The 576716-nt window shown below is 41.2% G+C and overlaps 8 protein-coding genes and 2 long non-coding RNA genes across 19 annotated transcripts in view; 2 read left to right on the top strand and 8 right to left on the bottom strand.

Annotated features, from left to right (window-relative positions):
* Positions 1 to 241328, bottom strand: part of LOC117505150 (glucosidase 2 subunit beta-like) — a 248340-nt gene extending 7012 nt beyond the window's left edge. The window contains exons 1-12 of the mRNA XM_034164700.1: positions 241145 to 241328; positions 240767 to 240883; positions 234743 to 234838; positions 228548 to 228605; positions 225500 to 225617; positions 210641 to 210770; positions 198652 to 198718; positions 181216 to 181294; positions 139498 to 139567; positions 55521 to 55590; positions 48117 to 48206; positions 19813 to 19884 (exon numbers count right to left, since the gene is read on the bottom strand). Of these exons, the coding sequence (XP_034020591.1) occupies positions 19813 to 19884; positions 48117 to 48206; positions 55521 to 55590; positions 139498 to 139567; positions 181216 to 181294; positions 198652 to 198718; positions 210641 to 210770; positions 225500 to 225617; positions 228548 to 228605; positions 234743 to 234838; positions 240767 to 240883; positions 241145 to 241226 (1049 nt within the window). The 5' untranslated portion in view covers positions 241227 to 241328. The remainder of the gene's footprint in view (positions 1 to 19812; positions 19885 to 48116; positions 48207 to 55520; positions 55591 to 139497; positions 139568 to 181215; positions 181295 to 198651; positions 198719 to 210640; positions 210771 to 225499; positions 225618 to 228547; positions 228606 to 234742; positions 234839 to 240766; positions 240884 to 241144) is intronic.
* A 793-nt stretch (positions 241329 to 242121) lies between these two features.
* LOC117505272 (doublesex- and mab-3-related transcription factor A1-like) lies at positions 242122 to 244544 on the bottom strand. The gene is made up of 2 exons (XM_034164884.1): positions 243852 to 244544; positions 242122 to 243581 (listed from the first exon to the last, which is right to left on the bottom strand). The coding sequence occupies exons 1-2, from the start codon at positions 244432 to 244434 to the stop codon at positions 242857 to 242859; spliced, it is 1308 nt and encodes a 435-aa protein (XP_034020775.1). The 5' UTR covers positions 244435 to 244544; the 3' UTR covers positions 242122 to 242856.
* Positions 244545 to 284074: 39530 nt separating this feature from the next.
* On the top strand, positions 284075 to 286730 carry LOC117505171 (fatty acid-binding protein, intestinal-like). The gene is made up of 4 exons (XM_034164734.1): positions 284075 to 284239; positions 285712 to 285884; positions 286181 to 286288; positions 286390 to 286730. The coding sequence occupies exons 1-4, from the start codon at positions 284173 to 284175 to the stop codon at positions 286438 to 286440; spliced, it is 399 nt and encodes a 132-aa protein (XP_034020625.1). The 5' UTR covers positions 284075 to 284172; the 3' UTR covers positions 286441 to 286730.
* Positions 286731 to 292448: 5718 nt separating this feature from the next.
* LOC117504570 (RNA-binding protein with multiple splicing-like) lies at positions 292449 to 357311 on the bottom strand. Of its 8 annotated transcripts, none has more exons than XR_004558829.1 (9): positions 356806 to 357302; positions 333118 to 333195; positions 329890 to 329928; positions 318424 to 318486; positions 309941 to 310091; positions 308894 to 309021; positions 305467 to 305530; positions 295638 to 295761; positions 292449 to 295256 (listed from the first exon to the last, which is right to left on the bottom strand). XR_004558829.1 is itself a non-coding variant. In XM_034164036.1 (8 exons), the coding sequence occupies exons 1-7, from the start codon at positions 356866 to 356868 to the stop codon at positions 305468 to 305470; spliced, it is 585 nt and encodes a 194-aa protein (XP_034019927.1). In that variant the 5' UTR covers positions 356869 to 357302; the 3' UTR covers positions 295263 to 295761; position 305467. The 8 variants fall into 8 exon arrangements, 4 of the variants coding, with proteins under 4 accessions (XP_034019927.1, XP_034019926.1, XP_034019929.1 ...); XR_004558828.1 differs by having other exon boundaries at positions 305461 to 305530; positions 356806 to 357300; XR_004558831.1 differs by lacking the exon at positions 308894 to 309021 and having other exon boundaries at positions 356806 to 357309.
* A 23167-nt stretch (positions 357312 to 380478) lies between these two features.
* LOC117504626 lies at positions 380479 to 403527 on the bottom strand. The gene is made up of 7 exons (XR_004558851.1): positions 403514 to 403527; positions 385305 to 385355; positions 385068 to 385183; positions 384893 to 384982; positions 380940 to 380991; positions 380679 to 380821; positions 380479 to 380592 (listed from the first exon to the last, which is right to left on the bottom strand). It is a non-coding gene; the product is annotated as an uncharacterized LOC117504626 (long non-coding RNA).
* Positions 387481 to 454740, top strand: LOC117504625 (zeta-sarcoglycan-like). The gene is made up of 8 exons (XM_034164120.1): positions 387481 to 387751; positions 404539 to 404733; positions 410320 to 410421; positions 426381 to 426468; positions 431085 to 431207; positions 431645 to 431717; positions 453370 to 453493; positions 454439 to 454740. The coding sequence occupies exons 1-8, from the start codon at positions 387713 to 387715 to the stop codon at positions 454637 to 454639; spliced, it is 945 nt and encodes a 314-aa protein (XP_034020011.1). The 5' UTR covers positions 387481 to 387712; the 3' UTR covers positions 454640 to 454740.
* Positions 454741 to 464534: 9794 nt separating this feature from the next.
* Positions 464535 to 482846, bottom strand: LOC117504622 (hsp70-Hsp90 organizing protein 1-like). 2 transcript variants are annotated; one of them, XM_034164117.1, is made up of 19 exons: positions 482647 to 482846; positions 482459 to 482481; positions 478644 to 478707; positions 478483 to 478518; positions 478288 to 478337; positions 474500 to 474577; positions 473895 to 473960; positions 473626 to 473799; positions 471296 to 471457; positions 470372 to 470435; positions 470193 to 470283; positions 469821 to 469962; positions 467927 to 468031; positions 467221 to 467320; positions 466883 to 467114; positions 465981 to 466055; positions 465756 to 465858; positions 465400 to 465515; positions 464535 to 465285 (listed from the first exon to the last, which is right to left on the bottom strand). In XM_034164117.1, exons 1-19 carry the CDS (start codon positions 482669 to 482671, stop codon positions 465195 to 465197), a joined length of 1797 nt encoding a protein of 598 aa, XP_034020008.1. In that variant the 5' UTR covers positions 482672 to 482846; the 3' UTR covers positions 464535 to 465194. The 2 variants fall into 2 exon arrangements, with proteins under 2 accessions (XP_034020008.1, XP_034020009.1); XM_034164118.1 differs by lacking the exons at positions 478288 to 478337; positions 478483 to 478518; positions 478644 to 478707 and adding an exon at positions 470727 to 470729.
* mfsd8 (major facilitator superfamily domain containing 8) lies at positions 472545 to 494057 on the bottom strand. Of its 2 annotated transcripts, XR_004558850.1 has the most exons (13): positions 493999 to 494057; positions 489529 to 489611; positions 488943 to 488986; positions 488437 to 488677; positions 488193 to 488306; positions 487957 to 488101; positions 486740 to 486798; positions 486230 to 486338; positions 486020 to 486154; positions 485842 to 485945; positions 485132 to 485355; positions 484583 to 485030; positions 472545 to 472557 (listed from the first exon to the last, which is right to left on the bottom strand). XR_004558850.1 is itself a non-coding variant. In XM_034164119.1 (12 exons), the coding sequence occupies exons 1-12, from the start codon at positions 494055 to 494057 to the stop codon at positions 484824 to 484826; spliced, it is 1524 nt and encodes a 507-aa protein (XP_034020010.1). In that variant the 3' UTR covers positions 484049 to 484823. The 2 variants fall into 2 exon arrangements, 1 of the variants encoding a protein (XP_034020010.1); XM_034164119.1 differs by lacking the exon at positions 472545 to 472557 and having other exon boundaries at positions 484049 to 485030.
* A 2366-nt stretch (positions 494058 to 496423) lies between these two features.
* Positions 496424 to 516088, bottom strand: LOC117504991. Its single transcript, XM_034164497.1, has 8 exons — positions 515905 to 516088; positions 512380 to 512489; positions 510260 to 510344; positions 509967 to 510162; positions 508618 to 509672; positions 504552 to 505354; positions 496837 to 497037; positions 496424 to 496766 (listed from the first exon to the last, which is right to left on the bottom strand). The coding sequence occupies exons 1-8, from the start codon at positions 515994 to 515996 to the stop codon at positions 496525 to 496527; spliced, it is 2784 nt and encodes a 927-aa protein (XP_034020388.1). The 5' UTR covers positions 515997 to 516088; the 3' UTR covers positions 496424 to 496524.
* Positions 516089 to 531528: 15440 nt separating this feature from the next.
* Positions 531529 to 552532, bottom strand: LOC117505116. Its single transcript, XR_004559031.1, has 4 exons — positions 552454 to 552532; positions 547235 to 547240; positions 545670 to 545675; positions 531529 to 531539 (listed from the first exon to the last, which is right to left on the bottom strand). It is a non-coding gene; the product is annotated as an uncharacterized LOC117505116 (long non-coding RNA).
* Positions 552533 to 576716: the final 24184 nt, after the last annotated feature.

Raw genomic sequence — 576716 nt, 5'->3', positions numbered from 1 at the left:
TGTTATTAAGACATATATTAAGACATATCATATATGTTCTAAAGTGAGTATGCTAAATGAGTCTCTTGAAGTAAACACAAACGTGTTTTGTATGGGTCCTTCAACTTTTAAGAAAATAAGACATAAATGTGCACACAATCTAAACCTCCTTGTAAAGAAAAAACAAACAAACAAAAAAAACACCTACACTGAGTTAGATAATGCATCTGTACAATTAGGTTTATTGTGGATGTAACATCGTCATGACTGTTCAGATGTCGGTGGAACGGTGGACAGCATCATTTCTCTATATAATAGATGTTTTTCCTGTTGGCCTGATATAACATCGTGCATCTCCGCACATACATGGATCATCTTTCACTGTCCATCTTTCAACATCATTAACATCATTAACATGGCGTGCCAGCGTGCCAGTGCGGGCCTGATTGGTGGATTGCTGCAGAGAAGGCTGTTCTTCTGGAAGGTTCTCCTTATCCACAAAAGAATACTGGAAGCTCTGACAGAGTGACCATCGGGTCAGCTCCCTGACTAAAGCCCTTCTCCTCCAATTACTCAGTTTAGACGGGAAGCCAGCTCAAGGAAGAGTCCTGATGTATACAAACTACTTCCATTTCCAGATGATGGCTGCCACTGTGCTGACTGGAACCTTCAGAGCAGCAGAAATGTTTCTGTACCCTTTCCCAGATTTGTGCCTCAAGACAATCCTGTCTCGGGCATCTACAGACAATTCTTTTGACTTCATGCTTTGTTTGTACTCTGACATGCACTTTCAAATATGGGACCTTATATGTAAACAGGCGTGTGTCAATCAACTGAATTTACCCCAGGTGGACTCCAATTAAGCTGTAGAAACATGTTAAGGATGATCAGTGGAAACCACATGCACCTGCGAGCTGGATGAGAGGGTTAGTGATCGCATGGTAATACAGGTATTACCATGTAATACCTCCATATCATCGACAGAGCATTAAAAACCAACTCCATGACTATGTACAATCTACATGAATGTTGCATAATTTGTATATGCCATAGTCAAGTAGACTGGTGCCACATTCACCACACCGCAGAAAAACACTGGATCCTGGATCGTAACCACCCAGGCAGACAACCAGTCCATTGCCACATCTAAAAAAAAAAAAAAAACAACCTTCCATGTGCCACTGCCAAGTCCTTGACCTTCTCCACCTGTGGGAGTCATCTAGGTGCTGGACCATGCACAGAGAAATGTGCCACATGACCAAAATGCACTGCTAAAGGTCTACGCGACACTGGCTCCATGGTGGAGCACCAATCTGAACGGCATTATGAGTCAAGTTCAGAGTTTGCTCATGCCAGCACCAATCAGTGATGCTCTTCTTCAACCTCCCCACCCCCCATTGTACCAAGCACTTTCATAAATTATTATTATCAAAAAGGGCACATTATGCAGCATCTTCCAATCACTTTTCTTTTCACATATGAGCTTTTTTCCCATTTATTTCAGAGGTACAGGGTAGAAGATCCAAATCTAACTAGCTCCACACAGCAGGAACATAAAACACCAAATGGTTAGCTGGAGAAATTGCAAGGTTTTTCAGCCAAACAGCTAGATGTTATCATTTTATGCCGCCATTCTGGTGACAATTTGTCTCCTTGCCCTGATATTTACTATAAATCCCAAACAGGCACAGCAGGCTCACGCCATTTCATGTGCACTTATAAAACAAACTCAGCCTACATATTTCATCAACACCTCCTGACAGATATGATTTGGGGGCTGATGTCAAACCGAAAATCAGTATTCTGTTAACAGCACACTTGCGCCTCATTAACAACTGGGCTAGACGTTGCCATGGTTACTCAGCCAAAAGGCCACTCGGGGTTTCACCCGACCACTTTAACCCTGTAATCCTCACCTCAGACACACAGGAGTTATTAACCCTCGCCTGGATGGTTGTTCAGCACAGGAACCATATTGTGACACACACACATTGAAGCATTACTTTTCTTATAAACTCGCATGTTGCCCACAGGGATCCTCGGGCTCTAGACTGGGTAGTGTTTATAAAATAGGTAGCAGACATTTTTACAAGGGTGCTAATAAATTAAGCAACTCTTGTATATAATGAGTTGGAATGACGTGTGAGTCCAAAATGTTTTTCAAAAAGCAATTTTTATAAGACACATTCAGCCCTTTAATTTTCTGTTAATTATGTCATTTTTTAATGTTAATTGACTGTATTAATGTATTTATACATTGTTTAGGTTCTTGTTATCATACACACACTATTATTACTATCATTATATTACTATTAGTGTTATTACAATTTTATTTTATTACTACTACTTTTTTGTCATTTGATTTTTAAATGGACCACAATGGAAATAATTGATCTTGCTTTCTTGTGTCATCCATTAAGATATTTACAATTACATTATGTACTTACACTGAACTTACTAAATAAGATAACGCACGCACTCATGCTTTTAATATAAAGATGATTTAACACCCCATGCTAGAATGGGCATGTGAGTCCAGAATGTAGTTAGCAACGTCAGCTAATATTCACAGTTTCTCCAAAAAGATTTGTCCTAACAATGTTCTGTTTTGGCAGCATTCATCCTTCACCCAAAAGACAGAAGCATACCAAACAGCAAATGTCAGCTCTCCCCAGTTTCTCCATAATCAAAGTTACACACACGTGTGCACACAGAGAGGTTTTTGTCTATTCCGCATTCTGCTGCAAGCAAGTGCTTCCAACCGCAGACATGCAGAAACAGAGACGGTGGCGGAAGACATCAAACGCAATACTCTTCTCACTCATGGGACCGGAAAAATAACACTGAACTAAACTGACTTAAACCAATTGAACCACTAACAGCACTGTTAAACTAACATGAACCACAATAACATTTAAAACCACAAAACCCCAAACTCCCATGGTGCATTGCAGCACTACATCCATTGTTTACTTGTGAGCTAAAATTGCTATTTCGTCAACAAAATTTTCCATTGTCAAAGCATTCATTCTTGACACAAAATACATAAACATACCAAACAGCAAATGTCAGTTCTCCCCGTTTTCTGTGTGATTGATGCCACAGAGGCTACTTGCTATTATCATATAGATTAGCTAACAGTAAAAACAGAGCCACAGCCAGCCTCCGTTACCTGGAAACAGAGCAGCAGCTGTTGCAAATAGACTGCATTTATATCGCAGTTTCCATCTACATCACACGCTCAAAGCACTTTACACATCAATGCCTCACATTCACCCACATGTCTGGCTGCTACCATGCATGGCGCCCACTACGCACCGGGAACAACTAGGACCTTGCCCAACAGCCCTTAGTAATTTTCCCGTCAGGCTGGAATTTGAACTGAGGATCCTGTGGTCTCAAGCCCAACGCTTAACCACTACACCGTCACCTCCTCTGTTCCCAGGTAAATAAAAAAGTGCGTGTGTGTGGGGGGGTTCCCTCTCTTCAATTATGGCACTTCAGCAAACAACCTTGACAGTCTGAAAATGAGCACATCAAGTAAAATGCTTCAATATATAATTATGCTCTTGTTACAATGGATCTGTCACTATTGTGGGTTAAAAAAAAACCAATTTCATTTTTCAAACACCTATCAAAACAATTAATGGACGGCTTTGATATAAACATGAAAGGGAGCAACCCTCCACTCATTAAGTGAGCATACTCCAAAAACAAAACAAAAAATCAGTGGAAAGCAGAACAACATTGAATTTGTTTTCATTTTACACAAATTACTTCAATCAGAAAAATAGCAATTTATTTTTTATTATTATTATTATTATTTATTTTTTTTTTTTTTTACATTGCTGATGTCATTCCTGCAGATAGCACAGCCCATGTCAATGACACTTCAATTTAAACAGACAATTTTCAATAAAGCCAAATATTGAGCTTTTAACAAAAAAAAATAAAAGGTTTTTAAACAGAATTGTTTTGGGAGAACTATCCTACGGGTTGTCACAGACCTTACACTGAGCAGCCTCTATTGGCCCCCATTTGTTTATTTCGTAATGCAATGGACTGGAAAAACTGACAAAGTGATCACATTTTCTGGAAAAGACATTTTTGAATGTAGGGCATCACTACCCTGACATTGCACTGCGCCAACGCTACATTTCCACATACCGCTGTATCCTTGACAAACTGTTTACCCAGTTATTTCTATGGAAGCCTCCCTGAAGTCTGATGTAGACATGATTCACTTTGAAAAAAAAATACCTATGCAGTGGTTTTTCAGAGACCATATGCACTTTGTACCGGCTTTGAAAAGCTAGCAAGTTTTGGAAGCTAACAACCTTGGGAAGCTAACAACCTAGCTCCTTCTCCTCAATTGCATAACTGTTGCACAAAGTTGTGAAGTTATAAGTTCGAAAACACACTACTTTCATGAGTTTAACACATTCTGAATGCGACTTGTGTTTTTCTAGCTACATCACCTGCATCGAAGCCAAATAAAAGTGAGCTGACCGCTACAATTCCACACAGGTGGATGAAAAAAAAAACTGTTGTACTCTCACAGAAAGGCATTTCTTTTGCATTAAATATTAGAAGGTGCACTGCACCATTTTTTAAACAGTATGTGGAAACCAAGTGCAAATGCAATGCATATGCTATTATACGTTAACCACATCCTTAACAGTTACGGAATGTGTTCCTAATGCTGCATTCACATGTTGATGGTCGAAAAACAGTCACACTAGTTGCTATACGGAACGGTCTCATTTGAAAAATATTTTTGGAAAAATTAGCCATTTTACCCAACCACTAAACAACAGACACTGAGCTGCAATGCACCATGGGAGTTTGGGGTTTTGAGGTTTTAAACAGCATAACTTCACATGGACAAATTGTCCATGTTTTGTATTTGGCTGCAATCACTTAAGCAGTTGCAAAAAGTGGAATTTTTTCAGTTCCCAATGGAGAAGGAAAGACAAGTCAAATGGAAGGCATCATGTCACTAAGAGTTAGCCTACACAGCAAACAAGAGTAGCTGTGTTCTCTCATCTGATTGTTATTTTCATTAGTTACTTCCTCCAAACCATCAACATGTCTATTAGACCCCATTCCTACCAGGCTGCTCAAGGAAGCCCTACCATTAATTAATGCTTCGGTCTTAAATATGATCAATCTATCTTTATTAGTTGGCTATGTACCACAGGCTTTTAAGGTGGCAGTAATTAAACCATTACTTAAAAAGCCGTCACTTGACCCAGCTATCTTAGCTAATTATAGGCCAATCTCCAACCTTCCTTTTCTCTCAGAAATTCTTGAAAGGGTAGTTGTAAAACAGCTAACTGATCATCTTAGAAATGATCTTCTTATGGCCTCAGACAGTGGACTCATCTCTGTACTTGTTCTGTTAGACCTCAGTGCTGCTTTTGATACTGTTGACCATAACATTTTATTACAGAGATTAGAGCATGCCGTAGGTATTAAAGGCACTGCGCTGCAGTGGTTTGAATCATATTTATCTAATAGATTACAATTTGTTCATGTAAATGGGGAATCGTCTTCACAGACTAAGGTTAATTATGGACTTCCACAAGGTTTTGTGCTAGGACCAATTTTATTCTCTTTATACATGTTTCCCTTAGGCAGTATTATTAGACAGCATTGCTTAAATTTTCATTGTTACGCAGATGATACCCAGCTTTATCTATCCATGAAGCCAATTAGTAAAAAACTCAGATAAAACTGAAGTTATTGTACTTGGCCCCACAAATCTTAGAAACATGGTGTCTAACCAGATCCTTACTCTGGATGGCATTACCCTGACCTCTAGTAATACTGTGAGAAATCTTGGAGTCATTTTTGATCAGGATATGTCATTCAATGCGCATATTAAACAAATATGTAGGACTGCTTTTTGGCATTTGCGCAATATCTCTAAAATTAGAAAGGTCTTGTCTCAGAGTGATGCTGAAAAACTAATTCATGCATTTATTTCCTCTAGGCTGGACTAAAAAGTTCCCTGAAAAGCCTTCAGTTAATTCAAAATGCTGCAGCTAGAGTACTAACGGGGACTAGGAAACAGCATATCTCACCCATATTGGCCTCTCTTCATTGGCTTCCTTTAAAATTCTTCTTCTTACTTATAAGGTTTTGAATAATCAGGTCCCATCTTATCTTAGGGACCTCATAGTACCATATCACCCCAATAGAGCGCTTCGCTCTCAGACTGCAGGCTTACTTGTAGTTCCTAGGGTTTGTAAGAGTAGAATGGGAGGCAGAGCCTTCAGCTTTCAGGCTCCTCTCCTCTGAAACCAGCTCCCAATTCGGATCAGGGAGACAGACACCCTCTCTACTTTTAAGATTAGGCTTAAAACTTTCCTTTTTGCTAAAGCTTATAGTTAGGGCTGGATCAGGTGACCCTGAACCATCCCTTAGTTATGCTGCTATAGACTTAGACTGCCGGGGGGTTCCCATGATGCACTGAGTGTTTCTTTCTCTTTTTGCTCTGTATGCACCACTCTGCATTTAATCATTAGTGATTGATCTCTGCTCCCCTCCACTTTTTCCTGATTCTGTCCCTCAGCCCCAACCAGTCCCAGCAGAAGACTGCCCCTCCCTGAGCCTGGTTCTGCTGGAGGTTTCTTCCTGTTAAAAGGGAGTTTTTCCTTCCCACTGTCGCCAAGTGCTTGCTCACAGGGGCTCGTTTTGACCGCTGGGGTTTTTCCGTAATTATTGTATGGCTTTGCCTTACAATATAAAGCGCCTTGGGGCAACTGTTTGTTGTGATTTGGCGCTATATAAATAAAACTGATTTGATTTGATCTGCAAAACCGCCTCAAGACATTTCAGCTCTGGGTCATAAAACAAACTGCAACACATGTCCGCTTTCCCACCGCATCATCACTTTTTGTTTGTATTTTCACTTTGTTTGCACGCAATTTGGCCAAAAACTCAGAGAAACTGCCATGTTTTTCCCCCTGGAAGTTGAGAAATTACATCATATGCGTCACATTTTACCTCTTTTTAGCGCCCTCCCTCAAACGAGACTGCAGTGCCCAATATAATCTGTCAAGAGTCAAATGTCAAAGTAAAAAAAAAAATATGCAGTGAAACAAATGTCAATCTCTCTACACCCAGAAATGCGGTCTTTCCCAGACAAAAGCCACAACACATGTTGGGAATCTTCGCAAGTGCATTTGTTTCTGCACATGTAGCAAGAATTTGCAGCAGACTTGATATCAATGCTGTCAAATTACATTGCGTATATTTGTGTTCTTTGTGCAAACATTTTCTTAATTTGACAGATGTTTTTGATGCAACTGTTGTTGAATTGATGCAGGATTGTTTTTCCCACCCAAATGTACCATTTTCTGCATTTGCTGCTGGTATGGCCTCTTTACTTTCTTTAACAAAAATAAAAGTTGAACATGTGGTGTGTTACTGGTGTGTTAAAGAAAAGAAAATCCTCAAAAAAATAACCATTTATGCAGAAACAACACAGGGCTGAGGAACTTTGCACATTAATAAGTCCCTTCGGCTGCTCCCTTGTTTGCACTCGGGGTCGCCACAGCAAATCCGAGGTTGATCTGCATGTTGAATTGGCACAAGTTTTACGCGGCATGCCCTTCCTGACGCAACTCCACAATTACATGGAGAAATGTGGCAAGGGTGGGGTTTGGAACCGGGAACCTTCCGCATGATTCTTTTCATTCATTCACAAAACACGGATATCAACTATAACAGGACTTAGAACTACAATTTAAATTTAAACAAGTATTTTAGTCAACCAACCAGATGCGCAACCAGCCCAATCCTGCCCAATTCTCCAAAACAGCCAGGTGTAAGGTGACCACCACTGTAGCCTTTTCCCAGCTACTACTGGTTGATTTTTAATACAGAATCAACAATCTGGAAATTAGAAACGGCTACCAGATGCTCAAACAACATTCCATCTATGTTTTATTTTCCTCGCGTGTTAAAATGCCACAAATACTCTGATTTTATTGACGCCCTTTGTGCCGCCTCCTGAGTGAAGGCGATGAGATTCGTCATTCCCCGATTCAATTTCAGATTTCTGTTTAATTACTTTCTGCGCCGATGTAACCGGCGTGCATTCCTCAAGTTTTTACAGTAATAATCTCACCGCTCCCTCGTGATTGCCGCGCCATAAAATCACCACCTATTGAGATAATTAGCTATGGCGCTGCTCTTCTGTTTATGTATGTTGCAGCCGCTGCAGAAAACTGCAAGAGAGCGGTAATTAATCTCAAAAGTCGAGGTGGTGTGGAACATTTTCCATCTTCACATCATTCCTTTTTTGGGGGGCGGGGGTTGTTTTTTTTTTTTGCCCCCATGAAACAGCTTCAGATGCGCCAGCTGCCCTCACGGAGAATCGACTTATTGATCACATTTCCATATTACCAAGGCCACAGAGTGGCGTTTCTTCTTTCTGTGGTGTGTGTGTGCCAGTAAGTCTGCTCAGGTGGAACATTGAAAGCTACAGAATCTCAAAGGACTCCGACAGCCTGCGGGCGTTCACATCACTGCACCTGGAGATTTTCTCTGGATCCGTTCTGTAGATTTTTTTTCAGCTTTTGAGATTCTTGCCAAAAACAATGTAGGGTCACTGACTCTGATTTTACAGGGAGTCTGCCAGCGCGTCTGAGAATAGGTTGCGCGTGGAGCTCAAAAAGCAGGTCTTTGAACAGCACGCTGCCACCTATTTGTATCTTTTCTTTACAAAGAAAATTGTGCCCAGTGTGCATCCAACTCTCTCTGGGACCGCTCTGTGCTGTCATTTCAAATGCCCGGCTCCTTCACGGCGGTCATACATGCGCCGTGTTTTCAATGTTGCTAGGTTACCTCATTTCGCCTGTTTTTTTGTTGGAAAAATCTGCTGTTCAATACAGTGGACGGAGGCAGACCTGTGGGTTTGAATACTGAGCGATGTGATCCTGCAAGAGTGACTGACGGCACTAATCTGCTTTGATATTTGGTTTCCGTTTCTGCCGCATTCACATATCGACGATATGCAGCAGACAGTACAACAGATGTGCCTCTTTTTTTTTTTTTTTTGTTTACAGCAAAACGACAATGGAAATTTGGCTGAGATTAACACACACAGTGGTGCAACAGGGTGGCTCTAAATGTCACTATCTTGGCAGTAACCGACTCCGGCTAAGTCAGAGCCAAACCGTAACTTGGTAAAGAGTTGTTGTTGTGGGTGAGACCGGCGTGATTTAGATAGGATGAATGAAGCCCAAGTCCATAGGATTACAAACAGTGACCTCATATAGCCCATAAATCACCAAGCTATTGCTTCCTGCTAATTTTGATAACGGTACTAACACACAAATTCTATAATAACATTTCACTCAATACTCAACACTGATTTCCTACATGGTGCGTTAGTACAATCACATGGATGCTTAGGAGGAAAAAAAAAAAAAGGCAGCAATGTGATTCATCTATGATATTCAAGACAGCAAAGGTTTCCCCGAATGCTGTCGGAAAACTGAGGGGGGGTCTGGGGGAATCTCAGGGGGATGGTCCACCCAGGAAATTTTAAGAATATAAGTGCCCTGTGGTGCATTCTGGTGCATTCTTTGGACTAAATTTGGACCTAAACAGCTGTTAAATTTCTCTTGTGATCTCACGCAGGATGGCACAACATGTTGTGCCATCCTGATGATCGAAGCATGTACAGAATCTAACAACACAATAGTTTACAAAACAATGCTAACACAGAATAACCATATCACCACCTGTTACCACCCGCACAAAAATGTTTGAATTCTAGAAGCTCTGAAATGCAATCTGGGACTATTCCAGACAATAAACTGGAGTGAGCACTTTGGTGAGAAAAAAACACAACTTTCATTATTCAAATTCATTCCAGTAGTATTCTGCTCTTACTACGATGCAGCAGTTTTTCAGCTTGACAGATAGTCACTGAAGTAATTAACACATTGAAAATATGGTATTAAACTGAAATAAAACAGGGATGAAGTGGAGGTGTAAGAGTCACTAGGTGTTCACAGGAAACACTTATTTCTAGATTTATTTATGTTCATTGTGAGTTAGTTTTATATTTTCTGTTGTGTTTTTTTATCAGGTTCTTTTTGTCTCTTTCTGTAAAATTCTATTGTAGCATTATTAGTTATTATTACTATTATTACTGTTGTTGCTATTATTATTATTAAAATATAACCAAAAATACAGTTAAAAATATTACAATTTGTAATACGTTTGACTCTTCTACGACAACAAACACAAACAGCACACAAACATGCTGAGATCCAAACAGCTTAATGCTAACTTTAACATTGAAAATGCCATAGACATGCTAACACGTTAGCATTGGTCCCATTTTAAATTATAAAGTACATCTATCAACTGTTTTAGAAGACCATAGCAGGTTGGTTTAACATAAAAAAGGTAAATATTACTCACAGACATGTGCTCTTTGGGGTTTTAGTGGGAAAAAATGAAGATAAAGCGAAATAAAACCAACGAAGCAGCGGGTCGGATCAATGCTTCATTGCTTCAAGCTTCAAAGAAGAGCCGCACTGCAGAAATGGTCGATTACAGACCCTGCAGGGGTTCTGTAATCAACGTAGAGACACGATCATTTTCCCGACAAACACCCCAAAAACAACAGCCGCTCTGAAGGACCAATAAGGGAACCATTAAGCAAAAAGGCTATTGATGTCGACGGATCGAATCATTTTTTAATGATACCCAAAGAGAACCTTACTAAGCATTACATTTATCATACAACAATACCAAAATATCACAGAATGTACTTGTTTAAATGATATCAGCGTTAAATTATTGCCATACCTGTATTTATTCTGTATAATATTGGAAATAAACGATGAAAAACTGACGCGGTAGAAAATTTGTTGACCAATACTATGAGATTTGGCGCGGGAAGCAGGCGGGAAATTGTCGGGAACATTGAGACATTGCACATTTACTACCTTAGCAAGAGCATTCTTTTAGACGGCAATAATTTACAAAAAGACGGAAAACCGTCCAAAGATGGCGAATAAGCATCCTTGACAGTTACCTGCACTGTCAGATATTTGTAATAAACTGTTCCGAAAATGTAAACGCAGTGGAGCCCACAGCAGCTTGCAGCCACTGCTAGTGGTTAGTGGACTTGAGACGCACATAAGCAATCACTAGCTTAATAATTTGTCATAACATGACAGCTTAATATGGGTGTAAACTGATGACATGCATAGAAATTCACAACCCCCTCTGTACTGTTGTCATAAACAAGGAAACTCACTATCAAGGCCAAAACCGTTTCTCTGCAACATGTTTATTCCTGTTGTGAAGCTGGACATTGTAACACAGCAGTGGGGGGGTGGTGGCATCTATGAGCAATGACTCGCTTTTGGAGCCAGCCTCAAGTGGCCATTCAAGGAACTGCTACTTTTGGCACTTCTGCGTTGGCTTCATTTTTCAGCACAAGAGGTTGCTACTTGGTTCAAACCTTACCTTGAAATTTGAAATACATTTTATTTGAAATTGTTGGTGACGTACTGAGACTACATTTTGCACAGGACGTAGTGTCTTAATTTTGTTACAGACTCCGGAACAATGTCCCAAAACACAAGTGTTCCAAAGGCTCCAAAACGTTCCAAAACAGTGATTGGAGTTTGCCATTAATAATTTGCAGCATTGACCAAACATCATCCACAGCTGCACGTTCTATCAGTACTTTAACTCTGGTGATATCTTGGCTGTGCGTTCAGGGTCATTGTCCTGCTGAAAGACAAACCGTCGCCCCAGTCTGACGTCAAGACTATTTTGGAACAGGTTTTCATCCAGGATGTCTCTGTACATTGCTGCATTCATCTTTCCCTCAATCCTGACTAATCTCCCAGTTCCTGCCGCTGAAAAACATCCCCACAGCATGATGCTGCCACCACCACGCTTCACTGTAGGGATGGTGCCTGGTTTCCGACAAACATGACACCTGGCGTTCACACCAAAGAGTTCAATCGCTGTCTCATCAGACCAGAGAATTTTGTTTCTCATGGTCTGAGAGTCCTTCAGGTGCCTTTGGCAAGCTCCAGGTGGGCTGCCATGTGCCTTTTACTAAGGAGTGGCTTCCGTCACTCCAGGCTTGATTGGTGGATTGCTGCAGAGATGGTTGTCCTTCTGGAAGGTTCGCCTCTCTCCACAGAGGAACGCTGGAAGCTATGACCATCGGGTTCTTGGTCACCTCCCTGACTGAGGCCCTTCTCCGCTAATTGCTCAGTTTAGACGGACAGCCAGTTCTACTACGAGACCTGGTGGATCTGGACTTCTTCCATTTACGGATGATGGAGGCCACTGTGCTCATTGGGACCTTCAATGCAGCAGAAATGTTTCTGTACCATTTCCCAGATTTGTGCCTTGAGACAATCCTGTCTCGGTGGTCTACAGACAATTCCTTTGACTTCATACTTGGTTTATGCTCTGACGTGCACTGTCAACTGTTGGACCTTATATGTAGACAGGTGTGTGTTTTTTCAAATCATGTCCAATCAACTGAATTTACCCCAGGTGGACTCCAGTTAAGCTGTAGAAACATCTCAAGGATGATCAGTGGAAACAGGATGCACCTGAGCTCAATTTTGAGCTTCATGGCAAAGGCTGTGAATACTTATGTACATGTGATTTCTTCATTTTCATTGTTTTTTTTTTTTATATAAATTTGCAAAAATCTAAAACTAATCAGTAACAAATAAAAACCTTTTTCACATTGTCATTATGGGGTACTGTGTGTAGAATTTTGAGGAAAAAAAATGAATTTCATCCATTTTGAAATAACACTGTAATATAACAAACTGTGAAAAAAGTGAAACGCTGTAAATACTTTCCAGATGCACTGTAGCAGAATCCACTAATCATCCACCAGGCGGCAGACACGTCAATGCAATCTTAAATAAGTGAAACAAAGTTGCTTTGTTGACTGATCTGGTGTATCAAAATTAACTACCAGCAAAACATTTCATCCTCTTTCGGCGCTCTTTTAATTTGGTAAGTTACAACATGATAGCCTTTCTTTCTTTTCAGTTATTGCTTACACAAACTGCCTGGAATGTGCTAACCCACTCAGTCATCCACATTTTTCCTGTACAAGCCCTACATTCTTACCACCACAGGGAATAACTGGCGTGACATTACAGAGAAAAATGAAACTGTAACATCCCTAAAAAGTTGACTTCTTGCACGTACGTACAGCCACTTATATCATTTGTAGCATTTCCTGGTAATAGTTTCCTTTTCTAAAACATATCATCTGAAAAATCTTTCTGTTCTTGCAGTTTATATATGCTAATCCATTCATGTTTGGCCCGTTGTGTTTTCATCTCGTCTGGCTGACACTGTGTCATTTTCAAGGTTGAAGGGTGAACAAGCTGCTGGCTGGGCACTGCATAAATCTACCGCTGCCTTTTCACCTTCTTAACGTCGATGAGTGAAAAGCGGTTTGACCCCAAACACAATAGAAGGTCTGACTCCCTTCAGCTTTGCAGGGCGGCACATGCCGACCCCGTGACCTCAACGGCGTGGCCAAGTGATTTCCCTGGAGGCTTGAAAACAACCTTTAAAATAAAAAAAATCAAAGGATTCCTCGCTCCACCACAGCTACATTAAAATCATCTATTCAACATATGTTTGAATTTCAGCCTTGTCTGATTACAAAGGTCTTAGGTCGGTTCTTTAAATCTAAATGCTTCACTTGTGTCTATTTTAATCATCTTTATGTTGTATGGCTGGGGGGGCCTGGCTGCCTTTTTGTTTCTGTCTTTTGTCCTGTCTTTTGTTTTTCCTTCCAGGTGGCTTGCATTTGGGACTGAGTGGCTGTGTAGCTGAGTTTATCAGGACCTCACCCTGATCACCTGAGGCTGATCACCTGCGGCTCGTCAGGACTCACAGCTGTGGTGCATCTACATGGATTGGAACATGGTGGCATTTAAGACTGGAGTACACAGTGTGTATTTGCCAGAGACTCGACCTTGTGACCAGACGGGTGAGATCGTCGTCTCGGGAGCCATCTCGTCATCAGTGGATGCAGAGAACGTCCAGGTTTGATGCATGGTCTGTGAGTGAGGTCTCACGCTCGTCAGCACACTTCCTGAGGTACGTTAGATTTTGTGACTAACATTTATACAGTCAGTAAATGTGGTGTCCCTCACACCTTTATTATATTGAGCTGTATGTTGGTCGTGTAATCAGCTTCCTCTGCAGTGGAGTTTTGTGAACTGGGTGTTCCATGCCTGCAGGGTGGGAAGCTGATTAGTAATTAAGCCAGGAAGTGTTTGCTGTTTGTGCACCTTTGAGCGTTCTCTCTGTGTGTAGAGTGTGGACTCGCATAATGATTCCTTCTTTCACAGACTCGGTTTGTCGCGGCCACCTGGGGGGTGTCGGCGGGGTCCTTGGGTCCGGGTTGGTTCTGGCTCCGGACCGTTGGCGCTGCTGGGAGCGCACCGCAAAACCACCACGCCAGACCGCGCACTTTTATATTTTTTCACAGCACTGTTATGTTCATTAAACTGTTATCCTTTGTACCGTGCTCTGCTTATTTTATACTGGGTCCTTCAAACGCTGGTCGGTTCTCCGGGCTGCGTCCGACACATAACACATTATTGACATTTGAGAGCACCAATTTAACAATATTTCTGTTCCAAATCTGGCCAATTCTACATTAGTACCAGGAACAATAAGAGGATTAAGGCTCTTGTCCAAGAACCCTTAGAGATTTTCTTGTCTGATGGGGATCTGAACAGAGGATCTTCTGGTTTCTGATGTCCTGTTACACTCCACCAGCACCTGATTATGACTAGTCCTTACATTAAACCCAAATGTGTTCTGCAGGCCAAGGACACCTACATGGTATATTAATATATAATTTGCTTTGTGTGTTTATTTAGTGCATTAAACAAAGTTTAATCACTTGAACCTCATTATTTGCCTCTTTAATTTGCTATAGTACCAAAGGCTGGACACACACACATACATATATGTAGATATTCGTACAAAATAAATTTCTGAAAATGACCAAATCTTCACAATGGAGCAGCAACACAAATTAAACGATTAGTTGGTTCCCGGAGGGAAAAATGCTGTCAATTTTCTGCAAATGAAATATTAGGATTTCATTTCAGCTCTACATCCTTCACTACTAGACTGAATGCTGTAAACACCGTTTGCCATCCCGTCATTGTGTCTGTTGCACGCGGGCGGTGGCGGCAGCAGCGGCCGTTATTATGAAGATGGATGACGCTGTCACAGTGGGATGGTGTTTGTCGCAATGCAAGCATTTTCCCCCACAATATGATCAGTATTGTCGCTGGTGTTATTGTGACAATAGCCATTTTGGGACGCAGTCAAGCTGCTTTGGACGAAAGGCGGCAAAAAGGCTAAAGAGGAAATGGAGGCATTGCAACCCGCGGGTGAACACGGGCTGTATAATATCTACATTTACAGATAATTGTGTGCATACAGTGTGGCTGCTGTGCCTTATCAAATCTTTATGGCAGCGTGTGCAGCCACAATGGAAGCGAAAGCGGCTAGAAAAGTGACTCACGGGCTGATTTATTGTTCCTTAAGAACATTTGTACAGTTAATGGTTTAACGCCACCCAAGCAGCAACACCGAGCATGAAAGGCGGCTAGCGCTCAGGGAACAATTTTAACTTTTATGAGGCCTGGCACACAAATTGAGCAGCGGGGTCATAATTACAAATCCAGCAGGCCGCAAGTCACCACCATACTGATGCCACAAACCAAGCGTCTTAACCGCTGTGCTGAGTTAATGACGAGCCACGTGCGTTAATGCCTTTGTTTCCATACGTGGCTGTCGTTTAGGACGCTGGAGCCGGCGTGATAAATGCTGCCGTTTTAGTCGGAGCCCTCCCCTCTACCCCCTGCACCTCCTCTGGGGATGAAGAAGATGTCGCCATGCAGATTGATATCAGCCGGGGTAACCACATCCTGCTCGCGCTGACTGATGGTCTGTCTGGATGAAAAAATGAACTTTATTCCCAGCACGCTAGCTATGATTCATGTACCGACCCTTTCGCCTTTTCTCTGACACCCTCGCCGGAAACAGTTTGCAGCATATCGCAGCTGCCCACACCCAGAAACTACACCAGAAGTTAGCTTCAGTTTTCCTCTCAACATTCTTTAAGTTGAGTCAGAGACATGTCTGACCACGGTTGCGTTCCGTCCGTATCACGAGGACTGACAGGCAGGCAGAGGAGCGCGGGCCGCATTACTCACAGTTAGCATTCTGTTCATCTTCTATGCTGCGCTATAAACACGATGGAACTTTGCACTTTTTGCTCTCAAACTGGGTGGGCAGTGCATGAAGTGACAGTGCAAGAACACGTCCCTGCTTTAGACTCCAATTAGTTTGGCGTCTGACAGCGCGACAAAAAACCGATAACTGCTCAGAAATCATCCCCAGTGTGTCTTAAAAGTCTCACGCCAGCTTTAAAAAGAAAACAAGTATGAAGGCATCATATCTCAAAGGACACTAAATGTTTTGACACTTTGCCGGGAGGCTTTCGTGCTTTTTTTCGACCTTTATGTTGTCCGATGTCTGTTACAACAAAAACAGACCTGCAATTGAGTTGGACTCTTTGGGGAGGAGTTGCCGCAAATCTGAAAAGCTTTTGCCCCCATTGAAGTGTCAATATCAGTAGAATAGTGTTTTCTATAATTGCACTCCATAAAACTGTCACATCACTGACAGTAACAGCTAATGAGACGGTGAAAATGGGCCGAATGGCCATGTCTCGTAATTATTGCCTCAAATCTAAAATTCAAAGCTTGAAAAAATAGAAGAAAGACGAGTAACCTTTTGTCTCCGTCTATATCACGAGAAACACGAAGGAAAAGTGCAAAAAAGTTGGCGTGATGGCCAGAAAAATGACAGCTATGTCAAAATTTTGCATAACAAGAAAATTATACATTCAACATTGAGCATTTCAATTCAATTCCCAGAGACTGAACATGAAAGCAAATAACTGGTGAAATAGTGGGACTTACAAAGCAATTTGAACCTTGTTACTGTAAGCCAAAAAGTCAACAGGGTTCTTGGAGTCAGGCCACCAAATATACAAGTATATACATAGCGTGGCTTTCAAAAAAATTAGGCCCCTTGGTACTTAACACATTTTAATTTTTTTATGCCATTTCAAACACAAAAAGTAAATCGGGGTTCTCAATACAAAATTTCTAATTTTCTCTTCCTTAACCTCAAACCCAAAGCAAATCTCTCTAAATTGATATAAATGAATTAAAAATATAAGTTTTCTTTCATCAAAACATCAAATCTAGGCTTGCATCTCAGATGTACCTTCTGGCAAATTTGCAGCTGAACTTTCAAGTCTTCTTTTTAAGAAAATCTTCCTCTAGAAGCTGTGTAACTGATGATGCAAAATGCAAAACATGCACTATGCATAATTTCTCCAATCACAGCCAGAGAAACCTATAACGTCTTCTGCATTGTCTGGGTGGCTTGGTGGCTTTCCTCACTCTTCTCCTTCTTGCACAGTCACTCAGTCTACACCACACAGATTTACCATAGAGTGCCATACTGTTTGTATTTCTTCATAATTGATGTAAAAAAGTCCAAGACATATTCATCCATTCATTCATTCATTCATCTTCTACCGCTTAGTCCAATTAAGGGTCGCGGGGGGCTGGAGCCTATCCCAGCAGCCATAGAGCACGAGGTGGGGTACACCCAGGACAAGACGCCAGTCTGTCGCAGGGCCGCAAACAGACAAATAAACACAGACACACCCACACACACACACACCTATGGACAATTTAAAGAGTCCAATCGACCTAACCCGCATGTCTTTGGATGTGGGAGGAAACCGGAGCACCCGGAGGAAACCCACGCAAACATGGGGAGAACATGCAAACTCCACACAGAAAGGGTAGTTGTAAAACAGCTAACTGATCATCTGCAGAGGAATGGTCTATTTGAAGAGTTTCAGTCAGGTTTTAGAATTCATCATAGTACAGAAACAGCATTAGTGAAGGTTACAAATGATCTTCTTATGGCCTCGGACAGTGGACTCATCTCTGTGCTTGTTCTGTTAGACCTCAGTGCTGCTTTTGATACTGTTGACCATAAAATTTTATTACAGAGATTAGAGCATGCCATAGGTATTAAAGGCACTGCGCTGCGGATATGTCATTCAAAGCGCATATTAAACAAATATGTAGGACTGCTTTTTTGCATTTACGCAATATCTCTAAAATCAGAAAGGTCTTGTCTCAGAGTGATGCTGAAAAACTAATTCATGCATTTATTTCCTCTAGGCTGGACTATTGTAATTCATTATTATCAGGTTGTCCTAAAAGTTCCCTAAAAAGCCTTCAGTTAATTCAAAATGCTGCAGCTAGAGTGCCGACGGGGACTAGAAGGAGAGAGCATATCTCACCCATATTGGCCTCTCTTCATTGGCTTCCTGTTAATTCTAGAATAGAATTTAAAATTCTTCTTCTTACTTATAAGGTTTTGAATAATCAGGTCCCATCTTATCTTAGGGACCTCGTAGTACCATATCACCCCAATAGAGCGCTTCGCTCTCAGACTGCAGGCTTACTTGTAGTTCCTAGGGTTTGTAAGAGTAGAATGGGAGGCAGAGCCTTCAGCTTTCAGGCTCCTCTCCTGTGGAACCAGCTCCCAATTCAGATCAGGGAGACAGACACCCTCTCTACTTTTAAGATTAGGCTTAAAACTTTCCTTTTTGCTAAAGCTTATAGTTAGGGCTGGATCAGGTGACCCTGAACCATCCCTTAGTTATGCTGCTATAGACGTAGACTGCTGGGGGGTTCCCATGATGCACTGTTTCTTTCTCTTTTTGCTCTGTATGCACCACTCTGCATTTAATCATTAGTGATCGATCTCTGCTCCCCTCCACAGCATGTCTTTTTCCTGGTTCTCTCCCTCAGCCCCAACCAGTCCCAGCAGAAGACTGCCCCTCCCTGAGCCTGGTTCTGCTGGAGGTTTCTTCCTGTTAAAAGGGAGTTTTTCCTTCCCACTGTAGCCAAGTGCTTGCTCACAGGGGGTCGTTTTGACCGTTGGGGTTTTACATCATTATTGTATGGCCTTGCCTTACAATATAAAGCGCCTTGGGGCAACTGTTTGTTGTGATTTGGCGCTATATAAAAAAAAAATTGATTGATTGATTGATTGAAAGGCCACAGGAATTGAACCCACGACCTTCTCGCTGTGAGGTGCTAACCACTAAGCCACCGTGCTGCCCCCAAGACATATTCAGTAACTTGGAAATGTTCATGTATCCATCCCCTGATTTGTCTGAAGAAAACTGGCAATAAAACATATTATTTACAGGTACTATACCAAAGGGGCCCATTACTTATGCAACCCAATATCTTGGCTTTTATATTTCTAATTCATTTCTATCAAATTGCAGAGATTTGCTTTGAGTTTGAGTTTAAGGAAGATAATTTTAGAAATTTTTATATTGGGAAGCCTAATTTATTTTTTGTATTAAAATGTGGCTGAATACTTTTGCAAGTCACTGTATACATACCATAAATCTATATACATTAAAGAGTATGTATAGCCCAAGACGACATAAGGCCTGCTCACACAGAAAGCATGTGTGTGGCATCAAACCTGTCACTAACCACCACAAACATATCACAATGCCGCACAGTTGCCATTATTCACCAGGGTGTGGCAAATGTTTTAAACATGAATGAATTTTAGGCACATTTATCCGTAGATGTTTCCCCCATCCCCGCTGAGGACTTTTGCTGTGGACAAATTACATCAGGTAGTACTTACCCTAAAGAAACATCTGTTCCTGCTGCATTTCTTTGGGTGACTTCATTGAAAGGACACAGCGTATATGTATACCTGCCGGAAAATAGAGAACAATGTACACTTGAAGCAAAAGCATAGTTGTATGAATAAAGAAACATCAAAGAACTGTTGCAGGACTCCTGTACACTTGCAGATGTTTTACCCAACAAAATATTTAAAAAGCAAGCTAATACTCAAAGGCTACCTACTGGTACAAAAGCTTGACAATTAGCTTGCCAGACAAGCCGCCACCCACAGCTCTTCGACCAAGACTTTGAGGTCCTAGCAATTAGCCGCTATCGCCAATGTGCTTGTTGGAGAGCAAAGGCATGATCGCCAGCTGATCAAAGGCCACAATGATGAAACCTGCAGGGAAAAGCTGGCCGCCCACCTCCCCCTCGCCCCCGACATTTGAACCGATGTGCTGACTGTTATAATGAAGCGGATGATGCCCAGATTAAAAAAAAAAAAAAAAAAAAACTGGCGCAGAAATAGATATATGCTGGAAATTGGGGGTCAAAAGAGAAGAAAAGCAGGATGAATGAACAGAAAATGATGAACATCTGAAAAGGACAGGTAAGTGATTGGCCGCTGAGTTCTGTGTTCATGCAGTTGTTTGTGGAATGTATTAAATGCTTCTTATCTCTAAAACGTTCATTTATCCTCTAATCCATTCATGTCTACTGTACGACAACCCGTCAAACATCCTCAACACTCTCAGAGAATGCAAAAAGACACATTGTTTTTAAAAAAAGCACACCAGTTGACAGTAGATGTATGTGTCTGAAAGAGTCCCCACTTCCTGTCAATGTGACCAAACTTTGGTACCTCAGTGAATGCCGACCCTGAATTGATTTGGGCAAAAAGTCAAGTAATTTGATTTTCAACCTGATCTGGGACACACTGATGTGGATTCCAGAACTGTCCTGCAAGGGCAGGCAGAGGTGAATGTCAACGTCACTGGGGTAAATATCAGAGTGCCGCAGCCCTTACCGTGTTCCCCCCAAGGGGACAATTTGGACCTTGACAGGGGAATATACCAAGTGCCCTTTCAGTTAGTTTGGAAATGGCATGTGCAAAGAAAATATGTCTGAAAAACATGGTGGACACATTTGACATTTTGTTGAGAGATTAAAAGAAGTCTTTTGGAAAATCCCTCTCTTCACATTTTTTCCATTATCTAACACAGAGATCTGCGTGGGAAGCCCATTTTAATGAATACAAACCCTCATCACCATCAAAGACGTATGAACCCCAAATGATGTGTTTTTTTGTTTGTTTGTTTTTTTTTAGTTTGCATGTCACCAGCATATCAGCAGATCCGCACTTTGATCTGCATCTGAATCAAAATGGAAACAGTTCTTTCTTGGCTCAAGGCCTGTCCACCAAATTGAATGAAAATGCATTTTTTATAAATAAAGCCAGCCAATAAACATACAACAATCACAATCCTGGATCAAAGATGAGTCACTGGGAACAAACATCAGGTCAAAGTTCAGCTATCACAGTTTAAGGTCAGCATCAAAGGTCAACAATGACACTCAAACATTAGTGATCAGGACTAAATATTCTGCCTACCTTAGTGGAGGTATGCACTTTAAGTGCCACTTTACTCATTTGTATTAAAAAAAACAACTAAAGAATGAAATGGAACACCTGGATGGACTTTGAAATCAACATGGAATATATAGACATTTATGGATGAACACCTGGATTTGAATTTACAACATTTTTCAACTCCAAAACAGAAAACCACAGTGATTTCTACATTTGCTTTGACTTCAGCGTCATGATCGTACACCGTATGAACCCAAGGTATTTCACATTTTGTGAGGTCAACTTTACTTCACTTGCTAATGTATATCCATTCCTGCATTTCAGGCCTGCAACACATGACAAAAAAAGGCTTGAAATGAGGTACAATAACAAAAAGAGAATGAGCCTTTGAGGAGCAAAAATGTGCAGAGGTTCTGCAGTTTGTCAGCAAATGGGAGAAAATTATAGAAATGTTTACAGTGTTCATCAGAGAAAAACTGGATTGTATTTACAAAATTCTCACTTGACACGGCATCATATCATTAAACAATTAAAGGAATCTGGAGGAATTTCACTGCATCAAGGGCAAGAGCACAAGTTGAACATCCTTGATCTCCAATCCCTCAGACAGCAAAGCATCAAGAACCATCAGTCATCAATAGCTGATATAACCACATGGGCAAGGGATGACTTTGGGCAACTTTTGTAAATGCCACTTAAAACCAAAGTGTGCAAAAAAGAGGCCTTATGTTAACCTTGTTGCAAAACAGGGGTCTGGGTTGGACCATCACACAGTGGATGTGGTCTGACAAATAAGTATTCCAGCTCTTTTTAGAATAAATGAGCGCCAAAAAAGTACCATCCAGACTGTTGTTAGCCAGGGTCTGTCATGGTATGGGACTGTGTCTGTGACTTTTGCAAAGGTAATTTACACTCCTGGGCTGGTAACACGAATGCAAAAAATAAAAAAATAAAAAGTAAACATAGTTTAAAGCAAACAGGCAGGCATTTTTGGACTAAACAATGCAAAACCACATTCTGTACACATTACAAAGGTATGGCTGTGGAAGAAGAGGGTGTGGCTACTAGACTGGCTGGCCTGCAGTCATGACCTGTCTCCAGCGGAGGCTGTGTGGAGAATTTTAAAACATAGAAGGCAACAAACACGACCCTGCCCTGTTGCACAGCTTAAAGTGGATATGACACCTAAAAAATGAGGTAAAACTGATATAAATATCAAAATATACATATACAGTATAGTAAGTTGAAAGTGGTTTTAATTATTATCACTAAGAAATAAAGTTTGTACAGTTTCTCAAAAGTGTGTTTCTTGGAAAGCACGCTGGTAGCGGTCACGTGATGCCGTGATGTCCCAGCGTGTAGAGTCCCGTCTTTGTCTGTTAGATTAGCAACAGGAACAGATGGACCTCAGCATGGACAGTGACGAGATCAAGAACTTTTATGACTCCTCTTCAAGTGTGGATTATTTCTGACTCGGATCCTGAGGATGTCGCAGCAGTGATTAGACCCTACAGATTGGAGCCGTATCTTTCGGACAAACATTCAAACCAGGAGCATTCTGGCAGCGAAAATAATGCCGACGGTGTTTATGGCGGAGACCGAAGCAGAGGCAAGAGACGTGTCAATTCCGATGGATTTTGAAAGGCTGCAGAATATGGAATGGTAGGGGAGGCTTTGATTTTTGTTGCTGCTGTTTATAACACTCTAATTACTGTATAGCATTTTCAATTTGAGCGTCTGTTTACCGCCTTTGTTATTGTTCCGGAGCCGCGACAGTGTAGCTATTACTTGCGGACCACCGTCATTACCTTCGGGTTTTTGCCGTTTTTGAGTGCCAGGCATTGCATTCATCTGTGTTTAGTTACGTTATTTTCACGAAAGAATAGGAAATAAACAGCGAAAGTTTTGAAAAAGATCGGCGAAAACAAATGCCGCCGTGTTTACGTGCCGCCGCCGTGTTTACTACGTACGTTCCTTGACCATTTCAAGATTATTGTGAACATATTACTTGGGCTTGACATTTTATGTGTTCCTGTGAGCGGTGTGAGAACATGGAGACGGTAGAGGAAAGTGTCTGCTGTCGGAAGCAAATGCGGGTGTGCGAGTGGCAGCCCGACATTTCGTGCATCGCACAATACCGCGGCTTTCGATCAATCTGCCTGGACTTGAAATGGCTAAAACCTTTCGCCCTCGTGTTTGTGCAACATGTTGCGACACACTGGTCAGGCATATCGACAAACAAGTCCCTGAGAGCTCTGTTTAATCAAAGTTTCTGCCGCTAAAAAAAGTGTAAACAACGGCCGCCAGGCGAGCGAGCCGATACGGTCTACACGTAGTGACGTATTTTAGGCTTGGTGCTCAGCACGAAGCTGGTCACGGGGCGTGCACATTTTTCAGTGGCGGGACGTTCAAATGTTATATATAACGGGAGAATTGCGTCCATTTTCCCAAAACGCTTAGGTTGACCGAATTATATAACCTTTGTTACATGTAATAAGACTATGTTTTCTTTAAGTGTCATATCCACTTTAAGATGTGTTTCCAGGAAGAATGTGACAAAATAACACGTGAAACGCTTCATCGCTTGGGATCCACAATGCCAAAACATCTTTGAAGTGTTGTGAGAAGGACTCGCCACATTATAAAGCAGCAAATACTTTAGCGTCTCAATGCTTTTTTTTTTTAACATGTTACAGACCTTAAATGCAGGAATGTTTGTTTTGCATTTTGCAGAGTTTCCCCAATTTGGGGTTATATTTTAGATCCAACCAACACCTTAAAACTGCACATATACTCAACAAAAATATAAACGCAACACTTTTGGTTTTGCTCCCATTTTGTATGAGATGAACTCAAAGATCTAAAACTTTTTCCACATACACAATATCACCATTTCCCTCAAATATTGTTCACAAACCAGTCTAAATCTGTGATAGTGAGCACTTCTCCTTTGCTGAGATAATCCATCCCACCTCACAGGTGTGCCATACCAAGATGCTGATTAGACACCATGATTAGTGCACAGGTGTGCCTTAGACTGCCCACAATAAAAGGCCACTCTGAAAGGTGCAGTTTTGTTTTATTGGGGGGGGGATACCAGTCAGTATCTAGTGTGACCACCATTTGCCTCATGCAGTGCAACACATCTCCTTCGCATCATCCGTGAAGAGAACACCTCTCCAACGTGCCAAACGCCAGCGAATGTGAGCATTTGCCCGCTCAAGTCGGTTACGACAACGAACTGGAGTCAGGTCGAGACCCCGATGAGGACGACGAGCATGCAGATGAGCTTCCCTGAGACGGTTTCTGACAGTTTGTGCAGAAATTCTTTGGTTATGCAAACCGATTGTTTCAGCAGCTGTCCGAGTGGCTGGTCTCAGACGATCTTGGAGGTGAACACGCTGGATGTGGAGGTCCTGGGCTGGTGTGGTTACACGTGGTCTGCGGTTGTGAGGCTGGTTGGATGTACTGCCAAATTCTCTGAAACGCCTTTGGAGACGACTTATGGTAGAGAAATGAACATTCAATACACGAGCAACAGCTCTGGTTGACATTGCTGCTGTCAGCATGCCAATTGCACACTCCCTCAAATCTTGTGACATCTGTGGCATTGTGCTGTGTGATAAAACTGCACCTTTCAGAGTGGCCTTTTATTGTGGACAGTCTAAGGCACACCTGTGCACTAATCATGGTGTCTAATCAGCATCTTGATATGGCACACCTGTGAGATGGGATGGATTATCTCAGCAAAGGAGAAGTGCTCACTATCACAGATTTAGACTGGTTTGTGAACAATATTTGAGGGAAATGGTGATACTGTGTATGTGGAAAAAGTTTTAGATCTTTGAGTTCATCTCATACAAAATGGGAGCAAAACCAAAAGTGTTGCATTTATATTTTTGTTGAGTGTATTTCTCATATTAAATGACCACAAAACATATCTTCCAGATCCATTTTATAGATTCATTACTTGTGTGAAGCAAGTGTTCCATATCGACAATTGAGTACAGAAACAGATGGCAGCTGAGAGCTTTAGCAATGGAGGGAAAATTATGCAATGTATAAGGGGAAAGACAAATAAATCCCAGTGGGGATAACCCCTGTATGACTGTGGCTCTCTTTCTCCCTTCTCTTCAAGAAATCTCATCTATCCCTGCCCACTTTTGATAGCACTGGAAAAGAAGAAAAAGAAAAAACTATTTATGTGTGGGGGTACCGAGATGCGACCTTGGCCACTCGCCTCCACACGGCAGCCTCTCAGAACGCGAAGGCGAGCGCTGCTACACAGCAAAGTGTCGCTGGGTAAAAAGATCACAAAATGTGTGTCGTTGCAAATTTGCTCCCCTGCGTTACATAATTGAGATTCTGTAGAAAAGTCAAAGGTTTGGGAAGAAGAGACTGACAGACAGAGGTGATTCAGGAGAATAAAGACAACAAGGCGGGATAAGAGAGGTGCACACGAGAGTGTGGGTGAGGATATGAATCACCAAATTGACAGATGATGATGAGCAAATAATGGGACACTAAGCAGAAGACATGAAGAAGGAACCTACTGGCACAAGAGGCTGAGTGGGCTGATTACACCTTTGACAACAGTCAAAGTCTGAATGAATGAGATGCATCACACCAGTGACCCGTCTATTTGGGGCTCTCTCCGTCATCATGTCATAGGTATTAAAGGCACTGCGCTGCGGTGGTTTGAATCATATTTGTCTAATAGATTACAGTTTGTTCATGTAAATGGGGAATCTTCTTCACAGACTAAAGTTAATTATGGAGTTCCACAAGGTTCTGTGCTAGGACCAATTTTATTCACTTTATACATGCTTCCCTTAGGCAGTGTTATTAGACGGTATTGCTTAAATTTTCATTGTTACGCAGATGATACCCAGCTTTATCTATCCATGAAGCCAGAGGATACACACCAATTAGATAAACTGCAGGATTGTCTTACAGACATAAAGACATGGATGACCTCTAATTTCCTGCTTTTAAACTCAGATAAAACTGAAGTTATTGTACTTGGCCCCACAAATCTTAGAAGCATGGTGTCTAACCAGATCGTTACTCTGGATGGCATTTCCCTGATCTCTAGTAATACTGTGAGAAATCTTGGAGTCATTTTTGATCAGGATATGTCATTCAAAGCGCATATTAAACTAATATGTAGGACTGCCTTTTTGCATTTACGCAATATCTCTAAAATCAGAAAGGTCTTGTCTCAGAGTGATGCTGAAAAACTAATTCATGCATTTATTTCCTCTAGGCTGGACTATTGTAATTCATTATTATCAGGTTGTCCTAAAAGTTCCCTAAAAAGCCTTCAGTTGGTTCAGAATGCTGCAGCTAGACTACTGACGGGGACTAGCAGGAGAGAGCATATCTCATCCGTGTTGGCCTCTCTTCATTGGCTTCCTGTTAATTCTAGAATAGAATTTAAAATTCTTCTTCTTACTTATAAGGTTTTGAATAATCAGGTCCCATCTTATCTTAGGGACCTCGTAGTACCATATTACCCCATTAGAGCGCTTCGCTCTCAGACTGCGGGCTTACTTGTAGTTCCTAGGGTTTGTAAGAGTAGAATGGGAGGCAGAGCCTTCAGCTTTCAGGCTCCTCTCCTGTGGAACCAGCTCCCAATTCAGATCAGGGAGACAGATACCCTCTCTACTTTTAAGATTAGGCTTAAAACTTTCCTTTTCGCTAAGGCTTATAGTTAGGGCTGGATCGGGTGACCCTGGACCATCCCTTGGTTATGTTGCTTTAGACGTAGACTGTGGGGGGTTCCCATGATGCACTGTTTCTTTCTCTTTTTGCTCCGTATGCATCACTCTGCATTTAATCATTAGTGATCGAACTCTGCCCCCCTTCTCGGCATGTCTTTTTCCTGGTTCTTTCCCTCAGCCCCAACCAGTCTCAGCAGAAGACTGCCCCTCCCTGAGCCTGGTTCTGCTGGAGGTTTCTTCCTGTTAAAAGGGAGTTTTTCCTTCCCACTGTGGCCAAGTGCTTGCTCATAGGGGGTCGTTTTGACCGTTGGGGTTTTTCATAATTATTGTATGGCCTTGCCTTACAATATGGAGCGCCTTGGGGCAACTGTTTGTTGTGATTTGGCGCTATATAAGAAAAAAGTTGATTGATTGATTGATGTGACAATACACCGGCGATATCGGATGTAATAAGTTGGCACAGCCACATCAGTGTTTGGCAAGTATGCCAAGACCTGAAGGGGCACAGTTCAGGAATAAATATCTTAGATGAAACCACTTAGCCCCTCAGGTGACATTTCTCGCTTCACTGGCTTGGACTGTAGCCTCGGTTCACCTCTGCCGCTTTAAAGCATAAGATCAGCATAATCAAACGCAACATTGCTCGCAATCTACTCATTTCTGGAAGAAATCCCTGTGTACTGTAGTTCTTAACACATTCTTGCATATGATGATAAGTTACTGCTGGTAATTTTACTGCATTTATACAACCACCCTGTAGCCACTAATGACAGAGACTTTCAACTTTTGTTGATTGTTCACTAAACCTTACCAAAAATAAACAAAAACAAAGTTGTGCATTAGATGGCTCAGCTCACTGTAAAAAAAAGTGTCACAATTCTTTGCAAACTTAACACAGATGCTTGCACCATCTGTGATATTGTACCTTAGGTTTGGGATGACATATTTATCTTCTGATATATGTATCATTATATTCATCTACCAATACGATATATTGCAATATTTATCTCCCAATATGATATGTATCATGATACTTGGGTACTATATGCGATACTATATGTTTCGGAATTCTTCAGAAATGCAATTCTTAAAATGTTGTAATTTCATATTACCATGTATTGTGAATAGAGAGAGAGCGAGAGAGAGAGAGAGAGAAGGCTGGATGATGTGGAGAAAGTAAATCAGGAAGTGCAAGAGATTAGTAAGGATGAAGTGAGGGCAGCTATGAAGAAGATGAACAGTGGAAAGGTAGTTGGTCCAGAGGACATTCCAGTGAAGGCATGGAAATGTCTCAGCAGTGGAGTTTCTAACCAGGTTTCTAACCAGGTAATAAACCCCTAATAGCAGCAGCCAAAAGAAGAAAGAATATTACCATGTATTGTGATTCTTTGGTTTTTAACACTAGACCAGTAAAATATAGCGATACTGTGACTATCCATGTTTGTAACTGTTATTCACAATGCCTCCTTTGGGTTTTATTCTCACCAGTGGTGACTACAATAATCATCGACTTGCTTGCTTATAATGATTTAATGTAACTACAGCTGTAATTAAAGCAAACGCAATACCAGCTGATATGTCCTAGGATATAAGCCTGAATTATAATAAACACTGTTAGCAAAACCGAGCCGTGTGCTCCTATACTATTAACAATCCACAGTTAATTGCAGATGTGACACTTAACAAGTGAGTATTCAGCCTGCCTGCAAAGGAGGAATATTTATTCCTCAATCCATTAAGATCCAGTCAGGAGAAAGGTAGCAATTAAGCCCCTCTCTGACGGCGTGGGTGGAGTTCACTGTGGGTGACACTACAAACTGCAGCAATGTCAACACTAGCTAATTGGTTTGCAGGTAATGCTGTGTACACTCAGCTGGCATGCAAAAGGTCGGAAGTGACTGTGCATTATAAAGTGATGTGATTAATTGTTTAGAGGGAAACTCGGGAAAATCAGAACCTGGGTCACACAGCGAGAAAGCATGATATTGTTCCATAGCGGTCTCACAACTGCATATAATTTAATGATGTCCATGAGCTTCCGCCGCTGCTGCATTAATTGAAACGGAAAGCATGAAACGTACGTGCTAACTGTGTTTAGGCAAAACAAGAAGGCCAAAGGTCAACAACGCAAAATGCAATCTTGAAACAAAGTCTGCAAATTACAAATTTAACTGCAACCAACAGAAATGAGATAAGTGATCTGGAAAAAGTAGGTCTAAAGATCAATGTTTTATGTTTCTTTCATGCTACAGTCAGATGCACCGTACATACAAATATCTACTCGATGACATTATTGTAATGCAGCGATATCCAAAGCTGTTGGACCTTGCTAATGTGCACATTTAACATGCAGCGTCTATGTGAGGTTGAAAAGAGAAGCCATGTTTTTTGAATGTATAATTTCACATTCACCGATTCACCGCCAAGCTTTGGTGATCACTGTCTTGGGTCCGAGATGGCAACCACTGTGACAGACAACCGGTTCATCCACAAGCCTCAAAGCTGCCCAAAACACGAGCGTCCACTTGGACTTTTACCACCACTGTTGTCCTCAACGCCAAGGATCCTGTGTGCCACTCTAATTGGCTAATATTATTTTCAGACTACAACACGCCAGTGACTGATATTCTAAATTGTTGATAGCAAATAAAACTTGGACAAGCCCCAAAAACATTTCCGCCATTCTTTCTGATTCTCCCATCAAATGCACGCTGCAGGAAGTAGTATTTACACAATAAAATGTAAAAGGATTGGGTGGAAAAATTGTATAAGGTTAATATGGGATGAATGGATGGATGGATGGATAGATAGACAGAGTGGAGGTTTGATGATCAAGTTAAATGTGTTCCTGAAAAAAAAAATCCTTTAAAAAACCTTTTTAGCTCAACTAATTCATAAAAAACTGTCTCATAATTCAGTAAATGTGCTAACAAATAAAATGGGGCAGAACATCTCTCTGCAGAACTAAAAGTGTGACTCTGGTGTTCTAGTTGTACGCCTTAAATCCTTACAGTAAAGCCTGCATTGCACACGCTGTGCCTTTTTTTAAAGCATATGGGATAAAAATATAATAGGCACCTGGAAAGGGCATTCCCTGGACTAAACTCTGAGAAGTGCTGATGGAATTGTTTTTTTTTTTTCTTACTTACAAAAATGCAGAGCAAGTAAAGCTACAGCTTTATGTTCCACTGCTACTTTTTAAAAACTAGTTTGATGTTACATGCAAATATTTCATTTTACAATCAATATAAACTCAACAGTAATAGTCGAATGCCTTCAATGTTATGCTACAACATTCAAATAATGAAGGACGGCAGCAACCCGGTTCTAAGTTCTAATTTCAACTGAGCTCCATTTCTTTGTGCCATACATCATATCCAGCTGATTGGGCATTTTTTGTGTTCCTACAGCTCATTTTATTACTGGCTATTATTTTAGAGGTCAACCGTACTTTTTTCCCTCATGAAACTGCTTCTAATGTAATCCTGCAGGAGATAATGGGGAGACTTAGTGATTCATGTCCTGCAGTGTTTAGAACTCCTTTCAAACTTAATCAGTGAAAGTATAAAACATTACGACTTGCACTACTTGTGTTACTTGTGTTCAAAGAATCAGCCCATTAGTGCTGAAAAGCAGACCGTGGGAGCAGATTTCATCACTTTAAGTAGAACTGGAAGACCATTTGCAATCCCACGCCAAAAGTAAAATAACTGCTAGTACAGCACACAGTCTTTCAAAGACTGCACCCTTTCAGTTTAATTAATTTGGTAATCGAGTTAAAGGACTGCGAGCAGTCAAAATATATAAATCTATAAGGAGCAATAAGAGAGCATCTGATCTGTTACATGCAAATTATTTCTTTGTGATTCTCCCAATCCATAACATTTGTTTCTGTGTGGTCTTTATATTTTACCAAGAGTTAACCCTCTGGGTTCCAAGTGCATTTTCTGGACAGTTCACTCACCTGGCATAAAGGTTTTTTTTATTGCTGTTAAAAGCTCACCCTGCATACCACAATCAAGTAGTATATATCTTTTTTTTTTCAGGACAACCTGTACTTTCAGAATATATATTCTATAGTGAAGTTTTATAAGTGTAATAAAGTTTTACATTCAAAAATAAGAAAGGAAAAAATAAAGCGGAAAAATAACTTTCAGACACATTTTTTCTAAACACACAGCAAACGATAATAAACAACTATTCTGACACTTTATTATAAAGGTAATTTGGGGTCTTGTAGAACATGTACAAAATAAATGTTTTATCAATAAACACAAATACACATTTTGAACAATATATACAAAATGGTCTATGCGTTTTGTTTGTCTTTATGCCACACCTCAAAGCAATTTCTGTCTACTATTACACAAAGGCTTATAACACAAACTTTTTTCTTTCCTGGAGTTTGACTCGCTCTTGGAATGTGTTCCTACACTGTAAACAGCATCTCTTCACAGTTTGAGGCCCTGTTAACACCCCCCCCCCCCTTCATTTATATGCGTAAATGGCACTTTACGAGCGAGAGCGAGAGAGGCTTATTCAACAATATTCCCTGGCCAAGTAGTGAGTCATTTTTGCCAGTGACACTCTTTGTTAGACCACGTGAGGTTGTATGAAGCCTTCTTACGCTGATCACCTTCATTCATATTCGCAACGTTGTGCTTTTACACATGGAGCCAGCAGCCAGGGGGCTCTTCAAACACCATTCATATGCCAGAGAGTAACACATTCTTTCTACAAACGATCTTTGGGATACCATGTGACACTGCTCTGCCCTACGATTGGATATTGGAAAACCATGTGACGGTGAACCAGTTCCGATTGGACACTCACACTGCGCACGTCATCACACACCTTCTATGAGGAGTACAAAGATGGTGGACAGCTGGCTCGAAAGTCCGCGGAGTTAACTTTTCAGCAAAAAAAAAAAGTAAGCTTCTATCTCATATTATTAAAAAGTTATTTATAATTCAATAAAACTTGGTCTCAGTCGTCGTACACGATGGCGTCGCCCCAGAGGGTTAAGCAGTGAAGCACTGTAGCCTGACCTTTCAAGGTCACCTAAAGATCATGTGACAAATATAAAGATGACATTCTTTTGTATTGTAGTTTAATAGGTACATCACCAATTCTGCAAAATAACCATCTATAAATAAACCTTCATAGCTTCAATAAATAACCTTCATTCATTAAACATAACGTCCAAGTTCTGACATTACTCAGGTTTCTAGTAACAAAAACTATGTACAGTAATGTGTCAATAAAAATGGCAGATCCAACAAATACATATATATACACATATACATATATATATATATAAAATAATAATAATAATAATAATAATAATAATAATAAAAAAGGGGACCATTCATTCAGCGACACAAGTTTTTTCATTTGTCATTTGGTGTGACATATAGAGAAAAATAAGTCTTGGGATAATAAACCTCAGTTTGTACGTGTCCATTTTTATGCTAAACAAAGCTAACAAGAGTAAGCAGGACATTAATCCGTTCAATTAACCCGACACAGAAAAGTCAATTGTTCAAAGTGGAAGATAGAAGAAATGTGAAGATGCATTTTGTTAGCTACAACATATAAAGTAAGGGAAACGTTCCCACAAAGTGATGCGCAACAGCATGCAGCGCAAACATGAACCCATGTCGATGTTGAGCGCAAGTTGCTCGCTCATAACATTTTACCCTTCTCAAAAGGTGTAAAAACTGCTCAGCACCAAAATGTGCGAGGAAATCTGCTTCTATATAAGTTTAGGTGATAATTGGAGTTCCCACTTTAAAAGTGTTAAGGAACTCGGCTCACAACTGGGAGGTCTGGGAGATTGTGAAACATCTGTTCTTAAGACACTCAAATTTATTTTCAAATTTGTTCTTCACACAATACAACCCACGCTTCCACAACATCTGATTTATTGAGACAGCTTACAGTGTGTAAACAAGGTAGGTGATGATTTTCAAACAGAATGCCTGAGGGAGAACATTATAATTCAAGGAGAAACATCAACAGCTAGTTTAATATTACACAGATGAGACGGTGAATATGCATTACAACTGAGGTGCAGATCAAAGTCGGGTACATTTCATACATAACAATAAATACATAAATGAATAAATCATAAAAACAAATGTATAATATGACTATTTTCATATAATGATCTAGTATTTTATATAGAGCATTTTTTACATTTGTATCATATCACACCAGACAGTAAGGGCTACGCAATTAATTCCTGAAAGTGATTTACGGGCTCACAGTGAAAATGTATGGAGTTAGTCATCGAGTCATTGAGGAAATCTTTGAGTTGATCCAATTTGACATCATTATGAGACATATTTCCTTTTATAATAGTCTTCTACATCTCATCCAAAGCTGACAGAAAACATTTGGCGTGACTAAAAGAGACATTTCTGGTTGTCATTCTCTGATGGTAGGTGAAGTTAATAAAGAAGAAATAACACCTCTGCAAGCCCTGAGGCCTGTTGGTGATCATGCTTAACCCCTGACTCTCCGGTTGGGAAGTTGTACCATTCCACCATCCATCACAAACTGCTGACCAATATCATGATGCAGAGCCACCATCATGGTGTCATACCCCCCACGTGTTCATTCCATTCTATATACAGTGGTCCCTCATTTATCGCGGGAGTTACGTTCTAAAAATAACCCGCAACAGGCGAAAACCGCAAAGTAGTCAGCATTATTTTTTTACAATTATAGATGTTTTAAGGCTGTAAATCCCCCCACTACACACTTTATAGACTTTTCTCAAACAGGCATTAACATTTTCTCACTTTTCTCGCCTGTGTAAACACTGTCTTTTTTCTTCTGGGTGAGAAGATTATAAACAGACACACGCAGAACACAACGCGCGTGCTCTCCCTTCGCTCACTGCCTCCGGGGGTACGGAGGCAGGACCCGTAAAGAATCCAAGTCATGGCCACGGAGCTCTGCGCCTGTCTTTACCAAGAAGTCTATCCTTGCGGGCTGCCAGAGCGCACCGCATTAAAACAGCGAGCGTAGCCTTTGGACCTGTTGCCGGAGTTGGCTGCAGCTCCGCACAGTAGAGGTGGGCGGATCGATCCTAATATTGATAATATCAATACTAACGCTGGTATTGATATTGAACGATCCTCGTTTAAAAAGATCGATACTCAAGGTTTTTTCTCTCCCGAACACACTGACTGTTGCACACGCAGATTCATCAAAGTCTACTCTCTGTCTGTAAGAGCAGCGATTGTGATAATAAAGTATTTTGTTGTCACGTACAATGTTTGGCAAAATTCTATCCTAGGTCTTTTGGATCCTTTGGATCTATGAAGCCTAAATATGACAAAGTATCGGGATCGGTATCGATTTTGGTGATACTGGGCCTGTATTTACTTGGTATTGGATCAATACCAAAATTCCCGGTATTGCCCACCTCTACCACACAGCAGACAGGGGGGCGGTGTGAGTGGCCCGCTGCAGCGTTTACCGAGCCCACAGACTCAGTAAGCACATCCGAGGCAGTGAGCAATCGCGGTGATGCTGACCGGTGTCGCGACCATGCTAAATTGCACTAAAAAAATCTGCGAAACTGTGAAAGGTAAACCGCATTATAGCAAGGGACCACTGTATATGTCGGGCATGACATATGATTTTGTCGGGCACCTCCAAGTTCTGCACTAGCTGAAACAAGGTGAGCAAGTCCAAATGTGCCATAGAGAAATACTACAACCCCTGGCAAAAATTATGGAATCACTGGCCTCGGAGGATGTTCATTCAGTTGTTTAATTTTGTAGAAAAAAAGCAGATCACAGACATGACACAAAACTAAAGTCTTTTCAAATGGTAACTTTCTGGCTTTAAGAAACACTACAAGAAATCAGGAAAAAAAATTGTGGCAGTCAGTAACGGTTACTTTTTTAGACCAAGCAGAGGGAAAAAAATATGGAATCACTCAATTCTGAGGAAAAAATTATGGAATCATGAAAAACAAACCAACGGTTTTTATATCTCAGTGGAGTGTTCTACAACCCCTGACAAAAATTATGGAATCACCGGCCTCGGAGGATGTTCATTCAGTTGTTTAATTTTGTAGAAAAAAGCAGATCACAGACATGACACAAAACTAAAGTCATTTCAAATGACAGCTTTCTGGCTTTAAGAAACACTATAAGAAATCAAGAAAAAAATTATGGCAGTCAGTAACGGTTACTTTTTTAGACCAAGCAGAGGGAAAAAAAATATGGAATCATGAAAAACAAAAGAACGCTCCAACACATCACTAGTATTTTGTTGCATCACCTCTGGCTTTTATAACAGCTTGCAGTCTCTGAGGCATGGACTTAATGAGTGACAAACAGTACTCTTCATCAATCTGGCTCCAACTTTCTCTGATTGCTGTTGCCAGATCAGCTTTGCAGGTTGGAGCCTCATCATGGACCATTTTCTTCAACTTCCACCAAAGATTTTCAATTGGATTAAGATCCGGACTATTTGCAGGCCATGACATTGACCCTATGTGTCTTTTTGCAAGGAATGTTTTCACAGTTTTTGCTCTATGGCAAGATGCATTATCATCTTGAAAAATGATTTCATCATCCCCAAACATCCTTTCAATTGATGGGATAAGAAAAGTGTTCAAAATATCAACGTAAACTTGTGCATTTATTGATGATGTAATGACAGCCATCTCCCCAGTGCCTTTACCTGACATGCAGCCCCATATCATCAATGACTGTGGAAATTTACATGTTCTCGTCAGGCAGTCATCTTTATAAATCTCATTGGAACGGCACCAAACAAAAGTTCCAGCATCATCACCTTGTCCAATGCAGATTCGAGATTCATTACTGAATATGACTTTCATCCAGTCATCCACAGTCCACGATTGCTTTTCCTTAGCCCATTGTAACCTTGTTTTTTTTTTGCTGTTTAGGTGTTAATGATGGCTTTCGTTTAGCTTTTCTGTATGTAAATCCCATTTCCTTTAGGCGGTTTCTTACAGTTCGGTCACAGACGTTGACTCCAGTTTCCTCCCATTCGTTCCTCATTTGTTTTGTTGTGCATTTTCAATTTTTGAGACATATTGCTTTAAGTTTTCTGTCTTGACACTTTGATGTCTTCCTTGGTCTACCAGTACGTTTGCCTTTAACAACCTTCACATGTTGTTTGTATTTGGTCCTGAGTTTAGACACAGCTGACTGTGAACAACCAACATCTTTTGCAACATTGCATGATAATTTACCCTCTTTTAAGAGTTTGATAATCCTCTCCTTTGTTTCAATTGACATCTCTCGTGTTGGAGCCATGATTCATGTCAGTCCACTTGGTGCAACAGCTCTCCAAGGTGTGATCACTCCTTTTTAGATGCAGACTAATGAACAGATCTGATTTGATGCAGGTGTTAGTTTTGGGTATGAAAATTTACAGAGTGATTCCATAATTTATTCCTCAAAATTGAGTGAGTCCATATTTTTTTTCCCTCTGCTTGGTCTAAAAAAGTAACTGTTACTGACTGCCACAATATTTTTTCCTGATTTCTTATAGTGTTTCTTAAAGCCAGGAAGTTGCCATTTGAAATGACTTTAGTTTTGTGTCATGTCTGTGATCTGCTTTTTTTCTACAAAATTTAACAACTGAATGAACATCCTCCGAGGCCGGTGATTCCATAATTATTGCCAGGGGTTGTATACTCAGAGTGGACCCTTGGCTGCACTGGTGTGGAACCTAGTGCCCAATTTTCACACTTCACAGATAAAAAAAATGACTGAGAGATATGAAGAAGAATTCACCTGCCTGGAGGTGCATAGAAACGCACCAGAGGCTCCAAAAATGACCTTGACTTTTGCTGAAAGGTAAGCTGTTCTCAGCTGCTCCAAACATGGCCAGATGACAAATGCTTGGGAAAACCAGTGGCTGTGCACTGTTACTCAGCCAATTAAATTAGCACATTACTAATAAATAAATAAAATTAATTTACTATTTGCTTTATGAGCACATACTTTAGCTTTTAAAAATACTGTGCATTAAGAACTGTGTAGAAAGTACAACTTTCCCACCTTCACTGATTTTATATTTTTGTTACCTCCGCCAAGGATGTTATGTTTTTGGTCATTTGTTTATTGGTTGGTTGGTTTGTTAGCAGGATTACTCACAAAATACTCAACAGATTTCAATGAAATTTTTACCAGGGGTGTATCTTGGCCTAACCTGGAAGTCATTAAATTTTGGTAATGATCCGGAACACGATCCGGACCCAGTTAATTTTTTTAAGGATTCTTTATCATTGCAGGATAGGGCCAATTTCAACATTTTTGCATCTAACTTCATGAAGACGGGTCACAAAGGCTGAACAACAATTAAGAACGACACAACAATAATTTAGCATTTGTTTCTCCTCACTGAATAAACTTATTAGAAAATAAAAAAACTTGTGTAGTTCATGCAGTTTTGTTGTGGGCTGGGGTGTTTGGCTGGCTTGGTTTTTGTTTTCTGTTTCTCCCACCAGGTGGTATGCATTCAGGACTGAGTGGCTGAGCATCAGGACCTCACCCTGAACACCTGAGGCTTGTTTTCACGTGCAGGTCATCAGGACTCACAGCTGTGGTGTATTTTGTCTTGATCAGAGATTGCTGCATTTAAACCTTGAATGCACAGTGTGTGATTGCCAGAGACTCGACCTTGTGAGCAGACGTGTGAGATCGACGTCAGGAGAACAACCTCACCATCACGGACGCAGAGACTGCTCCAGGTTTGACGCCACAGTCTGTGAAGGAGAATTGGGTGAGGTCTCACGCTCTTCAGCACACTTCCTGAGATAATTCGGTTTTTGGTGACTTTTATGAAGTAATGACAGTGGATTTGGTGTCCCTCACACCTTGTGTTAGTGAGCTGTCACGTTATGCTAATTGTCTAATCAGCTTCTGCTTGCAGTGGAGATTTGAACTGAGTTGTTGCAGGGTAAGAAGCTGATGTATAGATTTAAGCCAGGAAGTGTTTGCTGATTGCGTGCACCTTTGAGTTGTGTCTCTCTGTGTGGAGTTGGACTCACCTCATGTTTTTTTTCTTCGCAGACTTGGTTTGTCGCGACCACCTGGGGGGTGTTTGCGCTGTGGAGAGCGCGCCGTGTTTCCACCTTACCAGACCGCGGACGTTTTGGTTGTTTGGCACTGCACGCTGTTATGTTTATTAAATTCTGTAATCTTTTGAACTGTGCTCTGCTTATTTTATGCTGGGTCCTTTCAAACGCTGAGTCGGTGCTCCGACCGCGTCCGAAACATAAGTTTCTCTTTATAAATACATTTGCTGAAGATCTAAGGGTTTAACCACTGGCTCTGAAACATGACGGTAGATGCGTGAAACGATGTGGAATAAGTCTCTTTGCCAAAAGGTATTCCATGTGACGTCAGTGACCCTATGGCCTTGGTGGAGGTTTGCTCTCTCCGGGTGCTTCTACTTTATACTGCAGAGAGTTGTTTTTACTTTGAGAAGAAAATGCAGATTTTTGTCATTGCTTGTTTGTTTGGGGATTTTTGTATGAAGAATCTGGATTGTATTTCGATTTCTTGCCACGAAATCAAAAACAAAAGTTTGATCACAGCTGGAGTAAAAGCACAACAAATTTTTAAATTTTTTTTTGATGCCACAAATGTTAAAGGCGTTTACGGCTTTGCTTCTGGTTAAAAATTGCAATGTATCAATTCACACTTAGCTACTTTAAAAACAATTTAACTGGATGAAGTTACATGATGTCATTTGGTTCAAGTTGCCAGAGAAGAAACAAAGTGTTTCTCAGCCAATAAAAGAACTAAACACACAAGATCACAATTTTAAGGCATATAGGTACTTTATGTTTTGTTTTTGCTTTATAGATTTTACATTACGCTGAGTGTTCCCACTATGAAACATAGTGCCTGAAAATTTGCTGAAAGTTGACTCGGACGCCTTCAGTATAAACTGCCAGATATGCTGTTCACAGCCCACCTCCTCATTCTGAAAGCTGACAGGACAGCAAATACAGACAGATGAGATGTGATGAATTTATGATACCAACAGCCACGTGCTCGCTGCAAACCCACAAGATGACTGGACTGAAACAAACCTACTGCAGGTAGAATTTACTGCTGTCGACAAAGTGAACTCTATGCAAACGACACACTGAGTTCCCTGCTTCATTGTGTAATTTCATTGTATTGCATAGGTTTCCTCCCACAATCAAAAAACATGCTGTTCCTTTCTCTGCCGCTGACCAAGGAAGCATCTCCACATCTAGAGGTAGGCACCACACTGTGGCTGTTCACTCCTCCTAGTGGTTGGATTGCATCGAACTGTAACTAAGATGGGTTAAATGCAGAGGACAATTTTTATTGTATGTATGCATATTTAATTTATATAGCGCCAAATCACAACAAAGTTGCCTCAAGGCGCTTCACACAAAGGTCTCACCTTATCAACCCCTAGAGCAAGCACACAGGCAAAAGAGGTAAGGAAAAACTCCATCTGATGATTTGAGGAAGAAACCCTCAAGCAGACCAGACTCAAAGGGGTGACCCTCTGCTCGGACCATGCTACCGATGCAATAGACAATACAGGAATTATACAGGAGATTTTGGGAGTCCATGCTGGTGCACAAGATAGGAGGCCTGCAGAGGATGTATATGTACAGTACATTCACAATGACATACATGTATATGTGCACTGACAATAAAGGCTCTATTCATTCATTGACATTACTCAGGTTTCTAATAACAAGTATGTACAGTAATGTGTCCAACAAATACTTTTTCAAATACACAACATGCTGAACCATTAAGCAGAATGTGGACCCAAATGTGTATCACTCCTATTAGCTAAGAGGGGGGACCTGAGGCTACACTGATCAGGGACTCAACAAAACTGGATCATGAAATACTGGAAAAACACTACTTGGTTTGAAGATTGTTGTCTTCTGCTACAACATTCAGGTGACTTAGGGTTGGAGTTTGGTATAAACCACGGGAAAGCCTAAGGATGCTTTCCAGAACTTTGGTCAGTCTAAGCCATGCAATCCTAAAACACAAAGAAGGTCCAACCCTCCTAAATGACTGGTGCCCTATTAAGTGTTCCAATAATGCATTAGATACCTTCCATGACTCCACACATGTTGTGTTGCTGTGGTTTCTGTTCAATTTGGGGGGTAAGGGGGGAGTTGTTTCTTCCTGACAAAAACTCAGTGCACAGTTAAGGCGTGTGATGTTTTATAGACAGTTGGAAATGTCACTTGCGCTGCGCTACCCTTCTCTCGTCCCTGTCAAAGCTGAAGCTCAGCGGCGGGCGTTGACTCACTGAAGCGCGCTGTACTTTCTAATGACACCGAGAGAAGAGACTGAGCCGATCTGACCTGACAGTCTTGCATAAATCACGGCCCTCCGACTTAAGTTGCTTTGAGGAGTGTCAACAAATCCACAGGAGGAATATTAGACTCTGCTGTGGGTAGCGACTCCGCCTCTGAGAACTCATTATGGGGTGTCTCCCTTCATGCTGTGCCAGGCTATGTTGACTGAATTTCCAAGTATATTTGTAATTCAGTGGCAGAAGCCTGCATCTAAATAATTCCAAGTTTAAAGCCCACAAGCACTCTGAAGAACATTTCAGTGGAGATGCGTTGTTTCCTTTTTGTTTTGCTTTCAGTGTAGAGCTTCAGTTGTTCAAATGTGAGGTAATTTAAAGAAAAGGAACCTCCGGGCTTTGGAGAAGTGCATGAAAGTGTTAAGAGTAAACGCCATTAAATGAAAATGCGTTAGGAACAAGTGCTTCCTGGGCTTTTATTCATATAGTTAATGGTCGTTAGAGAACCTGATGAGGAGGCAAAGTTAGATGCAGCAATATGCGGCATTTGCTGTTTAATCTCACCAATAAACGTTCCTCTTGAAAATGTACAATGACAAGCAGCTATTTTTCCCCTCGCTAAGTAGAATTTGTCTCTCTCTCTTTCTTTCTTTCTCTCTGGACAATACAAGACTTGAAGCTCCAGTTTACCAAAATGATTCACACTATCATAAGGTAAGGCTAAGGAAATAACTTAAGGCGCAGAGGAAATTTCATTCCACACTCAGAAGAAGACGCGCATTAAGTACTTTGCCAACATTAACACATTTGATTCATCTAGTACAAGAGATGGCCAAATCCTGGACATTGTAGTCAGCTCATACATTGAAACTGTGAGCGCAGCAGGGAGCGGGAGGAGACTCCACAACTTCTTCACAGTCAATTCTGGAGTTCATCATGGATCTGTTCTGGCACTTTTTTCTGTTTGCATGGAAGTGGTGGGGGTGGAGTCTATCAACTTTGGTGTGGAAAAGTTTTCTGACTTTGACTTTATTTAAGATGCTGTGACCTTTATGGAATGAGGAAACCAAGTGCACAAATTTGCAATTATCCTGGATCCAGACTAAAATTCAGGCTTTAAGTGATTTGCTACACTCAGCCATCAGGGGTGCAACTGTTTTTGGTGGAAGTGCTGCAGCTGTCCAGAGATTCACTTATCTCTTTTGAGACAGAGATGCCTGGAAACGGCTTCTGGAATCATGAGGACACTGGACACACGTCTGGTGATGCTAATACCACGAGAATGAAGGTCCAAGTCTTTAGTGTTCTGATGCTTGCAGTCTTACTGGTGGTTATGAGACCAACTTGGAGACTAACCAGTGACCTAAGGCATTGACTGGATGTCTTTAGTAATAGTTCTCTTCAAAAGATCCTTTACTGAGAGGGACACATGCATTATAAAGTAACGTCACACTCCTGTGTGCACGATCCAGGACACAGGTGCTTCAGACCCCAGCAAAGGGAAAAACCAATGAGAGAGACACACATATCCCCAGGCCGCAGCTGACAGATGGCTACTTTTGAGAGGTGGTAATAGACCCGTTATCGCTCTAAGGTAGCTGCCACCCAGGAGTCAAGGCAACTCTGCAGTGTGGTGGATGTAATGATGCACAACACCAATACATCATCCCAGACTTGACCTAATCCAGGATTTCAAACCAATTTTCTAAATGCAAGTACAAGAACAACACCCACTCCTTGGAAGCTGCCATTTTGGTATTCCCAACATACAAACTCATTTCCATTCTGCATGATGTCACGAGGCCGTTTTAAGCAGAAACGAGGCGATATTCGGTGAATCGTTACTGACACTCCAAAATGACATAGGCAGAGCAACTGCACCTCAGAGTCAGACGTACTGCTGTGGCGCTCTGATTGCTCCCCCTTCTTTTATGATGAAATAATGCTGAATTTATGCGGAAATGATTGTTGTACAAAAGCTTCACATAATCTGTCACTGAGATAGATGATGACTGGAGTGCAGTTTTAAGGTCCCGTCACACGGCACATGGTGATAGCTGAACGAAGTTAAAAAAAGAAAAAAAAAATCCCAGTCAAAAATCGTCGACGAATGAGCCGGCACTTCTCCCATCACCAAAAAGCCTGCGAGTCCAGAACGCATAAAAGAACAACACAAAACCGAAACTAACAAAAGAAAAACAAAACAAACAGCGATCTTGACGCTTTAAACAAAATCAAAACAAAACATTCATGATGACGTTACTTGACAGCAGGTATCAGACAGAGCACCAGCCTGTGATCATTTCTGCAGCCAACGTGCGCTCTCCACAGCACCTGCAGGTGCAAGAGTTGTCTTGACAACAGGTTTGTCTTCACTAAAACAACGTGTGCGCACACGCACGTTCGCATGCCGTCTGTGGCTGGAATGTTCCAGCCACAGACGGCATGAGAACATGCGCACAGCTGTCTGTGGCGCACAGCCTCTCCACCCAGAGATGGCATGCAAACGTACGTAAATAGTTACAGTAGTTGATCAAACATTCTTGCCACTACTGTTTCTGTATGAGAGCGTTGCTTTTTGTCCCACACATGGATGAGTCACGTTCAGCTCATCGGATCTTTAGTTATTGATCCGTTCAGATATCGTCAATGGTCGTGCAAGATGTCAGACTTGGGAGGTTGGACAAAGTTGGACGACAATAAAACTCTGATGGTACGAGAACTACGCAAATGGTGAGGAACCATCAAGACAGAAAGCAAAAAGGAATACAGACAAACTGAAGTTGTCGTCGGGATTTGTTCACATTTTTCAACAGTTTGAAAATTCTGACAAAGCGCCAGCGACGGGAACAAAGCTGGACAATGGTTAAACCATGTCTCCGAGTCAACGTAAATGCAGATTTGTTGTTTCGTTTTGGCTTCGGTGTACTTCGTTAGTGCCGTGTGACCACGGAGCTTTAAGCAGAAACAAGGTGTTAATCGGTGAATCGCTGCTGATACTCCGAAATGACACATGCGCAGTGAAGGCAGAGCGGACTGATTTTTAGGGGGGACCGTTCAGTCGGTGACACCGGTTTTTACAACCATTTCAAGAAAAAACATTTGGTTGGATCAAAAAGAAACTTCTGATTTGAATAGTATGAGATCAAAATCTGCAGTGGTTCCCTTTCAGTCCATACACAGTACAACACACAGCAGGGGTCATCATGCAATCTGACACAAGACACCTTTATTCTAGATGACCTGTGGTGATGCATGCCTGCTCATGCATGGCTGTGCCTGATATTCTGTGCAAGACGGGGAGCTAATTAAGTGAGGGATGACTGTAGCATGCCAGGCAACAGCTGCCTGCACAGAAATTGCATCACCAAAGGCACCCCTCACTTCATACCCTCTTCACCTTGTATAGAACCCCTCTCTAAGACTTGGTTAGCTTAGCAGGGGTAGCGGTGACCAGCATAACTGCTCACAACAGCCTCTGCTGGTAAGTTGCATAACTAGATAACACTGCTTTTGCAGGTTTGAGTCTGATGTGTTTTGTAAGTGTATTTCTCCATCATGCCTATTCGATTGGGATTAAACCATCAAAACGGGTACGCTCTTTACCCTACGTGGCTAGCTGGGTGCTGTTTTTAACGAGTCATATGTAAAGATAGAAGGTTGGCCAAGTGAACATGGTGCATATTTATAGTTATATCTGGTTGATTTGGTGTTTTTTTTCTTTATGAGTTGGCAGTATCAGTTGAATTCCTTTCCCGCAAATGACACACAGACATTAGTTTTATTAAAGAGCTGCAGGTTTTCAGCTCAGCAAACTTTTATGGCTTTGAGCACTTTTATAAAACACTGGCTGCCAATCTGTTTAAAAAAAAAACAGAGCGAGGGGGAGAGAGAGAAGCACTTTAATCAAAGCCGCAAGAGCTAAACACTCAGGAGGGTGGATGCAAGATGGTTTCAACTGATGATCAGAAAGCCGGAGAGCGTGTGTGATTCTGCTCCATTATTGGAGAGCGAGTGGAGCTGTGTTCCTCGAGTACTCTGGGGCAGAGGAGGGGGTGCGACAGAAAGGCGTTGGTTTATGTGTCGGTCAACGGCGTGTCTTTTCAGGATAGTGGTTTTAGGCAAAAATAAATATATAAGCAAGGCTAAAGTGAGGCACGGGGAGAAACCGGTACATTGCTGAAAGAGCGCTGGTAAATCAGAGGACTGTCAACCGAGCTGACACTCACGGACATCCTGCTGTTCAGTGATGAGAAAAATTACACAACCCCTGAAGGGTACAAAAAAGGTAACGGTACAGGATGTTTGTTTTGAGGGTGAAATGGAAAGATCCCGCAAATCCAAACAAGATGACAATATTGACTCAAATTAAGGGTTCTAATCTCAAGTAATCTTTATTATGGGCTTTTTTATTACGAGTTTCACTCCTAAACTGCAAACTAAGCAAACATGGGATGGGAAAAAACCACTGATTCCTCAGACGGCTGGAAAACATATCTGCAGTGCAGATCTCAGATAATTTTCTTTCAATAATGCAACCACCCACCGGCTTCTAAAGCTCCAGCTGGCAAGCAGTCCTGAGGAGAACAGATTCTACCCCAGCAGGGGCCGGAGGGATGCGGCAAGAGACAGCAAAAAAAGAAGCTCGTTCTGTTGAGCAAATTTAGTTGATTTAGCGGCTTGGCTTCCCTGGGGGTGACTTACGGCTCGCAACTTTAAATGGTGGATCTTTAAGGAAACGGTTCACATTCACAATGTTTGTGTCGTAATGCTGAAAAGACAAGTATTTCCTCAACACATTGACTTTGCGATTGCACTTTAAAATCCTTTCACATTTCGACTCAAAGTCTATTCATTCAATACAACACTGATTGAGTTCAATACAAATTCTCACAAAAAAAGGAGCAATGTTTGAGTCACGGTATAATTGGGCATTTCTACAAAACTGCAGGTCTATGATTTCAAACGTTCCCACGAAGTACTTAAAACTCATAATCAAGACTGCTGGTAGAGGCAGGATGGAAGCTGGATATGGACAGAAATGTGGACATGGGTCCAGCTAAACAAGCTCTGATTTGAATGCTTAACCTTTAGGACTGTTGCTTTGTAATCACACTATTTTAGGATTTATGACCACTGGCAATATGCAAGTAGTACTTTCAATTCCACATCCTACCCACTTCTACAACTGTAAGTCCAAGAGATTCATAAGATGGCTATTAATGGATACATTTTACTAGAAGGAGAGAGCATATCTCACCCATATTGGCCTCTCTTCATTGGCTTCCTGTTAATTCTAGAATAGAATTTAAAATTCTTCTTCTTACTTATAAGGTTTTGAATAATCAGGTCCCATCTTATCTTAGGGACCTCGTAGTACCATATCACCCCAATAGAGCGCTTCGCTCTCAGACTGCAGGCTTACTTGTAGTTCCTAGGGTTTGTAAGAGTAGAATGGGAGGCAGAGCCTTCAGCTTTCAGGCTCCTCTCCTGTGGAACCAGCTCCCAATTCAGATCAGGGAGACAGACACCCTCTCTACTTTTAAGATTAGGCTTAAAACTTTCCTTTTTGCTACGGCTTATAGTTAGGGCTGGATCAGGTGACCCTGAACCATCCCTTAGTTATGCTGCTATAGACGTAGACTGCTGGGGGGTTCCCATGATGCACTGTTTCTTTCTCTTTTTGCTCTGTATGCACCACTCTGCATTTAATCATTAGTGATCGATCTCTGCTCCCCTCCACAGCATGTCTTTTTCCTGGTTCTCTCCCTCAGCCCCAACCAGTCCCAGCAGAAGACTGCCCCTCCCTGAGCCTGGTTCTGCTGGAGGTTTCTTCCTGTTAAAAGGGAGTTTTTCCTTCCCACTGTAGCCAAGTGCTTGCTCACAGGGGGTCGTTTTGACCGTTGGGGTTTTACATAATTATTGTATGGCCTTGCCTTACAATATAAAGCGCCTTGAGGCAACTGTTTGTTGTGATTTGGCGCTATATAAAAAAATTGATTGATTGATTGATTTTCTTTCTTGTTATATTCTTAATGTCATTGGCTATAATACACAATTGTATCATTCCTGTGTGACACCAGTATTAGATTAAACCACTGGGAATTTCTGTAAATAATCTAAAAGTGACACCGCATTACAGAGCTATGACACAGATATTTTAGATTAGATTAGACTTTATTAATCCCTTTGGAAGACTCCCTCGGGGAAACTGAGGTTCCAGCAGCATTGTATAGCAGCACACAGGATAAGAAGTACACAAAGTATCAAAAATGAAAGTTAACAACAACAAAAAAAAAAAAAAAACAATTTGCAAATATAAATATAAATACACAAATATAAATACCAGAGATACTGAGCACTACTGGTTTACTGGCTACTACTGTTCCTCTCATTCCTGTCCTCTGTCTTCCTGTTACTCCTCCTCCCCCTGAGTGAGTAGTTGTACAGTCTGAGGGCTTGAGGGATTAAAGGAGTTTTCAGTCTGTTGGTCCTGCACTTGGGAAGGAGCAGTCTGTGGCTGACGAGGCTCCTCTGGTTGCTGATGTGCAGAGGGTGACTAACATCATCCATAATGTCCAGCAGTTTGTCCAGTGTTCTCTTCTCTGGCACCATAACCAGAGAGTCCAGCTTCATGCCAACCATGCCAGCCCACCTGATCACTTTGTCTAGCCTGGATGTGTCCTTTGTGTGTTGTGTCCAACTTTAGGATTATATTGCCAACAAGACAATACCGTCAATAATCCCCCAGCGCAGGGTTGATTCCTTAGAAATTAAGACTCAACAAATGTGAGAAGCAACAAACAGCCTTTTAAATATGCAACATTTCAGGTATAGTGCATTTCATCAAATTTCCTCAGTAGCTAGCATTGTTGTAAACACCCAAATCCTCAAGACAAAGGTGAGGGCTTTGATTTCCAAGGGTCAAACCAAGGAAACCCCAAGACCAAGATATAAATAATTTTATGTATTGATTTATTTTTTGCTTTTGGCTGACCAGTTGTTCTGGATCACCACAGCAGCACTGGTAGAGATCCACGTTGGGGTTTGGGACAAGTTTCATGCCAGATGTCCTTCCTGATGCAACTCCAATTTTACAAGGAAAATCATGTATAGCTCCTTGTGTTCCCAAGTGGTCTCCCAGCCAAGTAGGTACAGGAACTCCTATGCTTAACCTTTGAGAGAGGATGGGATCAGGTGTACATGAACGGCATGGCTGCATACCAAGGCAGAAAAACACTTTTTTTTTAAAACAAAAAAGACTCTTTTTTTTATCCAAAATGTGGTATTTTAAGAAAGTGACTTCAAGAACGGCAGTTGTTTATAGTAACGGTATTTTATATTGTGCAGATTTTATAGGCAACTAAATTGTATTTTAAAATAGCACAATTCCACATGGCTTGAAAATGCCTGGAATTTTCTTGCGGTCACAGAGGCTTTGAAACCTCAAGTTCATGGCCAAAGGCATGAATCTCAAATCAAAGGCAAAGGCCTGAAAAAAATGTGTTTTAAGTCACCTTAAAGGCAGCACTGAGCATCAAGGCACTACAACACTGGTACTTTTGTCTGTTGTAACCACGTGATGCACAAAGAGCCATAACTCTCACAAATGTGTAGAAAGTTAATTTAGTAATATAATCCAAACACATATGTATCCAATAACAAACTGGTCGTACTCACTCATATACTTTCAGCTGATAACACTGACTGTTCAGGAACAGAAACTCCCAATCGGTTCCGTAGTCTATCGCCAGCTTCTTCCGTAGATCACTGGGGAAACAAAAACACTTTTGTCAATCATAATTACACTTTCAGTCAACAATCATAAGGAAATCTTTTTAGCCTTTACAAGAAAAAAACAAACAAACAGAAAAACTACACACAGTAAACAATATGGCTCTCACTGCGGTATTGTATCACTTCCTGTTCCGGAGCACAGCGGTGTTTTGCTGTATCTGTTAGCTGTTTAATCTGCGCAGTTAGATTGATCTAGTTATCTAGATTACGATTTGTTTCCCAGTGTAATCTTTACGTGCCTTAACTAAAGCACTCCTTCTGCTGAATCACCTCTAAATTATTTACACATTATTCACTTTGCGTGTTTTTAGGAATCCGCTAGCTTAGCGTAGCTACTAGCTCTTAGCCGATTTAGCATGGCGGCTTCTCCTGTCTCTCCCGCACTTTTCTGCTCTGGGTGTGAAATGTTTAGTTATTCCTCGGCCTCCTTTAGCAGTAACGGTACTTGTAATAAGTGTAGCTTATTCGTAGCTTTGGAGGCCAGGCTGGGCGAATTGGAGACTCGGCTCCGCACCGTGGAAAATTCTACAGCTAGCCAGGCCCCTGTAGTCGGTGCGGACCAAGGTAGCTTAGCCGCCGTTAGTTAACCCCTGGCAGATCCCGAGCAGCCGGGAAAGCAGGCCGACTGAGTGACTGTGAGGAGGAAGCGTAGCCCTAAACAGAAGCCCCGTGTACACCGCCAACCCGTTCACATTTCTAACCGTTTTTCCCCACTCGACGACACACCCGCCGAGGATCAAACTCTGGTTATTGGCGACTCTGTTTTGAGAAATGTGAAGTTAGCGACACCAGCAACCATAGTCAATTGTCTTCCGGGGGCCAAAGCAGGCGACATTGAAGGAAATTTGAAACTGCTGGCTAAGGCTAAGCGTAAATTTGGTAAGATTGTAATTCACGTCGGCAGTAATGACACCCGGTTACGCCAATCGGAGGTCACTAAAATTAACATTAAATCGGTGTGTAACTTTGCAAAAACAATGTCGGACTCTGTAGTTTTCTCTGGGCCCCTCCCCAATCAGACCGGGAGTGACATGTTTAGCCGCATGTTCTCCTTGAATTGCTGGCTATCTGAGTGGTGTCCAAAAAATGAGGTGGGCTTCATAGATAATTGGCAAAGCTTCTGGGGAAAACCTGGTCTTGTTAGGAGAGACGGCATCCATCCCACTTTGGATGGAGCAGCTCTCATTTCTAGAAATCTGGCCAATTTTCTTAAATCCTCCAAACCGTGACTATCCAGGGTTGGGACCAGGAAGCAGAGTTGTAGTCTTACACACCTCTCTGCAGCTTCTCTCCCCCTGCCATCCCCTCATTACACCATCCCCGTAGAGACGGTGCCTGCTCCCAGACTACCAATAACCAGCAAAAATCTATTTAAGCATAAAAATTCAAAAAGAAAAAATAATATAGCACCTTCAACTGCACCACAGACTAAAACAGTTAAATGTGGTCTATTAAACATTAGGTCTCTCTCTTCTAAGTCCCTGTTGGTAAATGATATAATAATTGATCAACATATTGATTTATTCTGCCTTACAGAAACCTGGTTACAGCAGGATGAATATGTTAGTTTAAATGAGTCAACACCCCCGAGTCACACTAACTGTCAGAATGCTCGTAGCACGGGCCGGGGCGGAGGATTAGCAGCAATCTTCCATTCCAGCTTATTAATTAATCAAAAACCCAGACAGAGCTTTAATTCATTTGAAAGCTTGACTCTTAGTCTTGTCCATCCAAATTGGAAGTCCCAAAAAACAGTTTTATTTGTTATTATCTATCGTCCACCTGGTCGTTACTGTGAGTTTCTCTGTGAATTTTCAGACCTTTTGTCTGACTTAGTGCTTAGCTCAGATAAGATAATTATAGTGGGCGATTTTAACATCCACACAGATGCTGAGAATGACAGCCTCAACACTGCATTTAATCTATTATTAGACTCTATTGGCTTTGCTCAAAAAGTAAATGAGTCCACCCACCACTTTAATCATGTCTTAGATCTTGTTCTGACTTATGGTATGGGAATAGAAGACTTAACAGTATTCCCTGAAAACTCCCTTCTGTCTGATCATTTCTTAATAACATTTACATTTACTCTGATGGACTACCCAGCAGTGGGGAATAAGTTTCATTACACTACAAGTCTTTCAGAAAGCGCTGTAACTAGGTTTAAGGATATGATTCCTTCTTTATGTTCTCTAATGCCATATACCAACACAGTGCAGAGTAGCTACCTAAACTCTGTAAGTGAGATAGAGTATCTCGTCAATAGTTTTACATCCTCATTGAAGACAGCTTTGGATGCTATAGCTCCTCTGAAAAAGAGAGCTTTAAATCAGAAGTGCCTGACTCCGTGGTATAACTCACAAACTCGTAGCTTAAAGCAGATAACCCGTAAGTTGGAGAGGAAATGGCGTCTCACTAATTTAGAAGATCTTCACTTAGCCTGGAAAAAGAGTCTATTGCTCTATAAAAAAGCCCTCCGTAAAGCTAGGACATCTTTCTACTCATCACTAATTGAAGAAAATAAGAAGAACCCCAGGTTTCTTTTCAGCACTGTAGCCAGGCTGACAAAGAGTCAGAGCTCTATTGAGCTGAGTATTCCATTAACTTTAACTAGTAATGACTTCATGACTTTCTTTGCTAACAAAATTTTAACTATTAGAGAAAAAATTACTCATAACCATCCCAAAGATGTATCGTTATCTTTGGCTGCTTTCAGTGATGCCGGTATTTGGTTAGACTCTTTCTCTCAGATTGTTCTGTCTGAGTTATTTTCATTAGTTACTTCATCCAAACCATCAACATGTTTATTAGACCCCATTCCTACCAGGCTGCTCAAGGAAGCCCTACCATTATTTAATGCTTCGATCTTAAATATGATCAATCTATCTTTGTTAGTTGGCTATGTACCACAGGCTTTTAAGGTGGCAGTAATTAAACCATTACTTAAAAAGCCATCACTTGACCCAGCTATCTTAGCTAATTATAGGCCAATCTCCAACCTTCCTTTTCTCTCAAAAACTCTTGAAAGGGTAGTTGTAAAACAGCTAACTGATCATCTGCAGAGGAATGGTCTATTTGAAGAGTTTCAGTCAGGTTTTAGAATTCATCATAGTACAGAAACAGCATTAGTGAAGGTTACAAATGATCTTCTTATGGCCTCGGACAGTGGACTCATCTCTGTGCTTGTTCTGTTAGACCTCAGTGCTGCTTTTGATACTGTTGACCATAAAATTTTATTACAGAGATTAGAGCATGCCATAGGTATTAAAGGCACTGCGTTGCGGTGGTTTGAATCATATTTGTCTAATAGATTACAATTTGTTCATGTAAATGGGGAATCTTCTTCACAGACTAAAGTTAATTATGGAGTTCCACAAGGTTCTGTGCTAGGACCAATTTTATTCACTTTATACATGCTTCCCTTAGGCAGTATTATTAGACGGTATTGCTTAAAGTTTCATTGTTACGCAGATGACACCCAGCTTTATCTATCCATGAAGCCAGAGGACACACACCAATTAGCTAAACTGCAGGATTGTCTTACAGACATAAAGACATGGATGACCTCTAATTTCCTGCTTTTAAACTCAGATAAAACTGAAGTTATTGTACTTGGCCCCACAAATCTTAGAAACATGGTGTCTAACCAGATCCTTACTCTGGATGGCATTACCCTGAGCTCTAGTAATACTGTGAGAAATCTTGGAGTCATTTTTGATCAGGATATGTCATTCAAAGCGCATATTAAACAAATATGTAGGACTGCTTTTTGCATTTACACAATATCTCTAAAATCAGAAAGGTCTTGTCTCAGAGTGATGCTGAAAAACTAATTCATGCATTTATTTCCTCTAGGCTGGACTATTGTAATTCATTATTATCAGGTTGTCCTAAAAGTTCCCTAAAAAGCCTTCAGTTAATTCAAAATGCTGCAGCTAGAGTACTGACGGGGACTAGAAGGAGAGAGCATATCTCACCCATATTGGCCTCTCTTCATTGGCTTCCTGTTAATTCTAGAATAGAATTTAAAATTCTTCTTCTTACTTATAAGGTTTTGAATAATCAGGTCCCATCTTATCTTAGGGACCTCGTAGTACCATATCACCCCAATAGAGCGCTTCGCTCTCAGACTGCAGGCTTACTTGTAGTTCCTAGGGTTTGTAAGAGTAGAATGGGAGGCAGAGCCTTCAGCTTTCAGGCTCCTCTCCTGTGGAACCAGCTCCCAATTCAGATCAGGGAGACAGACACCCTCTCTACTTTTAAGATTAGGCTTAAAACTTTCCTTTTTGCTAAAGCTTATAGTTAGGGCTGGATCAGGTGACCCTGAACCATCCCTTAGTTATGCTGCTATAGACTTAGACTGCTGGGGGGTTCCCATGATGCATTGTTTCTTTCTCTTTTTGCTCTGTATGCACCACTCTGTATTTAATCATTAGTGATCGATCTCTGCTCCCCTCCACAGCATGTCTTTTTCCTGGTTCTCTCCCTCAGCCCCAACCAGTCCCAGCAGAAGACTGCCCCTCCCTGAGCCTGGTTCTGCTGGAGGTTTCTTCCTGTTAAAAGGGAGTTTTTCCTTCCCACTGTAGCCAAGTGCTTGCTCACAGGGGGTCGTTTTGACCGTTGGGGTTTTACATAATTATTGTATGGCCTTGCCTTACAATATAAAGCGCCTTGGGGCAACTGTTTGTTGTGATTTGGCGCTATATAAAAAAATTGATTGATTGATTGATATCAAACGTATCAGGTATTTGAAATATGCTTTTTTTGGGGGGATGATTTACCTATATGGTGAGGATTTTTATGCAGTGATGCCAATGTTTTGAGTACATTCAGGGCTGCTTTTCCTCACAATCCAAACTAAATCCAAACTCTTACTTGTCACACGCCTGTATTGCCAGTGTTACAGTTCAGAAATGCAAATTGAGTCATAAATATTTACACAAGGGGATTGTTGTGCTATAGCTTTGCTTTAGGTTGGTGATGCAGAGGGACGATTCAGGACAAAACAGCAGGACGGGCGCTATAATATTGATACACTGCATCAATAATCATGCAAAAGACTCCAGGATTTTCTCGAAGGCTTAGGTTGGACTTTCATGCCATATTAGCCAAAAGTGCCATGAAGAAATGGATGCAAGGGCACGCTGGTATCTACATACCACTGATAAAGCACATAGTGTCGGAGGGAAAATGAGTGAGGAAAATCTGTATCATAGCTTCCAACACACATAGCTGATAGTGAGCAACTTCACCAGGAGCAAGAGAAAGAAAGTGGAAATGAAATACAACTGAGGTCATGCCTGCTTCTATTTCTCTTTTTTGCCACGTAGGCAAAACGAGGGAAATATTGTAACCTTTTGCCAACTGTCCTCTTTGTGGTTGGCTCCACATATTACCTACTGTAACGAACAGTTTGCAAGCTTGAGGGCCATAGACGCTGCAACATCACTTCCAAATGTAAGCACTGCCATGTCGAAGCTTCAAATTAAAACCTTGTGTTTATCGACAATCAGTCAATTTCCTGATTTTTCATTTCCACAAACAGCTTCAGACAACTTGACTTAAAGTCTTTTTTTAATGCATCAACACTACAATGTAATTCACCTTTTAAAGGAATGCTATAGGAGTTATGGCCAAGTACATAATATATGAAATATCTGATTAAAAAAGGGACCATGCACTAATATGGAGATTTAAGGTTTAGTGGGATGACAGTGCCAATATCAAAGTCATTTGTTTTCCTTTAATAAAATAGTTTGTTCATCTCATGAACTACTTAGATGTCTAAACCAGGAGAGAAAAAAAACTTCATGGAAATTATCAGATTAGTGAGGTTGGAGAATACTAAAGGACTATTAACAGAGCGCAAGGTCTGTACGGGAAAATATCAGGCCAAAGTGTTGACATTACGGGCCCAGCGTTAGTGAGGTCCATGCAAAACACATCAAGGTCTGGTATTCCTGTGCAGACCGAGCAAGTAAGGTTAATAATTCGTGTATTATATGGTTGCTTTTGTAGCTGCACGGACATTTTGCATGTTCACGTCGAGCTCGTTTGCTGTTAATTCCTCCAGTTCAAACTCATCAGTGTAAAAAAAATTTGCTCAGAGAATGGTCCTCTTCATCGCCCTTAATTTCGTTGTTTGCTTTATGTTTTATTTTGCTTTTAAATTTCTTGTTTAACAAGGGAAATGTTGCATGTTGCCTTGGTTCCTGCCTCTTTGAAGGTGGCATGCTGTGGAGCTGATCATCACAGCTGTCACTCATCATTACTTGCAGTATACCAACCCCCGTTCTACACCTTCCACCTGGCTTCGGACTTCATCCTCACCTTCTCATCTTAAAGTCGCAAATGTGATATGCGTTCTGGGCCGATTGTCATGGTAAATGGTCTGATATGGGAAAATATCAGCCAATCAGAGGACGTGTAGCATCGCAGCCATATCATAACGCTATCTATGACACCCTTACATCGACACGGCACAATGTCAATAGTCAAATGTGCCACATCAAAGCAACATAAATAAGTCATACATAGGCCCTGAATCCCATTGGTGCTGGTAATTATTTTATAGCATAAAGCAGATGAGCGTCTACATCGCATCCTGGACGCCAGACGAACACAGGTTACTTCCTCAGCCAAGGCTCCCTGAACCGCTTTGTTGAAAGACACAAACACACACAGACTGCATGAATGGGCACCAAACCCAGGTCTACAGACAAAAATAAACAGGGTGGTCTGACTCTATTTAAGGGGTATCCTGGTCGAGGCAAAGTGTCAACCAGTAGCAAATGAATTTTTCTCTGTATTACAATAACTTTTTGGCCAACCGGTCAGTTCTAACAAGTAAGGTGTCATGTAAATAAAAGTGTATTCATTGAAAATTGGTATTCAGAAAGATTTAGTTAAATCAAGTTCTTAGGGGCACCTGGCCCTTCCTAGCCCATGGACTAATTTTTATTTTTAGTCTGATACATTACGGATAGATGGAACACATTCCAATATTGCCTTTTCCACTCTGGTGGTGGATAATAACCCTAACCCACCAGAGCACAGAAAGCCACCAATAGCATTTGTTTTTCCTCATTAAAACCAGCCTCAGGTATGACAGTATAAATTCATTACTGTGCAGCTTTCCTCACTGTTCTAGCACACAAGGATGGTCTATTTTAAGCTCCAGATAGATACCACACCAGCTTGCCTACAAATATGCAAGCAAACAAGAAAACGCATGGCCCAGTAAAGAATTTAGCAATATATGACCAGTTGACAACCTACGTATAATACCTTATTTCCATGTTGACTGTCTCATAGGCTTCTTCGACCTTCTTCAGATTGGTGGCCTCCCACTCTGCAGCTTGACAAGACAAAGAGGTCAGACAAATTAACAATGCAGAGCTACTGCAACTGAGCAGCTATTTCAGGTTACTGTATGAAGATCTAGAAATAGGAGAGAAGCTCATCTGCAAACATAAAATGCTGTAGCTGCTGGAAAAGGCCCACTGGGTTATTAGTTTTCGCGTGCTCTTATTTGCATCTGTCACGTGTCCTCCAAAGCAGGATTCGGCATGAACACCTCAAGAAGCAGAAGTAAAAAGGAGATCTAAGAAGACTCCAATTTAACTGTCTCCCATTGACGGACCTGGGGAATTACTGGGTTTCTGGAATTGGACAAGTTCATTTGCCGTGGCAGTGGAAAGGAGATGAAGACTGTGTGGAAAGGGGCCACAGTTGTGGCCTGAATACCAATTAACATGTTCCTGGAATGTGGTCTCAGATGGTTGCCCATAAAGATCGCTCCCGCACAATTCCCCTGGTACCAGAACTTGCCAAACCTGGTACAGATGTGGTGTGTCTGACAGGCTGGATGTGATTTTTCTATGAACTCCAGTGGCTATTTTTGGAACACCGACCCTAACCGAGCCCTTCAAACTCTCATGGAAAGAAGAAGAAGAAAAAAAATAACAGAGATGTTCTCTTCAACCCTTGCTTGCATACTCACATTCACTCCCCCTTGCCCTATTTCTCTCTCTCTCACACACACACACACACACCAATCATCAGCCTCGGCAATGACAAAAGGAGACACAGAATCCCAAGTGGATGACCTTTGATCCCTCACAGCAGCCCTGTTGTATACTGAGAGAGTCGTGATGGTGAGAGGGGAGCTGAGGAGGGAACAGAAAAACCCAGTGCAGTCAGGCGTACAGAAGTACACAGAGCAGGTTACACAGGGCGAGTACAACCTCTCAAGGATCTTTGCACCAGCAGCACTAAAAAGTCTCAGGGCCTCATCTTCCTCCCGGCACAAAGAAGAACAGAAAATAATGCAAGTGCTATTGCTAGTGTTTTGGTTTTTACACCACACGCCCCCTTGTGGGCATGTTATCCTGCGGTCACATTAGCAACAAGCGATAGTGGCAAAGTGATGACCTGCCACCCATTCTCGATCAGTGTGCTGACTTTGCAACGCAAAGAAACAACAGTTGCTACTCCACCAGCTACTCGAGGTCAAAATTTTATGCAAATGCTGAGCAACACCAACACAACAACTGCCAAAGTGAATAAAAAGGCAGCATGACATAAAGCTAACTGACCGCTTTGACAAAATAATCCAAAATGGCGGTATACTCTTCAATACAGCTGTATTTCTGTAAAAAGCTAAAATGTTTGGCATGTTTACGTCCGCCAAGGACGTAATGAAATCATCTGTGTTTATTTATTTGTCTGTCTGCCTGTCTGTTTGATTTTAGCAGGAGTACGTCAAAACTACTGCAGGGATTTTCATCACAGATAGATATTAAGCCATGGAAAAACCTGTTAAATTCTGGAGGTGATCTGGTTCCAGATCCGGATTGTGGATCAAGTTCCACTTTATATACGCTTTGAATGATTATTGTTAACAGGATTATGTCAAAACTGTTACACAGATTTTGACGAAAATTTCAACACAGATACACATCAGGCCATGGAAGACTCCATCAAATTTTGGAGGAGATCTGGATCTGGATCAAGTTTCACTTTTTATAGGCTTTGAAGGACTACGTCAAAACTACTTCACGGATTCTTGCCGAAAAGGGAAAATGAGGAGAAGGATTCTAGGGGACCATGATGGACAGGGGCCCAGAGAGGCTCTTGATACAATTATAATACTAACATAATAATATGACACTCAGTTATAAACTTACAATCACACATATATTTTAATTACAATGTACTGGTAACACTAAGTTCATTTGTTTTGGAAACATTTCTCAACACTCACAACCCTCCCCCTCCCCCTGTGATGGAAAGTTCTTTCTGGAATGTTAGCCTGTTGTCTGTTCCTAACTTTGTCCATAAGCTAGCTCACTTTTCTCCCCATGTTAGCTCATATTTCTGAAGAAAATGCTGGATTTATACATTTCACTGTTGTTTTAGTTAAAACAGCATCAACATTTTCTGCCGGCCTGGCAGCTGGCAACAGTAATACCCAGTAAGATTTTTTTACACGGGCCCAAAATTCCTGGCGGCGTCCCTGGCTTGTCCCCCTCATTTGTAGCTAACGTGAACACAGGGTTGGTGGAAAACTGAGGTATGGTCAGACACAAAGCTGGTGTGTTTGAATCATCAGACATTACTTAGTGGCCCCTCTTAATAACAACGAGCTCCAACTTGAACAGGAATGGGACTTGAACTGAAATCAAGGTGGTGACAGTCAAGAATCCATAATCTATAGATTCTAGAGATTATGGATTATGTGACCTGAATGTCTTCTGTTTGATTTTAAGAAGATGACACAATTGATCATCACTTCAGTGTCTTCTAGACCAATAAATACAACCACACTTGAGTATGGATTAATTTATATTTTACACCTGAAAAAGAGGCGTATGTCTACAGTAGTTTAACAAAATTGCATAAAACTTCAAACAGAATCCTGCACTTCACATTTGCCACCCAGTGATTAAATCAGAACCTATTGTATGTACAAATATAGACCATATAGGATGCTCCATCTTTTGTCTCCGGTGCATACATAGCATGAGCCAGAGACTACAGCTTCACTGTTTGCATGCAAGCAGATCAATAGGCAATTTCTCTACAGTTCTAAGAAAAGAAGCCAGAGTCACGCAGTGTGCGCCACAACCATGTTTACAGAAAACAAAGGCAGTGCAGTGAAGCCACCCTTGAACCTCACACTCACACAGGCTTCGAAGCTAGATTATGTTGACTACAAGGCACATGTAGGAGTTTTCTTTGTTGTCTGTAAAAGCCTTGTCTTTAAATAAAGACGGGCAGAATGCTTAAACTTCCCATTGTTCACTTCCTTATCTCATCCATTATTCTCTTCCTTCCAACTTTAACATTCTGTCTGCCTTCATCGTCTTCGGCGCCAGCTCCTCCGAGTCTTCCTGTCACCCTCGTCTTCCCTCCTCCAGCTCCATTTTCTCCCTTTCCCTCAGTTTCTGCCCTCAACTGCTGAACTTGTTCTGACAGCAGAGATGACAGGAGTAAAATATATAGGTTGAGGACTTGTATAATAAAATGTTTACGGCAGTTTGTAACAAAAGGTCTTTGAGTTTCTGTCAACAATAACAATAATAACCACCTGCTAGGACCAAATTGCCCGGCGAGGCAATGTGCACAATAAGGTAGCGCCAGGAGCAAAATAATACACGAGAAGTTCAACAAAATTAAATATTTAACTGAAACTACCATTATTTTTCCTTATGTTTCTTTACGTGTCCAAATGTCACACTTATTCTGAAAGCGTAGTGCTGGCTGGCGGAGTTGAGGAGAGGTCAGTCTCGCCCCCCTGCATAATCGCTGTGTTGGAGTGTCTGATTGTATTAGGGTTGAGTGAATAACAGTAGCTGGCAGAAATAGCATCATGTTTTGAACTATCAGTGCAATTCGTAGCCCTGTGACTGACTCAGATTGTATTCATTCTCCCACACTCTCCTGCAAACTCTTTTTATCTACAGTGACTGAATGAGTCAGATACAAGGACACTGATGCACCTTTAACTTAAATAAGACTGTGATCAAGCCCAAGGTACTGATGTTCTGGTATGTTTCAGGTCCTCAGAAATCAAGATGTTGACCTTGTTCAACCATCTGCCAAAGCATACTGAAATTAAAAGCACCTCAAATATATCTCAAATATTTGCTCAAAGGTCAAGTTAATCCAAAGCCGATTAAAAGGTGAAGATTTACTGCATGTTTTGCTCCCTATCATCAGGCGTTTATGTACTGTTATACAAATAATGGATATTTATGAGTTTAATGGTATGAATATTTTATGAGGTGAAAGCTGGAACATACCATTCAACAAGTTGAATGGTATGTTCCAGCTTTCACCGAATTAAATATTTGTTCCATTGAAAGAATGTAAAAACTTTCATTATGTGTTTCATATAACGGCTAAAATAGATACTTGTCATTTTATATTATATTCATTTATAAACAACAGAAAAAGAACTTACATTTTTGGTGCGTCACTGCACTGACTTTGTGACATCAACAATCCAACATGAACTCGGACTCCAAAAATAGTTCCGACAATGAAGTCCGCCATGCCGTGCACAGACTTTGTGTACTTCCAACCCCCCCCCCCCCCCCAAAAAAAAACAAACAAACAAACAAAAAAACCCTGCACCTCCTCAGTGCAGCAAAATAAATAAATAAATAACACCAGAAATTAGTCCAGCTTTTCATTCTAACTTCCTCCTAACAGCTCTTCATGCCTCCAGAGGGTTTATAGCGCAGTGGATTTGTTTTGTGAGTGGGTGTTCTGAGAATTAGCACCATCAATTAGCTCCTCCAAATCGTCGTCCGTCAGCAAAACAAACTTCATGTTTAGCTTAATGCTGCCCCCCACTAGTGGGTGGGCTTCACAGCGTGCAATAGTACCAAACGTATGGAACCAAATTACACTCTAAATGCAACGCAACACAAATGAGACAAATATGTCACATGACATACAAAGTACCAATCAAATGACCAGGATCCACTCAGCCGTTATACAAATGTAGATAGCTTATGTTTTTGAGAAAGTATAACTCTTTTTCATGGCTCAGTTTCATTTGTGTGTATACTTTAGCTGTCTGCTATAACCAGTTAACATTCATCTGATTATTACTTGCAGCATTATAGTTAAGTCAAGTCTGGGTGCATGCACCAGTGCAGTACAGCAACCACCCAGCAAGTGGACATAACTAAACGAGGCAGCAATGTTTTAGAGTGCAAGAGCCCCAGTACCAAAGACATCTCCTCATCAAGATATTTAAGAATTGATTTATCTTACAAAATGGGAGGTTTCAGTACTAAATTGATGTTGACCAAAGTGGAGGGCACTATCTGTCCTGTTTGGAGGTGATAGCATTGAATATTGGGATTAATGTAGGCAAGAGACAAAATATTAATATTTGTTTTTGCCGACTGTCACGGCAGTGCTCAGGACTAGGATGCTGTGATTGCAGAACTTGAGAAGCTGAGGGAGGAATCAGTCTGAGTTTGCAATGATCCTGGATCAAGATCTAAGATCAAGGCTTTCAATTACTTTCTAGAGACATCCATCAGATGTGTCTGTATGTGGTGAAAGTGTCTAGTGAAACCTGTTGAAAGATTCGCCTATCCTGACAGTGGGGGATCGATCACTGAGGTTGAGAGACATCTGGGAAGGGTTTATGGAGTCAGGAGGTCACTGGATGCTAATATCATTGTGGGATTAAAAAAAAAAAAACAACTCCAAGTCTTTAGGAATCCTGTGCTTCTGGCATTGCTGCATGGCTGTAAGATCTGGACTCTAATTAGCGACCTAGATGTCTTGATGCTCTCTCTGGTGTCAAATAATAGTTATTTGGAGGAACTAGATTTGGCAATAAACTTGCACCATAAGACAATGTAAACTACAACACTATGCTTACGTGTTGCCCTATCCTGAGCTGGAACAAACCAAGGTGATACCCAGATATCACCTGACTACAGCAGGCAGACTGCAAATTTTGTTACATGGGAATAGGCCAATTGTCTACCAAGACCCAAAGTGGTCCTGTAGTGTGGTGGATGCAGTGACATATAGTACCAGAACATGATCCCAGACTTGTCATTTGGGTTTTTATATCTCAGTGGAGTGTTCTACAACCCCTGACAAAAATTATGGAATCACCGGCCTCGGAGGATGTTCATTCAGTTGTTTAATTTTGTAGAAAAAAGCAGATCACAGACATGACACAAAACTAAAGTCATTTCAAATGACAGCTTTCTGGCTTTAAGAAACACTATAAGAAATCAAGAAAAAAATTATGGCAGTCAGTAACGGTTACTTTTTTAGACCAAGCAGAGGGAAAAAAAATATGGAATCATGAAAAACAAAAGAACGCTTCAACACATCACTAGTATTTTGTTGCATCACCTCTGGCTTTTATAACAGCTTGCAGTCTCTGAGGCATGGACTTAATGAGTGACAAACAGTACTCTTCATCAATCTGGCTCCAACTTTCTCTGATTGCTGTTGCCAGATCAGCTTTGCAGGTTGGAGCCTTGTCATGGACCATTTTCTTCAACTTCCACCAAAGATTTTCAATTGGATTAAGATCCAGACTATTTGCAGGCCATGACATTGACCCTATGTGTCTTTTTGCAAGGAATGTTTTCACAGTTTTTGCTCTATGGCAAGATGCATTATCATCTTGAAAAATGATTTCATCATCCCCAAACATCCTTTCAATTGATGGGATAAGAAAAGTGTTGACTCCAGTTTCCTCCCATTCGTTCCTCATTTGTTTTGTTGTGCATTTTTGAGACATATTGCTTTAAGTTTTCTGTCTTGACGCTTTGATGTCTTCCTTGGTCTACGTGTATGTTTGCCTTTAACAACCTTCCCATGTTGTTTGTATTTGGTCCAGAGTTTAGACACGGCTGACTATGAACAACCAACATCTTTTGCAACATTGCGTGATGATTTACCCTCTTTTAAGAGTTTGATAATACTCTCCTTTGATAAAATTGACATCTCTCGTATTGGAGCCATGATTCATGTTAAGTCCACTTGGTGCAACAGCTCTCCAAGGTGTGATCACTCCTTTTTAGATGCAGACTAATGAGCAGATCTGATTTGATGCAGGTGTTAGTTTTGGGGATGAAAATTTACAGGCTGATTGCATAATTTATTCCTCAGAATTGAGTGAGTCCATATTTTTTTCGCTCTGCTTGGCTTGCCTCTACTGGTGGTTGGCTCTCACTGCAGTATTGTATCACTTCCTGTTCCGGAGCACAGCGGTGTTTTGCTGTATCTGTTAGCTGTTTAATCTGCGCAGTTAGATTGATCTAGATAACGATTTGTTTCACAGTGTAATCTTCACGTGCCTTGACTAAAGCACTCCCTCTGCTGAATCACCTCTAAATTATTTACACATTATTCACTTTGTGTGTTTTTAGGAATCCGCTAGCTTAGCGCAGCTACTAGCTCTTAGCCGGTTTAGCATGGCGGCTTCTCCTGTCTCTCCCGCACTTTTCTGCTCTGGGTGTGAAATGTTTAGTTATTCCTCGGCCTCCTTTAGCAGTAATGGTACTTGTAATAAGTGTAGCTTATTCGTAGCTTTGGAGGCCAGGCTGGGCGAATTGGAGACTCGGCTCCGCACCGTGGAAAAATCTACAGCTAGCCAGGCCCCTGTAGTCGGTGCGGACCAAGGTAGCTTAGCCGCCGTTAGTTCCCTTCCAGCAGATCCCGAGCAGCCGGGAAAGCAGGCCGACTGGGTGACTGTGAGGAGGAAGCATAGTTCTAAACAGAAGCCCCGTGTACACCGCCAACCCGTTCACATTTCTAACCGTTTTTCCCCACTTGGCGACACACCCGCCGAGGATCAAACTCTGGTTATTGGCGACTCTGTTTTGAGAAATGTGATGTTAGCGACACCAGCAACCATAGTCAATTGTCTTCCGGGGGCCAGAGCAGGCGACATTGAAGGAAATTTGAAACTGCTGGCTAAGGCTAAGCGTAAATTTGGTAAGATTGTAATTCACGTCGGCAGTAATGACACCCAGTTACGCCAATCGGAGGTCACTAAAATTAACACTGAATCGGTGTGTAACTTTGCAAAAACAATGTCGGACTCTGTAGTTTTCTCTGGGCCCCTCCCCACTCGGACCAGGAGTGACATGTTTAGCCGCATGTTGGGACCAGGAAGCAGAGTTGTAGTCTTACACACCTCTCTGCAGCTTCTCTCCCCCTGCCATCCCCTCATTACCCCATCCCCGCAAGAGATGGTGCCTGCTCCCAGACCACCAACAACCAGTTAAAATCTATTTAAGCATAAAAATTCAAAAAGAAAAAATAATATAGCACCTTCAATTGCACCACAGACTAAAACAGTTAAATGTGGTCTTTTAAACATTAGGTCTCTCTCTTCTTCTAAGTCCCTGTTGGTAAATGATATAATAATTGATCAACATATTGATCTATTCTGCCTTACAGAAACCTGGTTACAGCAGGATGAATATGTTAGTTTAAATGAGTCAACACCCCCGAGTCACACTAACTGTCAGAATGCTCGTAGCACGGGCCGGGGCGGAGGATTAGCAGCAATCTTCCATTCCATCTTATTAATTAATCCAAAACCCAGACAGAGCTTTAATTCATTTGACAGCTTGACTCTTAGTCTTGTCCATCCAAATTGGAAGTCCCAGTTTCTCTGTGAATTTTCAGACCTTTTGTCTGACTTAGTGCTTAGCTCAGATAAGATAATTATAGTGGGCGATTTTAACATCCACACAGATGCTGAGAATGACAGCCTCAACACTGCATTTAATCTACTGTTAGACTTATTTGGCTTTGCTCAAAATGTAAATGAGTCCACCCACCACTTTAATCATATCTTAGATCTTGTTCTGACTTATGGTATGGAAATTGAAGACTTAACAGTATTCCCTGAAAACTCCCTTCTGTCTGATTATTTCTTAATAACATTTACATTTACTCTGATGGACTACCCAGCAGTGGGGAATAAGTTTCATTACAGTAGAAGTCTTTCAGAAAGTGCTGTAACTAGGTTTAAGGATATGATTCCTTCTTTATGTTCTCTAATGCCATATACCAACACAGTGCAGAGTAGCTACCTAAACTCTGTGAGTGTGATAGAGTATCTCGTCAATAGTTTTACATCCCCACTGAAGACAACTTTGGATGCTGTAGCTCCTCTGAAAAAGAGAGCCTTAAATCAGAAGTGCCTGACTCCATGGTATAACTCACAAACTCGCAGCTTAAAGCAGATAACCCGTATGTTGGAGAGGAAATGGCGTCTCACTAATTTAGAAGATCTTCACTTAGCCTGGAAAAAGAGTCTGTTGCTCTATAAAAAAGCCCTCCGTAAAGCTAGGACATCTAACTACTCATCACTAATTGAAGAAAATAAGAACAACCCCAGGTTTCTTTTCAGCACTGTAGCCAGGCTGACAAAGAGTCAGAGCTCTATTGAGCCGAGTATTCCTTTAACTTTAACTAGTAATGACTTCATGACTTTCTTTGCTAATAAAATTTTAACTATTAGAGAAAAATTACTCATAACCATCCCAAAGACATATCGTTATCTTTGGCTGCTTTCAGTGATGACGGTATTTGGTTAGACTCTTTCTCTCAGATTGTTCTGTCTGAGTTATTTTCATTAGTTACTTCCTCCAAACCATCAACATGTCTATTAGACCCCATTCCTACCAGGCTGCTCAAGGAAGCCCTACCATTAATTAATGCTTCGATCTTAAATATGATCAATCTATCTTTATTAGTTGGCTATGTACCACAGGCTTTTAAGGTGGCAGTAATTAAACCATTACTTAAAAAGCCATCACTTGACCCAGCTATCTTAGCTAATTATAGGCCAATCTCCAACCTTCCTTTTCTCTCAAAAATTCTTGAAAGGGTAGTTGTAAAACAGCTAACTGATCATCTGCAGAGGAATGGTCTATTTGAAGAGTTTCAGTCAGGTTTTAAAATTCATCATAGTACAGAAACAGCATTAGTGAAGGTTACAAATGATCTTCTTATGGCCTCAGACAGTGGACTCATCTCTGTGCTTGTTCTGTTAGACCTCAGTGCTGCTTTTGATACTGTTGACCATAAAATTTTATTACAGAGATTAGAGCATGCCATAGGTATTAAAGGCACTGCGCTGCGGTGGTTTGAATCATATTTATCTAATAGATTACAATTTGTTCATGTAAATGGGGAATCTTCTTCAGACACTAAGGTTAATTATGGAGTTCCACAAGGTTCTGTGCTAGGACCAATTTTATTCACTTTATACATGTTTCCCTTAGGCAGTATTATTAGACAGCATTGCTTAAATTTTCATTGCTACGCAGATGATACCCAGCTTTATCTATCCATGAAGCCAGAGGACACACACCAATTAGCTAAACTGCAGGATTGTCTTACAGACATAAAGACATGGATGACCTCTAATTTCCTGCTTTTAAACTCAGATAAAACTGAAGTTATTGTACTTGGCCCCACAAATCTTGGAAACATGGTGTCTAACCAGATCCTTACTCTGGATGGCATTACCCTGACCTCTAGTAATACTGTGAGAAATCTTGGAGTCATTTTTGATCAGGATATGTCATTCAAAGCGCATATTAAACAAATATGTAGGACTGCTTTTTTGCATTTGCGCAATATCTCTAAAATCAGAAAGGTCTTGTCTCAGAGTGATGCTGAAAAACTAATTCATGCATTTATTTCCTCTAGGCTGGACTACTGTAATTCATTATTATCAGGTTGTCCTAAAAGTTCCCTGAAAAGCCTTCAGTTAATTCAAAATGCTGCAGCTAGAGTACTGACAGGGACTAGAAGGAGAGAGCATATCTCACCCATATTGGCCTCTCTTCATTGGCTTCCTGTTAATTCTAGAATAGAATTTAAAATTCTTCTTCTTACTCTTTTACTTATAAGGTTTTGAATAATCAGGTCCCATCTTATCTTAGGGACCTCATAGTACCATATCACCCCAACAGAGCGCTTCGCTCTCAGACTGCAGGCTTACTTGTAGTTCCTAGGGTTTGTAAGAGTAGAATGAGAGGCAGAGCCTTCAGCTTTCAGGCTCCTCTCCTGTGGAACCAGCTCCCAGTTCGGATCAGGGAGACAGACACTGTCTCTACTTTTAAGATTAGGCTTAAAACTTTCCTTTTTGCTAAAGCTTATAGTTAGGGCTGGATCAGGTGACCCTGAACCACCCTGAACCTTAGTTATGCTGCTATAGACTTAGACTGCTGGGGGGTTCCCATGATGCACTGAGTGTTTCTTTCTCTTTTTGCTCTGTATGCACCACTCTGCATTTAATCATTAGTGACTGATCTCTGCTCCCCTCCACAGCATGTCTTTTTCCTGGTTCTCTCCCTCAGCCCCAACCAGTCCCAGCAGAAGACTGTCCCTCCCTGAGCCTGGTTCTGCTGGAGATTTCTTCCTGTTAAAAGGGAGTTTTTCCTTCCCACTGTCGCCAAGTGCTTGCTCACACGGGGTCGTTTTGACAGTTGGGGTTTTTCCGTAATTATTGTATGGCTTTGCCTTACAATATAAAGCGCCTTGAGGCAACTGTTTGTTGTGATTTGGCGCTATATAAATAAAATTGATTTGATTTGATTAAAAAAGTAACTGTTACTGACTGCCACAATTGTTTTTTCCTGATTTCTTATAGTGTTTCTTAAAGCTAGAAAGTTGCCATTTGAAATGACTTTAGTTTTGTGTCATGTCTGTGATCTGCTTTTTTTCTACAAAATTAAACAACTGAATGAACATCCTCCGAGGCCGATGATTCCATAATTTTTGCCAGGGGTTGTAGTACCACAGCTTTGTTCTCAAAGGTATTTCACTTAATCTCCAGTATTGTGCAAATGTCTGACACCTTTAATGTATGTTTGTTGTGATATAGTTGTGACTATGGCATTTAACCTGTATAACTGCCCGCCGATTCTTATCTACAAGTCCCGGATGCTCCCTTGTTTGCACTCGGGGTCGCCACAGCAAATCTGAAGTGGATTTGCATGTTGAATTGGCACAAGTTTTATGTCGGATGCTCTTCCTGATGTAACTCCACATTACATGGAGAAATGTGGCAGGGGTGGGGTTTGAACCGTGAACCTTCTGCACTGAAACCACTACCCACTTGTTCACAAGAGAAAACTCGGACCCTGTATCAACATCAAGAAATCTTTGCAAGGACCTGGCTGTTTAATATGGCTATTTATTCAACCCTTTAAAAATAATTAATTTTTATTACTTAGATTAGATTAGATTAGACAGAACTTTATTAATCCCATTGGAAGACAATCTCAGGGAAACTGAGGTTCCAGCAGATTGTATAGCAGCATACAGGGTAAGATACACACAGAGTATATGAAGTGAAATTAAAAAACAATTTACACGTATAAATATAAATACAGAAAGATAAATACCAGAAATACTGATTGTTACTGGTTTACTGGCTACTACTGTTCCTCTCCTTCCCATCCTCTGTCTTCATGTTACTCTTCCCCCTGTAAGTGAGGAGTTGTACAGTATGATGGCCTGGGGGACAAAGGAGTTTTTCAGTCTGTTGGTCCTGCACTTCGGAAGGAGCAGTCTGTGGCTGAAGAGGCTCCTTTTGTTGCTGATGACGGTGTGCAGAGAGTGATTGGCATTGTCCATCATGTCCAGCAGTTTGTCCATTGCTCTCTTCTCTGCCACCGTCACCAGGGACTCCAGCTTCATGCTAACCACGGACCCAGCCTGCCTGATCAGTTTGTCCAGCCTGGATGTGTCCTTCTTGGATGTGCTGCCCCCCTCCAACACACCACGGTGTAAAAGAACACAGACTGGTAGAACATCCACAGGAGTTTCCTGCAAATGTTAAATGGCCGCAGCCTCCTCAGGAAGTCCAGCCTGCTCTGCCTCTTATACCTCATCCGTTTGTACTGTGAAATTATTTGCTTTAGTATGCGCGGCTGGAGATGCTCTCTCATGTTTGCTGGTATTTATGAGAGATTTTATGATGAAGAAGAAAGAAAAATATCCATCTAATAAAACATGTTTGATAACAAAACCTATTTTATTCTGTGGAGGATTCTACATATTTACATACACATATGACCAAATATGTATGTTGTGTGAATCAGTGTAAATGCATGATGGGATGTGTGATCACCATATAATGTTTAAATTGAGAAATCAAATCAAATCAATTTTATTTATATAGCGCCAAATCACAACAAACAGTCGCCCCAAGGCGCTTTATATTGTAAGGCCAAAGCCATACAATAATTACAGAAAAACCCCAACGGTCAAAACGACCCCCTATGAGCAAGCATGACAGTGGGAAGGAAAACTCCCTTTTAACAGGAAGAAACCTCCAGCAGAACCAGGCTCAGGGAGGGGCAATCTTCTGCTGGGACTGGTTGGGGTTGAGGGAGAGAACCAGGAAAAAGACATGCTGTGGAAGAGAGCAGAGATCAATCACCAATGATTAAAAGCAGAGTGGTGCATACAGAGCAAAAAGAGGTTAATAAAAAGAAACACTGGGTGCATTATGGGAAACCCCCCAGCAGTCTAGGTCTATAGCAGCATAACTAAGGGATGGTTCAGGGTAACCTGTTCCAGCCCTAACTATAAGCTTTTTCAAAAAGGAAAGTTTTAAGCTTAATCTTAAAAGTAGAGAGGGTGTCTGTCTCCCTAATCTGAATTTGGAGCTGGTTCCACAGGAGAGGAGCGTGAAACCTGAAGGCTCTGCCTCCCATTCTACTCTTACAAACCCTAGGAACTACAAGTAAGCCTGCAGTCTGAGAGCGAAGTGCTCTATTGGGGTGATATGGTACTATGAGGTCCCTACGATAAGATGGGACCTGATTATTCAAAACCTTATAAGTAAGAAGAAGAATTTTAAATTCTATTCTGGAATTAACAGGGAGCCAATGAAGAATAACCAATATGCCAATATTGGCCAATATGGGTGAAATATGCTCTTGTTGGGCCCAATGAACAGAATAAACAGTCTGTGTGGAGCGAGTTCACTCTTCAACAACTGGGTGTTGTTTATGAATATGTATGATGTAACAAACGCCTAGGAGCTGACCTACTTCTGTGTCTCCTCTGCTCATGACTTGGTCCCCTTCCGGGGTAACAACTGTCATCTCGCAACATACTGTAATTGCAGGAAGCATGCGACTCTCGTACAAATCAACACGCTCATTTCTGATGGTTTTTACAAGTGATAATCACAGCCTGTTTAAAAGAAATCCTTCAATGCACAACTGTGCACCAGCAGAAGCAGGATGCAATATCTGGCAGGTTATTTACTCCCTGCAGTCATTCATTATTTTTGGCTGCTTAAATGTAAATGCTGAGATCAGAAACAGGCACCTACAAATTTGAATATGTACATATGTAGTCATGTGACATAAATACAAGAAGATGCATGATGGACAAGTGCGCGCAGACAAAAGAGAGCTCTCGACATAACTGTGGCTGCACACTGGAGAGTACTCGTCTGCACCATCTCATAAGATATCTTTATCTGGGTTCATCTTGGTTCTGTGCCAAATACCATTAGCTCCAGGAGCTGGGAAAGAAAAATCTATTTCAGACAACATAAGAGACAGAATGCTGGCAGCTGCTCAAATCTGACTTTTAACATTTGATAAGTGAAAATGGGCTAATTTGGTGTATCCCTCGCATGGATGCCATCCAATACATTTCTCCCGTGGCGAACAAAATCCATAAATAAGGATGGAAAAGGGCGAGAGGCAAATTGTTTCAACCTCTCGACAGCTTAAAGGAAGCCGAGAGAAAATGCTCGACTAAGAGATCAATTAGGGCTGGGACTGTATGCTTATCTCGTTTATCTCTCCATACGATACGCATCACGATACTTGGGTGTAGATTCAATACGTATCACAACACATAATAAATGCAACTCTACCTTTTGTCACTTTCAGACCATGAGGAAAGTTAAATATTACCCTCTAGAGGTCACTCAGGCCACCATATGTTTGACTTTCAACTGGTCATATTTCAACCTTGACACATCCAAGTAAAGACTCGCCTCCCTCTCCTAAATTGTTTTAACTTTCTGGCTCCAATGCCTTTAAGTGAATATTTCTCAGTGCTCAATCTGATATCCATGGACATTTTTCACAGTTTGCCTTTTTGTTTTCTTGTTGAATGTTTGAAACTGCTTTGATGTCACATAGTGCTCAGATATGGTAAGGAATACACTGCCCTCTGTTGAATGAAAGCGGGACTGCATGTGCACCTCATTTCAACCAGCAATTTAAACTGAATTGTATAAATTCTGGCCTTTAAAATTCTCAATTTTCAATCCTCATATCAGAAAATTAAATGTCATGATATCATGAGTATTGATAGTTTTCCCACTCCAATCATCAGTGTACATTAAAAAGAAGTGGTATGTATTATCACCCTGCTCCTTTCTTGGCTCTGCACTTCTGCTTCTGTCAAACGAGCACAATTATGTGTCAAGGACGCATCACGTTTGGCCAGAGTTAAAGGTCTCGCTGAGCAACATGCTAATGGCGAGCTCTTCCTGCTTAACATTTCACATTTAATTTGGAAAGTGTATAACAGACTCTTTAATTAACATCGAACCCTGTTAAGGTTTGCAACCAACCACAGCGCCAATCCCCTCGCTCTCCACTGAAGCATCATGTGCCAGCTCATTGACTGAGGTCTGAGATGTACTCGATTGTTTCAACCTGCTACATTAATAAGATATGGCAAAATTGATGTGGAACTTGCCCTAGTTTCTTTGACTTCTTACACATTTTTACCCACAAAAATTCAATATATTTGACCATGTTAGTTTACATTGTGAACTGAGAAGCACCCAATTGTTGGCAGGATTGTGCTTATACTAGCGTGTTGCCTGTGGGGATCCACGGGCTCTACATTGGGCAGTGTTTATAAAATAGGTAGCTGACATTTTTCAAGGGTGGTAATAAATTAAGCTAAGCCTGTATATTGACTTGGAATGGTGTATGAGTCCAGAATGTTTTTAGAACCTTAGATCATTTCAACGGAGTCTCACGTTTATTTTATTTATTTATTTATTTATTTTGTGCTCCCGTCACGAAACATTCAAATTTTTGTGATGTGGCTGCTGAATCACGACATGCCGTGAGATATGGTACATCATTTTTCGAGGAACTCAACCCCTTTATTTCCTATTAATTGCAATTTTTTTTAATGTTAACTTACTGTCTTAATCTATTTTTATTATCATTATTATCATCATCAGTATCAGTGTTATTATTCGTGTTATTAGGCCAACATATTGCGGGTATTGCGAAGACCTGGCGTCTGTCCATCTGTGTACAGCATAAGTCCAATCCTATTACTGCCACAGTCTTCAAATTCACAGGGAACATTCTTGGGACACAGACGTGGGACAAATTTGAAGATGGCTCACCTTGATGTATTTTAAAATGTAATGTAAGAAGTTTAAGAAGTCGTATTCTGTTATCTGATACGTTTTGTGCTTGAGTGACGCGGGTAACAGCCAATTAGTGTAGAGCTGCAAATTATAAATAACACAATGCTCATATGGCAGAGGGTATTTTAGCATTGCATTATATTTTAATTTTATTATTACCTCTCTTATGTCATTTGTTTTTTAAATGAACCACAATGGAAATAAGTGCTTCCACTTTCTTGTGTCATCCATGTATTTTTAATGTTATTATATTATGCACTTACATTGAACTTACTAAATAAAGTCACACGCTTTTAATATAAAGATGATTTACCGACCCCTGCTGGAATGGCATGTAAATCCAGAATCTAGTTAGCAATGTCCATTAAGCATACTTAACAGCAAATGTCAGCTGTCTACAGCTTCTCTGTGATCAAAGTTACACACACACATGGAGAGCTTTTTTTCTTTTCCACATTCTGCTTCTAATTTTAGACATGCACAAACAGAGATATGGCGGAAGACATCAAAAGCACTACACTTTTCAGTCATGGTAATGGCAACATGAGAGTTAACAAAACTGACTACACCAATTGAACAAAAAAAAAAAAAAACACAAGCAATCCTAACACTAACAAGACTGTTAAACTAACATGAATCACAATAACATTTAAAACCCCGAACTCCCATGGTGCATTGCAGCACAATGTCCATTGTTTACTGGTTACCTAAAATTGGTAATTTCTCCAAAAATATTAGTCCTATCAATTTTCTGCTTTTGCTGCGTTCATCCTTGACCTAAAATACATAATCATACCACACTGCAAATGTCAGCTCTCCGCAGTTTTGGTGTGATAGAAGCCATACACAGGCACACAGAGGCCACTTGGCTATTATAATATAGATAACTCACAGTTGCACTGAGGACATTTAAGATAACCTTTTTGGTTTTACAGATGGAAAATAAAGCAATGCTAAAGTACTTTAAATCAGGTTTTCCCAAACCTTCTGCTGTGCCCCTCGAAAGAAGCTAATTAAAAACTCAACCCCATCACCTGCCTGCTCTCCACAGTCTGACAAACCTGTGTAAATATTAAACCACCATTATTAACACAGATGAATTTTACTGAAGTAAAATTTAAATCAAGTGTCTGGCCCTTATGTTTTCAGCCTCCCATAAAAATTAATTCTCAAGGTGTTTTACCCTATCTTAAATTAAAACCTTAATAAAATAAAACATTACTGTTGAAACCTGCCAGTCAGGCTTTTCCCAAGCAACCACAGATATACAGCAACACAATAAATAAATAAATAAGCAAGCTTCTTGTAACATTGACAGGGAAGCCAAGGGCAAAATCCGTTTGTCTTATTTTGATTTTGACTGGTATGTTTGATGAGCATCACTCATATCTCTCTTCTTCACCATCAAAAACAAACAAACAAACAAAAAAAAAAATCTGTCAAAGATTTTTTTCTATCTTTAAGAAAAAAGATCTGTATTTGCCATGCTAGCACCACAGCAAACTTATGTGAACATAAATCATAATTCAAAATTTACTGCAAGTCATATTTCATTTTTGTAACTGTCACTGCAACAAAAAACATTTAATGCACGGGATCAATGGGAGTTGTTAATGTTTTGCAGAAAGGCTGATTCTGTAAGCAAAGTGACATAAATAATATAATATAAAACCAGTATCCAGATTTATTATAGAAGGAATGGGATCCACGAGCTCTAGATTGGGTAGTGTTTATAAAATAGGTAGCTGACATTTTTCAAGGGTGGTAATAAATTACGCAAAGTTTCTATAATGAGTATGAATGGAGTGTGAGTCCAGAATGTTTTTAGAACCTTAGACCTCAACAGTTTTTTATTTCCCGTTAATTAATCTTTTAATGTTAATTCACAACCTTAATGTATTTATCTATTTTTTAGGTTCTTGTTATCATTTACATATTATTATTATTACTATTATTATTACTACAACTATCATCAGTATTATTTTGTCATTTGATTTTTAAATGGACCACAATGGAAATAAGTGTTTTCACTTTCTTGTGTCACCCATTTTTAACATATTTATAATAAAATTACGTACTTACATTGAACTTGCTAAATAAAATCACGCACACACACATTCAATATATAGATGATTTACCGCCCCCTGCTGGATTGGCGTTGAGTCCAGAATATAAATATCAACATCCATTGTTCAGTATTGTTAGCTAATATCCGTAGTTTCTCCAAAAATATTAGTCCTATCAACGTTCCATTTTGGTTCATCCTTGACCCAGCATACCAAATGGCAAACGTCAGCTCTCCACACTTTGTCCGTGGTTGAAACTGCACACCCACATGCTGTTATTTTTACACACCCACAAACAGAGACGGTGGCGGAAGTCATCACATACACTATCCTTCTCACTCATGGTAACATCAACAAGACACTTAACTAAACTGACTAAACCAACTGAACTAGAAAAACACAATAAATCAGTAACACTAGCAACACTGTTAAACAAATATAATTCCAATCACAATAACATTTAAACCCCAAAACCCTGAACTCCCATGGTGCATTGCAGCACAATGTCCATTGTTCACTGTTGTTTGCTCATATCCCTAATTTCTCCAAAAATATTAGTCCTATTAACTTCCCGTTCTTGCAGCACTCATCCTTGACCCAAAAAACATAGGGATGCCAAACAGCAAATGTCAGCTCTCACCATTTTCTCCATGATCGAAGCTATACACATGTATCCACGCATGCATGCACACAGAGGCCACTTGGCTATTATAATGTAGACGGTGTGCAAGATGTGATAAAGTGTCTGCTTCGAGGCCTACAGTCTTCATGTCATCACCACTTCCTGTAATTCACATGGTCATAATGAGGCTACTCTGCCCCCATGTGATTCATTAATTAAGAACTATTAGAAAATACCCCCACCCCAGATGAAACACCTCTCCAATGCAGGTTACTTCCTGAGCCTAGACCTGTACCAATTTATAGCAAGGTGGACTGGAACAATGCAAATTTGGGGTTTTGTCCAAGGATTCAGACAGGTAAAGCAAACAGAAATTGGTTATATAGAGTACAATCTAAAAAACTGTAATATATCTAAATGAATAAGCACCTTGCAGTTGTAATCAGATAAATAACCCAAATATAGCAAAATGGTAAAGTATGAATAAAAACAAGAGTGATTTCAGTTTGAAAAAGTTACACCTACCCCAATTAAAGTGCTAAAAATGGCACAGGAAACAGGTGTACTGCACAGTGCTGACTTGCTCAGTAAAACACTCTATCAAGTCAAATTGCAGCGTGCCGGCAGGTCTCTGGTGATACTTTTTATTCTGTGGTCTCTAATCACACAGCAGCACAGAGTGAGTCACAAAACTACTACACATGTACAGCTAAGGGGGAAAAACCTCAGCATATAGTTCATCTGAGGAAAATACCACTTCACGTGTACCGACATATCCAAGTCATAAGCTGGGAAAATGGCAAACATGCACAAGCATAATGGTGAGAAGCTTTTCCAGAGGAGGAACGTCACAGATCAAATATATGCACCACAACAGCATTTTATATGTACAGTACATGACATGACTTTCATAATCAAATAATGGGAATTGATAGAAAGTGCCGTAGAATGATAAATAACAGGCATCACAAATAAAGTCTAATGAAGCTCTCTACTTCTGCTCTATTGTATCTGCATTAAGGAGTAGCGAGGCAGTGAGACCCCCCCAACCAGCAGTATCAGCACTCACGAACCTTCAGCTTGCCCAGAAAGAGATGAGAACGCACAAAAGACAGAACCAGTAAAAGCTACCACTGTCAGCTGCAGCTCAGCAAACACCAAATGAAACAGACCCATGCGAGAAAAGCACCGCGGACAGCTCCGGCTCGCTTGAGCTAAATCAGCACCACGGACAGCGCTTACTAGGCATGCAACAACAGCCACTGTTTTAAGGCCTCTCCTTACTCAAGTCATGTCAAGGTCAAAACAGGGAATCGAAGTGACTGTGGCAGCTCAGAGGGTATTGTGAGAACAGGGTCCCACAGAGGGGTGTCATGAGCTGGGTAGGCGTGGCACAGAAGGAGGTTGAACACAAATGCAGACTCAAAATACTGAGGTATACATTAAAGGCTTTATCTCAGGAATCAGGCTGGGGTTCAGTACACAGGAAGGCAGTCTGAGAAGCAGCGGTACAGTGCTTGTTGTTAACTACGCCACTGCCTGAGGCGTAGTCAACAACAAGCACAGTTCCAAAATACCAGGAGACACAATACATGGGCTGAGGCAGGAGCAAGGTCAAAAAATGAAACACAATCAAAAATGACAAGGAAAAACAGAGCAAAACCAAAGGCTGAAGAAATCACACGAACTGGGAGGGAGTGGAGAAAGTGAGGGGCTTAAATAACAGGTCCAGTAGTTAGGGAAACAAGGCACAGGTGTCAGGGGAGGTTCTGGAAGGGGTGTGGTCAGATGAGACAGAGGTGAGACAGGAGTCAAGATAGTGCAGTAAGACAAATGCAAAGTGAACAGGACCTGACTAGATGGTGAACCTAACCACAGTGATCAAAATAAAACACCAACACAAAAGATGAACAAAACCCAAGTCCCAATAAACAAGAAATAAAAAAAGAAAACCCGACATGAAGGAACAAAGAATTAAACCATGAAACAAACGTAAGAACTGAAAAGAGCTAAACAAGAAAATAAAGACCAAGACCAAACCAGAATGGAACTATGTGGAACAATAAACAGATAATTCAACATAAGACAAAAGAAAAGCAAACAGAAACTAAAACTAATGAATATACAAAGGTAGGACTGAAACTAGACACATGACTAAAATAAGACAAACAGGAAATAACTGAAACAGAAAATAAAACCACTGACAACAGTATTATACACGAGATAATCAGAACCGAAGCATGACGAGACGAGATTAATAACTAAAATAACATGACCAGATAAAAATAATACGGGACAAAACATGACTGGGCCAGACTAGGGCTGAAACCTGACAAGGAGTGCCGTTTCTGTCCGCAAACATCTCTAGACACCTCTATGCTGAGCACTGCAATGTGAATCCCTCTGCAAAATGTAGGTTTTCAGGACAAATCAGAACTAGCAGCACAAAGAGAAACATGCATGCAGACACATGCTGACATGAACGCTGACAACTGTGAAAGGGGAACCGACACATGGGAGGGTAAAAAAGAAAAAAGGACACAAAGAAGCCCTGCGGATGTTGTGCTGGAGATTTGCTGGTCCGGAGTGACAGCAGCTGTGCAGCTGTTCATAGAGAAAGCTGAATGTCACCGACGAGCAAATCGAGCTGTAACCCGTCTGTACAGCGAGGGAGGCACTGTGCGGTGGTGACCTCAACCAGCTTTAGCACCCCGACCAAGGCGGGGCGGGTGGAGTCGAATAGCAGCAGCTCTCGTGCTAATGCGCTGTCCTGACATACACCAGTACACTGCATCAGTGCAAATCAGGGAAGGGAAAAGAGAGCAGACGACTGTGAGTCAACTCATCACGCTACGGCTGGTGATACTCCGCGGGAGAGCACTTATTGGCCCTGGAGTGTAGCTCTTTATAGCAGCCATCGTAATTCCAACACACACAATGAGACTGCGACAACACTACACCTGCACCTTCCACAATGAAGCCGAACACTAAAGTATGCAATGCAATGCATCTTTAATTAATCATGTGGTCCTTCAAAGTGCTTGCACATTAACACGAGGCAACAGCCCTCCTGAACTGCACAGGGAGGAGCACCAAGGACATCCTAAATCAATAATATAGACATCTGCCTTATAGTTTATTGATATACAGGCATTCTGTGAAAATACTGTTGTGTCACGACAGTCCAATTACATAAGTACTTAACTGTTCAACCTCAAAGGAGCTTTCTTTTCCACAATATTTCCAGATAGTCCCATCTGCCTTATTTCCTTTTACTACCTTCCTCTATCCCCACTGGGATAAGTGTGCTGCCTTCTTCTCTCTTGGCAGTGTCGCAATCATGATCAAAAGCTGCCCGCGCGCACAAGTGTGTGTGTGTGTGTGTGTGTGTCTTCCTGCTTCGGGGAACAGCATGTGCAAAACAAACAATGAAGCCAACGCAGAACCCTCTCGTGTCAGTTAATTATTTCCAACGCACCAGATGCTGTCGCCGACTGAGCGCTGAGGGCGCCGCTTTGTGAAGGCGCACCGGCCCTTTAAATAATACAGAAACTAAAGGGTAGGGATGTTGCTTTGGCGACCAACACTGATACAGAAGCAGCATCTTGATGGCAATTATTTAGACATCCGCTCGTTAATTATGATAGAGGATGACAGGTGCCCAAAACAATTTGTGCATAAACTGCCTGTGAGCTTCTGTGTGTGCTCGTCTCTGCTTATGGTTAGAGATAAAGATAGCCAAGCCAACGTCATGTCAAACGAACATCTCTGGCTTTGCATTAGGCTTGTTTCTGTCTGATGAGCATGTCGGTATCGAGATGCTCTGCACCGTGAGCTGAAACCAACTTTACCAGCTGTAGCACCGTTTATTATAGCCAACAATATAGTCGGTTTTGCTCTGTGAGAAGCTAACATTAATATACACTTTTGTTTGCCTTTGTTTTTTTATTATGTATTTGTTAATACCATTATTTTAGGGTTAAACTACGCTATTGTATTTTATACACTACTTACCCGGTTTTGTTTACCACGTTGGCTAGCAAGGTACGGTTGGCTTATTAACGGCTAATTTAACGATAGCTCATCTAGCTATAGTTAGCTTATTTTTGTAATTTACTTATTTTACATGGTGTAGATTTTTAATATTCTTCATTTTATGGGTTCTTTAATAGATATCAATGTATAGTATCCTATTTGGGGGGTTTCATTAGATAGCATATAGAATATGTATTTCGTCTTCCTATAGTAAGCTAGTAAGATGAACTTTAGATAGATACCTAAAACATATTACATCATAGCTTCTGTTTATATAATAAATTAACCATATTTATAGCTTAGCCTACTAGCTATAATTTATTTTACTACTAGTCTACAGACTAGATATACGTATAATACATTCTTCTCCTGTATGAATATTTAGACTTTAGAAGCTAATTCCTATATATTATGTAGTACTATATTTCTTGTATATGTTGTTTATTACCCTTATTGTGTAAATATCACTTATATACATGTCAAATTTCCTGAGTCACTTGGGTGGGTAGGAAGAGCTCAAACCTACCATCCCTGGTTCTCAAGACCAGGCACCTAAGTGGCTCTACTCTACTCTATTCTACTCTTCTTTTTTTAGATATACCTTAGTATACACTGGTAGAGTTCTACTTTAGATTTGGATTATATTATAGAAGACATACCTTACTGAATTTTCATGTCCAGGGGGTAAACCATAAAACCGAATTAGTTAACTGGCACAAATTAAACAGTTAATGTTGTGAATGTTATGTTTGGAAGCAAATTAGAAAAATGTGCACGATAGCTGAAAAACATTCCAACAGCAAGTAACCTATTGCACGTCTTTGCTACTTAACTGTACAACCATTCAAAAAACATGACCAATAAAAAATACATATGCTGTGTTAGGAGTTAGGGTTCAGGCTTATGTTATTTATTTATTTATTTATTCTTCAGAGTCAATCCAATCACATGCTCTCTCCTCATGCCATTCACAGAGTGCAGTTGAACATAAAAGATAGATGATCGCACACCAAGCCTTCCAATCTAGGAGCTCAGAGAAGCCTTCCCACGGGACTGAGGAAAGCAGGGGGAGGAGCCAGGAGGTGGTGGAAGAGTATATTCAACCACTGAAATCAAGGCTGTTGACTGGTGAATAATGAATATAAATCGAATGCTCTTCGGTGGTGTTGCTGTGCTCGACTGCTTTGAGTAGGAAAGTGAGCTGATACACAGCTGCTGATGGGGTGATTGCAGGGTGCATTTATACACACTTAAAGAAAGACTGCACGACTTTCTGTGTGTCATTTGCTCTCATTCTCTCCAGTTTTGCAGAGCACTGCATGCAAATTGTTACAATCCACGAACAAACACTCTTGAACAGAGACAACAAAGCTTCTGAGGAACCAAAGCTATGAGTAAAGGTCAACAAAGGAAAATAAATGACTGTTTTTACTATAAAATAAATATTATTAATATTTTGATGACCAGATGAGACTTAAATAACAAAAAAGTTGACCGGGATGTTCTCTGGTACATTCTGATCATTCCTAGGATCCATAACAAGTTGCCAGCCAACATAGCCACCCTATACACAGGTGCTGGAAGTGCTTTGTTGAGCAGGATCATAATCTCTGTCTTTTTCCCAGCCCAGTCTCACATTTTTGTTTGTTTTGTTTTTTTGTCCTCCTGTCACAAAATTATTCAAATTTTTGTGACGGGAGTTGACTAGACCCTGTCACGAAAACAGGGTTAGTAAAATAGTGTAGACTGTGTTGAATGCTTGGTCTCCAAAGTACAGGTCAAACAATGTCAACGTCCACTGGATTCTATGACATGTGACATATGTTACCCTGTAACATGATAACTAAGCATGATACATGGTCCAAACTATTCCTTTTTAAAACCCTGTTAACTCAACTAATAATTTGCATAATTTTGTACCAAAATTGGACCACCTTTTACTTTTCACCCCTGTACAAACTGAAACTGACCTTTGTCACCTTTTTTGCTGTTTTTACCCCATAACTCCAGAACATTCAGTCATAGATAGTCCAAAGTATACCTTTTTGGAATCATTATGATCAGACAAATAATGTAGTGTAGTTTTCAATTTGACTGGAGCATTTTTGTTTTTGACCCTTGTGTAATTCTTCAATTGACCTCTACCTGGCTGCCTACTGAAAATTCAAGTGGCTAGTTGTTTTTTTAAAAACAGCAATGTCTAAGGAGTATTTGTGTTGAATTTGTGCTTGTATCACCATTTGCAGGATTTTGCTATAAATATTCTCTTAGCTGCGGCACTACTGTCTTGTTGGTTTGCTATCCATGATGGAAGGTGGTGCCATACTGTGGTGGACGCAGTGATACGTGACCCGACCTGAATTGTGGGTTAATCTTTCGTAGTTCCTGGGTGTACAATCTACCCAAAACGAGTTGTTTCATCAGAAACATGTTCATTATGTTGGACTCAAACATCAAGAACCTCTGATATCAAAGAAACCGATAAATAAGCAAAATAATATGGAACAATGCTTGTCCTATTAGTTTAGGGCTTTAGCTGAAATGGTCAAAAATGGAAGGCTGGATTCTCCGTAGAGGTTGTTATTTGGAGTCAGAGGCATTGGCTCTGAATGCAACCTCCTTCAATTTGTCACCTCCTGTTACGCTGGCAATTATCTATTAGCACCACTGGCTGCACTGGGGTTTGTGAGCGTCACATGCCAAAAAGTGTGACTGACCATTTTCTATCAGCAAGGACCAGATTTAGATTCCACATTATGATTCCACATGATGCCAGGCGATGGTGTGAATGAGACAGAGAGGAAAGCCATTGCACTTTGCTTAACACAATCATAATCCCAGATACACACAGACATGCATATATTTGTATCTCAGCTCAAAAGGTGAGCAAACTCAGCGTAATTCGCTCACAGGGATGTGTGTTTTTTAATAAATCCTCCTTAAAGAGGGAAAACAAATAATTCACAGTTGTCAATCAGACACTTATTTCACATGCAGCATTCACACTCCAAGTCCCAGTATCCAAAATGCCACAACAGCAGACATGACAAGAGTTGACATTTCCTTCCTTTTAAAGCAAAAAGGTTTATAAGCTGTCCCAACCACCCTTTGGGTATTGATGCACAAATATGAGGGTTTCCTACTTTTCTGTGATCCACTGTAAACAGGGTTCCTACACTTTGATATAACATCAAATTCAAGGACTTTTCAAGGTCCAATTCCCTCAAATTCAAGGACCGAATGAGGTGACAATTTGAGATGGGATAGCGAGGTTAGCTTCTTTTTCATATTTTATAAGAAGACCTGCAGATTTAATGGAAGTTCAGGAGCAACAACTGAAGCCAGAGGATTGAATTTTGTGATATTTCTCAACATTGCTGAGTTACCAGGAGAGCAGTGATGGCGGAAATTTGCTTTCTCAAACACAGCACAGCAAAAACACTGTATCATACGAGAAGAGCAGTGGAAACCAAGACTTCCTTGAAAGATGAGCTCACAAACCGTCATTTATCTCATTAAATAACAACTAAACAATACATACAAGAAACAAAACAAAAAAATGGCAAACATAATGAACCGAATATTTACTTTGACTTGTGTTTCACTGCAGACCGTGTGAACCAGATATTTCATGGTTTATGTGGTCAACTGCAAAAATAGCAGGTTACTCAAACTTGAAATGGAACAGCTGAATACTGAGATGTTCCCCCCATTCTTTTTCCTTATTTTTGTGCTATAGGCCAAAACCAAATAAAAAAAGGTATACAATAAAAGGTATGCTTCTACTTTATGCTTGAGACCATTTAGCTTATCTGTAAAAAGCCCGGAATATTTTCAATTTCTGAAATAATAGTCTATATATATATATGTTGATATAAATTCGTAATGTAATAACTTGACCAATTTTCATTCAAATGAGCTCAAATTTTAACAGCATGTGTAGAAAGAACTCAAAAGTCCATGTTTAATTTTTTTTTTTCTTTTCAGGTACAGAAATACCATTCACCGGGGAAAAAAAGGTGTTCTTTGTGTCAGAGTATGCTTGAACACATGGTGCCCATATTGAAAATTTGTAAAACTGCACAGGAAATCCACCTACCTTTGAATTTGAATAAATCTTGTTTTGCTCAACATTAAGCCTATTTAGTTTCATTTGCTTGGACGATGTAGTTACTCAGATATTTACATCTCAAATGATATCCAATTTTTTGAAACACCCTATACATACATACACACACACACACACATATATATATATATATATATATATATATATATACACAGTGAGGAAAATAAGTATTTGAACACCCTGCGGTTTTGCAAGTTCTCCCACTTAGAAATCATGGAGGGGTCTGAAATTTTCTTCTTAGGTGCATGTCCACCGTGAGAGACATAATCTATCCATCCATCCATCCATTTTCTTCCTCTTTATCCAGAGTCGGGTCACGGGGGTAGCAGCTCAAGCAAAGCCGCCCAGACTTTCCGATCCACACACACCTCCCCCAGCTCCTCCAGGGGAACCCCAAGGCGTTCCCAAGCCAGCCGAGAGATATAGTCCCTCCAGCGTGTCCTGGGTCTTCCCCGGGGCCTCCTCCCAGTGGAACGTGCCCGGAACACCTCTCCAGCGAGGCAGCAAGGTCCCCCTGCTCAAGCCAGCACATGTCCAGGCCCCTTTGAAGTTCACCAGTGACCATCTGGATGATCCAGAGGAGGCATGGGAGAAGGTCATGTGGTCAGATGAGACCAGAAAAGAGCTTTTTGGAATCAACTCCACTTACCATGTTTAGAGGATGAGAAGAACCCCAAGAAAACCATCCCAACCATGAAGCGTGGGGGTGGAAACATCATACTCTGGGGGTGCTCTTCTACAAAGGGGACAGGATGACTGCACCATACTGAAGGGAGGATGGATGGGGTCATGTATTGCGAGATTTTGGCAAACAACCTCCTTCCCTCAGTAAGAACATTGAAGATGGGTCATGGCTGGGTCTTCCAGCGTGACAATGACCACAATCACACAGCCAGGGCAACTAAGGAGGGGCTCCGTAAGCATTTCAAGGTCCTGGAGTGGCCTGGCCAGTCTCCAGACCTGAACTCAATAGAAAATCTTCGGAGGGAAATACTTATTTTCCTCACTATATATATATATATATATATATATATATATATATGTGTTAATCCTCCCGGTTCTTATTGTACTATACTGCCCCTTACAAAGAAAACTTATATAGTTGTTATGTGTGGGACGCGGTCGGTGCACCGACCCAGCGTTTGACAGGACCCAGCATAAAATAAGCAGAGCACTGTTCAAAAGATAACAGAATTTAATAATCATAGTGAGTTTAGTGATAAACAACCAAAAATGTCCGCAGTCTGGTGAGGTGAAAACACGGCGCGCTCTCAGCAGCGCAAACGGTCCGGAGCCACAGCAGTTCGGACCCAGGGATCCGGCCGACACCCCCCAGGTGGCCGCGACAAACCGAGTCTCAGGAAGTGTGCTGAAGAGCGTGAGACCTCACCCAATCCTCCTTCACAGACTGTGGCGTCAAACCTGGAGCGGTCTCTGCATCCGTAATGGTGAGATTGTTCTCCCGACGCCAATCTCACACGTCTGCTCACAAGGTCGAGTCTCTGGCAATCACACACTGTGCATTCAAGGTTTAAGTGCAGCAATCTCTGATCAAGACAGAATACACCACAGCTGTGAGCCCTGATGACCTGCACGTGAAAACAAGCCTCAGGTGTTCAGGGTGAGGTCCTAATACTCAGCCACTCAGTCCTGAATGCATACCACCTGGTGGGAGAAATAGAAAACAAAAAGCCAGCCAAACACCCCAGCACATAACAATATTCCTCAGTTTGAATTTATTGAAAGTCACGCTGAAAACCAGGCCCGGGTCCCCAGAGACACAGCCCATACGGGACTCTATCTTCTGAGAGACCCAGAACATGGCCAGCAATTGGTTTTTATACAAAACAATGTAGGCGGTACAGTGGATGGGTTTTAGTAAAAAAGCAATCCTACTCTTACTGGCTCCACACAGGCAAAGGGGAGCCCTCCCTTTATCTGAAACTTGCGCATGCGTAATGGAATTGAAACTTAACTCTTCTGTTGAGACGCTGAACCAGGTTCCAGGCACTTCTAAACAAAAGCAAATACTTGATAACATAAAATAATAAAGAATTTCCACAGATATTATCTAACATATATGTACGAGGTCTGTTAGAAAAGTATCCGACCTTATTATTTTTTTCAAAAACCATATGGATTTGAATCACGTGTGATTGCATCAGCCAAGCTTGAACCCTCGTGCGCATGCGTAAGTTTTTTCATGCCTGTCGGTTGCTTCATTCGCCTGTGAGCAGGCTTTGAGTGAGGTGTGGTCTACCCCTCTCGTCTATTTTTTATTGCGAATAAATGTCTGAATGATTTGGATCTTTGCTGCATCAATTTTTTCCCAGAAACTGTAAGAGACCTCCAGGTGGACACCGTTGGAAAAATTAATATGGCTTTCAGGGACGATTTTATGGGGATTAAACAGATTACGGGGTGTTACTGCCCCTTTAAGGACGGCCCACAACTGCTGAGAGCGCAACGCGCTCCCAGCGCCAATGGACAGGCTGACACCCTGCACAAACAACCAGATCATTTCCAACGTGAAAGCTTTGTTGATCCGGGACCTCGTCTGACTTTCACAAAAAGGCAGAAGATGTGGACATCAGCACTTTTTCCGGCACATTCCACCATTACAGGAGTTTTTTTTTTTCATGGAAAAAGAAGCCGAGGGATGCGCCACGGAGCCGTTCATTACGCGGGACAAAACCACCTCAGTGTTGGTCTCACAGGACGGCTTAAAGGTGGATTTCAGACGGATTCCGGTTGCTTTCCAGTCGTGTGAATATCCGATTGTGATTGTGCATGAGCTGGACATGCCAGAACATGTCCTGTGAGGCTTCATCACGGCGTTTCTTTTCGCCATGCAGCTCCGCCGCGACACGCGGAATTCCTCCGCCTTTGTTCCTCTTTCCATGACAAAAACTCCTGTAACAGTGAAATGTGCCGTTCATTTCTAAACTGGATGCTGTCTTGAGCCGGTATGTCCTCTGACTAGCACAGGAATTGTGAAAAGATGTGGACATCAGCACTTTTTCCAGCACATTAAGACAGACGTGCGGAGGAGTTCGGTGCGTTGTGGTGCAGCCGCTCGGCGCAAAGAAACGCCGTGATGAAGCCTCACAGTACATTTTGGGGCTTGTCCAGCTCAAGCTCAATTTCTCGGATATTCACACGACAGAAAAGCAACCGGAATCCGTCTGAAAGCCGTCCTGAGAGACCAACACCGAGGTGGTTTTGTGCCGCGTCAAGAGCGGCACGGTGGCGCGTCCCTCGGCTTCTTTTTCCATGAAAAAAAAACTCCTGTAACGGTGGAATGTGCCGGAAAAAGTGCTGATGTCCACGTCTTTTCACAATTCCTGTGCTAGTCAGAGCCTGTGCTAATTCCTGTGCTAATCTGTTTAATCCTCATAAAATCATCCCTGAAAGCCATATTAATTTTTCGAACGGTGTCCACCTGGAGGTCTCTTACAGTTTCTGGAAAAAAATTGATGCAGCAAAGATCCAAATCGTTCAGACGTTTATTCTCAATAAAAAATAGACGAGAGGGGTAGACCACACCTCACTCAAAGCCTGCTCACAGGCGAATGAAGCAACCGACAGGCATGAAAAAACTCACGCATGCGCACGAGGGTTCAAGCTTGGCTGATGCAATCACACGTGATTCAAATCCATATGGTATTTGAAAAAAATAATAAGGTCGGATACTTTTCTAACAGACCTCGTATGTATTTATGTATGTATGTATGTGCACTCATAAGAGTTCGAATTACTGGTATAGAATGGAAGCCTTCGCCTGACAAACCTGTGACACCATTTAATTCCACCTTGGAATTAAAAGCGTTGGGACCAGGAGGCAGAGCTGTGGTCTTATACACCTCTCTGCAGCTTCTCTCCCCCTGCCATCCCCTCGTTGCCCCATCCCCGTAGAGACGGTGCCTGCTCCCAGACCACCAATAACCAGCAAAAATCTATTTAAGCATAAAAATTCAAAAAGAAAAAATAATATAGCACCTTCAATTGCACCACAGACTAAAACAGTTAAATGTGGTCTATTAAACATTAGGTCTCTCTCTTCTAAGTCCCTGTTGGTAAATGATATAATAATTGATCAACGTATTGATTTATTCTGCCTAACAGAAACCTGGTTACAGCAGGATGAATATGTTAGTTTAAATGAGTCAACACCCCTGAGTCACACTAACTGTCAGAATGCTCGTAGCACGGGCCGTGGCGGAGGATTAGCAGCAATCTTCCATTCCAGCTTATTAATTAATCAAAAACCTAGACAGAGCTTTAATTCATTTGAAAGCTTGTCTCTTAGTCTTGTCCATCCAAATTGGAAGTCCCAAAAACCAGTTTTATTTGTTATTATATATCGTCCACCTGGTCGTTACTGTGAGTTTCTCTGTGAATTTTCAGACCTTTTGTCTGACTTAGTGCTTAGCTCAGATAAGATAATTATAGTGGGCGATTTTAATATCCACACAGATGCTGAGAATGACAGCCTCAACACTGCATTTAATCTATTATTAGACTCTATCGGCTTTGCTCAAAAAGTAAATGAGTCCACCCACCACTTTAATCATATCTTAGATCTTGTTCTGACTTATGGTATGGAAATAGAAGACTTAACAGTATTCCCTGAAAACTCCCTTCTGTCTGATCATTTTTTAATAACATTTACATTTACCCTGATGGACTACCCTGCAGTGGGGAATAAGTTTCATTACACTAGAAGTCTTTCAGAAAGCGCTGTAACTAGGTTTAAGGATATGATTCCTTCGTTATGTTCTCTAATGTCATATACCAACACAGAGCAGAGTAGCTACCTAAACTCTGTAAGGGAGATAGAGTATCTCATCAATAGTTTTACATCCTCTTTGAAGACAACTTTGGATGCTGTAGCTCCTCTGAAAAAGAGAGCTTTAAATCAGAAGTGTCTGACTCCATGGTATAACTCACAAACTCGTAGCTTAAAGCAGATAACCCGTAAGTTGGAGAGGAAATGGCGTCTCACTAATTTAGAAGATCTTCACTTAGCCTGGAAAAAGAGTTTGTTGCTCTATAAAAAAGCCCTCCGTAAAGCTAGGACATCTTTCTACTCATCACTAATTGAAGAAAATAAGAATAACCTCAGGTTTCTTTTCAGCACTGTAGCTAAGCTGACAAAGAGTCAGAGCTCTATTGAGCTGAGTATTCCATTAACTTTAACTAGTAATGACTTCATGACTTTCTTTGCTAACAAAATTTTGACTATTAGAGAAAAAATTACTCATAACCATCCCAAAGATGTATCGTTATCTTTGGCTGCTTTCAGTGATGCCGGTATTTGGTTAGACTCTTTCTCTCCGGTTGTTCTGTCTGAGTTATTTTCATTGGTTGCTTCGTCCAGGCCATCGGCGTGTTTATTGGACCCCATTCCTGCCAGGCTGCTCAAGGAAGTCCTACCATTATTTAATGCTTCAATTTTAAATATGATCAATCTATCTTTGTTAGTTGGTTATGTACCACAGGCCTTTAAGGTGGCAGTAATTAAACCATTACTTAAAAAGCCATCACTTGACCCAGCTATCTTAGCTAATTATAGGCCAATTTCCAACCTTCCTTTTCTCTCAAAGATTCTTGACAGGGTAGTTGTAAAACAGCTAACTGATCACCTGCAGAGGAATGGTCTATTTGAAGAGTTTCAGTCAGGTTTTAGAATTCATCATAGTACAGAAACAGCATTAGTGAAGGTTACAAATGATCTTCTTATGGCTTCGGACAGTGGACTTATCTCTGTGCTTGTTCTGTTGGACCTCAGTGCTGCTTTTGATACTGTTGACCATAAAATTTTATTACAGAGATTAGAGCATGTCATAGGTATTAAAGGCACTGCGCTGCGGTGGTTTGAATCATATTTGTCTAATAGATTACAGTTTGTTCATGTAAATGGGGAATCTTCTTCACGGACTAAAGTTAATTATGGAGTTCCACAAGGTTCTGTGCTAGGACCAATTTTATTCACTTTATACATGCTTCCCTTAGGCAGTATTATTAGACGGTATTGCTTAAATTTTCATTGTTACGCAGATGATACCCAGCTTTATCTATCCATGAAGCCAGAGGATACACACCAATTAGCTAAACTGCAGGATTGTCTTACAGACTTAAAGACATGGATGACCTCTAATTTCCTGCTTTTAAACTCAGATAAAACTGAAGTTATTGTACTTGGCCCCACAAATCTTAGAAGCATGGTGTCTAACCAGATCGTTACTCTGGATGGCATTTCCCTGATCTCTAGTAATACTGTGAGAAATCTTGGAGTCATTTTTGATCAGGATATGTCATTCAAAGCGCATATTAAACAAATATGTAGGACTGCCTTTTTGCATTTACGCAATATCTCTAAAATCAGAAAGGTCTTGTCTCAGAGTGATGCTGAAAAACTAATTCATGCATTTATTTCCTCTAGGCTGGACTATTGTAATTCATTATTATCAGGTTGTCCTAAAAGTTCCCTAAAAAGCCTTCAGTTGGTTCAGAATGCTGCAGCTAGAGTACTGACGGGGACTAGCAGGAGAGAGCATATCTCACCCGTGTTGGCCTCTCTTCATTGGCTTCCTGTTAATTCTAGAATAGAATTTAAAATTCTTCTTCTTACTTATAAGGTTTTGAATAATCAGGTCCCATCTTATCTTAGGGACCTCATAGTACCATATTACCCCATTAGAGCGCTTCGCTCTCAGACTGCGGGCTTACTTGTAGTTCCTAGGGTTTGTAAGAGTAGAATGGGAGGCAGAGCCTTCAGCTTTCAGGCTCCTCTCCTGTGGAACCAGCTCCCAATTCAGATCAGGGAGACAGATACCCTCTCTACTTTTAAGATTAGGCTTAAAACTTTCCTTTTCGCTAAGGCTTATAGTTAGGGCTGGATCGGGTGACCCTGGACCATCCCTTGGTTATGCTGCTTTAGACGTAGATTGTGGGGGGGTTCCCATGATGCACTGTTTCTTTCTCTTTTTGCTCCGTATGCATCACTCTGCATTTAATCATTAGTGATCGATCTCTGCCCCCCTTCACGGCATGTCTTTTTCCTGGTTTTTTCCCCTCAGCCCCAACCAGTCTCAGCAGAAGACTGCCCCTCCCTGAGCCTGGTTCTGCTGGAGGTTTCTTCCTGTTAAAAGGGAGTTTTTCCTTCCCACTGTTGCCAAGTGCTTGCTCATAGGGGGTCGTTTTGACCGTTGGGGTTTTTTATAATTATTGTATGGCCTTGCCTTACAATATGGAGCGCCTTGGGGCAACTGTTTGTTGTGATTTGGCGCTATATAAGAAAAAAGTTGATTGAGTTGATTGAAAATGATATCCTTATGGTTGTGTTAATCAGAGTTATGTGGCACACACACACACACACACACACACACAGGCGTGTTTTCATTTTACATTTGTTAAGGTGGCAGAAAACAAAGAAACAGACAAAAAATAGGCCATTTCATAGTGTGAAAATTCTCTCTCAGCACAAAGGTGAAATCCATTGGAGCATGCTTGCTGAGAACTAAATCCCGTCACCCATATTGAGTGATGATTGGAAGGACAAAACGAGAAGGAATCTGATTTATACTTCATCTCCACACTCAGTTTCATAAAACTGCAACTGCACTTTCATTTCACAGAGCAGTTTGTTACTCACAGCAACCTGTGCAAAGCTCTGCTTGATGGAAAGGATATAATGGGCGTCTGTATGTTACACTGTTCAACAGCAGAGTGAAACTACAAATCGCCGGCGTTGCTGCACGGGGATACTGAAGACTGCTCCGTGCCACTCCAGCTGACGGTCACAGTACTTATCAGGCAGTAACAGTTTCCCTGTTGTTTACAACCAAGCATAAAATTTTCTTTTTTCTGTAGGTGGTTTGAGGCACTGTTTCATAGGCACATGAAAAGCATCACATTATAAATTCCTTGCTCCGTTATTACCTTTGCTGTAATGACACGTCCCACACAGCCAGCGCCAAAGAGCTCAGCTTAGGAACAAGCTCAAGGCACTCTGTCACACCTTACTAACTGCACTGTAGTGACTGAAATCAGAAGAAGAGAGAGAACGCGCTCGTATTTCATCCCTGCCACCCAACAGATTGTCTGGTTTCGCTCATTCACTCAACAACACATTTTTACCTCTTCCTTTTAATGACCAAGTGTCCTAGGGCCACTGTAAGGCTATCATTGCTCCAGAGCACCTCTAATAGTCAATTATTAAGAATGTGACAAGTAGAAAAATGGCACTCCACTACAAGGCTGATACAATTCCTCAATTTAACTTGAGTAACGAAATATATTGAGGTACATTTTCCGCCTGGAGTTTTAACCACTGCACAACTCCAAATGAGAAAATGTTGTGACAGATAAGATATTTTATGTGGCACACAAAACGTACAAATGGCATACATCAATCATTAAGAAATACGAGATATATTTTTTTAATTTCATTTTTCTGATGCTTAATGAATAAATACCATTTCCTCCACATCTAAATGTATGATTTTTTTGAAATAGTACAAGATATGTCACTCTGTAATAATATACATTATGCCTATTTTCATTACTTGTTTAACCTTGTGTTGTGGCCAAGTGAATCAACTGCTACCTATGTGCCCCATTACTGCAACAAGAGCATAACTATTAATATCTTTTGTGATGTCTGGATCCACACCTCAGTCATAACTGAAGGCACACTACTGACCACAGGTCCCTTGTGTACAGTAAGCCTGGAATGTGCTGCAGACCTACACTATGAGATGTGCACCCTATCAACAGATACTGTATGCCTTTTCCACCACGGAGGGAAAAGCAGTATGGTGGAAAAACACATTTTTAGAATAGAAGCTTTATTTGTCATTGTATACATAAGAGATTAGAGGTGCCACTCTGCAACTGGATTTGAGAATAAGATTAAAAAACAAAGCCATCACCTATGACTCTTAAATAACTAACTTAGTCAAGTGAAAAATGTGAGTATATAATTAAATGAAGATATGTATAAGCTATTTAAACAAATAAATGTACATTCTAGATAAGGCACAGAGAGAATTAGATTGCACATATTTGTATGATTAAAGCCCATAGGATTTCAGTTATTGCACATGGTGGTCAGAGTTATTGCACACGGTGGTCAGTGTTATTGCACACGGTGGTTACAGTTATTGCACACGGTGGTCAGAGTTATTGCACACGGTGGTTACAGTTATTGCACATGGTGGTCAGACTTATTACACATAGTGGTCAGAGTTATTGCACATACTGGTCAGAGTTATTGCACACGGTGGTTAGAGTTATTGCACATGGTGGTCAGACTTAATACACATAGTGGTCAGAGTTATTGCACATAGTGGTCAGAGTTATTGCACATGGTGGTCAGAGTTATTACACATGGTGGTCAGAGCTACTGCACATGTTGGTCAGACTTATTACTCATGGTGGTCAGAGTTATTGCACACGGTGGTCAGGGTTATTGCACACGGTGGTTAGAGTTATTACACATGGTGGTCAGAGTTATTGCACATGGTGGTCAGACTTATTACACATAGTGGTCAGACTTATTGCACATAGTGGTCAGACTTATTGCACATGGTGGTCAGAGTTATTATACGAGTGTTTAATGTTCTCACAGCCCAGGGAAAAAACTGTTTGTCATCCACTTTGTTATTTTTGTCAAATTTTGTGGAAAAAAAAAACAAAACAAAACTGCAGGGTAGCTGGACATATTGGCTATGACTTGCTGACATATGAGACTTCCAAAATAGACTTATTTCAACCAATAAATTCCATGAAGAATGCAAAAAAGAGGTGTGCTAGCACCTTTGCCACATCAAGATGGCAGACAGAGTAGATGCGCAATGTATGGCAAGGGCACTTTACTGATTTGATAATGAAAACAATGGGGTAATTTGTCCGGAAATTATTGAAAGAATTTGCCGGAATTTCAGCTGTGAGTTCTTCATGTTTCACAAACAGTAAATGCATCATCCACTCCTGGGTTCCGTTATTGATAAGTTCCCAATCCATTATGTGTATTTTGGCCTAGCTCTACCAATCAATAGATCGTGCATCTTGTTACTTCTCAAGTTCATGTTGATACTGATTTTCCTGTTTGTTTTCTTGGTGGAATAACATAATCAGATTTTTAATTAATCTGAAAAAACACTTCTGCATACTTCCATTTCCAACACATTTTGGTTTAAAAAGATTTGAATATCTAATATTAAACTTAAAAAAAAAAACTTTAGTACTGAAACACTAGGGTGCTTCAGAGTCTTGTAAAGCACTGTTATGAGCCTACAAAGGGAAATAAAGGTCACACCAGCCAATCCAAACTACTGTAGTTATTACACCTAATTAAAATAAACCCAGTGTTTCTGCAGCACCATTTGTCAAATACTACAACACTGCCTTGCATTCTCCGTTATTCCCCAACCTCTGCTACTTAATTTGGTGCATAATGCATCAATTTCTCATTCATATGTATGCAAGATCGTGTTTTGAAACATAATATTGCTGTGCTATACTATCCCCATGGCACAAGCGTAGGCAGCCATTGTGAAGTAAATCAAGTTTTTCTGCGTGACAGAATGTTCAGTCCCTCAATGCACATTAGCTCAGACTGCGACATAACTACCCATATATGACTGACTTGCCTCGTCCAGTTTTGTTAAGACACTGTTCATTTACGATCTACTTTATGATCCAATTTGTGGAGTGTTTTCTGATTGGCAAGACAGCAAACAAATGCTCCAACTGTTGTGTCTGCTGATTTGTGCTGCAGAAAAAGAAAAAAAAAAGAAAAACAGATTCACATGCTGTCAATCAAGCTCACCTCCTGGATAAGAATGGAAGGATGCTTTGTTGCGTTCAGTAAATAATGCAAATGATGAGTCTGCATATAGCACGCGCATGTGTTAGGATGCTGCGCTTGCTTACATTTGCTTATCCATAGTTGTATTCAACAGCCCTGACATTTACCAAAATTGATTTCCTTCACAGCCTTGCATTTATTTAAACATACAACAGCAATGACTCTGTAATCCCATTTTAATTAGAAAGATGTAGCGGGCACGCTAAGCACACACGCTCTATTCCCCGCAGCGATGCCACATTGGCGAGGAATCAATCACCAAGGCACCAGTTGCCAGGGCAACGAACAGGGGGCTTCTGCACTCCTGTCTAAGTGGTAAATGATTGCTGGTGTAACTCATTGGCGGCTGTGAGGAGTTTTTATATCTCTATCTCTATCTCCCTCCCCCACAACCCCAACACCCTCCTCCCCACCCTCTTGTGACACATCTACAGAGTTAATTAAAAGCACCACACGTGAAATAAATCTAAATATGTGCAGAAATGAAACATACAGTGTAAATTGAATCCCCACATCCAGGGGTTTGAGGTTGGGAGGGGGCAGACAGGAAGCCAAGAGTAGTGGAAAATGAACAAGCTGTGTGAGAGAAGTGTGAAATGAATAAAAATATATGCATCTGAAAAAGGATGCTCAATCCACTGAAGGTGAATCCAGCGTGCACATCTCAGAAAGCAACTTCCACCCTCGTTGCCTTGCACAGCATCGGTGTTCCGATTCTTCTTCAGCTCCCTCTGGAAACTAATTGTGTAACAAATGATTGAACAAATTCAAACAACATCTTTTAGACTGAATTTGCTCTCAAAAAACATCCCAAGGTCTTTGCATGTCGGTTACAAAGTTTGGAGCTATATGTCTCTCTGCTCTTGTGCAGAGATGGATAATATATCCCAACCTTATCTCCAATGAATTAAGCTCATTTGCACCTATTTAGCATGAGCAAACACAGGTCAGATTGAGCTAAACGCAAATGAGAATACGGCACTCGTATCGTCATCTGGAATGTGCAGTAAACATGCAGCGCTGCAGAGTTAAACTACGCCACGTGGATATTAATCAAAGCATCGCCAGAACAGCACCAGAGCTGCTTTTTATTATTAGCGATATTCGCAAGAACGTTGCCCGGTCAAATTCCTGACCAAAGATTCCCAGCAAACACACAACATGCAGGTGAGGTCGGTCAAACCCTTATGAACCTGGATGCTGCTGTATGAACGCCACAGCAGAGATAAAAGGTTAGACAAAAACCAGAGAGCAGATGCTCCTGAGCTAACACTGGTCTTTGAATCAGATTGCCTGTGCACAGAAACCACACACTGCTTGAAGTTCTGGTTTGTAGAGATGGTATGGACTCAACCACCTGCAGGTTAACGTATCTAAGATGAAGGAGGTGGTGGTGAACTTCAGAAGATGGAACACCCGTCTGAACCCAGTTATCATCAATGGAACTGAGGTGGACATTGTGGATTACTACAAATACCTGGGTGTCCACATAGACAACAAACTGGACTGGAAACACAGGTAAGAAAGGTTTGAGCCGACTGTACTTCCTCAGGAGGCTCAGATCTTTCAAAGACTGCAGAAATATGTTGCAGATGTTTTATCACTCTGTGGTCTCCAGCTTCATCTTCGACACTATAATGTGTTGGGGTAGCAGGCTGAAGGCAGCTGACATGAACAGACTTAACAAGCACATCAGGAGAGCTGGCTCTTTCCTGGGGGTTGAGTTGGAATCTGTGGTGGAGGTGTCAGAGAGGAGGATGCTGAGGAAACTGCTCAGCATCCTGGACAACACCTCCCACCACCTGCATGCCACACTGACATGTGAGAGCACCTTTAGTCATAGACTGAGACCACCGAGGTGAACCACCTAACACCACAGGAGGTCCTTCCTACCTGTGGCAATCAAACTGTATAATTCCTCCCCCTTCTGCAGGATGAATACATAACGAACAGAATTATTGAGAGTTATGTGCAATATCGTCAAACATCTTGCGCAAATGTTTTCCACTCATTTTGCATAAATTTATTGTACTTATTGTAAAAAAAAAAAAAAAAAAAAAGTTCAGTTTACAACTTCTGTACTCTGGCAAAATAATTTTCTTTGGGTTCAATAAAGTTGATCTTATCTTACAGGCAATGTTCTGGAAATACAGATGAATGAAATACAGATCGGAAAGTTGCTACAAGGCATTTTGTGAACAAGCTAGCTTCTGTAAGAGCTAAGGCTTGGCTTAGATTCTGAATTGCCACCTGATGAACTGATTCTTTCTCTTCATTGTCTCAATTAGAGGAATGTGTCAATGTACCTACAGCACATTTCCTCAAAGTAAAACTTCAACCTTTTGAGGATCTTCAAGGAAAGTGGTTTTATAAGTTCATCAGAAACGCTGGTGCGACAGTTATCCACTCCCAGTAATTACTCTGTAACCATCAACTGTGTGTTACAGGGACGATTTCCGGAAAGTCTCTTACAATCTCAGCATTGTACCCTTTTTGATTCAGTCCTGTGAAAACTGCAGCATTTTGAAACACTTCTGAGCTCTCGGATGCTCCAGCAGCTCTTTGTAAAATACAACACGCACCACAATGGCCTGAAAATAAAATAGTGCACACTCTGGTAAAGTAACGTCCATCTGGTAGCAGGTACTGTTCATCCTACTGCTGGGTACATTCCTTCCTCCCACCACCGTTTCTCCAATTAAAAGCTACACATCAGCCACGAGTCTGAGCCAGACTTCCAGATGGTCGGAATCATGGACCAAGCTTTTCTTCTGTTGCATTATCAGCGGAGAAATCGGTTACCTGCAAGGCCATTTCCAAAAAAGGCAGTGATACTGGGTGGTTGGTGAATGATAATTTCAAATTACGGCGAAACATTATAATAAACCGTGTAGTCTGTGTCATAAAAGTACTAGTGTTAAACTTTTAAACATTTAGCTTTCATCAATAATCAGATTGACTGCAATACTCCATAACAGAAAAAACACTTAATTCTTGGAAAAATTTGTAAGAATGAAGGAGCAGACATTTTATCAAATAGCTATATATCTGCAATATATATATATATATATATATATATATATATATATATATATATAAACAAAGATCAATCCAGCCAGCAAAAACGCAGGACTTTTTTCGACTTGGCATTCCAGCATGGTGCTGTCAGTGGACAAAGATCACAAAAAAGGCACGTCAGCCTTTATTTTACCATTACTGCGTCTTACCATGTTATCCCAAATGCTTAAGTACAGTTGACAGGTAAATCCCATGGCTGAATATTTCTGCTGCTCTCATGCCTTCGTGTGAAAGTCTTTCTTTGTATGAACGAACATTACATCTCTGGAGACCTCAAAGTGCAATGCCTGCAGAACATAGCTGGCAATCCTGAAACAACTGAGGATATAATCTTCACAATTGTATGTTGAGAAAAAAAATGAAAAATGAAAAGTGCAACGCTCAGGTATGGTCAGCATTTTATCAATGCAATACCTGCAGCCAACCAGCAGTTTCAAATCCAGGCTGCAGTTTAAGCCAATCCAATATGGCACAATTATTTTATCTTTCTAGCAAACATTTGTACCTTCATGATGTGTTCAAGGTTTCAGGCATTCACTCAGCATGCATTTTTGTTCCAATAAATTCTGACAGGCAGCGCTAATGACAAATGCTTCTGTCAATAGCCCAGTTATTCAGTGAAACATGGGACTTTGAATGAATTTCTTCAATCTGTTTGTTGAAATGTCCTTCCGTTGGCTGGATCCAGGATAAATGATAACGACACAAGCGCCTTGGATGGTAGAGGTCTCTATCACTGGGGTAGAGATTAAATGCAAAACAAGATCAGAAGGAATCAAGCAGAGGATTTAAATCTGACAATAATATGAATAACACCATGTGAGTCATTCACAGTGCATCATAATCCTGTAAGTCAACATTGAATTTCACTGTGTGGCAATTTTCTAGTGAGTGCTGGATTCTACTCGAAACATTTACCTGGCATTTTTCCTCCTTCGTATGTCGTTTGGAACAGTGGACAAACTGCTGGACAATATTAATGATGCCAGTCACCAGAGCAGCCTCTTCAGCCACAGACTGCTCCTTCCCAAGTGCAGGACCAACAGACTGAAAAACTCCTTTGTCCCTCAGGCCATCACAGTACACAACTCCTCACTTGGGGGAGGAGGAGTAACAGGAAGACAGAGGACAGCAAGGAGAGGAGCAGTAGTAGCCAGTAAACCAGCACAGATCAGTATGTCTGGTATTTATATTGTGTATTAATATTGCAAACTGTTTTTCTTGTTTATTTTCACTGCTATACAATGCTGCTGGAACCTCAATTTCCCAGAGAGAGTCTTCCCAAGGGATCAACAAAGTTCTATCTAATCTAATCCTACATTTTTTACAAAGCGCCACCACAAAATCAACCAAAATTAAATAAAAAATTTAAATTAAATTAAATATTAAAAAAATTAAATATATGACTGTTAGAATGAACAGTCTTTGAGATCAAGATATGCATGGGAAGAGCCTATGGAATCATCAGGTCCCTGGACAGAGGTGTTTGGTGAATCCAGTATCTTTGCAGGAGAATGAAGGTCCAAGTCTGTAGTGTCCTGGTGATTCACTGGTGAGGAGTACCACTTGCACTGTGAAAGACTGTAATGCCTAGTGTCCACATGTTCCCGTCAGCTTCCAGGTAGGCTCCAGATACAAATTGGAAACCAAAGGGCATCTGAGTGTTATGTTTCGGACGCGGGCGGAGAACCGACCCAGAGTTTGAAGGAGCCAGCATAAAATAAGCAGAGCACGGTTCAAAGGATAACAGAATTTAATAAACATAACAGTGAGTGATGATAAACAACTAAACAGTCCGCGGTCTGGTGAGGTGAAAACACGGCGCGCTCTCAGCAGCGCAAACGGTCCGGAGCCACAGCAGTTCGGACCCAGGGACCCCGCCGACACCCCCCAGGTGGCCGCGACAAACCGAGTCTGTGAAGAAAGAAAACATGAGGTGAGTCCAACTCCACACAGAGAGACACAACTCAAAGGTGCACGCAATCAGCAAACACTTCCTGGCTTAAATCTATACATCAGCTTCTTACCCTGCAGGCACGGAACAACTCAGTTCAAATCTCCACTGCAGCAGAAGCTGATTAGACAATTAGCATAACGTGACAGCTCACTAACCCAAGGTGTGAGGGACACCAAATCCACTGTCATTACTTCACAAAAGTCACCAAAACCAAATTACCTCAGGAAGTGTGCTGAAGAGCGTGAGACCTCACCCAATCCTCCTTCACAGACTGTGGCGTCAAACCTGGAGCGGTCTCTGCGTCCGTGATGGTGAGATTGTCCTCCTGACGTTGATCTCACACGTCTGCTCACAAGGTCGAGTCTCTGGCAATCACACACTGTGCATTCAAGGTTTAAATGCAGCAATCTCTGATTAAGACAAAATACACCACAGCTGTGAGTCCTGATGACCTGCACGTGATAACAAGCCTGAGGTGTTCAGGGTGAGGTCCTGATGCTCAGCCACTCAGTCCTGAATGCATACCACCTGGAGGGAGAAAAAGAAAACAAAAACCAAACCAGCCAAACACCCCAGCCCACAACACTGAGGATGCAAAAGGGGCAGAGCTGAAGGTGGCAGGTACCTTGCCATTGATGACTCTTACAGGATGGAATATTTTGCCACATGCTTGCCACACTGGCTGGGTGAACTTTAGGAACAGATTGGGTACAGATCTGCATTAGTGTTTGGTCCAAATCTAATGCCTTCAGCTTGCAGCAAGGTTCCCGGGATGTTGCAGACATCCTGGTTAGGTTGCAATAACGTGTTGATGATCAGGTTGGGTTCCCTATGATTTTTATGGGCACAGACATTTTGAACAGTCCAAAATTTTATTCCCGATCATCCCGATGATCGCAACACTCCAGATGGTGGCCGGTGCGCTGCAGGATGACCATGTATGCTTGCAGGTGGATTGCTTTGGAGTTGGTGATTATCACGCGAGTTTGCCGTTTTGTTTTTCTGAGCATGATCCAGCACATAGGTGCTTCTGAAAAAGTGAGACGGCCAAGGAGATGCCCACATTTCACCTGGCTGTGACAGACAGATGGTTACTTTCAATAGGTGGGGATGGACTGTGTGGTTGTCATCCAGGACTCAGGGCAATAATATAGTCTGGTGGATTCACCAAATATTCTACGGTTTACTTTATCTACTCACACAGAATAGGAGGGCTGCAATATTAATATGGGTATTAGGTTCTGAATTGTGTAGATGTCGCTTTATGCAGAACAACCTGAAAATCATTTGGCTCAAAGGCTGAAAATGTCAATTTCATGGCAAGAAAGTGCGACATAGCGTGGTAATATCTTGGCAAAATGTAAAATATGTCATTTTCAGATATCTGTTAATTATATTTGAAGAAAATGAGGGAATTCTTGGAGACTATGACAAAATTCTCTGAGCATTCTCTCTTCCATTCTCATCCAACCTCTTTCCCCTAAGATTCAATCGAAACCTATCAGTTGTCATCATCCAAATTTTGGGGCTGTGTGATGCGCGACTGCTCCAAAAACTGCAGTTGTAGTAAGATGCTATAAATAATTATGATATAAAGATTGGTGTTGACCTCTCCAGTTTTTCATGCAAATGTCTTCTTTTGGCTGCTCTCATTAGGGGGCGCCACAGCAGATCCATCGTTTCCATCTCACCCTGTCCTCTGTAACTTCCTTCGTCACTACAACCACCTGCATGTCCTCCCTCATGACATCCATGAATCTCCTCTTTGCCCTCCCTCTTCTCCTGCTGCCTGGTGGCTCCATCCTCAGCATCCTTCTCCCTGGGTCCCTACTATGCACATGTCCAAACCGTCTCAATCTCGCCTCCCTGACTTTGTCTCCAAACCGTTCCACCTGAGCTGTCCTAATATGTTCATTCCTATTCATTCTCTTGATCGTAAGTGCTAGTTGCATACTGTTACTTTATCTCCAATTTGTTTTGTTATTTTCAGCCAAGTAACATCAGAAGGGTGGGGGGGAGTGGTGCAGGGGGTGTTACAATTTCATAATATCTCTTCATAATACATTTATGCAAGTACGACATGTAGCAAAATGCACCCCGATTCATCCCGAGACTGTGCCAGAAGGTTAACAAATTAAATTAAGAGAAATATGAAAAAAACACTAAAGTGGAGATCGTGAATCTGCTGCCAAAAACACCTCTACCAAGCCACTGGACTCATGTTAATATCTAAACCTAATATTTATTAATATGTTAATATGCCACAGGTTATGGAAAGTTCCACATATATACATCATCAGCTACAATTATTGGAACCTCTACAGTGCGTTACATTCAATCTGCAGTCCCCTTCCTAACAGAACTTGATAGATATGGACAAAAAAATACACAGCACAATGTTTCTTGTGGAAGAGTTGTCAGTGACAAATTGAATAATGTTGATCTTGTGATGAATGCAAAGAATTTACAGTCGTAAATCAATGCACCCAGCTACGCTGGCATTCAGCAGGGTCACCGTCAATGACCTCTGGCAGAAAACACACCTGCTGCCATCTCCTCTATTAATGTCATTACCTGCAAAATGTGTGGGTGGGATTCAACAATGTGCTCATATTGAATGCTGAAAATACGCAGTGGCTCAGGGGTAGAATTAATTGATAGCATCGTGGCCACTGATAGGTATAAACATCTGTGACATTTAACTACCACAAGCAAACGTCGGAATTACACTGAACAAAAATATAAATGCAACACTTTTGTTTTTGCTCCCATTTTTCATGAGCTTAACATAAGAAGAAACACTGTTCACAAATCTGTCTAAATCTGTTAGTGAGTACTTCTTCTTTGCCAAGATAATCCATCCCACCACACAGGTGTGGCATATCAAGATGCTGATTAAACAGCATGATTATTGCACAGGTGTGCCTTAGGCTGGCCACAATAAAAGGCCACTCTAAAATGTTCAATTTTATCCCACAGCACAATGCTACAGATGTTGTACGTTTTGAGGGAGTGTGGAGTTGGCATGCTGACTGCAGGAATGTCCACCAGAGCTGTTGCCCGTGAATTGAATTTTCATTTCTCTTCCAAAGGCATTTCAGCGGATTTGGTAGTACATCCAACTGGCCTCACAACCCCAGACCACGTGTAACCACATCAGCCCAGGACCTCCACATCCAGCATGTTCATCTCCAAGATTGTCTGAGTCCAGCTGCTGCAAAAATCTGTTTGCAGAACCAAACAATTTCTGCACAAAATGTCAGAAACCATCTCAGGAAAGCTCATCTGCATCTGCATCGTCCTCATCAGGGTCTCAACCTGACATTTGATAGTGTCTGGATGTTTATTCACTCTATGCAAAGGAGATAACTTGTACTGCATGAGGCACACCAGATACTTACTGGTTTTCTGACCCTCCCAAAACTGCACATATTTTAGCTTTCTGGTTTGTAATAAATCTGATACGCAATTTGGACCAATTGTCATTGTAATGGACTAATATGGGAAAATATCAGACCGGAAATCAGCCAATCAGAGCACGTGTAGCACTGTAGCCATATAATAATAGTGTTCATATGATAACAAGAACCTAAATAATTTCTAAATACATTAAGACAGTAAGTTAACATTAAAAAATGATGTAAATAACATGAAATAAAAGGGTTGAGTAGTTCTTCTAAAAATTGTTGAGGTCTAAGGTACTAAAAACATTCTGGGCTCACACATCATTCCAGCTCATGATAGAAACTAGTTGAAAAATGTCAGTTGCCTACTTTATAAACACTACCCAATCTACAGCCCGTGGATTCCCACAGGCAACACGCCTGTGAGAGTTTAATTTGTTTACTGCTTTGATTCCTGGGAAAGTCATTTATAAATTATTATTAATTTTATTATTATTATTAGTAGTAGTAGTAACAATGAACGGGTGATTAAACAACAAAAAAAAAAAACACATGACATACTCTGGAAAATATGGTAACTATTCTTGCATATTAAAAAATAAATAAATAAAAAAACTCCACCACAAAAACCACCTATCATAAATGGAATACATGCATGGTAAATGATGAAACTAACTGTTCACTGTGAGAAGTGTGTTTTCAAAGTACGTAGGAGTAAATCTGTTAAAGACACAGTAACTGATCGAGGCCAAGACTGAGGCTACCCACTTAGAGAAACCTGTCAAAACAAAGACAACATTTTATAAAGTGCACTGTGCTTCAGGAAATATTTACATTTATATTGATTTAATAAGGATATAAAGCACCTTAATATAACAAGCATTAGTGGCCTTGGTGGCCACCAGAACCTAGGTCCTTCCAAATTAAACTGACAAACAAGCTCATTTCTGTCATGCCCCGCCCAGTTCCAGGCTTCAGACCTTATTTTTCCTCTTTATTTGGTTCTGTTCCTCTGGCATCAGCCTTGTTTTATTAATTGCCTTCTTCATCATGTGTTTATTCTATGTTCTATTTTTGCTTTGGCACATTCTTCTGTTACTTTTATACTTCAGCCATGTTCCAGTTCCGTTCTAGTTTTGTTCTATCAGTCTGTGTTTTCATGGTTTATCATTTAGTTATTGTTTGCCTATTTTTGTTGCTCTCATGTCTGTAATATGTAGTACTGTGATGCCAGGTTTTGTTATCACTTAGTTTCTGTTTTTCTTATGGTTTTGTCTGTCTGTTCCACTTAGTTTTGTCATAGTGTGTTATTTCCCATTATTCTGTTTATCATCTTCTGGTTTGCTTTTAAGTCCTGTTCGAGTTTAGATTCCTGTTCATGTTTTTCTTTGTATGATCTCTAGTTGTCAAGTCTGTAATCTTGTCACTGCTCACTTGCACCTGCCTGTCATTCTCTTTGTCTGCACTTCTCTCAGGTCTCTAAGTTGTCATGTCCGGTTTCATTGTTATCACAGTCTCTTTCTGATCACTGCACTCTCATGTCCCGCACCTGCACTTTGTCATCACTGTTGGCCACGCCCCATTCATCTGTCATTTACTTGCCCATTTGTCACCGCCTTTCTGCATCTCTTTTGCCTCTTAGTTGTCACCTGACCACGCCCCCTTCCAGGCCCTTCCTCCTCCACGTGCACCTCATTGTCTTATTATCACCTGTTCTTATTTAAACTGCTTCAGTTCACTTCCTCCCTGCTCGTTTGTTGAGTTCACTCACTTACCAGCACTTTGTCTCGTCCTGTTTTGCCAAGCCGTGTTTTTGACTCAGCTCTGTGTACCGGATCCTGCTTTTTTGCCTCCGCCCTGACAACTCTGTTTGCTCGTGTACTGACCCTGCTTGTTTTTGACCACGTCCTCTGTCTTGTCCCTGCCCGGTACTTTTGCTCCATGGACTGCCTTCCTGTTACTGAACCCAGGCCTGCATTAAACCATCCTTTACGCATACATCCTGTTGTGAGCCTGCATTTGTGTCCAGCCTCTGTCTGTCTCGCCTCCGCTCAGTCCTGTCAATTTCAAGCTAAATGCAACTTTAATACACACTATTATGTTGAAAGCAGAGGTAGAAAAATGCTTTTTTTTTCTTTGATTGGTCATAAATTAATCTGGATCAAGGGTAGCGGGCCAAACATAAATACTGGTATGTGAATTACATATTTACAATTAGATTCCAATTAAACACATTACATTTTATAGAAAATTAACAGTGTAATAGCCTTCTAAACACTGCATAGTTGCATGCATAGTTAATCAGACCAAAACACCTGCGCTGAACTGTACAACCTTGGGAAAATCACCCTGATCACAGAGGATCTGTCTCATCCCCTCCACCAATCCATCCAGTTATTGCTATCAGGCAGATGTTACAAAGTCCAACTGGCTCAATTACCATACTGAACAATCTAAAACAGGATTTTTTTTTCCAGTTGTTGTTTTTTAATGTCTGCATTTGTGTTTGAATGTGCTTTATGTGTGTACAGTAAGCTATGTTGAAGAAGAATTTCTGCCACCTTTGGGACAAAGTCTGCTTGTTTGTCAACTGTGTAAATAGCTATAAATACAACCAACAACCACCAACAATGTCATGTTGCCTTCACTTGGACTAGCAATCAGTGTGTCATGTCACTCAGCATTTGCACAGAATAGGCTTCTTGTCTATATTGGCCCCGCCCAGCTGACAGCATAGTAACCACATGTCTCTTTGTCGCTGTCAAACGCCCACTCTGGCTGAAGATGAATGGCAGCTAGTCGCTTTGCCTCAGTCTCTTGTAGCCAATGTGACCAAGGGGTGATGGGGTCCAGCCATGCTTGACAGCACTGATCATGAAAGGCTCATATCAGCTGATATTACTGGCCAACTGATATGTCGGTCAGACTCTAGTTCATTCATATGTGTATTTACTCACTGCATTTTAGAGAGTAAACACTTAAGCGTTTACAAAAATCAAGAAACACAAAACAGTTAAACAGCACTTGTAGTAAGATAACGCAAGAACCTACTTTTGGTTTCCCATTTGCCTGATTTGGATTTAATTAGCCTTAAATTAATGCTGACAGTCTGCCTGACAATGTCATACTCACCAACTGCACTCAAATCAAATATATACAGAATGTAGTATACACTGGATGCAATCTTGACAATGTCACAATAAAAATGATCTCTGCAGACTATCCAGCAACAATATTTACCCATTTAATTTGGAGGTATTTTGTTAAATCCCACCTCAACCATCACAACTGTGACACATACACCTCATTAGGCATTATCCCTTATAACTCTAGCAAACTAAAAACAACAACAAAAAAAGAAGTACACAGTTTTGACATCAAAATTTGCATATTGTAGTGCTAACTTAAAAAAACTAAACAACAACAACATAGATTAAGTTATATTATAGCTTAAGTTGTGGCTGCCTTTGCATGCTCAATCCACACAGCAGCCCACAAGCCTGAAAAGATCAATTTTATGAGCCCTGTTCTCTTTTGTGTAGCTTTAGAGATTCGGTTAGAGGGAATAATTGTACTCCACACATTTTCTCCAGCTGGAGGGACTCACCTGGAAAAGTACATGCAATGCAATGCAGAGAAATCAATACAACAACCCTAATTGGGCTCTCAGCAGGGAGTCAGGAAATGGCTGAAACTCGCACCCATTTTGACAACCCAAGGAAGATGAAGTGTAAAAATAGATTGTAGCATGCAACACTGCGTACCTCTTAACAAATTTTTTTAGGAGCTCTGCAAACAGAAGACACTTAGATTCGTCTCTTCAGGATTTTATCAGACAAAGTAACCTTCGATGTATAATTTATCATAAAAACAACAAAAAAAAGAAACCTACCACCGTTTGCTTTCAATAGCAATCTTGTTATTTTACATTCAGAGAAATATATATCGTAAGACAAGAAATGCAATTTGTATTGAGAGATAAAATTGCCTCAGGGACATGGATTTATATTCAAACCATACTGCACTTGTAGCCGCCTTTAACTGCAAAGTATAAACTCTGGGGAAGCAGATGGAGTTTTGAAGCTCTTCAAAGCACACACTTCAACATGAATCCAAACGTTCTGGCCAATTTCCAATTTTATGAAATGACACACACACAGGAAACAAATTAGTACTGGCAGGAAAATAAAACAGGGTGCAAAACTAACAACATATAGCAGAGATGACATTTTTTCTTGGATTAAAGGTAAGAAGAAAAGGAACCAAGAACACAGCAATAAAGACATACAATATGTCACATTATACAGGGATGTAAAGCAACAAAATCAGGATTATATCGTGGATCAATGTTGAAATTACACTAATTATACTAAAAACCTTTTTATATTTCAAAATCTCTCTCGTTCCACCCTGAAAATATTCCTGCAGTCAAACATTGTGTTCGTCGTAGAAGAACGCTACGTTAAAATTCATATCTGTCCATGCTGTGTTTGTACCAAATGATTGCAGAGTACGACAATGACTGTGTTCACAATGGAGGAGAAGCTAAAGCTAATAATGTGCGCCAGAATTTCCAGAATTGTGCAACAACAAACTACCTTTCCCATCATAGTTTAAAAGAAAAACTAATCTGCAGTGGGAAACAGTCGGCTTTGCAATGCAGTTGAGCAGTTTGTTAAAACCTAGTTCTGAAATCTGAAGTGTAAGCACTGTAGCTAAGCTAAAGATATGGCTAATGCTAGTGATCGCTAAGAAACATCACTGACGGTTATAAAGCATTAAAGATCTTGGTGGACCAATGGAACACACACCTGAGCAACATCGGCCGAAGGGGTAAAAAACAAATTTCCAACTAAACTGCACAGAAATGACTACACTTGCACTACAAAAACGCTCCCTCTCAAAATAAGACAAATAATCCAAAATCTAGCCAAATTGTCTTATATTAAGCAAATAAATAAATAAATAAAATGATGACAGGGTAAAAAAAAAAAAAATTACTTGGTTCAAATTCTCAAAACTAGCAAAATGTCTAGGCACTGAATAATCAAAATGTGCTTTAAAATGAGACAGAAGTCTTATTTTAAGATTAGCCTCTGTCTTAAAATAAGGAAAACAATCTTGTTCCGTTGCTTGGATGATTTGAAATCCATTGCCTTTCCTTGTTACTGGTTAAATACAGCTTGATATTAGCTGGAAAAACTTAAGAAAAAGTGAAATACATTGTCCCCAAACAAGACATTTTTTTCTTATGTAAAAAATGCTTGACAAGATTATTTTTCTATTTAGACAAAAATTAAGTCAAATTTCCTTTAAACAACTCTTTATTTACTTTCTTAGACATCAGTTTTTGCAGTGTGTAGTCTAAATTGTGTTTTTGCTGAGGACACTAGCGAAACAAAGACATGAGGGAGGTGAGGACAAAGGCGGCGGCAATCATCCCCAACTTCTAAACAGGGTGATATCCAAGTTTGGATTTCTTTCTCCATGCTCACCAAGTGCCCCCCACTTTCATATAATGCAACTCAGTCAGTCCCCATACGGTATCCTTGGCAAACTCTAAATATAAGTGGAAAAGCATCATGGAAGCTACGTGTGCTCCAACTATGCTTTCAGTAGAAAAAAACCCACCAGAGACATGGCATGTGAAGGAGTCCGTATAAGCTTCATAGGCAGTACACTCCTTTTTTCATACTTAGCATTACACATAACCCTCTGCTCTTTATTCCGATTTGGCCTCTCAGGAATAACTCTGGCAGGTGTGACAGCGGAAGCAGGTGTCTACACACGCTTTGTAAATCTAAGAAAAAAGGCTTGAAATTACTGGTGCTGCCATTGTGCACGCACTGAATGTCGGGATTGCTTCTCTCTTCCTTTCAGACTCTGAATCAGCAGGTCCCTTCAGTAAACAAGGCAGAATGATTGTTGGATTTGCATATTCCCGAATAAATTATCTTGCACGTCTGCGATAAGCACGGCACCCGCGTTAGTAGCTTTCCTCTGCTTTTCTGCCTCCTCACTTCTCTCGACACCATTCACGCCCGCTACTATGAATTAACCCTGATCACGAGGGACCGGAAAACACTGCTCAAAATTCATGTTTACTGTTAGGGGGGGAAGCCACGCCATTGGCCCCCGGTGGGGGCCCAGACTGCCAACTATGTGGATGCTTAACCGGGCCCGATAATGATGCAAGCCCATGTTTGCTGCCACCGAGGATACGGCAGCTGCGCTCGACGGTAAGCGATGCCTGGGAGAAGAGGTCACGATTAAATAGACTGGCGCTGCAGAGAATCTGATATTTAAAGAGATGGAGGCGGGGAGAAGAAAATCAGAGGATAAGGAGGGGAGAACTCTCCTGAGATAAGGAGCTACTCTGAAGGCAAGCGGAAAACGTGCAGACCGCTAGACTAGGCGAGGTTACTTAAGAGTGTGCAGAAATCATTTTGTGTGGCTACATGTGCACTGATGCATCAAATGCGGCTGCGGCTCTTAATACAAAAATATCTTCACACTGAACTACATTTTTTTTTACTATTACAGCCCTAGCAAGCGAGAGGAACCTGGAGAATTATCAACAAAAAAAGAAGCTTCCATTGCAGCCGCATGTAGGCCTCTCTCCATTAGTTCAGCTGATGGCTGCTTTTTCCCTCCACTTCCTTCAGAGAATTGGGCTGCTGGTATTTTGGCTGTGGAAAGAAAACCATTGGACGGCAGGGGCATGAATATTCCAAATGACTAATGTTGCACATGCTTATTTTTGACATATCTGGCTTCCACAGGGAAATAAAACACTTCTAATGCAGAGGGACCATCTGTTATCTGTTGCTGGTGTTTCAGAGCAGGCGGGCTTGGCGTGCACGCATGCACGCACGCACGCCTGTGCACAAAGTACACACAGGCAAGACAGAAATTCGCACAAACACACGAAACGGATCGACACATTCTCGCGCAGCGGGAAGCGCGCGTAGCCGGAGTAAACGTGCGCACACACATGTACTAACAGCAGAATCCGCTGGGAGCAGGCACAACAGGCAGGCTCTAATTCTTATACAAATTGAACGCTCCGTTTTTAATTCGGCATGTTTGTCAAATGCGCTGTGAATCTGAGCTGCAGCCTGACGGGGAGCACACACGCTTTTATGCTAGCTGTAAATACCCAGGGCCTGTCTCCTCACAGCAGCTGGAGCGGGATAATATGTTGGTGGTGGCAGCGAAAGGGGAGAAATAAACGAGCTGGATCACCTTAAAAAAAATTAAACAAAATGTGAGCGACACAAACGCCCTTCCATATCAAACACACGTTTGCCGTCGAGAGCTATGAACCGGAACAAAAAGGCTGCAAGGGGCAAAATACAGATAATAATGGATTTTATTTTAAGTCAAAATCATTTGTGTGCCAGGGAAACATCTGCTCAAGCATCAAAGCTGCTGTTGTTCTTTCCGCAGTGGGATCTGGCACAAGTTTTATGCCAGCTGCGGTACCTGAAGCCAACTCCAGTTCTACATGGAGAAACATGCTCACAGCTCCTGGTGTTCCAAAGCAAGTCTCCCATACAAATAATGAAGACCTATTTGGTGGTCAGGTGATTTAAGTATCAAGCTGAACCCAATGCACAGGAGACCCAGGAAGGTTTATTTGCCATCTCTAGTACAAAATGTTTGCTGCTTGGGAGAAATAGGGCTAAGATCATGGATCACTCAATGAGCATTCTTAAACACAAATGCTGAAATTCCTATAGGGGGTGGTGCTCAAAGAAGTAGTAGCTAGGTATGACCTATACAGGCCCTGAGGCATGTGCTGCCTGTGTTTATCTCTGGATTCTGTGCAAATGTGGATTAGAGTCTGTGACTTCCCCTGGACGGTACACCAGTCTGATGCAGGTTACTTCCCCAGCCAGGTGTCACAATCCAACCCCTCATCCACACTGTGACATCTGGGTATCAGATCAAGTTAGAGGAATGCCTATTGGGGTGGGAATATAGTAAGGACCTCTGTGCCTCATGGCCGCTACAGTAACCACAAAAGGCCCAACAGGAACCCTGAACACAAGATGTCTAATGCGGTTCTGGTGAAACAATAAGTCCTCAATGGCAGATCAGGCGGAGGAGGGTGACTGCTTTCTAACCCTAAGGCTGTGAAAAGCAGATGAAGGCTGCAACAGGTCCCAGACTCTGATTGTCTTGGATGTTCTACCCATTGGACCAGGCTAAGCATCTGTCAAGGAGCATGTGTGTGTCGGCCTGCAATGACATTCCACGTTTAACAGAAACTACACACAAGCGTATCTAGGTCCTGTCTGTCAAAAATAGTGCGCGTCCTGTTCAATCATCTCTGCGTCCATCATCTTACTCGGAATCAATCAAGAGGACTGTCTTTCCTTTCCACGATGGTGACTTTACCCAGCCCAAGCCAGTAAACATTTGCAGCATGGTGGACGGAGCCAAAGTAGATTGTCTTCTTCAAGGACACAGAGAGGTAGCTTAAGCAGGACTCGATTACATCCGGGATCTAAACAATTACAAATAAACATAATAGATTCACAGCAAGCCTGGCTATAAAGAATCTGTCATTTTAACCAGGTGCCCAGCACCATACTTCTCATTTCAGTGTTTGGAGACGTCTGCATCATTTGACCAGCTGGTGCTGAGCTTGGATTTGCATGTTATACATCATACAGACAAAATGAGGAATCTTGGAGTAATTTTTGATCCTTTGTTGTCTTTTGACCTCCACATTAGAGACATTAGGAGGACTGTTTTCTTCCATTTGCGAAATGTAGCAAAGATTTGTCTCATCCTGTCTATGGCTGATGCTGAGACTTTGATACATGCGTGTTTCTTCAAGATTAGACTACTGTAATGCTCTATTTTCTGGTTGCCGCAGTCCAACATTAGGGGTCTTCAACTGGTTTCAAAATGCTGCTGCCAGACTTTTGACTCGAGGCAGAAAGTTTGACCATATTATGTCCATTTTGGCATCCCTTCACTGGCTTCCTGTCGCTGTAAGATCGGATTTTAAGGTTCTGTATTGGCCATTAAAATTGCTGATTGGACTTGCACCTCCCTATCTGGGCTGACCTGGTCAAGCCCTATGTACCGGCTCGGGCCCTGCGCTCGCAGGGTGCAGGGACTTTTTTGTGTTCCAAGAGTGAAGAAAAAGTCTGCCAGTCACAGAGCTTTATCCTATCGTGCCCCAGCTCTGTGGAATGATCTCCCAGCACATGTTTCCCTTGTTTTATCATTAGTTTTATTGTGTTCTTGTGCTCTTTAATGGTTTTGTCTTTTATTGTGTTTTAATTTTTTTTTTTTCTCTGTTTTGGTATTGTGTTGTGTAAAGTGCCTTAAGGCGACCTCATCGTGAGTTGGCGCTATAGAAATTAATAAATCTGATTTTGATTTTAGATAAAGTTACTGGCAATATCATTTCATAGATAAAAGATATTTCTTTATTTTGGACTTGTTGCTAAAATGACCTTTCAATTATGCATTTCCAATGATTTTGAGATGTAATTACTGTATTAATCCTTTTGTATGGGATTAAAAAGTCCTTTTCTGACCGTTTCAAAACATTATTCTTTTTTGGAAGGCGCAAATATTCACATACAATACTAGATGTAGGATTATATTACCACAATACCACTGTTGCTTGTGTCCTTGCTCAGGGGGGTTGGTAAAGTAGACCTTACTCATGTGAAGTACCTTGAGGCAGCTTGTTGTGTGATCTGGTGCTGAAAAAAAAAAACTAAAATAAATTCAATTATAAAAAATGCTTGTTTATTCCAGGTAACACAGACATTGACATCAATTTCAGTGCGATTAATTTATTTTCTCGATATACACATTGGAAGTCCAACAATATCATGGTATAAGATTATAAATTGAAATTTACCTCGACACATCCCTCAAAAACAACTACTTTGAACGAGAATGAAACAGCAGTACTACGCGCTTGGTGATTGGTGAGAATTTCCAGGGGATTATTTCTAGTGAATAAAAGTCTAGATAGTAAAGAACAATGTCAGGCTCCTCTGGCGATCAATGGAAGCATACATTCGCGCTTTTTAACCATTTTATCTCAAAACACAGTTTGTATCTAAAAATAATGAATTTGGATGCTACTGGCAAATTAGAATGATACTAATAGTGATAATAAAGGCAAACTTGACACTGAATTTACTTTCTATGGCTTGAAAAATCTGTTTCCACAACATGTCCATATAGCATTCCCCAACAAAAAAACAGAGCGTATCAAGAATTACTTCATCCCATTGCCTCATCTCAGAGCTTTCCTAAAACTAAAGTGCTCCTTGAGAGATTTGCTCCTATGCATAAATGGCTAATTTATAATTTACGGTGATAAAAAGCATTCATAGCCAGCAAGATGGGAATTTTGTCTCTACTGTGATGAACGTTTTGTGACAAATTAGCCAGCTTGAGACAGAAAGGGCAAAAATAAGCTTCTCTTTCTGTGAAGCTGAGAGGATTTGCGCCGTTTCACTAAAAAGGTGCTACAGCAATGTCACGTCATCTTTCCGAAAAGTTCAGAGATTTGCAATTTAAAAGCAGTCAGACTGGTGGCACAAAAAAATACAGTGTTCTACCCATACCCGCCTCATACACATTTTTTTTTCTCCCTAGATTTACACATTTCACAAAAAATTTTCCTAAAGGGAAATCCAATTCACCCACTGATGTGGTTGAGACCAAAACTGGACTTGAGCACTACAACACTAGCAGAAATTGACTGACCCTTTATGTATCCTCATGAAATCCTACTTCACACTAACATTGAAAACACTCATGAGTTTTCAAATTAAGAGCACTGGACTTTCAAGTTGTGACTGTTTAAGTACAGGCAACCTTGACCCCGACAGCTTACTTTGAAACACCCGAGCACCTCATACTGTAACCAAGTGCAGTTTTCATCATAAATCAAAGCACTGAAAAACCGATGGACTGTCATACAAGTCCTCATTTACGCCATCCTAATTCTTCCTGATCAAAATTAAATGCCTGATTCAACAACATAGCATGCAATAAAGAAACGCAAAACATGAGTACGCACAGTCTTCACTTAAACGTATGGATCCGTATCGTGTTTTTGCAGACTGCAGGCGCAACCAGCCGAGGTAAAGATCCCACGCGTCAATGAAGGAGTGATGCACTGCAATCTGCAACAAGGAAGCAACCTAAGGGCCCTGTCCCACTGGGGAGAGGATTAATTGCGCATGAATTGAGTACACAAATTACGGGCATTCGTTGTTGTCCACAACAAAAATGGCTAAAAATGACAAATGTCCCAGTATGAATTATGGATATATTAATAATGTATAGCGAATATATGATGAACAATCACGGTTGTATAACGGCATGTAGTGAGGAAACGGATCCGACACATTGCGATTATCAGGGCAGTATTACGAATGCATCGCGCACGTGTTTGCGCATGCACGGCATCTGCATTGCGGTCATAAAAGAAGCACACTCGCTCCTTTCGGCATCACTATTCACACCAACAATACAGCCTCTGGAGCATTTGCTGGACTTGGACAAGTTGATTGGAGTAAAGAAGCAGTGAACAGGGCAAGTGGTGACGTCAGCGGAACGCATCAGAGCGCAGCTCGTCTGAACGATTATAAAAGAAGTTAAATCTGTTATAAACATAGGAATAAATACTGTAACAGCTGCAGACAAGAAGGAAAAAACACGCAACTGTTGTATCAAGCCTTGACAATGTAAACAAATCAAATAATTACCATTTCAGATGGCTCAAAATGCTTTCTGCAGCTTGTTAGCCCTTCACACGCGCGTGCACGCGAACGGCCCAGCTGCAGCTTCCTCTGTGATTCAGGAGGAGATCAGAGCCATTTTCAACAGCCAATTTGCAGAATAAAATGATTAATGCGCCACAAAATAATTATTTTATATAGGCAGCATCCAGCACAGAGCGCGTGGCAGCCAGTAGAACAAAGAACGGCGTCCAGCTGTGAACACAGCGCATCTGATTTGCAGCCATCGCAATCAGATGCAAAGCAGACGTAAAAAAATGCTTTATTCATGGCCAGTCTGTATGCAGTCACGACAACTTATTTTAGTTCGTGATGTGGACATGATGGGCACGCAAAATATCCATTTTACACACTATCCCAGTCCGCTGCCAAGCCGCAAATCCCTGTCAATTGCGGATATCAGCAGATGATGGCGAATATACAGTGCATAGATTGAGTATGTATATGTATGTATTGTGTATGTATGGAGTATGTAAGCCAAAATTTTGTGCAGCTCAAAAATCCTGGTAACGGAAAAACATGCTTCTGCGGATAATTGCGGATGTGTGCGGGTGTCAGCCGACTCATACAAGCATGTTTCACGCATATTGCGGATGTTAAGCGAATATGAGCCAATTTTGTGCGCAATCCATATGCAAATCCTCCTAAACGCCAGTGGGACAGAGCCCTAAAATCCTTTGTACAACATCAACATTTTCAAATGTTTGGAAGTGATGTTCACTGAGGCTTATCCGTGCATTTTCTTTGGCTCCATGCATTACTGTGGTGAATTAGAGGAAAAATTCACTGAATAATTCTGAGGTGCCCTTTGCAGTAGAATGGACACTTAATGAGTGAAAAATTTTCATTCACTATAATCAGAAGAATATTCTATGCATTTCTTTGATATGTTCAACATGGCAAATGAATCTGGAATTCTTTAGGGGCCCAGAGGGTACAAGAGTTTGACACTTTTTCTCTTGTCTTGTGAGAGAGAGGTGAAATTAAACCTATAATTCAATTAGTGAGTCGTTAAGCATGAGTCAAGTCACAAATCACTCTAAATATCAACTTCCTACCCTTAATAGCTTAGAGATATTTTCAGTGTTTTTTTTTGTTTGTTTTTTTTTTACCTCTGAACATTCTGAAGTGACCTTTACAGCAAAATGGAAACTTTACACTCACTGTTTTGTTACTGGAATAGCGTAACTAACAATCTGTATCAGATTCATTATGAGCATTAACCATGACATTCTCAAGTGGCAGCAAAGCAGACACTTGGATCCTACACAAGACAACAATGAAAATTATTGGTTGGATAATGTGTGGTTGGAAAGTTATACTCAACCATTGTAAATAAAGGGAATTTTGGGGTCACTTTGAGCAGCCCCCCTTAGGAGTTGCATCATTTGCAACAGTTAGGGCCCTTCACATACACTGTGAATTTGGTCGATTTGCGCATAAAGTGCGCATGAAGCTGGAATCGTGTGCAAAACGTATGCGCACGAAGGTTCAAGGTTGGCTCATGCAAGCACACGTGACTCAAATCCATCAGGTTTTTGCAAAAAATAAAAAGGTTGGATACTTTTCTAACAGACCTCGTGTATATATATATATATATATATTATATATATATATATATATATATATATATATATATATTTTTTTTTTTTTTTTTTTTTTTTTTAGCAGCCACAGAAGCCTGTACTCAAGGTTCTCAAAATGGAGCAACAGCTCCACATGGTGGACAGTCACCATTAATACAGGTACAATAGAATTTTGCAAAGAATTCATATACATACTTTATATACATATAGACAGACAGACAGATAGATAAAGGGGCAGCATGGTGGCTTTGTGGTTAGCACTGTTGCCTAACAGCAAGAAGGGTGTGAGATTGCTTCCCACCTGGGGCCTTTCTGTGTGGACTTGTGGTTCCCTCCAGGTTCTCCAGCATGCAGACATGCAGGTTAGGTGACAGATTGGTGTCTTACCCAGGGTGTAACCCACCTCACGCCTTAAGACTGCTGGGATAGGCTCCAGCCTCCTGTGACCCTTAACTGGATTAAGTGGCTATAGAAAATGGATGGATGGATGGATGGATGGATGGCTATATAAAAAAATTAGCTCTTTTTTACGACTTTAGCATTTACTGTAGAACTGAACGCAACAACTCCAGTTACCATCCAACAATGCATTTTTTTTTGCAACTGTGCTCTCATTCCTTTGGTGATCTATGTTTTTATTCATCATGGAAGGCTTTGTGCTTTATATTGCCCAGCGTCTAATTTTAGGCACCCGCTGCAAGTTTTTGAAAGTGCAGCAAAATTACACACGTGTTCGATATGATTCATTGCAGGTTCCCTCGACTGAACAACATGCAACCAGCACTAGGCTTTTGATTAAATAACCACCCCAGCTTGAGATGATGATGCCAAAAGCCTTTTGATTGTATATTTTCATATGGCAAAAGGTTTTAAAAATCAAAAAATGTCCCCATGCTTATGCAGAAGCATCTGGACACATTGTCTTAAATATTTCCACAGGATCACTTAATCTTGATTTTATGGTGAGAGTATGAGCAGAGGAGATTCATTTGAAGTGGGATCATGGGAGCATAGAGAATACAGTACGGTTTAATAACCTACCTCTGTCAGCTGTCCTTAAGTGTGGCTCTTCACCTGCGAGGCTGCCCTGTGCACCAGGTGTCCCTTTGATCTACAAGCACATAATGGAAACAGAGTGGGGAGGAAAACAAGGTCAAACATCTATTATGCACATTAGCTCAGACTGCGACATAACTACCCATATATGACTGACTTGCCTCGTCCAGTTTTGTTAAGACACTGTTCATTTACGATCTACTTTATGATCCAATTTGTGGAGTGTTTTCTGATTGGCAAGACAGCAAACAAATGCTCCAACTGTTGTGTCTGCTGATTTGTGCTGCAGAAAAAGAAAAAAAAAAGAAAAACAGATTCACATGCTGTCAATCAAGCTCACCTCCTGGATAAGAATGGAAGGATGCTTTGTTGCGTTCAGTAAATAATGCAAATGAGTCTGCATATAGCACGCGCATGTGTTAGGATGCTGCGCTTGCTTACATTTGCTTATCCATAGTTGTATTCAACAGCCCTGACATTTACCAAAATTGATTTCCTTCACAGCCTTGCATTTATTTAAACATACAACAGCAATGACTCTGTAATCCCATTTTAATTAGAAAGATGTAGCGGGCACGCTAAGCACACACGCTCTATTCCCCGCAGCGATGCCACATTGGCGAGGAATCAATCACCAAGGCACCAGTTGCCAGGGCAACGAACAGGGGGCTTCTGCACTCCTGTCTAAGTGGTAAATGATTGCTGGTGTAACTCATTGGCGGCTGTGAGGAGTTTTTATATCTCTATCTCTATCTCCCTCCCCCACAACCCCAACACCCTCCTCCCCACCCTCTTGTGACACATCTACAGAGTTAATTAAAAGCACCACACGTGAAATAAATCTAAATATGTGCAGAAATGAAACATACAGTGTAAATTGAATCCCCACATCCAGGGGTTGAGGTTGGGAGGGGGCAGACAGGAAGCCAAGAGTAGTGGAAAATGAACAAGCTGTGTGAGAGAAGTGTGAAATGAATAAAAATATATGCATCTGAAAAAGGATGCTCAATCCACTGAAGGTGAATCCAGCGTGCACATCTCAGAAAGCAACTTCCACCCTCGTTGCCTTGCACAGCATCGGTGTTCCGATTCTTCTTCAGCTCCCTCTGGAAACTAATTGTGTAACAAATGATTGAACAAATTCAAACAACATCTTTTAGACTGAATTTGCTCTCAAAAAACATCCCAAGGTCTTTGCATGTCGGTTACAAAGTTTGGAGCTATATGTCTCTCTGCTCTTGTGCAGAGATGGATAATATATCCCAACCTTATCTCCAATGAATTAAGCTCATTTGCACCTATTTAGCATGAGCAAACACAGGTCAGATTGAGCTAAACGCAAATGAGAATACGGCACTCGTATCGTCATCTGGAATGTGCAGTAAACATGCAGCGCTGCAGAGTTAAACTACGCCACGTGGATATTAATCAAAGCATCGCCAGAACAGCACCAGAGCTGCTTTTTATTATTAGCGATATTCGCAAGAACGTTGCCCGGTCAAATTCCTGACCAAAGATTCCCAGCAAACCACAACATGCAGGTGAGGTCGGTCAAACCCTTATGAACCTGGATGCTGCTGTATGAACGCCACAGCAGAGATAAAAGGTTAGACAAAAACCAGAGAGCAGATGCTCCTGAGCTAACACTGGTTTGAATCAGATTGCCTGTGCACAGAAACCACACACTGCTTGAAGTTCTGGTTTGTAGAGATGGTATGGACTCAACCACCTGCAGGTTAACGTATCTAAGATGAAGGAGGTGGTGGTGAACTTCAGAAGATGGAACACCCGTCTGAACCCAGTTATCATCAATGGAACTGAGGTGGACATTGTGGATTACTACAAATACCTGGGTGTCCACATAGACAACAAACTGGACTGGAAACACAGGTAAGAAAGGTTTGAGCCGACTGTACTTCCTCAGGAGGCTCAGATCTTTCAAAGACTGCAGAAATATGTTGCAGATGTTTTATCACTCTGTGGTCTCCAGCTTCATCTTCGACACTATAATGTGTTGGGGTAGCAGGCTGAAGGCAGCTGACATGAACAGACTTAACAAGCACATCAGGAGAGCTGGCTCTTTCCTGGGGGTTGAGTTGGAATCTGTGGTGGAGGTGTCAGAGAGGAGGATGCTGAGGAAACTGCTCAGCATCCTGGACAACACCTCCCACCACCTGCATGCCACACTGACATGTGAGAGCACCTTTAGTCATAGACTGAGACCACCGAGGTGAACCACCTAACACCACAGGAGGTCCTTCCTACCTGTGGCAATCAAACTGTATAATTCCTCCCCCTTCTGCAGGATGAATACATAACGAACAGAATTATTGAGAGTTATGTGCAATATCGTCAAACATCTTGCGCAAATGTTTTCCACTCATTTTGCATAAATTTATTGTACTTATTGTAAAAAAAAAAAAAAAAAAAAGTTCAGTTTACAACTTCTGTACTCTGGCAAAATAATTTTCTTTGGGTTCAATAAAGTTGATCTTATCTTACAGGCAATGTTCTGGAAATACAGATGAATGAAATACAGATCGGAAAGTTGCTACAAGGCATTTTGTGAACAAGCTAGCTTCTGTAAGAGCTAAGGCTTGGCTTAGATTCTGAATTGCCACCTGATGAACTGATTCTTTCTCTTCATTGTCTCAATTAGAGGAATGTGTCAATGTACCTACAGCACATTTCCTCAAAGTAAAACTTCAACCTTTTGAGGATCTTCAAGGAAAGTGGTTTTATAAGTTCATCAGAAACGCTGGTGCGACAGTTATCCACTCCCAGTAATTACTCTGTAACCATCAACTGTGTGTTACAGGGACGATTTCCGGAAAGTCTCTTACAATCTCAGCATTGTACCCTTTTGATTCAGTCCTGTGAAAACTGCAGCATTTTGAAACACTTCTGAGCTCTCGGATGCTCCAGCAGCTCTTTGTAAAATACAACACGCACCACAATGGCCTGAAAATAAAATAGTGCACACTCTGGTAAAGTAACGTCCATCTGGTAGCAGGTACTGTTCATCCTACTGCTGGGTACATTCCTTCCTCCCACCACCGTTTCTCCAATTAAAAGCTACACATCAGCCACGAGTCTGAGCCAGACTTCCAGATGGTCGGAATCATGGACCAAGCTTTTCTTCTGTTGCATTATCAGCGGAGAAATCGGTTACCTGCAAGGCCATTTCCAAAAAAGGCAGTGATACTGGGTGGTTGGTGAATGATAATTTCAAATTACGGCGAAACATTATAATAAACCGTGTAGTCTGTGTCAAAAGTACTAGTGTTAAACTTTTAAACATTTAGCTTTCATCAATAATCAGATTGACTGCAATACTCCATAACAGAAAAAACACTTAATTCTTGGAAAAATTTGTAAGAATGAAGGAGCAGACATTTTATCAAATAGCTATATATCTGCAATATATATATATATATATATATATATATATATATATATATAAACAAAGATCAATCCAGCCAGCAAAAACGCAGGACTTTTTTCGACTTGGCATTCCAGCATGGTGCTGTCAGTGGACAAAGATCACAAAAAAGGCACGTCAGCCTTTATTTTACCATTACTGCGTCTTACCATGTTATCCCAAATGCTTAAGTACAGTTGACAGGTAAATCCCATGGCTGAATATTTCTGCTGCTCTCATGCCTTCGTGTGAAAGTCTTTCTTTGTATGAACGAACATTACATCTCTGGAGACCTCAAAGTGCAATGCCTGCAGAACATAGCTGGCAATCCTGAAAAACTGAGGATATAATCTTCACAATTGTATGTTGAGAAAAAAATGAAAAATGAAAAGTGCAACGCTCAGGTATGGTCAGCATTTTATCAATGCAATACCTGCAGCCAACCAGCAGTTTCAAATCCAGGCTGCAGTTTAAGCCAATCCAATATGGCACAATTATTTTATCTTTCTAGCAAACATTTGTACCTTCATGATGTGTTCAAGGTTTCAGGCATTCACTCAGCATGCATTTTTGTTCCAATAAATTCTGACAGGCAGCGCTAATGACAAATGCTTCTGTCAATAGCCCAGTTATTCAGTGAAACATGGGACTTTGAATGAATTTCTTCAATCTGTTTGTTGAAATGTCCTTCCGTTGGCTGGATCCAGGATAAATGATAACGACACAAGCGCCTTGGATGGTAGAGGTCTCTATCACTGGGGTAGAGATTAAATGCAAAACAAGATCAGAAGGAATCAAGCAGAGGATTTAAATCTGACAATAATATGAATAACACCATGTGAGTCATTCACAGTGCATCATAATCCTGTAAGTCAACATTGAATTTCACTGTGTGGCAATTTTCTAGTGAGTGCTGGATTCTACTCGAAACATTTACCTGGCATTTTTCCTCCTTCGTAGTTTGGAACAGTGGACAAACTGCTGGACAATATTAATGATGCCAGTCACCAGAGCAGCCTCTTCAGCCACAGACTGCTCCTTCCCAAGTGCAGGACCAACAGACTGAAAAACTCCTTTGTCCCTCAGGCCATCACAGTACACAACTCCTCACTTGGGGGAGGAGGAGTAACAGGAAGACAGAGGACAGAAGGAGAGGAGCAGTAGTAGCCAGTAAACCAGCACAGATCAGTATGTCTGGTATTTATATTGTGTATTAATATTGCAAACTGTTTTTCTTGTTTATTTCACTGCTATACAATGCTGCTGGAACCTCAATTTCCCAGAGAGAGTCTTCCCAAGGGATCAACAAAGTTCTATCTAATCTAATCCTACATTTTTTACAAAGCGCCACCACAAAATCAACCAAAATTAAATAAAAATTTAAATTAAATTAAATATTAAAAAAATTAAATATATGACTGTTAGAATGAACAGTCTTTGAGATCAAGATATGCATGGGAAGAGCCTATGGAATCATCAGGTCCCTGGACAGAGGTGTTTGGTGAATCCAGTATCTTTGCAGGAGAATGAAGGTCCAAGTCTGTAGTGTCCTGGTGATTCACTGGTGAGGAGTACCACTTGCACTGTGAAAGACTGTAATGCCTAGTGTCCACATGTTCCCGTCAGCTTCCAGGTAGGCTCCAGATACAAATTGGAAACCAAAGGGCATCTGAGTGTTATGTTTCGGACGCGGGCGGAGAACCGACCCAGAGTTTGAAGGAGCCAGCATAAAATAAGCAGAGCACGGTTCAAAGGATAACAGAATTTAATAAACATAACAGTGAGTGATGATAAACAACTAAACAGTCCGCGGTCTGGTGAGGTGAAAACACGGCGCGCTCTCAGCAGCGCAAACGGTCCGGAGCCACAGCAGTTCGGACCCAGGGACCCCGCCGACACCCCCCGGTGGCCGCGACAAACCGAGTCTGTGAAGAAAGAAAACATGAGGTGAGTCCAACTCCACACAGAGAGACACAACTCAAAGGTGCACGCAATCAGCAAACACTTCCTGGCTTAAATCTATACATCAGCTTCTTACCCTGCAGGCACGGAACAACTCAGTTCAAATCTCCACTGCAGCAGAAGCTGATTAGACAATTAGCATAACGTGACAGCTCACTAACCCAAGGTGTGAGGGACACCAAATCCACTGTCATTACTTCACAAAAGTCACCAAAACCAAATTACCTCAGGAAGTGTGCTGAAGAGCGTGAGACCTCACCCAATCCTCCTTCACAGACTGTGGCGTCAAACCTGGAGCGGTCTCTGCGTCCGTGATGGTGAGATTGTCCTCCTGACGTTGATCTCACACGTCTGCTCACAAGGTCGAGTCTCTGGCAATCACACACTGTGCATTCAAGGTTTAAATGCAGCAATCTCTGATTAAGACAAAATACACCACAGCTGTGAGTCCTGATGACCTGCACGTGATAACAAGCCTGAGGTGTTCAGGGTGAGGTCCTGATGCTCAGCCACTCAGTCCTGAATGCATACCACCTGGAGGGAGAAAAAGAAAACAAAAACCAAACCAGCCAAACACCCCAGCCCACAACACTGAGGATGCAAAAGGGGCAGAGCTGAAGGTGGCAGGTACCTTGCCATTGATGACTCTTACTCACAGGATGGAATATTTTGCCACATGCTTGCCACACTGGCTGGGTGAACTTTAGGAACAGATTGGGTACAGATCTGCATTAGTGTTTGGTCCAAATCTAATGCCTTCAGCTTGCAGCAAGGTTCCCGGGATGTTGCAGACATCCTGGTTAGGTTGCAATAACGTGTTGATGATCAGGTTGGGTTCCCTATTATTTTTATGGGCACAGACATTTTGAACAGTCCAAAATTTTATTCCCGATCATCCGATGATCGCAACACTCCAGATGGTGGCCGGTGCGCTGCAGGATGACCATGTATGCTTGCAGGTGGATTGCTTTGGAGTTGGTGATTATCACGCGAGTTTGCCGTTTTGTTTTTCTGAGCATGATCCAGCACATAGGTGCTTCTGAAAAAGTGAGACGGCCAAGGAGATGCCCACATTTCACCTGGCTGTGACAGACAGATGGTTACTTTCAATAGGTGGGGATGGACTGTGTGGTTGTCATCCAGGACTCAGGGCAATAATATAGTCTGGTGGATTCACCAAATATTCTACGGTTTACTTTATCTACTCACACAGAATAGGAGGGCTGCAATATTAATATGGGTATTAGGTTCTGAATTGTGTAGATGTCGCTTTATGCAGAACAACCTGAAAATCATTTGGCTCAAAGGCTGAAAATGTCAATTTCATGGCAAGAAAGTGCGACATAGCGTGGTAATATCTTGGCAAAATGTAAAATATGTCATTTTCAGATATCTGTTAATTATATTTGAAGAAAATGAGGGAATTCTTGGAGACTATGACAAAATTCTCTGAGCATTCTCTCTTCCATTCTCATCCAACCTCTTTCCCCTAAGATTCAATCGAAACCTATCAGTTGTCATCATCCAAATTTTGGGGCTGTGTGATGCGCGACTGCTCCAAAAACTGCAGTTGTAGTAAGATGCTAAATAATTATGATATAAAGATTGGTGTTGACCTCTCCAGTTTTTCATGCAAATGTCTTCTTTTGGCTGCTCTCATTAGGGGGCGCCACAGCAGATCCATCGTTTCCATCTCACCCTGTCCTCTGTAACTTCCTTCGTCACTACAACCACCTGCATGTCCTCCCTCATGACATCCATGAATCTCCTCTTTGCCCTCCCTCTTCTCCTGCTGCCTGGTGGCTCCATCCTCAGCATCCTTCTCCCTGGGTCCCTACTATGCACATGTCCAAACCGTCTCAATCTCGCCTCCCTGACTTTGTCTCCAAACCGTTCCACCTGAGCTGTCCTAATATGTTCATTCCTATTCATTCTCTTGATCGTAAGTGCTAGTTGCATACTGTTACTTTATCTCCAATTTGTTTTGTTATTTTCAGCCAAGTAACATCAGAAGGGTGGGGGGGAGTGGTGCAGGGGGTGTTACAATTTCATAATATCTCTTCATAATTTATGCAAGTACGACATGTAGCAAAATGCACCCCGATTCATCCCGAGACTGTGCCAGAAGGTTAACAATTAAATTAAGAGAAATATGAAAAAAACACTAAAGTGGAGATCGTGAATCTGCTGCCAAAAACACCTCTACCAAGCCACTGGACTCATGTTAATATCTAAACCTAATATTTATTAATATGTTAATATGCCACAGGTTATGGAAAGTTCCACATATATACATCATCAGCTACAATTATTGGAACCTCTACAGTGCGTTACATTCAATCTGCAGTCCCCTTCCTAACAGAACTTGATAGATATGGACAAAAAAAATACACAGCACAATGTTTCTTGTGGAAGAGTTGTCAGTGACAAATGAATAATGTTGATCTTGTGATGAATGCAAAGAATTTACAGTCGTAAATCAATGCACCCAGCTACGCTGGCATTCAGCAGGGTCACCGTCAATGACCTCTGGCAGAAAACACACCTGCTGCCATCTCCTCTATTAATGTCATTACCTGCAAAATGTGTGGGTGGGATTCAACAATGTGCTCATATTGAATGCTGAAAATACGCAGTGGCTCAGGGGTAGAATTAATTGATAGCATCGTGGCCACTGATAGGTATAAACATCTGTGACATTTAACTACCACAAGCAAACGTCGGAATTACACTGAACAAAAATATAAATGCAACACTTTTGTTTTTGCTCCCATTTTTCATGAGCTTAACATAAGAAGAAACACTGTTCACAAATCTGTCTAAATCTGTTAGTGAGTACTTCTTCTTTGCCAAGATAATCCATCCCACCACACAGGTGTGGCATATCAAGATGCTGATTAACACGCATGATTATTGCACAGGTGTGCCTTAGGCTGGCCACAATAAAAGGCCACTCTAAAATGTTCAATTTTATCCCACAGCACAATGCTACAGATGTTGTACGTTTGAGGGAGTGTGGAGTGGCATGCTGACTGCAGGAATGTCCACCAGAGCTGTTGCCCGTGAATTGAATTTTCATTTCTCTTCCAAAGGCATTTCAGCGGATTTGGTAGTACATCCAACTGGCCTCACAACCCCAAGACCACGTGTAACCACATCAGCCCAGGACCTCCACATCCAGCATGTTCATCTCCAAGATTGTCTGAGTCCAGCTGCTGCAAAAATCTGTTTGCAGAACCAAACAATTTCTGCACAAAATGTCAGAAACCATCTCAGGAAAGCTCATCTGCATCTGCATCGTCCTCATCAGGGTCTCAACCTGACATTTGATAGTGTCTGGATGTTTATTCACTCTATGCAAAGGAGATAACTTGTACTGCATGAGGCACACCAGATACTTACTGGTTTTTCTGACCCTCCCAAACTGCACATATTTTAGCTTCTGGTTTGTAATAAATCTGATACGCAATTTGGACCAATTGTCATTGTAATGGACTAATATGGGAAAATATCAGACCGGAAATCAGCCAATCAGAGCACGTGTAGCACTGTAGCCATATAATAATAGTGTTCATATGATAACAAGAACCTAATAATTTCTAAATACATTAAGACAGTAAGTTAACATTAAAAAATGATGTAAATAACATGAATAAAAGGGTTGAGTAGTTCTTCTAAAAATTGTTGAGGTCTAAGGTACTAAAAACATTCTGGGCTCACACATCATTCCAGCTCATGATAGAAACTAGTTGAAAAATGTCAGTTGCCTACTTTATAAACACTACCCAATCTACAGCCCGTGGATTCCCACAGGCAACACGCCTGTGAGAGTTTAATTTGTTACTGCTTTGATTCCTGGGAAAGTCATTTATAAATTATTATTAATTTATTATTATTATTAGTAGTAGTAGTAACAATGAACGGGTGATTAAACAACAAAAAAAAAAAAACACATGACATACTCTGGAAAATATGGTAACTATCTTGCATATTAAAAATAAATAAATAAAAAACTCCACCACAAAAACCACCTATCATAAATGAATACATGCATGGTAAATGATGAAACTAACTGTTCACTGTGAGAAGTGTGTTTTCAAAGTACGTAGGAGTAAATCTGTTAAAGGACACAGTAACTGATCGAGGCCAAGACTGAGGCTACCCACTTAGAGAAACCTGTCAAACAAAGACAACATTTTATAAAGTGCACTGTGCTTCAGGAATATTTAAATTTATATTGATTTAATAAGGATATAAAGCACCTTAATATAACAAGCATTAGTGGCCTTGGTGGCCACCAGAACCTAGGTCCTTCCAAATTAAACTGACAAACAAGCTCATTTCTGTCATGCCCCGCCCAGTTCCAGGCTTCAGACCTTATTTTTCCTCTTTATTTGGTTCTGTTCCTCTGGCATCAGCCTTGTTTTATTAATTGCCTTCTCTCATCATGTGTTTATTCTATGTTCTATTTTTGCTTTGGCACATTCTTCTGTTACTTTTATACTTCAGCCATGTTCCAGTTCCGTTCTAGTTTTGTTCTATCAGTCTGTGTTTTCATGGTTTATCATTAGTTATTGTTTGCCTATTTTGTTGCTCTCATGTCTGTAATATGTAGTACTGTGATGCCAGGTTTTGTTATCACTTAGTTTCTGTTTTTCTTATGGTTTTGTCTGTCTGTTCCACTTAGTTTTGTCATAGTGTGTTATTTCCCATTATTCTGTTTATCATCTTCTGGTTTGCTTTTAAGTCTGTTCGAGTTAGATTCCTGTTCATGTTTTTCTTTGTATGATCTCTAGTTGTCAAGTCTGTAATCTTGTCACTGCTCACTTGCACCCTGCCTGTCATTCTCTTTGTCTGCACTTCTCTCAGGTCTCTAAGTTGTCATGTCCGGTTTCATTGTTATCACAGTCTCTTTCTGATCACTGCACTCTCATGTCCCGCACCTGCACTTTGTCATCACTGTTGGCCACGCCCCATTCATCTGTCATTTACTTGCCCATTTGTCACCGCCTTTCTGCATCTCTTTAGCCTCTTAGTTGTCACCTGACCACGCCCCCTTCCAGGCCCTTCCTCCTCCACGTGCACCTCATTGTCTTATTATCACCTGTTCTTATTTAAACTGCTTCAGTTCACTTCCTCCCTGCTCGTTTGTTGAGTTCACTCACTTACCAGCACTTTGTCTCGTCCTGTTTTGCCAAGCCGTGTTTTTGACTCAGCTCTGTGTACCGGATCCTGCTTTTTTGCCTCCGCCCTGACAACTCTGTTTGCTCGTGTACTGACCCTGCTTGTTTTTGACCACGTCCTCTGTCTTGTCCCTGCCCGGTACTTTTGCTCCATGGACTGCCTTCCTGTTACTGAACCCAGGCCTGCATTAAACCATCCTTTACGCATACATCCTGTTGTGAGCCTGCATTTGTGTCCAGCCTCTGTCTGTCTCGCCTCCGCTCAGTCCTGTCAATTTCAAGCTAAATGCAACTTTAATACACACTATTATGTTGAAAGCAGAGGTAGAAAAATGCTTTTTTTTTTCTTTGATTGGTCATAAATTAATCTGGATCAAGGGTAGCGGGCCAAACATAAATACTGGTATGTGAATTACATATTTACAATTAGATTCCAATTAAACACATTACATTTTATAGAAAATTAACAGTGTAATAGCCTTCTAAACACTGCATAGTTGCATGCATAGTTAATCAGACCAAAACACCTGCGCTGAACTGTACAACCTTGGGAAAATCACCCTGATCACAGAGGATCTGTCTCATCCCCTCCACCAATCCATCCAGTTATTGCTATCAGGCAGATGTTACAAAGTCCAACTGGCTCAATTACCATACTGAACAATCTAAAACAGGATTTTTTTTTCCAGTTGTTGTTTTTTAATGTCTGCATTTGTGTTTGAATGTGCTTTATGTGTGTACAGTAAGCTATGTTGAAGAAGAATTTCTGCCACCTTTGGGACAAAGTCTGCTTGTTTGTCAACTGTGTAAATAGCTATAAATACAACCAACAACCACCAACAATGTCATGTTGCCTTCACTTGGACTAGCAATCAGTGTGTCATGTCACTCAGCATTTGCACAGAATAGGCTTCTTGTCTATATTGGCCCCGCCCAGCTGACAGCATAGTAACCACATGTCTCTTTGTCGCTGTCAAACGCCCACTCTGGCTGAAGATGAATGGCAGCTAGTCGCTTTGCCTCAGTCTCTTGTAGCCAATGTGACCAAGGGGTGATGGGGTCCAGCCATGCTTGACAGCACTGATCATGAAGGCTCATATCAGCTGATATTACTGGCCAACTGATATGTCGGTCAGACTCTAGTTCATTCATATGTGTATTTACTCACTGCATTTTAGAGAGTAAACACTTAAGCGTTTACAAAAATCAAGAAACACAAAACAGTTAAACAGCACTTGTAGTAAGATAACGCAAGAACCTACTTTTGGTTTCCCATTTGCCTGATTTGGATTTAATTAGCCTTAAATTAATGCTGACAGTCTGCCTGACAATGTCATACTCACCAACTGCACTCAAATCAAATATATACAGAATGTAGTATACACTGGATGCAATCTTGACAATGTCACAATAAAATGATCTCTGCAGACTATCCAGCAACAATATTTACCCATTTAATTTGGAGGTATTTTGTTAAATCCCACCTCAACCATCACAACTGTGACACATACACCTCATTAGGCATTATCCCTTATAACTCTAGCAAACTAAAAACAACAACAAAAAAAGAAGTACACAGTTTTGACATCAAAATTTGCATATTGTAGTGCTAACTTAAAAAAACTAAACAACAACAACATAGATTAAGTTATATTATAGCTTAAGTTGTGGCTGCCTTTGCATGCTCAATCCACACAGCAGCCCACAAGCCTGAAAAGATCAATTTTATGAGCCCTGTTCTCTTTGTGTAGCTTTAGAGATTCGGTTAGAGGGAATAATTGTACTCCACACATTTTCTCCAGCTGGAGGGACTCACCTGGAAAAGTACATGCAATGCAATGCAGAGAAATCAATACAACAACCCTAATTGGGCTCTCAGCAGGGAGTCAGGAAATGGCTGAAACTCGCACCCATTTTGACAACCCAAGGAAGATGAAGTGTAAAAATAGATTGTAGCATGCAACACTGCGTACCTCTTAACAAATTTTTTTAGGAGCTCTGCAAACAGAAGACACTTAGATTCGTCTCTTCAGGATTTTATCAGACAAAGTAACCTTCGATGTATAATTTATCATAAAAACAACAAAAAAAAGAAACCTACCACCGTTTGCTTTCAATAGCAATCTTGTTATTTTACATTCAGAGAAATATATATCGTAAGACAAGAAATGCAATTTGTATTGAGAGATAAAATTGCCTCAGGGACATGGATTTATATTCAAACCATACTGCACTTGTAGCCGCCTTTAACTGCAAAGTATAAACTCTGGGGAAGCAGATGGAGTTTTGAAGCTCTTCAAAGCACACACTTCAACATGAATCCAAACGTTCTGGCCAATTTCCAATTTTATGAAATGACACACACAGGAAACAAATTAGTACTGGCAGGAAAATAAAACAGGGTGCAAAACTAACAACATATAGCAGAGATGACATTTTTTCTTGGATTAAAGGTAAGAAGAAAAGGAACCAAGAACACAGCAATAAAGACATACAATATGTCACATTATACAGGGATGTAAAGCAACAAAATCAGGATTATATCGTGGATCAATGTTGAAATTACACTAATTATACTAAAAACCTTTTTATATTTCAAAATCTCTCTCGTTCCACCCTGAAAATATTCCTGCAGTCAAACATTGTGTTCGTCGTAGAAGAACGCTACGTTAAAAATTCATATCTGTCCATGCTGTGTTTGTACCAAATGATTGCAGAGTACGACAATGACTGTGTTCACAATGGAGGAGAAGCTAAAGCTAATAATGTGCGCCAGAATTTCCAGAATTGTGCAACAACAAACTACCTTTCCCATCATAGTTTAAAAGAAAAACTAATCTGCAGTGGGAAACAGTCGGCTTTGCAATGCAGTTGAGCAGTTTGTTAAAACCTAGTTCTGAAATCTGAAGTGTAAGCACTGTAGCTAAGCTAAAGATATGGCTAATGCTAGTGATCGCTAAGAAACATCACTGACGGTTATAAAGCATTAAAGATCTTGGTGGACCAATGGAACACACACCTGAGCAACATCGGCCGAAGGGGTAAAAAACAAATTTCCAACTAAACTGCACAGAAATGACTACACTTGCACTACAAAAACGCTCCCTCTCAAAATAAGACAAATAATCCAAAATCTAGCCAAATTGTCTTATATTAAGCAAATAAATAAATAAATAAAATGATGACAGGGTAAAAAAAAAAAAAATTACTTGGTTCAAATTCTCAAAACTAGCAAATGTCTAGGCACTGAATAATCAAAATGTGCTTTAAAATGAGACAGAAGTCTTATTTTAAGATTAGCCTCTGTCTTAAAATAAGGAAAACAATCTTGTTCCGTTGCTTGGATGATTTGAAATCCATTGCCTTTCCTTGTTACTGGTTAAATACAGCTTGATATTAGCTGGAAAAACTTAAGAAAAAGTGAAATACATTGTCCCCAAACAAGACATTTTTTTCTTATGTAAAAAATGCTTGACAAGATTATTTTTCTATTTAGACAAAAATTAAGTCAAATTTCCTTTAAACAACTCTTTATTTACTTTCTTAGACATCAGTTTTTGCAGTGTGTAGTCTAAATTGTGTTTTTGCTGAGGACACTAGCGAAACAAAGACATGAGGGAGGTGAGGACAAAGGCGGCGGCAATCATCCCCAACTTCTAAACAGGGTGATATCCAAGTTTGGATTTCTTTCTCCATGCTCACCAAGTGCCCCCCACTTTCATATAATGCAACTCAGTCAGTCCCCATACGGTATCCTTGGCAAACTCTAAATATAAGTGGAAAAGCATCATGGAAGCTACGTGTGCTCCAACTATGCTTTCAGTAGAAAAAAACCCACCAGAGACATGGCATGTGAAGGAGTCCGTATAAGCTTCATAGGCAGTACACTCCTTTTTTCATACTTAGCATTACACATAACCCTCTGCTCTTTATTCCGATTTGGCCTCTCAGGAATAACTCTGGCAGGTGTGACAGCGGAAGCAGGTGTCTACACACGCTTTGTAAATCTAAGAAAAAAGGCTTGAAATTACTGGTGCTGCCATTGTGCACGCACTGAATGTCGGGATTGCTTCTCTCTTCCTTTCAGACTCTGAATCAGCAGGTCCCTTCAGTAAACAAGGCAGAATGATTGTTGGATTTGCATATTCCCGAATAAATTATCTTGCACGTCTGCGATAAGCACGGCACCCGCGTTAGTAGCTTTCCTCTGCTTTTCTGCCTCCTCACTTCTCTCGACACCATTCACGCCCGCTACTATGAATTAACCCTGATCACGAGGGACCGGAAAACACTGCTCAAAATTCATGTTTACTGTTAGGGGGGGAAGCCACGCCATTGGCCCCGGTGGGGGCCCAGACTGCCAACTATGTGGATGCTTAACCGGGCCCGATAATGATGCAAGCCCATGTTTGCTGCCACCGAGGATACGGCAGCTGCGCTCGACGGTAAGCGATGCCTGGGAGAAGAGGTCACGATTAAATAGACTGGCGCTGCAGAGAATCTGATATTTAAAGAGATGGAGGCGGGGAGAAGAAATCAGAGGATAAGGAGGGGAGAACTCTCCTGAGATAAGGAGCTACTCTGAAGGCAAGCGGAAAACGTGCAGACCGCTAGACTAGGCGAGGTTACTTAAGAGTGTGCAGAAATCATTTTGTGTGGCTACATGTGCACTGATGCATCAAATGCGGCTGCGGCTCTTAATACAAAAATATCTTCACACTGAACTACATTTTTTTTTTACTATTACAGCCCTAGCAAGCGAGAGGAACCTGGAGAATTATCAACAAAAAAAGAAGCTTCCATTGCAGCCGCATGTAGGCCTCTCTCCATTAGTTCAGCTGATGGCTGCTTTTTCCCTCCACTTCCTTCAGAGAATTGGGCTGCTGGTATTTTGGCTGTGGAAAGAAAACCATTGGACGGCAGGGGCATGAATATTCCAAATGACTAATGTTGCACATGCTTATTTTTGACATATCTGGCTTCCACAGGGAAATAAAACACTTCTAATGCAGAGGGACCATCTGTTATCTGTTGCTGGTGTTTCAGAGCAGGCGGGCTTGGCGTGCACGCATGCACGCACGCACGCCTGTGCACAAAGTACACACAGGCAAGACAGAAATTCGCACAAACACACGAAACGGATCGACACATTCTCGCGCAGCGGGAAGCGCGCGTAGCCGGAGTAACGTGCGCACACACATGTACTAACAGCAGAATCCGCTGGGAGCAGGCACAACAGGCAGGCTCTAAATTCTTATACAAATTGAACGCTCCGTTTTTAATTCGGCATGTTTGTCAAATGCGCTGTGAATCTGAGCTGCAGCCTGACGGGGAGCACACACGCTTTTATGCTAGCTGTAAATACCCAGGGCTGTCTCCTCACAGCAGCTGGAGCGGGATAATATGTTGGTGGTGGCAGCGAAAGGGGAGAAATAAACGAGCTGGATCACCTTAAAAAAAATTAAACAAAATGTGAGCGACACAAACGCCCTTCCATATCAAACACACGTTTGCCGTCGAGAGCTATGACCGGACAAAAAGGCTGCAAGGGGCAAAATACAGATAAATAATGGATTTTATTTTAAGTCAAAATCATTTGTGTGCCAGGAAACATCTGCTCAAGCATCAAGCTGCTGTTGTTCTTTCCGCAGTGGGATCTGGCACAAGTTTTATGCCAGCTGCGGTACCTGAAGCCAACTCCAGTTCTACATGGAGAAACATGCTCACAGCTCCTGGTGTTCCAAAGCAGTCTCCCATACAAATAATGAAGACCTATTTTGGTGGTCAGGTGATTTAAGTATCAAGCTGAACCCAATGGCACAGGAGACCAGGAAGGTTTATTTGCCATCTCTAGTACAAAATGTTTGCTGCTTGGGAGAAATAGGGCTAAGATCATGGATCACTCAATGAGCATTCTTAAACACAAATGCTGAAATTCCTATAGGGGGTGGTGCTCAAAGAAGTAGTAGCAGTATGACCTATACAGGCCCTGAGGCATGTTGCTGCCTGTGTTTATCTCTGGATTCTGTGCAAAATGTGGATTAGAGTCTGTGACTTCCCCTGGACGGTACACCAGTCTGATGCAGGTTACTTCCCCAGCCAGGTGTCACAATCCAACCCCTCATCCACACTGTGACATCTGGGTATCAGATCAAGTAGAGGAATGCCTATTGGGGTGGAATATTGTAAGGACCTTCTGTGCCTCATGGCCGCTACAGTAACCACAAAGGCCCAACAGGAACCCTGAACACAAGATGTCTAATGCGGTTCTGGTGAAACAATAAGTCCTCAATGGCAGATCAGGTGGAGGAGGTGACTGCTTCTAACCCTAAGGCTGTGAAAGCAGATGAAGGCTGCAACAGGTCCTCAGACTCTGATTGTCTTGGATGTTCTACCCATTGGACCAGGCTAAGCATCTGTCAAGGAGCATGTGTGTGTCGGCCTGCAATGACATTCCCACGTTTAACAGAACTACACACAAGCGTATCTAGGTCCTGTCTGTCAAAAATAGTGCGCGTCCTGTTCAATCATCTCTGCGTCCATCATCTTACTCGGGAATCAATCAAGAGACTGTCTTCCTTTCCACGATGGTGACTTTCCCAGCCCAAGCCAGTAAACATTTGCAGCATGGTGGACTGAGCCAAAGTAGATTGTCTTCTTCAAGGACACAGAGAGGTAGCTTAAGCAGGACTCGATTACATCCGGGATCTAAACAATTACAAATAAACATAATAGATTCACAGCAAGCCTGGCTATAAAGAATCTGTCATTTTAACCAGGTGCCCAGCACATACTTCTCATTTCAGTGTTTGGAGACGTCTGCATCAATTTGACCAGCTGGTGCTGAGCTTGGATTTGCATGTTATACATCATACAGACAAAATGAGGAATCTTGGAGTAATTTTTGATCCTTTGTTGTCTTTTGACCTCCACATTAGAGACATTAGGAGGACTGTTTTCTTCCATTTGCGAAATGTAGCAAAGATTTGTCTCATCCTGTCTATGGCTGATGCTGAGACTTTGATACATGCGTGTTTCTTCAAGATTAGACTACTGTAATGCTCTATTTTCTGGTTTGCCGCAGTCCAACATTAGGGGTCTTCAACTGGTTCAAAATGCTGCTGCCAGACTTTTGACTCGAGGCAGAAAGTTTGACCATATTATGTCCATTTTGGCATCCCTTCACTGGCTTCCTGTCGCTGTAAGATCGGATTTTAAGGTTCTGTTATTGGCCATTAAAATTGCTGATGGACTTGCACCTCCCTATCTGGCTGACCTGGTCAAGCCCTACGTACCGGCTCGGGCCCTGCGCTCGCAGGGTGCAGGACTTTTTTGTGTTCCAAGAGTGAATAAAAAGTCTGCCAGTCACAGAGCTTTATCCTATCGTGCCCCAGCTCTGTGGAATGATCTCCCAGCACATGTTTCCCTTGTTTTATCATTAGTTTTATTGTGTTCTTGTGCTCTTTAATGGTTTTGTCTTTTTATTGTGTTTTAATTATTTTTTTTTTCTCTGTTTTTGGTATTGTGTTGTGTAAAGTGCCTTAAGGCGACCTCATCGTGAGTTGGCGCTATAGAAATTAATAAATCTGATTTTGATTTTAGATAAAGTTACTGGCAATATCATTTCATAGATAAAGATATTTCTTTTATTTTGGACTTGTTGCTAAAATGACCTTTAAATTATGCATTCCAATGAATTCTGAGATGTAATTACTGTATTAATCCTTTTGTATGGGATTAAAAAGTCCTTTTCTGACCGTTCAAAACATTATTCTTTTTTGGAAGGCGCAAATATTCACATACAATACTAGATGTAGATTATATACCACAATACCACTGTTGCTTGTGTCCTTGCTCAGGGGGGTTGGTAAAGTTAGACCTTACTCATGTGAAGTACCTTGAGGCAGCTTTGTTGTGATCTGGTGCTGAAAAAAAAAAACTAAAATAAATTCAATTATAAAAAATGCTTGTTTATTCCAGGTAACACAGACATTGACATCAATTTCAGTGCGATTAATTTATTTTCTCGATATACACATTGGAAGTCCAACAATATCACTGGTATAAGATTATAAATTGAAATTTACCTCGACACATCCCTCAAAAACAACTACTTTGAACGAGAATGAAACAGCAGTACTACGCGCTTGGTGATTGGTTGAGAATTTCCAGGGGATTATTTCTAGTGAATAAAAGTCTAGCTAGTAAAAGAACAATGTCAGGCTCCTCTGGCGATCAATGGAAGCATACATTCGCGCTTTTTAACCATTTTATCTCAAAACACAGTTTGTATCTAAAAATAATGAATTTGGATGCTACTGGCAAATTAGAATGATACTAATAGTGATAATAAAGGCAAACTTGACACTGAATTTACTTTCTATGGCTTGAAAAATCTGTTTCCACAACATGTCCATATAGCATTCCCCAACAAAAAAACAGAGCGTATCAAGAATTACTTCATCCCATTGCCTCATCTCAGAGCTTTCCTAAAACTAAAGTGCTCCTTGAGAGATTTGCTCCTATGCATAAATGGCTAATTTATAATTTACGGTGATAAAAAGCATTCATAGCCAGCAAGATGGGAATTTTGTCTCTACTGTGATGAACGTTTTGTGACAAATTAGCCAGCTTGAGACAGAAAGGGCAAAAATAAGCTTCTCTTTCTGTGAAGCTGAGAGGATTTGCGCCGTTTCACTAAAAAGGTGCTACAGCAATGTCACGTCATCTTTCCGAAAAGTTCAGAGATTTGCAATTTAAAAGCAGTCAGACTGGTGGCACAAAAAAATACAGTGTTTCTACCCATACCCGCCTCATACACATTTTTTTTTCTCCCTAGATTTACACATTTCACAAAAAAATTTTCCTAAAGGGAAATCCAATTCACCCACTGATGTGGTTGAGACCAAAACTGGACTTGAGCACTACAACACTAGCAGAAATTGACTGACCCTTTATGTATCCTCATGAAATCCTACTTCACACTAACATTGAAAACACTCATGAGTTTTCAAATTAAGAGCACTGGACTTTCAAGTTGTGACTGTTTAAGTACAGGCAACCTTGACCCCGACAGCTTACTTTGAAACACCCGAGCACCTCATACTGTAACCAAGTGCAGTTTTCATCATAAATCAAAGCACTGAATAAACCGATGGACTGTCATACAAGTCCTCATTTACGCCATCCTAATTCTTCCTGATCAAAATTAAATGCCTGATTCAACAACATAGCATGCAATAAAGAAACGCAAAACATGAGTACGCACAGTCTTCACTTAAACGTATGGATCCGTATCGTGTTTTTGCAGACTGCAGGCGCAACCAGCCGAGGTAAAGATCCCACGCGTCAATGAAGGAGTGATGCACTGCAATCTGCAACAAGGAAGCAACCTAAGGGCCCTGTCCCACTGGGGAGAGGATTAATTGCGCATGAATTGAGTACACAAATTACGGGCATTCGTTGTTGTCCACAACAAAAATGGCTAAAAATGACAAATGTCCCAGTATGAATTATGGATATATTAATAATGTATAGCGAATATATGATGAACAATCACGGTTGTATAACGGCATGTAGTGAGGAAACGGATCCGACACATTGCGATTATCAGGGCAGTATTACGAATGCATCGCGCACGTGTTTGCGCATGCACGGCATCTGCATTGCGGTCATAAAAGAAGCACACTCGCTCCTTTCGGCATCACTATTCACACCAACAATACAGCCTCTGGAGCATTTGCTGGACTTGGACAAGTTGATTGGAGTAAAGAAGCAGTGAACAGGGCAAGTGGTGACGTCAGCGGAACGCATCAGAGCGCAGCTCGTCTGAACGATTATAAAAAGAAGTTAAATCTGTTATAAACATAGGAATAAATACTGTAACAGCTGCAGACAAGAAGGAAAAAACACGCAACTGTTGTATCAAGCCTTGACAATGTAAACAAATCAAATAATTACCATTTCAGATGGCTCAAAATGCTTTCTGCAGCTTGTTAGCCCTTCACACGCGCGTGCACGCGAACGGCCCAGCTGCAGCTTCCTCTGTGATTCAGGAGGAGATCAGAGCCATTTTCAACAGCCAATTTGCAGAATAAAATGATTAATGCGCCACAAAATAATTATTTTATATAGGCAGCATCCAGCACAGAGCGCGTGGCAGCCAGTAGAACAAAGAACGGCGTCCAGCTGTGAACACAGCGCATCTGATTTGCAGCCATCGCAATCAGATGCAAAGCAGACGTAATAAAAATGCTTTATTCATGGCCAGTCTGTATGCAGTCACGACAACTTATTTTAGTTCGTGATGTGGACATGATGGGCACGCAAAATATCCATTTTACACACTATCCCAGTCCGCTGCCAAGCCGCAAATCCCTGTCAATTGCGGATATCAGCAGATGATGGCGAATATACAGTGCATAGATTGAGTATGTATATGTATGTATTGTGTATGTATGGAGTATGTAAGCCAAAATTTTGTGCAGCTCAAAAATCCTGGTAACGGAAAAACATGCTTCTGCGGATAATTGCGGATGTGTGCGGGTGTCAGCCGACTCATACAAGCATGTTTCACGCATATTGCGGATGTTAAGCGAATATGAGCCAATTTTGTGCGCAATCCATATGCAAATCCTCCTAAACGCCAGTGGGACAGAGCCCTAAAATCCTTTGTACAACATCAACATTTTCAAATGTTTGGAAGTGATGTTCACTGAGGCTTATCCGTGCATTTTCTTTGGCTCCATGCATTACTGTGGTGAATTAGAGGAAAAATTCACTGAATAATTCTGAGGTGCCCTTTGCAGTAGAATGGACACTTAATGAGTGAAAAATTTTCATTCACTATAATCAGAAGAATATTCTATGCATTTCTTTGATATGTTCAACATGGCAAATGAATCTGGAATTCTTTAGGGGCCCAGAGGGTACAAGAGTTTGACACTTTTTCTCTTGTCTTGTGAGAGAGAGGTGAAATTAAACCTATAATTCAATTAGTGAGTCGTTAAGCATGAGTCAAGTCACAAATCACTCTAAATATCAACTTCCTACCCTTAATAGCTTAGCTGATATTTTCAGTGTTTTTTTTTTGTTTGTTTTTTTTTTACCTCTGAACATTCTGAAGTGACCTTTACAGCAAAATGGAAACTTTACACTCACTGTTTTGTTACTGGAATAGCGTAACTAACAATCTGTATCAGATTCATTTATGAGCATTAACCATGACATTCTCAAGTGGCAGCAAAGCAGACACTTGGATCCTACACAAGACAACAATGAAAATTATTGGTTGGATAATGTGTGGTTGGAAAGTTATACTCAACCATTGTAAATAAAGGGAATTTTGGGGTCACTTTGAGCAGCCCCCCTTAGGAGTTGCATCATTTGCAACAGTTAGGGCCCCTTCACATACACTGTGAATTTGGTCGATTTGCGCATAAAGTGCGCATGAAGCTGGAATCGTGTGCAAAACGTATGCGCACGAAGGTTCAAGGTTGGCTCATGCAAGCACACGTGACTCAAATCCATCAGGTTTTTGCAAAAAATAAAAAGGTTGGATACTTTTCTAACAGACCTCGTGTATATATATATATATATATATATATATATATATATATATATATATATATATATATATATATTTTTTTTTTTTTTTTTTTTTTTTTTTTAGCAGCCACAGAAGCCTGTACTCAAGGTTCTCAAAATGGAGCAACAGCTCCACATGGTGGACAGTCACCATTAATACAGGTACAATAGAATTTTGCAAAGAATTCATATACATACTTTATATACAATATAGACAGACAGACAGATAGATAAAGGGGCAGCATGGTGGCTTTGTGGTTAGCACTGTTGCCTAACAGCAAGAAGGGTGTGAGATTGCTTCCCACCTGGGGCCTTTCTGTGTGGACTTGTGGTTCCCTCCAGGTTCTCCAGCATGCAGACATGCAGGTTAGGTGACAGATTGGTGTCTTACCCAGGGTGTAACCCACCTCACGCCTTAAGACTGCTGGGATAGGCTCCAGCCTCCTGTGACCCTTAACTGGATTAAGTGGCTATAGAAAATCGATGGATGGATGGATGGATGGATGGATGGCTATATAAAAAAATTAGCTCTTTTTTACGACTTTAGCATTTACTGTAGAACTGAACGCAACAACTCCAGTTACCATCCAACAATGCATTTTTTTTTGCAACTGTGCTCTCATTCCTTTGGTGATCTATGTTTTTATTCATCATGGAAGGCTTTGTGCTTTATATTGCCCAGCGTCTAATTTTAGGCACCCGCTGCAAGTTTTTGAAAGTGCAGCAAAATTACACACGTGTTCGATATGATTCATTGCAGGTTCCCTCGACTGAACAACATGCAACCAGCACTAGGCTTTTGATTAAATAACCACCCCAGCTTGAGATGATGATGCCAAAAGCCTTTTGATTGTATATATTTTCATATGGCAAAAGGTTTTAAAAATCAAATAAAATGTCCCCATGCTTATGCAGAAGCATCTGGACACATTGTCTTAAATATTTCCACAGGATCACTTAATCTTGATTTTATGGTGAGAGTATGAGCAGAGGAGATTCATTTGAAGTGGGATCATGGGAGCATAGAGAATACAGTACGGTTTAATAACCTACCTCTGTCAGCTGTCCTTAAGTGTGGCTCTTCACCTGCGAGGCTGCCCTGTGCACCAGGTGTCCCTTTGATCTACAAGCACATAATGGAAACAGAGTGGGGAGGAAAACAAGGTCAAACATCTATTCACTCATAAGACCTTGGATGTCACATGAATTAATGTGTAACAAACAGACGTGCATCTGTGAGCAATTTTAAAACGATCACTTCAGCTCAGGTTCATGACAGACACTGAGTGCGCTGTGCTTGATATTACAAAATACAAGGTTCCTCCTATGCCCAAGGAGGTTCCCAGGAGCCTCTGAAAAGCACTTTAATCATGAAAGACAACATGCCCGGGTGCCAGTCTTCTTTCCACAAAGGAAAAACAAGCAGCGTCAAAACAGTCTCAGCTTTTTAAGACGCTGCATTCCGTTCAAATTAAGCAAGTCAGATTCCACTTATGCTGTTACAACTTTGAAAAGAGATGAAGACTAAATCCCTCAGAAAAAGTAACTTTATGACTTCTATACTTAGTTACAAGTTTAAAGCAGCGTGTTCAAAAAAAAAAAAAAAGAAAATCTGCGAATGGAAAATTCTACACATTTAAAAATGCAGTCAAAATTTTTTACTTGTTAGGAAGGAGTGTGCATCTTTCCCTTATAAAATGACAACATGATTCAGAAAAGATGCTTTTTATGAGAGAAAAGCTTTTTCATGGCCAGGTGTGGCATGCGCCCTCGTTATTCCATGGAAAATTAAACAGAAAAAAGGTCTGGAGTTGCTTTTAAGTGTAGAACAATGAACAGCATTTAAAACTCTTAATGGGGTCCAAAGAACTGTTGTAAGTGAAGGACACCATAATTAGGCTGCAAAATTAAAATAAACTTTCATTCCAACAAGCAGAAACCCGAGGACGAGCCCACTCAAGGTTTTGGTGCATTCTTAAATGGAAGGAATGGACTGGTGAGCTCAGCAACACTTAAAATGCCTGGAAGACCATCAACAACCAACCATAATGAAGAAAGACAGAAATCTCAAATTCTGAAGGGTACAGACTTAAGACGCACTTATTTTCTCTTTCGTATGGCTAGCATACTGGCATAGTATAGCGATACGCTTTTTACTCTTTTGATTAATTTTTTAGGAAACAGAGTGTGCCACAGCCTCCATTTTACCTAAATTCTGGGTCTTTTAGTGAAGCTTAGGGCTAGTGGCCGGCGATCACCTTAGTATTTCCTGTTTTTCTTGTTGTTTAATGTTGACAAATTATACTGTATTTCTTGTCTTTCTGATGCCTGATTGTTATTTTTTCTCTCTGTTTAAGGTGCAGCTCCATCCAGAGATGGGTGTGGTATTTGTGCTGGAGACCCTCCTGTTCTGTACACCAACAGCATTTCCTGTATATTCATTTTGCGAATTGTTCAGAGCGTCACCCCTTTGAGTCTGGTCTGCTTGAGGTTTCTTCCTCAGAGGGAGTTTTTCCTTACCACTGCTACTCTGGGGGTTAGTAAGGTTAGACCTTACTTCTGTGAAGTGCCTTGAGGCAACTCTGTTGTGATTTGGCACTATATAAATGAAAATAAATTGAAATTGAAAATTATAGAGCTACACTGTGGATGTGCCCTTCCTGAGATTGGCTGTGCCCCACCAAAAAAATTCTTCAGGCTTCAGCCTTTCAGACTGTTAAATCTACTTGGTTCTTACTGTAATACTGTCCCTCACAAAGTACAAAGTCAAACTATTCTGCACTTAAATTTATTCAAAGTCACGCTGAAAAGCAGGCCTGGGTTCTGAAAAACGTCTCTCTCGCAGGAGATCCATCTGTTCAGAACCACAAACAATGGACGAAAACAGTTTTTAAAAAGCACAACATGGGCGTGACAAAGGCAGACCTTCTTTCACAAAATTCTTCCCTTATTGGTCCCCGTGGTCATTCAGAGGAGGTCCCGCCCCTGCCCATAACCCACGCGATAACGAGACATATGATTTACATTATAACTTGAATCTCTTCGTTCTATGTGGTAAAACCAGTTCAACCCAGTTCGACATGCACATTTAGACAAATAACAGACTAAAAGTATATCAAACTACAAATACAGCCATTTAAGTAAAGTAATTACTTAATACCAAAACAAATAGCAAAGAAAACAAAATAACAAAACAATAGATAAACACACAAACACATAACAAGACACAGCGGAGGGTGGAACAGCGTTTTTCCGTTGTATCATTACGTTTCCTCATCCCTTGATGGCTGCATGCGCCAAGCTAGCATAGTGGGTGCAACCCATAGTTATTTATGCTTCATTTGCAAATATTACTTATTAACAACTGCACATATGGAGGCTAAAAATGTCTGTTATTTATATATTTATTTATTTATTTATATAACAACCATTTTGTCTTCAAAAAAATTGCGCAGTGACATGCTATTGTTTGAGCCATTAAGTATCCACCTGAATTCACAGATAAGAAATGGCACCAACGGCACCAAGTCCTATGTAGTACTTTACTTATGATAACGCTGTTGTGTGGGCCGCTGAAGAGGAGGTACTGCTGGCCCACCACCACCAGATGGCGCCCTGCTTGAAGTGCGGGCTTCAAGCAGAGAGGGCATCATAGCAACCGGGAGTGACAGCTGTCACTCGTCATCAGCACCAGCTGTTACTCATCCACATCACCACCACCATAAAGGCCGGACTGCAACTCCACCTCCCTGCTGAGAAATCAGCTACCTTGGAGGTAATTTCTCTGCTGACTTAAAACTGAATAATAGTCTGAACTCTTTTGCAGCCGTTTTCCTGTGGTGTTTCCTTATCTGCTGGATTGGCGTTTGGTGTGATTAGCGACGGCTTCGCCTCACACCCCAACCAGATAAGTGGTTAAACAGGAGCTGCATGAGTGTGTGATTGGAGGTGGAGGTGCTCCCTCCCAAAAGAACACAGACTGTGGGATTACTGAGTGTGCGTACTCACACTCACCTGTGCTGTTTTTGTTCTCTGCCAGCAGTGCTAGGTCTGACAGCTGGAGACGGTGGCCACCTGGGGACTCAGGACTTGGCGGCTCCGGTGTTCTTCAGGTCCATTGGCGGTGAGGGCCGTGTGGGATCCGGCTCGGTTCTGGACGGGCGTCTCCTATCCTCAAGCCTGCCCACACGTCACCCAACATGTAATTGACTGTAGTTCCAAACTTGTTGTTGTCTGTATTCCGTTGTGCACAATTTACAACATTAAATTGTTACTGTTTGGCTTATCCATTGCCCGTTCATTTACGCCCCCTGTTGTGGGTCCGTGTACCTACACTTTCACAACAAACGCTAGATTGTCCAAATACTTTTAGCCTCTGAAAATTAGTGGACATTGAATAAAAATGAATTTAATTCATTAACCGTCAATGTCATAGTTTTATTAAGCCCTTTCAAAGAAAGTCGAAGGTCCACACTTCAATTACATGTTGACTACATCATTTTGACTCCATTGTGGTGGTGCACAGTAACAATTATGAAAATACTGCCACCCAACGGTGTCATTTGTAGGCTAAATTTTGACACCAATAATGTGACTTTGAATTTTAAAAGGCTTTTCTCAAAATCTAATCAGTTTTTCCTTTGTGGATCCTCAATAAAAAGTAAGTCCCATTAACTGCCCCCTTCTTTTCATTCAGTGTCCAGATCCAAGGTGGATCGGCATGTTGATTTGGCAGACGTTTTACCCTTCCTGATGTAACTCCACAAAATTTGATCAAGTTAACCAATTCCCATAGGAGTGGAATAAATAATGGCTGCCTCACTAAAGCAGCCACAAAGTCTCCTGCATTTGCTGTGGCACTGTGAGAGGCTGAAAGCAGGCACTTCAGGTTCAGGCCTTTCACTCCCACTGTGTACGTTTTTATGTCCACATCACTCTCCAGTCCTTGTTTGTGTGTGAGGAGGAAATGCCGCCACAGCGAAGCTTTCAAGCAGCCACATACGCCGCTCCCAGAAAGCAGCCGGCTCAGGAAAACACAGGCTTGGTCTTGAAAACATTCAGCCTTTGAAGTATCTTTATTCTCTGTTCTCCAGCTGCCAGAGATGTGTGTAACAGCTTAGACATACAAAGGGGTGCACCGCGGGTATTTGTCCACAGAGAACCGGGCCCAGAAAACAAAGCGAGACGCACATACACAGGAAGCGCTTAATTAATTGACAAGCAGATATTTCTGAATTTCTAATCAAACAGACTTCATTTTGTTCCTCCGCCGCCGTCCTCACCAACCCAGCTTCCCAAGCGACGTACTTAAGAGACTTATCTTATAAATACAGCCCTAATCAAAATAAATGACTAAAAGCTCTCGGGGAGTTGAAGGCTATACACATTTACATCAGAGGAACTGACGGAATTCAAATAGTCGCCTGTGCACTGACTTAAGGTCCAAATCGGAGAATTACAACTTATGTAATTCTTTTGTACACTTTTGTTGTTGCTCGGTTTGGCAGACCTATATTCAAGGCAGCCAAGAAGAGACACAGCCTCCTTTTCTATGTATGTGTTACACGGAATTCCCTGTGCACGATGTTTCATCAGTGTGCGCATTATACTTTACAGAATATTTTTAATATTTAATGTGTCACATGCCCCCCACCCCCTTTCCTGTTAGAAAGTAGTTCTCTGCATTGGGGCAGAACTGGGTGGCGTGTCTGCATATATCTGGCTGACACTTCTACACGATATTCTCCCTCCTGCTTTGCTGGGGCTGACGTTTCCAAGAGAACAGACCAGTGAGTGATTTTAACACTCAATGACCTACAGTTTCTGTGATAGCCAGTCAGAGGTGATGTGTGCAGCAAGCTTGACAGATGTCAATGACAAAAAGCCAAGCTGAATGCTCCGTCTGAGAAAGCACATTTGCCAAAGCCGCAAGAAACATCGGTGTGAGATTTACAAGATTTGTCTGAATTGACTGACTTGCGTTGATAATGCAAACGAAATCTGACTGTGACATTCCCGGGGGCTGCCATAGTTGAAGATGCAGTCCATCATGTTTTCTAAACAAATGTAACTGGAAATTTTTTGTCACAGACTGTTTCCATGCATGTCCATGTTCAATCTCAAAATCTAGGCCACAGATCGATTTCACCAACTGTTATTTTGCCCTACCACTGCGAGAACTTAGCGACTACCCCTTAAAATCGCAGTTGCCATTCAGGACCGAAGAAGGTTTTGCAGGGAGGCGGATGTGGCGACGTGCGGCGCCAGCACAGGTTCCCAGACTTAACTTAATAAAACACCATGCAGATAGAGCTACATGTTAAGTCGAAAGCTATGACACCCGTGTACATCAGACTCAAGAAATCAATGGTTGAGTATTGAAATGTTTAACAGACTAAAAAAAAGTTCACTTGCTCTGGACTACATTTCTAGGCTTCCTCTACCTGGCTGACTAAAAATGTGATTACCACAGATTACACGATTATAGGCAATTTGTTTAAATTACGAGTTGCAAAACTTTCATCAGTGTTTAACTACCACAGCTGGCCCCGACAACTTCCTCACCTGTTGTTTTTCCTTCCCAGGCAGCCGAATTTCCAGTCCCATTGTTTACAGTGTTTGACAGTCCACATTTTATTTTTACACGTGTCTACAAAAAACTGTGCGGGTTACTGAGTCCATGAAGACTTGGCAAGGAAGCAGTGTTGGGTTAGCAATCTCAACAGGACAGCTGTGGTGTGGGCATGGGATTTTGAAGCAGTTAGCATTGCTAACAGTTAGTGATGTCTATGTTTACTGACTGTGGCTGGACAAAAGGGCGGGAAAATCAAGAAACACAAAGATAATGACAGCAAATAATTATTTAATAACAGTCACTTTGAACTCATGGAACTTTAAAATATCGAAGCATACAAAGCCCTGTGAAGCCAGTAGTATCAGACAGCAGAACGATATTCTCCGTAATTGCTGTGTGCTTCTTCAGAAGAAGTCAAATTAGCGGGAAGCAGATGTGCTGCAAGGTATATATGTATTATTTGTTTCTTAATTTGTCCAGTCTAGTTTACAGTTATTTTATGCATTTCTAACGCTGGCTGCACCAGCTGCATCACAACAGGAAAGTCGCAGGATTGTAAATCACTTCAAAATCAGATTCAAGATTCAAGATCCACGGGCTTTAGACTGGGTAGTGTTTATAAAATATACAGCTGGCATTTCTCAAGGGTGGCAATAAATTACATTTCTATAATGTAGTTTAATATATAGTATATAGTTTATAAATTGACTAACACATAAACTTATGGAAACTTTATATAAAGTTTCTATAATGGTTTGGAAAAGTGTGAGTTCAGAATGTAATTATCAACATCCATTGTTCACTGTTATTATGTAATATCCGTAATTTCTCTAAAAATATTAGCCATATCAATGTTCCGTTTTCACGGCGTTCATCCTTGACCCAAAATACACAAGCATACCAAACTGCAAATATCAGCTCTCCCCAGTTTCTCCGTGCTGAAAGGTACACATACGCACACGTACACAGAAGCCACTTCGCTTTTAATGTATCGATGATTTGCCGCCCCCTGCTGGAATGGCATGTGAGCCCAGAATGCACTCTGCTCAGCGTGCCGCTCTCGTTGGGATAACTACTTTCGCCTGACCCAGGGCTGAATTTGCAGACATGAGAACATGCTGCTGGATGAGTGTGAGTATATTGACTTACAATCATTTAGGTGTAAAAACACACGAGATACAAAAGTTCTTATGCCAAATATACTCCATATGTTTTTGTTGCCCATGAAAACACACCGTCATCATAAATACAGCATTGTTTGGGAACTACTTTTTGAGCAGGAATTCATCAAGCACGTCAGCCGCAGGTGTGTACTAACAGAATATACAAAAACTGTACAGTTGTTCGGCCAAAACGAGAGCGCCCAGTTTTAGGTTGCCATAAGCTAAACTAGTGGCACTCGTGGGAGTATATTCAGAATACAATTATCAACAAGATGTTAACTTCTGGAAAACATTCAGTGAATTCCTGATTTCATTTGTATTTGACATTTGTAAAGACATCTTAGCTGAAACAAAAACCAATCATTTACACAAGGTACTTTTGTAAAGCAGGAAAAACACAATATATATACATAGCAATAACAAGATTTACCCATGCTTTTAAAAACACAACTTGGCCGCCTGGAGTGAAAATGGGACTTAAAAGTAATTTTGTTCTCAAGATATGTGCTTTGTACACCACCTCATCCACCTTGAAGCTTGAACAATGATGATTCACACCAACGCTCACTATGAAAAACAGGAAAAATGATATAAATAAGCATCAAAGACTGACTAAACCCCTTCCCCATGGCAATATGGGTTCATAAAAAAGGCTAATATTAGTTTATATCAAACAGTGATTGGTTTAATTCTGCGCCATTTGTAACTATGCACAACGCTGTGAGTCAACAATGCAATGCTCATCATCGTTTTAATGAGATGGACATTACTGATCTCTGCACACCCACGTTGAACATCAATTAAAATACTCGCAGTTTGCTTTGCAAGGACCGGTCGCTGAGGCTGGCCATGTTTGAGAATCTGATATTGGCAGCATTTTAAAGTAGATCAAGGTAGCACCGACAGTGTGTGGTAGTGTGAGCGTGCATATGTGTGTCTGAGTGACAGTGTGTGTTCTGTGAGAGGGAAAATAATGAAAGGCGAGAACAGATGGCAGGTGACGCAGTGACAAGGAAAGTGCCACATATTTGGGCCTCAGGCTGGGCAGCTGTGCGATATTTCTCTTATCCCCTCTTCCTTTGGTTCCTCCGCCTCTTCCCTCTCGCCCCCCTCCGCGGTACTGTTCAAACAGAGGACAAAGACGCCCTGAGTGGTTTTCCTTTTCCGATCCCATACATGGCTGTCGGCAGTTTCCTCTTCTGTATCTCCAGCTCGAGTGACGAGTGACTCATGGTGGTTTTAACAAGTGAATCTTTTGATTAAATTTAATGGCACTTCCCCCACCAAAAACAAAACAAAACAACAAAAACTAACTTCCACAAGGACAGGCTTTTCTTACTGGTGTTAGTTTATCATGTTCGACTTATACTGCGGTGACATCTGCTTGAGGAGTCATTAGATTTGACAAACCCAGTCTGCTAAAGGTTCAACTTTCAAAGATGCACCCTCTTAAAAATGTCGTTCTCGTCTTTGAAAGCTACACTCGTTGGTAGGTTCCTGAACATAAAGTGCATTCGTGTGAGCAGACGCAATGAAACCAGCATTTTACGCATTTGAAGGTGACACACGGTACCTCGGAATGAGACTACGACATGGATTTGCGCAGGAATAAAAGCCAATTAAAGTTGTTTAACATGGAAAATGGCCGCATTGCTTTGCTCGTATGTACGCGCACTGGAGGGCTAACAAGAAGAGGAGGGAAAGAGATGGCAGCTTGCGTGTCGCCGTCACACTTTCAGGTCATGCCAGTTGGCGGCTCCAATGTGCGACAGCGGTGAGATCCAGACTGAGCAGGAACAAGAATGCAAAAGAGCAGAAGGGGAGAACATGGCAGCCGACGACGACCGTTTCTACATCAAACGAGTGTTGTCACAACAAGAGCCGCCTCTGTTAAATGTGAAGAAGCACGAGAGGAGGGATAAAGCAGGATTTCCGCGGCAGCAAAATGAGCATGCTGTAGTGTTGTCAAGTCTTTGTACGGAGCGCAGAAAGAGAGAAGTTCTTCACCTCCAGCATGAAACTGAATGCTAAGTGAGGAGCTGAAAAGTACCTTTGACAAACAGTAAAGGCTCTCAGTCGCGTTAAGGCAAAAGAAACCTCAAAAGAGCGTAATTGGAGGTATTGTCATGACACACCTGAGTGACGGAGTGTGCGTATGCACCACCAACCTAGCAATGCACCTGACCAGGCACAACAAACTGCAATGCCATTTGGAATCTATGTTTAGGTAGTCAAAGTAATGCCATGGCCGAGAAATGGACGATTAAAGCATCAGAGAGTATTTAAAAGATAGGAGTGTTTTGACCGCAGGTTACAGAAGCAGGAGCTGTTAGTTTTGGGGGAGAAAGTGGACGAGATTGACCTGCCAGTGAGCGATGACGATGATCACGAATGAGAATACCAACGGCGGCCCTACGACACAACTTCTGCCCTTGAGAGCTTAATTTAACTTGAAGAGTTTAGTCTGGAAATGGGTGGAATGTAAAGCCTTGAAGCTATCCGTGCTTCCGGAGGTCTATTTTCTTGATTATTTTTTTGTTTCCTTGTGACTGATTTGCAGTCAGATGCCAAACATTTATACCCAGGCATGTCTACAATCTACTTCTTTTGAAAGATTTATCAAATGTAATCATAATCTGTCATTTCTGTGGGAGAAATGTCACATAGCACCAACCTGGACTGCTGAGCTTTGGAGAGCCAAAAACTGCCCGGGTCTAAACCTCTACGTCCGGGTATCGCAAAAGCTGCGCATGTGCACAAACGACCTACTGCAGCGCCCAAAGCACCTTCATATGTGGCCATTGGTTTGCTTATAGTTTTCAAAGTTAGTTGAAAAGCTAATCTGCTAACAAAAAAAGTTTAGCATTAATAAATAGCTGTTAGCTGATTAGCTTAACCGTGCTCAAAACTGCCACCAAGATAACAGAACATCATGATGCAAAACAGAGGTCCTCCAATACAGAAACCTCTTTTTGTGTTGTTAGTACTCCCCTTGTGTATGTCTTTGCGTTATCTAAATATGCAGCAGACGTTACGAAATTAAGTCGTCGGCTACAGCCGTTTGTGTTCTCTAAGTCGGCAAGTAATTCCTCAAATTCGATGATGCTTTTTTGATGTAACCATCAGCTGTAGTGTGTTCTTTGTATTCATGTTTTCTGCATTTTCCCAAGATGTCTTAATTTAGAAGTGTTGACACAGTGCACATGCACTAAGTTATGGAGAGAAGAGTGCAAAGCAAATGATTATGCGCAAACATTTCCAGAACTGTAAAAAAATAAAGAATAGAATAGCACCCCTTCTAATAATGTGCTATTTCACTCAGTTAATGTTAAGATCAAAGTTGGCAAAAGCAAAAGCTTTCAATCATCTCAGACCCTGTAATCACAGCATTAACTGAGATGCATGTCGCAATTTATACCCGTATGTTGACATTTTAACAAAATCTACTGGCTGGATTGGCAGAAGTTGACCAGTCAAAATCAAAATTAAAGAAACAGCTAAATGATCGGAAGCCAGATTCATGTGAAAGAAACTGTTTGTGAAAGGAAAAAACAAGTGTCACAAACAAAAAAAATATATAAATAAAAATACAGGCTGTCTCCTCGTGGACGTTACTGGTCTGTTAGCTGTCATCGCGTGCGACGCTCCCCGCTCGATGCAGTGAAACTGAGGCAATATACCCTTATGAAATATTCACTGAAGTTATCTTTTCTTAAAACTCGCAGAAGCAGTGGGGGTCCACACCATGAGAAATGAATGAGTCCGCCAAATGTTCTTCATGTCAGGTTTGCTTAGTCTGCTTTGCAAGACAGGGACACTAGCAGGGGTCCATTAAATGTTCACACAAGTGTACCACTAACAGCGCATCAGCCTCCACAGCAAAACCCCCAAACTCCACCCAAGGACCCCCCCCCCCAAAAAAAGCAACCTCTTTTGCTGTTTCCAAAGTTGATTTGCCAGCAGTGCTGACACTGACGGTTGTTGCCTTTTCAAAAAGATTTTAGGTTTACAGTTGGTTGGCGTGAATGTTCCACTGTAGCACGTTGTCAGTTTTTGCCATCACTGGGGCAGAGTGAATTAATTGCTTTCAACTGGGACGCATTCTTACAGAAATAAACACAGCATAGTTAGTGTCATTTTAATGATTTTTTTTCTTTCCAGTAAGTGTCTACTTCTTCAACTTTAATCACTGAGGTCAAGTGTGACAACTTGACAGCCTTGTGCTCATAACAGCTACGTGAGAACAATTATTCCAAAAAATCCATTTCTCTCCTCCAAGGTTGTTTACTGCAACAAAGGCCAAAACAAATCTGGCAACACTTTGACAAGGCAAGGAAAAGCAGGTTGAAGTCATCTAAAATTAGAAGAAATACTGAATAATATGGTCATAATTATGCAGTTTGGGAAATGTGGCGATCTGCTGCTGATGTTTGCTTTTGAAATGTAAAAAAAAAAAAAACAACCACTGTCGTGGTTATTACATTTGTGAGTGCCGCCGTTGCCATGATTTGCTTTATGTATGGGGTGGAGTGCGGAAAGCAAACACATCATTAGCTACAACTACTTTGCAAAGCCTTGTATAATAAAATTAGTCCATGTCTCCTTGTATTTATGTCAGGTCAAGTCTGGGACAAAGCGCTGGCTCCACATGTCGCCTCATCCATTACTCTACAGAATCATTCTGGGTTCTCACTGGCAACCATCCAGGAAAACCACCTGTGCATCCACACCTCCTGAAGGGGGTCCTCACTGCATGACCATGGAGTCATATCTGACATTCCCTTATAATGTAATTAGTATGCCCCATTTTCGATTAGATTATATAGAACTTTATTAATCCCTTGGGAAGACTCTCTCAGGGAAACTGAGCTTCCAGCAGCATTGGCTATCAGCACACAGGGTAAAAAGCACACAGAATATCAAAAGTAGAAGTAAAAAAGAATTTGCAAAATATAAATACAAATATAAGTACCAGAATACTGCTCGCAATTGGCTTACTGGCTACTACTGTTCCTCTCCTTCCTGTCCCCTGTCTTCCTGTTACTCCTTCTCCCCCCCCCCCCGAGTGAGGAGTTGTACAGCCTGATGGCCTGAGGGACAAAGACGTTTTTCAGTCTGTTGGTCCTGCACTTGGGAACTTGGGCACTGTTAGTCTCCCTAAGGCCCCCATCACACTCAAAGACCATAAAGACCAAAATGCACCCTGAAAATTTGGGTGAATGTAGTAGGGACATGGTCAAAAATGGAAAAATGAACAGTTTTTAAGTTGATAATATGTCACTAACTTCTGACCATGGGGCACCTCAAAGTTACCATCAGGGGAGCAACAAACCTAATAGGGTCAAACAAGCCTAATGCTAATGTTGTACTACAACAAAATCAAGCAGAAAAATTCCAAATACATGCATACGTGCTGAAATTTAAATACCTTTACCTTTATTGTGACTTTCTCAGCTTCATCAGAAAACAATAAACAATGTTTTTGAAAACAGGCAGGCAAAGTTTTTATTATGTGCACGAGAAATTGCTATAAATGTGTTTATATGAAAAGCTGAGAGACATGAGTTTGCCTTATAATTCACATTCTATGATGGAGCAACATGAAGATAAACCAGGCGAATGGTGAAATCTAATCTGCACCCCATTGCTTTTTGTCTATGGAAATGACTGATTTCTTATCAGCATTCGGGCTTATTTGACAAGATTCTCGCTGTGGCTTAGCGAAGGGACTCAATCACTGCTGCCCGCCGATAGGCCTCACTTTCTTCCTCCGTCTCATCTTTTTATCTGGAAAAACGGAAATGAAAGGATGGTATCTTTTACGTGCTACGTCCTCAGTTCAGGAAGTGGAGAGGTGCAGACTTCTTTTAGGCCTTAGTTGATGAAAACATGCGGTTTATCAACATAAGCCCAGAAAGAAATATGACAGTAGTTGCGAGACTACTTAGCCCTGACTCAATTATGAGTGTGACTCTCTCGATAGGAGAGAACAAGCCACTCTAATACATAAATGTCACAGTCAGATCAGCTACATTCAGAGTTTCAGAGTAATCAGTGTTTCACACACACGGCGAGATAAAGGAATACATTATTTTCTTATTATTCTAACGTAAACTCTTCTGTACATTATTCCTGAAACTGTCTGCAAAGTTGATGAAGACAGAGCTTCTCTTCTTCCTATGTCTATCTTACCGTTGTTGGCAAATACACCTGCCTAATGTTACAGTTAAAAAAAAACAAAACACATGGCTCTGATGGGACAAAAAATTTTTTACTTTTTAAAATGATGGCTCCGTTTTTGTCGATCTGTTAAAGGCAGTTCTTTGCAAGTACCTCGACCATCTACCACTTTGAATAATTTTCCCTAATCCTCTTGACTTGCAGAGATAGCTGTGTGAAGTAGAAGTTGGACAACCCATATGTAGACCTGGATTTGTACATGTGTGCATCATGTGATCTGTCCACGTCACTGGACAAAACACTTTATCTGCATTTGTCTCAGTCCAACCAGCTGTAAATTGGTACCAGCCTTGGCTGGGGAAGTAACCTGCAATAGCACAGTGTCCCCTCCAGGGAGAGTCATAGAATCTCATCCACTTTATGCCACATATTAGTGCAGCAGATAACTGAATTACTCTTTTAAGTAGAAGTAAAACCACCATTTATTTTTTAACTTATTAAACTACAATGCTTTGACAAAGCCCAAGGGAGGTGAGGAGGTGATGGTGATGGTCTAGTGGTTAAGCATTGGGCTTGAGACCAGAGGATCCTGGGTTCAAATCCCAGCCTAACCGGAAAAATAACTAAGGGCCCTTGGGCAAGGACCTTAATCCTCTAGTTGCTCCCCGTGTGCAGTGAATACCTTGTCGGCAGCCTCACATTGGCGTGAATGTGAGCCATTAGTGTGTAAAGTGCTTTGATCGTCTGATGCAGATGGAAATGTGCTATATATATATATATATATATATATATATAAATGCAGTCCATTTACCAAGGACCACTAGACCAATTATTATCAAAGTATGTTGGTTAAGTAAGTCCTATACAGGCTCTGAACCATATCTTGCCGGAGTTTATCCCCTTATATCATAGCATGAAGCGGATGAGAATCGGTGACACAGCCATGTTTACAGCTTACAGTTTGCAGCTGGTTGGGCTTGATGATGCAGAGTCCAACATAAAGAGTCAAATTCAGGTTTATGAATTGCTTATCCAAGTCGTATCCCACAGACCTAATTGTTCTACTGCCAACCAGTCTTGTATCAAGTACCTCCAAGTGATACTGGAGTTAAAGTACAAGTATCTTACCATAAAATTACTTTGGTAAAAGTTAAAGTCTCCTTTAAAAATATGACTCGAGTAAAAGTCTTAAAGTTTCTGACATTTACTCTACTTAAGTATCAAAAGTAAATTTCTCATAAAATGTACTCTTAAAACTATTGAGTAAAAGTAAAATACAAAACGAGCGGAGAGTGAAGTGGTGATAGAAAAGAAAGCCACTGTGGTGTCTGGAGAAACCAGGATGGGGCTCCAGTCCCTATAAACGGCTGGATCCCCCTCTGGCAGAGCAGTTGGTGTCGGGATGAATGCCTTTCTTTTTTCCTGGAAGACCCACATACACACTTTTCTGTTAAACACAACAGCCAGGCTCTTGTGAAACAGTCATTTATAGCTACACAGTTGTGCCAAACTTAAGGAAAAGTAAAAAAAAAAACTTTCTAAGCGTCACCACCACCAGCCACTTCAAAGCAACCAAACACAGCACCCTCTTGGCCCTTTCTGGAATAGTTTGGACACCACTGATGTAAACCATTGATCCCCTTTAATTTGAAAACATAACTTCATTAATGACTGGTTTCTGTAATAAAACTAAGAGGAAATCACATTTGACTTTTACTGGAGCTTTGCGTGTAGAGATTTCAAATTTGATTTTCTGTTGACATTTAATAAACAGACATCATCATCTTATCAAAATTCCGGGCTGCCTAAAGCTTCCACAGAATTCTGTATTTAAAATAATTCCGCCGTTCTTCTGAATCCCGTACACATCACCTCAAAAACATATTTTCCCCGTATCTCTGATGCACACCTTGCAATCTCATCTCCTGCAGAGCGCCTGCTGGCCCCACAGGTACACTTCTATTTAAAAAAAAAAAAAAAAAGCATTACATAACCGATAATAAACTGCACATCATCCATCTCCCATTCAGCTCATTTCCCAATAATCCCCGCCGCCATATCTGCTCATCTATTCAAGTCACTTTCTCATTAAACCAGCTTTTACAACCAAAGTTTACTGCTTACAGAACTCAAACACCCATTCATCACGCAGAACGACGCATTTCTGCAGATTTACTGCACATTTTAATTCACTGTACGACGAGCGCATCGTTCCTCAGATCTGACTGAACATGAGGATGAGGTCGGTGGGGGGAGAAAAAAGAAAAACTGACAACGAATTAATGTGCTGCCTTTTGCCAGTTGAAATGGAAGTCAGTCAAGCAAAGCACGCCGGTGCATGCCCATCAGTCACAGCACCGTGTGCAAGGCCTGAACGAGCAAGCAGTGATGCTGCTGCAAGGTGGGGCGCAGAGGACAGGAATAGAGGGGTAGAAGCTGGTGCAGCTTTCAGTGTTTATTCATGTGAAAATAGTGTCCCGCTGGAAGCCATTTTGGCTCCAATGCATCACAGCAGGCCCTGACCTTTAGATGCTATGCACAATTAAGCTAAGCTAATAAACGCCTGGACATTTTCAGGAGCAGCGAATCACCTTGGACACGAGCGTCTCGGTAACTTGTGTAAGTCAACAGCATAAGACACAAAGTAAAGCCATAAAATAAAGTGTAGAAAATGGTCCAATTTTACAACACAAACAATGAGAATTTCAACCTACAAATGTCAATGACCTCTACGTGATGCAAACTCACGATAAAATACCCTCGGCCATATGAGCATAAAAATGGGAACCAGAATGTGACCTTTTGACCTCTTAAAATAGGTCAAGGTTACCCATCTTTGAACTTGGCCAAGGTCTGTGTCCCAAAAATCTTCCCTGTGAATTTGAAGACCCTGGCAGTAAAACAAATGGAGTTATACTGACCACAGACAGACAGACAGACAGACGGCATTCGCAATACCCAATGGCCATATTTTGGCCTCGAGAAAAGACCAAAATGTACAGGTATTCATTTTTATATAGCAGTACAGCTCATACGCAACTTGTACCTGAGCATTTTTTATAAGATCTGACTCTCCTGAGACAACGCACCAACAGTTCTGACAAATATGCTCTTACATTTCATTTACTCAAGCAAATGGCTGAGAAAACTGTATGCAAAGATATTGCTTTGCAAAATGAGAAGGGTGGAAAGATCAAATAAGACAGTTACTTGCTGCACTACGTTATTTGATATATCTAGCTAGTCCCAGAAGCACAGATATACAAATACGACACTTAACCACTTCGAAAGAGAATATTGGGTTTCTCTTCAGAGTTATTAAATGTATCACCTTGCAAATATGGAGAAACGGCACAAACAAGAACCCACGCAGCAAAAAAATAACTACAAATAAAAAATTACCACTCCTACACGGTGTTAAACCACATACTGCGTAGACAGACAGACTAAACATGCACATGCAGAGGAAAAACAGCAACTAGCAGCTACCATAGATTTAGAAGGCGGAGATATCACGCGACCATGTCCCCCTAAGTAGACTGAGCCGCCATCACCAAAGAGGGCAACCATTTAATTAGAGCACGTAACAATCATGAAACAATGCAGTATAGCAGCTTTACTATTACATTTACTTTTACAATTTCCTTTCCATTATGAGTAAAGGGACTTTTAGCCACCTTTTGAATTATGATACAAGAAATACATTATATTAATTGATTAGTATGTAACAATTCAATCTTATGTCTATGTTATACTCATGAAAACAGTAGAACCTCATACTTTTTCAGATTTTTTTAGCAATGTGCAACATACAGAAGACTTAGCATACCTGGCCCACACACACACACGCACAAAGCAACATATTCATCATTAGATTTTGTTTTATGTCAAGCAGGCTTGCACATACAAGGAAACATAGTGGAAGATAATTTGAACAATAAACAAATAACAATCCAGAGTAAATCTGTAAATCAGTGGTTTTCAAACTGTGATTTGGTGCTATATAAATGAAAATAAATTGACATTGAAAAATTGAAATTGTAAATGCATAGACAGTTCCTTAAAAACACAAATATATTTAAAATGTGTTTAACATGTGTAAAAGAATAAAACAAATACACAAAGATGTTGAAATTGTGTGTATGTGTGTCAGTGGGGGGCAGCTATTCATTTGCTCACTGAGGGGGGCTCACTCTCCCACACTTTGAAAACCCCTGCTGTAGATAATACGCAGTAAAATTGTCAGAATTAATAATCATCTGGATGGAAGACTTGCAAACATGGACACAACATGGACATAACGACAGCTGAGGGTGCCCCAATTATCCCCTAATTACAGCAATTCATCCTTTGTAAAATTTTTAAATTCCATCAATTTCTAGAGTCTTCTGGTGTCTTCTATGCTATGTAAGAGGAAGTCATCTTGACGCAAGTAAACCACTGAGCCCTTGAAAATGGAGAAGAAACTGAAACAAAATCTATTATGCAGCTATTATTTTCAAATAACTTAGATGAAAAGAAAGTCGACATTACAATCGAGTTAGCACATGTTCTGTTTGACAAAATAGAATATGTACAACTGTGAACAACTGCGTTTACAGGCCTGATTCACGAAAAGGTTGCATGTGTTAAAAACATGCAACATAACACCATAGCTCCTGCAAAAAAAAACGTTTGTGATGATTTAGTAACAGTTTGCACTGAAGATTGCATCTTTCAAAAGTGCAAAACAGCACGTATGTATTGTCCATTTTAACACTTTTGCCTTCATGAATATGCAATTCAGAGTGTGTCCACCCGTGTGCACAAAATTGTAGGTGTTCAACATGCAAATAGATGAGGTTTGCACACACAGCATGATTTATCAAGGCTAAAAGCAATTTCAGGGGTTTAAACTGCATATGTAATTTAGCACCAATATAAGATTTTTGTAAATTAGGACCTAAATGTTTTTAATAAAGGTGTATGAAAACATAAGTTTATCTTAACTTGTTTTGTTGTTTCTTTTCATACACAGTCTATCATTTCGCTTCATATACCAGTGATGCTGAAACATCTGTGATCTCATTGACACGAAGGAAGAAATCCATCTTTTGAGAATATAGAGCATAAAGTCTTCACGGAAGAGGAAACTTGCATTCACACCCCCAGCTCACCCATGATCTTTTTATCAAGTCCAAATTATTAAAATTTCATGACCTTGTAAAATACTGTACTGTAATTATGTTATTTAAAGCATTCAATAATCAATTCCAAAAAATGTGCAAAAATTCTTTTCTCACAAAGAGAAGATTCATAATCTGAGAGGTAATGGAAATTTTATTTTACCTAAGGTACAAACCACTCGTAAAAGTTTTTGTGTGACAGTATATGGGGTCAAAATGTGGAATGCTCTGGATCTACAGCGAAAGCTTTGCCCAAATATTCACAAATTTAAGTCCTTGTATAAAAATGCAGTTTGGTCAGAATACAGTCATAGTAGAGTTTAAATGTCTTGTTGTGCACTTGTCTGTATCAGTGTTGTGTTTGATACCTGAAGTTTCCTTACCATTGTTGGTATGTGAGTTCTTTCTATTATATTACCATTGTTGGTAACATTGTTCTTATCACTGTTGGTATGTAGCTTGTCGTTTCTTATATGAACAATTATCGTATTTACTAATCTACTCTTCATTTAGTTATCAATATTTTCGATGTGAATGACTTCTTATTTTGGTGTGTTATTTTTATTTTGGTTTTTTTTTGTGTGTGTGTGTGGTTTTTTTTTTTTGTTGTTTTTCTCAACTGATATGGAAACTGGAAGTCAAATATAGTTTAAGTATTAATGTAAGATAGGGGTGGGATTCAATAAGTTTTCTTCTTCCCACTCCTTTTCGAGCAAAGATGAAATGTATCTGATTGTTTAATATGTACTAGGTTCATGTATTCTGTTACACTGCTCGAAATGAATTAATAAATGAAATGAAATGAACACCCCAGAGAGGGTGGGCATCTACCAGGTGGTCAAATAATACTTTCCCCCAAGGTACATGGATGACCACACAATAAAATTGGCTGATATTTGCAATTTTATACAAAGGTATAAGATGGTGAACCACCAAAAAAATCAATCCGAGTAAATGCATGGTGTAGACGACAGAAATACCAACACTGTTAGTGAGATCTGAGAGACACCATGAATTGGTAACTTTAAATTCCTCCGTAAATGACTGAATAACCCATGAAGACGTTGGCTGATTAGATTTACAGAGGAGTGGAGGAGTTGTGAATCAAGACAGCAATTCCAGTCTCGACCTATCATGAGATGGTGTGTCTGTAAATTTGATATTTTACAGAATATTTCCCTCAAAAATGAATCCTGGTCCTCGTGGCGCCAATAAATCATGAAGCAAAGCACATTTTCTCCATCTAGATTCAGAACATTTTGAAGTAGACATAAGGCCCAGACTGACGTGAAAGCATTTATCTACTGCTCCATGCTGTGAACTAAAAGAGGATGTGACTGACCAACCCAACACTTCCATAAACTATGATCAGCAGTTTTTTCGGTGAGGTCAACCCCATGTGGTGCATGCAACATAATATTTTACTCCAGTTTACTGCTTTTTTTTAAGCCTTTGCAATGTAGAAAGGCAAACTATTTCCCCACATAAAGATGGTGACATTGGGATAGCGTTCATTATATTAAAACTAGAATTTCTGTTTATAACATCCCCATACATTAGGGTGGTGGATACGGAAACACACATCAACGGAACTGCCTTGGGTCCAACAAACCAGACGGACAACCAGACCATCCTCACCTCTTGAAATTAAGCAACGATCTATCCCCGCCACGTGAAATGTGGGTACCCCTTACCATTCTACAGCCGCTGGGATCCTCAGTACGGTGGGTCATGCACAGAGAAACACACATGCCCAAAATGTCACAGCTGATGTTGCCTCACAATGCAAAAGTGGTAATCCTCGTTTGAGCTTACGTAAGGAACCATTCATTTGACACAGTCAGTCCAGCCAAAAGAAACTCTGCAGCGATGTCACACCAAAGACATCTAGTCATTACTTCAGGCCAATGGTTCACATCCAAGTCTCACAATCGCAAGTAAGATATCCTCCTGATGACCAGGACATATGTACACTCAACAAAAATATAAACGCAACACTTTTGGTGTTGCTCTCATTTTGTATGAGATGAACTCAAAGATCTAAAACTTTTTCCACATACACAATATCACCATTTCCCTCAAATATTAAACACAAACCAGTCTAAATCTGTGATAGTGAGCACTTCTCCTTTGCTGAGATAATCCATCCCACCTCATAGGTGTGCCATATCAAGATGCTGATTAGACACCATGATTAGTGCACAGGTGTGCCTTAGACTGTCCACAATAAAAGGCCACTCTGAAAGGTGCAGTTTTATCACACAGCACAATGCCACAGATGTCGCAAGATTTGAGGGAGCGTGCAATTGGCATGCTGACAGCAGGAATGTCAACCAGAGCTGTTGCTCGTGTATTGAATGTTCATTTCTCTACCATAAGCCGTCTCCAAAGGTGTTTCAGAGAATTTGGCAGTACATCCAACCAGCCTCACAACCGCAGACCACGTGTAACTACACCAGCCCAGGACCTCCATATCCAGCATGTTCACCTCCAAGATCGTCTGAGACCAGCCACTCGGACAGCTGCTGAAACAATCGGTTTGCATAACCAAAGAATTTCTGCACAAACTGTCAGAAACCGTCTCAGGGAAGTTCATCTGCATGCTCGTCGTCCTCATCGGGGTCTCGACCTGACTCCAGTTCGTTGTCGTAACCGACTCGAGTGGGCAAATGCTCACATTCGCTGGCGTTTGGCACGTTGGAGAGGTGTTCTCTTCACGGATGAATCCCGGTTCACACTGTTCAGGGCAGATGGCAGACAGCGTGTGTGGTGTCGTGTGGGTGAGCGGTTTTCTGATGTCAATGTTGTGGATTGAGTGGCCCATGGTGGCAGTGGGATTATGGTATGGGCAGGCGTCTGTTATGGACGAAGAGCACAGGTGCATTTTATTGATGGCATTTTGAATGCACAGAGATACCGTGACGAGATCCTGAGGCCCATTGTTGTGCCATACATCCAAGAACATCACCTCATGTTGCAGCAGGATAATGCACGGCCCCATGTTGCAAGGATCTGTACACAATTCTTGGAAGCTGAAAATGTCCCAGTTCTTGCATGGCCGGCATACTCACCGGACATGTCACCCATTGAGCATGTTTGGGATGCTCTGGACCGGCATATACGACAGCGTGTACCAGTTCCTGCCAATATCCAGCAACTTCGCACAGCCATTGAAGAGGAGTGGACCAACATTCCACAGGCCACAATTGACAACCTGATCAACTCTATGCTCAGGAGTTGTGTTGCACTGCATGAGGCAAATGGTGGTCACATCAGATACTGACTGGTATCCCCCCCAATAAAACAAAACTGCACCTTTCAGAGTGGCCTTTTATTGTGGACAGTCTAAGGCACACCTGTGCACTAATCATGGTGTCTAATCAGCATCTTGACATGGCACACCTGTGAGGTGGGATGGATTATCTCAGCAAAGGAGAAGTGCTCACTATCACAGATTTAGCTGGTTTGTGAACAATATTTGAGGGAAATGGTGATATTGTGTATGTGGAAAAAGTTTTAGATCTTTGAGTTCATCTCATACAAAATGGGAGCAAAACCAAAAGTGTTGCGTTTATATTTTTGTATATATATATATATATATATATATATATATATATATATATATATATATATGTATGTCCTGGTAGTCAGGAGGGTATGAGGGCACAGAACCTAAAGACTTGGACCATCGTTTTCCCGCAAACATATCGGGCATTGCCAAACACCTCTGTTCAGCAATCCCATGACACCTTAAGGTCACCCCTTGATGTCAAAGTTCAAGGACCTGGACACATGAATGCCAATGCCAACATTTCTGTTGAAGGGGAGACTTTTTAAACTAAATGCATGTTTACATTAATTGTGACAGAAGCATCAAGCAACTGGGCACCGCAGTCTCGTTTGAGGGCGGGCGTTAAAGGGGTAAAATATGACGTATATGACGAAATTTCTCTACTTCTGGGGGACCAACCACGGCATTTTCAATGGGTTTTTGGGCAAATTACATGCAAACAAAGTGAAAATGCAAAGGAAAAGTGACGATGTTTATGACCCGGAGCACAAATGTGTTGAGGCGGTTAGCTGTGTAGGCTAACTCTTACAGACACAACGTCTCCCACTCGCTTCGTCTTTTCTTCTCCACTGGGAACTGAAAAAACAATACTTTTCGCGACTGCTTTGATGACTGCAGCCAAAAGCAAAACAGTACACAATTTATCTGTGTGAACTTGCCATGCTACTTGCTATGTATACATTGTGCAACGGAGCGCAGGTCCCCGTAAGTGGTCAAATCCCACGATATAACGCAGGTGTTATGTGTCGACGCGGGTTGAGGAGCGGACCTGCGTCTGACGGAACCCAGCGCTAAAATAACCAGAAAGCGGTTCCAATAACAAAACAATTTATTTTTTCCACCCTCTGGTGCATAACAAAGTGTATGAACAAAAGATGCATCAGTCTGGTGGAGTGAAGGCTGGCACGCTCTCCAGCGCCTAAAAGGATCGAAGCCCGGCGCTTCTGGACTCACTTTACCGCCAAACACCCCCCAGGTGGACACGACAAACCGACTCTCTGCGAAGGATAGAAAAGGTGAGGTAAGTCAACAGCTACAACCAATATCCTTCAAAAGGCACACACTATCAGCCATACATTTAGGTCTGTATTTAAGCTTTATGTAAATGAGCAGCTTCTCACAACAGGTGGAGGATTACCACTCCGCACGCCACGGCAGTGAGAAGCGAGCTGCACAATTCTCATCACAATTCAAATCTACTGCGTAACAAAATACCAAGTTACTATCAACAATTAGTCAAACAATTAATCACCTCAGATGTGTGCTGACAGCATGTGTCCCTCACCCTTCTTCCTTCACAGGCACGATGTGTCAAACCCAGGCGCGGTCCTCAGCGTCTCACAAACGAACATCACAAGGTCGAGTTCCCGGCAATTCTGCTTGAATCACACATGGCTTAAATGCAGAACGCCATCTCATTATCTGCTTCAGCTGAAAGTCTTTAAGGTTGCACTTGAGCACCATCCACAGGTGCTGCACATAACGCTGATGAGGGTGAAGGACTCTTCAGCCAGCACCTTCTCCACAGACAAATCAGTTTTCATACCACCTGGAGAGCAAAGAAAAGAAAAGAACACCAAAATGTCCAGCCACACCCCCCCAACACACAACAGCAGGGTTCAAATGAGACTGCGGTGCAATATTCATCCTTGTAGATAATGTAACACAACCATGATTACTTTCCACTAGATTTTGTTTAAACTACAGCAGTTCTGGATACACAATCAACAAAGTACAGTGAATTTTTTACATTTTTGCAAAAGTAGCTTTACTTTTGACATAATGCCTGGCAAATTCGATGGGTCAGTCGCATTTTATCTAATCAACAACATGAAAAGACAACATTTAAATATTTTCTATTCTTATGCCCGTCACAACTTTCTTTTCAGTAACATTAAAGATATTTTTGAGGGGGGGAAAAAGGCAATGTGTGAATACATTGTTTTTAGTATATCAGCTGTTAAAACCACCATTAACAGGAACCTCAAACTTTAGGCTACCCAAAAGTATTTTTCATGCCTAATGTGACTGTAGTGCTGCCTTTGTGTGCTGTGGGAATTTACCTGCTGGAGTCATTATCAGCTCAAGCTTCGCTTTAACAGCCCACCAAGCTGCAGAATCACATTATGCATATCTCTAGCAAAGTCCAACTTAAGTCTGTGTTGACATAAAACTCCACCGTTAGATGTTTTTTTCCTCTTCCTTTTTTCCTTTCAACTGTGCTAATAAATAATACCACTTTTCTGTAGATAAAAGCAAAAAGTCAGGCAGGTAGACCAATGCATGGCACTGCATCAGTCTATATTTTACTCAGTATCTGGGCCCAGGGAACATTTCATAAAGGCCATAGGGTTGGCTTATCACGGAGCTAAATGCCAACGTAATTATTGGTGTCTGGAGATAGTGAAAAGGGAAATGCATTCTGTGCCAGTACACCATATTTAATTAATAAATGTCACTTTGTAGAGGGAGTGAAGGTAGTGCGAGAGGAAAGAGAAGCAGACAGGATTATATGCAATCAGGTGATCAATAATGGCATTTTACATACTGCATGCGTGGAAATTTTGTACCGTTTCAGTACAAGAATTAGCTCTTATAAGGCGGCAGAGGAAAAAAAAACATGGAGCTAAGGGTGGTAAATGGGTGCTTGTCAATATGCCAAAACTGTGTTCTCGTTTGGAACATTTAATCATGTATAACAGAGAAAAGCACACTCTAGTCTATAATTTACTCAGGCAAGCTTTCAGATACACACAATTTGATAAGCAAAGTGCAAAAGAACGGTGATGAAAAGCTTTTTACATCATTATCTCAATCACATCTTCTTGGCTTTTCCTTAACTTGGTCCAGATGGATGTGAAAACGGAAGACTGCAAGTAATAACAAAACAATGCAAACACATTTTGGAAATAAACATTTTGTGTTAAAAACTGGTTTGGTCTGATATTGCCAGTTTGCTGCAAAATAGCATTTAAATTTAAATCTCAAGTCAAATTTTCCAGATGTTAGCAGATAATAAGTGTACCACTGTGGCATCAACATGGTCCAAACAGTATTAAAATTATTCTTATTAGCAATGAATGTGTGATATTTCAGTATATAAGTCGCGGTCGAGTATAAGTTGCATATAGCCTCCGAAACTTGTGAAAAACAAAAGCGACTTATACTCCGGAAAATATAATAATTCCTTCTCTGCTACCCCAATACAGCAACTAGCAACAGTGTTATTATGTACTTGAAGTTGCTTATGTCTTATTGCTGTTACTTTTCATTTCAAGTTCCCATCTGTCGGCATCCCATAGCTAATGTTGGACATCCAAACTTAACAAAAATATCAATCAATCAATCAATTTTTTTTTTATATAGCGCCAAATCACAACAAACAGTTGCCCCAAGGCGCTTTATATTGTAAGGCAAGGCCATACAATAATTATGTAAAACCCCAACGGTCAAAATGACCCCCTGTGAGCAAGCACTTGGCTACAGTGGGAAGGAAAAACTCCCTTTTAACAGGAAGAAACCTTCAGCAGAACCAGGCTCAGGGAGGGGCAGTCCTCTGCTGGGACTGGTTGGGGCTGAGGGAGAGAACCAGGAAAAAGACATGCTGTGGAGGGGAGCAGAGATCGATCACTAATGATTAAATGCAGAGTGGTGCATACAGAGCAAAAAGAGAAAGAAACAGTGCATCATGGGAACCCCCCAGCAGTCTACGTCTATAGCAGCATAACTAAGGGATGGTTCAGGGTCACCTGATCCAGCCCTAACTATAAGCTTTAGCAAAAAGGAAAGTATTAAGCCTAATCTTAAAAGTAGAGAGGGTGTCTGTCTCCCTGATCTGAATTGGGAGCTGGTTCCACAGGAGAGGAGCCTGAAAGCTGAAGGCTCTGCCTCCCATTCTACTCTTACAAACCCTAGGAACTACAAGTAAGCCTGCACTCTGAGAGTGAAGCGCTCTATTGGGGTGATATGGTACTACGAGGTCCCTAAGATAAGATGGGACCTGATTATTCAAAACCTTATAAGTAAGAAGAAGAATTTTAAATTCTATTCTAGAATTAACAGGAAGCCAATGAAGAGAGGCCAATATGGGTGAGATATGCTCTCTCCTTCTAGTCCCCGTCAGTACTCTAGCTGCAGCATTTTGAATTAACTGAAGGCTTTTTAGGGAACTTTTAGGACAACCTGATAATAATGAATTACAATAGTCCAGCCTAGAGGAAATAAATGCATGAATTAGTTTTTCAGCATCACTCTGAGACAAGACCTTTCTGATTTTAGAGATATTGCGTAAATGCAAAAAAGCAGTCCTACATATTTGTTTAATATGCGCTTTGAATGACATATCCTGATCAAAATGACTCCAAGATTTCTCACAGTATTACTAGAGGTCAGGGTAATGCCATCCAGAGTAAGGATCTGGTTAGACACCATGTTTCTAAGATTTGTGGGGCCAAGTACAATAACTTCAGTTTTATCTGAGTTTAAAAAGCAGGAAATTAGAGGTCATCCATGTCTTTATGTCTGTAAGACAATCCTGCAGTTTAGCTAATTGGTGTGTGTCCTCTGTCTTCATGGATAGATAAAGCTGGGTATCATCTGCGTAACAATGAAAATTTAAGCAATACCGTCTAATAATACTACCTAAGGGAAGCATGTATAAAGTGAATAAAATTGGTCCTAGCACAGAACCTTGTGGAACTCCATAATTAACTTTAGTCTGTGAAGAAGATTCCCCATTTACATGAACAAATTGTAATCTATTAGACAAATATGATTCAAACCACCGCAGCGCAGTGCCTTTAATTAATTTAATTTAATATAAATACAACACTTGCGTTTTCACTCTGATTTTTCATGAGTTGAAGTAAAAGATCTGTGCGAGTGAACACTTCACTTTTGCCAAAATCATGCAACCACCTGGAAGTTCTGGCACATCAAAATGCTGATTAAACAGAATGATTATTGCACATTTGTGCATGTGATTGGTTGCAATAAAAGGCCACCAACAATTCTGCAGTTAGTCTTGGAAAATGAGTGTACATCTGTATATTAATAGCGAAGTGTTGTCTGTGTATGTGTATGCATGCTTGCGTATGTGCGTGTATGTACCTTCGATGACGGAGAAACTGGGGAGAGCTGACATTTGCCACTGGGTATGCTTAGGTATTTAGAGTCGAGGATAAACACCAAGAAAACAGAAAGTTGACAGGACAAATATTTTTGGAGAAATTAAGGATATTAGGTTAAAAAAAACAGTGACCAATGGATGCTGATATCACCATTAATCAGTCCCTGGTAACCAGACAAGCTCTGAACAAAGGAAATACCTCAACCTTGCCAGTTGTAAAACATGACATCAACTAAATGTGCCAAATAATAAAGAGAACTATTTACAAAACTTTCTCATTTTAATTTCCTGTACTTTCAGTTAAAATCATTATAAAATCTTTGCAGATTTTATTACCACCCTTGAAAAATGTCAGCTCCCTATTTTATAAACACTACCTAATCCAGAGCCCGCGGATCCTCACGGGCAAATGCGCTAGCAGCATTCAAAAGTATTGTTTGTGAAATCACTGCAGTAAAGGTTATCTGTGAAGAAACACGCCAGGTTGTGTAGCAAACCTAATCACACAAGCTGAGTAGGTTACAAAATAAATAAGTATAAAATACAATGTCCCGCCCACTGCAGTCAACACAAATCTGCTTTATTCTCACTCTTGACTTGCAAGAAAGAGACGCGGGAATGCTGCATAATCAAACCAGGGCCATTTCTCAACTGTAAACCACATTACTTTGGTCAAAGTCAAAGAGGTCGGGCGCGCTGGTCTTCGCTGCCAACAGCCAGCCTATCACACAGGATGCAAGTCCCTCACTCCCGCCCACACCCAATCACAATGCCTATATTGGCGAGCTACTTGAGTCATGCCTACACCTGGGACCCTCTGGCTTCAATGCCATTCCTCCCGCTTGGATCGAATTCGACTCGAGCCCTCTATCCCCCGTCTTTTGTTCCGTGCCCACGTAGAACCTCGGAACTACCTACAGAACAGAGAATTTAAGTTGACGTAGCTCTGTTTAAAAAAGAAAGAAAGCAGATTAAGGTCTTAACCACAAAACAGACGACTCTAAATGCCTCTTATGCAACAATTTTTCCCTCTCACACGTTTGTTCTGAAGGCGACGCGCCTCAGAACACAGAAGTGCTTATTCTTGTTTGGAAACAATAGCAGGCGTGCTTCAGCGGCAACTGTTGAGCTATTGCAAAGCAGATGCTTTTTTCTCTCGCCAATCAATTTAACACCTACACCTCCCCTCTCTCCTCCTCCATGCTGGCTTTGGCTCATCAGCTCGAAATGGCAAAAGGCATTCTTGTTTTTTTTCTGACTCATCTAAAGGACAAGAAACGTCTGTGCTGAAAATAACAGCCTCGTCAAGCCTTAATTATCAATACTTCGAGGCAGCACAGAGATGTAACATACAATGAGGGCAGAAAACACCAAATTTGTCGCAGTGCGCGAGACACTTTGGTCTCGCGCTGTTGCAGAAGTAATTATATTTTTTTTAACAGGCTGTAAAAACAAGTCTGACTCTTGCAATGAGCAGGCATTGCAAAGGGGAAAAAAAAGAAGAAAGCCATCTGTGTCTGACTCTTATCCGAGCCTGGATGAGCCTGAGCCAGCAAGTGTCAGCCTGATAAAGACCGAGCCTGACAGACAGACACAGGAGTTTTGTCATTTCGCGTGTCATCCCTTTGCCAGCAAGCCCAATCTTTGCTTGTCTCAAAAGCCCTGAGCTTAAAGGAAAGAAACCTTCTTACAGTGAATGTCAGGTTGTGTAACTCCTTCGAGCTCTGCGGCACCCCAGACGCTGAGGATGAGCGCTGTTCTGGTGCCACTGTGGCCTTTGAGAGCTTTCATTATTGTTCCATGTACTCTGCAGTAGGGTCACCATGGAAACACAAGGCACATCAATTACTTCCCACAAAGGATATAAGGTTTGTCAAGGAGGTTCTTGAAGTAGCCAGTCAGAAGATATTCCATGTAATTTGGCATTTATTTTAAAATATAGAACACTGTGTTCATCTTTAAACCAAAGCATCTCAGAATGTGTGAATCATTCAACAGAAAAATGGAGCCCAGAAACTATCACCTATAAAGAATATTCCTTTGGTCAGTGGTAGCTAGTAAACCAGTATTGATCAGTATGTTGTTTGGTATTTATATTTGCAAACTCTTTTTGATTTTTGTGTTTTGTTTTGTTTTTATTTCATTTTTATACTTTGTGTGCTTCTTACCCTGTGTGCTGATATAGAATGCTGCTAGAACCTCAATTTCCCCGGGGCGTCTTCTCAAGGGATCAATGAAGTTCGATCTATTCGAACTTCAAGTTTTAAAGCAGCAAAGTTGAATCACAATGTTTAATAATTTGTTTTTTTAATACTGAATATATATATATATATATATATATATATATGTATATATGCCAGACACAAAGCTACGCAAATGTACATTTTTGTTGATCAAACAAAAGGATTCAGGAATGACAAGGAAAACTGTGGTCTCTTTGTGGTCTTTTTTTGAATTACCCAAACATTTGTGACATAACAAAAACATACATCACAGGATACATTTCAAAAAGACAACAAAAACAGACAAAAGACAAACAACAAAAAGAAAAAGGCCCCCTCAGGACACCTTCCTGGAGCCAACATGCTCTTTTTATATGCCCCAAGAGGAAGCCTGTTGTTGGACAAATATAACCAGGCCAAAGCTAGGGTCCTATAAACAAGTTCCACAGTCTCACTCTATTGGCGTAGGACACAAGACAAAACAAGTATGACTAGAGACAGGTACTGCTTGTTCAACCCTGTTTTACACAGTTTCAGGCATAAAAACAACACACCATATTTTCCAGAGTACAAGCCACACTGGAGAATAAATTGCACCTTTGTTCTGTATTATCTGCTGTGTTATTTTTGGATTTTTGTGCATTGTTGTAGTGTACTTTTTATAATTGGCATTTATTGCCTCCGCCAATGAAGTTGCCCACAGTTTCTCTGAGATCGAAGTTACCCGCTTGCATGCACGCACACATGGACAGATGCACAGAGAGCTTTTTGTCTTTTCTGCATTCTGCCACAAGCAGGTGCTTCTAATTTTAGACATGAAGAAACAGAGACGGTGGAGGAAGACTCATAGTGATGGCAACATGAGATTTAACTAAACTGACTAAACCAACTGAACTACAAAACACAATAAATCAATAACACTAACAAAAGTGTTAAACTAACATGAACCCCAATAACAACATTTAAAACCAGAAACTCCCATGGTGCATTGTCGCACAATATCCATTGTTAACTGGTTAACTAAATTCCTAATTTCTTCAAAAATATTTGTCCTATCAACTTTCTGTTTTCACAACGTTCATCCCTGATGCAAACCAAACAACAACAACAAATGCCAGCTCTCCCCAGTTTCGGTGTGATCAAAGCCATACACGCGCACACACAGAGGGCACTTGGCTATTATGATATAGATTGCCTTGAGATTGCTTTAAGGGCAGTATAGCATGTAAGATGGAATTTTAGCAATCCAAAAGTCAATGCTTTTATTAGTCACTACAGTGACTATTCACATTTTATCTTGACAAGAATTAACAAAAGTCTGCATTCAGTGAGTCGATAAAAGACACTTAGCACCAGCTCGATGCACACAAAAACCGGTAGCTAGGACTTGTTGAAACAGCAAAATGTGTGATGCGCCCTTCACTGTGCCTCTACTACCCACATCCTACCAGCACTCACATTACTTGCGCTACCCAAGTGACCTCAAATGCATCCAATCTCTAAAGTCAAGCGACAAGAGAAGAGTGCAAAGAAAATTTGAGGTGTGTAGCCTTTCACAGGTGCCACCTAAAACATTTGTTCTTCACCTTCTCCCGTTGTCACCATAGAGAACAATATTACGCCATTTTTTGGTGGTCTGTTTTCTCCACCACAATGCTACAAATTACACATCACTCCAACTCTGGTTTCAACCTGTCACTTCACATTATATATGTAAGTTGAAAGCAGGCGAGGTGATGAATGTTACTGAGCAATGAACCCCAGACAACCTACCCTTTTCCTGTCACCTGAACCAGCCTAATATTCCCAGCAGGCTTTTAAATACAAAACTAACCTTGGAGTACACAAATTGGTATATTTATATAGTGCCAAGTTGTGCTGCCTTGATCCTGCTAGTACACAGTTCTCAGGTACTGTGTGCGCATGGCAATCCCCTGTACAACAGACCAGACTAGGGGTACTACCAGAAAGTGCAGAACATAAAGGTGTAGTTTTCTTTATTACTGTCAAAAGAAATTAAAAGTACCATCCACCACCTTATGACCTCAGACAGTGGACTCATCTCTGTGCTTGTCCTGTTAGACCTCAGTGCAGCTTTTGATACTGCTGACCATAAAATTTTATTACAGAGATTAGAGCATGCCATAGGTATTAAAGGCACTGCTGCAGTGGTTTGAATCATATTTATCTAATAGATTACAATTTGTTCATGTAAATGGGGCGTCTTCTTCACAGACTAAAGTTAATTATGGAGTTCCACAAGGTTCTGTGCTGGGACCAATTTATTCACTTTATACATGCTTCCCTTAGGCAGTGTTATTAGAAAGCATTGCTTAAATTTTCATTGTTACGCAGATGACACCCAGCTTTATCTATCCATGAAGCCAGAGGACACACCAATTAGTTAAACTGCAGGAATGTCTTTCAGACATAAAGACATGGATGACCTCTAATTTCCTGCTTTTAAATTCAGATAAAACTGAAGTTATTGTACTTGGCCCCACAAATCTTAGAAACATGGTGTCTAACCAGATCCTTACTCTGGATGGCATTACCCTGACCTCCAGTAATACTGTGAGAAATCTTGGAGTCATCTTTGATCAGGATATGTCCTTCAATGCGCATATTAAGCAAATATGTAGGACTGCTTTTTTGCATTTGCACAATATCTCTAAAATTAGAAAGGTCTTGTCTCAGAGTGATGCTGAAAAACTAATTCATGCATTTACGTTAATATATTCATTTATTTCTTCTAGGCTGGACTACTGTAATTCATTATTATCAGGTTGTCCTAAAAGTTCCCTGAAAAGCCTTCAGTTAATTCAAAATGCTGCAGCTAGAGTACTGACAGGGACTAGAAGGAGAGAGCATATTTCACCCATAGTGGCCTCTCTTCATTGGCTCCCTGTTAATTTCAGAATAGAATTTAAAATTCTTCTTCTTACTTATAAGGTTTTGAATAATCAGGTCCCATCTTATCTTAGAGACCGCTTAGTATCATATCACCCCAATAGAGCGCTTCGCTCTCAGGCTGCAGGCTTACTTGTAGTTCCTAGGGTTTTTAAGAGTAGAAAGGGAGGCAGAGCCTTCAGCTTTCAGGCTCCTCTCCTGTGGAACCAGCTCCCAATTCGGATTAGGGAGACAGACACCCTCTCTACTTTTAAGATTAAGCTTAAAACTTTCCTTTTTGAAAAAGCTTATGGTTAGGGCTGGATCAGGTGACCCTGAACCATCCCTTAGTTATGCTGTTATAGACTTAGACTGCTGGGGGGGTTTCCCATGATGGTGTTTCTTTTTATTCACCTCTTTTTGCTCTGTATGCACCACTTTGCATTTAATCATTAGTGATTGATCTCTGCTGTCGTCCACAGCATGTCTTTTTCCTGATTCTCTCCCCTCAGCCCCAACCAGTCCCAGCAGAAGACTGCCCCTCCCTGAGCCTGATTCTGCTGGAGGTTTCTTCCTGTTAAAAGGGAGTTATTCCTTCCCACTGTCGCCAAGTGCTTGCTCATAGGGGGTCGTTTTGACCATTGGGGTTTTTCTGTAATTATTGTATGGCTTTTGCCTTACAATATAAAGCGCCTTGGGGCAACTGTTTGTTGTGATTTGGTGCTATATAAATAAAATTGATTTGATTTGATCCACATTCGTAGGCTCAAAGTAAAAAATGTCTGCACATACTAGATTTCTAGGTTGCCTTCAATGATGCAAGAGTATAGATTATTCCTAAGAGACATTTCACAGACTCATGCAGTAAATATATTATTTAAAAATACACTGCTACACGACCATCCAAATCCAATAAACTCTCCAAAACAAGTTAAATCCTCAAAGGTGGTTTTAGGTGAACAGGAAATTCAAGCATGTGTGAATTGTTTATTTTTGAACAGGAAGGATCTCTTCTTGAATGACAAGGAAGGGAAATAGCATGAGAGACCCAACCCAAGAAATAAAGCAGAGATTAAATGACCTGTGAATGTGACTTTCCATTTTTCACCCCCCCCATTACCTCACAATCAACTTAGAGACTTGCTGCCCCCTTCTGGAGCCTGACAAAGCAACATCAATGAAAGATTCTTGTTGTGGGCTGGGGTGTTTGGCTGGCTTGGTTTTTGTTTTCTGTTTCTCCCACCAGGTGGTATGCATTCAGGACTGAGTGGCTGAGCATTAGGACCTCACCCTGAACACCTGAGGCTTGTTTTCATGTGCGGTCATCAGGACTCACAGCTGTGGTGTATTTTGTCTTGATCAGAGATTGCTGCATTTAAACCTTGAATGCACAGTGTGTGATTGCCAGAGACTCGACCTTGTGAGCAGACGTGTGAGATCGACGTCAGGAGAACAATCTCACCATCACGGACGCAGAGACCGCTCCAGGTTTGACGCCACAGTCTGTGAAGGAGGATTGGGTGAGGTCTCACGCTCTTCAGCACACTTCCTGAGGTAATTCGGTTTTTGGTGACTTTTATGAAGTAATGACAGTGGATTTGGTGTCCCTCACACCTTGTGTTAGTGAGCTGTCACGTTATGCTAATTGTCTAATCAGCTTCTGCTGCAGTGGAGATTTGAACTGAGTTGTTCCGTGCCTGCAGGGTAAGAAGCTGATGTATAGATTTAAGCCAGGAAGTGTTTGCTGATTGCGTGCACCTTTGAGTTGTGTCTCTCTGTGTGGAGTTGGACTCACCTCATGTTTTCTTTCTTCACAGACTTGGTTTGTCGCGACCACCTGGGGGGTGTCGGCGGGGTCCCTGGGTCCGAACTGCTGTGGCTCCGGACCGTTTGCGCTGTTGAGAGCGCGCCATGTTTCCACCTCACCAGACCGCGGACTTTTTAGTTGTTTAGCACTGCACTCACTGTTATGTTTATTAAATTCTGTTATCTTTTGAACCGTGCTCTGCTTATTTTATGCTGGGTCCTTTCAAACGCTGGGCTGGTGCTCCGACCGCGTCCGAAACATAACAATCCTTGCTTTTCTTGTTGCTTTCATGTGCATTATTAGCAGTTCAGTGGAGTATTTTGGTTTGATTAAATATGCAGAAAGTCAGTGATGTCTGGACTGTCGATATACTTAAGGAAGCTTATACACAGTATTTTATTAAATGACTAAACTATTATACCCAACTATACTATTAATCCCAACAAATTTTTCAATGTGTGCCATAATCTCCAATACTTTCAACATTCAGTCAATCACAGTCTTAATTACTGCACATGGGATTTTAAAAACAGGGGTGCAATCTGACCTCTTGACATAAACCAACAAAAACAGAATGCAAATGCGCCATGACTCAGCCATGGTGAGACTTCAGCAGTGGCTCAGGCCAAATGTCAGTTGGCTGAAACAGATGGTATGAAGAGCTGGGCCGCGCAGCTGACCTTGGTTAGTAGCGACTAGGTGGAAAGGTCACCTCAAGGCTGTTTCCGTCTATGAATGGATGTTACAGTGTCAGAGGAACCAACCGTCAATGACGCCACGTTCTAATGATGGAGGGTCAACGGACACGCATCATTTTTGAGAATAAACTGTGATCATATATTCTATAAGAACAGGTTTTAAAAATATTCAGTTTTTTGAGTAATTATTCAAACATCGTTACAGTATCAAGAAATAAAACCAGATAAATAGTTAGAAAAAGTTTTGAAATAATGAAGATCTTGAATGTACAGGCAGCTCAGTGGATAAGGAGCTGGCCTGCCCAAAATGTAGGCCTAGGTTTGAAACCTGCCCATGCTACCTACATCTGTGCCCTTGGACAAGACTATCACATTGTCTAGATCCACCCAGCCGTGAATGGGTATCAGGCTGGGGACGTAACTGACGTCCCATCTAGGGGAACCGTAGACTCAACCACTTCACGCTACAAAATCGGGACATAAGCACCAAAACCAGGGTTTACGTCTTCTTTTGTGCTTTGTTAGTCAGCACAATCACATGGACCTAACACTTTATTCATCCAAATTACAATAAAATTCTCATCAAATATCTATGAAAACACTGATAGAATAGTGTGACTTTGGAGATATCTAACAATACACCTCAAACACATGAAATTCTAAGTTATAACGTTGAGCTATTACACATTAGAATGATAAAATGACACTAAATAAAAAAAAAAAAAATCAAGCTACTGTGTATAAGAATTTCTAAAATTATGCCTTTTGGGACCCTTCAGTGTAACACAAGTAAATCATCACAACGTGTTATTTTTCATTTTCTTTGTTCATGGGCTCCTCAAAGTACTGCCTCCATCGTCTCAACACATTACTTTTAACTTGCTTTTTCACCTGCATCCTTTATCACCCAAACCTGCTGCACATGCTTTCCAGCTCAGTCCCTCCGACTGGCCATTTGGTACAAGTTCTCTTCTTTTTCTTTAGTACTCAAATTCATGAGCAGCTTGCCACACCCCTTTTCCCTACCCTGTGCCACCTCTCACTTCACCTTACGCAACATCTCCTTATACTCTTGCCTGGTTTCTTTATCTTTTTTGGGGTTTTTTTTTGCAATTATTTTTAACCACTCCTTATATTTCCTGTACGTCCTCATTCTACCACCAGTCTTTTCCATTCTCTGCTCTGATGTGACACCAGGTAGCCTTCCTAGCTGACTCCATCACCAGTTCTGCAGAAGTTGTCCAATCATCTAGCAGCTCTTCCCCACCATCCAGTGCCTGTCTCACTTCCTTCCTGAAATAACACAACAGTCTTCCTACTTAATCTTCCACCATCTGATCCTTGGTTTAACTATCACACTCTACCTCTTCTTCATCTCCAAAGTCATCTGAAAATGCCCTCCCTCCCCCTTTGATGCTGTGACATCAGACCTACGATTTACTCATTACCTCCTCAACTTGCCCATTGAAGTCCACTTCTGTCACCACTCTTTCTTCCTTGGGTACACTCGACAACCATCTCATCTGCCTCACTCCTGATACCTCACTTTGCCTCCATTTCAAACCCCAGTTGCAGATCATATGAGATAATGGCATCATCACTCCTTTGATTTTCAGCTTCACACCCATAACTCTGTGAGGCAGTCGCTCCGCCTCCAGGATAAAAAAAAATTGCAAACTGGCAAACTTACGTGATAATCACAAACTCCGCCCCAATCTGCCTGCAAGTATACACTGGCCATCCTGCAGCGTGTCGCCCACCATCTGGAGTGTTGCAATCATCGGGAACAAAATTTTGGACGGTTCAAAATGTCAACGTCGAAAGAAATCATCAGGAACCCGACAGTGTCATCAGCAAGCTCGCGCAACTTAACTAGGCCGACTACAACATCCCCGGAACCCTGCTGCAAGCTGATGGCATTAAATTTCTACCAAACACAAATGCAGATCTGTGCCCGATCCATTATCCTAAAGTTCACTGAAGCAGTGCGGCAAGCAGGTGGCAAAATATTCCATCCAGTGAATAAGTGTCACCAGTGGCAAGGCACCTGCCACCTTCAGCTCCACCTCTTCTTTGCAATCTCGGGAACATGTTGACACTATGGAAATCCATTTTGTGATATGAATATTTGATTTGCTAGAATGTACAGTGGATATCCTTCATGGTGCAACCTCCCTTCTTTATCTGGACAATATTCAAAATACACCCGTTTGTGCATCCCACATTGGCTGGCTTCTGATGTGCCATTAGTGTAGATGTTCAAATTTCCTTTATAACACCAGCTGAGCCCAGAAAATTTGCCATTAAGCAATAAAAGCAGTTTATTTTTAGTGATATTATTATTATTATTGGATTCTTACAAAGCATTCATAATGAGATTTGTAAGATTTTCTTCCACTAACTCCTGACTACACTGCCTAACTTCTTGTTCATTTCTGTCTTTGTATGTCAGCTCTTCTGTGGAGGAACCCCATGGCTATAACCACTGTTATTAAACCGGATATTATACTGGCTATAAACAGGAATTCTTTCCAGCTGTTTGGGGAGATTCACAAATTTGGCAGCTAAATATTCCATTCACACAGCTAACAACTGAAATTTCACCAACTTTGCTCTTTTCCTCTCACCATTAAAAAAAAGCAAAGTAACACTAAGCCCTGACTTCTTTTTAAACTGGGGAATTTCTTTAAATCTGTTGAAAAGGGAAGGAAAAGACATTTTGCATTCGACTCCTGGTAGAAAGAGCTGGAAGCTTTGAAGACAGACAGATGGGTAGTAGATAAGTGAAATTCACCTCTGCACAAACACCTATTGCTTTTGGTGGGGGAAACAATTTCCTCCAGCTCTGTTCGCCAGCACACAGTTACAGTCCGTGCACAGACACACATCAGTGCTTCTGAGAATGTATTGTCCTAGGGTTAAGGCCAAAAGAAAGGATGGTCCGTGAGCCAGTGACGTATTAATAATGGGTTGTTGGAGTGGTTTCATTGGAGCATTCAAATAAGCTTGTTCCATGGACAAACTTTATTTGAGCTTACTGTGCAGTCTACCTTATTCTGAGGAAAATACGACAAATGTTGAAGACCTTATCTACACTGGGTTTGGTACACCGAGACGACAGACGTATCTGCAAGAATGTGCCCGTGTTTGGATGACGATAAATATTCTGAACACCTGCGATTGCCTGTTAAATGTGACTAAGCTTGAATCCGCGTTAGCAGCAGTTCCTACAGGAATGGAGGACTGTAACATAATAATGGAATACCGAGCGAGCACCACTTCAGAATATCCCTTTCTCTCCTGAGTGGAGCGCCTCCTTTGATCATCAAATTGTTCTCCCGAAAATCCTCTCTGCTCTCGAATTATCTGGGCTGCTGAAGAGGAAACTGAATTTTCTGCCAAGGCCAAAGCTTCTTAAGAGAAAGGAAAGAGAATGGGGGAAACTAATAAAAAGGTGCAAAGATGACACAAATTGAATAAGTACGCAGAAATATATACGGCCCCATTCCCAAGTGTGACAGGAGAGATGTAATCAAGGTCTTCAGAAATTACAGCTGAGCATAGATGAAAAAAATAACTCTTCCCTTTATTCTTCTCTCTATGCACATTAAACAACAAAAAAACTGCATTAAAAGCCAGAGTTACTGTGTTATATGAACAACTGCTATTTATACGGTGCATCTGGAAAGTATTCACAGCGCTTCAGAGTGGCCTTTTATTGTGGGCAGTCTAAGGCACACCTGTGCACTAATCATGGTGTCTAATCAGCATCTTGATATGGCACACCTGTGAGGTGGGATGGATTATCTCAGCAAAGGAGAAGTGCTCACTATCACAGATTTAGACTGGTTTGTGCACAGTATTTGAGGGAAATGGTGATATTGTGTATGTGGAAAAAGTTTTAGATCATTGAGTTAATCTCATACAAAATGGGAGCAAAACCAAAAGTGTTGCGTTTATATTTTTGTTGAGTATATATTGCTTGTATATGTTGTTTACTACCCTGATTGTGTAAATATCACTTATATACTTGTTGTCCATATTCTTGAGCCGCTTAGGTGTGTAGGGAGAGTTCCCATGGGATAAAAAAGCTTTTTAACCTACCATCCATGGTTCTCAAGACCAGGCACCTAAGTGGCCCCACCCTTCTTTTTTTTTAGATATTTAGATATACTTTAGTATACACTAGTAGTTGTACCTTAGAATTGGTGTGTATATTAGAAGATATACCTTCATGAATTTTCATGTACGTAAGTATTCACACCATTTGCTCAATACTTTGTCAACAATCACTTCTTGAATGTGATGCCACAATTACACATTATCATTATGGGGTATTGTGTGTAGAATTCTGAGGGAAAAAATTTATTCCATCCATTTTGAAATGAGGCTGTAACATAACAAAATGTGAAAAAAGTGAAGCGCTGTGAATACTTTCCGGATGCACGGTAAGGCTGCCTGGAAGGAAGCGGACATATTTTTGGGTATGCCAGCTGGGTAGTAGTAATGCTGAGAAAACAGAATGGTAAGGTAGAAAACACAAGGGATGAAGAGGAGCTATGGCCAGTAATATTATACAGCTATAAAACCTTCATTCATTTAAGGCGCCAACCCAATGCGCAGAATTAACCTTCTTGTGTGGTACAACTGTTTCTGCTCTTGGACCTTGATTAAGGCACCAACATGAGGCTGCTGCTTGTCAGTTCTAATGTAAATTGCCTGTTAACTACCATAAATGGCAGCCGATTTAATTTGCCCAGCTTGATCACCGTTTGTTGTGCTTATAGTCAAGCATGCATTTTCATACTCATGTATATTCATATCGATTCATCCTCTTCAGATGCAGCTGAATTCACGAGGAGAACCAGCAGGGAAAAAAAAGGGGGGGGGGGGGGGGGCAAAACAAATGAGCACAGATTTTTCCCGTCCATGCGTCTTTCATGTTGATTGCAGCAGAAGCTTTCATGATTGGGTGTTTTCTCATATATACTCTCCAAACAGCCATGACGAAAACATTCTACACATCAAAAGTTTGCCGGCCAGTGAAATATACAGGCTTTAACCCCAAACCATACACACAGAAAAAAAGCACTTCATCTGACTATATCCACATTTGAGTTTCACCTATAAATGAAACGAGGAAAGGGGAAAAGCAATTTGTTGCTATCTGCCACAAAACTGACAGTAAGGCTGAACAAGTTCAGAAGATTCTTTTAACACAATGCAGCTTGAGGGAAAACCACTGGCAAGAAACTGTGCACATCCTGCTCAGAATTCAGATGAATGTGGAAGTGACCATTTCCTACAACAGAACAAAACAATAAACTCGGGAGAAAAAAAAGAATGAAAAAGAAGTACCGGACGAAAGTTGCACTTTCAGCAAAGTGGACATCAGACATCTGGTTTTACAAGTTTGACTCTGACATCTCAAGCCATCAACTATGGATCTAGATGGGTTGCGTAAGAAAAAGTGTTCCTTCTGATGCCAGATTGTTCCCTTTATCCATCAGATAAAGCATTATAATTAGATCCTTTGGAAAGGCAACAGGTCTTGTGTCAAAAAAAGCGGCAAGAACTGATCGAATGCAAAGTCAACACTGAGAAAATTCTCAACCTAGGAGAAGGCTGTCAGATCTTTGACATTTTCTGGCACTTTTTTCCCCTTAATATTTCACTAACCAGATCTAATCACAATCACATTTTCCCTCTGGGGAAAGGAAATGTGTTTTTGTGTAGGAGTTGTGGCTCTAAATGCTTTAGATTCCTTTTACATTGGGAATCCAACAATTAAACCCTATATTGTCGCCGTACATCACTCCAGTAAGGTTTTGTCCTCTCTACACTTTAACAGCTTACCCTGTGTTGGGGATGCTTTGAATTAATTCCTCTCTACACTTTTGAAACGAGTTCTTTGTAACTACAGCCTAAATTGGGCCACCTCCCTAAGCAACTGGCTGGTTTCTCTCACACCGTGAGTATTTTTACCTCATCCAAGTAGATCCTTGTGCCTGTCAGCCTAACCTTACCAACTGAGATGTTTCTTGGGTTAGCTGGTTTCACTTTAACCCGACCCCATCTTAAATGAATGTCTGGCTTCTATAATAACTTTCTAGTACTGTACATGGTGCTGTGGTAGTTCTGGTGGACACATCATGCATGTATTCCCTTATTGGCCTCAACCAACCCACCTTGATGTCCTCATAATCTCCACAGTAAATGCTAACGGTGAATTTATGCATCCCGCCTTAATGGCCAGTTCCACTTGTTACCAATCTGTTGTGAAATCTGCAGTTCTAAAGCAAATCTGGGCTGCTGGGATATTATCCCCAATCACCGTATACTGAGTCAAATAATTAGAGAGCATGTGATCAGCACAGTTATCCCCGAATGTGATTTGGTCCAGATGTGCTGCAGATTCAATTCAGGAGGACTTCATCATGAAGTTGTAGTCCAAGCATGAGAATGAGACATTCTGAAGAATCCTGAAAGTCTGCCTTATTTTGGCAAGCAGCATACGCTTGAATGAAGTCAGGAATACTTCATCTAGATTGCCCTAAAAATAAAATTCAGAATCCTGGAAAATCCTGAATGCTTGCCCAAGATGTACTGAACGCATTCCAATGAGCACCCGCTTACAAAGATGGATTCTTCATCTCATGAGCGACTGTATATCACCAATTTTAAAGTCAACTTGAGCCAGTATTTCCCTTATAACTATAAAATTATTATTTGCAACAGACTTATCCCAACTTATCTCCTCAGATATCTCCAAACATTTAATGAGAAAGGTAGAAAATGACTAATTTTTTACCAGACGTTGGGGGAAATTACTGCTGGAAAGGAACGAAGGTAACCCTCTGCATGAAATGGTAGTTTTCAACCAACGTTTAGGAGTAGGCATTCCAGTAATAGGTTTGCCCTTGTTGCTGCATTGAGCAGAAAACCTTTTGACAGCAGGTACCGTCACAATGTCACATCATATTCCACCTATTGGTAGCATTTATTTATATATTTATTTATGTACCTCTGTTTGAACCAACCAAAAGGATCTCGGGAAAGTATAATTAAGAATTCTCTGCAAATGTGTCAGTCAGTGCGAGTCTCAACCAGGGGGCACCATTGGACACTTGTAGGTCCTTTAATGAGTGACTCATAACTTGGACTTCGTCAGAACCATAATCTCAGTTTTCCCAAGCACCAATGCTTACTCATGTATCCACATTACAAAAGGTTTGCTACAGTTATACATTTGGAGAGCCAAGGAACTCAAGAAGCCTTAATATCTTTCAGACATGAGCTTACCAACTACATGAACTGGACATGAGCAAATGGCAGTATCATGATATGAACTGTATCAATATTAAGACAACTTACCAGTCCCTCAGCCTGAGAAAGAACCTGCTCTTCATCCTGAATAAGCGCCACTTTCGACCAGACTTCATCCACTGTTATACTGTTGTGTTACATAAGAACAGATGGGGATAAGAAGTCACGTAATACAATGAATAAAGATGTCTCGATCAAGTTCTCAAACACAAGAACAATAAATTGCTGTGAAATAAAAACACCCATGTACCACGTTGAATTCTTGGTCACCACTGGCAGACTGTGAACAGCCCCTAGTGGTCTTTGAGTATTGGTCAAATATCGCATTTTAAATTAGTATTGTATTCGAACTTCAAAGTGTTTCTCGAATGGTTTTAGTCCAATAGACAGGGGCATATATGTATTATTTTCCATTATTAACTAAACTCATATGTCAATCCAAAAATCTGAATTTGATTTGCCTGTTGAGGTTGTAAACAGACCCATTGTTTTTGGATATTTGTTGAGTTCGGTGTTCTGCGAGATTGTTTTTTCTTTGTTTTTTGGTTAAGTGGTCCTTAGTATGAAAACATTTGAAAAACACTGGTTTAGGAGGTTAATTAAGTCAGGAAGCAAAGTATGTTGATAACAAGGGGTGTGTGAAAGGGAGGGGAAAATTCCAAATTAAACCTGTATCTTTTACTTACCAAGAAACACATAAGTCTTGGAAACATATAAATCAGAAACATTTAGCACCAATTCATCAGCCAGATTGTAGCATAAGCTGTTCAATGGTGTTTGTGAGGCACAAAGCATTTAAAAAAAATTCTGAAAGCATCTTGAATTTTTAATTTCACACACAGGTCAAGTCACAATTTTTTTAATCTCTAAAATAAGACCTGATTAACTTACATTAAAAGAGCATCAATTCCCAGCTCAAACGTGTTGTCTATCAAATCCAGTAAGTCCCATTTTCTAGGTTTTATTAATATTAGATCACCAGTTTCAGAATCATGAGTGATAAATTATTTTTGAACATCAGATTATGTGAAACTTGGCTAAAGCACAATGTACACTTGGCTGTTGTCTTTGAAACCTGTCCATTTTAATACACAAAGAGTAATGTTGCTTTGAATATGATATGAATGAATGAATTTATGAATGAATGAATTTATTTGGCACACACACATACTTAACAAATAAATCTTGTAAACAAACTTAACAAAAAAAATTTTACCATTTGCTATATACACTACATGTATGTACACTCATAACAACAAATACCAAAAAAGAAAAAAAAAGCAGCGCCAATATAGATTAATCAGCTAACTAAAATATCTCAACACAACAGAACAAACCATAGTCAATCAATCAATCAACTTTTTTCTTATATAGCGCCAAATCACAACAAACAGTTGCCCCAAGACGCTCCATATTGCAAGGCAAGGCCATACAATAACCATGAAAAACCCCAACGGTCAAAACGACCCCCTATGAGCAAGCACTTGGCCACAGTGGGAAGGAAAAACTCCCTTTTAACAGGAAGAAACCTCCAGCAGAACCAGGCTCAGGGAGGGGCAGTCTTCTGCTGAGACTGGTTGGGGCTGAGGGAAAGAACCAGGAAGAAGACATGCCGAGAAGGGGGGCAGAGATCGATCACTAATGATTAAATGCAGAGTGATGCATACGGAGCAAAAAAAGAAAGAAACAGTGCATCATGGGAACCCTCCACAGTCTACGTCTAAAGCAACATAACCAAGGGATGGTCCAGGGTCACCCGATCCAGCCCTAACTATAAGCCTTAGCGAAAAGGAAAGTTTTAAGCCTAATCTTAAAAGTAGAGAGGGTATCTGTCTCCCTGATCTGAATTGGGAGCTGGTTCCACAGGAGAGGAGCCTGAAAGCTGAAGGCTCTGCCTCCCATTCTACTCTTACAAACCCTAGGAACCACAAGTAAGCCCGCAGTCTGAGAGCGAAGCGCTCTAATGGGGTAATATGGTACTACGAGGTCCCTAAGATAAGATGGGACCTGATTATTCAAAACCTTATAAGTAAGAAGAAGAATTTTAAATTCTATTCTAGAATTAACAGGAAGCCAATGAAGAGAGGCCAACACGGGTGAGATATGCTCTCTCCTGCTAGTCCCCGTCAGTACTCTAGCTGCAGCATTCTGAACCAACTGAAGGCTTTTTAGGGAACTTTTAGGACAACCTGATAATAATGAATTACAATAGTCCAGCCTAGAGGAAATAAATGCATGAATTAGTTTTTCAGCATCACTCTGAGACAAGACCTTTCTGATTTTAGAAATATTGCGTAAATGCAAAAAGGCAGTCCTACATATTTGTTTAATATGCGCTTTGAATGACATATCCTGATCAAAAATAACTCCAAGATTTCTCACAGTATTACTAGAGATCAGGGAAATGCCATCCAGAGTAACGATCTGGTTAGACACCATGCTTCTAAGATTTGTGGGGCCAAGTACAATAACTTCAGTTTTATCTGAGTTTAAAAGCAGGAAATTAGAGGTCATCCATGTCTTTATGTCTGTAAGACAATCCTGCAGTTTAGCTAATTGGTGTGAATCCTCTGGCTTCATGGATAGATAAAGCTGGGTATCATCTGCGTAACAATGAAAATTTAAGCAATACCGTCTAATAATACTGCCCAAGGGAAGCATGTATAAAGTGAATAAAATTGGTCCTAGCACAGAACCTTGTGGAACTCCATAATTAACTTTAGTCTGTGAAGAAGATTCCCCATTTACATGAACAAACTGTAATCTATTAGACAAATATGATTCAAACCACCGCAGCGCAGTGCCTTTAATACCTATGACATGCTCTAATCTCTGTAATAAAATTTTATGGTCAACAGTATCAAAAGCAGCACTGAGGTCCAACAGAACAAGCACAGAGATAAGTCCACTGTCCGAAGCCATAAGAAGATAATTTGTAACCTTCACTAATGCTGTTTCTGTACTATGATGAATTCTAAAACCTGACTGAAACTCTTCAAATAGACCATTCCTCTGCAGGTGATCAGTTAGCTGTTTTACAATGTTACAATGCTACAGTTAGCTGATAGTACAATGCACTATCAAAACAAAGTAATTATACTGTTTTTATAAAGTCTATAAGATAAGAAGGAGTAACTTCTATGAAAAAAAATCTGACTTTAGCTAAAATTTTGATGCTTAATTTGACTTATTTGAATATGTAGGTCTCTGCATACCCTTTGCTATTACTCATTACATCAGTTCCTCAGACATGCCTGAATTTAGTATTAGAACTGCCTGAGGTTATAGGTTCACTTTCCAAATGGTTACTTGGTGGACATGCTCACCAATATCCTGAACACAGCATTCTCCAGTCTGCTGGATTTGACTGTATGACTTATTTTTAGACGACATCCAAGAGTAACACTGAGCTGAATAATAACTGAACACTTACATAATGGGAAGAGTAAATTTAGGAATTTGAAGCCTTGCACAACCTTACTGGTTAAGAAAAGCTTGTGATATTATGATCTAAATAGCAAAACTAAAAATCCAAAAGTCCTTTTCCATATAGCAGGAAAACTTATCCCAGGGTAATAATTCACAACTGTTTACCTCCCCCTAAAAATAAAATATAAAACTTTCACATTTCCGGTCAGGTAGTAACAGAAGGTGAAAGATATAATTACACTTAAAATGTACAAAATACACAAATTAAAATCCCTGGTAAAAAAAAAAAAAAAAAAAAATCCTGTCAACTTTTTTCTTACATCCTCACTAGCAATAATGCATAATGTTTTTATGTAGACATTTTGACATTAAATACACTTTAGATGAAGATCATAAATCAACACAACTGACCTTGTGTACTTTAATATACTGTCAAATATATAAACAGATTTTTATTCGTCTAACCAAACAGACAAAATAGACCAAAGCCTGAGGTTTGTAAATAAGTTTAACATTAGATTAAAAAAACACAACAAAAACTTTAATATTCTTCAAATAATTAATGTTTCCATAAAGTTCCTTTTCAACCACAGCATATTAAGGCTACATTATGGGAAAAGATTAAAAATGGAGTGGGAGAGAGAAATACCGTGAGGGAGAAAAAAATCTTAAAATTTGTGAATTTAGCATATTCCCAGAGATTCATATTTGTGTATTTCAAGTGACGCATGAGAATTACGATAACAATATTAATATTCAGACATGTTCAAAGATCATTTGGTGTGATCAGGCTGATTTTGAAACTAATATTTAATCTAGCACCTTGAAATTACTGATGTATTGATGTTGTACAAATAATGTGATCTGAGAGTCTGGATGCATAAAATTCCACTTGATTGTCAGTCATGGGGTATGTGATTTTATTGATGTGAGAGAACTCAAAACAACTCCAGCATCAAACACAGGGATGGAAAACAAAAGAAGATACTCACAAAAAGTACTGTCAGTCAAAAAATATATAAAAACTCATAAAGAAAACTACTACCAAGAAGTGAAAACCAAGCTGTTATGATGATGAGACAGAGAGGAGACCAGTGAAAATGAAGTGGCATGGAGAAAATCTGTGTAGGCTGAATGAGGTACAGGTGTGAACAGCTACTACTTCCAATTAGGGAAATGAGCAGGAGAGACGAGGTGTGTTAAGGTGCCAGATATGAAGCTGCAGGAGAAATGAGCGTGACAAACTAAGAGCCAAGGCAGAGCTGTGAAAGATACTATTTCATTTTTAAACACCTGACACTGATGCTGGTCATCAGCAACATTTACTGTTTGGAAGTTTAGGCGCCATGTCCATCAAGCTTTTTTTTTTTTTGGCAGAAATGTACTGAGAGGGCACTGAGAAGGACTTCACCCCAGAATTTTAATGTAAAAATAAAAGTCCTGTTCATGGGATTTATTTCTATGACAACAACAAATAGCTATACCAAAAATAGAGAGATCCACACCACCACAGCGCTCCCATGCAAAAAAGCTTTATTAATAAAGACGTGACGTTTGCCCAAAATGTCACGTCTTTATTAATAAAGCTTTTTTCTTGATCCAGCACGCCCTTTATGTGTTTTGGATGTGCATGTCTTCTCTGCATCAACAATAAATAGCTAAACATGAGTACAGTGATAAAAAGCACTCACCCTCAACAGGAACAAAGTCTGGCAAATATGCTACCGCAGATAAAGTTTTATGTTCATTCATTCATTCATTCATTCATTCATTCATTCATTTTCTGCAACTTATCCAGATCTGGGTCACAGTGGCAGTAGACCAAGCAGCTCATCTCAGACTTCCCTATCCTCAGCCAAGTCCACCAACTGTTCTGGGAGAACTCACGACATTCCCAAGACACCTTGGAAATATTATATATATATATATATATATATATATATATATATATATATATATATATATATATATATATTTTGAGAGAGAGAGAGAGAGATGTAATGTCCTGGGTTTTCCCTGATTCTATCTCCTGGTAAGACATGCCTGGAAGACCTCCCCAGGGAGATGAGCAGAGAACATCCTCACCAGCTGCCCAAACCACCTCAGCTGGCTTTCGATGCAAAGAAGTAGTGGCTCTACTCAGAGTCCCAACCTGGCTAATTGAGCTTGTCTCCTTTCTGCCACTTTATGTACAACCTTGTTCTTTTGGTTCCCACCCAAAGTTCATGAACACAGGTGAAGATAGAAGTGTAAATCTATTGGTAAATCAAGAATCTCGCCTCACTGGAAACAGGTCTCATGAAAGGTTAAGAATGTGGCCAACAGTTCTCCTGCGTTGGTCATATACAGACCGGACTGCATATTGCAACAGCTCTGGAACCCAAAACACCCCCAGCACCTGCAACAGGTCACCTTAGGGAATCCAGTTGTAGGCCATTTCCAAAACACAAAACACATGCAGACTGGTTGGGGATACTCCCAAGATCCCTTCAATATCTAAGCATGTGAGGGTAAAGCATTGTCCTACCATTCCACAACCATGGAGGAACCAGATTTGCTCCTCATGAATCTGAGGTTCGAATATTAGTCTGAGTCTCCTTTCATGCACCCTGGCATAGTCCTTCCCAGCAAGGCTGAGCAGAGTAATTCCTCTATAACTGAAACAGACTCCGTTGTTAACTTTTTTTTTTAAAGATGGGAACCACCACCCCAGTTTGTCAATCTAGAGACTGTTCAAGATGTCCATGCAACATTGTAGAGACATGTCAGCCCAACAACATTCAGAGACTTTTGTCTCTAGAATGAGATATTTTGTGTGACATATCAGCTGACTGTAGAGACAGACAACAAAAACAAGATGCTTCTTCCATTTTCTTGGTTATTAGAGAGGAGGGTTTTGCCTCATGTGATTGGTTGCCTGAAAATGTGCAGTAGATTGGTTGCCTGAAAAAAGTGCAGTAGTGATCACACCAGGGTCTTTCTGAAAAATTCAGATTTTCAACTTAAAGAGCTCTGGGCGAACAATAAAGATGTGAAAGTGGGAAATGGAAACATATAATAGAAGATAAAAAATGGGGGGGGGGGGGGTTGAGTGGAAAATAAAAATGACATACTTTAACACACCATCTATCAATTCAAAATACAGTAACACATCAGAACTATGTTGGAGGGGTTGTGGATTAGTCGGGGACTATACACACATATTTTGTGATTGTCCAAAGCTACTGAATGTTTGGAAGGATATTCAAAAGGAGATTAAACACATTTTTGGTGATCAGTTTTACTTTGGATCAGGCACTTTACATCTTAGGTATAATTGCTGATTGCATCAGTGATGGAAATTTGATTTATTTGTGGAGAATTCTGCTTTTAATGGCAAAGAAAACAATAACTGTGTCCTGGATGAAGCTGGAAGCTCCTAGTATAAGGGCCAGGATAAAGGAGGAAAGCCAGTGCAAGATTACAACTGCAAACAGATAGGTTTGCTGATATATGGGCACCAGTGATACCAGACATCTAATCACCTTTGATTACATCCACCAAGGATGTAATAAAATCATTGGCATATATTTATTTGTCTGGCTGTTTGCAGGATTGCATCAAAACTACTGCATTGATTTTGATAACATTTTCACCACAGCTGTTCGGGCATGAAGACTCCATTAAATGTTGGAGGTGATCCAGATCTGGATTCTGGATCAAGATTTCACTTTATATAGGATTTGAAAAATTACTTCAAAACTACTTCACAGATTCTCATCAAATTTGCACCACACATAGATATTAGGGCATGGAAGACTCCACTGAATTTTGGAGGTGATCCGGATCCAGATTCTGGATCAAGACTTCACTTTATAAAAGATTTGAAGGATTACTTCAAAACTACTTCACAGCTTCTCACCAAATTTGCACCACAGATAGACATTAGGGCATGGAAGACTCCATTAAATTTTGTAGGTGATCCAGATCTGGATTAAGACTTCACTTTATATAGGATTTGAAGGATTACTTCAAAACCACTTCACAGCTTCTCACCAAATTTGCACCACAGACAGACAATAGGGCATGGAAGACTCCATTAAATTTTGGAGGTGATCCAGATCTGGATTAAGACTTCACTTTATATAGGATTTGAAGGATTACTTCAAAACTACTTCACGGATTCTCATCAAATTTGCACCACAAATAGACATTAGGGCATGGAAGACTCCCCTGAATTTTGGAGGTGGTGGACGTCTGAAATTGCGGGTGGCTCTTTTTTTGTGCCATTTTTTATCCTCCTCCTTGGTTGTATCATCTTAAGTATTATTTCAGCTTGTATTTGTTTTGGTATTTGCGTCTATATTAAGGTATTTATTTATTTTAGTCATTTATTTTTTGACATATGCATCTCCTCTGTTGTTCTTGTTATTGTGTGTTAAATTGAAAATGAATAAATGTTTAAAAAAAAACGTGATCTGGGTGGCTACACAAAAAAAATAAGGCAGAACACTCAGAAAAAAGACGAGTGCAATTTTCTCCAGGCAGCTGCATCGGCTCCGTCCTCATTTGGAGCAACTGCAAAAAAGATGCTCGTGCATTTTTGAATATTATTTGTGGTAGTAGCAGCAGGCAGCAGCAACAGGAGCCTACATTATTTGTCAATACGGTCGGCCCATATTTATTTGGTCAAGTACACAATTTTGTAATTTTGCCTCTGTAACACCACCAGAATGGAGATGAAATGAAACAAAGACTAAAAGCAGAGATTAAACCTTGGTGCCATTTTAGTATTACTTCTCCCCCACCGCCCCCATTCTCATTCTCCACAGGGGATGACATGAAAACTGATATGACAAAGACAAACACTGTCTGCATACATATGTTGGGTGTTTCCTCTGAGTAGTAACAGGTTTTCAGGACTGTTCATACAGTCGTCTGTATTAACAGTTCTGTTTCAGAAAGAATCAAACAAAGTTCAAAACCTGCATGAATCTTTATTGCATTTTTTTTTTAAAGAACTCTAACGTAAAAATGTGACATATTCATAAATGAGGACAATTACTGATGTATGAGCTGGAGTGTAGCTACAATAAATAGATATTTCCCCATCTTGGATGCAGCATTAATGGTCTTGTCTGATAGATAAGGAATGAAATACGGCACTTCAGGAGCAAAAGCACTATTCCAGCTTTGTCATCTTTACATAGCACCGCTTATCCTCAAACACTTGGATCCATTTACCCTGATTGTGTCTTTCTTCCAGAGGTTCCACAGAAACGAACACTACTGAACTGAGATAATGACTGCATGGCCAGGATCAATCCCGGGAGTCCATCAAAAGTGGAAGCGCAGGCAAACAGACAAAGCGAATAGCTTGTTCCACGACAAAGAATCAATACACAAGGTAAGTGCTGGGAAAAACAATCAGCTTGTATACTGTGAGGGTGCACAACAGCGGCTTGGGCAGTGGGGCTTGAAGAAAACTGCCTTTTTTTTTTTTCGCGGTAACAGAGAGCATTTACACACCACGCATATACGTTTTGGCGTGATTGCTTCGCATTGTATCTCAGGACTACAACGAAATACGCTCATAATCGTTTGGAATTAAAGTCGCTGACAAGTTGACAACCACATATACATAAAGAAATCCTTTCAGAAAGGAGAGATAAAAAAAAGCACAACCTGTTCATGGGCCTTTGGGAGGCTCCATCATGGTTCATTTCCTGAAGCAGTTGGCAGACTATTTATAGGCCAACATACTGGTACCAGTTAATCCTACACTGAGCTGCCAACTGCCTGCCAGCTGGCACTGTAGGTTGTATTTGTGTGTGACGCTTCCAATAGTGCTGAAATAAGAAGCTGATTAATCAATTACTTGTTTGAGGGGGTAAAATGCTGATTTCAACTCGAGCTTTGGAATGTTGTTTTTTTTAAACAATATTGCCTGATTGCCTGAGGACTGAATAATCACTAAATCAAAAAAACTAATGACAATAATTACCAGTGAAGTGATTCACAATTGCATTCAGGTTGAATATTTTAACTGACTTGAATTAGTTATGCCTCCCCACGTGCTGAGGCTTGCACGTTTCTTTGACCCTGAAAGCTATACCGGTGGAGAACTCTAACCTCTGGCAAGTTTCAAACATACTAGGAGAGTTGCAGGTGAGAATTCTGATGAATAACATCAGCTGGACCTCCACACATGGGACAAACAACTTCATTGTGTCACAAGTTGTCACAAAAACCAGCATCAGAGAAACTGCTATTGGTGGTGACAAGGATGACGCATGGAGGACAGCCAAATCATCTCCAATGGTTGACTGCTTGAACTTGAAGACTTTATAACAGGCAGGCAAGCTTGCCCAGGTGGTAAAGGAGGTTGACAACTAAAACGTAGATATCCTAACAGCCGGATAGCATTGCCATGTGTCCAATGGGCAAGAAATGGGAAAAGAAAATTAGCGTCAGGACGCACCATAGTCAGGCAGACCAGATGATCAGCACACAGAATGAGTTGCCCTGATTTTGAACAGTAAAATAGAGAAGTCATGGATTGACTAAGATTTCTCACGGCCAGGTTCTTGCAAAAATACACCAAACAGAGAGTAATAGTGAGCGATGTGCCAATCAAAGACGCAGAGAAGGCAGACAAAGACGACTTTTATGAACAGTTATTCAAAAACAAAAGCAGTGCTGGTGCATGACAAGCTTGTGGAGGTTGGCGAACGGAACTAGTAGGTACTGTTTCAGCAAAAAACATAAGGAATGATGTGGACATCACCTGATGGAAATACCACGAGTCAGAGAAACTACATTCTCATTAATAGAAAGTGGAGAAGCTCCCTACAGAATGTCAGAACCTACAGAGTGGCCGATGTTACCAGTGACCACAAACTGTGTGGGAGTGGTCTCAATGAAGATACGCAAGTCAAACAAAGGGGACAGATTAGAGGTCAGTAGATCAATTGAAGTAAGGCCCCATATCCATATACCCCTTTTTATTTGTTTATTTTCTGAGTGTGGGATTTGTTTTTATGACAATAATAAATAATTATAATGCATGGCCATAAGAAGTACTCGCCCTCAGCAAGAACCAAGCATCTGTCCAATCTGTGATCACAGCAAAAAAATAAAATGTGCAACATGCATTTCTCTAGTGGCAGCCATAGAAGCCTGAAATTTATTCAGGGTTGTCTGGGTGACTTGATGGCTTTCCTCACTATGCTATTTCTTGCATGGTGGCCAAGCTTCCAAGTTTCACGAAGGGGCCATCAGTCTATTGCATGTCCACATACAGTAGTGTTCAGAATAATAGTAGTGCTATGTGACTAAAAAGATTAATCCAGGTTTTGAGTATATTTCTTATTGTTACATGGGAAACAAAGTACCAGTAGATTCAATAGATTCTCACAAATCCAACAAGACCAAGCATTCATGATATGCACACTCTTAAGGCTATGAAATCGGGCTATTAGTAAAAAAGTAGAAAAGGGGATGTTCACAATAATAGTAGCATCTGCTGTTGACGCTACAAACTAAAAACTATTATGTTCAAACTGCTTTTTTAGCAATCCTGTGAATCACTAAACTAGTATTTAGTTGTATAACCACCATTTTTCATGATTTCTTCACATCTGCGAGGCATTAATTTTGTTGGTTTGGAACCAGGATTTTGCGCGTTTACTAGTGTGCTTGGGGTCATTGTCTTGTTGAAACACCAATTTCAAGGGCATGTCCTCTTCAGCATAAGGCAACATGACCTCTTCAAGTATTTTGACATATCCAAACTGATCCATGATACCTGGTATGCAATATATAGGCCCAACACCATAGTAGGAGAAACATGCCCATATCATGATGCTTGCACCACCATGCTTCACTGTCTTCACTGAGAACTGTGACTTGAATTCAGAGTTTGGACCCAAAAAGAACAATTTTACTCTCATCAGTCCACAAAATATTCCTCCATTTCTTTTTAGGCCAGTTGATGTGTTCTTTGGCAAATTGTAACCTCTTCTCTATATGTCTTTTATTTAACAGAGGGGCTTTGAGGGGGATTCTTGCAAATAAATTAGCTTCACACAGGCGTCTTCTGTTACAGCACTTACAGGTAACTCCAGACTGTCTTTGATCATCCTGGAGCTGATCAATGGGTGAGCCTTTGCCATTCTGGTTATTCTTCTATCCATTTTGATAGTTGTTTTCCGTTTTCTTCCACGCCTCTGTTTTTTTTTTTTTTTGTCCATTTTAAAGCATTGGAGATCACTCTAGATGAACAGCCTATAATTTTTTTGCACCTGTGTATAAGTTTTCCCCTCTCCAACCAACTTTTAATCAAACTACACTGTTCTTCTGAACAATGTCTTGAACGTCCCATTTTCCTCAGGCTTTCAAAGAGAAAAGCATGTTCAACAGGTGCTGACTTCATCCTTAAATCAGGGACACCTGATTCACACCTGTTTGTTCCACAAAACTGACTGACTCACTGACTGAATGCCACACTACTATTATTGTGAACACCCCGTTTTTTTACTTTTTTTTACTAATAGCCCAATTTCATAGCTTTAAGAGTGTGCATATTATGAATGCTTGGTCTTGTTGGATTTGTGAGAATCTACTGAATCTACTGGTACCTTGTTTCCGATGTAACAATAAGAAATATACTCAAAACCTGGATTAATCTTTTTAGTCACATAGCACTACTATTATTCTGAACACTAATGTACACACAGACAAACATACTCTCACTCATACCTATGGTCACTTTAAAGTTTCCAATCCACCTAACCTACATGTCTTTGGAAGTGGAATAAAGCCAGAGCACCTGCAGGGAACCCAAGCATCATGAGGATAGCATGCAAGCTCCACAAAGAAAGAACCTGGTGAGAAGCGATCCCAGGATTTTCTCACTGTGAGGCAACAGTGCAAACTACTCAGCCACTGTGCTGCTACCTGCTTGCATTTCTTGATGCACATGAACTCCATGACATAGTCAGTGACTTGGAAATATTCATGCATCCATACCTTGACTTGTCTACAGATAACTGGCTGTAAAAGTGATGATCTACTTGTGTTACACTAAAGGGTGACATTACTTATGCAGATCAACATTTTGACTTTTCTATTTGGCTTCATAAATGTTACATTTGGGAAGCATGTTGGCTTAGTGGTTAACACTGTTGCCTCACAGCGAGAAGGTCCCAGAGTACTTTCTGCGTGGAGTTTGCACATCCTCCACATGTTTGCATGGGTGCTCCGGCTTCCTCCCACTTCTAAAGACATACCGTTTTGGTAAACTGGTGACTCTAAATTGACCGTAAGTGTGAGTGAGTGTGTGAATATGTTTGTCTGTCTAGATCTGTTGGTCCTGCAATAGACTGGTGGCTTGCGCAGGGTGTACCCTACCTCTCACCTTGTGACCACCTGGATAGGTTCCAGTCCCAGCGAGAGAAAGAGCGACAGATACACAGATAGAGAATGACCCTCCTCCTATTACTTTATTCAGATGAGTATCAATGTCTATCCAAAAGGCAGTCGACTCACTAAATCTGACCGTGACTCAAACACACTGGCTGTAAACAAATAAGCACCACTTGCAGATATTAAGCGCACTTGTGATGGAGGGGATGGATGGAGATGAGGACAGGGAGGGAGTGGTGGGAGTGAGTAATGGGGGTTGGAGGGGGGGCACTGAATAATGGGAGTGACAGGCTCAGGAATTCGTAAGTGGGCATGGTGGTTACTGGAAAAATCGCTGCACAAGCACTTCGTGCAGTCATATGTTTTATCGCTCTTTGTGTTTACCATGCCCAGCCTCGTTTCCCTTCCAGGAGAATATGCCCAGCTTGCTTCAGTGTTTTATTTTTTTCTCTCTCTCTCCAGCAGGCAGAATTGACAGTAGGATGAAGGGTACATTCTCATTTAATATCGTGTTCGTTTTTCTGCAAGTCACGCACAGATAGCCCATTGAATCAGCTCGATGGATTTCTCTTACAGCATGTGCTCACACAGCAGTGAGTTGGTCAAACTTTCATGGCCGGGCAGCACGGTGGAAAATTGTTTAGGGCGGGGCGGGGTGGGGGGGTGGATGAGACTTTCAGATTAAACAATGCACTGACTGGATGAGTTTTTGAAGTTTGCTGAATAAGAAATCATTCACAGTGTTGTAGTTTCATGAAATGAGATGTAAAAGCTTTCGACTAAGATTGATGACAGTACACGAGACGCTACAGTGGAACTAATGAGCATTGAACGTATACATATTGATGTGAATTACTTTAGGTACAGTGCGGTTCAACTAGGCAATAGCAAAAATATGTTTGTCATTGTGATCCAGTCTTAAAGATTTTCCATTCACCTCCCATCTATCATTTTATTTTTCCTTCCAATTCGAAGTATTCCTTGTTTTTTAAGCACTTACAAGACCTTCTGGTGAATGAATACAACAGTACTCTGCTGTCGAGTACTGCCTTGGATCCCCAACTGTTACCTGTGACCAGTGCTGCCAGTTACTTTGAAAAAGTAATCCAATTACTGATTACTGCTTGAAAAAGTAACTTAATTACTTTACTGATTACTCAATTTTAAAAGTAAATTAGATGACCAGTTACTTTATTAGTTACTTTGAGCAGCATCACTGCACTTTGACAGACAACTGTTTTTCAACTCTGAGCTGAGCTGCACAGTGGACACGGCTCTGTGCAGCAGCTCGCTGAAAGTGGGCAGTTCAGACCTCCACCTGCATCTTGTCGGGACACTTGTTTTAAAGCTGTGATTGAACCACAATACAAAAATAATAGTCATGCACAGTGACTCGGAAAAGTAACTTTAATCTGAATACTGATTTGGAAAGATTAACGCGTTAGATTACTTGCTACTGAAAAAAGCGGTCAGATGAGAGTCACGCGTTACCGGCATCATTGCCCATGACCTTACTAAAGAAGTTCATCCTTGACTTTAGCTTGTCAGCTTCAGGAGTTAATGGGAAGTAAGAGTCCAGTCAACTGTGACCCCAAGGTATTTGGAAAACTTCTTGTTCTACACTGGCTTACCTGAGAGGGACACTTGGAGTTTAGCATTGGTGAGAACATTACCAAGATAAAAAGGAGTAAGTGTTGTCTTCTTGGGGTTGGGGCAGAGTCTCCAGAAGGTGAACTACTCCTCCTCCATGACTCTGAGGTCTTGGTTCAGCACTATGTTGATGTCCTCCAAGCATGATTGAGGACACCTGCATTACCAAACTTCCTTGAGAGGTTGGTAATAAAGTGCTTACAAAGATGTTGAAGACGGAGCCTTGGGATAGGCCGTCATTCAGGCTCCTGACAGAGCTGGACTGATTCCCCAGTGAGACCTTGAATCTGCATTTGCTGAGGATGGAAGATAAACAGTGCATAATAGCTTGGCACTTCAGGATCCCGGATATATTCAACAGAAGTCTGCTTGTCCAGACAATGTCATAGGCTGATAAGTCGGTAAGAGCTTTCTTGACATGTTGGAAGACATGTCAAGTCTGCATGCTGTGCAGACCAAGTTCTCACAGCTTCTACCAGATCTAAAGCCTGCTCATTCTCTTGGCAGGATAGACTTTACCAGACATGAGAGCCTTGTTAGGAGCAGACATTCAAACAATTTTCATGTTGTTCAAAGGGGGGAAATGGGTTGGTAGCTGAGCGGATTGACTGTTTAAGACAGAGAACATCAACTTCAAGCTCTTTTGCAGCGCTGGAAATGGAGTCATTCTTTGCCCTTGACATTCCTTCCACATTCAGCTTGCAAATATGTCCAGCTTCCTGATGTTGCATTGGCCTTGAAAAGGGTCGTTTGTGTTGTTGGTCACAAATGGCATCGCCAACAGTGATAGAAATCAATGCAAAAAGCAAAGATAATGTATAAATGGTGTACATCAAGGTGCATTTATCAAGAATGTGAAGGTTGTAATCTCCCACCCCAATTATTCAAATTATTTCCTGCCCAGGTTTGTCTCAATATCCAGATCAAATATGTGCACATGCATAATAACGCAAAACTGCATTAGCAGAAACACTCAAATGTTGCTGAACAGGGAAGACAAATTACTTGTGCCTGAGCAATCAAACGTCATGAAAATATTTTTGCCCAAGGTTTTATTTATGGCAATTCAGGCAAAGCATAGTGAAAAGGAGTTTTTAGAGGTTTGATTTGGCTCAAGCAGAGGGTCACCCCTGGTCTGGTCTGCTTGAGGTTTCTTCCTCAGAGGGAGTTTTTCCTTACCACTGTTGCTCTGGGGGTTGATAAGGTTAGACCTTACTTGTGTGAAACGCCTTGAGGCAACTCTGTTGTGATTTGGTGCTATATAAAGGAAATAAATTGAAACTGAAATAAATTGAAATTGAACAGGAGCTGTGCATTGACTTTTTTGATAACCTACACGTCTGAATCCCCAGGATGCAACAGGTATGTAAAATCTGAGTCGTTGCTTGATTTATTGAGTTTTTCTCTAGAGGATGATGTAAAAATTTAACTCTGTAGTTCTCTTAAAGGTTGTTTTTTTTTTGTTGCCTTTTTTGTAACTGGAGCTAAATCACTCCATCATTTTCCTTGACTCACCCTCCCTCATTTTTAATGCCATTGTTACATTTTTCAAAACTCCACAGTAGATGATCAAAACTTGATGGAAACTTTCTTTAGCACAGTATTTTATAGGAATCTAAAACCTGTGAGATAATCCTGTCACCTTAGTGGGAGAACAAATCCCTGGAGGGGGAATAAAAATAATAAATTCAATATGAAAATATCAGTTACACCCTTCAAACGAAATAAATAATAATAAATTGGAGGATCTCCACTATCTGGGGCTCTGTGGCCACATTATGCAATTTGCAATTTTGCAATTTGAGAGCCTTGCATTCTGGCTCAGCCTTTCCTCACCATGACAGTCCAGTCCAGCATCTGTAAAACATCAGATACCATACGAATCCACCTATCGCTCTCACACTCCAACTCACCCCTACACGTGAACAAGACCCTGAGACACTTAAACTCCTCCACTTGGGGCAATAACTCTCCCCTGACCTAGAGGGGGTAATTCACCCTTTTCCAACACAGCACCATGGTCTCAGATTTGAAGGTGCTGATCTTCATCTCAGTCACTTCACTCTCGGCCTCAAACCTGCCGAATGCACATCAGAGGTCACAGTCTGATGAAGACAACACGGTCATATCATCTGCAAAAAGCAGAGAAGCAACTCTGAGGTCACCGGACACCGAACACTGAACCTTGAAATCCTGTCCGTTAACATCACAAAATGGATTGGTGACAAGGAGCAGCCCTGGCAGAGTCCAACACCCACCAAGAACAGGTCCGATGTGATGCCAACAATGTGGACACAGTTCTGAGTTTGGTTGTATAGAGATTGGATTGGATGTTACAACGGTTCCGGTACCCCACGCTCCCACAGCACAGGACGGCACAGCTCCCCACCACCACCACCACCCGGCTACAGGACACCTCGAAGGACCCAATCAAATGTGGAAACTAATTACGGTAATCAAACTATGGAAAACAAATTCTTGTGCAAATGCAGTATCATTTAGAGCGCTCAATGTAGTAAAATGTGACATCATTATTTTTCCCCTCTCTCCATCACCCTGGTAACTGCACTTTTTAAAAATTAAAAGCAAATAATACACTTTTGTTTTTCATATCATAATATCATTTTTATTGCTCGTTTTACCCTAATTAAGAGCCACACAGAGCTTTGAGGTTAAAGCTCTCCATCTGACTTTCGAAATTGTCACTAAAATTGCTCTGAAAACAAAGCACCATGTCAAAATCAGCACCAACACCAAATGAAAGTGCAAAGTTTTCAAATGTGACCAATAAACAATAAACAAATAATCACCCCTTTGAGTCTGGTCTGCTTGAGGTTTCTTCCTCAAGATCATCAGATGGAGTTTTTTCCTTATCACTGTCGCCTGTGTGCTTGCTCTGGTTGATAAGGTTAGACCTTACTTGTGTGAAGCGCCTTGAGGCAGCTTTGTTGTGATTTGGTGCTATATAAATGAAAATAAATTGAACTGAATTGAATTTACCTGCCATCTTTATTGTTGTTCAGTAACTGGAAAAAGCTGGTGACAGTGTTGTGCTGACGTTCCAGACCTAAAAAAAAATAAATGAATAAATAAAGTCAACATCAGTGTTGGGGAAAAATTACAAGAATACTCGTATTTCAATAAACAGCATTCTAGGTGATCGCACTATAAGCATCTTCAAGCATTTGTGAGATACAACACCAAAAAAATACACATTTTTCCACTATAAAATTATGCTGGCATTGCTTTCCAAAATCCATCTGAATGCAAAACTGCAAAGCAGTTTGGATGTTAGGGACGGAGTGGAGTCGGGGCTACGGAGGGAGAGGATGGAGGTACTTGGGCAATCAGGCAATGAGTCAGTCGTGCTGTGCAAGAACATTTGGTTTCCCTGTAGGGGGTGTGAAAAAAAAAAAAACCATGTCAGAGTCCAGAATGCAATCAGAAGGCTTTGTGCTGCAACGGCTGCTATGACAGTGGTTTCTCTCTTCTCCATTCATATTCACAGGCAGATGAAAAAGAAAGAAAAAAAAAAAAAAGACTCAAAAACTTCCTCAGCCCCGTCCTCGTCAAGCATGTGACCCCAGCTGATTCATTTTGTGAATCACATTCACTGGAGTGGGAGGGAAAGGAAGTCCTCTTATGTTCCATACTAAGCGTCTCTCACATCATCAGCATAACGGAGAACGTAAAGGGGCAAACTGATTGGCCCCTGAGTCGGGGGAAAAGAACTTTACATAATGCTAATTGCACATCCGCTGCAATTACCTTTCCGTACTAATTACAGAAAAGCTAATTGTGAAATTACCATTTTTTCCACAACCCGTACAGTGGAGCGACTGTGCGGAGTGTGCCGTAGAAGACAAAAAAAATAAAAAATTCATAAGCTCATAAATTCCGCCTAATATAATCCATATTCATAAAGCCGTGCTGTTTTGTGCGTGTTGTCGCTCACAATATGACTGGAAGCGGCAGAAACCAAATTCTGCGCCCCCAGTGTTGTTTCTACTCAACCGAGGGGGAAAAAGGTTTGCTAAGATCGGTGTGCCACACACTCGGCATCTGTCATATTAGCGGCCTATTCTTTGTTTGAAGAGGATTCTATTCCCAAACCTGATGCTTGACATTCTTGACTCGTCTCTGCTTCCACGCCTTGCACAGCGAGTGTGAAAAGCGGGAAGAGAAATGGTCTCATCCCTCCCTCTGCTGCAAGAGCAGCGGCGATGAAAAACAACCATATGCAGGGGAGAAGGTGAGAGAACGATAGAGTGAGGGTGGAGGTGTTGTGGTAAAGAGGAATTTAAAGAAGAAGAGTGGGGTAGAACGTGGAAAAATAAGCGAGGAAGTGAGCAGGAGAGGAAAGAAAAAAATAAGAAAAATGAGGTTCACGACATTGGCTCTTTAGGCCCGTGGCACATATAGGGGACTATGTTTACTAATGGACACCATCGCTCATCCACCCATGCTGTCCTGGCAATAGCACAGCACACTCATAAAATAAGAGAGGCACAACGAGAAGAGAGAAATTGGAACAGAAGCCTGCAGTTCTGCAGACCACGTTATCCATGCGGAGCAGATTCTGCACTCCAAAGGGAACACGCATTGTGCTTCATAAGCCATCAGCAACATTTTCAGGCAGGAAAATAACTTTGACAAATTTGATGAAAGTCATGACGCGGCAAGCAGACCTGTCAGATTTCTGGACTGGGTGTACTGTCTTGATTTAGAGTTCAAATTAATCATTCTGCAGCGCATTTGTTAAAGTGCTATGGAATTGCGCCATCTTGGGCCACCAAAAAAGTACCATTTTGGGTGTTGTTCAGTTTTCAAAAGTAAAAGTCGTCTGCTTCAGCAATGACGACACTTTGGTTCAAAGTCTATGTGGATCCACGACTTAGATTAACTTCATCATTAGCTTCCATAAAATGTCTCGCCCCCTCTCCAGATGGAGAGCACATTTACATGTACACTAAAAAAAAAACAATCATCTGGTTTTTTTTTGGAGTTACCAGATTATTAAAGTGATCACGTAAACGGGACAACACAACATGCTTTGTCGGCTTAAGGCCATTACCGAAATATGAGAAATCCAAGAAACACATCTAGGTTTTGACCAACATTACGTTTTCTCTGACACGTGCACTGATAATCTAGTTTCTTTCATATCTACACTAAAAAAACACTGTTAAAACTGTCTTTTGTCAAAGTCATCTTGGTTGGTTGCAAAGGTTGCTAGTCTTCGTTAGTTTTCTCTTCAGAAAAGCTCTATCTGACCCCAGACTTTTTAGCCAAGTTGCTAAACCATTCATCCATTAATTTTCTATACCCACTTACTCCAACCAAGAGTGACTGGGGGGGGGGTATCCAAACAGTAATAGGGCGTGAGGCAGGGTACAACCTGTACAAGACACCAGTCTATCACAGGGCCACTTACAGACAGTCAAACACATTCACACAAGCACGCACACCTACGGCCAATTTAGAGTCATGAATTCAGCTAACCTGTGTGTCTTTGACTTTGGGAGGAAGCCGGTGCACGGCTTCTCTTAGGCAGTCATCTTTATAAATCTCATTGGAACGGCACCAAACAAAAGTTCCAGCATCATCACCTTGCCCAATGCAGATTCGAGATTCATCGCTGAATATGACTTTCATCCAGTCATCCACAGTCCATAATTGCTTTTCCTTAGCCCATTGTAACCTTGTTTTTTTTCTGTTTAGGTGTTAATGATGGCTTTCGTTTAGCTTTTCTGTATGTAAATCCCATTTCCTTTAGGCGGTTTCTTACAGTTCGGTCATAGACGACTCCAGTTTCCTTCCATTCGTTCCTCATTTGTTTTGTTGTGCATTTTCGATTTTTGAGACATATTGCTTTAAGTTTTCTGTCTTGACGCTTTGATGTCTTCCTTGGTCTACCAGTATGTTTGCCTTTAACAACCTTCCCATGTTTGTATTTGGTCCAGAGTTTAGACACAGCTGACTGTGAACAACCAACATCTTTTGCAACATTGCGTGATGATTTACCCTCTTTTAAGAGTTTGCTAATCCTCTCCTTTGTTTCAATTGACATCTCTCGTGTTGGAGCCATGATTCATGTCAGTCCAATTGGTGCAACAGCTCTCCAAGGTGTGATCACTCCTTTTTAGATGCAGACTAACAAGCAGATCTGATTTGATGCAGGTGTTAGTTTTGGGGATGAACATTTACAGGGTGATTCCATAATTTATTCCTCAGAATTGAGTGAGTCCATATTTTTTTCCCTCTGCTTGGTCTAAAAAAGTAATAGTTACTGCCACAATTATTTTTTCCTGATTTCTTATAGTGTTTCTTAAAGCCAGAAAGTTGCCATTTGAAATGACTTTAGTTTTGTGTCATGTCTGTGATCTGCTTTTTTTCTACAAAATTAAACAACTGAATGAACATCCTCCAAGGGCGGTGATTCCATAATTATTGCAAGGGGTTGTATATCAGTGAAAGTATTGAGTTACAAGAAGCAGCTACTTTCTCTTATGGGACAAACATCTTTGCTTTTAAAAAATCCCCAATATCTGTTCACAAATCACTAGAGACTGAGTGCCAAGTGAGTGACAGTAGCAGACTTATGTTTAACTTTGCAGGCTCAGCTGCTTGCTGTTCTGACTTTTCATTCCTACTTCCAGACAGCTTACTGACAGATAATAAACGGGAAAAAAAGCCAGATAAAAACACTTCCCATTTTCAAATGACACTGCAGAACATTTTGTACTCTTTGATTCTCTCCAGGAGGAGTGTGACAAAGGTAAAGCTAGTGCTAGTAAGATCAAGAAATGCACCCAAAATGTTAAGGAGATACACAACATGCATGTGTAATAGTCAGGTAATGCTGGATTTAAAAGGAAAAAAAAAAGACAAAAACATTACATTATTTCAAGTATTGATGCTAAAACACATACAGGCTTTTGCCAGTGCCAACTGTGGACAATGTTTGAAGACTTTTGAGTAGTTTTGTTTTCAGTGAGTTTGGCAGATAGAAATTATACACAAGAATGCTGCACAGAGTCAAGTTCAGTAAAAAGTTCTTGGCTAAAAGGTAAGAATGAGTCACATTCATTTAGTTACTCACTCCTACTTATACCGAAGCATTGGAGTAACATTTGAGAGCAGCTCTCAAGTCATTGATGAATAATCTAATATACTGGATTCTCAGAGTGGAGTAGCCAACAATTTAACCTACGTATGACCCGCTGGTCACTCTGTGAATCTTGATATTAGTAGGCTTCCCCTAACCAAACAAAAAGGATAAAAAAAAGTTAGAAATGAAAAGAAAACCAAGTTGGTGAGGTGGAAGTTGGCAGAGACGTCATAACAGAAATCACATATTACTTATACATTTATCAAGTTTGTACAGAGGTTTGTGTTAAACCATCCATACAAATATTTCTATACAAAGTGTAAAATTTACCAACTTGAACTTATGCTTAGAAATGTGTGTAAATACGGTGCATTCAGAAAGTATTCACAGTGCTTCACTTTTTCCACATTTTGTTTTGTTAGTCTTATTCCAAAATGGAGTAAATTCATTTCCCCCCCTGAAAATTCTACTCACAACACCCCATAATAACATATTTTTTTTTATCTTTGCAAATGTATTAAAAATAAAAACTAAGAAATCACATGTACATAAGTATTCACACCCTTTGCTCAATACTTTGTTGATGCACCGTTGACAGCAATTGCAGCCTCAAGTCTTCTTGAATATGATGCCACAAACTTGACGCTCCTATCATTGGGCAGTGTTATCCATTCCTCTTTGCAGCATCTCTCAAGCTCCATCAGGTTGGATGGGGAGCATCGGTGCACAGCCATTTTCAGATCTCTCCAGAGGTGTTCAATCAGATTCAGGTCTGGGTTCTGGCTGGGCCACTCAAGGACATTCAGAGTTGTCCTGAAGCCACTTCTTTGATATCTTGGCTGTGTACGTAGGGTCAAATTTCATGATTTTATCTTAAGATAATAAAGATTTTCAACTCATAATGGTAATGGGAAAGTTTTATGCTGGTTGTTATGGTGAGCTTGTGAAAGCTTCTTAAAAATTAGGTCCATAGGCGATTAGGATGTCTAAATTATGAAACAACATACAATGTGAGCAAATGATTGTTACGAAATGTTGAGGTTCAAAAGTACTGGTGGACTCAGTGTCACCCCTTGCTGCATTTATTTTTGTCATCTCCATGCAATAACAACACACAAGCACCTTAGTCTCCATTTCACAAGTTTCTTTTTGACGCTGACACTTTCTGCCATTATTCTGGGAGGAACATAACCAACACATGGTTTTTAAATAGACGTTTTGTTGCCATATATGGTTCATTGAGGGCATTTCTGAATGCAAATGACCATGAATGTGTATGAACATGTGCTTTAACACATGCAATTTCTCAACAGCTGAAACTATGTGTACGACCATCATGCATCCCTTTAATAAATACGGGACTTTTTTTTTTGTACTTGCACAAAACTACATTTTCTATGCAGTTTGCGAAATGAGGGTCCTGATTTTACAGTGTGCTTTTTGCAAAACGTGCAAGAGAAACATAACAGCAAAGCTCATTGGCAAAAACAGGCTACAGTATTGACAAAGTAATGGTGGTCAGTCAATGAAATATTGGTCTTAAAGATTGTATTTTGTATTTAGAGAAGAGCCAAAAACACAAAATGACTCCACTGAAAGCTCCTTTAAATTTTCACACAAAGAAGCAGATAGTCATTAGAAATGCATAATAAAGCACCCAACAAATAGCCATCATGAACACAACCTGTCAGCTCTACTGTAAAAATTAAAATTGATGGTTGTTATGCCTTGAAGATGAGCAGTAATGAATAAAAGGATGACGGGCTCAGGAACACGGGGGGCCAGTGATGCTTAGCAAAGGTCAGCTGGTGCTGTGCGAGATGTGATACATGCACGCTGAGCCGCACTAGCAACTTCTGCTGCAATCTTACTTCGGGGCAAGTTTGGTTGCTTCTGTACAGACAGACTGATGACACTTCAGGAAATCACATAAAGATGCAGGAAACTTGAGAGCACAGTCTTTAATAAGTGGACAAATTTAATGACCCAAAAGTTACAAATTCCACACCAAAATCTAAAGTGAATTTTGGTGGATCTGAACCACCACATTGTAAGGAACCACCCACCAACCACCATTCTGCCATGCCCAAATTTAATGAAGATAAAGCTAATTTAAAAAGCCAAGGGTCCATTCACACTGTGACATGAAGTGGGTGACACCAGCCAACTTAGCATATTCTCAAAAATCTAGGTTATACGGCGGAGAAAGTGAGCTTCCAGGAGGCCAAGTTTCCCCGTCTTCAATGCAGGTTGACGTAGCCCAGCAGAGGGTGTTATTTTACTGGCGGAGCTCAAGGTTTGGGGGCGGCCCACTGACTCACTCAGAACTTAATTTTACTTTCCCCAATCAGAGGCTGGACGAACTGGTAATGCATGGCATGGAGCAGCGGCGTAGCTTGGAGAAGCCAATTGTGAATTCAACTATTGAGACATCAAGTCACACAGTCAATATAAACAACGTAACTCTGCGATTATGTCACTTGTTACTGGTGCGTCATTGAGACAGGTTCTGCATATTCAGAAATTTAACTCATCTGCACACGATGCATGTCTCCCTCCCTCCATCCTGTTACCACCCCTGCCCCCGCGTCTCGCCACTTCCCTCACCCTGGCTTCCTTCTTGCCACCTCAAAGGCAGCGCGGTTTTTACTGCTGCAGCCTTCAACCCCCAAGCTGGGCGGTGCAGACCCCTTCTGCTGCGGCCTTCACCCACTTTGCCTCAATTTGGATGACAGACTGCTTCAAGTTTAGAGCACATAAACAATGTCAAATGTATATGTGTTATCTTTAATTTTGATGTGTGCCATTATTATGGTAAACAAGTAATAATTGTGGATTAATTGCTGTATCTTGTCTGAGGTAATTGGAGTGTAAATGTAACTGCCCTTTTTGGGATCAATAAAGTTGTCTGAATCATATTCATGCCAAGGGATCCAGAGGAGGTGGTGCATCCAGTCAAGCCTCTGACGTTGGCCACCAGAGGTGAACAGAGTTGTAATGACGTACTTCCAGATCCACGTCAGTGTCCTGAAAGAAACATTGCTAACGCTTACTCGCTCACTGTGAATCTTCCAAACAATGGCCTGTAATATTTATACATGGGCCCAACACTTGGGATGTAGCACACAAAATTCAGTTTATTGTGTGATCCAGATAATTTGGGCATTTACATTCTTCCTTCCAGCATCTCAAGGACACGGACAAATTCAGCAGTATAGTGCATATGTGAAAGAAAGACAGGAAACAGAAAAGGGGGGTGGGACAGATGCAAAGGTCAGCCCGGGCTGTGACTTGAACATGAGGATGTTGCAAACCACAGCTCACACTATGAGGCAAACACCTTTACCCCATCAGCAAAATGAACACAAAGTTAACGCAATGTTGAGTCAAGGTAACAATCTAAAACAAAGTAAATATAAAGAAGAAAAAAGAAGCACCATAAGTCCAGTAGAGGCTCTGACGTCTACTGGTGGTGCCTATGTTTATCTCCGGATTCCAGAGCATGAATCAAGAGTCTATAACTCTCCTTTGGTGGGTCACCAGTTTGACACAGGTTACTTCACCAGCTATGGCCGGTAACCATTTGGAGCTGGGTGGACTGGGACAATGCTGCTGACAGTGTCTTATCCAACAGTACAGACAGGTAGAGTAACGGGGGGAATGAAGCCCAGGTGTCCCAAATTCTGATTCCCCTGAGCTACTTGCTGTAATAAAACAAATATAAAGGCAAGTGAACTTACCTGCAACTAAGTGAAACAAACTGAACTAAAAACTAACCAGAGCACCACGCTCGTAGAGGGCAAACCTCCGCCAACACTACTTTCCAATTCCATTCATTTTTCCTTGGAAAAATTTTCAAGGTCAAAGTCCTGTTAGAAAGTGCCTTTTCATAAGCTACAATATAGTACAAAATACAGATCAAAAGGGCTTTTCAATGTTAAAATCAAATATCTGCTAAATCCCCAACTCAGATTTAGTTCAAATAAAAAAATGACCTTTGAATGAACTAATAACATCACCACCACCCCAAAATACATCATTTCACAGCCTATTTTTAGCATTTAAGAATGAAAAACACAAATAGTTTAACTCAATCCAAATGTTTAACTATAGTTAAATTAGGCCCTATGCTAGAGAGTAACTGTTTTAGATTTCTTCACTGTTGTCAGTGATTCCTGAGTCAAATAAAAACTGTTTATTATAACCTTGTTAGTTGCTGAAAGTGATGTTCTGACAAGAAAGAATTGCTAACTGTTAATGTGATAAATTAAGCCGTTATTGAACTTAAAATATGTTGTCAGGATTCTCAGTGTTTTGACTATTTGCACATAAGCGTATTAAAGGTTACGTCTCACAGTAAAATATTTCAAGGCATATGTCAAGTGTTTGTAATTTCTTTTTTGTTCATACACATACTAAAATACTGCAGTATTTGGTTTTTCCAAGGTTGCCCAAGCAGAGATGAACAATATAAAGCGATATAGACTGTGACAGTCCCGGCAAGAAAATAAAACTAGTATCACCTCTCGATCTAACCCTAACCATATAGTTATGTTGTTCAAACAGAAGCCTCTGGAAAAAAGGGCAGGTTTCACACAGCTTCTGTGTGGATGAAAGGCCAAAAAAGAAAAGCTACTTTTTCCCAAAATACTCACGTTCATGTATACTGAGCCTATAACCACTGTATTTTCCAGACTACATGTCGCACTAGGGTATTCATCTCATCTTCCCAAAAATGCATCATGAAGAGGAAAACAAAAGACAAACATAAGTTGCATGGGTGCATAAGTTGCATTTGTGTCTTAAACATGGTGCTATTGGTTCATCCAATAAGAAGCAAAAAGAAATCAGATGCATAATTCAATTCAACTGCCATTATAAGTGCATGTACAACAAAAAGTATATGTGCATGTGAAACAAGTGCAATCCTCATAAATACAGCAGCAAATTTACTAGACTTAAAAGGTTTTGACAACAGATTTTACAACTATTTCAATTTATTTCATTTATGTAGTGCCAAATCAATCAATCAATCAATCAATTTTTATATATAGCGCCAAATCACAACAAACAGTTGCCCCAAGGCGCTTTATATTGTAAGGCAAGGCCATACAATAATTATGTAAAACCCCAACGGTCAAAATGACCCCCTGTGAGCAAGCACTTGGCTACAGTGGGAAGGAAAAACTCCCTTTTAACAGGAAGAAACCTCCAGCAGAACCAGGCTCAGGGAGGGGCAGTCTTCTGCTGGGACTGGTTGGGGCTGAGGGAGAGAACCAGGAAAAAGACATGCTGTGGAGGGGAGCAGAGATCGATCACTAATGATTAAATGCAGAGTGGTGCATACAGAGCAAAAAGAGAAAGAAACAGTGCATCGTGGGAACCCCCCAGCAGTCTACGTCTATAGCAGCATAACTAAGGGATGGTTCAGGGTCACCTGATCCAGCCATAACTATAAGCTTTAGCAAAAAGGAAAGTTTTAAGCCTAATCTTAAATCACAACAAAGCTGCCTCAAAGCGCATCACACAAGTAAGGTCTAACCTTACCAATTTTAAGAGCAAGCACACAGGCGACAGTGGTAAGGAAAAACTCCCTCGGATGATTTGAGGAAGAAACCTCAAGCAGACCAGACTCAAAGGGGTGACCCTCTGCTTCGGCCAATCTACCAAAACGGTTTACAATACAGAACACAACAACAATAGACAAGAGCATCCAGTACACCATTGGGGGGGGGGGGGGGGGGGGGGGGTAGGTGTCTCCAAGCCCCTCATTGGATCCGTTCCTACAGCAGAGTCTGTCCTGCATACGCCACAGAAATCATCCAATCCAGCACGTGCATCCAGCCACATCTCAGACAGAGAGAGAAGAAAAAAACCCCCAAAAAAACAACAATCAGCCGGCCAGAAAAACTAGACTTCAGGTATAATTCTTCAGTATTAAGAAACAGGAGAGCAGAGGAAATACAAAGGTGATCACCGGCCACGAACCATAAGCTTCACTAACAGACCCAGACTTTAGATAAAGTTGAGGCCGAGACCCACTCTGTTTACTAATAAGTTGAATTTAAAAGGGTAGGAAGCATTGTGCCATGCTATGCCAGTATGCTTGCCATATGAAAGGGAGAATAAATGAGTTAATTCTGGACTTGAAAACCTCTACAGAATCTGACTTTTATTGATGCAGGGAAATTATTCCGCGAAACAGGGGCGGACTTTTTATTCACCATACGTACATTTCTGTGAAGGCTCTCAGTTGTCCAGGTGGTTTCCATAGTAGAGAAGCTTGAATCTTGGACTGGACTGGGTTGCTTGACGCGAAGATGTTTTGCTTCTAATCGCAGAAGCTTCCTCAGCTAAATTTCTTGCTCTGGTAGCCTGACTTCTGTCTTGACTCTTGTAGAGAAGAAGTCAAGACAGAAGTCAGACTACCAGTGCAAGAAATTTAGCTGAGAAAGCATCTGAGATTAGAAGCTAAACGTCCTCACGTCAAGCAACCCAGTCCTGTCCAAGATTCAAGCTTCTCTACCACCATAGGGACACAAAGTAGCCTTGCGTCCTGAGAATGCAGAGCCTGGGCCAGTACATAGGGCCTGAATAGGTCAGCTAAATAGGGGAATGCTAGTCCATGAATAATTTAACAGGTTCATAGATTAACAACTCTGATATATTTTTCAAACATTATAGTTAGACTTACCTTAACCTAGCTGTCCTCCCTGTTGCTGTTTGAGCTGTCCCACACAGTCTAAACAAGTGGAGTTCTGAGTATAAAGGTTATTCTCTCTCTTTCGTCAATCAATCAATCAATCAATTTTTTTATATAGCGCCAAATCACAACAAACAGTTGCCCCAAGGCGAGAGCGTGGTCTTTCAGTTTGAGAGCACAATTTATTAATTTGACTTACTCTTCTTGTTTTACAGTGGCTGGCATCCGACTTAATGGTGTATTACTGTCACATTCTGTTCTGAAGTGTAACTACTTCAGATCAGTATGCAGGAGCAGCTCATGTGTGTGGACACTGCCATCTTGTGGCCACAGATGGGAATGCAGTTTTTCCATATTAAAGTTGCTTCAAATAGAAGTCGCAAAACCTCCCAAATGAGTGAATAAATGAATGAATAAACAAATAAAAACCTGCAACTTATATTCCAGAAAATATGGTAATTGAAAGGGTGCAACACTCTTCCCCACAGGTTTCTGATTCTGTCTCTAGGTATTTGTCTCTCTGTGTGTCTTTCACAAACAACGTTCTAATAATTAATCCACGTTTTATTTTGGCTTTTTTTTTTTTAAAGGACCAATTCTCTTACAATTATTTCCAACTAATCTCCACTGCCTGCCTTCCCAACACGTACGAACACAATTATTCTAAATCCTCTATTGACTTGTGGGTAAAAATGATTGAGCTCATTTCATATCCATCCCACAACTATCTGTGAGCACACTAAAAAGTGCAAGCCTGGACATCAGTTAAATGCCTCGCCAGCTTGTGGTCAGACTGATAAGGGAATTCTCCTAGGAGTCATATGCAATGAGTCTCTGAAGGTTTGCTGAATGCAAAAAGAAAGCTGTGGGGCTGCAATAAGCTGTTGCTCAGCAGTCTTGTCCGAGTCCATTTATTTCCACAAAACAGGCGTCTGGATTTAACCCTTCAGGCTGTTTGGAAGGCACCACCATTTGTCATCATGTCATCATCTAGCCTGAAGTGCTAAGGTCAATTTACTTTTGGTCAACCCAGGACTGGGCAAAAATGAAATGGAAGGTGCCCTGTGGTAGCCATGAGAATAACCTGCAGACTGTTGCAGTCATGTGGATTGAGAAAATGGCTTTGAACAGACACAAACCAAATCACGGCAGGTTATAGTGGCTCTGACACTTACCGCTGTCCCCCGCTGCTGGTGGCTTTAATCTTTGCTGTTTGAATCTTTTGGCCTCATGCTCTCTTCTCCTGTGCTCTTCTAATCTGATCTGGAGGTCTTCAGCAACCTGCTGGAGTTTTCTGAGCTGGGCCTGATGAGCGACAAAACCAACAAGACCACAGATCAGCACAACATGCAAGTGTTTCAGCTGCAAGTCAGGTGACACTTTCACACAAAAGTCATTAATCTGAAGTCAACCTGTAGGGAGTTCAAATCCACTTTTCCCAACCTTATGCAACACACACAGCAGTCAGAGCAACCAAATCAGAATTCTGAAGACCTTTGTAACAGAAACAGGCAACTCAACGTAATTGTCAACATCCTGAATTTCAGAATGTGTTCCGTTTCTGTGAAACCACCCTTGTCATCACTGCAATCGGCAATCCAGAAATTATGCAACTGCTCCATACATTAGATACAGTTAAACCCCTTCTCTGACGCCAAATCAGGTTTGCTGGAATACAGCTTTTTCGAGCTAAAGGTGCATGGTCTAACGCACATAGTGCAGGTGCATTTTGGAGCATGTCCAACTCCACATTGTATTTTTATAGTGCGCATAAGATGACCATAACATACAGTGCAAAAGGATTGAACTAAAGTAGTTATGGGTGAGTTTTGGGCATAACGTGAAATAAAGCAATTGTGATGTTGGTGATCATCGCCTTTAAGACCCAGGTTGTACTGTAACCGGACGTACAGTGGACACAACTGATAGGTTTTATGAGACGTGAACAGTCCTGTGCCCAGGTGGGCCAGGTGAGAGAAGCCACCAAAGCTGCTTGAGGTGAAGCAGTAGGGTAAAGTTTTGTATTTGAGTGCTGAATTTTTATTAAATTTAATTGTTGTATTGAGTAATTCAGTGTCATGTGTATGCGCAACTTGAATCTGCCTAAGCATGGCGTACCTGAATACTGCATCGTGTAAACATCCAGAAAACGATACGCTCCATTTCAGGCCAAATTTTTGGTTATCTACAGAGTGTCTTGCAAAATCCTATAATACCCTGTGCATGCAGTAGGTCCGGTGCAGCAGAATTTTTTTACACATATATCATACATGAGTCACACATGCACACATATATATGTGTGCATGTGTGTGTTAAAATTTAAATAATAATCATCATCACTTGTGTCAGAAGGTATTGCTGTCATACCAGAAAAAGCACAAGCTTCTGACGACCAAATATACAGCATCATCACTATCTGAAATAGACCAATTAATACGAAATGGCACCAGCTCTTGTTTGTGTGTGCGTGTGCTTACAATCTCTCCACAGAGACTCATAATGCAGTGATGGATTCATTTCGGATAGGGATGAGAGCATTTCTGATCTGCCTTCAGTTTGCCACCGTGATATATGGAGTCCATTTTGTGGAAAGAACATATTTACTTCTGAGTCACACCAGTAACAAAAAGTAATCTCTACTGTGCTGAAGCTACAGCACAGAAAGTAAGAAAAACTTATTTCTTGTGGTTGAAATCTGTGCTTATACAAATCAGTTTGGACAGATAAAAAGTTTTTTTTTTTTTTTTTTTTAAACTGCATATCACAAGCTTTCTTTCAGTACATAAAACTCTCTTCTGTTCTCATCCATTCCGGAGTAATGACCCTGTCAACTGGCATAAATTTGTGCAGAATTAACATTTTTGAGGGAACCAGATTTAGGTGGAACCAAGACTAAGGTTAAGCATGAAATTGGGATTCCTCAGTGGTGGGCACTGATAACCAAAAAATTAACTTCGATAACAGATAATCAGATAACTGAAAAGTTATCTTTGATAAAGATAAACCGATAAACCACCCAAAAATGTATTGGAAGTTACAGATAACCGATAAATTCCAGTGTTGTCTCTGGTACATCTGCAACTACTAACAAGCTGAATTTGAGTTTTAACACCACGATCGCTTTTGGAAGCGATATAAGACTCAAACAATGAGTCAGCATTTTTATGTTTGAACATGCTGGCCCCTGCTGGAAGCTACACGGCTACAGCACTGAAGCACCCTATTTGCAGTCACAAAGCCAGCTCTCTACCAATCACAATGCTCCGGTCAGGCGGAGGTCTTGAAAAATAAAGGCATCCTGACTTATGGTTTTGTGTGAATACTGATAGAATAACTCCATTAATGTCAATTCTGTCATTTGTACAAAGTTAAAATATAACATATATCTTTTAATGTTGAATAATGCGCTAATTCTGAGGTTTTGTAACACACACAGACAGATCGCAAAGGATTCTGGGTAAAATGTGCCTCTGCTTAACACTGATTGGTTCAATCATTCATTATGTAAACCAACACGTTAATGTGACGTGTGTCGTGTGTTGGTGTTTACAGATAATCGAGATAAATGTGCTTTTGTAAGATATTCCATTTTTTATTTGTAAAAACATGCATTTTTACAGAGACCTGGAAGTGTCATTGCAAAATGTTTTACATGTGGAGAGAATGCGCGCACGTTTTATGATGTTGTAAAACTTGCACTCAGTATTGACACAAATTTTGGCTTTACACTGTGCGAGAGAATTTTTTGGACCGAGTGTCAGGTTAATCGCGCGTCCTGCATCGTGTAGTGTACATGGAGTAACAAGCTGCGTTTAACATCTGACGACCACCTCCTGATCGCCGATCGTATGAAAATCAAACCTGTTTGATATTATTTGGGTCGGCCGTCGTGAGGGTATCCTGCTGCTGCAGAGCTACAAGTGTCCAACCGCTCGCACTGTGCCTGTGCGAACACCGCAGAGCTGTCTTGTAATGTTTTGTTGTTGTTTTTTGTTTTTAAACTTAATTTGTAAAAAAAAAAAAAAAAAAAATACTGCCATGAACACCACTGGCCAGTAGATGGCAGTAGGGCCTTGAAATCTTTCCAAAACAAAATCCCAGATGATCCGTCTGCTACATTTAAGATGCGTGGAATTTAACAAACGTAAATATAATAACGTCTATAAACCCAGAGAATATATTCACGAGAGTTTTAGGCACTAGAGTTTAATGCTGCTGTCCGTGGAGCCTGAACAGAGTGTCTGAAATGCATTTGTCCTGTCATGAACACCCTGTCCTACCCATAATGCACTGCTGGGCTCAGCATGTGCTCACAAAACCTTAAAAATTAGCACATTATTTTAAAACTAAAAAAATATATATATGATATTTTCACTTTATAAAACTTCAGACATGACAGTAATTTTAAATAACTTGTCCAAAATTTGTTTTGTTAAAATTTGAACCATAACTTAAAAATGTATGCCTCTGGATGACTTGGGTGATATTGCCAGCATATCAGTATGGTGTTAAAGGAAATTATTATTATTATTATTATTATTTTTGGTGATTAGTTCTCCTTTGCCTGCACAGGTAGAGTGGTTTTTCCTGGAAGTATCTCTCTACTGTTTGCAGAGGGTAGAACTATATACATCTGTTAGGAAACTTTTAACAGGTAGGTCTCAACTGATTTTAAATTTTAAAAATGCTTGCTGTTGTTCAGCTGGGTTTACTGCGTTATCGGTCTAAAAGTTATCGGAGGACAATTCATCTGAAGATAATTAGTCCGATAATGGTTTTTAAAGTTATCTAAAAAGATAATCCGATAACAAAAACATTATCTTCGATAATTATCTGTTATCGGATTATCGGAAGTGTGCCCACCACTGGGATTCCTTTATGCATGTTTTTACTTTGAGTACACCTTCTTGTGTTGAAATTAAATGAAGAAAACATCAAATCTTTGCTTGCATCTCTGATATACCTTTTGGCAAATTGTAACTTATCTTTAAGGTCTTCTTTTTAAGAAAATCCTCCTCCATACCACTTCATCAGGAAGCTGTATAACTGGGGACATAAAATGCAAAACATGCATTATGCACAATTTCTCCAATTACAGCCAAAGAAGCCTATAACCTCTTCTGGGTTCTGTGGGTGTCTTGGTGGTTTTCCTCACTCTTCTCCTTCTTGCACAGTCACTCAGTTTTTGAGACCTGTCTACTCCATGCACATTTACCATAGAGTGCCATACTGTTTGTATTTCTTCATAATTGATGTAAATAAAGTCCATGACATATTTAGTAACTTGGAAATGTTCATGTATCCATCCCCTGACTTGTTTGAAGAAAACTGGCAACATAACTAACTATTTACAGGTACTAAGCCTACCTTATGCAACCCATCATCTTGGCTTTTATATTTTTAACTGGCACCTTGCCTGTGGCTCTAGAGTGGGTAGTGTTTATAAAATAGGTAGCTGACATTTTTCAAGGATGGTAATAAATTATACAAAGTTTCTACAGTGAGTTGGAATGTCAACAGTTTTTAAAGTAAGAACCTTGCCCTTTTATTTCCTGTTAATTACCTAATTTTTTCATGTTTATTTACTCTTAATGTATTTATAAATTGTTTAGATTCTTATATACACACACAATCATTATTATTTCTAGTTTGTCATTTGATTTTTAAATGGACCACAATGGAAATAAGTGTTTTCACTTTCTTGTGTTATCCATGTATCTTTAATGTATTTACAATTAAACAGCAAGCTGTACAAGAAGTTGAACAGTAAGGAAGGAGAAAAGGACTAGTACCAATTGGCCAGACAAAGGGACAGAGCTGGAAAGGATGTGCAGCAGGTTAGGGTGGTCAAAGACAGATGGCAATGTGCTGACAAGTGAGGAGAGTGTGTTGAGAAAGTGGAGGGAATATCTTGAGAAATTGATGAAGGAAGAAAATCAGAGAAAGAGAAAGCTGGATGATGCGGACAGAGTAAATCAGGAAGTGCAAGAGATTAGTAAGGATGAAGTGAGGGCAGCTATGAAGAGAATGAAGAGCGGAAAGGCAGTCGGTCCAGATGACATTCCAGTGGAGGCATGGAAATGCTTAGATGGCAGTGGAGTTTCTAACCAGAGTGTTTGATAAAATCTTAGAAAGTGACAGGATGCCTGAGAAGTGGAGACAAAGTGTGCTGGTTCCTGTTTTTAAGAATAAGGGTGATGTGCAGAGCTGCAGTAACTACAGAGGTATAAAGTTGATCAGCCACAGCATGAAGTTATGGGAAAGAGCAGTAGAAGCTAGACTTAGAAAACAGGTGAAGATCTTAGAGCAACAATATGGTTTCATGATGAGAAAGAGCACTACAGATCAAATCAAAATCAAATCAATTTTATTTATACAGCGCCAAATCACAACAAACAGCTGCCCCAAGGCGCTTTATATTGTAAGGCAAAGCCATACAATAATTCCGGAAAAACCCCAACGGTCAAAACGACCCCCTGTGAGCAAGCACTTGGCGACAGTGGGAAGGAAAAACTCCCTTTTAACAGGAAGAAACCTCCAGCAGAACCAGGCTCAGGGAGGGGCAGTCTTCTGCTGGGACTGGTTGGGGCTGAGGGAGAGAACCAGGAAAAAGACATGCTGTGGAGGGGAGCAGAGATCAATCACTAATGATTAAATGCAGAGTGGTGCATACAGAGCAAAAAGAGAAAGAAACACTCAGTGCATCATGGGAACCCCCCAGCAGTCTAAGTCTATAGCAGCATAACTAAGGGATGGTTCAGGGTCACCTGATCCAGCCCTAACTATAAGCTTTAGCAAAAAGGAGTTTTAAGCCTAATCTTAAAAGTAGAGGGTGTCTGTCTCCCTGATCCGAATTGGGAGCTGGTTCCACAGGAGAGGAGCCTGAAAGCTGAAGGCTCTGCCTCCCATTCTACTCTTAAAAACCCTAGGAACTACAAGTAAGCCTGCAGTCTGAGAGCGAAGTGCTCTATTGGGGTGATATGGTACTATGAGCTCTCTAAGATAAGATGGGACCTGATTATTCAAAACCTTATAAGTAAGAAGAAGAATTTTAAATTCTATTCTAGAATTAACAGGAAGCCAATGAAGAGAGGCCAATATGGGTGAAATATGCTCTCTCCTTCTAGTCCCCGTCAGTACTCTAGCTGCAGCATTTTGAATTAACTAAAGGCTTTTCAGGGAACTTTTAGGACAACCTGATAATAATGAATTACAATAGTCCAGCCTAGAGGAAATAAATGCATGAATTAGTTTTTCAGCATCACTCTGAGACAAGACTTTTCTAATTTTAGAGATATTGCGCAAATGCAAAAAAGCAGTCCTACATATTTGCTTAATATGCGCATTGAAGGACATATCCTGATCAAAAATGACTCCAAGATTTCTCACAGTATTACTAGAGGTCAGGGTAATGCCATCCAGAGTAAGGATCTGGTTAGACACCATGTTTCTAAGATTTGTGGGGCCAAGTACAATAACTTCAGTTCTATCTGAGTTTAAAAGCAGGAAATTAGAGGTCATCCATGTCTTTATGTCTGTAAGACATTCCTGCAGTTTAGCTAATTGGTGTGTGTTTGCAATGTTTACTCTGGCAGTAGTGATGGAGAAGTACAGAGAAGGCCAGAAGGACTTACATGATGTGTTTGTGGACTTAGATAAACTTTATGACAGGGTGCCAAGAGAAGAGCTGTAGTATTGTATGAGGAAGTCTAGAGTGGCAAAGAAGTGTGTGAGGGTAGTGCAGGACATGTTCAAGGATACAAGTGACAGCGGTGAGATGCACAGTAGGAATGACGGATTCATTCAAGGTGGAGGAGGGATTACACCAAGGATTAGCTCTGAGTCCTTTCTTGTTCACAGTGGTGATGGATAGGTCGACGGATGAGATCAGACAGGAGTCTCCATGGACTACGATGTTTGCAGATGACATTGTGATCTGTAGTGAGAGTAGAGAGCAGGTTGAGATTAGCCTGGAAACAGATATATGCTCTGGAGAGCAGGGGAATGAAATTCAGTCGTAGCAAGGGTGGCAATGTTTGTGAATGAGATGGAGCCCAAAAGAATAGTGTAGTTACAAGGAATAGAAGTGGTGAAAGCAGAGGACTTTAAATACTTGGAGTCAACTGTCCAAAGTAATGGAGAGTGTGGGAGAGATATGAAGAAGAGAATGCAGGCAGGGTGGAGTGGATGGAGAAAGGGCGCAGAAGTGATTTGTGACTGAAGAATATCTCCAAGAGTGAAGGGGAAAGTCAACAAGACAGTAGTGAGACAAGCTGTGTTGTACGGCTTAGAGATGGTAGCACTAACAAAACGACAGGTGGCAGAGCTTCACCCAGATCTTCAACAGATCTCTAGAGCTGTGGGAGATCCCTTCCTGCTCCAAACGCTCCATTATTATCCCAGTCCCCAAGAAACCCTCCATAAAAGGACGAAATGACCACAGGCCCGTCACCCTGATATCTGCAGTCATAAAGTCTTTAAACGGCTAGAGTTGAGCCACCTGAAAGCCATCACAGGACCCCTGCTGGTCCCCTTGCAGTTTGCCTGCTGGGCAAACAGGTCAGTGGAGGATGGAGTCAACATGGGTCTGCATTACATCCTGCAGCGCCTGGACTCTGCAGGGACGTATGTGAGGATCCTGTTCGTGGACTTCAGCTCTGCGTCATCATTCTCCACAAAAACTCTCCAACCTCTCTGTGCCAGCTCCCACCTGTCAGAGGATCTCCAACTTCCTGACGGGTAGGACACAGCAGGTAGGTGAGGCTGGGGAGCATCACATCCAGCACATAGACAATCAGCACTGGCGCGTGTGCTCTCCCCAATGTTCTTCACCCTCTACACAAATGACTGCACCTCAGGGAACCCCTCTGCTAAACTCCTGAAGTTTGCAGACAACACCACCATCACTGGACTCATCCAGGATGGTGATGAGATTGCATACAGATAGGAGGTGGAACAGTTGGTCCTCTGGTGTGGCCAGAACAACCTGGAGCTGAACCCGCTCAAGACTGTGGAAATGATTAGTGCACTTCAGGAGGAACCCACACTCACTCCTATCCCTCTCCATCCTAAACACTGTGCCTACTGTGGATACTTTATGGTTCCTGGGGTCCACCATCTCCCAAGATCTGAAGTGGAACTCCCACATAGACTCCATCAGGAAAAAGGCACAGCAGAGGATGTACTTCCTCTGCTGTGCCAAGTTCAACTGACCCCAAGAACTGCTCATCTTCTACACATCCATCATCCAAACTGTCCTGTGCATCTCCATCTCTGTTTGGTTTCCCTCCACCTCCAAACATGAGAGGCACAGACTTCAATGAACTATCAGGACTACATAACAAAAAGTAATTGGAGCCAGCCTGCCCTCCATCCAGGACTTATACTGATCCAGGACCAGGAAGCAAGCTGGTAACATCTCTGTAGACCCCTCACACCCTGGACACCAGTTTAAACTCCTCCCTACTGGTCGATGTAACAGAGCTCTGTATGTCAAAAAAAAAAAAAAAAAAATGAGACACAGGAACAGTTTCTTTCCACAGGCCATCATACTGATGGAACAATTTAACCTTCAAAAAAAATGTACAACTTAACTTCAATGTTTGTCTGTTTCACACATTTATTCTTTTATTGCACATTTTATTTATTGTACTTGCACATTTAATTTGCACATTTTGTTACTGTGAATTATTCAGTGTTTAGTGTGTATTTATACATGCCGTACAGAGAGAGTGCAGCTTAAACCGAATTCAAATTCCTTGGCAAATAAAAGCTATTCTGATGATGATGCGCTTCTCTTTGGGAGTGACGAGGATGGACAGGATTAGGAATGAACATATCAGAGGGACAGCTCAGGTGGGACAGTTTGGAGACGAAGTCAGAGAGGGGAGATTGAGATGGTTTGGACATGTGCAGAGGAGGGACACAGGGTATACAGGGAGAAGAATGCTGAGGATGGAGCGACAGGCAGGAGGAGAAGGGAGGTCAAAGAGAAGGTTTATGGATGTAGTGAGGAAGGACATGCAGGTGGTTGCTGTGACAGAGCAACATACAAAGGACAGGGTGAGATGGAAACAATTGATCTGCTGTGGTGACCCCTAACGGGAACAGCCGAAAGAAGAAGTTCCAACACAACTTGCATTTTCCAATAAATGCAATACTAATCCTAACCTACATCACCAAGTCCAACAAGGTCTTAGCAAAGTAAAATTTACTGTAATGAGTGCCATCACTCTCCATGAAGTCCTCGTGGTTTGTCAAGATGTCATGTACACATGGTTTCAGAACCATTGCCCCCTGGTGGCCATAATCAAAACCAATGCGCCTAGCGTCACACTTGTACGAGGTCTTGCTGAGGACATATGTCACAAAAGGGTAAAACAAGCAGTTTTGGAATGAAAGTTTTTCAATCACATGTAGAATTTCAACATGAACACATAATTGTGGAAATATGGAAACATAAATCCCCAGACGTATTCAAAATGTAGATTGTAGGCTTTTCTCAATAATCCACAATCTGCCTTTAAAAAGGTATAAATCTAAACAAAAATAGTGATAAAAATGACAGAAAATTCAGTGAAATACCAAACTGCATTAAAATAACAGTATTTTTCCAACTGCATGGACACATTGTAGCGACACTCTACACACTCTACATTTCTTTTCCAGCACAGGTTTTTTTTTCTTCAACTGCAAGGACAGCTCATGTCCAGGTTATTGTGTAAGGTTTTGGAACAGAAGCCCCTGAGGTAACTCTGCCACATCAACATATAAAAGAAACACAATGTGCAGTAGGGCCAGAAGGGCTGGGTGACACTTCAACTTCAATCTGCCAATCAGCCGCGACAAAAAAGAACATTAAAAAAAAAGAAAAAAAAAAAGAGGGAGAGAGAGAGAACAGAGGAGTGTATATGTACATTCAAAGACCATCAACTGGCAAATCAGGGACAAAAACTATTTGTTGGAAGATATACAGTCCCATAATTTCAATAAACCATATTATTGTCATTTTAATACCATTTTATGCAACTGGTAAAGCAAATAATCTTTTCAAAGTGATGAAATTTTAATTTGTTAGAATAACCTTGGACTTGAACCGTGGGCTAAACATTAAAATACCACAAGTAAGCAACAACAAAAAAAATTACACTCTCAGCTTCTCAACAAAAATTGCACTCATGCATATAAACAACACTCCACCTCATCCACATTAATGTTCTCTCTCATTCGGCTTAAAACCAAATCATTGGAGCTGTGGAGTAAGGCTTTCAACTTCGCCTTATTCTTCCAAACACTGGTTAGAATTTTCAGTCACTGGGAAAAACACCTGTTAGCATCAAGTAACATGTTATCTTCACTTCACCTGCTTCACTGTCACTTTGTGTGTGTGTGGTGTGTACGCATATGCACACAGGCAAATGCAAAGCTCAGAAAAATGGTCAAAGTTGTGGTATATTGTATGATATATATATATCATACAATAAGTCTATCATATACGCAAGGCAAAGCCTTGGACCGAACATCGACGTAGGTTGATGTAAATATATTGTGCCGATTGTATGTAATACACCATAGTTCAAAACTGCTTGGTTGTATGAAGGTCTTGAGATAAAGATATTTTAAATAGACTGACACGATTTGTTAATGATAAACTACTGTAGGCATTAATCCTTCCCACTGTAGCCAAGTGCTTGCTCACAGGGGGTCGTTTTGACCGTTGGGGTTTTACATAATTATTGTATGGCCTTGCCTTACAATATAAAGCGCCTTGGGGCAACTGTTTGTTGTGATTTGGCGCTATATAAAAAAATTGATTGATTGATTGATTAATGGTACATTCATATGGGCTTATTAAAGGTATTCATGAAAATATCATTACTAAGTAGAATATCAAGAACAGAAACTTCGACATCAATAGATTTATTGAATGATCAATGTAATTTACAACAACAGTAAATCATATGTTTATGTTGCCGACATTAATGAGTGAAGTTCTTCACAATCTCACCATGTCATTTAGGTCCGTCAGACTTTCAGGAAAATGGTTCTGGGGAGCATTAGCATGGCTAAAACCCTTGTTTGGGCACAACTCACTACTTACTTTGAAATCCGAGCGGCGTTTTCGGCCTCTTGACTCGGTCACACGTCGGGCACTCTGTGAGGTTTGAGCATCGTGCGCGACTGATCTGTCACAGAAGCAAACCGGAAGTGATGTCGCAACCTTTTTTTTTCCCCGCTGCAACCGAATCAGTTCTTCCCCCACGCTTTTTGAGATCACATCATGCAGAGCTCTCAAGTAACACCTTTTCTCTTCCACTGGATGAAAAATTACTTGAATGTCAGCAAATCAATCTGAAGATCACCGACATATTAACAGAAAAAAAAAAAATTGTATCTTGACAGAATTCAGATATAATTTTCAATGGTTAATTCAGAATCTTTTGTTGGGGTTGTTCCAAATGGGAGGCTGCATATGGCCATTACAGAGCATGGAAGGAAAACCTCTTGTTCAGAAAGCAATATTAGTATTAATTTTATTTACTGAACCTTTACATATAAATGCTAAAGTGCTCCTTCATTGTCTCAATTTTGCATCAAAGTCCAGGACTCCACTTCTAACTTGGACTGGTTCTTATTAAACTCAATTTGCAATTCTACAGAAGAGAAAATTTGCAATTAGAGAAAATAAAGTCGACTCTGTTTATCTTGATGCGCTGCAGAAGCAGCACATTAATTCAAACTAGGTTTGATCATTCAGGTACTTGTTTACTCGCAAGGCCTGAGCCACAACGATTTACTCTTTCCTGCTTTAGAGTGAATGCAAATGAAGCAGAGCTCAACTCCACGTGCTTCAGAGACACACAAACACTTAGAATCAAAGGCAGGACATCCAACGTGTTATCGATGATGATGACGCAAACACACCTCCCACACAAATTACCTGAATGGTTAAACATTTGGAAACAAATGTTTTTGTATTTTTGTATTCTTGTCTGTAAGTGCTAATTTGCTCCTCAAACTGTTTTAATATGCTGGTATCATTTCTTAGATCTCTCTGCAGCCATTTCTAATTGAAATATGAGCCAGTGCTCATCGATTAGCACATAACTCTCAGGTTGTGCGTTTTCCTAAATATTTTATGCACTTTACATCCAAATACAGATTTGAGTACTCGTATATCACTGGAATGTCATGCAAACACTTTGTCAGTTTAATTATTTAAGGAAACCGAATTAAATAAATTAAGTGGTCCTTGGGGGGAGGGGGGCGGGGGGTAATTGCACAAGCAGCTGCAGCAACAATCCACCGGACAACAAGATTCTAAAATTGCACAAAATGAGCATGATGGCAACTGTACGTCAACCGTCTGCAGGAGCAGGGAGCCAGCAGCAGACCCGTGTCGGGCAAAGGACATCGCAGGTGCTCATTTTGATCAAGAAGCAAACTAACCGTGACATCACAAACAAAGCATGCAATGTGGCGGCACAAATCACCAAGGATAAAAAAAAAAACAAACAAAAAAAAACTATTACTGAGAACGAAAAGGGCACTCGGTAAGACACATTCCTCAGCCAAGGTTAAAGATACCCCATTAAATTAAACTCTAAAGAAAAATCTGAGCTTTTGTCCACTCTAGCGGACGACCTCTGTCATAAAGTACATTTCTGTTCACCAGATATGGTTCATTATCTTGATCTGGCCAAAAAATTTTGACAGACAACCATCAACCCTGATCACTCACTGATCCTGCAATCGGTCTGCTCTGTGATGTGCCTGATCCCGTCACATCTCAGAAGCTTAACAGTGTGGGGCATGGTTAGTACTTTGATTGGAGTCCTCTTCAGAACACTAGGAGCCAAGGCTGGAGTTGTGTCTGGAAGTGCATCCAGCATAAAACTTGTGCCAAATACCCATGCGGATCTAACTGCATCCGCTGTGGCGACCCCCGAATAAAAGGGAGAGGCCGAATGGACAACAACTCATTGTTGATTCTGATCTTTGATCCTCATCACCCAACTTTGATTCTGACCTTTGAGCCTAATCACCCAACCTTGATCATGACCATTGTTACTAATCACTTAATTTGAAATCACTTAATGTTGATCCTGATTGTGACCTTGATCTTCTAATTGCTGATCCATCACTCTCTTTGATCCAAACCACTCATCTTTGATCCAGAGCTTTGATCTGCACAACTAAACTTTGATCCTGATATTTGATCCAAACCACTCAACTGTGATCTTGGTCTTTGATCTTAAACTCTCTCTTTTCAGACCACTGACCTGCAACCTTCATCTTTGATCCTTACCCATGTCAAGTATATTAAGGCAGCTTTGTTGTCATGTGGTGCAATATAAAGGAATTGACTTAAATTGATCCAAGCCACTCAACTTTAATCCTTATCTTTGATCCAAGCCACTCAACTTTAATCCTTATCTTTGATCTTAATCACTCAAATCTAATCCTCATGTTTGATCCTAATCACTCAAATGTGATCCTGAGCTCTTTTTACAGACTGTTGGCCTGCAATCTTTATCTTTGATCCTTACCCATGTGAAGTGTATCTGGGCAGCTTTGTTGTAATGTGGCGCTATATAAATGAATTAACTTGAACGAATCCTCATCATGCAACTTTGAGCCTAATCTTTGATTGCAATCATTAATTCAATATTGATATTTGAGCCTAATCACTCAAATTTGATCACAATCTCTATTTTCAGACTGTTGACCTGTCAGGTTGATCTTTGATCCTTAACCATGTGAAGTGCCTCAAGGCAGTTTTGTTGTGATGTGGCGTTACATAAATAAATCAAATTGATGCAAACCACTCTTTGATCCTGATGGCTGAACCTGGATCCTCAGCTTTGATCCTGATCACCAAGTTTTAATCCCAAGTGTTGATTGCGTTGATCCCATAATCAGAATAAAAGAATCTTTGATCAAAAGCAGGATCCACCCTGTACAACAACACTGTGAAATAACCACATGCAATAATATGTCCACAAATCACGTGCAATAATATCTCCACAAATCATGTGCAATAACAACCCGTTTAAATATCCCAGCACTAATATCACCTTATCACATCTAAATTCCACTTCACATATTGTAAATAAGATGCTCCCATTTATTTTTCAATCCCAATCATGTTTATATATATATATATTCTATTTCTACCTCATTTTCTTATTTTATTGTACTGTTACAAGTATTATTATTATTATTGCTTATCCTTGCACACGCTGTTTGATGAACATTTTCCTCTACTTGCACCCATCTTGTGTGCTTTTTAAGAGCATACGTAACATGTGAATTTCTCCTCTGTGAGATCAATAAAGTTATCTTATCTTATCATTCAAATCCATGATTAATGTAGTGTTGCCCAAATACTGCACGTTTTCCATTTGTCCTTGAGCTCCTCCGACCCGATCTGCTGACAGCTGTGCTCAGCCAGCGGACATCTGTCTAAACAACAGAACACATCTGATTTGAGTCATTATGTGCACTTCCAGCAGGGAGAAATAGGAAATGTGCAGTGTTTTAGCTGCAGGACTGGGAAACACTAATTTAATGGTTTCTTCCTTGACTTAAGTCTGACTTCACCAAATTTTATGTTCTTTTAAGAAATCCTGCTGACAGAGACAGACGGCAATGGAAACGTAACCTCCTTGTTCGAGTTCAGAAATTAAACTGTATCCGTTGTCATTACAACATGTAATAGCAAGATTATATCCTGCTTACAAGGCTCTACAGTCACAAAAGGCACCGCCAACTGTTGCGTAACCACACAATTTTTGTATATTTTACTTCTCAAATGCTCTTTATTTTAATACACATTTTCAGTCTATCTGAAGGTGATTAGGTTAAAATATGCAGATGGTCACAGAACACCCAGGACCAAGTGTTTGAACAGCAGGCAAACACAAAATGGGCAAAGATCACTGGTTTTCTCATAACAGGAACAAATAAAGTTTTTTTGAGAAAACACTGATTGCTTTCCACCACATTCCATCAGAGCAACTGAAGTAGAATACCTGTTTCTCCCTCCAAAGCAGCACCCCTTCCTCAATCATCTGCTGCTTGAGTCTCAAACCCTCGTCCAAGGTCCTCATTTGGCCCTCCACATACGCCCTCTCTCTCTGCCCCAGATTCCTGCAGGAACAAGGGAGCGAGAGACAGAGAGAGCGAGAGGTGGTGCACAGTCGCATCATTACTGAGAAAACATTAGCCATAACTGCTACGGCCATCGAGATGGTGCAATCCAATTTTTAAGGGCCCACAATGCAGCAGGAACCAAATGGGAAAACACAGGAGTAAATAAGATGTGGGCTGATGGTCTGTGGCCGGAACTAAATTGTTTTGAAGACTGGCAAACACAATATGAGTCTGGACCATGTGAAAACCTAATGAGATATACTCTGCTTGTATGTGGTTTTGTGGAATATGGCAGCAAACGGTATACAAGACTGTCGACAAAAGAAGTTCATTTACTGTAAATGAAGTTACAGTGCATCCAGAAAGTATTCACATCGCTTCACTTTTTCCACATTTTATGTTACAGCCTTATTCAAAAATGCCTGAAATTTGTTTTTTTTCCCCTCAAAATTCTACACACAATACCCCATAATGATTTTTGTAAGTTTATTAAAAGGGGGGGAGGTGATGGTCTAGTGGTTAAGGTGTTGGGCTTGAGTCCAGAAGATCATGGGTTCAAATCCCCACCTGACTGTAAAATCACTAAGGCCACTAAGGCCTTTAATCTCCTATTGCTCCCGGTGTGTAGTGAGCGCCTTGTATGGCAGCACCCTGACATCGGGGTGAATGTGAGGCATAATTGTAAAGCGCTTTGAGCGTCTGATACAGATGGAAAAGCGCTATATAAATGCAGTCCATTTATTAAAAAAAAAAAAAAACTAAGAAATCACATGCATCCTGTTTCCACTGATTATCCTTGAGATGTTTCTTCAGCTTAATTGGTGTTCCCCTGGGGTAAATTCAGTTGACTGCACATGATTTGGAAAGGCACACACCTGTCTACATACAAGGTCCCCCAGTTGACAGTGCATGTCAGAGCAGAAACCAAGCATGAAGTCAATTGTCTGTACACCTCTGACATAAGATTGTCTCGAGGCACAAATCTGGGAAAGGGTCAGAGACATTCCTGCTGCACTGAAGGTCCAAATGAGCACAGGGGCCTCCATCATCCGTAAGTGGAAGAGGTTTGGATCCACCAGTACTCTTCATAGAGCTGACCGCCCATCTAAAGTCAGCAATTGGAGGAGAAGGACATTAGTCAGGGAGGTGACTAAGAACATGATGGTCACTCTGTCAGAGCTCCAGTGTTCCTCTGTGGAGAGAGGAGAACCTTCCAGAAGGTCATTCTTTAGCCAGTCTACCATACAGGCCTGATTGGTGGATTGCTGCAGACTGAAGTCACTCCTTAGCAAAACATGGCACATGGCAGCCCACCTGGAGTTTGCCAAAAGGCACCAGAAGGACTCTCAGACTCTAAGAAACAAAATTCTCTTGTCTGATGAGACAAAGATTGAACTCTTTGGCGTAAATGGCAGGTGTTATGTTTGGAGAAAACCAGGCACCATCTCTACAGTGAAGCATGGTGGTGGTAACATCATGCTGTGGGGATGTTTTTCAGCAGCAGGAACTGGAAGACTAGTCAGGACTGAGGGAAAGATGAATAAAGCAATGTTTAGAGACATCCTGGATGAAAACCTGCTCCAGAGCACTCTTGACCTCAGGCTGGGGTGATGGTTAATCTTTCAGCAGGACATTGACCCTAAGCACACAGCCAAGATATCAAAGGATTGGCTTCAGGGCAACTCTATGAATGTCCTTGAGTGGTCCAGCCAGAGCCCAGACCTGAATCCGATTGAACATCTCTGGAGAGATCTGAAAATGGCTGTGCACTGACGTTCCCCAACCAACCAGATGGAGCTTGAGAGGTTCTGCAAAGAGTAATGGGCACAAATGCCCAAAGATAGGTGAGCCAAGCTTGTGGCATCATATTCAAGAAGACTTGAGGCTATAATTGCTGCCAAAGGTGCATCAACAAAGTATTGAGCAAAGGATGTGAATACGCATGTACATGTGATTTCTTTGTTTTTTTATTTTTAATAAATTTGTAAAAATTTAAAAAAAAAATCATGTCATTATGGGGTGTTGTGAGCAGAATTTTGAGGGGGGAAATCAATTTACTCCATTCTGAAAAAAAATAAGGCTGTAAAATAACATTTGGTAAAGCGAAGAGCTGTGAATACTTCCCAGAGCCACTGCATATGTCGACATCAGGCTACATTTTCAGCTTCCTAGTAGTGCCAATCTTCACAACACAGCTGGGAAATAAAGAATAAACATGGCCTGGCAGCAGTCTGACATCATATATATATATATATATATATATATATATATATATATACACAGAAGAACTATTTTGTTATGCAAACATGCAATGAACTCTGAAGTCTGCATCGTGCTTCCCATCATCATAGTGCCATCATGCCCCCTAGTGGGCAACAATGGATCAAGCAAAAATAAACAGCACCACAGACTCTTGCATAAATCATAATCAGCAGCCCAACACTGATGATTAATTGGATTAAAAAAATGTGTATTTTGTTTGGGACATCTTATATTTTGGATGAATTAGTTCTGAATCAGATTAGAAATGATTCCAACTGGTTTTTGCTTGTGTGTCTTCACCGAGATTCTTAAATAAGAGACTTTTTCCTTTTCTTGTTTCTTTATTTTCATCTAGCAGTGAGCCTGCAGATGGCAAGACGCCATCACTGGTCACAATTTTGCTTCCCTTCATGTTTCTGGAAATTCATGCTCCCTTACCTTCTCTTCTGATCAATATGTATGATCCCCTCATTTTGCAAAAATAATGTTTCTCAAACTGTACCCAGAGCATCGCGGAGCAACCACTGACTACATCCATTCCTTGCTGCAAATGATTAGGAATGCTAAATTCCAACTGTGCTAATAAAGAACCCTTAATTCTACACACTGCAGCTTTAAAACAAGATTACAAAACAATAAAAATGTGTTAGCGTGGCTGAACTGACCAGCAGGTGCTCTGGCAACGAGCGTGGCTGTTGTACTCATCTGAAGCATCACAGCAATCTGCACAAAACACATCAATATACAGTTGCAGAAATTTTTACCATTAATAACCTGGAAACCGATCACATTTGTAGACTTTGGACTGATCTATGAAATGAGTGATTCAACGCGAGTGTAGATGTTGTTGATCTCCCTGGTCACTTTTTAATCTGAAAGAGAAGATATCCGTCTGTTTCAATAGACTTTTGAGAGGAAACCTGAAAAGATCAGACGCACTGCTTTTCGTAAGCGCTCAGATCTGACTTTTGATCGGATGTTCCACCAAAGAGAGCCGGCACAACGTGAAATTTCTCAATTACCCAGAACCCCAGTGGTGACCAGTGGAACAAGTCAATGAAATCTCTCAACAAACTGCCCGAGAGGAAACGCAACAATGTGCTCGCTATTAAGTGGCATCACTCAAGTCGGGGAAGGGATGAAAAGACAAGCGGGGGAAGAAAAAAAAAATATTTTTTTTGAAAAGACAGGCAAACTGAGGAAAGGAAGCAGGAGTTCGTCACTACTTCAATTTTGTCACTCGCTGTGGTTTTGTACCATCTCAAGCCGCTGAAAGCACAATTACGGACGTGGACACGAGAACGTATTGATCCCATCTAAAGTGGAAAGCTACTGGAGAACAGGAGGGGGAGGAAAAACTTTGCAGATTATCAAGAAAGAAAGGAGCAAACCTTTTGAAAGAATAGATTTAAAAAAAAAAAAAGAGAAACTGCCAGTCTGACTTCTGCCGAAGGAAAGTGGTACTACATTTCCACCAGCAAATGTACTTGAATTATATCGATTCTGGACTTTAAAAAACAATTCTCATATGATAAAATTGGATATCACTTGTTATGCATCTTAATGATGAATCTGCGTGTTGCCCGTGGGGATCCATGGGGTCTAGATTGGGTAGTGTTTATAAAATAGATAGCTGACATTTTTCAAGGATGGTAATAAATTATGCAATGTTTATATAAAGATCTGGAATAGCGTGTGAAGCCATAATGTAACTATCAATTTCCATTGTTCAGTGTTGTTAGCAAATATCTGTAGCTGCACTAAAAATATTTGTCCTATCAATGTTCCATTTTGGCGGTGTTCATCCTTGACCCAAAATACATAAGCATACCAAACGGCAAATGTCAACTCTCCCTGGTTTGTCCGTGTTCAAAGGTACATGTGCACAGACGTACGCATACACCTACACAAAGGCCACTTGGCTTTTAATATATAGATTATCAACAGATACGTTTTCATTTTAAAATCTGGAACCCCCACGAAAACTGAAATTATCCTCTGTTCCTCCCCCCATAACTGATGTTAATCATTTGCTTTGTTCATTATGTTTGTGTCCAATTCCATTTCAAGTTCCCATTACGTGCTACTGTGCATCGAGTGTACGTGTGTTGTGAACCCGCTTGTGAAAGGTGCATTCTCTCTGCAGCGTTTGACACGGTGGATCATGGAGTTTTAGTTGAGAGACTAAGGACTTGGTTGGGAATTTCTGGGTCTGCTCTGGACTGGTTATTATCTTATCTTTCACACAGGACTTTCGCTGTTGCTACTAGTAAATTTATGTCCTCTGCCATGCTATCCTGTGGTGTGCCTCAAGGTTCTGTTCTGGGACCTATATTGTTTGCTCTATATTTGCTCCCACTTGGTAATGTCTTGAGCAGTTTTAAAGATGTCTCCTACCACTGTTATGCGGATGACATCCAGCTGTATATTTCATTCACTCCTCAAACGGTCTCTAGGGTATTTGCTCTTCAGAGCTGTGTTGAGGTTATTGGTGGCTGGATGGCGGCCAACTATTTGTCTTTAAATATAGCAAAAACTGAGGTCCTTGTTTGTGCCCCTGACGAGTTTGTTCCCACTGTGGTTGGGAATCTTGGTTCTCTGGCCTCTTTTGTTCGCTCAGCAGTGAGGAACTTGGGTGTTACGTTCGATCACTCCCTCAATTTTGATGCGTATGTTACCTGCCTGGCACAGTCTTGTTTTTCCATTTGCGTAATATTGCCTGTCTGCGCAGCATTGTGTCTCAGGCGGAGTTGGAGATGATCATTCATGCATTTGTGTCGTCACATCTGGATTACTGTAACTCACTATTTTTTAGCCTTAGCAAGTCCTCTTTGGACTGCTTACAAACGGTTCAGAATGCGGCTGCAAGGCTGCTGACGAGGTCATCAAAGAGGTGACATATAACCCCAATCCTCTCCTCCTTGCACTGGCTCCCCATCCATTTCAGACTCCAATTTAAAATTCCAGTACTGACTTTAAGAGCTCTGCATGGTCAAATGCCATCTTATATCACCAAGCTATTACATCCATATGTGACAAGCAGGTCTCTGAGGTCTTCGGACCTGGGCCTATTGGTTGTGCCTAGGACAAGACTGAAGACCAGGGGAGACTGCTTTCGAGGTGGTGGCACCTAAAATGTGGAATGCACTGCCTTTGGACCTATGCTCCGTGGACTCTGTTGAAACATTTAAAGTGAAGCTAAAGACCCTTTTGTATAGGCTGGCTTTTACCTACAACCCCTGGCAAAAATTATGGAATCACCGGCCTCGGAGGATGTTCATTCAGTTGTTTAATTTTGTAGAAAAAAAGCAGATCACAGACATGACACAAAACTAAAGTCATTTCAAATGGCAACTTTCTGGCTTTAAGAAACACTATAAGAAATCAAGAAAAAAAGATTGTGGCAGTCAGTAACGGTTATATTTTTAGACCAAGCAGAGGAAAAAAATATGGAATCACTCAATTCTGAGGAAAAAATTATGGAATCACCCTGTAAATTTTCATCCCCAAAACTAAGACCTGCATCATATCAGATCTGCTCGTTAGTCTGCATCTAAAAAGGAGTGATCACACCTTGGAGAGCTGTTGCACCAAGTGGACTGACATGAATCGTGGCTCCAACACGAGAGATGTCAATTGAAACAAAGGAGAGGATTATCAAACTCTTAAAAGAGGGTAAATCATCACGCAATGTTGCAAAAGATGTTGGTTGTTCACAGTCAGCTGTGTCTAAACTCTGGACCAAATACAAACAACATGGGAAGGTTGTTAAAGGCAAACATACTGGTAGACCAAGGAAGACATCAAAGCGTCAAGACAGAAAACCTAAAGCAATATGTCTCAAAAATCGAAAAATGCACAACAAAAAAATGAGGAACGAATGGGAGGAAACTGGAGTCAACGTCTGTGACCGAACTGTAAGAAACCGCCTAAAAGGAAATGGGATTTACATACAGAAAAGCTAAACAAAAGCCATCATTAACACCTAAACAGAAAAAAAACAAGGTTACAATGGGCTAAGGAAAAGCAATCATGGACTGTGGATGACTGGATGAAAGTCATATTCAGTGATGAATCTCGAATCTGCATTGGGCAAGGTGATGATGCTGGAACTTTTGTTTGGTGCCGTTCCAATGAGATTTATAAAGATGACTGCCTGAAGAGAACATGTAAATTTCCACAGTCATTGATGATATGGGGCTGCATGTCAGGTAAAGGCACTGGGGAGATGGCTGTCATTACATCATCAATAAATGCACAAGTTTACGTTGATATTTTGGACAATTGAAAGGATGTTTGGGGATGATTAAATCATTTTTCAAGATGATAATGCATCTTGCCATAGAGCAAAAACTGTGAAAACATTCCTTGCAAAAAGACACATAGGGTCAATGTCAACGAGCAGATCTGATTTGATGCAGGTGTTAGTTTGGGGGATGAAAATTTACAGGGTGATTCCATAATTTATTCCTCAGAATTGAGTGATTCCATATTTTTTTCCTCTGCTTGGTCTAAAAAAGTAACTGTTACTGACTGTCACAATTTTTTTTTTCTTGATTTCTTATAGTGTTTCTTAAAGCCAGAAAGTTGCCATTTGAAATGACTTTAGTTTTGTGTCATGTCTGTGATCTGCTTTTTTTCTACAAAATTAAACAACTGAATGATCATTATCCGAGGCCGGTGATTCCATAATTTTTGCCAGGGGTTCTAGTTTTATGATTCTATGTTTCTGCTGCTTTTAATTTCTTTGATCTTATGTGAAGCACTTTATGATTTCTATCTTGAAAGGTGCTATATAAATAAATCTTACTTACTTACTTACATTTGAGTGCTGTGTTCTCAAAATTACCACAAAGTCAGTGCGCTATACTTTAGACCTTCCTTATGATGGGTGATAGGAACATGCAAGTTTTGTGCCTGACCACACCCATTTTGAGATGAATACGGCCATGGGTGCACAGATAATCCCAAGTACATTTGATATAAAATAAAAAAAATTAAAAAAAGGGGCACTCACTGAGTGCAGAAATGACAACTGTGTCGAGAGAAAACTGGCAATGACACTCGTGTTGCATTGTGCACTGCTTTGTGCATGTTAAGATGGAGCCATAAGATGATCTAACGTGTCACACAGGTTGACTACCACACTGCCAAACGACAATGTCAGTAGTTTGAAATTTACACTATAGCTTTAGACTGTATACATAATATATTAAGTGTCTCACAAGGCTGTCTAATTAATAAGAATTAAGATTTGATGGGATCAAAGCTCATCGAATACTCACAGCAAGAATGTTGTAAATGAGAAGAATGCATGAATTTATTATCTGGCAGATAAACGTGATGTACTACTGGAACGTCAGCCCTGAGAATATTAAAACTATGAAAAGTCCCCCTCCAAATGCTCCATGTTCTGTTTAGTTGGGTAAGATGTTGGGCTACTATTATGTAAACCCAGTTTCAGTTTCCAGTCACACTACCTGTCAGTCTCCTTAGACAAGACACTTCATCTGCATTCAGTCCACCCAGCTATAAATCGGTACTGGCCTTGGCTTGGGAAGGATCCTGGACAGGGAGTCGTAGACTCTCATCCACTTCACGCTACAAAATCCAGGGATAAACACAGACACGAGTGAGCCTCAGGGCCTTCACAGGATTTACCTGGAACATCAGGGCTAAGGGCGTGAGTCTGTATTTTTGCTGTAAATTCATCGACCACTGACTGACTGAACCAACATCTCCTCCCCTACAGACTTTTAGATTTTGTTCAGCCCACGTCTGAAGTGCTCAGTGTCATCTGCACTGGGATAAATTGTACTCTGAGCTGGGATTTCAGACCTTAGTTGTTGCCATGGTAATGGCCAATGTAAAGTTCTTGATGGTATAAACTACTTCTTTTCTAATTCTGTGTAGAATTATTTATATATCAATCACTAAGATGAAGTACTGACATTACAACTGAACACTTCTCTAACGTGCATTTACCTTGCTACAAAAATTAGATGCATTAATAAACTTTAAAACGTCACAAAACGCCATTAATTTCCTTAAAATGTTATACCAACATATGAAAATAATAAGTGACATGGTAAGATATTAGCATGGACCAACAGACCGGAAAAACCTCAGGCCATCAGACTAAACAACTCCTCAGTTGCGGAGAGGAGGAGTAACAGGAAGATAGGGTGACAGGAAGGAGAGGAAAAGTAGTAGCCAGTAAACCAGTAGTGAGCATTATTTCTGGTATTTAAATTTATATTTGCAAATTGTTTCTTACCCTGTGTGGTGCTATACAGTGCTGCTGGAACCTCAATTTATCTGAAGGAGTCTTCCTAAGGGATTAATAAAGTTCTATCTAATCGAAATAAAGGTTTCTTTCAAAACAAAAATTTCTATTTAATCAGTTTTGACACTTGCAACTCTGTTGTACATAAACAAGGACAAAGCTGAGAAACACTCTTACTCTCATCTTTGCCAGAAAATTCTGTTGTGCAAATTACAATGTATTTAAAGTGCACTCATAAGACAACAGGCAAGTCAATGAGTTTATTAACTGACTGAGATAACCTTAAGTAACAACTGTTATCAAACGATGAACCTTCTAAACTAATTATTCAGTAAAAATGGCAAACGGATCTCGTTCCAGCTTCTGCATTCAGTGAATTTACAGCTTTTTTCTGTTCTATACCCTTGTAAATAAAATACTGACTTGTAGAGTCTTGTTTGGACAAAATGTCCTTGAACACTTTGTGTTTTACAAAACTGCAACACACCAAATGATAAGTCTGGAAATTAATAATAATGAAATAATAAAAAATGGTGCTAATTTGCTCCAACAGAATGCATGAGAAAAATCTTACCGCAGATTCCATCATTTACTCGCGATGATGGGATGTAGTGTGGGCGGAAACCCAAATTGGTGCAGTAGAATCGGCCACGGGGACAGGCTGACGTGCCTACATGGAAGCCGGAAACAGAATTTGGCATTACTGAATAAAAGGCGCTTTTCACAAATAAACAACAAAACTATTTACAGAACTCCAGACACAGGAGGAAATGAATAAATGTCCTTCCCCCTGAAAAAAGGCAGGTGGTCATGTACTATCCTAGTTGTCTGGTGTCTAGTTGAACCCATTTTAATGTTGGCTCATTTAAATTGTGTTTTCTTCACTCTGCTTGCCTGAATAACTAGACAAATCTAGCAGGACTGTTATAATTCTGTTATGAATGCTGTAAGCACGGACCAACACATTACACCAACATCAGGGTCAACTTAGTTACTACATAATTGACAATACAAACTGTAACCATCCAACATTTTCTGCATTCTGCTGCCAACTTGAATTTAAGCACCACAGGGATCGCCTCAGCAAAATATTTATTACGTTATTACACTTGGGGGGAGGGAGTGGAATATGCACCCCCCCCCCACACACACACACACACAAAAGTAACAACCTACTGACAGCCCAGTCTCATGGCATGACATCACCTGGCTTAAGAATAAGATCAACTGTATTCATCTCAAAGGAAATTATTTTGCCAGAGTACTGAAACAGTGACAGTAAACAATTTTTAAAGTAATTTGCACGTTTGAAAATATTGCACTTAACTCTGAGTAACTGAATAACTTTGTTGATTATGTATTCATCTTACAAAGGGGGTTGGAATTATACAGTCTGGTTGCCACAGGTAGGAAAGACCTCCTGTGGTGCTCCTCTGTGGTTTCAGTCTGTGGCTGAAGGTGCTCTGACAGGACGTCAGTGTGGCATGAAGGGGGTGGGAGGTGTTGTCCAGGATGCTGAGCAGTTTCCTCAGCATCCTCCTCTCTGACACCTCCACCACAGACTCCAGCTCAACCCCCAGGACAGAGCTAGCTTTCCTGATGAGCTTGTTGAGTCTGTTTGCGTCAGCTGCCTTCAGCCTGCTGCAGCACACTACAGCGTAGAGGATGACACTGGAGACCACTGAGTGGTGAAACATCTGCAACATATTTCTGCAGCTATTGAAAGATCTGAGCCTCCTGAAGTAGTACAGTCAGCTCTCACCTTTCTTACACACAGCAACTGTGTTTACAGCTCAGTCCAGTCTGTTGTCGATGTGGACACCTAGGTACTTGTAGTAATCCACAATGTCCACCTCAGTTCCACTGATGGTAACTGGGTTCGGACAGGTCTTCCATGTTCTGAAGTCCACCACCAGCTCCTTCGTCTTAGATACACTGAGTTGCAGGTGGTTGATTCCATACCACTCCACAAACCTGTCCACCACACTCCTGTACTCAGCCTCCTGATAAAATAAGCCAGTGTGGATTTATTGGTAACAGATCAATGAGAATGCCTGGCAATCAAAATCAAAAATCCAATCCAAGCGACTTCTGATGAACAAAACACAATTTGTGTGTCCAGTAAATACTGAAAGTCTGAATGTTAACAGCAAAAAAAAAAAAAAAAAAAAAAAAAAAAAAAAAAAAAAAAGCAACAAAACAATGATGTAACATTTAAAAATAAAATTCTAACACACACACACACACACACACACACACACACACACATTAGTACAACTTGATACAGCTTATTGAAAAATTTACATCTTCTAAGTAGAAAAATGATTACTGCTGCACAGTCCCATTTCATATAAGCAAATGTCAACTTTCTGAGTCCACAGAATATGTTGGTCTTGCAAAACGCTTTCCGTCATGTTGACTCAGTCACTGTGACATCCAGATTGTGCAGCAATTACAATCAAAGTAAGAGGCTGTTTCTCTTCAATGTGCACAGCTTATATCATTCTGTATTTCTGAACATTTATTTGTCTTAACGTAAAAATTGCACCATACACAAGGGGATAAGCAAACTTTTCTTTTTGTTTTTAAAACAGCAGCTGTCCACAATTGTTTTGGTGTCATATCACGAATAATCCCTTTCGAGAGAGAGAGAGAGAGTGTGTGTGTGTGTGAGTGTGTGTGTGTGTGTGTGTGTGGTGGGGGGATAAGCAGTAGTGCACATGCAGCTTCCCACTCATATTAGAAAAGTGAACACAACATTTCCCGAGGGTGTGACCGTGACAAAGAAATAAAACCTATGCAGAGGAACAATGAAATTATTCAAATAACTTGAATATATTACTTATGTGATGGATGGATGGATGATGCTGTGATCTTTGCAGGGTCAATGGATGCTCTGATTACACCACTTGAGAAGCTGAATGAGGAATCAGAATTGTCTGGGTTTGAGATTGTCCTGGATCTAGACCAAGATTCAGGCTTTTAATGTCTTCCTGGCCTCAGCCATCAGAAGTGTATCTGTATGTGGTGAAGGAGTTGAATTTGTTGAGACATTTATCTGAGCAGTGACATACATGTCTCTGGGTCCTCAACCTTTCAGATTGAGCGATGCCTTGGAAAAGCTTATGGAGTCATGCAGTCACTGGACAGAAGTGTTTGGGGATGCCGATATCTATGCAGGCAAACGAAGGTCCAAGTCTTTAGGGTCCTGGTGCTGCCCGTTTTGCCGTTAGTGTTGCAAATAACCGAAACAATACTTCACATGGTGATACAAGCACCAAATCCACCAAATTCTCCTTAGACGTTGCTCTTTTGGAGAAAAAAAAAACAACGGGCCACTTGAATTTTCAATAGGCGGTCACGTAGGGGTCAATTGAAGAATTACACAGGGGTTAAAATATAAAAATGTTCCAATCATATTGAATACTATACCACATTATTTGTCTGATCATAAAGATTCCAAAAAGGCCTAGTTTGGACTATCTATGACTGAATGTTATGGAGTTATGGGGTAAAAACCTTAAGAATGGTGACAAAGGTCAATTTTAGTTTGTACAGGGGTTAAAAGTTAAAGTTGCTCCAAATTTAGTAAAAATTAAATAAATAAAAATGGTGCAAACTGTTGATTGAGCTACTTGGATTAATAAATGGAATAGTTTTGACTGTGATGAATGCTTGGTCTCTAAAGTAAAGGTCAAATAATGTTAACGTCCATTGGATTCTATTACCCGGTAACGTGATAACTAAGCATGACACATGGAGCAAACTATTCCTTTTTGAAACCCTATTAACTCAACCAATAATATGCATCACCTTTGAACAAAACTGGAGCAACTCTAACTTTTGACCCCTGTACAAACTGAAACTAAACTTTGTCACCATTCTTGTCGTTTTTACCCCATAACTCTATAGAATTCAGTCATAGATAGTCCAAACCAAGGGCGTAGCACCAAATTCTGGGCTCTAGGTACTAGCCATATTGAAGACACCCCCCCGTTATGTTCTTTTTTATTAATGCAAACACCAAATTTCTAATGCGTAGTCAACCCAGGTCAAAATCATGTATGATACCTTATATACCTTAGATTACACCTGGGAGTCAGAAACCTTTTTAAAGTTGGGGGAACAATACTGAGTTGGGGGGGTCTGGGGGACCAAATTGCACCATTTTTCTAGAAAATGGTGCAATTTGGTCCCCCAGACCCCTCAACTCAATATAGCTAGCTTTCAAGTTCACCTCTTTTCAAAGAATTTGGTTAGCAGCTGCTTTCCCTCATTTAGTTCTTTCCCTGTCCTTTTTTCTCTTCTTTTTTGAAATCTGGACTTTGATTTTTTTTTAGGAAAGACATTTTATTTCAGCCTAAACACTAGGGCTGCAACTAACGATTATTTTACTAATCAGTTCATCAGTCGATTATTTTTTTGATTAATCGTTTTGGGGTTTTTTTTTTTACTTACATGTGAGTTTTGAAATTATTTCTTTAAGTGAGTTATTATTAAAAGGCCTTTATCACGCAACATCAACATTTGACCTTGTAACAAAGTTATGTTATATTCTCGTCAAAAACATACCTGGAGTAGTGTTTTGTTTTATTTTGCACATACATACGTGTTGGGAGAGTGTAGGTACACGGACCCACAACAGGGGGCGCAAATGAACGGACAATGGAGGAGGTCAAATATCAACACTTTACTGTTGAATGGGCACAACAAATACAACAGATTACAACAATAGACAAAAGCCAAATCACAAAAGGTGTCGTGTGGGCAGGCTCGAAGATAGGAGACGTCTGTCCAAAGCAGAACCGGAACCACACGATTTCCTCCGCCACCAGACCCCGGGAATACTGGAGCCGCCAAGTCCCGAACTCCCAGGTGGCCACTGCCTCCGCGTGTCGGACCTGGTACTGCTGGCGAGGAACAAAAAACAATTAAATGTGGGCGCGTTTGCACCCAGCAATCCGCACGGCAGGAAAACTACCTCCACCTCTCGTTGGAAAAGGAGTCGCACAAAAGTCACAAAAGATCACTGTCAAACAGTCAGCTGAGTACGTTACCTTCCAGGTAGAACGATATCTCGGCAAAGAGGTGGAGACGTTGTCCTGCTGATGTACCCCTGCCGATCAGATGATTGGTAACAGCTGTTGCAGGTGATGCGTGACAGCTGTCACCCTGGCTGCTCCTGTGAGGCGGCTGCGCCCTCTGGTGCCTGGAGCCCGCACTCCAGACAGGGCGCCCTCTGGTGGTGGGCCAGCAGTACCTCCTCTTCTGGCGGCCCACACAACAATACGTACATCACCGACACACAAAGAGATTTCCACCAGGTTTCACCCGATTATGAGCATTTTTAGATGCCTACAGCAACTATCTCAACCACTGCCAACATATTACAGCAAGAGTCCACAAAACTATTGTAAAGGCCTGACTAATGTGTAATAAGTTATATTTAAAAAGATATTTTCATGAAAAAAGACACAAATGTGCAGTTTACTGCATTTTATTTTTTTCTTGTGTAAAAACACAGCTTAGATGTGGTTTGACCGAAACAAAAAAGACAAAGAATCTTTTCTGTTTTGTTTTATCAGATTATTTTGTCCATTTCTCTAAAACTTTATTGTGGCATTATTAGTTATTATAACTATTATTGTTGTTGTTTATATTATTATTATTAATATATGTATATAAATAAAAATAAATTTATAAAATATTACAATTTGTAATACATTTGACTCTTTTACGACAAACGCCGAGTCATGAATTATTATACAGAAAACAAATGTGCTGATAGCTGCAACAGCTTAATGCTAACTCAACATGAAAACGCCATAGACATGCTAACGCGTTAGCACCGGCCCCGTTTTTAAGTTATAAAATACATCTATCAACTGTTTCAGAAGACCATAACAGGTCAGATTAACATAAAAAGGTAAATATTACTCACAGACATATGCTCTTTGGGGTTTTAGTGGGGAAAAAATTAAGATTAAGCGAAATAAAACACTGAATCAACAGTTCGATCTGCGAATCACTGCTTCTATTGGTTCAAGGTTCAAATCAAAGCCATACTGCAGAAATGGTTGATTTATATGGAAGAAACAAAACATTTGTGGTAAAACAAAGTTATTTAACAACGAATTGATGACTAAATTAGTTGACAACTATTTTAATAATCGATTAAATCGATTAGTTGTTTCAGCACTACTAAACACCTCCTCTTTCTGTCACATCCCGTTTGGGGGGTGGGGGTGTGTGTGTGTGTGTGTGTGTGTGTGTGTGTGTGTGTGTGTGTGTGTGTGTGTCAGCGTGCCGGTCTGGACTAAACCATTGTACAACGGTGCAGAGGTGGGAAGGGCCCTCAGAGATCTTTCAATATTATTGTTAGAGCAGAATTATGTTTTGCAACATTTATACATTCATTCTAATTATATTCTTTTACAACGTGAATTGTATGGATATTAAGAACATGCAACACAAAAATGTATTTAATGCCAGCAGCAGCGCAAATACTACAGCAGTGATCTGGAACTGGGCAAGTGACTGTAACACAACAGATCCTACACTAATACCAACACACACACACAGACAGACACAGGTTTACCTGGTTCATCAGAACCATCTTCACAGTCGCAGTAATCATCGTTCACCTGCTCAAAAGGGATGACTTTGGACCCATCAATGCAAAGGAATGACCTCCTCTCCTTGTAGAAACGCTTGTCTGCCATACAGGTTAAAACACATACATCAGTGCCGCATACTGTTGACTTTAAAATGCAAACAGATACACTTTGTAGGTAAAATATTATTTTTAGTTAAAAACTACTGGAAATCAGTGAACATGCTGACCCTTGACTTCTTATAATATTATCCCATCTTAAAGAATAGATAAATAACAATGACAAGTTCATAAAGTTCACGTTAGATGTAAAGTAGGGAGGTCACAGCTGGAACAGGCTGCTTCGGAGAAACGGGTACTTACAGGACGACGATATGCCTCTTATTTTCCGCGCGTCTAACAAACTGAACCACAAGACAGCGCCGAAGATAACACAAAAACGCATGACAGCGCTCAAAAATGCAAACGGACTCTCTTCTGTCGAACAAAATCCCGCTGAAGTACGTTTCAAACAAACCACAGAGACATCGGCGCATGATCATTCCAACTTCCGTAAACGAGCGGCCATGTGACCATGCGGAGACATTCTATTGGTGAGCAGAACCCGCCGCGTGGTTAAACCGACCAATCACTAGCGAGTAAACTTCAGGTCTTTAAATTTTATTTTACTTGATCCAGAATCTATTTATTTATTTTTAAAATCAATTTCTTTGTATTTCAAAAAGAAATGTATGCAAGATTGGAGCTGTGTCAAAACGATTCAATAAAATATCGTAAGTATGTGAATAAACCAAAATAAAAATGAAGTAAGTTGAAAATGATAAAATTTAAGAAAATAAATCTGCAGTTAAGTTCTGCAGTGGACAATAAGATTATATTGTTTGAAGGACTAAACATGAATTAAGACTAAATAAATAGATAAGTATAAATACATACAGAAACATAAATAATGTCAAGAACATACTTTTAAAAAATTTATACATTTATTTATTTAGTCTTAATTGATGTTTGGTCCATCATTGGTCTTTTTTATAAATATTTTAATTAATTAATTTGACTCTTTTTTTTATGTATGAATGAGTGAATGAAAGCTGTATTTCGGAGATGAAAAACAAAACAAATAAAGAAGAAACAATAACAAACATAGAAAAGCTACAAATCATAAACAAGACAAAATAAAATTACAATGTTAATATGTCCGAAAGGGAGTAGGAAGAAGCATATGCTTATTCAGTCCTACCTTTTGAATGATTTTTTTTATTTTTTTTAGTTTTAAAAAACAAGGTGGAAACACAAACAAATCATGGGGGTCAAATAACATAGACAGACATACAGATGAGCACAGTTTAATAGCTTTATTCATAATTATCAATTGTTTATTCCATAACAAAATAAAATAAAATATGAATTCCAGAAATGTCAATCACTTCAAACGGAAAGGAGCGTCTTCTCCTCAGTAAAGAGGATCCACAACCAAATAGTTATTGTAAGCTGACATTTTCATAAAAGCCGTAGTTTCTCCAGATGCAGACAGAAGTGTGACCTTTCAGGATAATTCACATGAAACACATACCGTATGAAAAGTATTTTTAAAAGCTGATTTTGAACAGTGAGCAATGTACTTGAAATATACTTGAAATCAGCCCCTACAAAGTCTGAGTCTTGTTTAACGACAAAGTTTAAAACAACTTACAATGATATTACAAAGTGATTTATGTCACTACTCTGGGTGTATGTGAAGCAGCGATAGCGTATCATTTTCACTGCCGTGCTTGTGGACAAGATAAATCGAAAACAGACTGATTTCCTTCAAAACTTGGTGGGAATATTACTTGGATGCATATCAAGAGGTGATTCGATTTTGGAATAGTTTGGTCAAAGGTCAAGGAAAAAATGGTCTGTAAGCCTCGATGGATGATCTAAAGCATATAATGATCAACAAAATTGATGTGATTGATTGGTATGACTGAGTTCATAAAGAAGTGCTCAGAAGTCATGCATAAAAAAATTCCAGACATATGTATATTTACTTGTACATTTATATTGTAGTGTGTGGAGTGCTCAAGGTATGCTTTTTATTTTTCTTGATTCAGTCGTGCATATAGGCCGGTGTTGCAGAGGGAGTCTTTGCTCTGAAAGGAGGACAGGTCTCTGATTATGTTTGGGAAAGAAAAGGAGTCCAGAGGAGGACGGAGCGGAAAGACAGGCATCAGTCCTGGTGACATAAACCCCGTCATGCCACCGTTTGTAGAGGAATATGTTGTCAGTCGTAACGGGTTAACAAAGAAACGAGGGCTGAGCCCGTACAGGCTGTCTTCCCCGGCGGCTGTGGGTGGCACGTAGATTGGGGAGAAGGCAGATTTATTCCCCGAAGTGCTCAGCGTTCCAGACAGTCCGGCAGCAGGGGGTGCGGACAAAGACGAGCTCTCACAATTCATTTTGTTCTCTTTGGAACTCAGCAACACCAGCTCGATTGACTTCACAATGTCACCTTGACAGGTTCTCACCATGGACTCCAGCGCCTCACGCTTCTGCTGGGGGAAGATCTTGGCCATGAAATCGTTGGGGTTCTGTTCCTGTCCCGGACGGTGATCGGGTTTCTGCACCGACTCGCTCCCTGAATCTGGATCCGAAGAGGACAGCGGCCTCTGTGGGCTCTCTGATCGCTCCGATGAGCTTCCAACACCGTCGTTGCAAGGAGACGGCTGCGTCTCGTCTTCTGGAGGGGCCACACGTGTGGTTCGAGGTGCAAAGAGGTGTCCACCGGTGAATCCGTTGTAAAAGGTGTTTATTTTGTAATCTGAAAGACAAAAAAACAAAAGACAAAACAGGGTCTTTAAAATCACATCTGCTTGTCTTTCTGTATCCAACTTGTGCGTAAAATGTGTCCAACTTGTGCGTAAATGTGTCCAACTTGTGCGTAAATGTGTCCAACTTGTGCGTAAAATGTGTCCAACCTGTGCGTAAAATGTCTAAACAGTGCGTAAAAGGTCTATATAGAAAAGTCAGATTGGTGGAAATAACTTTATGTAACTTTATTTATTACAATCACAAAACAGCGCAAACTTACCATCTTTTTGGTTTTGCGCTCTGAAAACTTCAAAACTTGTAGCTGTCGAGGTGCTGTTGGTACCGGATGGTACTGCTGATGACCCCTCAGGGATTCCGATTCCTCCACTCATACCCGTGCCGGGGTACAAGAATCTGAGCTCGCGGGCCTCGGTCTCCTCCTGCGCCTGTTGCCTGCGCAGCGCCACCTGCGCCGCCATGACCCGCTGTCTCTCCGCAATCAGGGTGCACTTTGCGCACACGCAGTCTCTCCAGCTACAGAAGCGCTTGTGGCCTTTCAGCGCGGACACCACGCCGTGGTTCCTGCATCTGGCGCACTTCGGGGTGCGCGGGTAGCCCCTCTCCAGCGCGGGATTGCAAGAGCGCAAGAAGAGAGGCGCGGGGCGCAGGATGGACGCGGGCACCTGGAGGCCGCTGACCGATAGCGTCGGGCCGGCGGCGCTGCCGACCACAGCCAGCGGTCTGATCCTACTGTCCATTGCTTTTTGGGACTGCAAATAAAATTCTCCCACCGTCCAGCGCAGTGAGTGCGTGTCTGTGCGCCGCTGGCATCTTAAATGTCTCCCCTGCAGGTGGTTTGACATGAAATCCAACACCTTCGGCACACCCCTCTCCGCTCCAACCTCTTAATACTTTAAACCCCGCCAAGCAAAGAAGATGTTGTCAACACAACAATGGCCCTAACAGTCACAAAGGAGACACGCAATTATCTACCTGGTTATTCAGTTGGACAAATTAACTGCACAAAAGAGCCAGCTGTCAACAAACACCCTGTGAAATCTGTGAATAAACTGATCGCAGCTTTGTCACATGTTTCAGTCATTTCTCTCCATTCAAACAAGAGCCAGTTACACAACAGATTGGTTCACGGTTATTACACAGAAAACAACTGACCATAAAGTGGCAGTTACGAAAAAAAAAAGAAAGCAGAGACAGCAGTTTATTGTTGTGCACAAACACGCTGCCCACCATGGGTATAGTATGGAGATGGATTTGAGGGCTAAACCCATCCAAAATGTCACAACAAATAAGCCTTTTTGGTGCTGTCAAGCAAATTAATTAAAAAAACTGCTTCAGGAAATGAAAGGCATCAGAGGGCTGATGCATACCCTGCGTGCTCTAGAGACCACAATATAAATGTACAAGTAAACATACATATATATCTGTAATGGTGTTTTTGACTATTTATGACTTAATCATATGACTTATGTGGGACTTCATTAACAAACACGAAAATTCTCCTGATCAACATGCTATAGAATAACCATCTAGGCGTCTTGTTTGTTGAGATAATCAAAACATTTTTTCTTTTTTTGTAAATCATGTTTTCCTTGACTTTGACCTAACCACTCTAAAATCTAATCACCTCTAAATATGTATCAAAGTAATATTCCCACCAAGTTTGAAGGAAATCCATTCAGGCATTTTTGAGTTATCTTGTCCACAGTAACACAGACACACACATGCTCGTAAAAACAGTACCCTGCTTTGTCGCTTCACTGGGGTGCAGGGTAAAGATTCACTCTTACAAAATGTTGGAACCACTCAATTATTCTGCAACTACTCAAAGAACTAAATGAAATTTGCAAATCAGAAAATTACTCACCATTTCAAAGCATCCAGATGCTATGAGGAAATTTATTCACTGTCTAAAGAATCAAAACACTGAATGAAACAAATTGACAAAATGAAATTTCTAAAAAAAAAAGAAAAACATGCTCAAAAGGGAAGGTGATGCTGTCACAGTGTGGATTCTTTGGTTCACAAAATGATTCACTGCTCTGTTTTGAAACAACTGAAATTAGGAAATGGGTTTGATGCTTTCAAGCATTCACAAATGAAATAATTACTTCGGAAATGAATTTGCAATTTTTAAACCACTTGAAACACAAAATAAAACCATGATGTTTGAAAACATTTCAGGCCTTCTAAACACTAAATTCAACAAATGTTTCATAAAATGATTCACTGTTTTGAGACATTGGAAACACTAAATGAAAGAGAAATGCTGCAGTGAATCCAGCAGTTAAAGCAGAAGAAAGATGAGATCTTGAGGACACACCTACAGGAACTTTAGCATTATTATTCTTCACATTTTCAAAAATGTTTCCAAAGTTACATGAATCAATCAGTTGTTTTAGAAAATTCCTATTCTGGAATGCTCAAACCCCAAAACAAAAATGACTCATTGTTCTGGAAAATGACTGAAAAAAGCATGATAGTGACAAGTGGATGGTGGGGAGTTGTGGGTTCAGAAAATAATTCACTGTTTCAAAATCCTTAAAAACTAAATTAAACAAGTTGACAAATAAAATGGCTTTTAAAACGTGGAGAAGTAAATCAGAAACTTTTTTTTTTCAGAAAATGAGATGTCCATTGTGAAACATTAAAATTATGAAGAAAACTATTTATTCGGGTTGTGATTGATTGTTTTGAAACCCTGAAAACATGAATTGCTTCACAGGATGATTCTGCATATGGACCTGTACAACAGAGGCACAAAAAATGCTAAATGAACCAACCAACCAATTTCTTCAAGAAAAGACTCACTGTTTCAAATTGCTTGAAAGGAAACAACCGGAAGATATCCCAGGATATCTTCCCTGGAGGAGATATCCTGGGGCGGAAGATATACTGTTACACCGGTGAAGAAAATGCTTCAGTATTGAAAAAAATTAAAGAAAAAAGAAATGCTGGTGATGCTGGTTCAGAAAACTAATTGCAGTTTTGAAGCAGTACAAGGTTAAATCATTGCTTCAGAAAACAATGGTTTTAAAACAATTTGTTAAAATACCTATGGCCGTGTGAGCATAGTCGTCTTTCTAATTTGTAATTGTTTAATTAATTATGAAGATCCTACTTCCTTAAGTACAATTTGCATATGTTCAATAAAGCCCTTTTATCAATCAATCAATCAAAAACAATATTTACCTTTTAACGGCGTCTGCAGGAGGCCTTGTGTGTGCATGTGCATGAGCTTTTGACAAGAGCGGAAGTTGTGCAAATCAAGGAATATTTGTAGATCACCCTCTGTGCATTTGCAGGGATTAATGAGACAAATTTAACTCCATAGTAAGTTAGCTTTGAGTTAGCAGAAGCTAGTGTGCATGCTAACATTCGCAAAATGTCTTATAAATCATTCCAGAGGTGTTATTGGGTTCCAAAAACAGCATTTTCAGTTTTGGAAGTGTTTATTTTCGCTAGCTTTTACATAATATATGGCAAAGAAGTTATATTTACACCCAAACAAAACAGAGTTTTGTAGCTACCTAAACAAGTCTGTGACGTCATCACCCTAACATCTGCAAATTGTCTTGTAACTCACTTCAGAGGTGTTATTAGGTTCCAAAAACAGCATTTTCAGTTTTATAAGTGTTTATTTCTTGCCAGCTTTTACATAATATATGAGAAAGGTGTTCTTTGCAGCCGATCTGCTCTGTGTAAGACTGATCCCGTCAGATGTCAGAAACTAAGCAGTGCAGGGCCTGGTTAGTACTGGATGGGAGACCTCTTTGGAACACCAGTGGCTTTGTGTGTTTCTCCAAGTTACACTAGAGTTGTGTCAGGAAGGGCATCCGGTGTAAAACGTGCGCCAAATGCCAATGCAGGTGTATACGCTGTGGCGACCCCGAACAAAACGGGACCAGCTGAACGGGCGACAACATGAGAAAGGTGTTCTTTCTAGCCAAAAATAAAGCGAAGTTACCAGCTCGTGACACCAGGAAGTGACATCACCACACAAACATCTGCTAAATGTTTTGTAAATCCTTCTAGAGGTGTTACCGAGTTAAAAAAACAGCGTTTTCAGTTTTAGAAGTGTTTATTTCCACAAGCCTTTACATAATGTATAAGAAAGGTGTTATTTGTAGCCTAAAACGAAGCAAAGTTAGCGGCTAGCAACACCACGAAGTGATGTCACCACGCAAACATTCATGAGATCATACCATAACAATAGGAACATGTAACTTTTTAACCTCTTAAAACACCTCTTAATATATGTCAAGGTTAGCCATCTTTGAACTTGTACAAGAACAAGAATGTTCCCTGTGAATTTGAAAACTCTAGCAGTAATAGCACTGGACTTATGCTGAGTGCAAATGGACGGACAGATGGATGCAAAGCCTTCTTGAAGCAAGTATTAACGAACACTTGCTTCAAGAAAATTAGTTTTTGTTTTGAAATACTTGAAACAATTGCTTCAGGTTCCTTGTTTTCAAATACTGAATAAAACTATTGTTTCACAGACTCAACAGGTCACTTTGTGAGATCGTCTTAAATCCCAGTTGCCAGTGCCGTGCCATGTACGAGGTCTATTAGAAAAGTATCCGAACTTATTATTTTTTTCAAAAACCATATGGATTTGAATCACGTGTGATTGCATCAGCCAAGCTTGTACCTTCGTGTGCATGCGTGAGTTTTTTCACGCCTGTCGGTTGCATCATTCGCCTGTGAGCAGGCTTTGAGTGAGGAGTGGTCCACCCCTCTCGTCGTTTTTTTTTCATTGTTTAGGAATGGCTCAGAGACTGCCGCTTTGCTTGATCAAAATTTTTTCAGAAACTGTGAGGGACATCAAAGTGGACACCATTCGAGAAATTCAGATGGTTTTTGGTGAAAATTTTGTGGGCTTCAAAGAGATTATGGAGTGTTACTGTCGCTTTAAGGACGGCCCAGAGCAACTGGTGGTGCGCCGCGCTCCCAAGCCGCCATCGACAGGCTGAGCGACCATTTCATTTCTAAACAGTTGGCTGTATGGATCCGTGACCATCGTGTGCAATTTCTCTGGTTATCACAAGAGCTGGACATCAACCATTTTCCGGCAGATTTCACTTTTAACAAGAGATTTTGTCATGGAAAGCCGAGCGGAGGCTTCACGCGTCACGATGGATTCGCTACTGGAACGAGACAAAACCACCTCCGTTTTGGTCTCACAGGATGGCTTTGAGATGGCGTTCAGACAGCTGTCGGTGGTTTTTCCATCGAGTGATTATCCGAGAAATTGTGGATGTGCCTGGACATGCCAGAACATGTCCTGTGAGGCTTCATCACGGGGTTGCTTTGCGCCATGCGGCACCGCCGCGACGCGCGAAGCCTCCGCTCCTCTTTCCAAAAACTCCTGTAACAGTGGAATGTGCCGTTCATTTCCAAACTGGACGCTGTGTTTTATCTGGGATGTCATCTGGCTAGCACAGGAATTGTGAAAAGACGTGGACATCAGCACTTTTTCGGCACATTGAGACAGACGTGCGGAGGAATTCCGCGCGTCGCGGCGGTGCTGCATGGCGCAAAGCAATGCCATGATGAAGCCTCACAGGACATGTTCTGGCATGTCCAGGCACATCCACAATTTCTCGGATAATCACTCGATGGAAAAACCACCGACAGCTGTCTGAACGCCATCTCAAAGCCGTCCTGTGAGACCAAAACGGAGGTGGTTTTGTCTCGTTCCAGTAGCGAATCCATCGTGATGCGCAAAGCCTCCGCTCGGCTTTCCATGACAAAATCTCTTGTTAAAAGTGAAATCTGCCAGAAAATGGTTGATGTCCAGCTCTTGTGATAACCAGAGAAATTGCACACGATGGTCACGGATCCATACAGCCATCCGTTTAGAAATGAAATGGTCGCTCAGCCTGTCGATGGCGGCTTCGGAGCGCGGCGCACCACTAGTCGCTCTGGGCCGTCCTTAAAGAAACAGTAACACTCCGTAATCTCTTTGAAGCCCATAAAATTTGTCACCAAAAACCATCTGAATTTCTCGAATGGTGTCCACTTTGATGTCCCTCACAGTTTCCAAAAAAATTTGGATCAAGCAAAGCGGCAGTCTTTGAGCCATTCCTAAACAATGAAAAAAACGACGAGAGGGGTGGACCACTCCTCACTCAAAGCCTGTTCACAGGCGAATGACGCAACCGACAGGCGTGAAAAAACTCACGCATGCGCACGAAGGTTCAAGCTTGGCTGATGCAATCACACGTGATTCAAATCCATATGGTTTTTGAAAAAAAAAATAAGGTCGGATACTTTTCTAATAGACCTCGTATTTGTAATAAACACCGTTTAGAATGCAAATTTTAAGACATTCTTTTATGTCATTTGGCACTTTTTTTGAGCAAACAGGCACTAAAATAATGATAATGCCAGTAGCCTTTGCTATAACACATCTCATAATTACCTGTGAAAATGAGGCATCGGTGGCCTCTCGTGGTCTCCTCGTAGTCTCGATTCCACTCGACTCCCTCTGAATAATGAATGTGGGTTAAAGAGTTAAAGAGTCAGTGGACGGAAGCACTCAAACCCCTTGTGGAGTGTTAGAGATATAATGATTCCCAGAAGGACATAAGAATTACTTATGACATAATACATAATTTAATGCAGACATATTAGTCACTAATATTCCTCAGCTGCAGAGCTGTGGGTGCTGAAATGTGCAAAGATGACCAAAAAAAAAAAAAAAGAAAGAAAGAAAAAACACCTCACTGAGTGAAGGAACGCTTACAGTTCCCTGATTCCATCAGCTCTTCTTTGCATGGATGCCATAAGTGATGGATGTTATCAGCAACATACCTACCTACCCTGCAGTTTGGCAAAGCTGTATTATAAACACCTGCACACGAACAAGCTCACATGCACACATCATTTCAAACGTTTGTGGAAATAATGCAAGTAACGACTACTAGCATTTGTGAAAAGGAAGTTTGCAGGTGGGATTTTCATAGACATTAAAAAGGATGTGATATTGTAAACCAAAGAATGATAGCGATGAGACATCATGAGGGTTGTGTTGCTTTGGAAAAGGTTATAAAAATTATATTATACAGAGTGGATAACCTAAAAAATGCTGGAAATTACATATGGTGTCCCACAATTATAGTGCTGGGAGCAATTTAGTTTTTATTGTATGGTAATTATCTATGTAAGATTTTACAATAAATAAAGCACATGGCCACAGGTACAATAGTTCTATCCCCAACCTGATCTCATGCCAAGTTCGTGATGGGGTCAAGAAAAGTGATTTGGCATATTAGTTCCAGCCCAGACTCACGTTTTTTTTTTTTTTTTTTTTTTTTTTGTGCCCCCGTTACGAAAAGCGCCCAATTTTCGTGACACAGTGTTTTTTATTTTATTTTATCATTTATAATCTTCCCCTTCTCCAAACTCTAACCATAACCATAGTGTTAGTGTCTAACCTCCCCTAACCCTAACCATAACCCCCCAGACCCCCCATCACCCCACATTTCATTCCCCATCACGAAAAGTCCCCCATTTTCGTACCCCGATACAAACCCATAGATTAATGTACTTTTCGTAACCCAGTGTCACGAACTGCCGTGAGACTGGGTTGATTAGTTTGTGATACAGTAAAGAAATGTATCACATTTTCGTGACAGTATCACAAAATTATTTTGTGATAGTATCACAAAATTTGGGGTGACACGGGTGGAGGGGCATGACACTTCTATCAGTATCTAGCTTGTTGAGACAAGCAGTTTGATGCATCAAGATTTAGTTGAATTCAAGACGGTACAAATAATGCAAAAAGTATTTACTTCTTTTTAACATTAAAAAAAATGTTCTTTTTTGTCAATTTCACCTGTAACCTTTTAAGATTGTGAAACAAAAGATTCCCACAAGGCCGAGAATAACAACACATCATTTTAAATGCCTCCATGTTCCACTTTTAGACAAGTACCAGTATTTTTTCGGTCTATAATTCAACCATAATGTAATATACAGGACATGTGTGTTATAGTGACCCTTCAGTTCAATTGCATGGAGGAAAAAAAAAGATCTGTTTTCAGCCTTTTTTCAACTTCACTCCCAACACCGAGCAGAACAAATGGATTTGATAATTGCCGTGAGAGTAGATACCACTAGACAGTGTCTTAATTGTGTTCTTAACAGATCTGCCCGTGTCAGATATGGTGTTTCATCGCAGCCATGTGTCTCCCAGGACAGGGCTTTATCAGTCCAGCTTCTTATCTGAAACAAGGTGGCTGCTAATCTACTCACAAATCTCACAAAACCTGATTATGTCTCCCACTGTCAGAGAGATGGAAGAAGGAAGGGGGTGAAGAAGTAAGAAGGCAGGCAGAGAGGAAAGGAAACCGACTTTTAAAGAGTATCTGACCTTTTTTTACGTAAGTCTATAATGTTCTGTGAGATTACAACAAATATAAATCAAATCAAATAAATTTTATTTATATAGCGCCAAATCACAACAAACAGTTGCCCCAAGGCGCTTTATATTGTAAGGCAAAAGCCATACAATAATTACAGAAAAACCCCAACGGTCAAAATGACCCCCTGTGAGCAAGCACTTGGTGACAGTGGGAAGGGAAAAACTCCCTTTTAACAGGTAGAAACCTCCAGCAGAACCAGGTTCAGGGAGGGGCAGTCTTCTGCTGGGACTGGTTGGGGCTGAGGGGAGAGAATCAGGAAAAAGACATGCTGTGGAAGAGAGCAGAGATCAATCACTAATGATTAAATGCAGAGTGGTGCATACAGAGCAAAAAGAGAAAGAAACACTCAGTGCATCATGGGAACCCCCCAGCAGTCTAAGTCTATAGCAGCATAACTAAGGGATGGTTCAGGGTCACCTGATCCAGCCCTAACTATAAGCTTTAGCAAAAAGGAAAGTTTTAAGCCTAATCTTAAAAGTAGAGAGGGTGTCTGTCTCCCTGAGCCGAACTGGGAGCTGGTTCCACAGGAGAGGAGCCTGAAAGCTGAAGGCTCTGCCTCCCATTCTACTCTTAAAAACCCTAGGAACTACAAGTAAGCCTGCAGTCTGAGAGCGAAGTGCTCTATTGGGGTGATATGGTACTATGAGGTCCCTAAGATAAGATGGGACCTGATTATTCAAAACCTTATACGTAAGAAGAAGAATTTTAAATTCTATTCTAGAATTAACAGGAAGCCAATGAAGAGAGGCCAATATGGGTGAAATATAGTATATAAAATATAGTCAGCGTTTCGTTTATTTGTAGACAGGTTCACATATATAGGTATCCAACATTTCTTTCAGATTAGTCAAAAGAGATTTGCTTTTTTTTTTTTCTTTTTTTAACACTTTGACAAGCCAAAACAAAAATTACATTCTGATTACACACCTATAGGATGGTGAATCTAACATGACTAAAAATATAAATTAAATCATGACTACATTAAATTCTAAGTCACAATATCTAATTAGTCTTTTTCAAATAGCAGTTTTTGTATCAGTATTTCAGAAATTATGACAATCCAGAAAGGTATGACTCAGCATAATTTGACAGTGCACTGCAATGTAAAGCATAGGCACCCTAGCTGCTGTAAACAATAAAGTAATAGTCACGTGAAGGCAGCATATTTGTGCATTCCCTACAGGCTTACAACAGACTGTTCTTAGACCCCTTTAGACCTATTTTGTAAAACTAGATGAGAAAACAAGGCTAGCTCATATGATAGCTGCCATTTTGGATGTTATCTTCAGACAACTTTATTGATCCCAAAAAAGGGCAATTATGTTTACACTCCAATTACCTCAGACAAGATACAGCAATTAATCCACAATTATTACTATATGGGGTAATGGATGTTTACCTTACTTCTGGGAACAACTACACAATATGCATTTGTCAGCATTTAGAATGTAATCAGATAGACAAGCGAAACAATTTGTCTTATATGGCACTGTACCATTTCAACCATGCACTCTCTGCTGCAGTATTTTGAAGCATAACAGGCAACAAACACATTTTATTGTTACCAACAGTGAATCACAGAAGCTTAAGTTACAATCTTGTGATATGACATTGACATGGAAACATTCAGTGACTGAACTGAGGCATTGTTTCAGAGTACACAGTACTCATATTACACCTAATTCTCCTGTCTTTCAGTGTGTGAAGGGTTTTGGCCTTTGTGTGTTTACTTTCTCATCTATCACTTAGCACCTTTGTCATTTAAGTGCCACACAGTAGCCTCCACTTCACTTCTAAGACGTGAAATGACCACCTACGATGGTCATCAGGTCATTTTGGGTTTGTGCAATAAACTGCATAAAATCTCGTTCTCAAGTCTAGCATGTTACATCATCAAAACACACCCTAGATCACATTTGTGGGCAACCGCGATCTTTGTCAAGGTAAGTGACTGTGACCTTCTGGGATCCATATACTTGAAACTCAATAGGGTTTTAGTTGGTAATTTCACATTTTTAACTGACGCTACTGTGATGCAGGAGATATAGAAATGTGTTCTATCTATCTGTGTATCTGTAGCCTTCCTCACGCGATTACTCAACACCAAATCATCACATTTCCAAGTTATTACCTCCACCAACGAAGTTGGGCAGATGTAATGTTTTCACCCCTGTTTGTTTGTGAACAGCCTGAAGCCCATAACGTTTCATATATTGTTATGAAATTTTTACTGAAGATTCCTATCCTGATAGGGAAGAACTGATTCAATTGTCAAGGTCATAGGTCAAAAATCAAAGTTAGGAAAAATCTTGAAAATTGGAAAAAATCCCTATCTTTAACATTGAACAAATTTTCAAAACTTCATAACTCTGTCAAAAAAGATCCAATTACTTTCATATTTGAAAGCATTATGTAGGATGGTATCCTTTATCGACTGACAAAGTTTTATCCAGATTACAGATTTTGTGGTCATTTCATTTTAACATTGAAAACCCCATTTAATGTATATTTTACATTATAGCTTAATCAAAAGTGCTTTAATCACTCATTTGTGACAATGAGGTGCAAACTGGCATTCTCAATGAACAGACTAGTTTGATCCACATCTGATCCATATTGCTGATTTAGTGGATATTTGATTTTAATATTGAAAAGCCCTTTTGATCTATATTTTGTATTATATTTTATCTTATGAAAACCCACTTCTAACAGGACTTTGACCATGAAAATTTTTCCAAGATAAAAAATTGTGGAATTAGAAACTACTGTTAGCGGAGGTTTGCGCTCTATGAGGCAACACACTAGTTTGGTATATAAGTTCATCTCACAACCCTGTCTTGCGAATTCAGAGTGTACCAATCCTGACCTTGATCTTCTGGGTCAAATCAGGGAGGATTCAAACTTTCCCTGAATTATGTACAGGATTCTGCATTTGATTATACAAAAATTGCCCCACTGTCTATCTCTTATAGACTGGACTGTGTATTCCAGTTCCCTGACATATTCACCGATATGTTGGTATCTTCTTTTCTGGAGAGTCCCAAACCAAAGTGCTAACACCCAGAACCTAGTCCAAAATGCCCGACTGTATATTCCTCCACTTGCTGTCTTTATCACTCTTCCTCTCACACCTTTATTGGTGGTCTGACTCTGGCAGGTATCCATCAGGGGCCCTTAGCTCAGCAATGCCTCAGTGCCAGTGAACAACAGTGGGCCAGAAAAGCCAAGTTTGCTCAGGAGTACTGTGTGTGTGTGTGTGTGTGTGTGTCCGTGCGTACAGATTGTAATCAAGCATATTACATCTGCATCAACACCCTGCATCATTTGCATCACGAAGGAAATGCAGGTTGAGTCCCCTGGAGTCTGAACTGGTTCCCTGTGTTTGCTTTAAGTGTTATTGATAAGTTGCGTTCGTCCACTGAAAGGTTCTGGTCAGGTGCCAGTGAATGCAACCTTTACTGTCTAAACAGTTCCTCTTTCTGCACTTACTCTGGCTACAGTCGCCCTATTTGTTTCCCATCAAAGTCTTTGCTTGGCAATACAATACAAGAAAAGCACTGCGGCTTGACAATGCATAACTGAGTGGCAGATGAGCACAACCCCCAGTGAGGGATTTAGAGAATCGGGTTTCTGTTTTCTTCTCATAAAATGTGACAATTGACGGAATGCAAAGAAAGCATCAATCAGAAAGTGGATAGGCATAATCGGGGAAGGGGAGGGAGGGTGGTGTTGCAAATCTGCAGTGGTGCAGTAAGTATTTTTCTTTTTAGTGTACTTTTTGACATTCAGGGCAGAACTGTTCAACCGTAGCTGTCTGTTGGATCAAGGCTGAGTCACTCTGGAATAAATTGTACTACATTTCAGCAACGCTTGTCTGTCTGTTTGTTCCCTTCTCCTGCCAAGTCCTTTAGCCGATGTCCACCAAACATGATATGTGAATGACAGTCAACCCCAGAATTGCCCTTAAAGGGTTTGCATTGGCAAAGGTCAAGGTCATTGAGTTTAAAGGAAGGTCAAAATTCTGATTTTCCACTTTAATTTGCACCTCACTTGGCATAAACATGGGTGCGTTCTAGAGTTGCCCAGGTGAGGTGATATTTGCCAAAGGTGAACCATTGCCCCCAAGGTCATGTCTGTTTGTTTGTTGACCAACACTTCTCAGGTCCTTTTGAGAATTTGCTCGAAATTACAGAATGAGGTTTGTGTCATGCTGTGTTGGATCTGCTCTGCTTCCACTCCCTTCCTGTCTCAGCCTCCACAACCTACAGTACCACCTATTGTCACTGTACAAGCTGTAATATGCCACCCTTAACTTTTTTTGGGCAATGTTAACACATGTGCTTCGCTCTTAATGCAGTGTTCATTAGTATTTTTCCAATGACCGTAACAATAGTCTACAGATAGTAAAATGGCTTACCTTGTTAACTTCCGGGGGGGAAGCCTTGTCCTGGGCAACAGTGCTCTGGGGACAACAGTCACTCTTACGCTGCATTTAAGCAAGAGTTCATTATCAATTAAATTTTAATTTATATAACACGAAATCACAACAAAGCTGCCTCAAGGCGCTTCACAAAAACAAGGTCTAACCCACATTGCTCAGCGTGCCGCTCTTGTAGGAGCGACATCTCTGCTATTTTGGCATTGTGGGATAGTTCACCGGACTACTTTCGCCTGACCCAGTTTCCGGTTGTTTGCAAAATGGCACTGAATTTTCCGACATGAGAAGATGCTGCTAGATGACTGTGAGTATTGACTTACGATCATTTAGACGTAAAAACACACAAGATACACAAGTTCTTGTGCCAAATTGCTCCTGATGTTTTTGTTGCCTATGAAAATGCACTATCATTCTATGTCTGGGAACTCCTTTTTGCACAGAAATTCATCAAGCACGTCGGCCAAAACCAGAGCGTCCACTTTTAGCTTGCCATAAGCTAGTGGCGCGCGTGAGAGTATGGGTTTAACCTTACCAACCCCTAGAGCAGAATAGTGTTTGATCACCCGATGTGGGGGCAGACGACCTCTAGACATTTATTATCCCTTTGGCAGGAGACCCATAGTATGGCAGCATATTTGGTCAAATTCCGGGTTCTTGCTGCCAAGTCCAGCTGCATTGCTGCTGTACTATGGAGTGCATTGATTCATGACCTGCCCAAACCCCTTAAAGATGAATTAGCGAGCTGGGACAAACCAAACTCCTTGGATGAACTCATTTTGTTGGGTATAAAAATTGATAACTGTCTTAGAGAGAGATGGCGGGAAAGAGGCCGAAGGGCGGTACACTCGTCTTCACCTCAGCCCCGTCCCTGTTCCATGCCTTCTTCCCCTGGCCCCATCGGGAGTACACTCCCTATGTTGTTGTCGCCCCATGCCAAGGATCCCACGCAGCTTGGCAGGGCTCAATTATCCCTCAAGGAACGCCAGTACCAATTAATATCCGGGTGTGCCTGCATTGCAGTGTCCGGGGACACATCATTAGAGAGTGCCCGGGCCACCATGTTGTGTAAGGAACATTCCATCCAATCCCAGGCTCTGATTAAATCGGAAGCAGATGCTAACTTCACTGATCACAGTTTAGTCACGTTGGCATACAACCCGGTGAAGGGACTGTGCACTCCCATTTTGGTCAGCGCTTTAGATGAGACCCCTCTCCCCAGCATCACCCACTAAACTGTTCCGGTCACCTTGATTGGTTCTGGTAACCACAGCGTCCATTTGTTTTGTTTTTGTTTTTGTGTACATTTCCATTCCGTCACTGGTGTCAGGACACCCTTGGCTTTCGCTGCACAACCCTGATGCAGATTGGCCAACCAGTGCCATTACCCGGTGGGGCAAAGCCTGCCACCTCAGGTGTCGTCGGTTGTTGTGCCTTCTCTTCCCAGTGCCAGGGAGTCCAAAGTTACCATTCCGGACATATCCACCGTCCCCACACAGTAGCATGATCTCTGGGAGGTCTTTAGTAAAAGTGGGGTGCTTTCTCACCATGGGGGGGGGGGGGGGGGGGGGGGGGTATTGTCATGCTGGCTTGCATCTGCTATGCTCCCCCTCCCTTCCTGCCTCTCCAGGCGCTGCATCACAGAGCTGATTCAGCACACCTGTCAGCAATTATTCTTCACCTGTATATAAACCATGTTTCTTCCACTCCACAGACACCAGAAGTTCAGTTTTACCTATGTGGTATCTCAGCCTCAGTATTCTCTTATTGCTTAGTTCCTGGTCTTGCTGATGTTCTAACGTGTTTTTCTTGTCGCCAGCAACCACATTTCCTGTCAGCTCTGTTGTGACCGCCTGATCCTGGATCCGGTTTCCTCTACCATCTGGATTGGGAATGGCGTCTCACTCTTCCAATGCCTCACTCAATGGATTTGTACATTTCTCATTCATTCATTCATTGTTATCCAATAAAAGTATTACTTGGTTAGTTCTCATTTTTTGCTCCCTGCATTTTGGGTCCTAATCTGGTTTTCACCGTAACAGTTTGCATCAAAAGGAAAAGGTTCACAACTTGTGTCTGTTTGATGGGGATAAAATCTACTTTTCATTGATATCATATGAACATAGAATTGCCAATGATGAAATTAAAGTATCTGAAACAATCCCGCCTTATTATTTAAAAAGGCACATTATTCTTTAATGAGAAGGGACATTGGAAAATTCATCCTTCATTTCTGACTTTGAGAACAGAAAACAAGCATGCTTTTAAAAATTAAATAATCCTCTTCCGAGCAAAAATATACCCTCAGTATCTCGCTCAGAAATAGCAATTAAAAAAAAATATATATATATATATATATTTGTCTTTTAGAATTGCCATTTTGGAAGCAACATAATATATGCAAAACATTCTGTATTTTTGCTCCTACAGCTTTGATAATTTACCGTTTTGACTGAAATAAACTTATTAAAAGAACCGGAGAGTGTTGAGAACAAAAATTCCAGTGAGGATGAGGGAGGAGATGGTATCAGATGAAGTCAGAGTGCAGACAGAGACATCAGCACTGAAAATCTCAGCCAAGGTGTTATGGGAAAGTACGTGAGACTTTTGGTAACAGACAATAGCAGCTTAGAAACTGTTAAACATAGTTTCTGATAGCAACTGTCATCTGCAAACAAATCAAGACAGGAGTTGAGGCTTCCGGAGAAGCAAAAGCATTTATATGTTGCTTAGCTTTGAAGACAATAATATCATCAAATGTTTGTTTGTGTTTTGCATTCTGCATAAATGCGTATTGTATAAATTAATGTTAAAACAAGATTATATAGCAGAGCCATAATTCACCATTTTATCTGATAATCTGCACAATCTCACAATTTCTTAGGTGAAAATTAGCTTTTTTCCCCGCAGGTGATCAAAAGAGCTCAGAGAGCACAGTGAGGCCACACCCATATTTGAAACTATCATGCATTCTTTTTAAAATTAGATATTTGCCTATATGTTAGAATAAAGACAGAAATTTGACAGTGACTGATGCCTGATCTGAGTCATAGACAAATCATCTGCTTCCCATCCATACACCTAACGTGTCTTCGTAATATTCATACATGCAGACATACTTACGTAAAAGCAAAGGCAGGTACAAGTGTGTGCACTCGTGGAGATGTTGTTAACTAGGTATGCGCTGTGAAATGCTTTTCATGGTTTTTGTGCTATGGGTTTAAGTATGTTGTAGAATTAGGAGGCTTCTGCGCATAAAATGGTAGGTCCCTGTCACTGCATGTTGTAAATGCATGTCCACGTAACCTACTTTTGCCACACAGATATCATACATGTACATGATGTCTATGCTTTTGCCAGAGCTGTATGCCTCCCCCTCACCTCTGCGTACAGCCACGTCGACCAAGCACATTGGCACCCCACTCCAATGAAATTGCTCACTGCTCGCTCCAAAACAGAAAACAATCTGCAGTGTATTTAAATATAGCTTCAATTGTAGAAAGGCATCAAAATAACTGAGCAGCCAAATCCACATTCAAGCAGAAATTATACCTTCAAGATGCATTAATGACATAAAAAATAATCTGTAAAATTAAAGAAGCATAAATTTACAGCTAATTATTCACGTTTCGTTGATTACATCACAAATTGTTAAGCATATTTAAGACTTTCCCAATTGCGCAATGCTCTACAATGTTACTTTTACCACAAATTGTACCCAAATATGTACATCATCTGGTGTCAATATCAGCAAAGAGAGGGTGGCTTTAAGTTCAGTTTTCAAGTGCTGATTGCATTAACAGAAATCAAGTCTATTTTTCTTCAACAGCTTTGAGGACAATAATTATTGTGGAGTAGCATCTCGCATGAAGAGGCTTTAAGCAAAACCTGTCCGAATGATAAGATGTTTGTGACTCAGTGTTACAATCAGATAAATTCACAAAGCTTGAGAACTTAAGGTTGCAGTTCTTACAGCCTAATGCCCCTTTTGATGTTGGGACTCTACTTGTACAATTATAAAGACATCTAAAATGATAAAAGATCCCATTTATCTTCGGTTTTGTCAACGCTGGATCTTCAAAACGTTGCCCAGAGATCCCTGAAGTCCTTGGTTTGAGAATGTTTTTGAAAATCATGCTTTGTTCACACCTGTGGTCAGCACTTTATTTTGTATTTTGTATTTTTTTTTTTTCATTTATCTGAGTGAGATCTGCATGCAGCCAGCATTTTGCAGTCCATAGCTTTGAATAGACTGCAGTGTGTTTTGTTATCTGTTCTTCTGTGCCTGACTGGCTACGGTTCCTCAGTGGTTTTAAACCATATCCAGGTGTCAGACCATGTACATGCTTGTTGTTACTATGGTTTGGTGCCAAATACACAACTTGGGGGGGAAGGCAGATGGGAAGAGAATTTCACTTGTTATTCATATCTAAAGTCTGCTTAAATATCACAACTGCTCATCATCCCTTGTGGTTGTTTTTAAGACAAGCGCAAAAGTGAAATAGATTTCCTTAAAACACAAAACTTTTTCCACATTCAAATTCTCTATGTCATAAAATAACTAATTCAAATGTTGTGGAAAAGAACCTGCCAAACTGGGTTCATCACATTTACGTTTGCTGTTCTATTTCAAGGACCACACATGAAGATTTAATTATAAAATTCTGCCTTGTTGAGTTACTAGATCCCTGTGGAAAAAAAAAAAATATATTTTTTGATAATCAAGTAGAAGACAGAATTTTTGGTATGGAATTTAATTACCTTCGCCAACAACGTTGGATGAAGGTTGTGTGATCACCTACGTTTGTTTGTTCATTTGTCGGTTAATTAACAGTCTCACAGGTACAGTTCTGCATCTATTGGCATAAAATTTGGACATATGGTTCAGATAATCTGAGAATAGAGTGAGTTAATTTTGCAAGGTCATAGCTCAAGTTTCAAGGTCAAGGTCATGCAAAAAGTGCATAATGCAATGCACTTTTGCAATGCAATGCACCTAGTGGTGATGTTGCATAATGCCATTATGGCAAAATGAGCCATAATTTCAGAACTACTCACCATAGAAACTTCAAATTTCGAGGTTGCATAATGCATCCTCACCACTAGGTGTCATTAAATCCTGAAATCCAAAAATCACTCAATAATCAAGAATTCAGATTGGTGAAAGACAACATTATAACTGGTATGGAAAAATACATGCAAACTTTAAAAAATGTCTTTATAGAACTTTTTAGGGGATTTATTTTAAATTATTTAATACAATAGTAAATCAAATTGCTTTGGGTCTGGCTTCCTACACAGGAAATTAGTTTATAAATTCTACAATTTGGGCTAATGTATTGCTCCCTCTATGGTCCTGCATTTAAAGAGGTTTTAAATTGGCACACTGCAACAGAATTATGTTTAGATGCATATTTGTGACTATAGTTGAACATATCAATGTAACACTCATTACTTGTCTTCACACAAAGATATGACCTCCATCACAGATCCAACACGTCCAACAAGATCTGTGTTAAACAAATGAGCTGAAATTAAAAAAGGTATTGTGCACTTCCTGTACAACTGTAACAGACTGATCATGGATCAGCGGTTTTCTTTGTGAGGAGTGGACAGAGGTCGTGTGAAACCTGAAGGTCCTGATATGTGGGACGAAACATAAAAAGACAGAGGGGCTGACCTGTTTGGGAACAATGCCATATTATCGGTTGGGGGGGTGGGGGGCCTTCTCACGCATTTTATTAGATGATTGGAAGTACAAATTTTAGCAGCCTGTCATCTGCATAACCATCGTCATTATGTATCAAAGACGTTTTGCTAAATTGATGCCTTGAGAGAATGGCTTTAATTGATCTGAGAAATACTCTTTTAGTGACCCAAAAAGCCCAAGTAATTGATCTTATAACATGATGCAACAGTATGATTTACATACATTTAGATGTGGCAACCTTCAGTGCTGGAAAAAATGCAGAAGTACCAAAACCTGAATGGCCACTTGAGGCTCACACTATACTGTCTCCTCCCCATAGTAACCCACATTAGAAATGTCCAGTTTTAAACCAGAAATAAACACGTTTATAGCCTGGTACAATTTTTATTTTTTTTAAGTTTTGGCCTAAATAGTCTATTTGCTCATTCATAACCACTGAATGGGGGAGGGAAAGGTTGGATCTTGCTAAACAGTGACCACTTCAGCGAGCAGAGGTTGCTAGCTGCTGTGGATTCTTTCTGAGCATTTCATTACAAATAATTGAAAAAACTTATAGAAAATGATGTTGTGCAATATGGGATTCGGAAAAGTATGAAATGGCAATATTTAGCAGGACTTCGACTTCCATCATCATGACTACTGGAATTGTAGTTCTTGCTAGAGCCTCGCTTGAGTGACAGTTACAGCTAATAGATAAAACACAGCAGTCACATTTCAACAGCTCATGAATACGCTATCATTTCGCTATTGCGCTTTGTTGACATTCTGTAAGTATCGCTTAACTTTTGTGAAAATCAGTATAGGAAACCTAGCTTGTGACAGTGCCACGTTTATAGAAACAATATACCAATCACAGTTATTAATACCCTCACCAAAACCACTCATTATGACAACCACCACCCAGTGGTTTGTCAATCATTGAATTCAGGTGATATAACCAGTTAGCCTTAGCTAACTTGTCCCACTCAGGTCATGCCAGAAAGCCCACAATCCACCTCTTCCCCAATTTATGGGTTGGCTGGAAGGTAGGTGGAGTCCAGCACTGCCAAGATGGTGATATATTATGGAGTTGCCCCATTTCGGCTTCAAACCCAATTCTTCAAGATAGGTGATGTCACAGAGGGTATGTCCAGTATACGTAGATGCAATCTATGGTTTTTAATGACGTGTTTCTGATGCAAATTGATCAGCTGGTGATGGCCCAGAAATGAAGACTGAGATCACCATGTAAAAGCCAGCTTCGAGGACATACATATGATGTCACCCCATCGCTAACAGAGAGGTTGATTGTAATCAGGCCATTCTCAGAGTGACAAACTCCAGAGTGGCCTTGATATGCAAGTGTTTGCTTTAATGGCAGCCCTTCATTCAATTAATGTTAAAGCTGTACACTAACCCCTCAGAGGAAGTTTAGATTAATTAACCAGAAAAAGTCTATGACCAATCAAAAATCATTTTATGTTAGCAAACACTCTCATATAATTGGGAAAATTACTTATAATAATATGCAACCCTATGACGCCAACAGACAAATGCATGTTTCCCTTTTCCCCTCTGAACAAGAGGATTTACTTTTCATCCTGAAATAGTTTTCCTTCGCCTCCAGACATGTTTTTGAGCCTTTCAAGTACACAGGGGATAGAAGAGTACCCAGCGGGATGGCTGTCCCCCCTGGAGAGAGGATAGTTTAAACCCCAACTGTGATTTGCTTGTGCTACAATTCCAAATATAACATCCAGACGTGGAGCTACTTGGTTTCCCAATGCAAACAGGGTGCTTGAAACCCCCAGCGAGGCAGACAAGCTGAGACTGCCCCCTTAAAACAAAACAAGACCACTCCACAGTTGCGTTAACACTTCTTCAGTCAGTAAATGAGATGAAAGTATAAAGTCTGACCACATTACACCCATTTTGGTGTCTCTTCACTGGCTTCCTGTCTCTGTGAGATCATATTTTAAGGTCCTGCATCTGGCCTATGAAATTGTTCACGGAGTGGCACCACCCTATTTAGCTGATCTACTTAAACCCTAAGTACCGGCCCAGGCTTTGCATTCACAGGACGCAGAATTACTTTGTGTCTCTAGGGTGAATAAAAAGTCTGCGGGTCACATTTGTTTTCTCTTTTATATGATCAGCATATTGTGTTATTATGCTTCTTATTTTTAATTTATTTTTTTACCTTTTATTGTGCTTTTAATCTTTTAATTATGCTCTTTGATCTTTTGGTCCATTTTGTTTTGTTTCTGTGAAGCACCTTGAAGCGGCGCTGTCGTGATTTGGCGCTCTATAAATTGAATAAATTGAAATTGAGCTTTATCGGTAAAAATAGTGGTTTGAAAGGCTCCTGGAACCTCACTGCCCTGATACCACTGAATAAAGTCAGATGGCTCACCTGGAACAAAACCTGAATGCAACAGAGAACATTTCAGAAGGTGATTTGTCCATGAGAAGAACTCCTGTTTTGGTAGACTGTCCTTACACTGAGAATTTTAAACAGACTACTTAATCCAAAGAACACTGAGGACATTTTCTCAATTTTGCCATACCTTATGAAATTCCCCTTTAAGGTACTTGAATATGGTATAATGCCCATGTGTTACATATCAAAATGTTTAGAGCAATCTTAGCTTTCTGCATGTGAGACATATATTTGTCTAGAACACCTTTTTTCCAATCTGGACAAATTGTTTTGGCATTACAAAATGGGTTTACCAAAGTCTTTTGGTCCCAAAAGTACTGTAACATATGAAATCAGTATATACAAGGAGCAACTGAGAAGTTAGAAGCCTGAGCCAGGAAAAGTAGGGCGTGGTTCTACATCTTTTGTCAACATTTCTCCAGAATGTGTAAGGTTTTGACTCACTGGGTTCAATGTTGAGAAATGTTGGTTTATCAGAATGCTAAAGAAGGAGAATCATGCCCTAAATCTCATGTGTTTGTGTGTATAGAGGACAACCTGATGGAGAATAGACTACTGGAACAAGGCAATCATGGACTGAAAACATGGAATCAATGCAGTTGAGGAAGTTGTGTAATTCTTACAAAATGCCATTTTTCACTAAACCTGTTCTCTTTTCCCCTTCATTTCACAAAATTAAAGATACCATTTCTGTTTTGTTTGAGACACGTTAACTGTTTATACTTCTGCTTGAGACCATCCCCTGTAAAGTGTACAGTTCAATAGAGTGAAAAAGGCTTAGAGACTGGTGAAAATTTCATCACCTCCATGTCAGAGGTAATGAAACATTTCCTTATCCACTGCGGCACTCCTCATGTCTACCTTCTGTATTTTTCACACGTTTGTTCTCTTTTCGACCTTCTGAATAATCCACACTGTGATATGTTCACCTTCCACAGAGACCAAAGGTTTATGCTCTGCAAAATAAATCTAAAACTAAACGCACATTAGATGAACACGTCTAGCACACAATTATTCACAAAAGAAAATATTGAAATGTGAAGATTATTAATATTTAAGGCCTGTCATCATAATACACAAAGTCACACATGTAGTTTATTACCACTTGATGACATTTTTGTTGGAAACTCATGGTTTCAAATTTGATTTAATTGCATTTAACAGTTCACTGTAGTGACATCTAGTGGACATGATTAAAGATCACAAATGCTGCCATCATGCAAACTCTGCACTTAAGTTGCAAGAAACAATACTGTTTACAATGTTGACAGTTTGGGTAACATCCACCCATTTAAGCTATCCAACGATAATGTAAACCATACTTTTAGTAGTATGCATTTTAATACTACAATTGATCAAAAGGACACCTACTGAGGGGCGTTATCAAATTTACTCAAGGACAAAGTTCAATTAGAAACAGACTGGTGATGACAAAACTACTTTTTGACCTCCACAGCATTTCTTCTACTACATACATAGGTCTGTTATTTTAAATAAGTGGTTTTAATTTGGGTTTGGACACAAGTAGATTAAAAATAGAAGTGACACAAATGGTGGTCATGATATGACCAGATAAAGATCGAGGACCAGGCACTGGTGCTACATGTTAACACATCCACGACCGACCGGTAACTACTCAGACAGTGCAATGGTCCAACCCTGTCTTCCAAAAATACTTATATCTGCTGTAGCCAAGTGATACCACATGGGTGTCTCATTGGTCTCGTCCAGTTGCTACAATCCTCATCATTAAAGCACTTGCACGCTGGGTCATGTTCATGCAAACACGCCACATGGTGTACTAATTGATGTTCTTTCACAAAGCAAGCAGTGTTGCCTCATGTGGTTCTTCCAACCACAATGACACGGAGTACCAAAGATATCCTGTTGTTGTCTTAGCTCACTGTTGTAAGTCCAAGTCTTACAATCATACAACAAGAGTGGAAGCACAAAGATTCAAAAGACTTGGAGCTTTGTCCTCCTGCATAGGTACTGACATCACCGTTCACATCAGTCCAGCAACCTCATGACGCAGAAGCTCTTGGAAAACATCTATCAACCTCATAGTCTGAGTTCGCCGAGGCATACATGTGACTTTCTGTCCAAGGTATGATGTTAAACAAAACTGTGGATTGGAGGTGTTCCATAACCCGATGGCAGAAGAACAACTGTTATTTCTGTACTCCACAGGAGTAAGTCTGTGCCTGACTTGTATGGTGAGAAACACCTTTAAATCATCATTGTTGGAGTACCATGAAGAGTCTTAGTTCTAGAGGGTAGGACCTGGTGTAGGGCCTCGTGGCTGCCTACTGCACAGCAACCCTAACTCAAGGTAGCTCATGCAGGTGGGAACCTGGAACCTTATTTCTGACTACACTATACAACTCTTGGGTGGTAATTAAGTATATACTTACACATTACTGAACTTTTCCTCTTGGAGTTTGATTCTTTTTGAAAATTTGGATTTGGATGGATCAAATGTATAAAATACACTTACAGAGATAACAAAAAGCAATATACAAGTTCTTAGTTCTTAGCATACAAAAACAGATATTTACTCGATAAGTGCCTTCAAAATTCCAACACGCAATATCCATGAAATTCCATTGGTTCAAAATTAAAAATCCCTAGTATAATCAGATTTTGGAATGCACATGGTTTACCGAGTTGACTGCAGTTGTGTTTCGCAATGAGAATCTCGCACATTCTCTAATTCAACTCATCAAAAGAACAAAATTCTTTTCTAAATCTAAAGCCATATATATTTAACATCAAATCTGCACAAATAACATCCTTAATGACTTCATATGATCCGGTCTGTTTTAATAAGCATCAGGCTCCAAGCACTCGCTCTTCTCGATCATCATCTGAATAAATTGTGCTGCACGGTGGCAAGCAGTCATTAACATCCGTCTTCATATGTGCGACATCATGATGTGACAGTGAGTACACGGCAGCAAAAAACAAAAAAACAAAAAAAAAGATTTTTGAGTTTGCAGACTGTTGCAACAAATCTGTGAGAGCAACAAGAGCACATCAAACTTTAGTAATTATAGGCTCATCAGCAGAAGGGACTGCAAAATACGATAATGATGCCGCTGGACAACTATAAAATAGCAAGGGGAAACATTCAGTGAAATTTTTATTTGCTTTTGCATATCTGAGTAACGTGGGAGTCCTGCCAGGTCGACCGCTATTGTGTTCCTGGAAGTGTGAGAAAGGTTCTTACACTTTTTTTTTAATCCTTGGCCGAGTTTTAATTCACACTCAACTCCCAGCATGCCTGTATTCCTTCCACCTGACTGTGCTCTTTTGACCATATATTGGTATGCGCACCCATCCGGCGCTCTATTTTCTAGGTGATTGACTCTTTAAAAAGAAATAGAAAAAGCTAACGCCATAATCTCCAAATGTTTCCTCTGTGTTTAAGGAGAGGTTTGCTTTGTTGGGACACAGGGAGTCTTGTTGGCTATTAACACAGGAAGCAGTGGGAGGCATGGGTGGAGTCAGATATTCAATTAGCGGGTGAGGGGGCAATGCCCACTACCGAGTACCTGCTATGATAAGCTGTGTCCCTCCTGAGGCTGCGTTACATCTTAAGTGGCGTGACTTTCGGGACACTCCATTTTCATAAGAACATAAGTAATGTTTGTAATAAAAGTCTGAAGCATGAAGAGCTTCAAGGGAAGCAGCCCTTAGAAGTATGCAGACGTTGAACTGGGACACAACCATAGTATTTCTAGCATTTTGAAACATTGACTTTCGGGACAGGGCGGCACGGTGGATTAGTGGTTAGCACTGTTGCCTCACAGCGAGAAGGTCGTGGGTTCAATACCCATGGCCTTTCTGTGTGGAGTTTGCATGTTCTCCCCGTGTTTGCGTGGGTTTCCTCCGGGTGCTCCAGTTTCCTCCCACATCCAAAGACATGCGGGTTAGGTGGATTGGAATCTTTAAACTGTCCTTAGGTGTGCGTGTGGGTGTGTATGTGTTTGTTTGTGGCCCTGCGACAGACTGGTGTCCTGTCCTGGGTGTACCCCGCCTCACGCCCTATGACTGCTGGGATAGGCTCCAGCCCCCCGCGACCCTTAATTGGACTACGCGGTAGAAGATGGACGGACGGATGGACTTTCGGGATACTCCAAATATACAATTCTACATAAGTAATGTTTGGAATTCAAGTATGAATAAGCATTGAAAAATAAACAAACTATGGGTGCGCACACTACGCTAGCATGCCGCTTGCAGCTGTCAAGGTTGTCAGGTGACATTGTATCTGAAGGTCTGAAGCCTGAAGAGCTTCGTGGGATGCAGCCCTAAGAAGTATGTAGACCTTGAATTGGGAGAAAACCATAGCATTTCTAGCATTTTGAAACAATGACTTATTTGCAAAAGAAATTGCATTTTCATCATCATCATCATCTATTTTATTGCTATTTTGAATGTTTATAACGATTTTCACAAGTATTTTAAAACTGTGAAACATTTTTTCTGATACAGTTGCTTCATTTGTTGTTTTGATTGTATTTCAACAGATTGAAAAGATTATTCAGCAAGTGTTTCAAGTTGTTCACAACAGAGTCTCATTTTCTGAAACATCTCATACATTGAGTGGCTCCAGTGATTCAAATCACTGTTCAGTTGTTTCTTGCATATTTTGAATGATTCATTATCCAATGGAGCTGTTTCACAGAGAGAGATTCGAGCATTGTGAAACTGATTCATTTTCTGTTATTGATGCCCTAGGCATGGTGTTAAACTGCTCCCAGGACTACAGGTAGAGAACCTTAACATCTTGTGGTGGTTTCGTTCATCCGTCTGAGAATTATGTTTTGAAATAATGAAGATATAACTAGTTAGAACTGCACGGGTAGCGCTCCTTTGCTTTCTGTTAGAAGCACAACCTATCTCTGAAAATCAGTGCCCAGCATTCAAAATGACTTGGGGTGACAGAGAAATTTACAAACCATAACTCACTGCTATTTCTAATCTGCCTTGGAGCCAAAAGTGACAGATAAATGGTGCACTTTTCCCAACAAAACAAACCAATTTGTCTCTGTCAGATGGGTCTTTATTTTCTCTGTAAGATCTGCAGTTGGCCCACTTGCCAAGAAGGTAGTTCCACAAGCCTGACATTGCATTATATTAGCATTCTGTGTACAAAGAAAATGCTGAGATTAATATTTATTTTATCTATTTTTAAAAACATGTTCAAACTAACTGGACTGGTCTTAGTGTTTTGAGACTCATCCAAGCAAATTTGTCAGTTTTATTTACATTTCAAAACTGAAAACTTGCTTGGATGAGTGTCAAAATGTCTGGATGACCGAGAACCGCTGTTGACACATTTTTATTATTTATGTTTTTTAATGGAATTAAGTTGAAGAATATCCAGCACAGCTTGTGTTTAATTTGAATCAACAATTTAGCATCCAAATGAATTCATTTCCTTAATGAATTTCCTTCCTCTATTCATCTGGAAGAAATGCCATGAGCAATGGCGGTGATTCCACCATGCTTCACTGCGATTGGCTGTAGATAAGGACTGCCACCCACATTACTACGCGGGTAATTATTTGGATTTCTGCGAGCAGGTGGTGATGGAAGCAGGAAAGTCCATGATCAGACTCCAGAGTACCTCCAGATAAGCATCGGGGCAGAGACACCGGCCGTTGCAGCACACGCTGGGAGACCCCATATTGTATTTCTCCACGATCTGCTGACAGCAAAACATGATGGAACATGTGACAAGTGGAGTTTAGATGTAAAAATGTGGATGACTGCAATTTATTACACTGCTATTTCAAATAGTAACCAGAATAAGTGAAATTATTTTAATTTGTAGGATGTTTTTGAATTTGTAAGTCCAAGAAAAAAAAAAAATGCTATATTTTTGTTCGGATACATGAATTCTTTTTTGGAGCAGTTTTTGTTGGATAAGATTTTTTTTTTTAAAGTTGATGAAGTCAAACACGTGGAGTGCCCAAATTTGCCCATCTATCGTATTAGCTAGTCTTGCCACACAATATGATTTTTTAAAAATTTTTTCCAGATTTGAAGTATATCACAGTCTAAATGTGGATTTGTATAGTTTGCACTCATTTGCAAGACAATATTGAACAGCACAAAAATTTTTAACACCGTCATGCTATTGCTAATTCACTATGGGTAATGACTGCACTAGGTAGTTAGCATAGTTAAATAACATCAGCAGCTCTAGGATGGGACTTGATGGGGCCATAGCGCCACCCCCAACAATTTCAGTACCTCCACCATAACACCATTAAAACAATTACAACATATGTCAATACAATTTCACACCACTCTAATGTGCAATGATTTTTATTTGAAATTCAAACATTATGGACATATCTGAAAATTGTAGTCATATCCGTAGGGTTCTTTAATTATAGAAATATACATTGAGGGCATTTAAAAAAAAGTCTGCTGTTGCAGAATACAAATTATCGCAGCATACATGGGCATGTCCATATGCTTCATCTGTAAACATCTGGGTCAAAAAGACTGGTAAAATGACAGCGGCGTAGTATGTCCAAATTACAGTATGTCCCTCACAGTCACTCACTTACTTCTAGTACTCTATTTTCTGGAGTATAAGTCACTTAAAAAAAAAAAAAAAAAAAAAAAAACTACTCCGGGAGTTCCTGTGACTTATATTCTGAAAAATCATGCTTTTTTTTAATTCATATAAAATTAAATTATATTAAATTATAGTAACTATTTATATCGGACTTTCACAGGAATCAAAGCACTAAACCAAATAAACTCCAATTATAAAATAATAAATGCCAATAAAAAATACACTTCAACAATGCACTAAAATCCCAAATTATAGATAATAATAATACAAAAATAATACAAAAAAAAGGTGCGACTTATACTCCAGTACAACTTGTATATGGAATTTTCCTCTTAGAGAGGCATTTTTAACAGGTACAACTTATACGGTACACAATACAATAATAGTTGGATAGTGTGTACTAACTGACATTAACCACGTACTGAGTATTTGGTTGCAGAGAATGGTTCTCAAGCTAGTTTTGCTCATTAGCATGTAGCCCCTTCGACATCTACTTGTCAGCTTTCTGGAGGAATTCTTTATGGAGAAGAATTGTGCTGTCACTTACACACAGACAAGCTTTTGTTAATATTAAGAAAAAAAAAACCTTTTTAACTGCTTGTGATTGACTCAGCTATTCACTACTGTGGCTTTTTGGCAGACAGTGTGTACATACGTGACAAATTCATCCCAACCTTAATCATATCATCTCTCCTTTTACCCTCTTGCTACCAGTGTATGGAGGTTTCAAGTCATCGCAGATAAGGAACATTTTCACACTGTTAATCAGATCGTCCCAACCATCATCTCGCCTGCAACATGCATAGTTTGACATGGTGTTCTCCTCCGAGACATTCACCACAGATCTAATCCCCTAAACTCTCCACGGGAGCAGTGGATGTGTTACTGTGGAAGTATTATATTTGTTTAATCGAGTGTTGCAGGATAGGACTGGGGTCACTGGAGTGTACGGGTAAAATGGAGAGACACACAAAGAAAGCCATCGAGATATCTAGTCGTTAACCAGACATCGACGTGACTTCTTGTTGGACTTCAAGACATTTCAACATTGATCCAAGTGACTTCATCTTAAAAAAGCACACAACAAGAAGTTCAGTTGCTGTTTTAATCTTAATTCATGCAAAGACAGTTGTCCGTTTTGCTATTTCTGCATTATACCGCAGCGATTAGTCACGCACTGCTTGAAAATACCCGAACAGTGATTTTAAAAGTTTGCAACAATGAAGACGAGTTCGTCTTTGTTGACAAAAAGAACATCTTCAATTACCCTGGGATGTATAAAAATGGCTCCTTCAAGGCGCCAAACCTCCGACTTGCCTGCAGTCATTAATTAGATCTAATGGAGCTTCTGTAATGGGAAACAAATGAGCAACAACAGCTAACTGTAGCAGGCTGCTCCATGCCTTATGACTCATCTGGTCTCAGCAGGAGACATTTTTGGAGCAGCGCTGGTCACCATTAGCACTTGATTACAGTTGTTGTGACAATTCCAGAAGATTGGGTGCACTAATAGGTTATGATACAAGATTCAACAGGTTCACAGTTCACAAGTTTCTTTTGAAGCTTTGGAACAAAGGAGGTTATACATTTTTGATTTGGGTTGTTTGATCACTAACAGGATAAGAATTATTTTAAATGGGTTTTCCTAAAGATTTTTCAGCATTGAAAGTTTGGATGAAAATTTATATGTATTTTTTTTTTTGAAGACATTAAAGCTGACAATATTCTGGAAATGCCAAAGGAAAGATCTTGATTTTAAATGTTATTTTGCCATCTGATTTTAGCTGCTCTTTGTAAGTCTCAAATGTAACATAAATAAAAATGTTGCCAAAGTAATCTGTAATGTCTGTGCACTGAATGAGATGTCATAATTAAAGCAAAGATAATTTATATATGATAAAGCAGATGGCCATTAATTGGATTGGCGAGCCCGAATGACAGGATGCTGTGAATAATGGATGATGTGGGTCTGTTGGCTTCATCAGACAGTGACCGCTGATGCACAATGAGCAGATTTGAAGCCAAGGTGTTGAGACTAGGATGAAGATCAGCACCTTCAAATCGGAGACCACGGTCCTCTGTCTGAAAGGGCCGGATTGGTTCCTCTGGGTCAAGGGAGAGCTATTGCCCCGTATACAGGAGTTAAAATATCTCGGGGTCTTGTTCAGAAATGGGAGTAAGATGCAACATGAGATCGACAGACGGATTGGGGCTGCGCCTGAGGACCTGCAAAGGTCCAGCCCACTGAGATGAAGAAAGAGCTGAGCCAGAAGGCACTCTCAATTTACCAGCTGATTTGTGCTCCTATCCTCACCTGTGGTCATGAGCTTTGGGTATTGACCAAAAGAACAAAGACGTAGATACAAGCAGTGGAACTGAGGTTCCTCGGTTGGATATCTGACCTTCCACTCAGGGACATGTGAGAAGTTCAAACATCCTGGATGGAATCTGAGTAGTGCAGACGCTCCATTGCATTGAGAAAAGCCGCCTGAGGTGGTGAGGATGCCCTGGTGAGGGTGTTTGTTTGCAATGGTGATGCGATACAACTATCTTTTTCATGTCGTCGTCTTCTTATTTTGGCTGCTCCCAATAGGGATCATCACAGCAGATCAATTATTTCAATCTCACCCTGTCCTCTGTATCTTCCTCTGTCACACCAACCATCTGCATGTCCTCTCTCACTATATCCATGAACCTCCTCTTTGGCCTCCTTCTTCTACTTCTGCCTGGTGGCTACATCCTCAGCATCCTTCTCCCTATATACCCCAGGTACCTCCTCTGCACTTGTGCAAACCATCTCGATCTCACCTCTGACTTTCTCTCCAAACCGTCCCACCTGAGCTGTCTCTCTGATATGTTCATTCCTAATCCTGTCCATTCTCATCACTCACAAAGAGAATCGCATCATCTTCAGCTCTGCGTCCTGTCTTTTTGTTTGTGCCACCATCTCTAAGCCATACAGCACAGCTTGTCTCACTACTGTCTTGTAGACTTCCCCCTTCACTCTTGCAAATATTCTTCAGTCACAAATCACTCCTGCCACGTTTCTCCATCCACTCCACCCTGCTTGCACTCTCTTCTTCACCTCTCTACCACACTCTCCATTACTTTGGACAGTTGAGCCCAAGTATTTAAACTCATCTTCTTTCAAAACCTGTATTCCTTGTAACCGCACTATTCCACCGGGCTCCCTCTCAATCGGACACATGTACTCATTCTTGCTCTGACTAATTTTCATTCCTCTGCTCTCCACAGCATATCTCCACCTCTCCACGCCGATCTCAACCTACTCTCTACTCTCACTACACCTCACAATATCATCGACCAACATCATAGTCCATGGAGACTCCTATCTGATCTCATCCGTCAACCTGTCCATCACCACTGTGAACAAGAAAGGACTCAGAGCTGATCCTTGGTGTAATCCCACCTCCACCTTGAATGAGCCTGCCATTTCTACTGCGCATCTCATCGCTGTCGCACCATCCTTGTACATGTCCTGCACTACCCTCACATACTTCTCTGCCACTCCAGACTTCCTCATACAATACCACAACTTTTCTCTTGGCACCCTGTAATAAGCTTTCTCTAAATCCACAAACACACCATATAACTCTTCTGGCCTTCTCTATACATCTCCATCAGTAATCTCACAGCAAACATTGCATTGTAGTGCTCTTTCTCTGCATGAAACTATATTGCTGCTCACAGATTTTAACCTATTTTCTAAGCCTAGCTTCTACTACTCTTTCCCACAACTTCATGCTGTGGCTGATCAGCTTAATGCCTCTGTAGTTACTGCAGCTCCCCCTTGTTCTTAAAAATAGGAACCAGCACACTTCTTCTCCACTCAGGCATTCTCTCACTTTCCAAGATGTTATTGAACAATCTGGTTAGAAACTCCACTCTTATCTCGATTAGACTTTTCCATGCCTCCACTGGAATGTCATCTGGACTAACTACCTTTCCATTCTTCAACCTCTTCATAGCTGCTCTTTTATTAAATTATATAACATGATATGGCTAAGTAGTATAGACACCTTCAGGGCCCTATGGTCCTTTGTGTGCATGGAGTGGTTCCTGTTGCACAGGAACATGACCTCACATGGAGATTCATTGTTTCTTCACAGTTATCTGGAAATTAAGGACTTCTGGAATGGAAATATCAATGGCACACAACCTGGATTGGATTTATCCTGAGATTTGAATGTTACATTTGAATGCCTTTGGTCACTGCATTTCATGCTGGTTTGCATTTCTTTCCCTCATACATGACAAGCGGTGACTTTATTTTTGTTATTTATAACCATCTCGTAAAACTAGAACCACTCCAGGTGTGCAGGGGTTGCTGGGACCGTGAAACACTCTACAACTTCTCCCGTTTTGGATTATTATCTTTTACCTGGTTGAAACCAGATTTTTTTTTCCTCGCACATCAATTGTGGCACCTGTGGGAAAATAATAGCGAGTAACACCTTGTGACATAGCATATGAAGATGTCACAGGTGATGCAGACAGACAGAAATATGCATCAACCCTCTTTTTTCTTTTCTTTTTTTAAGTAATAAAGGAAAATCAGAGAATCCCTGCAGTCAGGTTTGGGGATAAAACAGCCTTACAAATGCACAATTTCTAGATCCCAGGCATTAATATGATTGTTAATTATTCTTCAATGTATTTCAGAATCATTTGGCAAAATATATTGTAATGCATTGCAGTGCTGTTATGCATTAAAATCCATTTCTATGTGGACATAAAGTTCTAAGTAATGCAAAATATATGGATTGTTCTGGTTTGCTGGAGGTCTGCTTTCCTTCTGTGTCAATCCTGTTTAAAATGAGTCCTTTTTGGCAGCTGAGTCACACAAACATGCACGTACCTGTGCCAGGTTCCATACCGAAAGCCATGTGCAGGTTCCCACTCCAATCCCAGGGCTCAGAGGTCATGAGAAATGTTGACTTAATCCTTTCTTCTGCTCCACACTACATCTTAAGAGTCAAGGCAGGATGCAAAAAGCAACCTTTGTTTCTGCCATCGTGCTGTGAACAAAAAAAAAGGGGTTTGGATTGGGAACAGTGCACATACACACACTCACCACCTGCAATTAAGAGCTTAAGAGTTCGTCCCCCAAAGCATAAAACACTCAGAGGCTGAGGAAGTACAACAAAGGTATTAGGAAAGGTGTGAGAATTACAACATATTTAAGAATATTACTTACAGGATGTCGGACAACAGTCACCTTATACCCTGTGGAAGAAAATGAGCAGATATTGAGGACAAATAAGCACTTTAACAACTCAATTGTGGGGTTACATGGTGGTCACACAGCTTAGAACAAGCCTTTGTTTGTGTCCTATAACTTGTACTGAGTACATGGATATCTTCTGAGGAGGCTGAGAGAGGCAAAAAAACACTGATGACATTTGAAAGAAACCTTCAGTAAATGCAGCAAATATTTAATGGTCCATGAAAGATGTCATGTAACGCATGATGGGAGTGCAGCCCTGAAACGTAAACAAAAAGATGCATCTTTGCAAAAACATTGCAGAGTCCATGAACATAACAGAAAATGACAAAATCATTAAAACGAAATTGGTACTCAAGTGTACTGAGCGTGAATTTAAATCAGTGGAAGGAGATGCCTGTAATTAAGATTATAGGAAATATTCTTACATTTTATGAGGAAATGTAAGAATGTGAACGTTGCCAATTCAATGGGTTTTTCATTTAAGAAGATAACCCTAAAATTCAAAAAATATTTGATCCCAGTTCATTCATTCGCTTGTATTTTAATGTTTCAACACCAGAGGGAGCCAATCAAATGGAATATTTGTTAACATTCATTTCAGAAAATAATGTCACTCGCCCCTTTAAAACTCGACTTGCGGTTCCAGATCAGTACCCCAACAGGGTGAAGGTCATCTGGCATAAGCAAGCTGCCGTGAACCCAGAAAGAGGGTCAGATAATCTCCCTCTCATAATGAGCCAAACCAGGTGTGTTCAACCAGCAGTAAAACTAATCTGTTCCAGGTATATTTGTGACAAATGGAAAACATGCAGTACTTTGGGTGTCAAACACCAGGAATGGAAACACTGATCTAGAGAACTTTACCAGCCACCTATCAAGGGATGTAAGCTTACTATAGACCTCATCATTTCCCCGGGAGAGGACCAGAGAGTACTTGTCGATGACGACATATCTTTCTGGCGAGGTCCTCACTTGGTCCACCTTTGTGACATCAGACTATCACATCCTAACATCAATGGCACCAACATAGATAACAATGTCATGTGCCAGTTCACAAACCGCATCTATGACATTTGCTCAGTTTTGACAAGAATCAGTTTTCTTGCATTTTTTGTGCCATTTATGACTGCTAGCACAGGGTTTGCCTGAGAAATAAATAATGCGCTGAATATGATTGCTCAGTGGCCACAAGAAGCAGTTTACTTGCTTTTTGTGCTTCATATAATAACAGTAACAAGCCCGTTAGCTTCTGATCACTAACACAGTGTTTGCATTATAAATAAATAATGCTGCGAGTTTTAAAATGTTTAATTACACTGCATCCAGAAAGTATTCACAGCGCTTCACTTTTTCCACATTTTATGTTACAGCCTTATTCCAAAATGGATCAAATCAATTTTTCCCCTCAAAATTCTACACACAATACCCCATAATGACAATGTGAAAAAGTTTTTTTGTTTGTTTGTTTTTTAGTTTCTTGCAAATTTATTAAAAACATCACTTGTCATTCAAAGCCTTTGCCATGAAGCTCAAATTTGAGCTCAGGTGCATCCTGTTTCCATTGATCATCCTTGATACGTTTCACATGCTTAATTACACTGCACATTTACCTCAGCTATGATCTGTTCAGTGGCCATAACCAGCAGTGTACTTGTGTTTTATACCTTTTACAGTAAAATTAATTAGCTTCTGCTCTCTAACACAGTGTTTGAGTTGTAACTAAATCATTTTACTTCTTGTTCCATGAAGCAGTAGCACCATTTGAAAAATAATTATTGACTGGTGTGACATATAGTATATGTTTTTGAGTTTGTTTTTTTCCTTTTCATGACACATTTTGGACAGGTACAATTAATACTCTGGTGTGATTTATAACCCGGAAAATATCGTCATTTATGAACGACTTCTGCCTTCACTCTTTGTAAAATTACCTTTCAGCTTCATTACTGGAGATAATTTCTATGTCACTAGTTGCATCTCAGCAACTCAGAAAAGGTTAGTTTGTTGTTTCTCTCTGTGATTTGCTCATCTAAAACAGTCATTGGCTGTATGTCTTTGTTTTTACCTTTGGGTATTACGAAGGCTTTGCGTCCGTCTACCTGTCTGTCTGTGCTCAGCATAGGTTCAGTCCTATTACTGCCAGAGTCTTCAAATTGACAGGGAACATTCTTGGGACACAGACGTTGGACAAGTTCAAAAATGACTAATCTTGACCTATTTTAAGAGTTGTTTTAAATGTTAAAAAGTCACATTCTGTTTCATATTTTTATGCTATGAATCATGCAAATCCATTTTTTGTTTGTTTTTTTGAGGGGCGGAGATCAGAGTAGATTGGCACTGTGATGTCACTGGCTGGCCTCTCACATGCCATTCCAACTGATTATACAAGCTTTGCTTAATTTATTACCACCCTTGAAAAATGTCAGCTACCTATTTTCTAAATCCTACCCAATCTAGAGCAAAACGCTAGCATATATATACATATCCATGGTGGATAGGTTGGAGTGTGAGTGATTGAGTGTGTGGACAGGTGTCTTTTATACAGGTAACGAGTTCAAACAGGTTCAATTGATACAGGTAAAGAGTGCAGAATTGGAGGACTTCTTAAAGAAAAACTAACAGGTCTGTAAGAGCCAGAACTCTTGCTGGTTGGTTGGTGATCATATGCTTATTTCATGCATTAAAATGCAAATTAATTATATTAAAAAAAAAATCATACAATGTGATTTTCTTATTTTTAGATTCTGTCTCTCACAGTTGAAGTGTACATACACATATACACTTTGCACTGGAATACTGATTAAACACCTGCAAATTATAAAGAAGACAATGCTCATATGGCCGATGGTATTTTAGCATTGTGTTATATTTATTTTTGTCGAGCAACATGCAAAATAATTTAAATAATTCATTTCAAATCCATTCATAATAATCTGTGACAGAGTTAATATTGTACACTATTCATGAAGTTCTTTGTGTTCTGGTCGCTGCTACACTATTTTCTTAAATTTGTCACTTTAATTGTAAACAGTTTTTTTTTTTTTAATAAAAATAAACCTAACCTGTACAAATCAATCAATAATTATACAAATTAATGAACAGGCCCACAGTAAGCTCAGTGTTTCTGGGTGCTTAAGAAACTGTTCCTCTAGTGCCACCATCAGGCCAACATTCTTGCCTGCGTGCACAGTTCAAACAAACGCTCAATTTGCAGAGGATGAACATGTTTCTACTGGTTTTTGTTGCTTTATGAAAACTGTCAAACAAATGTAAATCCGCGTGATCGATACCAGGATTAGTTGCCACAGTCATCCTATATTTTCACGGGCAGCACTAATCCTCTCTGGGTAGTTTCGGGTTCTGCTTGAGATACTGCAGTGCATGGTTCCTGGTCTTGGATCATTTGTAAACCACACCTGGGACATGGTGGTAGCCCCGGAGCACCCAAGGCCCGTGGCGGGTGGCTTTGCCATTCCCTGCAGGATGTGGGGCCCAGTCAGGCATGTAATACCATTTCCAGAGAATGATGGAAGGAAATATGGAGGACTTAGAGACAAGTAAAGACGAAGAACGTTTGCCTTTTCTTTAAAATGCCAACACTTTCTCCAAACTCTGCTTTAACGGCCCTCATATTCTACCTCACTCTGGGTCACGCTTTCCTAATTTGGACCAATTATCCCATTTCCCCTCTCTGAAACACTGTTTCTCATTCAGCCTATAATGTCCTCGCCATTTGTCCTCATTGTGTCAAGCACTTGCCTCTTCAATATGCTTGTACATGCTTGTCAGGGCGACTGAATGCACGCATTCTGTACTGTCCGAGTCTCAACTGAAATTCAAAGACTACTTCATTGCTGAGCCTCAATAATACCGACTTTTGCCAACTCTCCAGAGACACCAAAGAATATATTTAGGGCACAATTGTGTGTCTATTTTAATATATGTTGCTGGGGCTTTTCTGGACTGGATGCAGATGCTGCAGGAAGTGCAAACTTTTGTCTGTCTGGAAGGCAGTGGAAATTATACTTCATTTTAGACTGTTTTTAAGTTGAAAATCAGTATGGCAAGTCAAATTTTTCGACAGTTTAAAAATCCCGATGAAGCGACTGCTGCCGGAAGGAAGTTGAGCGAAGGTTAAACGATGCCAACGACAGTCAACAAAAGTCCAGATTTCTTGTCTCGCTAGGGCTTCGTTGCCCTTCGTTAAGTGCCATGTGTCTGGCCCATTAGCAATAGTGTTTTTGACACAGAAGCGAAGACACTGCATTGTTATATGAGTGACTACAACAGCACTCAACATTTATTTCCTGCAACACAACACAGGCGTCAGGTCTTTGTGATGTCAGAAAACGAGACTGTGAAAGAAAGATACGAAAAAAGAGGTGCGATTCTGCAATTTTCCACTTTATATCTTTGTGATGTCACAAGGGAAGTGTCGAAAAATTCATTTTAAGCAAAATCCAAACCTAAATTTTAACCGACTTTTTGGCTCGTAACTCACAGAGTGACAAATGCTGACAAACATAGCAAATTTTCGATGTGCCAACTTTCTTATGAGTGTTGGCGAAAATCAGAGTCTGCCTCTGTCATTAGCAAAAATTAGCAACAGTTGCGCAAATGTTTGCACATGTGTTTACGAAAGACAGTTAGCAAACATTTGCGACTGTTAGCAAATGTTAGCGACAGTGTTTGCAACAATTAGCATCTATTTGCCACTCTTTTGCCACTGTGTGGGAACATTTGGAACTTTTGGCCAACTCCTGGTAAAATCAGGTGAATGTCAGGCGACTCAAACCCTCCCCAGCACTCAAATATCTCCTGACCTGTGGAAGGCAGAGCTCAGAAGATTTGCCTCAGAAGACTCAGATATAGAAAATAGATTTCCAGAATATGGAAATGAATTTGTACAAGGAAGAATCCCAACGTGTTGCTGCCCTTGAGGATGAATTTCTTTCTCTGGCTGCAGAAGAGAGCAAAAACAGAGGAAGAAAAAGAACATCAGAAGATGAAAATGTACATTGTTTGGGTTAGAGAGTGGATGCAAACCAAAAAGAACTTTAGCCACACATCTTGCAACCAACTGCAAATGCTCGCAACTGTTTTGCAAATGTTTGCGGAAAAATACATTCAGATTTGCCCCCAGCCCCCCCAAAAAATCTAAAGAAAAGCAACCTTTTACAAACCCCGGCGAAACCAAAATTTTGCTACATTCACCAGCATTCGCCGCTCCGTTACATGGGCTTTACCCATGTGTCCAGAAACTTACTGAGAATTTCATGCACCTCTTTTGAAGGTAATAACATGAACTCAAATTTTAAGTGTACAATACAAGCACATCTTGATTGTTTCATTTCATTTATGATGGTGTACAGAGGCAAAATTACAAAAATTCACATTGTGCACAGACTTATTAAATTGGTGTCAAAAAAAACTAAGAGAACAAAGTATGTAGGGTATTTAAATCGATCTGTCACACATATATCACTCTCTGGGGTTGTTTCTCTGTGTGTCAGTTACAAAGTGTAACATTAAAAAAATAGTTACTAGGCTGCAGCAACACAAAAGTATCACCTTTTAATTGATGTATTAAAACAGAGTTAGTGTCACCAAATCCTCATTTCTCATCATTAACAGGCTGGCGAAAGCTGGCGGCTGGACCGAAGGGGCGTGGCATTGTGTAACCATTTGAAGTAAAGATCAAATGATAAAAATACTGATTACACGTCTTAACTGTATCGTAGTGATGTAACTTTAAACACAGTTCAGTATTGACAGCAGTAAAAGGGATTAAGTGAGAGCACACACACACACACACACACACACACACACACACACACACACACACACACACACACACACACACACACACACACACACACACACACACCACTACACGCTTCGTGTTCCCATGCAACAATATTACCTTTTAACACCGTTTACGCAAACTCACAATTGTAAAACATTCTGTTTTTATAGCTAATGTCATTCAGTGCAAGTTTGCAGCTAAAGGAGTTTACTGAAATATTGCAAAAAAAAGAAAAAAAAAAGTGAAAATGTTGCGGAATGTGGATTTTTTTTTTTCCAAACATTGCATGTTTCGTTTCACTAGTTTCCACTTCCACAAATTTTTACCTTGGAAAAAATCTTCAAGGTCAAAGTCCTGTTAGAAGTGACTTTTCACAAGCTAAAATATAATACAAAATCAGAGATCAGAGGGGCTTTTTAATATTAAATTAAAATGTTCACAAAATCCACAATCCGGATCAAACTTTGTCAGATGATAGTGAGCGCCAGTCTGCACCTCAATTTCAAATATGAGAGTGATCGGTGCACGTTTGATTAAGATATAATGTAAAATATACATTAAATGGCATTTTCAATGTTAAATTTAAATGTCCACAAAATCTGTAATCTGTATCAGATCCAGATCATAATTTGTCAGTCGATAAAGGATACCATCCTACATGACACTCTCAAATATGAAAGACATTTGATCTTTTTTGACAAAGTTATGAATTTTTGAAAAGTCGTTCAATGTTTTCAAATTTTCCAAGACTTTTCATGACTTTTCCCTTTGACCCATGACCTTGAAAATTGAATCGGTTCTTGCCTATCAGGATAAGAATCTACAGTAAAAATTTCATAATAGACTGAGGATGTGCCTTCCTTGCAACTACATTGTGATACCACTGAAAACAATAAGTCACAAGTATTTTGCTGAGCAATACAAACTTTAGATAATCTCTCGAGCCAGGTTAACCTAGCAAAAAATCTGTTTTTCGCATGGTTTTCTTGACCTGGACGTTTGTCCAACCCCCTCCCGAAGTTAGTAACCTGGAGATATCTACCCAAATCATACTCACACCAGGTTTGGTGAAAATCCATCCAGACGTTTTTTTTTTTTGTTTGTTTTTTAGTTATCTTGCTCACACACGGACAGAAACACAGAGGGCCGATTACATCTTTTGTTATCCTCATCGTCTTAAACCTCGCGTTTGTCTCAGCAGTTCGGTGCGTTAGCTGGAACAGTGCCGTGCTGTGTGTACTAACGATGTTACACTGTATGTATTGTTGTAGCGACCAGGAGGTGATGCGGTCAATGTACTCAGTATTCTGTTTGCATCCCACGGTCCACAGCTTTCCACTCAAGAATGCAGCTACGGTGCACTATTGTCCATGCACACAACATGAATGCCAACTACTCTGGTGCACTCACTGTGGACAAACAGAAAGTTTCCAGCCTCGAGTATTTTGTTCTTTCGAGGCCGCTCCTTTTTTTTTTTTGTTTTGTTCTTGGTTGTCCGCTCAAGTCGCCACATGGAAAGACGTTTTTCACACCCGGCTTATGCAGAGCGACAGAAAGAGAGGGACTCCGTTGATGCAGCACCATGCAAACAGGCTTTTTTTTATGCTCTAGAACAGGGGCCACAGTGTTCAGCCGTGCCAGGTTCAGGGACGGGCGGTGCCCACCGGTTATTTATCAGCGTATCCTCGAGGTCATGCAGCAATCGGCTTACGTTTGACACAGTCTTTCAAATGATGGCATCAGCGGACAGATAATCAGCGAGATAAAGAAGAGCATCTTCTAACCCGGGTCAGAGAGGAGGAGGAGGAGGAGGGGGGGGGTGATAGAGCGACGGGAGAGGCGTATAAAAGGAGGCCACAGTGCATTCCCAATACCACAGTCTGACGGTGCTTCTTTCCCAGCAGCCTTCACCCAAACCAACCTCCAGCCATGGCCTTTAACGGAAACTGGAAGATCGACCACAGCGAGAACTACGACAAGTTCATGGAAAAAATGGGTGAGTCAGAAAGTGCCCGTGCATGTGCATGTGTGACTGAATTCATTTGGGGGGGGGGGGGGGGGGGGGGGGTTTGTGGATATGTGATTGTAGTGTAGTTTGCACAATTCAGTCAGGCATTCACAACTTTATCTACTGCAAAGGCACTCATCTGCACGCAAACTTCATTCAACTGCCCAGCCGATTACTGGCTCACCGAATATCGGCTGGGTGGATAATCGGCCCTGATGATGGGACAGACTAATTATCGGCTCACCAAATATTGGCTGGGTGGATAATCGGCCCTGATGATGGGATAGACCAATTATCGGTTCGACCGACTATCGGTCTAGCCAATTACCGTCTGAGCCAATTACCGGTCTGTCCCTACGTACAAATCAAAAACTGCTCCGAATTCTGGCAGCAACTTTGGCAAAAATGCATTCCAGTAAAGTGCCATATTTTGCAATGGTTCAACAATATTTTTATTTTAAAGTCTATTGTTACTGCCCCTTTATCTGAATCTGGGCTCAAATTCTATGGTATCAACTTGATACTAGATCTGCACTGTCATTAAATTTTGTCTAAATGGATTCTATGAACATATATATATATATATATATATATGTGTGTGTGTGTGTGTGGCCTTAAAAAAACAAAAAAAAAAATAAAATAAACATGATTGCATAATTGTCCATCACATAATAATAATAAAAAATAAGAAAAAAAAAGACAAAAAAATTGCCTGTTTGTCCAGAACAACTCCAAAATTTTATTGACTTTATTGGAAAATAGGCTGAAGATTTCCACATAATTTAATGAAAATAAGTTCTTTTAAGCGCTACCTTACTTTTAAGCTTTAAAGCTTTGCTTTTTTTGGGGGGGGGGGGGGGGGGGGGTTAATGTGATACAGAAAAGTGAAAAAGTTACAAATTTCAAGGCCTGCATGAAACTTAATTTGACTGTTTATTTATACATACACACACGCACATACATATGTGTATCTTTTGATATATTTGACGTCATCTGTAACAAAGTTTTTTTTGTTTCATGTGTCAGTTGATTGTTTTATCACTTGATGACAGTTAACTGGTGATGTATTCACAATCAAAGATTACCACTTTATGATTCCAGATTATACAAGTAAGTGTCGTAAACTGGCCTTGTGAAAAAGGGAAGAACGCTTTGGAAATATGACATTTCCACTCCGGACCCCAGGTTTAAATAATTGTGCCAGAACAGCAGCTTACGCTGTCACATGCTGGTGCTGTTTGGAACACAGCAGAGAGGAGAATTCATCACATGATGGGACGAACAATGAAAGTGATTAAATAGGAGGAGGGAGGGGCAAATTCACTGGAAGATTTTTGTTTTATATGATTTTTTTGTTGTTGTTTGTTTCTTTACTTTGCGGGTAGATGAGTCAGCTGACATTTGTTGTGTCATAATGTGGGTAACAATATATTAATGAATTTTTTTCCCCATTTAACAAGGTATTAATATCGTGAAGCGAAAGCTGGCGGAGCACGACAACCTGAATCTCACCATTGAGCAGACTGGGGACAAGTTCCATATCAAAGAGTCCAGCACCTTCCGTACCAAAGACATCGACTTCACCCTGGGTGTCGCATTTGACTACAACCTGGCGGACGGCACTGAAGTCTCAGTGAGTGCCGTCAGATTTTTAAAACAAGTTAAGATATCAGCAGGTGTATGAGTGAATACAAAAAGCCAATGATAACTGAACTCATGCAACAGGTGTGTGAAACTGGCGGCCCGAGGGCGGGATCAGGCCAGTACCTATGTACGCTAATGTGCTAAATTCCAGTTAAGCATAGTCTTCTGCGTCAGATGTTCTGGAATTTTTCTGCAAATATTTCAATACAAATAAATAAATAAATCATAAATGCTATGCTATTGTAAACTAGTTACAAGTTTAATCACGATTTGTTTTATAACCAGGGTACGTGGGTGATGGAAGGAGACACGCTCAATGGCAAATTCACCAGGAAAGACAACAATAACGTCTTAACCACCACAAGAACTGTGGTGAACGGAGAGCTTGTACAAGTCAGTACATCTTTGTCTTTCAATTATTTGAATTAAATTCCTGTGAGATGTGTGTTGTGTTCTCAGTAAAGTAACGCACTTTTTCATCTTTCCCCCAACAGACTTACAACTATGAGGGAGTGGATGCGAAGAGAATTTTCAAGAAGCACTAACCTGAAATCTGATGCTTAGATTTTATTTTTATATAGATGACACAACATAGATGTTGGATTTTTTTTTATAATAGTAAGACATGGCTAAGTCATCTGTGTTATTGTGATATTTTATACCTCAGAGTGTAGGTGTAGCTAGGGACATAAATTTCTAGGGAAGTTTTCTAGATAGTGGTGATGTAAACAAGGCCTTCACTTACTTTTACCAAATCATCAAAGTGGTTCAGACGATAAATGCGCTAAAAGCAAAATCAAAGTGTTGTGAAAATGGATCACTTCTTTCAAATGCTCAAAAAACTAAATGAAACAAATGAGAATGTGATTCGCTGTTTTCAAAAATTCTAAGTGCCAAGTGAAGCAACATCTTCAAAAAATTGCTTAATATTTCAAAAGCTTCAAAATTCAACCTGGACCAATTCATTCAGAAATGTTTCACCGTTTTGAAACACTGAAACTAAACCAACTGGCCCAGAAAAGGATTTAGTGTTTCAAAATGCTCTCTCTCTGTCTCTCTCTCTCTCTCACACACACACACACGCACGCACACACACACACGCACGCACACACACACACACACACACACAGAAAACAGAAAAGTTATGGCAAAGGCTTCAAAAATGGCTCACTGCTATAAAATGGTCAAAAACTATATTAAACTATTTTGAATGTGACTCAATGTTTTCAAAGACTCAAACTGCCATGTGAAGAAATTTCTTCATCTAAATTTTTTTTAAAATATTTTAAAAAGTTCACAATATGAGATGGACCAATTCATTCAGAAATGTTTCACTGTTTTGAAACACTGAAACTAATAAACCAATTGCCCTGGAAGAAGATTCAGTGTTTCAAAATGCTCACACAAAAAGAGCTATATGCTCAAAACACTAAATAAAACAATTTTCAAGCAACGACTTAAAAAAAAAAAAAGTTTAAAACATTTTAATGTACGAATTGAACAAATTCATTCAGAAATGTTTCGCTGTTTTGAGCCACTGAAACTAAACCAACTAACTGCCTGAAAAAAGGTTCACCATTTCAAAATGCTAACACCACAAAGATGGTAACATCAAGTGAACATGCCCCCCCCCCACCCCCCTTCCTGGTTGTTAAAAAAAATAAATAAATAAATAAATAATAATAATAAATTAAATTCCTGGCTATGCCCCTGCATAGTAATGATTTGTACTGATAACTTACAAAAAAAAAGAAATCATGTAGAAACATCTGAAATGATGATTAAAAAGAAAAGGGTGTTTGGAGAAAAACCTAAAACTAACATTTCGAAGAACTTGCAGGAGAACAGCCGTCACCATGGCAGATAGTGTGCCTGCAAAAGAACCCAACTGACTTCCCAGAAATAGCTGAAGACTGCGCTCCAGTTGTCTTTAAAGTGCCACCGGGTGCCCGGCAACAACAGAATGTGCATTCACTGGAAAGCCTTTGGCTCCATACACGATTCATTGTGGTGGAAACCGAAGATTCACAGTGACAAACTCTGGATTAGGTGTTAACCAGCTGGGAACAAGTCATCAAGTTGCACTAACTTTTGATATATTTGATATCATCTGTAACAATAAAGATTTTTTTTCATGTGTCACTTGTCTTATCACTTAATGACATGAACTGGAATCATAAAGTGCTGATCTTTGAGCTTGATTGTGAAAACTTCATCAGTTATCTGAGTGTCATAAACTCGCCTTGTGAAAAGGGAAGAACTCTTTGGACATTTTGACATTCCTACTCCGGACCCTTGGTTTACATACTTGTGCCAGGAGAGCAGCTTACGCCGTCACATGCTGGTGCTATCTGGAACACAGCAGAGAGGAGAATTTATCAGAAGACAGCGTGAACAATGAAAGTGATTAAGAAAAAAGAAAAATCCACTGGAAGTGCACTAAGCCAGGATTTCCACAAGGGGGAACCCTGTGCCTACCTACAATGTTTTACTTCACAATAAATTACAGCTATGTTAAGGGGGTTTTAATATGAATTACATTAAGACATAAAAGAAAGATACAAACATCAAACTTTGATCATATTACTACCCCATTATATTTGGGATGGCAACATTCTGTATTTCAGTTTACTACTTTCTTTTCGGATTAAGATTTTACAATATCATTCGTTTAAAAACATATCTATTTCTGTAGTTTAAAACAAGCCACTGTCATGTTCATAAATGAGTAACAATAAAAAAAAAATCCAACATCAGTGTAAATATTTTTAAAAGATTATTTTGCCTGTCTTCCTGTCATGTGGGTTACATGCTATTACATTCCTATCCTATAGATGTCGCTGTTTTACCGAGAAGAAAGGAATTCAATCTGCAATAAAGGTTTTTTTTTTTTTTTTATCTATTAGTTAGCCACCATTACAATTAAAATAATTTAGAGTTATGGGTTGATTTTTTTTCCTGTTCCCAATAGGCGGTTGCAACAATGAAAAAATAAATAAATAAATAAAAAATTCAAATAATTTAAAAGAGGGATTTCAGGATTTTTTTTTAAAAAATCCTACTTACGTGAAACATTCCAAAAATGGATTTAAATAGTTTGAAAGCAGTTGCCAGGCAACACCAAATAGTCCAAATACACTCCCTTTACATAAATAATCATTTATTATGGAAAATTGTGGCTGGTGCTAGCTAGCTAGCGCTTTTTTTTTTTTTTTTACACACACACACACACGCGCGCACACACAGTTTATGCTCCATACTTGCATTTAAGCATGAAGGTGGCCTGTTTTGTTAAATAATTTACTTTTCTCGCTTGCTTCCTCCAGTACATACTTTTCAGGAATAACTTTTCAGAACGCTTTAAGATACATACCTGACTGGTCAAAAAATGGGATGAAGTTTCATCATTCTTCTGCCATTTCTCCACTGCATGTGCTCCCGTCACATTAACCACATTGTTAAAACGTAGAGGCTTTAAAGAAAATAATAATAATAATAATGAAGCATTTCAATTTAAGTTGCAGTATGCTGGTATTACCGATGGGTGGTGCTGTGGAGCCTTTTATTTTACGATGGGGAGGGGCCATCGTTATGGTATGACGTAATCTCACTCTAATCCTACGACACCGTATGTGCACAAACACGCATGTTATCCTCTACAATTTCTATTTTATATATTTCATGTGCGTTTCCTGCTATTGGCAAATAAATCAGGATCAAAGGGTGCAGACTAAAAGTGAGAAGATATTCACCAAACCCTGCTGGTAAATCAAGGCAATTAAGTCACTACAGTTCATTGAAATGGGGGGGGAAACCCCACAAAGGACACCACCAGTGCAGAGTTTTCGGATTTGGTTGAGTAATCTTTCCAAGAAGATTCATCACCCTTTTGGACAATCACTGTTTAGACAAAGCAACTGTGCAGGCTGTTGCACAGACATATGCAAGCTGATGAATGGTGAGTCACGACTTAGTCAGGGCCCAATAATTCACCCTCCGCCTTTGGAATGGCTTAACACTTGGGATTTACTCAGGAATGAGCTTCCAGCACACTTTTTGGTTTTGTTATACCATATCCCATGCACTAACAAGATCGAGTGGGTGGGTAGGTTAGTCCATCTTTACCAGATTTTGTGAGTAATAACTCAAAAACTACAAACGCTAGCATCTTATAACTCAAACCAACAGAACCCAGAAGCGCTTCAACGTGCTTAACTCTGACACATATCATAAAAAAGTCAGTTTTTTTTATCTTTTAATATTCCAGATGTGTCTGCCACCTGCGGTATGGTGAGCAAATTACTGCATGGAGAGATGATGGAAATTAGGAGCGAGCAGGTGTGGTTGTCAGTGAGACTGACTTTTCCACGCAGATGTTAGCAAAGAAAACCCAATATTTTGTGATCATTTCATAAATTTCACATTCTAAAACTCGACACAATCATACAAACATATCACTTGCATGTAGATACAAGCGGTATTACCTGCAGATTAATTATTACAACTCTAATTCAGTGTCACACTTTTGTAAAATGACAAGATTGCAAATTGGCTGCAGCCTTTGTCTTGGGAGAGGGCACGCAGAGGTCCTCAACCAGATATTGAATCCCACATCATGTTTTTAACAGCCTCCTGGGACTGTGGGCGAGGCATCATCCACTGACAAGTGTGACCGCAAGAGGAAATGAGGGTTTATGCAGGCAGTTGGGTATTTTAGTTTAACATGATTTTTTAATGAAAGGCAACCTTCAAGAATCGTCAAAATTATCAACATCTCCTAAAGCTACAGTGTGTAGGATTTAGAGGCATTTATTAGCATTAATGGAACATAGCATTCATAACCATCTGTCCATCCGAGTATAATTACCTGCCACAAAGGATCCATGTATTTTTCTTAAGTGTTGACTAACGAACCCTTCATCTTCACATGGGAGTGGGGCCCCTCAGAGTCCACCATGTTGTAGCGCCATATTGAATTAGTCCAAAAAGGGCATACTTACCGTATTTTCCTGTTAAAAAAGATCCCTTGAAGAGGAAAAACCCACAAATGTCACGTTTTTTTCTGTATTATGAGGTCATGAATTTGGAATTTTTGTGCAGTGTTGTAATGTACTAATATTAACATTTTTTTTATTATTATTATTGGAGTTTATTTTGTTTAATGCTTTAATTCATCTGAAAGTCTTACATAAATAGCTACCATAATTATTATTATGAATAACAAATGCATGATTTTTTTTTTAGGGATACAAGTCAGGCTTAAGTATAAGTTGCAGGGCTTCCCAAACTCATGTTTTTTTTTAATATATATAATAAAACAAAATGCAACTTATACTCCAAGAAATATGGTACTTTGTCTGTTTTTTTTTTTTTTTTTTTTGCTTGTGTTTTTTTGTTTTTTTGCAACATGGGGAAGACAAGCAAAAAAAAAAAAAAAAAAAAAAAAAAAAAGTAATCTGGTTGCTCCCCTATCCATAATCAATGGGTTGCTAGTGAAGGCTGACAAGTTTAACAACCTCATTTTTGTGAAATGGACAGATCATGCCCACTGCTCATCATAGAAGAAGGAAAAGCAGCATGAATTAAAACAGCAAAAATCGTGACATAATGCAGCCTGCAACCTCACCACTAGATGGCACAAACTCCTACACACTGTAGCTTTATCTTCAGATATGCTTCAATTCTTCCTTTTTTGCAATGGAAAAAGTGAAATCACAACACTAGGTGACATCAATCTTTAATGGCAAATGGCCTGAAATGTTTTAACATTTTTTGTAAGAAGTTCTCATTTTTAAATCACCCCCCCCCCCCCACCTCCCACCCCTCCTCACACACAAACCTCTGCAATTCACTGAAATACAGTTTCTCCTTACAGTGGCTAAAATACATAAATATCCACAGTATTGTATGCTTTAAGAAAAAAAGTGAACACGCACATGCTGGGAACATGCACAGAATACACAGGTACTCGCGCACACGCACACACATTATACTTCCAAAAATATCAAATAAAAAAAATTTTTTTTTTCTTTTTTTAAATCATTGACAGACGGAGGGATCATTGTATTATCCAGAAACGTCTGTACCGCACTCCTGGCAAACGTGCTTTTCTCTGGATTTCACAGTGAATTATGTATTAAAATATCATCAGTATAATCACATGTTCCGATCAGTCAGTCAAATACAAAAGGAAAATAAAATTACAAAATGAATACACAGTTTAATCTACAGTAATACTTACATTGAATTATATGATTGGGCATCTATGAACTTAAAAAACAAACACACGCACACCTTATAAATACTTGTTCTAATAAATTTGGTGCCTCACTTGGCTAAAAATGTCTAAAAAGCAAAAACTGCTCAATATCATATGCATATTATAACCATTACAAACACTAAAAATCTGTCCAGTGTGATTGTAGACACTGCACACGTTATCATTTTGTTACTACGATTTTTGACTGTCACGGAATCGTGAAATGTGACTTAACCTCATCATGATTTTATTGTTTGCGTGTTTTGTTTCTGGGTGCGAATGAGACTCAAATGAGAATTTTGGCATCAAAATGTCAGAAAATACGATCGCTCGACGACGTGTCGTACAGCAAAGGCATTATTGCGGATTACAAAAAGTTTTTTTTTTCCACTCTTCACTCCAATTATCACTATGTAAATTCACAATTTACAAAAGGCAGGTTGGAACAGTATTGGATTAAAAATAGACAAAAGCGAGACAAATTTCTAACAGCGACAATAGCCTTTAAGATGCAGAGTCGCTCTTTGGAGTGACACCAAAAGAGACGTGCAGCAAAAAATAACATACTTCATAAGAAATCAGATTGAGGACTACAAAGCTGTCAAAAACGGAATAATTCCACTCGCCTCGATGGCTCTCCAGTGTACAAAAATGCCTTTGGTCTTTTATTTCTCGAATGGTGCGCTGCTGTCCTCCTGCTACATGACAAAGGAGAAAACTAAATATAGCAGGCCTCAGTCTGCAGTCTCTGGGGTCAGCCTAACTTCAGCAGCGATGGCTTATTCCCGTCATTATGCCTCATCTTTTAACGCGTCTGATTATTACCTCAAACTCCAACCTAAAGCAGCGCTACGAGCTCAGTCTGGCGTTTTGCAACAATGACTGCTCAGTTGGACCAAAGCAAGGAAAGCAAGACAAAGGGCTAGTATGCTTGGCCACATGATAGAAAGACACAAATGTGCAAAAGAAAAAGGAAAAAAAAGTGCTGGTCACGCTAGGTGATAGAAAATTTTAACTATGAAAATTAGCTAACGTAGCGATGTTGCGCTGCAGCTACTTTGTTGTCAGTGTGGCGCTAATCATCAAATATCTATCTACAAGATTAATTTCTTTGTAAAATTACTAAATCTTGTTGTTACTCCAAAAATATACAGCTCAGAATGTATTTGACAAACTTGTTAAGGTCAGTACGTAGCCACCTACACTCCAACAACCAAACCTAGCAAGAGTCAGTTTATTTAAATCAGGCCTGAAAACAGTTTGCTGAAGCTAATTCGTAATTCAATACATTAACTTTTTTTTTTTAATGCTTTAGATTCTTATCTATTATTATTAATGCACTTTGCGCTGGGGTTCTCACATGCATTTTTAATCATTGTAATACCCTGATTCTCAGATTTTTGTTTTAAAGTATTTATACACCTAAGAACAGAGTTGCCTTGTCTTTAAATAAATTGTAGTAACTGACCTAGTTTTCGGACTTAGCCGAAGATGGCGTACGATGAGCTGCTTATGCTGCTTTCAGAACCTTCGGAAGCTCGGAAAGACCAGACATAAAAAAGTTGTACTTCTGGAAAAAGTGCCTTCATGAGATTATCTCAGAGGCAAATATGGATCAACTACTTAGCCTGTCACCGTAGCACTAGGCTAATGCTTTTTCTTTTTTTTGGGGGGGGGGGGGGGGGGGGGGTGCGCTAAATGAAAGTAATTTTTGCTGATAACTAATTGTACACAGAATGTCAATATATTACATATGGCAAAAATTCATTTAAACGAAACCTTGGATTTGCTGATAACTAATTGTACACAGAATGTCAATATATTACATATGGCAAAAAAATCATTTAAACGAAATCTTGGATTTAAACCTTGGATTACTCAATTTTCTCATAGGTTTCCGAGCGAGAATTCTGGCTCGGTGGCACATACGAGGCAGTTTTCCCCACGAGCTAGCGGTAGGAATCTCAGACCTTCCGTGGGTTTTAAAACGTAGCATTTGTCTATTGCTACTATTGCCACTGCAATCTGAACTCTGATTAAGTGGTAGAAAATGAATGAACGATCTAGTTTCCTAAAGGGAATACATTTATTACACCGGCTTGTCTCACAGCCAGCAACACATTATCTTGATCCCTTTTTGGACAGGGGCAGCATGGTGGTTTAGTGGTTAGCACTGTTGCCTCACAGCAAGAAGGTTATGGGATCGATTCCCACCTGTGACCTTTATGTGTGGCGTTTGCATATTCTCCCCGTTTTTTTGCGTGGGTTCCCGCCGGGTGCTCCGGCTTCCTCCCACATCCAAACATGCAGGTTAGGTGGACTGGAAAGTTTAAATCATCCGTTGGTGTGCATGCGGTTGTGAATGCGTTGTGTGGACAGCAGTCTGTCCCCCCGTGCAACCCGATCTTGGATAAGCTGTTGAAGATGAGTGAGTGAGAGCATTTTTGGACAGTTATACTTCAGCTGAGCAACAATTTGCTTTTTCAAAAATTCACATTTTTAAAATCCGCTGCCAAAACGCTAGCGTGACCGGCTTTCAACACGGACGAGACTACTTTGGTATAAGCAGGGCGACTTAAAATTAACATGAAGTCTTGAGGTTTCCAACAAGTTCCTCGCACACTTTAGCACAACATTAAATCAAACATGATCTTGATTACAAAAATACATTTTTGTATTTCTTTAAAATATCTAAAAATGTACAGCATTTTTTTTCCCTAGGGTTTTTTCAGGTTTTTTTTTTTTTTTTTTGCAAAGTCATGCTTCAACAAGTATTTAATAATCATAATAACATTAATAAGAATAATACACAGAATAGTAATAATTAGGGTTGTATAATAACATTATCTGGTTGCACTTTAGCCACACTTCCAGAAATCTGGCTTTGCAAAGTCTTTACGCTTGCATATTAGACGCTTGTAGCACGTATCCTGGACTGTTTGGTTGGGTTTAAGAGGAGGTGTAGTTAAAGTGCCGCCAGTGAATGTAGACTATGTAACAGTATAAAATAAAAAAATTTTAAAAAGTGGGTTTTTGGGGGGGTTCGATGTGTGATGGAGGCTGGGCTCGAGTATGTCCTGATGCCTAAGCGGCTGCCGCTGCCTGAGAGAAAGAGAAGAATACACAAAAAGGGGTCATGGCACACAAACCTCGTCCACACATGTACACCAAACTAAACCTGAAACAGATGAAAGCTGACACGGTGTCAATACGACTTTGTGTGTTTATGTTCATTTCCGCCGATGTGTCTGATGGTAGGATGCAGTCATAAAAAATAAAATAAAATAAAAAACAACACTCAACTGGGCTTTCACAGGTTTTTTTTTTTCCCCTGCAAATCTACACTTTCAAAATCACACACGCTGCCAGAAGGGAAAGCCGCAGCAGCACTGCAGCGAGGTGCGATTTACAGTTTTTGTCCTCGCCTGATGGGATCAATGGTGGTGAAGTCTGCTCGCTGGGGTCCGTAAAACCAAAACTCACCGACGGTATGCTGTTCCGAGAGCTGGAGTTAAGTCAGTCCTCCTGGTTTCTAGTTTGGGCATGAGAGGAGGCAATCAGCAATGTCCGTCACAGCCGGCCGTGGCCGCCATCACACATCAGGAACCTGAGGACGCAAAGGAGGTGATGTTTTACCAAAGCCCTCAAAGCTGGAACCCCCCAAAAAAATTGCGACCCAGTTGGATTGTTTGAGTTGAGACCATTTTAGTGTGGTGACGACTGGAGATGTGATTTTTTTTCTTTGACTGAGCAACATTTTAAGTGGATGGGATTTGTTGTGGTACAGTCATGAGGTCCATTTACGCAATGGAAATTTAACTGTTGTTCCAGAGGGAGCATGACTCAGACAAAAAAAGAAAGAAAGAAAAAGGTCCAGTTTAAATGGCCAGAGTGAGTTTGGGTTGGTGCCAATATCCAAAAGCGCAAAGTCCAAGACAGAGCACAGCACAATCTAAAATTTTGCAGTGTAAATGCCAGTCAAATATGAAACATTTTGTGGATAAAAACAAAGAGGTAGATCAGAAGGTTTATTTTTATTTCTTTTTTTTTTTTTTAAACAGAGCATCAAGTTGGACTCTCTGGTGACGGTGGCAGAGAAGAGAACACTGGACAAACTGCTGGACATTATGGACGATGCCAGTCATCCTCTGCACACCGTCATCAGCAACCAGAGGAGCAACCAGCTCCTCTGGTTGCTGCTCCATCCCAAGTGCAGGACCAAGAGACTGAAAAACTCCTTTGTCCCTCAGGCCATCAGACTATACAACTCCTCACTCAGGGGGAGGAGGAGTAACAGGAAGACAGGGGACAGGAATGAGAGGAGCAGTTGTAGCCAGTGGTTCTGGTATTTATATTTGTATTTACATTTTGCAATTTTTTTTATTTTTTTTTTTACTTCTACTTTTGATACTCTCTGTACTCCTTACCTTGTGTGCTGCTATACAATCCTGCTGAAACCTCAATTTCACTGAGGGAGTCTTCCCAAGGGATTAATAAAGTTCTATCTAATCTAATTTTTTGACATTTTAAACAACAGCAATGGAGAGAAGGCGGAGAATACAAGATAAAAAAAAACAGCAATATTAAGTTTATCAATGTCTATGAACAAGTAAAACTTGGTGCATATCTCCACAAAAAAAAGAAAGAACTGACTGATCTGTATTAGCCAATTTACACCAGGCTTTATCTGTAATGTCAACATTTAGGTCCTAAATGTTGACATTACAGACATTTAGCTAACGTTTTCCTAAATTTTAGGAAAACGTTAGCTAAATTCGGCTCAATGCTGTTAATTTTCAAACGATTACGCACCACAATGATGCTCCGACTTTCACAGTGGAGGTTGCTGCCAACACTGCCTTCAGGTTAAAATTACATGAAAGTACATTCAGCAAAACCAAGTGCTCTGTGGGAGCTTTGCACACTGAATTTTACCACCTGCAGCAACAGAGATGGGCAAGTGTTTTTTTTGTTTTTGTTTTTTAAGTGGTCTTACTGAAAATTTCAGGCCTATATAATAGCCAAAGAAACCCTGCAAGGACAGTTTAACTTTAACAGAGCCATCTGGGTTGACCTTCAAGTTCTGTAACATCTCAGAAAAAGTGTTTACGCCCCCAGAAAGGTGACTGACCACTAGTCACTAATGTGCTTTTTCTTGAAATAACCTTTAAGGACAAATTCTTAAAATGTCAGATGGTACATGAGCAATTTTGCTAGTTTTTGGGGTAAAAAAAAAAATTCAAAACAACACATTTCATGATTCAGTCAAACTGTGACAAACATGTCAGATGAATTTAGCGAAGGTAACTCCCATAAAATCTCTGCACTACGCCATCGTACCCCCCCCCCAAAAAACACACACACATGCCTTAGGGCAACGAGTAAGGTCACCCCTGCAATGCTCCTCACCCAACCCCAGATGTATTCCCAAAAAATATACATCTCTTGGAGTCCGTGGGAACTTAACTTGAGTGGGGAGAAACTCTGGACCAATAAACAATTACTAAACCAAACATGACCTTAAGGGTAAGAAACGGAGCAAGACCGGGGCAGGAAAAGGGGAGGGGGCCAAGTCTGGAAACTGGCGTATTCCCTGATCAGGGAACAGTGCGTTTCAAAAGAACCACGGCTGGCCTGGCTAATGCCTTGTTGCCTGTTCAATCAAGGATGAAGGAATCGATGCGCTGCACAGCCGCTTGGCTAAGCAGCTAAGACGCAAACTTCCAGACCGCGCCGTTTGTTCTGGCTGCGACACCAAGGTTAAAGATTGGGTTGATCATTGAACATGTCTGTTTGGATTAGGAAAAAGGTTTAGTGATTCGCAAGGCTTAATGTGTTACATCCACAAACTCAACCCGGGCGCATGATGTGAGAAAGGTAAACAAGTAGTGTTTGAGAATGTGGGAGGCGGCGCCATTTCTCATGAACGTGTGCGCCGCTTTTATTTAGCTTGCCCGATGAAGACGTTTGACAGTGCTTTCTTCCAGCTCTCAGTCTTCTGTGATATTAGTACCTGTGCAGCACGGCCGTGAAAAACACCCCCGTCCGAAGCCCCTTTAATCCACAGGAAAGCCCTTAGGCCCTGACTGTGTTTCTCACATAGCAGCAATAGCTGGTGGAGCAGGGTGGTGATGAATGCAGCTGCTGACATACATCTAGTGCACGAATGTGGCCACGACCACACTGGAGCTCCGTGTGTGTGTGGGGGTTGCGTGTCAGCAGGGGGTGAAAGAATAAAGTCCCACTTCCTTATTAAAAAGAGCCCCAGCTGGCCCTAAGCTCTCCGGTGGGATTTAGTCCAACGCTGGACAGGAAGTGGCCAAAAAGCTCCTCAAGGTGGACACACGGGGGCACGCAAACACACTACACCCACAAACCACATCTTATCAGATAGAAAATCCGGATCGCCTTTCCCTTCATTCAGCGTTAACGCCAACCTTGAGGTCGTCCTTCAATCCAAACCTGTGCTGGAGCATCAAAGAGAATTTAACTTTAAGAAAACTTCAAACCCGACTCTATAATATATAGACGCACACGCGCATAAGGATGAGGATTACCTATAAACCTGTTAAAACTTCTACAAATTGGCGCTGATGTCGTGGAAGAATTCAAAGTGACAGGTGAACCGGAAAATCGTGACTAAAGCCTGCCTCACTTTCAGCGGTTCACAAACGCATTCAAGACTTACACGATTGCACTTCCTGAGTCACGCTACATACTCCGACTGATTTGTACCCATCTGTTTGAAGCTAAGCTGACCACAAACCCATCAGGGATCAACCCAATGTCAGCGTAGGAAAAGATGAAAAGTAAAGGAGCTTTTTATGTGTGAAATGCACTTTTTTAAAAAACTGTATGTGACCCATCGATTATGCGACGCCGGCGTAAAGCAAGTCACATCCTTCAGGATCCTCGGTTCAAGTGTCGTCTGGCTTTGTTCAAACAAGCAAGTATGCGTATCCTGACAAAAACAACTGAAAAGACAGTGTGATACAATAAAAATGGATGTTGATACAAGTTACAAACTTTCAAAATGACAAAAAAAAAGCAGCAAGGCCATCTGCAAAAAAGACACCAACGCCTCCTTTCCACACAGAGCACGAGTACGCAGCCTTGAAGATTGGCCATCCATTCATTCCAATGGAAGCCTTTGATGTCTCATGTATCTGCGATGCTCCTTTTGGGAGTTTTGGAAAGTTATCAAGTTTTAGAAAATCACCTCCTCAAATTGTGTAGCTGCAGAAATTAAAAGAAAGTATTTTAGAAAGTTTAACACATTTCGAACATAAGTTATGCTTAGTAGTGATTAGACATGAATCTGTCACAATTGTTTTTGTCTCTATAGTGTTCCGTATGCATATTCCAACCAACTGGATAATTAAGAACAGACCAAATTAATCTTTCATGGCTGCTGTGGTCTCCATAATGAAATGCATTTCTTTGCATTCAACACCAGAAGGTGTATCGCGTATATTAAGGCCACTGCACATACGTATGTGGAAACAAGGCATGATATTTATTTTTTTAAAACAGCGTAGTAGCTGTTGAGACATGTTTTATAGTGTTACTGTGTGCACTGGGTCTTGAAACTGCAGACATTTAATGGACACTTCTAACATTTATGGACATGGTGTGTAGACATACAGTATGTGGTGTTTTGGGGAAAATATGCATGTGTGCAGATTCACTATCTGTATGACGAAATGGCCTTCAACAATTACACACACCCCGTTTACGCAATAATCTGGAGTATACGAGCATTTGGCGAGTCAGCCATGGCACTTCTGTATGTGCTGATTGCACATAAAAAAAAAAAAATTGTACGTGCTGTTTGCACATAAAAAAATCATTAGTATTTAAAAAAATATTCTTGAATGGAGGCCCACCAAGTAAAAAATAAACCCGTTGAGTTTGAAACACACTCATTTTTATAAGGATAAAATTTATGACAACAGACATAAAAGTCTTCCAGAAATTAACAGGTTTCTAGATTTGAGACATACTGTGTTAAGATGCCTCGTTCAGGAATTTATGGATTGGTCAAATATATGCCAGCTATGGTTGATACTAATATTGTAGTTTAGTTAGTAATAGTCAAATATGCCATGTTAATGGCACAGTGTGGTATAACAGCGGTATGGTCCAAAGCTAGATATCCAGCAATGGTTTTTTAAAAAAAAAAAAGAAAAAAAATTATATAAGTACTTATAATGTCAACCTATTACTTGGTTTTAACTGATTTAAATGTTTTATACTTTGTGAATTGATAATACTTTTGTTTATTGTTGTGATATTTTTGTCTTTTGTTTGGGAGGGGTCTTTGATAAGCCTCTTTGGCTTCTACCACTCCCTTTCACAGTATTGTTTTATATATATATATATATATATATATATATATATATATATATATATATATATATATATATATATATATATATATATATATCTGTTTTTGCGAACAAATCGGTTCACAAACATTTTTTGAAGGAAAAATACATCACTTTTTGAGCAAAGTCTTGATGCACAAACACCTCCGCCGCAGTAGGTTGTGGTAATGCACCATGTTGGGTTGCAATCCGCCAATAAATCTCAAAAGAAGCAGCAGCAGCAACAAAAACAGTCAGTCTTTGGGTGTTTTTAAATCATATTTTTGGGGACTGCAAGGTGGTTCTAACGGTTTACTTTGTTGTGGACAAGGTTATGAGCCGCGTATTTTTTTCCAGTAATCATACATTAAGTCGTGCTACAAGTGCTAATGCTGTTAGCATACAACATTAAATCCGACCAGTTTCACTGCAACAGAGGCGTCTGATCGGTTAAGACGTTTAGAGTATTTTGTGACTAACACCTGGAATAATCTGGCTTGTTGTGCGGTGAAATGTAACAAGAGTACTGCAAAAAGAAGCCAAGATGTTCAGTTACCTGATGTTCTTAGGGTCTCTTCTGTACAGTTATGGTGAAATTAAATGGTCTATATTATTATAATTACTATATAGTATTTTGTATAAGATAGTGTGCATATTCTTTGTATTTTGTCTGCTTTTCATGCATTAAATTGTGTTAAAAAGGTAAAAATATATACACATATATGTACATACAGTGTTCTTTTTGGGGTCAGGAACGGATTAATCTATTTTACATTGTTTCTTATGGAAAAATTGGTTTCGGTTTAAGAACAACGCTGGTTAAGAAAAACATTTAGGAACCAATTAAGTTCTAAAATCGAGGTTCCACTGTATATAAATGAAACTGCCATACCTGTGTCCCAAAGCTGTGTAAAATGTTATGCATTCAAAAAAAAAAAAAAAAGAAGAAATCACAAAGATATTGGTATTTCAATTTAGTGCCTGTGCAAGCTATTTTGGTGACATTTGGACAAACACCTACTTTTAAATAGGTCACAGACTGCTCATATGCAACCTTATCCAAAATTTTGCCCAGCGAGCATATGCATCCGATATGAAAGGGATACCACTGAGTTATCGTGGCAACAAGGTTTTGCGTGTGACTTATTAAATGATGCATGGATGCTCCCATTTTAATTTGCTCACTCTGAAGTAAGAGGCATAAATTATAATAGTACATCTAAGTAAATACACAGAGCGGCTATTGAACTTTAATCTGTAAAAAAGTACACGTTAACAAATGAGATTTTTATGAAATTTGATGGACTGACATTCTTAAAAACATTTTCAGGACTCCTAGAAACTGCCCATTTCTATGCCTTCTGCAGTCAATCAAAAGGAGCTGCTGCTTGCCACGCCCACTTTCCAAAGGGACAGTGAAGACAAATAATGTAGAGGGCTCAGCAGTCTGTCTCTTTTTGTTATGAAGTGGGCCTACCCCACAAAGTAAACAGGAACCCAGATATGGATTTCTGATGACATACGTCACAAAAGCAGAAAACAAGCCATTCAGACGCAAGTTTGGCTTAAAGCTGGGGGGGTAAATTGCTGCAGGCACAGATATAAAATTGTTAGAATGTTTAGCTTGGAACCCCAAATTTATTAAACTGTACACAGTCGATAAACAGATTTTCCAAAGACGACCCCTTTAAAGGATGTGAGTGAACTGGCATTTTGTGTGCTCTGGGGAGTCATCATGTGATCTGGGTGCTCTATAATTTCAGTGCGATACATATGTGGATATCTGCTTCAGTCTGTAATTATCGCTGGATTCTGACTACAAGCCGGATGTGTGGCTGTTGTTTCACCGAGGGCTTAATATCCATTGGGGCAGCCTGACCGGCCAAATGACTTCCTCCTGGTGTGATAGAGGAGTGTTTAGTTCCTCCAAGCTCCTCCCTCGTCCACTCCCTTCCTCCTTTACCTCCCTCTCCAAACATGAAATTACTGCAGCATCTTTTCCTTATCGTGCAGATGATTTTACACTGAAAACAACACGCAGGGTTCGGGGGGGGGGGGGGGGAGTAGGGCTAGCGCCAATCAACACCCACCCACTCCCCGTTCACTCCCTGAGGGGTCGGGAGAACATGTTTCTTCCTGTCCCAAGGCCTCAGAGGGAGGGTACGTGGTGACTGTGCGACTGGCGCCGAGGACACACACACACACACCGCACAGACTAACAGGGGATTTGTGTTTCTTCAGCAGTGTTGGTCTGAAACAAAGAAAAACACACATGCAGTGCGAGTCTTCGAGTCTGAGTCCTCATCAAACCGCTTATTAGAAGCAACATGTCTGTTATTTGTTTTCCACAAAGCCCCGGGCTCATCGTTTTTAATTAGGATTATTAGAAACAGCCCAAGCTGCAGCATCCATGTACTTCGGAAGTTCATGATGCATGTTTCACATGTATGACCTTAAAAACACGTAAAAAAAAAAAAAATTATAAGATGAGATCAACTTCATTTATCCCAAAGGAAATTATTTTGCCAAAATAGCTTTTTCTTTTTACAATAAATACAACAAATTTGAAATAACTGGAAGACATTAGCACAAGATGCTTGATAATATAGCACATAACTCTGAGTAACTGAATAACTCAGTTCATTGGGTATTCATCCCGCAAAAGGAGGAGGAATTACACAGTCTGATTGCCATAGGTAGGAAAGACCTCTTGTGGCGTTCTGTGGTGCACCTTGGTGGTCTCAGTCTGTGGCTGAAGGTGATCTGACAGACGTCAGTGTGGCATGCAGGGGATGGGAGCTGTTGCCCAGAATGCTGAGCAGTTTCCTCAACATCCTCCTCTCTGACACTTCAACCACAGACTCCAGATCAACCCCCAGGACCGAGGCAGCTCTCCTGATGAGCTTGTTGAGTCCGTTTGTGTCAGCTGCCTTCAGGCTGCTGCCACAGCATACTGCAGTGTAGAAGATGATGCTGGAGACCACCGAGTGATAAATAATCTTAGTCATTAAAAGATTAACAATCAAGCCTCTGAGCGCTCAAGTCATCTTTAATGAGGGAAAACACTTTTCCCACAAACTGTTGAACAGCAAACACATGAATGTCCACCTCACGACCCCTAAAGTGACTCAAAACTGTGACACTGCAGTGTAGCTGCTAACGTGTTCTTTAAAACTACATCCATTTCTGGTGGTCATTTTAAATGAATGTACGACTTAACCGTGGGCAGGATTCACGCTATAAATGACAGTCATGAGCTTCTGAAGCAGTGCTCACATCTCTTGCAACAAAATACAAGCTCACCATAATTTCTGATGATGTTTGGCACCACTAAAAATCCTAAAATAACACCAGATGTATGGTATGTATCATATGACCCATTCAGTGCTCACTGAATGAGTCATATGATACACAGTTTTCTCTAGGCTAATATTGATCACCAAAAAATGAGAACCATTGGTTCAGTAGGTCATCTGGCATGCGGCATTAAAGGATTTATACCCATATTCACAAAGAACTGAAATAGGAGATGCATTAATAATTAAATTTTGCAACTCTAAAGATGTTCTGTGCACCATCCTTGGATCTTTGAAACAAACAATATTCCATCAAGAATTGCGAGAGAAGCATTTTTTTTTTTTTTTGTAAAATGTTGATGACAGACGATGGACTACAAATAAACATTATAATAAATAAAGTTTGTCACAAAAGCCACACCACAGATGGCCACCCCGGAGAGTCTGGTCTGTCTAAGGTTTCTTCCTCTAAAATAAAAAACAGGGAGTATTTCCTCACCAATGTGTTGCTCATGGGGTGAGTAAGGGCAAGATTAGCCTCTCTCTAACAGTATTCTGTGGACCACTGGTGGTCCATGAGTATATTGGTAAAATGTCACATTTTAAATTAATATATTTACCTTAAAATATTTTAAAAATGACTCCAAAGTCAAGCAGATAGTAAAATATTGTTCAAATATAATGTTGGAGTGATAAGCAGACCTGTTTTTTGACAGTTTGGAGTTTGGCGATTCGTGAGATTTTCCAGTCCCTCCAGAAATTTGACAGGATTTAAACAATTCAATAAACAATTCAACCAATATATTTATAGATCTCTGTATATATAGATACATGTACCCATCTGTCTCATCATATAGGAACATGTTTATTGGTTGAATCCTTCGTTGAATGAACTGTTGACGTCCTGGTACCTCAAATTTCTGGTGGTCTCGTCCAGGTCTAGGCAGGGTGTAGCATGGGTTACAAAGAACCTATCCAACTCTCAGGTCAGAACCTGGAATATTTTAGCACTTTTAATGCAATGACCTCAATATCAAACCAACAATATATGTTGATCTAGACAGTTTTCCTCGTGCTAGATCCTGTTGCACATCGCCAAAGGTTTGGGCTCTAATGAGCATCCCTCAGGTTTAGCTCTGACATTGGGAAGTATTTAACGAAAGCAGTTGTAATTTTTTTTTTTTAATGTCATACTTCTTTCATTTTTCCAGCCAGTTTCATGAAAACATTGGCGCTTGTTGAATATTCTCTTTGACCGAATTGCCTTTGATGAAATCACTGGAAAAATCGACACAATGAATTCCCATTTTAATCATGTCTTTCATCTCTCGATTAGCGGCCAGTTTTACAGACCTCACATAGGCCCAATTTGATTTGTGTTACTCGGCCACATGTGTGGATTTGAGGTCAGTGAAAAGAAACATGACTAGTTAGAAGGTTCACACTGCAAGTGAACTCTGAGGTTTTGATGAAAACGCTATAAAACGTACTTCAGGACGGGGGCGATATTCCTGACAAATGCTGAAGAATTAGTTTAATTTGTTTATTCCAAGTGTCATAACATTTACTGAAATGTATTCACAGCACGTTGGAAAGCAAACGTCTTTGTCGTAGTAGGGCGCTGAATGTGTGTTTGTTACTCACACATACTTCAGCAGAACTGCCTGGACTTCCATCCCTGAGGAGTTCCATCTGCAGGTGGGAGCCAGCGAATCTAAACATCACACACAAACACCACAAATTACAGCTACACAGCAAGCACACAAAAGCTAATCTGATACATAGTTTGACTATTTTAGCTTGACCAAAATCTGTCATTTTCACAGATTTTTCATCAATTCTAAACAATGGGGAACTAAATATAGTCCATGACCAAACTGGCTTCACTTAGAGTAGAGGGACTTAATACATAAAATCCAGCCTCAGTATAGACCCCAAACTATTCTTTTTTTAAAACCATATTGGCTCAACAAATATGGATCACTTTTTACCAAAATTGGTACAACTTTAACTTTTGACACATGAACATATTGAAAGTGACCTTTGCCACCATTTTTGCAGTTTTTAAGTCATAGATAGTCCAAACTATACCTTTTCGGATTTTTTTTTTTTTTTTTTATAATCAGACTAATAATGCTGTATACTTTTCAAAATGATGAGAATTTTTTTTCGAGATGACCCTGACATTCTTGTGTAGGTTAAGAGGTACCGGAAACCTGCTTGGCCCATGGACAAATACTCCATTCATTCAAAATTGGACTGATAATGCCCCACACTGTTGTGATATCCTGCAAATATATTATAATAAAATTTTAAAAAAAATTCACAGGTGTTTTAATTGTTTTTGTTTTCTAGGTCCTTTTCCGAACGGATCAGTTTCTAAGTGGAGACGACAGCCACTGATCAGCCAACAAGCTGGAATCATGTTAACATAAATTGGATTTGATTAATGTGTTTTCAAAGTGCTGCAGGGCTTGTTTACAGTGTTAGCACTCACATCAGCCACTGCTGCAGTTAGTAACCAGTCATTCAGAAGTGGCTGTGGGATTCTAAGATTAGCCTGACCCTCTGAAATCACAAAAGCAGGTTCTCTTTGTGCGTGCGCACATGGAAAAAAGCCAGCAAGGCACATTCAGCCTGCATTCATTTCAAAATCTGACATCATCTGAGGGTCGGCTTTAGTGTCCTCACTATATTTCATTCCATTCAAATACCTTTATTCCAATACGTACTGAATTACATTCTAATAATTTTAAGACCATTTAATTTTAAAGTCAATGCAAGCCTGAAGAGTGGAGAAAACAAACAAACAAATTTAGAGGTTCTGTGTCTAATACGGAGCTATTATCAAGGCTGGCATGCGGCTAACAAGCTTCATGAGAAGAACTGAAGAGATCAATAATTAACGCCTCTGTGAAATCACAGCAGAGCCGTGCAGATTAGCAGGCCTCGATCAACTGGATCATCTTTATTGGAGAAAAAGGAGCATGATTAATGTATACTTAATGCAGGTGATGGTCAAAGGATGTAAACAGCTATGAGTTGTTCAGGCGGCAGGTCAATAAACGTACAAGCTTATTTATGATAAATTGTGGTCTTGAGTGTCATCAGACCTGGAGTTAAGTTCATTTGTTATGATAGTTATTTAAATGTCTCATACCTGAAGACTTATGCAAGCTTGGTTTGAAGTATCCAATCCCAACAAATCTCTGCACATTTTATCTTTTTTTTTTTTTTTTTAAAGGCTGATGTTTGTTTGACTCAAAATATTAAGAAAGAAGGGTGAAATTCCCCCAAAACGTACCTACTTGAATAAAGTTAGAGGTTCAATAAACCCAAAATTAATCATTTCAACTCAACTGCTTAATAGTTTTTTTAAATGCCCGCACTACATGCAAACTAAACAAAACTAAACTGAAACTGCAACAGGAACTGTTTTTTTCCTTGCAATTAAAACCAGTATTTATCAATGTTTTCTAAACATTTTTTCCTATTCTCATGTTTCAATCTGATATTTAATGCTGTGACACAGATAGCTAATAGGATAAGTGCCTCTTGACACTATAAACCATTGCTCAAAACAAATATTTGGTAATAAGTAGGGATGTCCCGATCAGGTTTTTTGGCTCCGATCCGATTCCGAGTCATCTCATTTTGAGTATCTGCCGATACCGAGTCCCGATCCGATACTTTAAAAAACTGAATGAACAATGAACAAATGCTAAATATATAATATTTTCATTTTAATCACCTTATTTTATTATTTATCACTTATTTATTGATTTAGCTATTTTAATTAGAAGTGTTCTAAACTCTTTTTTTTAACAGTAATCAGAAATTTTGAGGTAACAAACAACAACAAAACACATTTCCAAGGATTTTTCTTCAGAAAACTGCTCTATAAATGAGCAGTCCTGTGACACGTTTCTGTTTTGTACAGATTAGTGGTTTCTGCACCGATCTGTTTTGTAGAGATCAGTGGTTTCTGCCACTAGTCTTCCGTGTTTTGGCCCGACGCGTCATTCCTATTGGACAACGCGAAGCTATGTCACAGCTCAGAGTGTCGAAAGTTGGATCTGGCTGAACTTTGACCGCGTCAGCCTGCCATCAAGCGGTAATGCGTGCTCCAGTCAGAAGCATCGCTTTAGCTTGGCTTCTGACATGATGCTTCTGACGCCTCTAAAAAGCAACGCATCTCATTGAAAATAATGCTTTTTAGACCGATTCTTGACGTCTCTGACACTTCCGGCCCATTAATCTGCAATAATGAGCTTGAAATAGCGCTGATCAAAATAAGGATAAAATCTATATCAGATTCCTGATCGGGATGCAACATCCAATTTCGATCAAGTCTGAAACCACGCGATCGGGCCCAATTTCCGATCACGTGATCGGATCCGGACATCCCTGGTAATGAGTATGATAATACAGTTTACCACAATTAATTATTTACATAACCACCTGCTCAACAAGGTTGTATTGGAGCTATAACTCCTTGATAAAGAAAAAGCTACACAAAAGCTACAGCAACAGGACGAGGCTAGCTAGCATAGTCATTAACCAAGAAACTGTATTTGCACCATCCAATCTTGACATGCCACTAACAATGTTATGTCCCAGTATTTAGTTTAAATAATTCATGACAGAACACTACCAAAATAAGTACACTGAATAACCATTTGCTCACATAACAAGGTCGTTGCAAGCAAGGTAACTGTTAGCAAGCTATATTGGAGGCAACATGGTAACAGGCCTAAACTAGCAAGAGTCATTATCCAATTGGGAACTTTAAATTTACGTATGCATTTTCCAGTGACAGTGGTGATTCCTTTAATTAATAGACTGATTTGACAAGCTATTATCTGAAATTTCTCCAGAAAATTACGCTACTTTTGACTGATAAGTGCGATAGGACATGAGGCGGCGTGCGTTGAGGTGCAGTGGGATGGAGAAAGGAGTGATGTCGGGTGCTGACAACGGCAGCTGTGTGGGCCGTGGTCTCAGGAGGTGGTGAAGTGCCACAGCGGTGAAAGTGCTGGTTGGGACAGGCTGGAGATAGGAAGGGGGTGCAGGTTACCTGAGCATGGAGCGAGGAGGGGTAGGTGAAAGCGGGTGGGAGGGCCGGCGACAGCTCCGCCGGGTACAGTGGGTATGACGCCCACACGTCTGGGCTGCTGGGATATAGAGCAGGCACTGTGAGCTCATCTGTGGAAAGAAGAAGAGGAGGAGTGGAGTGAGGAGAGTGGCCAGTGGATGGGTGAGTGGCTAGAGAGACGGGGCGGAGGTGGTGACAGTGGTGGCACCGAAGGTGAAATCATCTGATGCTCTCAACTATACCCCCTATAAACTGTTCAAGGTCTCATGTTTCAAGAAACACAGGAAGAAGCCATCTCTGATTTCATGGATCAAGCGTGGAGCGCACAAAAAATTAAATAAAAATGCCGTGCATAAGTGAAAGAAAGTGGTGAGAGTGGAGAGTGGTACCAAGTCAGTGAACATTGGAATGTATGAACACATGTTCCGTGTCTCCTGGTAACTGTTTATCACAGAGTGATCAGAAACACGAGTCTTATCAGGACAGTTTTCTCCTGGTGAATACGTCATTCTTTCATTAATCGTTTCCTTCCGTTTTCCACTGGGAAACTAAGTGTGTGCCCCGACTGGCACAAAAAAAGATCCAAGATATGAGCAGTTTGGTCATCTGCAACCACAGCTGGCCTAGGTTCTGGTATCAAACGCTGATTCCTAAAGAATCTTTAACCTCTTGGAAAATATATGACAGAGCGATACTGTAACCAAGGTTTCAGCTCCAAATATGAACAGCGTTAACACCTCTAAGAAGTCAGCATTGATAGCTGGATACATAGTTTGGCAAGCTGGTATACAAACAGAATTAACACTGTTGTCCAGAACCGATGAATAAACACCACTCATTAGGAGTAAATGCACTCTCCATTTTTCCAATGAACCACAAACACATCTCTGTTTATGACGTACACCCAAGAGCAAACAGCAGAGTGCTGTACAGTTGCCTCAAAAAACCAAGAGAAAGCAACAGACAAAGGACTCTGTGTAGACAGAAACACCAAAGACAGGCTCTGACAGAGATTCGGCGAGTACTCACATGGGTCTCTGCTAATGAACTGTGGGCCGGGGCTCTGCTGGGAGGGAGGAGGATTGGGGGTCCCAACCAACTTGTTCTTGGCCATCTTGGTATTGGCCTTGGCGAACTCCAGCCGAAGGGTCTGAGGGATTTCTGGATCAAACCGGACCCCCTAAGATCAAAAGATAATGTATGTAAGCCAAGAAAACGTTTCTCCAAACTCCATTTAAATTAGCAACAGTACAAAGATTATACTAAATTTAATTTATATTGGGTTGTTTTTATTTTAATTAGAAATACCAGTGACCTCAAATGGCCATTTAACTGAACTTGTACATTTTTTTTTTTAATCAGAGTGTTTATCATGCGATCCAAAAGCATGCAACTTGTATGTTAGATGACTGAAATATTATATGATTATTTAAGCATAGGATTAATGGAGTCACTGGGTCTGCAAATCTCCTGAACTTCATAATAGCTACTGCATATTTTGCTCTGAAATTTTGGGCATTTGACAGATACAAGTGAAGACCAATGAACCTTCCATTGGGGTCATGTCAATATCTCAACAGACAAAGTCACCACAACATAAAATAAGGACAGGCCAGAGTTGTTGCGACTCTCAGGGTTCTGGTGGCCACTAAACACTGTTCCATGGACAAAATGGATAATACGATACAATGCTGATTACTGATGTACCTAAACTAGTCACCCTGTGGCCAGGCCCATAGAGTCTGCAATGCAGTGAATGAACCTTCAGCACTGCACCAATCGCAGCCCTCGAGACAACGGTAAATGGTAAAGAGACTGCATTTATGAGGTCTGTGAGAAAAGTAACGGACCTTTTTATTTTTTTCAAAAACTATATGGATTTGATTCATATGTTTTTACGTCAGCCAAGCTTGAACCTTCGTGCGCATGCATGAGTTTTTCCACGCCTGTCGGTTGCGTCATTCGCCTGTGAGCATGCCTTGTGGGAGGAGTGGTCCAGCCCCCTCGTCGGATTTTCATTGTCACGAAATGGCGGAATGATTTGGGCTTTTTTTCCATCAGAATTTTTTCAGAAACTGTTAGAGACAAGCGGCTGGAAACCATTCAAAAAATTTATCTGGCTTTCGGTGAAAATTTTACAGGCTTCACAGAGAATATGGACTGTTACTACAGCTTTAAGGACGCCCCACAATGGCGCACGGCGCGCTGCGCTCCGAGCCGCCATCGAGAGGCAGAAAACACCACATCATTTCTAAACGGATGGCTGTGTGGAGCTGGGACCGTCGTGAGCAATTTCTCTGGTTATCACAAGAGCTGGACATCAGCCATTTTCCGGCAGATTTCACTTTTAACAAGAGATTTTGTCATGAAAAGCCGCGCGGAGGCTTCGCGCGTCAGGACCGATTCGCTGATTGAGCGAGACAAAGGAACGATCTCGATCAGTGAATCGGTCCCTCACGACGGTCCCAGCTCCACACAGCCATCCGTTTAGAAATGATGTGGTGTTTTCTGCCTCTCGATGGCAGCTCGGAGCGCGGCGCGCCATTGTGGGGCGTCCTTAAAGCTGTAGTAACAGTCCTTATTCTCTGTGAAGCCCGTAAAATTTTCACCGAAAGCCAGATAAATTTTTCAAATGGTTTCCAGCTGCTTGTCTCTAACAGTTTCTGAATAAATTCTGATGGAAAAAAAGCCCAAATCATTCCGCCATTTCCTCGCAATGAAACAACAACGAGAGCGGTGGACCAGTGCTCACTCAAAGCCTGCCCACAGGCGAATGACGCAACCGACAGGCGTGGAAAAACTCACGCATGCACACGAAGGTTCAAGCTTGGCTGATGTAAAAACATATGAATCAAATCCATATAGTTTTTGAAAAAAATAAAAAGGTACGATACTTTTCTCACAGACCTCGTATGTAGCACTTTTCCATCTATATCAGAAGGTCAAAGCACTAAAGCATCGCATTCATACAGACAATGATGTCAGGGTGCTGCCATGCAAGGTGCTCACAACACACTGAGAGCAACTAGGGGATTAAGGACCTTATCCAAGGGCCCTTAGTGATTTTCCAGCCAGGCAGGGGTTTGAACAGAGGATCCTCTGGTCTGAAGCCCACCCCTCAACCACTAGACCATCACTTCCCTGAAGAAGATGGTCTTTTCTCAAGATGGGGCTCCAAAAGCTTTCCACCATTCCCCAGACTCTCCAATGGAAGGTATAGCAGTAGCTCAAATACCAATCTTGCCACCAACACCTCAAATAACTTGCAGAATTCACTTGAGTAGTGAAGTAAGATCGGCTACACTATTGGGGCCCATGTGACGTGCGCTGCTAGCCATAACCCAGCATGGAGATGCTTCAATGTGAGGACCCCAGTGGATGGAGAAGTTAAGGAGACATCCACGTTTCACCTAGGTGCAGCAGCTAGATTGTTACTTCTGAGAGGCACAGCTGAACCAGTTGTATGCCTGTGCAGTTGCAATCCAGGACCTCGAGTCGTCCCCTGGTTTGGCGCATGCTCCCTTGGCCAGAGTAGCACTACATTAGTTCTTCACTGTTGTCGCCCAAAATAGGATCCACAGGCGAGACAAAGCAGACAACTTCTCTTATTCCTCTTCTTTGTTGCTGATAAAAGTCTAGAGCTTAAGCAGCATCTCTGCAAGCCAGGTGTGGTTTCTCCACATCAACGACCAGACAACTAATACTTTGCATTAGCACCTTTGTTCCAACATTCCATTATGTGGAGACAAAATAAATTCCAGGGAATGTCTTGTGCAATTGAAGAGCTGCCAAATGTAGAGAACTCTCAGGGTTTATTTACTGCACATCTCCATTTTCAGCACTGTTTACAAGCCCGTTGGGACTTGCGTGCTCCACAGGATGGTCACTTCTTTAATTCTCATCTCTTCTGATGGAAGAGATGAGAATTAATTTGAGCGTTTTCACAACCAGAATTTATTGCATAAATCTCGGTGGTAAGAGGGACACTTGCAGTTTTTGACTTTGAAGCCTGGTGCAAAAGCCTGAGCGAAGACTTAGCGTGTTATTTCGGGGGCTGTGCATGTGATAGCGAGCCCGCAAAATGAAAGTCTGAAGGTGATGACAAAGCATGGCAAGCGTATGAAACTCATTCATGCTGCAGGCAGACACGCTGCAAGGTTCTCACCGTGCTCACTAGTGAACGTTAAACACCAATTTAAAGTCACGACATCAAAAAGCCATTTTGTTGTGACATACGCTGCCCAAAGTGAGCCGAACCTTGCAGCAAATTCTTGAGATCCCCCCCACTAGAACGTCCTGGTGAGCTAAGTAAAGGTTTTTTTCCCCACTCCTGCACTTAGAGCGACATCAGAACCTCCACATGTGCAGTAAACCAAATCATGATTCACTCAAGAAACGTAATTCATCTTGGCCAAAAAGTCAGGCTGCTATTCGTTTGTCTGCTTTCGACAGCAACAAGGCGTGGCAGATTTTCAACCAGCAACTCTGAGCACCTTTCTAATTAACTTAATTTGCATGTCTCCAAAAGGCGCATGGTGAAAACACGAAGGTCATGTCGGCGGAGAGGAAAAGCAGCCAAGATTAAATCCTCTGCCAGCAAAAGAGCCACGATGCTGGAAGGACGGGTTCTCGGCTCGTCCTTGCAGGATCGGGCAAAGTTGAGTGTAAACTCGCCCGAGTGCGTTCTTCATCGAGAGGGAGGGAATCGATGGCGATCAACTCAGTGCAGTGGCAGTTGCTCATCGATATGAGGATGGAGCGTGTGGCGTTTTCAAACTAATTCACTCTCCATCTTGACAAGCACCTGTGTTTATGGTTGCTTTGCAGTTGTGTACCCTGACGGAAAAAAAAAAAAATTTTGAACCAACTTTTTTAAAAAGTGCTTGAACTGGTAACACTGAAATTAATTTGGTTGACTCAAATTCATTTAATATTTATGCCAACTTGTTAATTTACAGTTGGGGAGGGGAGTCAGAATTCTGGCTTTTATTCCCATCAAACCTTTGTGATGTCATATAGTCCATGAGCCAGTTGTGAATTTTGACCTAATCGGTACCACTTAAGGGGAAAAAAACGACAGAATCCAGCCTCAGTGTATCATGGCCTATACAAAAATGTATGACAGCCATCCCAGGGTGGTAGCTGTCATCAGGTAGGAGTCAATGAAGAGTTACACAGAGGTCAAACTTTAAAATTGCTCCAATCATGTTGAAAACTATAATCACAGTATTTGTCTGATCATAACAATTCCAAAAAGGTATAGTTTGGACTATCTATGATGGAATGTTCTGGAGTTATGGGGTAAAAAAAAAAACTTTGGAACTCGCTGTCCCTCGACTTGCGTGCCATCTCGGATCTGCCCCTTTTTAAAACAAAACTCAAAACGTATTTGTTTAGATGTGCTTTTGATACTTAGTCTTGTTTAGACTTGGGAATAAAATGTATCTGTGTTCTTCTTTTTAACTATATTTTAAATAGATTTTTATATGTACATCGCTTTGGTCAACTTAGGTTGTTGTAAACCCGCTTAACAATAAAATTTGATTGATTGATTGATTGAAAAAAAAAGCAAAAATGGCAACAAAGGTCAATTTCAGTTGTACAGGGGTCAAAAGTTAAAGTTGCTCTCATTTCAGCAAAAAATTATGCAAATTATTGGTTGAAATAAAAGGATGAATAAATGGAAAACCTTTGACTGTGTTGAATGCTTGGTCTCCAAAAAGTAAAGGTCAAACAAGGTCAGCATCCATTGAATTTCTATGGACATGTGACATATGTTACCCTGTAACATGATAACGAAGCATGACAGATGGTGCAAAATTATTCCTTTTTAGAACCCTATTAACCCAAACAATAATTTGTATTTTTTTTTTTTTTTTTTACTGAAATTGGAGCAACATGTGATATAGTTTCCAACATGATTGGCGCATGTTTGACCTCTGTGTAATTCTTCATTGAGCCCTACCTGACTACAGCTACCACCCTGGGATGGCTATCATACATTTTTTGTGGCCATGATACACTGAGGCTGGATTCTAAGTGTTTTTTTTTACCCTTAAGTGGTACCAAAAACCTGCTTTGGCCCATGAGATCAAAGGAAACATTTGACCTGACCAATATAGTCTAACAATTTTCTATCAATCTACATGATTTGAAGGCCATATCCTTAAAAAAAAAAAAAAAAAAAAAAACACGCACACACACACCTAGCTGGGAAATCTGGGTATCAAAGAGTGATTAGATAACCTCCACCCTCCTTTGTTAGTTGGTAATGAACCAACATACTAAATGACCTGTTGGAACTGTATTTCCTCTCTTTAGTTACAAACAAAAAGGTGTGTGGTTTACAAAGCCATTAACTCTGTGTAGGATCTCAGTCATCTAGGCCAAGATCAGAAGCTTCCTGAAGTCTTGTTTAGCTGGGAAACGTTTCACCACTCATCCAAGTGGCTTCATCAGTCTGGGATCATACTGGGTAGGGAACAACCAGATTATACCCTTCCAGGGTGGGGCCATCCATTGTCAGTTGTAAACAGTCGTAAGAGTGAACAATGGCCGCAAGGTTTGCTGGAGGTCATCAGAATTCTTTCCATCCCCATAGGGTCATGAGGCTAATGTCCCTTGGGGGAGGAGTAAAGTGGTTCTGAGTTTTCAGGGATGGGATGAAAGGGCAACATCATAATTGGTGGAAAGGTGATGTCTCACACCCAGGACTCTCCTTCTGGAGAGTAACTACACCTTTATTAGGGTGGACTAGTCTCTTTTCCCGTGTGTTGGTGGGCTTGAAGAAAACCGGAATCATGCGTTTCCTAAAAATCCTTTTTAGATTATAAAAATCTGAAAAAAGATATACATCTCATGACGTATTAAAATAATAAACTTTAGAGCCAAATTAAACCACTACAAATAGGAACCACCCAGCTCTATATTCTTGATACTTTTCAATGTTAAATCTTCACAGAAGCACGACAACAGGAAATGCAGATAGATGTTCGCAAAGTCTGGCTTATCTCCATATGAACCCCCCCGAGACGTCGGTTCTGCTGAAAACAAGAACGCTGCTCAGTTCTCAGCCCCACTGACTGATTTTTTTTTTTTTTTTTTTTTTTTTTGGAAACACTCTTGACTATTGTTGGCTCATAACCCTAAGATGGTAATTCTTTGTCTTCCAACCCCCCCCTCACGCTTCCCACCCACTCCCCGCCAATCTCTTCCCTCGACTGATCTGCCTCTGATGCACACCGACATTTCAAGATCTGAGCAATGACAGACTCTCCACTGTCTTGTCACGGTCGCCACTTAGGATGACGATAAAAGTGATTTACAGGAGTGACAAAGAAGTATACGCAGCTATACGATGTGTGAGCACAGGTTAAGTGTGTTTACTCGAATGAAGCCTGCCAGGGTGCGCTTCGGATTCTTTTTGAATCTGCCTCATGAAGGCTTTCTGCAAAGGAGCCCAGAGGCCACATTCTCAAATAAGAGAGATTAAAAATAAACCTGAGATCAATATAGTCTATTTATATGTGGAGAATGTGCAAATTTTCCTCATCTTAAAAGTCACTGACCTTGCAGAGTATCTGGGAAAGCTTAAAGAAAAATGTGTTATTGATTCAAACTTAGTTGGGTCCAAAAGTATTTGGACAGCAGCCATTTGTAATTTTGCTTTTATATATCACTACAAAGGGGTAGAAATGAAATAATCGAGATGTGCATGGCAAGCAAACTTTCAGCTTCAATTCACGGGGTTTTACAAAAACATACCATTTGGAATTAAAGCCATTTTTACTTTTTTATAGACCCTCCATTTTTGGAGACCATAAGTAATTGGACAAACTATTTCTATGACAAATCACATTTCCTGCAAGTCGTCTTTGAAACAGTAAGTGATTGAGCAAGAAGGAGATTAGTGAGGGAAGCCACCAAGATAATCATGACAACTTTTAACAAGTTTTGGCTTTTGTATATGGCATATGGCAACTTTTCCCTGTTGGATCACCAGTTCTACAGCTTCATGGTGGAAATGAAAGCATGTAATTTTCCCAGAAGGCACATAAGAGACTTGATATGATCTATTTTCCTGTATTAAAATCCTCCTATATGCCACAAAAAACTACTTTTACAACATGTTTAACTTTCTTACTGTAGTTTTCATTTTTTGTTTTCCACCAATGAAACTGTATAACTGAATCCAACAGTCAAAAAATGCACAATTCATAGTTGCCCAGTTACAGAAACCGCCCACTCCTTCAGAATTTTTGGTGGCTTCCCTCGCCAGTCCCCTTCTTGCACATCCCTGCAGTTGCCTGAAGAAAACTTGATGGAAATGTGATTCATGTACAGTGCCCTCAAAAGTACTGCGAACACTTGGTATTTCACACATTTGTATTTGTTTATGCCATTTCAAATACAAAACATAAAAAAAAAATTCTAAAAATCAGCTTCCTTAAACTCAACTCAAAGCAAATCTGTTACACTTTATATAAATTAATTAAAAATATAAAAGCCAAGACGATGGGTTGCATAAGTAATGGAACGATTTGGTATAATACCTGTAAATAATTTATTTTATTGCCCGCTTTCTTCAGACAAGGCAGGGGATGGATACATGAACATTTCCAAGTCACTGATATGTCTTGGATGTCATTGACAACAATTATGAAGAAATACAAACAGTGTGGCATTCTATGGATTAGAAAGTTCTCAGAAACTGACTGATTGTGCAAGAAGAAGAAGAGTGAGGAAAGTCACCAAGACAACCCATAATAAGTTATAGGGTTCTCTGGCTGTGATTGGAGAAACTGTGCATAGTGCATATTTTGCAAGTTGTATCCCCAGTTATACAGCTTCATATTGAAGTGGTACAGAGGAGGATTTTCTTAAAAAAAAGAAAGAAGAAGAAGAACAGAAAGTGCAATTTGCCAGTAGGTACAACTGAGATGCAAGCCTTGATTCGATTTTTTTTTTTTAAAGGAAATCCTCCTCTATACCACTTCATCATGAAGTTGTATTTAATTCATTTGTATCAAGTTGTAGAGATTTGCTCTCAATATGAGTTTAAGGGAGATAATTTTTCATTATTTATTTTTGTATTTGAAATGGTATAACCAAATTAAAAATGTGTGAAATACCAAATGTTACGATACTTTTGGAGGGTACTATGTGCTGTAATTCCTAAATGGTTAATGTGATATTTTTTTGTTAAACACCTTGAATTAAAGCTAAAAGTCAACACTTAAATTATCATTTGATTTCAACTGGTGTACAGAGACAAATAAATAAATAAATTGTATCCCTGTCCAAGTAATTATGGGCCTGACTGTAGGCAAGCCGAAATAAGACCAACTGCCTTTTCCCCACAGTCACCTTACAATGAAGGATCATGTTGAATTTCTTGATACAACAGCTGCATTTTGCACAGAAGGCAGGAAGACGCGATTCCAAGTCACCATAAGATAAACTCACGCTGAGCTGGCTGTCGAGAAAGAGCAGAAAGAGGGCACGGCACTTACGTTCAAGGCATTCTTAGCAGCCTCGGCCTCTGATCGACTGTCAAAGCTGACAAACCCCACCGGCTGAGGAGACAAGAAGACAGAACAAAAGAAAGAAACATGGTTTAAGGCAGAAAACTGACTCTGCAGTTCTGTGACATAGACATGGGTTATTTTTTTTCCTCCCTTTCCCTCTCCCCTGCCATCTTCCCCACTCCATGTTTATAGAACTGCGGTGACAGGGAAAGAGGGAAGAGAGAGAGAGAAGAGGAGGCTGGACGCTTCTATACATCGTACAAGGAGAGTTCATCACTCAGCACATGGTGCAACGCTCCCCGTGCCCAAATACGGGCAATGAACGCGCGAGTATGGAAAGGTACGTGTTTGCAAGCAAGTCAGAGTTAGAGGAGGAACATACAAATAGAAGTTTGAATGAGAGGAGGTAGAAATAGTTCTGATGAACTCCTAGAACTGGCCCGCCTGTGAACGAGCCAATGCGTTCTCGTTGCACGTAGGTGCTTGTTTTGTATTCTGTTGACATCACTTTGGAGCCTGCGCCTTTAACAGTAAAGTTGAAAGAAAAACACAAACATCCACCGGTTTGGATTGAGCGCCGACTAAATGTTGCACATAAGAACAAAGACATTTTTTTCTTCTATGTTGTTGTGTTTGTAAGTGAGCAGGGAATGAATTCTCTAAACATGTTACTCCCGTGTGGGAGCACGGCTGCCTATGTGTGTGTGAGATCTGGAAAGCAGTCAAAGGTTATGGGAATTGTGAACAAGGCAAAGAAGAGCAGAACCAGTGAAGACGTCAGGATGAAGAAGTGTAACGGGAATATAAATAGAAAGGGTCTCGGATCTGGATCTTGCTATATATGGAGAAGACTGTGCATTCTCTGAGTGGAACGCAGCCGCAGATTAATTGATTTATGGAGCCATCGTCATTGCCATTACTCAGGACGAAGAGTTTCTCAAAACAAAAAGTGCTGTGGGACCTGTGCGCAATCATAATATGCATTTATCTGGTGGAAGGCAGCAATTATGAAATTATGGAGAAGTTGGCACACTGCAGAAAAAGCCCAAAGTGCACGTAGAAAATGAGATACAACCACATTTTTCCGATAAGTCAATCAATCAATTTTTTTATATAGCGCCAAATCACAACAAACAGTTGCCCCAAGGCGCTTTATATTGTTAGGCAAGGCCATACAATAATTATGTAAAACCCCAACGGTCAAAATGACCCCCTGTGAGCAAGCACTTGGCTACAGTGGGAAGGAAAAACTCCCTTTTAACAGGAAGAAACCTCCAGCAGAACCAGGCTCAGGGAGGGGCAGTCTTCTGCTGGGACTGGTTGGGGCTGAGGGAGAAAACCAGGAAAAAGACATGCTGTGGAGGGGAACAGAGATCGATCACTAATGATTAAATGCAGAGTGGTGCATACAGAGCAAAAAGAGAAAGAAACAGTGCATCATGGGAACCCCCCAGCAGTCTACGTCTATAGCAGCATAACTAAGGGATGGTTCAGGGTCACCTGATCCAGCCCTAACTATAAGCTTTAGCAAAAAGGAAAGTTTTAAGCCTAATCTTAAAAGTAGAGAGGGTGTCTGTCTCCCTGATCTGAATTGGGAGCTGGTTCCACAGGAGAGGAGCCTGAAAGCTGAAGGCTCTGCCTCCCATTCTACTCTTACAAACCCTAGGAACTACAAGTAAGCCTGCAGTCTGAGAGCGAAGCGCTCTATTGGGGTGATATGGTACTACGAGGTCCCTAAGATAAGATGGGACCTGATTATTCAAAACCTTATAAGTAAGAAGAAGAATTTTAAATTCTATTCTAGAATTAACAGGAAGCCAATGAAGAGAGGCCAATATGGGTGAGATATGCTCTCTCCTTCTAGTCCCTGTCAGTACTCCAGCTGCAGCATTTTGAATTAACTGAAGGCTTTTTAGGGAACTTTTAGGACAACCTGATAATAATGAATTACAATAGTCCAGCCTAGAGGAAATAAATGCATGAATTAGTTTTTCAGCATCACTCTGAGACAAGACCTTTCTGATTTTAGAGATATTGCGTAAATGCAAAAAAGCAGTCCTACATATTTGTTTAATATGCGCTTTGAATGACATATCCTGATCAAAAATGACTCCAAGATTTCTCACAGTATTACTAGAGGTCAGGGTAATGCCATCCACAGTAAGGATCTGGTTAGACACCATGTTTCTAAGATTTGTGGGGCCAAGTACAATAACTTCAGTTTTATCTGAGTTTAAAAGCAGGAAATTAGAGGTCATCCATGTCTTTATGTCTGTAAGACAATCCTGCAGCTTAGCTAATTGGTGTGTGTCCTCTGGCTTCATGGATAGATAAAGCTGGGTATCATCTGCGTAACAATGAAAATTTAAGCAATACCGTCTAATAATACTGCCTAAGGGAAGCATGTATAAAGTGAATAAAATTGGTCCTAGCACAGAACCTTGTGGAACTCCATAATTAACTTTAGTCTGTGAAGAAGATTCCCCATTTACATGAACAAATTGTAATCTATTAGACAAATATGATTCAAACCACCGCAGCGCAGTGCCTTTAATACCTATGGCATGCTCTAATCTCTGTAATAAAATTTTATGGTCAACAGTATCAAAAGCAGCACTGAGGTCTAACAGAACAAGCACAGAGATGAGTCCACTGTCCGAGGCCATAAGAAGATCATTTGTAACCTTCACTAATGCTGTTTCTGTACTATGATGAATTCTAAAACCTGACTGAAACTCTTCAAATAGACCATTCCTCTGCAGATGATCAGTTAGCTGTTTTACAACTACCCTTTCAAGAATTTTTGAGAGAAAAGGAAGGTTGGAGATTGGCCTATAATTAGCTAAGATAGCTGGGTCAAGTGATGGCTTTTTAAGTAATGGTTTAATTACTGCCACCTTAAAAGCCTGTGGTACATAGCCAACTAACAAAGATAGATTGATCATATTTAAGATCGAAGCATTAAATAATGGTAGGGCTTCCTTGAGCAGCCTGGTAGGAATGGGGTCTAATAAACATGTTGATGGTTTGGATGAAGTAACTAATGAAAATAACTCAGACAGAACAATCGGAGAGAAAGAGTCTAACCAAATACCGGCATCACTGAAAGCAGCCAAAGATAACGATACGTCTTTGGGATGGTTATGAGTAATTTTTTCTCTAATAGTTAAAATTTTGTTAGCAAAGAAAGTCATGAAGTCATTACTAGTTAAAGTTAATGGAATACTCAGCTCAATAGAGCTCTGACTCTGTCAGCCTGGCTACAGTGCTGAAAAGAAACCTGGGGTTGTTCTTATTTTCTTCAATTAGTGATGAGTAGAAAGATGTCCTAGCTTTACGGAGGGCTTTTTTATAGAGCAACAGACTCTTTTTCCAGGCTAAGTGAAGATCTTCTAAATTAGTGAGACGCCATTTCCTCTCCAACTTACGGGTTATCTGCTTTAAGCTACGAGTTTGTGAGTTATACCACGGAGTCAGGCACTTCTGATTTAAAGCTCTCTTTTTTAGAGGAGCTACAGCATCCAAAGTTGTCTTCAATGAGGATGTAAAACTATTGACGAGATACTCTATCTCACTTACAGAGTTTAGGTAGCTACTCTGCACTGTGTTGGTATATGGCATTAGAGAACATAAAGAAGGAATCATATCCTTAAACCTAGTTACAGCGCTTTCTGAAAGACTTCTAGTGTAATGAAACTTATTCCCCACTGCTGGGTAGTCCATCAGAGTAAATGTAAATGTTATTAAGAAATGATCAGACAGAAGGGAGTTTTCAGGGAATACTGTTAAGTCTTCTATTTCCATACCATAAGTCAGAACAAGATCTAAGATATGATTAAAGTGGTGGGTGGACTCATTTACTTTTTGAGCAAAGCCAATAGAGTCTAATAATAGATTAAATGCAGTGTTGAGGCTGTCATTCTCAGCATCTGTGTGGATGTTAAAATCGCCCACTATAATTATCTTATCTGAGCTAAGCACTAAGTCAGACAAAAGGTCTGAAAATTCACAGAGAAACTCACAGTAACGACCAGGTGGACGATAGATAATAACAAATAAAACTGGTTTTTGGGATTTCCAATTTGGATGGACAAGACTAAGAGTCAAGCTTTCAAATGAATTAAAGCTCTGTCTGGGTTTTTGATTAATTAATAAGCTGGAATGGAAGATTGCTGCTAATCCTCCGCCCCGGCCCGTGCTACAAGCATTCTGACAGTTAGTGTGACTCGGGGGTGTTGACTCATTTAAACTAACATATTCATCCTGCTGTAACCAGGTTTCTGTAAGGCAGAATAAGTCAATATGTTGATCAATTATTATATCATTTACCAACAGGGACTTAGAAGAGAGAGACCTGATGTTTAATAGACCACATTTAACTGTTTTAGTCTGTGGTGCAGTTGAAGGTGCTATATTATTTTTTCTTTTTGAATTTTTATGCTTAAATAGATTTTTGCTGGTTATTGGTAGTCTGGGAGCAGGCACCGTCTCTACGGGGATGGGGTAATGAGGGGATGGCAGGGGGAGAGAAGCTGCAGAGAGGTGTGTAAGACTACAACTCTGCTTCCTGGTCCCAACCCTGGATAGTCACGGTTTGGAGGATTTAAGAAAATTGGCCAGATTTCTAGAAATGAGAGCTGCTCCATCCAAAGTGGGATGGATGCCGTCTCTCCTAACAAGACCAGGTTTTCCCCAGAAGCTTTGCCAATTATCTATGAAGCCCACCTCATTTTTTGGACACCACTCAGACAGCCAGCAATTCAAGGAGAACATGCGGCTAAACATGTCCCTCCCGGTCTGATTGGGGAGGGGCCCAGAGAAAACTACAGAGTCCAACATTGTTTTTGCAAAGTTACACACCGATTTAATGTTAATTTTAGTGACCTCCGATTGGCGTAACCGGGTGTCATTACTGCCAACGTGAATTACAATCTTACCAAATTTACGCTTAGCCTTAGCCAGCAGTTTCAAATTTCCTTCAATGTCGCCTGCTCTGGCCCCCGGAAGACAATTGACTATGGTTGCTGGTGTCCCTAACTTCACATTTCGCAAAACAGAGTCGCCAATAACCACAGTTTGATCCTCGGCGGGTGTGTCGTCGAGTGGGGAAAAACGGTTAGAGATGTGAACGGGTTGGCGGTGTACACGGGGCTTCTGTTTAGGGCTACGCTTCCTCCTCACAGTCACCCAGTCAGCCTGCTTTCCCGGCTGCTTGGGATCTGCCAGGGGGTAACTAACGGCGGCTAAGCTACCTTGGTCCGCACCGACAACAGGGGCCTGGCTAGCTGTAGAATTTTCCACGGTGTGGAGCCGAGTCTCCAATTCGCCCAGCCTGGCCTCCAAAGCTACGAATAAGCTACACTTATTACAAGTACCGTTACTGCTAAAGGAGGCCGAGGAATAACTAAACATTTCACACCCAGAGCAGAAAAGTGCGGGAGAGACAGGAGAAGCCGCCATGCTAAATCGGCTAAGAGCTAGTAGCTACGCTAAGCTAGCGGATTCCTAAAAACACGCAAAGTGAATAATGTGTAAATAATTTAGAGGTGATTCAGCAGAAGGAGTGCTTTAGTTAAGGCACGTAAAGATTACACTGGGAAACAAATCGTAATCTAGATAACTAGATCAATCTAACTGCGCAGATTAAACAGCTAACAGATACAGAAAAACACCGCTGTGCTCCGGAACAGGAAGTGATACAATACCGCAGTGAGAGCCAACCACCAGTAGAGGCAAGCAACTAAAGCTACTTTTTGCAAAGGGAATAAATGAACACTAATTATTGGAGGTCAATCTGTACACTGAGTCCTGTGTAACATGGTGATAATTTGGGTGAATCCATTTATGTTGCATCCACATTCAGGATGAGCAGTGTAAATTTTGTCTACGCTTTCTCGGACAACGGGTGTGGCAGGAAGCTTGATGAAGTATCAACTTCCTGCAGGGCAGGGTGTTGTGCAGTCAATAATTATCCACAAATATACACTGACATAACTCAAAATAAAGTAAAATTACTTGGTAAATGAATGCATGAATGCATATTAAGGGGTCACTGAGGTTATTTTAATTCCAGCTATGTACTACCTAGCAAAGCTAGCTTGATTGATCAGTAGGGCTGTTCATGTTATATAGTGAAAAAATAAAAGTTCGGGGTTAGGCCACTTGTTTTTGTTCCACTTGGGTTTTTTATAGGTGCGGACCAAATTTGAACTCAATCAGATAAGATTTAGAGGTCCCCCAGAGCGGCACACTTTCCCTCCGCTGGCAAGGCAACGCCACCCAAACGGGAGAAGAGTCTGATGTCATTTTCTTTTACGGGTACATGTGATGGTTTCTAATCGCAAAAAGTGGTGGTTGATTGGTCACCCAGAGGATCATGTTACTGGAATTACTGGATTACGACATTGCTTGTTTGGGGAAAATTGTTGCTTTGTGGGGGACCCCTAAACAGTGTCCAATTACAATAAATTTTGGCACAGATCTTTTATTTTATTAATGGAACAAGAACAACATGTGGCCCAAAAGATTTTGTAACATTTGTCATTTTGAACAGGTCTATTGACCTGCTATAGTCCTAACCACAGAGATATGGGGGTGTTGGCGGGGGGAGCACTACAGTGGACATTATCCTTGGCTGAACCAGCCAGTAATAAGTAGCTCAGGCAGCTATTTGCAGCATCTTAAAGGAAATGAATTAAGTTACACAATATCAACAAAGGAAACTTCGTACGCCACAAAGGTTTGATGAGGCCGGGAAAGAGCTGAACATCCAGTCGACTGGCTAATTAGGGAATACTTCCGATTAATAACACCACAGATATTGCCTGGGTGACAGAGGCAACTGACCATGTGTGATGATCATAGCAATAAATATTCAATTTGAATGCACAAGGTTATCAAAAATCACAATGTGGAGTTATTTAAAAGATTAGGATCCTGGATTCTATTGACAATAATGATTTTCACCCCCCCAAAAAACACCACCACTAGACAATACCTCACATAAGATAGCAAATGAAAAGATTACAGAAACAAGCTTAATGTCCGCTGTTTCTTGTTGGCTAGCTCAAAGAAAGCCTACCGCTAATCACATACATAACTATGTAACGCCCCAACAAACTTAATATATTTAGTTTTTTAAAAAGTAGCTGACAATACCCAATGAGCACATTAAAATGGCAAACAAGCGCAAAACGTTCATTTTCAAAGGCATTGCCAGTTATGTCCACAAGGAAATCTAGCAGGCTAAGACTATTCTAGCTAGCTCAGTTACTTCCTGAAGAGCAAGTTTAAAATTATGTATAAGATATGAACTTGTAATAGGCAGGGTTTTTTGTGTGCTTTTTGGGACGGTGAGGGTGAACAAATTTGAGGGCACATCCACACGAAGATGAGTTTAAGCATATCACAAAACATTTGTATCGTATTAGCACTTAATCCACAGAATTTGCTGAGCCAAAAATTGCTATTTTAAAACAGGTTCCAGAGTGGATGAATCTCAAAACGCCACTGTTGTTTTATCGTGTGTACAATCAATATGCAATTTTTTAAAACAATACTATAGGCCCACCTCTGTTATCTCAGCCTTAACCCCGACTGCAAGACGTCATGTAACAACAACAATAATGGTGGACTACCGACTTGTGTTCTTGCTACAGGAGATAACGAACATTTTGTCAACATTCATTTGTAGTTTAGTCGATTTATAATCCAGTGTGACTCGAAGCAGAAGATCGACTTTGTTGTCGGTCCACATTAACATCACAGCTTTTACTTTATGTGCATGCTCCATGCCGCCCTCTCCATTTTTTTGTGGAAGTGTCACAGCGCCACATACAGGTTTGACATATAGACAACAGCAATTTCATGTGTCCGTAGATATTTTCTGAAATGGTGTCATGTTTACGGAACACATTTTGAAAACTACAAAGAAAAAGATCAGATTATGTAGACTATCAAAATCGCTGGCCACTAATTTAATAATAGACATAAGTTTATTTTTGATCTCAAAACTGCTGCTTATACCTTCTGCTGCCGTTCTGCCCTTGATGCACATGCACAGTAGTGTTAATCCGGGTCAGCCGTGACGTCACCGGAAAAGTTATGCCCAAACAACATCATGGCTAGCCAGCAATGAAGCTCAAAAGCTTGGGAATATTTTAACCAAATTAAAGAGAAAAACATGCGATGCAAAATCTGCAAGGCAGAACTTGTCTTCCACTGCAGTACAACGGTGATGCAAGAGCATCTGAGAAGGAAACACATTGTGACTGATGCTGACGAGGGACAACCATCTCGCTAAGCTAACTGGCTAGTTAGCTACTAACATTAACGTCAATAGTGAGCTACTTACTTATATTGATAGCTGCAAAGGTTAACATTAATGATGACGATTTCATTAGCCTTAGCACACATATGTTATGCATTTCCCGTAACGTTGTAAATGCCCCCTGACACTTGCACGACTTTGATCTGCACACTTGCACGCACTCTGCCATGCACGAGAGAGAACTCATCTCAAACTCGTGAACTGTGTGCAGCTTTGTGCAAAGAAAATTTTAAAATGTTCAAATCTCCATCACGCATTAATTACATGAACATTACGCAAACGAGTCAAAAACACTGCATGTGAGTGCCAGTGATTACATCAGCGCACCACATCAGAGCACAGCTCATCTGAACAATCATACCGAGATGTTAAATCTATCATAAACATACTTTTGCAGCTGCACACAAGAAGGGATGAACATGCAACTGTTTTACCAAGCCATTACAACAAAAACATGGTAGAGAAGCTTGAATCTTCGACTGGACTGGGTTGCTTGACACGAGGACGTTTCGCTTCAAATCGCAGAAGCTTCCTCAGCTAAAATTCTTGCTCTTGTGGTCTGACTTCTGTCTTGACTCTTGTAGAGAAGAATAATCAAGAAGTCACAAAAGCTGGAGTTTTAAACCTAACCAGACCCCTCCTACCAAGAGGCAGACTGCAATAGGCTGGTGACTAAACAATAGCTCTAATTAGCACCAATTGTGCTCTAGTTAGCACCCTCCTAATGACAAGGCAGCTGTCCCTCTCCTGATGGCTCCCTTGATGACATGAATGACTCATTACCATGAACAAAAGACTGAAACTGCTTTGACCTGAGTACCCCATTGTAAACAGGGGATAAAGGGTGTCTCAGACCCCCTCCCCGGTTAAGGCTGGGTTTCAAACGTTTCACAAAGAATGCCTCCTTGACCCCTCTCTCAAACCATTTCTTCTCTCTGGCTAATATTTTAACTTCCTTGTCCTCAAACGTGTGGTTAGTGTCTTTAAGGTGGAGATGAACTGCAGACTGAGGTCCACTGGCGCCCTCTCTGCGGTGCTGGTATAGCCTTTTGTGTAAAGGTTCCAGTGGACCTCAGTCTGCAGTTCATCTCCACCTTAAAGACACAAGACAGAAGTCAGACCACCAGAACAAGAATTTTAGCTGAGGAAGCTTCTGCGATTTGAAGCGAAACGTCCTCGCGTCAAGCAACCCAGTCCAGTCGAAGATTCAAGCTTCTCTACTATGGAAACCACCTGGACAACTGAGAGCCTACACAGAAACAAAAACATGACAAATAATTACCTTTTTAGATGGCTCCAAATACATTCTCCACCTCATTAAGCATGAGTGACAGAAAAGCAGCAGCTGGAATGCTCCTCTGTGATTCGGGAAGCAATTAGAGGCATTTTCAACAGCCAATTCTGACAGAAAAGGATTAATCTGCTACAAAATAATTATTTTATACATGCAGCGTCCAGCTCACAGCGTGTGGCCCTTTACCAAAAAAAAAGTATATATAGTACTGATAAGTATATAAAAGTAAACTGGAAGTATACTTGAAACATACTTGTATGTACTACTTTTTGGTAAGGGGCAACCAGTGGAACAAAGCGCGGCATCCAGCTGGGAACACAGCAGGTGGGAACGTCATGACGATGTGCAAGTGCACGGATCCAAGTTGTGCAAGTGTCAGGGCACCTTAACAGCGATGTCATGTCTGAATAGGAAATGTGATAATGCTGATGTTTGATAACGCTATGATACAGTGCTAAAAAAATACATTCTCTTCACTACACAACTTTGTTACCAAGTCAACAACATACACACCTTGGCAAGCAAATATCCTGACTGAAGCAATCGAGACCGATCTCGCATCACCGCAATGATGGAAAAGAAATACGATACAACCTATGAGAAGGTCAGTCTCTCAATTTCAATTTGCTTTATTGGCATGAATGCATTAAAACAGTATTGCTAACAATAACACAAAGTAAAATAAATAATTAAATGATATAATAAACAACAGCAACATTAAAAGACAAATAACAGCTGCATGCTGGCTGCAATTTATGCATGATCCGATTAGCTGACTAATCGCAAAAATAAATCGGTGACATCGTTTGTGGCAGCCCTAAAGGGAACAAAACAATTTCCATGAATTTAAAGTCAAGAAATGAGAGTTCAAAACTTTTAGCATTCACACTTTCACGTGTTGCATTTGCAGGCAAATTGTTGAGGTGGAATTTTTTTTTTTTAATTTACAATTTAATTTGTCAAATAAACAATATAAAAAGGTAAATTAACAGCGTGCATTTCAAAAATATCAGTGAAATGAGCAAACGTGGCCCCTAAAACGTGAGGCTGTCCGATCGCTGCAGTAAAGTTTGAAACCTTAAAAACTGCATATCAATCCTGACGAGTGTGCATCTATGCGCATGTGTGTGTAGCTTTCTGCTTTCCATTTAAAATGCATTTGTCTTCAAGTAACTACACTGAAGGGGGGAGGGTGAAAATCCCACATTAGAGCTGCTGAATAAATTTCACATCCAGAGGAAAAAAAGAAAAAGAAAAGAAAGAAAAGCTGTGCTTTGTTCTTACAGTATTATACTGTGGGCATTCTATCCAAACCACCCTCAGCCCTTTTAATGAGCGTGTCACGTCTTTGTGGGATACAGTGTTATGTGGTTTAAGTTTACTGACATGAAGCTAAATTGCTTAAATCTGGTTGTGGGACACCTGCCAGCTGAGCTCATTTTCAGTCCCGTCACCCTGGAGGCAAAACTGGCTTTGACACCTCAAAATTCTTCTCCGTCTCCCTTCATATCACCCCCCCTCACCACCACCACCCCAATGCCGCAACTACAAGCGTAATCGCCGACCGCCAAAGGCAAGTTGGTGCAACAGCAAATGTTTTTCCCTTGTCAAGGTGCTTCCTGGAAAACGGTGCAAATCTTTCATAGTCAACAACCCAGAAACACCAAGAGGAAAGGGGAGGCGGGTGGTAGATGGTGGTGGTGGTGGGGTGACAAACGAAAATTCAAGGCATTGATGAGCAAGCAAGTGCTCACTGCCGACAGTAACAAGGCTTCATTCATCAGTTTTCAGACTATAAAAACTGCTCTCCAACTGTCTTCCGGCCTACCTGTTTGGAGGTGAGCTTTATCAAGGAGCCTTCATAACCCTGAAAGGAACAGAAATAAAAAATCAGCATTAAAAAAGATGGATAAATTTTCAATTTGGTACAGAAAACAAGATAGTGAGCAGATGTTGCGAATCATCACATGCATTTAAGTTATTGTTTTGCATTCATGAAAACCAGATGGAATGGATTTCTAAGTTGCGCTTGATTTACTGAGATTTATCCCCGTCAATACGCGTGTGAACATCACCGAGCACATACCTCGGAGATGATCTAGTTGAGACATTAGATACAAAGCAATCATGCCGATTATTCAATCTAACAGAGCTGCTCCTGCAACATTAAAGTGCATTATTTCAAGGCAGTCATCCAAAAAGTTGGATTCATGCATGAACTTGAGCTGAACACGTCATCTGAAATGCAACATTTTCTTGGCAATCCGCAGTTTTCTGGATGAGTAGAGCATCGCTACTTTATTATCAATGTTACGTTGACACAGCACATTTGATTACATGCAGGCTGTAATAAAGCAAACGCCAACTGTGGTTAGCATTAGTCTATGTGGTCACATGCTAGCTGTTAATTTTTGCATACGCAGTCACACTAACCACAGTTAAAGGAGAACTCAATTCAGGCTCTTTTTAGATGTTTTGGGGGTATAGATTTCACTCTGAACAAAACATTCAACTGAGCGCATTATTGATTTTGAATGCAAACACCATCATGTGGTAACCAGCTAATTAACGTTATTGGACATGCCAATCAGAAATAGCGTAAATCGCTTCTTTTTGCCACCAAAGAGGGGAAAACAATATTAGACATGTCCGGTAGCAGAGAGAGGATCCCTGCGGAGGCAAATGTGCGCATGTTTACCTCATTAAATGGAAATAAACTGAAGAGGCACAACTGCACAGCTAGCCACTTACTTTAGTATGAGGTCAGATTAGTGCCAAAAACACTTGCAAGCACTCGCGTGATTAAACATTGCATTCGGGCGTGTATTATATTATTCCACACGCATAGATATAAACTGCAAATAAGTCCCTTCGGCTGCTCCCGTGTTTGCACTTGTGGTCGCCACAGCAAACATGAAGTGATTAATATCTACATGTGTGAAATAATATAATACACCAGAATGCATGTTTTTTTTGCGTGAGTGCTTTTGGCGCTAATCTGATGCCATACTTATTTCATGGCATGAATTAGTGATGCTGAAAAACTAATTCATGCATTTATTTCCTCTATGCTGGACTATTGTAATTCATTATTATCAGGTTGTCCTAAAAGTTCCCTGAAAAGTCTTCAGTTAATTCAAAATGCTGCAGCTAGAGTACTGACGAGGACTAGAAGGAGAGAGCATATTTCACCCATATTGGCCTCTCTTCATTGGCTTCCTGTTAATTCTAGAATTAGAATTTAAAAAATCTTCTTCTTACTTATAAGGTTTTGAATAATCAGGTCCCATCTTATCTTAGGGACCTCTTAGTACCCATATCACCCCAATAGAGCGCTTCGCTCTCTGACTGCAGGCTTACTTGTAGTTCCTAGAGTTTTTTAAGGGTAGAATGGAGGCAGAGCCTTCAGCTTTCAGGCTCCTCTCCTGTGGAACCAGCTCCCAATTCGGATCAGGGAGACAGACACCCTCTCTACTTTTAAGATTAGGCTTAAAACTTTCCTTTTTGCTAAAGCTTATAGTTAGGGCTGGATTAGGTGACCCTGAACCATCCCTTAGTTATGCTGCTACAGACTTAGACTGCTGGGGGGTTCCCATGATGCACTGAGTGCTTCTTTCTCTTTTTGCTCTGTATACACCACTCTGCATTTAATCATTGGTGACTGATCTCTGCTCTCTTCCACAGCATGTCCTTTTCCTGATTCTCTCCCCTCAGCCCCAACCAGTCCCAGCAGAAGACTGCCCCTCCCTGAGCCTGGTTCTGCTGGAGGTTTCTTCCTGTTAAAAGGGAGTTTTTCCCTTCCCACTGTCACCAAGTGCTTGCTCATAGGGGGTCGTTTTGACCATTGGGGTTTTTCTGTGGTTATTGTATGGCTTTTGCCTTGCAATATAAAGCGCCTTGGGGCAACTGTTGTTGTGATTTGGCGCTATATAAATAAAATTGATTTGATGGCTGGCGCTGCTGCCAACTGAATTTACAACATAAAAAAAAAGAAGCTGAATTAAACACTTTATGTTTGGCAGTATTTGACATCAATGACATTACAAACAACATTACAATGTATGTCGATGCTACTTCTTGTGTGAACCGATATGCTAATGCTAACTGCATTTAGTGTTTCCTTTAACAGGACAGGTCAAGACTGGGTCACTTAATCATTTTTTCCCCCACAATCTTCTGATGACAGCTTCTTTTGTTTTGCCTCTCATTTCCTGAGAAGCATGGACAAATTTTATTTATTGCATCACCAAACAGAAGGCAGTAACAGCCCTGACCCCACCCACTAGGGAAGATTAGCCCTTTCGGCCCAGACTTTAGCCTTTTTGTTGGCCTTTTTGAAAATTTTTGATTATAACGTCACAAAACAAAAGATATGTAAAATATTTTTAAATGGCCAAAACTAACATTGGACCTATTTACACAGTATCTGAACTATATTTCTTCAAATAAGTATTAAAAATGTTCAGGTCTCTCAGAAATGGCCGGTTTATGTGCCTGTTGCTTTAACTGAAAAGGAGCTGCCATTTGCCACGCCCCATCTGCCTTTCATAAACAGTTGCCCAGTCTTTCCCACAAGACCATATAAGCATGTGGCACAGTATAGACTAGCTCAGTGGGCGTGGCTCACAAAAAAAAAAAAAAAAGCAGGGATCCAGACGTGGTGTGACATATGTCGCAGAAGTCTAAGACGAGCCATTTCAAACCTAAAATATGCTTAAAGTAGGAGAACATTTACATTGTTGTCATTGAGGATCAATGAAATCCCAAGCATTTCTCACCATAAAAAGGAAAATAAAGTGATTTTGCCAATTTGCAACTATGAAAGCGCGTCCCTTTAAGTTTGGCGCAAACAGGCAGACATTTTCCATGACACACACATAATCTTCACATGGATCAAGACACGTTTGACCCTCTGCTTTAGGAACACAGACACTTGAACCTTTGGAGTTTCCATTGGCGTTTGTTTCATCACCATTAATGGAGCGCCCATTGACTGCTGGAAAGAAAGCTGCTAAGAATAGCTGCACCCCATCCATTTAAAAACATATAAACATACCTTAAAAGGTCTGAAGAGGAGATAGAGCTCCCTCGGCTTAATATCCAGTGGTAGCCCACTGACGAATAGCGTTCGGACCTGTGGAAGACAAGACAGGGATCATGTATTTTTCATTAACCTCCGCTTGTTATAAATAGCTAACCTGACAGACGAGGCCGAGCACACACGCACAGAAAGTGCACAAATTTAACAGCTCTCTGGGTTAACTGACAAGGGCAGGCTTTTGTCAGAAAAAGAAGGACTTTCTAAATGTAATACACTGATAAGGTTCAGCAAACACTTTTGTTGCCCTCCCCACAGTCAGTATATTGTGCTCTGCTGTGTAATCTATGTCCGGCCTGCCGCGCCTTGTAGCGAGCGATCCTCCCGCGCAGCTCAACCCTGCGTTTTACACTTGAACTTTTCAACTTGCAACCTGAGCATCCGTTGTTGGGGAATTACAATTTTATACGCAAGCTCGGGGACACTGCAGGAACGTTTAATTGTCGTGGTCCAGATCCAAGTCGGAGAAGGTGGAAAACCTCACGGGGGAATAACATGAGAGGGGTACAGAGTGCTTTCAGGCAACAGATACTGTGTGCGCTGATAGACAAACGATACAGGCTGATCACTGCAGGAAGGAGTGGAGACCTCTTCAGAAATTATATTTTAGGCGTCATTTCCTGTTGGACAAATACAAATTCACTTACATCTTGTTTCGCGTCTGTAAACCAGTTGCTTCGCATGTACTCAGTGCAGAAAAAAAAAAAAAAATCAAAGTTGGCCTTGAGAAATGAGAAAACAAGGCGTGGGTGGGTGTTCTTGAACTCATCACAAGGACGGTACATGCTGAGGAAAGAGGAGGAACATAAAATATGGCTTTAAAACACTTTTAGGGTCAATGTACAAAAGGAATGCTATAAATTTACAGTACACTAAAATGCAGAAAGTGCAGCGAGAACTGTCGCGCAGAAGTGTCTCATATGAATTGCAGAGGATTGTAATTGGATTCAAACCTAATTACCAAGTTGGAAGGGAAAAGGAGGTTCCCCCTCCTTTTATTTTTGTTGCCATTTTAGGGAGCAAATAAATAAACCAAACTGATTAATCACATGCTCAGGTAAATTGGACACTGTTCATAAAAAGAATGTCAACAGAAAGTTACAGTGCATCCAGAAAGTATTCACAGTGCAACTTTTTCCACATTTTATGTTATAGCCCTTTTCCAAAATGGAGTAAATTCATTTTTGCCCTCAAAATTCTACTCACAACACCCCATAATAACAACATGAAAAAAGTTAAGTTTTTAAAAATTATATATATATATATATATATATATATATATATATATACATAAACTCAGGTTGGATGGGAGAGATGTTCAATCAGATTGAGGTCTGGGCCCTGGCTGGGCCACTCAAGGACATTAACAGAGTTGTCCTGAAGCCACTCCTTTGACATCTTAGCTGTGTGCTTAGGGTCATTGTCATGCTGAAAATGAACCGTCACCCCAGTTTGAGGTCAAGAGCGTTCTAGAGCAGTTTTTCATCCAGGGCACTCCTGAACCATGATCACCCATGATACTAAAAAAGTGCTAAAACGGGATGAAATTTATTAATCCGGCTTGCCTCCTAACGGGCTGGTTAATAATGTGCAGAGCTGGCAACCTGCCCAAAAACGAAAGCAAACAAGTGCGCCCCAAGCCAGAAGCTCAGCAGCTTTCATTGCGCGTTTTACCGTTTCTCAACACTTGAAAAATATTGAGTTGGTGTTTTCTTTTCAAGATGACTGGCAGTACATTTTAATGTTGTTTGATAAATGAATGGAACGTTGCGTTTTTATAGCTTTCTGCAATCTGCCCGACAGCGCTTCCTGATGGGAAAGTCCACCGTTTTCCCGGCTTTCCTTCCAAGCACAGCAGTCATTTATGCAAAGCACGTCTGAATAAGGACATTAAATGTAGTTTCACACAAGCCATTTTCTGCTGTTGTAACACTGAATGATTACTACAAATAAAGCTGACAAAAATATGCACACAGGATTGCAGCTGACGGCACCAATGTTATCTATTAAATACCGTCTTATTGTTCTGATCATCACATCTGGGACACGTTTAAGGGACTTTGTCCACCTTTCTTTGGGCAAGTTACAGGAATTTGTTGCATAGATTCAGCCATGGCCGTGTGGTTACACAGAGTACGCATGCCCACATTAAGAGGCACTGGACCCCATTGCATTCTATGTGACACTTGCAGACTTCCTTCATTACTAACATAAAGAATAACTGTAATTTATGTTAAAAGATGCCAACATGGCCCAGAAGAGGAGGTTCAATGGTCCTCGAATGTATTAATCACACTGCAACAAATGATTGGTTTCACAATCAATTAATCCATTGACTGTTTTCAATTTGTTGGTCAGTCTATGAAATCCCCCCCTCAAAAAAAAATGATGCCATCAAGTTTTTTTTTGTTGTTGTTGTTTTTATTCACAGCTCACAGATATTCAGTTTCCCTTCAGGTTGGTGTAAAGCAGCCAGTACATAAAATAAACCAGAAAATATTCACCTTTAAGAAGCTGAAACTCGAGCACATACCTCCGCCAACACTAATTTCCAGTTACACAAATTTTTATCTTGCAAAAAACTTTCAAGGTCAAAGTCCTGTTAGAAGTGGCTTTTCATTAGCATATATCAAAATCAAATATCCGCTAAATCTGTAATACGGATCAGATGTGAATCAGTCGATTGATTTGAGAGTGCCAGTTTGCACCTCACTGTCACAAATGAGAGTGACAATGAGGCGGAGTAGGGGTCACTAAATATTCACAAAGTTTGTGGTATGAACTATTATATGGCAATAAATGAATGAGGTTGTGTGGCCACCCCAGACAGATGGGAAGTGATTTCATACCAAGCATGAAGTAAATCCAACTGTTTACTTAACTCTTGGACAAAAAAAAAAAAAAAAAAACAGTTTCGATGTCCATCATCTAAAGAATGAACATTACCTTTGAAAATGCAGTGGAACTTCTGCTTTCAAACGGGTTTCTTTACAAATAAATCAGTTCACGAACATATTTTTCCAACAAAAAATGCATCACTGCACAAATACCTCTGCCACAGTAGTAATGCACCGTGTTTGGTTGCAAGCCACCAATAAACTCAAAAGAAGAAGAAGCAAGATAGTCTTCAGATGTTTATTAAATCATATTTTTGGGGATTGCACAGTGGTTCTCCTAATGGTTTACTTTGTTGTGGACATTAAAAGTTATGAGTCGTGTATTTTTCCAGTAATCATACATTAAGTGGAGCGAACGGTGGAAGCTACCGAAAGCTGCTACAAGTGCTAATGCTGTTAGCATACAACATTAAATCCAACCAGAGTTTCACTGCAACAGAGGTGTCTGATCAGCTAAGACATTTGGAGTATTTTCTGACAAACACCTGGAATAATCTAGCTTGTTGAGCAGTGAAACGTCCTAACAGAGTACTGCAAAAGGAAGTCCAGAAGTTCAGTTACCTGATGTTCTCCTATGCATTTGTCCATTTTACTATAATTACTTTACACTATTTTGTATAATATACTATGCATATTCTTTGTATAGTGTCTGCCTTTTATGTATGAAATGCCGTTAAAAAGGTAAAACAAACAACAACAAAACAGTGTTCTTTTTGGGGCCAGGAACGGATTAATCCATTTTGCATAGCTTCTTATGGGAAAACTGATTTCGGTTTTAGAACATTTAGGAAGCAATTAAGTTCTAAAGCTGAGGTTCCACTGTACAACTAGAACAAGAGCCAAGATTTCTGACATCCGCCAATCTGAATCTGGATTAAGCTCCAAAATTCAGTGGTGTCTTCCATGTCCTAATATCTATCTGTGGTGCAAATTTAGTGAGAATCCCTTAAGTAGTTTTGATGTAATCCCTCAAAACCTATATAAAGTGAAATCTTGATCCAGAATTCAAAATTAATAGGGTCTTCCATGGCCGAATCTACCTATGGTGAAAATTTCGTCAAAATCCGTGCAGTAGTTTTGACATAATGCTGCTAACGCCAATGATTTTATTATGTCCTTGGGAGATGTAATAAAATAAAAATAGGTTCAGGTACAATTCCTACTAATTCAGGTAGTTCTTAAATGGCTCCATCTTCAGTAAAACGCATCAAGAAAAATCCTTCTGTTTGGATCATGTCAGGCAGATTGGTAGACATGAAGGCAACTGTCATTTCTTCGGGTATCTTCATTTGTGCATCAATTATCACAGGCTACATATCAGTGAACAGTTATTTCTGCAGTACATATTTACTCACTTATTACAAAATAAAAGTAATCATTTTAAATATTTATTCAATCTTCATTCAAGCTGCATTTAGAACAAAGCCACTGGTATGCTATTACATTGTGGCATAGATTTGACGCTCCTGCACATATTAGATAGTAAATTCACAACTCAGGGGATGAAGTGCTGAACCAACACTACAGCCCTTTCACACTTGTAACCTTATAGGCATCACTAATGTCAAATGCAGAGCCACACAAAAACATTGGCGCTTAGCAAAGGGGGCAGTGGGAGCTGGCAAGCATCAAACCGGCCATGGAGTCAAAAAACACCTCAGCAATTCTCACCTTCACTCTAATCTTATCTAAGGCCATCTGAAATTTAGAGCACTGTCACTGGTTTTCATCACTGATAGATGTTTGAGGGTCCACTTTTACTTCTATTTTGGTAGTATAGTGTGCAATACCAGCAAGAGATGCAAAAAAAAAAAAAAAATAGGAGCTAAAGATCTACAGCTCAGCCGATGAACAATCCTTCACATGGCGATACAAGCATCAGATTTGGCATGAATGTGCTTCATAAATCAGTGTTTGAGGGGAAAAAAAAAAGTGCTGGCCACTTGAAAATCCAACATGGCAGCCAGGTAGGGATCAACGAAGAATTACAAGGGGTCTAAATTTAAAAATGCTCTAGTCATATTGGAAGCTATACCACATGACAATGATTCCAAAAAGCTGTAGTTTGGACTATCTATTTCTGAATGTTATGGAGTTATGGGGTTAAAACAGCAAGAATGGTGACAAAGTACAATTTGTACAATTTCAGTTTGTACATGAGTCAAAAGTTAAAGTTGCTCCAATTTTGGTAGAAGGTGGTGCAAATTATTGGCTGAACAAATAGGATTAATAAATGGAATAGTTTTGACTGTGCTGAATGCTTGGTTTGCAAAGTAAATGCCAAACAATGTTGACATAAATTGGATTCTATGGCACGTGACATACAGGGTGGGCCAATAAAATTTTACCACTTTTGTAATCCAAAAAAGAGGAGCGTGGATTGAACATGTCAATTATAGAATGTGTAGAAAACAAGAGACAAAGTATGAAACCTGTGGTATCAAATGTGAATTTGATGCTTCTGTTACAAGTCTGTAAATAAAACTTTCAAATAAGTTCTCATTTCAAAAACCTGTGTACGATCAAAAAGTGGTCACATTTTATTGGCCCACCCTGTATGTTACCCTGTAACATGATAACTAAGCATGACACATGGTGCAAACTATTCTTTTTTAAAACCTTATTAACTCAACCAATAATTTGCACCACTTTTTAACAAAATTGGACCAACTTCAACTTTTGACCCCTGTACACAACGAAGGTGACCTGTGTCACCATTCTTGCTGTTTTTACCCCATTACATTCAGTTATAGATAGTCCAAACTATACGTTTTGGAATCTTTGTGATCAGACATACAATGTCTGCTCACCTTCAATATGATTGGAGCATTTTTCAATTTTGACCCCGTGTAATTCTTCATTGACCCCTATTTGACCGCCATATTGGATTTTGAAGTGGCCAGCGCTTTTTTTCCTCAAACACTGATTTATAAAGAACATTCATGCCAAATCTGATGCTTGTAACACCCAGTGAACACTTCTGGTCGAAAGTCATACTTATGTGCTCCACTACTAATGTCAGCAACTTCAACTTTCTATGGACCAACCATTTGAGATTGACTACATCTCCTGTCAAAACTGCTTTTAAATAAATATATGGTGTTTGAAAGATTTTTTCCATTGATTTAACAAAGGTGGGTTTGCTTGAATTTTCTAAATTTCTTGAACCTGTACCTTCATCAGGTTGGCACACATTTTAAAAGTACATCATCTTCACAAGTTATCCAAGATTTCAGCTTTCGGTCACCTATTCTTTTCAGTTATGAAGACGGACCCTTGAAGGCCAGATCTGCTGCACAAGTTGAGGCAAACAACAATGAGCCGTCTGCACACTCAGAACAATGGGGCATTCTTGGCTGCGTCAAACGGCACTCTCATTCCTGAGAGTTCCTGACGTCAGCTGTTGTGACATACGATCAGCGGCGGCGTGTCCGGTGTGGCGCTGACTGTACAGTGGATACAAGACTCACAGGCCAATGTGTCAACAGCTCTCTCCTGGAGACATATGCTCTCAATTACAGTATCAGGCTTATTTATGCTGCTTTTAGACTAGTACAAAGAGGTTGAGGTTGTAAACATGCTGCCACATGGTAAAGTGAGACTTTTAGGTTTCACGATGGAGTAAACCAAAGCAAAGGTCAAGCAGAGGGTTGGCCAGATTGTACAAATTAGTAGAAAGCAAAGATAACCCGTCTGCCACTGTTTACGGTGTTTTATTGGCTCCTCGCGAGTCACTTTGCACATACCTACATTTCCATAGCTCCAGGCTGCTTGGTACAGATCTTCAATCAATGACCATTTATGGTGTCTTCATGTATGAACATGCAGGCGTGCTTCGATCAAAAACAGCAGTTCCTACCTACCACAAGCCAGCTGAGTACTTCACAGGAGGCGTACCAGCGCAGTTCCCTGGCAACGCTTTAGCGAAGCACAGCAGAGCGCGGTGCCCTGAGCCAAAAAACATCAGATCCTATTAAAGCCGCTTCTGCAGCGAGTCCCAGGAGATCAATGTACCTTTAATCAGAGTTCCTGGGCTCCACAAGCCCCGGATGAGGTCATCACCTTATTGATACGCCATCATTGCACCTTGTAAGTCTTCTAGTGCCACCTTTAGCCTGACGAAGAGAGGGTGGTGGTGGTGATGGTGTCATCAATTTAAGAAGGGTCTTATTTAGTTTTGAGCCAACAAGTCTACACTAAAAATAGAAGCTTCATAATAACGTGTGTGCCTGTCCCCACCAAAACCAAGAGGTTGCGTTTCAACCTGTCTGGATTACACAACAACTTTTAACTGATTTTCAATATTCAAAGAGGGTTGAGCAGTTACATTTTCAGAGGATCCAGATTAATATTTGATGAGTGTTCTGTCTCCATTAATGCTTCTTAAAAGAAAAGTTGAGCCAGGGAATGTGCAGTGATGCCATGTGCCAACGCTACAAAACTGCTTGTAGGGCTTGGATGGCATCCTGTAGACAACTGGTCCATCCCCATCACTTGAAAGTAGCCAGCTATCTGCCACAGCCAGGTGAAATGTGGACGTCACTTTGGAATTTTCCAGCTGCCGTGGTCCTCAACACTCAACCGATATGCTCGATCATGCCCAGAGAAACATACCAGATGGCAAAAATGTTGTTGCTGGAACTCCTCAGAGTCTCCCTCTAGGAGATTTTTTTATTTTTTTTTTTTTAATCTGCATAAAGAGGTGCAATAGAGCAGCTGATCCAAAGACATGCAGTGTGGTTATTGCGTCTTTACGCATCTCCATGCTTGAGCTAAATGACAAAAAAAGTTTATATGGGATTAATATAATGGCTTCATCCCACTGCCCCATATTCAATACACTCCATCCAAATAAATTAAATCAAATCAGGGATTTAATCAAACACACCGCACTCATGACAACATTTTTACAGACATGGCAGACTGAGGAATTTACAGATTTGCTTGCTGACCAAGATTCACATTCACCAATAAAAGAAAGTAGACTAACTGTAACCCAAATGTTGTTTAATGAATGATTAAGAACTGTTCAATTGAACAGACGCATCAGTAACGTGACGGTCGTCCTCTGGGTTATGATCATACTACATGTGCCTGCGCCGCAGTCCAGGTGGACCAGGCTCCAGGCCACATCTGCAAGTAATGCAAGATTCCACACGAGAGCTGGCCACGGCCCACAGCACTCACTAGTCATCAAACTGCACTTTGAGGGCACAAGAGTGTGAGTGCATTATACACGTACACCCACAGTAACTGCTCATTTGACACAAAATCAATTCCATAATACTCAGGGATTCGTTGAAGTAAAGAGATCCAGTCGATGCCTGAGGTCACTGGTTGGTTTCCAAATTTCACAACTATACAGTAAGAGAGAAAGCAACAGCCCACTCAGGGCTTGGACTACCATTCACCCACAAAGGTATTGGCATCAAACACATCTGACGCAAACTCATAATTCAGACGTGTCTCAGTCTCAAAGGCTGAGGGCCCGGAGACATGAATGGCATTGCCAAGATAAGCGACTGTCTCCACAAGCTCAACACTTGCACAGCATACAGATACACTCCTGATGGTTTAGTCCAGGAAGTCAATGAAAGCCTGCATTTTAGTCTTGATCCAGCAAGTTGCAAAGCCAGACACTCCGACTCCTCACTCAGCTTCTCAAGTGCTGCAATCAGGGCAACTATTGATTCCGCCAAGATGACCGTGTCGTCCGTCAAGTTCAATGAAATGCTGGGAGAAAATACATTCCGAACAACAAGACAACATAGCGCACGCTCACTCAGGTGTCAAATAGCAGCACTCACAAAATTAGTGTAAAATTAAATCATAACGTTCTCAGCGCCGTTAGTCAGCACAATCCTGAAGCACTGCTGCACGTCTATACTGCAGCAGCCAACCTTGGACATAAGCATTTCCCCATATAAACATACCTTACTTGCCCTACATACAGTGACTGGGAAGTGCACAAACACTTTTACAAGTCCCGAAACAAATTTACAAATGAGAGATTCTGACAGAAGTGTAATGTACCAAATGCCGACTGTGACAAAAGGGGAATGCCTGTCATTTGGTGCATTCCCCTTCTGTCAATCTCTCATTTGTAAATTTGTTTCAAGACTTCTTGTAAAAAAGTGTTCAGCCATTTGCAATTGTTTTTACACTTCCTAGCCACCGCGCATACACAACATAAAACTAAATACAAGCAGTGTCGCAAGTACGGCTCATTATTTTTTATGAAGGATTCAAAATTATGTATCAGAGGGAATATTATTAAATTATATATGCGCAACAGTAATTTTTTCTTTTGTTCAGATTCGTAGCACAACTGTTCAGACATATTTCTGAAGATATAACCACATGGAAACAGGCTTTAATTGGGCAAACTCGCACCTTTTTCGTAAACCTATGTACCATTTTGTTTTGTCGTTCCATTTGAGTATTTTCTTCAACTTTGTATTGTTACTACATTTACGCTTCCTCCAGTGGGACACGAATGTCACAGAGCATGGTTAGCTCTGCCTCTGTTTGGAGAGAAGTGTGGTTAGAAGTAGCTCTGATCCTCTTAAAGCAACAGGCACCAGGGGCCTCATTTGTAAAACACTGGAGGATTCCTCGTAAAATTATGCATTGGAACAAAAGCCAAAAATGGCATCCAAACCCCCCCCCCCCCCCCCAAAAAAAAAACAAAACTGGCTTGTAAAACCATTCGTATCCAGACCTGCAAGCAAAACTCAATACCCTACCTCATATCCCATCCGCCCACATTCAACCACAAATGGTCAATGCAACAAAAGAACTAACACCTCATGAATACTCAAAAATGCATAAAACAGGACACAAAAAGTTATGGCAACCAAGAGGACGCGTAGAAAAACATATTTCACTGATTTATACATCTACAATTCCTCAACATGAAACCAAAATGCACTACAAAGAGGTTTCACATGCACGCCCACACTTTCAAATCCACACTAACAGTCTGTGTGACCGAGCAAAAAAATCAAAGTCGACCCATAAGCCCCCGTGAGCTCGAGGGGAGATGAATTTCCTTGCATCACTCGAGTGCCGCATTATTAAAAACAGTGCGACCAACAGACTCCCACACACCCTTTTGCCGTCTTGAGTCATCGCTGCTCTGCGTTGCCATCACTCACCGTCATCCTCGAGTTTTCTTTAACTCATCCGCCATGTCGGAGAATGTGAAGTGTGAGAGACCGCAGGCCCGATAGGTGTCAGACGGTAAATGGACGACTTCGTTTGTCTGATGGTCTCAAGTATCACATTTGAAGTCAGAGGTCGCAAGTGAGAGCCGGGTTATTGTGTAGGAAAGGGGTCAAATGCAAAAAGGTGAAAACACTCCACAAGTCATCACCGAGTACCAAAAACAGATTTTTTCCTCCTCTTATTCCAACAAAGACAAAAAAAAAAGTTTAGACCAACAATTACAGCTTAGTAATGGTGTGCAAATGTTCCAGCAAGTTAACCTTTAAAGGACATTTAAACCAAATGGCTTAAGAAAAGCAAGTAAGTGACCACTTCACCGTGTTTTTCCTCATTGTGCTCCTACACATTTTTCTTTCTCGACAGGTTTTCCTTTGTTTTAAATGAAGCCTGGAAAAGAGCACTCTCCAGCCCAGGTATTTGTTCCTTTAAGGCCCCCTGACACTTGCATGACTTTGATGCACGCACTGTGTCGTGCAGAAGAGTAAAACCATTGTTAAAAGGTGTACACTGAACGTGAGAGGGGTGCCGGCGCGTGCAACTGTGCAGAGAATTTCGAAATGTTCAAAAAAATCTTTTATGCATAAATGTCATGTAACAAACGTGAAGTGTTAGTAAATGTTGCGCAATCTACTCGCCAACACTACGTGCAGCTCGTCAAGCTGAGTAAAGAAGTGAACACTGCGAGTGATTGTGTCAGTGCACCGCATCAGAGCGCAGCTTGTCTGAACGATTATAACAAATATTAAATCTAATACAAACATACTTTTACAGCTGTACACAAGAAGGAAAGAACATGCAACTGTTTTACCAAGCTATTACAATATAAACATGACAATTACCTTTTTAGACTGCTCCAAATGCTTTCTCCACCTTGTTAGGTGCGTGCGCGGAGGTAAAGCAGCTAACTCGGACAGAAAATGATTAATCCACTACAAAATTATTATTTTATATGCAGTGTCCAGCACACAACACGTGGCAGCTAACAGAACAAAGCACGGCATCCAGCTGGGAACACAGCGGGTGGGATCGTCACGACGATGTGCATGCAAGTGTGCAGATCAAAGTCGTGCAAGTGTCAGGGCACCTTCACCAGCACATACCGGAGCGTCACATAATAGATGAACAAGTGTACACCCCCCCCCCCAAAGAGGTTTCTGTCTGAGAGGTTGCCTGGTACAAGCCCAACTCAAACAAGCCCCAAAATGCAACCATCTGCAAATGTCAGAGTTTGTGTAAGATGGGTGTCTTGTCATAATTATAGAAATTGGTAACGTCCCATGTAGCATATTCCAGTGTACATACACATTTTTTTTTTTTTTGGTCAACATTGTTGAATTTTGGACAATTCTGTAACAGGAAGTCATCCAACAGCGGCTGTTTGAGATTCATTGGTTGACAGTTGGCTGAAATCTAACCAAGTCTACAATCAGAAATGTCTCGCGTCACAATTGTGACAGGACAGCAGTCTCATGCAAACTCTGATATCGGAGGATACTTTTTCATTATGCCCGCATGAGAGGTAAAAACCTGTCTTGAACTTTCAAGCTAACCCCAACAATCGTAAAGAATAACAACTTTAGCCAATTCTGCTGACAAAATTATATCAAACCAATAACATAATGTCAAGAATGAAACTTGACAAAACATTAACGTACTTAATTGAAAAATGTGTTGTGGGAATATTCAAGGCCTTCATACTCTAATGTGAGGACAGCACATATTTTGCATAGAACAGCTGAATGAATCAGTTAAGCTCATTCTGATTGCTGGCTGTAGATTCAATCCAGTTGTGCACAACAGGACTTTCTCCTGTGTTTGCAGTCCTCAGCGTTTTCCGAGTTTCTGACCTTCAGACAATCATGTGATTTCAACAAAGCAAGATCTGCTGAGGGTTGAGATGGAGTTTGATCCAACCTCTTGACAGGGTTGACTGGTGCTATGACAATTATGATCAAGTGTTTTTCAACAAGAACGCAGAAACGTGGCACCTCGTTTATTTCCCCAATCTACAGAATACTTTTCACCTCTTTGGCTGATGAGGAACAAAGATTCATTCACAGTCTGTCAGGTACACATGAACTTGCCTTGCCTACTGTCAGCTAACGCAAGGTTTCACAGTAGCATGTACTCCTTTTGTTCGTCTTTTCAATATCTGATGATTCTCAACACAAACTTAACATTTGAAAGTGCTCATTAACATCAGTCAAGTCTACAAAGGTCTCCCATGGCGGCCACCTTAAACCTTTTGGTTTAGAGGTTGGGTGGGCAGACCTTAAAGTGTCTGGAACAAGACGTACCAACTTTAGACCTTTAGTTATGCTTTGTGGTGTCCTGAAGGAAATGCAAACCCATTGCCAAAAAGTTCTGAGATAATTGTAATGTTTAATGTTTCAAGGATAACTACACATGCAGTTGTATGCAAACGTATTATTTATTTTTCAGCTACATCAAATCAAAACTCGAGATCTGCAAGCAAGCTCGACAAATGATACTTCCACTCGGAGACACTCGTTGCTTGCACATGTTACACACTGATCTAGCATGCTGAAATATCTGCATTAGCAAACTGGTTAACTTCTGTATTGAAAAGGGCAACAGATCTGTTTATAGATGATCATAAACCGTAATACCCATTTGGCTTGAGACGCTCTAGATGGAACTCTAGGCTGGGTTAAATGCATTTCAGAGAACCAACATACCCCCTTTACCATTAAGTGTTACAGGCAAAGATGCATATCCTTAACATGCCTTGACACTTGCACAAATTTGATCCCAGCACTAGCACGTAATTTAGCGTGCCAATGAGTAAACTGTGTGCGGATGCGTGCCAGTGTGCAAAGATTTTCAAATGTTCAAAATTTCTGGCACGCATAAATTTTGTGCCACTTGCCTGAACTAGTCGTGAACATTGCGCAACCTTTTTGCAAACACTGCACGTTATTGTGTGTACAGTTTAGTCATTCGCACGCAAGATTCCATGCCAGTGCAGGGATCAAATTCCAGCAAGTGTCAAAGTGTGTACCATCTAATGACATGCATTGGCATGACAAATTACGCGGCAGTCAGGAAAGTATCAAGGTGCCTTTACTAATCTGAATGGCATGTACTTTGTTATTGGTTGCTCTTGTTCAACACTGGTAACATGGCCTCCATTACAAAAGTCCGAGGTGATCAGATGGGCATCACTGAAAAACACCCAAAATTATCCATCCATCCATTTTCTTCCGCTTTATCCGGAGTCGGGTCGCGGGGGCAGCAGCTCAAGGAAACCATATCTGTCTAATTTCTAGTCAAAACATCTAGTCTGAATTTACTAAATGGTAAATGGACTGCATTTACATGGCGCTGTTCCATCTGCATAAGATGCACAAAGCGCTTTACAATCATGCCTCACTGGGAGCAACTAGGAGATTAAGGACCTTGCTCAAGGGCCTTTAGTGATTTTCTAGTGAGGCTGGGATTTAAACCAACAATCCTCTGGTCTCAAGCCCAACTCTTAACCACTAGAGTAGACCATCACCTCCCCTACTGTAAGACACATTCACTTAACATTTCTGTGAGATAGACTTGTTTTTAGATCTAAAAATCTTGTTACATGAAAGAGTTTTGAAAGCATCTTGTTTTACATCATATCTGCAATGATTTTTTAAACTTTTGTTTATGAATTTTTACTTGCACCAAAGGTTAAAAATGGTGTCTTTTCATGTAGTCTATCAATGGAACAAGTGAAAATTCAACTGTTAAGATTTCTTGAAATCAGAGCTTGAAGTTAGATTAACAACTCATTTTGAGCTACATGTGGAAAGGTTAGAACTTTTACAAATAATACAGCAGCTTAAAAATCTAATGGGAAGTTTAAAAAATGGGTTTCATTTCAGATATGACTCAAAGCAAGACTGGCATTGAACAATATTTTTAAGGTTGATTACCTAAAAACAAGTCCTCTTACTTAAGTGATTTTGTCTTACAGTATAGTAACAAGATGAGATATTTTGATTAGAAATTAGACAAATATAGTTTGTAAGAATTCATGTGTTTGCATAAGGTTGAGTCATATATGCACATTTATTTTTGCAGGGGGTAAAATTTTAAATAAATAAATGCATTTGTTGAGTAAAACCTTTAAAAATGATTAATTCATGAGCATTTCTAATTTGAAATGGTCTCTCACCTTTCTGGGGCAATCTTGAGCGATTTGACCTTGGACGGCCCATTTTTGCTCATAGCCAAAAAAGATGGAGGAAAATGGGGGAGGAAAAAAAAAAAAAAACAGGTGGCACACAGTTGAACAATCAGGCAGAACAGTTTCTACTTGTTACCATTCTGCTTGGTTTGTCTTCAGGGCTCTTCTCATGACCGTAAAAGGTCCTTCTGTTTAGAGATCTCAGGGTCATGCTTTCAACTTATGAGGCGATAAGGGATAAGGAGTTTCTCTAATGGGTCCGAGAGAGAGAGAGAGAGAGCAAAAGAGAACAGGATGAAAGACGGGAGGGGTCGGAAAGAGAAGAGAGGCAAATTATAAACAGTACCACAGCGGAGGGAGGAAACAGCAAGAGCGAAAGATAAATGGAAGAGGGGGAGGGACAAAAGGGTGTGCGAGACGAAAGAAAAGAAGGGAGGGTCAGAAATGCAGGAAAGGGAGATAAAAGCAAAAAAATAAATAAATAAATTTGACAAACTGGACAATCACATTAAAAACAGCCAAAAGCAGAGCAAAGGCACATCACAAGGAGACAGTAGCAAGATTCTGTAAACTGTATGGCAGATAATTATAGACAGCAAGTCGGCATTATTAAACAGAGGTGAATGATTAAGCAAAAGAATGCAGCATGACAAAGCAAAACAAGATGGCCGACATCGGTGAAACGCAAGCTATCACTTCCCTTTCTGTGCAGCAGAAAGCCTCAGAGTTGGACATCGTGTGTCCAGTCAAACACAAGTACAGAGTCAAGGCTTATTATTAGATAAGCTGCACGTATCTGGCGGTAAAAATTCTTCACTCCTGATTTTGTGTCTTTTGTTCTGGCAGTCGTTTGTGACACTAAGCCTTGTTGTTGTCTTTTGAAATACCTCTTGTCACACAGCTGACACGCGCCTAAGATAAGATGACAATTCCCCTGGCGCTTTTATAAATAAACTCCAATCAAATCGGTCAGCAGACGGAGCAGTATTTCGCCGTTTGTGTGTGAAGCACGTGCATTTGGCAGCACTGATACACTGCATTTTTCCCCCGATCACAGCCACATCAAATCCACCCCCCTAACGCCACTACAGACATCGTTTCATGTCACAGAGAGTTAATCTATCTGCATGCCCTTTTCATAGATACACGCACAGACCACTCTCCTGCCCACGCCGCTGCGCTACAGTCCAGCATGGCCTCCCTCTGCTCCGCCATGCTGCTCCAGCAGCGTACCTCCCCACTCCATCTCCTCACCGAAAAGGTCACACCGGCCACCTGACCTGCTATTTGAGGAGGACCTGGGAGACATACAAACCAGGCCGAGCACAATCCAATTACCCTCCAGGGGAGTCGCACCGCATTTGAGCGACACTTGTTTCTCTTCGACTGCTTGTAAAGATCCACTTACAAAAACACTGGCAGCTCGGCACTAAAACCAACAGACTGTAGCGTCTCATGCAAGAAACAGGATTTTACTCTGAATAAGCAAAGTACAACTTAAGAGAAAGAAAAACAGTGCTTTTAACAGGCGCCGCTTGATATTTAACTTCCAAATGTGGACATTTTGCAGATCTTCTGTAAACATAACTCGGCTACAGAGAAACTGAGCATCAAGGTTAAACTCAGTGCTGCTAAGGGCCATTAATTCCATTAGTTCATCTCAAAACCCTGAATTTGGCACTGAGTAATTACACATGGGAAGCCATTACGATAGCGCCTGCATTCATCATTGCTGTAGCTCATTATGGCCAGATAGCGCGAGTTGGAGTTGAATGCCCAATGTCTAGAAAACACCTGGCTGGTGTTTTGTAGCATGCACATCACAGGGCTGCGACCACAGAGTCTGAAAATGCAAGGAGAGGATGGCACCCAAATACCAACTAGCTCTGGGCTGACAGTGCGCAAAGCTTAGCCTCGGTAGGTAGGCTAATGGAAAACTTTAATATTAAACCTGGGTGGATGGAATACTCATAAGCCCAGTAATATTACTGGTAAAAACAGTAATATTACAGACATTAGATTCATTACAGAGCCAAAAATCTTGACACTCTAATTAGCAATGGTGCAAAGGAAACTATGTACTAGCTATACTTAATTAGCTCCAACTGGATTAAACTGGCCAACTGTGGGAATAATATGGTTTCAGCCATCTAAACTTTGTGCGCTCACAATACACTAGATTACAGTGCTTTTAACATGTTTTAGACGAGTTATCAACTGGTTCTAAATCTTTTAAAGTGGCAAAATTTGAGATAAACTGCTCTTCTGTGATTGGAGAAACCCAACAGAGTTCCTTTTAATTGCCAATGTGAATTTGTCTGCTGGGTTCCACTAAATTACAATGTGTATTTTATGGAGTATGTGATTAACAGTCAAAAAAAAAGAGAGATTACTGTATTATAAGAACAAGTTTTAGCTGTAGCCTTGTTAAAAAAATTGATTCGCAACAGTGTTGCCGGACCAAATAATCATTTAGGATGTCGGTGATTTATACATTCCACACACTCAAACTGCAAGAAAGGTTGTTTAATTTTTGCCTTTCCGTACACTACTCTTTGCTTACACAGTAGAACACAAAAATATATATATAAAGGGGGAAAAAAAATTATACCACATTATTATATATGTATATACAAAAAGGAGGTAGAGAATGTTTGGTGAACAAGACGTGCTTCTTCACAGCATGTCGTCTTGTCATTATACATTACCATGATGCTAATCACGGCAACGTGTCTGGAATCTGTCACTTTTGATTTATTAATATACTTATCACTCACTCCATAGCTACAGTATGTGTGAGGAAAATCATGTCAGATTCTTCTGTTAAGGGGCGGTTAAAAAAAAATCCCCATAATCCCCAGTGTGTCACCTACAGTAGACTACAGCCGCGGTTTTCGAGTGCCGCGGCATGAAAGCATCCAGAACACCTGATAATAAAGCTTATCAAAGCAAAGCGTGAGATTAGATGCCGCTGGGGCCGAGGTCGCACTGAAAACCTACATACCTCGCCTGCAACAAGACCATGTTTGGCGAGCAGCGGCCCACAGAAGATAAACATTAAGCATCGTCAAAGCTTTGGTGCACGCTGACGGCGGTGTGTGAGGTTGAGTAGTGAAGCAGGCATGAGAACCCAAGCGTGATACGGCTCTTTACTGGTGCAAATCAGTGATCCACTAAGTCGAGCACTGCGCCATGAAGCCTGGGTGAGGTTGCTCCTGCTGTTCAACATGTGAGAGTCATGCTCGCAAGGCTGTTAAACTTCAGTTTGTCAAAGGCCACAGTTCATAGAGTTTATGGGCACTTTGGTGCTGTTCAGTAAAAAGTTGTTTGGAATTTTTATAGTTGACACTTTGTGAATGATCTCTGTAAGGCTGAAGGACTACAGTTGCAGTTCAAGTCAAAACATTAAAAGTTATGTCTTAACACGCCAATCGCTTTAAAAAAAGTGACTCAAAAATTAGGCACGTTTTTCGTAACGTCATCGTTACACAAAGGAAAAAACTATTTCAAAGCTGCATATCGTGACGTCCATGTGACTAACCATCATATACACATATCTAACCTAAATCAATTAAGGTAAAAAAAAATTGCCAAGTTTTTTTTTTTTTATTATTATTATTTCGTTGCTCCATTACGAGCTAATGAACTAGTACACACCCAGACACAGAGAGAATATTAAGTACCAAGTGGTTAAAATACCTAAACATGGCCAAGAGTCTAGGCTTCACAAGCAACTTGACAGGCCTGTTTTCATTTACTGGTAAGATGTTAAAAGGTGCTAATCTGGTCTAAAATAGGCTGTTCACTGCTCTTCACCTGTACCTGTCAGAAACTAAAAGACAGGAAATATATACTTTAAACTGCACTCCAACTACTGTTTTCTTAAGTACTCTTCACCCATTCTTGTACAATGCAGTCCACCCGAAATATCCAATGTCCGATAATATCAGCTGATATGATTCCCTGAACATATCAGCAGCTATCGGTGTTATTTTTACCAATATGCAAATTTTTATTTTACTGAACAAACAATGCAGATAAACATTTGGCTATAAGAAATTGTCCATTACATAGTCTGTCCAGCAGAGGGCATTCTAAATGCATTGTTTACAATACTGTCAAGCATGGCTGGGACCCCCCTCCCCATCACATTAGCTACAAGAGACAGAGGCAAAGCAAAAAGCTGCCATTTATTTTCAATCAGAGTGGGGATTCAGATTAGTGCAGCGGATAAGAGAATATTTAGAGGGGAATCCTGCAAATGGTGATAAAAGCATCAAATTCAGCAGAAATACTCCTCAGACAATCCTCTTTTGAAAAAAAACGATTGGCCACTTGAATTTTCAATCGGTGGTCAGGTAGGGGTCAACTGAAGAATTATACAGAGGTCAAAATTAAAAGATGCTCCAATCATATTGAAAAATATTTCACATTATTTGCCTGATCATAAAGATTCCAAAAAGGTATAGTTTGGACTATCTGACTGAATTCCATGAAGTTACAGGATAAAAACAGCAAGAATGGTGACAAAGGTCAGTTTCATTTTGTACAGGGGTCAAAAGTTAAAGTTGCTCCAATTTTGGTAAAACGTGATGCAAATTACTAGTTGAGTTAACACGGTTCTAAAAAAGGAATCGTTTGGACCATGTATCATCCTTACTTATCACATTACGGGGTAACATATGTCACATGTCATAGAATCCAATAGATGTAGACCTTGTTTGACCTTTACTTTGGAGACCAAGCATTCAACACTGTCAACACTATTCCATTTATTAATCCTATTAACTCAATCAATCATTTGCATCACTTTTGACCCCTGTACAAAATGACTGACCTTTGTCACAATTCTTGCTGTTTTTATCCCATAACTCCATGGAATTCAGTCACAGATAGTCCAAACTATACCTTTTTGGAATCTTTATGACCAGGCAAATAATGTGGTATATTTTTCAATATGATTGGAGCATCTTATAATTTTGACCTCTGTGTAATTCCTCAATTGACCCCTACCTGACCACCGATTGAAAAGTCAAGTGGCCAATCGGTTTTTTCAAACGAGGAGTGTCTAAGGAGTATTTCTGCTGAATTTGATGCTTTTATCACCATTTGCATGACTGTTTCACTTATCTGCTGCACTAGATTGGATGCTATGCCACCAACTAGGAAGGTCCAAAATAGACAAGAAGTCTTATTTTAGGCCAACGCTGGGTCATGGGACATTGTGACAGCAGCATGATATTCATTGGATGGCTGGGTGTTATTTTTACAGTAATTTATAAAAAGTTGATATTTAGAACTATAAAATGACATTTCTTTGTCATAATGGTTGGATAATAAAATGTTAGGAATAGTTGCCATTTTTACGTACAGGATACATCAGATATAACTGTATCAGAAACCACCACCATGATATCAGTATCGGCTCCCCCCAAAAAAATCCATAACAGTGGGATTTTTTTTTTTTAAACCAAAGCCCAAAAGAATTTTGAAATTTACCTGCCTTTGGATTAGTCTCTGAAAATTTACAGACTAGTTAATGTAATTATTTGCAGCTATAGCAAAATGTCTAGATAGGTAGCCACCCAACATTATCTGATGAACTCATTCGCTGACTGTACTACTAATTTAGGAACAAGCTCAGGAAATTCATGCCTGCCACATGCTAACTAACCAAGCTATCTGGCTTTGCAAGCCATTGTCAAGACTAGGCAAGCTAAGGTTGTTGCCTAAATAAAAACTTAATTACACATAGCATCCAGTGTTCACCTAAAACACTGCTTAATAACATACACTGTATCCATAACAGAAACAGTTCATACTTAAAGATATATTGCCGCTGTTTTTTTTTTAAAGAATTAACTAATAAAAAGAATCTTCCTTGGCACCACTATCATTTTATTCCTTACTTTAGATAAGAGATTCATTGCCAATATGACCAAAATTCATGCCGTCTTGAAACAATTTAGGATTTCAACCCCTGATGGGGAGAAATTCAAGGGATCAGATGCTATTACCACACATTTGGCAGATTTAGAAGGGATTTACAAGAAATCTTATGGATGCCAACATAAGCTAGATCACAGGTAATCTCAAAACCTCACGCATGTGCAACGCGCTTGGTGCTGTAGTTTGTCTGCATGATGGCAATGAAGGAAAAGACAATATTCTTTATCGAATTTCCTCCCAAATAAATGCCCTCTTCATTAAAATTAGCTGTAATTTTGCAATATGTTACAAAAACCAACCTACATTATAATGCACCAATTTTAGGAGAAACTAAATTTTCTCAGTTTTGTGAAATTTGAAAGGCCCTATAGTTTTAAATAAAGCCAAATTTCATGAAAAAAATAACAGGCCATCCACTGACAATTTAGAATTTGTTTATTTGTTGGCATTGGCAAGGTTGCAACTTTTGCTCAGCCAAGTGCTAAATGGCTAACGTGATTACAGTCACACAGGGGTTTGAGCACACATTTAGACCTTTGCAGATCAAGTCTATGTGTGCCCTCCAGCAAAAATTCGCCTCTCCCCAACCAACTGCAACACACGTCATTACACACAAGAAAAAGTGGTGTTGTCAAACCTTGCATTGATTCAGAGTAAATTTAAGCCTCATGGCCTGGATGGCTTCCAAACATTTTCACAGCCATTAGTTTCCTGTGTCCATTACTCTCGTTTCATCCACCTTTTAGATCAAGCAATCCTCCAATCAAAGCCTTTCAAACTTCATTTAGAGATTAACTTATCAAATAAAGGCACCAGATGCTGCAATGAGTAATACATGAGCTCGTAACTGAACTGATTGTTTATGACATTTTGTCATCACGGATGACAGTTGGAGCGAAGATGTTGGGAGTCGTGCCGGTACATTTGGGAGCTCTCTGATCGTGTTACTGCAAACTCTCCATCAAGATTCCAAGAATTTCTTCCCTTCTCTTTACGTCACACGCTGTACATCCACGCAAACATCAACACTGGACCAAATAGGCATGTTTGGCTATTCAGTTACAAAGTGACTAACAGTTCACCGAGCCATAGTAAGAGTGGTCCAAGAAAAACACCCGATATAATCCGATATAACATTCTGGTATCACTTGGCAGCTCTGAAATAACAAGCCTGTCTACCAAACACAGATAGGCCCATGCCAAAGAAAATCACCGCGTGCAAAGTGATCACGCTAAAAAGCATTCACCAAAAAGGAGGTACGATCAAGTCGGGTTCAGATTGTGCAACTTGTGTTTACAAAGGTGAAGCAGGAAAAGACGGAATATTCCTCTGATAGCTAAACAGAAAATTTGTACCATTTTTAAACCAAAATTAAAAAAAAATAAAATAAAATAGAACACTCATTGGACAAACATAAATCTGAGATGTTAAAAGATAATGAGCCCATGTGTGTAGAGAGGTTATGCTTGGGTGAATGAAGTGGAATGAGGAAAAGTTATTGCCTACATGTTGCAGCAGCAGTTGTTTGAATTTCAATTGTTCCTCTTCAGAGGAAATACAGAGTATTTCCTTTAGTACTGCTTGCCAGTGTTATCTGGGTGTGTGTATATAAATATATACGCAAATTTTCTTTGAATGGTACACAATAAACGTTGGAAAATAGGTCTTACCATTTAAAAAACAAAAAATGAAACCAGGTTGTGTACCCTTTCTAAAAGAGGACTGGATCTCACTGTATTTCCTGTTACCAAGTGGCCTTTCTGTCACATCAATTCTTAACCAGATCACACTGTGAGCCCCACCCCCTATCACCACCACCATAAAAGCTCCAATTTCAAAAAAGAAAGTGGGTGGGCCAAAAAAAAAAAAACCCAACAATTCAAATTTATTCATATCTTCCATGACATAGCCAACAATAAAAAGTAGATCACAACGAGAAAAAAAAAATGCAACATTGCTTGAACGCTTATTATTGGTTGTATTTTTTATTTATTTATTTATTTTTTAGGGAACCCATTTTATATTTGGTCATTACGGTAACCGTAACTATGTGTTAGTAGGTTATCATGACGGTGATGACGTGACATCCGTACCGTAACCTTAATAGCCCAAATAACCCAAATCTTACAGAGATACATGAACACAAATAACAACTCAAAGAACAAATGTTGTTTGACATGAAGGGAGTTAAAAAAGAAAAACAAAAGTCTTCCATCTGAGAATCGAACCACTATACTAACAAGGAGCTAGCAACCCACACTGAGGCACAGAACATCAATTACAGCGGCTGCCATAAGAATAGCCCCAAGATTTAGAGTTAAGGCTGCTGTAACTGTAAGCACTTCATTTATATTTTGGCTGAGAACTAATATTTTGATTGGATGGCAGTTTTTGACAATATTTTTATTTATTGGTGCATATATTCTTGTCTAGTATCAAAATGTTAAAATGGAGGGGCAAAAAAACTTTTTTGTTGGTTTATTTTCTTTAAATAGAGTCATGTTAGAGGTCAAGCTAACTTTTTTTGCAGTTCATTATCTTGCTCAAGGCCACTTCCACACTCATATTAGGGATCAAACCCATCGGCTTGTGACAGCTCCACCAATGGAGCGATAGTCGCCCTAAAGCAAAAATAACGAAGCTTACTTCTATGAATGAATTTCTTTAAAGAACTCAGAAAAACATTGAAAACATTCATAAACCAATGAGTCTGCGACATGATAAATTTAAAAAGAAAGTACTCATTACTCTATGCGCATGGCAGCATGAGTTATTGTATTCTCTCGCATGTGACTGCTCTGAAACCCGTAGTCAGATTTTCAAACTCCTTGGGTAAGTTTTTCCCAAACGATTAACTTTTTAAGCAAATCAGTCAGACATCAAGGACGCCAAAAACACCATTCAAAAGACACATTATCGAGGATATCTTGGAAACCATTAGGGCAACAGAGACGAGGCAAAGCAGATAGGAATCAGTGAATCAATTGTAATCAAATGGGATGGGTGGCAATATAATAACGAACATCAAAATATTCCACAGAGCAGTACTGCAGTCTGATACCTTTCATTTTTACATTTCAAAATAGTCACTGAAGTAATCAGCTTTTTAGTTTTAAATTTATTCGTTTTTCAAGATTTTAATTCACAAGCAAAATATTATTGTGCACTACACGCCCACCATGACAAAAATTAAATTAATTCTAGAACCGCCCCTGCATAAAATACTAGATGGCAGGTGTATAAGTGAAAGGATGAATTTCTGCCTTGAGGAAACCACAAAACATGTATTATAAGTGCAAGTGAAATCATGTAATTTTACTTTAAACTTCTACAAGACACGATTTTGTTTTTTAAAAAACCGTTTAAAAAACACGGAGACAAACACGTACCTCCTCTTCGTGGTTGCTAAATTCACTCTGGTCGTTTTCTTTCTCGATTTTGTTGTTATTCATTCTGAGTCGGTCTTATCACTCTGGTCTCGGACGGTTTGGGGGGTTTGTTTAGTCTCTTTTTCGGGACACAAAAACAGCCAGTACACCCACAGACACAGTCGGCGAGCGGCCGCTGTCCCACTGACCCGAAGCTTCACTAGTTTGGCGACATGAAGAAAGATTTAGGAATCGAGAAAAAGTCAAAAGCGGGACGTGACAGCGCGCTCAGATATTCCTCAGCGTTGCCGTAAAAAAAAGAATAATAAAAAAAGCTTCTCCGCAGGATCTTGTTGCTGTTCCTCAAATGAAATACTGTAAACGTTCACTGGACTGCGCCGCAGGGAAACTTCTTTCCCCATCTCCTGGCGAGGGAGGAAGGAAGGAAGGAAGGGAAGGTGGGAGGGAAGGAGGCGTGTGGGGAGGAGAAACGTACCACCGGGCTGCGATCAAGTTTTATCAAGAGCAGCCGTGGAAAATCTATCAATCACTAATCACCTTTTAGTTTAGTCGCTGTAGCCTCCCAAAAATATTCTGATAGCGTTGTACAACAAAGCTGTGGTGGATTATTAAAATTAAACTCGCTGTAGAGTTTGTTGTTGTAATTTTTTGTGTGTGTGATTACAACTCAGATGAATGTGATGGGTTTTTTTTTTTTTTTTGGTCGAACTTTGAATGCAGCACTGTTGCACTGCTACCAATGCAGCGCTCTTACTGTTGCGTTCCAGACACCTCGGAATTCAAACTCTTCTCGACTCCCAACTTCAAAGAGTACATTGGAAACACTTTTGAAGTTCGAGCCCCCAACATCTCACTCAATATAGCATGTGAATAATCAGATAACAGTGTCAGAATATTTTGCCAGTATCGGTGGTGATCTGTGATAGAAAATGAGCACAACAGATGGTGTCGACAATATGTGCATGCACATTTGTATGAACCTAGGTTACATTTTTAACACAAAAGTGGGGATGGCATGTCGGCTGCAAATATATTGATCTGTTTTTGAACAGCTTATACTGTGGTAGAGCAAAATTATTAAAAGAAAAAATAGCATTGCTTGCAAATCTAGTACCAGACTTTCTGGCTCAGGATAACATGGCATCTAGCTATTAATAAATTAACTACGGAAAGGGAGTGTATTTTCAGCACCCAGTATTATCGCACACCTTCTTGGAAATTATATCAAACTTGTTTTAGAACAGCTTATACTGTGGTAGGGAAGAATTTTATAAAATTAGATGGCATCATGACTAGCTAATATGATTGGTGCTGCAGTTTTCGCTTAACCTAGTATAGTCTTTAACCAATAATAAATGAAGAATTACCTGAAGCTATCCTCTGTTTATTACAACTTCTCATATATTATACTTTTCTGTTTTATAAGAGTCTTTATTTTGGTTGGGTAACTTTGGTGACATATCATGGCTAGATGATAGCTGCCATTTTGGCTCAGCTTTGTGTGGCCTCTCACCAAACAATACATCAACAATTTTATGAATACAGTGTATTTTTGGTAACGTATTTTCTTCCATCTTCCTGTATATTATATCGATTTTTAAAAATGTTTATACTTTGGTATTACAGATACCATATAAATGACATTTCATGGCTAGATAATAGGCTAGCTGCCATTTTGGCTCAGCGTTGTGTGGCCTCTAACCAATAATACATTAACAATTACATGAATACACTGTGTTTGCATGGTAACATATTGTAATAATCTGTTTATACAGGAGTTTATACTTTGGTAGGTTACATTTGGTCACATATCACAACTAAATAATAGCTACCATTTTGGCTCGGCCTTGTGGGGCTTCTGGGCAATAATATATTAACTATTACATGAAGGCAGTATATTTATGGTACAGTATTGTCTGGCAACTTCCTGTATAATATATTAATCTGTCTTTAGAAGTGTTTATACTTTGATATCGCAGATACCTCTGAAAATAAAAATGACTTGGATTGCTAATAGGACAGATGCCATTTTGGCTCAGGTTTGTGTGACCTCTAACTAATAATGCATTACATGAAAACAATGTGTTTGTCTGGTACGGTATTATCTTAGAACTTCCTGTACATTTTGTTTTTAGAAGAGTTTATACTTTAGTAAGGCAGAAATGTCTGAAAATTAGATGACATATCATGGCTAGCGAATAGTATAGCTGCCAATTTGGCTCAGCTTTGGGTGGCCTCTAACCAGTAATACAGAAAACCAGTAAACAGTGTGTTTGTATGGCACTTTTTTTTTTTTTTTTTTTACAACTTCATGTACATTAATCTGTTTTTAGAAGAGTTTATACTTTAGTAAGGCAAAATATCTTAATATTAGATGATATATCATGGCTAGCTAATAGTACAGCTGCCATTTTGGCTCGGCTTTGTTTGGCCTCTAACCAATAATACATTAACTATTATATGAAGACAGTGTGTACTGTACAAGATGGTCTTGCAACTTTCTGTATATTAATCTGTTTTGACAAGATGTTATACGTTGATAGGGCAGAGATTTATAACATAAAATGATGCATGATATCTAGCTAAGAGGACAGGCACCATTTTGTCCTTTTTTAAGAGAAAAAGTGACCATTTTCAAAGTTATTGTTCATTCTACTGCAGGCTAACTGACTTATCTACAGTTTCCTGCAAGACATTTTTTCTCTGTTGACCGATTAACCTTTTGCATACCATCAGTTTCAGAAATCTGACATCACAAGTAAGGCACGCACTTTGGGTCGTTACCCCCGCTGTCACTGTCTCAACACTATGAAATATAGCAGTCAGCATAATTTATCACCTGTAAAGACACAACGAGCAAAGTGGACACAGACAACCCGACTATAGCTTCATAAATTCCCAGTGTCTCTTAGTTTATCATTTCAAGGCCCCAGGTGTTTTTACAATTTTTGGGCAAATAGTATACATAAAGAGGGTCTAAAGATCAACACCTCTATCTTACACAAGATTAGAATATGAACGGCTGCGGAAATTCACTGTGAGATCACCCAAGAGTGGTCGATTTATGGCCATCGAGACGCCAAAGATCTCGAAATAGTGTCAACAACAATGAAGGTGTGCAAACGGAGATGTTTTTGCTGGCACACCTATTTTTGCAGTGTGCAAAGCAGATTTAAAGGAAGCTATCAGGTGACAAGGCAGTCATTTCAAACATTTATTTTGAGCTTCTGCTTCACTTTGTATTTTGTGATGAAAAGTTCAAGAGCTGACAGTAGCGCCGCACCGGAGACTTTGACTGTATGCTGCGTGACATTTATTGCACAGGACAAAAGCTTGCCTCTTAAGACAGCGACTTGCACAAACTGAGTGAGTCGTTTTTGCTGAACCTGCACCTCAAAAGCAACAAACGAAGGAAAAGCAGTCATGGTAGATCGGTCTTCCAGATTTCTGCTCTATTCCCCTCCCCGATTGTGTCTATATCAATTACACTGCTTCTGAAGCATACACAATGAGGGAGGGACACGGTGGATTCTTTTATGCTGATGAGAAGCAGTTCAGAACAGGGAAAAGTCTTCGAAGCAGATAAAAATGGAAATGTTCCCCTTGCTTCTCGACACTCCTGTATCAAAGCTTCCCGCTGGAGTCTGGGGAGCATGGAAGAGGAGTGGAGGAGTGGTGGGGAGGAAGAGGGGAGATGTCCCAGCTGTGTTTGACAGGTCTCATGGCTGGACTGTGTGGTCTGATGCACGCCCCAGCTCCCCCTACACGAAAACACACAGAGGGGGGTTTGTCGGCGGAGCAGCCACCGGAGACATCTGGACACAATGTCCTGGGTAAATGTCGGCAAGCTTTGACACAATCCAGCCTCTGTGAAGACATCGTTGGTAAAAGTAGGGTAAACTGGTTGACAGTGAGACAACGCAAGCAAAAATCTGGCCCTTTGTGATATGAGGAGGGAGAAAAAAAGAAAATACAAGCACAACAATAAGACAGAAAAACATCATTCATTAATATCGGAAAGGTATTCAATGTGTAAACAGCAACATCCCATTTGGTTTCCTCCCATTTTGCCTACTTTCCATTTGGTCTCCCATTTAGTCTGCTTTCACACTGAATAGGTTTCCCATTTCATACTACATATATTATGCCCATTCCCATGTTAAATAAATATAAAAGACAACTCAAGTAATATCCTCCTGACTACCGCAACATAATCTAGCGTTGCCGCCATATTGGATGGGTCTTTTCACAATGGGCTCGCATCAGAGTCAACCGAAGTCAATGTAAAGTGAGCAAATATCCCGGTATTTTGTGTTGTTTAAGGTTGCAATAACCGGCGCAGTAAAGAGACCAGATCGCGTGGGTGGGATAACTGTCAAAGATTGTCGGGTTAGGGTCAAAGGTTAGGATTCAAGAAATCTATAAATTATTTATAATATTATCACATAAGAAATTTCTTATAAACACAGGAAGATTGTCATAAGTGACATAAATCTGGGTCTATAAATTAGGAATAGACATCATGGGAATAAGTGAAATATAGTAGGTAGACAAAACTGGAATAGACCAATTGGGAGTAGGCCAACTGGGAATATAAGTTGCTATGAAATAGGAATTTCTGAGTAGGCAAAATGGGAGTAGGGCAACTGGGCATAAACCATGTAAACAGTTCAATTCCAATTTATTACACTTATATAGCACCAAATCACAACAAAGCTGCCTCAAGGCGCTTCACACCCCTAGAAGAAGCACACAGGTGACAGTGGGAAGGAAAAACTCCTGATGATATTGAGGAAGAAACCTCAAGCAGACCAGACTCAAACAACACTACTTCCTTTTTCAAAGTAAAGTCCCTGTCTCATGGCTAATAACAGTCAATGCAGTTGTTACTCTATAGAGTAGACAATGCGTTGGACCAGAGCAAAAATCTCTTTTCTGGCCTAAGGTGCCCTGCACCATTTTAGCTGTTTAGCACAAGAGGTCTGAGGAAATTCAAGAAATTCTCAGGCTGCATAAATCCAAACAATGTAGTGAAAGTTCTTAGTCAATGTACTTCAACAATGGCTTATGAAGATTTTAGAACTTCCTGGTTGCAACGCTTTACTTAAAATCTATTGGGATCCACCATATACACTTCTGTCACACATTGTATGGTTTCAGTGCCAACGAGCCTGCTCATCGGCATAGCAGGGTATTGTTTTCACTGGCGTGAATGTGTGTGTTTGGACAAGATAACTCAAAAATGACTACAGATTTCTTTCAAACTTGGTATGACAGTCAAGGAAAACAAAGAAAATACCTTTGTTTATATCTTGAGAGGTGAGGAGACGAGATGGATGATCTGAAGCATATATTGATTGGCAAAATATTTGTGATTGGCATGATTACATGATGAAGTCATACATTGTCAAAAACACCATTACAGACGCATATATTTACTTGCACATTTATATTATGGTGTGTAGAGTAGGGTATGCATCAACATCTTTCATTTGGTGTTGGATTTTACTCAATTTATGGATTTTATTATTTTGCGGAGACCAGGGACAGGTAGTAGGACCTATATGAAGTGTGAAATATCATACCGTGCGATAAATAAGCAGCCCGTCCAGGGTACACCCCATGGGATCCAACGCTTCGTTAACCTCATCTAGGATGGTCCGGCTGCTCCCGTTTTTTGTGTTCAGGGTCGCCACAGCGGATACAACCAGATCCGCATTGATATTTGGCACAGGTTTTACGCCGGATGCCCTTCCTGACGCAACTTCAGTGTTACCTGAAGAAACACACACAGCCGCTGGTGTTCCAAAGAGGTCTCCCATCCAAGTACTAACGAGGTCCCGCACTACTTAGCTTCTGAGATCTGACGGGATCAGGCTGACACAGAGCAGATCGGCTGCGTCAGCCTCATCTAGGATAAGCAGGTTTTTAAAAAATGATCGAATTTCATAATCATATTTTTATAGTGTTGTTTTTCTTGTTGCTGTTTGCTTGTTTTTAAATCATAAAATAGAAAGGTGACATTTAAAAACACTTTTGCATTGCTTTTGGAGATGTTTTTCTCATTATTTTTGTTGTGTGTGAAATTTTTCCAGAATCAGCTGAGCATTGAGAGACAAATCAGATGACCCAATAGCTAAAAGCCCAGTTTGATCACTAAAAGTGTGATCTATTGTGACACAATGTCGATGTATTGGCCAGAGGGAAGCCTTCCTGTGGTTTTTGCAGTTGTCTCCATTGGTAGCAAAAGAACTCAGCGATCTTGTATCTTCCCTCTGTTCTTTTGTTGGATTCCTGCTCATCCTTGTGCTCCAGGTACCGACTTCCAGAAAAACACCAGCAACAAAAGTAGCGATGCTTTGGAATGGGGGAGGTCTCGTCGTGTTAATGCAAAGGAGCTTGACGGGAGTACTGTTGGACAGTCACACACTTCACCCTTTGATTGATGTCAGATAAGTGGCTCTTATTGGGCTGAGAGCCAGACCGTTCCATTCCTTTGACTTTTACTGATATGCAGCCTTCCTCCCGTGTGCTCGGTTCCTTTTGATCTTCCCCAAAGATCACTAATTTGCAATTTACGGTCAGATTGACCCGCTTTAATTGGACATGAGAGGCCTGATTCTTTATTTAACTTTGTTTTTCCTATGTTAAAACCATTTGCGGCTTGATGGACAAAACGTTTTTGCTTATTTAACTGGTGTGTTGTATAAACATCCCTTTAAAGGGGTCATACTGTGGTCAATAGTTTTTAATCTGCTTTGTTTCATTAAATATAATTGGGGTTTCCTGTTAAATTTCCTCAGTGTCCCATAATTCTATGCCTACGGATGTTGAAACTCGCCTGTAAAAGGCAAGATTTGTGATTGAAACACAGTTTTCAACCCATGTTACATAAGTCGCAGAAGTCCACATTTGCTCTGTGGGACACGCCCATCCATTCTGGGAGCTGAAGATAGGTCATTCAGCCATTTCATTGCTTCTGATCTTATAAATAAGCAAACTTGGTGTAAAGGTTCGGGCTTAATTTAGCTTCATAGCTGCTAGCTACAGTTGGTATTTTTCCTTTAACAAAATAAACTGAAGGAGCTTGATAAAAATGTACAGTATTACTACTGTTGTATAGATCATAAGAGTGTGGGGACACGGGTTTATCCTTGAGATCATGCTGAGGGTCAACATGAGCCGCTGTGTTAAATCTGACAAATCACAAGAAAGAAATCTGTAAAATCAATAGCTTGACTGCAAACCAGTATCATCAACCCAACATTTTTCTATGGCCTGTTGTCCTGCGGTCGTGTCACAGTACTGAATATCTGACCCATAAATAGGCCCACAGGTCTGTCATTTAATATTTTGTGAAGGCTTTCCTGGCTCAGCAGTCACAGGAGAGGCTTTCTTCTAATTATGTCTCCTAGGCAGGGGCGTAGCCAGGATTTGTTTTCGGTGGGACAGGCGGGGTGGGGGTGGGGTGGGGTCCTTATTGTGCAGGAGATCTTGCCATGATGACCTTTTGGGTAATTTTACAATAAGAACACAAGAATTTGGCTCATTCAACATTTCAAATGAGTTACATGAATCCATTATTTTCTGCAACAACTATCTCATTTTGTGTTTTCATAACTGATCTGCCTTTGTGAAGCAATTTTTTTAGTGTTTCAAAATGGCAAATCCATTTTCAAACCAATGAACCCCAACTGTCCACTAGATATCAACATATTTGAAATAGTTTCAAAATACTTTTTGAAGCATTTACGAGTCTTTCAAAAAATTTAGCTATTTTCTCAAGCAACTCTTTCATTTAGCATTTTGAGAGCTTTAATATAACAATTTATTTTCAGAACCTATTGTTTAATTTGGGTTTTATTTGTTTTGATCAAAACAGGTAAACATTTCCTGAATCAAAAATCCCCACGGTCTACAAGACCATTATCTTTTGAGCGTCTTTGAAACACAGTCATATTGTGAAGTAACTTCCTTGCTGTTTCAAAACCAGATATTTTATGAGGTAGCAGCTTCATTAGCAATTCAAGAACTTCAAAATAGTAATTTTCTCAACCAAATGGCTAAATTAGCATCTTGAGATTTTTATAATAGTGAATCTTTTTTTTGTTTGTTTTTGTTGGGTTTAATTGTTTTTTTTTCAACCCAAATTCCACCCCTAGTTACACCCATGCTCCAAGGGTTAATAGCCAAATGTTGATACAGGTCTACATAAATGGATTGCAGTGTCTTTGAATGCTGCTGAGTGATCATAAAATCATAAACCAGGTGAGTTAATACAAAGGTAATTTTAAACCCAGTCTTTCCTTCTTCCTTTAAAAATAATGAACCCACACATTTTTTGTTTTTTAATTTATTCAGTGAACTTCCTGCTTTAAATAAAACTCTGAGTACGGATGTAACAGTGTGTCTCTTGCGCAATTTTGGTACAATGAATAAAAATGTGGTGTGCATGCTCTTTTTCCTGTTATCGTGCATATCGTGATCTGAAAAACTACACCTGATATTAAGTGTTTTTTATTTATTTTTTATTTTTTTGCTCACTGTTCTGATGGATTTTAATAATTTCTGTGACCGATATGTCACGTTTCACTGTGGGAAGAGAAAGTGGACCTGGATGCAAAAGGTCAGCTGTCACGAACATTTTATCCTCCCAAAACAACCGGTGGCCTCTTTTGACTGACTGGTCTCCACTTGAAATGCTCACCACTTGAAAAATATTCACATTTCATGGTGAATTTCTGCTAATTAATTTCTATTAATACGCTGACACTTCAGAAAATGGTGCATATTGCAGATATTGTCACATACTGACTCTAGATGAGCAAAGAAAGAAGTCAATACCTCTACGAAGCACGTGAGATCATTCAATTTAAGAACAGGCAAGAGGTATATAAATAGCTGCTTCCAAATATGGAATTCGGTCTCCACTTAAATTCCTGCTTTTGCTTCTGCACCCCCTGCAAAGCCCTTGTCACTCTGCACAGTCATGCAACTGTGTCCAGGATCTGTCTTCCTTGTTATATTACAGTGGCACTTTAGCAACTCCCCTAAAATAAAAGTGAGAACAGCAAGGAGCCTAGACATGGCCCCTGCTGCACACTATGACTGAAATAATTAGCCCCTTGTTGACGTGGGCTCCTCGTGGGACTGACTGCACCGTGACATGTTACGATGAGTGCTGGCAGGGTGCGACAGCAGCTGTGGGCCTCCTGCAGGGATATCAACTTTTTTTTTCTTTTTACAGCTAGAAAACATTAAAGGAGACATTCGGAAAACATGACACCTGAAGTTGAGATGTTAATGATTTGCTGGACATGCTGCACTGCCACACGTGTCCATGAAATGACCACACACGACACAATTCTAAGAGGAAGGCAGTCTTCTCATTCTGCAGCCACACCCATGGCTGTAAAATTCCCACTGCACCCATGGCACCAATTTGGTAAGGCATGGTGACAGAGAACAGACCTGGCAACACACCAAATCCAAAATGGGGAATACCACACCCTTAGCGGGAGAATGGTAAACAAGTGATTATTTCTGGATAACACAAGTCACAATCAACAACTAACATTTGGGTTCTGACACACTAATAAATCACCCGGAGGATAAGTAAGAATTTAGGAATATTTATAGGACATGACTAAAGGATTATTAACCGAGCGCGAGGTCTTTACAAAAAAGACAGGGGTCTGATATTTTCCCGTACAGACTGAGCAAGCGAGGTTAATAATTTGTGTTTTCTTTTCCATGTCCACGTCGAGCTTGTTTGCGGTTAATTCCTCCAATTCAAACTCATCAGTGGAATAAAATTCAGTGGGAGAATGGTCCTCATCGCTCATAATTTATTTGTTCATGTTTTGTTTTATTTTGCGCTGTGAAAATTGTAAACAAAGTCACAAATCTACTAACAGTCTGATATGGGAAAATATCAGACCAGAAATCAGCCAATCAGAGTGCCCGTACCATCATAGCCATATAATAATTGGTTTTATCACCATCTCCAGTACACACATATACACACATGTATACACACATATGTATATATTAAAAGCCAAGTGGCCTCCGTGTGCGCATATGTGATTTGATAATGGAGAAACTGGGGAGAGCTGATATTTGCCGTTTGGTACGATCATGTATTTTGGGTCAAGGATGAACACTGTGAAAACGGAAAGTTGATTGAACAAATATTTTAGGAGAAAATAGGCAACAAAAGTGAACAATGGACGTTGATAATTAAATTCTGGACTCACACGCCTTTCCAGCAGGGCGCAGTAAATCATCATCATCTATATATTAAAAGCCAAGTCACCTGTGTGGGTGTGTGTCTGAACAAAGGAAATAGCTCAACCTTGCCAGTTGTAATACATGACATCACCTGCATTTGTGAAATAAATACAATTATTCACAAAAATTTCTCATTTCAATTTCCTGCACTTTCAGTTAAAAATCATTTTAGAAACTTTGCATAATTTATTACTACCCTAGAAAAATGTCAGCTACCTATTTTATAAACACTACCCAATCTAGAGCCTGTGAATCCCCACTGGAAATGCATTTGTGAGTGTCTATATATATATATATATATATATATATATATATATATATATATATATATATATATATATATATATATATATATATATATATATATATATATATATATATAGTGTGTGTGTGTGTGTGTGTGTGTGTGTGTGTGTGTGTGTACAGTGCACAAAAAGCTGCTCAATAGCACCTCCACATGGCCAGAAATACAAAACACACACTTCACGGCAATTCCTTTCTTAATTCAACTTTGGGATCAATTGCAAGATAAAATCCTTGCCAAAAATACTACAACAAAAGTGCTAAGAGATACATTAAATATCCAAATTAATTTCTATTAAATTATACATTTTCCAATATACTACTGACATAAGTCTGCAAAAACAGACCTTGATTGCCTATCAATCTTAACCAACAAACTATTCTTCCCTCCCATAGGCTTAACGTACCTGTAGTTTATCCCAAATCACATTTTGTATGCTAAAAATATTTTGCTCACACACAAATATAGTTACATAGTGTTCAACATAAATACAATAATGTACACCTCTGGTGGTGTTGCTAATAAACTGTAAAAATATAAACTACAAATTCACATATTTTAATTGTAAATATTTGTCATATATAGATCATCTAGCTAACACGATGGCTACTATCAACTACACAATGATAGATGTTTAGGAACTATGCCTAAAAACTCCATATTGTCACCTTCCTAAAAATAATGGCCTAAGTCATTTTTTCATAAAAGTGATTTTTTTTTTTTTTTTTTTTTTGCTTAAATCATCTCCTTATGATGCTGGCCACCTGTGGTAAAATAGCTTAAACCATCAGTTGAGAAGATCATGCAATTCCACCCAAGCTGTATAATGGCCGACCTCAAGAGTGTGACTTCGGGCATATCATTTTGCCCAAGTCAAAAGAGTATGTGACTTAGGCAATTTTAGAAGTTTTTCAAAATGGCGACTGCTTCGGGAAAATGAAACTCTACTCAACCACTGAAGTTCTTGCGTTTTTCTTTGTGCTTTCTCAAAAAACCTGAAAACATGACTTTGGCCATTATGAGTAAAATGTGCAAATGGATAGAATTGTGCAGTAAACAGTGCAACTTTGCATCTTTACCAAAGCATCTGGTGTAGAAGGTACAAGGCTGACAAAATGTATTCATCTTCGTCAAGAGTTTTCATGTTTTGACCCTTATCTTAGAGTCCTATGGTACTTTATTTTCTCAATTTTACTATACCGTGAGACATTCCACTTCTAAAGGTACTTTCTTTTAGTGTAATGGCTATGTTGCATATCAAAATGTTCAGAACAAGCTCAGCCTTCTGAGATATTTGTCTAGTACACGATTTGAAAATATGAAATCTATATGAATAGAAATATCATTAATAGTTGACTAAGACACAAGTGAGCGTCATTCGGGCTCCAAGGGTTAATATTTGTAGAAATTGGCTGCGCCAGTGATGATTCAGTTTTTTTTTTTTTTTTTTAGAAATTTGTGGTAATTTTGAGCACCCCCAATTTTGTTGTACCCCCCCATTCCCCCTACAATAAACAATAAAGACATCTATTTTATTTGCTAGTAATTTGCACTCAGTGCAAGTTTGCAAGTTCTAAGATAAACAGTATGTACAAATACATTTCTGTCATGCAGTTGTTATTTTACTACTGGGTAGCAGCCATGTTAGCAAGCTACCAAGAGCATAGCTACCGAGTTAGCTATGAGCTAACTCGCTATGAGCTATGCTGTATGCTCGTAGCCCGACAACCGGCCCAATTCAGGGCCAGTTGTCGGGCTACGTAATAACTGCAATGCCAGCCCAAGACACTGTGCATTGACTGCATCCACCCTTTCAGGTTTCAAATCCCACAAAACCTTGGAGAGGTCTCCGCGGTGCGAGATCTCAGTAACATTAAGAACTGCATTGAGATGCTCTGATCGGGCTACACTTTAACCGCTGCACATGGACAACACCATTAACATCGCAACATAAAACTATTTTTATATTGTGCCTAAAACTCTTAAAAATATATAATCTGGGTTTATAGACATTGTTATTGCGTTTGTTTTATGTAAACGTGAGAATCACAGGCTGTGTCTCCGTTATTTTCAATGGGAGCTGCTGTGAGCTACAATCGCTTCCTGTTCATCTCGTTCTGGGAGAAAGTGAGGTTTGCTCTTTAACGCCTTGATTATTGTTCTTTACGACACTGTTTGTCCTCTTTGTTCCAGACTTATATATATGTCTGAAATTCGGTTTGCGTTTATTAAATTCCACGCAAATTAAACGTAGCAGACACGGATTATTTGTTATAATTGTTTTAGCAAGTTTTCAATGCAGTCTCTTATTAACGTGATGAAAAGCATAAAAATTACATTTTTGTAGTATAATATTCATTTACAATTGTCATGTGGATTCTCTATGTTGTTTTGACTGCAGCGACTCTCTGGCACACAAGGGATTATGGGATAGATGAAAACCCTGAATTAGATCATCTAGGTATGGCGGTTTATTTCAAGTTTGGGATAACACTTTGATGCAACATTTGGAATTATACAGATTTTCAAAGTTTATTTGATATCAATGTGTTCAGAATGGTGTTTCTCAAAACGTAGCACAGCTTTGGCATAAGGCCCCATTAAAAGAAAAACAAAAATAAACAAAAACCAAACAGTTTTATCATCCCCACCCACATGCCAAAATCAGCCCACATCAATATTTTATTTATTTATTTATTTATTGGTGTGCAAATTCCATTGACGGCAGCACAGCTGATGCAAGAACCAGCACATCAGGTAGGTGGTGAGTATGCTTTGGCTGAAGATGGCCAAAGTTTACCAAGTCGGGCCCAGAATTTGCCATTTGTTGTCAAAGATAATCAATCAATCAATCAATCAATTTTTTTTATATAGCGCCAAATCACAACAAACAGTTGCCCCAAGGCGCTTTATATTGTAAGGCAAGGCCATACAATAATTATGTAAAACCCCAACGGTCAAAACGACCCCCTGTGAGCAAGCACTTGGCTACAGTGGGAAGGAAAAACTCCCTTTTAACAGGAAGAAACCTCCAGCAGAACCAGGCTCAGGGAGGGGCAGTCTTCTGCTGGGACTGGTTGGGGCTGAGGGAGAGAACCAGGAAAAAGACATGCTGTGGAGGGGAGCAGAGATCGATCACTAATGATTAAATGCAGAGTGGTGCATACAGAGCAAAAAGAGAAAGAAACAGTGCATCATGGGAACCCCCCAGCAGTCTACGTCTATAGCAGCATAACTAAGGGACGGTTCAGGGTCACCTGATCCAGCCCTAACTATAAGCTTTAGCAAAAAGGAAAGTTTTAAGCCTAATCTTAAAAGTAGAGAGGGTGTCTGTCTCCCTGATCCGAATTGGGAGCTGGTTCCACAGGAGAGGAGCCTGAAAGCTGAAGGCTCTGCCTCCCATTCTACTCTTACAAACCCTAGGAACTACAAGTAAGCCTGCAGTCTGAGAGCGAAGCGCTCTATTGGGGTGATATGGTACTACGAGGTCCCTAAGATAAGATGGGACCTGATTATTCAAAACCTTATAAGTAAGAAGAAGAATTTTAAATTCTATTCTAGAATTAACAGGAAGCCAATGAAGAGAGGCCAATATGGGTGAGATATGCTCTCTCCTTCTAGTCCCCGTCAGTACTCTAGCTGCAGCATTTTGAATTAACTGAAGGCTTTTTAGGGAACTTTTAGGACAACCTGATAATAATGAATTACAATAGTCCAGCCTAGAGGAAATAAATGCATGAATTAGTTTTTCAGCATCACTCTGAGACAAGACCTTTCTGATTTTAGAGATATTGCGTAAATGCAAAAAAGCAGTCCTACATATTTGTTTAATATGCGCTTTGAATGACATATCCTGATCAAAAATGACTCCAAGATTTCTCACAGTATTACTAGAGGTCAGGGTAATGCCATCCAGAGTAAGGATCTGGTTAGACACCATGTTTCTAAGATTTGTGGGGCCAAGTACAATAACTTCAGTTTTATCTGAGTTTAAAAGCAGGAAATTAGAGGTCATCCATGTCTTTATGTCTGTAAGACAATCCTGCAGTTTAGCTAATTGGTGTGTGTCCTCTGGCTTCATGGATAGATAAAGCTGGGTATCATCTGCGTAACAATGAAAATTTAAGCAATACCGTCTAATAATACTGCCTAAGGGAAGCATGTATAAAGTGAATAAAATTGGTCCTAGCACAGAACCTTGTGGAACTCCATAATTAACTTTAGTCTGTGAAGAAGATTCCCCATTTACATGAACAAATTGTAATCTATTAGACAAATATGATTCAAACCACCGCAGCGCAGTGCCTTTAATACCTATGGCATGCTCTAATCTCTGTAATAAAATTTTATGGTCAACAGTATCAAAAGCAGCACTGAGGTCTAACAGAACAAGCACAGAGATGAGTCCACTGTCCGAGGCCATAAGAAGATCATTTGTAACCTTCACTAATGCTGTTTCTGTACTATGATGAATTCTAAAACCTGACTGAAACTCTTAAAATAGATCATTCCTCTGCAGATGATCAGTTAGCTGTTTTACAACTACCCTTTCAAGAATTTTTGAGAGAAAAGGAAGGTTGGAGATTGGCCTATAATTAGCTAAGATAGCTGGGTCAAGTGATGGCTTTTTAAGTAATGGCTTAATTACTGCCACCTTAAAAGCCTGTGGTACATAGCCAACTAACAAAGATAGATTGATCATATTTAAGATCGAAGCATTAAATAATGGTAGGGCTTCCTTGAGCAGCCTGGTAGGAATGGGGTCTAATAAACATGTTGATGGTTTGGATGAAGTAACTAATGAAAATAACTCAGAACAATCGGAGAGAAAGAGTCTAACCAAATACCGGCATCACTAAAAGCAGCCAAAGATAACGATACGTCTTTGGGATGGTTATGAGTAATTTTTTCTCTAATAGTTAAAATTTTGTTAGCAAAGAAAGTCATGAAGTCATTACTAGTTAAAGTTAATGGAATACTCAGCTCAATAGAGCTCTGACTCTTTGTCAGCCTGGCTACAGTGCTGAAAAGAAACCTGGGGTAGTTCTTATTTTCTTCAATTAGTGATGAGTAGAAAGATGTCCTAGCTTTACGGAGGGCTTTTTTATAGAGCAACAGACTCTTTTTCCAGGCTAAGTGAAGATCTTCTAAATTAGTGAGACGCCAATTCCTCTCCAACTTACGGGTTATCTGCTTTAAGCTACGAGTTTGTGAGTTATACCACGGAGTCAGACACTTCTGATTTAAAGCTCTCTTTTTCAGAGGAGCTACAGCATCCAAAGTTGTCTTCAATGAGGATGTAAAACTATTGACGAGATACTCTATCTCCCTTACAGAGTTTAGGTAGCTACTCTGCACTGTGTTGGTATATGGCATTAGAGAACATAAAGAAGGAATCATATCCTTAAACCTAGTTACAGCGCTTTCTGAAAGACTTCTAGTGTAATGAAACTTATTCCCCACTGCTGGGTAGTCCATCAGAGTAAATGTAAATTGTTATGTGGGCCGCTGAAGAGGAGGTACTGCTGGCCCACCACCACCAGTCGGCGCCCTGCTTGGAGTGCGGGCTTCAAGCATGAGAGGGCGCCAGAGCTATTGGAAGTGACAGCTGTCACCTGTCAACCTCACCAGCTGTCTCTCATTAACCTCCTTACAAGAAGCGGATCACAACTCCACCTCCTCGCCGAGAAATCATCTACCACAAAGGTAATCTTCTCTGCTGTGATTATCGATTGTCTAAACTTTGTTCTGTGTGCAGCCGCATTCCTGTGGTGATCCAGAAGAGGGACCAACAGGAGCTGCACGAGAGAAACGTATCTGGAGGTGGAGGTTTTCCCTCCCAGAGACTTTGAGTGTAAAGGTTGCTGAGTGTGAGGACTCGCACTCACCTCCTTCTGTGTCTTCTTTGCCAGCAGTACCAGGGCCGACAACGGAGGACAGAGACCACCTGGGGATTCAGGACTTTGCGGCTCCGGTGTTCTTCAGGCCGTTGGTGGTGGAAGCGGTGTGGGCCCCGGCTCCTCGTTCATCAGAGGTCTCCTATCTTCGAGCCTGCCCACTGTCCTCTTGTATACAATTGGCACCTGTAATTTCTGTTTGTATTCCGTTGTGTACTTTCGCAACATTAAATTGTTACTCCTTTTCTTATCCATTGTCCGTTCACTTGCGCCCCCTGTTGTGGGTCCGTGTTACGACACCTTCCCAACATAAATGTTATTAAGAAATGATCAGACAGAAGGGAGTTTTCAGGGAATACTGTTAAGTCTTCTATTTCCATACCATAAGTCAGAACAAGATCTAAGATATGATTAAAGTGGTGGGTGGACTCATTTACTTTTTGAGCAAAGCCAATAGAGTCTAATAATAGATTAAATGCAGTGTTGAGGCTGTCATTCCCAGCATCTGTGTGGATGTTAAAATCGCCCACTATAATTATCTTATCTGAGCTAAGCACTAAGTCAGACAAAAGGTCTGAAAATTCACAGAGAAACTCACAGTAACGACCAGGTGGACGATAGATAATAACAAATAAAACTGGTTTTTGGGACTTCCAATTTGGATGGACAAGACTAAGAGACAAGCTTTCAAATGAATTAAAGCTCTGTCTGGGTTTTTGATTAATTAATAAGCTGGAATGGAAGATTGCTGCTAATCCTCCGCCCCGGCCCGTGCTACGAGCATTCTGACAGTTAGTGTGACTCGGGGGTGTTGACTCATTTAAACTAACATATTCATCCTGCTGTAACCAGGTTTCTGTTAGGCAGAATAAATCAATATGTTGATCAATTATTATATCATTTACCAACAGGGACTTAGAAGAGAGAGACCTAATGTTTAATAGACCACATTTAACTGTTTTAGTCTGTGGTGCAGTTGAAGGTGCTATATTATTTTTTCTTTTTGAATTTTTATGCTTAAATAGATTTTTGCTGGTTATTGGTAGTCTGGGAGCAGGCACCACACAGTCAGTGGTTTTCTCACTCATACACAGTATGCATGTTTATCATGCTACTAGCGTGCAGTACACTGACTGTATTCAACATGAAAACAAGATTTATATTAAAAATAGCTGATATTTTCAGTTCCTCACTTGATATGCAGGTGCTGTATGTGTTGTGTGGGCCGCTGAAGAGGAGGTACTGCTGGCCCACCACCACCAGATGGCGCCCTGCTTGAAGTGCGGGCTTCAAGCACGAGGGCGTCATAGCAACCGGGAGTGACAGCTGTTACTCGTCATCAGCACCAGCTGTCACTCATCCACATCACCACCACCATAAAGGCCGGACTGCAACTCCACCTCCCCGCCGAGAAATCAGCAACCTTGGAGGTAATTTTCTTTGCTGAATTTAAACTGACTAATAGTCTGAACTTCTTTGCAGCCGTTTTTCTGTGGGTGTTGCCTTATCTGTGGGATTGGCGTTTGGTGTGATCAGCGACGGCTTCGCTTCACACCCCAACCAGATAAGTGGTTAGACAGGAGCTGCACGAGTGTGTGACTGGAGGTGGAGGTGCTCCCACCTTACAGAACACAGACCGTGGGATTACCGAGTGTGCATACTCACACTCACCTGTGCTGTTTCTGTTCTCTGCCAGCAGTACCAGGTCTGACAGCTGGAGACGGTGACCACCTGGGGACCCAGGACTTGGTGGCTCCGGTGTTCTTCAGATCCGTTGGCGGTGAGGGCCATGTGGGATCCGGCTCGGTTCTGGACGGGCGTCTCCTATCCTCAAGCCTGCCCACACGTCACCCAACGTGTAATTGACTATAGTCCCAAACTGATTGTTGTCTGTATTCCGTTGTGCACAATTTACAACATTAAATTGTTACTGTTTGGCTTATCCATTGCCCGTTCTTTTACGCCCCCTGTTGTGGGTCCGTGTTCCTACACTTTCACAACAGGATTGCTCGGCCAGCGTCATGGATCCCGAGGAGCGTCAACCATCGCTCGAATGGCCAATGGAAGAGCGAGGTGCACAGGCGCCAGCAGGAGGCATGTTCGGTGAGCTGCAGCACATCTTAACCGCTTTTACTGCTCAGTTGGACTTAGTTACCGAGCAGAGCATTGTTCTCAATCGAAGGATGGAGGCTCTCACCGCCCAGGTGGAAGCGCATGCTCAGGGCGCTGCTGCAGCAGATGGGCAAAGGAGGTTGGGCTCCCTCTAGTGGCCTTACCGTCACCATTGTCGGTACGGGCCCTAGATGGCACCCTTCTTCCACTAATCACACAGCAGACACAGCCCGTGACTTTGGTTGTATCTGAGAATCACAGGGAGGAGATTGTGTTTTATGTAACACCTTCTACCTCCCGAGTGATTTTGGGTTTTCCATGGGTGTTAAAACACAATCCCCGGATTGACTGGCCGTCTGGGGTTGTGGTTCAGTGGAGCGAAACCTGCCACCGGGAGTGTTTAGGATCCTCGGTTCCACCCGGTGTGACAGCTAAGGAGGAGGTTTTAGTCCCCCCCAATCTGGCGGCGGTGCCAGCCGAGTACCATGACCTTGTTGACGTCTTCAGCAAGGATCTGGCACTCACGCTGCCCCCACACCATCCGTACAATTGTGCCATTGATTTGATACCGGGCGCCGAGTACCCGTCCAGCAGGCTGTACAACCTCTCACGTCCGGAATGCGAATCAATGGAGACCTACATCCGGGACTCGTTAGCTGCCGGGTTGATCCGGAACTCCACCTCCCCGATGGGTGCTGGTTTCTTTTTTGTGGGCAAGAAGGACGGCGGACTCCGTCCATGCATTGATTACAGAGGGCTGAACGAGATCACGGTTCGCAACCGATACCCGTTACCTCTGTTGGATTCAGTGTTTACGCCCTTGCATGGAGCCCAAATTTTCACAAAATTGGATCTTAGGAATGCTTATCACCTGGTTCGGATCCGGGAGGGAGACGAGTGGAAGACGGCATTTAACACCCCGTTAGGTCACTTTGAGTACCTGGTCATGCCGTTCGGCCTCACCAATGCGCCCGCGACGTTCCAAGCGTTGGTTAATGACGTCTTGCGGGACTTCCTGCATCAGTTTGTCTTCGTATATCTAGACGATATACTCATCTTTTCAACGGATCCTGAGACCCATGTCAAGCATGTACGTCAGGTCCTACAGCGGTTGTTGGAGAACCGGCTGTTTGTGAAGGGCGAGAAGTGCGAGTTCCACCACACTTCTTTGTCCTTCCTGGGGTTCATAATTTCCTCCAACTCCGTCACCCCTGATGCGGCCAAGGTTGCGGCGGTGAGAGATTGGCCCCAACCAACAAACAGTAGGAAACTGCAACAGTTCCTCGGTTTTGCAAATTTCTATCGGAGGTTCATCAAGTGCTACAGTCAGGTAGTTAGCCCCCTGACAGCCCTGACCTCCACAAAAGTCCCCTTCACCTGGTCGGATCGGTGCGAAGCCGCGTTTAGGGAGTTGAAACGCCGGTTCTCGACTGCACCAGTTCTGGTGCAGCCCGATCCCAATCGCCAGTTTGTAGTTGAAGTGGACGCCTCTGACTCAGGGATAGGAGCCGTGCTGTCCCAGAGCGGGGAGTCCGACAAGGTTCTCCATCCATGTGCCTACTTTTCCCGCAGGTTGACCCCTGCCGAAAGGAACTATGACATCGGCAACAGGGAAATTCTTGCGGTGAAGAAGGCTCTTGAGGAGTGGAGACACCTGTTGGAGGGAGCATCGGTACCATTTACGTTTTTCACGGATCATCGGAACCTGGAGTACATTCGGACCGCCAAGCGTCTGAACCACAGGCAAGCCCACTGGTCACTGTTCTGCGGGCGTTTTGACTTTCGGATCACCTACCGCCCCGGGACGAAAAACCAACGATCTGACACCCTGTCCCGGGTGCATGAAGAGGAGGTCAGGACCGAGCTGTCAGACCCGACGGAAACCATCATCCCCGAGTCCACTGTCATGGCCACCCTCACCTGGGACGTGGAGAAGACCGTCCGGGAGGCCCTGACACGGAGGACAAATTGTACGTCCCACCAGAGGCCAGGGCTGCGGTCCTAGATTTCTGTCACGGTTCCAAGCTCTCCTGTCATCCAGGGGTGCGAAGGACCGTGGCAGTGGTCCGGCAGCGCTTCTGGTGGGCGTCTATGGAAGCCGACGTCCGGGAGTACGTCCAGGCCTGCACCACCTGTGCCAGGGGCAAAGCCGACCACCACAAGGCCCAAGGCCTCCTCCAGCCTCTGCCCGTGCCTCATCGCCCCTGGTCTCACATCGGCCTGGACTTTGTCACGGGCCTCCCGCCATCCCAGGGCATGCCTACCATCCTCACGATAGTGGACCGGTTCTCCAAGGTGGCCCACTTCGTGGCCCTCCCGAAGCTCCCGATGGCCCAGGAGACTGCAGACCTCCTGGTCCACCATGTCGTGCGTCTGCATGGGATTCCATCGGACATTGTCTCGGATCGTGGTCCTCAGTTCTCTTCCCAGGTCTGGAGGAGCTTCTGCAGGGAACTGGGGGCCACCGCAAGTCTCTCGTCCGGGTACCATCCCCAGACGAACGGGCAGGCAGAGCGGACGAATCAGGAACTGGAGCAGGCCCTCCGCTGCGTGACCTCCATGCACCCGGTGGCCTGGAGTGACCATCTGGCCTGGATCGAGTAGGCTCATAATAGCCAAGTATCGTCTGCTACCGGCCTCTCCCCGTTTGAGGTGTGTTTGGGGTACCAGCCCCCATTGTTCCCGCTAGTGGAGGGAGCGGTCGGGGTGCCCTCGGTCCAGGCCCATCTGAGGAGGTGCCATCGGGTGTGGCGTACCACCCGCTCTGCCCTGCTCAAAGCCCGGACGAGGGCCAAGAACCATGCAGACAGCCGGCGTGCCCCGGCCCCTACGTATCAGCCTGGGCAGGAGGTTTGGCTTTCCACGAAAGACAGTCCCCTGCAAGTGGAATCCCCGAAGTTAAAGGACAGATACATTGGACCTTTCACCATACTCAAAATCCTCAGTCCAGCCGCAGTGAAGCTGAAGCTGCCAGCTTCACTGCGGATACATCCGGTTTTCCATGTGTCACGTATCAAGCTTCACCACGTTTCACCCCTCTGTACCCCCGGACCGGCGCCGCCTCCTGCCCGGATCATCGACGGGGAGCCGGCTTGGACCGTGCGCCGGCTCCTGGACGTCCGTCGGAAGGGCCGGGGGTTCCAGTATTTGGTGGACTGGGAGGGGTATGGACCCGAAGAATGCTCCTGGGTGAAGAGGAGCTTCATCCTGGACCCGGCCCTCCTGGCCGACTTCTACCGGCGGCACCCGGACAAGCCTGGTCGGGCGCCAGGAGGCACCCGTTGAGGGGGGGTCCTGTTGTGTGGGCCGCTGAAGAGGAGGTACTGCTGGCCCACCACCACCAGATGGCGCCCTGCTTGAAGTGCGGGCTTCAAGCACGAGACGGCATCATAGCAACCAGGAGTGACAGCTGTTACTCGTCATCAGCACCAGCTGTCACTCATCCACATCACCACCACCATAAAGGCCGGACTGCAACTCCACCTCCCCGCCGAGAAATCAGCAACCTTGGAGGTAATTTTCTCTGCTGAATTTAAACTGACTAATAGTCTGAACTTCTTTGCAGCCGTTTTCCTGTGGGTGTTGCCTTGTCTGTGGGATTGGCGTTTGGTGTGATCAGCGACGGCTTCGCTTCACACCCCAACCAGATAAGTGGTTAGACAGGAGCTGCACGAGTGTGTGACTGGAGGTGGAGGTGCTCCCTCCTTACAGAACACAGACTGTGGGATTACCGAGTGTGCGTACTCACACTCACCTGTGCTGTTTCTGTTCTCTGCCAGCAGTACCAGGTCTGACAGCTGGAGACGGTGACCACCTGGGGACCCAGGACTTGGCGGCTCCGGTGTTCTTCAGATCCGTTGGCGGTGAGGGCCGTGTGGGATCCGGCTCGGTTCTGGACAGGCGTCTCCTATCCTCAAGCCTGCCCACACGTCACCCAACGTGTAATTGACTATAGTCCCAAACTGATTGTTGTCTGTATTCCGTTGTGCACAATTTACAACATTAAACTGTTACTGTTTGGCTTATCCATTGCCCGTTCTTTTACGCCCCCTGTTGTGGGTCCGTGTTCCTACACTTTCACAACAGTATGTGTCGTTTTTCAGGTTTGAAATGACGCATGTACCAGTTTCTAAAAAAAAAAAAAAAAGTATATATATATATATATATATATATATATATATATATATGTGTGTGTGCGTGTGTGTGTGTGTGTATTTTTTTTTCTGATGTCAACGATGATAAACTAATGTTTTTTATGGTGCCAAAAATGTCGAATCAAGGAACGACACTAAACAAAGTCTCACTGTTAAAATAAACCCAAAGACATTCTTAAAATTTGTGGTATGAACTGAGTTTTAATCTTTAATAGTGATACTCCATGATTTTCACAAGTGATAAATTCGTCATGACGCAGATGGACATAAAGATTTTAAATTCACCAATGAAGGATTAGTTGTTGTGGACTAAAAACTAACAAACAAAAAAGTACTGATGTAGTTTGTGGTTAACTGTAGGACAATATTGGCAAGTCAAAAAAAAAAAAATCCATATTGTTAAATCATACTTGTTAAATTTGTTGTCGCGATCTGCCACATTAGCTGCAATACAAGCTAGTTCATAGCGGTGGTTGTCATATGAATTAGCATACCATGCAATCTAACTTTAAAAAAATTACGATTTACCAAATTATATACTGTTCTCAAACATGTCAACATAATTTTGCAGCCAGTTGTAACAAAACGTAACATACACTCTTTGTGTGATTGCTGATTTATTACTGGGTGTAGATGTACTATTAATATCTTAGCAAGCTGTCCATGCTAGCTTAGCTAGCATGTGTTTAAGAAGACATTTCACAGTTTTCAATCAAACATTTCCAAGTCATACACTGTTGGAACATCTTATGATTATTTATTTGTTTGTTAATTTTAAATATAAAAAATGAATTTAGTTTAATGAACCTTTTCTGGATGTGGTTGTTTTTGTTGTTGAGGAATGCTTCAATTTGGGAAAAAAAAAAATCAAAACATGAACACTTCCATGGCAGTGAACACCTTTTAGCAGGCCTCTCTGTCCAGATGTACCTTAGTTTTTTACTGCTGCGCTGCTTCCTTTGACCGTCTTCTTCAGGTGATGGCAGTTTGGCAAAATCTTCACGAGGAACTCAAGCTGCAGAGTCTGAGGCTGCAAAATTAAATCCATCAGAGATGAAATGCACCTGGATGAACTTTAGAACTCACAGACATAAACAAGCACAGATTAAGACTGACCTGCAGCTTTTCACTTTGCAAACGTCTGATGCAGTTTGAGCCGTAAACAACCATGTTCTCCGGTATGACTTCACTTGTATTGATCTGGCAACAAGTGCCGATAATGCAGCCGCTTGTCAGGATCACATTTCTTCCAGGATCAGCTGTCATTAGATGGTTTCAAACACACACACACACAAAAAAAATTTTAACAATGATGACACTTTAAAGACACATACACACAATATCGCCTAATTTATGCTTTGTTTCCAGGATACTGACCTTTGGATTCACTAACATTGTTGTCTGTCTCCAATTTAAAAAGCTTGGGAGACTGGAAGAACCATAAAGGAACCTTTAAAAAAAATACATTATTTTGGGAGAAAATCTGTTTCTGTGCTTGTTACTTTAAATAGAAAGGATCTGATGTTGGCCATGCCCCTTCTTTATTGAGATGGGTGTATCCATGGAAATATAGACTGGAATGGACGCGCACACCTCAATTTATTAGTGTTGCTCAGGACAGGAAGGCGCCATTACTAAGGGTGGAGATGTGCAGATCATCAATAATAAAGTGACTGCTTTTTTTGCACTAGCGTCGCTGTTTCTTAACGGATTTTAATAACTGCAGGCTTGTTTTAAAGCCATTTGAAAGCTCTTTGCAATAAACCTATGCATGTGTGGGTGAAAAAAAAACGTTTATGTAAAATGCAGAAATTTGGGGAAATTATGACAAACTGTGCTGCTTTTCTCTCTCTATTGTCGCTATTTGTTAACAGATTTTAATAAAAGTAGGCTTATTTTAAAGCCCTTTAATTGCTCTTTCTAATGAAAAAAAATGTTTTATGTAAAGTGTGGAAATTTGGGGAAAATATGCCATTCTGTTCATTTACTGTGATGTTTTTTTTCTGTCATCATATTTCTCGATGGATTTTTATAAATGAAGCCTTGTAAGTTGTATTCAAGGTGATTAAAAGCTCTAACGAACCCACACATGCCTGGATAAAAAATCCTTATGTATAAAAATATAAATCTGAATTATGCCTTGCCATTGTGCTCCTGTGTGTACCTTGCTGCTTTTTCCACTGTAATATTATTGCTAGTCTTTTAATAACAACATATATATGATTTTTACTAACATTTTATTACAAGTAGATATAAAGCCATTCAACATTTATGACTTTTGACCCTCAGTCAGGGTAAAAAGTACCTCCTCCATCCCCTCCAACCACACTGTTAAAATTTAAATGGCGCCTGTCACCACCATGTACATATCATACAACCCCTGGCAAATATTATGGAATCACCGGCCTCTGAGGATGTTCATTCAGTTGTTTAATTTTGTAGAAAAAAAAGCACATCACAGACATGACACAAAACTAAAGTCATTTCAAATGGCAACTTTCTGGCTTCAAGAAACACTATAAGAAATCAAGAAAAAAAATTGTGGCAGTCAGTAACGGTTACTTTTGTAGACCAAGCAGAGGGAAAAAAATATGGACTCACTCAATTCTGAGGACTAAATTATGGAATCACCCTGTAAATTTTCATCCCCAAAACTAACACCTGCATCAAATCAGATCTGCTCGTTAGTCTGCATCTAAAAAGGAGTGATCACACCTTGGAGAGCGGTTGCACCAAGTGGACTGACATGAATCATGGCTCCAACACGAGAGATGTCAACTGAAACAAAGGAGAGGATTATTATATCTTAAAAGAGGGTAAATCATCATGCAATGTTTCAAAAGATGTTGGTTGTTCACAGTCAGCTGTGTCTAAACTCTGGACCAAATACAAACAACATGGAAAGGTTGTTAAAGGCAAACATACTGGTAGACCAAGGAAGACATCAAAGCATCAAGACAGAAAACTTAAAGCAATATGTCTAAAAAATCGAAAATGCACAACAAAATAAATGAGAAACGACTGGGAGGAAACTGGAGTCAACGTCTGTGACCGAACTGTAAGAAACCGCCTAAAGGAAATGGGATTTACATACAGAAAAGCTAAACGAAAGCCATCATTAACATCTAAACAGAAAAAACAAGGTTACAATTGGTTAAGGAAAAGCAATCATGGACTGTGGATGACTGGATGAAAGTCATATTCAGTAATGAATCTCGAATCTGCATTGGGCAAGGTGATGATGCTGGAACTTTTGTTTGGTGCCGTTCCAATGAGATTTATAAAGATGACTGCCTGAAGAGAACATGTAAATTTCCACTGTCATTGATGATATGGGGCTGCATGTCAGGTAAAAGCACTGGGGAGATGGCTGTCATTACATCATCAATAAATGCACAAGTTTACGTTGATATTTTGGACACTTTTCTTATCCCATCAATTGAAAGGATGTTTGGGGATGATGAAATCATTTTTCAAGATGATAATGCATCTTGCCATAGAGCAAAAACTGTGAAAACATTCCTTGCAAAAAGACACATAGGGTCAATGTCATGGCCTGCAAATAGTCCAGATCTTAATCCAACTGAAAATCTTTGGTGGAAGTTGAAGAAAATGGTCCATGACAAGGCTCCAACCTGCAAAGCTGATCAGGCAACAGCAATCAGAGAAAGTTGGAGCCAGATTGATGAAGAGTACTGTTTGTCACTCAAGTCCATGCCTCAGAGACTACAAGCTGTTATAAAAGCCAGAGGTGGTGCAACAAAATACTAGTGATGTGTTGGAGCGTTCTTTTGTTTTTCATGATTCCATAATTTTTTCCTCAGAATTGAGTGAGTCCATATTTTTTTCCCCTCTGCTTGGTCTAAAAAAGTAACCGTTACTGACTGCCACAATTTTTTTTTCTTGATTTCTTAGTGTTTCTTAAAGCCAGAAAGTTGCCATTTGAAATGACTTTAGGTTTGTATCATGTCTGTGATCTGCTTTTTTCTACAAAATTAAACAACTGAATGAACATCCTCCGAGGCGGATGATTCCATACTTTTTGCCAGGGGTTGCATGACCAGTGACAAATGTTTTCAAGAATGACTGAATAGCTGGATGTCGAGCATGTTGCTATTTACATCAGACGTTATTACGTCAAGGGGGCACATTTGAGTGCTTGATGGACCACATTAAAAAAAGACGCTAACTTTGGTTAGCATTAGCATACATGATCACGCCAGTCATAACTGATGATAAATTTTTAGGCTAACCATAGACCATGATGTTTTTTCAAGTATTACTGAATTTGTGGAGGTGTTGTATATTGCTATTTACACTTCACACTGCTATGTTGACACTGAACATTTGACTATCATCTTAAAGAAAATACCAAGCCTCGTTAGCATATGTGGCCACACATATGCTAACCTGGCTTAGTACTTCATAGTTGACGGCATTAAGTGTTTCGGGAATTACTGGATTCCTGGATGTGTAGCTAGTGTATTGCCATTTAAATCAGACATTACTGTGTTGACGTTGACCATTTGACGACCGTCTTAAAGAAAATACAAAGCATGGTTAGCATGTTTGACCACACCAGCCGCAGCTGATGCTAACCGCCATTAGCGTTTTCTTTAATATCAAACATGCCATGTCACCATAGCAACATTTAGCGTTAGCATATGTGGTCACGGTATTCACACTTAAATATAGTGTGATCTACGCAGCATTCAGAACCCTTGGAAGTTTTGAGATTCTGACTTCTAGCTCAGGGGAAAATGTCTTGAATGCTAACGTTGCGCCGGAATCACAGCCATAGCGACCCCTTTTGCTATTGTTGAAAATGCATCTTTAAATGAATTTTTAACAAGACATTACTACTATATGCGATATTTTCAGGTTCGAGGTACAATTAGTTAAGTTACCAGCACCACACATCAGCAAAAAAGGCCGACAATTTAATTTAGCTCAAAAGAGAATGTTAACCTTGCTCTGCTGTGTAAGTACAGTAAGTGCCACCACTATCAACACTGACAGTAAAAATAAACTGTGATTAGCGTGATGCTATATGCTAACACTACCTTAGATTACCATTTCCTTCAATATGGCATGTTAGTACTTTTTTTTTTAATGTATTTAACCTTTATTTACCCAGGTAATCCCATTGAGATCGAGACCTCTTTTGCAAGGGAGACCTGGACAATTATAAAGTTTCCAATTCACCCAACCTGCATGTCTTTTTAAACACACCAAGTCGATGTAGGAATGTCAGAAATCCAGTAACTTCCAGAAAACTTTCACCACTGGGAACTCCCTTAAGTTAAGTTACTGTTTTGAGCAAAGGATACAACACCCAACTTCAAAAACATTGTTGGACCTGACGGTCATTGTCTTTGGCTCAAACCATCTGAGTCTGGCATAATGTTCTCTCTGGATAACTATAGGGAAAAAAAAAGCATGGTCATTGATAAAATAATAATTATAAGGCAACAGGGAAACGACAAGTATCATTAAAGGCCGTACTTGTTAATGATCAGAGCTTGCTCCTCGATCAGGTTGATGATCCTCCGACTCTCCGATGATGATGGGCCCTGCCTCCGCTATGATCCGTGCTTTGGGGTGAACAGCTGTTTTGGCTCCTTTGCAAATCGAAAAAAAAAAAAAAAAAAAAAAAAAAAAAGATCTTTGCACAGTGTTTCATGTTTTTTGATATTTTTTTCTTTCTCCAATGACATGGCATTCAAAAATGAAAATCCTCACCAATGGACCCATCTCCTCTGATTTCACTACTTTCAACACACACCACAGCTCCTTGAGCTCAAAATGTAAATAATTTGCAATGAATGACGATCGCTTATCTTTTCTGGGTTATTTGCTTGTTGACGTCTGACATGCCAGTGATGATCAAATTATCGGTTATTGATTATTTCTCCTTGTAATCTTACAGAGTTAATTTAGTTTGTCTGGTAACACAAACCTGGCCCTTTGCCGCCCTCTACTGTTTGTCTTGGGATACAACAACAAACTCACAGTCTTCATTGAACAAGATTTTCGCAAACTGTTCTTTTATGTATTTTTCATATCTTTTCCACATTAATGTAAATCAATTATAGAACCAATTAGATAAGACTACAGATTCATTTTTGTTGTTCTTCAGTAAAAAAAAAAAAAAAAGCATCACAGATGATGTCACAGAATGAAATATCGATGCATACACAACATGCAATAATAAATAAAGGACACAGGGATATTGCACATATGAAGATGCCTGAGGGCAGGAGGGAAAACAGATTGTTAAAAGGATGTGAAGCGTCCCTGATTATCCTTCTTGCCCTGGACAAGCAGTGCTGTTCTGCCAGTTCACCAATGGTTGGCAGCCTGGCCCTAATAATCTTCTCTGCTGCCCTCACAACTCATGCTGTAGAGAGAAATTACTGGTTAGTACACTTTATTGTTCCTCTATAGAAGGAGGTGAGGATAGGTGGGCTCAGATGGGCACAAATAAACAAACAAAACGATGAGTATAAAATTACTTTAGCCTCTACAGTCTAAATCCAGAAATATATATTTGCAGTAAATTTCACACCATGGGAGACAGGGCTTTCTGTTCAGCGCCTCAAGACATACCTGTTTACACAGGGCTTTCACAGGTCTCAGTAACTGTTGCGTCATAGTCTTTTTTTTTAAATTCCATTTTATTATTTTATTTTGGTTTTATGCCATTCTGCTGTTTTTATATTAAGATTTTTTGTTTTTAATCTTGTCTATCCTTGGTTTTGTTTTATTTATTTTTTCATGAAGCACTTTGAGATTTTTATAAATGAAAGGTGCATGATGAATTAAAATTTATTGTTATTACTATTACTCGTAGTTTAATACAAAGTGTAGAATACTGAATTGTGATTTTAGGGTTTTTTTTTTTAACACTTGATGCAGTATCACTTTACGTCCCACAGGGGGCAATAACTTAACAAATGGGATCTCTCCAAAATACAGGCGTTTTAAAGTGTTATTAAATCTCGTTGTCACTGAAATGTGGTGGACCACCACATGACTGAAAATTAGAATTCACCATTTCATTTAAATGTTGTTTTCACCGAGCAAGGAAAAATAAGAGAAGATTGAGGGAGGTCCTTGAATGCATCATTTTTAAATGTCACAAATGAATTGTCATGTAGAAGAAAATCAAATGTACACGTTGAGAGTAAGCTTTAATGCAGCCCCCCGACTAGATCTTATTTTGTCAGTGTATTTATTGATTTATTTGATACATTTACCGCGTGGATGCGGATGTCTTTCTGCAGTAAAGTGGATTTTAAAAACTGCTAAAAGTAAGTGAACAGGGTTTGTTGTTGGGATATCCTAGATGAAATGTAATTAATGTGAAGAAAAACAAAATAAAAACCCATTTGATGTCATATAAATGATGGAAAAATAATCCTCTCGAGCTGAAGAGATGTGTCAAATCAGACAGCGGTAGCTCGACTAAAACCGGAATGCATGATTTCAACATAGAATTCCACTCTTTTCCCCTATCATTTATATTACAATGTTCAACTTTGACTTAAGTATTTTGTATTGCGCACGTGCAACCCCATTATTGGACAGTCGATGACAGATTGAAATTTAAAACAAAATTACTGGACACAACCTGTGTGGGGGAAATATTAAGATTAATACTTGCTATTATATAACACAAATAGATCCTTGCCATTTGATTGGTGGTTTAACGTCACGTGATACGGATCATTGTCCCATTTGCCGTTTTGTTCCACTTACCGTGCAATTTTAGTTCCATGCGTTTTGCACCATTGCAATGCTGCAATGTGGTCGAGTGAGAAAACAGAAAAAAATGTTTATAGGAAGTTTATTTTGTAGTTACTATACCGGATGTCACCTTGCTTTATCGTACGCAACTTAACACCTGAGTTTCGGAGCGGGGGGGAGAAGAGTCGCGTCGGTTCCTCGAGCCCAAATTGAGCGGCAAACAAACCGGTTTTTAATTTTTCTTTTTAGAATGTAACTTAATATGACGTGGAACAGGTGTAAGTAGTTGTGATTGTAACTTGACCGGACAGCGTATTAATACTTTTTTTTTGAGTGAAGAGCCGTTTGTTGATGAATTCAGTGCTTTCGGCTTGTGTGGAGTTTATAAATATGTAATAAACATGGAACAGTCCGCTACTCTCGACATAGAGACGCTGAAGGTAAGAATAAATCACACAAAATGATTTGATTTTTTTCCCCCCTAGGTTTCCTTCACTTATTAAAAAACTGAAACATGTTTTAAGCGTTCTTTTAAACCACATACATGCTTAAAAGGTGCGCCTGCCTTATTTCTGACGACAAAACAAAACAGTATAAATAAATATTTGATCCACTGCCAATTTTGCAAGTTTTCCCACCAACAAAGATTGAGAGGTCTGTAATTTTTATCGTAGGTACACTTCAACTGTGGGAGACAGAATAAAAAAACAAAACAAAACAAAAAAAAAACCAAAACGAAAATTACATTGTATGATTTTTTAAAATAATTAATCTACATTTTATTGCATTAAATAAGTATTTGATACAATAGAAAAACAGACCTTTATATTAGGTACAGAAACCTGTTTATATTTACAGAGGTCAGATATTTCCAGCTCTCACAAACCTGTTAGTTTTTCTTTAAGAAGACCTCTTAATCTGCACTCTTTACTAGAGCCCGACCGATATGGATTTTTTGAGGCAGATGCCGATAACGATATTTGGATGAAAAAAAATGCAGATAATCGATAAATCGGCTGATTTGCCGATAGCCGATAAATCAGCCAATATTATTATTATTTTTTTAATGAATAAAATGTTCTTTTTTGGACACTTAACAAAAAGGTATGAGCTAAAAGCTGAAGCTTTGTACTCATATTGATTAACTTTATAACAGAGAAGAATTTTCAAGTTCGAAAAATGCAATCAAGAATTAACCCTTTGTGAAATTAGCAAATACATATCCTTAAAAAGTTGTGAAATACATCTGATCTTGTACGTCTTGTTGCTGCAACTTAGATATAGATTCAGGATAAGGATACAGATCCTTATAAACTTACTTGTATGCTTTTGTCAACCGATCAGTGCAGTGTGATGGCAAACTACGGGGGCCGGTGATGAACACATTTAAGCAGGGGTGTAAGCAGCTCTCATTTGAATGGAGTCAGAGCCCCATCTACTGGACAAACGGTGCAAGGACATTTTACATTGCCGACACAAACATTATTTCAGTAACTGTTCTGTTTATGAGAAATTATTGGCGTTCTATCGGCAAAATTTCGGCCGATAGTGAGTAATTTGAAAAGGGCTTATATTGGCCGATAATATCGGTCGGGCTCTACTCTTTACCTGTATTAATTGCACCTGTTTGAAATCGTTACCTGTGTAAAAGACACCTGTCTACACACACTGTCAATCACACTCCAATCTATCCACCATGGCCAAGACCAAAAAGCTGTCTAAGAACACCAGGGACAACATTGTAGACCTGCACAAGGCTGGGATGGACTACAGGACAACAGGCCATTTAGTATGTTTATGTACTGTGGGTCAAGAATGAACGCCGCAAACACTGAACGTTGACAGGAATAAGAGAAGTTATGGATATTTTGTAACAACAGTGAACAATGGATGTTGATAATTACATTGTGGACTCACACGCCATTCCAACTCACGGTAGAAACTTTGTACAATTTCTTACCACCCTTGAAAAATGTCAGCTACCTATTGTATAAAACCAATTTAGAGGCTGTGGATCCCCACGGGCAATGCACTAACACACCCACACACACACACACACACACCTCCAGCTGAGTTGGAATGGTGTGTGAGTATATATCTACGGCCTCTGTAATGACTTGGAATGGCATGTGAATCCAAAATGTTTTTAGGACTTTAGAACTCAACAGTTTTTAGAAGAACTCATTCTGTTTTTCCTGTTAATTACATAATTTTTTATGTTACTTTACTGTCTTAATGTATTAAGAAATTGTTTATGTTCTTGTTATCATATACACATTATTATTATCGTTATTGTGTTATTACTTCAATTTTGTCATTTCAATTTTAAATGGAACACAATGGAAATAGGTGTTTTCACTTTCTTGTGTCATCCATATATTTTAATGTACTTACAACTGTATTATGTATTTACTTTGATCTTACTCAGTGAAATCACGCATGCACACACTCACACTTTTAATATAAAGATGATTTACCGTTTCCTCCTGGAATGGCGTGTTAGTCCACAATCTAATTAGCAACATTAGCGAATATATGTAGTTTCTACAAAATATTAGTTCTATCAACGTTCTGTTTTGGCAGTGTTCATCCTTGACCCAACATACATAAGCATGGAAAATGTCAGCTGTTCTCAGTTTGTCCGTTCCATACGCATGGAGAGGTTCTTGTCTTTTCTGCACTCTGCCGCATGCAAGAGCTTCTATTTTTAGATACAAACAGATGGTGGTGGAAGACATCAAATGCAATACACATTTCACTCATTTCGTCAACATAACACTGAACTCAGTCATGATAACAGCAACATGATACTTAACTAAACTGACTGAAGCAATTAAACTACAAAAACACTAATAATAATGGCAACACTGTTAAATTAACATGAACCACAATAACATTTAAAACCCCCAAATCCCGAACTCCCATGGTGCACTACAGCACAACGTCCATTGTTTACTGGTTAGCTAAAATCACTAATTTCTCAAAAAATATTTGTCCCATCAACTTTCTGTTTTTGCGGCATTCTTTATTTTGGGTCAACAAAATACAAAAGCATACTAAACTGCAAATGTCAGCTGTCCACGGTGTCGCCATGATTGAAGCCATAAACACGCACACACACCACTTGGCTATTATAATATAGATGCACATTATATGGTACTACTACTTTTGACTGATTTGTAAATTCTGGTATTTTTGTCACAAAAGATTTACTACCACTGATATGTAATACATGCAAGCAACTCATATGGCAATGTGGGGGTATCATTCTGTAGTTTTTCCCTGCATCAAACACAGAGTGGTGTGTCTCTACCCTTACCACCTTGCCATGTGGTGGTACTATTTTAACTTCCATGTCTGCAAGCATACATCAAAGAAAAGTAGCACATTTCCATGTTGCAGGACTTTATTGCTCCCTAACACACCAATGAATAAATTTAGGCTCCTGATACTCTATGCTCAAGTGACATCTTACAATATTGACAGAATTGGGAACTCAGTTGCAGCACTTCACGATGGCGACAACTTGGTATTTCCACCAACCAACAGAAAAGAGCAGTCAGACTTGTGCCCTCCAACCAGATTTTTGTGACATCATAAAGCATGAACATACAATACATTTTTATCTCCAAAAATGGAAGTTAAGTGACAGTCTGAATATTTCACCTGCATCACACTCTTTATCATTCCAGTCCTGCAGGGGAGCAGTAACCTCTGGGTAGTCTGTGCTCATCTCCTCTCTGGCCTGCAAGAGCAGTTCAATGTCAGAAACCCACACAGCAGAGCCACAACTTGACCGCTCTTTCCATCCATGCAGTGACCATACATGAGTGTTAAAGCTACAGTGTGCATGATTTAGGGGTATTTATGAGCATAAATGGAATAGAACATGCATGACCATCTGTGCATTTGTGTGTAATTAGCAGCAACAATGAATCTTTGTGTTTTCATTAGCTTACAGTGAGCTTCTACATGGGGGCGGGCCCCATTATGGAGGACAGCATGTTGCACCACTTTGTTAATATAGTAGCCCAAAAGGAACATGCCAACTTCACCTTTCGTATTTTGCTGCACAGCCAGAATACTGAAGAAAGAAAAAAAGAGAAGAGAAATAAGCAATTGTTCTCCTATACAATTTCTACGACTGGGGTCTAACCAATTTCAGAACCCTCCTTTTTGTGAAATTAAGGATTATACATATAGCTTATCAAAAGAGAAAACAAGGAAGCATGAATTGCCATTGCTAAAAAAAAGTGGACAACACGGCATAATGCAATTTGCAGCCTCACCACTAGATGACACTAGATCTTACGCAGTGTAGGTTTACATCTCCTTTCCAAATAGCATTTGGACTGTCTGTAATATACATGATGCACCATCTAGAGTTAAACATAAAGAAATGCATTTCTTTACGGAGAACACAGCGGCCGGAGAAGTGTTTTTTGTCTGTTTAACACCATCCAATTGTGTGTAAAATGCGCACGGAATATTATCGAGACAAAACAACAACAAAAAAAGAACAACAAATTTAACGCTTACTGCTCCAAGCGTAAAAAGTCACTCATTTTCACAATGTGTTAAATTTGCTAAAATAAATTTGCATTTTGATTTTTTCAACTCAACTTTGAAAGTCCACATTTTGCAACCGACATGAAGGAGCTAGCTTGTTAGGTTTTAATCAGTTTTCCAAAGCTAGCTTCTTGGCACACAGTGCATATATACACGACATCTGCAAAATCAGCGGTAAAAGTGCCTTTCTTCCTTTTCTTTTTTTTAACACAGTGCTCTCGAGGCGAATTCAGGACAGACAAAAAATAAAAAATAAATAAAAATACATGTGCATCATGTGAAAAAGAGGTGTCAAGAACAATAGGGTGAATCTCCAGATTAATAAACGATTCAGACTGCCAACAATTTTGATATTTTCTCCTTCAGATGACAGTATGGAAAAATAAAAGTGGAAATTCTCAGAAAATTCCTTGGGAACCATCAAAACACTGGTGTCCAGGTTTAATGAATGCTGAAGCTTTGAGTCGGGAAGGTACAGTGCATCCGAAAAGTAGTCACAGCGCTTCACTTTTTCCACATTTTACGTTACAGTTTTATTCCAATAGAGTAAATTTAATGACAAAAGTTTCTTATTTATTTTTGCAGATTTATTAAAAATAAAAAAAACTGACTAGTCTCCCAGTTCCTGCTGCTGAAAAACATCCCCACAGCATGATGCTGCCACCATGCTTCACTGTATAGGGATGATGCCTGGCATTCACACCAAAGAGTTCAATCTTTGTCTCATCAGACCAGAGAATTTTGTTTCTCATGGTTTGAGAGTGCTTCAGGTGCATTTTGGCAAACTCCAGGCTGGCTGCCGTCTGGCTTTTACTCAGGAGTGGCTTCAGTCTGGCCACTCTGCCATACAGAAATTTGCACAAATCTATTAAAAAACAACCTTTTTCACATTGTAGTTATGGGGTATTGTGTGTAGAATTTTGAGGAAAAAAAAAAGACATTCATCTATTTTGAAATAAGGCTGTAACACAACAAATTGTGGAAAAAGCGAAACTCTCTGAATACTTTTCGGATGCACTGCATTGGAAATATTTGACCCCTGCTGTTTACACTTTTGGTCACTTTGTTGTTTTCAGTTGAGAAAAGCACACAGAAAGTTGAAACTGCCGATGGCGCTGGTGCAGCTCCACCAGAGATGATAGAGCCACAGAAATTGCTTTTCACATCTAAATGTTCTGCGTATTGACAGAACCGCCCTCGTCCACATGCCTGATTGTCACATCAATGAAACATGATGCAGTGACAAGCTGCTCGCACATAATTGGCATTCCCAGTTGCAGTCTGGCTCTTTGATCTGGACTTTCTGTCGAACAAAAAACGCTCACAGAAACAAAATTAATAGGTGCTTTAATATTTCAGATTTGTGCTGCGCCTGTGTCCGACCAACAGCTCGTGCACTGCTCGCATGGAGGTGAAACCCTGGACGGATGAGAACCAGCTTGCAGTCGTTAGTGTATCTCAGACATTTTCTTACCTCCTTGTGGAAGTCCTCTGACACCGCTGTGGGCGCAACTGTCAGCCGATTTGTTGATTAACATTATCGAGCATTAATAATGCCTCGTTTTCTTTCATTAGGGAACTGTTCAGCCACATTATGCTGCTTCTGCACCTTGTCATTGTTTGACCAAAACAGCATGCAGAATATCACCCTCTGTGTTAATTGCTGAAGATGACACTTGGAGGCAGTGGAAAGGGACTGTTTGGTAATTGTTGGCTGGCATTTAAAAAAGGGGTGGGGGGTAGCGCAGTGGGGGTTTGAAGTAGTATATGAACTTTTAACAAATCCATATGGACTTTCTGGTATGTAATCTGCAGTAATTTATATATATATATATATATATATATATATATATATATATATATACACAGTGAGGAAAATAAGTATTTGAATACCTTGCGATTTTGCAAGTTCTCCAACTTAGAAATCATGGAGGGGTCTGAAATTTTCATCTTAGGTGCATGTCCACTGTGAGAGACATAATCTAAAAAAAAAAAATCTGGAAATCACAATGTATGATTTTTTAATAATTTATTTGTATGTTATTGCTGCAAATAAGTATTTGAACACCTGTGAAAATCAATGTTAATATTTGGTACAGTAGCCTTTGTTTGCAATTACAGAGGTCAGATGTTTCCTGTAGTTTTTCACCAGGTTTGCACACACTGCAGCAGGGATTTTGGTCCACTCATCCATACAGATCTTTTCTAGATCTTTCAGTTTTGGAGTTTCAGCTGTCTCCAAAGATTATCTATTGAGTTCAGGTCTGGAGACTGGCCAGGACACTCCAGGACCTTGAAAAGCTTCTTTCGGAGCCCCTCCTTAGTTGCCCTGGCTGTGTGTTTGAGGTCATTGTCATGCTGGAAGACCCAGCCATGACCCATCTTCAGTGCTCTTACTGAGGGAAGGAGGTTGTTTGCCAAAATCTCGCAATACATGACCCTATCCATCCTCCCTTCAGTATGGTGCAGTCGTTCTGCTGTCCCCTTTGCAGAAGAGCACCCCCAGAGTATGATGTTTCCACCCTCATGCTTCACGGTTGGAATGGTTTTCTTGGGGTTGTTCTCATCCTCTAAACATAGTAAGTGGAGTTGATTCCAGAAAGCTCTATTCTGGTCTCATCTGACCACATGACCTTCTATCATGCCTCCTCTGGATCATCCAGATGGTCACTGGTGAACTTCAAACGGGCCTGGACATGTGCTGGCTTGAGCAGGGGGACCTTACTGCACTGCAGGATTTTAAACCATGACAGCATCATGTGTTACTAATGTAATCTTTGGGACTTTGGTCCCAGCTCTCTTCAGGTCATTGACCAGGTCCTCCTGTGTAGTTCTGAGCTTTCTCAGAATCATCCTCACCCCACAAAGTGAGATCTTGCATGGAATCCCAGACTGAGGGAGATTGACAGTCATCTTGTGTTTCTTCCATTTTCTAATAAATAATCATAACAGTTGTCTTCTACCAAGCTGCTTGCCTGTTGTCCATCCCAGCCTCGTGCAGGTCTACAGTTTTGTCCCTGGTGTCCTTAGACAGCTCTTCTTGGCTATGGTGGACAGGTTGGAGTGTGATTGATTGAGTGTGTGAACAGGTGTCTTTTATACAGGTAACAAGTTCAAACAGGTGCAATTAATACAGGTAAAGAGTGCAGAATAAGAGGGCTTCTTAAAGAAAAATTAACAGGTCTGTGAGAGACAGAATTCTCGCTGGTTGGTAGGTGTTCAAATACTTATTTGCAGCAGTAACATACAAATAAATTATTTAAAAAAAAAAATCATACATTGTGATTTCTGGACTTTTTTTTTTTTTTTTTTAGATTATGTCTCTCACAGTGGACATGCACCTAAGATGACAATTTCAGACCCCTCCATGATTTCTAAGTGGGAGAACTTGCAAAATCATAGGGTGTTCAAATACTTATTTTCCTCACTGTATAACTGCATGCAATCAAGACTATCTCGTATCTTGTGAATCACGCACATCTTTTGATGATAATGACATTAACTTGTGCACAACAGAATACACTTTCATCAAAGACATTGCAGTCTGCATAAACAAGCTTTGTAGTAGGTTGTCAAAGATGGCATTTTGTGTTTGAGGGAAAACACTTCTGTAAAGTTCTACCTTTTTTAAGGCAGCAGTTTGTGCACTGATTGATTATTCCTTGTGGCCTTCTAATTGGGAAATTTTTCAAAGTTGGCTGCATAATTACATCATAAAACATTGCTAACAGCCACTGACGTGCAAATGTCACCTCTTTTTCCACCAACACTGCCAAACCTTTTGGCGCCAACAACAGGAACTTTTCTTCCAACATTGGCTTATGGTCCAACTGTAGTTTTGGATCCAGTTCTTTGGTCTCTGGTCAACGTGTGGGAGTTTTAAGACCCAACAGGATCCGAGAGCCAGAACCACTGCAGAGTGTGGGTGGGACAGAGATGAAAACCTTTGCCGACCTTTTCCAAGCAGTGTGTCTTCTCTGGAGGAAGTGGCACCAGATGTAGCCAGCTGAAGCCGGCAGAGAGCTCTTTGGGGAAAACAGAGTTGTAGCGCAGCCTGTTACAGTGCAAAGTTGGCGAGGTAGATAGGGTCCACGGCTGAAAATGGAGCCCACACTCATGGCAGGCACAAGAGCAGAAAGAGGAGGACACGCACAGCGAGAAGACAACTGACCTGAAGGTAAGCACCCCACACTGCCAACAGGAAAGGAGTGACTCTGGAGAACGCAAACCTGTCAAACCATGGAAAAGTGCATCCAACCACCCACAGCAGAAGACTTTCATTGAGTCATCACTTCATTCATTTTCTGCCATTTATCCCTGTCTGGGTCACGGTGGCAGCAAACGTAGCAACTCAGTCCACACTTCCCTATCCTTGGCCATACCATCTTCAGAGGGGATCCAAAGGCATTCCCAGTACAATTGGGAAATATAATCCCTCGAGTGTGTCCTGTGTGTTCCCCGGGGCCTCCTCCCAGTTGGATGTGCCTGTAAGAATTCCCCAGAGCAGAGGTCTTCACCTCATTCCAGAAAGGGCCGAGAGGGCACAGGTTTTGTTTGCAACCACCCACTTGTTGACTTCACTGATGAATATCACTTTATCGTTGAAATCACCCGGTGGAGTGGGTGGTTGCAAAGAAAACCCGCACCCTCTTGGCCCTTTCTGGAATGAGTTGAAGACATCTGCCCTAGGGAGATGACCAGGGAGCATCTTCACCAGATACCTGAACCATCTCAAATGGCTCCTTTTGATGCGAAGGAGCAGCGACTCTACTTCAGAATCTCTCCTGGATATTCTCTGCCCCAGGGTGTAAGCAACCTTGGTCTTTCACTTCACTACCAAGAGCTCATGACCATAGTTGAGGATAGGATGCTAAATCGACTGGCAAACAGATTGCGTCGCCCTCTGTCTCAGCTTTTTCTTCACAATGACAGCCCAGTAAAGTGTCTGCAGGATGTCAGACACAGCACCTGTCCGTCTGTCCAGCTCATGCTCCATCTGACCCCACTCATGAACAAGACCTTAAGATATGTGAACTCCTATACTTGGGGCAGTAACTCTCCCCGGACCCATATGGGATAATCCACCCTTTTCCAGCAGAGGACCATAGTCTCAGATTTGGAGGTTCTGGCCGTCACTACAGTCACTTCAGACTCAGCCTCAAACCTGCCCAGTGAGCATCAACAACAAAATTACATCATCCACAGAAAGTCGAGATGCAACTCTGACGTCCCCAACATGGACACCCTACAATCCCAGATTGTCCGTCGAACGCCGGTCCTTAACCACAAGCAGAAGGCACCTGGCGTGAACTGAAAAATTAACAAACCGTTTTCTACCACTAGATCATTGTGTTTAAGAGTTTGCAGCTGATTTGTTTGTGTCTGTATGTGTGTTCTTGAACTGACCTGGAATAGTTGCACATCTTGAAGTCCAGCCAATGTGTTGGTGACTCAGCTGTGACCAGCATGCTAAAAGACACACTCAGACTCATGACTATGCATGGCATTTTCTACTTTGAATACACTTTCGGAGGCATGATTCTGCCAGGGTAATGTATGCATTCATCCTCTGCTAAGAAATCATTCACTATAGTGATGGGAAGGAGTGGGTTGCCATAGAAATTATGAGTGCTGGAGCTTCCCCTAGTAACAGTCGACTGGAAATAGAGTGGATCTGTCCAGTTGGGTCAGGACATAATATATTTTTCTTTTGTTTTTCTTACTCTTTAGTTCATGATTATTTGAGTGCCTGTTCGATCCAATTTATGTGTAATGATGCAAGAGATATTGCAAAGATGATTGAGTGCTCTGCACCCCGGTAGTAACTCAGTGCATGGTTTTACTGTGTGTTAAAAAGCTTCTTCCAAAATAACTCCATTGGACGGTCAGTGCATTAACAGGTACATTACACAGTTACCAAATTTTAATGTTGCAGAAAGTCGTAGATGTGAAAAAGGCTCTTGTGGCTCAGCCTTGAGTTTACAATGTGCTTGCTGGCCTTTGTGTAAGCGCCTCTCTTAATGCGCCTGTCCCTCAACTGTGTCGTGGTTAAATTGGAATCGGTGACATTTCTAGGCCAGTGATATGGTTCATTTGTATTTGCTGCAAAGTTGTAACATCCATTTGCGAGACAGCTGCCATCACTGGCAGACATGACCTCAACTGTTCGTCTGGGGAAACAGTCTCTTAAAGAGTGGATTAAGTCGTGTAGCAGTGGAAATCTTGAAGAAGACTTTGGGCAGAGGTCAAGTCTGAAGTGTGGCACCCTGTAACTCCTCCACAAACCATCAATTCAGTCATTCTTGTTAAGGAAATGTGTAAATTATTGGAAAAAAAATAAATGAGCAAGGCTTCACCAAGGCTAAACAGTCGAATCTTTACAGCTGGGATCACCGTTTTAAATCAGTGGTTGACATAAAAATGCAACTTGAAAATGATCCTGGATCTATATGTGCCTCTCCACCAGATTTCTTGAAAGCCAGTCACGTCTTTTTGAGATAGCCTGCTCAGAAACAGGCGAACAAAAAAACAATTGCTTCTAAACACATGGCATTGTATGGGGTAGGGGGTAACGTACGAGTTCAGCAGTAAAATCTGTTCTGCAGTGTGTTAGTTCTTTGTTCTTTCTCGGATGGTTCTCAGTCTACCCGATGGGAGCCTGCTGACCAGGCAGTGTCCAGAGTGTGAAAGGTCACACAGGATGCCGGAGGCCCTCTTGCGGAGACGGCTCGAGTGGATGTCACTCAGCTGTGGAAGTAGGGAGCTGATAATCCACTGAGCCATCTTAACTACCCTCTGCGAGCAAACTGCGGAGTTGTATGTGAGGATGCTTTCGATAAGCACCTCCAGTGAGAGTCCGTTCTTTTTCAGTGTCCTCAGGAAAAACAGACGTGTCTGAGGCTTTTTGATCATGCTGGCAGTGTGAAGGCTCCAGGTCAAGTCCTCAGACATGTGGACTCCTAAGAATTTAAAGCTGGAGACCCTTTCACCCTTCTCTCCATCAATACATAGTTGAGTGGAAAGCCTGAGCGATGTTGACTTTTCAGGGGGCTGATATTGACATTGAGGAGAGAATAATGTACGATACTGATAAATACATAAAAGAATTGGCAATGATACCTAATATTTTATGATAAAACCCTTTGTCAAAGAAATGGAATTGAGATTTGATGTTTTACAATTTAAAGATTAGCTTTATTACAATTAACTATAAATATAACCAACAACCAATCAACGTAGGGCACACTGCCGGCAGCAGCCTTCACACAGATTGGCAGTCACCGTGCAGCATCGGTCAACAATCAACTTCTCCTCCATCTTGGCCGCGCCTAGCTGGCAGAATAGTGATGACTTTTCCCATCTTGCTGTAAAGCACCCACTCTAATTGGAAATGAAAGGCAGCTGTTCACTTTGCCTCTGTCTCTTGCAGCTAATGTGACAAAGGGGTGATGGGGGCCCCAGCCATACTTGGCAACATTGAAAACAGTGTCATCAGAGCACTCTCTGCTGGACACACTGTGTAATGGCACCATTTCCAACAACCAAAGTGGTTTTCTCCATTGCTTATTTGGTAAAATAAAAGCTTTGATATCTGCAAAAATTACACAGATACCGATATGTTGGTGAAAAGCTCATATTGGCCGATGTTATCAGCCAACCAATATGCCAATATATGATGCCTGCACCGTTCTTAATCCGTAATGCTTCTGATGCCGGGCGACATGTTGTTGAGGTTGTTTTCCCTGAAGCCATTGTGGATGCAGTGCTTGTATTTTTAATGCCTCTGTGCAGGGCTGTAACCTTTCTTCTCCCCAGATCTGAGAGCTGTATCCTGAAGTCTGAGCAGCATTTGCACATAGTAGTTAAACCACAACTTCTGGTTGGGGAAGACTTTAATCTGCTTCTTTGAATTAACATTGTCAAATCAGAAATTGATCTAAGATAGCACTCTGGATGTGTACTGCTGGATGTCGGTGTTCAAAGAGTTCCCACGCAGTATCCTCAAAGCAGTCCTGCAGTGCTCATGAGGTTTCCTCTGTCAAGCTCTGCACTGTCTTAAGACCTATTCTCTTTTTATTGAACTTGCCTCTTTTGAAAGCTTTACTCCTTTCTCTCCTGAGTATCTGAAACTGTAACTGGGTTTGTTTGTTTGTTTAGTCGGGGGTTTGGTTGTGCTGATGAGGGCCTTGTAGGCTGGGCTCAGGAACAGGGACATACGGTCAGACTAGCCAAGATGAGCGGAGGGGTGGGTCTTGTTAGCACCTGTGTTTGTTCTTTCCTTGTATTAATATCGTCTTTGTAAAATTTGAGGAACATCGTCTTAAGATTGGGGTGGTTAAATATCATATCAAAACCATATTTTTATGGTAAAACGGTGGGTGTTGATAAGCTTTTGCTTCTGCCTTCACCCTTTTGGCTGCACAAAACTGTGAAATTGTCTGGTTTTTTTTTCATGAATATGTGCATCTGCTGAATAAATAATTTAATTAATTAATTCATTCATTCATACATCATGCAACAATAAAAAAAAAAACAATGGGTGTTTGTTTAGCTGCCTGTAGTTTGCAATTTATCCATGGCTAGCTTAGCATTCAATAGGTCGGGGGTGGATCTAGAGGGGAACCCGAGGGTCCACTCGACATTTGACATTTATGGTAGGCTATATGTTGCACTAAAGTAGGTTACGTATGGTTACAAAAGTATGGCGGTTAATAAAACTCAATTATGGTGACTTACCATTATTTGTTGATTTTCAGTTCAACAGATTTATAGACAACAGTACAATTAAAGGTGATTAATGGTGTAGGTCAGTAGAATCATATGTTTCATTTTTGTCACTTGAACAAAAAGTATTACATTTATTTGTGAACTTTAAAATCAGTTGGGGTTGTAATATACACCATGAAATGATATAAAGAGGTTAGGACCAGTGGACCCTAGGACCAGTGGACCTATGGGGACGTAGGGTAATTTGGAGCCCCCACCCCAGTGGCAGAAGACATACACAGTGATAGAATCAATATCCTGTGCTACCAGGAGGCAAGAAGCAATCTTCTGGACCACAGAGGAGCTGCTCAATGACAGAGAGCACCCAACCACCCCACAGGCAGGTGCAAGGCAGCCTTGCAAGCATGTGGCATAGGGCACAAAACCCCCATTCCAACGTCAGACAAGACTCAAAAACCCACAACGAAAGTGGGCCAATGCCCCACCCCGATCACCCACTGGGGCAAGCACCAGGAGCATCACAAAGCAACTCTGCACCCTATGGCGCCAAGGTCATTGCATCGGAGCCAACGAGGAAACCCCAACAGCCACCAATGCCAGGCATGCACCAACTCCAGCCACAATGAAGAGGACCCACACTGCCTAGAAGAGGCCATGGACACCCCTGGGGCACACCACCTCAACCAATCGCAGGCCAGCCCATCACGGTCAACTCGCTTTTCCCACTAAGCCATTTGAAGGGAGTAGTGTGAAAGGTTGAGCAATATAGTGGTGCAAGAGGAGCAAAGGCTTTAATTTATATCACAGTTCTAACCCTGGCCAGCTAATTAGGTCTTTTCTGAAATCCTTGTTACCAGCTAATGAGCGCCTGTCAGGAAAACTTACCGGCTGATGATGGCTGCCATCACTGTCCTGTGCTAATGACATGCCGAGTCTGAATAAAGCATGTGGGGTCGTGCTTTCAGTCTTGGCTTATGCAGTCATTCAACTTACTTGGCATCTCTTTAGACAAAGCTCTGCACAGGCGTGTGTGCCAGTCGTAACTGTGGCTGAAAGACTCCACAGCACACGTGTGGAGAAGATGCGACACTTTGCTTTGTTTCGTTGTACGCAAGAGTGGCACAGCAGGCGGTGTCGGTACGGATTTATCCAAATTCTGCAGAACAGACAGTTCATCGCTCAGCCAGCCTTGTACTCTGTGATTGTGAGTTACACGCCGCCAGCCTGCGGTCACGATCGGCTGGAGACGAGCAACCGCTCGCCCTCGCCTGGACGAACACAAATCACTCACACACACACACACACACACACACACACACACACACACACACACACACACACACACACACACACACACACACACACACACACACACACACACACACACCCCCCTATCTCAGATCTGAGCTCACATGGAGGTTTAAGCATCGGCAGACACTTAAAATTCACATCCAGGCGATGGCACATTCTTCTTTAATCAAGCTGTCCTTTCGTCCCTGATTCAAACTTTTATTTTCATGAGCATGACGTGGAAGGAATTCAACCTCTAATGTGTCCTTCATGTGAAATTTCAAGTAAAGGCGGCTCTTGAGAGATGTCCGTTAGTGAAGCTCAGACTGGGCAAAGCCCCCGTAACACCTTGCTTTAGTGTGACGTATTTACCTTCTGAATCTCTTATGGGCAGTGAGATTATGAGGAGCTCAGCCAGTGGGTCAGCGGCAGGAAAACTCGCTCCTGGTGACATTCTCTGTGAACACAGGGATCCAGTTTGACAAAATGTCAGCAAGTAATGAGCGCCTAAATCAAAGCTGTGGTGTGTTATTAAAGCCTTATGAATCATTTTATATTACACAAAACCTAAAGGCTTGTTGCATGGGGGCATGTACACTCACGTATTGTGTCCTGTTTCAGAGTACGTCACACAGTTTTGTACATCACAAAACTTGCACCCCAGAGTTGACATACTAATGATGCAGGGCAGCTGTTTATGGAATGTCACGAGTTAAGGTATAGTTAAGATTTAGTTACTATTTAATCAGCTATTTCTTTGAATGTATTTGATATCAGGTCCATTAATGTTACATGGAGATGGTATGTCACGATTTGTGTGTACATCATGCTCTATAGCAGTCCAGTTGTTCCAGAACCAGCTTAGAACTACGTCATGAGTTAGATTACACTGTTTGGTACTTACAATACATCTTGGTTTGAACACTTCAAGCAGTAGCTAACAGTTCCAACAAATCTCTCAGTTGCTGTACGTCACGTTTTTGTGTATGTCACGTGTTTGTGTACGTCACGTTTTTGTGTATGTCACATTTTTGTGCATCTCATATTGGACCAGAAATACAGACATGGAAGAGTATGTTTTAAGGAAGTAGACTAGTCAAAGTATGCTCCAAGAACCTTCAAAAATGCATTTATTTAATTTATTTATTTTGCCCGCGGCGAGGTAATCTGAATACTGATACAGCTGTGTCTCTACATTGAGCAGGTATTAAGCTATGAAACTTCACAGGTTAATACTCCAGACACTACCCTTTAAAATGGTATATTACATGACCTAGTACTTCATTTTCTACCCTATGCGTTCCCATGTGAATAGCCGAAATTCAACAAAAATATCAAGGTTTCCTTTACTGCACATTAATCAGCGCAATCAATCAATCAATTTTTTTATATAGCGCCAAATCACAACAAACAGTTGCTACATTTAGCTACAAATATGCGAGAACATGTGGTAATCACCTTGAAGATTTCTTCGTATTTGCTGACAGCAACACTCTTGGCTCAGTTGCAGTACCTTTCATAATGTTTTATCCACTGGCCAGTCCATAAGTATTTGGACACTTTAAACATTTAGGAATTACAGCCAATCACAGAGTCCCTCCTTTTTTTTTAAAGACCAGATGCAATTTTACAGACTAAATTTGAAAATTATTGTTAAGACATGGGCCAGCATGGCCTATTGTAATCTAGACATCCTTAGCTTTCCAATGATACCAAATTTACAGGGTTGCTTGGGGGGGGGGGCTGCAACCAGGACCATGCTGGGCAATGGCCTTCATTTCCACCAGAATACAAACAGAATGGTGACATTAAGTTTCAATGACAGTTTGCTAAAAGGCCCAGGGAAAACTCAAGCTGAGATTTGAGACTTTTATTTTCATTTATTGTATGAAAATGAAATCTGATGGAGCAGCAGACAAAAGTTGCACATGTCCCCATGCAGAGAAACTTCTTAAAATATAATGTACATTTGGGTGCTTTGCGACAATCACATGGCACATTGCCTGGTGTACATATACTCAGTTAGTTTCTTTTCAAAAATGTCGGGTCCTGGTGGAATCCAGCTGGTTTGAAGCCAATTAAAAATCCAGCCACAGCGGTTAGCAGTCCTACCTCGCAGCAGGTTTGACTCCAGTCGGGTTCTTTCTGCGTGGAATTTCTCCCCATGACTGACTGTGTTTGTTTCTTCTGGTCAGTTCGGTTTCCTCCCACCAGCCAAACATGTAGTTAAGGTTTGTGCTCCTTCCACAGCCTGTGGCCAAGGCAGCGTTTTGTTCCCTGGGTGCCACTCATTGGCTGCCCACCGCTCCCAGTGATTAGATTGTGTTTAATTGCCTGTGAGTTGGATGGGTTAAATCCAGAGACAAATTTCGCCGAAGCAGATAAAAAACTGAGCCTGTGGCTTGGGACTTAGAAAAAATAAAACTAGAGCACCGCGCTTGTAGAGAGCAAACCTCCACCAACACTAGTTTCCAATTCCACAAAATAACAAAATAAAAATCTACATTTGCTTCTGTGTGTGAAAATCATAACACAGTTATGCCTCAAATGTCTTGTTTTTTCAGCAGGATATGAACAAATTAAAATTTATAATAAACGTGTCAAACCCTCACAGTTATTCTTGCTCCTCTCTGTCTTGTAGATAACCCAGGAGCAGTTCATTCTTGCATCCCAGTCACTGCACCTCCAGCGCCCGGGCCGCGGCGCCGTTTACCCCGTGGGTCTGTACGGCTGGAGGAAAAGATGCCTCTATTTCTTCCTGCTGCTGCTCATGGTCACCATGATTGTTAACCTGGCCCTCACTGTCTGGATTATAAAAGTCATGAATTTCTCCGTGGTGAGTACAGCGTGACAACCTCCAACATAAGACTGAATAGTAATAACAAATAAAACACATCTGTGCATAAATTATCAAATGCATACTTTTTAAAAATATGTATATTTTGTTGACTTTTACAGTGTGAAATACTGATTTTATGCAGGATCATAAACAGCCACAGACTGCTCCTTCCGAAGTGCTGGACCAACAGACTGGAAAACTCCTTTGTCCCTCAGGCCATCAGACTGTACAACTCCTCACTCAGGGGGAGGAGGAGTAACAGGAAGACAGGGGATGGGAAGGAGAGGAACAGTAATAGCCAGTAAACCAGTAACAAGCAGTGTTTCTGGTATTTATATTTGTATTTACTTTTTGCAGATTGTTTTTTTACTTTTGATATTCTGTGTGCTTCTTACCCTGTGTGCTGATATACAATGCTGCTAATCTAATTTTTGCAGTCTTCATCTTGGGAGATTGACAAGATTCAGCAGGACTGGCGTGGCCGGTGAATCCAAACACGTGCTGTGACATTTTTAGAGACAATTCCCACAATTTACCAGTTTGTCGACAAACCTCTGATGGCAGCGTCATCCGTCACGTCCCCTGACTGTCACTTTTCCCTTGCCTCCCATCAGTCTGTATCATTACTTAAAGACCTTATCAGCGCTGCTGGTGTTACGCCAGAATATATACTTCACTGCTCAGAGTCTCTGAACGTAAGCTGAAAAGAGAAACCACTTTTTATGTGAATTATAGAGCGTTTTAGACCAGCTCCTGTGTGCACTGATATGTGCAAAGATTATTCTGGTTTTTAAGTGCATGAGTGACTGTCGCTTATAGAAGCGCCTGTCAGGGCTGCACAATTCTCCAGGTTATTGCTGCTGCACAAGATTCTCATACCGTCCATTTTAAAGTTTAATTCACTTCTCGGCTCAGGATTTTACATCAAGTATCAGTCACACAAACTGAGATACAGCCACCCAATTACGCACATAAAATCATCTCAGAGCTACAGTTGAAACTGTCAAGTTTTACCTGTCGTTTCGTGATGCCACTGGAATGGCTTTCCGTGCAACCATTAAAATCAAGTTGATGATACTTTAAATGATACTGATAGAAAGCCATGATTTATTTATTTTGCTCCAGGATGTATTTTCAAGTTTATTTACAGAGGATGGAGTGGGTACATTTCAGAAATCCTTTTGTCTGGAATGAAGGGATTCTGTCAGTGGTGGGCACAGTTCAGCTAGTTAGCTAACAGCTAATCAGCAAAACTGATTCTCCCCCGCAACAGATGAGTTTTTCAACCAACTTTGAAAACCATTAGCAGACCAATTAGCTTCCACTACATTTAGGCCCATGAATTTGAAGTCAGCTCATTTGTTTAATGGTCAAAAAATGTTAGGAAACCCAAAAATCATGCACACATTTGTTCATCCTGGAGGGGTCTGCCCTGTTTCGAGAAGGTCTGGTCAGAAAAATGTGTCTTTTGGAGGATTCCACACTTTTTACTGGGGTGCCCTGATTCTAAATACAGTTCCAGTTTCATTTTCACTTTCTGTTCCAAAATCCTAAATATAGCTTCACTTTCTGCTCATGTGGGGTGCCTGATTGTGCACTCCTGGTGTTCATGTGGAAAGGGAAGCTCCTGAAGTTGGGTATGTGCCATGGTATCATTAATTGATGGGAAACATGGAACGATATTAGTTCATATAGGATTTAGATACAAGAAGAAGAAAAAAAAACCAAAAACAAAAAAAACAGCAAATGCCATTTACTAGGATTGCTGACGGAAACCATGTGGGGCAAGTCTTAAAACAAAACATTTCGATGTTCATGAAGACACCCCATTCATGCAAGTCCTTCACTAATCTCACCATTTACATCTTGAAAATCAAGACAAAATCCAAAAGAACAAGGCAATCCATCGACATAAAGAAGCCAAACATGATGATGTAACAAGACCAATCAAATGATTATATGAAGCAGTAGCCCATAGAAGAGGGCATCAAGGACAGGTGACAGAGAGCAACATCAAGAGTTCCATAGTGTACACACAATTATGCAAAGAGCCAGGAGCGCCGTTGTCCCACCAACACCGCGGTATGTGCAGGTTTTTCTACTGAAACCCAAATTATTTTCCAACTACTGGGCCTTCTGACTAACGGCCCATCTGATAATAACTTGGGCACTCCTGCTGGAGCTTATAAACTAACTGTTGAATGTAAACCACTGTTCAATTTCATTTCTTCATTTAATTATTTATGCTCATATTAATCATCGCCTGATCTTGGAATGCTAAACCTTTTTGGGAACTTCCATGTTTATGCTACAGCATATTAAATTTTCAGCTCTTTAAGTCTTGTTTTTGAAGGTTTTATACCTCCCAACAACCAAAAAAGCCAAAGCTAAATGGGTAATTCTACAGTAGTGCAATCACACTCAGAGCAAATTTTAATGATAAACTAAAATACAGTCAGATTTTGCAGTCACTGTACTGCACAACCTTAAGGGTTATCAGTGAGCATTAGCTTGTGCGGTTTGTAAGTTTATTATCACAATTAACTTTTCAGTTAATGGATTTGAGGTTATGAAAGCTAACATTTCGGCTGGATTTGAGGTTATGAAAGCTAACATTTCGACTCGATATGCCGACCACTGTCTGTTGTAACAATGAGTTGCACTGGTGTATTTTGTTCAAATATTCCAGCCCATTCTCACGTCCTCTTGCCCTAACCATAACCCCCATAGACTCCCCCCATCACCCTGAATTTCATGCTCCCCATCATGAAAATGTGGCACTTTTCGTGATGGTATCACGAAAAGCATGTACTTTTTGTGATGCCATCATGAAATGCCGTGAGCTGGGTTGAACAGTAAAATGAAACACTTATCACTTTGGTCAATCCAAGAGGGATAGGATGCATTAGTCTGACTGGTAAAGGTCTTACAAAAATTCTGTTTTTTTGGCAGATTCACAGAAATAATTTATCCAATCTAGTAATCAAGGTCTAATTTCTTATGCTTCGGCGGAACGTTTTAGCCAACAGGCCAGCTCGGTGTACAGAGTTTCATTTCTTTTCTCCTTGTCTGGTTGAAGAATTATATTGCACCACCTCAGCCTCCAACCTGGATCATTAGATTGCCAAAGGAACTCCTCAGGTTCTGCCAGCACATTAAGAGCTCAACTTCAGGTGTCCACTTTGACACTTCTTTTACTTTCGGGTGCTTCCTGTGCATTTGGCTCATTCATACCTTCAGCACATATTGCCTGCGTCATTGTCACTCGTTCCTGTGGCGTCCTCTATCCCACCTACTCGTCTGACTGCAGCATGAAAAGAAGGCTGGGAACCTGATGCTTCCTCCCCTCTACTTCAGAATTTAATCCCTGTATTCTATAGCCTGCAAAACCAGTGTGACGCACCACAGTTGATCTGTACAACCTGCCTCACACGGCTTAATTGCAAAGTTTATATACAGATTGATTTTGTTGTGATGTAGTGTTTTTAAAGTACTAATTTGTTAAAAAGTGATGTAGACTTTTTTGTGAAATCAAAGCGATATCTTCATGTGAACATAGCACATTAAAAGCAGACAGCCTCTGCCACCTCGCACTCAGTTTGAGGCAGCCTCACTGCACATTGGCATGTAAGTACAGTTCGAATCACTCTGGAGCTGAGGGTGGCGTGTGAACACAGCGTGGGTCAGGCTGAGGTGGCAGAGAACCCACTGAGCTCAGGGAAAGAAAAACCTTTTTCCAACTTTTTCCAAGTGCAGTGCCTCCTCGGGAGGGCGCACCCAGCTTTGAGCTACATGGAACATTCAGATGAGGTGCACTGAGTTGTGTTTGGCACTTCAGTGCCTCGCAAGAGTACTTTCTATATTATTATATTAATAATGAATGTTTACAAGTTCAATGGTACGAATATTTCATGAGGTGAAAGATGGAATGTAGCATTCAACGAGGCAAAGAAATAATGAATAAAAAAAACATTCGTTATTTGTTTTATAACGGCTAAAATAGATCCTTGCCATTTGATATTTTATGAATTTATAAGCAACAGAAAAGGGACTTACATTTTGGCGTTCTACTGGTGCTTAACAGTCCAACAGGAACTTTAAATTGGAGTCCAAAATTGTGACAATGTTGTCCGTGTGATGTGGTGCATTGACTTCCTGTACTTCCTAACAAACACAAAAATAAAGACTTAGTGTAGTTCCTCAGTCCAGCGAAAAATCACGTCAGAAATTTGTCCAGCTTTTCATCCTGACAGCTCTTCATGCCTCCAGAAGGCTTACAGCATAGTGGATTTGTTTTTTTGTGTTAGAAGAATTAGCAGCGTCAATTAGCTCCTTCAAATCATTGACCGCCAGTGAAACAAACTCCGCTATGTTTGACTTAACATTGCCCCCGGTAGTATGAGCATGCACAGTGGTTGAGTCGTGCAATAGCACATTTCATATAGCACCAAAATTGCACACTAAAAAAAGAATACAACGGCAAATGATATGAATAATCCATGTCACATGACAATCCACCAATCAAATGACAAACATCCACTCAGCTGTTTCATAATTCAATATAACACTGCTAAAATACCCTCAGTCATATGAGCATAAAAATAGGAAACAATGTGAGTTTTTGACATGTTAAAGTAGGTCAAGGTTAGCCATCTTTGAACTTGTCCAAGGTCTGTGTTCCAAGAATCTTACTTGTGAATTTGAAGACCCTGGCAGTAATAGGGTTAGGGTTAGGGTTAGCTAAAATAGGGTTAGACTTATGCTGAGCACAGACGGACGGAGGTAAAAATTGGACACCGTTTTCTTTCAGGAAAGCAAGGTTCCTTGTTTTCATTGTTCCTTAAATTGTTTTGACCAATTTCAGCCAAAAATGAAATCACTTTCGATATTTTTTTAGTGATGCTCAAACATTCCACCAGGTGTGATCCAAACTGAGTTTAGGTTCATATAGACAAAGGCTCTGTTGTACCTTGGTTCTTGGTATGCAGTTCATTACCTTATTTTTGTTAATGTACACCTTGGTTCAAGACAAATGTCCACTCAGTCACAAAATGATTGTAAAAATGTGATTTAATGTGTGCATGTAGTTTTAAGTGATCACTCGTATATATTAATTACATCCATTACATATTAATAGCATTACATATTTAGCAACTTTGTTTTTTTTCCATGTTTTTGGCATGAAATGTGCTTAAAACCTCTGTACAGTACCATATATCAACCTGCTGTTTTGTTGTCATTTTCAATAATCCTCTCTGCACTCATATCTGCAGCCGCCACATTAACCGCAGTGTTCCTCGATCTGCCTTCCACAGTATGAAGGCTGTCACCTCTGCACCACTGGATGTCTGCAACTGTCACCTCAATGTCACGTCCTACTTCTTTTCTGTCGCTCAGCGCAAATGCCTGTCCGCCACCCTGTGCAGCAGTTGCTGCTCTGCCTAATGCACCATTATATTTTTCTTAGTGGTTTCAGGGAAGCTATAAAAAAAAATCAAACAAGGAGGTATAAATGACTGTCGCCATTGGGGACAATGTAATTTTTTGCTTATGTTGGTTTACTACATGTGGGTTATGTTGCAGGATGGAATGGGGAATCTCCAGCTGAAACAGGATGGGATTCACCTGGAGGGAATTTCTGAATTTCTTTTGCCACTTTATGTAAATGAGATCCATTCCAGGAAGGTAAGTTTCTTACTTTTGGTTCTTAATCAAGTTCATGTTGCTTTTTGATTGATTACCACCACCAAGGAGGTTACATGTTTTCACCCATGTGTGCTTGTTTGTTAGCAGGATTGCACAAAAACAAAGCCATCAGTTTTAATTAAACATGGTGGGCCCAGGAGTAACCTGTTAAATTCTAACATGGATATGTGTCAAGTAACTGCTCCAGTTACTGTTCTTCTGTTTAATCAACATTGTGAGATAGGGCCATCAGAATAAAAATTGAATGATCAGAATCAAATATCACAATTCAGGATGTTCAGCTATGATGATCAAAGATCTGTCATTAGGGATCAAATATCAGCCATCACTCTGAAAGGTCTGGATTAGGATCAAAGTAACCAGTGGTCGGAAGGAATGGTCAACATTGAAGACCACAGTTAAGTGATTGAGCTCAAAGACCAGAGATAAGGCTTAAAAGTTAAGAATTTAATCAAATATTAGTGATGATAAAGAAATTTTAATCAACAACAAGCAAACTCAAGAACATAGTCAAAGATTTATGGTTACCATTAAATAGTATCAGCAATGCGCATCAAATATCAGTGATTATGATCAAAGAGCAGTGCTCAGAACAAAAGACCTGATCAGAAAAAAAGACCAGAGATAAAGATCAAAGATCACAATCAAAGTTCATCAACTAGGATCACATTAAATGACTGCCATCAAAGATTTGTGATCAAATATCAGTGATCATGATTTATTATGAGGGATCAAAGATCAGTGATCCCTAACAAAGGTCAGGATTAGGATCAAAAACCAGCAGTCCAAATCACAGGTTAGCATTAAATCAAATCAATTTTATTTATATAGCACCAAATCACAACAAACAGTTGCCCCAAGGCACTTTATATTGTAAGGCAAAAGCCATACAATAATTACAGAAAAACCCCAACGGTCAAAACGACCCCCTATGAGCAAGGGGGTCGTTTTGACCGAACCGAACAAGCTCTTGGCGACAGTGGGAAGGAAAAACTCCCTTTTAACAGGAAGAAACCTCCAGCAGAACCAGGCTCAGGGAGGGGCAGTCTTCTGCTGGGACTGGTTGGGGCTGAGGGGAGAGAATCAGGAAAAAGACATGCTGTGGAAGAGAGCAGAGATCAATCACTAATGATTAAATGCAGAGTGGTGCATACAGAGCAAAAAGAGGTGAATAAAAAGAAACACTCAGTGCATCATGGGAACCCCCAGCAGTCTAAGTCTATAACAGCATAACTAAGGGATGGTTCAGGGTCACCTGATCCAGCCCTAACTATAAGCTATAACTATAAGCTTTAGCAAAAAGGAAAGTTTTAAGCTTAAGAGTTAGACTTCAGTGATTTTGGTTAAAGAGCAGAGATGAGGCTAGTGGTCAGTTAGTGGTCAGGGTCAAATATCAACAATTGGCATCAAATATCAGTGACTGGGGGAGGTAATGGTCTAGTGGTTAAGGTGTTGGGCTTGAGACCAGAAGATCCTCGGTTCAAATCCCTGCCTGACTGGAAAATCACTAAGGGCCCTTGGGCAAGGTCTTTAATCCCCTATTGCTCCCGGTGTGTAGTGAGTGCCTTGTATGGCAGCACCCTGACATCGGGGTGAATGTGAAGCATTATTGTAAAGCGCTTTGAGCATCTGATGCAGATGGAAAAGTGCTATATAAATGCAGTCCATTGACCTTTAGGCTCCAAACCAGTGATCATGATCAAATATCAATACTCATGATTAAAGTCATCAACTAGGATTAAAATCAGCGATATGCATCAACGCTCAGCATTCAGGATCAAAGTTCAGCAATCATGATCAAAGATCTGTCATAAGAATCAAAGATCAGTGATTACTGTCAAAGATGAGGATTAGAATCAAAAGTCAGGATCAAGGCGAAATAGCAGACATGAGGCTTAAAAAAAAAAATCATGAAAATGAGCAATAAAAATCAAAGATTTGAATAAAAAGATGGAGGCATGCACTCTAAACCTTTGTCTTTCTAGTTAATACGCTGTGAATCCTCCCTCCTCCCCAAGACCCTATTGATTAAAAAAAGTACACTGACCGACCTCATGTGAAAAGCTCTCACAGAGTCACAGAGAGGCTGCTGTCGACCAGAGTTTTAACTTCTGATCAATTTCTTAGCAACAAAACCAACTTCCCTTTGAGCGCCAATTTGTCAATACCTGGGCAGAACCTTTATTTGTGTGTGTCTCCTCAGTGGGTGAGATTACACACTTTCCTCTCTGTCCATTCCTTCTCCTCCCCCAACAGTGAGCTATCTGGACCTCCCATTGGCAGGGGATGGGTAATAGGCTTCCTCCCTGCCACAAATGACCCTGCAGGAGATTACACGGGGACCGGAGTCCCCTGCTGGATTTCTAATCAAGTCCACACGATAAATTTCCCCCCTCTGCACTGCCTCCCGCCAGTTTCTCCTCTTTGATGTTTTGTAGATTAACCAACACAGCTCCAGCCCATTGTTGGTCCCCACCACGTACAAGTGTGATCGGTAATTCGGCGCCCTGCAAAAAGCGCTAAAAGCTAATGTTTCAGCTGACGTCTGAAGTTTGACAGACTTCTTCTTGATGCATTTCGCCACACCAGATTGAGAAATATCTCAAATGTTTACACCACTGCCTCTAATGACTAGTTGAAGCTAAAAAGTTCATTTAACTATAACAATGATGGACTTAGCAGTCACAAACATCTCAAGGCCAGTACAGACGCCCAGTATTTCACTCGGTGGTGCAGTCCTGCCCGCAGACATTTTTACTGTCTTGTTTTACAGATGGGCTGCTCACTGGCGCCCTTATCTACCACCACCAGATATTTGTGGGGCAAAATCTCTGCAGGTCACTCATGTTTTCTCACATGAGGAATGGGGGATTATGGGTATCCAGTGAGGTCACATCAGAGTGCACAGCACCCGATAGTAGTCGCGGCTCAGTAACACAACCGCAAACACCTCTGAAACATGCACAGTAGATACATTAAAAATATAATGCAATAATAAAATACCCTCAGCATAAAAATAGGAAACAATGTAACCTTTTGGCCTCTTAAAATAGGCCAAGGTTAGCTGTCATTGAACTTGTCTATGGTTCCCTATGAAGTTGATGAGTCTGGCAGTAATAGCAGTGGACTTATGCTGAGCACAGACAGACTGACGGATGGACGCAAAGCCTTCGCAGTACCCGATGGCCATATTGTAAAAGCACAGTAACAGGCTCCTTTCACTCTAAATATGCAACAACTCTATTTTAGTCACACAGATCATCAACAGTGTGAGTCAGTGTCAGTCTATTTCACAAGCATGGTGTTGATTGCAGCACGCCAACAGTCAAAAACATGGCGTTAATTTTAAAAATCTATTTCACTCTCTTTCACATCAAATACGAGGCACGTCTGTTGCTAATGGATGGCACATATGATATAAAATAATTTTTCTCATCACCGTGGCTGTTTTCTTCCTGCTCACAGAGACTGTACAGGTGCGTAGCCTGAGGGTGAAGAGATTGGAAGGACACCCTCTTAGAGCAAAGACCCACTTTTGAACACTTTTCACATATAATAAAACAACAACAAGCACTCAGAAATGTCCTCGTTTTACTGCTACAATGCTACAGCAAGTGGAATTGTTTAAAAAATAAAAGCATTAAGAAACAACTTGGACTAAAGGAGAGTTTTTTCCCCGTCTTTTTTCTTAATGCATGGCAGAACTGTTAAACTGTCACTTGGATCAACAGCATGTCTGTGAATGTAATATCTAGGAAAATTCAAGTACTGGGACTCTGTATCGGGAGGTACTTAATATGAAATGAGTGATTGGGAACAGGGTTTTAAAATCAATCTGATCGGGACATACCTCGTACTGGATTAGGTCTGGTTCTATATTCTTTGCATAACCAGCAAAATATTAGTCATTTGACAACATTTTGAACTTGCTCTGGTTTTGGGAGTATAAATTAAAATGCCATACCACCCGTTTGTGTCTGTTTCTGAGTTCCAGGTCAAAATGATGACATTGTAGTTCTATAGTTTGGCAGCTGAGCATACTTTATTATCTTTCACTTTCCACACCATGAAGAGTCAACAGTCTGCAGGTTGTCGTTCCAGCCCATTACCTCAGCAGGTATTTTCTCTGATGAGTATCACTTTGTGTTGAGTGGAGGAACTCATTAGTGAAGTCACCTGCCGAGGTGAAAGAGCTGGAGCAAAAAACAAAGTTGCAAAATGCTGGCTCTTCACTACACACATTTGCCCTTTCTTACTCCCCACACTTCCTGGTCGCTGTGCACTGTGCCGTGTGTGAATGGTTCGAATTGCATGTCTGATTTTGTAATGGCGTGTGCCTGGGAAGGTGAGACTTAAAGTCCAAAGCTGATTTAAAGCAAATAACCTTTTGTTGATAAATCAGAACTCCTTTTTTGCCTTCAGACAAGAAACTATTTCAAGTCACTCGATCGTTCTCTTCTACGGAATTTTATTTTTGTTACTTATGTTGGCTGTATTTTTTGGTGCAGTGTTCAGCAATACCTGTCCTAAGGCACTTCTCAAAGCTGACAGCGGATGGATGGATGGAATATTTTATTCTGTATCTTATCTGTGAGCCCTGGGGGCTTCCCCCATGTACGTCTGTCTATCAGCCCGCCAGCTGGTTCTGGTTGCACAGTGTGTTGGAGAGAGATCCACATAAAATATATACCATAATATTAAATTTGTCTAGCTCTTGAAATTTGATCAATTTTAAAGGGGTAATATTATTCACCTTTTCACTAAGCTGATTTATGTCGCCAGATGGCTTGAAAACTGTTATTATGCAGTGCATCTGGAAAGTATTCATAGCGCTGGACTTTTTCCACATTTTATGTTACAGCCTTATTCCAAAATGGATTAAATCTATTTTTCCCCTCAAAATTCTACACACAATACCACACAATGACAATGTGAAAAAAAACTTTTTTAATGACTTTTGCAAATTTATAAAAAATTCAGAAAAATCTAAGAAAAATCTAAAATCTAAGAAATCACATGTTCATAAGTATTCCCCACGCTGAACCTTTTCACATTTTATTGTTACAGCCTTATTCTTAAATGAATGAAATTAATTTTTTCCATCAGAATTCTACACACAATACCCCATAATGACAATGTGAAAAAGGTGGGTTTTTTTTTTAGATTTCTGCAAATTCATTTAAAAAAACTAACAAGAATTCGCAAGTGCATAAGTATTCACAGCCTTTGCCGTGAAGTTCAAAATTGAGCTCAGCTGCATCCTGTTTCCACTTATCATCCTTGAGATGTTTCTACAGCTTAATTGGAGTCCACCTGGGATAAATTCAGTTAATTGGACATGATTTGGAAAGACACACACCTGTCTACATATAAGGTCCCACAGTTGACAATGCATGTCAGAGCACAAACCAAGCATGAAGTCAAGCATGAGGAGAACCTTCCAGAAGGACAACCGTGTCTGCAGTAATCCACCAATTGGGCATGTATGGTAGAGTGGCCAGACAGAAGCCACTCCTGTGTGCATGTCGGAGCACAAACCAAGCATGAAGTCAAAGGAATTGTCTGTAGACCTCCGAGACAGGATTGTCTTGAATCACAAATCTGGGGAAGGGTACAGAAACATTTCTGCTGCTTTTAAGGTCCCAATGAGCACAGTGGCCTCCATCATCCATAAATAGAAGAAGTGCAGATCCACCAGGAATCTTCCGAGCGCTGGTCGCCCGTCAAAACAGAGCGATCGAGGGAGAAAGACCTTAGTCAGGGAGGTGACCAAGAACCCGATAGTCCCTCTCTGAGAGCTCCAGCATGAATGCAAAAAATTAGTTTATTCCATTTTGGAATAAAGCTGCATCATAGCAAAATGTGGAAAAAGTGAAGCACTGTGAATACTTTCCAGGTGCACTGTATATCTTGCACAATCAGCCTCTGAGAGCCACCTTGCACATACAGAGACCAAGTATCCAGCCAGCATCCTGCCAGGCTACATCAGAACCCCAGGGGGCTGATGTAGCCTGGGGCCTTATGTGGTTCTGAATTCATGGTGCTGGTAGTCCCTCAGGTGGCTAAAACTAAAGGGATAAGTTTGCACACCTCTTCTCTTCACGATGCTGTCCCGAAGGCACACTTGTCATGCCCCTATCTTGGAGGTGGGGACAACTTTGTGCAGCTCTTCTTTTACAGACCTTGTCTCTGAGGTAGCCAAAATTCAGTGAATGTCTTTTGATCTTGTCCCTTATGTGGCTGAAGGTCAGTCTGGCTCTTCTCTCCCTGATCCTATTCCTGAGTTGGAGGTGGAGATGGCATTGCACAGCTGTCTCTCAGTTCATATATGTCAGTCTGATCCTGTTCTTGAACCTGAGGTAGAAAAGAGTATGTGAGTCTGTTATCGTTCTGTTCCCATGAATGAGGTAGCGATGATGGTGCACACCTCGCCCGCCAGATGCCTGTCTCTCTGTCCATCTGCCAGTTTGTCCCTGAACCTTATTTTGAAGTGGTGAAAATCCCGCACACTTCCCATGATATAGTTCATGATCTTGTTGGCACATGAAGATTTGTGCACCTTGTGATGGCCCTATCATTAATCAATCAATCAATTTTATTTACATAGTGCCAAATCACAACAAACAGTTGCCCCAAGGCGCTTTATATTGTAAGGCAAGGCCATACAATAATTATGTAAAAACCCCAACGGTCAAAATAACCCCCTGTGAGCAAGCACTTGGCGACAGTGGGAAGGAAAAACTCCCTTTTAACAGGAAGAAACCTCCAGCAGAACCAGGCTCAGGGAGGGGCAGTCTTCTGCTGGGACTGGTTGGGGCTGAGGGAGAGAACCAGGAAAAAGACATGCTGTGGAGGGGAGCAGAGATCAATCACTAATGATTAAGTGCAGAGTGGTGCATACAGAGCAAAAAGAGAAAGAAACACTCAGTGCATTATGGGAACCCCCCAGCAGTCTAAGTCTATAGCAGCATAACTAAGGGATGGTTCAGGGTCACCTGATCCAGCCCTAACTATAAGCTTTAGCAAAAAGGAAAGTTTTAAGCCTAATCTTAAAAGTAGAGAGGGTGTCTGTCTCCCTGATCCGAATTGGGAGCTGGTTCCACAGGAGAGGAGCCTGAAAGCTGAAGGCTCTGCCTCCCATTCTACTCTTACAAACCCTAGGAACTACAAGTAAGCCTGCAGTCTGAGAGCGAAGCGCTCTATTGGGGTGATATGGTACTATGAGGTCCCTAAGATAAGAAGGGACCTGACTATTCAAAACCTTATAAGTAAGAAGAAGAATTTTAAATTCTATTCTAGAATTAACAGGAAGCCAATGAAGAGAGGCCAATATGGGTGAGATATGCTCTCTCCTTCTAGTCCCCGTCAGTACTCTATCTGCAGCATTTTGAATTAACTGAAGGCTTTTCAGGGAACTTGTAGGACAACCTGATAATAATGAATTACAATAGTCCAGCCTAGAGGAAATAAATGCATGAATTAGTTTTTCAGCATCACTCTGAGACAAGACCTTTCTAATTTTAGAGATATTGCGTAAATGCAAAAAAGCAGTCTTACATATTTGTTTAATATGCGCTTTGAATGACATATCCTGATCAAAAATGAAAAAAAACCACCGCAGCGCAGTGCCTTTAATACCTATGGCATGCTCTAATCTCTGTAATAAAATTTTATGGTCAACAGTATCAAAAGCAGCACTGAGGTCTAACAGAACAAGCACAGAGATGAGTCCACTGTCTAAGGCCATAAGAAGATCATGTGTAACCTTCACTAATGCTGTTTCTGTACTATGATGAATTCTAAAACCTGACTGAAACTCTTCAAATAGACCATTCCTCTGCAGATGATCAGTTAGCTGTTTAACAACTACCCTTTCAAGAATTTTTGAGAGAAAAGGAAGGTTGGAGATTGGCCTATAATTAGCTAAGATAGCTGGGTCAAGTGATGGCTTTTTAAGTAATGGCTAATTACTGCCACCTTAAAAGCCTGTGGTACATAGCCAACTAATAAAGATAGATTGATCATATTTAAGATCGAAGCATTAAATAATGGTAGGGCTTCCTTGAGCATGCTGGTAGGAATGGGGTCTAATAGACATGTTGATGGTTTGGATGAAGTAACTAATGAAAATAACTCAGACAGAACAATCTGAGAGAAAGAGTCTAACCAAATACCGGCATCACTGAAAGCAGCCAAAGATAACGATACGTCTTTGGGATGGTTATGAGTAATTTTTTCTCTAATAGTTAAAATTTTATTAGCAAAGAAAGTCATGAAGTCATTACTAGTTAAAGTTAAAGGAATACTCGGCTCAATAGAGCTCTGACTCTTTGTCAGCCTGGCTACAGTGCTGAAAAGAAACCAGGGGTTGTTCTTATTTTCTTCAATTAGTGATGAGTAGTAAGATGTCCTAGCTTTACGGAGGGCTTTTTTATAGAACAACAGACTCTTTTTCCAGGCTAAGTGAAGATCTTCTAAATTAGTGAGACGCCATTTCCTCTCCAACTTACGGGTTATCTGCTTTAAGCTGCGAGTTTGAGAGTTATACCACGGAGTCAGGCACTTCTGATTTAAAGCTCTCTTTTTCAGAGGAGCTACAGCATCCAAAGTTGTCTTCAATGAGGATGTAAAACTATTGACAAGATACTCTATCTCACTTACAGAGTTTAGGTAGCTACTCTGCACTGTGTTGGTATATGGCATTAGGGAACATAAAGAAGGAAACATATCCTTAAACCTAGTTACAGCGCTTTCTGAAAGACTTCTAGTGTAATGAAACTTATTCCCCACTGCTGGGTAGTCCATCAGAGTAAATGTAAATGTTATTAAGAAATGATCAGACAGAAGGGAGTTTTCAGGGAATACTGTTAAGTATTCAATTTCCATACCATAAGTCAGAACAAGATCTAAGATATGATTAAAGTGGTGGGTGGACTCATTTACATTTTGAGCAAAGCCAGTTGAGTCTAATAATAGATTAAATGCAGTGTTGAGGCCGTCATTCTCAGCATCTGTGTGGATGTTAAAATCGCCCACTATAATTATCTTATCTGAGCTAAGCACTAAGTCAGACAAAAGGTGTGAAAATTCACAGAGAAACTCACAGTAACGACCAGGAGGACGATAGATAACAACAAATAAAACTGTTTTTTGGGACTTCCAATTTGGATGGACAAGACTAAGAGTCAAGCTTTCAAATGAATTAAAGCTCTGTCTGGGTTTTTGATTAATTAATAAGCTGGAATGGAAGATTGCTGCTAATCCTCCGCCTTGGCCCATGCTACGAGCGTTCTGGCAGTTAGTGTGACTCCGGGGTGTTGACTCATTTAAACTAACATATTCATCCTGCTGTAACCAGGTTTCTGTAAGGCAGAATAAATCAATATGTTGATCAATTATTATATCATTTACTAACAGGGACTTAGAAGAGAGAGACCTAATGTTTAATAGACCACATTTAACTGTTTTAGTCTGTGGTGCAGTTGAAGGTGCTATATTATTTTTTCTTTTTGAATTTTTATGCTTAAATAGATTTTTGCTGGTTATTGGTAGTCTGGGAGCAGGCACCGTCTCTACGGGGATGGGGTAATGAGGGGATGGCAGGGGGAGAGAAGCTGCAGAGAGGTGTGTAAGACTACAACTCTGCTTCCTGGTCCCAACACTGGATAGTCACGGTTTGGAGGATTTAAGAAAATTGGCCAGATTTCTAGAAATGAGAGCTGCTCCATCCAAAGTGGGATGGATGCCGTCTCTCCTAACAAGACCAGGTTTTCCCCAGAAGCTTTGCCAATTATCTATGATTACATTACATCTATCATTACACAATGATGAAGTAACCTGGCCCTGCCTTTCAAGGCATCAGATAACTGATTTAATATCACAGAGTGGTTGCCTTATTCTGTCACAATGATGTCCTGCAGGCGACCATCATCTACCACTGACTCGACGGTATCCTCCATAGAGTAATCAATCACTTGTCACGACAGTGTCTACCTGACAGCTCAACAGCCTCTGGATAGCCACCTGAACTATCCTGATCCAGTCTCCGGACCAGCCTCCTGAACTGTCTGTCATGATCTCACTGCTATCTCCCAGCTCCATCCTGAACAGTTTGCCTTGATCCCGCCGATCGGCATAATTTTTTTTTTTTTGTACGGAATCATCTTTTGGCCCATTTAAATAAAATTCAATTTTCTTTGTTTTATATCATTGTAAACACTTATGGTTTCATTTTTTTTTTTTTTTTAATGAATTGCTCAGACATGGCAGGCCCAAACGTATCGTGAGGGTCTGCTGGGAACAACTGGCGGAACCCTCTGTCAGCGAGGTCTTCAACTCCCACCTCCGGGAGAGCTTCTCCCAGATCCCTGGAGAGGATGGAGACATGGAGTCCGAGTGGACCATGTTCTCCACCTCCATTGTCGATGCGGCCGCTCATAGCTGTGGTCGCAAGGTCTGTGGTGCCTGTCGCGGCGGCAATCCCCGAACCCGGTGGTGGACACCGGAAGTAAGGGATGCCGTCAAGCTGAAGAAGGAGTCCTACTTATCTTTGTTGGTAGGTGGGACCCCAGAGGCAGCTGATAGGTACCGGCAGGCCAAGCGTGCCGCAGCCCGTGCGGTCGCAGAGGCAAAAACTCGGGTCTGGGAGGAGTTTGGGGAGGCTATGGAGGAGGACTATTGGTCGGCCTCAAAGAGATTCTGGTAAACCATCCAACGCCTCAGGAGGCGGAAGCAGCTCTCCACCAGCACTGTTTACGGTGCGGGTGGGGAGCTGTTGACCCTGACTGGGGATGTTGTTGGGCGGTGGAAGGAGTACTTTGAGGATCTCCTCAGTCCCATTGTCACGTCTTCTGAAGAGGAAGCAGAGACTGGGGACTCAGAGGCGGCCTCATCCATTACCCAGGCCGAAGTCACCAAGGTGGTTAGAAAGCTCCTCGGTGGCAAGGCTCCTGGGGTGGATGAAATCCGTCCTGAGTACCTTAAGTCTCTGGATGTTGTGGGACTGTCTTGGCTGACACGCCTCTGCAACATCGCGTCGCGATCGGGGACAGTGCCTCTGGATTGGCAGACCGGGGTGGTGGTCCCTCTGTTTAAGAAGGGGGACCGGAAGGTGTGTTCCAACTATAGGGGGATCACACTCCTCAGCCTCCCCGGTAAGGTCTATTCCAGAGTACCGGAGAGGAGAATTCGACCGATGGTCGAACCTCGGATTCAGGAGGAGCAGTGTGGTTTTTTCGTCCTGGCTGCGGCACACTGGACCAGCTCTACACGCTCCATCGGGTGCTTGAGGGCTCATGGGAGTTCGCCCAACCAGTCCACATGTGTTTTGTGGATCTGGAGAAGGCGTTCGACCGTGTCCCTCGGGGCACCCTGTGGGGAGTGCTCCGGGAGTACGGGGTCCAGGGTCCTTTGCTAAGGGCTAGCCGGTCCCTGTACGACCGCAGCAGGAGCTTGGTTCGCATTTCCGGTAGTAAGTCAAACCTGTTTCCTGTGCACGTTGGCCTCCGCCAGGGCTGCCCTTTGTCACCGGTTCTGTTCATTATTTATATGGACAGAATTTCTAGGCGCAGCCAGGGTGTAGAGGGGGTCTGGTTTGGGAACCACAGAATCCCATCTCTGCTGTTTGCGGACGATGTGGTTCTGTTGGCTTCATCAAATCAGGACCTTCAGCGTGCACTGGGGCGGTTTGCAGCTGAGTGTGAAGCGTCTGGGATGAAAATCAGCACCTCCAAATCCGAGGCTATGGTTCTCGACGGGAAAAAGGTGCTTTGCCCTCTTCAGGTCGGTGGAGTGTCCTTGCCTCAAGTGGAGGAGTTTAAGTATCTCGGGGTCTTGTTCATGAGTGAGGGACAGATGGAGCGTGAGATCGATAGACGGATCGGTGCAGCATCTGCAGTGATGCGGGCGCTGTATCGGACCGTCGTGGTGAAGAGAGAGCTGAGTAGGGGGGCAAAGCTCTCGATTTACCGATCGATCTGCGTTCCGATCCTCACCTATGGTCATGAGATTTGGCTCATGACCGAAAGAATGAGATCGCGAGTACAAGCGGCCGAGATGAGTTTCCTCCGCAGGGTGGCTGGGCGCTCCCTTAGAGATAGGGTGAGGAGCTCGGTCACTCGGGAGGAGCTCGGAGTCGAGCCGCTGCTCCTCCACGTTGAAAGGAGTCAGTTGAGGTGGCTCGGTCATCTTTTCCGGATGCCCCCTGGACGCCTCGCTGGAGAGGTGTTCCGGGCACGTCCCATTGGGAGGAGGCCCCGGGGAAGACCCAGGACACGCTGGAGGGACTACATCTCTCGGCTGGCTTGGGAACGCCTTGGGGTTCCCCTGGAGGAGCTGGGGGGGGTGTGTGTGGATCGGGAGGTCTGGGCGGCTTTGCTTGAGCTGCTGCCCCCACGACCCGACTCCGGATAAAGCGGAAGAAAATGGATGGATGGAATTGCTTTCTTCAGATTGACAACACCCCCCCCCCCCCCTTTGTTGACAGCACTGTATCAGGAATAAATCTCACCGAATTGTTTCACATTTTCTTGTTTATGACTTTGTATTTGCAGTACACAATTTGAAAAAGAAAAAAAAAACAAACCTCTGCAAGTGCAGCTTTACTTTGATTTTAATTGCATGCACATTTGTGCTGTTCACAGTGTTGGCACACTTGTTATTGTCTAAGGATGCTGTCTAATCTATAAATAGCACGGGATGCAGGTGTGTCGTACCGGAGTAAAAAGTGTCACCATGTTTTGGATAAACAGGACAAAGATTATGGTCACTGCTGAATCTGAATTAAGGTCTGCATATGCGAGATAAACATGTCCGCCATCAAATTTGTTTGGTGGGGTGAAACTTCAGTAGGACCTCAGAGATCTAATCGTCCTTAGAAAACAGAAAGTGAAACAAATTTATTGCGGCTAATGGACAGAATGGGATACTTAATTATCAGCCACAGTAAAGCTCCAGTGTGGAGAATAGAGGGGTTTCTTTTGTTTGTGTTTTGCAAAAATAGAATCTAGCATTCCTAAACATATGTTTATTAGTGTATAAATTACCTGCAACAACAAATTGATGTATTTTTATAAGCTTAGCACTGTATAATCTACACAGGAGTGCGCCCCCTGATGGAGGGCCCCTATGTTGCAGCCCCATATTGATACAGTGGGCCAAAAGAGACACGGACTTCATTTTGTTTTTCTTTTTTGCATTTTGCAGAGCAGCTGGAACACTGACAAAACGTATGACAGCATAATGCAATCTGCAACCTCACCACAAGATGACACTCAATCCAACACACTGTCGCTTTACCTTCCTTTTATTGTGTGGTAATTTTTCAGTCCACTGCACAACAACAACAGCCTCCATTTATGTGCATTCGCTCTGATCGGTGCTTGACCTTCCTCAACAGTTACAGTGACAAGCAGCTCTTTTATGTGATCCCAAAGAAGTACAGTGTCTCAGCCATGGTCCCTCTGCGACTGTTTAAGACCGATAGCATCTTTAAAGCGATACTTCAAATCAAGAACTCGAATTTCTGCATGCGCCTGGGCTTCCTGGAAGAACATCTCTTCATGATGTGCATTTATATTTGGGGGTGTAGCAGGGAGGGAATGAAAATGAACTGTACGACCTCTGCAAAGTTACACACGGCACAAACTTTGTAGATAATCTAGTTCGATGTGTCTTCTGTGAAAGCAGGCACTTGCTGTGTGGCATAATTATTAGCTGCAAAAATGTTAATATCAATTATACTTGTTTTACAAATACACTGACCAAAACTTTAACACAACAGTGAAACATTGCACCAAGGCATACAATCCTCACCCAACTTCCCCTAAAGTATCAATGTGACACATATATGCCCCTCTCCAATGTATACACTATACATTATGTGCTGGCATGAAAACAGCAGACAGACACTTGGTGCAGATTTCATCTTTTGTCAAAGCTGTGCAGAACATCCAGATGTACAGCTGCATGCACATCTGGATGAAGGCATACAGTTTTTACATGGTGCAATAGGCTGCTTTACTGTTGTATTATGTGTATTTTTTTAAACTAGTTTGACAGGTCCTGCAATTTGCATATATATATTACATATTCAGGAATAAAAATAATAACCATTTATATTGGGCTTTCCCAAGAGTCCCAAAATAAATTCCAATCATAAAAGAATAAACAATTAATAAAAGTATACTATAAACATGCACAAAAATTCCAAATTAAGAGCTCATTGATTAAAAAAATGGAGGTGTTTTATTTGTAGTTTTCTAAGCCAGCAATCAATCCATTTGATAATTGATGCAGTTTGGAGAAAAAACAAAAACAAAAAAACAAATCAAGATCCAATATGTTGTCCAATGCATGTTCCTTTGGAATTTAAAAGTCCTTATGTTACACACCACAGGCTGTGGTGTGTAATGTGCTACAGTGAATTCCTGTCCGTCGTTAGACTCGCCCCCAGGGAATGTTGTTACAAAGTGATTTCCACATATTGAAAAAGATATGACATATGTTTTCTTTTTCTCTTCACAGTTTATTTATTTTTTTATTGTTTGTTTTTTGAAAGAACCGACTTATCCTCCAGAGCCACTTCTACTCTGAAAAAAGTGCTCTATTTTAACAAGAAAAAGCTGGTAAAAAATGTTGGGCCTAGTGTTTAACATGCTCTGACATTTTTAAATGCCACTAAACAGAAAGAGGCAGAGACTCGAAGATTGAAAATACTTTCCTAAATAGATAGTAGAGAAGCTTGAATCTTCGACTGGACTGGGTTGCTTGACGCGAGGGCGTTTTACTTCAAATAGCAGAAGCTTCCTCAGCTAAAATGCTTGCTCTGGTGGTCTGACTTCTGTCTTGACTCTTGTCGCGAAGAATGATCCCAAGTCACAAAAGCTGGAGTTTTAAACCTAACCAGACCCCTCCTACCGAGAGACAGACTGCTTAAGTTAAGGCTAGTGACTAAACAATAGCTCTTATTAGAACCTATTGTGCTCTAGTTAGCACCCTCCTAATGACAGGGCAGCTGTGGCTCCCTTGACAACTCTGCTGATGACATGAATGACTCATTACCATGAACAAAAGACTGAAACTGCTTTGACCTGAGTACCCCATTGTAAACAGGGGATAAAGCGTGTCTCAGACCCCCTCCCCAGTTAAGGCTGGGTTTCAAACGTTTCACAAAGAATGCCTCCTTGACCCCTCTCTCAAACCATTTCTTCTCTCTGGCTAATATTTTAACTTCCTTGTCCTCAAATGTGTGGTTAGTGTCTTTAAGGTGGAGATGAACTGCAGAAAACATTCCTAAATAGATCAAACAAATCATTTTTAGCCAGATCCATAAAAACAAGGCAGACAGAGGGGGAATCCATGGATACCAAAGGAATCCATGGATACCAAAGGCAATGACTAAATGTTTTTGGAATAAGAACTGTTTGGAAGATCCTTGTGTACCGCTGGAATGACTGTGTCCAGCAAGTGGTTACTTAGGTAGACTCAAATGAGAAGTATAACTTGCATCGTTAAAGAATGTCAGCTATTACATTCTGGCCTTGTGGTCCAGCACTTAGGTGCCTCAGTTCAAGAAGTGGAAATGGACCAGCCATCTGGATGGTTGCCATCCAGGACCCAAGGCAGTTCCATCATACGGCGGATGCGGCAATACCAGTACATACTCCCAGACCTAAACGAAGAACATGGTTGCTGGTTAAAACTAATCAATTAATAGGTGTTTGAATTGATAAATGCCTCCCCTGAATTCAAAATGATGCTCATTTTTACAATCTTCCACTTTCTTGGCATCTCAGAGCAAATTCTTAATTAGACCTATACAAGCATGAGAAAAATAAAAACAATTAAACAAAATGTTTTTGTGAGTGTGACAGAAGGCATGCCCTATAGTTTCAACTAATGACATTTTTACTTTGTCTTCCACCTCTTTCTTCTACCAGGACAGCTTAATGGTCTTGCGTTCAGGAAAGAACGTCACGCTGAATGCTCGAAATGACCTTGGCCAACTCACTGGTCAACTCACAGTTGGTGAGTTTACATTAACCCTTGTTATATGCTCGAACGTTGGAAGCAATTAAACATTACAAGGTAAACTACCACTCAATCTTGATAACTGATGGAGAAAGGCTGGCATGGTGTTACCAGTTGCCAGGAACTTACGGCGACTACTATTTATCCTCAGTCATGTTTCTATGATCGCTTTTTTTATTTTCATAATTATTATCTACATATTACAGATGCCACCTGGCCTCTGTATGCGTGCATCTGTATGGCTTCAATCACGGAGAAACCATGGAGAGTTGACATTTGCTGTTTGGTATGCTTATGTATTTTGGGTCAAGGATAAATGCTGCAAAAACAGAAAGTTGATGGGACAAATATTTTTTTTGATAAATTAGCAATCTTAGCTCACCATTAAACAATGGATGCTGTGCTGCAATGCACCATGGGAGTTCAGGGTTTTGGGGTTTAAAATGTTATTGTTTCATGTTAGTTTAACAGTGTTGTTAGTGTTATTGATTAGTGTTTTTTTTTTTAGTTCAATTGGTTTATTCAGTCTAGGAAAGGGGAATTTCCCCACAAACCAAGCTAGTATTTTCAACCTGGACTTCACCTTGTTACCGAGCCCATCAAATACGTATGCCCATCGGGTATTGTGAAGGTGTTGCGTCCATCCTGCCATCTTTGCTCAGCATAAGTCCAGTTCTATTACTGCCACAGTCTTCAAATTCACAGGGAACATTCTTGGGACACAGACCTTCAACAAGTTCAAAGATGGCTAACCTTGACCTATTAAGAGGTTAAAAAGTCACATTTTGTTTCAGTCTATTCTTTTTTGTTTTTTGAGTGGCAGCCAGTCAGAGTAGAGCTGCACCGTGACGTCAGTGGCTGGTCTCGTCAAAATTGCTTTGTTTTATGTGTTTATATCTATGTCTCCCATATATTATGTAAAAGCTGGTGATAAATAAAACACTCCTAAAACTGAAAATGCCATTTTTGGAACCTAATAACACCTCTGAACTTACAAGACATTTCGCAGACATTCGCATGGTGATGTCACAGGCTGGTTGCTAGCTGCAAAATTGTTTCATTTGTGCGTAAATATGTTCCCTTTCTCATATATTATGTAAAAGCTAGCAAGAAATAAACACTTCTAAAACTTAAAACGCTGTTTTTGTAGCCTGATAACACCTCTGGAGTCATTTACAATACATTTTCCTGCATTAGCGTGCACGCTAACGTTTGCTAACTCAAAGTTAACTTCCTATGGCGTTAAATTTGTCCCATTAATACCAGCAAAAGCACAGAGGGTGATATACAAATATTTCTTCATTTGCACAACTTCTGCTCGTCAAAAGCTCGTGTGTGTGTGTATACACACACACGGCCTCCTGCAGATGCTGTTGAAATATAATTCTAATGCAATTAAATTTTTTCCACAAATCTGTTAATCGTGTGAGATTTCAGACGATAAAATATCCCGTGGACGGTGGCAAAATATTAAAACCGTTTCACATTTGATGTGTTACTTTGCCCCATAACCACGTTGCTGTGCAGGTGTCACAAATGGCGCTGTCAGCTGAGAGCGACAGAAACTAGTGCAGCAACAATGATGCTGAAATGCGTGGATTTAAAGGATTTAACTGGATTGATTAATGGATTTACTGTGGATTTAACTCAATGCATCTAACGAGATGGAGAAATCTGTGGGTCTGCTCACAGAATTTCCAGTTTGGCATGAACACGTTGCTACGGTAAGCTTTGACAAGCTAACCACACCCTTTCACAACGATTCGCCGACCGAATTACTTACAGAAAAATAAACCGTGCAAACGATGGAATTGGATTAGAATGGGAATAACCCTATTGTGTCTGATGATTTGTGGGTGTTCATGCTGGATTTTACGGTGGCAAATTCAGTTTTACCGGCAAGCATTAAATAAATACAAAATAAAACCCTAAAGACTGTCATCATCTTTGTCAAAAGCAGTAAATCACAGTATTAGAAATCTTAGTTTATCTCTGTTATATATGTACGAGGGTAGGCTGAAAAGTTCTAAGGCTCCCCATGAAGGAGTAATGCATTAACTGCATTATAGTGAGCCTTAGAACTTTTCAGCCTACCCTCGTATAAACCATTAACAGAGCTGCGTTCACAAACACAAAACAAATGCAAAAAAATAAAAAAAATAAAAACTAAAATCCCAAACACGGTCATCGCCTTTCTAAAAAGCAGTAAATTGCAATATTAATAGTCACAGTTTATCTCTGTTTACCAGCGTTCAACTAAATTGGTAAAATCTTCACCTCATCCGTTGCGTTGAGCTTCTCCACCAAAGAAAACCCACGTAAGTTTTGTCTTTACATAAAAATACAGAAATAAGTGTCTTTTCACTTTAAAAAAGTAAAGATTTCCAGGTATTCACTGTCTTTAAAGCAGACACGCTAACTGTTGATTTACCCTACAGGCGCTTATCTTGACAGAACACCAGCCTGACTGTTGCAGACACACAACAGACAGGAACTAACATGTATGATGTTACGGTTTACAAACATTTTTACCATTAAACTTTACTCACTTTACCAGCAAAAAAAAAAAAGTTAGCAGACTGAAAGTTAGCGGAACTAAATTTAGCGGACGCCAATTGGTCTGCTGATGGTTTTCAAAGTTAGCTGAAAAGCTAATCCACTAACAAAAAAGGTAGCTTCGCTAATTAGCGGAACTGTGCCCACCTCTGCTACCAGGACAACTACCACATCCTGCCAGCAACGCCAGTTTGTGACCGGATGACATACCTTTGTGGCCTCAGCAGGGTTCGAACACCAGATTGCTCGTACTTGAGACAAAGGCTCTACCTTCAGCCAAAGGGGAATTCCTCACGAGCCAAGCTAGTTGGAACATCTTTTCAAACTGGACTTCACCTTGTTCCATTTGGAAAGATGTCCCCACCTCACCCCCCTTTTCTCTTGAAATCACCAATTTTGGTGATGCTTCACTCTGACTGTCAAGTTCACGGACCCCATTTGCTTGGATATATACCAGAAACAACACAGATGCCTTCCAGAGTCTCGCTAACAAGCGTAGGTCAAGGATTAATTAAAATAAAGTGTGCCTAAAGATTCTCCAGTAAGTGCATAAAAACAGATGAGATCTAAAATCAGCATCATTAATGGTTCCACCATTGAAGTCCAGACTTTGCACCCAGAATCATGAACGATGGTTCGGCAGGTTCATGGAAGGTCCATAATATAGCAGTAAAACCTACTTTGGTCTGAAAAACTCTCCTTTAGTTTGTGATTCTCACATTCACACTCATTAATGGACCAATGGATTATTTTTTATCATTAAGTTGAACATCAGTCAGTCCAAATTACTTAAGTAATTTACTTGATTAACAACCACTGGAAAGCAAACGACCTGCTTATTAACGTGAACAGATATTGATTTTTGCCACCATAAGTTGAGCGTTGATGCTGATTTGACAAGACTGGTGATATGACACTTTTTGGTCACAGCTGACCTCCCTGTGATAATTAATGCCTTGCTTTTGGAAGAAAGTGCTTTTTTCCTGAAATGAGCTGAAACTTGGTGAGAATAATTAAATTCTGTACTCACCGCAGATTAATGGGAGAGGGAGAAAAGAATGAGGCGGGGTTAAACTTTCTTTATGTACATCCAGAAAAGCCCCAAAGTCTCACAAATGCGAATAAATATTCCTTCTCAGTGATACCACTTACTGATTTATCGTAATCTCTCAAAAATCTACGGTTGCTCGAGCTTTGAGAAAAAGTTGTCCAGCTTTCTTATGCCTGAACATATTTTTCCAAATCTTATGCTCACCACCAGCAGTGCCAAAGTTGTCATTATTTTGCGGACAGTATATTTCATTTTAATCCATTTATGATTTTTACCATTGGGTATCGCGAAAGCTTTGCATCTGTCCATCTGTCTGTGCTCAGTACAAGCCCAGTCCTATTACTGCCAGAGTTTTAAATTCACAGGGAACATTCTTGGGACACAGACCTTGGACAAGTTAAAAGATAGCTAACCTTGACCTATTTTAAGAGAGATTTTAAGAGGTTAAAAAGTCACATTCTGTTTCAATCTGTTCAGTTTTGTTTTTGAGTGGCGGGGGTGACAGCCAGTCAGAGTAGAGCTGCACCGTGATGTCAGCGGCCGGAGCATATGCATGTTTTTCATATATTATGTAACAGCTAGCAAGAAATAAACACTTCTAAAACTGAAAACGCTGTTTTTGGAAACTAATGACACCTCTGGAGTCATTTCCAAGACATTTTGTGGACATTAGCGTAGCGTGCATGCTAATTTCCGCTAACTCAAAGCTAACTTCCTAAGGAGTTAAATTTGTCTCAATACCAGCGAATGCGCAGAGGGTGATCAACAAATATTCATTGATTTGCACAACATGAACAAATGATGATTTAATTTAAACATGTACAAATTCTTCGTAAGACAACTGGATCCTAGTAATTAATTAAACAACCGCAAATTATAAAAAAAGAACACAATGCTCATATGGCCGAGGGTATTTTAGTGCTGTGTTATATTTAAATGTTTTTTTTTCTTGTGGTAGTCATGCTTTAGTTGCTGCTACAAATAAACTGGACTGTTCTCCGGACAGGTTCTGATGCGGTGAAGGTCCAGTGTCAGAGGCTGAAGGTGCTCAGTGCAGACGGAGGCAGATTGATGTTCACCGCAAACGAAGATGAGATCGTCATGACAACAGAAAAACTCAGAGTCACAGGTGAAACCTGCGTTTTTCAAGATGATTATGAACTTTGAGAAGAATAAATGAGTGCCGGATAAAAGTTTAGAGGCGTGTGGACGGGGGGTGCGTTTCAGAGCTGTCTGTTCGGCTACAGCTGTGGCGTAGTACAAACTGCATGTGCCACCACAAGCAAATAATCAGTTAAATAGGTTTTATTTCGTGGGAGTTTTGCAATGAAAGTCAGCCTGAAGCAGATTCACCCAAAAAAAGAAGATTGTATGTGCAACCAATAGGAGAGAGAGAGAGAGAGAGAGAGAGAGAGAGAGAGCACGCGCAGGAGCTCCACAGAGACATTTAGATTTATTTTTCTGTTAATAAACAGCATTACGCCTCAATTGACCTTTTTGTTCTTGTCCGTCTGTAAGTGACTCGTGACCAACTCGCCAATTTTTTAAAGCCTACTTCCTTTCTAGGCTCGGATGGCACCATTTTTGGCCATTCTGTAGAAACTCCGCTGATCCAGGCGCAGGCATCTGAAGACCTGAAGTAAGTTTATGTTCACCGACTTCACAAAGTTAATGTCACACACTTGTATCCTGTTCAGCTAATTAGAGATCTTTAAATTATGGTGATAAATGTCCAATGACAGTTTCAAGCTGATGTCTGCCACCCTCCACACACACACACACACACACACACACACACACACACACACACACACACACACACACACACACACACACACACACACACACACAAACCATTATTCACCAGTTTTATGGCCATGAAGCAACTTCTTGCTTCCTTATTAGTTAAATTTAAACCCTCTGAAGCCAGATTTAACCATTTTGTTAATTTAACAGCTTTGGGCTAAGTAATTTCTTTTCTACGGCAGTGGGAGAGAATTAATTAGGGAAGAACACAGACCACATAACACAACTGAGACGCATCTAAATGTTACGCTGCACCGTGCATGGCTTCAACATCGCTCATCGCGGTTTGTTGCCCACCTTACTGGTGCTGAAGAGAGGCCTGGGATCAAAAGTTGGCAGAAAAGCAGTGTTCTGGCAGCTAATTCCTCCAGAGTGAGTGGAATAGTGATGAGGTTCACTTTAAAGCGAGCTCATACGCACACAGGCTCATCTCACGGGTGACGATGCGCGATGTGTTCAAAATGTTAAGGAGAAGCTTTTGAGCAGCGCACACACACACGCAAAACTGCAGAAACTGGAGGCTTTCCTCATCTTAAATGCATATTTGGATAAACAACTCAGTCTCACTGGTGTTTTTTGTGATACCGTCACAGAAGGTATTAGATTTTCTTGACGCAGACACCCTTCGCTCACTAATTTTAAACCAAATTATAACCCCCCCCCCCCCCCCCATGTCCCCAACTCTATAAATGTGATATCATTAGAAAGCTTAGAATGTCTCGATTACAAAAATAACTGGTAACAGTAAAAGTACTTAGCCTTACTATTAAATATGAACACTTATTGAACTACCTGAGTCAAATGAGCATGATGGGTTTTTTTTCCGCACAACATAGAGTTACCAAATATAATCTTTTAAGCAAATGGGACATATAAGACAAAAAATGAAAGCTGTCTTTATATAGATTCGATTACATTTTGAATTATGTGCACAGCTTTCTTGTTCAGATTAGAGGGTATGACTTTACACAAACCCCCATGTCGAAGGTTGTAATGACATATTATGTCATATGTCATAGTGAGGCCCAGTATTTTTACTGTTACCAGTTATTTTTGTAATTTAGACACCCTAAGCTTTCTAATGATACCAAATTTATGGGGGGGGAGTACGTGGGACTATGCTAGCCCATGGCCTATCTACCTTCATTTGGTGATGGTATCGTAGCCTAATAGATTAAAATGACTTTTCGTGACACTATCATGAACTTGGAGCGACATCGGTTTGGAATAAAATATATTTTAATTCCATTTTGTTAAAATTTTCATCGCTAAATTCTAAAGAACTTCCATGTGCACGCGGCCATTCGCTTTAATTACAGCGTGACTCATTTGTGGACATAATTTATCATTTTATGTGTAGATTTAAAGCCACAGTGTGCAAGATTTGGTGTCAACTCGTGCTGAGGTTGCAGATTGCACTATGCCGTCTGCGGTCATGATTTTGTTTTCCTTGATATTTTCACTTCTTTGGCGATACGGATTCATGCTTACTTACCTTTTCATGTGATCAAAAATTCTTGAATTTCAAAATTTAAATATTTTCCAAAATAAGTGTTCAATCAAACCTTTTGGTGGTTTGCACATTTTGTCTCTTAATGGTCATTTTTGGATTGGATGTGGTGTGCGCATGCTTTTGTGCATTCTTTATGCAAACTTATCTTATGATCTACACTCATTTGTCTCTTCACTTACTTGAAAGCGATGAGTTGCATCCCGCTTACAAAACAGCTGCTTCCTGTCAGCACACCTCTGTGGATGGGCGAGTTTTAGTTTGGCCTCTGTCCATGTCGCCTTTCTATGTGACACCTTTTATTTTCTTTCCAAACCAACAGTTCTCTGGGAACAGAACACAGGAAGGAAAAAGTAACCCACCTGGGATCTTCTTTTACTTTGAACATTCTGTTTTTCAAGTGTAATTTATTTCAGCGCTGCAGCACTAAAATTTAATTTGTCTTAAAAACGCTGCTCCTGGGTATGCCGAGTATATTATCTACACACATTTTACTTACACATTCATTCATAACGACTGTATTTGTCGTAGCAACAGCAAATTAAGTACAACTGTCATAACATGCAATTCCTCAGGCCAGATGGAATATACACACCACTGTGCAACAGTTTTCAGCACATTATATATCTAAAGCCTAATAAAACAAAATAAGTGTGGATGTAATATTACATACTTCATTTTCAGCAGTCTCCTGCAATTTTTTTTACAAAATCAGGTTATATTTAGACAATTTCTTTTAATAATCTCTTTATTAAGTGTTCATTAAATTAAATTAAATTAAGTGTTCATTGGTAAGTGTCTTTATGTTGTCATGTACCAGGCAGTACATCTGCAAAAACATGTCAAAAAAAGTCAGCTGAAACTTTTAAAAAACACTTCAAGACTTGCCTGTTGTTAAAAGTTTTTCTTAACTGTTTTTCCCCTTTCTACTGTGTTTTATTTTTTGTTTTTTATGGTAGCGCCATGAGATTTGATTGTCAAATGTAAGGCACTTTAAAAATAAAATCTATTATTATTATTATTAATACATAAGAAAGTGTTTGAAATTCGGTTATTTCATGAAACAGAATGGGAATTTCACATTTGAATTATTTATGTATTTTGAATACTTGGCCCCGGATTTCCTGTTAACCCACTTGGGGAGATGAATAATCAACTCCAACGTTACATTATTATAATAAAATTCTAAGATACTTAAAACTTTTGCACAGTGCTGTATGATCCTTTTTTGAGATTTTTAGTGACACAGAAACAGTAACTGCATATGTAACTGTATATGTATATTGACATTATTTTTGCCAATATGAAAACAATTTACAGAGTAAACAATGCAGGAAAAAACACTTTACAATGCTGTCAAGCATAGCTGGGACCTCATCACCCTTTGGTCACACTAGCTACAAGCAAAAGGCAAAGGGACCAGCTGCCACTCACTTTCAATAACAGGGGATATTTTACTGTGACAAGAGGCATGTTGCTGCTACGCTGCCAGCTAGGTGGGGACAAAATAGACAAGAAGTCCATTTTGTGCAAATGCTATGTGATACAACATGGAGACGGTCAATCCAAGTGAAGGCAGTGTGATTTGTAATGGTTATATTTATTTATAATAAAGCTCAAACTGTAAGCCATCAAATCTCAGTTACATTTCTTTGTCATAACAGTTTGATCATAAAATTTTAAGAATCAGTGCCATTTTTAATGCATGTGGCAGAGCAGTAATGTAATTTTTTCCTCCCGAGTATCAGTATCGCACTTGAATAATTCAACATTGGAAAACTGCATGTCTTAATGCGATTATTGCTTTCTCCAAGTATGACTATTTGGATCGAGGTCATCAAAAAAAAAGTTTATAGCTGTGTTAGTATTGTCTTAATCGAGTTAATACTGGATTATTGCCATCCTTGTAAACATGGTCAGTCTTTCAATAATCCTCATCTATCTATCTATCTATCGCTCACTCTCTTCTTGTCTGCCAATCTTTTGTCAACTTTATTTCCAAAGAACAGTGAAGATGATGGCAGTCATCGTGGCTTTTCGAGGATCTTAACAGCAAAATATTTTATTGAGGTGGCTCCTGTCCTGTGTGACAGATATTTCTCTTTGTCAAGGCCTTCTGTCTGCTTCGTCTTTTGTCGCAGCTGTTGTTGAGGTTTAAGTGGCTCCTTCACCTCACAGTGACTGATCGCTGGAGTGTGGAACACTTCACGACTGCTCCGAAAACGGCCTCACGTTTGAATGATCGGAGGAGCTTGAAATTACAATTGACAGCGGTCAGTTATTAAATATATAATAATAATAATATAATAAAATAAAAAAAATATTAAATGATGAAATTGCTCAAGGATGATGCTTGGATTCCAGATGTCCCAAATCCACCTAATTTCATCATCTAGTTCTTGTTATGAAATGCTTTTGGATGATGGCACATGAAAGTCTGATGAGTTTGACAAAGACTCTGTTTACACAAATGGGTGTTTTTGAGACTTTTTTTCAAAGGATCTAATTCAAACTGCCAGCTAAAGGCTCATGGTATTGAACAGTTCTCTGTTGCCCTGCAGTGTTGACATCACAGTGAGCAGGCATCGTTGGAGTGACAGTTCCATTTAGAAGATAAAGCCAGATCTGAACAACTCTTCTTGGGTCCATTTACTTAAAAAAAAAAAAAAAAAACAGTTTGGTGGGATTGAGGCATTTCTTTGTTTTTGTGATTGTATTGCTGTATCATAAATTCTTAAACTCAAGAAAATTATATACAGCTGGAGTAAAGATATAACATAAGATTCAAAAGATATAAATTGTTTTTGTGTTTGTTTTTTGTTGTTATTTTTTGCACGCTCCCCCTCTAGCTGCCACCTTATCGTGGTGGGGGAGTTTGCATACCCGGATGATCCTAGGAGCTATGTTGTCGGGGGCTTTGTGCTCCCTGTAGGGTCTCCCAAGGCAAACAGGTCCTAGGTGACGGGTCAGACTAAGGGCAGTTCAGAACCTCCATGACCAGTAAAAGATCAAGGACCGTGACGTCGCCCGGTATGGTGGAGCCGGGGTCCCACCCTGGAGCCAGGCCTGGGGTTGGGGCTCACGCGCGAGCGCCTGGTGGTTGGGCCTTAGCCCATGGGGCCCGGCCGGGCTCAGCCCGAAAGAGTGACATGGGCCCGCCCTCCTGTGGGTTCACCACCTGCAGAGGGGGCCATGGGGGTCGGGTGCAGAGAGGATTAGGTGGCAGTCGAGGGCGGGTGGCCCGGCGGCCCGGTCCATGCTCACAGCCCCTGGCTGTTGGGACGTGGAATGTCACTTCGCTAGGGGGGAAGGAGCCTGAGCTTGTGCGGGAGGTTGAGAGATACCGACTAGAGATAGTCGGGCTCACCTCCACGCACAGCTTGGGCTCTGGTACCCAACTCCTGGAGAGGGGCTGGACGCTTATTTTTCTGGCGTCGCCTACGGGGAGAGGCGGAGAGCTGGGGTCGCATTGCTTATTGCTCCCCAGCTCAGTCGCCAAGTGTTGGAGTTCACTCCGGTGAACGAGAGGGTCGCGTCCCTACGCCTTTGGGTTGGGGACAGGTCTCTCACCGTTGTCTCAGTCTACGGGCCGAGCAGCAGTGCAGAGTACCCGACCTTCCTGGAGTCCCTGGGAGGGGTACTAGATAGCGCTCCGACTGGGGACTCCATTGTTCTCCTGGGGGATTTCAACGCCCACGTGGGCGGTGACAGTGAGACCTGGAGGGGGGTGATCGGGAAGCACGGCCTCCCCGATCTGAACCCGAGTGGTGTTCAGTTGTTGGACTTCTGTGCTAGTCACAGTTTGTCCATCACGAACACCATGTTCGAGCACAAGGGTGTCCACAAGTGCACGTGGCACCAGGACACCCTGAGCCAGAGATCGATGATCGAATTTGTAGTCGTATCATCTAACCTTCGGCCACGTGTCTCGGACACTCGGGTGAAGAGAGGGGCAGAGCTGTCGACTGATCACCACCTGGTGGTGAGTTGGATCCGCTGGGAGGGTAGGACGCCGGTAAGACCTGGCAGGCCCAAACGTATCGTGAGGGTCTGCTGGGAACGACTGGCGGAACCCTCTGTCAGCGAGGTCTTCAACTCCCACCTCCGGGAGAGCTTCTCCCAGATCCCGGGGGAGGTTGGAGACATGGAGTCCGAGTGGACCATGTTCTCCACCTCCATTGTCGATGCGGCTACTCGTAGCTGTGGTCGCAAGGTCTCTGGTGCCTGTCGCGGTGGCAATCCCCGAACCCGGTGGTGGACACCGGAAGTAAGGGATGCCATCAAGCTGAAGAAGGAGTCCTACTTATCTTTGTTGGTAGGTGGGACCCCAGAGGCAGCTGACAGGTTGGTACCAGCAGGCCAAGCGTGCCGCAGCCCGTGCGGTCGCAGAGGCAAAAACTCGGGTCTGGGAGGAGTTCGGGGAGGCTATGGAGGAGGACTATCGGTCGGCCTCGAAGAGATTCTGGCAAACCGTCCGACGCCTCAGGAGGCGTTGACCCTGACCCTGTTGACCCTGACTGGGGATGTTGTCGGGCGGTGGAAGGAGTACTTCGAGGATCTCCTCAATCCCATCGTCACGTCTTCCGAAGAGGAAGCAGAGACTGGGGACTCAGAGGCGGACTCATCCATTACCAAGGCCGAAGTCACCGAGGTGGTTAGAAAGCTCCTCGGTGGCAAGGCTCCTGGGGTGGATGAAATCCGTCCTGAGTACCTTAAGTCTCTGGATGTTGTGGGACTGTCTTGACTGACACGCCTCTGCAACATCGCGTGGCGATCGGGGACAGTGTCTCTGGATTGGCAGACCGGGGTGGTGGTCCCTCTGTTTAAGAAGGCGGACCGGAGGGTGTGTTCCAACTATAGGGGGATCACACTCCTCAGCCTCCCCGGTAAGGTCTATTCCAGAGTACCGGAGAGGAGAATTCGACCGATGGTTGAACCTCGGATTCAGGAGGAGCAGTGTGGTTTTCGTCCTGGTCGCGGCACACTGGACCAGCTCTACACGCTCCATCGGGTGCTCGAGGGTTCATGGGAGTTTGCCCAACCAGTCCACATGTGTTTTGTGGATCTGGAGAAGGCATTCGACCGTGTCCCTCGGCATACCCTGTGGGGAGTGCTCCGGGAGTACCGGGTCCGGGGTCCTTTGCTAAGGGCTATCCGGTCCCTGTACGACCGTAGCAGGAGCTTGGTTCGCATTGCCGGTAGTAAGCCAAACCTGTTTCCAGTGCACGTTGGCCTCCGCCAGGGCTGCCCTTTGTCACCGGTTCTGTTCATTATTTTTATGGACAGAATTTCTAGGCGCAGCCAGGGTGTAGAGGGGGTCTGGTTTGGGAACCACAGAATCTCGTCTCTGCTGTTTGCGGACGATGTGGTTCTGTTGGCTTCGTCAAATCAGGACCTTCAGCGTGCACTGGGGCGGTTTGCAGCCGACTGTGAAGCGTCCGGGATGAAAATCAGCACCTCCAAATCCAAGGCCATGGTTCTCGACCGGAAAAAGGTGCTTTGCCCTCTTCAGGTCGGTGGAGTGTCCTTGCCTCAAGTGGAGGAGTCTTGTTCACGAGTGAGGGACGGATGGAGCGTGAGATCGATAGACGGATCGGTGCAGCATCTGCAGTGATGCAGTCGTTGTATCGGACCGTCGTGGTGAAGAGAGAGCTGAGTAGGGGGGCAAAGCTCTCGATTTACCGATCGATCTACATTCCGATCCTCACCTATGGTCATGAGATTTGGCTCATGACCGAAAGAACGAGATCGCGAGTACAAGCGGCCGAGATGAGTTTCCTCCGCAGGGTGGCTGGGCGCTCCCTTAGAGATAGGGTGAGGAGCTCGGTCACTCGGGAGGAGCCGCTGCTCCTCCACGTCGAAAGGAGTCAGTTGAGGTGGCTCGGGCATCTTTTCCGGATGCCCCCTGGACGCCTCGCTGGAGAGGTGTTCCGGGCACGTCCCACTGGGAGGAGGCCCTGGGGAAGATCCAGGACATGCTGGAGGGACTACATCTCTCGGCTGGCTTGGGAACGCCTTGGGGTTCCCCCGGAGGAGCTGGAGGAGGTGTGTGTGGATCGGGAGGTCTGGGCGGCTTTGCTTGAGCTGCTGCCCCCGCGACCCGACTCCGGATAAAGCGGAAGAAAATGGATGGATGGATGGATGGATTTTTTGCATGTATAAGATACTGCAGGACGAGCTACACGTCAAAATACAGACAGACTTACAGGACATTCTATACGTTTGTTTTTTGTAGTTTTATAGGTTTACCATTTGGTTTGACTATTATAAACTTCAAATCTACTACTGTAAGCAACAGGTTGGTTATCACATCCCAAGGTTCTTGAAATGGAGCAATATCTCCACCTGGTGGGCCATTAATGTAGGAAAAACAGAATTTTGCCAAGAGCTCTAATAGTAGAGAGTCTGTAGATACTACTAGTCGATTTGATTTTACCTTTGGCTGTTTGGCACCTTAGTATGCTTCATGTGTTTGGAGGGAAGTCAGCATTCTGCTTAGTATAGATCAGCATCAGTCAGGGAAGTTTTTCTTAAACTCTCTAAACATTTCTTTTGGTCCATAACTGTGACTGACACTTATTATGACATCTTCTTGCTAATGGGGAGTGTTGGAGCTTTGACATCTTGCAGAAGTAGTTTCACTGGGATGCTTTCATTTCAGACAAAGCTATCTACAACGTTTTGTCAAGCGTGTCACTGTTTTAGCACCGCCTCAAACAATTCAAGAATGTAGGCTTGCTCAGGAGCTGTTGGTGTTTTGGGACTATCAACTGGAACACATTGTATGTGATTATTGGGTTCTACGATAACACACGACTGAGGTGTCTTGTTTGTCAACACCTGAGTGCTCTGACCTTTCTGTGGATGTAAAGGTCACCCTGGGCGCAGCAACATTTCAAGATTTATCTGTGCAAATGCCAGTGTATCTGCAGTTGGAGCTTTACAAACCTGAATTTTCGCGCTGAAAACGTAAAGCATTATGTTACATGAAGCTTGTAGATAGTGTGAATGGAGGAGCTTGCATCTCAAGTCATCGTTAGTCAGCAGAGTAGGACAGCTGATTGAGTTTTGTTTGTGATGTTGACCTGAAAACTGACATCACACACTCACACAAAGATGAATGCAGAATAACATAATATAAAAATGTTATGTACATGTGTGCAAAATTATATGAAACTATCATTTTGAGATTAATGCTGATGAAATCCATTTTTTCACATCACAGGAGAAAATACAGAAATCTGTGCAAGCTTTCAAATTATTTGGGAGCATATTTCATGCTTTCATTGCATTGAAGGAGAAGGCTGATTGTACAAAAGTGGTACATCAATTACTCACGCTTCAGTCTCCCTTTGTAGTAGACCGACCAAGTATCTCAGAGCAGGGCTGAACAAATCTCAAAGGTTTAGGAGCATGATTCTCTAAACGTATGTCTGAATATAATATTAGCTTATCAAAAGTTAATGTCATATTTAACAAATACATCACAGTGCTGACATTTAAATGATTTTCTGTCTGTGATGTTTTGTGCTTGTTTGTGACACGATCTGATAGACTTGATAAGGTCTTGTTTGTCTGTGAGTCATTTAATCTAAAGCAAGTCTTTTTAACTATTTTTCCATCAACAAATATTTGGAAAAAATGCCTTATTTGTGTTTATTTAAAAAGATCATGGTCACTGATTTTTCAGCATTCAGGGTAAGACATTAATTGCTGAGCCACTTTGCAACATTTAGCATCATAGTTGTCAATTTGGCAGCAACTTATGTGCCATATGCATATAAAACTCATCAGTACACATCAAGACTTCACCATTGCACACAGACTGAATATCATTGATATGTGTACTGAACAACAGTAACTCCAATATGGAACCTTGTGGCACTCCCAATCAGAAAAAGAATAAATCCAATTTAGTACGTTGGTAGACATAATTTACTGGGGCCTGCTAAGTGATTAGCAGCATTCAAGGCCTTATGCAGGTACAGAAATACAGCACCTTAAAACCTTTTCAACCATTTTTGAAATGACAGGAGCTGTACCGATAGGCCTGCAGTTGCTAACTTCCTGTCTGTCACCTGGTTTATGAATAGGAGTTACAGTGGCAGTTTTTAACATACTAGGGAATATAATTTCCTTTGATGAATGGTTTATAATGTGAGTGATAGAAGCAGTTAAAATGTCTTCATATTACTTTAGAAAAATAATAAACCCCCAAGTATCCTTTCCTTTTAAATTCACTAATGTAAGAATTTCATTTACTTTCTCATCATCTGTATAATCTAAAGTCATTATAGACTTATTTAAAACCATAGGAGACCATTTCTGTGGAACGATAACCCAGTTCCAAAAGAAAATTAATAAAATAATCATTAAAACTATTGGTATTCTCAAGACTCATCCTGTTTTGTCCAATTTACTCAAAGCTATGTGGGCCCACTCTTCAGGTGCTCTTTCCCTGAGACTTGGTCAATCCTTTTCCACAACAGTTGAGTATTGCCTTTTGCCTATGTTGTGATCTCAAAGGAAAAAATGCACTCGGGCCTTCTGAAGTTACTCTGTGACTTTGTAGATGTTTGTATACTCTTGGCAAAATTGTATTGTGCCTGCATTAATGGTAAACTAGTGCAGTGCCCATAGGAAGTTTGTATTCCTATAGAAAATTGGGAGCTTACATTTCTCATGGATGGTTGTTTGAAGGTGGGATATAGAAAAGAGGTGTACGTACTTATATTATTATTTGAATGTAGTATTTCATATTGTTTAAAAAAAAATCAGTTTTATTATGAATTATATGAAAATGAAAGTATTCCTATTAAACAAGTTATTGGAAGGGACTCAGACAAAATTAAACAGAACATTTAGAATATTTGAAACAGCAAATCAGTATCCCACCTCCTGAACATAGTTTATTTAAACTTGAACTCACAGCAAATATAAGATTTTATTCAGCTTATGTACTTAATGAAATGTTGTACAAATTGTGGGAAAATATAAGATTTTATTCCGCTTATGCACTCACTCAAACATTGTACAAATACTGGGAAATTTGTTGGTGTTATCCAAAAAATGGATTTTCGCTAATGTCTCCTGTGTTGTCAAGTTAAACTCAGTCATAAGGAACACTGACAGCATGCCTTTCACAGTAAAAGTATTTGCTGGGATGCTGGCATTAAATGTTTTATTGTGAAACAGTGCGAGCAGCATGAACTATCTGATCTTGTTTAACTTTGCTACCAGTGACAGCGAGCCGCGCCATCTTGGAAGTACGAATGTTACCATGTTAATCAAAAATAAAGGTTTTGAAAATGAATCCCCCAAATTTTTATAATAAAGGAGGCACATCATCGCAGCATGCAAAAGCCATATCTGAAAGTTGAGGTCAATCTAACAGAGATATGCAAGCCACATACTCACATATAGACATTCCTTGCTGTATAGATAGGTGCCCACCAGATGGAGATATTGCTCCATTTCAAGAACCTTGAGTACAGGCTGCTGTGGCACACGACAACAAACCTGTTGAAACAAAATAAAGACATATGACAGTGATTGAGATCTAACATTGACCAAATAAAGCACCCAGGATAACTTTTCCTTAGTCTTTGTGAATAAGAGTGGTGTTAACCCAGAAGAGATTAGGGAATGCGAAATCACAGCCCCTGCCAAACCATGATAAACACCTGCTGCCATCTTGGACAGCAGGTCCAGCTGTAATTTACAGTTCTATTTTATAAATAAAAATATATCAGAAATCAGTTACCATACTAGTTAACCTGCATTTAAGCTATTTGTAATTGAGTGCAAAATTAAATTGCAGGAGCTCAGAGTCGAGCTACTGCTCCTTTGCGTTGAGAGGAGCCAGCTTAGATGGTTCAGGCATCTGGTAAGGATGCCTCCTGGTCGCCAGATGATCCAGGCATGTCCAGCTGAGAGGAGACCCCAGGGAAGACCCAGGACTAGGTGGAGAGATTATGTCTCCAAACTGGCCTGGGAACACCTCGGGATCCCCAGTCAGAAATGGTAGATGTGGGGTCCCCCACTGGAGCTGCTGCCCTCATGACCCGATCCCGGATAAGCAGTTGAAGAAGAGTGAGTGGATAAATTTAATGTTTTCTTTTGGGCTGTGGCTGCAATAAGCGCTCGTAGAAAATGGAGTTGTTGGTCTTCTGTCTGAGTTCTTTGGATAATGATTGAAGCACTTTGAATGCACATCAACTTGCAGAGCAGCTCAGCATAAAAACATTTTAACAGGTTAATGGCTCATCTCTGGAAATGATGTTAATCAATAAAGACTTGAGATGTAATTATGAAGCTAAGAGGTAAACAAACACAGATTATTGAGTAATGAAACAGCTTCATTCAACATGTGTTGCCACAGGAGAAGTTCATGAATCAGTTAGGATGTTTAATTAAATTTTTACACTTTTTTCAGACTTGTTAGTGTGAAGAGAAGAGCTATTTATTATTTCGATTACAACATTTAATGTAGATTAATAAAAGTGATGAGTAGTGTTAAAATTATTCATATAAAGTCCATCGGAAACTTTAAATACTGCTATATTAGACTTTTTTGACATTTAGCCACAGTGAGGCTGAAAATTGCCTTTTTTCATAATTTTACATTTTATTTGTCTCCTCGGATGTTTTGACTGTAATTTATGTCGGTAAAAGTCAATCACATGAATTTATACGATAATTAACATGAAAATCACATCAGTTCCACACTCAGTGAAAAATTGTGACTTTATTTCAAATCAGAATATAAATCAGTTTAGTATAGCAAATTACCTTTCTTGTTTTGGGGAAAAATTAAAAACAATAAATCAGTCCACTTGCACGCCTATACCAGAGCTCTTCCTTCCCGTTTCATCCTGGATTTCAAATCGGGGTGCGTTTTGAACAAGCAGCAACCTGAGCCAGCTACAAATGAAGTTGACGCGGAAGTACCGTACCTTGACTAGCCGCTTGAGGCTGGCTTCAAAACAGAAGCATTTTCCCATAGAACTCCAGGTTAAAATGTCCAACTTTTGAGCAGAAATAAACATGTTTACAGCCTGGTACATAAAAACATTTTTGGTGTCTTTTGACAGTTTCTGCCTCTGTGAATTCTTTGCTAACATCTTAGTTTAAGATGCTAAAATTCGGTATAATTGGGGCGTGGTCACGTTGAGTGACAGCTGGTGACTGGAGAATCTCCGTGTCTCATCTTTAGCTCAGAGTCCGCTCGATGCGGTTGGTAAGACCATGTCTACTTGTTTGGAGTATTTTATGACAAACAGCTGGGATAATCTGGCTTGTTGTGCAGTGAAATATCTCTATTGCAGTCGACACACTGAGTGAAACTCTTGTCAGATTTAATGTTGTATGCTCACAACATTAACACTTATCAGCTGTTGGTAGTTTCACACGTTCGATCCACTTAATTCATGATTACTGAGAAAATTCTTGGCTCATGAGTTTTAATGTCCACAACAAAGTAATCCGTTCAGAGAAACATGGCGCAGTCCCCAAAAATATGATTTAATAAACACCTGAACAGAGGTTAAGTGGATCAGTCTCTACGAGAGGGGCATGTTCAAGCATCTTTCATCACACGACGAGCCACCCACACTCCACCTACGTCTACGTCATGCTCAGGGTCTCCTGAGCTCACCAAACTGGAAACCCACCCCCCCCCCGATTATGCCTCAATACCCTGTCCATGAATATCAAACAGGATTGGCAACAGTTGGCGCAGCTCTGGAGGAGACCAACCCCCACTGGAAATGAGTCCGACTTACTGCTGAGCACAGCTCTCGCTTTGCGAGGACAGAGATGGGATGGCCCAGAGAAGGGACCCCCTCACTCCATACTCCCACAGCACCTCCTGGGGTACCCAATCATACACCTTCTCCAAGTCCAGAAAACACATGTAGACTCGATGGGCATACTCCCAGGCACCCTCCAGGATCGCATTCACACCGGGCGCGATCAGACACTACAAATTCGCGTGGGTCGCCAGGCAACGGAAGCGCCTCCTTCACCCGGTGTGTCGCTCTGCTTTTGCTGCGAAAATTCGCCCCGGTGCGTCATCAAATAGGATGAGCTTCCATTCCGCTTGCCGGCTCCGGTTTTCAGTCAAGTTAACATGACGGACATTGATCACATGGAGCGAGTTGTTGTGGAAAGCTCCCAATACAGGGAGTATTTCCTGCAGGAGCTGCATCTAGATGACGGCTGCTTTCAGCGGTCTTTCCTCCTCTGCGGGACCCAGCTTGAGGACCGCCTGTCCCGTTCACGCGCGCACATGTAAACAATAAAAAAAAAAAAAAAAAGAAACTCTGCTGCCTGCTGTGGACTGCAGCTTGCTCTACCCCCCCAAAAAAACTCTGTCATAATTGTATTTAGAAACCAGTCACCATTTGTTTTATTATACATCTGTGTAGTTAATAAGTAAAATAATCTCCACAGATGATTTACTCGCGCGCGCACACGTAAAATAAAAGGAGAAAAACTCTGCTCCCCACTGCTGTGGTGCTGCTGCTCGCTCCAAAAACTCTGTCATAATTGTGAAATAAAGGACAAAAGAGACATAAGTCCTGCTCAAAGGCTGCATTCAGATACAGGACATGTTCACATCCTCAGTCAAACTCCAGACATCTCCACGTCACTACATATTCAGTCCCAGATTGGTCATCGCGGCGCGATGAGATGAAAAAGTTCAGATTTTTCAACTTGGGGAGGAGGGCAACGCGACGTGATGCAATATCGCGCCACAAACGTGCAAAACGCTCAAAATCGCTTCACTCGTGTCGCTTCACTCGCGTCGCTTCACTCGCGTCGCGCTGCACGGTTTGGTGCCAAAACGCGTCCTTACATAGGGATTACATGGCAACCTGTGGCTGCAGTCGCTCGCGTTGCGCCCGGTGTGAACGCAGCTTAAGAGTGAAGAGCTGGTTGGTTGTTCCATGACCAGGACGGAACCCACTCGCTGATGGGCCCACCATCCAGGCCTGGCTCCAGATGTGGGTCCCGGCCTTCCTCGGGCTGGGTCACATTTCCTGTGCTTCGATTTTTTTTCATGGTGTCTTGTGAACCACTCTTAGTCTGGCCCCTCACCTGAGACCAATTTGCCATGGGAGACCCTACCAGGAGCTCAAGGGCTCCAGACAACACAGCCCTCAGGTTCATAGTGGCACACAAACCTCTCCACCACGATAAGGTGATGGTTCTCAGAGAGGCTCTAAAGCTAAATGAATCAAAAAAAAAAAAATGTATGCAATGTAAAACGTAGTTTTAGTAGTTACGTAGTTACTCTGAACGTAGTTACTCTGAAGCAAACGGAATATAAAGCTTCATTTAAAAGTAACTGAGGCTCAAGCTCACACTGACTGAAAATCTGATTCTGAAGCTGAATAAAATCGTCTAGATCAAATATGGCTAGCTGGGTGATATGTGGGAGCTTTTGACAGCTCTTGCTTGCCTCTACTGGTGGTTGGCTCTCACTGCGGTATTGTATCACTTCCTGTTCCGGAGCACAGCGGTGTTTTGCTGTATCTGTTAGCGGTTTAATCTGCGCAGTTAGATTGATCTAGTTACCTAGATAACGATTTGTTTCACAGTGTAATCTTCACGTGCCTTAACTAAAGCACTCCCTCTGCTGAATCACCTCTAAATTATTTACACATTATTCACTTTGTGTGTTTTTAGGAATCCGCTAGCTTAGCGCAGCTACTAGCTCTTAGCCGGTTTAGCATGGCGGCTTCTCCTGTCCTTCCCGCACTTTTCTACTCTGGGTGTGAAATGTTTAGTTATTCCTCGGCCTCCTTTAGCAGTAATGGTACTTGTAATAAGTGTAGCTTATTCGTAGCTTTGGAGGCCAGGCTGGGCGAATTGGAGACTCGGATACTGCACCGTGGAAAATTCTACAGCTAGCCAGGCCCCTGTAGTCGGTGCGGACCAAGGTAGCTTAGCCGCCGTTAGTTTCCCTCTGGCAGATCCCGAGCAGCCGGGAAAGCAGGCCGACTGGGTGACTGTGAGGAGGAAGCGTAGTTCTAAACAGAAGCCCCGTGTACACCGCCAACCCGTTCACATTTCTAACCGTTTTTCCCCACTCGACGACACACCCGCCAAGGATCAAACTCTGGTTATTGGCGACTCTGTTTTGAGAAATGTGAAGTTAGCGACACCAGCAACCATAGTCAATTGTCTTCCGGGGGCCAGAGCAGGCGACATTGAAGGAAATTTGAAACTGCTGGCTAAGGCTAAGCGTAAATTTGGTAAGATTGTAATTCACGTCGGCAGTAATGACACCCGGTTACGCCAATCGGAGGTCACTAAAATTAACAATGAATCGGTGTGTAACTTTGCAAAAACAATGTCGGGAGTGACATGTTTAGCCGCATGTTCTCCTTGAATTGCTGGCTGTCTGAGTGGTGTCCAAAAAATGAGGTGGGCTTCATAGATAATTGGCAAAGCTTCTGGGGAAAACCTGGTCTTGTTAGGAGAGATGGCATCCATCCCACTTTGGATGGAGCAGCTCTCATTTCTAGAAATCTGGCTAATTTTCTTAAATCCTCCAAACCGTGACTATCCAGGGTTGGGACCAGGAAGCAGAGTTGTAGTCTTACACACCTCTCTGCAGCTTCTCTCCCCCTGCCATCCCCTCATTACCCCATCCCCGTAGAGACGGTGCCTGCTCCCAGACCACCAATAACCAGCAAAAATCTATTTAAGCATAAAAATTCAAAAAGCAAAAAATAATATAGCACCTTCAACTGCACCACAGACTAAAACAGTTAAATGTGGTCTATTAAACATTAGGTCTCTCTCTTCTAAGTCCCTGTTAGTAAATGATATAATAATTGATCAACATATTGATTTATTCTGCCTTACAGAAACCTTGTTACAGCAGGATGAATATGTTAGTTTAAATGAGTCAACTCCCCCGAGTCACACTAACTGCCAGAATGCTCGTAGCACGGGCCGAGGCGGAGGATTAGCAGCAATCTTCCATTCCAGCTTATTAATTAATCAAAAACCCAGACAGAGCTTTAATTCATTTGAAAGCTTGACTCTTAGTCTTGTCCATCCAAATTGGAAGTCCCAAAAACCAGTTTTATTTGTTATTATCTATCGTCCACCTGGTCGTTACTGTGAGTTTCTCTGTGAATTTTCACACCTTTTGTCTGACTTAGTGCTTAGCTCAGATAAGATAATTATAGTGGGCGATTTTAACATCCACACAGATGCTGAGAATGACAGCCTCAACACTGCATTTAATCTATTATTAGACTCAATTGGCTTTGCTCAAAATGTAAATGAGTCCATCCACCACTTTAATCATATCTTAGATCTTGTTCTGACTTATGGTATGGAAATTGAAGACTTAACAGTATTCCCTGAAAACTCCCTTCTGTCTGATCATTTCTTAATAACATTTACATTTACTCTGATGGACTACTTAGCAGTGGGGAATAAGTTTCATTACACTAGAAGTCTTTCAGAAAGCGCTGTAACTAGGTTTAAGGATATGATTCCTTCTTTATGTTCTCTAATGCCATATACCAACACAGTGCAGAGTAGCTACCTAAACTCTGTAAGTGAGATAGAGTATCTCGTCAATAATTTTACATCCTCATTGAAGACAACTTTGGATGCTGTAGCTCCTCTGAAAAAGAGAGCTTTAAATCAGAAGTGCCTGACTCCGTGGTATAACTCACAAACTCACAGCTTAAAGCAGATAACCCGTAAGTTGGAGAGGAAATGGCGTCTCACTAACAAGATCTTCACTTAGCCTGGAAAAAGAGTCTGTTGCTCTATAAAAAAGCCCTTCGTAAAGCTAGGACATCTTACTACTCATCACTAATTGAAGAAAATAAGAACAACCCCAGGTTTCTTTTCAGCACTGTAGCCAGGCTGATAAAGAGTCAGAGCTCTATTGAGCCGAGTATTCTTTTAACTTTAACTAGTAATGACTTCATGACTTTCTTTGCTAATAAAATTTTAACTATTAGAGAAAAAATTACTCATAACCATCCCAAAGACGTATCGTTATCTTTGGCTGCTTTCAGTGATGCTGGTATTTGGTTAGACTCTTTCTCTCAGATTGTTCTGTCTGAGTTATTTTCATTAGTTAATTCATCCAAACCATCAACATGTCTATTAGACCCCATTCCTACCAGGCTGCTCAAGGAAGCCCTACCATTATTTAATGCTTCGATCTTAAATATGATCAATCTATCTTTATTAGTTGGCTATGTACCACAGGCTTTTAAGGTGGCAGTAATTAAACCATTACTTAAAAAGCCATCACTTGACCCAGCTATCTTAGCTAATTATAGGCCAATCTCCAACCTTCCTTTTCTCTCAAAAATTCTTGAAAGGGTAGTTGTAAAACAGCTAACTGATCATCTGCAGAGGAATGGTCTATTTGAAGAGTTTCAGTCAGGTTTTAGAATTCATCATAGTACAGAAACAGCATTAGTGAAGGTTACAAATGATCTTCTTATGGCCTCAGACAGTGGACTCATCTCTGTGCTTGTTCTGTTAGACCTCAGTGCTGCTTTTGATACTGTTGACCATAAAATTTTATTACAGAGATTAGAGCATGCCATAGGTATTAAAGGCACTGTGCTGCGGTGGTTTGAATCATATTTATCTAATAGATTACAATGTGTTCATGTAAATGGGGAATCTTCTTCACAGACTAAGGTTAATTATGGAGTTCCACAAGGTTCTGTGCTAGGACCAATTTTATTCACTTTATACATGCTTCCCTTAGGCAGTATTATTAGACGGCATTGCTTAAATTTTCATTGTTACGCAGATGATACCCAGCTTTATGTATCCACGAAGCCAGAAGACACACACCAATTAGCTAAATTGCAGGATTGTCTTACAGACATAAAGACATGGATGACCTCTAATTTCCTGTTTTTAAACTCAGATAAAACTGAAGTTATTGTACTTGGCCCCACAAATCTTAGAAACATGGTGTCTAACCAGATCCTTACTCTGGATGGCATTACCCTGACCTCTAGTAATACTGTGAGAAATCTTGGAGTCATTTTTGATCAGGATATGTCATTTAAAGCGCATATTAAACAAATATGTAGGACTGCTTTTTTGCATTTACGCAATATCTCTAAAATTAGAAAGGTCTTGTCTCAGAGTGATGCTGAAAAACTAATTCATGCATTTATTTCCTCTAGGCTGGACTATTGTAATTCATTATTATCAGGTTGTCCTAAAAGTTCCCTGAAAAGCCTTCAGTTAATTCAAAATGCTGCAGCTAGAGTACTAATGGGGACTAGAAGGAGAGAGCATATCTCACCCATATTGGCCTCTCTTCATTGGCTTCCTGTTAATTCTAGAATAGAGTTTAAAATTCTTCTTCTTACTTATAAGGTTTTGAATAATCAGGTCCCATCTTATCTTAGGGACCTCATAGTACCATATCACCCCAATAGAGCGCTTCGCTCTCAGACTGCAGGCTTACTTGTAGTTCCTAGGGTTTGTAAGAGTAGAATGGGAGGCAGTGCCTTCAGCTTTCAGGCTCCTCTCCTGTGGAACCAGCTCCCAATTCGGATCAGGGAGACAGACACCCTCTCTACTTTTAAGATTAGGCTTAAAACTTTCCTTTTTGCTAAAGCTTATAGTTAGAGCTGGATCAGGTGACCCTGAACCATCCCTTAGTTATGCTGCTATAGACTTAGACTGCTGGGGGGTTCCCATGATGCACTGAGTGTTTCTTTCTCTTTTTGCTCTGTATGCACCACTCTGCATTTAATCATTAGTGATTGATCTCTGCTCCCCTCCACAGCATGTCTTTTTCCTGGTTCTCTCCCTCAGCCCCAACCAGTCCCAGCAGAAGACTGCCCCTCCCTGAGCCTGGTTCTGCTGGAGGTTTCTTCCTGTTAAAAGGGAGTTTTTCCTTCCCACTGTCGCCAAGTGCTTGCTCACAGGGGGTCGTTTTGATCGTTGCGGTTTTTACGTAATTATTGTATGGCCTTGCCTTACAATATAAAGCACCTTGGGGCAACTGTTTGTTGTGATTTGGCGCTATATAAATAAAATTGATTGATTGATTGGGAGATGCTACATTTCCCACGAATTGTCAATATTCTGGCTTGATTAAAACCCCAAATACCCAGCAACATCAATTTTGCCAACTCACACTGGCAAGTCTGCACGGTTAAGATCCATTCACACTTTCACAGATCCCAGAAGATCTGTGAAAATTTGCACGAGACATAATGGTGACAAATTGGCATGTGAAGATGTTATGTAGAGTACGGTTTGACAACATAACACGCCGGACACTTGTGGCATAACTTTTCTGCAACCTTGCTGTTTGTGGAAAATTTCTCTGTGAAATCAAGGCGCATTATGACAGCGTTATGGGCTCCACGGTAACACAAGGGATTACCAAAGTGTTAAAAGTTCACGACAGAAAAACATTGTCAAACATCTCAAAAACCCCACAAGACGACAGGCTTTGCGAATTCTGGAGAAGTTTTAAAACCCTGATCTTCCTGGATGCATAGCCACGAAAGTGAGAATGGAGATTTAATCTCGATCAGAAGCTTTGCATAAACTCCATCTGTCACAAAAAAAGAATACAAGAAATCAACGAAGAGCTCAAACACCTCATAATGTTTGTTGTACTTGAAGATTCTGTCAGGTTGTGATGAAAAAGATGAGCAGGATCTGCCATCTTCTTCTGGGTTGCACCCACGTATTCTCTCCAAAGTAACCAAAGTCAATTTTAAAAGTGAAAGAAGCTTTTCAAATGCAGATTAAAGTCATTTGCTTTCACAGTTTTTTTCCTCTCCTCATTCCATGAGCACATAATCCCAAAAGTGTGTCATTTTCACAAGGTGCAGAGGGTTCTGATCTCAACATGGCTCGTTTAACTCTTCTGTTTAAAATTCATCGAAAACAGATTTGGCAAAGATGAGGCGGGGATCAATTTGAAACGGTTGTGGAAACAAATCCCACATTGATTGGTATACACACTTATCTTTCCCCATGTAAACAAATAGCGCACGGCTGGAAAATGCTGATCGTATTAGCCCGAGTGCCACCGAAGGTCAAAATCAGCCGACATGATTGTGAGCTGTTAAGGAGCCGCGTTGCATTTTAATAAGGAGATGTGACTCCACAGGTGGGGAGTGTCTTCTTAAACCCATAAAGTGAGAAAACCTTTTAACACTTGTTTTTAAATGGATTCTGATTTCAAAAAACCCAAAATTTTAAAGCTACATTGTGTAGGTTATAGGGGTGTTTATTAGCAGAAACGGGATATAGGATTCAAAAACTATCAGTTAGTGTATAATTATTGTGCCTGCAACAACAAATTAAGCCTTTTCATTAGCTTAGCATGAGCGGGCCCCCTCACGGAGGCCGCCATGTTGCAGCGGCCATGATACAGTAGCCAAAAAAAGAACAGACAATTCCTTTCACATTTTGCATTGCGGCTGGAAGCCTGAACGAAAAAAGAAGAGGAATCAGTGGTTGCTAGCGCAAGCTAACAAATTTAAAACCCCTCATTTTTTGTGAAATACTTATTACTGATGATAACAGAAGGCAAGGGAGTGTGAATCCCCGCTGCCAAGAAAGCATAAACGTGAACAGAAACAAAACTGTGACCAGCAATGGCAGTGCAATTCAATCTGCAACCTAACCACTAGATGACACTAAATCCTACACAGTGTAGCTTTAAATAAATCAAACAGAAGAAATCAGAATTGAATTTATTTACAAGTTTGTACATACAAGGAATTTGATCTGGTGTTATTGGGACATAAATAGGAAAAGAAAAACTCTTCTATAAGGAGTAAAAAGAGTCAAATAGACAAAACTATACCTTTCAGTGCAGCGATGACCAATCTGTGCTTATGGTCGCAGGGGAGGGACGGACGCAGAGTAAGTGGGGGTCTCTGATATTATTACTTATGAAAGAGCACACACACTTCTTTTTCTTTGTGAGGCTGGAATCTCCGACTCGGACGCTGACCATGGAGGCTCCCCGAGGTTTGGAGGTCAGCGCTGACCGCGGGTCGCTGAAAGTCAGTGGCCAAAAGGACGTCCAGCTGGAGTCCACGGAGGGCGAGGTGAGTGAGATCACGCACTGTGAGTTCAAGTTCAGTATCACCCAAAGGAGAGGGTTTCTTCCAGGGTCTCACAAATAAATATGTAAAGTGCCCAGGACAAAACATACACTAGCGTCAAACAGTAAGGCCCATGAATTTTAGCCTCGCGGTTAATTTGAACCCAGTTAGTGACGCAGGTTACACGAATGCATGCGTGTGTGGATTTGGACATGAAAGTGCTGGCGTGTGAGAGACACATGGAAGGGAACGCACCCGGAAGATTGTCTTCGCGAGAAGGAACTGTAGAGAAAAGGTTCTCTGCTGTCCTCAGGACAGAACGCTGTAACTACAAGAAGTACAAGCAAGTTTGACGTCACAATCCTCAAACTATCTGGATTTTAGCCACACTTGCTTTCAGACACGGCGAATCTCACCCAAATCTGAGAGGTGAGTTGAGCGGGATAGAAAATCCGAATCGCACCATTCACACATTCAGAAGAAAACCTATCCGGCTCATGCTGGATTCGGCCCAAATCTCGCTCAAGCCGGTCCTTCCTGTGCATTCCCTCCAGGAGACCCAGCTTCCAAAAACATTCAGGTTCAACAAATTGGAAACTTTATGTTGACTGTAGTTGTGAGTCAGTCTGTCTATATGTGGCCCTGTGACAGACTATTGACCTCGTCCACCTGTCCAGGGTCTACCTCGCCTTCCACCCAATGACTGCTGGGATAGGCCCCAGCTCCCTCCCAACCCTTAACAGGAATAAGTGTGTATAAAAAAAATGGGCTGATTCACTCATTGCACCATAGAGGGTAAATGCCTAGGCATTACAAAAACCTAGGACAAGAGAATAAAAGACATTTAGAATTAATAACTTTATGTACAAAATGTCACCTTTAAAAAGTACTCATCACTTTCTGATAGTAACATCACTCCATCTGAGATTTTTTATTTTTTTAAACCAGATACTTTTGGATGCCGCCACCATCCAGCTCGGCCACCTCCCACTTGGCGTCTACACGTCGACACCCACTGGAGCTTCCGAGGAGGTGCAGCAGGAGGCGACGTACGAAGTGTGCGTCTGCCCCAGCGGTAAGATGTACCTGTCTTCCGCGGAGAGCACCTCCAGCTGCCAGGCCATGAGCAGCATCTGCCTGTGGAGCTGACCTGGGAGCAGCGCCGCAGAGACGCCACACTTTGAACATCTGCTGCAGATCCTGTCGGCGCACGGAGCAGAAGTCAGCTCAGGCATCAGGGGGAACCTCTGGCCTGAAAACATTGTATCTAATCTTGTAACGCTGAGCATCACACGGAAAAACAAACTTTTTCTGAGTCAAAATGATGGAAGCACAAACCTGTTCAAGTGGTGAAATTAAAAAATGTTTTTACCTACGAGAAGCTTGATTTAGAGAACTTTACAGATTTATTCCAGCTCACTTGGATTTGCACAAAACATAAATAAATAAAAAGGTACGTTACAAAACATTTTTTAAATTGGACTGACAAGTCGAGTATTAACGTCTCGTTTTACTTTGTAGGCAACAACTTCTCAGAGGTCCAATGGGGAGTCCGGCAGACACGCTGGGAGGGTAAGAGTCATGTCTTTACCTGGACTACAGAAGACTTGTCACATCCCTCATGAGATAATTTCTCACCATTTTCAAAATCAAAGCGTCTGACATTAAAAGGGAAGAAACGCTTCGTTTTCGCATTTACAAGCATTTACAAGCAACAACCTGGGCCCGAATCCACGAAGCATCCGAATAGTCCTGTCAAGTTATTCAATTTACGGCTCCAACCCACCACTTAAAAAAACATTTCATGTGGGATTCTCCTCTGATACATCTCAGGAATAACATTAAAAATAGAGAACAATGCAAGGGGTGGAATGGCCCAAAATAGGCTAATTAATTTTAAGTAGGTATGAACATTAAAGGAACCAGTCAAACAACTGAAAATCTTGTATCTGTTATCAAAAGGAGGACTGAAATGCTATCCAAATTCACTTGTAATATTGTTAGAAATACTAGAAACTGAAATTGGGCTCAGGAAAAATGTTAGAATTCCTCAAATTTTAGCTATTTCTTAGAATTTTCCCTTGGTAAGACAAAAGTTGTTCACAAACCATTTTAGGCCTTAAGAGAGCTCCTAAGGTGCCAAACTGTTAAAGCTTTGTTCCCACCGAATAATAAAGCCATGACTAATGCGCCACATATGGATTTGTCAGAAATCTCAGTGATTATTCGAATAATGAGCCATATATGAACATTGCGCAAACAATTAAAAAACACTGCAAGTGAGTGCATCAGCGCACATAGCTCATCTGATTGATTATAAACAAGATGTTAAATCAAACATAATTTTACAGCTGCTCATAAAAAGGAATGACCGTGCAACTGTTTTATCAAGCCATTACAATATAAACATTACAAATAATCACCTTTTAGGCTGTTCCAAATATGTTCTCCACCTCATGCAATGGACGAGAGAGTGGGAAAAAAAAAGGCTCCAGCTGAAACGTCTGGGATTGATGTAGATAAAGCAAGGCTAGTCTTTGTATAAACTACATTCTTTTACTCACAGGAATGCATTTTCAAAGTACTCAGCTTCATATTTCACACCAAATACTGACTGGTTTTCTGACCCCCCCAAATAAATCAAAACTGCAAATTTCAGAGTGGCCTTTTATTGTGGCCAGCCTAAGGCACACCTGTGCAAAGGAGAAGTGCTCACTAACAGATTTAGACATATGTGTTTCTCTCAAATATTGCTCACAATTTTTTTGTCTATACAGAAAATGTTTTAGATCTTTTGAGTTCAGCTCAAGAAAAATGGGAGCAAGAAAATGTTGCATTTTTATTTTTATTCAGTGTATACGGTCCATCACGTTGGCACAAGCATGTGCAACATCGGAAATACCAAAAATGACCCCTGCTCCCTCAATGGCTATCCCTGTTTGCTTGCCCAAACCTGCATCCTGGGTTTTGCGGACCACAAAGACGTTAAGGACAAATGTAGCTTTAGGCCTCTTGGACAGCTGCAACATCATCATCATCGATAATCTGTGAAATAAACCAGAGGAAATAAAATAAGATACCTGCTGGTATGAGCCAGCTGACTTTAATGGTTATAAGACCTCTTTAAATTCACTGAAGACACTCTTGAATTGAATTAGGGATGCAAATTTAACTTCTTTAATCCAGAGTTAGCTGAATAAACAACTGATGATTAATTAATCATTAAACATCTATGAAATATCTTAACTGCTGATATGATCTATATTTGATGCAAATTCAGTCAGCTGTATGAGGATGTACAGTAAACAAGTGGATGAAAAGGAAAAAACATCTCTTTTTTCCACTTAACAGAAAATATGAGCAGCTTTTGAACCAGTTTTTCCTTATAGTCTCGGATGTTTGTTATCATTGAGATCTTTGCAAATGCCTGATGAGAAACCAGAATTTGATTACGTGTATACATTTTCGGACAGCATAGTGGCATAGTGGTTAGCACTGTTGTCTCACAGCAAGGTGGTTATGGGATCGATTCCCATCTGTGGCCTTTCTGTGTGGAGTTTGCGTGTTCTTCCCGTGTCTGCATGGGTTCCCTCTGGGTCCTCCGGCCTCCTCCAACATCCAAAGACATGCAGATTAGGCAGACTGGAAACTTTAAATTGTCCATAGGTGTGTGCGTGCAGGTGTGAATGTTTGTCTATATGTGTCTCTGCAACAAACTGGCATCCTGCCCAGGGTGTACCCTGCCTCACGTCCTGTGCCTGCTGGAATAAGCCCCCCGCCTCATGTTACCCATAACTGGAGTAAGCAGTTGAATATACATTTTATGAAATACAGGCAAAGTTTCAAGAGTTTAAGACCTAACTTTGGAGAAATCATATATTTCCTACTTAATTAAGCAGTTCTGCTATGTATACAAAATAAACTGGTGAAGCACACAGAAAGAATATGGTCTGTTAAATGTTTAATCATTTGATGATCTATATAAAGCTTTTGAAGGCATTGCAAATTAATCATACAGTGTTTCTTTTTGTGTGTGGTAGGGCTTAAATTCAGTTTGATTTTTTTTACATTAAGACACCTGAACATTATGCTGACTTCACTCATTCATCTTCCAAACATAACAGCTTATCTGTAGTTTAGAAGTTGAAGATTTTAATGAATACATGTCAAAACATGATTATAACCAAACAGTCAGCTGTTCTACAATACACAGCTCTGCCTCATACAGGCAGAGCTTCAAATTCAAGTATCAGAGGTGTACGCAATTACCTGGTAGACTTTTATGAGCTCCTCCGGTTTTTCGTTAAGGTAGAGAATGTGTTCTCTGATCTCAGCTTCTCTTCGGGACTCAATCCTGTTGTCCTACAAAAATATGATACACGAGATTATGTTAAATAAGTACAGACATCAGGATGCTACTGCTTAAAATGAACCAAGCCAATGTCTTGAGTACATGCCTCATTGAACACATCAAGGACCTCATCAAGTTTCTTTCCCTTCCTTCTTTCTCTACAGTCTTAGCAGCTTGGGTGTGTATTGGTCCAACTTCCCCAGGAAAGTATGAGGAAACATCTCAAGACACAGGAACAAAATGGCTTGAGCAACAAGACAATTGTTAGTTGATTAACACAAAAAACTCCACTAAAATCTGATCCTGCATTTCATAAAAGATTCTGCATTGGTTCTATCAAGTCCACGGCTCCTGCCGAGTCTGAGCAGACACTTGCCATATATACATATAGTCATTACATACATTTTGATCACTTGTTTTTGTTTTCTGGGTAACGCAATCAGAATACGAGTACTTTAGTTTGCCCCTTAGTTTTGTTGTATATCAGAGTTGGTTGTTATCATCATTGGTTAGGAAGTGTCAGGTTACAGGACTGTTACTGTCAAACAAGGTAATAGAAGCTGATTCAGAATAGAGAAGTTTAATTTGAAACTTTGTCACCAACATCCTGTTGAAGACTTCATGCAAATGTTTAACATACCTATGAAAACGCAAACAGGGCAGATGATGGTAGATTTTGCTTTAAGTCCAACAGCCTCATCAGTTAAAAGTCTTACTGCTTAAAAAAAAAAAAAAAAAAATAAGAAAGAGAAGATGTGATGTCAGATGGCAAAAACTTCACTTCAGTTTCCCACCTTTCCAATGACAAGTGTTTGAACTTACCTCTGTCCAGTGTGTTTAAGAGTCTTGAAAAGTCAAACACCTGGTGACAACATCGTCAGTTATTAGTTCACCCCCAACATGAAAACACTAAATATTTCCAATAGAATCTGACCCACTTTCTCATACTATAATGACCCCAGGATTTGGCCTTTCATCCAGTGGGACCTCATGCAGTTATTTTTTAATCAAAACTAAAATTCCGAATACATTCACACTGTACAAATAAAGCAAGCCAGACTTTAAGGCAGTGGGTGCGAGGGTCCTCCCAAAGAAATCTGTCACCTACCTCCAACATAGGAGCTCTCGTTCTCAACAAGAAAAACCCAGGAGCACTTACGAGAATTTTTTTGGATTTCTCTAACCTTTCAATGCCATACAACCTGTGCTTCTGAGGGACACGGTGGAGACAACGGGTGTGGACCCCCGCCACTCATCCTGGATCTTGGACTACCTCACACAATGACCACAGTCCATCTGCAGCAGAGGGGCCCCACAGGGAACTGTCTTGGCTCCCTTTCTCTTCACCCTCTACACTGCAGAATTCATATATAACTCTTAGGACTGCAATCATTGGCCTCATCACCGACAAAGATGACAGAGAGTACAGAGTGGTGACCTAGGACTTTGTGTACTGGTGTCAGTGGTAGTGCCTCCAAATCAGTGTGGGGAAAACAAAAGAGCTGGTGGTGGACTTCCGCAGGCAGATGCTCTCCACTGACACCAGTGAAGATCCTGGGAACAGATATCGAGATAGTGGACTCTTACAAGTACTTGGGTGTTCACCTAAACAAAGTGGACTGGTCAAACCACACTTCGGCACATTTTACGGAAGGCCAGAGTAGACTATCGACTGAGGTCCTTTGTAGTGCAGGGGGCTCTCCTGAGGACCTTTTTTTTTTTTTTTTTTTTTTTTTTTTTTTTAAGAGTGGTCTGCTGGAGCAGCACCATCACAAGTGTGAAGTTTCCTGGACTCAGTGCAGGAGGTAGGAGAAAGGAGGATGACAGCTAAGTTGTCATCCCTGCTGGAGAACACCTCCCACCACACGAGTGACACCCTGACTGCGCTGGAAAGTGCCTTCAGTGACAAGCTGCTCCATCCCAAGTGCGTGAAGGAGCGATACTGTAGGTCCTTCCTTCCTGCTACTTAAGACTCCACAAGCACTGTTCCCAGTAGGCCACTCAGATCACTGATAGTATTATAGTAACAATTTTTATGTCTCTCATGTACAGTACTACGACACATTCTTGTGCAATAACTTGTACACGATTTACAGCATCACGAACACTAGTGCAATATGCATTCTTTTTTCAATTGTGTATTCTACACTGTATATTGTTATTCTGCACAGAACTTTACTTCTGTTTTTGCCATTTATTTTCCTTTACTTTATTGTTGCATACCCTCACACAGTTCCTTCTGCTGCTGTTGCCTCGTAAATTTCCCCACTGTGGGAGTAATAAAGGATTATCACATCTCATTTGATGAGAAAATAAAGCAAACTAGTTCAAGCTCTTCAAGCAAATATGTTACATTTGCAATCAAACTTATAATTTAACAACAAAAAATGCTTTTACCAAACAATACCAATTGCATCTCCCCCTGAAATTTTCAGGGTCACATTGTACATTCTCTGGACAGCATCACAGACACTGTGAAACGTAAAAATATAAAGGTCTAGATAAAAACAAATGTATTATATAACGGCTGAGTGGATCCTTGTCATTTGATTGGTGCTTTGTATGTCACGTGTCATGGATTATTTGTCCCATTTGTGTTGCATTTTTGTGCAATTTGATTCCATGCGTTTGGTACCATTGCACTGTGCACTCTCACAAAACAAATCCACTGCCTTGTAAGCCTTCTGGAGGCATGAAGAGCTATTAGGAGGAAGTTAGAATGAAAAGGTGGACTAATTTCTGACATTTTTTCACTGCACTGAGAAATTAGTCATTTATTTTTTTAACTACAGTTAGTGTACGGCCTCGCGGACAACACTGAGAATTATTTTTGGACTCGTATTTAAAGTTCGTGTTGAATTGTTGATGCCAGAGCAGCAGTGATGCACCAAAGCTGAACAAATTTCTGATGCGAGTTTTCACTGGAGTGAGGAAGTACACAAACTTTTTTTGGTAGGACACAGTCACTGCAGTGCCGCACCAAAATGTAAGCTTATTTTCCGTTTATAGATTAATAGCAAATGACAAGGATCTATTTTAGCCATTATATTAAACAAATAATGAATGTCTTTACATTCTTTCAATGGAACAAATAGTCTGTGACAGCTGGAACATAACAGTGAGGCGAAGCAGACTTGAATGTTATGTTCCAGCTTTCACCTCATGAAATATTCGTACCATTGAACTCTATTTGTATAAGGGGGGAAAACCCATGGCGACAATCCCATTTGACAGAACTATCAACTTTTATTCATCAATCATTGATTATAAATTTGCCCAATTTTTACAATTTTAGCAAGTCAGTCATTGCAGCTGAGCTTAAGTGTTGTCTTGAAGTAATACTTATGCATTTAAGCAACTGTGCCATAACTTTTTTTTTTTTTTTTAATTATAAAACTTAAAATTTAAGTTTTTATGGTAACAGATCAAGATTTTACAGCCGAAAATACGCTATACACTGTGCTGAGATGTTGGACAGGGAGTTGAAGCTTGTAAACAGAGGCTACTATGAATGCTATGCTGGTTACCACCGCTTTCTTTTCATTTAAAGTCTTTTCCAAAAATTGACCATGGCTGACTGACTGTCAGTCCCGCCTGGAGGGAGACAGAGGAGGAGGCAGGAGCTGCAAAACGGACTGACGGAGGCATAGAGCCGCTACAACGGCTGCTGTTAGCATGAAGCCAACGCTCCGGAGGCTGTTACCCACACGAAGGCAAATTCACTGACGTTGTACACAAGCAGGACTCATGTAAGGTCTTCATGAAGTACGTGAGCTGAACTGTGAAAAAGACTAAACCAATGTCACGCAGCCGTAGCTGTGGAAAAAGAGCTCGCAACTTCAAGTGAAACTGGGCCGGAGTTGCTAGGGAAAATCATGTGACTCGTTCCACATAGCAGCTTAAATCCAACAAGAAAATGTTTGTTGGGTGATTGTAACTGAAAAGATCAGCTGAAATTAAGCAAATAAATCCTCTGAAGAAAATGCATAAAGTTTTGTCTATTTAACTAGATTTTTTCATGTACGTATAAACCTTTAAATATCAGATTTAATTGTATTGTAATTACCCACTCCTGAATCATTTTTCTCCATGTCATAAAAAAAAAACAAAAAAAAAAACGCACACACAAAACATATATGCTGTTTACTTTTTGAGATCAAGATCGCTCTTACAAGGGAGACCATTAAACACCCTTTTGGGCAACTCCAGAAAAATACCCCTTTATTCCATTTTCAAGAACCTGTGAAGTTCCTATAAAAAGCACTTTCTCAACGACAAATGAAAACATGTATATGTGCAGTGGTCCTCATGGACAGACAACTCCACCCTAACTCCACCCTGTGCCCGTTGTCAACATTATCATTAACACATTTTTACTTGGCTTGCTGAATGACGTTTGTCAGCGGTAAAGTTTGATACTTAAATACTTAGTTCTAAGTGGTTAATGCTGACTTCCCAGTTTCTATCAAATACTGCGTGAACTTTAAAAATTTGCAAATGCACTTAATTTCATCTGCAAGATCTGTTGGCGTGAACTTCAATCAATTCAATCAATCAATTTTTTTTTATATAGCGCCAAATCACAACAAACAGTTGCCCCAAGGCGCTTTATATTGTAAGGCAAGGCCATACAATAATGATGTAAAACCCCAACGGTCAAAACGACCCCCTGTGAGCAAGCACTTGGCTACAGTGGGAAGGAAAAACTCCCTTTTAACAGGAAGAAACCTCCAGCAGAACCAGGCTCAGGGAGGGGCAGTCTTCTGCTGGGACTGGTTGGGGCTGAGGGAGAGAACCAGGAAAAAGACATGCTGTGGAGGGGAGCAGAGATCGATCACTAATGATTAAATGCAGAGTGGTGCATACAGAGCAAAAAGAGAAAGAAACAGTGCATCATGGGAACCCCCCAGCAGTCTACGTCTATAGCAGCATAACTAAGGGATGGTTCAGGGTCACCTGATCCAGCCCTAACTATAAGCTTTAGCAAAAAGGAAAGTTTTAAGCCTAATCTTAAAAGTAGAGAGGGTGTCTGTCTCCCTGATCCGAATTGGGAGCTGGTTCCACAGGAGAGGAGCCTGAAAGCTGAAGGCTCTGCCTCCCATTCTACTCTTACAAACCCTAGGAACTACAAGTAAGCCTGCAGTCTGAGAGCGAAGCGCTCTATTGGGGTGATATGGTACTATGAGGTCCCTAAGATAAGAAGGGACCTGACTATTCAAAACCTTATAAGTAAGAAGAAGAATTTTAAATTCCGTCTAATAATACTGCCTAAGGGAAGCATATATAAAGTGAATAAAATTGGTCCTAGCACAGAACCTTGTGGAACTCCATAATTAACTTTAGTCTGTGAAGAAGATTCCCCATTTACATGAACAAATTGTAATCTATTAGACAAATATGATTCAAACCACCGCAGCGCAGTGCCTTTAATACCTATGGCATGCTCTAATCTCTGTAATAAAATTTTATGGTCAACAGTATCAAAAGCAGCACTGAGGTCTAACAGAACAAGCACAGAGATGAGTCCACTGTCCGAGGCCATAAGAAGATCATTTGTAACCTTCACTAATGCTGTTTCTGTACTATGATGAATTCTAAAACCTGACTGAAACTCTTCAAATAGACCATTCCTCTGCAGATGATCAGTTAGCTGTTTTACAACTACCCTTTCAAGAATTTTTGAGAGAAAAGGAAGGTTGGAGATTGGCCAATAATTAGCTAAGATAGCTGGGTCAAGTGATGGCTTTTTAAGTAATGGTTTAATTACTGCCACCTTAAAAGCCTGTGGTACATAGCCAACTAACAAAGATAGATTGATCATATTTAAGATCGAAGCATTAAATAATGGTAGGGCTTCCTTGAGCAGCCTGGTAGGAATGGGGTCTAATAAACATGTTGATGGTTTGGATGAAGTAACTAATGAAAATAACTCAGAACAATCGGAGAGAAAGAGTCTAACCAAATACCGGCATCACTGAAAGCAGCCAAAGATAACGATACGTCTTTGGGATGGTTATGAGTAATTTTTTCTCTAATAGTTAAAATTTTGTTAGCAAAGAAAGTCATGAACTCATTACTAGTTAAAGATAATGGAATACTCAGCTCAATAGAGCTCTGACTCTTTGTCAGCCTGGCTACAGTGCTGAAAAGAAACCTGGGGTTGTTCTTATTTTCTTCAATTAGTGATGAGTAGAAAGATGTCCTAGCTTTACGGAGGGCTTTTTATAGAGCAACAGACTCTTTTTCCAGGCTAAGTGAAGATCTTCTAAATTAGTGAGACGCCATTTCCTCTCCAACTTACGGGTTATCTGCTTTAAGCTACGAGTTTGAGAGTTATACCATGGAGTCAGACACTTCTGATTTAAAGCTCTCTTTTTCAGAGGAGCTACAGCATCCAAAGTTGTCTTCAATGAGGATGTAAAACTATTGACGAGATACTCTATCTCCCTTACAGAGTTTAGGTAACTTGCTGTAGAATCCCATCAAAATAAAGTTATCAGTAATTACATTATCTGTAACTTTGTGATATACCATAAATAAAGGTGCTACATTTCAAATGCAATAAACTGTGAAATATCTAATGGGTATAACACCTTTAAGTTCACGCCAACATTTCTCTTACCCCAAACACGCTGTTCACAAACTGGCTGCCAATAAAAAAAAAAATAATAATCACAGGTATGAAACAGCAACTTCCAATATGAAAGTGTTTAATTCTTCAATTAAGCTCTGCGGGCACCCATTGATAACATCATCATGAGCTTTACATAGTATGTTTAACATGCGATATGGCGTCCATCTGTGAAACTAACCATAAGAACTCTTGATTGTAAATAAGAAAAATATCTTCTCTGAATACAGCTATAAACACAAGCTTCTTCACTTTCTAAAAATTACAGTATTATAATAGTAATAATAATAATAATAATAATGAGTGATGACAAATGCTGCCTGGCGCCATTAACACGTCTGGGAGTTTGGGGTAAAACACTACTTTTTTTTAAAGCACAAATAAGGGTTTCAGAACTTAAAACTTAAAATTATGCTCCTGTAGTAACCAACTACAGAACACAAACGGGGGGGGAGTTACACTCAGAATACTAAATTCTGTGCAACACCTCATATGAACAAATAAGAGGCATTCAATACATTTGTTAATTTTTTCGTCGTTTTAGCACTCAAACTTTATCTCAGGCTTTCAGATTTACATCAAGAAACTTCTGTTAATAACAGATTCAACAAAACTAATCAAAGTTTCAGTTGAAAAATTCAAAGCTCCCTCATGTTCTAAGAAAAATACTGAGACAACCAAAACGCAGGTCCAGGGGCAGCTTTGAGGCGTCTTGTTTGCTCTCATTTTCTGTGGTCAGAGACGTGTCTGTAAGACCGAATGGGTCGCGGCCTCCAGTATCCACCATTACTCCTGTGAAAATACTCCATTTGTCTGTAAAAACAAATGAGCTAATAAGAGTTTAAAACAATATTAACCAGGTACAACATCCAGTTCATCCCATCAAGCTTTGAGGAGCCAAATCTGGTGACTTTTAAATGGACTCACCGCATGTTTTCATCCTGCAGGTCCTCAGCTTTGAGGGCTGACTTTGAAATTCCCATTCCCTGAGGAATTCTATCCGGATATCGCACAACGACCTTGATGCCCTTTAACTCAAAGCCCTGAAAAAATGCACAAACCTTGATTTAAAAGTGGCTATGGACACATTCTGACTTACCACTAGCAGTCAACAGGATTTGATATTTCAGCTGAAAAAAAAATTTAAAAAAGTATTCTACACATTTTGTTCCGAGTCAAAAGGCATCACAACGCACAATTAAGTTTATATTTTGGACAACATCTAAACCTGCCAAAACTGAAGCCCGCTTCATGAGTTACCGTGTTGCTTGGCATCTACTCACATGGAATTGTTTGATGGCTTCATCACAATACTCTTGCTTGGTGAAGTTTACAAAGGCACAGCGTTTGGAGAGCAGAAGCTTGACACTATGGACAATCCCGGCTCTGCAAATGCAAATAAAATGATGCTCTAAATTAAAATGCATTTGAGGAGGGAATCCTTTACACAAGCTTGTAGATCAGAGAGAAAAAAAAAAAAAAATGAAGAGTTAAGCCAGTTGTCTTACTTGCTGAAGAGGTCCATTAGCATAGGCTCAGTTACTGTGGAAACTATATTACCCACCCACACTGGAAATAGCTCTCTGCGGAAAAGAGATAAGGATTGTAATGTTAAAATTAAAGAAAGTGGTAGATGATGTGTGACAACTCATGCAACTCCAGCAAAACTCCTTAAAACAGTGAATACTCTCAGAATCTACAATCTAATCAAAGGAGCAGCAACAAAAGATAAAAGAAATCAATGCTGATAAAGCCACACAAATGGTGCTGCTAATTAAGCCACTGAATTAACACTCAATACTAACACACTTTGTTTAGCACCTTTAACAAGGTTGTTATAATGGCCTAATTCAGCTGTAACTACTGTAATGTTCTGAACGCAAGACCCCCCCCAAACATCTTTGGGGTGCACTGCATGTGGGGTCTGGACCATTACATTTCATATATACCTGCAACAATAGGTGGTGTCAAATACTGATGAAATAAGTGTACCCACAAGGACTGAAGCAATCAGCCTAACTAATGTATGGTGTTGCATGTTGGAAGCACACAGAGCTCTGAAACGCACATGGCTCAACAGGTGGACATGTTGACCAACACCTACGTTAAAGCCCAAAACGTCTTGAAAATGATGTCAGAAAAGCTTCCTTGTGTCCAAAACAGTGGTATTTCAACTGATTGTTGCAAAACAGAAATTAATGACTAACCATAAAAGTAGCAGATTTGGTCTCCAGAAATTTTTACCAATAGGTCTTGAAAAAGAAAGGTCATCACAATAAAGGTCATCTTATATTTAAAACAATATAGTAATAATATGAATAACTTTCAGCATGTTTGTTAACAATAAAACATGTTGACATCTCAAATAAGCAGACTTGAGTAATGGATGATTTTTACTTTTTACACTCACAGTGGATGTCGAATCTCTCCTCCTTTGGCTTTTGTAACATGATCAGGAACAGCCTCAGACTGGTTCTGGACAGTTGATGTATTGTGCATAGAGGCTAAAGGTTTGCTGCTTAGAGGTTTGTCTGGTGCATTGTGGGAATGAACAGGAGAGTTAGCGTTGGCTGAAAGAACCGGAGACACTCCGTTGATATTTGCGACTTGCACCGGTGGCAGACTACTATTCTGAACAACACCTAAAACACATTGACAACACGCGTACAGTTATGCTACAGTTCAAGCAGTGAAACTGATTTTCATCTCCAAAGAAAAGCAACATGAAGTAAAAGTCAATAACCTCACCTGGATGATTGTTTAATGTGGACAGCACCTCCAGTGCCTTCTTTACTGTCCCGTGAATAATTAAAGCATTTGAACTCTGTTCCCGAGAGAAGCCGTACTCCTGAAACAAAAGACTCCTGAATAATCAACAGCACCATAACCTGAACAATAACAGTGCTACGTGCAGTCGTAAATGCACAACAACCACAACATGTGAACAAGTCATCATTGGTGCCAACCAGAGAAAGGCCTGTATGGGCTTAATATGATGACATGTGGTATGTTGCTTTATTTTAGCCTGTAATGATATAAAAATATTGCCATTCATCACACTCACGTGCAGCCACAACTTTGTGTTTAGTTTACGGTCGACTTAACTTTCCTTCCTCTCCTACACTGAATTCTGCCTTCCACCATCGTTCTGCCCACATACAGCGCATGTGAAAGCACATTAATGATATCGTTTATGTTGCGGGATAACTTCCTACTGGTATATCGATAATGGTACGGCCCAACTCTAGAACCAACTGAAACAACTGCGCTGTGACATATTTAATATGCAAATGTAAAAAAGAACAAGAGGCGCACTTTCATGAAATTGCACAGACGTTCCGATTTTTCTGGGCACGAATTGTTTTAATAACGTGCATATTTCCCTGTTTTCCAACAAAAATCCTGCTTGAAATAAATGCAACTGCGCAGCAGATGACACATTCCAGATACACACCATCAGCTGTATGACCTGAACCCACATAAGTTCCTGGGCAGCTTCGGCACAGGAACTGTCGAGCTTTAGAACTTCTGTGAAGGTTTCGGCGGCCTCCTCATACCTCTGTTAAGAAAATAAATAAATAAAACTTTTACTTTCCTGTGGCACCCCGACATAAAGCACAGACAGCTGTGGCATCTGGTGTAACAGTTTAAGGCACAAAACAATTTTGATTTAAAAACATCAGTGGGTCAGTATATATAATCCAAGTTGTCTCCACCATTCCTATTCAAATAAAATCAAATTGAAGATGGATTTTGTGAAACAATTACTAATTAAATATGCACACACACAGCATGAGGAAAGTATTCATGGCTCTTCACTTTTTGTTACAGCCTTATTCCAAAATGGGTAAAAACATTTTCCCCTCAAACTTCTACACACAATACCCCATAATGACAATGTGAATTTTTTTTTCCAGATTTTTGCAAATTAAAAATAAAAAATTAAGAAAATGTGATTTCTTTTTATATATATATATATATATATATATATATTTTATTTTTTTTTCAGTCTTTGCCATGAAGTTCAAAATTGAACTCAGGTGCATCCTGTTTTCACTGATCATCCTTGAGCCATTTCTACAGCTTAATTTGAGTCCACCTGAGGTAAATTCAGTTGATTGGACATGATTTGGAAAGACACACACCTGTCGACATATAAGGTCCCACAGTTGACAGTGCATGTCAGAGGACAAACCAAGCAGAAAGTCAAAGGAATTGTATGTAGACCTCAGAGAGGATTGTCTCAAGGCATAAATCTGGGGACAGAAACATTTCTGCCTCTTTGACGGTCCCAATGAGCACAGTGACCTCCATCATCCACAAATGAAGAAGCTCGGATCCACGAGGATTCTTCCTAGAGCTGGCCACCCGTCTAAACTAAGTCACTGGGGAAGAAGGACCTCAGTAAGGTGACCAAGAACCCAATGGTCACTCTGTCAGAGCTCCAGCATTCCTCTGTGGAGAGGAGAAACTTCCAGAAGGACAACCATCTCTGCAGCAATCCACCAATCAGGCCCGTATGGTAGAGTGGCGAGACGGAAGCCACTCCTTAGTAAAAGGCACATGGCAACCCACCTGGAGTTTGACAAAAGGCACCTGAAGGACTCTCAGACCATGAGAAACAAAATTCTCTGCTCTAATGAGACAAAGACTGAACTCTTTGGTGTGAATGCCAGGTGTCATGTTTGGAGGAAACCAGGTACCCTACAGTGAAGCATGGTGGTGGCAGCATCATGCTGTGGGGATGTTTTTCAGCAGCAGGAACTGGGAGACTAATCAGGATTGAGGGAAAGATGAATGCAGCAATGTACACAGACATCCTGGATGGGGCAATGGTTCATGTTTCAGGAGGACACTGTCCCTAAGCACACAGCCAAGATATCAAAGGAGTAACTTCTGGACAACTCTGTCAATGTCCTTGAGTGGTCCAGCCAGAGCCCAGAACCCAGACCCAAATCCAATTGAACATTTGTACAATGGTTGTGCACTGACGCTCCCCATCCAACCTGATGGAGCTTGAGAGGTACTGCAAAGAGAAATGGACAAAACTGCCTAAAGATAGGTGCACCAAGGTTGTGGCATCATATTCAAGAAAACCTGAGGCTGTAATTGCTGCCAAAGGTGCATCAACAAAGTATTGAGAAAAAGTGTGAATACTTATGTACACGTGATTTCTTAGTTCTCGATACACTGTGTGTGTGTGTGTGTGTGTGTGTGCACACACACACACACACACACACACACACACACACACAAAAGACAATGATCACTCAATCATAAAACTATTGCAAAAACTTAACTAAACTTTAGCATGCACCTTGGGTAGTGCAAAACGTTTCAGCATTTACCTTTAGGCCTGCCAAAGCTCTGCCCTTCCTATAAAGACCTTTAACCCAACCCGGAAACATACTGAGACACAACTCTGCATCGGTCAGCGCCTTCTCGTATTCTTGCATCTTTTCAAAACAGAAGGAGCGATTTCCAAATAGTCTGCAACACAAAAGTTTAAACATGGCAGGAAAATCAGCGAAGCAGCACAACATTAAAGGGCAATTCTACAGTAATGGAATTACAATCTGAGCTAATCTGTCGTGGTTAGATGCCATATGTCCAGATTTTGCTGCTGTTGTAATTCCGTTGCCATAGAACTGCCCCCCCCCCCCCCAAAAAAAAAACCATGACCGGTAGGTTTATTTGGAAACTAATGGACAAATACTCACTTATATTCTGTAGGATTATACTTGATGGCATCAGTAAAATACTTCACAGCCATACGAAACTCTCCAGTGCTTGCAAACTTATTTCCAATAACTGGAAAACAGAAAAGCAAGTTTAAAAAAAAAAACAATGTGCACTCAAATATCTATCTGAGCGGGAGTAAATGAGAAACAAAACTCACCCGCAAGATCTGTACTTATTTTTACATTATCTTCTAAGGTGCGGCCAGTAATGGTGGCAGAAACCTACAGACAAAAACATGTAAACCTTCAAATCCATCAATGTAAGCAGATCTGAAAATAAACTGCAGCAGATTCAAGGAGGACACATCCAGGCTGGACAAAGTGATCAGGCAGGCTGGCTCCATGGTTGGCATGAAGGTGGACTCTCTAGTGACGGTGGCAGAGAACACTGGACAAACTGCTGGACACTGTGGACGATGCCAGTCACCCCAAGTACACCGTCATCGGCAACCAGAGGAGCCTCTTCAGCCACAGACTGCTCCCTCCCAAGTGCAGGACCAACAAACTGAAAACATCCTTTGTCCCTGAGGCCATCAGACTGTACAACTTCTTACTCGGGGGGGAGGAGTAAATTTTAAATGGCCTGCATTTATATCGCGCTTTTCCAACTGCAGACACTCAAAGCGCTTTACAATTATATCTCAAATTCACACAGAGACGCTCACACACCGATGTCAGGGTGCTGCCATGCAAGACGCTCACGACACACCGGGAGCAACTCTGCGATTAAGGACCTTGCCCAAGGGACCATAGTGATTTTCCAGTCAGGCTGGGGTTTGAACAGAGGATCCTCTGGTCTGAAGCCCAACGCTTAACCACAAGACCATCACCCCCCCCGGTAACAGGAAGACAGAGGATGGGAAGGAGAGGAACAGTAGGAGCCAGTAAACTAGTAGCATCAGTATGTCTGGTATTTATAATTACAAATTGCTTTTTTACTTTCACTTTTGATACTGTGTGTGCTTCTTTACAATGCTGCTGGAACCTCAATTTTCCCTGAAGGAGTCTCCCCAAGGGATTAATAAAGTTCTATCTAATCTAACTGCATGTTCGGAGATGGTCTGACACCCGTAGCACCTCACCTTCTTTTCATCGCCTTTGTCTTCACTGGTTTGGTTCCCGACTGGTCGATTTGTCTCTTTAATGGGAACCTTTTTCTCCTTCTCGACCTTCAGCTTCTGTTCCAATTTACGCTTGGCTATAAGAGCAGCTTTATTCACAAAGGTACTTGTCAAATCCAGCTCCTACAAAAAAATAAACGGCACCACCATCACTTAGCTTTACGAGTAAAGATTTACAAAACAACTGCTTTGGCAACACTAACTGTAATAAAGAAGTTCTGTTTTCTTTCGCAAGAGTGAGAAAATGCTTTTTTTTAACTTGCAGAAATGTATAATATAGGCAGTGGATCTGGACTGTTTGGAAGTTCCACAACAGTCACCAACATCCCATCAAGACAGCCACAAAGATACAGTGCATCCAAAAATTATTAGCAGAACACTTTCCACATTTTATGTTACTGCCTTATTCCAAAATCAAGTATATTCATTTTTCCCCTCAAAATTCCACTCACAACATCCCATAATGACAACATGAAATATATTTTTACAAATTTCCTAAAAAAAAAATGAAGAAATCATACGTATAAAAGTATTCACACCCTTTGCTCAATACTTTGTTGGTGAACCTTTGGCAGCAATTACAACCTCAAGTCTTCTGGACTATGATGCTACAAGCTTGGCACACCTATCATTCAGCAGTTTTGCTCATTCCTCTTTGTAGCACCTCTCAAGCTCCATCAGGTTGGATGTGGAGCATCGGTACACAGCCATTTTCAGGTCTCTCCAGAGATGTTCAATCAGATTCTGCTGGGCCACTCAAGGACATTTACAGAGTTGTCCTGAAGCTACTCTTTTGATATCTTGGCTGTGTGCTTAGGGTCACTGTCCTGCTGAAAGATGATCCGTCACCCCAGTCTCAGGTCAAGAGCGCTCTGGAGCAGGTTTTCATCCAGGATGTCTCTGTACGTTGCTGCATTCATCTTTCCCTCAATCCTGACTAGTCTCCCAGTTCCTGCTGCTGAAAAACATCCCCACAGCATGATGCTGCCACCACCATGCTTCACTGTAGAGATGGTGCCTGGTTTCGTCCAAACATGACACCCAGCATTCACACCAAACCAATGCCATCTGCATCAGACGTTCAATGCACTTTACAATTATGCCTCACATTCACCTATTCACAAACCGATGTCAGGGTGCCATCATGCAAGGTGCTCACTACACACTGGGAGCAACTAAATTAAGGACCGTGCCCAAGGGCCCTTAGTGATCTTCCGTTCTGGCTGGGTTTTGAACGGAAGAGCCTCTGGTCTAAAGCTCAACGCTTAACAACTAGACCACTAGTTTTTGAGGAATAAGAATGAATTTCATCTATTTTGGAAAAAGGCTGTAACATAAAATGTGGAAAGAACACATTCTGGATGCACCGTACATTAAGCATTTCTGAACTCTGTGTGAGAACTGTGAAGCACATGGACACGTGTATGTGAACCTTCCAGTACAGGGCTAGACATTGACCACTTTTTGTCACTGACCCCAAGTGCCAATAGCTTTGAAAAATTACTGGCCCCACAAACGTTCTACCGGCCCAGGCATACGTGCGCGATGCAAACTACAGCCACCAATATATTTTAATTTTTATGCAATTCATGCATCCTAAGGCTGAAATTAATGAACACCAAGAGTGCACAAAATGGTGTAGAACTGTTTTGCTTTTCTGTTTTGTTTGAACACGTTTATCTCTAAATTTACTTTGTATGTAATGCATTACTTATTTACATGGTATTCATTACTGCGCAAGTCAATAACACTTGTGCAGAATAACATTACAAGTGTTAAATTGTTACTATTCAACATGTTATTTTTCAGGATTTTTTTCAAGTTGGAACTGTCCCTGCATGCACTTATTAGTTTAAGTTAATTTACATTTTTACTTACCATTTAATGATAGTAATAATAATGATAATAACAACAACAACAACCTTTATTTAACCACTGAGATCAAAACCTCTTTTACAAGTGTGACCTGGCCAAGAAAGGAAGCAGCACACGTCATAATGGTCACATTAACATCATGAGAATATTAATAAGAAATAAAACACAAATTGTCAGGATGAATAGTCTAAAACAAATAGAACACATGCTTTTGAAAATTTTAAAGCAGTACACTGAAGAGGGAGCTGATTAGATTTGAAGGTTGACAATATTTTTGGGAGATGGATTTGATACGTTATTCTGAGTGATAAATTTAACAACGTAAAGGCCACATAGCAGGCAGTGTTATTTATTCACCACTTTTTCGTCACGTTTTAATGTTGAAGATAAATTTGTGTAAGATGTGGACTACGTACCTCTGACTGATCAGATTCATCCTTACATTCACCGTCAATGGATTCTTCTTGACTGAAGTCACTGCCGTCTGTATCTCTGCTTGAAACCAACTCTTTAACACTCGCACTTCCTTCAGTATTCCTGTCAACTGGTTTACTACTGCCTGATTCCGATGGCTGAGTATCACCCTTTTCCTGTGAAAGGCAGAACATGTCATTGCATGGATGCAACAAATCTAGGCTTGCTGAAAGGATTTTATTGTTTATCACCGTTGAAGATAAATACTTACCTCTACATTTGAGGGATTCAGCTCTTCCTTCTTCAGCTTCTCAAGACGCTTCCTTTCCTTCTGTTTCTGTTCAGGCAAAATTGCATAACAACCACATAAATTTCTTTACATCCTACATACCCACATCCCACATTTCATGTTTATAGTGATATGACATAAAAGTATTTTAAGTTGGGAGCTGCTTACTTTGTCTTTAAAATATGAAATTACACTGTATAAAAATTTATTGGCGTTTAAGAATTACCATTAATGAGACGCTAAATAACTCCATCAAAAGAAAAGCTTGAGTGATTTTTAAGTGGGAACAACTGTAAATTTAAGCAAGTACTAACTTAAAATTGCATGCCACTTTATGTTTAATAAATAAATAAAGGATTAAAAGTTAGGATCTGATCCAAAAGCCTCTCACTGCCACTATTGTGTATTTTGACCGCACAATAACATGATTTCAGAGGAGACACACCTGCAACATGTGAGAACAGAATGACATAGAAATGTTGATATGACAAAACCTCCAGTGGAAAAGAATTAAGTTAAATGAAACACTTTCATGTTGGGGGGGGGGAGGGGGCTAAATTTGCAGATGGGACATTAAAAGAACTTACCTGCTTTTTAAGACGTTTCTTCTCAGCCTTCCCAGTACGTTTTTTGGACTTGTGTAACTTTTCTTTTGCTTCATCATCCTGAAGAATAAGAGATGAAATGTGAATATCAGTTTAAAAGTGTAGTTCCTTTTTATTTTTCACAAAAATGACAAAATACAGCTTGTGTTGAAATCTAATTTATAAAGTACATTTTATGCCTGTAGCATGTTACAAAGTTACTTCAAATTTTATTGGCGGTATTTTGGGGGGGGGGGATTCCATGGCAAACATAGCGAGTGTGCGTAGTAAGATTGTTCAGTCAGCATATAGAAGGACACGCAACAGGTCAAAGTTCATTAAAAGGAAACTAGAGACACTGTTCTGACTTCAAACTATGAAAAATACCAAATAAAGCTGTGAATAAAATGGTGTCATTTTGGGAAACCAAGTAACACTACAACTGACACAGCAGGTGTGACCATCATCCTACCTGTCTATTAGATATCCAGCAACATATGAAATTTGTACAGATTTAACTGGAATTCTTCCCATTAGATCTCTTATAACTTGTGTTTTTCAACTGTGTCCATTGCCATGTTTGTTTCCATTTATGCCTGGGTTTTTTTTTTTTTTTTTGGCACTTCCACTGACAATGGAAGGTCTACTGTCATCTCTCCAGCTCCATGAAGCTCATACCATTTTTTTTTTTAAATTATCATCCTCCCCCATCAAAAGACAAAACACTAGCAAATCATTTACAAAAGTGCAAGCACAATCAAACAATTACTGTGTAGAGATCTGGGGCAATAATTACATGAGTTCAATAAAATCACTAACTATTCTTCAAAAAAGGGCAATATGCGTTATTCATAATGTCAGCTATCAAGACCATACTCACTCACTCTTCTTAAAGTCAAAACTTAAAATTATCAGACAGTAAAATTCCAAACAGCACAGATCTTGTACAAGCAAAAAAATTAAAAAACATACAGAAATTGTGCATGGATCGGTTGGGGGGGAGGGGGAAGAACTTTAAAATTAATGAAACCCGTACAAACAAGAAAAGATTCTGCATTTCATTATGTGGAGTGAGACTGTGGAACAATGTGGATGAGGAGTGAGTTAAAGCAGTTTAAAACAAAATATAAAGAATGCGTTTTCACAAGATACAGGGATGAAGTGGAGATCTGAGTCACTCTGTGTTCACAGGAAACCATTATTTCTATATTTATTCATGTTCATCGTTAGTTGGTTTTATCTTTTCTGTTGTGTTTAATCAGGTTCTTTTTGTTTCTTTTTCTAAAATTGTATTGTAGCATTATTATTGCTGTAGTATTTTAAGGACGCTGGGATTGATATATGAATCATATTGGGAGAAGGGGTGGGATTTGATAAGTTTAGACTTCTAATTCCTTTTTCAACAAACTTTACATCCTCTGCTGTTTTACTCATTTTTGTTATTTTCAAAATAAACCTTCAAATAGATAGTTAAATAGGTTCATGAGTAAACATCCAGGAGTCACCGGGTAAGTTCGAGATGTTTACTGTGAAACTTCAATATATACAACCCCTGTCAAAAATTATGGAATCACCGGCCTCGGAGGATGTTCATTCAGTTGTTTAATTTTGTAGAAAAAAAAAGCAGGTCACAGACATGACACAAAACTAAAGTCATTTCAAATGGCAACTTTCTGGCTTTAAGAAACACTATAACACTTTTTTAGACCAATCAGAGGGAAAAAAATATGGAATCACTCAATTCTGAGGAAAAAATTATGGAATCATGAAAAACAAAGGAACGCTCCAACACATCACTAGTATTTTGTTGCACCACCTCTGGCTTTTATAACAGCTTGCAGTCTGAGGCATGGACTTGAGTGACAAACAGTACTCTTCATCAATCTGGCTCCAACTTTCTCTGATTGCTGTTGCCAGATCAGCTTTGTAGGTTGGAGCCTTGTCACGGACCATTTTCTTCAACTTCCACCAAAGATTGGATTAAGATCCGGACTATTTGCAGGCCATGACATTGACCCTATGTGTCTTTTTGCAAGGAATGTTTTCAGAGTTTTTGCTCTATGGCAAGATGCATTATCATCTTGAAAAATGATATCCCCAAACATCCTTTCAATTGATGGGATAAGAAAAGTGTCCAAAATATCAACGTAAACTTGTGCATTTATTGATGATGTAATGACAGCCATCTCCCCAGTGCCTTTACCTGACATGCAGCCCATATCATCAATGACTGTGGAAATTTACATGTTCTCTTCAGGCAGTCATCTTTATAAATGTCATTGGAACGGCACCAAACAAAAGTTCCAGCATCATCACCTTGCCCAACGCAGATTCGAGATTCATCACTGAATATGACTTTCATCCAGTCATCCACAGTCCACAATTGCTTTTCCTTAGCCCATTGTAACCTTGTTTTTTTTCTGTTTAGGTGTTAATGATGGCTTTCGTTTAGCTTTTATGTATGTAAATCCAATTTCCTTTAGGCAGTTTCTTACAGTTCGGTCACAGACGTTGACTCCAGTTTCCTCCAATTCGTTCCTCATTTGTTTTGTTGTGCATTTTCGATTTTTGAGACATATTGCTTTAAGTTTTCTGTCTTGACGCTTTGATGTCTTCCTTGGTCTACCAGTATGTTTGCCTTTAACAACCTTCCCATGTTGTTTGTATTTGGTCCAGAGTTTAGACACAGCTGACTGTGAACAACCAACATCTTTTGCAACATTGTGTGATGATTTACCCTCTTTTAAGAGTTTGATAATCCTCTCCTTTGTTTCAATTGACATCTCTCGTGTTGGAGCCATGATTCATGTCAGTCCACTTGGTGCAACAGCTCTCCAAGGTGTGATCACTCCTTTTTAGATGCAGACTAACGAGCAGATCTGATTTGATGCAGGTGTTAATTTTGGGGATGAAAATTTACAGGGTGATTCCATAATTTATTCCTCAGAATTGAGTGAGTCCATATTTTTTTTCCCTCTGCTGGGTCTAAAAAAGTAACTGTTACTGACTGCCACAATTTTTTTTTCTTGATTTCTTATAGTGTTTCTTAAAGCCAGAAAGTTGCCATTTGAAATGACTTTAGTTTTGTGTCATGTCTGTGATCTGCTTTTTTTCCTACAAAATTAAACAACTGAATGAACAACCTCCGAGGCCGGTGATTCCATAATTATTGCCAGGGGTTGTAAACAAAAATAGTAGATGCACAAGTGCAAATTTGAAAAAACTAAAATGAGATGCGGACAGGCCTTATAAGGAAGACATGTCATTAAAATTAAGAAAAGGTTATTATTCTTAAAAAAGATCACAGAAACATTTAATGCCCTTCTTACCCCATAGATGAAATGCAATGTCTAAGAAGGAAAGCGGTGATTCTTACATAATGGGCCAAGAGCAGAAGCAGAAATACATCTGAAGTCGAAATTGATACCATATTTTAAAAGAGACAAGTACAACAGGATTATCTGTGTACCAAGACAGGGACACAGGGAGATAACCATCTTATGTAGTATAGCAGTGCCATTAAACCCTCAAACAGCATGCTGCAAAACAAAAGTTTCTGTAGGTGTCATGAAGACTTGTCGCTGTATTTAAAACTATACAAATCCTAAACAGTTTCCAGAAAAGGATCATTGACCATATGAGATTCTAAATCAGCTGTTTGAATACCAGTGAACAAAATTATACTGGTGCTTAAGACGATATTTGACTTGAACAGTGTTTAAAAATAACAGAAGAGACTACAATTTTTGTCAACTCATTTGACAGAACAAGATACACAAAAACAAACTTACGCTGTCATCTGACTCAGCCTCAAGAAACCGCAATCGAGAATGTTCAGGGCCTGATGGGTTGAGATTGCACAGAGGGAAAAAAAAAATTGAAAGATTTTGCATGAGTTCTATTTAATCCTCTGTCACTACTGTCAAAGACGATTGAGAAGCTATGGAAAGCATTTTGCCCACAGTCAACATCAAATCCCTCCTCACCTGAATCATCCAGCTCGTCGCTGTAATTCATACCTGCTGGAAGGGGGAGAGATATTATGCCATTGTTATAGCTTAACAGCAACTCAAGATTCTCAACTAATGTAGATCTTAAATTCTGAGTAGCCTGCAGCTACACAGTGGTGCAATGCCACAGATCTTACCAAGTCCAAATCTTATTATCCTTTGCATATGAGGACGTCTGTCGAAGAGACTCACAACTCTTTGCTACAGAGAGAAGATATGCGCATGTTAGTTCAGTACGACCACCAGAGATGCTCAGCATCTTCAGCTTTGAAAACTAAGCTAAATATGTGCAACAATGCCCTCAAAGCACTCTCTTCGTATGTCCATACGAGGGTATAGACTGTAGCCTTACAAAACTGCTGGCAACGGACATGCAAATTACAAGAGATATTTAATTTTTGCCCCCAAAAGCAAACAAGGCCACAAACTAGTGTTCTTTGTGAAACTAGAACATGGAGCGTTTTTGACATGTGAGATTTCCACTCCATAAAATACAGTAATTATAATGCCAATGGACCAAAGCACACAAATGTAGTTTTCTGCATTAAAAAAAAAAAAAAAAGACCGTTAGAATGTTTTAATTACAGATGTTGTTCTGACATTTCAAGCAACCTCTGCTGCCATCCATAACACACGTACCATCTTAAGACTGGAAGAAAGACCTATTTTTTTTTTACCTGGATTGAAATAATTACTTTAGGTATTACGGTACACAGATCTCTGTGCCAGGTAAAGAACTTATAAGGGTAATAGGGTACTGCAGTCTCATTTGGGGAGGCGGGCTAAACGGTTAAAATATAATGCATATTATGTAATTTCTCTACTTCCAGGAACAGAAACACGCCATTACATGCAAACAAAGTGAAAATACAAAGAAAAAGTGGCAATGCGGTGGGAAAGTGGACGTGTTGCGGTTTGTTTATGACCTGGAGCTCAAACGTGTCAAGGCGGTTGTGCAGGTGAGAGACTGGAGCTACTCTGGTTACCTGTGTAGGCTAACACTTACTGAAACAACATCTCCCATTTGCCTTACCTTCCTTTCACCACTGGGAACTGAAAAAAAATTGCACTTTTACAACTGCTTCGGTGATTGCAGCCGAAAATAAAACGCTATAGTCCCCGTAAGTGGTCAAATCCCGTGATTTGATGCAGGGTTCAAACGAGACTGCAGTGCCCTATTTTCAACAGGACTCCATCCCAGTTCCCAAATGCTCAGCGGCAGGAATAGTCAGACTCCAGAGCCTCAGTGAGTGTGATTAACGGCAGCATTTTGTGGCAGCACGTTTATTTTTGCAAGCGTTTGGTGGAATGGGCTGCATTGTCGGACAGCAACCCCAATAACTTCCTGAACATTAAATATCCAGGTACTGGGAAGGTTGTGTGGAGTGGGATTAGAGTATCTGACTTCTTCCCACATTCATCAAAGATGTGTTCCAGCTCAAACCCTGTTCAGTGCTTGCTCGAACTGGGAGACTCAATAAGTTCTTATGGGCCTTTCAGATTGAAGGCGTCAGACACGGCAGTTAACGCGCGTCAGTGACGTCAGTTACGTCGCATCGGAAGTGATGGGGGGATTTCTACGTCACACTGACTTTTTCCAAAGCCCGAGAAAGCTGAGCGATCACCATTTTGGATTTGCATCTGCAGAACAACAAAAAAAGCTTTTTTAAAAAACTTCTCAAGTTGAGAGGGTTATCTAGAGGAGGTGTAGCACCTAGAATGTCTTGTCCATACTTTATGAGCTTTGTTTACATTGTGCCCTGAACCGAAACTCTGCTGAAACTGATCTTTCACGCGAGCCACGGGCCATGAGATTCACAACTGCGAAACAGCAAATTAAAACGTTCAGATAATGCTGCACACAGTCAACAGCATGAACATCACAAGGTAAAACTCTTTGTATATTATGCCTAAAACTCTCATGAATCAGGGGTCTCACCAGGATTTTTTTCATGCCCCCTGCAAACGTCAAAAATGATAGCCTTTTATAACCATTTCCTGCATTTTGAGGGCCACTTTGTGTTGCTGACTGGGATGTTAAATGACCTGCGACATGTAAATGGTAAATGGACTGCATTTATATAGCGCTTTTCCATCTGCATCAGACACTCAAAGCGCTTTACAAATAATGCCTCACACTCACCCCGATATGAGCGTGCTGCCATACAAGGTGCTCACTACACACCGGGAGCAATAGGGAATTAAAGACCTTGCCCAAGGGGCCTTGGTGATTTTCCAGTCAGGCTGGAATTTGAACCGAGGATCTTCTGGTCTCAAGCCCAACACCTTAACCACTAGACCATCATCTCCCCTGACATGTCCTTTTAAAAAGAAGAAAAAAAAAAAAAGATACCCCTATGAAGGTTAAATCACAGCATAGGGGCCCAAAATCACAGTGCAGGGGATCCAAATCACAGCATACGGGCCCTATATGCTCAACTGCACTGATGAGAACCCTGAATATATTATCTTGGTCTTTAGATGTTATTGTGTTTATGTAAACATGCGAAAATCTCAGGTTGGTTCTCCATTATTTACAATGGCCATCACAATGAGGTGGCCGCTTTAATTATATACACCTGCGTGTTGATTACATACACCTGTGTGGATCACACAACCCCTACCCCCCCTGCCCCCCCAAAAAAACCCTGAACACAACAAGATCCACAAGCACAAAATCAACCCATCAATAACAATTTGACAGCATATATATTCATACATTTATACATTTTAACAACCTGAAAGCCATCAGACCAGCTAGAACCAAGCCATGGATTCCTGGACAGCCGCCTCTGAGGTTCTTCTCGCTGGCTTTATTTCTTCCACAGCTTACGGTCATTTTGACGCAGTGAGCCCAACGTTTCACTTTATTTACGTTTGTTACTGCCTGCAACATCGCTCTTTTGCACATTTGTATTCTGCGTAAATGCTCGTCTTTAGGAACGTTTTCAATACAATGAACCAAAAATCGGATCGTTTGTTTGCAGTCATCCTAAAAACTTAATTAACAGCTTATCGCCTAAATGTGGAGCTGCACAGGAGAAACCAAAGGAAACCAGAAAAAAAAAGATAGAGTGGGTTTAATGTGATGAGCCTGAACACAGGGTGAGCTCATGCGATCCCATCTCCCACCTGTACTGGACACGTCTGAGCCAAACCACATCCAATCTTTGAGACTCATGCTTGTGAAGTGAAAATCTTTAATGGTGACATCTTCCAACATAAAGCAGTCAGTGGCTGAATAGTTTTCAGCTTACCAGCATCGGCCCTGCTTCTACACACACATTATATATATATATATATATATATATATATATATATATATATATATATATATATATATATATATATATATATATGTGTCTGAAATTTGGTTTGTGATGTTCCACACAGGGTGAAGGTAGCACACTGAATATTTGCTTTAGCAAGTGTGCACAGAACCACCCGCACTTATGTTGATGATCAGATGGAAAACAAACAACTACTGACACATACATCACATGTTGCTTCCTGTTTTGACAAGTATCACCATCCAGATGGGAAATTATGCCACAATTAGTGAGGAAAGATAACAGCGCCAAACTGGAACAACACGTCTGACGATTTAACATACATACACCGTAGCAACAGGAACAACAAAATAATTGGTTACTTATCATACCAGGCACCCAAAAATAGTTGATTTATTAGTTTTATACCCTCAAACACGATCTAAAAAAATAATCACAAACTCGTTCATAGGACCTCATTCTTGCAGGGAAAGCAGAGTTGTTAATTTGTACTTTCTAATTAGTCGGCACTAGGGTGAATGAAGTTTAACGGCGTAAAACAAAGCCACAACGAATGTGTTAGCTCGATCGTTAGCCACCCACACCCAGGTCACGGCATCGGGACGCTTTTTTTTTTTTTATCGCATATTTCACTGCATAAACGGTTCAAAATAAGTACTTACCATCATTTGGAGTTCTATAATTTCTGAAACAGAGAAGGAGATAAAACGAAAGTCAATTTTGTTCTTTCGGCGCTAAAGGGAGCTTTTTGTTGTTTTTTGTTTTTAGCACCGGGAAACGCCAAACTATTAGCCACAGCGAGCTAAACTAGCAGGCAACTTCTAATAACAGGAAATCGACATTTTCTTACCCGGATCATCATAATATATCGCCATACTTGCTCGTATTTATCAAAGTACACTTTCACATAGTATAAAATTAAACTCAGTCACATATAATTCGGCATAATGTTGACGCTATTGTTAGCACCGCCTGAACTTAAAACACGTACATGATTCTTAGGTGCTAAGCTAACTGAGTGCTACCCTGTAGCAGACACGGAAGTTGCCTTTTATTCGCATGCGCAACTGTCCACATAAATGTAAAGGTTTCTTTTTGTTTTTTTTACGCACATTAAAGGGTTTGGCCCAAAATGCATCCCGGTCCATGAAATAAAAATTGAAATAATAATAATGTAAAATGTTCCAGGATTCATACTTCAGGTGCTTTACTGCCTCCTAGTGGAGAGGTTTTCATCCACGCTCTAGTCATGTGTTCCATAAATAATGCAATTTTTACTTTTTTCGTTATTCAAGTACTGTTTATGAATCAAAGAATGTGAATCTAGGTCTTTGTGTTTTGTTATTTGAACATCACAGGAGGAAAATCAAATGAAACGTTATGAAAATGGACTACAGCACCCTTCAAAACATTCCATCGTCTGCCATTACTACGCCGCAGTACAAAAACAACAAAAAACAAAAGCAAAAGACAAAAATAACAAACAAGATTTGGTATCTTCACAAACATTTTATTTTCCAAATCTGATGTGGATTTTTGCTAAATATTTGCCAATGTGTTGAGCATCATGGATCTTGCAGCAGCTATTAGCTTGTTAGCCGATGCTCACGTAAAAGTAGGCAGCGGTTTCTACTTTTACTTAATCCAACTGCCAACTATTATTCCAGTGGCACTTTAACAGACACACACAACAAAAGGTGGTTTTGTGATTTAATTACACTCCCTGTCAGCAAAGTGGCGTTAGCAAGGTATTTTCACTAGCATGTCAGACTCACTGCTGTACCACCAGGGGGAGGGTTCACTGGTCCTAACCGCTTTATATTATTTGATGATGTATATTACAGTCCCAAACTGATTTTAAATTTCACAAATTAATGGAATACTTTAAAATTGTGAACAAACAAGATGCAGTTTTGTTCAATTTACAAAAATATAACATGATTCTCTTGACACACACCATTAATCACATTTAATTGTACGGTTGTCTATGAATCTGTTGAATTGAAAATCAACACATAATGGTAATTCACCATAACGTTTTGTTTTTTTTTTTAATTGTCACACTTTTGTAACATTACTTAACCTACTTTAGTGCAACATATAGCGTGCCATAAATGTAAAAACAACTTCAACACGCTCTTCTTAATACTAGGACTAGGGGTCCCTAGGATTAATAGGAAGTTCCCTACCATCAGAATGATGAACAGCTAATCTTAGCACTGGTCTACTATCAAGACAAGAGATACAAGTACTCCACAAAAATGTGATTTATTCATTCAAAATAAGGTCATAATACAATACTCAAACTCTCAAATTCTGATCATACCCTTAAGCTACATCACTCAGCAAAAATTTAGTGTGCATGCAGGCACAAAATTATGTATAACTTTAAGAATGTTAGGGAAAAACAAAAAGTAAATGAAGGAAAGACTGCAATAAATATTACTGCTATTCTCCCTAAAAGTAATTATACAGACACCATCTCTAGCGAGACATTTCGTGAATTATAACCCATGCATTTGAAAACGGAAAATCTGTTATGCTGCAAACATACCATTTCAAATGTTGGTCAATATAAGAGACTGTTTAGTAATCACTTATCCATACTTTTGTTAACTAATTTAGACATACTGAACAGAATAATTACTAAACACGTCTTAATTTCCAGTTAGTTATTGCTTAATATTGCATTCAGCAACAGCATTAATAAAATAGTTAACTGTTATTTAACGTGTATTACTGCATTGTCAATTTAATTTAAAAACAAATGAACTGAACTGAAGTACCAGTGCCAGGACACACTGTGCAATGTATCATCTTTAAAGAAATACCCAGAAACAATTTAATACCACAATCTGGTTGATCTGTGGATTAGATTATTAAAGTTTCACATCAAATGAGTTCAAGTGCAGGAGCAGTCGTCCCGGGTCAAATCTTGAAAAATAATGAGTTTTTATCACTTTACTCTGAGCCAGAAAAGATCCATGGTTTTTCTTAGTTAAAACATTTAAACAAACAGTATTATATTCATTCCACTGTCCTCCTACAGCGCACAGAGAAAGCGAGGAGTCGATGGTAGATGGAACCAAAGAGGATAATGGTGACCAATACCATACCGCAGATTTGACTGAAAGCCCAACGTGGCCCTAAAATGGTGTAAACATGAGAGACAAATACTGGGCCCAAAGTCCGCGCTCCGCTACCTGAAGCTGTTAGCCACCCCATGTACACACCCTGTAAAAACGAACAGTAAACATTATGTTCTGACTTTACATTAGCCATATAATTAAATATCATCCCCCCAAAACACTGTTCATTTTTGGCCCTTAACCCACCTGAGGCTTGGGTCCAAGGATTTTAGAATACAATGTGTATGACATCACATTACAGGCCGGGTATCCCACCCCAATGAGGATTCCAGAGGAGATGTACTGGGCCAAATAGATAGCGGGGGTGTACTGGCACCAGGTCTGTTGATACGGGCAGCCTGTCGGCTCCAAAGAACTGTTGGATGTTACCGTGAACGACATCTGGTTGACCAAAGAGTTGTTTTTCACATCTGTGTTTTTTAAAGACAAAAACGTGAGCACTTACACAATACAAATAGCACGATAAACATCCAGATGGACCATGCTTGTCACATATGTAAAATATCAGGCAACAATATCATTGCAATCTTTGCAAATACTACTATGTACCTCAATTATTATAATTTAATGTGATGGACGTTTTATAGGAAAGAATGGTTGTGGTATGTTACAGCATAACAGACAGTCCTTTTCTTCACCACCTTGTACAACTGTACTGTCAAGTATCTGGAGTGTACTAACATTTACAAAAAGTATTGTTACGCTGACATGGTGCGTCTTATGACTGATGGGCTAACAGTAGTTAGCGTTATCATGCGCAGATATGCTAAAAACCAGTATATTCTGTGCATTAATGACTGAAAACAACGTTTTAATCAAAAAGTGTTGAGGATAAATAGATAAATCACTAAAGCACTGCAAGCTGGACAAATGTTTGTCATGAAAATAATCCTCACCTGCCCACTGGATTCTGGGGTAGTGGTTTCCCCATGGAAGCAGGGTAAAGAAGCCGCAGAATATGATGACCAACCCAGCCAACAACACAGGACGATCCCCAACCCTGAGACAACGTACGCGCGTCATTAGATTATGCAAATTTCAAATCAATTTTGACTTAACTCAAACCAAAGGTACCTTTGAGATGCCACTTTCACAGCCAGAAACACCAGGATGGATTCAAATCCGATACAGCAGATGAAGATGCCGTTGTATAATATGGCTTCTTTTCTTGTCCAAGCAAAGATGTCCATTGTCAGTGGGGTAGCGATTCTAAAAAATTACAAACAAATATTTAACCAAACTTTGGAACTAAAACAACTGCCTTTGTTGAGTTTTGGTACATACGTTTCAAAGACGGCAAAGACGAACATGACGACGAAGAAGAGGATGTTAGAAGTCCCGACTGCTACCTTGTCGATAGTTTCCTCACTTTCTTGGATGATATCAACTCTATCTACAGGACAGAAGGTATAGAGTAAAAAAAAAAAAAAAAAACAAGCACCGCAAATACACCAAAAGGAACAATCAATATTTTATAACGTCAATCTGTCAAAGCTCTTTAACACCATCATGTGGTCATTAATGAACCTGCAGTCACTAATTTTTATTCATTTGATTTATTTTTATTTCAGCACAATGTGATATTTTCATTATGCGGGGTTTTGCCTTGTTTTGATTTCATTTTAAAACAAATTTTTGACAAAACAAACAGGAGGTTCGGTTGGAAGTCTAGAACAAAACAGGATCAAACTATGCCATGTGTGGGCCCGTGCAGCCATTTATTCTCGTGCAGGTGCATGTTATGATTAAATTAACACAACTAATTATATATTTAAGGACTTGGCAAACACACACCTTCGGATGTGTAGTTGATGGACTGAATTTGTCTCCCATGATCATCCACACTGTGTTCCCTGATAGCGAGAAGAAAAGAAATCAGGTCTGAGGTTAAACGCCTTTTTTTTGTTTTTTCAGTTCAGTAACAAGCAATTTTAAAAGGGAATTGCATACTTGATTTTGACTTTACTAATGCATACAGAAGATGGTTTGTATGATAACCTAATAAACATTATTTACCACAAAAACCTCAGTTTGTTCCTACTTTTGTGACTAAATAAAACATAATGCAAAGAGGGCCAATAAAGCTTGAAATTGGACAATGTTATCTACTCCTATAAGCAACAGGCTGGTCGTTGTGCTGTCTCAAGGTTCTTGAAGTGGAGCAATATCTCCACCTGGTGGACATGTACCATTAAAGCAAGTACAATAGAATTTCGCCAAGAGCTCTTGTATCATAAATACAGTAAAACTCGCCTAAACCATCATCATATAAACCGGGTACTCGCAAAAGTCCCAATATTTTTGTTTGGTTTTCCATGTAATAAACACCGTATATACCAGATTTTCGCTCACATCGGACAAAACATCCTGTCCCATCACAATGCATTTCTATTAAAAACCCCTCGCGTGTACTGGACAGAGCAGTCTGGATGTGCCCAGTCGCAACAGAGGTAGGAAATAAAGTTCAGCATTAACATTCACTGATTCAAGGAAAGTGGATACTGTATTTCCTTGATTAAAAGCCCGGGCATTTATTTTTTTCAACCCGTGCTCAGACCCGGGGCCTAATGGAGGCCAGCCTTAGTCCAGTGATTATTCACAAAATGCTGCTTGCTGCCTGTGCTGTAAAATGGTGTTAAGTTTCACACCAGACTGCAGGCTTACTTGTAGTTCCTAGGGTTTGTAAGAGTAGAATGGGAGGCAGAGCCTTCAGCTTTCAGGCTCCTCTCCTGTGGAACCAGCTCCCAATTCAGATCAGGGAGACAGACACCCTCTCTACTTTTAAGATTAGGCTTAAAACTTTTGTGAGTTATATACATATAGATTTCAATTATAATGGACAAAATTTGCTTGTCCATCTGAATCCATTATATGCGAGTTTTACTGTATTAATTGTAGCCAAATCTAAATCTATTCAGTTATCTGAAATAAATGGCAAACTGAACTTATTTCAGTGCACTCGCATCTGGACATCTATATGCACAATATAAAAAAAAGACTCGAATTCTCACTTGAGCACCAGCAGAACCAACAGGATGTTGATAACTCCAAATGCCGCTGCCAGTAAAGCCGGTGTGGTGTACATGTTGAGCTGCAGGTTGATTATCTTCACTGTGACCCCGTGCTCACCAATGAATGACAGACAGGCCTGCATAGCTGACATACACAGCCCAATATAAACAGGTGTTTAAACTTAAAAATCAAGGCCACATTTACAGTCATCTACAGAAAAAAGTTTTACATTCACCTGGTCCCAGGATGAAACCAAGAGCCTGACAAGCGCTCATGTTCGCCATAGCACTGGTCCTTTCTTTCAGCGAAGTGGCTCCGGCAACGTAGGACCTCACCGCTGCAACGTTACCTGTAACAACAGAGCAAAGTCAATGTGTGCAGTTTTTAGCTGGCCCTGCTGCCAGTAAACTTAACTTCAATATTTGTCAACTCAGCACAAAGACAATGGTTCCATCTATGTGTAAACCTGCACACAGCACCTGCACCAAAGCCCACGAAGGCTCTGGATATCAGCATGTGGAACTTGTTCTCAGTTCTGGGCAGGTAGACGTAAGCGTAGTAGATATTGGCTGACAGGTTGATGAAGATGGAGCAAACCAGCGGCTCCCTGCAAGGCCTGTGATTAGACCAGAGGCCGAAAATAGGGGAGGCCACCATCTGACCAAGGCTGTAGGCCGCCACCACCCAACCCAGGAAGCTGGCATTGGCTGTATTATCAACCTGCAAGAGACCAACAGAAAAATCATGCAGCAAGTATAAGGAATAAAGCCAAATTACATTATCACTACATTTTTTTTTTTTTTATATTTATCTCAAACTGAAACTGTGCTGATGACTTTAGATTTTGATACAAAACTGAAAAGTTCAGCCTCATAATGGCCACAAGTCAGTTCTGCTGTGCTGGTTTTGAGCCCAAGACCTCAAGGTTTAATGGCAAAAATAGGTATATTTTCAAAAAATACGAATAAAGTTGCATTGTACTTACCTTTTGTAAATACGGCCACAGTGATGTAATGACAATAGTAAAACCTGAAAGCCAACAACAAACACATGGGATGAAATAACACTTGTGACGTAAACATGCCCTAAAAACAAGCCACCTAAACCCAAACACTTTCATTTTCTGCATCTTTGCATGAGGCAAAACACACTGCAATAATAATAATAATAAAAAAAAAAAAAAAAAAAAAAAAAAAAAAAAAAAAAGCTAGATTGGCTTTATTATCATGCATTTGATTTAAGCTTACATTTATGACTGCCCCCTTGTGGTTAAAGCACACAGTGCACAATAGCAAAACTTTAAGCAATTACATTTTTAATAACAATATAAGAAATTAACAGTGTTTTGCATGCGGACATGTGCATATGCAGTAAAAAAGAATAAAACAAGGTGCTGCGAACCTTCATTTGTTAATGGCAAGAAATGCCACCTTATTTTTCACTAAATGCACACAAGGTGTAACATCAGTTGGGTGATCTGCATTTTAATAGTGGAACACGCGCACACACAACACAAATTCATATCAAGGTTTCAATAAGAATTCCAGTAATTGTGTAGCACCAATCCTCACCGACACTGCTGAGGAACATCGTGAAGTACATAACTTGGATGGACCGCCAACGACTCCTGTAATCGTCATTCTGATAGTCGTCACTGCATGTGGGGAAAACCATGAAATGTAGAAATGATAGAGTTATTGACATTAACAGGCTTTGCTACAATTAGAAGATGCTCCTGTCAGATGACCAGTTGGATGAAAGATTAAAATTTGATATCTCTGCCCCGCTCATTTTTCCAGATATTGTTTGAATGTAACACTTGAGGACCATTAGCAACAGATTAAAAATACAATCTATTTGATCTGGTATTCCTGGTAAATTATATCCATTAATTTTCTATACCCGTTTACTGCAATTTTAGGGGTCACGGGGGAGCCTATCCCAGCAGTCATAAGGTATGACTATGTACTACTGGTAGTTTGTTAGTATTTATGTTGAAAATTAGAGCCCGGCCGATATAAGCCCTTTTCAAAGTATTCACTATCGGCCGAAATTCTGCCGACAGAACGCCGATAATTTCTCAAACAGAACAGTTACTGAAATAATGTTTGTGTTGGCAATGTAAAATGTCCTTGCACCGTTTGTCCAGTAGATGGAGCTCTGACTCCATTCAACTGAGAGCTGCTTACACCCCTGCTTAAATGTGTTCATCACCGGGCCCTGTAGTTCGCAGTCACACTACACTGATCGGCTGACAAAAGCATCCAAGTTTATAAGGATCTATATCCTTATCCTGAACCTATATCTAAGTGGCAGCAAAAAGAGGTACAAGATCAGATGTATTTCACAACTCTTTTTAAGGATATGTATTTGCTAATTTCACAAAGGTTTAATTCTTGATTGCATTTTTTGAACTTGAAAATTCTTCTCTGTTATAAAGTTATCAATATGAGGACAAAGCTTCAGCTTTTAGCTCATGCCTTTTTTGTTAAGGGTCCAAAAAAGAACATTTTATTCATAAAAAAAAATAAAATAAAAAAAATATCGGCAGATTTATCGGCTATCAGCAAATCAGCCGATTTATGGATTATTGGCATTTTTTTCATCCAAATATTGTTATCGGCATCGGCCTCAAAGAAATCCATTATCGGTCGGGCTCTATTGAAAATGGCAGTCGTTTCAAATTGATGTATCTTAAGATTTCTGAAAACTATTATTTCCAAAATTAGAGGTATTGAGTGTCAAATGTGGACCCTTTTAAATCCTGGAATTTATCATACATGCTATTTTTGAAATTGCCTATATTTGCGCATTTGCTGAATCATTTTCCAACACCAATATCTTGAATCTTGGAATGACAGATTTGAATGCATACCCTGTGGCTCTCTTTTCTACGGAATAACCCATTCATGAAATTCTGTCTTTGACTTTATCATTAAGAAATACAAGCAGTATACAGCTGTGCTCAAACGTTAACATCCCCTGGCAGAATATTTAATTTTTTTTGGCCATTTTTCAGAGAATATGAACAATAACACAAAAACTTTGTCACTCATGTTTAGAAGCTGGGTGGAGCCATTTGTTGTCAAACAAGTGTGTTTACTCTTTTTAAATCATAATGATAACAGAAACTACCAAAATTACCCTGATCAAAAGTTTACATACTTCGGGTCTTACTACTGTGTATTGCCCCCTTTAACATCAATGACAGCTTGGAGTCTTTTGTGGTTGTTGTGGATGAAGCTCTCTGATGGCAAAGCTGCCACCGAATGTGTCTTGGACTTTATTTACATGAATTATGAAGAAATACAAACAGTATGGTACATCTGCATGGAGTACATAGTTCTCAAAAACTGAGTGTCTGTGCAAGATGTAGAAGAGTGAGGAAAGCCACCAAGGGTTCATAGTAAAGCTACCCCACTGCAAACTTGCTCCAGGTGAAGTCACCCCACTCTAGAAACAATATTTCAATTATATGTTCATGTAATAAATTATTTATACACACCAGTGCCATAATACACTGTTCTTATGATTTGTTAGTGAGATGATGTTTTAACTTTTAAGGTAGTTGAAATGTAATTGTCAGGTGAAAAGCCCATTGATGGGACAAGCAGGAAGCACTGCCCAGTTCTACACATCATACTGGCAGGTTTGTAACTTTAAACTACTGTCAAATCGTTCACAGTATATCTTGTAACCATTGTGATGAGTAATAATTAACCACTGCAATAAATAAACCAGTAATTTACATCATTTGGATTGTAGGTGTTCAACACAGCACCACACATACCCAATTGAGAAAACAATACGTTTACATGTATCATAGCTAACTATACTCAACAAAAATATAAACGCAACACTTTAGGTTTTGCTCCCATTTTGTATGAGATGAACTCAAAGATCTAAAACTTTTTCCACATACACAATATCACCATTTCCCTCAAATATTGTTCACAAACCAGTCTAAATCTGTGATAGTGAGCACTTCTCCTTTGCTGAGATAATCCATCCCACCTCACAGGTGTGCCATATCAAAATGCTGATTAGACACCATGATTAGTGCACAGATGTGCCTTAGACTGCCCACAATAAAAGGCCACTCTGAAAGGTGCAGTTTTGTTTTATTGGGGGGGATATCAGTCAGTATCTGGTGTGACCACCATTTGCCTCATGCAGTGCAACACATCTCCTTCGCATCATCCGTGAAGAGAACACCTCTCCAACGTGCCAAACGCCAGCGAATGTGAGCATTTGCCCACTCAAGTCGGTTACGACGACAAACTGGAGTCAGGTCGAGACCCCGATGAGGACGACGAGCATGCAGATGAGCTTCCCTGAGACGGTTTCTGACAGTTTGTGCAGAAATTCTTTGGTTATGCAAACCGATTGTTCCAGCGGCTGTCCGAGTGGCTGGTCTCAGACGATCTTGGAGGTGAAAATGCTGGATGTGGAGGTCCTGGGCTGGTGTGGTTACATGTGGTCTGCAGTTGTGAGGCTGGTTGGATGTACTGCCAAATTCTCTGAAACACCTTTGGAGACGGCTTATGGTAGAGAAATGAACATTCAATACATGAGCAACAGCTCTGGTTGACATTCCTGCTGTCAGCATGCCAACTGCACGCTCCCTCAAATCTTGTGACATCTGTGGCATTGTGCTGTGTGATAAAACTGCACCTTTCAGAGTGGCCTTTTATTGTGGGCAGTCTAAGGCACACCTGTGCACTAATCATGGTGTCTAATCAGCATCTTGATATGGCACACCTGTGAGGTGGGATGGATTATCTCAGCAAAGGAGAAGTGCTCACTATCACAGATTTAGACTGGTTTGTGAACAATATTTGAGGGAAATGGTGATATTGTGTATGTGGAAAAAGTTTTAGATCTTTGAGTTCATCTCATACAAAATGGGAGCAAAACCAAAAGTGTTGCGTTTATATTTTTGTTGAGTGTATAATAGCTCCTGCAAACAGGGGGGAAAAAAAATTCCAGCACTGTGACAGAAAAATAAGAAACACACACTTGGGTAACCTCACCTAAAAGTGGGGCGACCACCTGGACTGACTTCACCTGGGGCGAGTTCGCAGTGGGGTGACTTCACTCGCTACCACTGCCAAGACACCCAGAAGAAGTTATAGGCATGTGTGGCTGTGACTGAAGCAAAAGTTGCTCTTTCACTCATGGGTTTGACGCTACTAATCATACAAAAAAGCAGCTTCAAAAGCATAGTTTTTAAACCAGGTCCGCGAAATTTGAACAAAGAGCAGTAATATCGTTTATGGGTTGGCACAAGTATACGTCACTCCTGTGGCGAAGTGGCGAATCCAAAGGCAAAAATTTGTACTTCCGATAAGTTTGCCAAGCAAGCAGCAGGGAAGTCCACGATAGACATTGACATCAGACACAGTAAAGGAAAAGTGAAGAGTACGATCAAAACTAAAGACATTAGCGAGTGGCGCCATGATTTCCATAGTATTCAGCGTACTGTTGCCAGGGGAAGATGCATGCACAGAAACAAAAGAGAGGAGGATGCGTTCTCCAGACTGAGGTTTGGTCACACAGGACTGTTTAAGATTAATAACCATGTTGATGGAACCCGCGAATGCATGCAGTGACAGTCAAGAGGCCGTAGAGCATGTTCATATACAGTGTCCAAAGTACCAATAACAGACTACTATCCATTCAGCTACAAGGGAGAGAGGGAGACATCTTATAGAATATAACGCTAGAGTCTGGTGGCATCTGCTTCAATTACTTTTACGGCTATCTGAAGAAAACAGGATTACTGCACAGGATACAAGTCTGCTACCTTTTTTAAAATTTTATTTTGGGGACGCTTGCCTCCTGACGAACACTCCAGTCCAGTTGGTGGGGGTAATGCTCCGTATAAGCTAGTTGCCAACCGCCATTAAACACGAACAATCCATACTTCCGCGACTTTTGTTTTGTCTCTAACTTGCTTCTGTCACCCAGTTTTCATTGCCTGGAACGATGGTATTTATACACCAAACCGACCTGAAATAAATTCTGACTTTATTACTCACCTGCTTGCATCATCCTTCAGCAAAGGAGTCGTTTCTTCTACGTCTGCAAATCGTGACATTTTGTGTTAGCAGCTCCCAAAAAATGATGCTTCTTGACTGTTTCAAATGCGAAACATAGCTAATGACGTGACGCAAACTTTCACAAAGCTAGCGCTCGGTTAGCATTAGCTAAATATGTAGAAAGCGGCGCAGGAGTCCTTCTTCTTCTTCTACGGTGTTTAACGGCAGCCGGAATCCTTATTGGTGCATTGCTGCCACCTTCTGTATTACTAAATCCTCTTGGTGATGCTACATTTGATGCTAAATAACAACCACACTGGACAGAAGTGAGTTTTCCGTTAAGTACAAATAGGTGACACAAAACCACAAAAATAACAAAACCAGCAATCTGGTAAAATGAGACCAGGAACCACATGGACTTCAAGTTACAAAAATTTACAATAACTTGTGGTTGAACTTTTCAAAATAAAATGTCAAACATTTAACTTGAAACTGATTTCACAGTAAATTACTTACAGAAAAACAAAATAATTTTTACAGTGCAAAAATTATATGACGCCAACTTCACTACGCAATGTACCATCACTTAAAAACATCAATGATCCTTGACCTTTTAATGGGTCATGTTGGTTGAAATTCAAGATCATTGTGGTCAAAGGCAAAACATAAATAAATAAAATATACACACAGCTGTTCACCAAACTTTGCACAAATATGTTGGTGGTACCTGGATTTGACCAGTTGCCACCTAACTTATCAAAAATCAACCATTGTGGCCAAAGATCAAAATTAAAGCATTTCTCTACAGTTTTCACTCAACTTGGTACAAATAAGAAGGTTAGTTCTGGAACGGCCCAGATTGGCATAACCACAGGTCATATTGGGCAGTGCAGTCTCCTGAGTGTGGGTGCTAAAGGGTTAAAATATGGCACATATGACGCAATAATCCTATATCCAGGGACAGACATCCCTTGTATGTCAGAAACATGGCACTTTCTTGAAGTTTGTAGGCAAATTACATGCCAAACAAAGTGAAAATGCAAAGAAAAAGTGACAATGTGGTGGAAAGCAGACGTGTTACAGTTTATTTATGACCTGGAGCTCAAACATGTTGAGGCGGTTGTGCAGGCGAGCGAACACAGCTACTCTGTCAAGGTGTGTCGGCTAAAACTTACCGACAACCTCTCCAATTCGCCTTATCTTCCCTTCTCCATTGTTAACCAGAAACAACAACAACAAAAAATTGCACTTTCACAACTGCTTTGGTGATTACAGCAGAAAACAAAACAGTACACCATTCTTCCGTGTGAAGTGATGCTGTGTTTGCATTGCACAACAGCAGGTTGTCCCCGAAGCTGGTCAAATCCCACGATATCATGCAGGGGTTCAAATGAGACTGCGCTGCCCTATTACCTTGTTTTAACAGTTTGTTAGATTTGGCATCCCCCAAACATCTACATGCTCAGCCCTAAAGGCAGCACATTGTGTGTTAAGTTGCATGTTGCCAAGCTGGTTTGAAAGCCTTAAGGTTTGCAGATGTCTTCCTATACACTGTCACCATCATCACAAATACGTACTAATAACAGAAAGTTACACTAATACAATCTGTGCTTCCTTTTTCCAGTTTCATACAATGTTGTGGTTTTGGTCCTGAGGGCGCTGGTCTTCATCATGTGGGAGTTTATTTATTTTGTCATTTCTATTTCCTTTACGTCAGTCTGCGTCCAGAGTGTAAAAATTTTTTTATGAAAAATGAACAGCAAAATGTCATCCGCTTTAATAAGTATAGGTAGTATTTACAGTATGTACACATCAGTTCAAAGATGAGTATTTACAGTAAATTTAAGACCAGACTGATTCTGAAGAAAAAAAAAAAAAAAAAAAATTATATATATATATATATATATATACACACACATATATATATATACACACACATATATATATATACACACACATATATATACACACAAATTCAAGTAGCCGTGCTGATATACATACAGGTCTGACAACGATGGAGCTACAGTAAATATTTTGCAGAAACTGCTTCAGTGGTTCATCCTGCTCCAAATCTTTGACATTCATGTTTGGTCTCCAGCTTCAAGTGGAAGAAAACACTTAACGGCGCTGCATATTTCCCACAGCCGAAAGCACATACCACAAAATTCTGGATTGGTAACAGCCTCAGGAACGTTTGGTGCAGGTTTCCTGTTTCACGTCACGTAGCTAACAGAGTAAAATGGCAAAAACAATCCTTAAAGCTTTCAATATTTCAACTCATTAACACTTTGAAGTCCTACTTGTCCAGCTGCTCAAAAACAGGCAACAGTTTCGTCCTGTCTGAGCAGGACGCTGATGTTTGGAGTGTCTGTCCACGTACTCCATCCATGGGGGGATTTTTTGTGTTTTTTTTCCAAATCAGTCATTGTAGAAAGTAAAAGTTGTTTGCTGGTTGTTTGTACAATTTGTTTTGTGGCCTCTTCCACACATTTTTCTTTTTTTTTTTTTTTTGTTTTTAAAGTCTACTCAGACTGAGTTTGCACTTTCTCTCCTTCCCTGCTTCTTCAGTAGCTGGATGCGGTTGTGGACATAAAACTTGATGGCTCGCCAGTCTCGCTGGTTACTCACCAGCAGAGGACAGAGTTCTAAGCAGCGCTCACAGTCTGCTTTAGCCGGGACACGCAGCTCCACAAGGTTTTTCTTGAGGTGTGTCTCCACGGCGACACGCTCCGCCTCCGACCAAGGACGCTTCAGCACACCGCGCTTCCCTGTGAAATACATACAAATGTCAGCAAATGGAAAGACATGGAAAATGCTTTGTTGCTGACACACAGTTACCTGATTTGGGCTGAATACATCTTTTGTGTCCACTGGCAACTGAAAGGCTGACCAGTGCAGGAACTGGTTCTTTCTTTTTTCTTGGGGGTCGACCTGGGCCTTTCTTCTTTGTCGCATCAGTGGCTTTCTCCTTAACATCCTTCTTGTCTTCCTCTACCTCAGACTCCTCTGAAAAGGATTCGGCTGAGTTGCCAGACATAACTGCAGATTGAAACAAGCAATTCCAGCTATAAAATGAAATGCAAGTTGCAAAATGGAAGGTTCTGGCTCCAAAAAAACCCAAACTCTCCAGTTGTCATTACAAGCCTGCACACAATACCCCCCCCCCCCCCCCCCAAAAAAAAACAAAAACAAAACAAAACAAAAAAAATCCTGAATCATCCTGTGTTAACACAATGGTGCTCTCAAAAAGAAAAAAAAAATTCAGAGTAAGGACAGGGTATTTTCCATTTTTGAAGTAGCAGTTAGTACAGTAGTGTTCAGAATAATAGTAGTGCTATGTGACTAAAAAGATTAATCCAGGTTTTGAGTATATTTCTTATTGTTACATGGGAAACAAGGTACCAGTAGATTCAGTAGATTCTCACAAATGCAACAAGACCAAGCATTCATGATATGCACACTCTTAAGGCTATGAAATTGGGCTATTAGTAAAAAAAAAAAGTAGAAAAGGGGGTGTTCACAATAATAGTAGCATCTGCTGTTGATGCTACAAACTTAAAACTATTATGTTCAAACTGCTTTTTTAGCAATCCTGTGAATCACTAAACTAGTATTTAGTTGTATAACCACAGTTTTTCATGATGTCTTCACATCTGCGAGGCATTAATTTTGTTGGTGTGGAACCAAGATTTTGCTTGTTTACTAGTGTGCTTGGGGTCACTGTCTTGTTGAAACACCCATTTCAAGGGCATGTCCTCTTCAGCATAAGGCAACATGACTTCTTCAAGTATTCTGACATATCCGAACTGATCCATGATACTTGGTATGCGATATATAGGCCCAACACCATAGTAGGAGAAACATGCCCATATCATGATGCTTGCACCACCATGCTTCACTGTCTTCACTGTGAACTGTGGCTTGAATTCAGAGTTTGGGGGTCGTCTCACAAACTGTCTGCGGCCCTTGGACCCAAAAAGAACAATTTTAATCTCATCAGTCCACAAAATATTCCTCCATTTCTCTTTAGGCCAGCTGATATGTTCTTTGGCAAATTGTAACCTCTTCTGCACGTCTTTTATACTCAACAAAAATATAAACGCAACACTTTTGGTTTTGCTCCCATTTTGTATGAGATGAACTCAAAGATCTAAAACTTTTTCCACATACACAATATCACCATTTCCCTCAAATATTGTTCACAAACCAGTCGAAATCTGTGATAGTGAGCACTTCTCCTTTGCTGAGATAATCCATCCCACCTCACAGGTGTGCCATATCAAGATGCTGATTAGACACCATGATTAGTGCACAGGTGTGCCTTACACTGCCCACAATAAAAGGCCACTCTGAAAGGTGCAGTTTTGTTTTATTGGGGGGGATACCAGAGAGTATCTGGTGTGACCACCATTTGCCTCATGCAGTGCAACACATCCCCTTCGCATCATCCGTGAAGAGAACACATCTCCAACGTGCCAAACGCCAGCGAATGTGAGCATTTGCCCACTCAAGTCGGTTATGACGACGAACTGGAGTCAGGTCGAGACCCCGATGAGGACGACGAGCATGCAGATGAGCTTCCCTGAGACGGTTTCTGACAGTTTGTGCAGAAATTCTTTGGTTATGCAAACCGATTGTTTCAGCAGCTGTCCGAATGGCTGGTTTCAGACGATCTTGGAGGTGAACATGCTGGATGTGGAGGTCCTGGACTGGTGTGGTTACCCGTGGTCTGCGGTTGTGAGGCTGGTTGGATGTACTGCCAAATTCTCTGAAACGCCTTTGGAGACGGCTTATGGTAGAGAAATGAACATTCAATACACGAGCAACAGCTCTGGTTGACATTCCTGCTGTCAGCATGCCAATTGCACGCTCCCTCAAATCTTGCGACATCTGTGGCATTGTGCTGTGTGATAAAACTGCACCTTTCAGAGTGGCCTTTTATTGTGGGCAGTCTAAGGCACACGTGCACTAATCATGGTGTCTAATCAGCATCTTGGTATGGCACACCTGTGAGGTGGGATGGATTATCTCAGCAAAGGAGAAGTGCTCACTATCACAGATTTAGACTGGTTTGTGAACAATATTTGAGGGAAATGGTGATATTGTGTATGTGGAAAAAGTTTTAGATCTTTGAGTTCATCTCATACAAAATGGGAGCAAAACCAAAAGTGTTGCGTTTATATTTTTGTTGAGTGTATTTAACAGAGGGACTTTGCGGGGAATTCTTGCAAATAAATTAGCTTCACACAGGCGTCTTCTAACTGTCACAGCACTTACAGGTAACTCCAGACTGTCTTTGATCATCCTGGAGCTGATCAATGGGTGAGCCTTTGCCATTCTGGTTATTCTTCTATCCATTTTGATGGTTGTTTTCCGTTTTCTTCCACGTGTCTCTGGTTTTTTGTCCATTTTAAAGCATTGGAGATCATTGTAGATGAACAGCCTATAATTTTTTGCACCTGCGTATAGGTTTTCCCCTCTCCAGTCAACTTTTTAATCAAACTACGCTGTTCTTCTGAACAATGTCTTGAACATCCCATTTTCCTCAGGGTTTCAAAGAGAAAAGCATGTTCAACAGGTGCTGGCTTCATCCTTACATAGGGGACACCTGATTCACACCTGTTTGTTCCACAAAACTGACAAACTCACTGACTGAATGCCACACTACTATTATTGTGAACACCCCCTTTTCTACTTTTTTTTTTACTAATAGCCCAATTTTATAGCCTTAAGAGTGTGCATATCATGAATGCTTGGTCTTGTTGGATTTGTGAGAATCTACTGAATCTACTATTATCACTACTATTATTCTGAACACTACTGTAGATATATATATGTATGAGGTCTGTTAGAAAAGTATCAGACCTTTTTATTTTTTGCAAAAACCTGATGGATTTGAATCACGTGTGCTTGCATGAGCCAACCTTGAACCTTCGTGCGCATACGTGAACTTTTTCATGCCTGTCGATTGCGTCATTTGCTGGTAAGCAGCCTTTGTGTGAGGACGTGTGTAGTGCTCTCGGCGGATTTTCATTGCAAGGAAAATGGCGGCACGACTGGAGCAGCACTGCATCAAATTTTGCCAGAAACTGGGTGACAGCCAGGTGGAAACCATTCGTAAGATTCAGATGGCTTTCGGTGACGATGCTATGGGCATCACACAGATTAAGGAGTGGTACAACCAGTTTAAAGACGTCTGCACAACGATGGAGAGCGAGCCATGCTCCGGTCGGCCATCAACATGCTGAAATGACCAGATCATTCCAAAGTGAACACTGTGGTGATGCGGGACCGTCGTGTGACTATCCGAGAAATTCCGGAAGAGGTGGACATCAGCACTTTTTCGGCACATTCCACTGTGACATAAGATTTGGCCATGAAAAGAATGGCGGTGAAATTCGTGCCAGAGCTGACGGCGGAGCAAAAGCACCTTCATATTGAAGTCTCACAGGACATGCTGGACTCCGAAAAATGATGCCCACCTCTTCCACAATTTCTCGGATAGTCACACGACTGAAAAGCCACCGAAAGCCGTCTGAATCTTCCGAATGGTTTCCACCTGGCTGTCGCCCAGTTTCTGGCAAAATTTGATTCAGTAGCGCTGCTCCAGTCGTTCCGCCATTTTCCTTGCAATGAAAATCCGCCGAGAGCACTACACACGTCCTCACACAAAGGCTGCTTACCAGCAAATGACGCAATCGACAGGCGTGAAAAAGTTCACGCACGCGCATGAAGGTTCAAGGTTTGCTCATGCAAGCACGTGATTCAAATCCATCAGGCTTTTGCAAAAAATAAAAAGGTCGGATACTTTTCTAAACAGACCTTGTGTGTATATATATATATATATATATATAGTTTCTGACAGACAAAATTTTAAGAAACTCACTTTGTTGCTCCATTGCCTCACCTCAGGGAGCTTTGGTGTTATTGCTATGCAGTTAACACACCAAAAATCACTTATCCCAGTTTTTATTTTTCCATACCACAGCTGTGTTTGCCTGGTTCCCTCCAGTTTAAAGAGAAAAACAAGTGTCACTCTGATTTGACACTGTTTAAGGCCTGCAACACTCCCATACATAATGTAAGCAGTAAATCCAACCTCTTTGTGCACAGCACCAGCATTTCCTCCTGCTTACATACCAAAGTGCACTTGGATATGCCACACGAACAGGCCCACATTTCTGCATCATCAAGATGCAGTCCATTAATTTTCAAAAATATAAAATAGTCACTTTAATTGCATCAGGTCGCCTAAACCAGGTATCAGTTTTTTGTGGAATACCATACTGATCATGTCCCTCAAGTTTGACATCAAAAGAAAATTTGTTTATGAGCTAGAGCACATTAAGTGAATTAGGCCACACCCATGTACGAGGTCTGTGATAAAAGTAACGGACCTTATTATTTTTTTCAAAAACCATATGGATTTGAATCACGTGTGATTACATCAGACATACTTGAACCCTCGTGGGCATGTGAGAGTTTTTTCACGCCTGTCGGTTACGTCATTCGCCTGTGGGCAGTCTTTGAGGAGCCGCCCACCCTCTCGTCGTTTTTTCATTGTTTAGGAATGGGTCAGAGACTGCTGCTTTGTTTGATAAAAATTTTTTCAAAAACTGTAAGGCACAACTGAGTGGACACCATTCGATAAATTCAGCTGGTTTTCGGTAAAAATTTTAACGGCTGATGAGAGATTTTGGTCTCTAAGTGTCGCTTTAAGGACGGCCCACGGCGCCTGACGGCGATCTGCGCTCCGAGGCGGCAGCGTCTCGCCGTTTCAAGTTGAAAACCTCCACATTTCAGGCTCTGTTCACCCAGTAAGTCGTCAGAGAACAGAGAACTTTCAGAAGAAGTCGGCATGAGGAGTTTATTCGGACATTCCATTGTTAACAGACATTTTGTAATGAAAGAACGTGCGGGCAGAGTCGCATGTCGGGCCGGACCCGACCGCGGGGGGTCGCGACAGGAAAAACACCTCCGTTGGAAACCTTAATGGACAAGTTGGAACATGCCCAAGCTGTTAAACAATTTCTCAGTTACTCACTTGTTGAAAGCCATCAAAAGCTGCCTGAATTTTACAAATGGTTTTCAACACGGAGGTGTTTTTCCCTGTCGCGGCGCACACAGATTCGCCAAGTCGTCACGGAAACGACTTGGCGAATTTGCGCGCACGTCTTTCATTACAAAATGTCCTTAAACAGTGGAATGTCCACATAAAGTCCTCATGCCGGCCTGTTCTGAATCTTCTCTGTTCTCTCACGACGTCCTGGGTGAATTAAGCCTTAAATTAGAATGTTTTCAAGTCGAAACAGGCCGACGACGGCGCCTGGAAGCACTGCGCGACGTCCCGCTCCGTGGGAAGTCCTTACAGCAACAGAAACACCACATAATCTCTTATCAGCCGTTAAACTTTTCACCGGAAACCAGCTTAATTTCTCGAATAGTGGCCACTCGGATATCATCATCATCAATTTCATCAATTTTATTTATATAGCGCCAAATCACAACAAACAGTTGCCCCAAGGCGCTTTATATTGTAAGGCAAGGCCATACAATAATTATGTAAAAACCCCAACGGTCAAAACGACCCCCTGTGAGCAAGCACTTGGCGACAGTGGGAAGGAAAAACTCCCTTTTAACAGGAAGAAACTTCCAGCAGAACCAGGCTCAGGGAGGGGCAGTCTTCTGCTGGGACTGGTTGGGGCTGAGGGAGAGAATCAGGAAAAAGACATGCTGTGGAGGGGAGCAGAGATCAATCACTAATGATTAAATGCAGAGTGGTGCATACAGAGCAAAAAGAGGAAGAAACAGTGCATCATGGGAACCCCCCAGCAGTCTAAGTCTATAGCAGCATAACTAAGGGATGGTTCAGGGTCACCTGATCCAGCTCTAACTATAAGCTTTAGCAAAAAGGAAAGTTTTAAGCCTAATCTTACAAGTAGAGAGGGTGTCTGTCTCCCTGATCTGAATTGGGAGCTGGTTCCATAGGAGAGGAGCCTGAAAGCTGAAGGCTCTGCCTCCCATTCTACTCTTACAAACCCTAGGAACTACAAGTAAGCCTGCAGTCTGAGAGCGAAGCGCTCTATTGGGGTGATATGGTACTATGAGGTCCCTAAGATAAGATGGGACCTGATTATTCAAAACCTTATAAGTAAGAAGAAGAATTTTAAATTCTATTCTAGAATTAACAGGAAGCCAATGAAGAGAGGCCAATATGGGTGAGATATGCTCTCTTAGTCCCCGTTAGTACTCTAGCTGCAGCATTTTGAATTAACTGAAGGCTTTTCAGGGAACTTTTAGGACAACCTGATAATAATGAATTACAATAGTCCAGCCTAGAGAAAATAAATGCATGAATTAGTTTTTCAGCATCACTCTGAGACAAGACCTTTCTAATTTTAGAGATATTGCATAAATGCAAAAAAGCAGTCCTACATATTTGTTTAATATGCGCTTTGAATGACATATCCTGATCAAAAATGACTCCAAGATTTCTCACAGTATTACTAGAGGTCAGGGTAATGCCATCCAGAGTAAGGATCTGGTTAGACACCATGTTTCTACGATTTGTGGGGCCAAGTAACCTGTGGGACCCTCACAGGTCCAGAAAAAATGCTGATAAAGCAACGCGCGCCGTCCGCAGCGGCTATTCAGACAAAGAGATTCCGACGGGCGGGGTGGAGCACTCCTCACTCAAGGCCTGCCCACAGGCGAATGACGTCACCGACACACGTGAAAAAACTCACGCATGCGCACGAGGGTTCAAGCTTGTCTGACGTAAAAACATATGAATCAAATCCATTTATTTTTTGAAAAAAATAAAAAGGACCGCTTTTTTCATCACAGACCTCATACATTTGACAGCCAATACTAGCACAGCAGAAAGAAAGATCAAAAACCCATGCACTACATTTTATGTCGCTCTGTCCAAACATGGTATGTGTCAGATATTATGAAGACTGGGCAAAAGGTGTAGTCACAAAAAATGATTTCCCAAACAATTCAAAATGGTGGAAAATGATGGGTTCAGTAGTTATTACCAAAAGTCTATCACGGTGGTTGTAGCACCCCCATCAGGTTGGTTAAGGTATCAATTTTTGAAGGCCATAATGGCCCCTTTGGGACTTGGACCCCTAACAATAACAACTTTAAAAATAGCGCATTACAGGTTTCCATAACAGAATGGAAGATATTTAAATAACTACACATTTTAATACCCGACCACGATGGTGACAGCTGTGTTCTCGAGATGTGTCACCGAGTTTGTTATGTGTTGTAAAGTCTGGATTATGCAACCAGATTTCATTCATCCTCACTGTAATGGGGCAGTTGCAAAAAAAGTAGCTGTGAAAAGGTCTTGTGACACCTACAGTAAATGTATTTTAGGTGAAAAATCATCTCAAGCTGAATAGGCATCAATAATTTAATCATTCTAAACCAAAATTTTAAAAATAAGGTATCCAGACAGGACAATCTGGTTGTTCCAACATCAAAGCAGAATGTCCATTTAAAACATGCTTGGAAAATTGATGGGCCAATGAGAAATTCCTTACCATCCAGTTCAAGGCATATGTGCTGCAGGCTCATTCCACGGAAAAGTACGCCTTGCTTTTCTCCGTAGAGTACAACACGACCCACACGACTCATCAGTGCTGGATCTTGCACCACAGCTGAGCAGTCCTGCATTACATGGTACTCTTGCTCTAGAAACTCCTCAAGACGTTTGGTGGCGCTGTCCTGCTGGCCTTCACCCTCCTCTAGTAGTAGCAGTTGGGTCAGGATGGCTACTTGTCGCCGCACCCGTGTTGCTGTCAACACTCCAGAATTCTTGGCCCCGCTGGCCCGTGCCAGATTTCTCAGAAGGTCTGTACCGCGGAGTGGGGTAGCAGGAGAGTGGTAGGGTCGAGAGAAGACGTAGGGACTATCTGGGTCCACACCCACGTTGGAGCTGGTTTGAAGAAGTAAGTCCAGGCAGGACTCGCAGTGTGGTGGAAGAATAAGCGGCTGGACACGGCCACGCTTCCCCAAAACACCAACCCGCGGCAGGTGACAGAGAACCTGCCGTTCAAACGGGGACAGAAGCACCTCCATACCAGAGGGAGAGGTGGTTTTAGAGTAGTCCTGGGGTTTGACACGGTTGTTGTAGTCCTGAATAGTGAGTTTGGCCACCTCGCATTCACGGTGGCGGTTGTAGAGGATGAGCAGTGAGAGGCTGGCATGGCAAAGGAGGCGCCAAGCCTCAGCCGAAGGCGGAGAATGAGTCAGCAAAATGAAAGAAGAGTGCTGCTGGTGGCGGAGGTAGAGTACCAAACAGGAGAGGGAGGAGAGAAACGGAGGCATGTGATGTCTGTGTGAGACGCAAACAGAGTGAAGTCATGAACAAGATGCGCCACACAACATGTCTAAATGTAACCAATCTAGCCCCGTGCTCAATTTGACAGCTGTGCATCCCAGAAGGTGACTTTTTGAAACCTTGTTCATACTTTGGAAACCCTGAGAAGGTGCAGAAAAGTGTCTGTGATGTACCAGGATATTCTGTCACTCTACATTGTCTTCTTCTCCATAACAGGAGTTTAAAGATGTTTCAATATTTATTTTTTCTTGTCGTGAACTTTGACACACTTTCGTAAGTCCTTGCATTTTGATGGACCGTGTGGTAATGTCCTACATGTCCTGGCATCACCAAGTTTTTTCCAGAACGGCCATTTGTAGTTAATGATCTTCACATGGCAGTTTGTCATGGTTTCGTAACTGGAACCTTACGGGATGCTCAGCCATGAAACTGACAACGGGACTTCATTAGCTGAAATACAGAACATCAATACCACAAGACTCAAATTTTGGTCATTATATTTTCTGAATAGCCTCTACTCTTTCAGGTAGAGGCCGTGCTACCTAAAACAGGTATGAGAATAAGCCAATCCTGAAAGCTGGTTAGGGGCCTAGAGGTTTTAGTCAAAATTAGACCCATTTTAAGCATGAAGGCACCTTGACACTTGCACAAATTTGATCTCCACACTGTTGTCGTGCCAATGTGTCCCGCTAGATCCCACGCTATATAAAAAAAATAATTTTGTTGCCGATTATGCTTTTGCGCTCAGAACTGGGCTGATGAAACCATTCTCTCATTTCCAGAATCACAAATTATCAACAGCTGCAGGTTGTCTCATGCACATCGTGTGGCGGAGAATATATTTGGAAACTTGTCTCAAAAGTAATTATCTAGACATAGGTGTCCCTTTGGAAGGTTATCCTCTCTCCACAGAGTAATGCTGGAGTTCTGATAGAGTGATTATCGGGTTCTTGGTCACCTCCCTGACTAAGTTTAGACAGGCGGCCAGCTCTATGAAGAATTCTGGTGGATCCAAACTTCTTCCATTTATGGATGATGATGGCCACTGTGTTTATTGCGACCTTCAAAGCAGCAGAAATTTTTCTGTACCCTTTCCCAGATTTGTGCCTTGAGATAATCCTGTCTCGGAAGTCTACAGACAATTCCTTTGACTTCATGCTTGGTTTGTGCTCTGACATGCACTGTCAACTGTGGGACCTTATATATAGACAGATGTGTGTCTTTCCAAATCATGTCCTATCAACTAAATTTACGCCAGATGGACTCCAATTAAGCTGTAGAAACATCTTGAAGATGATCAGTGGAAACAGGATGCACCTGAGCTCAATTTTGAGCTTCATGGCAAAGGTTCTGAATACGTATGGATAGTAAAACTCGCCTAAAACATCATCATACAAACCGGATATTCGCACTCAACTTACAAAAGCAAAAGTCCCAATGCATTTGTATGGTTTTCCATCTAATAAAGCCGTATAAAATGGATTTTCGCTCACACTGGAAACATGCTGTCTGATTGCAATGCATTTCCATTAAAAACTCCTCACATATACTGGACAGAGCAATCTAGACATGCCCAGTAGCAGAGATATGAAATGAAGTTCAGCATTGACACTCACCAATTCCAGGAAAGTGGGTACTGTATTTCCGTGATTAAAAGACCAGGCATTTATCTTTTTCAAACCATGCTCAGACCCAGTGCCTAAAAGAGTCACGCTGTAATTCAAGGCCGGCGATTATTAACAAAATTCTGCTTGCTGGCTGCACTGTAATATGGTGTTGATTCAAACATATCCCTGGATGTGACGAACCAAACCTCTTTAGATCAAAACCCAGTGCCTGGCTGCGAACCTGCGCACCTGCTAAATGATAGACACCGCAAAGGGCTGTAATTTGTCACTTTTCCGGTTTCACTTATGCCTGTCCAATCATATCTTAAAAGTTTTTGCAGTGCGCATGCTGATTACATTTCGATCATGGATCAAATATGTTTGGCAGAAAAGTTCGCAAATATGACCAACTTCGCAATGTGGAGTCGGAAAAAGACGCTCAAATAACCCACAATTCAAGGAGGAAAATTAGACGTACAATTGTTTGGGAGGTTGATGACTGTATAAAGAAGTGGAGCTCATTGAGGGACAAATTAATCCAGAAAAGTCACTGTTCCTGTGTTAAATTGCACAAAGACATGATTGAGAACATTAAAAGGGTCACGCGCACGTTGACATCATTGCATGGCCATGGTGTTGCAGAAGCACAAATCAGGCTTTGGGATTTTAAGGTACCACTCCGCAGCGGACTTAGAAAAAAGAATGACTCGACTAAATGTAACCTTTTTAATGTACATAATGCCTGGCGCTTATTTAAGACAGGCGTTTGACCTGGTCATTAAATGAGGCAGGTCCCCATTCAAGGTCAGGCGTTTAATCAAGGAAATACGTAAGCTTAATTGGTACTGGAGATTCCCCGGAGATCATTCCGCACCTCCTGACTGTAACTAATCCATTACATACATATAACGTATTTTGTCCATTTTATACATATAGCCGATTTTGATTCTAACAGACAAAATTCACTGGTCCCCCTGAATTCATTACGTGCAAGCTTTACTGTACATGTGATTTCTTAGTTTTTTTCATTTTTAATACATTTGCAAAAATCTCAAGAAAAAAAAAAAGACTTTTTCCCAACATTGTCATTATGGGGTATTGTGTGTGGAATTTTGAAGAAAACAATGAATTTCAGCAATTTTGGAATAAGGCTGTAACATAAAAGTGAAACGCTGTGAATACTTTCTGGATGCACAATATTTTGACAGCCAAGCAGTCACTTGAAAAAACATCAGGAATACCTTGTCCAGATCATCCTAACAAATCTGGAATTCAGGAAAAATACTGAAAATACTCATACCTCCTAAAGTATTTCTCAGGTTAAAAAAATATTTCCGGTGTTAAATCTACAACCCCAAAATCAGAAAAACGGGATTATATAAAAAAAAATGCAAATAAACTAATATATTTCTCCCTTTACATACACTGTACAGAGAGAAATATGCAAATCTCTTCCAATCTTTCCTTCAAGAACATTTCTTTTTCCATATTTCAATAATTTTCCCCACACATTTGTTGATAAACTAGAGAACCTCTGTCCATTTTTGCTCCTCAAAGACTCAGCCTTTTGTAGATGTTGCTGTTGTACCAAATCACACCAGTGTACCAATCATTTGAATATAAAGAAAGGGTAAAAGGAAAATAATTATGCAACTGCACCTTGTAATCTCTCCGTTTTTCTCCTCTGCTGCATCATCCTCCCCTTCTCCACTAAGCTCTAGCTCTTCATCAGGATCGATATTCGGCTCAGGAGTAGGAGGGGGAACTAACTCTTCTTGATTTATGGAGGGCTCCACCTCCTGTGGCTCTTCCTGTTTTTCTCTTTTCATCCTCCGACCCCTTCTGGGACTGGACAATGGAGGCGGCGACGGACTTTTTACTTGTGGCACCATTGGAGCAGGGGCACATTTAGAACTTGGCGATGATAAGCTAGGCGCCTTCTTCAAGGTCGCTGAAGGAGCCGGCGAAAGAGAGAGCGAGAATGGCACACTGCCTGTGCTTGTGCGGTTAGAAGGCAATTCTCTCTCTCTTGAGAAGAGAGGGGGTGGCATCGGGTTAGACGCAGAGGAAGGAGGGACAGCGAAAGAGTGAGTGTGAATGGCAGAGATGGAGGGCGATGAGGGGTGCGGGTGTGAGGTGCTGCCGTTTAAAGAGTTGTGAGAGTGGTGGTGCGCCAGCTCCATGGCTGTTCGGACCTCCGGCTGGTTGGCATGATGCTTCTCCAGGTGGCGTGCCAGTGACCGATAGTGGCGACCGCAGTAGGGGCAGTGATGTCGCTGACTCATCATGGCCCTGCCAGAACTGCCAATGTTTATGTTGATGTTATTGTTGATGTTGGTTGTTGGGGGTGCGAGGACACTGACGGGAGCCTGGGGCTGGTTTCTGCCAGAGGCTGTACCAGGTCCTGGACTGGTAAACGATGAGCAAGGGCGCCCGTGCCCTCTTGAAGAGTTTGCCGTATTCTTCTTTGAATTGACGACTGTAGCCATCTTGCGCTTCTTGCGACGGCGCAGCATTCTGCCCCTTAGCTCCTCAATTTCCTCTTCTTCATCATCGTCTTCATCGTCATCATCTTCCTCCTCCTCTTCCTCCTCGTGGTCTGAGTCACTGGGCTCAGAGTGGGTGAGTGGGGAGGACGAGGGCGATAACGACCATGAGGGGGTAAGGTAATCAGAAACTGAGAGGGACAGTGGGTGGGGGCCGGCCTCTTCCTCCTGGAGAGACATTTTGATTTAAAATGATGTCAACACAAGTAGTATGTGACCGCTAACTACAGTTAATGCTGCCTTTAGTGTTAACTGTGGCTAGTGTGACCACATATGCTAACACATTAACTACGGTTAGCACTGCGCATTCACATCCCACAACTTACAGCCTTATTTAAAATGACAGATTTTATGAGGACAGTTACTCTCATTCAAACTACTATTTTAATTTCAAAAAGATTACTCCTCCAGCCTACATTAGCCGTAATTAGAATAAAGTTAACTTTAACTTAAGATGCTCACCAACGCATTCTCTCCCCAGTCTGTCAGGCTGTAGTCCACAGTAATCTCCTCTCCTTTGGCAATGTCTCGGATCGCTATAACGACCAATCGCACCTGCGTCCCACAGTGGACCTCTCGGATCCGACAATTAGGCGGTGGGTGGAAGAGCACAGGTCCCCGTACTCCGCTTGCACCCTCCTCCCCCAGCTCAGGTACACTGTGAGTCAAACACCAATGTTAGTTTAGCGGTTGGCTTGCTTTATACGTACAGTAGTTGTATAGTCTGTCACCGTAACTGTGGCGAGTGTATTTACCAGAGCTGAGTGGGATCAGGAAGGTAGTACGGACTGCCAGGTGGAGGGAGACGATCTTCCCGAGCTTCTTGGTACTGGCCATCACCTGGGATAGAGTGGATTATTTCAATCCAGCACTTCTAACCACTGAAACAAAAGGCACTGGAAGACTCACCAGATTATAATCTGTACAACCAACCAACCATGCACGTTGTCACATATGTCTGACCATCAACACAAAGCATTCTTGATGGGAATAAACTAATCTGCTCCATAGGAAGTAGCTTTGTGGTCATAAATTTACATACTCCAACCTTGGACATAAATGTCACAGCAATATTGAGTTTTCAATGACTTCTTTGAGAAGTTCTTTTTCTGGAACAGTACAATATTTTTCCCACAAAAATCAATATGGGATAAAAAAAAATGCACACAGAAAATATGGCAAAAAATTATGCATACAGCACATCTAGTATCAATTATACCACTCACTATGTATACTCAACAAAAATATAAACGCAGCACTTTTGGTTTTGCTCCCATTTCGTATGAGATGAACTCAAAAATCTAAAACTTTTTCCACATACACAATATCACCATTTCCCTCAAATATTGTTCACAAACCAGTCTAAATCTGTGATAGTGAGCACTTCTCCTTTGCTGAGATAATCCATCCCACCTCACAGGTGTGCCATACCAAGATGCTGATTAGACACCATGATTAGTGCACAGGTGTGCCTTAGACTGCCCACAATAAAAGGCCACTCTGAAAGGTGCAGTTTTGTTTTATTGGGGGGATACCAGTCAGTATCTGGTGTGACCACCATTTGCCTCATGCAGTGCAACACATCTCCTTTGCATCATCCGTGAAGAGAACACCTCTCCAACATGTCAAATGCCAGCGAATGTGAGCATTTGCCCACTCAAGTTGGTTACGACGACGAACTGGAGTCAGGTCGAGACCCCGATGAGGACGACGAGCATGCAGATGAGCTTCCCTGAGATGGTTTCTGACAGTTTCTGCAGAAATTCTTTGGTTATGCAAACCGATTGTTTCAGCAGCTGTCCGAGTGGCTGGTCTCAGACGATCTTGGAGGTGAACATGCTGGATGTGGAGGTCCTGGGCTGGTGTGGTTACACGTGGTCTGCGGTTGTGAGGCTGGTTGGATGTACTGTCAAATTCTCTGAAACACCTTTGGAGACAGCTTATGGTAGAGAAATGAACATTCAATACACGAGCAACAGCTCTGGTTGACATTCCTGCTGTCAGCATGCCAATTGCACGCTCCCTCAAACCTTGCAACATCTGTGGCATTGTGCTGTGTGATAAAACTGCACCTTTCAGAGTGGCCTTTTATTGTGGACAGTCTAAGGCACACCTGTGCACTAATCATGGTGTCTAATCAGCATCTTGGTATGGCACACCTGTGAGGTGGGATGGATTATCTCAGCAAAGGAGAAGTGCTCACTATCACAGATTTAGACTGGTTTGTGAACAATATTTGAGGGAAATGGTGATATTGTGTATGTGGAAAAAGTTTTAGATCTTTGAGTTCATCTCATACAAAATGGGAGCAAAACCAAAAGTGTTGCGTTTATATTTTTGTTGAGTGTATAATTCTGAGCCTATGTTGACAATAAATAAATATAAATTCTTGACTGCTTATTTTTCCCCATTATGTGTGTGTGTCATGTAAAAATGCAGAAAAAAACAGTTCAAGGAAGCCACCGAAAGCCCAATATGACTGAAACATTCATGTTCAAAACGAATGTAGGTAAACCTCTGACCACAAAAGCATCTATGATGTGTCAAGTGTTTGCCAGGATTTGGTGTTGAGGTATTGCCGGCATAAGAATGTGTCCATACACACACAAACCCATTGACCTTGTGTCCCACCACTAGGGGTGTGTGTGTGTGTGTATATATATATATATATATATATATATATATATATATGTGTGTGGGAGGGGGCACATTTAATGCTGTTAACCTGTGTGGTGTTGCTTTTAAAACATGTTTGTGTGCTCCTTTTACTCCACCACCCTGTTAATTGTAAAAATTATCCACACATGCACCACAAACAGCAGTTAAATTAAAAACAACATCAGGTGAGTATGTAAATGTGTGTTTCTATATATACCGGGGCTGTAGCTGTGCTCAGACATGCTCTCCTCCTCTTCATCTTCTGTTACATATGCTCGATCGCAGACCTTCACAGGTGTCCCCTTTCTTTTTCTCCCACACACACGCCTGTGAAAATAAAACTTAGGCTTCACTTTACAATAATCACACATGCAACGGGAAAAAAATGTTAATCATGGGAGGGTTCAGATGGTGGCCAGCATTAACAAGCCCAGCATGTGACAGATGTACCAAAGCAAAACTTCAGTGGGTTGACAGCATTTCCATTGGAAAAAAGAATGTAGCCTTCAAAAAAAAAAAGGCTAGGAACTGTTAAGTGTAAATAAGTAATGTTTCAAATTTGATGATTATACATTTTGCAGCATAATGCAAAATGTGCTCTGTATGCACCACTCTGCATTTAATCATTAGTGATCGATCTCTGCTCCCCTCCACAGCATGTCTTTTTCCTGGTTCTCTCCCTCAGCCCCAACCAGTCCCAGCAGAAGACTGCCCCTCCCTGAGCCTGGTTCTGCTGGAGGTTTCTTCCTGTTAAAAGGGAGTTTTTCCTTCCCACTATAGCCAAGTGCTTGCTCACAGGGGGTCGTTTTGACCGTTGGGGTTTTACATAATTATTGTATGGCCTTGCCTTACAATATAAAGCGCCTTGGGGCAACTGTTTGTTGTGATTTGGCGCTATATAAAAAAATTGATTGATTGATAATGTAATGTAAGACCCTGTCATGACAGCCATTTTTTTTCCTTGGAAAAAAAAAAAAAAATATATATATATATATATATATATATATATATATATATATATATATATATATATAGCACTTATTTTCTCAAATAATCAGGTCCGTAAAATGTTTAAAATAAATAAATCTTGATAACTGTTAATCAGAGCCCAAGATCACAACACCAAATGTCTTGTTTCATTCACAGATCAAAGATAGTTTACCGCCAGAAATAAGCAAAACTGCTAGCAAAATAAACAACATATTCACATTTAAGAGGCAAAAATGAAAGAATTTTGATAAAAAAAAAAAAAAACAATAAAAAGCTCAACATTTAATCCATTACTGAAATAGATGATTAATTTCATAGTATGCCATTTCAAACCGTGATGGACTTTTAATTGTTAAGAATATTATAAGACTCTGTAATGGGAAGGTGGAAAAATATTAAAATACCTTAAATAAAATAAAAATATTATTAATAAACAAAAAATGTAATTGTTTCCCACGCTCCATTAACAAAAACTGCAAATAAATAAACAAAGGCGCTTTAAACAGTCAGCCCTGCTTCTGCACATTAACAGGCACATTGTTTAGCTTAAACCCTGACTATGAAACGTCACCTGCTTCACTGCTGCTCTCTCTCTGTGTGTGTGTGTGTATTGGGCAGTAATGAGGTAATGGCCATACACTGTATAATAAATCACTATAGTAATCATTGTGATCGGCCCAGTAAATGGAACATTTTATGACCCACTACCATACTAGTAACTTGCCTCCATCAGTGGTAATAAATCTTTTGTGACGAAATATCTGAATTAACAAATTGCTCAACACCTGTACATGTAATTCGCATACAGTACATATAAAATTCCAGTGTTACATTTTTATGGGAGATAACTGGACTTGCAGATTTATCATGTGCGCTGCATGAAGTTCCGAGGAGGAGTTACACTTACAAGACTCATGGACAGACCAGGTGATTTGACATCAGAATCCAAAATATAAAATAATTTTAAAAACTTTCAGTCATTACCCGAGGCCATCAAATATGGCCATGGGGTATTGCGAAGACTTTGCGCCCGTCTGTCTGTCTGTGCTCAGTATAAGTCCAGTCCTATTACCTCCAGAGTCTTCAAATTCACAGGGAACATTCTTGGAACACAGACCTTGGACAAGTTCAAAGATGGCTAACCTTGACCTATTTTAAGAGGTTAAAAATCATATTCTGCTTCATTTTGTTCTTTTTTTTTTGCAATGTAGAATCTTTATAACGTTTTATAAATTATTTCTTTGCTTTTAAGGATTTCACCTTACAATATATTACAAACATCTAGAAATACCCACACACCACTGGCAGTTGGCCAATGTTTGCACTTTGAGTGCCATTCTAGATTATACTCAAAAAGGTTCTCACTATTTAATATATTTGTATTTATTTATCCTCATGCCTGAGTGAAGATCAACATATGCATGAGGTCTTGTATAGAGGGTTTTCATGTGACGTATCGGTCACGTCATTTTCTGTCCCGCGGCCATTCTGGATTACAATGCGGTGGCCGCTGTGATACGCTACGTGCATGTGGCGAACAATTGCAGAAACTTCAGCGTCGGTGTGAAGAAGCCTCACGGCACCGTGGCGCTGAGAGAGATCTGCCGCTACCAGAAATCCACTGCTCCCAGAATTTTATTTTTTATTTTATTCGGCAATAAAATTATATAAGAATACATAAAAATACTGCAGAGGATAACACAAGAACGCTTCCAATACGGATGCTTATTTACATTGTGGTCCTCGAGCACCGAGCTGCTGATCCGCAAGCTGCCCTTGTGTGCCTGGTGAGAGAAATCGCTCAGGACTTCAAGACGACCTCCGCTTTCAGAGCTCCGCTGTGATGCTCTGCAGGAGGCCAGCAAGGCTGACCTGGTCGGCAGCTTCCTAGTTCACAATATCGCAGTGTGACACTGTCGGCCAGTTTGTTACATCACCACTAAATTCACTATCTGGTACAAGATACGGATCCACTGAACCAACTGCTACACATCTATCACGATAAATAGCTTTATCTCGAGGATTTAAAACATTGTAATAACCGTACATTCTCTCCATTTTTCTATCACGCGCCAGCCTCCTTGTAATCCAGAATGGAGACGACACCTGTCCTGCAGCAAACCGGTCACGTGACTGAAAACCCTCTATATTGTAGGTCGTTATGATTAAAACCGACCACACCCCTTTATGACGTCATTGTGCTTCCAGATCGGTGGTTGCAGATAACTGTTTTGCACAACAATGAATCAATCCTGCTGACAGTCAACTGTCGTTGTCAGCAGCTTTGTTTATACTAAAAAGCTAAACAATCACCAGGCATGATCTGCAACAAATAAGCAGCCTACGGAGTGCAATCCTTTAAATTTTTAAAAGTTCTGCAGAGTAAGGAGGAAAAAAAGTGAAATAACGCGTGGTGAGATCAAGGTTTTCCGGAGGACAGCACATGATAATTAATAACAAGGACAGATAATTAGCTGATGATCGCTGCTGCGAGAATGCTAACATGAAGCAAAACGGCTAGCTTCGTGCAGCTCTGCTCGCAGATGTCTGTCCGGCCCAAGCGTCAAAAACAAACAAACAAAAGCTGCCTTTGAAATGTGGGTCCAGACGTTTATAAATAAAAACAAAAGCTTAAAATGGACTCCAGCAAAAGCCCAAATCGGACAAAATTCACTTCCCTGATTATTTTTGCGAAGGCGAAAACGTTCCGCTGCTCCTACACTTAAGCTAGCACCCGGCGGAGGCCACTCACCCGCGGGACGGTGGTGGTTTGCCTCCGTCTCCGTCGCTGTCGAGGGTCGGTGGCTCCCGGTAGTCAAAAGGCGACCGTACATTCTCCGCCATTAGGGCTCCCTTCACCTCTTCTCACACTCCGGCAGGATGCACACCGCGCATGTGCACACCATCCTCAGGGGGTTCTCTTGGTAAAATGGGGTGCACCACCTCCTGCAAAAAAATAGGTCCGCACTTATTTTTATTTCATGTCCTGATTTATGAAAACCATTATATATATATATATATATATATATATATATATATATATATATATATATATCCACAAGTGCAACCACGACAGTGCTTCACTTTAAAGGGGTCATATAGTGCTTATTTTCAGGAAAACAATATAAGCCAGCAGGCTGTCTTAAAATCAGAAAAAAATATGTTTCTGTGGCCATCTGTAAAGCTACAGTGTTTAGGATTTGTTAATTAGCAGGATTTCAATAAAGCTTTCATAACCATCTGTTCACCAATGTGTACTGAACTGCAACCAGGACTTGATGTGTTTTCGTCAGCCTAGAACAAGCCCTTCATATCATGGAGGCCGCCATAATGACACAGTAGCCCAAAAGGGATATACTGTACTTACTCTTGTAGCAGGATGAACAGGGAATTCCCCTTTGGCTGACCTGGTAGAGGAATGGTCTTTAGTGCCAGCTGTCCGGGGTTCGATCCCACCGCTGTCGCAGCCACAAAGGTCCTACGGTCACAACTGGCGTTGTCGGCAGGATGTGGGTAGTCACAGAATATGCTTAAATGCACCTGTGTCTCTGGGATGAAGTCAAAAATGGTGGGGACACTGGGGAGATACGTAGCAGGATGAAGGTCCTGGGTCCTGATTGAAAAGACGTTCCCACTAGGTTGGCTAATGGGGAATTCCCCTTTGGCTGACCTGGTACAGGAATGGTCTTTAGTGCGAGCCGTCCAGGGTTCGATTCCACCGCCGTCCCGGCCACAAAGGTCCTAGGGTCACACTCTTTAAAGGGATTGTTCCCCTTTACACTGTCTACTGGTTGCTAATGCAGGCTAACAATTTTGAGATTATCCATCCATTCATCAATCCATTTTCTTTACCTACTTAACCCAATTTAGAGATGTAGGTCTTCCCAACTCAGATTCAATCTCACAAATTTGGGAATGTTCAAAACCTCAGGGTCATCGTTTCTTGTCAGCTAATCTCACCTTTTTCACAAGGAAAAAGGTACTTAGACACAATTTATAAGCTTTGCCAGTGGTGGAGCCTACAATTTTATATCTATTGCAGTTTACATATAAGGTAAAGCTGTTCAGGATCGTGTGAAAAGTAAAAGGTGACTCGACGTCAGCTATCTCCATGTCAATGTCGTCTACTGGTTCCTGTATTTAAACAGATCGTCACGCAACACCTGTTGGTTTCTTCATTCACACCGACAGATAACTTGTTTGAAGCGTAGGTCCAGACTTATGCTCATACCATTTCCAGTTTATGAATGTAGGGTCCATCAGTAAAACTATTGATCCTGTGCCAAAAAAAAGCCTGCTGTCACAACCCTCAATGACTATCACCCAGTTGACTCACCCCAGTCATTATGAAGTGCTTTGAGAGCATGGTGTCAGTACACATCAAAAACAGCATCCCTGGACACTCATCAGTTCGCATATCAGGTGAACATATCTACAGAGGATGCGGTCTCCATTGAGGTCATCATAGACTTCTGGAGGACCAGGAGAGACTCACAGCCCCCACTACACATCAGCAGAGAAACCGTGGAGAGGGTGGACTTAGTTAAGTTCCTTGGCACCCCCATCACCTGACTGTTGTGTAATTTTCATGATGAAGCCAGCAGAGAAATGAGACCAGTGAGCAAGAACCACCAGGAATCAAAATACGATGCAGAGAGAAAAATTTAATTGCATTTTAAAAACATTAACGTCTGTAGAGACTCCCAATGGACATGCAAGCAAACATAAAACAGAGTCTTCCGATCTTCGAAACTCAGAGCTTTCTTAAGGACCCCTGCCTAAAACAAAGCCATAATACAGACGTAGCCTTCAAGTAGTCTGGGAAACAGATGTTTTGTCATAGACTCAGAGAAACACAACCTGTTCTGTCAACACAGGCCAGCAGGTGATAGATAACCTTGGCCCAGTATGCAGATATGGGGGAACAACAATTTTTCACCGACACTGACATGGACACGATGACACACCCACAACCTGGTGAAAAAAATCCCAGCAGAGGATGTTCTTCCTGAAGAAGATGAAGCTGGCTGGTCTCAGGAACATCTACAGAAGTACCATTGAGAGCATTCTCCCCCAGGACTGCACAGTGTGGTACAGCAACTACACGGCAGCGGACAGAGAAGATCTATCCCAGGTGGTGAAGACAGCACAGAGGATTGTAAGAGCTGAGGTCCCGGATTTAGACTCTGTATGTTGAGCACTTGCAGAGGAAAGCATGGGCCATCTGCAAGGATAACAGCCACCCGGAGCATTCCGTTTGTTCCTCTGCTGTTGGGGAAGAGATACTGCACTGTAAGGACACAGATTAATAGGCTAAGGAACAGCTTTTTCCCCAGAACTGTTGCCTCCATCACCCAACGTCCCCCACCCACAAACACATTCAGTAACAGATAACATGTGCAATAAATAATAGTCTGTTTACATATCTAAAACTATCCTACTTCGCTAAGCATTAAGGACCTCAATAATTTATTAGCACTTTTTTTTGGGTATTTTAAGAAGGTCTCGCCATCCAGTGATGCTGTTTTTTTTTTTTAAAGCTGCTGTTGTGTTGTTTTTGGTGTATAGCTGTTTGGAAAGTGCCACCAGAATTTCATTCCAGAAATGCAATGACAATAAACATCTATTCTATTCTAGAAGCTTTTTAGCTGTCTTTTTTTTTTTTTTTAAGTTCCTTAGCCAATAGATTATAGTTGGGGTAAGTGCGACTGAATTAGCAATGCCTGAACAATAGCTACACATCTCATACCTGGAATCTGGAAGTCCCAGATTAGTATCTAGAATGCGATAGGGGTCCGGTACCACACGGGACTCAATGCACGTGTACAGGTGGAAGTCCCAGAATAGTGACTATATATGGGGTTCAGAGAACTCAAAAGTCAAGCCTTTAAGATCTCCAACTTGGAAAAAGTACTTTGGCGTGTTATTTGAAGCCATGGGAAAACTCTGGACAGATCCAGTTACCTCATGGAGAGCTGTTGCTATGCCACTCACTTATATGGCAACACCTATGGAGTCTATAAACCAGCGCACAGTTCCCAGTTTATGTGCAAAGTCTCTCTGCGGGTTCAGGCACTGACAGAACTATATTTTTGTGTATGTAAAGGGTCTTGCAAGAGGCACTGACAAAACTATAGCCGGTATATAGTAGAGGGCCAGATCCCTTGTGCACATGTGCAACCAGAAGTACTGAAAGAACATCTAAGGGGAGTTCAGATTTTGACTCCTATGCAACTTAAGTCACAGAAGTGCAAAACAAACTGACTTACACATAACTTAATTGGGTGATTCTTTAACTACAGGCACTATTGGCCTTGTAAATGTAATTTCCACCACACCATTGCCTTACAATATAAAGCGCCTTGGGGCAACTGCTTGTGATTTGGCGCTAATATACATGTGCTCTGATGTCACTGTTTATCTCCATAGAAACTACCCAAACAATCTTTCATACAAACTGTTTAAAGGGACATTAAAGTGTTGTGGTGGAAATTACGGCAACAGTGTGGGACTACATTTTGTTTAAAAAAAAATCGCAACAGTTGTATGACATTGAATACCCCAATTATGTTTTGATTAGTTTACTGATATTTTATTCAGAGATATTTTAAAACATTAGAAAAAACATTTCTTTACCATTCATTTTTATCATTGAAGATCAAAAGTCTGGGTGTGGGACAAGCACAAAACGGCAATGTTTGCATATAATGATGCTGAAAAAAGGTGAAAAAGTCATCATAGACTACTAGAATAAATTTATTAACACACTTTCATTGTAAAGATAACTATACAAGTGTGAAATTTCCCTTTTCTGTTTTTCATACAATATGATCAAAGGACATAAGTGCCCGTAGTCTAAGAATCACCCAATTACTGTTGTGGGAACGTTTCTACATGCAGAGGCAGGGAAATGTAAGAATAACATAAAAACCCAAATACACTACACAACTGTAAGAGGCAGATTAAAAACTTATTTTATACTATACAACCCCTTGAAGTGAATCAGACATCTGCACGTGTGGTTAAGACTGAGTTTTATTCTTCAATGCACTTACAGTTATTGATGAGGTAAAGCACACTGTTAGTAACCGCTCCGTCAGTCAGCCTTAACATGTAACACGACAGTGAGAAAGTCTTTGATACTTCAGCTACAGACAGTGCAAACCTACTGGAAAATAGTATGAAATAAGACCAGTGTAGCAGCACATTCCAGTATATGGTATACCATCCATACAAGCTCTCATCCTGCACGTGGAAGATACAAATTGGGGTTGAGCTCAACCTGATCTGATTGTAATGTGGTACATTAAAATAGGCAATTCAACTGGTTAAAAAAACAAACAAACAAAAAAACACACATTCACAGTTTGTCAGCTACGATATTTATCGGTACATTCCAGCAAGTTAAATTCTAGCGTTCTTATGAAAGAACACAGAATTATTTCCCCAAATATGTCAATCTATTTAAATAAATAACATAATAAATATGATTATTTCCAAAACCTTTATAGTTAAAACTCTGCATCCACTTTTTCTATTAACGGTACGACCAGCAAATACAACAAAATAGAGCACATTTGAGCACCGACAGCGGAAATGCCAGTGACTGAACAAAGCGGACTTTGTTAAAGCAGCTTGGTTATGCGTTGTTTTGCCAAAGCGCTTTCTAGTCGCTTCTAGTGCACAGAGTATATTGCACACCAGGTAACTTTAGCAGACAAAAAAGGAAAAGGTGGCTGTTAGTATCGAGTGAGTTCACAGATGCTGGTTGCCTAAAAGGAAAAAATAAACATCAGATCTCCTCTGTTCCTTCCCTCTCTGTGTGTAAGTCATGAAGGGTCTGGACAGCATGCTTAGCCCAGTGGATTACTTCCAGCAGCACTCGGTAGGTCCACATTTTCAAAGCAAAAGGCCCCATGGCACCATCAACTTCCTGCACAGACAGAGAGAAATCAAACTCCCTTTTTCCTGCAATGCAATCAGTATTTCAAATAAAGGTTTGAGCCAACTACAAGCCCAGGGTTCGGCATATACAGGCAAATACACCCACAAACACCTCAATTTAGAGTCATCAGTTCACTGAACCGGCACATCTTTGGCAGTGGGAGGAAGCCGGAGCACACGGAGGAAATCCAAGCAAACATGGGGAGAACATGGAAACTCCACACAGAAAGGACCAGGTTGGAAACAAACCCAGGAAATGCCCATATTCCTTTTAAGAATACTATATTCCATTTATACCCTGAATCTGATAGACTAGGTAGAACTTTATTAATCCCTTGGGATTAATGAATTGGTATTGGCAGCATACAGGGTAAGAAGCACACAGAGTAAGAGAAGTGAAAGTAAAAAGTAAAAAACAATTTGCAAATTTTAATACACAAATATAAATAACAGAAATACTGCCCCCCGAGTGAGGAGTTGTACAGTTCGATGGCCTGAGGGACTAAGGAGTTTTCAGTCTGTTGGTCCTGCACTTGGGAAGGAGCAGTCTGTGGTTGAAGAGGTTCTTCTGGTTGCTGATGGCGGTGTGCAGAGGGTGACTCCCATTGTCCTGAATCCTACACAATGTAGCATTCAGGCAATTTGAGACCAGAAGCTAATCCAATTGTGAAACACTCACAATAGTTTTGACAAGTGTCTTGATAATGAAGCCGATTATATCAATGGAGTCTGGCACGAGAAAAACTTGTGTTTTTTTTTTTTTTTTACACCCGCACACCAGTAGTGCATGCAACTGAGCAATCTTGCATGGCAGCCCGCTGACACCTGTTGCAGGAGTCACGTGCAATTAATCTACTGTCATCCAAACCTAAATTTTCAAGAAGTGATTGCATAGGTCATTGCATTGAAGTGGTATTCGATTGGGAAATTCTACAAAAACTACCCTGCATAACCGCATCAAAGTCATCCAGTTTAATGTGACCATCTCAATTGTATTACCATGCTAATTTTTTTTCTATATAAGCTCACCATGTCATTAATTTAAAGTGGCTCTTCAATTGTATTGTACAACATTACAAAAATCAATGCAAACATCTCAAACTGCAAAACCACTTATGGCGCATAGTCATTCGTCCAGCTTCTGTGATGGAGAGTAAGCACCCAACGCCCTCCCATTTCAGTCATCATTAGCCTTCTTGAAGTGACTTCTTCACTTCAGTCATGGTATGACTCACCAGTGACACATAATCAACAGCAATCCCCTCCCCCCCACACACATACACACATTCTCTGACTTTAGCGGTTCCTGAATTCCACTTTTTTCTTTTTTTTTTTTTTACACTTTAAGTCCCTCTTGTTCAATGTCATTTTCATGACTGAACACCACTGACATACAGGGCATTGCCGTGTAGCATTATATGGGGTTATTAGGGTGGTATTTAATGCTACTGCATTTGACGATGCTGGTATCTTTACAGCAGGATGAAGGTTCAAATCATCAGAGTCCAAAAGCTTCCTGTCTCACTGTATGTGGCCTCAGGTGATGACGAGCTGTTTGCGGCACCCTGTCTCTTTGGAGGATCCTTGTGTACCACTGGAATGAGTTTGTGTCAAATTAACAGTTGTCATATGCTACAGTATTCTGGATATGTGGCTTCTTTCTCAGAGTATGATCCAGCAGAAGGAGAAGGCCAACAGGACCCCTGTGTTTCATCATACATTGAAATACACATCATTGAAATTATCTTGCATGGATGCACTTTGAGTTGAGGCTGCTTGCCTCTACTGGTGGTTGGCTCTCACTGCGGTATTGTATCACTTCCTGTTCCGGAGCACAGCGGTGTTTTTCTGTATCTGTTAGCTGTTTAATCTGCGCAGTTAGATTGATCTAGTTATCTAGATTACGATTTGTTTCCCAGTGTAATCTTTACGTGCCTTAACTAAAGCACTCCTTCTGCTGAATCACCTCTAAATTATTCACTTTGCATGTTTTTAGGAATCCGCTAGGTTAGCGTAGCTACTAGCTCTTAGCCAATTTAGCATGGCGGCTTCTCCTGTCTCTCCTGCACTTTTCTGCTCTGGGTGTGAAATGTTTAGTTATTCCTCGGCCTCCTTTAGCAGTAATGGTACTTGTAATAAGTGTAGCTTATTCGTAGCTTTGGAGGCCAGGCTGGGCGAATTGGAGACTCGGATACTGCACCGTGGAAAATTCTACAGCTAGCCAGGCCCCTGTAGTCGGTGTGGACCAAGGTAGCTTAGCCGCCGTTAGTTCCCCCCTGGCTGATCCCAAGCAGGCTGACTGGGTGACTGTGAGGAGGAAGCGTAGTTCTAAACAGAAGCCCCGTGTACACCGCCAACCCGTTCACATTTCTAACCGTTTTTCCCCACTCGACGACACACCCGCCGAGGATCAAACTCTGGTTATTGGCGACTCTTTTTTGAGAAATGTGAAGTTAGCGACACCAGCAACCATAGGCAATTGTCTTCCGGGGGCCAGAGCAGGCGACATTGAAGGAAATTTGAAACTGCTGGCTAAGGCTAAGCGTAAATTTGGTAAGATTGTAATTCACGTCGGCAGTAATGACACCCGGTTACGCCAATCGGAGGTCACTAAAATTAACATTAAATCGGTGTGTAACTTCGCAAAAACAATGTCGGACTCTGTAGTTTTCTCTGGGCCCCTCCCCAATCGGACCGGGAGTGACATGTTTAGCCGCCTGTTCTCCTTGAATTGCTGGCTGTCTGAGTGGTGTCCAAAAAAATGAGGTGGGCTTCATAGATAATTGGCAAAGCTTCTGGGGAAAACCTGGTCTTGTTAGGAGAGACGGCATCCATCCCACTTTGGATGGAGCAGCTCTCATTTCTAGAAATCTGGCCAATTTTCTTAAATCCTCCAAACCGTGACTATCCAGGGTTGGGACCAGGAAGCAGAGTTGTAGTCTTACACACCTCTCTGCAGCTTCTCTCCCCCTGCCATCCCCTCATTACCCCATCCCCGTAGAGACGGTGCCTGCTCCCAGACCACCAACAACCAGCAAAAATCTATTTAAGCATAAAAATTCAAAAAGAAAAAATAATATAGCACCTTCAACTGCACCACAGACTAAAACAGTTAAATGTGGTCTATTAAACATTAGGTCTCTCTCTTCTAAGTCCCTGTTGGTAAATGATATAATAATTGATCAACATATTGATTTATTCTGCCTAACAGAAACCTGGTTACAGCAGGATGAATATGTTAGTTTAAATGAGTCAACACCCCCGAGTCACACTAACTGTCAGAATGCTCGTAGCACGGGCCGAGGAGGAGGATTAGCAGCAATCTTCCATTCCAGCTTATTAATTAATCAAAAACCCAGACAGAGCTTTAATTCATTTGAAAGCTTGTCTCTTAGTCTTGTCCATCCAAATTGGAAGTCCCAAAAAACAGTTTTATTTGTTATTATCTATCGTCCACCTGGTCGTTACTGTGAGTTTCTCTGTGAATTTTCAGACCTTTTGTCTGACTTAGTACTTAGTTCAGATAAGATCATTATAGTGGGTGATTTTAACATCCACACAGATGCTGAGAATGACAGCCTCAACACTGCATTTAATCTATTATTAGACTCTATTGGCTTTGCTCAAAAAGTAAATGAGTCCACCCACCACTTTAATCATATCTTAGATCTTGTTCTGACTTATGGTATGGAAATAGAAGACTTAACAGCATTGCCTGAAAACTCCCTTCTGTCTGATCATTTCTTAATAACATTTACATTTACTCTGATGGACTACCCAGCAGTGGGGAATAAGTTTCATTACACTAGAAGTCTTTCAGAAAGCGCTGTAACTAGGTTTAAGGATATGATTCCTTCTTTATGTTCTCTAATGCCATATACCAACACAGTGCAGAGTAGCTACCTAAACTCTGTAAGGGAGATAGAGTATCTCGTCAATAGTTTTACATCCTCATTGAAGACAACTTTGGATGCTGTAGCTCCTCTGAAAAAGAGAGCTTTAAATCAGAAGTGCCTGACTCCGTGGTATAACTCACAAACTCGCAGCTTAAAGCAGATAACCCGTAAGTTGGAGAGGAAATGGCGTCTCACTAATTTAGAAGATCTTCACTTAGCCTGGAAAAAGAGTCTGTTGCTCAGGACATCTTTCTACTCATCACTAATTGAAGAAAATAAGAACAACCCCAGGTTTCTTTTCAGCACTGTAGCCAGGCTGACAAAGAGTCAGAGCTCTATTGAGCTGAGTATTCCATTAACTTTAACTAGTAATGACTTCATGACTTTCTTTGCTAACAAAATTTTAACTATTAGAGAAAAAATTACTCATAACCATCCCAAAGACGTATCGTTATCTTTGGCTGCTTTCAGTGATGCCGGTATTTGGTTAGACTCTTTCTCTCCGATTGTTCTGTCTGAGTTATTTTCATTAGTTACTTCATCCAAACCATCAACATGTTTATTAGACCCCATTCCTACCAGGCTGCTCAAGGAAGCCCTACCATTATTTAATGCTTCGATCTTAAATATGATCAATCTATCTTTGTTAGTTGGCTATGTACCACAGGCTTTTAAGGTGGCAGTAAATAAACCATTACTTAAAAAGCCATCACTTGACCCAGCTATCTTAGCTAATTATAGGCCAATCTCCAACCTTCCTTTTCTCTCAAAAATTCTTGAAAGGGTAGTTGTAAAACAGCTAACTGATCATCTGCAGAGGAATGGTCTATTTGAAGAGTTTCAGTCAGGTTTTAGAATTCATCATAGTACAGAAACAGCATTAGTGAAGGTTACAAATGATCTTCTTATGGCCTCGGACAGTGGACTCGTCTCTGTGCTTGTTCTGTTGGACCTCAGTGCTGCTTTTGATACTGTTGACCATAGAATTTTATTACAGAGATTAGAGCATGCCATAGGTATTAAAGGCACTGCGCTGCGGTGGTTTGAATCATATTTGTCTAATAGATTACAATTTGTTCATGTAAATGGGGAATCTTCTTCACAGACTAAAGTTAATTATGGAGTTCCACAAGGTTCTGTGCTAGGACCAATTTTATTCACTTTATACATGCTTCCCTTAGGCAGTATTATTAGACGGTATTGCTTAAATTTTCATTGTTACGCAGATGATACCCAGCTTTATCTATCCATGAAGCCAGAGGACACACACCAATTAGCTAAACTGCAGGATTGTCTTACAGACATAAAGACATGGATGACCTCTAATTTCCTGCTTTTAAACTCAGATAAAACTGAAGTTATTGTACTTGGCCCCACAAATCTTAGAAACATGGTGTCTAACCAGATCCTTACTCTGGATGGCATTACCCTGACCTCTAGTAATACTGTGAGAAATCTTGGAGTCATTTTTGATCAGGATATGTCATTCAAAGCGCATATTAAACAAATATGTAGGACTGCTTTTTTGCATTTACGCAATATCTCTAAAATCAGAAAGGTCTTGTCTCAGAGTGATGCTGAAAAACTAATTCATGCATTTATTTCCTCTAGGCTGGACTATTGTAATTCATTATTATCAGGTTGTCCTAAAAGTTCCCTAAAAAGCCTTCAGTTAATTCAAAATGCTGCAGCTAGAGTACTGACGGGGACTAGAAGGAGAGAGCATATCTCACCCATATTGGCCTCTCTTCATTGGCTTCCTGTTAATTCTAGAATAGAATTTAAAATTCTTCTTCTTACTTATAAGGTTTTGAATAATCAGGTCCCATCTTATTTTAGGGACCTCGTAGTACCATATCACCCCAATAGAGCGCTTCGCTCTCAGACTGCAGGCTTACTTGTAGTTCCTAGGGTTTGTAAGAGTAGAATGGGAGGCAGAGCCTTCAGCTTTCAGGCTCCTCTCCTGTGGAACCAGCTCCCAATTCAGATCAGGGAGACAGACACCCTTTCTACTTTTAAGATTAGGCTTAAAACTTTCCTTTTTGCTAAAGCTTATAGTTAGGGCTGGATCAGGTGACCCTGAACCATACCTTAGTTATGCTGCTATAGACGTAGACTGCTGGGGGGTTCCCATGATGCACTGTTTCTTTCTCTTTTTGCTCTGTATGCACCACTCTGCATTTAATCATTAGTGATCAATCTCTGCTCCCCTCCACAGCATGTCTTTTTCCTGGTTCTCTCCCTCAGCCCCAACCAGTCCCAGCAGAAGACTGCCCCTCCCTGAGCCTGGTTCTGCTGGAGGTTTCTTCCTGTTAAAAGGGAGTTTTTCCTTCCCACTGTAGCCAAGTGCTTGCTCACAGGGGGTCATTTTGACCGTTGGGGTTTTACATAATTATTGTATGGCCTTGCCTTACAATATAAAGCGCCTTGGGGCAACTGTTTGTTGTGATTTGGCGCTATATAAAAAAATTGATTGATTGATTGATTGATACAGATGGTTACTAGCTGGTTGTACGCCTGGATGGTTCCCATCCTTTAGGTGTCACGATCCAACCCCTCGTCTGCATCATGACACCTTGAGTAATGGACCAAGGTACCACGGTAAACACTATTATGGTAACCACAAAGTCCCAACAGGAACCTTGAACACAATACAAGAGGGTGAACCAAGAAGTCCTCAACAGCAGATCAGGCAACCCTATGGCTGTGAAGATGTATGAAGACTGCAACAGGTCCTGATACCCCAAATGTTTGGGATCTCCATGCTATCGGACCAGGCTAAGGCTCTGCAAAGAACCGTGTGTTTGTCAGAGTGCAACAACATTCCCACCTTAAACAAATCCACACACAGGCATCTCTATAATGACCCTGGATATAAACTTTCACTGCATACACCATCCCGTCTGGGATGGGAATCAATCAAGAGAAGATCTTCCTCCCCACCTTGGGATTGCCGCTATGGGCTGCCACCCAGGACCCAAGGCGGTTCAATGGTGTGGTGGACGTGGTGACACACAGCACCAGTGCATGCTGCCCGACTTGACTTAATGCCAAGTCACAAACTTCATGACGTGCGCCGATTTACAAATAGGCAGTAATAAAAATAAGAGAAACTAAATAGGAGAGTTTTGTTTTACACGAAAGGCGCAGTGTTGCGATGATGCCACAACCGAGATTTAGACATCCAAAAGAAAATCTCAGGTCTTTGTACCTCGGTGCACTGGTGGTCTGGCGTGACCTCCACAGTTGTGTCGTCTGTGTCCAGCAGAACTTTGGTGCTGTGGAGCAGGTACTCCAGCCTCGTGCGGACATTCTTCCTCATGGTCTCATAGTCGGCGTCCAGCTCGCCAAACTCCTCCTCTTCCTTCAGGATGACACAGTGGAGGAGCCCCAAGCACTGCCTGAGAGCCGAGTGCGTCAGCTGCACCTGCTCCTCGATGGTGGGCTCCTCGGAGTCCAGCGAGAGGATCACGAGGCGGCCTCCTTCTGGGGTGTGGTCCAATAAGAAGCGCTCCCTCTCCCTCTTGAAAAAGTATAAATTCAGGTTTATTTTAGGCCACTGATTGATTATATTGATTAGGTAATGGCAGATGGCAGCAAGTATAATTATAATAATAATAACAACAATAATAATAAAAACAAACACACACACTTCAGCATTTCGTATGATTCAATGCTCAGCATTTGTAAAATATTACAACAAAATAAATTAAAAACATTAAAACAATGCTATTCAAATTCGACAGGTAGGTAGCTGCCTCAATGCAAACAACAACAACAAAGCCACAAATAACGGGTTGGGGATTTTAATGAAGCAAACTGTTACTCACGTAGAGCTGGAGAAGGCGGGAGCTCTCGTGGTGCAGTAACCGGGCGACAGCCACCGCGCGCCCCGTGCGGGAGCCACCAGGCACCGGCCTGTCGGCGGTCATCTCCTCCTGCTCTGCCATCTGCCGCTCCGAGGAACACAGAAAATATCGTCCCCTCGTTGGAAATGCTGGCGGCGGGGAACGACGTATTTCCGCTGCTTCGGTTGATTTTTTTTTTTTTTTTTTTAATTTGTTGAAAGCTTACTGTGGTGGTTTTATACACGAATCGACGCCCCGTTCGTGTCGGCGTGAACAGGAGGCGGAGGGGATTTAATTGGTTCCGTAAAAAGCCACAGGGGCGTTTTTTAGGGGACGCACAGCCCCCCCCCCCCCCCACCTCGGAGACGTCACCACGTGGCCCACCTGCTTTTAAACTAGAAGAAACAACATTCCCAACAATATTTTTTGAAAAGGTTGGAGGTCTTCCTTCAGTGTCACTAAACTGCTGCTGAAATTGTGTGCTTTCTATCAACAAGCCTTTTTAGCATTTTTTTCCACCACACACATGTATTATGTATTATAATGAGAACATTACTGCACGGAATCAAACACTTTTTATGCCTAAATAGATAGAGATATAAGATATATTTGACAATTAAGGTAAAATATTTACGTATGAAATGTTTTTAAGAATTCACCAATTTCCAATCACTTCTAAAGAATTTAACTATGTTGTGAAAAGTATTCCTAGTGGACTGAAAGAATTGACGAAGGCACATGTGAAAAAGGAAACTCAGTATACCATAGGCTCAACAATGATTGATGGGGTTCCATTTAATAGCCAAAAGTGCAGTAATAAATATATTAGGAATACAATTCAAAATTCTAATAGGAATATACCCAACTGTAAATCTTATTGGAGCTCTCAATACAGTGATTTAAACTGGAAACATATATGGCTACACCCCTTTCAATGTTGTACTTATAATAAAATTAGACAACTACACTGGAAAATTTTACATCGTATTTATCCAACAAACTTGTTTATATCCAAATTTACAGATGTAGATCCCAAATGTTGCTTCTGTGGTATAGAAGAAGAGTCAATAATACATCTATTTTATGAGTGTAAGTTCACAAGAGATTTCTGTGTAGGCTCTCAGTTGTCCAGGTGGTTTCCATAGTAGACAAGCTTGAATCTTCGACTGGACTGGGTTGCTTGACATGAGGACGTTTCGCTTCAAATCACAGAAGCTTCCTCAGCTAAAATTCTTGCTCTGGTAGTCTGACTTCTGTCTTGACTCTTGTAGAGAAGAATAAACCAGAAGCCAACAAAAGCTGGAGTTTTTAACCTAACCAGACCCCTCCTACTGAGAGGCCGACTGCTATAGGCTAGTGACTAAACAATAGCTCTAATTAGCACCTATTGTGCACTCTCCTAATGATGGGATGGAAGCCTCCCCTGATGGCTCCCTTGACGACTCTCCTGATGACGTGAATGACTCATTACCATGAACAAAAGACTGAAACTGCTTAGACCTGAGTACCCCATTGTAAACAGGGGACAAAGCGTGTCTGAGACCCGCCCCCCAATTAAGGCTGGGTTTCAGCTGTTTTACAAAGAATGCTTCCTTGACACCTCTCTCAAACCATTTTTTCTCTCTGGCTAAGATTTTAACTTCCTTGTCCTCAAACGTGTGGTTAGTGTCTTTCAGGTGGAGATGAACTGCAGACTGAGGTCCACTGGCGACCTCTCTGCGGTGCTGGTATAGCCTCTTGTTTAAAGGTTGCTTAGTCTCACCTATGTAGTGTTCATTACAGTTTTCCTGACATCTGATATAATACACTACATTGCTCTGTTTGTAACTAGGGATCCTGTCCTTAGGGTGAACTAATTTCTGTCTCAACGTGTTTGAAGCGAAATGTCCTCACGTCAAGCAACCCAGTCCAGTCGAAGATTCAAGCTTCTCTACTTCACAAGAGATATTTGGCTTAATTTGGAGTTACTTAAGCATAATAAAACTAATCATAGAATTAAAATAGCCAATCATAATGTAATAACCTCCTTTGAATATAAAAATATACAATATCTAGTAAACCTATATATACACTACTTGGCAAATATCACATACACAAAGCTAAATTCAGTCAATCTAAGCCCCTTCTTAAACTATGGATAATTGAAATCAACACCTACCTTAAAACTTTAAATAATATACCAAACAAAAAAGCTATAAAGACAATAAACTTGGTAAAGAACTTCAGTTTACAATAAACCCTCCCATACCCCTCGGATCTGCGTTGTATAATATGTCTTCTGTTAAGTGTTTGGGATGATGTCTGTCTGTTAGTCATGCTGTATGTTAGTCATACCGTGTGTCTACCTGTACCTCCTTATGTTTTTTCCTTTAATAAAAAAAAAAAAAACTAGAAGAAACAGCACATGAATATGAATGAAAACAAACTTTAAGCGTTAAACCTTCCAGTCAAATCTATTTTTACAATTTATGAAGCCACTGTTTGAAATGTTTAAAATGACACACGGAATACTCTGGAAGTACTCTAGAAATCGTACAGGTGAACCACGTTAACTCGCGTATGCGTAACTCACGTTTCGGCTTTGACCTCTGTATGCTTTTGGTTAACCTCATTAACTCACGGCTTCAGAAAACCCGCGGTTCGGTTTTGTGGAACCCAACTTGCGCGAGTTAAAAAGGTTCACCTGTACACGAATACAGCTGAATCTATGGATAACACTGCGGTAAATGTCCGTAACTTGCCCAAAGAAGAGTGGACAACATTTCTTAAACGATGTGGCAATTGGAACATTAAGATCTTTCTGGTCGGTAACACACGCTTCACAATACCGCGGATCGATTCTAATATCGATAATATCGATACCAACGCTGGTATTGATATTGAACGATCCTCATGTAAAAAGATGGATACTCAAGCTTTTTTTCTCTCCTGCACGCAGATTCATCAAAGTCTACTTTCTGTCTGTAATAGCAGCACTGCGCTGTGTCACACAACACGGAGCAGCGCACCCTTGTATTGTGGTTTGTCAGCCCTCTACATCAGGAGATTTTGTTTTAAGTTGTGCTGAGTGATATTTTTTTAAACAAAAATGTTGATTGTGATAATATTTTGTTGTCATGTACAATGTTTGGCGAAATTCTATCCTAGGTCTTTTGGATCCTTTGGATCTATGAAGCTTAACTATGAAAAAGTATCGGTATCGATAATGGCGACACTGGGCCTGTATTTACTTGGTATCGCCCACCTCTAATTGTCGCCAGAATAACAGGACTTCACGCTTAAGCTCGTATGCTGACAAGCATAGGGAATTTTGGCTTTTGTTGAGATTCGTAAAAGGTTGCAAGACAGGTTGCAAAGAATTTTTAGGGTCACAAACATTATTTCTTAATGCAATTTTTTTTTTTTTTTTACATGTTCAAAATTTCTTAGCAAATTTATTTTTCCGCAAACAGTTGCAGGTGTTGGTAAATGGCTGTAACGTGTCACTAACATTCTTTTTGGAACCAATCACTCTGACCCAAACAGTCAATCTATCTTTGTTAGTTGGCTATGTACCACAGGCTTTTAAGGTGGCAGTAATTAAACCATTACTTAAAAAGCCATCACTTGACCCAGCTATCTTAGCTAATTATAGGCCAATCTCCAACCTTCCTTTTCTCTCAAAAATTCTTGAAAGGGTAGTTGTAAAACAGCTAACTGATCATCTGCAGAGGAATGGTCTATTTGAAGAGTTTCAGTCAGGTTTTAGAATTCATCATAGTACAGAAACAGCATTAGTGAAGGTTACAAATGATCTTCTTATGGCCTCGGACAGTGGACTCATCTCTGTGCTTGTTCTGTTAGACCTCAGTGCTGCTTTTGATACTGTTGACCATAAAATTTTATTACAGAGATTAGAGCATGCCATAGGTATTAAAGGCACTGCGCTGCGGTGGTTTGAATCATATTTGTCTAATAGATTACAATTTGTTCATGTAAATGGGGAATCTTCTTCACAGACTAAAGTTAATTATGGAGTTCCACAAGGTTCTGTGCTAGGACCAATTTTATTCACTTTATACATGCTTCCCTTAGGCAGTATTATTAGACGGTATTGCTTAAATTTTCATTGTTACGCAGCTGATACCCAGCTTTATCTATCCATGAAGCCAGAGGACACACACCAATTAGCTAAACTGCAGGATTGTCTTACAGACATAAAGACATGGATGACCTCTAATTTCCTGCTTTTAAACTCAGATAAAACTGAAGTTATTGTACTTGGCCCCACAAATCTTAGAAACATGGTGTCTAACCAGATCCTTACTCTGGATGGCATTACCCTGACCTCTAGTAATACTGTGAGAAATCTTGGAGTCATTTTTGATCAGGATATGTCATTCAAAGCGCATATTAAACAAATATGTAGGACTGCTTTTTTGCATTTACGCAATATCTCTAAAATCAGAAAGGTCTTGTCTCAGAGTGATGCTGAAAAACTAATTCATGCATTTATTTCCTCTAGGCTGGACTATTGTAATTCATTATTATCATGTTGTCCTAAAAGTTCCCTAAAAAGCCTTCAGTTAATTCAAAATACTGCAGCTAGAGTACTGACGGGGACTAGAAGAAGAGAGCATATCTCACCCATATTGGCCTCTCTTCATTGGCTTCCTGTTAATTCTAGAATAGAATTTAAAATTCTTCTTCTTACTTATAAGGTTTTGAATAATCAGGTCCCATCTTATCTTAGGGACCTCGTAGTACCATATCACCCCAATAGAGCGCTTCGCTCTCAGACTGCAGGCTTACTTGTAGTTCCTAGGGTTTGTAAGAGTAGAATGGGAGGCAGAGCCTTCAGCTTTCAGGCTCCTCTCCTGTGGAACCAGCTCCCAATTCAGATCAGGGAGACAGACACCCTCTCTACTTTTAAGATTACGCTTAAAACTTTCCTTTTTGCTAAAGCTTATAGTTAGGGCTGGATCAGGTGACCCTGAACCATCCCTTAGTTATGCTGCTATAGACGTAGACTGCTGGGGGGTTCCCATGATGCACTGTTTCTTTCTCTTTTTGCTCTGTATGCACCACTCTGCATTTAATCATTAGTGATCGATCTCTGCTCCCCTCCACAGCATGTCTTTTTCCTGGTTCTCTCCCTCAGCCCCAACCAGTCCCAGCAGAAGACTGCCCCTCCCTGAGCCTGGTTCTGCTGGAGGTTTCTTCCTGTTAAAAGGGAGTTTTTCCTTCCCACTGTAGTCAAGTGCTTGCTCACAGGGGGTCGTTTTGACCGTTGGGGTTTTACATAATTATTGTATGGCCTTGCCTTACAATATAAAGCGCCTTGGGGCAACTGTTTGTTGTGATTTGGCGCTATATAAAAAAATTGATTGATTGATTGATTGATTTCTTCCTCTTTTTTTTCCTTCTCTTCTGCAACATGATAGCAGCAAACAGACAAAGCAATTCTTCCTAATGCAGCAGAAATTTGTTACGTTTGTCAGCATCCATTGTGCCGTGAGATTAGGGGCTTGATTTTTGCAAAAAAAAAAAAAAAAGTTGGCGAATCCAAAAATCACAACGTTTGTCGACATTCGCTGCTTTGTGAGACACTAGCTTAGTCGTGTGAGATTTACATCATCGCTGAGTATGCACATTCAATTTGTAACATTGGTCTATTTGTGTTGTAAAAGTGCAAATGCATTCTTTACGTACAAGGCCAAGAAGTTGTTTGCCTAGTTTCATGGATATATCACAAAAATTTGTGTTAGTAAAAGGAGAATTTCCTAGAATGTCACTTCCAGAAATATCCTGCTCCTAAAGTAACCTAACCTCGCCATCAGTGCAGCTAAAACTTGCAACTGCCATAATCAAGTGTTTGCACACCAGTACACGTTTGAGCAATTAACATCAAAACAGACAATGGAGAAGGAATGCACCAGACAAATGGGGCCGGAAATTTCACAGAATTCCAAAGGATTTTGCTTCCAGAACCTTTAGTCATTTTTCATTGCCACTGGGCTGAACAAAGGTTGATAAAGATCAAATATGTGGCGATTTGTCTCAATTCCAAACACACTCAGTTTTCTAGGTCACGGCTCCAATTCTTCGTTGGAATTTTGTAGGGATCAAGATAAGTTTTCAGTCATTCAGTCTGTATTTTTTGCTGTAAGATGAATGTTTAAATATCAGAAACAATTTCATCCATTACAAGAATTGCAATTGAACTGAATGAACTTCCACAATGTCAACAAAGCAATGTGCTTGTTGTTTACACCAGAAAAGGAGCAGAAATATTTTGGGGGGGGGGGGGGGGGGGGCTGTCTATGACTCTTTTTATGTGTCAAAGAGAACAGAATTTTATATCAAACAAAACCCAAAATAAAATGCAGTAAAACGTTTCTAATCATCTAATCTCACTCCCCAAAAGAAGCATGTCTCTCTCAGTGGATGCAGGATATATTAATGACTCTTTCTCTTTGTCTAATTTTTCAACTCAATGGTGTCTGTCCAAGCCCTCTGCCTCCCCCTAGCGTCCCGTTTCTGTAACTTCACTTTTGGTCAGTTTTTGGATCCTCTTACGGGTTTTTGCTCTGCATCTTTTTCGTGTCTATTCAGTTCTGGTTCTATTTATAATGTCCATTTAGTTCTGGTTTAGCTTCTCTGTGTTATTGTAGTTTGAATTTATCCCCTTAGTTATTATTTTCCTTTAATTATTTTAGGACTTATTTCCTGTGTGTACTGAGCTGACCTGCTTTGTGTTTGCTATTTATTTCTTTAAGTGCTCTATGTGTCATGAAGGTTTGGTTTCTTTTTCCTTCCTATTTATTATTTATGACTGTTTTTGATCCTCTTCCTGTTTTATTTTGAAGCCCTTGCACCCAAGTTTGTTTTTGTGGTTTTCTTCCCTGTTTCTCTCTTCAGAAGTTTCTTACTTATTATTTCTAATTCCTACTTCATTTAAACCAGTGTTCCACCCTCACCTTGTGAGGACATCGTACTTTATTATCTTCATCTTGCCAGTATTTTCCAGTGTTTATGTGTTTGACCTCTTGTTGCCACACCTCATTTCCTTTGTAGGATATTGTACTCTGTATGTCCACATGTCAAAGTGATTTGAAATTGCCTGCCAATTATTGGATGCTGTTGCCAGATACTTTGATTGTTCTCTGTGTTTTGACCATGAGCTCTGTTACTTGGATCGTCCACCTGCCTATCCCCTCACGGACACTGTTCCCTGATCAAACTGGTTTCCTGTGTGTCCACCTCAGCACTGTCCCTGAGTGACACCAGAATTTCATTGTAGAAATGCAATGATAATAAAAATCTACGAGTGTGTTGCCCGTGTGGATCCTCAGGCTCTCGACTGGGTAGTAATTATAAAATAGGTAGCTGAGATTTTTCAAGGGTGATAATAAATTAAGCAAAGCTTGTATAATGAGTTGGAATGACATGTGAGTCTATAATGTTTCTGAATGCAGGAAGTTGGACATTGATTTTTTTTCCCTGCAGCCAAGCAACCCCCCAGTGTTACAATCTGATAGACCTTATCTACAGAGACGGGCACATCCATATGCAAGAGATACAATGTGTGTCATGAAAATGTGTACTTGAAACCTCGAGATCCCAACACGAACATAAAAACAGGCTTACTTAAAATTTCGTGTTTTAATCCAAAACTCAGGGACAGTGCCCCCCTATCCCCCCAAACACACAACAGCCTTAAAAAAAACAACTAATAGCTTCACAGGGCAGCAAGACCTTAAAATACCCCCCCGCCCACACACACACAAAGTGCTTAAATTATTACAGTGCTTTTAATGCTTAGTGAGATACAGTAGTTTCATATATGTAAACAGACCGTATTATTTATTGCACATGTTGATAGTCAGTCACTGAATGTCTGTTTGTGTTTGTGGGAGGGGGATGGGGTGTGGTGATGGAGACCACAGCTCTGGGGAAAAAGCTGTTCCTGAGCCTATTAGTCTGTGTCCTTACAGTGCGTTACCTCTTCCCCAATGGCAGAAGAACAAAGAGGGAATGTCCCAGGTGGCTGTTGTCTTTGCAGATGACCCATACTTTCCTCTGCAAGTGCTCAATGTACAGAGAGTCAAAAGTCCAGAAGCTCAGCTCCTACAGTCCTCTGTGCTGTCTTCACCACCTGGGTGTGCAGCCCTTGCAGAGAATGCTCTCGACAATAGTTATTTTACAAACTGCATAAGAATTCTATCTGCATTTATATATACTATAATTCTGTGACCCTGATATTATATTTTATATAATTGTCATTTAAATAGAAAACTAAAAGCAGCTACCGGCCTGAAACAAGATCCACTGCAAATCAGATAAATGAGAAAGGAAAAACTGAAACATTGCCAAGATAATCAAGCAAATTCAAACACTGAACATTCATGCTTGGAGGAACACCCAACATGCAACAACAAAAATAAAATGACAAATGGATTTTCTTCAGGTGCATTACAGAACCAGTCTTGTTCTTATTAAAAAATAAATGAATGTAACCAGTTTTACTTGCTTCGGATTCCCGAATGGATGCCAGCGTGAGTCATGAGCGTGAGTGCACACAGAAGTGCATGTCAGGGTATTGCACTCTGTATGTCCACATGTCAAAGTGATTTGATTTTGAGAGAAAAAGTTTAGGATTTATTTATATATACTCAACAAAAATATAAACGCAACACTTTTGGTTTTGCTCCCATTTTGTATGAGATTAACTCAACGATCTAAAACTTTTTCCACATACACAATATCACCATTTCCCTCAAATACTGTGCACAAACCAGTCTAAATCTGTGATAGTGAGCACTTCTCCTTTGCTGAGATAATCCATCCCACCTCACAGGTGTGCCATACCAAGATGCTGATTAGACACCATGATTAGTGCACAGGTGTGCCTTAGACTGCCCACAATAAAAGGCCACTCTGAAAGGTGCAGTTTTGTTTTATTGGGGGGGGGGATACCAGTCAGTATCTGGTGTGACCACCATTTGCCTCATGCAGTGCAACACATCTCCTTCGCATCATCCGTGAAGAGAACACCTCTCCAACGTGCCAAACGGCAGCGAATGTGAGCATTTGCCCACTCAAATCGGTTACGACGACCAACTGGAGTCAGGTTGAGACCCCGATGAGGACGATGAGCATGCAGATGAGCTTCCCTGAGACAGTTTCTGACAGTTTGTGCAGAAATTCTTTGGTTATGCAAACCGATTGTTCCAGTAGCTGTCCGAGCGGCTGGTCTCAGACGATCTTGGAGGTGAACATGCTGGATGTGGAGGTCCTGGGCTGGTGTGGTTACACGTGGTCTACGGTTATGAGGCTGGTTGGGTGTACTGCCAAATTCTCTGAAACGCCTTTGGAGATGGCTTATGGTAGAGAAATGAACATTCAATACACGAGCAACAGCTCTGGTTGACATTCCTGCTGTCAGCATGCCAATTGCACGCTCCCTCAAATCTTGCGACATCTGTGACATTGTGCTGTGTGATAAAACTGCACCTTTCAGAGTGGCCTTTTATTGTGGGCAGTCTAAGGCACACCTGTGCACTAATCATGGTGTCTAATCAGCATCTTGATATGGCACACCTGTGAGGTGGGATGGATTATCTCAGCAAAGGAGAAGTGCTCACTATCAGAGATTTAGACTGGTTTGTGAACAATATTTGAGAGAAATGGTGATATTGTATATGTGGAAAAAGTTTTAGATCTTTGAGTTCATCTCATACAAAATGGGAGCAAAACCAAAAGTGTTGCGTTTATATTTTTGTTGAGTGTATATATATATATATATATATATATATGGGATATTTTGAGGAACTGTCCACAAGAACTGTCACGTCCACTAGAAAGCAAATGTTGATTAACCCTCATCAGTCCACTTAGTGAAAGTTGGGGTCCATGCAAGCCCGACCACAACTTCTTGTTTTTTTTAGTTTTTTTAATAATACTGTTTCATTAAATGTAAGCCATTCCTGCACATATCTGTAAGATAACACGATATAGTCACTGTGCAGCTATTTTGAGAAGAAAAAAAAAAGACGATATGGGCTTTTAAACAGTATTTCAGTATGAAAGTCTTGAGAATTTCTTTTTTGGAAGAAATTTTCAACACAAAAATCCAGAACCTAACCCCACTCACTGCAGTTGCTCTGATGCCAACATCCTGGATTAAAACGACTCTCACAGTGCAGTAGTTATGAAAAAAATGTCACAAATCTCAAAATTTTGTTTTGGTTTCTGACCAGATAGTATTATATCAAACTAGGGTCCAAGCAGACACCATAAGAAAAATTACTTTGAAGCCTAGAGTATTTAATCAAACTGGATAAAAAGAAGAGAAATTGTAGAAAACTGTATATGACATTAAATTTCAGCTGAGTAAGTATAATGGGTCAAGATGAAACCACTGAATTTTCAAAAGAATTAATAAAAAAAAAAATGTTAGTGCTACACAAATCCATATACTTTGGTGTCACTGAATCACGAAGCACTAATCTCAATTGGGAGAACTGTTTATGACCTTACAAACGCTTAAGCAAAACTTGAGTATTGCAGTGTTGAGGAAGATGTTCACTAAAAGTGTTGAATTTCATTTTCTATTTGCAACTGGCCATGAGACAAATGCTACAACTTGCCAAAAAAAAAAAAAAAAAAATTGTGTTTCCATGTCGTTCAACTGGATCAGCAGCAGTGAAGAAACAATTGCAAAATTAAGGCTTGTCTCCATAACTCATAACAATAGTCTTGTATATAAGTGTGGGAAGAAAACTCTTTATACGTATTTATTTATTTCATTTATACAGCACCAAACCACAACAAAGCTGCCTCAAGGTGCTTCACGCGAGTAAAGGTCTAACTTTACGAACCCCCAGAGTGAGCACACAGGTGACAGTGGTAAAGAAAAACTCCCTTTGATGATGCTGAGGAAGAAACCTCAAGCAGACCACACTCAGAGGGGTGACCCACTGCAAAGGCCATTCTAACAGTTACAAGGTTTTTACAAAGTTAAACAAAGGTGAAGAAACGGGAAACAGAAAACCAGAGTAGCATCAAAACAAAGTTCATTATTGAGATGAGCGCGCAGTCATTGTTGCTGCAGACAGGGGCTTGTGCAACAACCTGGTGTGCAGAACCAGCATCCATCCATCACGTTATCAGTAGGCCCAAAAGCACAAGCTGGCACTGAGCCCTAAGCTAGCTAGCTAATTCACTAACAGACCCCAAATTTAGATGAAGTGAGGCTGAGACCTGTTCTGCTGCTAATAAGATGCGTTAAGGGAGAGGACGCTAAGTAACATACTATGCCAGTATGCTAACCATACAAGAGGGAGAATAAATGCGTCTTAAGTCTGGACTTGAATGTCTCTACAGAATCTGACTTTTATCTCTGCAGGGAGATCATTCCACAAAACAGGTGCACGATAAGAGAAAGTTCTGTGGTCTGCAGACTTTTTATTCACCCGGGGGACACAAAGTAGTCCTGCGCCGTGAGAACACACAGCCTGGGCCGGTACGTAGGGTTTAAGTAGGTCAGCTAAGTAAGGAGGTGTTAGTTTGTGAATAATTTGATAGTTTAGTAACAGAACTTTAAAATCTGACCCCACAGAGACAGGAAGCCAGTGAAGAGATGCCAAAATCGGTGTAATGTGGTCTAACTTTCTTCTTTCAAAACTCTGGCAGGAGCATTTTGAACCAATTGGAGACCCTTAATGCTGGACTGCGGTAAACCAGAGAACAGCACATTGGAGTAGTCCAGTCTAGAAGAAACACATGCATGGATCAGAGTCTCTGCACCAGCCATAGACAGTATGGGAGGAATCTTAGCTATGTTTCACAGGTAGAAGAAAGCAGTCCTCGTAATATCTCTAATGTGAAGTTCAAAAGACAGCGTGGGTCAAAAATCACCCTAAGGTTCCTCACTTTGTCACTTTGATGTATGACACACGAGCCGAGGCTAAGCGTTAGCTGGTCAAATTGATGCCAATATCTCACTGGACAAAGAACCATCCTCTCAGTCAAGTTTAAAAGTAAGAAATTGCTGGACATCCAGCTTTTCACTGACACAAGGCAATCCTCTAAAGACTTTATGTGTACAAGATTACCAGCAGTTATTGGCATGTACAACTACATCAGCGTAGCAACGTAAAGTAATCCCATAACACTGCAGTATGTGCCCAGGGATTCAATACAGAGACAAACCAGAGGGCCTAAGACAGACCCCTGTGGAACCCCTTGTACAGTAATTTCTCTCAGCTCTTGATGTAATTTACTGCCCCTTCCCAAGATCCAAACCATTCTCATTTTGTATTTATTGAAGGTCACATTAGAACCAGGCCTGGGACCCTCACAGACAGTGTCCATCTTGTGAACAGCCATGAATGTAGCTTGTACAACACTTTTATACAAAGTGGGCGTTACAGTGGGTGTGGTTTAGTCTCACAATTCTAATGTTACTGGCTCTCAAAGATAGTGTTGTGAAAGTGTAGGAACACGGACCCACAACAGGGGGCGCAAATGAACGAACAATGGAGGAAGTCAAATAACAATGCTTTCACTGTTGTGAAACGCACAACAAACACAACCGATTACAATGTTGAGAAAAGGTCAAATTACAATGGTGTCGTGTGGGCAGGCTCGAAGGTAGGAGACGTCCGTCCAAGTCGAACCGGTACCACCCGATTTCCTCCGCCACCGGACCCCGGGAATACTGGAGCCGCCAAGTCCCGAACTCCCAGGTGGCCACTGCCTCCGCTCGTCGGATCCGGTACTGCTGGCGAGGAACAGAAACAGTCAGATGTGGATGCGGCTGCACCCAGCAACAGGTAGGGTGGAAAACACCACCTCCACCTCTCGTCAGAAAAATACTGTAGTGTAGAAAATGTGAGTACTTATCCAAAATCCAATACAGTCTCCAGCTGTACAACTCACTGTCTGTACACAAGCAACAAAGGTTTACTGTCAAGAAGACGACACAATAGGCTAAGAACGTTACCTCTCTGGTAGAGCGATATCTCGGCAATGAGGTGGAGATGCCGTCCTACTGATATACCCCTCCGATGATTAATGTCAGCTGTCTCAGGTGATGGGTGACAGCTGTCACCCTGGCTGCTCCTGTGAGGCGGCAGCGCCCTCCGGTGCCTGGAGCCCGCACTCCAGGCAGGGCGCCCTCTGGTGGTGGTGGGCCAGCAGTACCTCCTCTTCAGCGGCCCACACAACAGGACCCCCCCCTCAACGGGCGCCTCCTGGCGCCCGACCAGGCTTGTCCGGGTGGCGGCGGTAGAAGTCGGCCAGGAGGGCCAGATCCAGGATGAAGCTCTTCTTCACCCAGGAGCGTTCTTCGGGGCCGTACCCCTCCCAGTCCACCAGATACTGAAAACCCCGGCCCATCCGTCGGACATCCAGCAGCCGGCGCACAGTCCAAGCCGGCTCGCCATCGATGATCCGGGCAGGAGGTGGTGCCGGACCCGGAGTACAGAGGGGTGAGGTGTGATGCGGTTTGATCCTTGAGACATGGAATACGGGATGGATCTGCAGTGAGGCCGGAAGCTGAAGCCTCACTGCGGCGGGACTGATGACCTTGAGTATTTTGAATGGACCTATGTATCGTTCCTGGAGTTTTGGGGAGGCCACTTGTAGGGGAATGTCCTTGGTGGACAACCACACTTCCTGCCCAGGACGATACGTAGGAGCCGGGGTCCGCCGCCAGTCTGCATGGGCCTTTGCCCTCATCCGGGCCCTCAGCAAAGCAGAACGGGCGGCACGCCACACCCGACGGCACTTCCGCAGGTGGGCCTGGAGCGAGGGCACACCGACCTCTCCCTCAACCACCGGAAACAATGGGGGCTGATACCCCAAACACACCTCAAAAGGGGAGAGGCCGGTGGCTGATGACACTTGACTGTTGTGGGCGTACTCGATCCAGGCCAGATGAGTACTCCAGGCCGCCGGGTGCGCGGCTGTCACACAATGTAGGGTCTGCTCCATCTCTTGGTTGGCCCGTTCTGCTTGCCCGTTGGTTTGGGGGTGATACCCGGATGAGAGACTCACCGTGGCCCCCAGTTCCCGGCAGAAGCTCCTCCAGACGTGCGAGGAGAACTGGGGACCGCGGTCGGAGACGATGTCTGATGGAATCCCATGCAGCCGGACGACATGGTGGACCAGGAGGTCCGCTGTCTCCTGGGCCGTTGGGAGCTTCGGGAGGGCCACGAAGTGGGCCGCCTTGGAGAATCGGTCCACTATCGTGAGGATGACAGTGTTGCCCTGGGACGGCGGGAGGCCCGTGACAAAATCCAGGCCGATGTGAGACCAGGGGCGATGAGGCACAGGCAGCGGCTGTAGCAATCCCGAGACCTTGCGGTGGTCGGCCTTGCCCCTGGCGCAGGTGGTACAGGCCTGGATATAATCCCAAACGTCGGCCTCCAGGGACGCCCACCAGAAGCGCTGCCGGACAACTGCCACGGTTCTTCGCACCCCTGGATGACAGGAGAGCTTAGAGCCGTGACAGAAGTCCAGGACTGCAGCCCTTGCCTCTGGTGGGACGTAAAGTCTGTTCTTCGGCCCGGTTCCGGGGTCCGGGTTTCGTGCCAGGGCCTCCCGGACGGTCTTCTCCACGTCCCAGGTGAGGGTGGCCACGATAGCGGACTCCGGGATGATGGGTTCCGGGGGATCCGACGACTCCGTTTTGACTTCGTCTTCATGCACCCGGGACAAGGCATCCAATCTCTGATTTTTGGTCCCGGGACGGTAGGTGATCCGGAAGTCAAAACGGCCGAAGAACAGTGACCAGCGGGCTTGCCTGGGGTTCAGCCGCTTGGCGGTCCTGATATACTCCAGGTTCCGGTGGTCAGTGAAAACCGTGAATGGCACGGACGTTCCCTCCAACAGATGTCTCCACTCTTCAAGGGCCTCTTTCACCGCAAGGAGTTCTCGATTGCTGACGTCATAGTTCCGTTCGGCTGGGGTCAACCTGCGGGAAAAATAGGCACACGGGTGAAGGACCTTATTGGTCTTCCCGCTCTGGGACAGAACAGCTCCTATCCCTGAGTCCGAGGCGTCCACTTCAACCACTAACTGGCGACTAGGATCGGGCTGCACCAGAACGGGTGCAGACGAGAAGCGCCGTTTCAACTCCTTGAACGCGGCATCGCAACGATCCAACCAGGTGAAGGGGACTTTTGGTGAGGTTAGGGCTGTCAGGGGGCTAACTACCTGACTGTAGCCCTTAATGAACCTCCTGTAGAAATTTGCAAAGCCGAGGAACTGTTGCAGCTTCCTGCGGCTTGTGGGTTGGGGCCAGTCTCTCACCGCCGCAACCTTGGCCGGATCAGGAGCGACGGAGTTGGGGGAGATGATAAACCCCAGGAAGGACAAAGAGGTGCGGTGGAACTCACACTTCTCGCCCTTCACAAACAGCCGGTTCTCCAATAACCGCTGCAGGACCTGACGTACATGTCAAACATGGGTCTCAGGATCCGGAGAAAAGATGAGAATATCGTCTAGATATACGAAGACGAATCGGTGCAGGAAGTCCCGCAAGACGTCATTAACCAATGCTTGGAACGTCGCGGGAGCGTTTGTAAGACCGAACGGCATGACCAGGTACTCAAAATGACCTAACGGGGTGTTAAATGCCGTCTTCCACTCGTCTCCCTTCCGGATCCGAACCAGGTGATACGCATTCCTAAGATCAAGCTTGGTGAATATCTTGGCTCCATGCAGGGGCGTGAACACCGAATCCAACAAGGGTAAGGGGTATCGGTTACGAACCGTGATTTCGTTCAGCCCCCTGTAATCGATGCATGGACGTAATCCGCCATCCTTTTTCCCCACAAAAAAGAAACCCGCACCCATCGGGGAGGTGGAATTCCGGATCAACCCGGCAGCCAAAGAGTCCTGGATGTAGGTCTCCATTGATTAGCGCTCAGGTCGTGAGAGGTTGTACAGCCTGCTGGACGGGAACTCAACGCCTGGAACCAGATCAATGGCACAATCATACGGGCGGTGCGGGGGAAGGGTGAGCGCCAGATCCTTGCTAAATACCTCCGCAAGGTCATGGTACTGCACCGGCACCGTCCCTAGATTGGGCGGGGCTCTGACCTCCTCCCTGGCCTGGGAACCGGGAGGAACTGAGGAACCTAAACATACCCGATGGCAGGTCTCACTCCACTGAACCACTACCCCGGACGGCCAATCGATCCGGGGATTGTGTTTCAACATCCAGGGAAACCCTAAAATCACGCGGGAGGTGGCCGGGGTCACAAAGAACTCGATCTCCTCCCGGTGATTCCCTGACACCACCAGGGTTACTGGTGGTGTCTTGTGAGTGATTGGAGGGAGTAGGGAGCCATCTAGTGCCCGCACCTGCACAGGCGAGGTAAGTGCCACCAGAGGGAGCCCTATCTCCCTGGCCCATTTGCTGTCTAGCAAATTCCCTTCTGAGCCCGTGTCCACCAGTGCTGGGGCCTTCAGGGTTAAATCCTCATACAGGATTGTAACTGGGAGTCGTGTGGCGATGTGAGTGTGTCCCACGTGAATGTCTCGGCCCACCCCTAGCCCAGTTTCTAGGGGCGGGCGTTGGCGTTTAAACCGCTCGGGGCAGTCTCTTAATTGATGCTCTATCGAGCCACAAACAAAACACGCTCCGTGGGCCAGCCTCCTCTGTGTAACCGGTGCCCTAAATGTTGCCCTGCTCGTGTCCATAGCTTCGTCAGCAGGGGGGCTGTCACCACACGGAGCGCAGGGGGCCGTGGAGCGTGGGGAGGGCGGAACGTGGTCGGAACCGGAAGGGAGAGGGACGACGCGTGCCCGGCCACGCCCTTCGTCTCGTTCCCGACGGCGCTCTTCTAACCGATTGTCTAATCGTATGACAAGATCGATGAGCCCATCTAAATCCCGCGGTTCGTCCTTAGCCACCAGGTGCTCCTTAAGAACCAATGACAGTCCGTTTACAAAGGCGGCGCGGAGGGCAGTGCTATTCCAGCCGGACCTCGCAGCCGCAATGCGGAAGTCGACTGCATAGGCAGCTGCGCTCCGGCGCCCCTGTCTCATTGACAGCAGCACGGCTGAAGCGGTCTCTCCTCTATTAGGGTGATCGAACACTGTTCTGAACTCCCTCACAAACCCATCATATTTCTGAAGGAGCCGTGAATTCTGCTCCCAGAGCGCTGTAGCCCAAGCGCGTGCCTCACCGCGAAGCAGATTTATCACATAAGCTACTTTGCTAGCATCGGTCGCGTACATGACGGGACGCTGTGCGAAGACGAGCGAACACTGCATAAGGAAATCCGCGCACGTCTCCACACAGCCTCCGTACGGCTCTGGGGGGCTTATGTATGCTTCAGGGGAAGGTGGGAGGGGTCGTTGAACGACCAGTGGAACGTCACTGTTACGCACAGGGTCGACGGGAGGGAGAGCCGCAGCGGCGCTCGGAGGGCGCGCTTCCACCTGCGCGGCGAGAGCCTCCACCCTGCGGTTCAGGAGGACATTCTGCTCGGTCATCAAATCCAACCGAGTCGTGAAAGCGGTGAGGATCTGCTGCAACTCACCGATCACCCCTCCTGCGGACGCCTGTGCGCCCTGTTCTTCCATTGGCCGTTCAACAGCCGGTTGATGCCCCTCGGGATCCATGATGCTGGCCGAGATATCCTGTTGTGAAAGTGTAGGAACACGGACCCACAACAGGGGGCGCAAATGAACGGACAATGGAGGAAGTCAAATAACAATGCTTTCACTGTTGTGAAACACGCACAACAAACACAACCGATTACAATGTTGAGAAAAGGTCAAATTACAATGGTGTCGTGTGGGCAGGCTCGAAGGTAGGAGACGTCCGTCCAAGTCGAACCGGTACCACCCGATTTCCTCCGCCACCGGACCCCGGGAATACTGGAGCCGCCAAGTCCCGAACTCCCAGGTGGCCACTGCCTCCGCTCGTCGGATCCGGTACTGCTGGCGAGGAACAGAAACAGTCAGATGTGGATGCGGCTGCACCCAGCAACAGGTAGGGTGGAAAACACCACCTCCACCTCTCGTCAGAAAAATACTGTAGTGTAGAAAATGTGAGTACTTATCCAAAATCCAATACAGTCTCCAGCTGTACAACTCACTGTCTGTACACAAGCAACAAAGGTTTACTGTCAAGAAGACGACACAATAGGCTAAGAACGTTACCTCTCTGGTAGAGCGATATCTCGGCAATGAGGTGGAGATGCCGTCCTACTGATATACCCCTCCGATGATTAATGTCAGCTGTCTCAGGTGATGGGTGACAGCTGTCACCCTGGCTGCTCCTGTGAGGCGGCAGCGCCCTCCGGTGCCTGGAGCCCGCACTCCAGGCAGGGCGCCCTCTGGTGGTGGTGGGCCAGCAGTACCTCCTCTTCAGCGGCCCACACAACAGGACCCCCCCCTCAACGGGCGCCTCCTGGCGCCCGACCAGGCTTGTCCGGGTGGCGGCGGTAGAAGTCGGCCAGGAGGGCCAGATCCAGGATGAAGCTCTTCTTCACCCAGGAGCGTTCTTCGGGGCCGTACCCCTCCCAGTCCACCAGATACTGAAAACCCCGGCCCATCCGTCGGACATCCAGCAGCCGGCGCACAGTCCAAGCCGGCTCGCCATCGATGATCCGGGCAGGAGGTGGTGCCGGACCCGGAGTACAGAGGGGTGAGGTGTGATGCGGTTTGATCCTTGAGACATGGAATACGGGATGGATCTGCAGTGAGGCCGGAAGCTGAAGCCTCACTGCGGCGGGACTGATGACCTTGAGTATTTTGAATGGACCTATGTATCGTTCCTGGAGTTTTGGGGAGGCCACTTGTAGGGGAATGTCCTTGGTGGACAACCACACTTCCTGCCCAGGACGATACGTAGGAGCCGGGGTCCGCCGCCAGTCTGCATGGGCCTTTGCCCTCATCCGGGCCCTCAGCAAAGCAGAACGGGCGGCACGCCACACCCGACGGCACTTCCGCAGGTGGCCTGGAGCGAGGGCACACCGACCTCTCCCTCAACCACCGGAAACAATGGGGGCTGATACCCCAAACACACCTCAAAAGGGGAGAGGCCGGTGGCTGATGACACTTGACTGTTGTGGGCGTACTCGATCCAGGCCAGATGAGTACTCCAGGCCGCCGGGTGCGCGGCTGTCACACAATGTAGGGTCTGCTCCATCTCTTGGTTGGCCCGTTCTGCTTGCCCGTTGGTTTGGGGGTGATACCCGGATGAGAGACTCACCGTGGCCCCCAGTTCCCGGCAGAAGCTCCTCCAGACGTGCGAGGAGAACTGGGGACCGCGGTCGGAGACGATGTCTGATGGAATCCCATGCAGCCGGACGACATGGTGGACCAGGAGGTCCGCTGTCTCCTGGGCCGTTGGGAGCTTCGGGAGGGCCACGAAGTGGGCCGCCTTGGAGAATCGGTCCACTATCGTGAGGATGACAGTGTTGCCCTGGGACGGCGGGAGGCCCGTGACAAAATCCAGGCCGATGTGAGACCAGGGGCGATGAGGCACAGGCAGCGGCTGTAGCAATCCCGAGACCTTGCGGTGGTCGGCCTTGCCCCTGGCGCAGGTGGTACAGGCCTGGATATAATCCCAAACGTCGGCCTCCAGGGACGCCCACCAGAAGCGCTGCCGGACAACTGCCACGGTTCTTCGCACCCCTGGATGACAGGAGAGCTTAGAGCCGTGACAGAAGTCCAGGACTGCAGCCCTTGCCTCTGGTGGGACGTAAAGTCTGTTCTTCGGCCCGGTTCCGGGGTCCGGGTTTCGTGCCAGGGCCTCCCGGACGGTCTTCTCCACGTCCCAGGTGAGGGTGGCCACGATAGCGGACTCCGGGATGATGGGTTCCGGGGGATCCGACGACTCCGTTTTGACTTCGTCTTCATGCACCCGGGACAAGGCATCCAATCTCTGATTTTTGGTCCCGGGACGGTAGGTGATCCGGAAGTCAAAACGGCCGAAGAACAGTGACCAGCGGGCTTGCCTGGGGTTCAGCCGCTTGGCGGTCCTGATATACTCCAGGTTCCGGTGGTCAGTGAAAACCGTGAATGGCACGGACGTTCCCTCCAACAGATGTCTCCACTCTTCAAGGGCCTCTTTCACCGCAAGGAGTTCTCGATTGCTGACGTCATAGTTCCGTTCGGCTGGGGTCAACCTGCGGGAAAAATAGGCACACGGGTGAAGGACCTTATTGGTCTTCCCGCTCTGGGACAGAACAGCTCCTATCCCTGAGTCCGAGGCGTCCACTTCAACCACTAACTGGCGACTAGGATCGGGCTGCACCAGAACGGGTGCAGACGAGAAGCGCCGTTTCAACTCCTTGAACGCGGCATCGCAACGATCCAACCAGGTGAAGGGGACTTTTGGTGAGGTTAGGGCTGTCAGGGGGCTAACTACCTGACTGTAGCCCTTAATGAACCTCCTGTAGAAATTTGCAAAGCCGAGGAACTGTTGCAGCTTCCTGCGGCTTGTGGGTTGGGGCCAGTCTCTCACCGCCGCAACCTTGGCCGGATCAGGAGCGACGGAGTTGGGGGAGATGATAAACCCCAGGAAGGACAAAGAGGTGCGGTGGAACTCACACTTCTCGCCCTTCACAAACAGCCGGTTCTCCAATAACCGCTGCAGGACCTGACGTACATGTCAAACATGGGTCTCAGGATCCGGAGAAAAGATGAGAATATCGTCTAGATATACGAAGACGAATCGGTGCAGGAAGTCCCGCAAGACGTCATTAACCAATGCTTGGAACGTCGCGGGAGCGTTTGTAAGACCGAACGGCATGACCAGGTACTCAAAATGACCTAACGGGGTGTTTAAATGCCGTCTTCCACTCGTCTCCCTTCCGGATCCGAACCAGGTGATACGCATTCCTAAGATCAAGCTTGGTGAATATCTTGGCTCCATGCAGGGGCGTGAACACCGAATCCAACAAGGGTAAGGGGTATCGGTTACGAACCGTGATTTCGTTCAGCCCCCTGTAATCGATGCATGGACGTAATCCGCCATCCTTTTTCCCCACAAAAAAGAAACCCGCACCCATCGGGGAGGTGGAATTCCGGATCAACCCGGCAGCCAAAGAGTCCTGGATGTAGGTCTCCATTGATTAGCGCTCAGGTCGTGAGAGGTTGTACAGCCTGCTGGACGGGAACTCAACGCCTGGAACCAGATCAATGGCACAATCATACGGGCGGTGCGGGGGAAGGGTGAGCGCCAGATCCTTGCTAAATACCTCCGCAAGGTCATGGTACTGCACCGGCACCGTCCCTAGATTGGGCGGGGCTCTGACCTCCTCCCTGGCCTGGGAACCGGGAGGAACTGAGGAACCTAAACATACCCGATGGCAGGTCTCACTCCACTGAACCACTACCCCGGACGGCCAATCGATCCGGGGATTGTGTTTCAACATCCAGGGAAACCCTAAAATCACGCGGGAGGTGGCCGGGGTCACAAAGAACTCGATCTCCTCCCGGTGATTCCCTGACACCACCAGGGTTACTGGTGGTGTCTTGTGAGTGATTGGAGGGAGTAGGGAGCCATCTAGTGCCCGCACCTGCACAGGCGAGGTAAGTGCCACCAGAGGGAGCCCTATCTCCCTGGCCCATTTGCTGTCTAGCAAATTCCCTTCTGAGCCCGTGTCCACCAGTGCTGGGGCCTTCAGGGTTAAATCCTCATACAGGATTGTAACTGGGAGTCGTGTGGCGATGTGAGTGTGTCCCACGTGAATGTCTCGGCCCACCCCTAGCCCAGTTTCTAGGGGCGGGCGTTGGCGTTTAACCGCTCGGGGCAGTCTCTTAATTGATGCTCTATCGAGCCACAAACAAAACACGCTCCGTGGGCCAGCCTCCTCTGTGTAACCGGTGCCCTAAATGTTGCCCTGCTCGTGTCCATAGCTTCGTCAGCAGGGGGGCTGTCACCACACGGAGCGCAGGGGCCGTGGAGCGTGGGGAGGGCGGAACGTGGTCGGAACCGGAAGGGAGAGGGACGACGCGTGCCCGGCCACGCCCTTCGTCTCGTTCCCGACGGCGCTCTTCTAACCGATTGTCTAATCGTATGACAAGATCGATGAGCCCATCTAAATCCCGCGGTTCGTCCTTAGCCACCAGGTGCTCCTTAAGAACCAATGACAGTCCGTTTACAAAGGCGGCGCGGAGGGCAGTGCTATTCCAGCCGGACCTCGCAGCCGCAATGCGGAAGTCGACTGCATAGGCAGCTGCGCTCCGGCGCCCCTGTCTCATTGACAGCAGCACGGCTGAAGCGGTCTCTCCTCTATTAGGGTGATCGAACACTGTTCTGAACTCCCTCACAAACCCATCATATTTCTGAAGGAGCCGTGAATTCTGCTCCCAGAGCGCTGTAGCCCAAGCGCGTGCCTCACCGCGAAGCAGATTTATCACATAAGCTACTTTGCTAGCATCGGTCGCGTACATGACGGGACGCTGTGCGAAGACGAGCGAACACTGCATAAGGAAATCCGCGCACGTCTCCACACAGCCTCCGTACGGCTCTGGGGGGCTTATGTATGCTTCAGGGGAAGGTGGGAGGGGTCGTTGAACGACCAGTGGAACGTCACTGTTACGCACAGGGTCGACGGGAGGGAGAGCCGCAGCGGCGCTCGGAGGGCGCGCTTCCACCTGCGCGGCGAGAGCCTCCACCCTGCGGTTCAGGAGGACATTCTGCTCGGTCATCAAATCCAACCGAGTCGTGAAAGCGGTGAGGATCTGCTGCAACTCACCGATCACCCCTCCTGCGGACGCCTGTGCGCCCTGTTCTTCCATTGGCCGTTCAACAGCCGGTTGATGCCCCTCGGGATCCATGATGCTGGCCGAGATATCCTGTTGTGAAAGTGTAGGAACACGGACCCACAACAGGGGGCGCAAATGAACGGACAATGGAGGAAGTCAAATAACAATGCTTTCACTGTTGTGAAACACGCACAACAAACACAACCGATTACAATGTTGAGAAAAGGTCAAATTACAATGGTGTCGTGTGGGCAGGCTCGAAGGTAGGAGACGTCCGTCCAAGTCGAACCGGTACCACCCGATTTCCTCCGCCACCGGACCCCGGGAATACTGGAGCCGCCAAGTCCCGAACTCCCAGGTGGCCACTGCCTCCGCTCGTCGGATCCGGTACTGCTGGCGAGGAACAGAAACAGTCAGATGTGGATGCGGCTGCACCCAGCAACAGGTAGGGTGGAAAACACCACCTCCACCTCTCGTCAGAAAAATACTGTAGTGTAGAAAATGTGAGTACTTATCCAAAATCCAATACAGTCTCCAGCTGTACAACTCACTGTCTGTACACAAGCAACAAAGGTTTACTGTCAAGAAGACGACACAATAGGCTAAGAACGTTACCTCTCTGGTAGAGCGATATCTCGGCAATGAGGTGGAGATGCCGTCCTACTGATATACCCCTCCGATGATTAATGTCAGCTGTCTCAGGTGATGGGTGACAGCTGTCACCCTGGCTGCTCCTGTGAGGCGGCAGCGCCCTCCGGTGCCTGGAGCCCGCACTCCAGGCAGGGCGCCCTCTGGTGGTGGTGGGCCAGCAGTACCTCCTCTTCAGCGGCCCACACAACAGATAGGGGGGAGCCAAAGATAGGGGGGGCCCTCCCCCGTATCTAAAACTTCTAAAACTTGCACATGCGTGATGGAAATGAAACTTAACTCTTGTGCTTAAATTTTAAATCAGATCTCAGAAACTTCCAATCTCATAACAAAAGCAAATGCTTGATCATGAACATAAAATAAGGAATTAGCACAGAAATGATCCAACACCCTCATTTCATGTCACCAACGTCAGTGTCGTTGTATAGAACACAATGAGTGCGACTGGTTAGGTAAGATGTCAACCATGCAAGGACGTTCCCAGTAATCCCAAAATGGTTCTCCAGCCTATCAAGTCAAATATGATGATCTACCATATCAAATACAGCTCTAAAATCTAACAGCACCAAAACCGTAATGGGGTCTAAATCCATTGCAAGCAGAAGATCGTTTACCACTTTAGTGAGCACTGTCTCCAGAGAATTATGCGTTCTAAATGCAGACTGCAGTGGCTCAAAGAGATTATTCTCAGTAGTTTGGCAGCACGGTGGAATAGTGGTTCACACTGTTGCCTCCCAGCAAGGTGGTCATGGGTTCAGTTCCCACATGTGGCCTTTCTGTGTGGAGATTGCATGTTCTCCCTGTGTTTGAATGGGTTTCTTCCGGGTGCTCCGGTTTCCTCACACATTAAAAGACATGCAGGTTAGGTGAATTGGAAACTTTAGAATTGTCCAGGTCTCCCTTGAAAAAGAAACCTCGATCTCAATGGGACTAACCTGGTTAAATAAAGGTTAAATTAAATGAAAACGAGCTGCTGTGAAACCACTTTTTCAGAATTCTAGAACAAAATTATAGGTTTGATATTGGCCTATAATTTTTCAGTAGACTAGGGTCAAGATTAGATTTGTTAAGTAATGGTTTAATCACTGCAAATTTGAAACATGTAGGAACAGATCCTGACGTTAACGACATAATAATTTCCAACACAGCCGGCCCAAGCATTTGCCACAGGCCATTAAACAGTTTTGTTGGTATCAGGTCGAGCAGACAGGTTTTGCTTTTAGCAGACGTCACAATTTTCATCAGCATACCCAGTGAAATAATATCAAATTCAGTAAATCTTGGTGATGTATCAGTGATGGCACCCACCTCACTAACAGGGTGTAGTGGCTGGACTAAGGATGCTGGGATATATTTAACCTAATGTCATCTATATTCTTCTCAAAGTAATTTAAGAAATCTTTGGCTGTAAATGGAATGGACAGTGAATTACAGGTGGTTGTCTGTGAATAAGTGTTGCCACCATGTTGAACAGGAACTTTGAATTATGCTTGCTTTTGTTAATCAAATCACCATCATAGGAGGAGGGATGTCACTAAACATTTACGTTGGAGGGCAGGCTTCATTTAAGGGGAGGACAGCAGTAGGTTTCAGCCTGGTTTTATATAAACCGATTATATCTTGGAGTTGTTCCATAATAAGATAATTTATCAACAGTGATTTTGAGGACAGTGACCTTATGTTATTGAGGCCCACACTAAAGGGGTTGGCATTTTGACTATTGGGATTTCAGGGTGGTTCTCAAGTAATATATATAAGATACCTGAAATTCAGTTTGGGTTTATGAAGTTCCACACGTGTTGAAGGTAGCAGATACATTTCACTTTCATTTACTTCGACTGATGCCACATAAAGGGACTGGGAATTGAGAGTAACTCATAAAAATACTGGGTATTATAATTGAGGTGGCACACTCCACCCACGATAATAACACATTAACGTGAGTAATGACACAGTATGAGCACTGTAAAAATAGCCTAGGGCATTTGTTCCAAAAAAAACAAAATCAAAGGCTAAATCATTGTGTGAATCAGCAAGCATAACAAGAAAATTCTTAATCAAATGTCAGTTTTGTTCACAGATGTGTTTTGTTTTGCTGTCAGTGTTCATCCAGTCAGGCAATAAATCTTTCAAAACACAATGGATGCTTGCATTGAATTCATACTTGCAAACAAAGCCTGACTTTAAGGCATAGACAACTTAAAAAAACAACACAGATGACTTGTATTGACGTGATCAAGTGCAGAAACTCTCCTGCTGTTGCCATTGATACATTCACACAAACAATATTTAAAAGCCATTTCAGCTGTAGCCAATTTTTGTGATGACAATTTTGCATTTTTACAGTTGCATTTTTGGTATATTTTCAAATATGTAACTATATGATGCAAAGGGGCACTTTGCTTGTTAGACAACCTACCAAAACAAAAGGCCCCTGAAAAAGTATTTAAAATTATTTGAGATTGTGGATAATAACGTGACGCCACATATCTCCCCAGCTAACAAACTAATGTTCCCAAAACATTATAAGAAGGTTTGTCAAATATGATCAGAATGTTACGTAATGTTCTCTGAGCATTTTTCAGGAAAGTTTCTTTTTGGTTCCCACAACCTTTGACAAAAATATTAGCACAAATGTTCTCAGAACATTAGGTGTAATGTTCTCAAAACGTTTGTACTTGGACTATATAAGAGTAAAGTAAATCCCTTCAGCTGCTCTCTTATTTTCATTAGGGGTCACCACAGCAGATCCAAGGTGGGTCTGCATGCATGATGATAATGCAGGTTTTACACCGGATACCCTTCCTGTCAACTTCACATGGCCACCACCCCTGTGTGTGTATATACAGTAGTGCTCAGAATAATAGTAGTGCTATGTGACTAAAAAGATTAATCCAGGTTTTGAGTATATTTCTTATTGTTACATGGGAAACAAGGTACCAGTAGATTCAGTAGATTCTCACAAATCCAACAAGACCAAGCATTCATGATATGCACACTCTTAAGGCTATGAAATTGGGCTATTAGTAAAAAAAAAGTAGAAAAGGGGGTGTTCACAATAATAGTAGTGTGGCATTCAGTCAGTGAGTTTGTCAATATTGACTGATGAGAGTAAAATTGTTCTTTTTCGGTCCAAGGGCCGCAGACAGTTTGTGAGACGACCCCCAAACTCTGAATTCAAGCCACAGTTCACAGTGAAGACAGTGAAGGATGGTGGTGCAAGCATCATGATATGGGTATGTTTCTCCTACTATGGTGTTGGGCCTATATTTCGCATACCAGGTATCATGGATCAGTTTGGATATGTCAAAATACTTGAAGCGGTCATGTTGCCTTATGCTGAAGAGGACATGCCCTTGAAATGGGTGTTTCAACAAGACAATGACCCCAAGCACACTAGTAAACCAGCAAAATCTTGGTTTCAAACCAACAAAATTAATGCCTCACAGATGTGAAGAAATCATGAAAAACTATGGTTATACAACTAAATACTAGTTAAGTGATTCACAGGATTGCTAAAAAAAGCAGTTTGAACATAATAGTTTTGAGTTTGTAGCATCAACAGCAGATGCTACTATTATTGTGAACACCCCCTTTTCTACTTTTTTTTTTTTTTACTAATAGCCCAATTTCATAGCCTTAAGAGTGTGCATATCATGAATGCTTGGTCTTGTTGGATTTGTGAGACTCTACGGAATCTACTGGTACCTTGTTTCCCATGTAACAATAAGAAATATACTCAAAACCTGGATTAATCTTTTTAGTCACATAGCACTACTATTATTCTGAATACTAGTGTATATATATATATATATATATATATACGTATATATATATATAATTCTCTGAATTCTGTCACAAACAAATAATCAAATAATAATTTAGCATATTGTTCAGTGACAACTTCCTAAATATGCTATAACTTTTAAATAGCTTTAAATAACTTTTAAATAATTGGATGTGGTTTTTATTGTTTTTATCATGCATTGTATGCAGTATACGAGTCCAAGATGAATTTCCCTTTTTGGGATAATAAAGTATATCGTATTGTATCGTATTAGGCCTAACATTCTAGGAATATTTCTAAGGAAAGTTTCTTTTCAGTTCCCATAACATTTTGGTAACGTTACATAAAGTCAGTCAAGTCAATGAAAGAAATTTGGAGTAAGAAAGACGGTGCCACTAGAATTAATATATTTGGCAAATTTCCCTCAACTATAAACATGACTTGTCAATGTATAAAAGGAAATAATGTTTGGAAAACATTCTATAAACTTTTTTGAAAACCAAAATGGAAATATAACCAGTAGATAACATTACAAAAACTGGGTTATTTCCATGGTGATTATTGTTAGTGCTGGTATTGGAATTTAATTTCTTCATATACTAGTTTGGGTTGACGTTACAATGTGAATTCATGGGCAATAAAGTTGTGCAAGATGCCAAAAGCTGCACATTTATACATATATACATATACATTTGATCTAGGCATGGCAATAACTATTGTAACTTTTTTAAATTTGCTTTTGTAGAATGAATCATTTTGACCTGGTGTTAGCTTTCTGTGATTGTTACGACAAGCTGAAACACCATTTCAACACTGTTTTAATCTGTTGGATTCACAATGTACATAATAAAAAACTTTTGAAAGAATGAGGTCTCGTAATATATGTTAAAACAACAATGTAAGAATTGTAAATATTACAATTTAAAGTACTGGTAATCTGTACAGTCAACAGGGCCCTGCATTATCATTATCTTTTATGGTGTCAACAGGTAATAATGTTATATTTTGTATCTCAAAATGTTCAGGAGATACAACATACAGGACACTAAAAATGGATCTTTCCTGATACCGGTGGAAGTTCTACACAATATTTTGAAAAGCAATGTGTCTGCTACTTTTTGAAATGTTTAGTACAGACACAGAAACCAACATAGTCATGATTACACAACCTCTCCCTCTCCTTTGGATATGTAAACCTCCATCCTGATGATTGGCAGATGAAAAGGTTTGAAAGCATCCTGCTGTCACACCTTTTTTATGCCCCCAGGCCCACACCCAGTGTACTCCTCCTTTGCTGAGATAATCCATCCCACCTCACAGGTGTGCCATATCAAGATGCTGATTAGACACCATGATTAGTGCACATGTGTGCCTTAGACTGCCCACAATAAAAGGCCACTCTGAAAGGTGCAGTTTTATCACACAGCACAATGCCACAGATGTCGCAAGATTTGAGGGAGCGTGCAGTTGGCATGCCGACAGCAGGAATGTCAACCAGAGCTGTTGCTCGTGTATTGAATGTTCATTTCTCTACCATAAGCCATCTCCAAAGGCGTTTCAGAGAATTTGGCAGTACATCCAACCAGCCTCACAACCGCAGACCACGTGTAACCACACCAGCCCAGGACCTCCACATCCAGCATGTTCACCTCCAAGATCGTCTGAGACTCCAAAGGGAGTTTTTCCTTCCCACTGTAGCCAAGTGCTTGCTCACAGGGGGTCGTTTTGACCGTTGGGGTTTTACATAATTATTGTATGGCCTTGCCTTACAATATAAAGCGCCTTGGGACAACTGTTTGTTGTGATTTGGCGCTATATAAAAAATTGATTGATTGATTGATTGATTGACCAGCCACTCGGACAGCTGCTGAAACAATTGGTTTGCATAACCAAAGAATTTCTGCACAAACTGTCAGAAACCGTCGCAGGGAAGCTCATCTGCATGCTCGTCATCCTCATCGGGGTCTCGACCTGACTCCAGTTCGTCATCGTAACCGACTTGAGTGGGCAAATGCTCACATTCGCTGGCGTTTGGCACGTTGGAGAGGTGTTCTCTTCACAGATGATGCGAAGGAGATGTGTTGCACTGCATGAGGCAAATGGTGGTCACACCAGATACTGACTGGTATCCCCCCCCCAATAAAACAAAACTGCACCTTTCAGAGTGGCCTTTTATTGTGGACAGTCTAAGGCACATCTGTGCACTAATCATGGTGTCTAATCAGCATCTTGGTATGGCACACCTGTGAGGTGGGATGGATTATCTCAGCAAAGGAGAAGTGCTCACTATCACAGATTTAGACTGGTTTGTGAACAATATTTGAGGGAAATGGTGATATTGTGTATGTGGAAAAAGTTTTAGATCTTTGAGTTCATCTCATACAAAATGGGAGCAAAACCAAAAGTGTTGCGTTTATATTTTTGTTGAGTATAATATCTCTATAATGATTTGGTGGATAGCTATTACTGTCACCTTGTGAGGAAGTTGTGACTCACCCGGAAGCCAACACAAAGCATTTTGTGTGCTACTGTTGGCGTGTCTGTTTTCCCTGGTTTTTGGCAGCTCTGGTTCTGTGAGGGCACATGCTAGTCGGATTTGTAATATTGACTTGAAAATGTATTTAATTTATTTAAATTTTGATTTATATTGTTAAAATTGACTGTGCATTCACAAACCAAGAGGAAAGCAAGAACAAAACATCTCAAATAAAAAAAAAGGGATGTTATTGTGGAACAGAGCCAAGAACTGACAACATTGATTTCATGTTTCATTTTCTATGACAATGCACCTGAATTCATGATGGTTGACTCACCTTGGGAGAGTTCCAGCATATAAAACCTGTGATGCTTTCAGACATGAAGCAGAACATGAAAGATTTGGAACACTACTGACATGAATATACTCAATGTGTTTTGTGATAAACCTTGAAAACCACGCAAAATCAAAGAAAACTTCAACTTTATTCTTTGCATATTTTCCTTGAGGGGTAAGTACATTTAAAAGTTTTTATACTGTTTCTTGAACTGATGTTTGGTAAGGCAATATAAACAGAATTTTTCATTCTAAATAAATATATTTGTTACATTTGTCATATTTTTAAATGACATTTTTAAATAAAATAAAAAACAAAGATTGGATGTGCCTACACTGTGAGAATAGTTTTTTCAACCCCAAATCAAAAAAAGTTGGAACAGAATGGAAAATGCAAAAAAAAAAAAAAAAAAAAAAAAAAAAGAGACAGCAGTATTTTCATTTAATTTGACTTCTATTTCATTGCTGAAAGTATGGACTCAAAATATTTTATACAAGGGGTAGTTGAAAAGTTTTGAGCCTGACTTAGACAACGCAGGGCATGGTTCTCCATTTTTTACATTTTAAGGAACCATCATTTCTCAACATTGCACCCAGTGAGGCAAAATTTCACATATTCTCGAGAAATGCTGAATTTTCAGAATACAAAAGATGGAGAACCAAGCCCTACATTTTTTGGATCAGGCTCAAAGCTCATCAATCACCCCTTGTATTTTTGGTAAATATCACTATAGAGAGCCTTTCAACTCTCACAGCAGTCACACATTTTAGTTTGAATTTCTCATTCATTATCACTTCAGAGAATAAACCCTGAGATATGTCCACCCAATGGACATATACTCTACTGCTAAATATTTTGTGCGATCTTAAGATGAAAATGACATTTTCTGATAGGTATGTCCCTTTCCAAAGAAGGTGTATTTGTTTGTTTTTAAATTACAAAGAAATAAAATATTTTATGTAAAAAAAAAAGGCCCTATTTTTAAGAAACGTGCAATTTGTACAAATGCATTTATTTATAATTTGGAGAAAACTGATATTTGAATGTATTTTTCATTTCTATAATATTGCCCCTATACTGGGGAGGTGAACTCAGTATATATACATATATATACACACACACACACACACACAGATATTTTATAGTGACTGAATTATTATATAAAAATTTTATAACAAATTTTAAGATGACGTGACCTATGCATGACAGGATGGATATATAAATAATATAAAGATATATATGGATATGGATATATAAAGTGGGCAGCACGGTGGTTTAGTGGTTAGCACTGTTGCCTCACAGCGAGAAGGTCATGGGTTCAATTCCCGTGGCCTTTCTGTGTGGAGTTTGCATGTTCTCCCCGTGTTTGTGTGGGTTTCCTCCGGGTGTTCCGGTTTCCTCCCACATCCAAAGACATGCGGGTTAGGTGGATTGGAATCTATAAAATTGTCCTTAGGTGTGGGTGTGTCTGTTTGTTTGTCTGTTTGTGGCCCTGCGACAGACTGGCGTCCTGTCCTGGGTGTACCCCGCCTCACGCCCTATCACTGCTGGGATAGGCTCCAGCCCCCCGCGACCCTTAATTGGACTAAGCGGTAGAAGATGGATGAATGGATGGATATATAAAGGAGGACACACAAAGCTTGACATGAGAGGAAAATGAAGCATTTATTTTAAATTAATATATATATATATATATTTTTTTTTTTATGTCATTGGAAACTTAAAATGCATTTCTCGTTATACAATTCACTTAAATGGTACATTCAGACATTTAATTGTGCAAAATCTTTAACAGCCATGCAAATGCAAAGGAACATACTTCTGTGAAGAATTGCAAGGTATAAATTCACAAACATGGAATTATTTCAAAGAATAATGAAGACATTTGTCCTGTCTCAGCATCTCTTCTATGTATTTCCTTGAAACCTTACCTGACCTCTCTCCACTCTAGGTTTACAATCCATCATTCTCTGTCCTGCCTTGACATTTCTGCTAAACCCAGAAAGGCATTTCTGGAAAAAGACTAACTTCATCACTGCAAGCAAACCTGTTTTTATAAGTTACAAAACAGTGTGTGTGTGTGACTTGCAAATGGTCACGTACCAGTCCTCTGACCCGTCTCAAGAAAACTAGCCGTAAAAGTGCTGATAATAAAGTGCACCTTCACAACTTTTTTTGGAATGTGTTGCAGGCCTTAAATGGAGGAATGTATGTATATTAACAAATGAAATGAAGTTGAGGAAACAAAACAAATATCTTCACAGTGTCAAAGTCAAAGGATCATTGTGTTTGTTTTTGCATTTTCCACAGTGTCACAACTTTTTCTGATTTAGGGTTGCACTTTCACTCTTAGCAGAGGTGAATTTTAATATTTTGTAATTTAATACTGGGGTGGAAACAACAGCAAGCATTACAAAACTGACTCCCTTTAGTTTCGAGCTTTTTTTTTTGTTTGTTTCCTGGATATCAGCCAATACAAAAAACCTGACAATTTCACTTATATTGACGAAACAACTGAAAAGCCCAACAGCTTCATGAGCTGTTTGATGTATTTATTTACATGAAAACTGTGTGGTTGTTGAACATATGCACCGTCTTACATAAAGCCAAGCAATGAGTTTGAAAAAAATAAGCCCTGGGTTTGCGTATTGTGTTGTATTAAAACGCTGCATTAAAATATGAAAAGGTATTGAGGATGATTGAGTAATATGTGACATAATCTTTTGATGTTGCTTTTGTGGGGGTGGGAGAAAAAAAAAAAATCTCTGTTTTGTTTTCTCAGAATAAAAGCAAGCCAAGATGGGCTTTGGACAGATGAACTCAGCAGCCCTGATTTTACTGGGTAAGATTAATTGTATTCTAAAATGACATACAAGTTGATGTGAAATAGTAATAATCTGCTGCCTCCAATTCATCTTTTATGTTTATATAAAATCTAGACCAGTGGCTAAAAGTGCAAACAAAAGGAAAAAAAATGTTGTCAATTAGTTCTCTTCATAAGTTCATTTTTCTTTTTTGTAGACTTGTGTCAACAGGAAGTTAGCACCTGTTTTCCAGATAAACACTGTATAGACTGCTGTTCCTGGTTAAACTGGTCAATGCCCGCTCAATACTTGAATAAATGGACCTTTTCTGCATCATCCCGGCCCACATCATATCAGCAACATTAAATAATTAACTTTTCCTGGAGTTTATATGACTGGGAAAGAAGCCAAACATGAAAAATGCAAATACATAAAACAAAAAAAACATTTTAGTGGCAGAAAAATTAACAATTTTACATAAACAATTTGTATCACATTCATGAGAACCAGTGTAACATAAATATGACTTGAACATATGTTCATGATTTTTAACCATTTTCTGACATTTCATGGACCAAACTATTTACTCAATTAATTGACTCCTTGTTGGAGAATGGATGTTCCAGCTGCCAACCTGCACAAACTGACAGACGTTGGTGCTTGGAGACCACCAGGTTGTTCTCCTGTTCTTTCAGCTCCAAATCAAGTAAAAGAAGGAAAAAAGTTATGTGAATGCCAAAACCACAACAAGGCAGCTTTTTTTAAGCTTTGAAATGTAAGCATGAAGAAGGAATGTCATGTTTGTCTCCTCAGGTGACCGATAAAATGTTCTTAAAAGTTCTATGAATGACATATACAATGTCATGATCCGGCATATTAGGGCTAATCGTTATGTTTCTGGACTCATTTCCTCTTCCGTGCTTTGAACGTCAGTGTTGTTTTTTCATGTCATGTCAGGTTACCATGCTCAGTTTATGATTGGTTTGGTTTTGTTTCATTTATCTTCTGTGTATCATTTGCTGGCCACGTATCTAGTTTTTTGCTTTATTATTTATCGTTTGCTCTTGGTCCTTTATGCTGCTTTAGTCTTTGTTTAATTCTGTTTTGTTTATCACTTTTATTGCTTATCTTTTAATCACAGATTTTTGTGATTATTTATCTTCAAGTGTTTATTTGTTATGTTCCATTTCTTATTTATTGTATTCTCTGTTTATCAGTTTTATTTATGGCATTAGCCTGTCGTCTCTGGTTCTGTCGTTCTGTTCATTTACTTTCGGTGTAGTTTTAGTTTATGTTGTCACCTTATTATCGGTTATTGCATTTACTTTTACATTTTTTATCAGTTTGGTTCGAGTTTCGATTATTATCTTTGATCCTCTTGTTTCCCGTTATTTAGATTTGTCACGTCATTTCCAAGTTCTCCTCTTTTGTTTAGTTCACGTGAATTATTGTTTGTTGAACATGTAACATTTTTCACCATTGTTTTTTCTGTCAATGGTGAAAAATGTTACATGCTCAACAAACAATAATTCACGTGACCAAAACAAAAGAGGAGAACTTGGAAATTATGTGACAAATCTAAATAACGGGAAACAAGAGGATCAAAGATGTCCTCTCTTGAGCTGCCACCTTATCGTGGTGGGGGAGTTTGCGTACCCGGATGATCCTAGGAGCTATGCTGTCGGGGGCTTTGTGCTCCCTGTAGGGTCTCCCAAGGCAAACAGGTCCTAGGTGACGGGTCAGACTAAGGGCAGTTCAGAACCTCCATGACCAGTAAAAAAATCAAGGACCAAGACGTCGCCCGGTATGGCGGAGCCGGGGTCCCACCCTGGAGCCAGGCCTGGGGTTGGGGCTTGCGCACGAGTGCCTGGTGGTCGGGCCTTAGCCCATGGGGCCCGGCCGGGCTCAGCCCGAAAGAGGGACGTGGGCCCGCCCTCCTGTGGGTTTACCACCTGCAGAGGGGGCCATGAGAGTCGGGTGCAGAGAGGAGTGGGTGGCAGTCAAGGGCGGGTGGCCCGGCGGCCCGGTCCATGCTCACAGCCCCTGGCTGTTGGGACGTGGAATATTACCTCGCTAGGGGGGAAGGAGCCTGAGCTTGTGCGGGAGGTTGAGAGATACCGACTAGAGATAGTCGGGCTCACCTCCACACAGCTTGGGCTCTGGTACCCAACTCCTGGAGAGGGGCTGGACGCTTCATTTTTCTGGCGTTGCCCACAGGGAGAGGCGGAGAGCTGGGGTCGCATTGCTTATTGCTCCCCAGCTCAGTTGCCATGTGTTGGAGTTCACTCTGGTGAACGAGAGGGTTGTGTCCCTACGCCTTCGGGTCGGGGACAGGCCTCTAACCGTTGTCTCGGCCTACGGGCCGAGCAGCAGTGCAGAGTACCCGACCTTCCTGGAGTCCCTGGGAGGTGTACTAGATAGCGCTCCGACTGGGGACTCCATTGTTCTCCTGGGGGATTTCAACGCTCACGTGGGCGGCGACAGTGAGACCTGGAGGGGGGTGATCGGGAAGCACGGCCTCCCCGATCTGAACCCGAGTGGTGTTCAGTTGTTGGACTTCTGTGCTAGTCACAGTTTGTCCATCACGAACACCATGTTCGAGCATAAGTGCATGTGGCACCAGGACACCCTGAGCCAGAGGTCAATGATCGACTTTGTAGTCGTATCATCTGACCTTTGGCCACGTGTCTCGGACACTCGAGTGAAGAGAGGGGCAGAGCTGTCGACCGATCACCACCTGGTGGTGAGTTGGATCTGCTGGGAGGGGAGGAAGCCGGTCAGAGAGCTTCTCCCAGATCCCGAGGGAGGTTGGAGACATGGAGTCCCAGTGGACCATGATCTCCACCTCCATTGTCGATGTGGCCGCTCGTAGCTGTGGTTGCAAGGTCTCTGGTGCCTGTCGCGGCTGCAATCCCCGAACCCGGTGGTGGACACCAGAAGTAAGGGATGCCGTCAAGCTGAAGAAGGAGTCCTACTTATCTTTGTTGGTAGGTGGGACCCCAGAGGCAGCTAACAGGTACCGGCAGGCCAAGCGTGCCGCAGCCCGTGCAGTCGCAGAGGCAAAAACTCAGGTCTGGGAGGAGTTTGGGGAGGCTATGGAGGAGGACTATCAGTCGGCCTCGAAGAGATTCTGGCAAACCGTCTGACGCCTCAGGAGGCGGAAGCAGCTCTTGACCTGACTGGGGATGTTGCCAGGTGGTGGAAGGAGTACTTCGAGGATCTCCTCAATCCCATCATCATGTCTTCCGAAGAGGAAGCAGAGACTGGGGACTCAGAGGTGGACTCATCCATTACCCAGGCCGAAGTCACCAAGGTGGTTAGAAAGCTCCTCGGTGGCAAGGCTCCTGGGGTGGATGAGTACCCTCCTGAGTACCTTAAGTCTCTGGATGTTATGGGACTGTCTTGGCTGACACGCCTCTGCAACATCGCGTGGCGATTGGGGACAGTGCATCTGGATTGGCAGACTGGGGTGGTGGTCCCTCTGTTTAAGAAGGGGGACCGGAGGGTGTGTTCCAACTATAGGGGGATCACACTCCTCAGCCTCCCCGGTAAGGTCTATTCCAGAGTACTGGAGAGGAGAATTCGACCGATGGTCGAACCTCGGATTCAGGAGGAGCAGTGTGGTTTTCGTCCTGGTCACGGCACACTGGACCAGCTCTACACACTCCATCGGGTGCTCGAGGGTTCATGGGAGTTCGCCCAACCAGTCCACATGTGTTTTGTGGATCTGGAGAAGGCATTCGACCGTGTCCCTCAGGGCACCCTGTGGGGAGTGCTCCGGGAGTACGGGGTCCGGGGTCCTTTGCTAAGGGCTATCCGGTCCCTGTACGACCGCAGCAGGAGCTTGGTTCGCATTGCCGGTACTAAGTCAAACCTGTTTCCAGTGCACGTTGGCCTCCACTAGGGCTGCCCTTTGTCACCGGTTCTGTTCATTATTTTTATGGACAGAATTTCTAGGCGCAGCCAGGGTGTAGAGGGGGTCTGGTTTGGGAACCACAGAATCTCGTCTCTGCTGTTTGCGGATGATGTGGTTCTGTTGGCTTCGTCAAATCAGGACCTTCAGCGAGCACTGGGGCGGTTTGCAGCCGAGTGTGAAGCGTCCGGGATGAAAATCAGCACCTCCAAATCCGAGGCCATGGTTCTCGACTGGAAAAAGGTGCTTTGCCCTCTTCAGGTCGGTGGAGTGTCCTTGCCTCAAGTGGAGGAGTTTAAGTATCTCGGGGTCTTGTTCACGAGTGAGGGACGGATGGAGCGTCAGATCGATAGACGGATCGGTGCAGCATCTGCAGTGATGCGGTCGCTGTATCGGACCGTCGTGGTGGAGAGCGAGCTGAGTAGGGGGGCAAAGCTCTCGATTTACCGATCGAACTATGTTCCGATCCCCACCTATGGTCATGAGATTTGGCTCATGACCAAAAGAACGAGATCGCGAGTACAAGCGGCCGAGATGAGTTTCCTCCGCAGGGTGGCTGGGCGCTCCCTGAGAGATACGGTGAGGAGCTCGGTCACTCGGGAGGAGCTCGGAGTCGGGCCGCTGCTCTTCCATGTCGAAAGGAGTCAGTTGAGGTGGCTTGGGCATCTTTTCTGGATGCCCCCTGGACGCCTCGCTGGAGAGGTGTTCCGGGCACGTCCCATTGGGAGGAGGCCCTGGGCAAGACCCAGGACACGCTTGAGGGACTACATCTCTCGGCTGGCTTGGGAATGCCTTGGGGTTCCCCCGGAGGAGCTGGGGGAGGTGTGTGTGGGTTGGGAGGTCTGGGCGGCTTTGATTGAGCTGCTGCCCCCGCAACCCGACTCCGGATAAAACAGAAGAAAATGGATGGATGGATGTTTTTTTCTGTCAATGATTATCTTGCCCCAGTCTGCTTTGCTTTTCTTTCCAATGCACTCCCTTGCACTCACCTTTGTCTTCCCCGGCCACGCCCCCTTCCAGAGCCATCCACACACCTGCACCTCATCACACCTTGATTAGTTTGCAACCAATTTAAGCCCTCACCGTCTCACAGCTCACTGCCGCTCACTGCCAGATTGTTGATTTTGTGTCATTTTCCAGCCTTGTACCTTGCGCCATTCTTCCTACCTGTATTTTGACTCGTTTTTGACCTTGGTTTTGCCTTGCCTCTGGTAGCCCTTACACCGTGTTTTTGACCTGTCCTTGTTTATTGAACGACATCTTCCCATTCTGCTACCTTTGCTTCGCTGCTGGATTCCCGTGTACCGACCTCCCGCCTGTTTCACTTTTTAAACCTTTTGAACTCTATTAGTCATGTGAGACTGCATTTGTGTCCAAATGGATTGGGCCACACCTGATATACAATAATTATTTTTGAAGTGCCCCATTACAGTGATGAGAGCAACATTTTCGTGTATAATGATGTAATAGTTTAATTTTAATGTTTTACAAAAACTAAATGGATTCATTTTTGAAATTCTTTCTCTTTCTTACAATAGTGACCTTTCATTTGGCAACCATAGAAACAACAACAGCAATGACTCCAACACCAGCAAATACGATTATAAACATCACATCAGTGGGAGTGACAACGCAAACAACTTCATCAACAACAAAAGCAATTTACTCATCGACAGCCACAAGCACTCAAATAACAACTACACCAAATCAAACAGCCATGACTGATCCAACAACAACCACACCAACACCCACAACTAACATTGATACGACAACAACTACACTGACTACATCTATTCTAGCAACAACCAGTGTTGTTCCAACATCGACCAAACCTACTCCAACAACCACCATTGTTTCAACAACAAGACAGACTCCAACAACCACCAGCATCCCAACAACAACAGCGACTATAACAACCATCACTGTTTCAACAACACAGACGCTAACAAGCACCACTGATCCAACACCCACACCAACAACCAACATTGATACGACAACAACTACACTGACACCCACAACCACCATCATTCCAACAGCCACACCTACTCCGATAATCACCATCATTCCAGCAACAACCACACCGACACGCACAACCAACATCAGTCGAACAACAACCACACCTACTCTGACAACGACCATCATTCCAACAACAACCACGACTGCAACAACAACCACTGTTCCAACAGCCACCATCGTTCCAACAATGACCACACTTACTCCAACAGCCACCATCATTCCAACAGCTACACCTAATCTGACAACCACCGTCATTCAAGCAACAACCACACAAACACGCACAACTACCATCATTCCAACAATAACCACACCGACTCAAACAACAACCACTGTTCCAACAACCACACCGACTCAAAGAATAACCACTATTCCAACAACCACACCTACACAGACAACTACCACTGTTCCAAAAACCACACCTACGCCCACAAACACCACAGTACCAACAACACCCACTCCCACAACAACCACTGTTCCAACAACAACCACACCAACTCAGATACCCATAACGACCGTCATTCCAACAACCACACCTACCCCGATAAACACGGTCATTCCAACATCCACACCTTCTCCAACAACAACCATTGTTACAACAACAACCATACTAACACCCACAACCAGGATTGTTCCAACAACAAAAAATGTTCCAACAACCATACCAAAAACCACAGCCACCACCAGCGCAACAACAACCACACCAAAACCCACAACCACCATCATTCCAAAAGCCACACCAACTCCGACAACCACCATCATTCCAGCAACAACCACACCGACACACAGAACCAACATAATTCGAACAACAACCACACCTACTCTGATGACAATGACAATCATTCCAACAACAACCAGTGCTCCAACACCCACAGCCACCAACACTGCAACAACAACCACACTGAAACCCACAATGACCATTGTTTCATCAACAACCACACCCACTCTGACAACCACCATCGTTCCAACAACAACTACACCTACGCAGACAACCACAATTGTTCCAACAAAAACCACACCCACCATGACAACAACAAACACACTGACTCACACAACCACCAACATCACAACAACAACCACACCGATACCCACAACCACCAGTGTTACATCAACAACCACACCCACTCTGACAACTAACGTTGTTCCAACAACACCCACACCTACGCAGACAACCACCATCGTTCCAACAACAGCCACACCTACCTCAACAACCACGATAGTTCCATCAACAAGTGCACCTACTCCCACAACCACCATCATTCCAACATCGACCACACCTACACGGACAACAACCATCGTTCCAACAACCACCACTGTTCCAAGAACAACCACACTGACTCCCACAACCACTGTTCCAAAAACAGCCAGTATTCCAACAACAACCACACTGACTCCCACAACCACCACTGTTCCAAAAACAGCCAGTATTCCAACAACAACCACACAGACTGCGACAACTACGATCGTACAAACAACAACTGCAACTACTCCGACAGCAACTGCCATTCCAACAATGACAACTACTCCGACAACCACCATGGCTCCATCAACAACCACACCAACTCCAACAACCACAATCATTCCAACAACAACTACACCTAGTCCGACAACTACCATGATTCCAACATCAACCACACCTACTTGGACAACAACCATCGTTCCAACAACCACCACTGTTCCAACAACCACAATACCTACTCCAACAACCACCTCTGTTGCAATAACAACCACACAGACTCCCATAACCAACATTGTTCCAAAAACAACCATTGTTCCAACAACAACCACACGGGCACCCACAACCACAATTGTTCCAACAACAACCACACAGACTCCTACAACCACCTTCATTGCAACAACAACCACACAGATACCGACAACTACAGTTGTTTCAACAACAACCACACCTATGCAGACAACCACCACTTTGAGAACCATAACTCCAGTTTGAGAAATGCGACTATTCCCTCAAGAACAAACACATCTCCAACCACACCTTCAACAACAACCATTGTTCCAACAACAACCACACTGACTGCGACAACCATGATCATTCAAACAACTACACCTATTCTGACAACAACCGCCATAACTACTCCGACAACATCCATGGTTCCAACAACAACCACAACTACTCCAACAACCACCATCATGACAACAACTACACCTACTCCGGCAACCACCAGAGTTCCAATAACCACCATGATTCCAACATCAACCACACCTACCTGGACAACGACCATTGTTCCAACAACCACCACTGTTCCAACAACCACCACACTGACTTCCACAACCACCACTGTTCCAAGACCCAATTCTCTAACAACCACCACTCTTCCAGAAACAACAACACCTAATCCAACAACCAGCCAATGTTCCAACAACAACCACACTGACTCCCACAACCACTGTTCCAAAAACAGCCAGTATTCCAACAACAACCACACTGACTCCCACAACCACCACTGTTCCAAAAACAGCCAGTATTCCAACAACAACCACACAGACTGCGACAACTACGATCGTACAAACAACAACTGCAACTACTCCGACAGCAACTGCCATTCCAACAATGACAACTACTCCGACAACCACCATGGCTCCATCAACAACCACACCAACTCCAACAACCACAATCATTCCAACAACAACTACACCTAGTCCGACAACTACCATGATTCCAACATCAACCACACCTACTTGGACAACAACCATCGTTCCAACAACCACCACTGTTCCAACAACCACAATACCTACTCCAACAACCACCTCTGTTGCAATAACAACCACACAGACTCCCATAACCAACATTGTTCCAAAAACAACCATTGTTCCAACAACAACCACACGGGCACCCACAACCACAATTGTTCCAACAACAACCACACAGACTCCTACAACCACCTTCATTGCAACAACAACCACACAGATACCGACAACTACAGTTGTTTCAACAACAACCACACCTATGCAGACAACCACCACTTTGAGAACCATAACTCCAGTTTTGAGAAATGCGACTATTCCCTCAAGAACAAACACATCTCCAACCACACCTTCAACAACAACCATTGTTCCAACAACAACCACACTGACTGCGACAACCATGATCATTCAAACAACTACACCTATTCTGACAACAACCGCCATAACTACTCCGACAACATCCATGGTTCCAACAACAACCACAACTACTCCAACAACCACCATCATGACAACAACTACACCTACTCCGGCAACCACCAGAGTTCCAATAACCACCATGATTCCAACATCAACCACACCTACCTGGACAACGACCATTGTTCCAACAACCACCACTGTTCCAACAACCACCACACTGACTTCCACAACCACCACTGTTCCAAGACCCAATTCTCTAACAACCACCACTCTTCCAGAAACAACAACACCTAATCCAACAACCAGCCAATGTTCCAACAACAACCACACTGACTGCGACAACTATGACCATACAGACAAGTGCAACTACTCCAACAACCACCATGGCTCCATCAACAACCACACCAACTCCAACAACCACAATCATTCCAACAACAACCACACCTAGTCCGACAACAACCATGGTTCCATCAACAACCACACCTACTCCAGCAACCACCATACTTCCAACAAAAACCACACCAACTTTGACAAGCACCATCGTTGCAACAACTGCACCTACACCTTCGCCGGCAACCACGAGAGTTCCAACAACAACCACATCTACTTCGACAACTGCTGTTCCAACAACAACCACACCTAATCCCACAACCACCACGGTTCCAACAACAACCACACCTACTCCGACAGCTAAAATGGTTCCATCAACAACCACGCCTTCGCCGGCAACTACCAGAGTTCCACCAACAACTGCACCTATTCCAACAGCCACCATTATCCCAACATCAACCAAACCTACTCGGACAACAACCATCGTTCCAACAACCACCACTGTTCCATCAACCACAATACCTACTCCAAAAACCACCTCTCCTGCTGCAATAACAACCACACAGACTCCCACAACCAACATTGTTCAAAAAACAACCAGTGTTCCAACAACAATCACAACGACACCCACAACCACAACTGTTCCAACAACAACCAGTGTTCAAACAGCAACCACACAGACTCCTACAACCACCGTCATTTCAACAACCACACAGATACCCACAACTATAGTTGTTACAACAACAACCACACCTACACAGACAACGACCACTTTGAGAACCATACCTCCAACTTTGAGAAATGCGACTATTCCGTCAATAACAAACACAATATCTCCAACCACACCTTCAACAACAAACATTGTTGCAACAACAACCACACTGACTGCGACAACCACGATCGTTCAAACAACTACACCTATTCCGACAACAACTGCCGTTCCAAATGCAACCACACCTACTCCAACAACAACCATGGTTCCAACAACAACCACAACTACTCCAACAACCACCATCATGACAACAACTACACCTACACCAGCAACCAACAGAGTTCCAACAACCAACATCATTCCAACATCAACCACACCTACTCGGACAACAGCCATTGTTCCAACAACCACCACTGTTCCAACAACAACCACACTGACTCCCACAACCACGACTGTTCCAAGACCCGGTGTTCCAACTACTACAACTGTTCCAGAAACCACAACACCTACTCCAGCAACCATCTCTGTTCCAACAGCAACCAAACAGACTCCCACAACCACCATTGTTCCAACAACAGGTAGTGTTCCAACAACAACCAGACCGACTGTGACAACTACGATCATACAAACAACAACTGCAACTACTCCCACAAACACCATGGTTCCAAAAACAACTGCACCTATTCCAACAACCACCATTATTCCAACATCAACCACACCTACTCGGACAACAACCATCGTTCCAACAACCACCACTGTTCCAACAACCACAATACCTACTCCAACAACCACCTCTGTTGCAATAACCACACAGACTCCCACAACCAACACTGTTCCAAAAACAAGCAGTACTCCAACATCAAACACACCAACACCCACAACCACAATTGTTCCAACAACAACCACACCTGTGCAGACAACCACCACTTTCAGAACCTTACCTCCGGTTTTGAGAAATGCAACTATCCCATCAATAACAAGCACAACATCTCCAACCACACCTTCAACAACAACCATGCCAACTGTGACAACCACGATCATTCAAACAACTACACCTATTCCAACAACAACCGCCATTCCAACAACAACCGCACCTACTCTGACAACAACCATGGATCCAACAACAACCACATCTACTGCAACAACCACCATCATTACAACAAGAACACCTACACCTACTCCGGCAACCACCAGAGTTCGAACAACCACCATCATTGCAACAACAACCACACGGACACCCACAACCACAATTGTTCCAACAACCACCACACGGACTCCCACAACCACCATCATTGCAACAACAACCACACAGATACACACAACCACAGTTGTTCCAACAACAATCACACCTACGCAGACAACCACTACTTTGAAAACCATACCTCCAATTTTGAGAAATGCTACTATTCCAATAACAAACACAACATCTCCAACCACACCTTCAACAACCACCTCTGTTCCAACAACAACCATACCGACTGCGACAACCATGATCGTTCAAACAACAACTACACCTACTCTGACAACAACCGCCGTTCCAACAACCACACCTACTCCAACAACCACCAGAGTTCCAACAACCACCATCATTCCAACAACAACTACACCTACTCCAACAACCACAATCCTTTCAACAGCAACCACAGCAACTCTGACAAAATCATCATCGTTGCAACAACTGCACCTACACCTTCCCCAGCAACCATGAGATTTCCAACAACAACCACATCTACTTCGACAACTGCTGTTCCAACAACAACCACACCTACTCTAACAACAACATTGAGAACCATAACTCCAATTTTGAGAAATGCAACTATTCCCTCAGTAACAAACACAACATCACCAACCACACCTTCAACAACAACCATACTGACTGCGGCAACCACGATCGTTCAAACAACTACTCCAACAGCATCTGCCATTCCAACAACAACCACACCTACTCCAACAACTGCTGTTCCAACAACAACAACAACTACATCTAATCCCACAAACACCATGGTTCCAACAACAACTGCACCTATTCCAACAACCACCATTATTCCAACATCAACCACACCTACTCGGACAACAAACATCGTTCCAACAACCACCACTGTTCCAACAACCACAATACCTACTCCAACAACCACCTCTGTTGCAATAACAACCACACAGACTTCCACAACCAACACTGTTTCAAAAATAACCAGTGTTCCAACAACAACCACACCGATACCCACAACCACAATTGTTCCAACAACAACCAGTATTCAAACAACAACCACACGGACTTCCGAAACCACCACCATTGCAACAACAACCACACAGATACCCACAACTACAGTCGTTCCAACAACAACCACACCTGTGCAGACAACCACCACTTTCAGAACCATACCTCCACTTTTGAGAAATGCTACTATCCCATCAATAACAAGCACAACATCTCCAACCACACCTTCAACAAGAACCATACCAACTGCAACAACCACGATTGTTCAAACAACTACACCTATTCCAACAACAACCGCCATTCCAACAACCGCACCTACTCTGACAACAACCATGGATCCAACAACAACCACATCTACTGCAACAACCACCATCATTCCAACAAGTACACCTACACCTACTGCGGCAACCACCAGAGTTCCAACAACACAAATCCACTGTGCTGTAAGCCCTTTGGAGGCAAGAAGGGCTGTTACCAGGAAGTTAGAATGAAAAGCTGAACTAATTTCTGGTGTGATTTTTTTCGCTGCACAGAGGAGGTACACAGCCTTTTTTTTTTTTTTTTTTTTGAAGTACGCGAAGTCGGTGCATGGTATCGCGGACGACATTGTCAGAATTATTTCTGGACTCCTATATAAAGTTCATGTTGGATTGTTGATGTCAGAGCAGCAGTAACACACCAAAGCTGAATAAATTTTTGACGTGGTTTTTCGCTCGAGTGAGGAAGTACACAAAGCTTTTTTTTTTTTTTAGTTTTTTCCAGCGTTTACCTCATGAAATATTTGTACCATTGGACTCATTCATTAATTGCATATTATATAACGCCTGAATGGATCCTTGTCATTTGATTTATGGTTTGTGTGTCACGTGACATGGATTATTCGTAAAATTTGCCACTGTGTTCCACTTACCGTGTAATAGTGCTATTTCGCGTGCAATTTTGGTACTATACGATTCCTGCTATTGCACGCTGTGACCACTGCGCACACTCACACTAACAGAGACAGCACTTAACTTAAAAACAAACACAGTGGGAGCTTCTCATTCTACAAACACACACATTAAAAGGAAAAATAAATCCAGTATGCCGTAAGCCATCTGGAGGCATTTGCAGCATTCACTGGGATGTCTCTAGGCAAAATTGAACTTCTGTCGCAATTTTTCCCTGTACTGAGAAAAGCAGATGGCAGTCTCTACACGGCATCACCTATGGACTACATCATCAGGATTGTTTTTGAACTACCTGACTGTTTTTGCAAGTTGACTGACAACATTTTTGGATTGGACTCCTTTTTGAACTTTGTGTTGGACTGTTGGGAACCTGTTGACATCAAAGGACTTGTGATGCACACCAAAACGTAAATCCCTTTCTCTTGTCTCATTTTCAACCGCTTATCCAGGATTGGGCCGCGAGGGCAACAGCTCCAGCAGGGCACCCCAGACTTCCCTTTCCCAGGCCATACTGACCACTTCTGACTGTGGGATCCCAAGGAGTTCCCAGGCCAGTGTGGCAATATAATCTCTCCACCTCGTCCTGGGTCTTCCCCAGGGTCTTCTCTCAGATGGACGTGCCTGGAACACCTCCCAAGGGAGGCGCCTAGGGGGTATCCTTATCAGATGCCCAAACCACCTCAGCGAAGGAGCAGCAGCTCTACTCCGAACTCCCCACGGATGACCGAGATTCTCACCCTATCTCTAAGGGAGACGCCAGCCACCCTCCTAAGGAAGCCCATTTCGGCCGCTTGTACCCATGATTTAGTTATTTTGGTCTTGACCCAACCCTCGTAACCATAGGTGAGCGTAGGACGAAGACTGACCAGTAGATCAAGAGCTTCGCCTTTTGGCTCAGCTACCTTTTTGTCACAACAGTACGATAGCGCGCATGCAATACTGCCCCTGCTGCCGCGATTCTCCGGCCGACCTCACACTCCATTGTCCCCTCACTCATGAACAAGACCCCGAGGTATATGAAGTCCTTCAATTGGGGCAAGACCGCATTCCCTACCCGGAACAGACAATCCATCGGTTTCCTGCTGAAAACCATGACCTCAGATTTAGAGGTGCTGATCCCCATCCCAGCCACTTCACACTCAGGTGCGAACCGATCCAGTGAGGCTGATGAAGCCAACAGGACTACATCATCTGCAAAAAGCAGTGATGTGATCCTGTTGGAAACCCTCCTCCCCCAACTATGCCTCGATATCCTGTCCATAAATATCACAAACAGGACTGGTGACCAGGCGCAGCCCTGGCGGAGGCCTAGCCCCACCAGAAACAAGTCTGACTTACTGCTGAGTACCCGAACAGTGCTCTCACTTTGTGAGTACAGAGATTGGATGGCCCTGAGAATGGACCCCCTCACTCCATACTCCTGCAGCACCTCCCACAGTATCTCCCAGGGTACCCGATCATACGCCTTCTCCAAGTCCACAAAACACATGTAGACTGGGTGGGCATACTCCCAGGCACCCTCCAGGATCCTTGTGAGCGTGAAGAGCTGGTCAGTTGTTCGACGACCAGGATGGAACCCGCATGGTTCCTCTTCAATCAGAGGTTCAACTACCGGCCGAACCTTCCTTTCCAGCACCCTAGAATTTACCAGGGAGACTGAGTAGTGTGATGTACACTATTGAGCATCCTTATGTTCGAAGATGGTGTTTGTTGTGGTCAGTCCGTGACTAGCACAGAAGTCCAATAACAAATGACCATTCGCTTTTAGATCAGGGAGGCCGTTCCTCCCAATCACGCCTTTCCTCCCAATCCGAGTTTTCCCTCCCGCCACTCGAAGGCG

Source organism: Thalassophryne amazonica, chromosome 23, assembly GCF_902500255.1.
Source record: "Thalassophryne amazonica chromosome 23, fThaAma1.1, whole genome shotgun sequence".
In the NCBI taxonomy this organism is placed as follows: domain Eukaryota; kingdom Metazoa; phylum Chordata; class Actinopteri; order Batrachoidiformes; family Batrachoididae; genus Thalassophryne; species Thalassophryne amazonica.
The sequence above is the reverse complement of the archived record's forward strand: the minus strand, read 5'-3'. Positions and strand labels throughout refer to the sequence as shown.

What these genes read in the sequence shown, in the direction of transcription:
- LOC117504625 (XM_034164120.1), top strand. Translation starts at nt 387,713, where the DNA reads ATGGAACAGTCCGCTACTCTCGACATAGAGACGCTGAAG. An exon ending in ATGAGATCCATTCCAGGAAG is followed by an intron (nt 410,422 to 426,380) that starts GTAAGTTTCTTA and finishes TTCTTCTACCAG; the next exon opens with GACAGCTTAATGGTCTTGCG. An exon ending in CACTGGTCAACTCACAGTTG is followed by an intron (nt 426,469 to 431,084) that starts GTGAGTTTACAT and finishes TTCTCCGGACAG; the next exon opens with GTTCTGATGCGGTGAAGGTC.
- mfsd8 (XM_034164119.1), bottom strand. Translation starts at nt 494,057, where the DNA reads ATGTCACGATTTGCAGACGTAGAAGAAACGACTCCTTTGCTGAAGGAT. An exon ending in TGTGGCCGTATTTACAAAAG is followed by an intron (nt 488,678 to 488,942) that starts GTAAGTACAATG and finishes GGTCTCTTGCAG; the next exon opens with GTTGATAATACAGCCAATGC. An exon ending in TGGTTTCATCCTGGGACCAG is followed by an intron (nt 488,102 to 488,192) that starts GTGAATGTAAAA and finishes TGTGTATGTCAG; the next exon opens with CTATGCAGGCCTGTCTGTCA.
- LOC117504622 (XM_034164117.1), bottom strand. Translation starts at nt 482,671, where the DNA reads ATGGCGATATATTATGATGATCCGG. An exon ending in TTCAGGTCATACAGCTGATG is followed by an intron (nt 467,321 to 467,926) that starts GTGTGTATCTGG and finishes CTTTTGTTTCAG; the next exon opens with GAGTACGGCTTCTCTCGGGA. An exon ending in GGAGAGATTCGACATCCACT is followed by an intron (nt 466,056 to 466,882) that starts GTGAGTGTAAAA and finishes TCTTTTCCGCAG; the next exon opens with AGAGCTATTTCCAGTGTGGG.
- LOC117505171 (XM_034164734.1), top strand. Translation starts at nt 284,173, where the DNA reads ATGGCCTTTAACGGAAACTGGAAGATCGACCACAGCGAGAACTACGAC. An exon ending in CGGACGGCACTGAAGTCTCA is followed by an intron (nt 285,885 to 286,180) that starts GTGAGTGCCGTC and finishes TTTTATAACCAG; the next exon opens with GGTACGTGGGTGATGGAAGG. An exon ending in TGAACGGAGAGCTTGTACAA is followed by an intron (nt 286,289 to 286,389) that starts GTCAGTACATCT and finishes TTCCCCCAACAG; the next exon opens with ACTTACAACTATGAGGGAGT.
- LOC117505272 (XM_034164884.1), bottom strand. Translation starts at nt 244,434, where the DNA reads ATGTCAAACCACCTGCAGGGGAGACATTTAAGATGCCAGCGGCGCACA. An exon ending in AGCGCAAAACCAAAAAGATG is followed by an intron (nt 243,582 to 243,851) that starts GTAAGTTTGCGC and finishes TTTGTCTTTCAG; the next exon opens with ATTACAAAATAAACACCTTT.
- LOC117504570 (XM_034164036.1), bottom strand. Translation starts at nt 356,868, where the DNA reads ATGAATAACAACAAAATCGAGAAAGAAAACGACCAGAGTGAATTTAGC. An exon ending in TCCTCTTCAGACCTTTTAAG is followed by an intron (nt 329,929 to 333,117) that starts GTATGTTTATAT and finishes TGTTCCTTTCAG; the next exon opens with GGTTATGAAGGCTCCTTGAT. An exon ending in TAAAGCTCACCTCCAAACAG is followed by an intron (nt 318,487 to 329,889) that starts GTAGGCCGGAAG and finishes TTGTCTCCTCAG; the next exon opens with CCGGTGGGGTTTGTCAGCTT.
- LOC117504991 (XM_034164497.1), bottom strand. Translation starts at nt 515,996, where the DNA reads ATGGCGGAGAATGTACGGTCGCCTTTTGACTACCGGGAGCCACCGACC. An exon ending in CCTGATCCCACTCAGCTCTG is followed by an intron (nt 510,163 to 510,259) that starts GTAAATACACTC and finishes TTTGACTCACAG; the next exon opens with TGTACCTGAGCTGGGGGAGG. An exon ending in CATATGCCTTGAACTGGATG is followed by an intron (nt 497,038 to 504,551) that starts GTAAGGAATTTC and finishes TTCAATCTGCAG; the next exon opens with TTATGTCTGGCAACTCAGCC.